This window comes from Eubalaena glacialis, chromosome 16 (genome assembly GCF_028564815.1).
Source record: "Eubalaena glacialis isolate mEubGla1 chromosome 16, mEubGla1.1.hap2.+ XY, whole genome shotgun sequence".
Lineage (NCBI taxonomy): Eukaryota > Metazoa > Chordata > Mammalia > Artiodactyla > Balaenidae > Eubalaena > Eubalaena glacialis.
Genome location: NC_083731.1, coordinates 86,562,784 through 87,139,499, shown reverse-complemented (window position 1 = coordinate 87,139,499; position 576,716 = coordinate 86,562,784). Strand labels below are relative to the sequence as shown.

Here is a 576,716-nt window from a genome sequence, read left to right as displayed (position 1 = left end):
ATTTCCCCACTGCCTGGAGTGCAGCCTGTGTCATAGGTCAAGTTTCCTGTGTGTGTACATCTCTGGCTCACTAGTCTGCTCTGTTGGTTTTTCTCTCCCAGCATCAATTCCACACTGACTTAACTGTTATAGAGACTAAATTATGAACCTAATTTCTATAACTTCATAATAAGTCTAGTAGGTTAAATTCTCCTACTTTGTTCTCTTGGGGGTATGTTGCTTATTCTTGGCTCTTTTAAAGTTGAAAATCTACCTTTCAAGTGTCATGAAAATTCCTATTGGAAACTTGTTTTAAATTTGATCAAATCTGTGGATTAATTTATGGATAATGACATCATATAACACTGAGTTTTCCTTCTAATGAGCATTGTATAGGGGTCTATTTTGGGGAGGTCTTTTTAATATCTTTTAATAAAGTTTTAGAACTTTTTTCCATAATAGTACGTGCACACTATTTGTTAGATTTATTCACAAGCCCTTATTGCTATTGTAAGTGGTATCAAGTTTTTAAAGAAAACAATTAGCATTTCTTATTGTATAGCAATACAATTGAATTTCATGTAATGAATTTGTATTCAGCAATCTTGCTAAATCCTTATTAATTCTAACAATTTATCTGTATATGTTTTAGAAATTTCTACTTTGACAATCATATCGTCTGAAAATAATCAGTTTTGTTTCTTCCTTTCCAATCCTTTGTTCTTATACTTGATTTTAGTCTCTTACTCTCCTGGCTGGATGTGCTGGTACAATGTTGAATGAAGTGGAAATAATAATCAGCATCGGACTTCCCTGGTGGTGCAGTGGTTAAGAATCTGCCTGCCAGTGCAGGGGACACGGGTTCAAGCCCTGGTCCGGGAAAATCCCACATACCACGGAGCAAATAAGCCCGTGTGCCACAACTACTGAGCCCACGTACCACAACTACTGAAACCTGTGCGCCTAGAGCCCGTGCTCCGCGACAAGAGAAGCCACCGCAATGAGAAGCCTGCGCGCTGCAACTAGAGAAAGCCCGCGCACAGCAACAAAGACCCAACGGAGCCAAAAAAAAAAAAAAAAAAAAGTCACATCCTTGTCTTTTTCCTGATCCTAAAGGAAATGCTGTCAGTATGTCACCATTAAGGGGTTTTTTGTTTTGTTTTGTTTTGTTTGGATTCTCTTTATCTAGGTAAAGAAGTTCCCTTGTAGACAGTTTTAAAAAATCATGAGTAGGTATTGAATTTCTTGCTTTTTCTGCATCCATTGAAATGATAATATGGTTTTCTCCTTTAATCTGTTAATGTGCTAAATTGTATTAACTTATTTTCTGTTAAACTACTCTTGTATTCCTAGGATAAGCCAAACTTGGTCTTGATATATTACCTTTTTTACAAACTACCCTCTCATTCTCTCTCTCTCTTTCCATGCCCACATTCCCCCATCCCATGCAGTTTATCTATTTTATTAGTCTTTTGAAGGACTAATCTTTTGACTTTGTGATCCTCTGATTTGTATGTTTCTTTCCTATCTCATTAATTTCTGTTCTCATTTTTAGTATCTTCTATCTTCTTTGGGTTTACTCTGTTGCTCTTTTTTCTATTTTCTAAAAATGGACATTTAGCTGATTAATTTTTGGGTTATTTTTCATTCTTTTTTTTTTTTCTAACATAAACACGAGGCCTCTAACTTAGCTCTCTGTGTCAGTGTAGCATTATCCCACAAGTTTTGATAATACTTTATTTTCATTAATGTTCAGTTCTAAGTATTAATTTTTAGCACGAGTTCTTTGATTCGTGAGTCATCTAGAAAGGAATCTACATTTTCAACCATATTCCTTAAAATACATGTATTTATTGTTGTCATTAATTTCTAACTTAGTTGGATTGTGGTCATCTGAATATTACGTTTTTTGAAATTTTTGATATAGCACTTGTTCCATTTTTACAATGTGTACTTGAAAAGAACATTTATTCTCTTGACTGTTGAGTGTGAGGTTTCAATGCCTATTAAAAATTAAACTTTTAACTGTGTTATTTAAATCCTCTACCTCTTTTGTTTGTTTGCTTTTGGTCCACTTGACCTATCAATGATGAAATGGCAGTCATAGAGCATTTGCTATGTACCAGGCAATGTTCCAAACTCTATATTAGTTACTAGGTAGTTATCTTAACTGTCCTGTGAGGTGAGTACTATTATTATCCTCATTTTGCAGACGAGGAAACTGAAATGAATTGAGTAACATGTCCAAGATCACACAGCTAGTAAGGACCAGGGTGAGGAATCACACGTGGCCTTCTGGCTACAGAGGGCATGCTCTGAGCTCCCACAATATTGGCGTATTATTTTACATTAAGGTTCTATCAGGTTTTCATTATATGTACTAAGGCTATTGTGGTAGGAAAACTGAATCTTTTCTCATTAGGCAGAACCCTTTTTACCTCTAGTAATATTACTATTATCTACTTCGTCTCTTATTAACATAATCACTCCTGCTTCCTTTTTGTTAATATCCACAAAATGTTGCTTTTGCTTTCAACCTTTCTGTGTGCTTATATTTTTGGCATGTCTCTTATAAACAGCATTTAGCTGGATAATTAGTTTATTTCAATTTTTATTTTTCTTGGTATACGTGTTTAAGACTACACATTTTATCATTATGTTTAACAGTACGTCATAGATTCTGATACTTAGTGCTTTTCAATATCTTGATTCTTTAGAAATTTTGTAGTTAAAAAAATTTTCCCCTTTCACCTAAGAGTTTGTTAAAGGCAAGGTTTTACATTTCCAGTGGAAGGACTTCTTAAAAATGCTTGTTTTGCTGGACTCTTTAAAGGGAAAGAAGCACAGAGACATACATTCAGGCCCACTCTCTGACTTCAGTCTACTGGGTGTGCTACGTTTGGTGAAGTTTCATCCAATTTCCTAATATGAAAAAAAATAACCGAACTGAAATGGACGGAAATACTGAAATTGAGATAAATATTTCTTTTCAAATTTTTAAAAGATTTTTTTTTTTTTAATTTATTTATTTTTGGCTGTGTTGGGTCTTCGTTTCTGTGCAAGGGCTTTCTCCAGTTGCGGCAAGCGGGGGCCACTCTTCATCGCGGTGCGCGGGCCTCTCACTATCGCGGCCTCTCTTGTTGCGGAGCACAGGCTCCGAACGCGCAGGCTCAGCAGTTGTGGCTCACCGGCCCTGTCGCTCCGCGGCATGTGGGATCCTCCCAGACCAGGGCTCGAACCCGTGTCCCCTGCACTGGCAGGCAGACTCTCAACCACTGCGCCACCAGGGAAGCCCTTTAAAAGATTTTTTTGATGTGGACCATTTTTTAAAAAGTCTTTGTTGAATTTGTTACAAATTGCTTCTGTTTTATGTGTTTTGGTTTTTTGGCCACAAGGCATGTGGGATCTTAGCTCTCTGACCAGGGATCGAACCTGCACCCTCTGCACCGGAAGGCGAAGTCTTAACCACCGGACCGCCAGGGAAGTCCCAAGAGGCAAATATTTCTTGACTGCAGGAACCATTAGTTTCCAAACAATTTCTTTGGTATGAAGGTAAGACCATGAAAAAATAATGAGAGGTTACAGTCTTTATACTATATATATTTTTTGCAGCATGCGTTAATTTTAAAGTGTTACTAGCTTCCTATTGTGAAGGGTGAAAGAAAGCCAGTAACCCCATCTCATTCCTCTCACTTCCCATCTTTCTGTACCCAATTTTTATATTACAAGAGTCATATTGCTATTTTTTGTTGATACGGTTTACATCACTTACCTTTCCAGAACAATACTTCCACAGTTATTTAGTTGTAATTATATAATCATTTGGACTTCACCAGTCTTTGTTGGTTTGCACTCCATTTTGATTCCTCTGTTGCTTGCTTGGATCTCATCTCTAGCATTTTGTTTTCCAGAAAGCTCTATAAATGCTATGTTGACTAGTTCTTACATCCTAATTGCCTTATTTTCCTTTAAACTCTTTCTTATTATTGCTTCCTTATGTTTTTCCAGTTCTCAAAAATAGAGTCAAAGCTCTACTATCCCCCTTTCCCTGCATACCTGCTCACTGAAGCATCCACATGTTGCACCAATTTAGATCAATTTCCATTTCCACACACAACTGTCATCTTGGGATTTTCCCCCTTAATCTCCTGGGTAGAATCTATGATTTCCTAAATCCTGTCTTCCTTTTTTTTTTTTTTTTTTAAATTTAGTCCCTTGTTTTTCTGGAACACATCCTAAAAAACTCTGGTCACTTCCTGATGAAGGATGTATAAGAGGTAAACTTTATGAGTCATTGCAAGTCTGAAAATAGCATTATTTTACCTTCATTCATCTTATGTAAAGGCTTGGTTGGTATAAATTTAAGGTTAAAAATTGTTTGCCTCAGAAATTTGAAGGCCTCATTCCTTTGTTTTCTACCATCAAGTTAATGAAGAGGAAAGTTATCTCTGCCTGTTTGAGTCTCATTTCTTTGAGTAATTGCTTATTCCTTTCTGTGAGCCTGTTGCTTCTTCCCTTTCTTTCTCGATATTCTAAAATTTTACAATATTTTGTATAGATGTAGAGTTTTTAGTTTTTGTTTTCGTTTTTTTTAATTCCCTGTGTTAGGCACTTGACTGGTTCTTTTAATGAGAAAACCCTTGAACACAACTCCAGAAATATCTCTTTAAATTTTTATAAAAAGTATTTTCACCTATTAATTTTTTCAGTTTTCTCTTCCTGGAACCCCTATTAACAATCAGATTGATGACCTAATTTTTTTTTTAAATTAATTAATTTATTTATTTATGGCTGTGTTGGGTCTTCATTTCTGTGCGAGGGCTTTCTCTAGCTGCGGCAAGCGGGGGCCACTCTTCATCGCGGTGCGCGGGCCTCTCACTATCGCGGCCTCTCTTGTTGCGGAGCACAGGCTCCAGACGCGCAGGCTCAGTAGTTGTGGCTCACGGGCCCAGTTGCTCCGCGGCATGTGGGATCTTCCCAGACCAGGGCTCGAACCCGTGTCCCCTGCATTGGCAGGCAGATTCTCAACCGCTGCGCCACCAGGGAAGCCCATGACCTAATTTTTTTATCCTGTTTTATTTCTCTAAATGTCTGGTTGCTGGAAGTTCTGTGCATTGAGTAGGCAGATGTGTCATATGTGTGTTGGGGTCTGCGTCTGGGTTTGTGTCTGTGCTTGTGCATGTGTGTACAGGTGTGCAAACGTGTGCATCCGCACGTGTGCCTGCATACGGGAGCGTGTGTTCACAGTCTGTGTGTGCACACGCTGGTGTGGACTCCTCAGGGTTCACTAACTCCCCTGCTGGCAGTTCTTTTATCCGCTGTCCCTTGAGCCCGTGTTTCTGAGCTCTGAACCTTTCCCGGGTTCTGCTAGGCAGACAGGCTCTGTCCTCGACCGTGTCCCCCTCCAAGACCACCCAGAGGCCGTGGGATCTTCCAGCCCTCAGAGCCTGGTCCCTGGAGTAAAGGATGGCGTTCAGGAATAGCCGTAGGTCTCTGTGGGAATCGTACGGAGTAAAGATCCACATTACAGGTGGTGTCGCCCACGAGGAAGAAATGGCTAGTCCAATAAATGGTGTGGACAACCCTGCTTGCCTTTCAGAAAACAATAAAACTGGACCCCCCGCCTCTTAGAAAAAGCAAAAGAAATTCCAGATGGGATGAAGATTCAAATGTGAAAGAGGCAAACACAAAAATACTAAAATAAATGGGTCATTAAAAAAAAAAAAGTATAAACTCCAGATAAAGAATGCTTTCTTGAAATGTCATGAAATCCGGAAAGCTAAGGGCTAAGATTAGAAACAATTTGACCACCTGAATCCGTGGGGCTGGCTGCTTCCGCGGCCTGGGTGGGCGGGGGCGGGCCCCTCCCCCTCCCCTCCCCCTCCCCTCCCCTCCCCTCCCCCTCCCCTCCCCTCCCCCTCCCCTCCCCCTCCCCTCCCCTCCCCCTCCCCTCCCCTCCCCCTCCCCTCCCCCCTCCCCCTACTGCCTGTCCACCGAGGCTGGGCTGCTGACCGACCCTGGGCCACTCAGACTCCGCCCCCAGGTGTGAATGTGGAGTTGTGGACACGGGGACTGAAAGGGGACGGTTCCCTAAGGAGACTGTCCTGTGCCTGGACCTCGGAGCGCAGGGGCTTGTCCTGCCTGAGGCTCTCCACCTCCTCCTTCTACCTTTGGTCATCGAGGCCGAATTCTCTTTCTGCTTAAGTTAGCCAGGGTCAGTGTTTACTGCTTGCACTCCGACGACTCTAGTGAATTAGGGACCTGGATGGCGGGGTGGAGAGGGGAATCCTCTGCCCCCCTTCTCCTTCTCACCCCAGAAAACATTCTAAAGCAGTTGAAAGAAAAATACCAAACTGGAAAAATATTTACAGTAAGGATAAACGACCAACCAGAGAAAAATAGACGCGGAACGTTAATGGCCAATTCACAGGAGGAAAATACCAATAAACATAGGAAAGGATGTTTAATCTTTCTAATAACCAAAGCTATGCAAACTCTAAACAATCGCGCATTTAGCACCTCTTAGATCTGCGCAGTGGCAGAGTCAGCCACAGGCTGCGTTTCCACGGTGTCGTTGTCCCTCTCAGGGAAATCTTTTCGGTGAACATCCCTCTTCCTTTAACCTGGCTGGCTGTGAGGTTCTGTCTCCCCGCTCCCTGTTTGTCGGGTACCCCTGGCCCGCGCGGCGCTCTCCGCTTTCTCTAAGGCGTGCGCACCGCAGCGGACACACCTCCCGAGGGCCGGGCCTGCGTCAGGACGCGTGCAGCCGGGTTAACGCGGGTCGGCGCGTGTCTGCCCCGGCTGCCCAGCTCGGCCTCCGCCTGCCGCTGCGCACACCTGGGCGGTTCTGTTTGGGGAGCTTTAGCCGCGGGTCCACTGAAACAATTGAGGGCGCTGCGGGGGATGCCCTGGGTAAGAGGGGGCGCGGCGTGGGCCGGAGGGGAGGGGAGGACAGGAGGGAAGGAGAGGGAACGGGACAAGGAGGCGAGACAGCGCCCAGGGCAGCCCGCCATTGGGGGGGCGGGGGGGAGAAGCTTACCTGCGCAGGTGAGGGGTGCGCGCAGCCACGCGCGTGTGGATAGGCGCCAGGAGGAGGGCGAGGGAGGGCGCGGGCATCCAGAGAGTGAGGGGGGCGGTCGGGGGAGGCCGGGCGGGGGCGAGGCCGCGGAAGGGCCTACGCCCTGTGCCCTCGCTCTGCCCTCCCTCCCTCGCCTGTTCTTCTCTCGTCCCTTTACCCGGTCTGTCTTTCCTGCCTCTCCAGGCTCCGGCAGTCAGATCAGCGGGGGAGGGGGGGGGGCGGAGGGAGCGGGGTGACCGTGTGTCCGGGGCTGTCCTGGGGCGCGGGACCACCTGTTGGGAGGCGCCCCAGCCTGAGCGACTCTGCGCACCCGGGTACCTGCGCTTAGCGGCCGGGTGCTCTGTTGCATCCATAAATGTGCACCCCGTTCTCCATCATCTGAGGGCGCATTGGATGGGCTTGTTCTCCGAAGTTCGGGCACAAGTGGTGCATCTTGCCGCTTCTTCGGGAGGGTGTAAATGGATCTACGTTAACCGATAGCTCACCAGCAGGGCTGCGCGCCCCTGAGACTTCCGCCCTCCAGCCTGACCTTGCGCCACCTGGGTCCCCTGTCCCCCCGCGTCCCCACCTGCGCCCACCCGGAGCAGCCTGGGCGGGGCCGGCTCCTCCTTCCTGACCCTCGGGGCGCGCGGTGGCCCGAGTGCCGGGGTCACTCCGCCAAAATGCAGCCCAGAGTACTTGGTGGTTAAACAATTCAGGAAGAGCCTCGGTCCAAGCATTCATCTGCCGTGGCCGCTCCTTTAAAAACTCCGAGCAAAAAAAAGTAGAAAATAGTGAGAAAAAAAAATGTTTAAAATGAACGTTATATGAGCATGAATGTTTGTAAAATATTTTTAGAGGTGATGAAGCAGATAGAAAACCAAATATTAAACGTTAACTTCTCAAAAGTTAATGAGCTTTATTTTAATGTTTCTATTTTTTCATAACATATGTATTGTTTTCATGAAGGTTGCTCCATTAGGAGCTTTTTTTCCCCCATGTAAAATTGTGTCTTTTGAATCCCGTAATTTCAAGCAGCCGCTGTTGCCGTGTCTCAGCAACACGAGTAACAGAATTGGCCACACCTGTAGCTCTGACGCAGCAGAAATAAACCCTGGGCCTAATCCCTTAAAGAAAGGGATTCCTGTGATTTGAGAAAAGAGATCATCTATCAATGGTAAGGCATAAGGTCCCTCATCCATTATAAATACGACAACTGAAAAGATGATGGACAAATTCAAGAACATAAACTAGCCAGACCTCCCCCTCGCCCAGGGCGGGACCCGCACCCCACCCTCCCCTCTTTCTTGTTTTTGTGTCCCTGGCTCCTGAGTCTGGGCTGCAAGAGCTTCTCCATGTGGCTAAGATGACAATCACGGTGTGTATAGTAGTTTACTATCATAATACAATTAGCCGTAAAGAGTGAGCGGGTCTTGCTACTCCATTTACTCTCAGGGAAGCAAAGCACATTATATTTCTGTGCCCTTTTTTATAAGGGTTTTAAAAAAAAATTATTTATTTTACTTATTTTTGTCTGCGTTGGGTCTTCACTGCTGCGCGTGGCCTTTCATTAGTTGCCGCGAGCGGGGGCTACTCTTCGTTGCGGTGCGTGGGCTTTTCATTGCGGTGCCTTCTCTTGTTGCGGAGCATGGGCTCTAGGTGTGGGCTTCAGTAGTTGTGGCACGAGGGCTCAGTCGTTGTGTCTCGCGGGCTCCAGAGCGCAGGCTCAGTAGTTGTGGCACACAGGCTTAGTTGCTTTGCGGCATGTGGGATCTTCCCGGACTAGGGCTCGAACCCGTTTACCCCTGCATTGGCAGGCGGATTCTTAACCACTGCGCCACCAGGGAAGTCCCTTGTTGCCTATTTTTAACTTGGGTTGTTTGTCTTGTTGAACTGTTCTGTATAGTCTGTTGCCAGATATATGATTTGCAAATCTTTTCATAATGGCGTTTTTTGAAGTGCAAACATTTTTTATCTTGAGGAAGTCAAGTTCACTATTTCCTTTTTATGGACTGTGTTTTTGGTATCCTCTCTAAGAATTCTTTACCTAATCCAAAGTCACAAAGATTTTCTTTGTTTTCTTATAGAAGTATTATGGTTTTAGTTTTTATATTCAGCTCTGTGATCTATTATGAGTTAATTTTTTTACAAGGTGAGATGTAAGGGTCTAAATTCACCTTGGTGTATGTGGATATCCAATTTGTTCCAGCGTACTTTGTTGAAAAGTATTCTTTTAAAATGTATGAGTTGAAAAGACATTTACCTTATTCCTAGGTACTGTGTAGATTTATTATAGTGTCCTCGCTGAGTTTGTAAATCAGTTGGCATGTCCTGTAGTCACATTCATACCTGGTTATGTGGCTGTACTGACCGTGTCTACTTTTAACTAAAATAACACTCATGAAGTTAACAGTTGCTTAAAAAACTGGGTGAGCATCAAGAATCACAGCAGTCACCTGTTAATTGCAAATTGGAAGCAAACTGCCATTGTTTCTACAAGCTCTGCCTTCATGGCCCAGTTCACACCATGCTCTACCCTTGCACTCTCTCTTTTTCACTGGACGCTCATGCTTTCCTTTGTGTCTCGTCTTTCTTGGAGGCAGAGAGGAGAGGAAACTCCTCTAAGTCTTCCTGAGAAGCAGCCGGGGAGGGTCAAGAGTACCTTTCAGGCTGTAACTGCTGGTGGGAGGGGGGATGGCAGCTCCTTTTCCAAGACTGTTTGTTTCCCAGTGACCTGCCTTCCTTATAGTATGGCTGACAGAGGGGTCCAGGCCGGTTCTCCTCAGTTGGTCCCTGGGCTTTGACGTCCTGGATGAGAGGTTGTCTCTGCCCCCCAGGCCCCCCATCACTAGAGGAACAAACACCATGCCTGAAGCAGAGCCAGCTTCAAAACGCTTCCCATCCTTGTGCACATGTGTATATGCAGGTTACATCACAACCACACGCACTCACGCCCCCACCTGAGTGCCTGCCTTTCTCTGGGCCTCCATACACCCCCTCTGGTACTCTCTGGGATTCTTTCCGTCTGAGCCCAAATGGAGCAATTCTGACTCTCAGGTCACTAGGGGACAGGGCTGTGACCATAGTCGGCAACCCAAGCACACGGGTCCCATCCTGACGGGCCAACCAAATGAAGGGCTGCTGTGCTCTCTGTTTATGCAAAACGCAGACAGTTGGATTGAATCTAAGGCCGTTTTCTCAGAATGGGGCAGAGACCATGCATATCAGAACCACCCAGAATGCTTGCAAAAAGGCAGATACCCTTGGGACTAGCACCCACGACTTACTGACTCAGGTGTGGGTGAGGATCTGCAGTCCGTAAGTTCCTGGGTTTAGTAAGAGGTGCTTCTCTGTGCAGAAGCTTTACGTCCGCTGGTCCACGGTACACAGAAGGACATGTAGAGCTGTACACAGTTGACTGCTGTTGTGAGTACAAGTATGGCTCTAGACCCTTTATACCAAATGGACTTTATTATTTTTGTAATCATTGAATTTCAGAGTTTAAAGAGACTTAACTACTCATCTAAATAAGGCCAATGGATACGTAGTGACTTGGCTGAGAAACCCATATTTCTTTATTCCACTGTGTCTCCTTAATGGCACATCCATTCAAGCTGCCCAAATGGGACAACAAGCCTTTCACCCAAAAGTAGAATGCAACTCAGAGAAAGAATTGTGGAAGGAAAACAGGGAAAAGAGAATTACATATTAGTTATCTTTCACATTCATCTAAACATGAAAGGTCAACTTCCTCTGGTGATAGAGAATATTCTGACATCAATTAAAAATGCTGACACAAGGGACTTCCCTGGCGGTCCAGTGGTTGGGACTCTGCGCTCCCAATGCAGGGGACCCGGGTTTGATCCCGGGTCAGGGAACTAGATCCCACATGCCACAACGAGGACCCGGCACAGCCAAATAAACAAATGAATATTTAAAAAAAAAAAAAAATGCTGACACAAAAGCAAGTCTGTAAAACTTGTTTTACTTGGTCTTGTAACTGAGTTTAAATTGTGAAATCAGATTTTAATAGAAATCACATATTTAAAAGCTTTTTATAAGTCTCTGAAATTTCCTCTTGACATTTGAAATTTATCTTAGGTAGAAGGCTACTGCTTGGCTACTTAGACTCTGAGCCCTAAACTTTCTCTAAGAAAAGGAAATACTTGAGAAAGTATTTGAGGAGCTGTATCATCCTTGAAGTTAGGAAGTAGTTCCCTGATTTATGGAGAATTTTGTAAGTGACAGTGAGACACTGATGGGGAGTTTTTAGTACACAGGCATTCTCTATGTCCATGGTCTTAATTACTTCCCAGTAAAGCATCACACAATGGACCTAAGAAGGTCCAAATACACATAGGATACAAGTTTAGGGATTTTTGGTTTTTGTGATGGGAACACCATGGCCAATATACCAGCTGATGCTCACAAACACATTTTATTTTTGAAGTAAAAAAGTATTCTTCGTCTAAGGACTTCCCTGGTGGTGCAGTGGTTAAGAAAAATCCGCCTACCATTGCAGGGGACACAGGTTTGAGCCCTGCTCCAGGAAGATCCCACATGCCGCGGAGCAGCTAAGCCCGTGCGCCACAACTACTGAGCCTGCACTCTACAGCCCACGAGCCACAACTACTGAGCCCACGTGCCACAACTACTGAGCCCACGTGCCACAAGTACTGAAGCCTGCGCGCCTAGAGCCTGTGCTCCGCAACAGGAGAAGCCACCACAATGAGTAGCCCACGCACCACAACGAAGAGTAGCCCCCGCTCGCTGCAACTAGAGAAAGCCCGCACGCAGCAACGAAGACCCAACGCAGCCAAATAAATAATTTTTTTTAAAAAAGGTATTGAGACACTTTGAGAAGCTTTGCTGTTTTAAGCTGACACTCATTCATCTACACACAGCATGTTCCAAGCAAATTTGATGACAAGAGCAGAAGAGATGCAGAAATGGTGCAGGGATTTGTATTAATCAGTAATATTTTGGTTGCAAGTGATACAAACGTAGCTGGTTTCAGGAGTGGCTTGGGGGGAAGTTTAGTTCCCCGCCCCCGTTAATCTCCATGATCCCCCCAAAATCTACACTGTGAGTAATGCAGCCTTTGGCACAGTTCAAGCTATGTTCCCTAACCCTTTCCTCCCTGAATCCTTCCTATGTAGAACTTTTGCACAATTACCTGAAGTGCATAAAAAAGGAATTTATTCAATCACATAAAGTCCAGTGAGTAGCCTGGGCTTCAGAAAAAGCTGAACCAATCAGGTCAAACAATATTATTAGAGGGACTTCTCTGGCAGTCCAGTAGTTAAGACTCTGTGCTCCCAATGCAGGGGGCCCGGCTTTGATCCCTGGTTGGGGAACTAAGATCCTGTAGGCTGCATGGCGCACCCCCCCAAAAAAACCCCTAGTGTTATCAGAAATGCATCTTAGAAATGCTAGCTAGACAGGGTCTCTCCCAATGGTGCCAAGATGGCTGCTGGAAACCCCCAACTCATGTCCTCCTTTATAACTTCCTACAGCCCCTCTGTCCTCAACTGTCTCTCTGTAAAGCCCTCTGGCTTCCCTGCTGGGATCACCCTTTCCCCTGGAGGTAAAGCCCAGTTTCCAGGGAGACTTATTCTGGTTGGCCAGCACGCCTCTGATAAATGGAATATTTATAAATGGAATATTCCCTGCCATATCAGTAAACAAAGGATGTCACAGTCATCAATGATTGCAGCCCTCCAGCGTGAGCCGGTGAGCCCTGAGGAAACTCAGGGCTGGGAAGAATACCTGCCATCTAGCCGCCATCAGACTGCAGCCACTCCCTAGGTGAGCCCTGAGGAAACTCAGGATGTGAAAACACAGGATACTGGCCGCAGAGAGCTGAGGTGCACATCAACGGAATGATGTCAGTGAGCCCAGACTCGTGCATCTTTCTGTACATAGAAAGGCACTAAATTCCTTAACTTGAGATATCTGGTTTTCTTTAATTAACAATAATCTTTTGATGTTCCCAACTACCTGCCCTTTTGTTCCAAAACTTCTATATAACCTGGCTCCCCCCTCACCTCCTCGGAGTGGTTTCTCAGAGTTATCTGAAAGCTGTCTCCCGGGCTGCAGTCCTCATTTTGCCCCAAATAAAACTTAAGTCGCACCTTTCACGTTGTGCATTTTTTTAAGTCAGCACCACCCAGAGGTAATAACAGCTAACGTTTTAATACCTCTCCTTTTAGATATGGATATGTGTGTCTGTGTGTATATATATATACATACATGTATAATATATATGTGTATTTAAAAATAGATCACAACATATACAGTTGCATTTTCCCTTTGTTCATTTAACATTTGACATTCATTTAACATATTATGGTTCCTCAAGCCATTAAATAGTCTTCAAAATTTTTGCTTTTAAAGAGAATCATTTTCTAAAAAGAATTGTAAATTATTTAAATGCTCATTCTTTTGCCATTGGGCTTGCTTTCCAGGTTTTTGCTATTATAAATAACATTATTATGAGTATCCCAGTACAAGCATTTAAAATTTTCACTTCCTTTATTAGTATTTTTTTTTTTTTGGCCACGTCACGAGGCTTGCGGGATCTCAGTTCCCCAACCAGGAATTGAACTCAGGCCATGGCAGTGAAAGCCTGGACTCCTAACCACTAGGCTACCAGGGAACTCCCCTGTATCAGTATTTTATTTTATTTTATTTATTTTTTTGGCCGTGCCTTAAGGCTTGCAGGATCTTAGTTACCCGAGCAGGGATCGAACCCGTGCCCCCTGCAGTGGAAGCGTGGAGTCTTAACCACTGGACCACCAGGGAAGTCCCTTTATTAGTATTTTAAAAGTTGAGGTATAGTTTACAGTGAAACATGTACATCTCACCTGTACAGTTTGATGAGTTTTGAAAAACGCATACACCCAATATCTACTTCTTTATAGAAAAAAAGAACTTTTCTATCATCCAGGAAGTTCCCTTGAAGTTACCCTTCCCAGTAAATTTCTACACCCTGGCCCTGAGATATATTTTTGTCTTTTCTTAAACTTCATTTAAATGGAATTGTTAAAAATTTTCACAGACATTTTATAGATCAGTTTACTAGATCAAGTAGGCTTTTATTCAACAATTCATGAATCTAGCAGCATCCAATCTAGCAGATGGAAAGGAGTCCCAAAGAGCTGTACAAGGCGAGAGATTTTTTAAAATTTGAGATATAATTACATATTATATTAGTTTCAGGTGTACAATATAATGATTCAATATTTGTATATGTTGCAAAATGATCACAATAAGTCTAGTTAACATCTGTCATCACACATAGTTACAAGCTTTGTTTTCTTGTGAAGAGAACTTTTAAGATCCACTCTTTTAGCAACTTTCAAATATATGTACAGTAATATTAACTATAGTCTCCGTGCTGTACATTCCATCCCCAGGACACTTATTTTACAACTGGAAGTTTGTACCTGGATCCCCTTCACTCATTTTTTCCACATCCTCCCCCGTCTCTGGCCACCACCAATCTGTTCTCTGTATCTATGAGCTTGTGTTTGTTGTTGTTGTTTTAGAGTTTACATATAAGTGAGATATCATACAGAGATATCATACAGTCTTTCTCTGACTTATTTCACTTAGCATAATGCCTTCAAGGCCCATCCATATTGTCACAACCAGCAAGATTTCCTTCTTTTTCATGGCTGAGTAATATTTCACTTCATATATATATTATCTTTCTCTCTGTCTCTATATATATTTATATATTTATATACACAGACCACATCTTCTTTATCCATTCATTTATGGATGGGCACTTAGATTGCTTCCATATCTTGGCTGCTATAAACAATGCTGCAGCGAACACAAGGTTGCATATATCTTTTCAATTTAGTGGTTTTGTTTTCTTCTGATAAACACCCAGAAGTAGAGTTGCTGGATCGTATGGTAGCTCTATGTTTAATATTTTGAGGAACGTCCGTACCGTTTCCATAGTGGCGGCCCCAATTTATACCCCCAGCAATGGTGCACGAGGGCTCCCTTTTCTCCATATCGTCGTCAGCACTTGTTATTTCTTGTCTTTTTGATGACAGCCATTCTTACGTGTGTGAGGTGATCTCGTTGTGGTTTTGATTTGCATTTCTGTGATGATCAGTGATGTTGAACACCTTGCAAGAGGTGTTTATAGACCAGCGTGAGCAGGTACAAGGAGGTTACACTGGGCATTTGCTGATTGGTTAAAGCAGGGTTGCTTACCTGTAGGGAGCAAAGGGAAGTCTTGGAGGGGTCAGGAAACTTGTGCTGAGCAGACAAGCCCTGATGGGTGGCTTAGGCTTTCCTTTTCTGGGACAGCCAAGCATAGAGCATAGCAATTTAGTTAAGTTTTGGTTTGCTGATGTGGGGCTTAGCATGAGCGACTTATCTTGGGGCTCATCTGGTTACTGTAACATAACCATCCTGTATCTACTTTTTTGTGTCTTGCTTTCCTCCAGCGTCAGCCTTTTGAGATCCGTCTATGCTGTCGTACACATTGGTAATTGTAAATTTATTCCTTTTTACTGCTGAGTCATAGCCTATGAATATACTGCAGTTTCTTTATCCATTTACCTGTTGGGTGGTTTCCAGTGTGAGGTTATTATGAATAAAACTACTATTCATATTCTCTTACAAGTCTTTTTTGTAAAGAAGTGTTCATTTCTTGGGGGTAAATACCTAGAAGTGGAATTTCTGGGTTTACGGAAGGTGGGCATTTAACTTCTACAGGAACTGCAAGTTTTCCAGGGTGGTTACAGCAGTTTACACTCTCACCAGCAGTGTCTGAGTTCTGGTTGTTCATCATCCTCCACAATATTTGGAGTCATTTATCTTTATTTCAACATCCTGGTGGGTGTGTGGTGGAATATTGTTGTTGGTTGTTTTTTTTTTTATTGGAGTATAGTTGAGTTAAATGTTGTGTTACTTTCAGGTGTACAGCAAAGTGAATCAGTTATACATATACATATATCCACTTTTTTGTGAGATTCTACTCCCATACAGGTCAATACAGAGTATCGAGAAGAGTTCCCTGTGCTATGCAGCAGGTCCTTATTAGTTATCTATATAGTAGTGTGTATATGTCAATCCCAATCTCCAAATTCATCTCTCCCCCTTCCCCCCCCCCCAGCAACCATAGGGTTGTTTTCTACATCTGTGACTCTATTTCTGTTTTGTAAATAAGTTCATTTGTACCACTGTCTTAGATTCCACACATAAGCAACATCACACGATGTCCGTTGTGATGTGCATTTTCCTGATGATGAACAAGTTGTTCTTTTAGTGTTGCACTGTGGGAATTATTTAGACCTTCTAGATACAAGTCCTTGTCAGATGGATGCATCATGAATGTCTTTTCCCGGTCAATGGATGGCCTATTCATTTTCTTGGTGGCGTCTTGATGAGCAGGTTTATTTTATTTTTATTTTTTTAATTTTTTTTTTAAATTTTATTTATTTATTTGTTTTATTTTTGGCTGTGTTGGGTCTTCATTTCTGTGCGAGGGCTTTCTCTAGTTGTGGCGAGCGGGGGCCACTCTTCATCGCGGTGCGCGGGCCTCTCATTATCGCGGCCTCTCTTGTTGCGGAGCACGGGCTCTAGGCGCACAGGCTTCAGTAGTTGTGGCTCGCGGGCTCTAGAGCGCAGGCTCAGTAGTTGTGGCTCACGGGCCTAGTTGCTCCGCGGCATGTGGGATCTTCCCAGACCAGGGCTCGAACCCGTGTCCCCTGCATTGGCAGGCAGACTCTCAACCACTGCGCCACCAGGGAAGCCCAGAAGGTTTATTTTTGATGATGTTCAATTTATTAGTTTTTCCTTTTATGCTCAGGCTTTTTACGGTCCTGCATAAGAAGTATTTTCTCCTCCATTTTCTTCTGGAAGCTCTATGTGCTTAGTTTCTTACATTGAAATCTGTGATCCAGGTTGAGTTAATTGCTGTGTATGGTTCAGGGGTCAAGGCTTCTTTTTCCCTATGGACATCAAGTTGTCACAGCAGCATTTACTGCAGACTACTTTTTCCCTATTGAATTGCTTTAGTGCCTGTCAAAATCATTTCCCTCTATGTGCAGGCGTCTATTTCTGGGCTCTGTGCTGTTTGGTGCTCTGTCTACTCACATGTCCACATCACAGTGTCTTGATTAGTGTCAGCATTAGACTAAGAGCTGAAATCAGGCAGTGTAAGTCCTTCGGTTTTGTCCTTTGGGAGCCCAAATGCCTTGTTTTCAGCGTGGAGGTCTTGCACATCTTTCATTAATTTTTCCATAAGTATTTTATGATTTTGGTGCCATTATAAATAATACTTTATTAAAATTAAAATTGCTTCTTGCTAGTTCTGGTAGATTGTACTTCCCCAAATGGCTGCCACAGTGTTTCCAATCCTCACGCTTTTCCAGAATCTTGCCGCTTTTCCATCAATAATTGGGGTCCCTTTCCTGTCCCCTTGGACTGATCCAGCCTTTGTGGCTGCCTTAACAAACAGGATGTGGTGGAAGAGATGCTGCATGATTTCCAAGGCCAGGTTAGAAGGGCTGACATAGCTTCCACCCGCCTCCTCTTTCCTGGCACCCCTGGATCCAGCCACCATGGTGTGAGGAAGCCTAGGCTACCCGAAGAGGCCATGTGTAGGGGTCCCAGCTGCAGCCAGCATCACACGCTGGATGTGAATGTGAATGAGTGAATGAATGATTGAGGGGGACAAGGTCTCTGACAACTGCCCCCTTTGTCATTGGAAAATAGATGTTGATAGTTCTACTGATAGATATCAATAGATATTGATAGTTCTATGTCCAGTTTGGTCCACTCTCTCTCTAAAAACAGCGTGTAAAAATGAGAAGAATCTGGAGAAGAGTTATCAGAATGCATTTGCAGAGTGCTTAAGGAGACCACCTAAGGAGAATAAAGATTTCCACTAAATGGTCTTCCTTCCCGGACCCTTTGCCCAATCCTGTCAGGGTTGCTCTTTAGTGTGTTAGTTTGTAAATAAGGTCAGGAAAGAGGCCTTATGAAGAAGGCCTGAAAGGAAATTGGTCTGGGGACAGAGGGAAAGGAAAGGGATTAGGGACTGTTGGCTTCCACTGTGTCTATATTGTTTTGTTACCTAAACTGGGGAGTAGGGACATGCGTGATAGCTATATGCTTAACTATACCTTTTTACATGCCATTCCTTTAAAAATGTCTATAGGGGGACTTCCTGGGTGGCGCAGTGTTTTAAGTATCCGCCTGCCAATGCAGGGGACACAGGTTCGAGCCCTGGTCTGGGAAGATCCCACATGCTGTGGAGCAACTAAGCCCGTGCACCACAACTACTGAGCCTGCGCTCTAGAGCCCGTGCGCCACAATTACTGAGCCCTCGTGCCGCAGCTACTGAAGCCTGCGTGCCTAGAGCCCGTGCTCCGCAAGAGAAGCCACCGCAATGAGAAGCCCGTGCACCGCAATGAAGAGTAGCCCCCGCTCGCGGCAACTAGAGGAAGCCCGTGCACAGTAACGAAGACCCAACGCAGCCAAAAATAAATAAATAAAATAAATAAATTTATTTTAAAAAATGTCTATAGACATGGCAGACATATATATAGACATATAAAAGGTAGACATACAGATGTATACATGTACGAACATTTTAAAAAGGAAATGGGGTTTTAGTTTACGGTAAAGAAGGGCTTAAGAAATGGCTTAAAGTCTTATGTATAAATTTATAAAGAGAAGCTCATTGCTAGGAACTCTTAGGATCACCCTCAGCATCTGTGCCGACCCACTGAGGAAACATCTTCTCCCGCCCTGAAGCTCAGCTCAACAATTTAGAACATTTCTTCTTCCTCAACTTCCTGCTAAAGACTCATTTCTTATCAGGAACCCATTTTGTTTTGTTTTAGGCCCAAGATAGTCAGGCAGGAATCCTACTTGAAGCTGAAATTGTCAGCCTACAGTTTTCAAAGCAAGTTGTCCATCCCTTCTGCATTTTTTCTAAGAAAATGCGAGTCAGAGGCCAGTGGAAGGGGAGCTTGGGGCCTCATGGCTCTGCCTTCCGGGCCAAGGATCCTCTCTGCTGAACCCTACTCTCCTTGTCAGCCCCTGATGTTTAACTTGTGTTCAGTGAAGCTTCACGATCACATCGGTAAACGCAGGGGCAGGCTCTTACTTAAATTGTTTTTTTGTGTGTTCACTCTGAGGTCAGAATTTTATCAGATATTAAAAAGATGTAGCTTTTTTTCCTTTTCTTTTCTTTATGAAACGGTGCCCAGCAGGACGAAGCACAGTTTCAAAATTAACATTAAAGTAAAAACAAGCAAAAGTAGATCAAGTGACCTTGGACCAGTCACCTCACCTCTCAACGATTCTGTTTCTATGGAAGAAGGTGTGTGTGTGTGCGCGCGCGCGCGCGCTAAGTGATGCCCAGAATTTATTACAGCTTCAACACGCCACTAGCTAGAGGTGTAGGGAGGCTGCAGAGCTGGGGGTGAGGAGTCCAGAGACCCAGGACTTTCCTGAGTTCCAGGCCACATGTCAGGCACCTTAGAAATACCTGTTCGCAGAGGTCCCACCGTACTGGACATGGAAGGACAAACTGCGGCGGGATAAAAAGGAAAGTAGGAGTCCCAAACGACTCCCACCTGCGCCCCCTGACAAGTGGCAGGCGGGGCAACCAGGTAGCAGATGGGCACAGAGAGAAACGGTCCTTGAGGGGCGCCCGGCTCCTAGGCGAGCCCCTAAAACACCGATCCCGCCTCCCGCGTGCCTTCTCCGCACCTGAAGGCGCCTCGGCCTGCGCGACGTTCCAGAGGCTTCCCCGGAGGCCGAGCCCCCCCTCCGCCCGCCCGCGCCCGGAGCCCGCAGCCCGGGCGCCGCCGCACTGGGCGCTGCAGCGGCGCGGACGACGCAGCCCCGCGCAGGAGGCCGCCCGCTCCCGGCCCGGCGCGCCCCCCATGGCCCTCGGGCCGCCGGCCCCGCGCCCAGCCCCGCGCAGCGCCCGCGGGGGGCGCGATGCCCAACGGCCCCGGCCGCGACCAGACTCTTAGGATGTCCCTGCCCCGGAGGTCACGGACCCGCGCGTCCGTAGGTGAGAGCGGGGGCGCGGGGAGGGGGGACGGTCCGGGCGGGGGGAGGGGAGGGGCGGGGCGAGGGGGAGAGGGCGGGGGCGCGGGGAAGGGGACGGTCCGGGCAGGGAGGGGCGGGGGGAGAGGGCGGGGGCGCGGGGAGGGGACGGTCCGGGCGGGGGGTGGGGAGAGGGCGGGGCGGGGCGGGGGCGAGAGGGCGGGGGCGCGGGGAAGGGGAGGGTCCGGGCGGGGCGGGGCGGGGGCGCGGGGAGGGGACGGTCCGGGCGAGGGGTGGGGAGAGGGCGGGGCGGGGCGGGGGCGAGAGGGCGGGGGCGCGGGGAAGGGGACGGTCCGGGCGGGGCGGGGGGAGAGGGCGGGGGCGCGGTCAGGACCCAGCGCCCCGCCCCCGCCCTCCCCACGCGCCCCGCCCCCGGCGGGGGCTGGGCGCCGCGACACCAGGGAGGCCTGGGCCGGGGGTGGGGACACGGTCAGAGCCCGGGCGCCGGGCAGGTGCGCGTGAGGGTGGCCGCCGCCCCCGCCCCCGCCCCCCGCCCCCCGCCCGCCATCGTCCTCCCGCCGCCGGTGCCCGTCCCCACCGCGGTGGTTTCGGGGCGATTTGCGCACCAGCCTCTCGCCCCTGCCGCCTCGCCGCGCGTTTTGCTGCAGAGCTGGGGGGGTGGGGCGGCGGAGCACCCAGGCTTTGTGACTCCCTGGGGCCCCGGGGCCGCGCGCAGCGACGCTTCAGCCGGTGACCCTCCCCCCTCCCTGGGGACGCCCGGGCTGGGCCTCGGAGGCCGGTCCTTTCGAGCCACACGCCCGGTGCCCCCAGGGCGGCATCCCGTCCGCTCGCATCCTTAGGCGCCGTGTTGCGTTCGTTATGTAGCATGTTTAGGGACCCCAGCCTTGTTGAGCTGCATGTCACGTGATTGTGATACGTGATGGGCTGTCGACACCCTTAGGGAATGAGAGATGGAAAGGGAGCTTCAAAATGATTAGATTTCATGCCGTTTCAGGACTCTTGGCAAGTTTGTAGGTCCATCTCTGATACGAGGAAGGTACAGGGTTTGCGGTTTGGAGCTGGGGTCGCTTGGAATCGTGGGTTTTGTTTGCTCGCTTGGAGAAAATAGGTCTATAAATATAAGTGACTTTCCTATTCCTGTAGTTGAATAATGTGAGAGGAAAACAACCTATCAGACAGTTTAGAGCAGTGTTTTGTAAACCTGAGTAATGTAAGGGCGCCTTCAGAGACATTTACGGAGAATCCCAGTGTCAGAGGCTCCCAGGGCTGACGCGCTCAGGCTAGACCTGCTGCGGGGCGCCCGGTTGGGGGGCGGGCGCCGTCCAGGTGCCAGATGGTCCCCGCGTCGGTGCCAAGGTGCACGTGAGGGTACAGCTGCCCTGTGTTAGGAGGTACAGCGCGCAGCGTTCGCTCATGCTCGGGCTGTGGGGTCTCAGTGAGAGCGGAGACGCAAAGATGCCTTGGGGGGTTTTGGTCCGAGAAACTGGAAGGGTGTACCCCTTACTGAGATGGGGAGAGCTGCAGGAAGAGAAGGGTTCTCTTTTTGGCGGGGGTGGTGGTCAGGAATTTGGTTTTGAACGTGTGAAGTGCCTACCCTAGGGTGGAGTCAGGCCGGTGTCCAGACCAGAGAAGGACGTTCACGATTGCCCACGGGCCCAGCAGGACGGGCTCTCAGGACGGGTGTGTAACCACGGCTCACACGGGCCCCAGTCTTGGAAGAGTCCCGAGTTTGTCTTCATGCTCTGCTCTTGCTGTGTTGGGGGGTCTTACTGATTTTTGAACAGGGGGCCTGCGTTTTCATTTGCCACTGGGCCCTGCCGATTACGTGATGTGTATCCACGTGGCCAGAAAGAGAGGGGTCCTTGTGCAGAGCCCTGGGCACTCCAGCATTTCAAGGTCAGGGAGATGAGGGTAACAGCAGGGGGGCTGTGAGGATGGCCAGTGAGCTCGGAGGGAACCCGAAAGGCGGTGTCCAGGAAGCCGGGGTGTCCAGCTGGGCCTAGCATTACCGAGCGCTCAGGACAGGTGAGGCTTGAGAACCGCCCGTTTCTTCAGCAGCGGGGAGGGGAGGACATCGGTGACCTTGAAGGGAGCTGATTTTGTGTAATCACAGGGAAGAATATCTGTAAGAGAAGCTTCAAGAGAGACTAATAAGAGGACAGGTATTGGAAACAGTATGACCGGAAAACTCTTTTGGGTGAATTTTGTAACTGGGGGCGTGCGGCGGGGAGCACAGTGAAGGGTCACTGAAGGAGGATATGAGTTCTAGAAGGCTGTTTTAAGGCTAATGCTGCTGTTGTACAGCTGCTGGCATGAACGTCAAAGGCAGGGCATTACGAGGAGAAGGAAGGGCTGGGATCTGAGATCCACGGTGGGGAGCAGTGCGGCAAGTCCGGAGGGGGAGGGGGAGGGGGAGGGGGAGGGGCCTCGCTGACGGATAGGCTGTGAGTTCCGGAAGGCAGGGAGGAAGGGTTTAAGAGACGGGGGTCTATTTGGGGTATTTACACATTGTGTGAGGAAGCGGGCGACCTGGACAGCGTGGGCTCCCCGGGGGGCAGGCATTTGAACTTGGGTGAAGGGCCTGCTGGGATCAGTTTGGACGACAAGGATGGCAGATGGAAGTTGGGGAGGAGACTGTGAGGGCTGCGGGGGAGGGTCCTGAGCTCTGAGGCCTCTTCTTTCCACTCGACAGAGTGGGGAAGCCCGACAGTGCCATCAGCAGGACCAGCCCTCAGAGCTGGTCCCCCAGCCTGCAAAGGTGTCTTGGCTCTTTTCAGCCCTGTACTCCTCCACGGGTATTTTTAAAAGAGCCTTTTCTGCAAACAAAACAGAAACATCCTGTTAGGATTTTGGTTAAATTTGCATTCAATTTGTAGATTAATCTGGAGAGAAGAGACATTTTAAAAATGTTGAGCCTTCTTAACCATGAATGTGGTATCTCTCACCATTTCTGTATGTCTCCTTTTATGTCTTTTGTTAAAGTGTTGTGAGGTTGTGAAACCTCCATGAGGTTTCTATGCATTTTAAAAGTCTTACTCCAAGATACTTCTATTACTAAAATGAATGGGATTATTAAAAAATTACATTAAAAAAAAGTATTTATTTTTGGCTGCGTTGGGTCTTTGTTGCTGCGCGCGGGCTTTATCTAGTTGCGGCGAGAGGGGGCTACTCTTCGTCGCTGTGCGCAGGCTTCTCATTGCGGTGGCTTCTCTTGTTGCAGAGCACGGCTCTAGGCACGCGGGCTTCAGTAGTTGTGGCTCGCGGGCTCTAGAGCGCAGGCTCAGTAGTTGTGGCGAACGGGCTGAGTTGCTCCGTGGCATGTGGGATCTTCCCGGACCAGGGATCGAACCCAGGTCCCCTGCATTGGCAGGCGGATTCTTAACCACTACGCCACCAGGGAAGTCTCCAAAATTACCTTTTTAATTGGTGTTGCTGGTGCCTAGCAAAGCTGTTGGGGTTTTATATTGATTGTATACCCAACAACCTAGTGAACAGTCTTACGAATTTTGATAGTTATGGATTCTCTAAATTTTTCAAGTGTAGACATTCTCATTATCTGCAAATAATAATTTCATTTCTTCCTTTATAATTGTTATAACCCTCATTTTTCTTATCTGATTATATTTGCTAGTACTGCCAATAAAAGTTTACCAGAAGTGCCATTTTTGCTTTGCTCTTAGAACGTTAAAGGGAATGCTTCCAGAATTTCATGCTTCTAGAGTATGATATTTGCACTGAGAAGTTGGTAGTTGTATTACACTACGGAGGTACTCTTGTATTCCTACCCATTACTCAGTTCATTAAGGGCAGAGGCTGATTTATTGTGTACCTTGAAGATAATCATAAGGGACCAGGAAGATACTAAAGATTCCTGGTGGCTTTGGAGGGTGTCTTCCTTTTGTCTCTGGGTCTTTGTGTTCATGAAAAGTGAATCATGGCACACCTGTCAGAATGGCTGTAACGAAAAATGGTGACATCACCAAATCCTGACCAGGGTGCAGAGAAACTGGATCCCTCATACGTTATTGCTGGGCAGGTAAAATGGTCCAGCCACTCAGGAAAAGAGGTTGGCAGTTTCTTACAAAGCTGAACCTGCAGTGACCATTTGACACAGCAGTTGTACTCTTGGGCATTTATTCCAGGGAAACAGAAACTTATCTTCACACGAAAACTTGTACATCAACATTCACAGCAGCTCTACTCCTAATAGCAAGAAACTAGATGTCCTTCAGTGGCTGGATGATTGAACAAAAACTGGTGCATCCACAGCACGGAACACTGCTCGCCAATAAACAGGAACCAACTATAGCAACTTGGGTGGAGCTCCAGGGAATTGTGCTGAGAGAAAAAAGTCCAACCACAAAAGGTTATATACTGTCTGATCGCATTTATATAACATTCATGAAATGACAACAGTATAGAAATGGAGAGCAGATTAGTGGTTGCCAGGGGTGAAGGAGGATGCAGGGGTGGGAAGGATGCGAGGGCAACATGAGGATCCTGGTGCTGATGGGGATGTCCTGTGTCTTGACTTCCTCCATATCAGTATCCTGGGTGTGATGTTGTCCTGTAGTTTTGCAAGATGGTGCTGTTGTGGGGAACTGGGTAAAGGGTACACAGAAAGTTCAGGGTCATTTCTTACAACTGCATGGGCATCTGAAATGATCTCAAAATAGAAAGTTTAACATACAAAAGTAAAGCACAGTCATTTTTCATCAAATAAACTAGTTAACTGTTATGTTTCAGGTCTTGTAGTATACTCCGATTGAAGACATAGGAGTTACGTCATTGTAATTCCATTGATAGGATGTTCCCTCAGGGCCATTAAGTTGTAGACCACTTATTCTAGAACACCGCTGAGCCTCTGTGTTGGATGGATGTCACTCTGCCCGTCCATCTCTTCTGCCCTCTCTTGGTCTTCAAAGGTGGTTTTAATTTTTAATTTTAATTTTGTTTTGTTTTAAAAAGCGTTCCTACATGGACCTAGTTTTCCCCTAACGAGCGTTCCTACTGGTCTTCAAAGGTGGTTTTAAGTTTTAATTTTAATTTTGTTTTGTTTTAAAAAGCATTCCTACATGGACCTAGTTTTCCCCTAACAATCTGACCCAAGTTTCAAGGGAAGAATGAGGAGAATTGGGGCAGCTGAAAGGGCAAAGAGCTCAAATGTAAGGGCTGGAAGGGATCTCAGAGTTTATCCCCTCATTTCACAGAAGAGAAAAACAATCCAGTCGTGTCTTGTTTGCTGGTCAACTTCTGGCAGGACCAGGTAATTCCCAAATCCAGGGTGCTTTTCACTATTTCCAACCTGCCTAGTTCAATATCAGACCTGCATTCACAGAACAAATTCATTCATTCTATATTCTTTTCTGTTCCTCAAGTGGAAATAAAGGACTGGGTCTAATTTCTTCCATTTTCTGTACTATCTGTCCTGCGGGTACTCAATAAATAAAGATTTGACCGAGCTTTGTCATGGATTATTTTTGGACTTGATCTAAGGGTCTAGATTATGTTTGGAAGATTCTTAGAGCTTGTGTATATGGGGTTTAAAACATCAGGCTCTCAGGTTAGAGAGAAGTGGATTTGAATTTTGACACCGTCATTTGCTACCTGTATGACATTAAAAAGCTTCCTCTACTTCTGTTACCGATGAGGATGAAAATAAATTTTGTACTTCATGGGGTGGTTGTGATTAGTGAGTAATGTGTATAAATAAACGTGCACGCATTAATTACTCGACCCATTAAGAGGGCTTTATGATACGGTCGAGCTCGTATCGACAACATGTCTGATCTTTCTCATGCTGCCCATCATCAGCTAAGGTCAACTCCACCACCTAGATACTTACCCTGCAAACAGCAGAATTGGCAAAAACTTAAGTTGTCACTATTTTCCTGTCTCCATCGTATGATGGAGGCCTAACTAGGAGATGACTGCATAGTCATCACTGGAGAATTTATGGTCTTTTTGTGTCATTATCGGGTGTATGTGATTACCCAGCTAGCGCTCTGATTATGGATAGAGTTTCCATCCTCTGATGTCTCTGAAGGTTGTCAACTTCTGTTAGAAGCAGTCCTGCCTCCAAGGCCATTTTTTATCCTGCAGGGGTCAATAAGCACCTCAGTTGATGGATTCTGTTATTTCATCATTCATTGATTTTACTTTTACAGTGAATGTTTTATCTTAAACCCTCATCTGACTGAGGTGCCAGCTAGACAAATTAAAATTATTCTCTAAATAATTAAGATTAAGTTAAAAATAAAGTTAAAGTTAAGTTAGAATTATTCTCTGAAAAGCTTTCAAACATTTATGGGAGGATTTGTACAGAGCACCTTTAAAGATGGCTCTGTTCCTTTCCTCCCTGAATCTTGACATTGACTAAATATAACCTCTGGTCAACACCACACTGCATACAAGGTATTATTTACATCCATTTAGGTGGTAAAAGTGCTTAGAGCAAATGTTAATAACCATTAAGAAAGGCTAAGAATAAAAGTGATCTCATATCCGTGCCCTGGGAGTTTCTCCCCATCATCAAGGGCAAACGCAGAAGCAGGACCTTGGAGAGAGCCCTCGCCTGGAAGTGAGGATGGTTGGTTGCACCTGCAGATACCCTGACAGCGCAGAGGGACACAGTCCCACGGGCACAGCCGCCTGGGTCTGCCCGCTAGCTGTGTTCCCCAGAGTGTGTGTGCTGTTCATTCATCAGCAGTGGTCGTGGAGGGCTCACTGCGTCAGAAGTGTGCGTGCAAGTGTGTGCGTGTGTGTACGTGTGTGTGTGTGTTGTTTTTGTGTGCAGGTCTCTTGCTCTGACAGTTCATCTCTTACCTTGCTCACTGCCTCTCTGTAAGAATCAAAATCTGATGTATCATCAAATTTCACCCTAAAAAGCAACCTAATCCTGATTAACTTTGATCTAGAGGTTTTACATTTGCAAGGACGTTTTCCAGCCTCTTGTAATCTCATGCCAAATAATAAGCAAATGGCACATTTCCCACATTTTGGTGGAGCGTTTGGGAGCCCCTTTTCCCTTTTCTGTCTCTGTGTTAGCCGTCAATGGCACTGAGGATCCCAGGATTACTGCAATATTTTAAGCACGTCACCGAGACTGATCATATGGGGAACAAGGGTAAGCAAACAACACGTGGAGTCAGCACTTCTCTGTCTGACATTTGAAATCTCGTTCCAGACCCTAAGTGCAAAGACGCTCGCTTTTTCCCCAGCTTAGATGACACCTTCATACCAGGGAGATGTTCATTCATATTCAAAGGGAAAAGCAGCTCACTGCTGGGTGATTTATTCAGGTCAGGGCGCTGCAGGATCAGGCCTCTTATCAACTATTTTTAGCCTCCTCATGATTATCCTTGTTTAAGACTCTTCTCCATTTTCTTTTTATTTTCTGTATTCTAATGCACTGAGGAAACATAACTTTGGTTTTAAAGCTACAGAATTAAAAAAAAATTTTTTATTGAAGTACAGTTGATTTACAATGTTGTGTTAAGTTTGCTGTACAGCAAAGTGATTCAGTTATACATACATATATTCTTTTTCATATTCTTTTCCATTATGGTTTATCACAAGATTTTGAATATAGTTCCCCGTGCTCTACAGTAGGACCTTGTTTTTTATCCATTCTCTCTATATATACTAGTTTGCATCTGCTAATCTCAAACTCCCAATCCTTCCCTCCCCCACTCCCCTCCCCTTTGGCAACCACAGGTCTGTTCTCTATGTCCATGAGTCTGTTTCTGTTTCATAGATAGGTTCATTTGTGTCATATTTTAGATTCCACATATAAGTGATATCATATGGTATTTATCTTTCTCTTTCTGACTTACTTAGTATGATAATCTCTAGGTCCATCCATGTTGTTGCAAATGGCATTATTTCATTCTTTATTATGGCTGAGTATATATATATATATACCACATCTTCTTTATCCATTCATCTGTTGATGGACATTTAGGTTGTGCATCTTTAAACCCCCAAAGATGTAGTTACTATATATCTAGCAAACAAGCTGCATTATCTTCTGTCCTCTGGAATCTCAGGGGACTCACTCAGCAGTGGAGTGTAGCCTGACCAAATGGCTAGGAGTGTACGATCATGCGGTTTCTGTTGTGTCCCCTGCCTTACCTGTCCCTTCCCCAAAGCACCTGAACTGTTCATTTTTACTGGTTCAAATAACAAATAGATGCTCTGGGTCCACTCTGCACTCGTGTTCATGTGGACCCTTCCTGATGCTTGGAAATGCGTTCCTCGGCTCTGCTTCTGAGTTAGGGTTCAAGCACTTTTTTCGGGAGCGGAAACACCAGTGTGGGCAGGTGACTGAGAAGGGGCCTCCTGTGAAAATGAATCGGGCTGGATGGAAACACAGGGGATAAGTGAAGATTGCGATCAAAGCGCACAGTTAGGGGCTGCTGCAATATCCCAGGTGGGAAATAATGATGGCCTGAACCAGGGCCGCATCAGAGGTGAAAAGGGATGGTGACTATGGAAACATGAGCTGGAGAGCCGGAGGCCAGGCAGGTGAGGGGCGAGGGAGGGGCTTTCTGATAGCGGGCAAGTAGAAAAGTTGTGTTTCCATCTTGCTGGTCCGATATTTGTCCTTCAGGGGGCTCAGGATATCTGCACAGAGTCAGACGTTATCAAAGCTGAAGGCATCCCTCTACGTCTGGGCCATCCAGTGTGGAGCCGCCAGGCGCACAGGGCTGCTGGGCACAATGAACGTGAGTCAGAAGCAAGCTTCTTTCTCTCTTTTTTTTTTTTAAAATTAATTAATTAATTAATTAATTTTTGGCCGTGTTGGGTCTTCGTTTCTGTGCGAGGGCTTTCTCTAGTTGCGGCGAGCGGGGGCCACTCTTCATCGCGGTGCGCGGGCCTCTCACTATCGCGGCCTCTCGTTGCGGAGCACAGGCTCCAGACGCGCAGGCTCAGTAGTTGTGGCTCACGGGCCCAGTTGCTCCGCGGCATGTGGGATCTTCCCAGACCAGGGCTCGATCCCGTGTCCCCTGCATTAGCAGGCAGATTCTCAACCACTGCGCCACCAGGGAAGCCCCAGAAGCAAGCTTCTTATAAGCAGAAAGTACACGCTGGATTTTGAAGACTTATTACGAAAACGGAATGTAAAACATTCATTAATAATATTTTATGCGTGTTATATATTGAAATAATATTTCGGCTATGTCAGGTTTAATAAAAAATATATCATTAAAATGATTTTCCGTGTTTCTTTTTTTAGTGTGGCTACCGGAAAATTTCAGATTGCGTATGTTTAAATGTCGCATTCTATTTCTGTTGGACAGCACGATGACAGATCATCTTGTCCAAACAGTTTTGATCGACTGTTCATGGAATTACAGACTTTCAGGAATAAAATCATCCAGCAGTCCAGCGCCCGCGTTTCCAGGCGAGGGAAGCAAGGCTGGGAGGGGTGAAGCCAGGACCCGCCGAGGCTCCAGGGATGCTGGTGGAGACCACGGCCCGTGTCTTCAGGCTCTGGCTGTGTTCTTGTCAGGGTTGTTTTGTCTTCCTCTTACACTGAGTGAAAATCTCCCCTGGGCACAATCTAAGATCCACCTAGAATTAATTTGGAAAACGAACTGGGTCATAATACTGCAAAGTCCTACTGTATTTCTTTGAACCTAATGTCTCATAAAACCTAGTTGCTTGAGAGTCTCCGTTGTCAGATATTATCCGTTGATCTTTGCAGGGAGGATCTTCAGACGTTGTAGACTTGCGATTTATGGTTGAATGAACTTCTGACCACGTGCTGCTCTGTCCGGGGAGAGCCGCTGGCACATTAACCTCCTTCACAACCAGTGGCATCGTCTTCCCAGAGGCCAGTCATTAATTGACGTTGAGTTGGGTTTTTTTTTTTAAGCAACACATTTTTAAAATGTTTCCCTCTTAGTGTCTATTTTCTCCATAACGTATGACTTTCTTCAATGAGTGTCCCAGAAAAATGGAAGAAGTAGATACGAAAGAACAAAAATCCACGTAGGTAATGTTCAAACACCATCAGGCTGTTAGTGGTACTGAGTCTTGTTGAGAAAACAAGGTAAGTATTATTTACTGGGGGATGAAGTGAGACTTTTTAGGTTGTTCATGACTTTGAGTTTTTAGGGATTTCTTCTAAACTACACTGATGAAACTTTGGGCTGTGATCATATGTACAGTGCTGGTAACCAGGATGATTCTTGTGTTGTTATTGGTGGTCTGATAAATTGCATCAGTGGTGTGTGGATATTTTGCTTTAGGGATATGATTTGACTCTTATCGGTAAGTGTGTGTAATGAAGAGCTGTGTGGTCTGCAGTCTGTGACTTCAGTAGAGATCTGGGCTTTATGGGCGTGTCTGTGGAGTGTGGCAAGATGCTCAGGGTGGGCGTGGTATTCTGTGGCTCTAAGTCCCTCATCCAGGCTCTTCTGTGCAGGATGGTGTGTTGACAGGACACACCAGGCTGATGCCAGCAGTATTATACTGAGGCCAGGGAGGTGGCGTCTGGGATGTGATGACGTGTTGTTAACTCTGAAGTTAGTGCTCTAGTGTCACATGGTGACAAATGTGTAGTGACATGCATCACTGCCCGCTGTGGCCCGCTAACTCATTCCCCTCCGCTACCCCCAGCCCCTGAAAACCACTGATCTTTTTTACCGTCTCCATAGTTTTGCCTTTTGCGGAATATTCTTTTGTTGGAATAATACAGAATGTAGCCTTTTCAGATTGGCTTCTTTTATTTAGTGATGTGCATTTAAGGTTCTTTTCATGGCTTACAGCTCACTCTTCCTTCCTTCTTTCCTTCCTTCCTTCCTTCCTCCCCCCCTCCCCCCACCCCGCCGCACAGCGTGACTTGCAGGATCTTAGTTCCCCCACCAGGGATCGACCCACGCCCCCTACAGTGGAAGCACAGAGTCTTAACCACTGGACTGCCTGGGAAGTCCCTCCTTCTTTCTTTCTTTTTTTTTTCCAATAAATTTATTTATTTTTGGCTGCACTGGGTCTTTGTTGCTGCACGCGGGCTTTCTCTGGTTGCGGCGAGCGGGGGCTACTCTTCATTGTGGAGCGCAGGCTTCTCATTGCGGTGGCTTCTCTTGTTGCGGAGCACAGGCTCTAGAGCACAGGCTCAGTAGTTGTGGCTTGCGGGCTCAGTAGTTGTGGCTCGCAGGCTCTAAAGCGCAGGCTCAGTAGTTGTGGCGCATGGGCTTAGTTGCTCCGCGGCATGTGGGATCTTCCCGGACCAGGGTTTGAACCTGTGTCTCCTGCATTGGTAGGCAATTCTTAACCACTGCACCACCAGGGAAGCCCCCTCCTTCTTTCTTTAAAAAACCCTGAACAATGTTCTATTGTCTAGATGTCCCACAGTTTATTTATCCATTCACCTACCAAAGGTTGATTCCAAGTTTCAGCAATTGTGAATAAAGCTGCTCTAAACATCTGTGTGCAGGTTTTTGTGGAGACATGAGTTTTTCAGCTACTTCGGGTAAACACTAAGGAGCATGATTGCTGGAGCATATGGGAAGGGTCTATTTAATTTTGTAAGAAACTGCCAAACTGTACCAGTTTGTGTTCCCACCAGCAGTGAATGAGAGTTCCTGTTGCTCCACATCCTTCTCAGCACTTGGTGTTTTCAGTGTTCTGGTTTCTAGCCAATCTAATAGGCGTATAGTGGTATCTCATTGTTGTTTTAATTTGCAATTACCGAAGACAGATGATGTGGAGCATCTTTTCATATGCTTAGTTGCCATTTATGTATCTTCTTTGGTGAAGCATCTATTCATATCTTTTGCCCATTTGTACATCACACTGTTTGTTTTCTTATCGTTGAGTTTGAAGAGTTCTTTGTCTACTTTAGCTACAAGTCCTCTATCAGATTTGTGTTTTGCAAATATTGTTTCCCAGTCTGTGGCTTGTTTTTTCATTCTCTACCAGTGTCTTTTGCAGAGCACAAGTTTTTAATTAAAAAAGAATCCAACTTATCAATATTTTCTTTCATGGGTGATGCTTTTGTTGTTTCCAGTTTTCTTTGGTAATATTTTTCCTTAGCTTTTGGAAACTTACACATGTAAATTTATTCTTCTACAGGGTGCTTTTAAATTATGAATACACACATTTTCTTATTTTTTCCCTTAACAGTGGCTAGAATTAATCCATTTATAGATGCTTTTCCTCTCCATACTGAGCCCCCCAGCCATGGACGGTGCCTCCCCTCCCCCACTGCCTCCTTGCTGACTCTCCCTGCGTTGGTTCCAGACAGCAGGGAACAGGTACCTACTAATTTCTTGGCTCACAGATCTTCCTTGTGTTTCATTCCTATTGTTGGAAGAGATCCCCTAGGGTCTCCCAGTGACCATGTGTGAGTGGTAAATTGATTCTTTTGTTCCTGGAAATGCTTCTGTGTCATCCTTGCAATTAAGGCATAGTTTTGCTGAATACAGAATTCTATATTGAAAATGCTTTTCCTTCAGCACTTGAAAGGTACTGCTTCCTTATCTTCCTCTACCCAGATTTGCTGATAAGAATCTATGACAATCTGATTCTCCTTGCTTTGCAGCTAAGCTATTTTTCTTTTTGATTAGTTTTTAATATTTTTGTCCTCGATGTGCTCAAATTTCAATATGACAGCCAAAGTACTTTTTTTTTTCCTTAGTTAAATGCTCAGTGCTGGAAAGCCCTTTCCATCTGAGAATTGTGTCTTTCTTTGGGGGGAAATTCTCATGTCTCACCTCCCTTGTCAAGAATCGCCTCCCCTCTGCTCCCCCTCCTCCCTGGAACCCCAATTAGTTTGCTGTTGGCCCCTGCCCCAGATTTCTTAACTCTCCTTTTCTCCTCCGTCTCTTTATGACCCATTTGGGGAGAATTGCTCAGAGTTGCCTTCCAGTTCAGTAATTCTCTCTTCAGCTTTTCTTTACCCTTCAGTTTTTAGTATCTATCGACTTTTTATTTCAACAATTCGATATTTTATTTCCAAAGTCTGTAACTGATTCTTTTTTTGTAACACTCTAGTATTGCTTCATGGATTGAATACTCGCTTCCTGCACGACATGAATTACAGTTGCTTCCAGTCTCTTCTGGTCACTTTGTACCGAGTGTGAGTTCTGCTTGCTTTCTCCTTTTCATGGTGTTCACGCATCTTTAGGGCTCGGTGATTCCAGAACTCTTTTTTTTTTTTTGGAAGTTGAGAGTCACTGGAGGGGACGCAGCAGGCTGCAGGGACCATCCACACGGTCTTCAGTGAGTGCAGGACAGGGAATGAGCCACCAAGGCTGCCCTGTGGCTGGTCTGCTGAGCCCTGTCCTTCTCATTCCATCCATGTGCCCCATGAACCAGGCCCCCTCCAAAGGAAAAGTGTATCATCCTTGTGTATCACTGACAAGTATTTTCTTGCATGGATGTACCACAGTCTGTTTATCCGTTTACCTGGTTATCCTCAGTTATGTCTCAAAGGCTGTATAGATCTAGATGGAGGTGGTGGTGGGAGGAGACAGGGCAATTTGGAGGTAAAGCGGCATGAGATAGAATAGAATGAGTTTCTGAGGTACATCCTGCCTCTGGGCAGAACCAGTAACAGAGAGGAAGACTCTTGAATGTGAGGACTAGTCTGCATTTTTATTATTGATAAATCCAGCTCAGGCACTTTCTCCCTCTTGTACTCCAACCAGCAGTAATTGTCCTGTACCCTGAACTCCTATTATTCTGTCTATTCTTTGCCCATCCATCCATTTGTCCATCCATCCATTCTTCCATCAATTACTTACATATTCTAAAGCACATGAAAAGATATCCACCATCGCTAATTATCAGAGAAATGCAATCAAAACCACAATGAGGTATCACCTCACACCAGTCAGAATGGCCATCATTTAAAAGTCTACAAATAATAAATGCTGGAGAGGGTGTGGAGAAAAGGGAACCCTCCTTACTGTTGGTGGGAACGTAAATTGGTGCAGCCACTGTGGAAAACACTATGGAGGTTCCGCAGAAAACTAAAAATAGAATTACCATATGATTCAGCAATCCCACTCCTGGATATAAATCCAGACAAAACTATAATTCAAAAAGACACATGCACCCCTATGTTCATAGCAGTGCTGTTTACAATAGGCAAGATGTGGGAACAACCTAAACGTCCATCGACAGATGAATGGATAAAGATGTGGTACATGTATACAATGGAATACTACTCAGCCATAAAAAAGAATGAAACCATGCCATTTGCAGCAACATGGATGGACCTAGAGATTATCATCCTAAGTGAAGTAAGTCAGAAAGAGAAAGACAATATATCATATGATATCACTTATATGTAGAATCTAAAATATGACACAAATGAACCTACCTATGAAACAGAAACAGAATCATGGACATAGAGAACAGACTGGTGGTTGCCAAGGGGGAGGGGGTTGGGAGAGGGATGGAGTGGAAGGTTGGGGTCAGCAGATGTAAACTTTTATATGTAGGATGGATAAACAACAAGGTCCTACTGTAGAGCACAGAGAACTACATTCAATATCCTACGATAAACCAAAAACGAAAAGAATATATATATAAAAAAGAACGTATGTATATGTGTAACTGAATCACTTTTCTGTACAGCAGAAATTAACACAACATTGTAAATCAACTATACTTCAATTAAAAAACCTATTTAGTTATTCTGTTTATTCATCATTCAGCAACATTTATTGAAGGCCTCCAAAGTGCCAGGCGCTGAGCTATGATCGGGTTAAACAAACTAAAAATCATAATCCCTGACCCCTAGAAGTTCTTAGTCTAGTGAAGGACATAGCAGGAAAGTCAGTTAACAAAAAGCTATCCTAGAAGGATTTAAATTACTTAACTCTCCTTGTGGGTCCTTGAAGGCAGGAAGCTCACCTTACCTCTCTTTCAGTGCGTTGAATATCTTAGGCATTAAACAAGTGTGAAAGATAATTTAAGTTGAAGCCCTTTGGGTTAGTTTTGCTCTTTGGGAAAGAAAAGAAACCTGCTTGTGTGGATGTTTACGTTCTTGCCCTTGCAGGATGCTGTGCCGAAGGTGTCTTGGCCGTGGCGGGCACCCTGGAGCAGCCTGTGTTAGGGGTGCAGAGCTCAGGGAAGATCACAGTGGGCAGCAGGGACCTTTTCCTCAGTACCTGTTCGTGGTTGAGAATGTGGTTTGAAAAACGCCAACAAGCAACCGTCCATCATAATGTACAATATATAAGTACACGGGTTAAAAAATAAAGCTATCAAATTCCGTTGCACGGAGGAGTAGCCAGGCATGTCCCTGGTTCCACTTTTGTAGTGCTGAGTCCACACAACGTGAGGTGGAGTCAGGCTCAGGCCCCCATCTGGGGAACAGAAACCCTGGCCGGCTGGCGCCCTGGATTCGCCGTGGAGTCTGGGGTGTGGTGCAGGGGGCTGGACAGTGGTCGTCGCCGGGTAGGGTGAGGAGAGGAGGGAGATCTGTATACGTTTAGGTCCCATACCATGTGATACGTTTTATTGAAAGCATGGGCAAGGTTAAGAGGTGACAGTCTAAGTGCACGTGGGTTCTGTTACTGCCCGGCTCCACAATGGGTCTTGTATTATTTAGTGTCTCTTTTTTTTTTTTTTAATTAATTTATTTATTTATGGCTGTGTTGGGTCTTCGTTTCTGTGCGAGGGCTTTCTCTAGTTGCGGCAAGCGGGGGCCACTCTTCATCGCGGTGCGCGGGCCACTCACTATCGCGGCCTCTCTTGTTGCGGAGCACAGGCTCCAGATGCACAGGCTCAGTAGTTGTGGCTCACGGGCCTAGTTGCTCCGCGGCATGTGGGATCCTTCCAGACCAGGGCTCGAACCCGTGTCCCCCACATTGGCAGGCAGATTCTCAACCACTGTGCCACCAGGGAAGCCCAGTGTCTCTTTCTTATTATCACGTCCTCAGCTGTCATTAATTGTTGACTTTTATTCAATTCACTGAACAACTGCCACACTGGGTTTATACAAAGATGAATCGATTAGGCACATAGTGCTGCCCAGCGGGGAAATGAGACGGGGTCCCTACCTGCTCTGAGACGCCTATTCTTTCCGTACAATTTGAATATGTTCTTGCCCTTCCAGTATTAGCAGAGTCATGAGGATGAAATGAAAGTATGCACAAGCCCTTTAAAAGGGTTCAGTATTATACAAACGAAAGGGATCGTTGTTCTTTTTACTGAAAGTGTTAAAACTGGGATCTGCAGATAACGGGCATGATGCCGTCATGGAAGCGGCGTTTCCTCCCAGGCTTTGCCTCACCGGCGCAGGTGCTCGTGTCTCTCGGGTTATAAATCGAATCTGGAAAAAGGGCAGGCAGCAATATTATTAATAAACGCTTGCTCAGGCTGTAATAGGAGGCTTTTGTTTCCTTTAAGAGGCAGCCAAAAGCTTTTTTCTCCCAAATAACCATTTTTCATCCCTATTCTTCTGCTTCAAGCTGTTCTTCTTTTTAGCAGTGAATACACTTTAGGCCAGATTGTGAGTGACAAAGACAAGTGCTTTTCGGTTCAGGGGGTAAAGGCAGCGGACGTGTGTGAGAGCCAGGTAATCAGCCACGAGCAGGCCTCTGTGTGTTGGGGGATGTGTCTTTCTGAGTGGGTGAAAGGGCAGGATTGATTGAAAGTGCCCTTTCCAAATAGCTTGTCTTCCCTGTTGGTTTGCCGGGCTGCTGGCTCCTGGGTCTGCATCAAAACAAGCAGAGGACTTGTCTCCGCTTGTCTCATTCTTTCTCTGCCTTTCAGTAGAGGGTGGCTGAGTCTGGCTGGGTGCCAATTCAAGACTCTAGTGGAAGTAGGGTCCTCTGAATTTTAAGTTCCCCATACCCACCTAGAGGGGCTTCCTTGGTGGAATGGTTCTTGTTCCATGAAACAGTCCATCTTGGTTAGTAGTACTGAGCTGGAGGAGACTGGTGCCGGAGAGAACATGGAAGAAACATCGCTAAGCAGAATTCAGGTTGAGCTGTGTGGGTTACAGAGCCTACCTCCACCTTTGCCAGGAGCTCCCCGGGCGACCTTGAATCAGTTTTCAACTCCTCTGCATCCAGATGTTTCTTTCCGGGCCAGCTTTCTCTAGAGCGAGATGGGGACTTCCTTCTGTATGTGTGGCCACCATATTTTCCCAGAACCCAACGGGAACACATGGTCTTGAAATATATTTTTCTAACATATACTTATTTTTTAAGGGACTATCGCCCACTGATTTGAGGCATTTCGTAGCTAGTTGCAGCCATGACACTTTGAAGGTTAGGGGCTTAGAGGAGTAGAGACCTTGAAGTTGGGAGTAGCCAAGAAAATCCCACATCTATGATTCTATGACCTGCATGAAAGTTATCAGTTCACTTTATTTATCACAGATGATAAATCTAGAAGCACAAGGGAGGGAGGGGCCACTCATCTGTGTTCTCATCCATCCATTGGGACGCTCGTTGATTACTTGCTGTGTGCAGGCCCTGATACCCTGATGATGTGCTGGGGGGCTGGGAGGATCCGGACGAGCCGACAGCCTTGTTCAGAGTGATGCGTAGGTGCCGTGGCAGGGGGAGGAGGGGAGCCCGGGAGGGGGCACCCAGACGTGGCGGCCAGAGGAGGTTCCACGTACGACTGAGTCGTGTGAAGGAGGGTGTGGGTGACCCGAGGGTTCAGGGCACAGGAGCAGCCTGAGCAGAGCCCTGGAAGGAGAGCCTGCGGGATTGGGGGGTGCTGGGCGTGGCCAGTCTGGGGAGCGGGAAAGCCCAGCCCCCTTAAACAACTTGAACTTCATCTGCAAGGTGGTGGAGGATCCTTTGAAGGATTTTAAGGTCCCACAATGGGATTTGCTCTAGAGAGTTTTGACTCTGGTTCCGCTCTGGGGAAAGGCTTGGAGAGGAAAGGGATGATGTCCAGGAAAGGGTTAACGGGAGAGGAATGCATGGGGGGCATATCCGGGCGTGGCAGTGAGGGCGGAGGGATGGATGCTCACAGGAGAGACTTGATGAGGTGTGGGGATGCGGGGGAGAGAGGAGGCCAGCCAGCCGCGCAGATGCCTGGTCGGGCACCTGGGTGGGTGAGGAGCGCGGTGTTAGATGGGAAACCGATGTTGGCAAAGGCTGATTTGTAAGTCGTGGTGTTACCCCTGCCTCCCCGGGTTCCGGGGCACAGCAGGCTCGCAATGAACATTTACTAAATAAAGGAGAGACGGAAGGAACAGCAGTTTCCTCAGATTGCCGTGGTCTAACTACTGTGAAAGTTTAAGGTTTCTGTAACAGTTGAAGTTTCCTTCTCTTGAATCCAAGTGGGCCGCCCTCTCCCATTGGTCCCTCCAGAGCAGAAATTGACCGGAGCAGCTGTGTCTGAGTTCCTCTCTTCTCCGCTGTCAACTCCTCACCTGAGGACTCGGTGACATCTGTCTTTGTGGGCAGCCTGGATTGTTTTCACTACCCAGAACTCTCTGGAAGTCATACATCCTCAAGGACTGCATACTGTGAGAAATCCATGAGCTTTTTCTGTCTGTTTATAGGTGCAATCCTGGTTCTTTCTCGCTGGCCTTAATGTGCCTCGTTGCACACTGATGGTTCAGGACTTGGTCCCTCTGTGAAGAAGCAGCGTCCTCCTTTCCGAGGGGCTTTGGGGGCCCCGATGTCCAGACCAGGCCCACGTCAGGGGCGGGCAGTAGTGTGGTGACAGCAGAGGCTCGGGCCAACCCATCATGTTCTAGGTCCAAGGTCCCCTGGGAAAATGCAAACACTTCTGAAAGGATCAGGCCAGAGATCAGTTGAGTGGGGATGAGATGCTGAGGGTGCAGGTCTGCAGGGAGCGGGAAGGATGGTCCTTCAGCCTCAACACTTGGCATTTTTCCCCGCCCTGGGCCCAGACTCCTGAGGGAGGGGCAGGCAGTTGGGTTTTATGCTCCCCTTACTCATGACCAAGAGTTAAAATCCACCAAGCAAGGAAGGCGACTTAAAAAGTCAAAGTCTTCCAGCTTTCTGTGTCTTGGAAAGTGCAGTCCGAAACAGCTGTGGTAATACTGAAACAGAGTCTGAATTAGACACTTGTATCCCAAATTCCCAATGACGTCTATAGAATCTCCCTTACTCTTGAGATCTCGGGAAATGTATGGAATTGGGAAGTAGGGATTATTTCCTCTAGAGGAGGCTTGTGCCAGGGTCTGATGGGGAAGACGACAGCAGCTGTTAAGACATTTCACAGTGGGGATGTGATCGAAAGGCCTGGAAGGAAGCGGTTAAATTGAAGAGGGTATTTGTGGCTTCTGTCCCAGGAGATGTGCATTTGCACCGGTGGTGGGAGCTGCTGCAGACAGAGTTGGTGTCATCGCTCTAATTTTATTAATGCGGAGCTGGTGTCTCTTGTGGCCAGAGATAACGTTCCCACTGCCAGAGGAGCGCTCTCTCCCCTGACGTTAACAAGTGTGGTCAGGGTCCCTGGCAAGTCAGCCCTGCCTCTCGGGTCCCGTTGAAACAAGATGGAGAGCACTGAAGACCCTGCGGGGAAGGCCCTGTTTCCGGGGCGGGATCACGCGCGGTGACGTGTTCATCTTGCTGAGAGACATTTTTCCCAGTCTTCCGTCAGTGGATAATTACTTGGTCGCCAGGTTTGTAGTATAGCAAAGCAAAAACTCTCCAAGTATTGTATTCGCGTCTCATTAATGAGTTCTATTTATGGGTTTTCTATACTAAGCCATTACATTAAACTCTTCTCTCCCCACAAATACTCTTGACCTGATTTTATTTTTAAAATAATTTTTAAAAAATTTATTTATTTTATTTATTTATTTTTGGCTGCGTTGGGTCTTTGTTGCTTTCTCTAGTTGTGATGAGCAGGGGGCTGCTCTTCATTGCGGTGCGCGGGCTTCTCATTGCAGGGATTTCTCTTGTTGCGGAGCATGGGCTCTAGGTGCGTGGGCTTCAGTAGTTGTGGCTCGCGGGCTCTAGAGCGCAGGCTCAGTAGTTGTGGCGCATGGGCTTAGCTGCTCCGCGGCATGTGGGATCTTCCCAGACCAGGGCTCGAACCTGTGTCCCCTGCATTGGCAGGCAGATTCCCAATCACTGCGCCACCAAGGAAGCCCTTTTGGCCTTATTTTAAAAGACAGTTTAATTTAGGGAATCCTCATAGCTCTTATGCTTTGGAACAGCTCTCATGGTTCCTGGAAACTGATTTTCTGTCTAATAGTTTTAGGAAACTGATTTTCTGTCTAATAATTTTAATTTCTGATTATAGATGCAAGAACAACACTGTGGTCCTCTTGGAGTGTTGCACAAGGAACAGCTCAAATATAGAAATAGTGGGCTTTCTGAAGACATGAAAAGAATTATAACACTTTAATAAAGCACTGTTTTGATGCTTGATTTTAGTACCTTCAATTATAGTTTGCAAATTTGTATCTCATTTATGGAATTGTTATTTGAAAATCTGTTTTTAAAAATTTTTTCTGTTCTCTGACTGTACTGGTGTATGCTCTTTCTTATTTTGATATTCCTGTAAAGCTCACTTTTTCTGCAAACAACAATTTCTGGAAATAACACCAGCAGGCTAGACCTGCAGGCTGGCTCTCATCCTGTCTCCGCCGTGATACGCTCTGTCTACTGAAATATTGACTCAGTTTGCAGGCTCAGTACTAATGTCGATTGTGTCTATTTACAGAAAAAGGATTTGCCTGGGCCTCATTTCTTTTTGGGGAGGAAGGAGACGGTTACGGACGTTTGTTTCTCAGTCCGAGCGTGATCATTACGGAGTGTGAAAAATACAAAACGAAAAGACGAGACCTCTGACATCCAGGACTCAAGATCTAAGATGAAAAATTCCAAATAGCGTAGCAAATAGCTGGGTGGAAGTAAGACAGAGATGGTAAAATAGATAACCTGCAAGCGTAAATGGAGAAAGTGATTCAAGAGGATGATAATTTTGTTTTTGTTTTTGTTTTTTTAAATAAATTTACTTATTTATTTAGTTATCTTTGGCTGCATTGGGTCTTCGTTGCTGCACGCGGGCTTTTCTCTAGTTGCGGCGAGCGGGGGCTACTCTTCGTTGCGGTGCGCGGGCTTCTCATTGCAGTGGCTTCTGTTGTTGCGGAGCACGGGCTCTAGGCGCGTGGGCTGCAGTAGTTGTGGCACGCGGGCTTCAGTAGTTGTGGCTCGCAGGCTCTAGAGCGCAGGCTCAGTAGTTGTGGCACACGGGCTTAGTTGCTTCATGACATGCGGGATCTTCCCGGACCAGGCATCAAGCTCGTGTCCCCTGCACTGGCAGGCGGATTCTTAACCACTGTGCCACCAGGGAAGCCCCGATGATAATGTTTTATTTCAGGTTCTTAGAAGGATAAATCATGACCTTCAGAAAGAGACAAAGGTCTATACCAGGGACATCGAAACTTGCGTCTAATGTGGTTACTGCCTCTGAACCAGAGGGTAAGTGGGGAAAAACATGGAAAATATTTTTTAAAAATTAACGTTCATCAAGGAAATAGGATGTACTGCCTTATCTCCAGGAAGGACTATGGGCCTTTAAGTTTGCCAACAGGGGTAGAAAAATTTTTCTGTTGCACCGACACCTATTGTTACAGCGAGTAGCAGGGGCCAGAGAAGCCACCCCCAGGGCAGTGCTTTTCCAGAATAAATGCAAACCTTCGTGCAGTGGGGCTTCTGTGCGGCCCCTCCGCAGGGCCTTGGTTCCCAGCACACACGGGGCTGTGGCACTTACACGTGCAAATGAGTTTGTGCAGACGGTGCTTCTTGGACCTTCTCCCCCTTCGAGAGCATGTTCCCCCCAGTTTCTGAGTATTGAATTGACTTTGTCTTTAAGACCCAGCCAAAGGCTCTTTCCTCTGGGAAGCGTTTCCTCTCTCTTCCCATCAGCGTGGATTTAACTTTTCCCCAAAGCCCCAGTGCACCGTTGTCTGTTTCTAGGGAGACGTTCGTTCACTGCGCTGTATTTATTTACACTCCAGTCTCTCCCATTGGATGCTGTATCTTCTTCTCCCTTCTGTTCTCAGCGTCCTGCATAGTGCATGGCACATTGTAGGCTCTCAGGAGATAGTTGCTGGAGGACTAAATTAGTTCGAAGTAAACCGGAAGGATTGGTACCCTCGTAAAGCAGATTGTGTTAAATCAGCCCACTGTTTTCACCTCCTCCAGTGAGCAGGGCGGGCGTGTGTTCTGCTAAGCCTGCCGTCAGGACTGCAGGGACGTTCTCTGCCACTGGCCAGCCCTGCTGTGGCCTTACCCTTTGGCAACAGGCTGAGCCAACGTCTTCCCAGGAATTGCACTTTGGGAAATCCCAGGAACCGGCTTTGCCCTCCTCCTGGGCCCACCACTTGCGTCCATGTTTCCCTGACTACTCCCTCCACCATCCTCTTTCTTGCTGTTCTCATCTTCCCGTGTGGGGTCCTGCGAGGTCCATCCAGCTGTTGTCTGCATCCCTGCTTCCTAGCGACTCTGTCTTCCAGGAGCGCTGGGCTCCTATCCACCACCCCCCCATTAGATACTTCCCTTATCCCTTCTCTAGAAAGCTGCCCATCGGTCAGTACTGGCCAAAGACAATGGCTTATTTACAATGTTGTCAAACATATTTTTTAAAACCCCTCTTATCAGCTTCACACCATCCATCCATTTCAAGGAGGAAGATTTCTTTTGCTAAGACGAAGACGAAGGTTTTCTCCCCGCTCACGCCGTGTCCTCGTCCGCCACAGAGAGGATGTCCGAGGGTGTTTGCACCTGGTCAGTGGCTAACAAGAGGCAGTTGGGACCAGGAGGGCACCTGGAGTCTGACATCTGTGTGCTGCTTCCCCACTTACCAGCCTTGTGACTTTCCATAAGGCACTTAACCTTCTCATCCTTAATTTTCTTACACATAAAGCAGGCTTAATAGTCCCTGTCTACCTTGGAAAGTCGTCATCTGTCATGACCGCAAAAATGTTTCCACCATCGGGACTTCCCTGGTTGTGCAGTGGTTAGGAATCCACCTGCCAATGCAGGGGACACAGGTTTGAGCCCTGCTCCGGGAAGATCCCACATGCCACAGAGCAACTAAGCCTGTGCGCCACAACTACTGAGCCTGCGCTCTAGAGCCCGCAAGCCACAACAACTGAGCCCACGTGCCACAACTACCGAAGCCCGCTCACTCTAGAGCCCGTGCTCCGCAACAAGACAAGCCACTGCAACGAGAAGCCTGCGCACCGCAAGGAAGAGTAGACACCGCTCGCTGCAACTAGAGAAAGCCCGCGCACAGCAACAGAGACCCAACATAGCCAAAAATAAATTTAAAAAAAAATTTAAAAAAAATGTTTCCACCGTCGTTAGGAGACTGGGCACAGGTATGCCAAATTCGGTGCATCCATCTAGCGGTGCCGAGTCGTAGCTTTGTAGTCATGACTCTGAGAAGATGCTTAGGAGGCGCTGTCAAAAAGTTACCACGTGATTCTATTTTATGTAAGAAAAGGGTGTGTGTGTGTCTGTGTACACATGTAGGAGAGAGGGGGCAGATCCCGGGAGGAAGTGCAGTGTGGACGGGGAGTTGGTGTCACTTCCTTCCTGTAGATGGTGGGATTCTGGGTGACCTTTACCTTCTCTTTCTCAGCATTTAAAACAAATTAGTACAAAGAACTATAAAATTTCCTGACAAAACTCTTCTCCTCCTTGTGCTGTATAAATAAAACGCAGTTTCTGTCTGCCTGTAGTTCTGTTTCTTCTTGCCTGAGACCCAAATGACTGTGTGGATTTCTCTTTAGTGAAATTGGCAGGGCGTGTTGGGAATGGTCTGATTTAAAATACGGGCCACTTTGTAAACTGAAGATTCGCTTGAGTGGGCTTGGGGTGCGGCCGGGGGCACTGCACGGACAGACAGATGGCCACCCCAGGGCAGGTACAGGTCGGGTTGTGGAGCTGCGTGGAATATGCGAATGGCTGAGTCCATGCAGGGGTCCTTCAGGGCGGTCGTGCCGGGGATTTAGTTAATGATGGGCAGAGTTTACCTGACCGCTCCTGCAGGCCAGTCAGTATGCATAAAGCAGTAACCCAAAGTAGGAAATTGTTTACTGTAAAAAACTATAGCCTAAGCCACAGTGTTCAGGGACCGGGAGTGGTGAAAGGGATTTATCTTTTAATCATGACTTCATTTCCTATGGAAACATGATTTGACTGTGCAGAGATCACCTGCCCTTCACAGGCTGGGCTCGGTGTATTAGGTGCCAAAGTGACCCACTTAAGGAAGGCAGAGCTTAGTTAGAACTTCTTACCGTCCACCAAGCTGCTGGCCGGGTGTCTGCTGGAGGGCTCAGGAGAGGGGCCTTCAGACCCCAGCAAAAGGCAGACATGATCACCTGGGGATGCAGTACATCTGGTCGTGGTGGCCAGAGGCGGCAGAGGCATAGGGAATGGGGACACGTGAACTCCCAGGGAAGCAGCAAAGCCGGCTGGCCCCACAGCCTGGGCTGTGTTGGGCCCACAGCATCTGGGCAGGACACGCGTGGGTGTGCCCCCATGATGCCAGATGAGTCCATTTGTTAGTTCAGTAAACCCAAACAAAAACTGAACCCTGTGCTAGCTTTTTTTTTTTTTTAAATAAATTTACTTTATTTTTATTTATTTTTGGCTGCGTTGAGTCTTCGTTGCTGCGCGCAGGCTTTCTGTAGTTGCGGCGAGCGGGGGCTACTCTTCGTTGTGGTGCGCGGGCTTCTCATTGCAGTGGCTTCTCTTGTTGTGGCACACGGGCTCAGTAGTTGTGACTCATGGGCTCTAGAGCACAGGCTCAGTAGTTGTGGCTTCCGGGCTTAGTTGCTCTGCGGCATGTGGGATCTTCCCGGACCAGAGCTCGAACCCATGTCCCCTGCATTGGCAGGCGGATTCTTAACCACTGCGCCACCAGGGAAGCCCCCTGTGCTCGCTTTTATGTGAAGTACTGTAATAAATAAATCAAGTAGTTTGGTGGGAATATCTTTTATACTTTGCCATCAGACTTACTTTTCAAAAGATTTACAACCTGATTTGATCATCTAAGTTAACAGCCGAGTCTGGTTACTATTTTGATTCTTATTTAAGCTAAAATATAGTGTGGAGTTAAACCCACTTTTTTTTTTTTTTTTTTTTTTTTTTTGGCCGCACCGCATGACACGTGGGATCTTAGTCCCCAGCCAGGGATCGAACCTGCGCCCCTTGCGGTGGAAGCGCGGAGTCTTAACCACTGGACTTCCAGGGAAGTCCAGCCCACTTTTTTTTTTAAACAAAAAAATGGAGGCCAGAAATGTTCCTTGACCAGTGATTGTGAGGCTGGCGGGGACCTCGGGAGAGGGCTTTCCACCTGGGGGACCCTCTCCTCCATCGCTGACCCAAGCCTGGCCGTGCTTTCAGAATAAGGCTCTTCAATTTCTCAAAGGCCTTGCCGTTGCTATCCCTCAGTAACCCTCTGCTTTCATTTGTATTTCTTTGTTTACTAACCAGGTTCATCATTTTCCCACAGATGGCCTGAAAAATCTTTAAAAGCACTGGCCCTCTTCTTGCCTTAGTGACTTCAGTGATGAGAGCAGGGCATTGGTCAGCGTTTGCCGTGTGGGATGACCATGACCAGAGAGCAGACCTGTTGGAGAGGAGGACGCTGGGTGGTCACTGACCTGACTTTGACTTTCAGACTCCGATCCTGAGACCCATGGACACCAAATGGCTTGTCAGGGACCAGGGCTCTGATTGGGACTTGAGACCTTGATGCTGTGACTGTCTTCTTGAAGGGCTGTATTTCTAAACAGAAGTATCAGTTACATTAGACTATAGAAGTAAATGTAATACATTTTAGGAGATGCAGCCGGCTACTCTTTACCCCAGGACAGAATCAGAAGTGTCTGTATTAATCAGTCCCTGGGATCATCTTACATATGTCACTTTTCCATAAATTGAGTGCTTCCATGTAGCTAACTGAGGCTTCCTATATGTTAATGACCCTCATCGTATATTAATTCCATGCTGCAAAGTCTCAGAACCGCAAATGATGCTGAATTTCATCACCGGATCTGTGGTTTATTACCTAATGTACATTTTGTTCTCGGAGCATTGCCCTTGGTTGCTTTTAATTTATTCCCTCCTTGTGTGCCCTCACCACCACCCAGCTGTTATTTTTTTTTTTTTTTTAATTTTTATTTATTTATTTATTTATTTATGGCTGTGTTGGGTCTTCGTTTCTGTGCGAGGGATTTCTCTAGTTGCGGCAAGTGGGGGCCACTCTTCATCGCGGTGCGCGGGCCTCTCACTATCGCGGCCTCTCTTGTTGCGGAGCACAGGCTCCAGATGCGCAGGCTCAGTAATTGTGGCTCACGGGCCCAGTTGCTCCGCGGCATGTGGGATCCTCCCAGACCAGGGCTCGAACCCGTGTCCCCTGCATTGGCAGGCAGATTCTCAACCACTGCGCCACCATGGAAGTCCCCCAGCTGTTATTTTATCTCTTCATTTGTTCTTTTATCAGTTCCTGGTGGCCCAGGGCACATCAAGCAGGTACTCTGTAAATAATTAACCAGGAGAGCATACATATTTGAAATTTTCAGGGAAGAAGCAAAAGAGCCTAGTACTTTTGCAGATCAAGGAGATGATAAAGATGGATGGTTTCTGGGGAACAGATGCTCTGAATTCCTGCTCCAGTACTAATGTGTCTTTTCAGTCCCACTTAGAATTCAGTCTAAAGCTCATCGCGGGTACAGGTCCTCCATGGTTGGGCCCCAGGGACCTCACCGACTGTCCTGCCAGCCTGCTGCTCTTGGCCTGCACGTCCGGCACATGGCTTCCCCATCAATTTTCAGACGCACCTTTGCACTTGCTCTGGCCTCCGTCGGGATGCTCTGCCCTCACGGGGCTGGCTCCTGTTTTCTGCATCTGAAATTGAACTCTAGGCTCACCCTCTATGTCCTTAGCCTTTATTTTTCTTTTGCTGAATATATGATAAATGCATCTGTGTGTTATCTGCCCCTCGACTAGATGGCAGGCTCCACGAGACAAGCATTGGGTTTTGATCACTGTTCCTGCTATAGAACCCCAGTATTTGTTAAATGAATAACTGGGATCATCTGAGACTGTATTGCGATGATTAAAATTCCTATTAATGCCGAGAGCTTTGCTGCACATTAGGGCTGAAAGGGTGTCGGCAACATGCAGATAGTAAAATACTAGGGTTTGCCCCTCACTGGATTAGTTTGTGTTCCCTCCACCCCACCTCCCCCAGCCCGAGCCCCACTTATACAAGTTTGTCTATAGATTTCATATCTCTGGAAGACTCCAGGGCAGGTCCTGGTGCCAGAGTTGGAAGGTGAGAGCCCTCTGTGTTTTTCTCGTGACCTGGCATCTGGCGACAGCAAGCCTAGACAGTGTGTGCAGATTTGGGGCAGCCCTGTGGTCCAAGTGCTTGTCACCTTGACAGAAAGCTGAGGATCTGGGACTTCCCTGGTGGCGCAGTGGTTAAGAATCCACCTGCCAATGCAGGGGACACGGGTTTGAGCCCTGGTTCGGGAAGATCCCACATGCCGCGGAGCAACTAAGCCCGTGCACCACAACTACTGAGCCTGCACTCTAGAGCCCGCAAGCCACAACTACTGAAGCCCGCGTGCCACAACTACTGAAGCCTGCGCGCCTAGAGCCCGTGCTCCACAACAAGAGAAGCCACCGCAATGAGAAGCCCGCGCACCGCAATGAAGAGTAGCCCCCGCTAACTGCAACTAGAGAAAGCCCATGCGCAGCAATGAAGACCCAACGCAGCCAAAAATAAATAAATTTATTTTAAAAAAAAGAGAGGATCTGTCTTCCTCTCCCCAGTCCTCTCAAAATGAGCAGATTCTAACCGCCTCGTGGTCCATTACTGTCATTCTTTGTGTCTCATCACAAGACATACGTTGCCCAGGAGAAGCTTGAATTGTCCGTAATTCTTGCAGAGTGACTAACTTCAGTACTCCTTATGATTAATCTCTGAGTGGTTTCTTGTCGCTTTACTACTTTCTTTTATTCATGCGAGATGCTAACAGCAGCCCCTCTTCTATTTGGGTTGAAAATATTGAGACATGCACGTGTTAAAGACCTTGAGAGAAGCAGCATCCAGGGCCCTATTTTGTACCTGTGGCCTGTGTTTCTCGTCGTGATGGGAGGTCTGGGGCCAGTCCTGCTCGGGATTGTCACCAGGCTTAAAACTTGGGCCACCTCAGGGGGGCCGTTTTGGAAACTGGGTTCCAGATGAAGCGATGTCATTTATCAGCTCTTTGTTTCTTTCCACTTGACTTAAGACCCTGTCTTTGTCCCCTGGGGCCTTCTGTCCTCAGTTGTACAGAATTCTTGGCCATTTCTGGAGGCAGGTGTGATTTTGTTTTCCCCAGTTTAGGCTGAACCCGGCATTTCCTTCCATCCTCGGCCTGATGGTATAACGGGGTCTCCGCCTTCTGCGAGGATGTGTCCTGACCACACGGCAGGTTTCTCCCCCTGGCTCCCGCCCCCCCCCCCCCCCCCCGCCCAAGACGCCTGGCCCTGTGTCCTGCCTTCTTGATCTGGGCAAGATTTCGTCACAGTCTAGCTCCGTGATCTTGGCCAAGTTACGTTGACATTTTGTCCCACTCCGTTGTTCACCTGTAAGATGAGATGGTTGTATTACACCATCTGTCAGAGAATTCATTCATCCACAGATATTTATGGGCTGTGGCCTCCTCAGACACTGGATAACTCGTCATTGATTGAGTCACTTATTCATCAACTCAAGTTTGTTTCGGGAAGAATTTAAGGCAGCCGGTGATAGTATTTGCTCTCACAGCATATAAAGCACTTTCGCGTATATGATCCCACTTGGTTGTCATACCATTTCTGTGAGGCGGGTCATATAGATATGATGAGCTCCATGGTACCGATGGGATAGAAGCCCCTTCCAACAACCCAGATTTGATGATTCTGTAGTCCAGGCGTTCCACTTCGCCTAGTTAGTATAATGATTCCCTTTCAGTAATTCTCAGACTTCACTGGGTATAAATAAGGAGTTTGTTTAGCGTGGAGATTTCCCACTGACTGTTTGGGGTGGAGCCCAAGAATCTCCACCCTAACAAGGAGTGGTAGCCATTTTGATCAGGGGGCCGTTGGCTGCACTTTGAGGAACACAGCCTCTGTGCTGACGGTACCAGACACAGCGTGGATGCTCATCCAGTGCTTGTTGACTTAATCTTTGGACAACCAGTCTCAAGTCAGTATTAACCATAGAAACAGAATTAAAACTTCTAGGTGGAGATAAACGGGTGACAGTGCACTCGGCAGACAGAATGGGAAACCCACCTTTGTTACGGCCCCCAAGTGTCTGGAGGTACAGTTAACTCTGTGGCTCTACTCCCTGGCTCCCTCCTGACCTCCTAGACCGCAGACACCCACACTGCTAATTAGCCATTATCCCCCGCCCCCTGTTCACAGCCTGTCTGCCCCTCTCTTTCCTGGGGTGGCCTGGTGCAGGAAACCCATGAATTCTCCCACCAAGATCTCTCTGCCCGGAACGAATGCCTCAATGACCTCCACCAACGTGGAGGAAAGGGGACCTGAAGAAAAAGACCCCTCGCCCTCTGGAATAACACATCTGACCTGCGTGCAGGACTAGGGAGGCTCTGTATTGAGGAGGGTCCACTGAGGTTTCCTGCAGACTTTGAAAGTCTCTGTGTGACGGGCAGGGCTGCAGAGGTTAACGCACAGGGTCTTAGGCTGGCAGCTGTCCCACCTCCCCTGAGGGACTCTGGTCTCCTTGGGGACAGGGCTGCACTGTCTGCCTCTTGACCTGTTACTACACTGCGTTAAAGGATGATTTGAAAAAAAAAAAGCTAAATCCCGACTCTGTTACAGAGGAGGGGGACCGGTAACACGTTATAATCAGTTCAAAGCATAATCCAAAGGACTGACACATTTAGAGTCAAGAATGTTGAAATGCACTGCGGCAAAGCTGGCACGCTCCTCGATGGGGGGACGGGAAGTCAACTGCGCCATCCCCTGCCAGCATCTCCCTGTCTACGAGAGAGCTGTTCTGCGTTGCCTTCCGTTACCTGTGGTTCACAGAGCTCAAAGGCCATGAGAGGCGAGAGTCAGATCCCCTGGGAGGGTGTAGGCTCACCAATTCAGAGTTTTCTGCTGAAGCACCATTTTCCCTACGTTGGCTTTAGGTGTTAGTGTTCACAGTCTGTCTGCAGAAGGGAACTGATCCTGAGTTGGCGGCTCTGAGATGTGTCACCTGGGCCCTTGTGTTAAGGCAGGAGCACGTCCTCTGAGGAGGGAAGGGCCCTGAAGGTAGTGGATGGGGGAGGGGGAGGAAGGCTGTAGCACAGCCCTGTGTATGGCCTCTTGTGTGCATGTATGTGCACGTGTGTGGTGGAAAAGCTCCCAGGCCTTGTTGAGACACACCACTGCTCTAAAGCTCTGGGTTCCCGCTGTTACCAGTCAAGGCAGAGACACCAGCGCCCTGACCTTAGGGACGTGCACATTCATCCTGCTGCACGGCTGGCAGCCCTCGGGGCTGTGGTCCAGCCACGGAGCTGTAGATCCCTCATCTGATCACGCAGAAACACCGCGGTGCCTGTCGGTGAGGTTTGTGTGAGGATCAGCTCAGATATGCCTGTCGAAGCACTTTATACATGATCATGTGTAGCCCATGTGTTGTGTGGTCCTGTCTGCGTTGTCACGTGGGTTATTACCTCCGTCCTCGCCATTGATTTTGGTCCTTCCCTGTATGAGAGTGGAGGAGGCAAGGATCCGGTGTCAGATCCTTCTTCTAGCTCTTTCTTTTTTTTTTTTTTTTTTAATTTATTTATTTTAATTTATTTATTTTTGGCTGTGTTGGGTCTTCGTTTCTGTGCAAGGGCTTTCTCTAGTTGCGGTGAGCGGGGGCCACTCTTCATCGCGGTGCGCGGGCCTCTCATTGTCGCAGCCTCTCTTGTTGCAGAGCACAGGCTCCAGACGAGCAGGCTCAGTAGTTGTGGCTCACGGGCCTCGTTGCTCCGCGGCATGTGGGATCTTCCCAGACCAGGGCTTGAACCCGTGTCCCCTGCATTGGCAGGCAGATTCCCAACCACTGCGCCACCAGGGAAGCCCTAGCTCTTTCTTCGTGCTGCGTGAACTGAACAGATCACCGAACTTCTCTGACTCCGCCGTGGTTTCATCATCTTTCAAACCGAGGTAACAATATTCACCTCCTGGGATCCTGTAAAGTTGAAATCAAAGGACGTGCAAATTGCCTGGCACGCAGCAGGCCTTCTCCAAAGGCGGGTTTGCTTCCCTTCCGCCGCCTGTCACCCCGGCTCTGCTGGCCTTATCCTCATCCATCATGGGCTGGGGCTGAGGGAGGAACACGGAGCCCTACAGGGGCCAAATCACAAAACTTCCATGAAGTTTACTAACACCCAAGGTACCTCTCGCTAGGCTGAGTTTCCAGTAATGGAGCATTGGCTATGATTCAAATCGGCAATAGTCGGTGGGAACCATCAGTAAGTTTGTTTTCTTCCATCAACCACAATGTATGTAGTATAAGCACTGATCCTGTGCTGGCCTCTAGAGAACTGTAAGCCATAATCACTTACTTTAGGGATCTTATATTTAATTGGAAATACAAGCTTAACAGGGAGGAAATTCTACCAGAGTAAAATGTAGTCAAGAGCTGTGAAGAGAAGTAATGTAAATAAATGATAAAAGCTGTATAGGTGGTCAGGAAAGGGCGCTGGTTCTCTACTTACACAGCTTAACAATCCCAATAAAGGGCCATCTTGGCTAGGATTCTAACGGCAATTGCTGGGAGCAAAGAACTGAGGCAGGTGTGTGAATAGTTCTAGAAAGGATTATCAGAGGTAACTCGCAGCATATGTGTGTGCATGCATTGGCCTGGAGAGTAAACCGTCTTCCCGGGGTTCTGGGTTTTTCTACTGAAGGGTTTCTATGGAAAAACCATCGCAGAAACAGCCTTCAAATGGCATCTGGGGAGCATCTCCGAACTTGACTCATTTTGAGGGTGGGGAGAGGCCAGAGGGGATTCATCTTGGGGGCCATTTGAAAAGAACCGCTTTAGAATGAATTGGCTGGAAGAGGGTTGGTTCAGGCAGGACCCCAGCTGGGGCGAGTGGCAATCAGAGACCAGGATAAAATGGGGTGGGGCAAGGGCGCGGCCCTGGCTTTGGCCGGAGCAGAGAGCAGGCTGTGGGGGAAGGTAGGTCTCTTTTGTTAGCATCTTAAAACTTGTTTTCACAGAAATGTGATGTACCAAAGATTATTACATTGAATACTAGCCACGCTTTAGGTGCAGTGTTGTGAGTACAAAATAAAACTTGGGGCGATAACTGAAATGGGCTTAACATTGAATCTGTAAAGTTATACGCTTTAATATCACGGTCATGGGAATGTTGACCTTGTCTTAGGAGAGCTCAAAGTTTAAATGATGAATTTCAGTTTTAAGATGTATCTGGGATAGCTGTAAACAGGTCTGTACAAATACCTTTTACCTTTAAATTACGTCCATGGAATGTCTCCCTGGGGTTATTTTATTTAAGCTGTGCCTTCCCTTTATTTCCAAAACTTTGCTTCAAGTTCTAGGACTGAACGTGAAATATCTCAGACTTTTTCTATTGTGTAAAGTATAAGACAATTCTAGAGGGACAGACCTCACATTCTTTAAGAAATGATCACTGATAAAAGAAACTTCCACATATCGAGGTCTGGGGAAGTCATTCTGGCTTACACATGAGTTAACTTGAATTTGATGCTAAGTGAAACAGCCTGTTTGTGGTCTATCAGACATATATTTTACATCTGCTGTAATTATGAAAGAAAAGGGCACACTGACCAGAAGTAAAGAATGTCTGTTAAAGATAAAAATTAAATGCCCCTCTTCCCGGGATGCCAGTGTTGGTTACTCCTTTGATGATAAGCCTCCCTTTCCAGGTGCCAAGGCCACGTTGACTTGCCGTGTACGTGCTGGTCTGTTATTTTGAAACCTTGAAAAAATGTCTCCCTGACTTGTTTTAATGTTCTTTGTTCTGACAAGATATAAAACTGTGCTGAAAAGCTGCTTCTCCGGAGCAGTTTCTGGGAAGAGGGCTTCCAGGCTAGTCCTCAGCTGGTTGAAATAAAACCCTTTTCTGTTCTTATTACTGATTGTTTACTGATCATTTTCATTGACATCACCTTGGTGTAGAACGCACAGGTGAAATTTAATTTCACGCGGAACATTCCCTTAATGGGCTGGCGTTGTAGTGGTGCCCAGATGCTTGCTGGGCAGTACCTTTTGTTTTCGGGGTCCCTCTGGGGCCCTGTTCCCCGCTGTGTGTGAGGCATAGCGACTGTTCTTCTTATATTTGTTAACATGTTTCTCCGTAACTTACGGTCTCTCTTGTCCCTCTAAAAGAAGAGTAAACTGTATGACCACCTGAAAATTACCCAAGTAATGATCACTTTTTACCTGCACAGAACTGGAAGGATACAGCAGGGCAAAGAAAACAGAAGTAGGTCACCTTGTGCCGGCTGTATTCGGTGCCGTGGAAATCTGAGATGAAGGTTGTGTGTATGTTTACTGCTGAACTCTGGGGCCTGGCAGGGCTGACAAAGGCAACTGAGGTCCCTCTGAGGGTACTTGAATCTCTCTTTTTGCTCTTGGTAAATGTATCACCATTTTTCCATATCACATGGTATCTAGAACGGATCCTCTTGTTACATGCTCCTTAGTTCTGCCCCATCAGTTATATAATGGTGACACTGAGCAATTATTGGAAAGGGATAAAAACAGGTGTAGGGCGTAAACTTTGACTTCTGGTTTCAGCAAAGACATAATTGTCCTTTTCTGGCTTATTCCTCAATTGTAGTATGACTTAGACGAAACTCTTCTGAACCCATTGTGATGGAAAGAATTCCTTAAGGACTTAAGTAAGACACCTCCAGAGGTTCTTTGAAAGCCTGTAGTATTTAGCTCCATCATGCGTTCTGGCACAAGCATTTGCTCAGCAGACGAAGGGATGCTTGTTTTGCGAGCACTGACTTGTTTTTCATGCCTCACCTGAGGGCGCAGGTGAGGCTGGAGGGCGCCCGTGCTCCGTGAGTTGTTTGGCGTAGATCTTTCAACAGGGTGATTTAAGGTCTCTGCTGCGTATCACGGACTCGGAGGGGGTGGGATTTCGGGGGTTAAGAAGGTGAAGTGTCCTCCTTTAAGGAGGACCCAAGCCAGGGGCGGCAGCAAGATGTGCACACATCATCATAAGATAGGTACTGTGCTCCGTGGGGAGTGTGGGCAGCGATCAGAGGAGGGCACGTGAGAAGGAGGCGTTGGAAGGGTAAGGTTCCGGCCGGCTTGGAAGATTTCTCCAGGGGGAAGATGGTGAGGCCAGGGGGCAGGGCCCAGTAACAGCGCGAAACTGTTAGCACGTGGCGCCGTAGAGAGGCGAGTTGTCCTGGGGGCCTTGGGAGAGGCTCCTGAGCGTGGAGGGCAGTGGAGCTGGGGGGGTGGGACCAGCTGTGCCCGGCTCGGGAGAGAGGCCTCCTCCTTGGGGCCTGGTAGAGGAGCCCCTGATTTCCTCTGCTACAAGTGCTGCTTACCTGGTACCCGGTACAAGTGGGCGTCGACTGAACGTGTGATGGATGCCGTGTCCTCAGTCGCTCACCTTGCTGATTACTCACTCTTCTTCTCCTGGCGTCTCTTGCTCTGTAGCTGATCATTCGGACAGGACAGCAGATTTGTCTGAGCCTCGTGGCCTCTCTAATCACATCCTCCAGCAAGGTTGTTTTGAATTTCAGACACCTTCTGATTTGGGAGAGTAAATCGGTGCTTACTTTCTTCTGTTCTCCCCGTGTGGCCCCTTCTCTGCAGGGACTTCTGAGCAGGTGTCCCTCTCACAGGCACACATAGGCTTTAATGCTGTGATACTTAGTGTCAAGTGTATTGCAAACCAGATGAAAGCATTCACGATTTCTTTGAAACTTAATGATAAAATACTCAGCTAAAGTTCTTTTGTTTGGAAACAAGCTCACTTAAGCCATTCAATAAAATGACTTCGTTTATGTAATTACGACACTTCCTGAATATTTTCATGATAGAGCCGTGTGCCTTTCACGGATAATTGGGATTCATCTTTTTTTCTAGCTCTTAGTGGTTTTTGATACTTGCAGACACAGCACATCTCAAAAAATTAAGGAACTGACTGAGGTACAAACCCTGAAATACGTACTCAGTGTGAAAATCTTAGCAAATGGGCGTCTTACACTATCAGATGACTTGTCGATGCATTCTGTTCCTGCTGGGTTTTGAGCATACATTTTACCGATTTGTATTTCCTCCAGCTATCGCCCAAGATCAATCTGTTTTTAAAGCTAGAAGCGTCCAAAAATCGCAACTAGGAGTCATCTGTGGAGGACACAGCAGGAGAGCTTTTTTTTTTTTTTAATTTATTTATTTATTTATAAATATTTTATTTTAGGCTGTGTTGGGTCTTCGTTTCTGTGTGAGGGCTTTCTCTAGTTGTGGCAAGTGGGGGACACTCTTCATCGCGGTGCGCGGGCCTCTCACGGTCTCGGCCTCTCCCGTTGCGGAGCACAGGCTCCAGATGCGCAGGCTCAGTAGTTGTGGCTCACGGGCTTAGTCGCTCCGCGGCATGTGGCATATTCCCAGACCAGGGCTCGAACCCGTGTCCCCTGCATTGGCAGGCAGATTCCCAACCACTGCGCCACCAGGGAAGCCCAGGAGAGCTTTCTTCTTGCGGTCAGTCTAGATGTGGTTTAAAGGAGGGTGAGAAGCTGCCCTGAGGTCAAGGTCAGGGTTGATAGTGTCGTCTCCCCCTCCCCCACCCCACAGAGCTTCATTATTGGACCTGAATAAAAATAGATCTCTTTAATCTTGGCTTTTTCTATTAAATCTTTCGATGTTTTAAATTTGGGGGAAGGAGTGTGGGAGATAAAATGTGACTCGCTAAAAAATTAGGCTTGTGAGTGTAACTCCTTTCTGCTGTGATGCTCTACCTCCCAGAGTCACTCTTCTTTGACATGTTAGTGAAAATTTTACTCTTCAGATTTTCTTGGAAGGCAAGTCTTTGATAAAGTGGGACGTTTGAGCTGGTACTGGTGAGTCAGGGATGCCTTGTCTGGGCCTTGCTGTCCTGAATCTCCCTCGGCATCACTGGTGGAGGTTCTGGTGCTTGCTGGGACGCCGGGGCTTGAGGGTCTCCTCTTTCTCAGGACCCAGAGGAGCAGGAGACAAGTGTGGGGAGGGTGTACGGGCTAACCACTGAAGGCAGCACGCAGGAAGGATGAGACGTGCAAAGTACAGTACTTCATGTAAAGGAGCTGGCCTTCCTCACTGCTTTATAGATTCAACACAGTCTCCATCAGAATCGCAGCAGTGTGTTTTGTGGATGTCCACAGACTGATTCTGAAGTTTCTGTGGAGGAGGCCAAAGACCTGGAAAAACCATCACAATATTGAAGGAGAAGAACAAAGTTGGGGGATTGGCACTGCCTGACTTCAAGGCTTATTACAAATCTACAGTCAGCAAGACAGTGTGGTACGGGCAAAAGAACAGACAAATTGATCAGTGGAACAGAATAGAGAGCCCAGAAATAGACCCGTACAAATATAGTCAACTGATCTTTGACAAAGGAGCAAAGGCAATTCAGTGGGGAAAGGATAGTCTTTTCAACAAATGGTGCTGGAACAACTGGGCATCACATGCAAAAAAATCTAGACACATCTTATATAAAAATTAAATCAAAATGGAGCTTAATCAAAAATAAATATAAAACATAAAACTATAAAATTCTTAGAAGATAACATAGGAGAAAGGTGGTGATGGTCTGGCAGTGGCCAAAAAAACATCCATGGGGAAAAAAGTTGGACTTTCTTAATATTAAAAACATCTGTAAATGACTGTTAAGAGAATCAAAAGGCAAACCACAGATGGAGAACACTTGCAAAACACATATCCAGTAAAGGACAGGTATTCAAAGTATACAATGAACCCTTAAAATTTAATGGTAAGAAGACAGTCTGATTAAAAACTGGGCAAAAGATCTGAACAGATACCTCAGTGAAGATAAACAGACGGCAAACAAGCATATGGGATGATCCACATGTTATTAGGGAAGTGCCAGTTAAAATGAGATACCACCACACATCTGTTAGAATGGCTAAAATACAAGACACCGAGAGTACTAAATGCTGACGAGGATGTGGAGACAGGACCTCTCAATCACTGCTGGTGGAAATGCAAAACGGTACAGCCACTTTGTCGTACTACAGTATGGTAGTTCCTTACAAAATAAACATACTCTTACCGTATGATCCAGCCATCCCACTCTTTGGTATTAACCCAAATGAGTTAAACGTATGTCCACACAAAAACCTGTACGTGAATGTTTATAGCAGTTTTCTAATAGTCATCAAAACCTGGTAGCAATCCAGATGCCCTTCGGTAGGTGAATGGATAAACAAACGGTGGTCCATCCAGACAATGGAATTTTATTCAGCTATATATATATATATATATATATATATATATATATATATATATAAAAGAGCTATCAAGCCACCTAAAGACAGGGAGGAACCTGAAATGCGTATGGCTAAGTGAAAGAAGGCAATCTGAAAAGGCTACATACTGTATGACTCCAACTATACGCCATCCTGGATCAGGCAAAACTATAGCGACAGTAAAAGGATGAGTGGATCTTAGGAGTTGGAGGTGAGGGGGAGAGACGAATAGATGCAGCACAGGATTTTTAGGGCAGTGAAACTATTCTGTATGATCCTGTAATGGTGGATACACGTCATACACATTCATCTAAACACATAGAATGTACAACGCAAAGTGTGAACCCTACTGTAAATGGTGGACTCTAGTTAATGTATCATTACTTGTTCATCCACTATAGCGACTATACCTCAGCCATTCAAGATGTTAAGAGAAACAGAATGTGAGCACGTAAATGGGAACTCTCTATACTTTCCGCTCATTTTCCTGTAAACCTAAAACTTCTCTTAAAAAAAAAAGTGTATTAACACAATGAAAAGTAAAAAAAAAAAAAAAGCTGGCAAACCGAGCTGGCCCCGTGTGGGGAAAGTCCTGAAGCATCCCTTAGTCACTGAGCTCTTCCTCTTGCAGAGTTCTCTCCACTTGTTTGCCACTGTCATGACACAGACTGCTGCTTCTTGGTGTCGATTTGTTCTTTGGGTGAAAGAGGACTGCGCAGCAGCTGCGTGCCAGGTGTGTCGGATTCAGGGATGAGCGACATCTTCTCCCTCCTGAGATCTTGGTCTGTTGTGGGAAAGAGCCATAAACAGGCGACTAGCACTTAAAACCCTGTGGTGCGGTCTTTAAAGATCTGAAGAGCCCTCTGGGTACCCAGTCTCTCCGGGATTTGGATTCCCCCAAATCTGGTGATGGTAGTTGCCTCCAAGGAGGGACAGAGCAGCTGAACGCTGGACCGTTCTTCATGCTACAACCATTGGTGCCCCTTGAGCGTTTCCCTTCTAGTGTACTAATTATTCAGGAAATCCATAACCATGATAGACGGCCGAGTAACACGAGAGACCCCGTGGTCCTGGGGAAACCCGCCCACTTAGGGATGCATGTTCTGCCCGTGTGCTTGGGTGAGGCCACGGATGAGGCGGGGAGGCCACGATGCCTGGTGTCACTCGCCCAGCTGCGTCGCTGTGGAGGAGCTGTAAGGGACTCGCAAGGCGGCATTGTCATGGCCTGGGGGTGTGGGTCTGGTGTCGGTGACAGGGGACAGCCTGGGCGGGAGTCAGCAGGTGTGCGGTGGTCCTGACGGGCATTGGGGGGGGGGTTGGGCAGCAGACCCTGGAGGACGGGGCCAGCCTTTTAGAGATGAGACCAGTAAGTCGCCTCAGAGGCAGAAAATCAGTGATGTCTGTGATGCCTGTGGTTTGAGAGCTTAGTTAAAGGGGAGATTTAATGAGGAAAGATCATTCAGTTTGGAGCTGGTTGGAGAAGGACGTGGGACCGCCAGGTGGAGACGTCTCGTGACCAGCTAGCAGTGTGGGCTCGCGTCCAGGACAGAGACCTGGGACCAAGACGAGCTTGGGAGAGGATGGGTGTTGGAGCGAGGCCAGCAGAGCAGGGCGGGGAGAAGGGGGTATCGGGGCTCACGTGTGGGGAATGTTGGGGGTGCTCGGGCGGAGAGAAAGGAAGGAAACATCCGCTGTGAGGGTAACTGGGCACAGGAGTTCCTGGGAGCCCCCCTGGGGTCCTTGCAGGAAGTGCGGGATGCTCTGGAGGCCGGGAGCTGCGGGGGGTTCTGCAGGAGCGTGAGCTGATCTTGGGGAGCAGTTTCCGAGGGTTTATTAGCAGGAGGCCCCTGCAGGGGGGTGAGGAATTGAGTGGTCTTTACACAAGATCCCTGGAGACAGAGAGGTGGCTCGAGGGACGACGGGGGAGCTGGTGAGCTCCTCGCTTCAGTGTGTCTTCCCTCCTAAGATGTGTTTTACAAAGTAGACATTCAGTGTGTGTGTGCAGATACACATGTACATGCATTACTGTTACCGAGTCCAAGCGCGCTCTGCTTGCCCAGGCCAGTGAATCGGAGACGCAGCGTTGAGGCAAGGAATACATACGACTTTATTCGGGAAGCCAGCAGACCCAGGGCACGGCAGACTAAAGTCTCCAAATAACCATCCTATCGGGGTTTGGATGCCAGTTTCTTGTATATCACAGAGAGGGGGAGGAGATGAGGAAGTAAAGTAAAAAGGCCATAAAATTTGCAAATATCCCCTGGAATGGCCAGCCTCGGGGAGGGGATGTGTTAATTTCTTCTTTCCTGCAGCCATCCCCAGGCGGAAGGGGTCCGGATGTGCCCCTGAACAAAGGCACTTTGGTTTAACATTCAGGCAGAGGGGCAGGGTTCCCCGGAGCAGGCCATTATGTATAGACTGTATCCTTTTATTGAACAAAAGCAGCAGGAAGCAGCTATTAAAGTAAAGAAACAGATCCAACATGGAGTCAGGATTGGCTCTTCCCTGTTACATTACATGTAATACATAATACATAACATTGATCATATTAGTTATATAAATGTCTGTATTTATAGATATAATCTCCTATTTTGATAATAAAGCCTTTCAATGGGCCAGAAGACCTCAACACTGTTCATTTTGTATGCTTTCTCTAAACAGCTTTAAATCGATGAGTTCTAATGGTGACCTTTACTTTGGGAAGAAACCCCATGCAGTAACAACAAAATGGGAATTGATTTTTGTTTTTTTTCCTCCGAGCTCTAGAAAACAATCCGAGGTTATCTGAGATTCAGTTTACCTCTAGCTTGATTGCTTCTAATTTAATAGGAGGTGCTCCTTAGAAAAATGCGTTATAGCATTTTTTAAAGTTTAACTTGTTATTGTACTGTAACCTTATAGAAAGGTGCATCATTTTTATTTTTGATGATTTTAATCGCATACGTTGAATGTACCCTTTTGAAGTGTACAGTTCAGTGGGTTTTACTATATTCAGAATCCTGCAACCATCACCACTCTTTAATTTCAGAACATTTCCATCACCTCCAAAGTAAGCCTGCTTACCCTTAGCAGCCCCTCCCCATTTCTGCCCTCCCCCGAGCCCCCAGCAATCACTAACCTGCTTTGTCTCTACAGATTTGCCTATTTGGGACATTTCTTGGAAGTCCTAGGCTATGTGGCCTTTTGAGTCTGGCTGCTTTGAAGTAGCATAATGTTTCCAAGGTTCATTCAAGTTGTAGCTTGAATTAGAACGTGATGCCTGTACTTACTGGTGAATAACACCCCACTGTAGGCTTGTCCCACGCGCATTGTTCGTCCATGCCCATGATGGCTCTGTGATGTTTTCATTTTGAAGCGTTGGGCTAGGCTCCTGCAGGAGGAGCCCCGCAGGAGCCCGCGCTCAGGCTCGCCCTCCGCTCAGCCCGCATCTCTTTGTACTTGGGGTTCCTTCGCCCATCGACCTCTGGGGCCCTGGCGTGTCCGCACGCTGGGATGCTCACGGCCAGGGCACGGTTTTAGGTCTTATCTGCAGTGCACCCAGGATAGGGTGTTTCTGGGGACCCTGGGATGCAGCAGAAAGCCCACACAAAGTACGTCCATTGCCTTTCTTTCCCGGGGGATCTTTAGATTTGCGTGAACATAGTGAATTTTTTCTCCAAGTGTGAACATGACACTTGAGTTCAGGGGCTTTGATGGTTTCTGGCAAAAGCCTAGGGCTGCATCTGGCCCCGTGTTGATGAGCAGAGGCCTGAAGGAGCGTCCTGGGCAGGAGCTCCCACTGTGAGCCAGGCTCCTGGGCCCCTTGGGGTGTCCCTGTGTTACCGACCAGGGTTCTTGACCTCCTCGATCAATAGAAATTGGTCAGAGGCCAGACAAGAAATTCAGGCAGGGCTTTACTGGGGCCCCTGCTGCAGCCGGGGGAGCGAGAACAAACAGCAGGTTCCCTCGCTCGCTCCCAGAGGTGGGGCGCGGTGGTTCCTTGTCTGGGGTGAGGGTAGGGGTGTGTCCCAGGGTTGGGCCACAGGGGCGGCTTAGGTGGTCTGCCCGCCCCCCTCGGGGGTGCCGTGTGCAGCGGGCGTGCATGGCACCTTGCTTTTGCTCCCGGGTCTTCAGCAGTGGCAGCTGGGGTGTTTTTGCTCTTTTTCTGTCTTGTCCATGATTTGCCCCAACTGGGCATGCCTGTGTTTATTTTTAGTCCCTTAGAGCTTCTTTGTATTTTGGTGCTCAAGGAGACCTTTGTCCAGGTACAAGCACTGCAGCAAAGGGTTCCAGGTCCCAGTCTGTCTCACTTGTGTATTTTTATCACAGTTTTGGAGAAATCTAAATTAGTCTGGAGAATGACTTCTAATTTTCTTTTCCTTTTGATTTTATCTGTGAGAGTCGAGTTGTTGGAAGGTCTGTCCTGAGGTCCTAAGCTTTGGCCCCATGTCCTGCTGGGATTGCGTGGGGATGGAATACATGTTTATTCGTTGACTTGGGTGTGTGTGGGGAGGGGGAGGAGGAGGGGGTGGTGTGGATTTTCTCTGAATCTCAGGTGCATCCTGCAGTTCGTATTGTTTGTGGTCTGTCTTTAAAGCGTCCCATGCGTATATGAAAGTAAATGCACATACTGGTTCTTGGGTTTGGGCTGAAAGGCTTAGTCCCACACAGAACCGTGGTGTGTTAGAACCGTGCATTTGGCAGTCGTGTAAGGGAAGCGTGCTGGACCCCTGCTTCCTGCGGCCTTCCTTACGTCGGGCGGAGGGGGGACTTCGTCAAAGATGGTTACGACTGGAGCCCGGCACCCAAAGTTGCATTCAGGACACTTGCCCACGTGTCTGTCCTTTAGGGCTCAGGCCGGGGCTCGCCACCGCTTGGTGAGGAGGGTCGTGGGCTCTTTTCCTACCTGCCGCCTCATCCACATCAGCTGCCCCGCCAGAGTCACTGAACCACCCTTTATTCCCTCCAGCTCTGCCCAACCCCCAGCCCATTTGTCTTGTTGAAGGCTGTCTCTTCTGACTTTTTACTCCTGCGTCAAAATGCTCTTGTATAGAAGGCCTGAGTACAAATGGGCTCACTGCCCTCACACACGGGGTTTTTTTTCCCCAACACGGAGGTGGTCTCTTGGTGCCGACACGTCCCTGCCTTGTTGATCCAGGTGTGGCTTGTGTGGCATTTTACTTATCTTGTCTCAACCCTAGTTGATGGGGGAAGTTTGGGGGAAACAACCACAGGACCCTTTTTGGATCCTAAATACCCTCCATGGGATGTGTTCACCTGTTCCATGCTGGGACACCTTGGAAGGCTGTGTGTTTACCTGACAGAGCCTGGTAGGAATGTGTTATGACCAGAGAGTGACAGCTTCAGAAGGGGTCTGATGCGCAGGAGTTTCTGGCTATGGGAAATCCTTATACAGTCAATTAAGCCATGTGGGATATGTCTGCTGGGAGAGAGAACCAGGAAAGTTTATTTTATTTATTTATTTATTTATTTTTGGCTGCACTGGGTCTTCATTGTGGTGCGCGGGCTTCTCATTGCGGTGGCTTCTCTTGTTGCGGAGCACCGGCTCTAGGCGCGTGGGCTTCAGTAGTTGTGGCTCGTGGGCTCACTAGTTGTGGCTCACGGGCTCTAGATCACAGGCTCAGTAGTTGTGGCGCATGGGCTTAGTTGCTCTGCGGCACATCAGATCTTCCCGGACCAGGGCTTGAACCTGTGTCCCCTGCATTGGCAGGCGGATTCTTAACCACTGTGCCACCAGGGAAGTCCCAAATTATTTATTTATTTAGCTAGCTACCTGGGTCTTTGCTGCGGCACGCGGGGTCTTTGCTGCGGCACGCGGGGTCTTTGCTGCGGCACGCGGGGTCTTTAGTTGCAGCACGTGGGGTCTAGTTCCTTGACCGGAGATCGAATCCAGGCCCCCTGCGTTGGGAGCGCAGAGTCTTAACCACTGGACCACCAGGGAAGTCCCTGAATGATGCTTGATGGTAGAAACTTCACCATTAAACAGGACTAGGGAGTCGTGTATCTTTTAAAGTCAAATTAAAAATGGATTTTAAAGAACATACATTAAGTGAAGCTCCTGCTTTATCTGAAGTCTAAAGAATAGGTAGGGACAGAGGGTGGGGGAGTGTGAACTTTGCTTTACAGAGAAAGGAAGACAAATTTTAAACAAGTTGACACTCTGAAATCTTCATAATTCCCCAAAGGACATTGAACAGTCTCCAGTTTAGATATAGAATATCATATGTGGATAAGACAGCAGTAATATTCTTTGTCGGATTGTATGGTAGCTCTATTTTTAATTTTTTGAGGAACCTCCATGCTGTTTCCATAGTGGCTGCATCAATTTACGTTCCCACCAATGGTGCGCAGAAGAGTTCCCTTTTCTCCACACCCTCACCAGCACTTATTTCTAGTCTTTTCGCTCATAGCCATTCTGACAAGTATGAGGTGATACCTCAATGTGGTTTTTTTTAATTGAAGTATAGTTGTACAATATTGTAAGTTACAGGTGTACAATATAGTGATTCACAATCTTTAAAGGCTATACTCTATAGATATTGTAAAATATTGACTATATTCCCTGTGTTGTACAATATATCTTTGTAGCTTATTTTATACATAAATTTGTACCTCTTAATTCCCTCCCCCTGTGTTGCCCCTCCCCCTTCCCTCCCCCCACTGGTAACCACTAATTTGTTCTCTTTCTTTGTTGTTACAGCCACTAGTTTGTTGGATTTTTTAGAATCCACATGTGATATCATACAGTATTTGTCTTTCTACAGACAGCAGTAATTTATTAATTCAATGTTAATAAGGCATTAAAAAATAAGATATAGAAAACAACCCTTCTTATTTTTCTAATCATAAAATGTTCTCATTTTAGAAAATGAGAACAGAAAGAGGAATGAAAAAGAAAAGTCATCTATATTCTTTTTTTAAAGATGATGATGATTATTTTTTGATGTGGACCATTTTTAAAGTCTTTATTGAATCTGTTACAACATCGCCCCCGTTCTATGTCTTGGTCTTTCGGCCGCGAGGCATGTGGGACCCCAGCTCCCTGACCAGAGATCGAACCCACTCCCCCGGCACCGCCCCAGCATTGGAAGGCGAAGTCCCAACCACTGGACGGCCAGGGGAGTCCCTCATCTATATTCTTAAAGCCCAAAGAAGTTAACTACTACTAACATCTTGGTGTCTATCCTCTTAACAAGAAATAATGAGTTTTAATTCTTTGCTTTCACTGGTTTTGCTATATTTGTTATTTTTCAGAGTCACAATTTTGTTTTAAAATCTTAAATCTGTGAATGTCTCTAAGGCATCCTGTGATCCTTAGTGGATTTTGAAGTGAGAGATAATTAAACCTTGAAGGCAGATGAGATATGAGGGAAGTTCTGGGCAGGAGATTTGTAACCTAGAAAAGTCTAGTAAATACTTAAGGAAGAAGCCCACCTCTAAAAACGTTCTCCTGTTTTCAGTAAGAGCTTTTAAGTGTGTTACCAACTTTTGGGGATGATTTCTTTAGAAAGATTTTCACTTTCTACAAAAAAAAAAAAAAAAAAAAAAAAGATGAATTAGAAAATACAGTCTCTCCCAGCTTTGAACCACGTTTGTTAGCAAATTCAGCCTTGTTTATGCTGAGGTTCTGTTTCTATGTGACAAATTATTTTTTATGTCACTATAGTCCTTTTGTGGAAGAATAATTTACCCCACCTATCAATATGGCATGGTATGTCACAATTGAAAACAAACAAGAAAATAGGGGGTAAAAGAAAATAGGAGTAAGAAGTAAGAGAAAGTCAGAGGGCAGAGCAAATGCCCTTGGCTCAGGCTTTCATCAGCCAAAGCGAAAAGGAAACATGATGTGTCACAAGAATTAGTGTCTGTTACAGGAGAAGAATTCTGCCCTGGGGACGCAGAGCTGTTTCTGATACTGAGCCTAGGATGGAATTTCTCCCGTGGGAATCCAAACAGGTGTTGTGATTCGGGACCACAACTTTCACACCATCCCTGAAGAAAACAGAATCATGTGTTGCCTGGGATGTACCTGCCAGCAGCTCTCCCAGTGCCTGCTGTGTGCCACGGCCAGGCGGGCACAATTCTGGGGCCGTTCCTGCGAATGGTCCCCATTAGACGGGCCTGGAGCTGCTGCAGGGTCTCCCTACCAGGGAGGTGGTGTTCAGTCTTCCCTGAAGGTGGGAGATGCTTCAGGACAGAAGAAGTTACAGAAGGCAACTTTGCCGACTCTGATGTCCTGGATGTCTTTGTGGGGAGCCACAGAATCGATCGGGCCATTTGGTATGAGAAAGAGTCTCTGATTTTTGCTGTCGAATTCAAGGATAACGTTTGTCATTGCCTCTGCACATCCCTTGAGGCATGGCAGGCTTTTAAAATGTCATGTGATTCTAACTCTTTCCCTCCACTGTTTTTGGGTTTTAACTAGGACATATCCCACATATGATTTCATTAAATATATTGAATTTGGGGACTTCTGTATATTTTCTAGATGAATGTCAAAACCAAAAGCCATCATGCTGAGAGATCTTTGGTGTCTATGGAGTTGGAGGATTAAAATCCAAGAGCCATTTTATTTATTTTTAATTGAAGTATAGTTGATTTACAGTGTTGTGTTAACTTCTGCTGTACAGCAAAGTGTTTCAGTTATACATCTATACATTCTTTTTTAAAAAATATTTTCCATTAAGGTTTATTACAGGGTATTGAATATAGTTCCCTGTGCTATACAGTAGGATCTTGTCGTTTATCCATGTTATATATACTAGTTTGCATCTGCTAACCCCAAACTCCCAATGCATCCCTCCCCTACCCCCTTGGCAACCACAAGTCTGTTCTCTATGTCCCTGAGTCTGTTTTTGTTTTGTAGATATGTTCATTTGTGTCGTATTTTAGATTCCATATATAAGGGATATCATATGATATTTATCTTTACTTCACTTGTAATCTCTAAGTCCATCCATGTTGCTGCAAATGGCATTATTTCATTCTTTTTTATGGCTGAGTAGTATTCCATTGTATACATGTACTACATCTTTATCCATTCATCTGATGGACATTTAGGTTGTTTCCATGTCTTGGCTACTGTGAATAGTGTTATGAACACTGGGGCGCATGTATCTTTTTGAATTATAGGTTTGTCTGTGTATATGCCCAGGAGTGGGATTGCTGGATCATACAGTAGCTCTATTTTTAGTTTTCTGAGGAACCTCCATACTGTTCTCCACAGTGGCTGCACCAATCTACATTCCCCCCAGCAGTGTAGGACGGACCCTTTTCTTTGCACGCTGTTATGAGAGGTGGTTATCCAGGGAGAATCTCCTTGGGGTGCACGTGTCACCTGTTTGCACCTTCTTTGTAAATGACATGACGGTGGTGCTGCCTGGGTATAACTGGATTCTGCAAGGAGATCCGGTTAGTGGGAAGGAGCTCCAGTGTGGCCAGGGCAGCCTGGGTCTCGATGTGGCTCTCCCTGTGATTTGATCACAGGCTCTACGATGAATCCTCAGATGTGACTGGGAAATACAGCAAGCCAAGAAGACTTCTACTGATTTAGAGAGTTTACTGTAACATAGCAGGAAATACCACTGAGTATTATTCCTCTCTCCCTTTTTTTCCCTTCCCTAATTTAGTAGGTAAAAGGGTTTTTTGTTGTTGTTTGATTTTTCATTAAAAATTGCACCCTCCCCCCAATTCCATGTGATCCTCTACTATCCACTGTGAGTTTCTCATACTCAAGGGCTGTGTTTCCTGCCAGGTGAATTAGAGCAGGACAGTTTCAGGGCGTAGTACGATTCTCCCAGATTATCGTGCAGATCAACCTTGAACGCTGCTAATACTCAGACACCCATGAACGGCTACTGGTGCCTCTGTCTTTACGCGTCTGTGTAGAGGACGGAGTGCCATGCCTCGGACCCACAGCTGGAGAAGGTGCTGTTCTATAGGTAATGGACACATCTGCACAGCTGTTGAATATAGATGTAGCCCACACAAGGCATGGGTCATGGGGGACCCTGAGAAGAGCAGCAAGTTTCTGAGCAGATTAGTCTGTAGCTAGCAATTCTTCATTCCTACACCTTCTAGATACTGACTGTGGGTCCTATAGCTTAAAACAAAGCCAAAACAGCCTAGATGAAGATCTAGGGAATTCTTTTTCTTTTTGCAAATGTTAGCCAGATATTTTTAAAATGTATGTTGAGAACCTTGAAATAGCTTTTTGTAATCAAAATATTTAGATGAAATCTTAAAATGAATTAGATGGTATTTAGAACAGAAGTTACATGTGAAAATGAGCTAATAATATTCTGTGGTCTTGGAATAGGTTTTTTTTTTCCCCTCAGTGGGTGACAGGAATATTATAAGCTTAAAACTTTAAGCTCCTGCTTGGCGAGAGAAAAAGTAATTTAAAAATAATGTTGACTATCACAATCCCCTCTTTATTTTTTTTTTAACTCTTTCTTTTAGTTTAAATACCATGGTGAATTATTGTTAGATATTTGTTTTTGCAACAGTGATGTAGCAGCTGCTAAAGTATAAAAATCCAAAGAACATGAGTTGAATTCTGAATTTCTGGGCAACTTCTTTTAATTGGTAAAAATTACAACTGTTAAACTATAGCTGAGCAGACTCTAAGCTCTGTTTGTCAAGATACAGTGCTTTTGGCAATTGAATGTTTTGGTCCCTACCGTACAATTAGAACAACAGTGTCAGGAACTTGTACAGAATTGATAGTGATTTATACCAAATCTGTGTGATTAGGATGCTTATACATTGGGTACCATGAAGTATTCCAGGAGCTCTCCTTATCCTGTCTGGTCTCCTGGCCTATCTACTCACTCATTTTTTCTCCATCCTAACTATAACTTGGAACTCAGATTTTTGTAACCTGATAGAAATTGTGATTCTTTCAGATATACTTTATATAAGTATTATTGGCTGACCAAGAACATTGCTATTGTAAACACCCAACACTAAAGTGTCCTGCTTTGCATATATACTTTTTCAACAATTAGACTAGGTTTTGTAAAAATTGAGATAATTGACCTATAACATGTTAGTTTCAGGTGTACAGCATAATGATTTGACATTTGTATGTAGCAGAATGATCACCACACTGAGTCTTGTTAACATCCGTCACACATAGCTAGAAATTTTTTTCTTGTCGTCTTACTGTGTGTAACAAATGAAACCTACTGCTCTCATAGAGACAGAGTACAGTGGTGGTTGCCAGGAGCTGGGGGGAGAGGGGAATAGGGAGTTAGTGTTTATATGGGGCAGAGTTTCAGTTTTGCAAGAAAAAGAGTTCTGGAGGTTGGCTGCACATCACTGTGAATGTACTTAACACTTCCATACGCTTAAAACACATATTTATCCTAACCAATTTTACCACAATTAAAAACCACACATGGAATTGTGTGTGCATATCCATCATGATTCAATTTAAATAGTAGTTTATGGGGTCATTGCCAAAACTGAAATCCAGCCTCCCTCCCCATCCCATTCCCCATCCTCACTCATTAAAAATTTCTTTTTGCTATTTTACGTTTCTCCTTATAAAATACTGTAACTTATTTTCTTTATTGTCTCTCCCCGCGACCCCCAGAATGTAAGGGCAGGCACTTCTGCCTGTTTTGTTCATTGCTGTAGCTCTCGTGCCTAGAAGGGTTCCTGGCACATAATAGGTGATCAGCCAGGATCTGTTGAGTGATAGAATATTGTAAGTAAAATAAAGTCACTTGAATGACAGATGCATTTGGGATATCTTATTTTTTAAAATCTTTTATTTTTGAGATTTAACATACAACGCATACAAATCTAGAGTACATAGCTCAATGAATTTTTGTCCATTGATATGCCAACACCCAAATAAGAGTATTTCCATCACCCCGGAGGAAGATCCCTCTCACCCCTTCCCAGACAGTCCGCTCCCTACCAGATGCAGTCGCTCTTCTGACTTTTATACCTAAAGATGCGTTTGCCTTTGAACTACATGTAAATGGAATCTTACAGGATGTGCTTTTTTTTGGTCTGGCTTCTTTCAGCCACCGTGGGTCTGTGAGACTCAGCCTTGTGAGTGTCCGTCCTGTGATAGATCACCATATGTTTATCCACCCCTTGATGATGGGACATTGGGTTATTTCCATTTTTTGCTATTTTGAGTAAAATTCTTTATATTTTTGTGGACATAACTTTTATCTTGGATAAAATACATAGGCGTAGAATTAACTCAATGATGGACTAGATGTATACTTTTAGAAACTGCCACATGGTTTTTTTTTTTTTTTTTAACATGGTTGATGTGATTTGTGTTCTCACCAGCAATTGTTCCACGTTATGGTGAACACGAGTGTCTCATTTTTTAAGCCACATGTGTGGGTGTTTAATGGTGTCTTTTTGTGGTTTTAATTTGCATTCTACTAGTGAGCGATGATGCTGAGCATCTTTTCATGTGCTTATTGGCCGTTGGGTATCCTCTTGTGAAATGGTGTTCAAGTCTTGTGCTCAGTTTATAAAAATTGAGATAATTGACCTATAACGTGTTAGTTTCACCTTTTATTATTGTTTCACCTATATTATTTCATTATTTCATGTTAGTTTCACCTTTATTATTAAAGGTTAGTTTCACCTTTTATTATTGTTAGTTTCACCTTTTATTATTGTTTTGCCTGAATTCTTTATTTTGGATGCAAGTCTTTTGTCAGATACACGTATTGCAAATATCTTTCTCCAATCTGTGACATGCATATTTCTTTTCCCAATATCTTTCAATGAATGGAAGTTATTAATATTAATGACGTCAAATTTATAAAGCTTTCCTTAAAGCCTGTTTTTTGTGTTTTATTTAAGAAAACTTTGCCTATCTTGGGATGATTTTGAAGCCAATAATTAAGTAGCACAATAAAATAAGCTTGAATTAGACATTCTTATTTGAAAGGGAAAAAGAGTTAAGTTTAGACAACTGTGGAATCGAAACACCTTTCCATTATTAAGAATAAGGCAAAGACACAAGGCCTCTTTTCTGTGGTCTTTCACCTACACAAATCATTTCTAATCCACTTTTTAACTGAATATATTTGTGTAACATTGTGTAAGTTTAAGGTGTACAGTATGTGACTTTGATACATTATGTATTGTAATATGATTACCAGTGTAGCGATATTTATCCCATTACATATAGTACAATAATATTGTCTGTATTCATTATACTGTGTATTAGATCTCCAGGGCTTATTTGCTACGAGTTACAAGTTTGTACCCTTAAACACCATCAGTCTTATCCACCCCTTTCCTCTGTTAACCACCATTTAATTAATTAATTTATTTTTACAAGTTTAGCTTTTTTAGATTCCACTTACAAGTGATATCGTACATATCGTACAGTGCTTGTCTTTCTCTGACATCTTGCTTGGCATAACGTGCTCAAGGTCTATCCATGTTGTTGCAAATGGGAGGATGTCTTCTCATGGCTGAATAATATTCCCTTTTGTACGGGTACCACATCTTTTTTTATCCATTCATTCACTGATGGGCATTTGGGTTGTTTTCATATCTTAGCTACTGTGAATAATACTGTGATAAACATGGGAGTGCTGATATCTCAACAAAATCCTGTTTTTATTTCCTTTGGATAAATACCCAGAAATGGAATTGCTGGATCTTATGGTAGTCCTATTTTTAACTTTTTTGAGGAAACTCCGTACTCCGTAGTGGTTGGCCCAGTTTACATTCTCACCAACAATGTATGTATAAGGGCTCCCTTTTTACCACTTCCTCGCCAGCACTTGTTACTGTCTGTCTTTTTATGATGGCCGTTCTAACAGATGTGAGGTGATAACTCATTGTGGTTTTGACATGCAATCCCTGATCTGTGATATTGAGCGTCTTTTCATGTATCTGTTAGCTGTTTTGATGTCTTTGGAGAAATTTCTGTTTAGTTCTGCCCATTTTAAAATTGGATTGTTTGGGTTTTTTTAATTGAGTTGACTGAGTTCTTTATATATGTATATATATACACACACACACACACACACACACATAAATATATATACACAATATATATGTATATAAATATATAATTTTATTTATTTTAAGAATCTTATTTGAGTATATTTGATTTACAATGTATTAGTTTCAGGTATACAGCAAAGTGAATATACATATACATATATTCATTCTTTTTCAGATTCTTTCCCATATAGATTATTATGGAATATTGAATAGAGTTTGCTGTGCTATGCTCTAGGTCCTTATTGGTTATCTATCTTATATATAATATTATGTGTATACTAATCCCAAGCTTCTAACTTATCCTTCCCCCACATTTCCCCTTTGGTAACCATAAGTTTGTTTTCGAAATCTGTGAGTCTGTTTCTGTTTTGCAAGTAAGTTCATTTATATAATTAAAAAATTTAGATTCCACATATAAGTGATATCATATATTTGTCTTTCTCTGTCTGACTCACTTCACTTAGTATGATAATCTCTAGGTCCATCCATGTTGCTGCAAATGGCATTACTTCATTCTTTTTTATGGCTGAGTAATATTCCATTGTATATATGTACCACATCTTCTTTATCCATTCCTGTGTTGATGGACATTTAGGTTGCTTCCATGTCCTGACTGTTGTAAATTGTGCTGCTGTGAACATAAGCGTGCAAGTATCTTTTCGAATTATGGTTTTCTCTGGATATATTTTGATATTAACCCTTTATCTGATAAGTGGTTTGGAATTTTTTTCTCCCATTCTGTAGGTTGGGTTTTCATTGTTTCTCTTGCTGTGAAGAAGCTTTTGAGTTTGATATAGTCCAATTTGTTTTTTTTTCCTTTTGTGCATTGGAATCCTGCCCCCAAAATATTGCCAAGACCAATGTCAAGCTTCTTCCCTGTGTTTTCTTCTAGGAGTTTTATAGTATGAGGTCTTCTGTTTAAGTCTTTAATCCATTTTGAGTTAACTTTTGTGAGTAGTGTGAGATAGGGGTCCAGTTTCATTGCTCTGCATGTGTTACTCTACTTTTCCCAGCACCATTTGTTGAAGAGAATCCTTTTCCCATTGGGTATTCTTGGCTCCCTTGTTGAATATTAGTTGACTGTATATGCCATGATTTAATTCTGGGCTCTCTGTTCTGTTCCATTGGTCAGTATGTCTATTTTTTGTGCCAGTACCATACTGTGTTTATTACTATGGCTTTGTAGTGTAATTTCAAATCCAGAAGTGTGATACCTCCTAGATTTTTTTTTCTTAGGACTGCTTTGGCTATTCAGGGTCTTTTGTGGTTCCACACAAATTTCAGGATTGTTTCTTCTATTTCTGTGAAGAATGCCTTTAGTAGTTTGATGGGGATTGTGTTGAATTTGTAGATGGCTATGGGTAGTATGGCCATTTTAACAAATTAATTCTTCTGATCCATAAAGAGTTGTCTTTCCATTTGTTTGTGTTGCCTTTGATTTCTTTCAGCAAGGTTTTACAGTTTTTGTTGTACAGATCTTCCACTTTTTGGTTCAGCTTATTACTAAGTATCTTCCTGTTTTTGCTGTTGTGAATGGGATGGTTTTATTCATTTCCTTTTCAGATGCTTCATCATTAGTGTAAAGGAATATAATTGATTTCTGTATGTTGATTTTTATATCCTGCCACTTTACTGAAATCATTGATTAATTCCAACAGTTTTTTGACTGATTCTTTGGGATTTTCTATACATAGGACCATATCCTCAGCAGATAACAATTTTAATTCTTTTTGATTTGGATGCCTTTTTTTTCTTTGTCTTGCTTAATTGCTCTGGCTAAGGCTTCTAGTACTATATTGAATAGGAGTGGTGAGAGTGGGCATCCTTGCCTTGTTCCTGATCTTAGAGGAAATGCTTTTAATTTCCCTCCATCGAGTATAATGTTAGCTGTGGATTTGTCATATGTGGCCCTTATTATGTTGAGGTGTGTTCCTTCTGTACCAAGTCTGTTAAGGGTTTTTATCATGAAAGGATGTTGTATTTTGTCATATGCTTTATATGCGTCTGAGATGATCATGTGACTTACCTTTCATTTTATTGATGTGATGTATGCCGTTTATCAATTTGCTTATGTTGAACCATCCTTGCATACCAGGGATAAGTCCCGCTTGGCCATGGTATATCATCCTTTTAATGTGCTTTTGAATTCAGTTTGCTAATATTTTGTTAAGAATTTTTCCATCTATATTCATCAGGAATATTGGTCTATAGTTCACTTTTCTTGTGGTATCCTTAACTGGTTTTGGTATCAAAATAATGCTGGCCTCATAGAATGAGTTTGGAAGTGTTTCCCTTCCTCAGTATTTTGGAAGAGTTTGAGGAGGATTGATGTTAATTATTCTTTAAATGTTTGGTAGGATTCTCCAGTGAGGCCATCTGTCCTGGGGTTTTATGTGTTAGGAGTTTTCTGATTACTGGCTCAATTTCTTTATTAGTTATTGGTCTGTTCAGATTTTCTATTTCTTCCTGATTCAGTGTTGGTAGGTTGTGTTTCTAGAAAGGTATCAGTTTCTTCTAGGTTATGTACTTTGTTGGCATATAATTGTTCATAGCAGTCTCTTATGATTCTATATTTCTGTAGTATCAGTTGTAAGGTCTCCTCTTTCATTTCTAATTTCGTTTGAATCTTCTCTCTTCTTAGTCTAGCTAAAGTTTTGCCAATTTTGCTTCTTTTCAAAGAACAGCTCTTAATTTTGTTGATACTTTCCATTGTTTTTATGGTCTCTTTCATTTATTTTCACTCTGGTACTTATTTCCTTTCTTCTGCCGACTTTGAGCTTAATTTGTTCTTTTTCAAAATCCTTCATCTGTAAAGTTAGACTGTTTGAGATCTTTCTAATTTCTTAATATATGTGTTTATTTCTCTAAACTTCACTCTCAGAACTGCTTTTGCTGCATCCCGCAATATATATGTTGTGTTTTCATTTTCATTTGTTTCAAGCTAATTTCTAATTTCCTTTTTGATTTCTTTTTTGACCCGATGGTTGTTTAGAAGTATGTTGTTTAGTTTCCATATATTTGCAGATCTTTTCCTGTTGAGTTCTAGTTTCATTCCATTGTGATCAAATAGTTGGTATAATTCCAATATTTTAAAATTTGCTAAGATTTGTTTTGTGTCCCTCCTGTGGTCTATCCTGGAGAATGACCCATATGCACTTGAGAAGAATGTACATTCTGCTTCTGTTTGATGGAATGTTCACTATGTCTGTTAAGTTCATTTGCTCTAAAGCGTAGTTCAATCGCAACATTTCCTTGTTGGTTTTTCTGTCTGGATGATCTATCCATTGCTGTTAGTGGGGTACTGAAGTCCCCTACAATCACTGTATTGTTGTCTTATTTCTCCCTTAAGATCTGTATTGCTTAATGTTTTTCAATGCTTGGGTGTTAGGAGAATATATATTTAAAATTGTCACATCTTCTTGATGTACTGACCCCTTTACCATTACATAATGACCTTCATTGTCTCTTTTATCCTTTTTGGCTTGAAGTCTATTTTATCTCATACAAGTATGGCTACACCTGCCTTCTTTTGGTTTCTGTTTGCTTGGAATATCATTTTTCATCCCTTCACTTTGAGCCTATTTGTGTCTTTAGAGCTGAAATGGGTCTCCTGTAGGCAGCATATAGTTGGGTTTTTTTTTTTTTTAATCCATCCAGCCACTCTGTGTCTTTCTTCCTTCCTTCCTCCTTTACATTTAGGATGATGATGATTATTATTTTTTAATTAATTAATTAATTTATTTTTGGCTGTGTTGGGTCTTCGTTTCTGTGGGAGGGCTTTCTCTAGTTGTGGCAAGCGGGGGACCACTCTTCATCGCGGTGCGCGGGCCTCTCACTGTCGCGGCCTCTCTTGTTGCGGAGCACAGGCTCCAGACGCGCAGGCTCAGTAGTTGTGGCTCACGGGCCCAGTTGCTCCGCGGCATGTGGGATCTTCCCAGACCAGGGCTCGAACCCGCATCCCCTGCATTGGCAGGCAGATTCTCAACCACTGCGCCACCAGGGAAGCCCTAGGATGATTATTGATATATAAGGATTTTACTGCCATTTTATCGTTTGTGTTTTGTTATTTTGTCTTTCCATTTTTTTTTTCCTTCTGTTTCTGTCTACCTTTTGTAAGTTGGCAGTTTTTCAAGGTGATTTGCTCAATCTCCTCTTTTTTATGTTTTAAGTCTCTGCTTTAGATTTTTGCTTTGTAGTTGCCATGAATTTTACATAAAACATCTCATAGATAAAATAGTCCTTTTTCTGCTGATAGCAGTTAATCTTCATTTGCCTGTGAAGGTTCCATCCTTTTACTCTTCCCCTTTTATATTTTTGACAAAACAAATTATCTCTTTATGCTGTGACTTCATTACCAAGTTGTAGTAGCTATAGTTATTTTTAGTGCTCTTTTCCTTTACTCTTTATGCTATAATTAAGAGTTTAATGTACTATTCTAAAAAGTTAGAGTATTCTAATTCTGATTATTTTTCATCTTAATCAGAGTTTTGTGTACTTTCCTATTGTTTCAGCTTAATGAGCCCCATTCAGCATTTCTTGTAAGGCAGGTCTAGTGATGGTGAACTCCCTCAGCTTTTGTTTGTCTGGGAAAGTCTTTATTTCTCCTTCATATTGAAGGAGAACTTTGCCAGACAGAGTATTGTTGGCTGACAGTCTTTGTTTTTCAATATTTTGAATATGTCATTCTACTCTCTCCTGGCCTGTAGAGGTTCTGCTGAGAAATCTGATAAACAATAGCCCAATAGTGGGGGTATTTGTAGGTTCTTGCCTTTTTTCCCCTGGCTGCCTTTAAAATCCTTTATCATTGACTTTTGACATTTTTAATATGTCTTTTGGAGAACCTTTCTTTGCATTGAGATGATAAGGTGTCCTGTTAGCTTTGTGGACTTGCGTGTCCAGAACCTTCTCTAGGTTTGGGAAGTTCTTAGCTATTATTTCCTTAAATACACTCTGCTACTTCTCCCTCTCTGCTCCTCCTGGAATATCCATTATTCTTACGTTGGCTTTTCTAATGGAGTCTGATAGCTCCTGTAGGTTTCTTCACTTAAAAAAAAAAAAATCTTAGTTCTCTGTCCCGTTCCACCGGAATCATTTCTGTTTTTCTGTCATCAAGCTCACATAGTCTCTCTTCTGTCTGATCTGCTCTATTTCCAATGTATTCAAATGCATTCTTCATCTCATTTATTGAGTTCTTCCGCTCCAGACTCTTTTGGGTTCTTTTTTAGAATTTCAATCTCCTTGGTAAAGCACTCCTTCTGTTGGTTCATTTCATTCTCGAGCTCATTGAACTGCCTGTCAGAGTTTTTCTGTAGCTCATTGGATTTCTTCATAACAGCTACTGTGAATTCTTTATCAGTTACATTGCAGTATTCCATGTCTTTGGGTGTAGTTGCTGGAAAATTGTCATTTTCTTTTTGTGATACCATATTACCATGATTTTTCGTGGTGTCTGATGAAAAGTGCCTGTGCTGACACATTTGAAGTCATGTGCACCCTCCTTATTTAGTCTATTCTTCGCTTACTTTGGTTCTAACAGTTCAGCAGGTCGCTAGTTAAGAGTCTTTTTGTTTTCCAGGAGGTGGTGTTATGGCACAAGTTTCTGGTTTCTCTTCTCTGAGCTAACTCCCCGCTAAGGTTGGGAGTGGGCATGTTAAAAACAAAAACAGAAAGCAAAGGGTGGCGGCCGAGTGGGGTGAGGTGTGTACCTGGCACCTGGGTGTGCCCACACCCAGTAAGGAGGTCCTCGAGTGGCGGGGGGACCCCAGAGGTCTGGGGGTGGTGCTCTTGCCTCCTGGGACGAACAGGAGACGCTTCCCTCCAGTTTTCTTTGTCCAGCCACCTCCCTCCCCTGGTCCCTTGGTCTCTCCTGAGAGAGCAGCTGGTCCTGGCAGATCCCCACTCACCGCCTTCACCCTGCAACATCTCTGCCAGAAAGGTTGCGCTCATTTGCTGCCAGGTGGACCACTGTCTCCTCTGCCACTGCTGGCCCCATGGCCAGTTCCCTCGCTCTGCAGTGTCCTCCGAGGTGCAGTCTGCCCACTTTCAGTTGCACAGATGGGTACGTCTCGGTGTCCTGGTCTGCCGTGCAGAGGTGCTTTTTTCCCCCAGTTATGGGTGCCTGATTAGTTGTAAATCAAAGGGGAGAGAAAAAAGGAACGACTCATACCACCATGATGCTTCACGAATTTTTTTTTAAACTTTGTTTTTGCTGAATGTTAAAAGAGGATATGTTCTGTTTGCTACAGCAAGGGGGTAATAATTTGAGAGCAGATAGATGTTCGACTTGGACTTGGAACCTTTTTCCTGTCTCTCATTATACTGTTGGGCAGACCTTCTCTGGTTTGCCCCTCGCCTTTCCTTTGTGAGCTTTCAATTGTAAGCTTTTTTTCCCCTCTTTTTAAAAAAATTGAAGTATAATTGACCTACAACATTGTTAGTTTCAGGTGTACAACATAGTGTGTCGATTTTTGTATACATTTCAAAATGCTCACTGTGATAAATCTAGTTACCATCTGTCACTGCACAAAGTTATTATAATATTGACTGTATTCTCCATGCTGAACATTTCATCCCTGTGAGTCACTTACTTTGTAACTCTAAGTTTGTACCTTTTAATCTCCCTCACCTATTTCCCTCCTCCTTCTACCCACCTCCCCTCTGGCAACCAGATGTTTGTTCTCTGTATCTGTAACTCTGATTCTGTTTTATGTTTGTTCATTTGCTTTTTTAGATTCCACGTATAAATGAAATCATCCATATTTGTCTTTCTCTGCCTGACTTATTTCACTTAGCACAATACCTTCTAGGTCCATCCGTGTTGGCACAAATGGCAAGATTTCATTCTTTTTTATGGCTGAGTAATGTTCCATCGTGTATATATGCCACATCGTTATCCGTTCATCTGTTGGTGGACACTTAGGTTGTTTCCATATCTTGGCAATTGTAAATAATGCTGCAATGAACATGGGGGTGCATGTATCTCTTCAAGTTAGTGTTTTTTGTTTTCTTTGGGGGGGAAAAAAAACCCAGAAGTGGAATTGTTAGATCATATGGTAGCTCTATTTCCAAATTTTTTTTAGGGAACCTCTGTACTGTTCTCCACAGTGGCTGCATCATTTCACATTCTCATCAACAGTGTACGAGGGTTCCCTTTTCTCTGCATCCTCACTAACACTTGTTACCTGTTGTCTTTTTGGTGACAGCCATTCTGACAGGTGTGATGTTATAAACTTTTATTATATCATTTTCCTAATGTGACAACCCAACAGCTAAAAGAAGTAGCAGTGTGGTCTTACATGTCAGAGTACATCATGATAGTTGAAAGTAGCCCCCATTGTGCAACTTAATTAGCTGGTAAAATTTGAGGTTACTGTACCTGTTCTATTAACATTGTTTCCAAGCTTTCTCTAGTGGTGGAGTTCTTTCTTTCTTTTTTTTTTTTTTTTTTAATTTTTATTTTTTTAATGCTATTCTTGTCTGCTTACATTCTTTTTATTTATGTATGTATGTATGTATGTATGGCTGTGTTGGGTCTTAGTTTCTGTGCGAGGGCTTTCTTTAGTTGTGTCAAGCGGGGGCCACTCTTCGTCGCGGTGTGGGGGCCACTCTTCATCGCGGTGCGCGGGACTCTCACTATCGCAGCCTCTCATTGCCGAGCACAGACTCCAGAAGCGCAGGCTCAGTAATTGTGGCTCACGGGCCGAGTTACTCCGTGGCACGTGGGATCCTCCCAGACCAGGGCTCGAACCCGCGTCCCCTGCATTGGCAGGCAGACTCTCAACCACTGCGCCACCAGGGAAGCCCTGAGTTCTTTCTTTAATGGGGTCTTGCGGGGAAGCCACCTTGCAGTTGCACCAATGCCTTTGTGGAGGCTGTATTTCTCCTTTTAGTCTATTGTCAAACGAATTACCTGGTATAGTGAAAATTTGAAGGTATGGCTAGGGGAAGCTTTTATTTTTTTAGGCCACTTTAAATTTTTTTTAAACCTTATTTTTTTTAATGTTTTTTTTTATGTGGACCATTTTTAAAGTCTTTACTGAATTTGTTACAATATTGCCTCTGTTTTATGTTTTGGTTTTTTGGCCATGAGGCATGTGGGATCTTAGCTCCCCGACCAGGGATTGAACCTGCACCCCCTGCATTGGAAGGCGAAGCCTTAACCACTGTACCACCAGAGAAGTCCCTAGGCCATTTTAATTTTACTTTTGTTATGCTCAGGTATATAAAAAGACTTAGTTCTCAGAAAAAAATGCCTGTTTAAAAAATTGTTTTTGTTTCTTTTTAGGCATTTAAAAAAATTCTGTACTCAAATTGTCAGATAAACTATAGCAGAGACTAAGATTTGTAATATGTATATTTTCTATTTTTCTATTTCTTTAGTTTCTTTTCTCTCTTCCCTCTTCATTTCTCTCCTTTCCTTTGTGTTTAATTTGCTCTTTTTCTAGTTTCTGAAGATAAAAGCTTAGCTCATTTATTTTAGACTGGTCTTTTGAAAGGACAGCTTTTAAAGCTTATTTTGTCTCTAAGCCATAGTGCAACACATAGCCGATGCCAGTCTGGATTTTCTCAGTGAGCATACTCTCCTGAGACAATCTCATCCACCCTTTTCATGCTGATAGTTCCTTAATCTCCAGCCAGACCTGGCTTCAACCTCTGTGTACAAATGCCCAAATGTATACTGAGCGTTTCCCCTTGAAGAGTTCACAGCCACCGCAAACTTGAAATGTCTTAAACCCAGCAAAACCCCTCTCGTCTCATTCATCCTTTCCTCCCTCTGCATCCCCTTCAACCACTGACACCCAAGCATCTTCCTTTCCCTTGTAGTTCATGGTGTCACACCCACTGTTCACGCCCCGAGCTGCGGTGTCATTCCTGCCTTTGCTTTCCCCTCTCTGAGAACCGCCCTGTTGATTTACAGGGACGTAGTGTTTTTCCGGATCGGTGAAGGGCAGGGACTGTCTCATTCACCTCTGCCTTAAGTGCCATTCTGGGTACAAAGTGGGCGCTGGTTTTATCGACTGAATTGATGTATGCTGACTTCGGTATTGATTTTCAAAAAAAAATTTTTAGCTGAAATGTACATCTTCACGTACTGGTATAAACTCTTACTGTGCTTATTCAGTAGAGACCATATAAGAGAGAGAATGTAAATTCTAAAGGGGCCGCAGGAAGGGTTCTAGGGGAGGACTCCTTGGTCACATGTAATGAGTAAGATTCACGCAGAGAATGGCTGGGTGTGGGGAGAAGCTTTTGGGCAGAGTTGAAGCAAAAGCATGAGGATGCCTGGTGGGTTACTGGGAGATGGAGTGAACTTGATGGGACAAGGCTGTGGATGTGGGCAGCCTGGGGATGAGAACCCAATGATGACTATTCGGTTAGGGTTAGCGTGAGCTGGCGGTGACGAGGAGCTTGGATTCTGACCTTCCGCCCACTGCAGCAATTATCGTGAACTAGCACAAGTTAACCAACTTGTAAGATTCCTGCGTATGGAGTGAAGTTAATGCCAACCTCCTGGAATTACTGTAAACAAAAGAGAATGTGAATATAAAGCACACTACGTGCTCCAGTGTCCTGATGGTATTCCTGGTACTTTGGTTTCCCTTGCCTTCTCCTCGCAGCACTGCCTCCTCTGTCCCTTCCCTCCCTTGTCCTCGTGTCCCCGCCTGCCTTCCTCCCCTCATGACCACGACCCACTCACAGAAGGACAAGCTTTGCCTTTTCTGAAGGCACTCTTCATAACTCTTGTGGCGCTTGTAACACAACACAGTGTATTTTCGTGTATCTCACTTACGTTTTACCTACACAGCTCTGACATAAATGAGGGCAGGATTGAGTTTGACTATTTTTATGTGTCTTCTTCTCAGACTGCTGCCTTGCCCACCCCCTGCCCCAAACTAGAGCGTTACTTTATCTTTATTCAGTTTGAAATACTTCCTAATTTTCCTTTTAATTTCTTCTTTTACCCTACAGTTTAGAAGTGTGTTTAATTTTCAAATATTTCAAAATTTTCCAAAGAGCTTTTCATTATTGATTTCTAATTGTGGTCAGAGAACATGTTTTACATAATTTCAGTCCTTTTAAATCAGTTGAGACTAGTGGAGTATAAACTGTGGTTTATCTTGTTGAATGGCCCACCATGTGTTCTTTTGTTGGGTGGAGAGTTCTCGAAGAGCCAGCTGTGTCAGGTTGCCTTATAATGATGTTCAAATTGCTATATAGTTGCTTGTTTCACTGTTGATTTTTCTTTCTCCTTGTTGTACCAACTACTGAGAAAGAAGTATTGAAGTCTGCAAGTATAGTTGTGGCTTTGTCTATTTCGAGGTACAGATCTGTTAGTTTTCCTTCATGTATCTGTGAGTAGAAGTATAAATGTTTAGTATTAAGTCTTCTTGGTGAATTGAGTCCTTTACCATTATGAAAGGTGCCTTTTAACCCTCGTAATATTGCTGTGAAATCTCCTTTGTCTGGTGCTGTTATACTCCAGGTCTGTTTTGGTGTTCCGTGTGGCATCTTCTCCCTTTTAACCTATCTATGTTTAAGGTGAATTTCTCGTAGGCTGACTATAGTTGGATCTTGCTTTTTAATTCAGTCTGACAGTTGAATGAATTAGAGTACTTGGACTATTTATAATTAACATAGTTATCAATGTGGTTGGATTTAAATTGATCATCTTTGTTTTCTACTTGTCCAGTCCCTTCTTTGTTCCTTACTTTCCTCTTTTATTGCCTTTTAAAAAAATATTAATTGTGTATTTTAGGTATTTTATCTCCACTCTGGGCTTATTAACTGTAGCTCCTTGTTTAATATTTTTAGTGGTTGTTCCAGGATTTCCTGTAGGCATCTTTTGTCACTTTCTACCATCAAATAACGATATAGTATTTTAATGTAAGGATCTTAATACGGTATCATTTATTCACTCCCCTTCTATCCTAATGTAAGAACCTTAATATTATATCTTTTATTCACTCCCCTTCTATCCTTTGCACTATCCATTTTAGTTCTAAGTATAATTCCCACAACACACTATTATATTATCTATTAAATAATTTTTAAAAAATTTGTAAAGGAAATATCTCATTTACCTATGTATTTCCAATTTTAGGCATCCCTTGTTTTTTTGGTGTGTGTGATCTAAGTTTCTATCTGTATTCTTTTCCTTCAGCCTAAAAAACTTCCTTTAACTTTTCTGGTAGTACATCAATTCTGTCAGCTTTTGCTGGCCTAAAAAAGTCTTTATTTCACCTTCATTTTTGAAAGATATTATTGCTTGGTATACAATTCTAAATTAACAGTTGGAAAAAACTCTAAAGATGTTGTTCCATTTTCTTCAGATTTGCAAAGCTTCTAATGAGAAGTCTAAAATATTTCTTATCTTTGTTTATTAATATGTAATATGTCTTCTCTTGCTTCTGGTAAGATACTTTTCTTTATTCCAGGTTTTGTCATCTGAATATGTTGTGCCTTGATGTGTTTTTGTTTGTTTATTCTGCTTGGTGTTCATTGAGCTTCTGAACCTTTGGGATTATAGCTTTCATCGAATCTGGAAATATTTTTCCACACTGTATCTTCAAATATTTCTGTCCTTTCCCTCCTCACCCCTTTTTGCCCCTGGGACTCCAACTATTTATACTTTGATATGGTCTCAGGTCACTGATGCTCTGTATTTTCCCATTGCTTCTGTTTGGATAGTTCTGTTGCTGTGTCTTCAAATTCACGAACCCTTTCCTTTGCAGTGCCTGATCTGCTTTTAATCCCACCTAGCATCATTTTCATTTCAGATATTCTAGTTTTCATCTTTAGAAGTTCCATTTGTTTCTTCTATGTATCTCCCATTTCTTCCTTACTATAGTTTTTCCTCTAAGTTCTTGGACGTACTGAATCTACTTATATCAGTTATTTTAACATCCTTGGCTGGTAATCCTACATATTTCACTTATAAGTCTGTTCCCGTTGCTGGATTTTCTTCTGGATCATCCATTTCATATGGGTTTTTTATTTGCATGTCTAGTAATTTTGATTGAATGCCATGTGAATTGGGTGCTGGGTTTTGTTAATTCCTATCAGGAGTTTTGGACTTTGTTCCCACTTAGTTACTTGTAGATTAGTTTGATCTTATTGAGGCTAGTTTTTAAGTTTTTATGGATCTATTTTGGCTCCACAGATAAGGCATGATTCCCGATGTAGTCAACAAGGTCTCTCAACTCTGGCTCATAGGAACTCTAACAATTTCCTGGCTTTGTGTGAGCTCTGGAAATCGTTCCTCTGGCGGTTCCTTGGTCATTATTCTTCCCCTGATGAATTTTGCCATGCATATGTGCAAATTGGAATTTAGCCAAAGAGTCGAGGTGACCCTATGCAAATTTCTAGAGGGTCTGTTTTGCATAGTTCCACCCTCCTTAGTTCTCTGCTCTGTAAATTCTCAGCATTTTGGCCTCATCACCCTGAGATCTCTGTCTCCTCAGTTTGGTGAGATGCCAGGCTTTTGTTTGGGTTCCCCCTTCATTGCACTTTTGCCCAGAAATTGTTTTCAAGTAGAAAGGTATGATCATTGGGCTCACCTTGTTTGTTTCTCTTCTCTCAAGTTACTTTCCTACACTGCCTGTTGTTTGATATCAGAAAAAAGTAGTTTCCTAGATTCCAGTTTTCTAATTGTTACAGTGAAAGGACACTTATTTGGACCTCCTTATAAACCTCACGGTCAGAAACAGATCTCAACTGGTGTATTTTAAACTGTCAGTTTGTGAGATAGGATAATTTCATTTTACTTTATACTTCCTTGGTTATTGATGTGTGCTTTTTTTTTTTTTTGTCTTCTTAATTAGCTTAGACTTTCTGGGCTTGCTGTGGCATGGTCTGAGGGAGCCAGCTGATTAAATATCCTCTAACTTGGGTTGTTATTACAGCCGTGGAAAGTCACCCCATACCAAAAACTCAGGTGTCATGCTGGGTTCAGTTTTCAAAATCTCAATGTAGAGTTTGCAAGGGGGAGAGAAGGGGAAGAGAGATCCTTTTCTGTACGCAAATACATCTTCATGAACTTGAGGAAGTTCATGAGTTTTAATTGGAGAATTTAGTGGAAGTTTGTAACCTAGCTCAAATGTTAGTCACGCAAGAGACAGCTGTGACATGGGGAGAGGAAAAGTACGTGACTGCTGGCATCTCCCACTATCAAGGGCTAAAAGTACAGCAAGAGGATGTTATGTTCTTCAGGTGACATAGAGCATCATCCTGATTTTTTTCTTTTCTTCACTAAAATAATTCAATTCTGTTTTGGGGCTTTTTCTCTCTTTATAAACTTAGGACTGGTTTTTTAGGTCCACTTGGTTATGATATTTTTGTGTAAATCAAATATCAATATAGTATGCTTGAAAAATGCGCTATTAAGGATTGATATCCTATTTAAGTTTGTATTAAGTGTGTGGAAGTAATTCACTTGCTATAAAAGCATTTATAGGCACGGATGTCTTTAAGACACACTACTGTATGTTGTCTTATACATCTTATATTTTCAGAAAGATCTTAAATATTTAAAACAGGAAAGATCTTTGTTAGCTTGATCAATAGATACTAAATTAAGAATTTAAGGTTGCTTAAAAATGCAGCTCTGATACATTAACTGTTAATTTACCAAAACATAATAGGCAACTTTTGAATTAAAAACTATTTTGCACAAAGCATCAGGGCCCCTAGGAAAGTGTTATTGAAACTTTTCCTAATGACACAATGGTAATTGTGAGCATGGGTGGCTATTTTGTGCTTCCTTAGGGCTGTCTTTGTGTCTGGGCATGAGGACAGTGCACTTCCTCTAACTTACGTTCTCAGGGGTTGCTGTGCTTGGTCAACGTGTGTGTGTCTGTGTGTGTGTGTGTGTGTGTGTGATTCTGTGCCCTTCCTTGGGGTGAGCTGTCACTTCTGACCGGTGACTAGTGTGCCTTTACTGTAGCAATCTTTTTCCTCCCCTTGTCTCTAATCTGAGGTAGAGGTATATCTAGTTAGTCTTATTAGAAACAGGGATAAACAAATATATGCTCACTTCTAAGGCAGGACTAAAGTTCTCTTACAAGGAAACTTTTTGGATTTTAGTGAAAATCTTTCTTCCATGAACTTGAATTTCTCTACGGGCATTTTAATCCCCAGATTGTAGCTGGATAGGCAGTTTGCCAGTGGGCTAAATTAGAGCTGGGTGAAGTGTTAGTACTTAGCATTAGGATGTGGTGATTTTAGGTACAAATCGTCTTCCCTATTAAATTTTCCTTACGCTGGAATTGAAATTACTTTTCCTTCTTTAGATACAAGCTTCAGGTTTAACTGAAGGGTGGGAAGGGCTGCGGGAGATATTGAGAGGTAAGAAGCAGGCAGAGGGTAAGATAGTTATCAATTATAACTGCTAACCCAGCACTGTCAAGTAGAAATAAAATGTGAGCATATTTGTACTTTAATAGTATACTTCACTTGACTCAGTATATCCCAAATGTAATCTCAACATAATCATTATAAAAACTGAGACATCTTACATTCTTTTTTTTAATCCAAGTCTTTAAAATCCAGTGTGTGTTTTACACTTGTGTGTATCTCTCTTCCGACCAGCCATGTTTCAATTGCCCAGTAGTCACATGTGGCCAGTGGCTACCAAGGTGGACAGCACCTATTAGACTCTGGTTGTTATCTGATCTGCATTGTTCTTACCATTAAAGGTTTCTACGTGGGACACGGGGAGGGGGAAGGGTAAGCTGGGACGAAGTGAGAGAGTGGCATGGACATATATACACTACCAAATGTAAAAGAGATAGCTAGTGGGAAGCAGCCACATAGCACAGGGAGATCAGCTCGGTGCTTTGTGACCCCCTAGAGGGGTGGGATAGGGAGGGTGAGAGGGAGGGAGATGCAAGAGGGAGGAGATATGGGGATATATGTATATGTATAGCTGATTCATTTTGTTATACAGCAGAAACTAACACACCATTGTAAAGCAATTATACTCCAGTAAAGATGTTAATACAAAAAAAAAAAAAAGCAGTCTTCTTTGATACTAAAAGGGGAGGGAGTAAAGTCGAACATTTCCTGGTTCCCATCAGCCTCTGGAGGGGATGTGTTAATTGCTCCCTCCTGCAATCATTCACAGGTGGGCCTGGTCAGGATGGTCCCTGTGAGCCAAACAAGTGTGTTTTAGCTTAATGCTCATTACCTGGGGGGCAGGGGTCCCAGAGATGGGCCCCTTATGTGTAATTTAAGCTTACAGGCAACATCCCTTTAGTGATGAACTTGTAACAGTATACAAAGATTCTTCCTTATTACAACAATACGCGTTATAATGCACTTGGGAGAGCTATCATGGAATAACCTTTGGGCTTCAGGCAATTCATAACTATACTTACCAGTACTCTGGCCAGGAAGTTTTTACCTCTTTGGGTAATTGACAGGGGTTTTTTATGATGCAGTGCCTCAGCATGATACAGATTTGGGGGCAACCTCAAAAACCTGGTAAATATTTTTCACCATGAACCGTGACGCCACTGTAGGGAAAGAAGAGTTCGTTGGGTCAGTTAGCACAGTATACCAGTAAATTGTTTTTGTGTGCAAGGAAAATATGGGACTTAACTTAGAATTCTAAGGAAGAGTGGACACAGGGATGCCCCTTGGAATCTGAGACTCAAAGTTGATGCTTATCAGTGGACTGAGCAGAGGAATTCCTGGTTGGAATATCGAGTAAGTAAATACAGAGAAATTCTTGGGAGAAATGACTCTCGACAAAAAGAGGGTTATGCATGCGTTGAGGAATTATACTAGCTGAAATTTAGATGTTTAATAAGTCTTCTTGCGGTGCTGGAACTTTTTCATTTGACAATTATAACCATATCACTTCATAGAATTGTTAATTAAAAAAAAAAAGTTGTGCTTGGGGCTTCCCTGGTGGCGCAGTGGTTGAGAATCTGCCTGCTAATGCAGGGCACACGGGTTCGAGCCCTGGTCTGGGAGGATCCCACATGCCGCGGTGCAACTGGGCCCGTGAGCCACAACTACTGAGCCTGCGCGTCTGGAGCCTGTGCTCCGCAGCGAGAGAGGCCGCGATGGTGAGAGGCCCGCGCACCGCGATGAAGAGTGGCCCCCGCTTGCCGCAACTAGAGGAAGCCCTCGCACAGAAACGAAGACCCAACACAGCCAAAAAGTAAATAAATAAATAAATAATAATTAAAGGTGCTATTAATTAAAAAAAAAAAAAAAGTTGTGCTTGTAAAATTAGAGTGTCTTTGTGAAGTCTAATGCCTCGCAGGAGGGCATATCAGTGTTTGGGGTCAGGAAGATTAAGAGATTCGTTCTGAGGTTTGGAGGTAGGATTATGCCTTTGGATTAGACAGGCTTGAGTTCATTGTAACATCTGGTGTAGTAGCTGTGATGAGATCACTGCATTAATAGTGTCAGCATCAGGTGTGGGAGCCTGCCACAGAGTTCAGCTTTGTATTTACCGTGAGGCTGAAGTGTTAACCTCAGGGAGTGGCTGCTTGACAGCTGTGTGCACCCACAGCGACGGGGACGGGGAGAGTACAGAATTAGGAGACACATTACCTAGAGTGAGGCTCTGATGATCAGCTGTACCTTTCAGGTGGTTCCACCTTACGTTTCCCTCCAGGAATTCTTCTTTGGGGGGCTGGCTTTATTTCTTTCTATCCTCCTATGAAACATGATTAAGTTTATTTTTAATTTATTTTTTAAAGTGCACATACTGCTTTTTTAAAAAATTTAATTAATTAATTTGGCTGCGTTGGGTCTTCGTTGCTGCGCACAGGCTTTCTCTAGTTGCGGCGAGCGGGGGCTACGCTTTGTCAGGGTGTGCGGGCCTCTCATTGCGGTGGCTTCTCTTGTTGTGGAGCATGGGCTCTAGGCACGCGGGCTCAGTAGTTGCGGCTCGCGGGCTCTAGAGCGCAGGCTCAGTAGTTGTGACACATGGGCTTAGTTGCTCCACGGCATGTGGGATCTTCCCGGACCAGGGCTCAAACCCGTGTCCCCTGCATTGGCAGGCGGATTCTCAACCACTGCGCCACCAGGGAAGCCCCCATGATTGTTTAGATCATCGGCTTTTGACTTTGAAACTTCTGCTTAATAGCATTGTTTTTCGAAACTGATTTATTCTTAGAAGGTGATGGTAAAATTCAAAACAGAAAGTAAAAGTCTTTCTTTTGAAAGTTACTTAGGCCAACTAACGTGCCAGCATGCACTAAGCATAGAAATGAAACCTGCATCTCTGCCAGCAAGCGTGACTCACCCGCGTGAGAGCAGGGCAAGTGTGCTGGGCCCTTCTGTGTCTGCTGTCCCGTGTCTGTGGCTTCGCCTGGGGCTGGAACCAATTTCCTGGTGTCAGGGGTCTGCTTGACACCAGGGCAGAATGCGTGTGTATGTAGACCCTGAGCTGACGGGAGACCTGGATGAGGTCTAGGGCCGCAGGTGTGTGTAGGAGGTGCCTTGCTCCCCACTGCAGGTGGGTCTGAAAGGCGCTGCTTCCGAGGAGGTTTGAGAGATTGGGAAGGGTTATCCAAGTGGAGAAAGGCCTAGCAGCTGCGTGTGTCGACCTGCAAAGAAACTCAACTTGTAGACGCTGAACTCACTGCTGAGTTACTCTTCGCCCCATTTTTTTCTACCAGGTGAGTATATGCTCATCCAGTGATTGTTACAGCGATTCTAAGGGTTAATACAGGTAAAATGCTTAGACAGGGCTCAACAGGGCGCTTTTTATCATAATGATGACCTTGTGACCTGAAAAAGTCGGCTGACCTGGTGACACCGAATTGGTGGCGGGGCCTGAGATCCAGGTTCCTCCGTCTGCGTCTCCTTGGCATTGTGGTACCTTTTTAACGATTTTCCACATTTGAAACTTTCTCACTTCTCTGTCTGAGAAGAAACGTGATACACAAAATGTCGCTTCAATATGAGAGTCGGGAAGAGCCATCACACTGGGAAAGTGTATCTTGTGTATCTGAGTCGTTGGGAATGACGATGGGTGAGTTGGCCTCCGTGTTGGTTTGTTCAAATCTGCGCATGATTTTGGAGGTTAAGATCATTGATGGAAGTAAAGTGTTATGTTTGCTTGTCACCACGGGTCATAGGACCCTAACAGGCTGGTTTGCACATGACACGGGATGGTGGCTGACGCACACACACGTGCCTTTCTCTTGTATGTGGCATCTGACTTCCGGGCACTCAGACCCTCCACCGCCCTGGGAAGGATTAGGAGAAATATCACAGTGTCTGTACCTTCTGCCTTTCAGAACAAGCAGGAATAGGCAAGCTAGGCTTTTGTTTATGAGGAGACTTTGCAGATCAGTTTTTCTCTCCCTTTTATCATATATACAACAGACATGGCGGGGGGCTTGACTCATCATTTTCTACACTGAAGAGATAGCTCAGTGGGTTTTTAAAGCGTTGTGTGGAATCCAGAAGGATGATGTCAGGGCAGGACATTAAAAAGCTTGCCTCTGTTTTTGATCTTTAGGGGGTAGAAAGGAGAGGGGTTGGGAGAGGAGAAACACCTGACGAGAGACATCTTAATTTTTCTCTTCTGGGGAAAGTTTCCCCAATCAGAGAGCTGAGGTGTGTGGGATACATGGGGATAAAACTGAGGGGTAATAGTTTTGTTTTCTTGAATTGCCCACCTGTACATTCAAAGTGGTCTGGAGCTGATTTGAAAGCCGCTGGCCCTTCCAGGGGGCAGGTCCTGCAGGGCTGCAGATGGATGGCTGATGCGGGCAGCCTGGATGCAGAGGATGGCAGGCTCTGTGGTTTGCGCTAGAGGGAGCCCAGGTGAGGGGGAGCCAGCTGGGGACACAAAGGCCCCCTGATGAAGCCAAGCCAGACCCGTCACAGGCTGTAGCCACCAATGCCAGCCGGGCCCTGAGGGTGTAGATCAGAGGAGGCAGGAGGCATCCGTGTCCAAGGACCTCGGCTCTTCCCCGCCCCCCGTCCCTGCCCCCCATTTCCCCAGCGCCACCTGAAGGAGAGAAGAAGAGGATGAAATTCTGGGAGCCAAAGCATCTTTACTCAAGAGAGACTTAACACCACTTACATGAAGTTTTGAAATTATCAAGTTGGATTAAATTCTAAACAAAACCGGATATTTCCCCTTTTCCCCCCAATTCTCTTTTGGGTGGTACCTTGGGGTCCAACTTGTAACTCCTTGAATTCAATCTACAACGTTTTTCTCCGACCACTTAAGACAGGATGTGAAGTTTTGTGGCCACGTCCACTTTGTTTGTTGGATACACTTACTGAGCACCTTCTGTGTCCCTTCACTGGGGAGTGCAGGTGATTAAGATGAACGTGGGCCCCGTGCTCATGGAGCTTACGGCTAATGTTGGAAGACAGAGGACGAGCAAACCAATTTCCTAAGTGCAGTGAAAGAAATGACATGGCACCAGGGAAGAACGCAGCAGGGGATGCGGTAGAGCTGGTCGTCAGGCAGTGCAATGGGAAGAAGTTAGCATAAGCCAAGCCTAGAGGAAGAGAATTCTGGGTGGAAGGAAAAGCAGGTACCAGGGCTCTGAGGGGAACAGAGTTGAGGAGTGGGGAGAAAGCTGCTATGGGGGGAGCTTCAAGACCAAGGGAGAGATGGGTCACCAAGGATGCTGGAGAGGTGGGCTGGCTGTGAGACTATGTGCAGCGAACCTGTGTGCCTTTGGCCAAAGTCTTGTGGGTCTTCAGAATGCTTAGAACAGGCCAACTCCAACTTCACACTGCCCGTCTCCTAGGGTTAACTGTTCAGAGACTGCATTTGTGCATGTTGAATCGGCGATGGGATTTTAAAGTCTGTGTCCCTAATTTGAGCCCAGTTTTGAGGTCCCAGGAGTGATGGAGAATATCTGTCCCAGCAACAGAGGGACTTGCTCCAGAAAATTCACTGGGCTTGTATTTTAAGCCTTAGCCAATCCAGCCCATATAGAAAAATCCTCTGAATTGAATATTTGAAACATAGCTTTTCTTCTTTGTTTTTAGTTTTGTCTATTAAACGTATTTCCTTAAAAGCACATTTGTCTTCACGTAATTTACATGATGGATTTCAACATATCTAAGGTATAAAATGGGTTTCAAGGAACAGCCCAGTTTGTATTACTGTACTTACTGGAAACTAGGCTTCAGAAGACTATGGCTCATCTTTCACCCACCAGCTGGAGCCGGCCAGGTTGTGAATAAAGCATCACTGGCCTGTGTCTCTGCTCCCATGGTACCATTCCTGGAAGGCTCTGTGCTTTCTCTGCACATCCAAATCATAGCCATTCTTATAGGCTACTCTTCGTTGCGGTGCGCGGGCTTCTCTTTGCGGTGGCTTCTCGTTGCGGAGCATGGGCTCTAGGCGCGCAGGCTTCAGTAGTTGTGGCACATGGGTTCAGTAGTTGTGGCTCACGGGCTCAGTAGTTGTGGCTTGCGGGCTCCAGAGTGCAGGCTCAGTAGTTGTGGCGCACGGGCTTTGTTGCTCTGCGGCATGTGGGATCTTCCTGGACCAGGGCTCGAACCCGTGTCCCCTGCATTGGCAGGCAGATTCTTAACCACTGCACCACCAGGGAAACCCGAAACTCTTTCTTAATGAAATCGCCCTGGTTTTGGGCCCTGTTATGAGCCTGGCAGTCACCTTTGTCCTCTGAATTCCCAGATTTTTGTTCCCTCTTGTTTCTGTTGCCTCGGCTAAAATGTAAGCTTCTGCCTTAAGCTGTGTGCCTTTTCCCTGCCTACTACCCGGCAGCATGCTTTCCGTCTAGGAGGTGCCCCGTAACTTTGGATGAATTAGCACCCCACAACATTTTAAATCATATCTGCGCACAGCCTCTTATTTCCCTCCTCATCTCCTCTTTCCCTGAGAAAAGAGAAACCCATCAGTACTTGCAGTAATGAGAGTTCCTGATCCATCGGCGTATTTCCTTTGAATTCACTGACGGATGATGATTCCATCGGATTCACCGACGGTAGAGATGGATCATCGATGCTGTATCTGGGGAGATGTGGTTTGCGCAAAGTGGGGGTCTAGAAGAGGCCTCCAAAGTGTGTCTGTGAAGACAAGAAGAGTCTCATTTTGCTTTTGTACAGTGTTTTCATTATGTTGACTTGACTAGGGGAGATAATCAGCCCACGTGCTTTCCTGGCTGCTGGACTGCTCCGTATCTGTGTCCTAAAAGATTAGAAACATCTTTGTAAACGTGGGGTAGAGGCCAGAGTTTGTAATCATGGGGTAGAGGCTAGAGTTGAACTTGAAACTCTTTGGGAAGGGGAGTGTGTGTGTGTGTGTGTGTGTGTGTGTGTGTGTGCACATACCTCTTGTTGCAAAGCTCTGTGATGATTGCACTAGTTTCCTGGAAATCTTTCTGGAGGCAAAAAAAAAACACCTTTATTTACAAGTACATAAAAAAATGAGGAAGATGTATAACCAACTTTAAAAAAAATTTTTTTAAATACTTTATTGAAATATAGTTGATTTACAGTGTGTTAATTTCTGCTGTACAGCCAAGTAACTCAGTTATACATATATATATTCTTTTTTATATTCTTTTCCATCATGGTTTATCACAGGATATTGAATATAGTTCCCTATGCTCTACAGTAGGACCTTGTTGTTTACCCATCCAACTTTTAACTGACATAGCAAAAGCCCAAACACCGATGTTTCCAGGAATTTTATGTCCTATCTTATTGATAAAGGGGAAATTTAGTCTAATTTCCCCTTGAGGAAGGGGTTGGGATATAGTCAGTTTAACTGTAAAAGAACTTGGTTTAAATGAGGGGTCAGTGAAATCTGGCCTGCGGGCCTGGGGGCTGGAATGGTTTTTACATTTAAGACTTTTGTGTTTAAAAAAAAAATGAGACTGAGGCCACATGTGGCCCAAAGCCTAAAATATTTACTACCTGACCCTTCGCAGAAAAGGTTTGCCAACCCTTGATTTCTGTAATTGATTTGTTTTGCGGATGAAAAAACCAAGGCTCAGGTGGCCTGACCTCATAGGGCAGCTGGTTCCGGTGGAAGGAGAATCGGGTTCAAGTGTCTGCAGATCTGGCTTCTCACCCAGCTTTCCTCGGACCTAATACACTTTTGTGATTGTTAACAGTTTCCCTTTTGCCTCCATCATCCTAGAATTCAGTGATGTCTGCAGTGCGATTCTAATACTAACTACCCAGAATTAGTCAAACTTCACAGGTTAAGGACACAATTCTTTGTAAGTCTGTCCTCATTCAGACCCCAGCTGCAAGGTCTGGGGTCCCCACTACCTGCACTTCTTAGCAACTGGCTACAAATTCAGGGTTCCCATTGACCCTGTAGTTTCAGTAATAACTAGAATAACTCAGAGCGCTCAGGAGAGAGTGCTATACTTATGATTATAGTTTTATCAGAAAGGGTACAAATCAGGACCAGCCCAAAGAGACAGAGCGAGGTTTGGCAGGGTCTCCGTGGGAAGCTTCCTCAGGACATGTCACCTGAGCTTTGGCATCCATAGTTTTGTTGGGGTTTCATTACATGGGTGTTATTACTTGTCTACATGTTGAACTTCCACCAGAGAGAACTTTCTACCTGAGAAACTTTCCTGCCTAACAGGGCGACCTTTGTTTTCCAAATGTTTCCTCCGCCTTCCCATGAAAGTTCCTCGACTTCCTGTGTGTCCTGACCCCTCCCCCTCTCTTTAGCTCAGGATGTGTTGTTATAAGCTGCAATTTTCTGGCCGCCTTTCTTTTTTTTTTTTTTTTTAACATCTTTATTGGAGTATAATTGCTTTACAATGGTGTGTTAGTTGCTGCTGTATAACAAAGTGAATCAGCTATAGGTATACATATATCCCCATATCTCCCCCCTCTTGTGTCTCCCTCCCACCCTCCCTATCCCACCCCTCTAGGTGGTCACAAAGCACCGAGCTGATCTCCCTGTGCTATGCGGCTGCTTCCCACTAGCTATCTGTTTTACATTTGGTAGTGTATATATGTCCATGCCACTCTCTCACTTCGTCCCAGCTTCCCCTTCCCCTTCCCCTTCCCCGTGTCCTCAAGTCCATTCTCTACGTCTGTGTCTTTATTCCTGTCCTGTCCCTAGGTTCTTCAGAACCTTTTTTTTTTTTTTTTTAGATTCCATATATATAGTGTTTGTTAGCATACGGTGTTTGTTTTTCTCTTTCTGACTTACTTCACTCTGTGTAACAGACTCTGGGTCCACCCACCTCACTACAAATAACTCAGTTTCATTTCTTTTTAGGGCTGAGTAATATTCCATTGTATATATGTGCCACATCTTCTTTATCCATTCATCTGTCAGTGGACACTTAGGGTCCCGCATTTTTATGGGATTCCTGTATATAGGTCTCCAGTCCCCGTGTCTCCCTCCTGCACCCCCAGTCAGGAGGTCAGGCTGATGTCAACTGGCTCAACCCCCAACTCTGCAGTCGCATGATTTTTCTGGCAGGTCAGCCCCCATTCTAAGACTGTCCAGGGTCCACTATGAGTCCCCTCATTGGCATAAACGCAGGTTGCTCAGAAGGGCCCACAGACACTCCTATTACTTGGGAAATTCCAAGGGGCCAGAGGCCACTCCCCCAGGAAGCCAGGACTGAGACCCGCCAAATTCTTTATTCTGAGACAATGTCCGAGGTCTGACTCTTTCCACAGAGCTGGTTACAGAGGTGCTGCCGAAAGGCTTCTCACTTTAATAGGTTTCTGACTTAGGAAGACTAGAATATTTCTTTCCCAAGAATTTCTTCTGTGAGATAGTAAAACTCCTTTGCAAGTGAAAGGGCAGAAAAATTTTCCTTCTACCCATCTAGGTTCTTCAGCTGGTCTAATAATCAAGTTGGCATAAGACAGCTTAACAGAAAAACAAATCATCTCCCCAGGTCCCATGTCCAAGTTTCCAGAAGGCAGACCCTTAGTGGCCCGACGTGGACCAAGTAACCATCCCTGGTGCGAAGGATGAAGGGGATTGCAAGACACAGACCTGCCTGCTGGGCTCCCTGTCCTGGAGCCAGGAGGAGAGGGGTCAGGTTACCGGACCAGGGAGCGGTCCTTGGCTCCGGGCTGGGCGGGGTGGGCCTCTTCAGAAGGCACACGCCACGTCAGCCCTTTGTGTATCCAGCTGACATGTACTTATAGGCCGCCTCCTGTGTGCTGGGCGTTACTCAGGATGACGGGGTGGAGCCGAGAAATAGACAAAACCCCTGCCCGCATGGTCTCGGCTGACAGCTTTTCGGTCTGTGTTGCACTGTGCTCATCTGGGTCTCTTCTTTCCTTTTACTTCGGCGGCTTCTTTCTCCGTAGGTGTTTCCTGACTTGCCTCTGTCTGCTGACACTGGGCTTATGTACGTGGGAGAGTTGTAAACATACACTCTGATTTTGTACGGTGGTATTTTCAAAGTGCGTTAACTCAGGATTCATCTCATGAGTCTGAATTTGAAACCTTAGTCATAAAGTGCTTTGCTATATATGGTACAGTATTTTCCTTAGGCAAGACATTTTCAACAAATTGTGTTATTTTGAAAATATTAACGTTTTTCTCCAAAGGAGGATTGGGTCAAGATGAGGCCTCCGAGGCAGAAGAAAGTTATCTGAGTCTTGGGGGTGGGGTGAGGGAGACTATATTTCTACTTAAAATAAAATTCCAGATTTGGCCCTACTGTCGTATAGAAAGACGAGCTGGCCTGGTGCATGCTACGTACTTGGGACATATTTCACTTAGTTCTGTTATCACTAATTGTTTGTGTCAATAATTTTTTCACCCTAATATTTATTATCCAACATTGAAATTCTTGTTTGGGCAAACTTGTTTCCATTCTTATTTCTGTCAGTGATGCTTTTTTTTGGCCCCAGTCTCCTCTTCAAATCCCAATCATCCAATGCTTCTTTTTTCTGTTCCATACATTTCATCCAAAAGAAGTCGTGCAGAATTTTCTTTTGAGATGTTTCTCATGTCCATCTTTTTTCCCATTCTCCATTTAATTCATGCTTTTATCCTCTTGCTTCTAGATTGTAGAGTTAATTTCCTGCCTTACCTCCAAATTCTCCCCTTTTTCTGCTTTTGCTTGTTAAGTCACTGCCAGGTGCATTTCTCTCCTGCTTAGAAACCTTCTGTGGTTCATCTGACCTTCAGGATGAAGTTCAAGTTTCTTCCCCTAGCGTTTAAATCATCCACAGTCTGGCCACAGACTATTTTTTTCTGAGCTTCCTTTCTGTCTTCCAATTTGGATCCTCGGTGCTGGTTTTTGTTTTTTCCAATTGGTCCCCAGTGCATTTTGTCTACTGGGTCTTTGTCTAAGTTCTTCTTGTCCTTCCCCACAATGTTCTCCCCTCTCTGACTGTAAACCTGACCCAGACGTTAAGACTCCGAGATCTGCCCTCACACTCTGTTCTGACCAGCTCCCCACCCTTGGCACAAAGAGGCTGCTGACCTCTGACCCCGTTCGCACCTTCAAGCCCCCTTTTGGTCACTTGGTCATAGATGCTGGTGCACTGGTAACCATGGTTGTACTGGTTAACATTTTTGAGAGCGGGAGCCAGCTCTTTTTTGTTTGTGTTCTTGGCTGCCTCTTACAAGGGATTCTCAGTTATGACTGCCCATTTGTGTCCCTTGAAGAGCTTTAAAAAGAAAAGAGTCAGAATTGGTAAAGGTTGGCCCCAGGAACTAGTTAATTTTGAGTGCTTTCTCGGTGATGATGTGCAGCCAGGGTTGAGAGCCACTGAGCAAAGACCACCTGGCAGTGAACCGTTTTGCCCACAGTAGGGTCACAGGTCTGAGCCCTCGGTGCAAATCACTGCATCCCTGCCTGGAGGATTCAAGTAGACCTTTTATAAGACTGAAGTAAAACGGACTTATTCAGCCAGCAAATATGAGTGCCCGCCGTGTACCAGGCACCGTTCTGGGCACTGAGGTCACTGCATTGAACAGAACATGTCTCTGCTGCCCTGGAGCTTTTGCTCTTGGACTTGGGAAGACAGACCATAAATAAATAGTGTCAGGTAATGATGATAAGGCTGTGGAGGAGGACAAAGTGGGATGAGTGAGCAGAGAGGAAAGCAGCACTTTCATTTAGGCTCCTTTAAAAAATATCCGGTCGGCCTTAAATCAGCAAATGCTTTAAAACCAGCCTACTCTGGCGGCTCCCGGGCCAGCCAGTCTCGAAGAACCTGCTGCCCTCTGCTGCCCCTGTGGATAAGCGGAGGCAGAGCAGGGGGACCCCGGAGAGCGGGGGCTGGAGGGCAGGGTCTGAGGCTGGGGTCCTGTACTGAGACCACAGCAGCTCTCAGTACCCAGTTTTACATTTGGGTGTCCTCTTCTTAGGATGAGGATTCTAATAGGATTCTAACCACTTTAAAAAAGATGACATACTTCCATAGCCAAAGCTGTCTCTTTCAAAATGTTTCTGAACATGCTTTGTAGCTATGAAGTGGCTGTTTACTGAAGTGAGATGCCCGTTTCCGAAGTTACATGCAACACCTGTTTCTTTTATAGGTGGAAAGTGCGGCAGCTATTAGGGCAGATGCAATTTAAGGAAAAGCAGGGAAGACTCTGTCATCTGTAGGGCACTTATTTTTCTGTGGGCCTTGACATCAGGGCCCCACCCCCACCCCCAAGGTCAAATCGCGAGATGGGTGGCCCCGTCCAGTGAGGGACCCTGTCTTGTATTTGGAGGGGTGTGTGTGTGTGTGTGTGTGTGTGTGTGTGGAGGGGTGCACACCTGGGCAGACATATTGGGTGTGTCATCGTTGTCCTTGCCAACCCCTCCTCAAGTGAAGGTTATGGGGAGCTTTCGCCCAAGAGAGGCTCGGCTCTAGGACTGAAATCGCATCTTAAGGAGATAGACTGGCTTGGGTCTTAACTACAGAAGCCCTGGATGAAGGCTCACGTCGCGCGCGCGAGCGGGGATGGGCGGGATTCTGCTCTCAGGTCGCCAGGCGCGTCGGGGGAGAAAAGCTGCTGGTTTGTTCCAGAAACCAGGGGACCAGCCCTCTGCACGGACGGTCTGGAATTTCATTCTGGAGCATAGAGGTGTCTTCCACCATCCTCTCTGGAGGCCGAATGCAGGGCACACCCCCTTGCTGTGTCTCTCCGTTCCTCAGCGCAAAGAAGCAGGGAAAGCCTAGCTCCGGAATTCAGTGCCTGGGCCTGGAGGGGGAGCTCGCCCCGGGGAGGGGAGGCTCTGGCCTCTGCTCCCCGCGTCCGCTCGGCCCACGTGGCCCTACCTGCAGGGGTGCGCCCCTCCCCACCCCCGCGGGGCCTGCGCTCCCCGCGCCCAGGCCCGGCTGGCAGGGGAGGGGTCAGGGGAGGGAGGGGGAGGGGAGGGAGGGGGAGGGGCGAGGTTCCCACCCCCGGGAGAGGCTCCTCCGCGCTGGAGACCAGCGCGGGCGGGGTGGGGCGGAGCCGACAAGATGCGCGCGTCTCCAGGGGCCGCCGAGGTACAGCTGCGGCGCGTCGCCCGGAGCATCCTTTCCAGCTGGTCCCCGCCCGCCCGCCCGCCCGTGCTGCTGCCTGTGCCGGGCGTGACTTCTTTGTGTTCTGCTTTCTGACCGCGCCTCTTCTCCGCAGGACCTGTTCGTTCTTCTTCGGGCTACAAGAAGGCAGATGATGAGATGTCCCGGGCCACGTCTGTTGGGGACCTGCTGGACGCACCAGCCCGCACCATTTACCTCAACCAACCGCATCTCAACAAATTCCGTGACAACCAGATCAGGTAGGAGGCGGCAGCCGAGAGTCGCAGGAAGCGGTTAATTCACAGCTGGGATGGGGCTCGGCTTCCTCTCCTGGGCTTTTGCACGCACCTGGCCAGCCCCCCGCCCCTCTCTGCTGTCGCCAGCCCCCTCCCCTCCCCTCCCCCTCAAGCCTGGCAGTCTACACCCGCGTTTCCAATCGGGTCATGGGAATAGAGCTCGTACCTTTCTCTCCTTTGCGTTGGTTCTGCGCTCAGGCTGGCTGTGAGCCCGGAGGACCTTTTTAGGCTTCCGTCCCTGGCAAAAATGAGGTTTCTTGTCTCTGCATCCCTGAGTGCCCTTCCAAGAATTCCCCAGTCCTGTTTTAAGCCAACTGATAGCTCTCCTTAACAATTTACCGACTGTAATGTGGAGAAGCGCTTTATAATGGAATCCCTCAGGTCACAAGAACTCGCATTCAGCTCTCAATGCCCAGGACATTTGTTAAGAGGGCTTTATTTGCTGGGAAACTTTGCCCAGAGTTAGCGGGAAGATGGATGGACGCTAACATTTAAATGTCTGCTTTTTGCCGGCCAGTCTCTTGGATGCTTTAGCTACACTGGCTTTATAAAACCTCAGAATCTCTTGAAGAAGACAGTCTTACCTTCAGACGAGGAGACTGACAGAGAAGGATGTTAAATATGGTCATTTAGCTACTAAATGGCATAGCTGGAAATAGAACCTAGCCTGCCTGACTACTAAACCCAAAGTCTTTCTGCTGTGCAAAGCTAGATCTTTTAGGCATGTGAGTTAGCATGTTTGCAAATTTCATTAAACTTTCAGGCTTAGACAACTTTATCTCTGGGAGTGGCTTCAGAGAATGTAGTTCTGTGAGTGGCTCAGAACACCATGCTCAGGTGTAGAGAGGTAAGTGATTGGTCAGGTTACATACAGATTATTGACAAACCTGAATTCCAGGCCAGGGCTCCTTTGTGAAAGCGCTGACTAAAGCTTTGTTATGTGTTAAGTGTTCCTCTGCAGCCGTAGCACTTGAGCTTAGCCTGACATCTTTATTCAGAAAGGCCTGGCTGTTGGACATTATTGTAGCTTGATAGGATTTGGGATAAAATAATGGTGCATATACTATGCAGAAGTGACACTTTCATCTATTAAAAGAGTGTTAGATTATCCTGGCTCTATTTTGGGTTTTAAGAATGACCGTTGGGGCCTATTTAATACTTAAGCGTGTAGCTTGGAAGAATAGCTGAGACCGAATTCAAGGATGAGTGGGCTTGGTTTAAGATACAGAGCCTCAAGCACGAGTTCCCGCTTCACCCACTAGGATAGCTCTAATCAAAAAGACAGTAGCAGGTGTTGGCGAGGATGTGGAGAAATTGGAACCATCCTACATTGCTGATGGGAATGAAAAATGGTGTAGCTGCTTTGGAAAACAGTTTGGCAGTTTCTTAAAAGGTTAAATGTAAAGTTACATATGATCCAGCAATTCGAGGTGTATATACCCAAGAGAAATGAAGACGTATGTCTGCACAAAAACTGGTATAAAAGTCCCTAGCAGCATTATGATAGTAGGCAAAAGTGGAAAAAGTCCAAATGTCGGTCGACTGACAAATGAGTAAATAAACTGTGGTACATCCATACAGTGGAATATCATTTGGCCAGAAAAAAGAATGCAATTCTGCAACATGAATTAACTTTGAACACATTATGCTAGGAGAAGCCAGTAATAGGCCTCCTGTATGATTGTATTTATATGAAATACCCAGAAGAGGCGAATCTATGGAAACATAAGATTAGTGGCTTCTAGGGCTGAGGAGTAGGTTGGGACAAGAGGAATGACTGTAATGTACATGGGGTTTCATTGGGGTGATGGATACACAACTCTGTGAAATATACTTAAACCATCTGCAATCTGGCACTGACATTGTAGTTCCATTTCCTTAGACTTTCTCGTGTCTGACCTTAAGATATTTTCAAGTAGTATTTTTGCTTAGTTCCTATTAATTTCGGTATCCATTTGTGCATCCTTAAAGCTGGGAGAATGAAATAGGGGTCTTTGTTTTTTGTCTGAATTCTCTAGTTCCCATGGAAGGTGAAGATTTTTAAAAGCCTTGGTAGTGGGGCCTCACAACCTGTTCTGTAATTAAGACTCACATTGACTTTAAAATTTTTAAAATTTATTTATTTTTTATTGGAGTGTAGTTTATGTACAATGTTGTGTTAGTTTCCGGTGTACAGCAAAGTGATTCAGTTATACACACATATATATATAAATCCTTTTTCAGACTCTTTTCCATTATAGGTTATTACAAGATATTGAATATAGTTCCCTGTGCTATACTGTAGGTCCTTGTTGGATCTGTTTTATATATAGTGGTGTATAAAACACTACTAATTTATCCCTCCCCTAACTCCTAATTTAGCCCTCCCCCCACCCCTCCTTTTTGGTAACCATAAGTTTGTTCTCTATATCTGAAGACTCACATTGACTTTTGAAACTGATTTTTATTATTAATCAAAGAGATTTCCAGCGGCTGCCTGTTACACAGTTTCATTTGTACTTTTTTGGGGGTGGGGGAGGGCTAAGTGGGAGTATACCGTGGGTTGGCTAGGAATAAAGTAGGTAGACACAAACCATTCCATTTAAAGTCTTGTATGTGAGTGTATAATTGAATTAGTTAAATATGTTAAATCTTACAATTCATACAGTTTCTGAGTTCATGGCTTATACTGTGAGCATAGGTTTCAGAATATACTGAATAGGCTCTAAGAAATTAAAGTATGGTGCCTGCTGTTCTAGAAAATGGTCTTCCAATATTCACATTACCTCCACTGTATATTTAATTAGGAATTACTAATGGTAATGTGACTCGTAGTTCATTAAAGAATTGATTTTAAAGCTTCTTGGCTCATAGTTTAAGGATTTTACAAAATGTTGAACAATGTTTGTTTCAGCACTTGAATATCGCTGAAATCGTTTTATAAAATATTGACTTTTAAAAAAATAAGGCTTTTTGTCTTGGTCATGACTGTTTGTTGAAAGTTGATAAAGCTACTCAAAGGAATATTTTCATAAAAGGGAGTTGATAAAGGATTTATTTTTCTTAATATAGTTTTTCTTGTGAAAACATTAATGGTTTTTCCTGGAAGTTGGGGCATGGAGTGTTGATCCCAGATAGCTTGCATCTAAACTGAGGCTTTTGAAAAGAAGGGACCACATGGGACAGATGGGGTTCATGCTGATCCGTGGAGTGGGGGGTGTCTGGTGTATCTGATGCCCTGCACCTCCGTAGGCTGGCCCTCCCTGGAACCGAGCTCTCGCACTTACCTTCCCCACCCGAAGCCCTCTCTGGCTTGGAACCTCATGATGGTGGCAGTTGCTCTGTGACTGCCTTCATGGGCAACTGGTGTTTTGACTTCACGGAAAGGATTGGAGTTTGCCAAGGTGGGATGTGGTGGCTGGGTGTTTGGGGAGGTTGGTGAGGGGCAGCATGGTACAATTCAGGGCAGCGATGGATGGTCCGGGGTTAACGTTTGGACTGGTGTGTCCATCCAAGAAGGAGGCTCCACCAGGCGAGTGGGAGTGAGAAGGTCACTGCCAGGGTTGACTGTGGCTTTGGCAGCCCCAGGGGAATGCCAGACATGGTGACTCAAATTCCAAGCAATTCCTTGAAATTCTGGGAGGGTTTGTGCCATGTCAGTGAATGTCTCTCTAAACCTTGTTCTTGACACTGCAGATAACACCAGTGTTTGATCTGAAGCTGTGGTATGTTGAAGTTTTCCATTATTGAAGCCAATGAATTTGGATTATCATAATCATAGAGAAATAGAACATGGTCTTTTCTCCTAGGCATTGATCTTCTAGGACCTTAACTGTGAAGACAGTAACTGTCTTCAATCATCCAGCAATGAGTAGATTTTACAGTGTAGTTATTACATCTACACATGAAAGATTGTATATATGTCTACTTGACAAGATTCCTTTTTTATCAAGTGTACAATCACATCTCCTTTAAAATTTAACAGCTTTATTGAGAAATAATTCACATACCATATAATTCACCCATCTAAAGGATACAGTTCAGCGGCTTTTAGTATATTCAGGGTTGTTCTAAAGTTGTGGTGATGGTTGTACATTTTATCACTTCTAGAAGAAACTCTGTACCCCTTAGCTGACATATCCCCATCCCCTCCTCCCTGGCCTGAAGCAACCACTAATCTACTTTCTATCTCTGTAGATTTTCCTGTTCTGGACGTATGAATGATACCATTTCCCTTTAAGCATTTTAAGTTAAATATTAAAAGCTTATAGAAAGCTTGCTATTTAGTGGAATCTGGTGGCGAATAATTAATTTTGTGTATCTAAATTTTAAAAAATGTTTCAAGTTGTACAATTTTTCTTCCGGAAAATACCTTGAAATGATTTCCTGATCAAAGGAATGGGCAATATTTATGTCATCAAGATCAGGCAAGTGCATTCTTTTTATGTGACTGTCGAGCATGCCATTTAAAACAGTGAGTTTCAAGGCTGTCAAACGTTTTCTCATCTCATGTGAAATGAGGCCTTCAAAGCAAGTTAGGAATGTTTACAGACACTCAGCTTTGAATGAGTCATTCATTTCAGGTGGGAGTTTAAGCTGGCGAAAATCTTCATTAAAGCAATAACTCGAGCTTTGTCAAGCTATTGCATTGCTTAAAGTTGGTTTGCCTTAAGAGAAAATTGCTTCATATGAATATTTTGCTGATTTTGTCAGGATAAGTTTGGAATAGAATTTCTCCTTTATAGAAAGGAGAATTGAGCACTGGGTGGTAGGTTTAATAGCATCACAGTTTCATAATATTAGGCTGGGATCCTGATGCCTAAGAAGATATTTTTCTTTTAAGGAGTGAAGAGAACAAAATCATCTTCAAAAGCAGTTTGTACCCGAATAGCGGTGGTGAATGTTGTATATGGTACCAGATCTAAGATCATGGAGGGGGCTGCGAGGATGAGCGATTCTCTCTATAAACGGCTAAAGCTGCAGAATTTAGGTAGGATCTGGTCATCACACTTAAGGTGCTTATAGTTTAACAGAGAAACCATACCAAGATACTGGTAACAATCGTAACTTCCTTTTGATTCACGTACAGATCGTTGTATTAAAAACCAAGGTTTATAGATCTCATGTGAGAGTCATCCTTGTCAAGTTTGGCAAAGGTAAAGGTATATAAAATCCTTATCAAGAATAGTTGATTATGTTGAAAGTATTCCATTTACCTACTTTAAAACGGCCTCAAGATTTTCTTCCATTTATGCTGTTTTTTATTGATCTGTTTATATTTTGAATAAAACTTGTATGTTCTTAAGGCATACAACATGATGGTTTGATACACATAGCGAAATACTACAGTCAAGCTAATTAACATATAATCTCTTCACATAGTTAGCATTAGCTGTTTTTAATTTCAAGGCATATACTTGGTTAATCTCCAAACCAAGCACTCCTATCCTATATTTTCTGAACATGAATGTCACAGCACATCAAGAATCCTTACTTTTATACATGACAGTAGCAAGTAAGGCCATAGAAGATGCTTGTAATTAGAACGCTTATCAGGTTTGCACCGCTGGAGGCACCTTTTGAGGCATTCTGCAGATAAAAGCCTTCAAATCGGGGGCCTTTGGCACTGTTTATTTCAGGTAGCTATGAAACGCTTGAGCTTTCTTGAAATGTAGTATTTTTAGAAACAAAAGCATGTCAGCCTTGAGCCAGTTTTGTATTTGATATTTCTAAGGAAACAGCAAATGTCTAGGAGAACCGACTTGGACGGGTGATTGCTTTATCAAGTTGACCCTTGTATGGGTAGATCTGGTGCAGATTTTGAATTTGACTAAAGAAGTGTCTGTGCCGTTCCCATTTATAAAAACAGGCAAAGGTGTTGGGTTTGAGTTCTAGCCAGTCACTTATTTTCCCCTCCCCAAGTCCCAGATTCTGTTTAACTCTTACTGTCTATCTTCTGTGAACTTGAGCGCTTCTGACTCTTACTGATAAAAAGAATTAAGCATCAGGATTTGTGAAAAACACAAGTTAAAATTAACCAGAATTGGAGACGACTAGGGCGATGTGACAGCTACACGCAGTATCAGTTCTAAATCAGATCTTGGAACAGAAAAGGTACATTGGAGGAAACACTGAACTTATTTTTAAAATTGAAGTATAGTTGATTTACAATGTTGTGTTAATTGCTGCTGTCCAGCAAAGTGATTCAGTTATACACATATATATCTTCTTTTTCATATTCTTTTCCATGATGGTTATTGAATATAATTCCCTGTGCTATATATACAGTAGGACCTTGTTGTTTATCCATTCTCTACATAATAGTTTGCATCTGCTGATCCCAAACTCCCAATCCATCCCTCCGCCACTCCCCTCCCCCTTGGCAACCACAAGTCTGTTCTCTATGTCTGTGAGTCTGCGTCTGTTTCGTAGATAAGTTCGTTGGTGTCGTATTTTAGATTCCACATATAAGTGATATCATATGATATTTGTCTTTCTCTTTCTGACTGACTTCACTTAGTATGATAGTGTCTACTTGCAACTGTGTTGCTGCAAATGGCATTATTTTGTTCTTTTTCACGGCTGAGTAGTATTCCATTGTATATATGTAACACTGGTGAACTTTGAACTCTGTAGTTGGGGTAGTATTGTGCCAATGTCATTAAATTAGTTTTGATCATGATTCTAAGGTGATAGGAGATACTGACTTTGTGGGGGGCCTGGGTGAAGGTTTATGGCAACTCTGTACTATGTTTGCGACTCTTCTGTGAGTATCAACTTATCTCAAAGTAAAAATACACTAAAAACCAGAAGTATCTGGGAGAGTAGGAACTAAATGCTCGACTCTTGTCTTTCTGTTGGATGCTTTGGGCAATGTTGGGTCCTTACCGGGGACAGATGTGTGTTTGAAGGGGGGGTGGTCAGGGGAGACTGGACCAGTATCTTCACATACCCACGGTGCCGTTCAGATGGGAAGACAGCATCCCCTTAGCTGGCATCACTAGGGTCTGTTTGCAAACGTCCGATCTAGTTGTGTCGAAGTTGAAAAAGTAGAATCGTGGCCTGCAGAAAATTCTGCAGTCAGAGTTCAGTCATGTGAGCTTTTGTGTAGTTATCTAGAAAGTAGCGTCTAAGTGTTCATTCTGCTACTTCTGGCTGAGTCACTCAACAGACAGCAGAAGCTTACTCAGAAATGCTAATCAGCAACCCTTTCAAGAGGGACAATGCTTCACGAGAACAAAAGGGGAGGTCTGACCATTGTTGGGAGGGAGGGAGGTTTTACAAAGAAATTTCCTGAAATCCATGAGGTTGGCTTTGATCATCTAAATGCTGATCCGCCCTTTTCTCCTAAATGAACGCTAGCTTTTCACAACTCAAACTGTAGGCTTTTAGATACCCTTACCTATTTTTTTAATTAGATGTAGTTAGGAAAGGATTTGGGGTTGAGTTTGGGATGTTGTGATTGGTCCTTCAGAGGGATTATTCTCTGTATCTTCAGTATTTGTTCTCCATAGGCTCCTGGAGAGGTTTGGCTGGCTGGGGCTTTCAGACCTGCCTGAGACAAGCTGACAGCTGGGGAGAGGGCCTCGCTCTGTCACATAAGCTCTACAGCCACATCAGTGGTCTCCAGACTTTTTTGATCACATGTCCCATCAGTAAAACTTTTTACCATGAACCTGGAATATATCTATTTAACTATCATTATCTGAAGACCCAATACGTATTTACCAAGATTCTCAGTTAAGAGTTATGGATGTCAATCCACATTGTTGGTAACTTTCTTGATTTTTGAGTATTTTCGGCTGATTTATCAGATTTAATTAAATTATTCTAACATTTAACCTGGAAAAATGATTTTGAAGAGCTTTTATTTCCTAAAGGTGCCAATTGTACTGTTTATTTGCTTGTCATTAGTTTATTATTTTCAATCCGCGGTTTGCTTCATTGCATGATTCTTGTTTTTTTTTTTTTTTTTTGGCTGCTGTGTTAGGTCTTCTTTGCTGTGAGCAGGCTTTCTCTAGTTGCGGTGAGCGGGGGCTACTCTTCGTTGTGGTGCGTGGTCTTCTCATTGTGGTGGCTTCTGTTGTTGTGGAGCACGGGCTCTAGGCATGCGGGCTTCAGTAGTTGTGGCTCGTGGGCTCAGTAGTTGTGGCACGCGGGCTCCAGAATGCAGGCTCAGTAGTTGTGGCGCACGGGAGTTGCTCCGCGGCATGTGGGATCTTCCCGGACCAGGGCTCGAACTCGTGTCCCCTGCATTGGCAGCCGGATTCATATCCACTGCGCCACCAGGGAAGCCCATTGCATGATTCTGAAGCCACTTGTTCTTTTTGGGAGAGTTAGTCTAGTTGATAAGTTAATGACAAGTGCGCCTAGCTGGACGCAGACACTGAAACATGCAGTAATAAGCCGAGAGAACGGCCAGGGGAGGGCACCTCTGTTGCTCCCTTAGTCACTTAAGCCGCCAGGACAAAATACCATAGACTGGGGGTTTAAACAACAGAGATGCATTTTCTCACAGTTCTAGAGGCTGGAAGTCCAAGATGAGGGTGCCAGCATGGTCAATTTCTGGTGAGGACCCTCTTCCTGGCTTGCAGACCGCCACCTTCTCACATGGTGAGGAGAGAGAGAGAGAGACCAAGCTGTGTGGTATCCCTTCCTGTGAGGGCACTAATGCCATCATGGGGGCCCCACCCTCATGACCCTATCTCAACTTAATCACCTCCCAAAGGCCCCATCTCCAATACCATCACGGGGGATGGGGGTGGGGTTAGGGCTTCAACATAGGGATTTTCAGGGGACACAGTTCAGTCCACAGCATCCCCCAACCCCCACTGTTAGGGAGCTTCTCCTTCAGCTGTGTTACAGAGGGTCTTGGGGCATTCAGTAAAGGTTATTGAAGCTAACTTTTTGGAGATACATGTACATATAAGCTCTGATACCTTTCTCCTACACCCCAGGGTGGAAGCACCTGCTCTAGATGCTTTTCCTTGGAGAAAACCTGTCTGGTCCGACCCAGTCTGACCTTGACCTTAGGCCTCAGCAGCCCTGAGACCCATGACAGTAAGGAGGCTGGAGCACCATTTCCAAGCCTGCGCTGGTCTGTGCTAGGGAAGCACGTCAGCCCCGACTGTCAAGAGTGATGCTCCGGGGCTGGGCGTGGATCATGGCTTTGCAGGGCAGGCCAGTGGCAGAGTGGGTGAAGCTGACGGTAGGTGACCAGTGAGCTGGGTTGGAGGTGAGTAGTGGCTCACGTCGGGAGGGCATTCAGGCATGGGGGAGGCACGTGCGAAGGGCAGAAGGTCTACCAGCCATGTGTGTGCCTTTCCAGAAGCGATGTGGATGATGCCTGAGGTGCCGAGAAAAGCCAGGCTCCTGGAGGTGAGTTAGCTGCAGAGAGGAAGGCTTTTAAAGGGGCAGGTGACAGCGTTACTTTGTTTCCGGGACCCTTCTGGCTGATGCAGTTATATAAAGGAATATTCCTTAAATTATCTAATCAAAAAATGACTCCTTTATTTCTGCTCCTGTAAAGAGTGGAGGTTTCAAAAGTATTGTCTAGCATATGAAATGTGTTACCAAGCTCTGACAATTTAAAAATAGAGCTCTTTATTTGAAAACACTAAGGCTATTGGCTGAGTAGTGTCATACTTACTTCCCCAGTATTTCATCTCTTTTAAAACTGCCTCCTGTTAATGTTTCATGTTACCTTTACAAATCATTAATCATTCTAGGGTTGATAGATCAGAATAAATTGAATTACCTCATAAATGACTGTGGCAAAAGGGCAAACAGAAACATTGACTTCTCTGTGTTACTGTTTTGCTGGCCAGCTGCCACTAGGATTTCAGTAAAGTTTTGTTCACTATGTTTCCTTAGATGTTGCAGGAGAAATAATTTTAAGGACAGGAGAGAGTGTGTGTGCATGTATATACGTAGTTATTCTCTGTATGGAGGTCTTGACATGGGTCAACCATGTTTATAAGCCCAGTATTGTCAATATTATGAAGTTGGGAAACTCCAAGGCCAAAGAAAACATCATGGGAGATTCCTTCTGATGTCTTTACCAGTCTCCTTCCTCCATTCTGTGTAAATGTCTGCGTGCGCACACACACATGTACACACATACATACACACACACACACGCCCGAAATGCTCACTTAATGCTTATAATTCATTTGCCTACAAAGGAACATCTGTCTCCATTGAGGGTTGGAGGAGTTATCTATGATATTTTTTGCCCTTAAAACTGTACCTGAAAACTCCAAAACTACATGCTCATATTAAACTCTGAGGGCATGTTGAGAAAGCTTCATGTTGTTCATCAGTTACTGACCATTTTTTCATGTTTCTAATTCCGGTTTCTGAGGACCATGTATTTTGAGATTTGCGGTCCATTTGATAGTAACTTTCTTTGGATGGTTCATGGGCACAATACAGTGCTGCAAAAATTTTTTTCACATGTCATACGCTTACCTAGACAAGAAGCTATTTTTAATACAGTGCTGGTGTTTGCTATGGACTAAAATAAGTGTTTTATAGAAACCAACCCATGATGTTTAAGGATTTGGGAATAGTGGATTGCTTTATAAGAAAGTTAGCTCAGTTAGGTTTTATTTATTTATTTTTTAAATTTTTATTTATTTATTTATTTATTTTTGACTGTGTTGGGTCTTCGTTTCTGTGCGAGGGCTTTCCCTAGTTGCGGCGAGCGGGGGCCACTCTTCATCGCGGTGCGCGGGCCTCTCACTCTCGCGGCCTCTCTTGTTGCGGAGCACAGGCTCCAGACACGCAGGCTCAGTAGTTGTGGCTCACGGGCCTAGTTGCTCCGCGGCATGTGGGATCTTCCCAGACCAAGGCTCGAACCCGTGTCCCCTGCATTGGCAGGCAGATTCTCAACCACTGCGCCACCAGAGAAACCCTCAGTTAGGTTTTAAATCATAATACTTTCTATATAAATAGTTCGCAGATGTTAATGTTCTTCACAGCCAAATATGTTTTCTCACCTAGCAGCTGAAGATAAATCAGTTATGCATCGCATGTTCTTTTGAACTGTTGGGCTAAGGGACCTCATGAATTTTGATATTTTGAGATACTACAATTAGAAAAAATGAATACAGTAAGAATGTCTAGGCTTTTTGAGAAACTCATATGCTGTTTACTTTTTGAAATACATCGGGTATTTAAAAAATTAGAACGGCCTAAAAATGTGTCCACATATGTCCATGGAATAATAATGTTTATAACGTAATGAATAGAGCAGTAGTTGAGTGATAGAGCTTTGTTGTAACGTCTGAGATATGTTCTCTGCTTAGTAAGACTTTGAAGATAGTTGCTGACTGAGGGGGCAGGGGGTCAGGGAGAGATGGATGGGGAGTTTGGGGTTAGCAGATGCAAACTATTATATATAGAATGGATAAACAACAAGGTCCTACTGTACAGCACAGAGAACTGTATTCAGTATCCTATGACAAACCATAATAGAAAAGAATATGAAAAAGAATATATCAACATATATGTATAACTGAATCACTTTGCTGTTCAGCAGAAATTAACATTGTAAATCAAGTATACTTCAGTAAAATTTAAAAAAAAAAAAAGTGAATTGTCTCTAAAACCTTTTTGCCAGGTTGATGTAGCCCATAAATGATCAAGTGCATTTTTGTGGAATCTTTGCAAAACAGCATCAGTGCCGATCTTCACTTCACGCTTGCACTCCGCAGGCCATATCGTGCTTCCCATTTCCTGTCACATGGTTGGGGAGACCAGGATATATAGATCATTTTTTAAAAAAACCTTACATTGCATAAGAAAAATCTGTTTATTTGGTCTGGGGTGGGGCTCTGATATCTGTTGGAAACTAGCACGTGGTGATTTTGTTGAAGGTGGTCCTTATTGTCACCCGTCCTGCAGTGCGTATGTCACGGGATTATTGTGAGGATTAATTAATTAATATGCATAATTAGTGAATTAATATGCAGAAAACACTGTAAACAGTGCCTGGCTGAGTGCCTTATGAATTTTGATGTTCCCGTCATTTGCATTTTAGATAGTATGTTTGGCAATAACTTTCCACTAAACTTTGTATATAATCACTTGAGTTAAAAAAACAACAAAACAACAACAACAACAAAAAACAGGTTTGGTGTTGTGTTAGTAGAGATTAAAAAATAATGTGCACATTGAGTAGGCTGAGTGGATGTAAGGAACAAACACAAACATTTTCGTTTTGCTTAAACCTGATTTTTAAGATTAATTTTAGTGTTTGCCTGAGGTTATCACAGAGAATTTTAAATCACTAAGTACTTATTGGAAAAATAGTAACAGAAAAAACTAGCAGTATAAACTTTTTTGTTTTTTTTGTTTTTGAATAGCCAGAGGAGGGAAGGCAATCAAAGTGAAGTAAAATGGGCAAAGCAAATCTGGTGTATAGGTCTTGGCTCTCCTGATTTCTGGCTGAATGACCTGTGCCAGTAATTTCCCTGAGGCTGCATTTCCTCATTTGTCAGATGGGAAGCACATTTCCTTGAAGGTTTCTTGTGATGTTAAATGAGGCTCCAAATGTGAAAATGTCCAGAACGTGATGCACCATGGATATTGCCTCTCCGGTCCTTCATAATATGTCATGTAGGCCTATCGCTTTTTTCTTTCCCTTTTTTCTTTTTAATTGTGCTAAATACACGTGACATAAAATTTACCATCCTCATTATTTTAAGTATACGGTTCAGTAGGGTCAAGTACGCTCACATCATGGTGCAAACAATCTCCAGGACTCTTCATCTTCCCAAACTAAGACTTTCTATCCCGCTAACCTACCCACCCACCCTCCCCCTGACCCCCACTGTTCTATTTCCTGTCTCTCTGAATCTGTCTACTCCAGACGCCTCATGTAATCGTCTTGCTGCCCTTTGAAATAGTAATTCTCCACCGTTGTAGGGAGTTTCAGGACTCTATCAAGCTGTCATTGTTTTTATGGTGTCTCCATCCTTTGATTCTTCCGTGCTTGATCTTATGTCTTGCTGTGTACCATGGTACAAAAAAGCACCATTTTTCAAAATAGGTATAAAAGTTTAAAGGAAACTCAAATGATTTTTTTTCTTCCCTATTTCTCCCGTCGACTTTACCCATTTTCCCCTGATGGTCCTGGGAGAGCTGGGATATTCCTGGACCAGGATGGAGAACTGAAGGCTGGGGAAGAGGCTTGGAGGGATTGGGCATGGGCTTTCAGCAGACCTGCCTTGTCAAGCAGGTGGTTTCTCCTGCCCTGTTTCAGGCTCTCTTTCTCCACTTGTTACGGTGACCCCTACCCCTCAACCATTTCCCTTCCAGGTGGTTATTGTTCTAGAACAGTGAAGGCTCTGGGATTCTTTGTCCAGGGACCATTGCTACTTGTGTTTTGTCTTCAGTAAGGTATGCACGGCTGTGCTCATTCTACCCTTGGATTCCCGGTCCATCACCCCGTTCCTTCTCATCCTGTGTTCTGGCTGCAGCGAGGTGCTCCCTGGGCCTTTAATCACGCGCTTTCCCTGGAGTGCTTTCTCCTTCCTTGCTGAAGCCTTTCGGTCTTTTAAGATTTGGGTCTCACATCTCTCTTTTTAAAAATACATTATTGAAGTATAGTTGATTTACAATGTGTTAATTTCTGCCGTACAGCAAAGTGACTCAGTTATACATGTATATATACTTTTCCATTATGGTTTACACAGGAGGGTCCCACATCTCTTAAGAAGAGTGCCCTTCTTGTCTCACATCTCCCACCCCCTTGGCAGTCCAGCCCATTCCCAGCCCCGCAGCACTGCACTGACTTTTCTGTTGGGGACTTAGCCGGTTGGGTTGTATCACATCTATTTTTATGCCTGACCCTCCAGCTCTGCTGTATCATCCTTGATGGTGAAGTCTGTCTGCTTTATCTAGCCATCTCCCCGGCACCCACCACCGGTCCTGACCAGTTGGAAGCAGAAAGGCTTTGCTGAATGACTTTCTTCCACAGGTGAAGGTCAGAACTGAACAGAAAATAGGAATTGGCTTCACATGTTCTAAGATTTCCCTTCCTACTTAATTGCTTATTGAACAGAACCGAACCCCCAAAGCAGTTACTTAAGCCTCAGAAATTTATATTGTGTGCTTTTGATGTTTTGCTTTTATATACAAAGTACTCCTGAAAGGGGGGCGCTGAGTTAAATGCTTTTAATGTCAGTTCTTCAGACTTAACAGATTGATGTGTATCCTTAAATGCAGGTGCCTTTGGGATTTAATGTGATAGCTGGCATCCTTAGTCATTTCTATCAGCTGAAGTTTAAAATGTGTTCATTTGACAAATTTATTTTTAGTCTCTGGTACACACCAGTCACTGAGCTGCCATTGGGGATGTGATGGAAAAGCAAGGCATTGGTGACTTGTCTCTTTTCCCATTTTGCTTTAGTTTTTTGGATGGGTTTGGGTGCAGGTGATGACTTAGGGACCACATGTGTTATCCAGGCCTGGGTCAGCTAGTTCCCCTCTGCTTTCTGGCTCCCACCCTCAGCCTCTTAGAAGAGGTATTCCAGGAGCGGAAGACTTAGAGCAGCCTTCTGGTGTGTTCTTCCCGGGTCGTGCCGTGTGTAGCTTTCACTACCACGGCACCTTCCTGTTAGGCTCACCTTGCGGTACCGACTGCACCCAGGTGAGGGGGCCAGGCTCCCACATCTGAGCCTGCACCCCTAAGGAGAGGCCGGAAGGGAGGTGTGGGCGAGGTGGAGCTGGAATCCCCAATTCACAGGTGAGGAAACTTGCAAGAAAAAGCTACGTAACTCACCTGAACCCCACGGTTTGTGGAGGACCAAGGAGCCATCTGCCCGAGGTGCAAACAGTAAAACCGACTAAAAGTCTGTCCGCTGTGCCTTGTCCTTGTGCACCAGCATTGGTCTGCAGTGTCGGCAGTAAAATATATACACATACATGCTTCAAACTAGCGCATTTTTATTACTTTTTTAAAAAAAAATTTATTTATTTTATTTATTTTTAGCTGTGTTGGGCCTTCGTTTCTGTGCGAGGGCTTTCTCTAGTTGTGGCAAGCGGGGGCCACTCTTCATCGCGGTGCGCGGGCCTCTCACTATCGCGGCCTCTCTTGTTGCGGAGCACAGGCTCCAGACGCGCAGGCTCAGTAGTTGTGGCTCACGGGCCCAGTTGCTCCGCGGCATGTGGGATCTTCCCGGACCAGGGCTCGAACCCGCGTCCCCTGCATTAGCAGGCAGATTCTCAACCACTGCGCCACCAGGGAAGCCCTTTATTACTTTTAAATACATGTTATATTCGACATGGGAATTAGGAGCAGTTCCAGGTAACCCTCTGGCCCCCAGTGCACACAGACTAGATTTAATAAAAATCTTAAAATTGAAACGTTTTCATAATTATTCATTGTTTGCAAATTGGAGACCAAATCCAGAAAATAAAAAGCTAACATTAGTGGTATGATTCAGTAGTTGTCTAAATTATATTTTTTACAGATGTTTTGGTTTTGTTAAATTTCACCTATGAGTTACTTGACAATTATTGACGTAAATGTTGTAGCAGCCTATAACCAAAGGATCAAAATTCAAACTGTTATGTAAATATAAAAATGATTGAACAGATAGTTGTGCTTTTTCTTGTACTGTAATTTTAGTATTTATTGGCATGATTAGATAAAACTTAATAAAGGCAGTGTTTGCTGTTTCCTGGTCAATTTTATATGTTTTAGTTTCATGATTGTTACTGAATGTAATTTTGCCACACAGAGGAGGGGACTATTAAAACGCAGTCTTCTCTGGGTCTGTGACACACCGGATGCAAGCTGCCCCTCGACCATCGTCCTGGGTCTCAAGCTGCCCTTGACCATGGGCTGCATCTTCTCCTGCACCTGTGCAGCTGTATTTGGCCATAGCATCCCGTCTTCCGGGCCTAGGTTTCCTCTTGTGTAAAATGAGGGGCTCGAAGTAGATCTTTCAAGGTCTGTTCTGGCTGTGAAATCCTGTGGTGACTGTATCCTGAGCCCGTGGCCTGGCTTGGGGGAACAGGTTCAGTTGACCTGTTGACCAGTTCCTGTTGCAGCTCCCACGCCTGCTGTCCTTAGCGCTTGAGGCAGGCGGGACCTGTTTCTCTTGCCCGTTGGCAGGTGTTGCAGGTGGTCTGTGACTGTGTCATGGATTCCCTGTTGCTTCGTTCCCTGCGACTAAGAGTGAGAGATTTGCTCAGGTCTCCCTCTGCATTTGGGAGGAAACAGATTCTCTGTAGGCTCCAGAGTTTTACATTACATTCTTCTGTGTTCTCACCCATCCAGTTAGGAGACTAATGCTGTTACCAGGCCACCACAGATTTTTGGGTCAACTCGCTCCTGATTTTTGCTTGACATGCATTGTGCTGTGTGACTTAATACATAGAATTTACCATGCTGGTGGTGGCATGGCTCCAATTAGTATTTTGGCCTTATGCTTATTCGTTGTTTTGGCCTTAGACTTGATTTTGATGTAATAGTACAGCCTTTGCTTTCTTTTTGTTCACTTCTGTGTTGTTGCTCGTGAACTTGTTCTTAGTTTTTCTAAGTAACAGAATCCCCACAGAATTCCACCCCCTTCTTCTGTTCACTGGGGGCGCTTGACCTCTCTGTTGTCACTTGTTTCATCTCCTATTTTTGCTTGCTTTTTTCTGGACTCCTGGGCGTGGTTGCTGGCACCCATCATAGAATCACTAACCAAATGGGAAACGGGAGGCGGAGCCATCGGTTTGGACCGCACTGACCTTGCAAGTCTGGGATGGGCAGGCAGGTGTATCCAGAGGTAAAGATATTGGTCCAGGGAGGGCTTGTGGTAGAGGTCAAGGCTGGAGGTGGATTTGGTGACCGTGCACACACTGGTGGCGATGTGAGATACGGAAGTGAGCGGACAAGGCGCTTGGGAATGTTGAACAAGAGGGTCCTGTCTAAGGGCCCCTCAGCGAAGGAGGGGACATGGTACCCAGGGAGGAGGGTAGAGAAGCCAAGGACGGCCCTTTGAGGAGGGAGGTGGGTAGGGACCCTTCCACAGAGATAAGTCAATGAAGAGAGAGAGGCTGGTGAAGGGGAGACGCTCGGGCGCGATTTTATATAAAAATAGATCTTGCCAGGAAGAGTCGTGAGCATGTTTAAAGGTTGAGGGGTCAGCAGTGAAGGCGGGGGAAAGGCTGAGGTATCGGACCGTCAGATGGTACGAGAGCCTGGTGGAGGTGCCCGGGGTTAAGGGGCAGCCCGTGGACTTGGACGCGGACAGGAGAACCATCCCTTCCTAAGAGGATGGGAAGGGCTGAGGCCCAAGGAGCAGTTAGTAAGCTGGGGGGTCAAGGTGAATCAAGTCCTGTTCTCCCCACGGCAGGGGGAGGGGCACAGCTTCAGAGGGAAGGAGGGAGGCTGGTGGGGGGATAGTTAGAGGAGGGGGGAGGGACAGGAGCAGCGACCTGGTGGTTGGGGGAGGGAGCTGACCCCCGCTGTGGCCCAGAGAACCCAGGGAGCCACATGCGGGTCACTGCACCGCAGTGGAGGGCCCGCTGGGCTTTGCTTCCTTGAGTAACACGTGTTAGTGTTTTTTAAACCTTTGGGGAAACGAAAAACCCCAGTGAAGTAGAGAGATCAGCCTGGATTGGCCGCAGTGACTTCTGTGTGTGCTGCAGACCGTTCCGAGGGGGGCTTTGTGCCTGGTGGGGGGGCTTTGACCTTCCCGCCACTGCAGAGGACTGAAACACGCATAAATATTTTATTAGGTTTCCTGGGAGCCAAACCGCTGCCGCAGCAGAGAAGGTATGGAGGCTGGTTTGGCAGAGACGGTGAGGGAGGCGGCAGGTATGGCGAGAGGGGAGACGAGGGGACGCAGCCTGTGTTCTGTTTCTTTGTTTTCGCTTTTGGAGGGGCAGGGACCCTGGTACCTGTGGGTTTTTAGAAGAGCTTTGCTTTTCTGATAGTCACAGGACCTTCATCTCTGTTTAAAAAACTGAAAACAGAAGGATAAAAAGTGAATTGAAGCTTCTGACATTTTTATAACTGTTTGCAAACACAGTCACCACTATCTTCCCATTTATTCTTTCGGACACCTTCCATCCACATCCATCCAGCAGCGAGTAAGTGTGATGCTCCGGTGGTTTCCTTTGTCACAGCAACGTCCTTGGGCTTCACTTGTGAGCTCCCCCTGCCCTTCATGTCCCCTGGCGGCTCTTTGCTAGGTGGTGTCCCTGAGATGACTGTCGTCTTGTCCCAGCGTCACCTCCATCCGTGCAGGATCCCCCTTCCTGACCCGAGCTGGGTGTTTGCTCAGCTCTCTCCTTGGCTGGCATCTCCCTCCCCGACAGCGTGTGAGCCCCGCTGTCCTGGCGTGTTGTTCGTATGGACTACAAGGATCGGATCTGGGTAAACGAGACAGGAACGGGGAGCGGAGAATGGTCCCGTCGTCAGCCTCCTCCTCCTCCCTGGAGGGTGGTTCCCCCCTCCTCTTAGTTCAGAAAAGGCCAGAGTGTCTCATGACCTCAGGATTGCCCAGTGGTTAAGACGTTGACGAGAGGTTTGACTTGGTTTTAAGAAGTGATGGGATTTGCTTTTGCAAAGGTTGATGGAGGGCTGAGAGAGAGAGAGAGAGAGAGAATGTGAGACCTGGAAGCGAGGATGGAGGCTGGGGTCCCTTGTCTCCCACCCTATTTTTTTTTAACATCTTTATTGGAGTATAATTGCTTTGCAGTGGTGTGTTAGTTTCTGCTTTATAACAAACTAAATCAGCTATACATATACATATATCTCCATATCTCCTCCCTCTTGCGTCTCCCTCCCACCCCTCCCTATCCCATCCCTCTAGGTGGTCACAAAGCACCGAGCTGATCTCCCTGTGCTATGCGGCTGCTTCCCACTAGCTATCTAGTTTACATTTGGTAGTGCATATATGTCAATGCCACTCTCTCACTTCGTCCCAGCTTACCCTTCCCCCTCCCCGTGTCCTCAAGTCCATTCTCTACATCTGTCTTTATTCCTGTCCTGCCCCTAGGTTCATAAGAACCATTTTTTTTAGAATCCATATATATGTGTTAGCATACGGTATTTGTTTTTCTCTTTCTGACTTACTTTACTCTGTATGACAGACTCTAGGTCCATCCACCTCAATACAAATAACTCAGTTTCGTTTTTTTTTTATGGCTGAGTAATATTCCATTGTATATATGTGCCACATTTTCTTTATCTATTCATCTGTTGATGGACACTTAGTTGCTTCCATGTCCTGGCTATTGTAAATAGAGCTGCAGTGAACATTGTGGTACATGTCTCTTTTTGAATTATGGTTTTCTCAGGGTATATGCCCAGTAGTGGGATTGCTGGGTCATATGGTAATTCTATTTTTAGTTTTTTAAGGAACCTCCATACTGTACTCCATAGTGGCTGTATCAATTTACATTTCCACCAACAGTGCAAGAGGCTTCCATTTTCTGCACACCCTCTCCAGCATTTATTGTTTGTAGATTTTTTGATGATGGCCATTCTGACCCGAGTGAGGTGATACCTCACTGTAGTTTTGATTTGCATTTCTCTAATGATTAGTGATGTTGAGCATCCTTTCATGTGTTTGCTGGCAATCTGTATATCTTCTTTGGAGAAATGTCTATTTAGGTCTTCTGCCCATTTTTGGATTGGGTTGTTTGTTTTTTTTGATATTGAACTGGCTGAGCTGCTTGTATATTTTGGAGATTAATCCTTTGTCCGTTGCTTCGTTTGCAAATATTTTCTCCCATTCTGAGAGTTGTCTTTTTATCTTGTTTATGGTTTCCTTTGCTGTGCAAAAGCTTTTAAGTTTCATTAGGTCCCATTTGTATATTTTTGTTTTTATTTCCATTTCTCTAGGAGGTGGGTCAGAAAGGATCTTTCTGTGATTTATGTCACAGAGTGTTCTGCCTATGTTTTCCTCTAAGAGTTTTACAGTGTCTGGCCTTACATTTAGGTCTTTAATCCATTGTGAGTTTATTTTTGTGTATGGTGTTAGGGAGTGTTCTAATTTCATTCTTTTACACGTAGCTGTCCAGTTTTCCCAGCACCATTTATTGAAGAGGCTGTCTTTTCTCCATTGTATATCCTTGCCTCCTTTATCCAAGGTAAGGTGGCCATATGTGCGTCCCACCGTATTTTTATTTCTTGCCATCACTTTCCTGCTTCCTGTAGCCACGTTCTAGCACAGTTTCATGTTGTGCGGACCTTGATCTGAGCTCACAGCTCAAGCTTCCTGGTTGGCGCGTTTTGTTCCCCTCCCCCGCCTCCCCCCCGGACTTGAACCCTTTGAACATGGGGTGAATTGAAGCTTCTGTTGGAGAACGACTGAGGACCGTGGTCTGGCTCAGACTGGATGGGGCAGTGAGGTCTACCTGGCAGAAACACTGCGGTGACGACCGGCCAGCAGAGGGCGCTGTGCCGCTGGTCTGAGGTGTGCTCTGGGCTCTCCACCTGCAAGGCAAGCACAGTGGGTTAAGGGAATACTTATTTGATGTGGCCAACCTAGAGCTCAACGGTCAGAGGAGAGAGAATTGCTTTCCCTGCTCCCCTTCCCCTACCCCTCACCCCCACCCACACTCATACTCACACACGCAGTTGAAATGATTGTGCGCTGGGTAGACGTGAATAGAGAAAAGCTTGCAGAGAAGGTGACCCCTTGGGCTGTTGGCTCAGAAGAGAAGGATGTGGTTTGATGAGAAGAAAGATGTTCTAGGAATTTAGCAGAGGGTGAAAGGAAGCAAGAGAACTGAATAAGAGCTAAATACGCAACAGAATAAAGTGACGTCCATTTAAGGGGGAGGAACTTTACTCTCATTTCTCCCGTGGGCTGAGTTACAGGGTGGAGACTCCCGTCCTGAAAGCCAGACTGCTCTTCTCAAAGCAACGAGCGTGTAAACGCTTTGTACTCTGGGTGCCAGGCTGACGTCTGCTTCTCGTTAGATTCATGGAGGGCAGGTTAAAATCCCCTTCCTTTTTATCCGTGACCCGGGGCCCAGCTGCTGCTGGCAGAAGGAGATGATCGTAGGGATTACTATCAGATATGAGTGTAACTATCTCATTTTGTGGTGGGAAGTAGTATACGAATAAACTAGGTCTTCTGCCTAATTTCATGTTCTAATAAACAGCTCCTTATGTACAGCCATTCCTGAAATTAGCTAAACATCCAAGAACTGATGGCCCCTTGACAGTTCCATCTGGTACTATTAATTTTTATTTAAAATATGTATTAAAATAATACATGAAGGTGGTGAAAAGTTCAAATACTGTGGAAGCTTATCATGAAAATCAGTAGCTTCCAGCCCTATCTCTCCCATTCTGGTTCTGTCCCACCAAAGGCAACCACTGTTTTTAATTCTTTTGGTGGTTTCCACCGTATTTCTAAGTTAGGTTTAGAAGAGATCTCTCTGAATTCTCTTCTAGATGAAGATTTAACTTATTTACTTCAGGATGAATTAGTGAAGTAGTATATCATGTTTGTCTCCTTTCTAGTATAACTTATTTTTCCTGTCTCATTTTTCTACTGGAACATTTTTTTTTTTTTTATATATCAATTCTTATTTTTTCTATCAGAACACTGTATTTATGTTTTGCAACCTCTTGTTATGTTTTATTATTTTTAAAGGTGTTCTTATTTATTTTTCCTTCCAGCTTTACTGAGATATAATTGACGTATAATACTGTTTAAGGTGTACTGTTTTTGACGTCATATTTTATGTCTTTTTGTGTATAATTATTGTGGATATAGATATTACTACTTTTGTTTTTAACCCTCCTAGCTTTACATATGGTTGATTTGCTACCTTTACTGTATATTTGCTTTTACCAATGGTATTTTTTCTTTTGTAACTTTCATAGTTCTAGTTGTGGCCTTTTCCACTTAGAGAAGTTCCTTTTAACGTTTCTTATAAAGTTAGTTTGGTGATGCTGAACTCTTTTAGCTTTTGCTTGTCTGTAAAACTTCTGATTTCTCTATCAAATCTGAATGAAGCCTTGCTGGGTAGAATAGTCTTGGTTGTAGGTTTTTCCATTTCATCACTAAGTGTGTCGTGTCGCTCCCTTCTGGCCTGCAGAGTTTCTGCTTAAAAGTCAGCTGATAGCCTTATGGGAGTTCCTTGTATGTAACTTGTTGCTTTTCCCTTGCTGCTTTTAATATTCTCTCTTTATCTTTAATTTTTGCCTCGTTTTAATTACAGTGTTTCTTGGTGAGGTCCTCTTTGGGTTGATCCTGTTTGGGACTCTTTGCTTCTTGGACTTGGATGTCTCTTTTTTTTCTCAGGTTGGGGAAATTTTCAGCTGTAATGTCTTCAAATATGTTCTTTCTCTCTTCTCCTTCTGGGACTCCTGTAACGAGAATGTTACTATGCTTGATGTGCTGGAGGTCTCTTAAACTGTTCTCATTTCTTAAAAAGCTCTTTTCTCGGGGCTTTCCTGGTGGCGCAGTGGCTAAGAATCTGCCTGCCAATGCAGGGGACACGGGTTCGAGCCCCGGTCCGGGAACATCCCACATGCTGTGGAGCAACTAAGCACATGCGCCACAACTACTGAGCCTGCGCTCTAGAGCCCGCGAGCCACAACTACTGAAGCCCGCGTGCCACAACTACAGGAGCCCACGCACCTAGAGCCCGTGCTCCACAACAAGAGAAGCCACCACAGTGAGAAGCCTGCGTACCGCAATGAAGAGTAGCCCCAGCTCACTGCAACTAGAGAAAGCCCACGTGCAGCAACGAAGACCTAATGCAGCCAAAAAATAAATCAATAAGATGAAAATTTAAAAAAAAACAAATTAAAAAAACAAAACTCTTTTCTCTTTTTTCTGTTCAGCTTAAGTGCTTTCCACTGCTCTGTCTTCCGGTTCACAGATCCATTCCTCTGTATCATCTAATCTCCTGTTGACTCCTTCTAGTGTAGCTTTCATTTCAGTTATTGTATTCTTCATCTCTGTTTGGTTCTTTTTTATATTTTCTCTTTGTTAAAAACTTCTGACTTCACACTCTATTCATCCATTCTTCTGAGTTCTTTGAGCATCTTTATGGTCATTACCTTGAACTCTTTCTCAGGGAGATTGCTTATCTCCACTTCCCTTAGTTCTTCTGGGGTTTTATCTTGTTCCTTTGTTGGGGACATATTCCTCTGTCACCTCATTTTGCCTCATTCTCTGCTTTTATTCCTATGTATTAGGTAGGTTGGTTATGTTTCCTGATCTTGGGGACGTGGCCTTAGGTGGGAGACGTCCTGTGGGTGCCAGCAGGACACTCCCCTCTGGTCACCAGAACTGTATGCTCTAGGGGTACCCTTTATGTGGGCTGCATGGGCCCTTCTGCTGTGGCGGTGCTGACTACTGTAGGTGTGCTGGTGGGCGCAGCTGGCGCCTCTTCTGGTTGGTTGCCAGGCCCCGCCGTGTGGAGGCTGCTCATGGCTGATGGGCGGGGCTGGGTCCTGGGCCCTCTGGTGGGTGGGGCCGGGTCCCGGCACTAATAAGCTAGAGGAGGTGTTTCACAGTAGTGCTCACCAGCCCCAGTGTCCTTGTGGTGGGATGAGCCCCCAAACTGGCTGCTCTGAGTGTCCTTGTCCTCAGGTACCTCCTTCCTCTCCAGGAGGCTCTCCAAGGTCAGTCCTGCCTAATAGATGACTGTGATGGTTAATTTATGTGTCAACTTGATGGATATTTGGTCAAACATTATTCTGGTGTTTCTGTGAGGGTGATCTTGAATGTGGTTAACATTTGATTCATGGACTGAGTAAAGCAGATTTTCCTCCCCAGTGTGGGTGGGCCTCGTCCGATCAGGTAAGGGCCTGAATAGAACAAAAGGCTGAGTGAGAGGGAACTGTTCCTTCCTCACAGGCTTTATGCTGGGACGTCGTCTTTTTCCTGCCTCTGAGCTAGAACTACACTGTTGGCCCTCCAGGGTCTGCAGCTTGCTGAGTGCAGATCTTGGGACTTGTGTGAGCCCATACGTATACATATATATCCTGTTCTGGTTCTCTGGGGAACCCCAACGAATGCAGTGACCCTCTACTCTCTTGAAAATGGGCTGACCTGTCTTCTCTGGTAGGTCAGGCTGCCTGCCTCACAGCCCAGGGCCCTTCCTCAGGTCCCAGGCCCCTCTGCATGCCCCTCTTTTGCTATGGCTCATTCTCAGAAGGCATCTTAGAGCCAAGGAGACATCCTTCTTGCCAAAAGCAGAAAGGAGTCTATTTTGGGGGTGGGGGGGGGATGGGAGAAACTCCTTAGCTGATAATTCCGCTCCTAGATTTTAAAAACGTGGCAGTATATTTTTACACTGTTTTCTACTATTTTAATGGTGCCTGAGTAGGCAGAAGTGATAAATGTGTGGGTCCATTTTACAATTGGGGGTCAGAAGCTAGGTGCCCTTGAGATTGGCCTTTACTGCTGTCGAATCCCATCCATAAAGACTTAGGCCCCTCATGTCTTTGCGTTAAATATCCGACAGGCGCCTCCATGGGTGTGCTCACTTCTGGGAACTCCAGCTGCATCCTTAGCTTATCCGGCATGCAGGAAAGTGCACAGAACCCAACAGGAAATTTGTAATTAAAATTAAACATTTAGATGAAGGTTGGCAGTCATGTGAGAAATAGACTAAAATGATAAAGGAGAGACAGACTTGCTTTACATCCAGCCCTGAGTGAGGTTTGTGTGTGTTCCACACCAGTGAGCTGTGCGCCCTGACTCCACCTCTGCTGGTCTCCCATGTAGATGTCACTCATGGTTGGAGCTCCTGGGTTCTGCCTGCTTGGGAGTGACCTGTTGGACAGTCACGGTGACCTCCCTTTGCGACCAGCAGCGACACTGCCTCTGTGACTGAGGGCAGAGACCTGCAGGATGGATTTGAGCGCTTCTGCTTCCATAACTTATTTTCAGAGTCATATCACACCTTCTTTGACTTTTAGGGCAGCCTTAATCCTTCCCTTTTGGTAGGGCTTGTTTCTCTGGGTTTGGAGAGAATATATTGAATTCTCAGTGAAGGGCCAAGGGTGTTGTAATTCAATAGACTGACCCGTAGTGCTTTTCTTTCGTGGCAGTGGTGGGATTGGGCCTGAACTGTGTGACTCCTTCTGTACTTGTCTGCCTTTAGGCCAGGTAGTTTCATAAGAGGTATTTGCTGTTTCTTTGTACTGAAGATGGGAAACCTCATGGAAAGGGATCCTTTGAGATTTGCCATGTAAAATTGAGTCAGAGTCTCAGAACTCCTTTTCTTCTGATTTTATAGCATAAAATTCACAAGTTTTCTCATAAAGCAAACGAATCAAACCTACTCTTCCACGATGCCATGTTTAAAGATGTTAGCCATAGGCATATCTAATGTCTGGCTTTCGGAACTGCTTGCCTAAGAGTTTTCTTCACTGAAAGATTTGCCTGGCAGCAAGCTCCGTGCTCAAAATGTTGCCTTCTCTCGGTTATCTTCTTTTCAGCCCACGTTTCTATGTGAAATAAATTGCCTTGTGTCCAAAGCTATTCATTGAATAATGTATTGAGTTAAAAAAACCAAATTAGAAATGTGATAGGAACAGGACTCTCATGCTGTTTAATGGGAATTATAGGGGTGTCTAATTTATGAACTTACGTTCAAAGGTATATTTATAAGCTGATTGATTAGGGCTCAACCCATTTTTCTCATTGGATGTGTATTGCAAAGAATAGGCTGATTTTTCAGCCCGCATGGTCTATAATAAAGTGCTGTAAGTAATTACAGCACTATCAGTACTGGTCCAGGTCCAGTGACTGCATTCTGGGAACAGGTTATGAGGCCAGGCAGTATCTAGCACATCTTTTCCAGTTGTAGACAAAGAAACTGGAAAAGTGTTGAAAATAAACACGTCCATGTTTGGAAATGAGCTTATTAATCTGTTCTTTGTAACTGGTGAAATTTCAGTAGTTCAGTAAAATGAAGTAAAACTTTCTAGGGAGGTGGTCCTATCTTGACATGGACGGGCCCTGGTGATCAGCAGGGATTTTGCGTTCAAGATTTCCAGAATAAAATTTGGTAGGGGTGACTGACAATGCATCAGGAGTCCACGGCAGGGGAGAGGACCTGTCCGCGGCAGGCTGTCTGTCGGCACGTCCTCCTGGGTGAGTCCCAGGTGTGCGGTGAGGCCTGTTGTCAACGGGAGTGGCAGGGGGTCCCCTGGGGGCTTTGTATATACCGGTCTCTTGGCTCTTGGTCTTTCTTAGGGGTTAGTGTGTAATGTACTCTTAAGGGATAAATGAATTCAGCTGTTTATGAGGGCATGAATGGCCGTCTTAGGCCGTGTCTTCTACCTTCAGTAATCCGGAACTCCTTGCTGAGTGAACATTTGAGAGCAGAAAGGTGGAAGGTCTCCTGCAGGGAGCTGGGAGAGGGGCGGGTTCCCAGAACAGGGTCATGGAGCCACTGGTCAGCTCGCAGAGTCAGCTTCTGTAAAGGGGTTTAAAGGGGCCCCCCAGTCTTCCAGTAAACACTGAATGCTTAGGCTACCTTGGGCACATACGAGAAATGTATTTGTCCCTGTGAGGCCAGAGAAGGAAAACAAACACCCCAGTGTGGATTACTGTTCAAATCTGGAAGGTGAGTGTTAAGCTCGTTTGGTTCCTGGGTTTCCGGAGGCTTGTGATCCAGAGAAGTTACTCTTTGAGCAGCTAATGCATTGTTAGATTTGCCTTTGGAGAACAGCCATCAACGTGGATCTTTTCTCCCAGCTGGAAAATTGCACTCAGACATCATCCCCGGGGTTGGTTCCGGGGCTGCCCTCCGGAGGTCAGATTCTGGAAGTGCTTTTGTTGTGACAGGCAGGGAGCCCCTGACCCACATGTCTCCAGGCCCTATTTTCTGATGCTTGTTTCCCATACTCGCCAGATCCTAAGAGTTTCCACGAGGAACGTGTCCACCACACACGTAGCCAGGTTCCTTCCCTGCTGGGTCAGGTCCCCGGAGAGAGGTTTGCAGGTTGGTATTGTCGTCAGACCTTGTCTTATCCTCGGAACCTGCAGAGGCTTCCTGTCTCCTGAAGACAGAAAGGCCAGTGTGGGCATGAGCTGCAGGGCCTGAGTCACCCCATCGCTCCGCCCCCGGTCCCCTCCCTGCCCCTCCAGCAGGAGGGACAGCGGCTGCCCTCCCGCTCAGCGTTTTCGTGTGTGCTGTTCCCTCTCTCTGCAGAGCTCTTCCTTGTGCATCCACGTGGCTGGTTCCTGCTTCGTCACCTCCTTTAGGCCTTTGCTCACAGGTCACCTTCCAAGTGACACATTCCCTGAGCACTGTTGAAAATAACTTCTTCCCCTGCTCCCGCCCCCGCCTCACCCCGCAGTGTCCCCTTCTGTGTCCTCCATCCCTGGTCAGTTTTCCTCCACGGTATTCTTCACTGTCTATCCTGCCACATATTTTATTTGGTTTTAAAGTGTCATTTTGTCTCTAGAATGTTATTCCCTTGAGATAATGCATTTGTGACCCTTTGATTCCCTGCAATTCCGGGCATGGTGCCTGGTACATAGATAAGACTCAGTAAATACCCGTGGAAGGATGGATGGATGAATGGATTTTTGACAAGCCCCTGGTCATTCTTCATGTCACCCGATTTCGGGAAACAGTGATCTAACAGATATTTAGAGGGAAGCTGGGTGAACCACGGGAAACAGTTCTGTTTTCTCCTGGTCATTTCTCCCCGTGCCCCAGGCCCTACAGACTCACTAAATGCCTGAGATTTGCTTGCAGCCGATGCCTGGCCAGGCCATCAGGGAGGCTGACACATGCAGTTTGAGGGGGAATCTTCTGGGGCAACGAATTCAGCTGGTGAACAAACTCTTCTGCTGGGAAGCTCTTCATTCACCCCTTTCATCCTATAAATTTTCTTTCCCCTGGGGAAGTGATGGTAAATGCCTCCCATCCAGTTACATTTTATACTGTTCAGCTGGATTGAACTCACATGGATGACTTGAACACATCTACCTCCTCAGGCGTAGCTGCCACGCAAAGTGTGGTCCTCAGACCAGCAGCATTGGTCTCACCTGGGAACTCAATAGAAATGCAGAATCTCAGACCTATTCCAGACCCACTGAATTGGGATATGCATGCAGTGGTTAATCTTATGTGTCAATTTGGCTGGGCCAGGGTGCCTGGGTATTTGGTCAAACGTTACTCTAGGTGTTTCTCTTAAGGTGCCTTTTGGATGAGATTAACATTTATCAATAAATTGGTGGGCTTTGAGTAAAGCACATTGCCCACCATAATGTGGGTGGGCCTCATCCATCAGGAGAAGGCCTTAATGAACAAAGACTGACCTCCCTGAGGAAGAAGGAATTCTGCCAGCAGATGGTCTATAGACTTAAAGGGCAACATCAGATCTTCCCTTGGGTCTTCAATTCTCCAAACCTGTCCTTTTGGTTTTTTATGGAGGCTTCATTACAAACACGTGATTGATAGAATCATTGGCTGTTGGTGATTGAAATCTCCAGCCCCTCTTTTCTCTTAGGAGGGGGTGGGACTGAAAGTTTCAACCCTCCAATCATGTGGTTGGTTCCCCTGGCATCCAGCCCCCATCCTTAGGTTACCTAGGGGCTTTCCATGAGTCACCTCATTGACATAACAAAAGATACCTTTCTTGCTCTCAACACAGCAGAAATCCCAAGGGTTTTAGGAGCTCTGTGCCAGTAACTGGGATGAAGACCAAATATATGTTTCTTGTGATAAATCACAGTACCACAGCGCCTTCAGAAGAAGACTAGAAATAATTCTGTCTTAAGGATGACTCTTAATCATTGTGTATTGCAAAACACCAGTCTGTGATACCAGATCTTCCCTGCAGCAGTGGCCACAAATGGTACATGGAGCTATCGATCCCATCCCATTCCTTCCCCACCCCCACATCATGTAGCCTCAGGCTGCTGTGTGTTTTGAGTTGTCAGGGTTTTTTAAAATAAATTTATTTATTTTATTTATTTATTTTTGGCTGCTTTGGTTCTTTGTTGCTGTGCGCGGTTTTCTCTAGTTGTAGCGGGGGGGGGGGGCTACTCTTCGTTGCGGTGCACGGGCTTCTCATTGCCACGGCTTCTATTGTTGCGGAGCACGGGCTCTAGGCACGTGGGCTTCAGTAGTTGTGGCACGCAGGCTCAGTAGTTATGGCGCACGGGCTTAGTTGCTCCACGGCATGTGGGATCTTCCTGGGCCAGGGCTCGAACCCGTGTCCCCTGCATTGGCAGGTGGATTCTTAACCACTGCGCCGCCAGGGAAGCCCGAGTTGTCAGTTTTGGCATTTCATTCTGTCATTCCAGGTTTGGTCACCGTCAGGCCTTATAGAAGTACATGTGCCTCAGGTGCTCTGTCTTCTGAGCTCTTGGCTCTTCTATTTGGTGCTTCTAATTAATGTGTATTTTAAACCCAGAAAATCTCTCAAGACTGTACTTCAGGTAAGAGGTGGCTTCAGAAGGTGAGCTAAGACTTGGCAGGTACCTTTATGGATGAGCCTTTGAGCAGCTAAAGGAGGTGTGGTTCGTTTTATCCCTCAGGTCCCCAGTTTATGCCTTTCCATTATTTCACTGTTCGTTGATTATCTGCTATGTGCTAGGAACATACAAAGTTGAAGTTGTTTAAAAAAAAAAATTCAGCTGAGTAAATTTTAGAGATCTTATTGGCTTTATTCAGTGATTCATGAGTTGGACAGCGTCCCATCGAGCAGATAAAGTAGCTCTGAGGAGTTGTACAAAGTGGAAGACTTTTATAGGCAAAAAGCAGTGGGACAAAGAAGTGACTAGCAAAGAGTCAATTGTTTGGGGCAAAGTCACATTCCTTTGGGGTGCATCAGGCTGATAACCTCCCTAGTGCTGACCAGGTGATTCCAGACTGACTGGTTAAGATTAGATTCCTGGAACAGGCTGAAGCTGCAGTTAGGTCAGGCATTGAGTCTCGGTTTGATGATGTGGGCTGAGCACAAGTGACTCCATTTTGGGTCTGTTATTTCTTTTTTTAACAAAGTAAACATTCGTACTGTTCCCAGAATCTGTTCTGGGGGTACATAAATATAATACAGAGCAAAACAGAGACTGTATTATGGAGGTGTAAACACCACCCTGTGACTTGGAGGAAGAAGAGCCTTTGCGAATTGGACCAAACTTCATGGGCGGGCAAGATGGAAAGGACCGTTTAGCCCTGGAGACAGGGTGTGGAAGGAGGGGATGTCTCACGTGGAAGTGGAGTGTGAGTGAAGGTGGCTGAATGAAGGATGTGTGGAAGGGAGGTTCATTCAGGTGTGGTTGATCATAAAATGTCTGTGTTGAGTACCCAGAGGGACACACTGAACTGTCAAACACACGCCCGTTACCAGGGCATGCTTGATAGAGTTGACGTTCTACGTTGAATCAGTGGCTTTGTGATAAGGATTGTAGTGCATCACCAATCCTGGGGTAACAATTCTACCTTGATTTGTGTGAGTTACTAGGTAGATGCTTCACCTCTCTCTGTGTTCATATATTACTGCTTTGGGAACATGTGCCTCTTTCTGTTTTGTGACCTTTGATACGTATCTTTATCTTTACAAACCTCGTTTATATGCTTAGTGTGTTCATAGCACAAGGCTCCTAGAAGGTGGGTACATTTCCCTGGTTACACCGTGTGACACTAAATGAATACGTATGTATCAAAGTTTGAAAACAAAGATCACATTAGAAGATTTTCTTAGGAAAGGTGTCTTTTTACAAGACGAAGCTTTGTAGGAGAGGGCCAGCCCAGCAATGTTCTTGTCCTGAGTTTTGAAGTACTTTGTTTTTACAATCACTTGTGTAATTTTGGAAACTTTGTTTTCCTGTTTTTTAGAATTTACGTCCATAACTGATAGCAGCGTTTTCCTTTGTCCTCACAGTACGGCCAAGTACAGCGTGTTGACGTTTCTACCTCGATTCTTGTACGAGCAGATCAGGAGAGCTGCCAATGCCTTCTTCCTCTTCATTGCCTTATTACAGGTGACATTTTTAAAAAGTTACTTAAAATTCATAACCTTAATTGTATGCAAAATAAGATCTTGCTAAAAGGTCACTTAACTGAGAAAGGGTCATCAGACTTGAATGAAATGTGCCTCCTTCATCCAATTACTGTTTGCTTGAACAAATGGGATCTTTGCATAAAGGGAAACTTCTTTAGGTGTATCCTTCTTTGCTTAAGGATAATTGCAGTTACGAAAAGAGGCACTGAAACAAGACTGTGGGATCCTACTTCTAACCCTTTTTTCTGATCCAAACACAAAATGATGTTGGGTAGAATTTTAAAAATATGTAACAGACTTATCTAGTTCTTAAAATAAGGTAATCACTTTGTAACAGAAATGAATGCAACAGAACTGCAGAGGAGTGAGGGGTGTGTGCCATATTTTCTTTTTCTTGGAGAGGGTTTTAATTTGCCAACTTCCCGCTTTTGGTCTCTTTATCTTACAGCAAATTCCAGATGTTTCTCCAACAGGAAGATATACCACCCTGGTGCCATTGATCATTATTTTAACAATCGCAGGCATCAAAGAGATTGTAGAAGATTTTGTAAGTTTTTGCTTTCAGATTAAAAAAAAAATTTATTGACTGTAACTTACAACTTATTTGCTGCTTTGGATTTTTTAAGACAGAAAAATTGGTCTATAGGCTAACTAGGCTGTCAAGTTTCATGATGGTATTTTTGGGGACAGAATGTGTACACACAGTGTCTGAACTCTACAGTGAAACAGAAGTAGTTCAATCTGTATTTCCTGATGTTAGGTTTATGGACCCGCTTTGATTTTTGTTGCTGATGTTCCTTACATCCTTCTTGAGAGCGTGCTAGTCTGGGTAGCAAATGGAGGACTGAATTGCTGTCTAGTGTAGCAGCATTGAGGTTACTTTACAAGAATCTCCTCCCGCCTTATTCTTGCTTCAGTGCATCTCCAAATTCATTGGCTACAGCCATATTCATGCTCTTTCCTGTTTTCTCTCTGTCCTCTTTTCAGGCTCTTGCTTCTCCCCTTCCTTTCTGTCTGTCTCTCTCTCTCTCTCATACATGCATGCACATTTTTCTGGGAATAGGTAAATGAATAAATGCAGTACAAATCAAAGCAAAGGTACTTTGCCCCCAAAGTTCTTTATCAATAAAATGAGTTCAGTTGTTTGTTGTTAGTTTATCTTACAGAATAATTCTTTTAGTTCGATGTAAAACAATCAACGAGTAGAAAGTTTTATACTTCAAAGTGTTTTTTCCTTGCTGTAACCAAAATATAAGCATTTAAACTGCATCTACATTTACGGTGTTAGTCTCCGAATTTAGCGAGTGACGCTAAATGGATCACGACCATTGAACTGAATTTTAGGACATTAGTGTAGCTGCCAGTTGATTTCCTTGTCTTGTTTTTGCTGGATCTTATTGTTTGCTGTTTCAGTTATTTATCTGGAACTTTTGAAACTAACACCTTTTTTTCTTTCTGTAACAGAAGCGACATAAGGCAGACAATGCAGTTAACAAAAAGAAAACGATAGGTAAGACCCCAGGTTGACTCATTTTTTCCACTAGAAAACTTAAGAACAAGACTTGCAGTTAAGGAATTTTAAATAAGTAGTTAATGGTGTTGAGATAAATTGAGGGAAATCTGGGACTTCCCTGGTGGCGCAGTGCTTAAGAACCCGCCTGCCAATGCAGGGGACACGGGTTCGAGCCCTGGTCCGGGAAGATCCCACATGCCGCGGAGCAACTAAGCCCGTGCGCCACAGCTACTGAGCCTGTGCTCTACTGCCCGCGAACCACAACTACTGAGCCCACGTGCCACAACTACTGAAGCCTGCGCACCTAAAGCCTGTGCTCTGCAACAAGAGAAGCCACTGCAATGAGAAGCCCGCACACCACAACGAAGAGTAGCCCCCGCTCGCCGCAACTGGAGAAAGCCCGTGCGCAGCAACGAAGACCCAGTGCAGCCAAAAATAAATAAATAAATAAATAATTGGGGGAGATCTATAAAATACTTTAAAAATAGCAAAATGACAAACATATCCAACAAAAGGTGAGTCCTGGTAATGAAGATCTGAACAGGATTTGTGTATTTTAGAGTTTTAGAAAAGGTTTTAATTTTCAGGAGCTAGCCATATTTTATGTCCATAAAAGTCAAAGCATTCATAGCCTTGGTTTATAATTGCCCCCTACCTCTATCTATACTTATTGTTGCATTTCTAGAACGGTAGCTCTGTGTTAATGCAGGGGTGGGGGGCGGTGTGTTTATGTGAGTGTGTGTGTGTTGGTGAATCTTGTAAATGCAAGGTGATTATTTTCTTCATATGGGCTAAATATGAATAGATGTAACTTATTTGCAAACATGAATATTTATGTGCATGCATTCCTCTATATATGGTACAGAAGTGCATAGTTGGGGCTCCGTTTTGGGGAGTGATGATGTTATACGTTTATGTCTAAGGATATGGTATGTTGGAATTAATCAGTGGAATTTTAAAAGGAGCCTTTTGGATTTTGGAAAGCTGATTTTATGTTGATTATCATCAGTATTAACCGATACTTGTTTTGTTTTTCTTTTTCAGTGTTAAGGAATGGTATGTGGCATACCATTATGTGGAAAGAGGTAATAACTAATTTTAAAGATATGCCAGGAAGTACTGGTTTGGAGACCTGTAATTCATTGCTAGTGTTGATTTTGGTGTAAAGTTTGTGTTAAGACACAAGCCATGTCCATGTCATGTAAGTGGTGCAGTGTGGTTTTTCCCTGAGGCTTTCCTAGAACGGGTGCATATTTCCTCTGTTGCTGCATCTTCTAGAAGCCGTTCCCTGTGTCAGTTCAGAGCTGGGAAATTCATTGCCCCTGATGGATATTTCTGAAATTTCAAATCATTTTCTAGTTCCTGAATCCAAGTAAAGAAACATTTTCCCCTGGTCTACTGTTGTTCTCTTTATCTCAATGCAATCTTTTAAAGATTTTTTTTTTTTTAACTTGAAATTCTCACTTCTGACATTTTTGGTGGAAAGAGTTTGGGTTTGTGATTAGCCCTAAATATAAGAAGGTGGTAGCCTGGGGGCTGGGAACCATCCTGGGTGGGTTCTGAGGCTGAAAGTTGCTGCTTTTAGCTTTACAAGAGCAAAGAGTGTTTGCCTCGCTGGAGTATGGGGTCGGCGGGGTTTGAGAACGGCGTGGTGATTTGGTTGTTACTAGTAATAAATAGAAGATTGAGAAGAAATATCCTGTGCCATCTGGGTGTTTTCTAGCTACTAAAATTAGCCTTTTCAGTGAGTCTCTGTTGTGGCTGGAACTTAATGGTCACAAGATGTTTTTGGAGGGTGACTCTCATGACGCCAAGATTCAAAGCTGATTAACATGATTTCAGAAGAAAACTACATTTTAGAAGAGTAACATATAATAGTGTCTTTTGCTAAACATTTAATAAAATGTTTTGAAATGCCTCTATGTTTAAAATGCCTCTGTGACCTTGGGAGTCTGCAGGATGCCCGTGATGTGGTAACCGCAGCCTTCATTTTGGCTGTCACTTTCTTTTTACTTTGTTACGGGAGATCCATTAAGCCCCTTGGTAGTGTTTTGTGATAACACCTTAACCTGGGTAGCCATCCAGAAGTCCTGTGTTGTAAATATTAATTGACCTCACTCTCACTGGGAAGTGTGGTGGTTCTTGGTCAAGTGGTTGGAGATTCTTGCCTTCACAGAGGGTAGCAATGCTCCTAGTGTGCTATGGGAATTTGAGAACTCCCACGGCACTTAGGAATGGCCTCTCTCCCTGATGTTCCTGTTGTCACTCCCCTCCCCAGAAAGGCACTCATACTGGCAGGAGTGGAGAATTATTTGAATTTGGGCTGTTGACACTACTTGAAACAGCCGAAAATGGAGTCATGATCTCAGAATTCTGGATCTAGGAGTGGATGGATTCAGATCCCTAAAGCTCATTACTGTTTCCTACACACATTTGGAGAGAAAAAAAACCAACCCACCAACCAAATACCTGTTATGTTTTGCCACATGCATTTTTATTTCAATTAAAAATGGACTTTGTGTATTTAAATGGAGCTGTTAGTATGTGCCAGAGGCAGTGTTAGGTGATGGGGATGCAGATAAGAATTAAGCATGGCCCCTGCCTTTCTTTTGCCTTTAAGTTGGATATGAACTTCAAATGTACAGGGGCTCTGAAATTTAATTTTTACCACCCTTCTTGATGTTGAGCCGGATTCCTTAGACTTACCCACACACTTTGATAAGCAAATCAAAGCACTGATAGGATGACTTTTAGCAACATTCCTTTGTCCTGATAAAATATTAAACACAGTCACCTGCCAGGCCGTTTTCCTGGATTGTAAGATGCAGTTTTTTTTTGTTTTTGTTTTTGTTTTTGTTTTTTTTTTTTACAATTCTTGATTTCAAAGAGATGAGTAACGTGGGTTAGGATAGGAAACAGCAAGCATAGTGCCCTTTTGTTACTGAACCAAACTGAAGTCCGCTCGCCCGCCTGCAGTAAAGCCAATCTGCTAACACGGGGTCGTGGTGAAGGGAAGTGCAGTCTTTTTTTTTTTTTTAATTTCTGAATAGGTATACACATGTGCTTTATTTTATTATTATTTTTTAATAGATCTTTATTGGAGTATAATTGCTTCACAGTACTGTGTTAGTTTCTGTTGCACACCAAAGTGAATCAGCCATATGCATACATACATCCCCATATCCCGTCCCTCTTGAGCCTCCCTCCCATCCTCCCTATCCCACCCCTCTAGGTCATCGCAAAGCACCGAGCTGATCTCCCTGTGCTATGCTGCTGCTTCCCACTAGCTATCTGTTTTACATTCGGTAGTGTATATATATCGATGCTACTCTCACTTCGCCCCAGCTTCCCCCTCCCACTCCATGTCCTCAAGTCCATTCTCTATGTCTACATCTTTATTCCTGCCCTGCAACGAGGTTTATCAGTACCTTTTTTTTTTTTTAGATTCCATATATATGTGTAAGCATACGGTATTTGTTTTTCTCTTTCTGACTTACTTCACTCTGTATGACAGACTCTAGGTCCATCCACCTCACTACAAATAGCTCATTTTCATTCCTTTTTATGGCTGAGTAATATTCCATTGGCATTCTTCACAGAATTAGAACAAAACATTTTACAATTCATATAGAAACACAAAAGACCCCGAAGAGCCAAAGCAATCTTGAGAAAGAAAAATGGAGTTGGAGGAATCAGGCTCCCCAACTTCAAACTATACCACAAAGCTACAGTAATCAAGACAGTATGGTACTGGCACAAAAACAGAAATATAGATCAATGGTACAGGATAGAATGCCCAGAGATAAACCCACACACATATTTATGACATCTAATTTACGGCACCTAATTTACGACAAAGGAGGCAAGAACATACAATGGAGAAAAGACAGCCTCTTCAATAAGTGGTGCTGGGAAGTGCAGTCTTTATTGCAGGTGCCAAGCAAGGAGTCCAGGTGGCTAGTGCTCAAAACACCTGAACTCCCCAAAGGGTTTCAGCAAAGCATCTTTAAAGGCCAGGTGAGGGAGGAGCATCCCAGGGTAGGTGATCAGCTTGTGCACAGTTCTGTGATTGGTTGATGGTAGTAACAGGGTGGTGTCACAGGTTTAACATTATCGTCCTTAGGTGCCAGCAGGTCTGGAAGCTATGTGCTCATGGTCATCAAGCAGTTAATTTCTTCCATTTGGTGGGGGTTTTAACATCTGTAAAACGACCCAGGAAGTGTGCATCACATGCTGTTATCTAGGTACTTCAGCCAGGAGCTAAAGCAGAGGATGTGGGGGAGAGGTTTGTCCTGGGAAGGCCCCATAGGGTCCTGCTCAGTTAGACTTTGAGTTTTGAAATTATGCACCAGGAACGGCCTTGCTTGTGCTGTCAGAGAACTCCACCATCCTCACTCCCACACTCATGGTGCCCATTCGGTTACACTCAAGGCTAACACTTAGCTGTGCCTGCTTCATGCCTGGTGCTGGCATATCCCTCCTTACTCATTGCATCAACCCTGCAAGGTCAGTGGTGGCATTTCCCATTTTATAAGTGAGGACACTGGAGTTCAAGGAGGCGGAGAGCCTGCCAGGCTCTGTGAGTTCATGTGTGTCTGTGAAGCTCGGATCTGAGCCTGGGCCTGCCTGGCTTGAAAGCACATGTTCTCTCCAGCCGGCTGTGTCTGTGAGGTTATTTAAAGGCCCTGTGGACCCTCGGCCATGGGCTCGTGTCCTGCAGACGAGCACCTGTTTCCTTGGCTTGGGATCTTCTGTCCAGTGGAGTCTGTTTCCCAAGATGGCCTCTGACTCTGGCTGTGATTTTTTTCTGGCAATTTCTTGAGGCCACACGAATCTGTTTCGTGTGGAGTATTTCCAGGGAACCTTTGAGATGCAGTATTCCTGCATGAATTTAGTATTACCTTTTAATCAGACCACTGGGCTTCCAGCCTGATGGCTTGGTTTTGAGTCCTCGTTCTAACACTCACTGGTTTTGTGACCATGACCCAGCATTTCACTTTGAATCTCAGTTTCCCCAGATGTAAAACAGAAGAAATTTGCCTGTGTTAACTCAGTTGAGCCCCACAATAACCCCATGAAATATGTGCTGATGACCTCATTGGATAGATGGGAAAAGTGAGGCACCAGAGTTTGCATGAGTTGCTCAAGGTTTACGTGCACTAGGGAAGGGGTCCCACGGGGGATTTGACCCAGGCGTCCAGGCAGGCTCTCGAGCTGTGCACTTAACCGCTTACCCTGCTGCCCACAGCTGTGGGGATAGATGTGCATGTGTCTGTAAGCCAGTGAATAACTGTGAGAAAGTGAAACCTGATGGTTGTTTTGACTCATCTTTTTTCTCCTGCTCCTTTTTTTTTCTTCTTCGTTCAGCATCATTGCAAAAAGGCAGTATTACCATTTGTCTGTATTGAAATGTTCCTTTTATTCTTGTCGAGGAAAAGAATTTGAGCTTCTCTGCCTTAAACTTCACGGCACACTTATACAGTAGTTTTTTTCTCCCGATGTTTAACCACTTTTATCACCATTTGCGCTTTCCTGTCTCTCATGTTTCTGGGTCCTTGTTCCTGTGTTCTAGGTAGCCGTGGGAGACATCGTGAAGGTCGTCAACGGGCAGTGTCTTCCCGCAGATGTGGTCCTGCTGTCCTCCAGGTCAGGTGGCTCGTGGCATGGTTTTGAAATCGGTGTTGAGAACAATGGAGTGTTATCTAGTGCCTGCAGAAGCCTCCAGCTACCTTCCCTGCACCCTCTGCATCGCCACCCTCTCCCCCACCTTTTCTTCCTTTACTCCTTTGCATTTTTTTGCCTTAACCCTGAGTTTTCTTTCTCCCATTCATTTCTTTGTACTTTTTTTCTGAAGTCTTTTTATATTTATTGATTCACTTTCATCTCATGGCTGTTCTGGGCTATTCCTCGTTTGTAGGGATACATTCCAGAGCAGTGGAGTGATTTGTTTGGTAGCATCCAGGTCACAGCGTGTCTGAAACTTCAGGAACAGCTCTGATGGGTCCAGCCAGCAGCCTTCTCCGCAGGATCCAATGCCTCCCCTTATAGTGGTTCAGAGTCCCACAGGCATTTCTCAGTGTGCACATGACTTGTAGATGGTCCATATTTTGCCCCCTTTCTGTCTAAGCACCATTGCCATGTTTTTTAGGTAATTTTGTGCTACAGAGGTTTCATCACCAAGTGGTGTAAACGATAGACAACACAGTCCTTGACTTTTCCTTGGATGATACGTAAAAGTATATATCAAAGAAGGAAAGCCAAAATCAGAATAAGAATAAACTTCTGTTTGAGCGCAAGATTAAATTAGATGATGCCAAGACTAAACCTCCCTGTACTGACGTGCTGCTGGGCATCAGATCTCACACCGCATGTGTTTGATTTGAGTGCAGACAGACTCTCTTTTATGGGATTGAATCACTTATTTTGTCAGATTTTAAGGCTTAGCACAAATTTTCTGCTTGAGATAAAAGGTTTGATAAAGGACCCCAGGCCTGTAGAGGGGGAAAGGCCCCATATACATGGGGCAGGATTCATGTTTGTCCCTATTGATTAGTAACAGAGAAACTCTCAGAATAGTAAAACGTTGATCACTTGAGATAGTTTGGGTTATGAGTTTTGGGTGTGATCCTCAGAAAAGCCAGCTTTGAATAAGGATTGCCTGAGCTGACATCAGATTTTCCTGGTTCCTTGGTGTTTGTCCCAAGTGGCCCGTTGAGCACATTACTCCATTTAATCTTCCCAACAGCCCTTGACAGCCTTACTTGGTACATGAAAAAACAAGGGCTACAGAGAGATCGTTGAACTCGCTGAGGCCACACGGCCAGGAAGGGCAGTGCCAGGAGATTGTAAGTGGCTGGTGGTCATAGAATCTGTTAAACCCTAACTATGCTATCTGGACCTGAACATCCAAAGTAGGAGTTATAGTATCTGCCATGCTTATGTTTAATCATGGCAGATGCTATGCTCTGTATCTATTCTTTGAGTTTTCTGTCCTTAAAATCAGTTGTTTTGATTAAAAAGTTGCCTGTTGACATAGTAAAAACTGCAGGGAAGAAAAACCCTGGCACGCCTATGCCTTGATTTCTCAGTTCCTCTGGCCGTAATCTCCTTCAGAAGATGTGCGTGCTGGCCTGGCCTGGCCTGGGCGGCTGTTTTGGTCAAGGGCAGGCCAGCCTCTGACTTTCAGGGTCACCTGAGCCCACTGGGCTGTCTTAGTTGGGACCTCTTGTTTCCCATCGCAGGCCTGTCCCCTTCCCATTCATCCTCTGTTATTTCTGTCCACTTGGAGTCGGGTGGCCGTTTTGTGGGGCTTGTGCGGGTAGATCATTGGAGAGACAGCTTTGTCTTGGCGCTGTGCCCTCCACACGTCTGTCTGTCTGTCCTGTCTGTCTCATCAGTCACTATTCCCGTGGCGGTCAGTTATGACACCACTTTGAAGGGCCGGTCAGCAGAGTTTCCATGGTTGAGGCTTTCTGAGCTGTGAATTGGTGGAAGGGGACCTTACTCGACTTTTTTTTTCTCTCCTTAGTGAACCTCAGGCAATGTGTTATGTTGAAACAGCCAATCTCGATGGGGAGACGAACCTTAAAATACGTCAGGTAAAAAGTCACCTTTTATGACTTGCATTGTTACGGGGCCCAGATGGCAACGGTGCTCCCCTCACATACCAGTCAGTGCTTTTTCTGGAGGAAAGGATTCAATGAAGCACGAAGTCAGGACTCCACCACTGTGCTGACACATCCATGCTCAAGTCATAATCAACATACCCAAACCCTTTACAGAAAGCACATTTCACTAGCTGTACCCTAACGTGGCCATAAACACAGAATAAAGTACCCCTTTAACATAGTGTGATATCTAGCACCCTGTAACTCTTCTTTAAAGAGAAAAAAATGTCTAAGTCAAATATCTAAGATAGAAAAGAAAGACATGTGGACAGAATCATCAAATGCAACTTGGTGCAGCAGAAAATTTGTGTCAAAATGAGTTATTAATTTAAACTTAAAATTGTTATTGTATATTGAATTCTTCCAAACCTTTTGTATTAGGTTGCTGTGGCCGAAGCTGCCTGTGAAGTCCATCCTGAGGGGCTGGTAGCTTGAGGACCCCACCCAACTATTCCATTTTGGTTGATTCATTATTTCCTTTTGATTAACAGTAGAGATGCTGAGTGTCATTCGTAAACCTGGGAGATTGTGTTCAGTTTCCTCTTTGGGTTCACGTTTCAGGGTGTGAGTCACACGGCTGACATGCAGGTGAGGGAGGTGCTGATGAAGTTGTCTGGGAGCATAGAGTGTGAAGGGCCCAATCGCCACCTCTACGATTTCACCGGAAACTTGAACTTGGATGGGAAAAGGTATCGCTTCATCTTGTCTTAGTGGATTTTATTTTAATTTATTTTTAATGTGGCTAAGGATTACAGGAGCTTTGGCAAATATCAGTTTGTTTTCTGGTTTCATAATATTTTAAAACAGATTTCTTCATGTTTGGCTTAGATATGGGAGACTGAGCTTTTCTGAAACACCATGTTAATCCATTTAAACCTTCCCTTAAATTTAAGGAAAAACCTGATTTTTGGCAAGAAAATATCCCGAGGGTCTGAAATGAGGTTCACAGAACTGGCCTGGTCTTTCTGTGTGTATTACTCGCCAGGGAGGAGAGTAGTTGGTTTTGGCTGCGTAAAATTGTCCAGAAAAGCAGAAGAGAGATGTCTGAAGTGTCTAAGAGCTGACAGTTATTAGAGAAACATCTTTTTTCCCTTTGCTTTCTTCTAAGTAGTCTGTGTTTTTAGCAAGTTGAATGAAAGGACCAGTTACCCCTCCTTCAGAACGTTCACTGCTCTGTTGTCTCTATTCTGTTGTCTTTGTCCTCCTGGCACTTATCATTTGAGTCATTTTTTGTCGTTACATTGGGGCACAGTTTCTCTCTTCTGCTTATCTTTAATCTGCATGCTTCTTACCACTGCTCCCCACCTTTATATTTTGAACAGACCCAAAGGGAAGGACCCGATCACGGGAATCAACCCACAATAACTCTGACAAGTCTAAGTGTGACACCCTTCTTGGTTTCATGTAGTACACAGGGCTGTTTTGTAGGCTCCCATTTTAAATTTCTAAATTATCACTCAAGACTTTTATTTAATCATTAAGTTAGCTTTGACAAATTTGATATTGTAGCTTTGTTTTTTTTTTTTTCTTAGAGTCTATAAACTGGCCTTCCCAAATGAATAAACTTCTGGTTATCTTAGTTTCCTTTTTGGATATTGAGTTTCATAAGAGAGTTATAAGAGACACAATTTCCTTTTAACATTTTATAGGAGGAAAAAAAACCTTTTTCTGTGTTGATGAATGGATGAGATAAACCGTGGGTAGATTAAGCCAGGGGTAACCTTTATGGCCCCCGTGTCCCAGTGAAATAGTCCAAATTTAACTAAAGGAAACATTTGATTTATTGTGGGTTTATGTTTAAGGGGAAAACTCATGCTCATTTTTTCGAAGTATCATTAAATATAAATGTTGTTTCTTATTTTTAGCCCTGTTGCCCTTGGGCCTGACCAGATCTTATTAAGAGGTACACAGCTTAGAAATACTCAGTGGGTCTTTGGCATAGTTGTTTATACTGGACACGACACCAAACTCATGCAGGTAAAACATTTCTATGCTGAAAAACAATGCTGATTTTAGTCGTTTTTTTCTGTTTTTTATGGAGTAGTGGGTAGAAAATGCAGATGTTGCATTTAGGAAGCTTAAGCTTTGTCTGTGAACCTAAATTTGGAAAGGAGGTTCTTTTATTTTGGTTCCTAGGTAGTTTCTCCTGAATTTCTGTTACTGTATCAAGTATTTGTTACCCCTTGCCTGAAATATCAACAGTCTTTGTTTACTGGATTTAATGGGACAGTCGGTCCTCACCTATTTTATCTTCCAACGCAAGGGGGGATTTGTTCTAACCTCTTTATTACTCTCTTTACTTCGCCTCCTCACCCCATTAATTAAGATTTTATAGGAAACTGTCTTCTTTAACTGAATTCTAGGCAATTGAAAATCAGTTATCTTTGAATTCATGTTTATTCTTCATGTCATTTACCAAAGAGAAAAAAATACTAAAATGATTTTGTTCTTTCTCCCTGTTAATTTTTAAAAATTATTATCTGTGACTTCATAGCCCACGTTTCTTTTATGACATATTTTGCCAGACAGCTTTGAAATCCCGCATAAACCAGTGTCCCTACATGTCACTTCTTACATTTCTTCAGTATCACTCGGCATCTTATCTTGCTAATGGTCGCTGTTAACGAGGATTGGTTTTTCAGCTTGTCTGCCCTTTGATGTAACTTCTAAAGCACAGATTTGGCAATATTTCTTGATTTAAAAGTGTTTCGTGGCCACCGTGCACCATATCTTGTGCCAGGCTGTGTGGGTACAGTAGTGAAAGGCACAGTCTTGCCCCTGGGAACCAGGCAGACTTGGGAGTGGTGGGGATTACAGAGTGGAGAGATGATTGTGTGATGCGTGTCATTACCGAGTGCTGGGGGTCCACATGGAAGGTCATCCAGCCCAGGTTTGGAGGTGTCAGTTGACCAGATACTAAGAAGCACATTTCAGATGTCAAGTTGAAGAAGGAAGGCTGTTGTGTTGGTTCACTCCTCAAGTGGTGTAGGAGGAGAGCGTTAACCATTGCTAGAACCGATGGAGTGATAGAGCCCAGTGTCCACACCAGCTGGGTAACGCAGTGCAGACGGGGCGGGTGGGGGGCTGGATGAGAAGGGCTGAGAGACTCACTGGAGTTGAAGAAGATTGTTGGAGTTGCTGCATGACAGGCCTCGGTGTGCAGGGGGCTTGGCTTTGATCTTCTGGGGTGGAGGGTTTGTGGGGCGGAGGGTTTGTGGAGCGGAGAGACCCAGGCTCGAACCGCAGGGGCAGGAAGCTGAAGCGGAGCTGTCGGAGGCGTTCGATGTTGAGGAGTGAAGGATGGAGGGACCACGGCATTTGATGACGATGGGATGCAGCCGGGCCGGCGTAGAGACGGATGCTGTAACAGGTGGCTCAAGTCTTTAGGGAGTGGGGGGGGAGGGGAGAGCTGGTGGACTTGCTGAGGCTTCAAAGAGGCAGAAGGTCGTGTAGCCAGATGGCAGGAATTTTACAAGGGGTTTTTTTAACACGGCGTTAGAGGCAGGAGGTGTCGGAAGTGTGACCGGCTCCCGAGCATCCGTTCGGCAGTGCTGTCTTCTGAAGCACACGAGTCTGCACGGAGCACCCCCGGCTGGGGGACCTCAGGGGAGGGGTGTCCTCGGGGGGCGGTGAGGCAGGAGCAGGAAGGAGGGGAGGGCCCAGGGCAGTCCTGGTCCTGGAGTGCGAGGCCCCACGTGCGGTGGGATGGTTACAGAGGAAGGTGTGTGTGTGTCTGTGTGTGTGTGTGTGTGTGTGTGTCTGTGCGTGTGCATGTGTGCGCGCTGATTAGGGTGTGCAAAGTGTCTTGGTTCTGAGCAGCTGTGTGCGAAGACTTTCTCTGGCTGAAGGCTGAGCGCCCTGCCGCCTAGCGAGTGACCTCAGACTCCCCCAGGCCGGCGCCCGCCGCTACCGCCTGACACTGGGAGCCCCGCTGGCCACAGATCACTTCTGTTTTTACAACGAAGTGACAGATCCCGAGGCGCTCGCTCAGATGCGGGCAGGGCCCCAAGACTAGTTTTCAGAGTGTGCCTTTTACAAATGTAACCACTCCCCAAGATTCCTTGTACCCTGGAGTTTTTTTTTTTTTCAGGGTACGATGCCGTTTCCCTAGATCATACGTTGGTAATACAGCTTTGCAGCTAAGGTGTAAGAGATAACGAAGTGATGCTTAAAAATAATTCCATCCTCCCTTCAGTGAGCAAGGTGTTCACTAAGTTACCTCGTGACGTTTGCATCCCGTGAGTGTGCTGGGTGCCTTCCTTGCACCTACATGTGAGAAACCTCTTTGAATGGCTTATTACATGTTGACTGCTCAAGTACAGAATAATCCAAAGCCCCAGAAACACCTGTGCTAGACTCGCTGTGCCTTTAGGGCTAAAACAACAAGTAACAATAAGAAGCTTTTGAAAGGAATATAATATAACACACATAGCTGGAAGCCATCCTGTTGGTGAAATAACACACATTGTCTCTACTTGTGCTACTTGACCACAGAGAGGAAACACAGTTGCTTTAGGGTTCTACTTTTTTGTTTTTTAAACTCTCACCTCAATGCCTTCTACTCTTCTACTTCAAAGTTCCCTCATTTCATGTTGAGTGTAGTTACATGCAGAAATATTTCAATGTCTGATGTTTCTGTTGGCTGATTTAATGGGAAAGAGAGATTATCACAGTAATTCCAGCAAACAGTGCCCCATGCATTGCTCCAAGAAATTCTCATGTATTAACTCATTGATTCCTCACAACGGCCCTATGAGGAAGATACTATTTTTGTTTTCGTTTTCTAGATGAGTACACTGAGGCATCTCTCAGTAAGTTAGCAAAGTTACATACCCAGTAAGAGAGAGCTGGGATTCCAACCCAGGCAGTCTGGCTCCCGAGTCCTTGTCTTAACTAGTAGTCTGATGACTGCTTTCTTAGAAGGGAATCAAATGTGTAAAAATTCAGGCCAGATTTAAGCTTTTTCAAAATCTGACATTTTGGTCTATTTCGAACTCCATTATTCAAAAGTAGTATTTTCGAAGGATTTTGGAGAAGAACTTATAATGCTAGTAGGAATTTGCCATTATAAGCTCATCACTGCAAGGTGGAATGCTCAGGAGCTGGGGGTGAGTAGCTAGAGCTTGGCTTTCCTAAGTGCATGGGCTGAAGCCTGAAGTGTTGGATTGTTGCTCTTGTATTGGATGAAACATAACTTTTCTTAATCCTATTAACTGGCCAGGATTCAACCACGGGGAAAGGTCAAAAGTCAGTAAACTCATGGAGTCATAGAAATAACGTTCATTGTAAATTTTTTTCTGCTTGTGCCTCCAACGAATGTTTATTAAAAATAAGATTAGCTTTTAAGAGATTGGGGTAGGCAGTCTTGAAACTGGTCTTCTGGCTCTTGCCGTGAGGCCAAAGGTGATGTGTCGACCCCATCGACCTTGAGATGATATTTGATTGATAAGTTGTCCTTTACTGATGGATTTCTATTTAGATTCTAGAGGAATATTTTTAAAAGTCTTTAAAGGACAGATAATTCAGGGACTTAAAGTGAAGTGGGAAAAAGAGTATATGCAAAGGAAATGCTGCCATGCTGTTTAGATACTTACAGGGCTGCAAAATCGCCAGCATTGGAAGTCCCCGACTCCCCACCCCCGCAGAAAGCCATGGTCATGGTCGCAGCAATCCTGGGTTTGGGGATAGAATTCAGATAAGTTTCAGCCACCTTGTGGTATGAGCTTCTCGATGGAATGTAGGAAAGAATTGCCGCTCATTTTCATCTCGATTTTGTTTTCATGTTGTGACTTTACTTGTATCATTATATTCAGAGACATGTTCATCCTAGCTCTGTTAGGGACCAGATGGGTTGGGAAGAGTAAGGGGAGAGTGCTAACTCAGGTCTGGCCCAAGGCACCATTTTTCACGGCCAGTCAGTGCCCTGCAAGTATTCAGATCGCCTGATCTTGCGTATCAGTATTGCCTGTAAAGGGACAAGGCTCGTGACTTGTGGACGGAGACTGTGGCCTGGAGCTCCCGCCATCTCCCCCGTCCACTCCTGGCTTCTGATCTAGTCCAGGGTCTGTCCTCCTCCAGGAAGGGGTTGTTACCATCTGCGGTGTTATGTGTTAGTTTCCTGTCGCTGCCACAACAAATCACACAAACGTAGTGGCTTAAAGCAACACGAAGCTCTTAGGTTACAGTTCTGTAGTTCAGAAGCCTTCTCTGGGTCTCACCCACATCATGATGTCAGCCAGGCAGCCTTCCTTTTTAGAACGTTCTAGGAGGTTCTAGAGGAGACTCCATTCCTTGCCTTTTCCAGCCTTCTAGAGGCTGCCCGAGTTCCTTGGTTTATGACCACCCCTCCTCTGTCTTCAGAACCTCAGTGCTGGATCTCTTTGGCCCTTTGTCTGTACTCATGTCTCCCTCTGACCGTAACTGGGAAAGGATCTCTTCTTTTTCTGCTTTTAAAGACCTATGTGATTAAATCGGGCCCTTTTGAATAATTCAAGTTAATCTCCCCAAGTCAAGGGCATTAATTTAATCACACCAGAAAAGCCCCTTTGCCGTATAAAGTAACATATTCATTGGTCCAGGTATTAGGACCTGGATGTCATTGAGGAGGGGAGTTATTCTGCCCACCACCACTGCCTTCAGAAATTTTTTTAATAAAATGACTTCAAGTGAATAACTGTCCAGGGCAAACAGTTCTATTGACTTTTCCACTGCTGAGGGGATATAGTTCCAAACCTGATGTGCAGTGGTCCTTGAATCTGGTTTTAATGAATCTTTCTGGACTCACTCCCGACACTGGCTTATTCTCTAGCTGGGCTGGTTTCCCCACCGGCAGTGAGAAAGCAGGCCATGAGCATTTACAGATGGCTGGGCTGTCTTTCCACTTTTGTTGTAGCTTCCTGCCCACATTCTGTTTGTGGTTTAGGACCCCGTTCAGATTTCTACTGGCCACCAGAGCTTTCCCGGCTCTTCTTGCTTGTTTCTTGTTCACAGTTTCCCAAATGAACTCTTCGTCCATCCGTTTATTTTGACACCTATTGTTCTATTTTGCATTATTGATGTGTGTGTGTTTGTGTATGTCTTTTCTCAAATTTTGACCTGCTGGGCTTAAAATAGCTCTTTGTTAATTATAGAGCTACGTTATTACTTTGAAGATTCTAGATTTTTGTGATGTGGAATCTTTGTTTCTCTTGAATTAGCAGCGGCCTGATTTCTTTTAAACTGGGCTTAAATGATTTGGAACCTGTATTCTAAGATCGTGAACGTAGCTAATTTTATGCTAACATGTAATTGTAAGAAGTAGAGACTGAATCATGCAGAGTTGAAATGTGCCCTTTTAAAATGATAGAATGTGTCTTCTGGGTTCTTCTTTATTTAAAACTAGCTGTTGATTCAGGAGCATAGCACACTTTTAAATCTCATTGGTTATTTGACAAAAAAAATAGTCTTTTACTTTTTATTTGTTGAATTTGGTTGACTTACCTCCTTTTCTCCCTACTCTTTGCCCCCAAGTTTGTTCTGTGACCCTTACTGGCTTTAAATGCTCTCGTGCAGAATTCCACCAAAGCACCTCTCAAGAGGTCGAATGTTGAGAAAGTAACTAATGTGCAGATCCTGGTACTGTTTGGCATCCTCCTGGTCATGGCCTTGGTGAGCTCGGTGGGAGCCCTGTACTGGAATGGGTCTCAAGGAGGAAAGAACTGGTACATCAAGAAGATGGGTAAGTGACGGACGGGCTCCTTCTTGAAGCTGACCATCCTTCCAAGTGTGATGTACGTGTGCGGGCTGTGCCCTCCTTCTCTGCCCTTTGGCTGTTGTAGACAATGCCCGCCCTTCAAGAACCTAAAGATGAGTCGCATGATGCAGTGAAGGTGGACACATTTGGGGATCATTTTATATTCAGATGATTTTTTTAAAATTTTATTTATTTTATTTATTTTATTTTTGGCTGCATTGGGTCTTCATTGCTGAGCGTGGGCTTTCTCTATTTACAGCGAGCGGGGGCTACTCTTCGTTGCGGTGCGCGGGCTTCTCATTGCGGTGGCTTCTCTTGTTGCGGAGCACGGGCTCTGAGCGCGCGGGCTTCAGTAGTTGTGGCTCGCGGGTTCTAGAGCACAGGCTCAGTAGTTGTGGCTCACGGGCTTAGTTGCTCCACGGCATGTGGGATCTTCCTGGACCAGGGCTCGAACCCACGTCCCCTGCATTGGCAGGCGGATTCTTAACCCCTGTGCCACCAGGGAAATCCCCTGTCCTTTTTTCTGCATCCTTTTTAGTTAGCTGCCCTCTCTCTATCCTCCAGGACTTGTCTGACGCCTCTGTTCTTCTGGGTGGCCTTCAGTGACTGGGCCTCCGCATCAAAACCCTCGTGCCTTGGTTTCCTCAGTGCCCTGTGAAGGCCTTGTTAGTCCGTGTACCCTGCTGCACGGTCACGTTGCGGGGATGCTTGCTTCCGCTCACTCCCCTGCCCCGCAGCCTCCTCTTGGAAGCCAGCTCTCTGTTGGAAGGAATTGTGGCATCACAGTCTCTGTATCCACAGTTCATGCCACAGAGTAGGTGCTCAGTAACTATTTTAACTTGAATCTCTAAATGTATACTTAAGCCAGTAAACTTTTTTGGGAACATCTTTCAGAAGAATTCAAACATCATAAAGTACAAGGAAACTGAACAGAGATTAAGCTATGCAGATATTTCGGTTTTCTTCCACAGACACGAGCTCAGACAATTTTGGATATAACTTGTTGACGTTCATCATCTTGTACAACAATCTGATTCCCATCAGTCTGCTGGTGACCCTCGAGGTTGTGAAGTACACACAAGCCCTCTTCATAAACTGGGTGAGTGTCACACCTGGCTGGAAGCTGAGGTGCTGGGGACGTGTCAGCTGCCGTTTCCTAATACCCTCTTGGAGCCTCAGTGATGGAATTGAGCTCCCAGAAAAGGAAGAACGTCGTTGATTTACGATTCAGTCTGGGAGTTTAACTGCCTAGAGAATGGGCAAGGCTGTCCCTGAGCCAGTGGTATCTGTGACTAGTCACCTAACGTCTTATCTTCTTGGGCTGTGAAATGGGCAGGGCAGGGGCTTTCAGGAGCATCAGTGGAAAAACAGAGCAGAATGTATAGCAGGTCCCTGTCTTCTGGTGAGGGGGGATGAAGTGGTGCCTGTCGTCTTCTGGTGAGGGGGGATGAAGTGGCTGCAGCTCTTCATGCTTTAAAGTCTCCTTAGTGCTGAAGTAACGTTCTCTTAGGTGTGTCTACTTAAGTGTCCCCTGTCTGTCAAAATTCATGGTGACAGTAAATTTGGATTCTATTGCAAGAGTCGAGGTGGAATTTTCAAGGAACTGCCGTGGCCATTAAGCACCAGACCTCAGCAGCCAGGATTTGGAGACCAGACACTTTGATGTGCATTTTTTATTTGAGCTTCACAACAATCCTGTGAATGAGGTATTAGCTAAACTCAGAAGTGTGAGTTAGTCTAGGTCAGGAGAGATGATCATCTTGAAGCCAAATCATCTAGATATAAATAAATACCATGTTTTCCTCTGTATCTCAGTGTTTCTCTACACTAATAGACACTGTATTTTCACCCCCAGATTAGAAGTTAACATTTATATTGAGTTATATGTTTTTAGTTTCTTCTTAATTTAAATGGGGAATCGATGGTACATAATTTCTGAAGTGCCCCCCCTTCTCTCTCTCAGGACACAGATATGTATTATCTAGGAAATGACACTCCTGCCATGGCCAGGACATCAAACCTTAATGAAGAGCTTGGGCAGGTGAGAGCCTCTTTGGGGACTTTGGGAACCGTGTATGAACACGGTGGCAGACAAATGTTGGAAGAACCATGGAGAGATTTTGCAAAAATAATTCTCCATGAAGGTGGTTTTGATGTCTAAAAGAGCTCTGTAGTACTTGGAGGTATTATTAAATACAAATGTTAATTGATTTTGAGTTACTTTTTGAGGCATGGGTACATCTTATCACCTGGAAGGTACCTGTGACAAATTTAGTGCAAAAAATACAGTACAACCTTACTTTGGACTCTTAAAATTGTTAGTCAGGGGCAAGTAAAGGGAAAATAATGGTTAAGATCCTCGGATATTGGGTAACCTTACAAAATATGTGAGGGCTGATTTGAAGGACATAAATCCATACAGTCTCTCGCGTGTTCCAGGTTTTATCTCTGGAATATTTCAGGGAACCGGTTTCTTTCCCACCATCACCCTTAAACCCCTACTGCCTTTACTGATGCATTATGTCTTCATCTTCTGTTGAAATCACCACAAGGAATACCTCTTTTGAATGCATTGCAATTACAGATTATAATTTCATCTTATAAATCTTATATGAACCTCCCAACAACCCCATGAGGTGAGTGCGATATATGTATCAGATGAAATTTACCTCCTATTTGAAGCCTTCTCCAGACTTCCAGGAAAGTTAATTTATCTCTCTTCAATGTTTCCATAACAATTTTTCCAAACATAAATACAGTAAAGTAAGAGGTGTGGTAGTAATACATGTCCGTTTCCATCCTGGGACTTTTGAGCCCATTCAGGGGTGTGGATGTGCCTGAGACACGGTCTTTGGTCGCCTCTGTCATTTTAGCACAAGGCTTAGTATAACTGTGTTCTCAGATGCCGTTGAACTGGACCTGGATGATTGAAGGATTCAACGTACTCAAGCACCCAGGATGAAATAGTTCATCCTAATTGGGAATAGGGAAAGTTTGCATGGGAGAGTTAGTTTTGAGTTGCAACTTAAAGGATAACTTAATGTTCAATAGACACAAGGATAGAAAATGCTAATAATTCCTTATTATAAAATTGTCATTTTAAAATATTTTGATATAATCTTTAAATTTTTAAAGAAAGAGGCAGAAAGAAATACTGCTTATTGAAAGGCTGATCCTACTGAGCTTTTTGTACCCCTAGACTTACTGCATATAAAACTTATATAAAAACTTATTATTTATAGTTAAAGCATTCATTACCCATAGTGTACTGATTTCATATTTCTAGGTACTATTTGACTTCTTTAGGATCATTAATAATCTTTCTTTACTTAAAGGGCGTTGAATTGCTTCAAAAATAATTCTCAGTGTATTTGCTTATATTGTATCAGTAAGAAAAAGTACAGTACACAATTCATGTTATTAATCTCTCTTCTACAAAACAGTGCAATGTGGCTTCCCTAGAACAGTTCTTGGGGATCACTGGAGTCTATCTCACATCCTGCCGCGATCATGACCCCTCTTTAGAAAATCCCTGAGAAACTGGAATCTTTCTTGGAGACAATTCTGTTGATTACTCCCTCTCACCAATCCATGATGTAATTTCCCAGAAAGTTACACATAGAATGATGTTACTTATCTTCTGGCCAAACCTTTTATTTCATAGACATGGAAATTGAGTCCAAGCAGGGTGAGGTGACTTTTCCTGAGCCCACATGGCTGGTTAGTATCCAGAGCCTGACCTGGACTCTCTTCCTTTGTGGTCCTGAGTCCTTTCTCCCCCTCCCCCTCACAGCATCCACCCGGGAGGACAGAACTCACACAGCACGCGTGCATTTGGGTTCATCTCTTTTGCAGTCAATCATGTCAAAATGGTTTGCTTATTAACCTCCACAGGAATTTCTCTTTTCACCTTTGTATATTGAGAGCTTAGTGTGTTAAATGTGTAAAACTTCGTGCCTTGGAAAGTTATATAATCTGTAGCAGTTCCAAGCTGCCTTCATGTAACCTCACTGTGATCGTGATGGAGAGGCTTCGTGTTTGTTCTGTGCTGTTTCAGGATATGCCTTCTTAGTCCAACTAGGGGATGGAGTCTGAGAAAGAAATATATTGTGGTTGCCAAAGTCTGAGCTTGTTGTCTTGACATATTGGACACAAGAACGAATTCTGTATAAGTGTCATTGAGATGCCTAGTGGCAGGACTTGGTGCTTACAGATCTGAAATGGATCCAGAGCTGTTACTGAAGCCTCCTTTGTACATTTCCACACAATTGGACTCTAGAATTGGTTATTGAAATGGTTTTTAAGTGGCCTAAGCATTAAAATATATTAATTTTATAATAATACATAGGGAATTTACCTTTGAAAACTAATACAGATTTTGAAAAACACAGAAGAAAAGACTTCATTTGTTGGTCTCTTACATTCTTGGTGTATGTTTTTTCCTTTTCTCTCATTTAGGTAAAATACCTGTTTTCTGACAAAACTGGAACTCTTACATGCAATATCATGAACTTCAAGAAGTGTAGCATTGCTGGGGTAACCTATGGGTGAGTGTCTTGATCACTTTCTGAAAATTTTATTTGTATTCTTCCAACAAAATAAGTTTATTTTTAGCTGCTTAGTCAAATACCTTGACTTTCTGATACTTTGAAAGGACATTTATAAGGGATTTAGATGTGTAATTACTGCTGACGGTGTTTAAAACTGAATGGGTCCCAATTTAGACCAGTTAAAACATGGTTTATTTCTGCAAATACTAACCTAGTGAGAAATCTCAAGGAATCTATATATTTCTAATCTAATAATTATACATTTCTTACTCATGTTTTGATCTGAATGCCTTTTTTTTTAAAATTGAGGTATAATAGACATGTAAAGTTATATTGGTTTTAGGTGTACAACATAATGATTTGATATTTGTATATATTGCAAAACAATCACCACAGTAAATCTGGTTAACTTGTCGGCATACATAATTAGAAATTCTTTTTTTCTTGTGATGGAATTTTTAAGATTTACCCTCCTGGCAATTTTCAAGTTTGCAATAGAACATTTTTAAAAAAAATTTTAACAGTTTTAAAAAAAATTATAAATGTATTTATTTATTTATTTTTGGCTGCGTTGGGTCTTTGTTGCTGTACATGGGCTTTCTCTAGTTGCGGCGAGCAGGGGCAACTCTTCGTTGCAGTGCACGGGCTTCTCATTGCGGTGGCTTCTCTTGTTGCAGAGCACGGGCTCTAGGCAATGGGCTTCAGTAGTGGTGGCACGCGGGCTCAGTAGTTGTAGCTCGTGGGCTCTAGAGCACAGGCTCAATAGTTGTGGGGCATGGGCTTAGTTACTCCACAGCATGTGGGATCTTCTCGGACCAGGGCTCGAACCCGTGTCCCCTGCGTTGGCAGGCGGATTCTTAACCACTGTGCCACCAGGGAAGTCCCTGTAATAGACCATTATTAACAGTAGTCACCATGCTGTATGTTACATCCCCATGCCTTATTTATTTTATACCTGGAAGTTTGTACCTTTTGACCCCCTTCACCCATTTCACCCACCCCCATCCCTGCATCTGGCAATTACCAATCTGTTTTCTTTATCTTTGAGCTTGTTTTTTTTTGTTTGTTTTTAGATTCTACATATAAGTGAAATCATACAGTATTTGTCTTTCTCTGTCTGACTTATTTCCTTAGCATAATGCCCTCACGGTCCATCCATGTTGTTGAAAATGGCAAGGTTTCATTCTTTTTTATGGCTGAATAGTATTCCATTGCATATATACCATTTTCTTTATTCATTCACTCATCGATGGACACTCAGGTTGTTTCCATGTCTTGGCTATTGTAAATAATGCTGCAGTGGACATGGGGGTGCATATATATCTTTTAGAGATACTGTTTTTGTTTTCTTCAGATATATACCCAGAAGTAGAATTGCTGGGTCATATGATAGTTCTATTTTTAATTTTTGAGGAAACGCCATACTGTTTTCCATAGTGGCTGTACCAGTTTACATTCCCACCAACAGTGCACAAGGGTTCTCTTTTCTCCACATCCTTGTCAACATTTATTTCTTGTTTTTTTTTTTTGGTAATAGCCATTCTAACAGGTGTGAGGTTTTGATTTGAATTTCCCTGATGATCAGTGATGTTGAGCACCTTTTCATGTACCTGTTGGCCTGCTGTATATGTTCTTTGGAAAAATGTCTATTCAGAACCTCTGCCCATTTTTAAATTGGATTTTTTTTTTGCTATTGAGTTGTATGAGTTCTTTATGTATTTTAGATATTAACCCCTTATCAGCTTTATAATTTCTAATTTATAATGGGAGCAAATATTTTTTCCCATTTGGTGGGTTGCCTTTTCATTTTGTTGATGGTTTCCTGTGCTGTGCAGAAGCTTTTTAGTTTGATGTGGTCCCACTTCTTTATTTTTACTTTGCTTTTGGTGTCAGATCCAAAAAGTCATCACCAAGACCAGTATCAAGGAGCTTATCACCTATGTATTCTTCTAGGAGTTTGACGGTTTCAGCTCTTACATTCAAGTCTTTAATCCATTTTGAGTTAGTTTTTGTGTATGGTGTAAGATAATAGTACAGTTTCATTCTTTTGCATGTGGTTGTCCAGTTTTCCCAACACCATTTATTGAAGAGACTGTCCTTTCCCATTGTATATTCTTGGCTCCTTTGTCATAAATTAATTGATCATATATGCATGGGTTTGTTTCTGGGCTCGTTGTTCTGTTCCATAGAGCTATGTATCTGTTGTTATTCCAGTACCATACTGTTTGGACTACTATAGCTCTGTAATATAGTTTTAAATTAGGGCACATGATGCATCCAGCTATGTTCTTATTTCTCAAGATTGTTTTGGCAAATCGGCCTCTTTTGTGGGTCTGTATAAATTTTAGGATTGTTTATTCTATTTCTGTGAAAAGTGCCATTGGAATTTTGATACGGATTGCATTGAGTCTGTAGATTGCTTTGGGTAGTGTGGACGTTTTAGCATTATTAATTCTTCCAATCCATGAGCATGGAATATCTTTCCATTTACTTGTGTCTTTAAAACTTCTTAACGTATTACAGTTTTCAGTGTATAGGTCTTTAATCTCCTTGGTTGAATTTACTCCTAGGTATTTTATTCTTTTTGATGCAGTTGTAAATGAGATTTAAAATAATTTTTATTTATTTATTTTTATTTTTGGCTGCGTTGGGTCTTCGTTGCTACACACAGGCTTTCTCTACTTGCAGAGAGAGGTGGCTACTCTTAGTTGCAGTGCGTGGGCTTCTCATTGTGGTGGCTTCTCTTGTTGTGGAGCACAGGCTCTAGGCTCACAGGTTTCAGTAGTTGTGGCTCACAGGCTCTAGAGCGCAGGCTCAGTAGTTGTGGCACACGGGCTTAGTTGTTCTGCGGCATGTGCGATCTTCCCGGACCAGGGTTCAAACCCGTGTCCCTTGCATTGGCAAGTGGATCCTTAACCACTGCACCACCAGGGAAGCCCCGTAAATGGGATTTTTAAAAAAAATTTTTCTCTGTTAATTCTTTATTAATATATAGAAATGCAACAGATTTTTGTATACTGATTTTGTATCCTGCAACTTTACTGAATTTGTTTAGTTCTAACAGATTGTTGGTGGAATCTTTTAGGATTTTCTATATATAATATCATGTCATCTGCAAATAGTGACAGTTTTACTTCTTCCTTTCCTATTTAGATGCCTTTTACTTCTTTTTCTTTCCTAATTGCTCTGGCTAGGACTTCTAATACTATGTTGAAAAAAAATATAACAAGAGTGGGCATCTTTGTCTTGTTCCTGATCTTAGAGGAAAATCTTTCAGTTTTTCACTGTTGAGTATAATGTTAACTGTGGGCTTGTCATATATGGTCTTTATTATATTGGGGTGCATTTCCTCTATACCCATTGTGCTGAGAGTATTTTTTTTTTATCATATATGAATGTTGAATTTTATCATGATTTTTCTGCATCTGTTGAGGTGATTATATGATTTTATCCTTCATTTAGTTAATGTGGTGTTGTCATATTGATTTGCAGATATTAAATCAATCTTGCATCCCTGGAATAAACCCCACTTGATCATTGTGTATGATCCTTTCAGTGTATTGTTGAATTTGGTTTGCTAGTATCTTGCTGAGGATTTTTGTATCTATGTTCTTCAGATATATTGACCTGTAGTTTTCTTTTCTTGTGGTGTTCTTTCTGGTTCTGGTATCGGGGCAATGCTGGCCTTGTAAAATGAGTTGGAAGTGTTCCCCCCTCTTCTATTTTTTGGAAGAGGTTGAAAATGATTGGTACTAATTCTTCTTTGAATGTTTGGTAGAATTTGCTAGTGAAGGCTTCTGGTCCCAGACTTTTGTTGGGAGGTTTTTGATTACTGATTCAATCTCTTTACTAGTAATCAGTATGTTCAGATTTTCTGTTTCTTCATGATTCAGTCTTGGTAGGTTGTATGTTACTAGGAATTTATCTGTTTCTTCTAGGCTGTCAAACTTGTTGGCATATAATTGTTCATAGTAGTCTCTTACTACGATCCTTTGATTTCTGTGGTGTCAGTTGTAATGTCTTCTCTTTCATTTCTGATTGAGTCCTCTCTTTTTTTTCTTGGTGAGTCTAGCTAAAGGTTTCTTAACTTTTTCTTTTTTATATATAAATTTATTTATTTATTTTTGGCTGCATTGGGTCTTTGTTGCTGCGCGTGGGCTTTCTCTTGTTGTGGTGAGGGGGGGCTACTCTTCGTTGCAGTGCGCGGGCTTCTCATTGCTGTGGCTTCTCCCGTTGCGGAGCTCGGACTCTAGGCCTTGTGGGCTCTAGAGTGCAGGCTCAGCAGTTGTGGCGCACGGGCTTAGTTGCTCCGTGGCATGTGGGATCTTCCTGGACCAGGGCTCGAACCTGTGTCCCCTGCATTGGCAGGTGGATTCTTATCCACTGAGCCACTAGGGAAGTCCCAGGTGTTCTTAACTTTATCTTTTGAAGAACCAGCTTTTAGTTTCATGGTTGTTTTTTTTTTTTCTATTGACTTTTGAGTCTCTTTCATTTATTTCTGCTTTAATCTTTATTTCCTTCCTTCTAATGTTGAGTTTCATTTGTTCTTTTCTAGTTCTTTTAGGTATAATGTTAGGTTGTTTATTTGAGATTTTTTTTTGTTTCTTGAGGTAGGCATTTATTGCTATGGACTTCTCAGAACTGCTTTTGCTGCATCCTGTAAGTTTTGGTATGTTGTATTTCCATTTTCATTTGTGTCTAGGTATTTTTTGATTACATGTTTGATTTCTTCATTGATCCATTGGTTGCTCAGTCACATGTTGTCTAATCTACACATATTTGTGAGTCTTCCATTTTTTGGTAATTGAGTTCCAGTTTCATACCCTTGTGGTAGGAAAAGATGCTTGATATTTCAGTCTTCTTGAATTTACTAAGACTTGTTTGGGGCCTAACGTATGATCTATGCTGGAGCTTGTTCTTTGTGTGAATACCTGTGTTTTTGATCACAGTTTTGTAACCATTCTCTTTCTCTCTCTCTGTCAGTCATTTTCCAGAATTGACAAGGGAACCATCATCAGATGATTTCTGGTAAGTAGATTTTAACAGTTCTTGACACTTTAGTGGGAAAGGCTTTGGAACAATTTTATATTGGCACTTCTCACTTGAATATTTTGAAAATAAAAGTTGCATATATGTTATTTCAAGAGAGAACCAGAATAAAATTGAAACATGAATATGGTTTTAAAAGCCCAGTGGTACTACAAGGCTTTAACAAAAATATCCAGCTATCGGTCTGATGTATCCACTCACTTTCCACTTCTTAGAATAATATCTTCAAGGTTGTACCATACATGTTGTAACATGTATCAGAATTTCATTTCTTTTAAAGGCTGAGTAATATTCCATATATGTATATACCACATTTTGTTTATTAATTCATCTGTTGATGGGCATTTGGGTTATTTCCATCTTTTGGCTATTGTGAATAATGCTTCTATGAACATTGATGTACAAGTATCTGAGTTTCTGCTCTTATATATTTTGGGATTATGCCTGAAAGTGGAATTGCTGGGTCATGTGGTAATTCCATGTTTAAGTTTTTGAGGAACCACCAAACTATTTTTCATAGCAGTTCTACCATTTTACATTCCCGCTGGTAATGCACAATTTTCCCACATCCTCATAACACTTGTTAATTTCTGTTTGTCTTTCATATATATAGTAGCCATCCCAATGGCTGTGAAGTGGTATGGCATTTGTCTTTTTTATGTATATAATAGCCATCCCAATGGCTGTGCATTGTGGTTTTGATTTGCATTTCCTTTAAGACTAGTGGTGTTGTCTGCTAACGTTTTAAGATTTTTACACTAAGAAAGCTGATTGCTAGGGCCATGTATGTAGGGAGGACAGTGTGGTTGATGATTGTCTGTCTTCCCTGTGGAATGATCAGCCAGGACTGTTTTGTTAGAGGATCTCTGATGTTAGCATCTGTGTGTCTTTCTTTTGAGCCGATCAGTCATCTTCTCGCAAGAAGACCTCCAGTTTCCTGCCAAGGGCTGTAAATCTGGCTGAAGCTGTTATGGGAGCTGAGTGGAGGCAGAGGGTTGTTGATCATACCTTTCAATGTATACAGTGTTTCACTTAAAACTCCGGTTTAGGGAGGATGCTCTATCCTACCCACCTGTGTGCTCAGTGTTTCTGGGTCCAGGGCTACTCTGGTTTAGGCTCTCTGGAGGATAGACCTTCATTTCATTCTGGGTGCAGAGGTTCAGGTGCCTGGCTGCCTGGGATGAGGGAGGTTTCTCGCAGACTGAGTCTTGCTCAGGTGGATTTGGAGCCTGTCCTGTTTTCCACCTTCCCTTTATCTCACAGGTACCTCGTGCTGCCACGTCCTCAGCTTTCACCAGGGTTCTGCTGGGGGCAGCAGCTTGCATTTTAGGTGCTTCCCCTTGCAAGCTGTTGGTTTCTGTTTTCTCTGCTGCACTAAACTCTGATATCTATTCAGTGTTCAGATTGATATCAGCTCTGCTGTCATCTTGTCTTCCCTTGTCTTTGTCCTGAAGACGGTTTCAGGAAGGGGCGAAGAAGGGAGTGTACTCAGATCTTCGTATCTCTTCATTGTGACGGCACAGAGCCATCATGTCACGTTTCCTTTTTTGTAATTATTTGCCCCCTTTTTCTCTTTCACATACAAGCTCTGGCCATGAATGGCTGCATAGATACATTGCCACAGTTCCTCTTATTCTACATGCTTGGAGCAGGCACTCTGGGGAGTTCTCCCTGGTAGATGCAGAGACCAACAGAAATGATAAAGTCATGGTGTTCATCCTTGCATCTCTTTCTTCTCCTTGTAACTACAGATCCTCCTCCACTTACAATGGAGTTATGTCCTAACGAGCCCATCGTAAGTTGAAAAGATCAGAATTCAAAAGTGCATTTAATACGCCAAACCTACCAAACATCACAGCTTAGGCCAGCCTACCTACAGCGTGCTCAGAACACTTAACGTTAGCCCACCGTTGGGCAGTATCAGCCCTTTTCATAGTAAAGCATTGAATATCTTATGTAATTTATGGAATACTGTACTGAAAGTGAAAAGCAGAGTGGCTGTCTGGGTCCAGTGTGGTTGTACGTGTATGGGTTGTTCTCCCTCGTGATGGTGGGGCTGACTGGGGCTGCACGTGTCACCCGGCATCACGAGAGAGGGTTGTCCCACGTGTCGCCAGCCTGGGGAATGATGAGAATTCAAAGTTTGAAGTACGGTTTCTAATGAATGCATATCAGTTTTGCACCATCGTAAAGTTGAAAAATTGTTAAGTCGAAACATTGTAAGTCAGGGACCATCTGTATTTTGTTTATAGTCAGGTTAAAGATTTACTGCCTTGAGGTTTGAAATCATAGCCAGTATTTCAAATCTTTAAAAGTTTAATACAAAGTTATAGGCTTTTTAGGTGTGGTTCTTCCTGAAGACAGATTCTTACTAGGTGTGAGTTATCTTGAAGGAACTTTTGAGCTGAGTAAGTATCTTCTGTTCTCTCTTCAGCCGGATACCTCCTCCGCCTAGTGACTCCTGTGACTTTGATGACCCCAGGCTCTTGAAGAACATTGAGGATCATCATGTAAGGCTGCCGTTTGCTTCTAGAACTTTCTTATTTTTTATTTTTGTATGTTTATTGGAGTATAGTGGATTTACAGTATGTTATGTTAATTTCAGATGTACAGCAAAGTGTATCAGTTACACATATACAGGTATCCACTCTTTTTCAGATTCTTTTCCCATGTAGGTTATTACAGAGTATTGAGTAGAGTTCCCTGTGCTATACGGTAGGTCCTTGTTAGTTATCTTTTTTATATATAGTAGTGTGTAGAGATTATCATACTAAGTGAAGTAAGTCAGACAAAGAAAGACATATGGTGCCACTTATATGTGGAATCTAATAAAAAACGATACACATGAACTTATCTACAAAACAGAAGCAGACGCACAGATCTTGAAATCAAATTTATGGTTACCAAAGAGGAAACATGGGGCAAAGTGATAAATTAGGAGATTGGGATTAACATATACACGCTTCTAGGACTTTAAATAAATTGTGATGCACTTTCATTTATGTATATGTGTAATGTCTTGAAAGTTGCCATTTTGGAGTCTGGGGAAGAGATGTGACCTCACTTATATAGTGTTAGTGCTTTAGGGATGTGATCAATTTGTGGTGAACACGTTGCATAACTTAATTTAAAGCCAAATTAAATATGTGGTGAAGTTATAAAGTAGCACATCACGATCAAGATGAGTCTTACCATAGAATTCTCTAACATTTCAGATTTCTTTTGCTTTGTAAGGTTTCTGCAATACTAGTTCTTTGTAGTTGTGAATCTAAGAGGTCATGTATTTTGAAAAGTAATTACAGTATCCTTTGGCTAGGATAATTTAGGAAACAAAAGTAAGATATAGCAACACGTTGCATTTATAGCATCCTACTATGTGCTAGGCATTTGAAGTATATTTCCTTTAGCACCCGAGTCACCCCAGAGAGGTGATGGGAAGTTGCATAGAAAGATTGCCTTGGCCAAGAGTTACCTGGCAAACAGATGTAGAAATGAGAGTCAGGACCTTGGTCTGTTCACTTCTTAACTGTGATGTCACATTCTGAACTATTGTTAACAGACCAGGGTTTATTGCGGGTTCATCTGAACTCATTTTTGTTCTAAAGGCTATTCTGAAAAACACTAACTTAGAAAAGTATTCAGTGATCAAAGCGTTTCACAACCAGTTTAACCTGTATAAATTAGACCTAATATGACTCTTTTCTGAAAAACATTTTAGTGTTAAAATTAGGTAAACTCAAGCAACATTAAAACTTTATCTTTCCCAACTTTTGTGAAGAGATAGATATACTTAAAACTTTCTCTGAACTTTCAGTGAGGAAATCTCCTTTTCTCTATTTCAGTTAGTCCCTATTTGTTGATGCTAAAACTTTCCCAGCAGTGGTTCTGAGATGGGAGTGTGGAAGGCACCCATGCTCTCGGGCTGGGATGCAGGGCCTCGGCCCCGGTGATTCTGACAAAGTGGTCCCAGACCTCCCAGAGGATGCTGCTGAAGGCCGTACTCTGTGTCATGGTCACAGACACTGATACTGTCCTTTCCTGTATTTGATCTTAGAGGTAGACACAGCTGCTAGGGTAGAGCAAGCAGAGGAAGGCATCTCAGCAGAACCATCTCTGGAGAAGGGAAGTTTTCATTAAGGTTGTCAAAGAAACAAGCACCCGGTGAGGACTTGCTTGCTGCAAGAGGACTCAAGCAGCCTCAAATAGTATTTAGGTTGAGGGTAATAATGCGGGTGGGTGACTGAAATGGTCTGTTTGCGCTGGGATGGTGGAGGGGCAAGGAGAAAGTGCAGGGTGACAGACAGACTTGGCAGGTGGCTCCGAGTCTAGTTTCCCGAAGTTTGTTTTCCTGCCATAGATCACTAGGTGCCAAAGCAGCAGAGGAGGTGAGAAGAGCTAGTCCCACGGAATCCCAGTGTTGTCTTAGGAACAGCAGCAAACAATTTAGACTGTGAAACAGCAAACTGATCAAATAAGAGACCCCCATTCACTTAGCAGACAGTTTGAGGGCCTGGTTTACATCAGACACCTTGCCAGGTAGTAGGTAGTAGGGGAAGAGACCGCGTTCCAAGACGGGGTGTTAACAGGCTTCTCGATGACGCAACTGGTAAACTGAAGCCCCGAGGACGCGCGAATAGAGGGACTGGCCAACAGCGGGGGGGGGGGGGGGACGGCCATGGGCCAGCGGGAAAGGACGAGCTCTGTTTGAAGAGCTGTAGACAGAGTGGCTGGTGGGGGGTTTAGGCTTGTGGGGGGCGAGTGGCAGGAGATGGGCCAGATGGCGAGCAGGTGCTGGGTCCTCGGGCACCTGGGGTCCACGCTGGGGCTCCCGACCTCTGTTCTCACGGGAGCAAGAAGGCATCCAGGATTCTGAGCGGGAGGGTGCCTTGAAGCTGACTCTGGTGTACGTCAGTGGTGTCCCGACAGTCGGGTGACCTCGGCTCCCGTTTGCAGCCCACAGCCCCCTGCATCCAGGAGTTCCTCACCCTCCTGGCCGTGTGCCACACCGTGGTCCCCGAGAAGGACAGAGACAACATTATCTACCAGGCCTCCTCCCCAGGTGAGGCCTCTTGGCTGGGTGTGCCCTGCTGCCCCCTTCTCTGGGGACCTGGGTGTTTGGAGGTGACGCGGCCCCGCAAAGCCCCCACTGTGTTCCCCCGGTCTCACGCTGGCTGTAGAGTGCCCGGGGGACTAGTTCCAGGGCCGTGGCTTCTCCTCTGATGGAAAGCGCTCCTTTCAGGGTCCTGGTGGGGGGAGAGTAAGTGAGCGCCTTCTCGATCCTTGGTCTTTACTGCACGAAAGGCCAGGCCTCTGTCGCTGGTGTGAAAGATAACACGTGCTAAACAGAATCCTGTCATTCCCAGAGACTAGTCAATGCCTCATCAATTCTTTATTGACAGATGAAGCTGCTTTGGTGAAAGGGGCTCGAAAGCTGGGCTTCGTCTTCACAGCCAGAACGCCCTACTCTGTCATCATAGAGGCCGTAAGTGACACCCCAGGGCACCGCCGGATGCTCTCGGTCACCTGCTTTTTGGAAGACTGTATGTTAGAAATAGCACATCTATTGTACATATGAGAGCTGAGTTTTTTGTTTGTTTTTTCTCTGTGAGAAACTAGGTGTGCTGAGAAGTGATATGTCGTGGGGTTCTGTCACCTCGGTGTTGTGTGTTGCTTTTGTGTCATCTTTCTCTCTTAAAGGCGCTGTCCGCAGTCTTTCATCCACTGATGTGGAATAACGTGCAGTAAAGAACTCGGGAAGCCTGCTTCTTCGTCCTGTAGTTGTTGGGAAAAGCTCCACAGCCTCCTGTCTTCGCGGGCGGGTCTGCGTCTGTCTCCCCTCGGTCGCTGGCTCTGGTCTCCTGGGCTGGCAGTTGGCACTTAAGATCTTTTTTTTTTTTTTTTTAATATGGGTTTTTCCCCCCTGAAATCAAGAAGTTTATTTTATGATTTTTTTGAGTTTCCCTCTCAAGGAGCCAGAGGGAGAAATCTGGGGAGAAGAGAAAGTTTAAATTGGGAATAAGGTCAAATAGGGATCCTTGGGGTGGCGGCAGGGACACGGGTGGGTGGGTGGGATGGGCGTTTTCTGTGATGAGAAGTTGGAGGGGCCGTGCTCACTGCTGTCTGGGTGGGTGAGGGTCTCAGGGCGAGTCCCCGCCCGCTCGCCCCTGTGCTGTTCCCACCCTCAGTTTGGGGAGGACTCGCGGCTTTTTACAGCTCTTGGCGTTCTGCATCCTTAAATCCCTGGATCTCTTGAATGCATTTGAAGTTCACTTCCATCTGGTGTAATAACTCGATGTTGTTCCTGACCTGGCGGCAGTCTGTTCTTTCTTTTACTTACGTGCAAAACCTAAAAAATATCATACCGTGTACAGAGTGCCCATTTCTTGGCATTTTCAGTTACTTTTTTATGGAGTACAGAGATCAGAGCATGATTATTTGTACTTGATTTCAGCCAACACAGGGAATTTAGCTTAGGGAAGCGTACAGTCGCTACAAGTTGGGACAATGTACTGACAATACAGAGTTTCCTTAACGGAAGCTTCTCACCAATGGTGTCGTCTTCACCTCCAGTTTGAGGAGATTATAGCCTTCATGGCCAGGTTTCAGGTGTATGGGTGCTGCTGTATTTGTCTGCAGTGCAGCCACGGGGATCGGGAGGGACAATGGAGTAAATAGACCATGTGATTAGATAAGATTTATAAGTAACAGTAACTTTAAAAATCCTAATCCACTGTGAATACTGGGGAATCCTCAACCCACAAGTCCTCGAGGTGGTTACCCGCTACGTACAAGAAGTGGCTTTACTGATCATCATTCAGGTTACCCGCTACGTACAAGAAGTGGCTTTACTGATCATCATTCAGGTTACCTGCTATGTACAAGAAGTGGCTTTACTGATCATCATTCAGGTTACCTGCTACTTACAAGAAGTAGCTTGGGACTTCCCTGGCAGTCCAGTGGTTAAGACTTTGCCTCCAATGCAGGGTGAGCGGGTTCGATCCCTGGTCAGGGAGCTAAGATCCCACATGCCTCACGGCCAAAAAAAAAAACAAACCAAAACATAAAAAAAAAGAAGCAGTATTGTAACAAATTCAATAAAGACTTAAGAAAAAAAAAAATCAGATGCCAAAGTGTGTAGTCTAAAAAAAAAAAAAAGAAGTGGCTTTACTGATCATCATTCAGGTTACCCACTACTTACAAGAAGTGGCTTTACTGATCATCATTCAGTCTATGGGGGCCGTGAGGGTGTTGATATGACACCGGTGCAGAGGCGGTGGGCTCCTGGTGGTCACGGCACTGGTGCCGAGGGGGTCGCAGCGGTGACTCTCTGGACGGGGACCTGGCAAAGCTGGGCCAGGCTGAGGGGAAAGGGAACTGGAGGTTGCAGAGAGAAGGGGGTAAAGGCTGACGGGGGCTGGGTTAAGGGGCCCATTCACTGTGTTTTAGGAAGCGAAGGGGCGGGGCATTGTGGAGGGGACGGTGTGACTTCCCAGTGCTTCGTGTGTGTCAGCCACACACTTGGGGATCTGTGTGTTCCTTCAGTTATTATTTCTCTGAGACCCAGGGGACAAGGCAAAGGGCAGATTAGATTAAAAGGTTTGCAAATTGTGCACACATAATCTGGAATCTTCTGGAGAAAAATTAAGAATATTGACGTGCCAACTTTGAAGAACCCGAAGAAAAAAGACATTTGATGAATTGCCCTAAAATCTGGTGCAGATTTATACTCCTTTGTTTCTAAATCCAAAATTGAAAAAGTTTTGAATTCCACGCTTTTTCCCCTAAATTTGGGGTGTGGACATTTGGTAGGGAAACCTAATGGAACTTCCGTGCGGCCACTTCTGTTCTTTATGAATCTCACTTGGTGGGAATAGCCGTGCATCTTGCTGCAGAAAATCAATGTGTTGTATCACAGGGTGTAGTGCCTGGGCCCCCCTGGGGAGGTAGTGGCATACGGTGTGTGCACATACTTCTGCGAGATGTGTAAAATTCTGGATTCGGAAGCATAACTGGCCCCAGTTTTCGGATGGACCCGTGTAGCTTGTGTCCTTTATTTGTATGTCTTGGAAGTTACTCTGTCATCAGCCACTGTGACAGCCACTCCCGCTGGAGGAAAAGGAGACGCTTCCACCAGAAGGGGGAGCTATGGTCCCACCAGACTGACGGGGAAGACAGTACTTGGTGGAAGGGGTCTGCAGGGGGATGGATGGATGGAGGGAGAGGGAGAGAGGGAGGAAACAGGAGGGGAGGGAGAGGAGGGGAGGGATTGGGGAGAGGCGTGTATAGAGAGGTTTATGATTGGGGAGCTGGCTGTTTTGAGATTTTTTGAGATTTTAATACTTTGCACTTCAGGTAAGAGCCTGTTTTTCTTCCTCTAGATGGGACAGGAGGAGACATTTGGAATCCTTAACGTCCTGGAGTTTTCTAGGTATGTTTCTCTTTTGTGCACTTGAAATAAACTCTCCCTCTCTATCTATCTATCTATCTATCTATCTATCTATCTATCTATCTACATATACACACAGTAAGTCCCCTACATACAAACTTCAAGTTGCGAACTTTCAAAGACACGAACGTGCATTCGCATGTCCAGTAAGTTAGTTCATGGGTCTGTAAGATTAAAAATGTTTTCTTTATTTTTTGTGTTCGTTTTTTATGTATTACTTGCGCGAAAAGTATTATAAACCTATTACAGTGTGGTACTGTATAGCCGATCGTGTTAGTCAGGTACCTAGGCTAACTTTGTCGGACTTACGAGCACGCTCTCTCAGAAGGGAACTCATTCGTATGGAGGGGACTGCCTGTATATATATAGATGGGCGAGAAATGAGTCAGTGACTGAGGGCGGGTCCCTTTGAAAGATGGGGAAGGAGGTGCCTGTGCATGTGCTTGGGGCTGCGGCTGGGGAGGGAGCCATCAAGGGACCTCAGCGCTAAATCGGGAGGTCCTCAGAATTCATCATTTCTTTCCACTTCAGTCAAAAGAAGATGCGATGAGATGCTTTTTTTTTTTTTTTAAATTAATTAATTAATTTTTGGCTGTGTTGGGTCTTCGTTTCTGTGCGAGGGCTTTCTCTAGTTGGCGGCAAGTGGGGGCCACTCTTCATCGCGGTGCGCGAGCCTCTCACTATCGCGGCCTCTCTTGTTGCGGAGCACAGGCTCCAGACACGCAGGCTCAGTAATTGTGGCTCACGGGCCTAGTTGCTCCGCGGCATGTGGGATCTTCCCAGACCAGGGCTCGAACCCGTGTCCCCTGCATTGACAGGCAGATTCTCAACCACTGCGCCACCAGGGAAGCCCCGATGAGATGCTTTTGAGTGAAGTGGGTTTATACTGAATCTTGCACTTTGCTACTTACTGGGCAGGTAACTGAACATCTTTGAGCTGTGAAATAAAAGTACGTGGACACAGTATTGTTAGGAGCAAATTAGACACAGAGTAAAGCGCTCAAGTTCTACATTTCTGTCTCTTCTTCTATGAAGATCTGTGCTAGTGAGTTTCCACGGCAGGGAAAGGAATAGGTTTATGCAAAAGAGTAGGAGATACACAATTAAAGTCTGACTTTGAGGACAAAGGTAGGGAAAACGGAGCTTGGCCGTTTGGGGGCCAGCCAGACCACCTTTTGGGTTGTTTGGTGTTTAATCACAGGATGTGGTCCTAAAAAACAGACCAATGACAGTTATCTTTCCTTTTTGTTTTTACCCTACAGCGACAGAAAAAGAATGTCTGTAATTGTGCGAACCCCTTCAGGACAGCTTCGACTCTATTGTAAAGGGGCTGTAAGTACTGGCTGAGGTCTGCACGTCAGGGACCCCTGCTGCTTCCCTAACTGCTGTTCTCAGCATCCTTGATGGTCGCCCAGGGTTGAAAGGCTCTTTCAGTCAGCCTGACGCTGACTTAGTAGTAAAAGCCCCCTGAAGATGATGGGGGTTCAAGCCAGCGTGGCAAAGAGGTCAGTGGAAAGCTTACTGTTCATCGGTAGTTGGTTTCAGAAACAGTAGCTGGCCGTGTCCTGCAGAATCCTTGGGAGTGTGAATTCTGATTCCTATTTTCTATCCTCATGTGGTGACTTTGGAAGATTTAGTCAGTTGTATCGACCTATGATCTTTTAAGGACTCTGATGTGTTTCTTTTTCTGTAGCAGCTATTCTCAATATTCGTGGTTTAGTTTTTATTCACTACAGAGGCTGGGTGGCAGGTTTGAGGTAGTGTCCATTTGTGGTCTATTATTACTGCCCCCTCCGGTCGTTTCCTACATCAGGCTTTTTGTCCTGTCTGCCTCCTGGTCATCGGACCTAAATCTTTAAGGAAAGATGCTACTGTTTATGAGCCTGACCTTCAAAACTACATCCTGTCAAACCGTGGTCTTATGTGTTGAGGGAAAGACTTATTAAGCTTATTTTCTGAGACTGTGTCGGGAAATATGAGGTTACACTAGGATCAGTGATTCGTTGGAAATCTTACTCGTCTTTACCAATTGTGGGAAGAAGTATTTGAGGAGAGTGATCAGAGCTTTTTAAAAAGTGAGTAATGTGTGTGAATTGTAAGGCATCCGATCTGGACTCACCAAGGTCCAGATTATATGGGATTAGATTGGGAAAGATTAGATAATTATGTTAGATTCTGTTCTCATATGATACTCTTTCTTACCTTTTTGGTTGTTTATTTGCCATTGTGTTCTGAGAACCACAGCAAGGCCAGAAGGGGTCATTGTCGGGTACAGAGGAAGGGGGGCAACCACAGACCAGGGTCAACAGGAAATGCTGCAGGGGTGCATTTAATTTTTTATAGGATTTAATTCTCCTCAAACCTGCCTCCCCCAAACCAAACTAAATTTCTTAGAATTGGTTGGGCCTAAAACTGCCATTTATCACATATTTGATGCAGGATCCGTAGCCTGCAGTCCTCCATGGCTGCTTGTGGGTCATGGAAATAGTCCCCAGGTGATGAACTGTCCACACCGCGTGTTCTCGGCTGAACCCGGTTCTGTGCAGGGTGGGTCGTGCCCTCCCTGGGTGGGAGCTCCTGCAGCATCAGGAAGGGAGAGTACACTTGAGCAATTTAGGGTGTGTGTTTTACGCTTCCCACTTCTGCAAAGGGTGTTAACAGAGTCTGGTGTGAGCTTTGCAAATCTAGGTGAACGTCGGCCCCGTCGTGTCCCTGATTATTCGTTCTCCTGACACCCAGGGTCCTCCCCGGCGTGTTTGTGCGGACACATACCCACCCCCAGTTTGTTTTCCAAAGCTCATGACTGAATCCAGCCAAGAACTGTGTTTCCCCTCGCCCACCCAGGTGTGCGCTGGGTCAACACCACGAAAACAGAGCTGGGCTTACAGTGCTAGAGCGTCAGCTGACCTAAGGTTTGCCAGTCACAGTGTTTCCCTATTTTACAGGATAATGTGATTTTTGAGAGGCTTTCTAAAGATTCAAAATACATGGAGGAAACACTCTGCCATCTGGAGTATTTTGCCACGGAAGGTGAGTGGAATTTGGAAATGTTATTTCTGCCCTTGGAGTTGTGCTTTCAGGGGGCACTCGGGTGAGCCTTCATGTTCACGTGTCATTTTTGTGCAGCACTTGGCTTGCTTCAAAGGTGGGTCGTTTTCTAGTGCCAACCCCGTCCCCACACTCTGCACCGGTGGCAGTGACGAGAGTCGTGGCTGGAGACCGACTGTGCTCTGTTACCTAAATGTCATCCGCTATCTCTTAACCAGAGGGACGAGGGTGAGGCAGGCCAGCCCACGATGCTACGCCGAATCGCCCTCCAGTTTTGCACTCCTTTCTCGGAAAACTCACCTTATTTCCCAGGCCCTCTCTCGTTTCCCTTATGACACTGGCTTACCCATGACTTCAGGCCAGAATAATCCACTGAACCCATGGAGAACAGGAAGGGAGTTCTCAGAAGGGCTTTAAACAACACTCACGTCAGGCTCCCCTGCACGTGGATGTGATGAGAGCTTGAGTGCCGGCTGCTGCCTCATTGCCTTCCTGAGCCCTGTGGCCGCATGTATCCACGTCTGTGCACACACAGGCACACGCATGCACACCAGGGAACACATGTGCACACATAGGAACACATATGCACACAAGGACACACATGCCCACCAGGGAACACACATATGCACACATAGGAACACATGCACACAGGGACACACACAGGGACACACATGCCCACCAGGGAACACACATGCACACATAGGAACACACACGCACACAGGGACACACACGCACCCACAAGCATGGCTGCTTGAAAGCCTGTGTCTTTCACTTGGTAGCACACGGGGCCTTTATTGCTGTCTTGAAACACACTTCCCGTCTTGCCTCCTGGCTGGTCCCTGCTCATGTGTGTGTGGGTCGAGCACGGCTTCTGTCCTTCTCTGCTGTGAGGAGTTCAGTCTCATGGCTTCTCCTGTTCTGTCAACATCTATAGAAGCGGTGGTTTATATTAAAATAAGGTTGCTTTTCAATTCTTTTTGAGTGTGTGCACGTTGACTTAGAGTGACCTATAAAGCGGATGGTCTCTCTTATTTTCTGCACACGCGGTGTCCCCTGGGGGTAAGGCACCCTGCTTGCCCGTCGCTAGGACCCTCACTGGGAGATGCCGGGACTGTTTTGCAGGCTTGCGGACCCTCTGTGTGGCTTACGCCGACCTCTCTGAGAGTGATTATGCGGAGTGGCTCAAAGTCTACCAAGAAGCCAGCACCATCTTGAAGGACAGAGCTCAGCGGCTGGAAGAGTGTTACGAGATCATTGAGAAGGTAACTGCACGTGGTAGATGCGTTACATTACATGCCCAGTGACACCTAATGAGCAAAAAAGTTTTGGTGCAGAAATCTTTTGGCTGTATAGTGATGTTCTCTGATCTTGTAAGCATCTTAACTCACCATTAGCTTTTTTTTTTTTTTTAGATTTATTTATTTATTTTTGGCTGTGTTGGGTCTTTGTTTCTGTGCGAGGGCTTTCTCTAGTTGCGGCGAGCGGGGGCCACTCTTTATCGCGGTGCGCGGGCCCCGCGCTATCGCGGCCTCTCTTGTTGCGGAGCACAGGCTCCAGACGCGCAGGCTCAGTAGTTGTGGCTCACGGGCCTAGTTGCTCCGCGGCATGTGGGATCTTCCCAGACCAGGGCTCGAACCCGTGTCCCCTGCATTGGCAGGCCGATTCTCAACCACTGCGCCACCAGGGAAGCCCACCATTAGCTTTTAATCGTTTCTTTGCTTTAAGAAACACTCAGTTTTTATGAGCTCTCAGAAAGGTCTAGCCACCCTCTGCTAAGTATTCATGTCTTAAGAAGTATCAGGTCAAAAACAGCATTGGCGACTTTCTGGGTTTGCCTAAGATGAGATTTAACGACCTTAGCTGGCCCTGTTGAGTTTGCTGAGCAGTCAGAACGCCTAGGCTGGCTGAACATCGTACCTACTAAATGTTTTCACACTTTCTGTTCTAATACTGTTTGAGCTTTGCCATTGCTGCTTCATGCTGCCTACGTGATTTTGTTATTTCAGTTTCTCCCAAGACATGAGGTAGCTTCCCACAGACTGAGTCCCTCGAATCTGGGAGCTGGATTTCAGCTTTTTCCGTTTCATGTCAGCAACCACTGGTCCATCCATCTTCCAGTTTCAGTAGCTTTGAAGTCATTGCTTGCTTGCTTTTCTCATTCCTTTATTTATTTTTTTAAAATTCCCCTTTGCTTTTTTTCCCTTGTTTGTCATTTTAATGGAATTTGGGTATGGATGGAAGTGAAATCAAATATTCATTTACCCTGCTTCCCTGGAAATTCCAAAATTACTTTGAGAATCATAAAGCAATTAAATAGGTGCGATGTCTGTGCGTCCCCAGGCCAGAGGTGGGCACTCGGGAGGTAGTTGGCCTTTTTGGTCACTGAATGATTTTTTCTCACGTGTTAACTGTACCACAGCCCTTGACTCATGAGTGGAGTGAGAGAGAAGCTCCAGTCCTGTTAGTGGCCCCAGGAGAACTCGCCCATGTGCTCTGCTGCCAGGTGGTTTCTATCCCAAGGTGCCCGTGTACCCAGAAGTAGATGGCATGTGCTGGCCCGTGTGTGTGGAGGGGTTCTAGCCCTGTGGATGGTTTTGAGATGCCACACATGTGACTGTCATTAATTATCTGCAGACAAAGGTTTAATGGGGAGGAAATAAGGTAATTGTCTCAGAACACTTTGACTGCCTTTCTTTTGTCAAGAGTTTCGTCATTCATGCTGCTCTTACGTGTGTCCCCATCTTTAATGGAAGCTGTTTTTTAATTTAGAATTTGCTGCTGCTTGGAGCCACAGCCATAGAAGATCGTCTTCAGGCAGGCGTGCCAGAAACCATAGCAACTCTGTTGAAGGCAGAAATTAAAATATGGGTGTTGACAGGCGACAAACAAGAAACTGCAATTAACATAGGTAATTCATTTAAAGAATAATTTCTCAGTGCTGATTTTTGTATTACGTTTTTGAACCGTCTTATAGAGGTGCCAAAGGGCTCCTCAGATGCATCGACAGAAGTGTTTTATAGAATTCTTCATTCACAAGACCGAGAAAAGTTTAAGATGCTCTTATGAGCATTATCTGCCCGTTATAAACAGTAAAACTATGACACCTTCCTGAAAAGTATTAAACATACTTACAGAGGCCAGAGAATTCAAGAGTTAACAAGAGTTTGATTTTCTTATTGCTTTCTTCACAAAAATTTAGTCTCAGAGACTAAGTATGTTTTCATTAAGTTTAAATATGCATTATTATTCTATATAGGTATAGCCATTATAATGGTTTTTTACCAATTTATAGGTTTTTCTAATAGGCTTGAACCTTTCCCTTCCCCATCTGGGTTGGCAGCCTCTGCCTGCTAAGCATCGCAGAAATGAAAATTGAAGAAAGGGAATTTAAGCCCAAATTACTTCATGAGTGTTAAAGCAGCATGTTTTTAGTTTGAAAAGGACTTGTGAAACTACTAATTAAAAAAAATATAATTAAAAAAAAAAAATTTATTATTTTATATTTATTTTTGGTTGCGTTGGGTCTTCGTTGCTGCGTGCGGGCTTTCTCTAGTTGCGGTGAGTGGGGGCTACTCTTCGTTGCGCTGCATGGGCTTCTCATTGCGGTGGCTTCTCTTGTTGCGGAGCATGGGCTCTAGGCACGCGGGCTTCAGTAGTGGCGGCACACAGGCTCAGTAATTGTGGCTCGTGGGCTCCAGAGCCACAGGCTCAGTAGTTGTGGCGCACGGGCTTAGTTGCTCTGGGGCGTGTGGGATCTTCCCGGACCAGGGCTCGAACCTGTGTCTCCTGCATTGGCAGTCGGATTCTTAACCACTGCGCCACCAGGGAAGTCCCAAAAAATCTAATTTTGATTGTTTGAATTGCTTTAAAATTATCTAAGACTTCTGTTACCCTGTGTCACAAGCTCTGGTGCATAGGTAATAAAATGAATAAGGGCTACATGACTTCTCATGTGTTGATGGGAATAGAGTCCATGTCACAGCTCACTGTAGGAAGAAACATGCAGAAAGAACATCTGAAGTTGAGTGACTGGTGTCCTATTCAGAGGAGTCTCCTTGGAACATGATCAACTGGTTCCAATGGAGCCCCTTTCCTTCAATCTTCTCTTTTGAGTCAGCCCAGATTCTCAGAACCTCAGTTATAGACAATGCCTACCGTCTGGGGTGGATTTCCTCTTTTTTTTTTTAATAGACAAAAAAGCCACTTAATCATTTCTTATCAAGACTGTAGTCCTTTTGGACTCCCACACAAGTGAGATTAAAGTCCCAAGAGACTGACATGTGATTCACAAACAGTCTCTGAAGGATTAGATGTAGATGTTGTACCTGTTGTTTCCTAAACACATATTTTTGGAGAAAAATGTGGTGATGTTTCTGTGTAGACCCGTCACTATTACTAGGTAATAAAAACCCATTGCTTACAGCCCTTTGGTGATGTCAGCAACATTTTTATAGATGAAGGATAATACGTTTGCTTTTGGTGGAATGTCTCTTTCTGTGTATATACATCAGCCCTTCAGGTATTTCCCATGTAAATTTGGTCTAAAACACCTGCTATTGATCCACGGCTCCTGTTCACAGAGGGCACAGAAAGCATGAGAACAGTGATGCTGCACCTGCCCCGCCCCTGTCCGCCTGTCCTTGTGTCACACCTGCATCTATCAGGGTCTAGCCAAGTTTAGGTAAACACAAGTGAAAGCAGAGTTCCCAAAATCAACCCAGAAAACACGAATGGCTTATTATTCCCGAAGGAAGGTGTTAGTCGTTGCTGGAGTGAGGCTTGTCTGAACCTCACAAGGTGATTGATACCTGTCCAGTTTTTTCCATTAACAGCTATATTATTTTGTGCTTTTTTCAAAGAAGGTGTAGCAGTGTTTGTAGTTTTGGTTTCAGAAGCACTCATATCCATTAGATATTTTTAAATTGACCTTTTAAAAAACATTCTAATCCTAATCGGAAAAGAAGAAGTAAAACCGTCACTGTTTGCAGATGACGTGATATTATACACAGAAAATCCTAAAGATTCTACCAGAAGACTACTAGAGCTAATCAGTGAATTTGGTAAAGTAGCAGGATACAAAATTAAAGCACAGGAATCTCTTGCATTCCTATACACTAACAATGAAAAATCTGAAGGAGAAATTAAGGAAACACTCCCATTTACCACTGCAACAAAAAGAATAAAATACCTAGGAATAAACCTACCTAAGGAGGTAAACGACCTGTATGCAGAAAACTATAAGACACTGATGAAAGAAATTAAAGACGATACAAACAGATGGAGAGATATACCACGTTCTTGGATTGGAAGAATCAACATTCTGAAAATGACTATACTACCCAAAGCAATCTACAGATTCAATGCAATACCTATCAAACTACCAATGGCATTTTTCACAGAACTACAACAAAAAATTTCACAATTTGTATGGAAACACAAAAGACCCCGAATAGCCAAAGCAATCTGCAGAAAGAAAAACGGAGCTGGAGGAATCAGGCTCCCTGACTTCAGACTATACTACAAAGCTACAGTAATCAGGACAGTATGGTACTGGCACAGAAACAGAAATATAGATCAATGGAACAGGATAGAAAACCCGGAGATAAACCCACGCACATATGGGCACCTTATCTTTGATAAAGGAGGCAAGAGTATACAGTGGAGAAAAGACAGCCTCTTCAATAAGTGGTGCTGGGAAAACTGGACAGCTTACATGTACAAGAATGAAATTAGAACACTCCCTAACACCATACACAAAAATAAACATGGATTAAAGACCTAAATGTAAGGCCAGACACTATAAAACTCTTAGAGGAAAACATAGGCAGAACACTCTATGACATAAATCACAGCAAGATCCTTTTTGACCCACCTCCTAGAGAAATGGAAATAAAAACAAAAACAAATGGGACCTAATGAAACTTAAAAGCTTTTGCACAGCAAAGGAAACCATACACAAGTCAAAAAGATAACCCTCAGAATGGGAGAAAATATTTGCAAACAAAGCAACTGACAAAGGATTAATCTCCAAAATATACAAGTAGCTCATGCAGCTCAATATCAAAAAAACAACCCAATCCAAAAATGGGCAGAAGACCTTAATAGGCATTTCTCCAAAGAAGATACATAGATTGGCAACAAACACATGAAAAGTTGCTCAACATCACTAATCATTAGAGAAATGCAAATCAAAACCACAATGAGGTATCACCTCACACCAGTCAGAATGGCCATCACCAAAAAATCTACAAGCAATAAATGCTGGAGAGGGTGTGGAGAAAAGGGAACCCTCTTGCACTGCTGGTGGGAATGTAAATTGATACAGCCACTATGGAGAACAGTATGGAGGTTCCTTAAAAAACTAAAAATAGAACTACCATATGACCCAGTAATCCTACTACTGGGTGTATACCCTGAGAAAACCATAATTCAAAAAGAGTCATGTACCACAGTGTTCATTGCAGCTCTATTTACAATAGCCAGGACATGGAAGCAACCTAAGTGTCCATCAACAGATGAATGGATAAAGAAGATGCAGCACATATATACAATGGAATATTACTCAGCCATTAAAATAAACAAAATTGAGTTATTTGTAGTGAGGTGGATGGACCTAGAGTCTGTCATACAGGGTGAAGTAAGTCAGAAAGAGAAAAACAAATACCGTATGCTAACACATATATATGGAATTTAAAAAAAAAATGGTTCTGAAGAACCTAGGGGCAGGACAGGAATAAAGACCGAGATGTAGAGAATGGACTTGAGAACATAGGGAGGGGGAAGGGGAAGCTGGGACGAAGTGAGAGAGTAACATTGACATATATACACTACCAAATGTAAAATAGATAGCTAGTGGAAAGCAGCCGCATAGCACAGGGAGATCAGCTCGGTGCTTTGTGTCCACCTAGAGGGGTGGGATAGGGAGGGTGGGAGGGAGATGCAAGAGGGAGGGGATATGGGGATATATGTATCCGTATAGCTGACACACTTTGTTATACTCCAGAAACAAACACACCATTGTAAAACAATTATACTCTAATAAAGATGTTAAAAAAATTCTATTCTTTATTTTATCTTATTTTTTAATTGAAGTATTGTTAATTTACAATATTGTGTTAGTGTCAGGTGTACAGCAAAGTGATTCAGTTATATGTACATATTTTTTCTTTTTCATATTCTTTTCCATTATGGTTTATTATAAGATTTTGACTATAGTTCCCTGTGCTATACAGTAGGACCTTGTTGTTTATTTTATACATAGCACTATATATATAGTGTGTATCTGCTAATCCCAAATTCCTAATTTATCCCTCCTCCCTTTCCCCTCTGGTGACCATAAGTTTGTTTTCTATGTCTGTGAGTCTGTTTCTGTTTTGTAAGTAAGTTCATTTGTGTCATATTTTAGATTCCACATATAAGCGATATCATTTGGTCTTTGTTTTCTCTGTCTGACTTATTTTACTTAGTAGGATAATCTCTAGGTCCATCCATGTTGCTGCAGATGGTATTGTTTCATTCTTTTTTATGGTTGAGTCATGTTCCATTGTGTATATATGTACCACTGAATTAGGGCGTCTGTTGAAGATGCAGTGTAGACATCTAGACATGGTGTTAGACTTGTCCACGTCAGACCACTGGTGACGGCTGTGAGCAGCCCGAGGTCGTGCTCCAGATCCAGGAGGATTGTAAGCCTGTGTTCTCGTCCCATATTCCTCATACCTTCTGTGATATGAACCATTATTGGTCTGTCTCCCACAATATGGATGGGATATTCTGTACATTTTAGTGCATTCTGTGTGCACATTAGGGTGCCCAGAAGGTATTTGGGAAGCAGATCAAGTGTCTAGTAGTTACACTTCTCCATGAAATAAGGAGAAGAGTGCGGAGTGCCGGGCACTGTGCTGGGAGTGCTTTCCCTACGCTGTCTTTGGTCTTCACGTGTCAACAGTCTTAGAGCGCCGGGGGACATTCAGAGTTTACAAGGTCATGCTGCACTTAATGACCAAGCTAGTTCATGCTGGGTCTCAGGGCCAATCACTCCTGGTGCAGGGCTCCTTTTAAACAGATTCATGAAGCTTTCACGAAAACCCTATCTGAAATTTGAGTTCGAAAACCCTGGGGAAGGGTACCAAATTTCATCCATTCTAAGACACCTTGTTTTCATATTTCACCACCTCCAGAGTTGGGCTGTCTATGATTGTTGACTCTTACAGTTTTAACTGGCAACATTTCCCTTTAGAGGTGTTTGGTGCTGTTGGCTGTCTTTAGTATTTGCTCGTTCTCTCTCTCATTTATCTATCATCTGTCCGTCCATCTATCCTCCCATCCATCTATTCTCCATCCATCCATCACCTGTCCTCCCTCCATCCATCACTTATCCTCCCATCCATCACCTAACCTCCCATCCATCCATCTATCCTCCCATCCATCCATCTATCCTTCCATCCATCTATCCATCCATCCGTCTATCCTCCCATCCATCCATCTATCCTCCCATCCATCCATCTGTCCTCCCATCCATCCATCTGTCCTCCCATCCATGCATCTATCCACCCATCCATGCATCTATCCATCTATCCATCCATCCATCATCTATCACAGTTTGAGAATTTAAAGTGTAACTTTTAGTTCATACCTTGAAAATAAATACTTAGTCAAATTAGGTTCCAGGATATTTGTGTCTGTTATGGGCCTATGAGTGTTAGGTAGATGCAGTCATCCTGCGTGTGGCTTTGAGGTCCTTTGGAACTGACACGATGCCAGGACCCTGTTGCGCCGTGCTTGGATTTATGCTAACTAGCTGTGTTTCCAGGAGTTGGAAGTTTTCTTTTTTAGCTTAAAAATTTGGCATCAGCGAGTCTAAAGTGAAATTTCAGCTGTATAGCCTTTGTGAATCATGTAGTCGTCACTTCCTTACTATGACTGGATAAAGCATCTATTACATAGGTAGAAAATAGATGTGAAGTTTTCAGAGTCTGTAAGTTTTTTTCTCACGGAGATAGGATGAGTGAGAACAAAATCCTAGTGCGTGTTCCATTTTAAAGTCATCGCATTGGGAATCGCTTTCACTGTGAACCATGTGAGTTGGAATTTGGCCGCCCCTCCCCCATGTTTTGTTACCCATTATTTGATACCTTAAAGTCACTTCTATAGTCTTAGAAGTTTAATTTCTGACAGTGAGTAAATGTGGACTTGCCCGCCCTATTCTTGCCCATTGGCAGGGAGACAAGTCCGGTTCTCAGGTGGGGCTGGGGGAACACGGCCACAGCCCCAGTAATGTTCACAGAAAAGTCAGGTGTGTGATTTCTTGATTGCCTGCAGCTCTGTTGTTGCCAGATGCTCCCCTATAGGCTTGGGGCACTTATGTTCCCTTATTGGGGCCTGAGTTAATTATGAGACAAACTCAGGAATAAAATAGATGAGAAAATACCAGTTGTGCAGTGTACGTGCTGAGCATGGCTGGCGTTAGTAATAGTTACTCATTAAATGTTAGCACAGCATTTGCCATATTACTGCTAAGTCCTTTAGGTAAGTTTACTATTCCCTTTGAGATAGGCATTATCCCCTTTTAAAGATAGAACTGAGGCACAGAGATACCAAGTAACTTAGCCTGGGCCACACAGGTGTGAGTGCTGAGAATCTGAGCATGTGACCATGACACGTGATAATTCAGTTCTCAGAAGGAAAGATAGGCGTCAAAAAGATCAGGGAAGGCTTTGTAGATGAGATAGGTTTAAATCTTGAACCTCAAGAATTTGTTTAAGACAAATACATAAGGAATGAGAATAGCATGAGTCAGGATGGCCGGGTTTGGGGGAAGATCACGAGGTAAGGCTGAGGCAGCATGTTCCTACCTGTGATGGAGCCTTTCTGAGAAGCATCTGAGGGTCTGGAGGGAAGGGTGCCCAGGTGTGGTTCTGCGGATGAGTCCTTGATGTCCTGGTTCTCAGATGGGGAGGGATTCTGCTCTGAGCATCCTAGATTGAGTCCGGAGCAGATGAAGAGTTCCATTCCTGACGTCTGGCAGTGTGTTTCATACACTAACTCTCAAATATTGAGTGACCAGATTCTCCCTGAAATTATTTACAACCAACAACACACTTGTTGAGGGTTTGGAACCAAGTTGAATCCCGCTGAGGGGTAATTTGATGGATCCTAGGTATATGGTTAGTAGGAATCAGTTGTTGCTAACCCTTCCAAAAGTGTCTCCGAAGAAATCTAGGTTGGGATATCTTCGACAATATATGCTTACCTCAGAAAAAAGACGCTGATTGCGAGTTCCAAGAGAGGTTTGGTTTGGTCCTATTTTCTAGTGTGAATGATGATTTTATTTTCTTAAAATCAAGTCCTGCTCTAAGTACCATAGACGCTGTAATATTTTAATTTCTTTGCGTGTTGATTATACTCAGGTAGTAGAAAGACTATAAACACTTTTGTGGTGTGCTGTTAACTTCAGCCGTAGTAAAACGTGAAATCCCAGAGGTTCCCTTCTGAGTCATTTTATGGTTGTCTTGTTAGATTGTGAGATTAAAGAAATAGACCTCAATTTACAAGTGTGGATTGACATTTCGTAGCTGGCTGTTCTCCAAGAGCTGATCTCATTTTATCCAAAAACATTAGAAATCAAGCACACCAAACTTGGATTGACATAATTTAATTTGCCATGTTAGCTAAGTCACATTTAACTGCGTTAAACTTCTATGGTCTGTCTAGAGCAAGTGTTCTGTGTGATAATTAAGCAAAATCTTGCTTCGTTTTCCAAACTAAAAAAAAAAAGGAACCTGTTTCTTCTCAGAAACCTTGAGTTTTGTGTATTTAAATTCATGAAAGTGTCAGTGGTTTTATTTGTTACCCTCTCCCTTGCAATGGCTAGAAAAATACTTTGAGTTTTTCCATAATATCTTTATGCAGCTTCAGTTGTCAAGTGGCATTTTACTTAAATTGCAAAATATAAAATCAAGCGGGAAGCGATGGCTTAAACATTTCAGCTTGCTTCTGCAATCGTTGTTCATATCGAAAACTACCAGCAAATCCTTTTGTGTGAGTTATACTAAATTTGTTACAGTCTCTATTGCGTGAAGTTGCTGGAAGTTTCTGGGGCAAGGGAAGAAAAATGATTAAAGTTCCAATATCCCTGTTTGCAAATGAAAATAAAATATTGACCTCCCTTCTGCACTTAATCTAAGAATTTATAGAAAGGAAGAATATATTTGTAAGATTTTATTGGGAAACAAAGTTCAGTTATTTCCATCCTGCTGTGCAGAATTTTCAATGGCATTCTGGGAAACTCTCATTTCTACTCATCACTATTGTTAAAATACAGACTTGAACAAGTTTGAAAATGTGTGGAAAATTGTGCTGTGTTTCCTCCCTTTATTTTTCCTCGTAGAGGTTGAACAGGTATTTGCCCATGTGGTCCTGTGATTTTAAACTATTCAGTTGTTTTCACTTTTCGAATGATACGTGAGGTTTTAACCAGCAAAATTATCTCATTCCCTTCAGATAACTGTCGTTAACTGCCTGGAATAGATCGTCAAGGTATTGCTTTAAGAAAATGACAGTTAGATGCAAAGTCATAATTTTGTGCTTTAGAATTTGTGTTCTGAGGTGGTTTATAAAATAGTCCTCTCAAATGACACTCATTAGTGAAGGATATACTTCATACATTCCAAAATAAACAAACATATTTATTTTCTACCCTCCAAAAATACCCCAAGGTTTTTCTCATCTTAATTGTTGTCTGTCTTGAGTTCTGTTTTGTGCCTGTTAGTAGGGTTTCTTGAGGATGAAAGAGGGCCTTCTGGGTAGAATTGATCACATGAACGCAGCAGTTCTGTGACTCGTCCACTAGTTAAATGCTTGTCTCCTTTTCTAGTTAAATATAGCATCTGTGGGAAGGGGTATTTTGGCTCTTCTGCGGAGGAGAACCCAGACTCCTGTTGCCTAAGCATTGGTTAAGGCCCTTCCTTGAGATGGTCACCCGCGTCCTTGTTCTGAAGGTTGACGTTCTTTATGCTGATGACTTGTTCCCTGTTTCTGTGATCATTGGTCCATGATCATTGTAAAGACCACTTCTCTAGGTGGAAGGACAGTTTTCTTGACTTTTCTCAATGAGATAAATTAAGATGGAGGTTGGTGAAAAGCACATGTTGATGGCAGCTCTCTTGAGGGGCACCAAGATGGTGGAGGGTGATTTGAAAGAGAGCCCAGGGCCCCGACAGACACCCCTGGACTTGGGGTTGGCTGGGGCCGCCTCCTCCTTCTCCCCAGAGTGTGGGGAGAAGGGGAAGAGTCCGGAGAGGCTCTTACCTTGGTCGTTGTGTCACCAAGCATCTCCAGCTGTCACGCGTGTACTGCAAAGTCTGAGTAGGAAAGATCTTCATAGAAAATACGTTTGCCTTCCGGGAGGAAAAGTGGAAAAGAGTATCTTGCTTAAATTAACCTACAGAGATACCCTTGTCTAAAAATGTAATGGGAATTGTTAAGAATTAGCATTGGGTTACTCTTGACTCAGATTTAATTCTTGAAATGGGGGTTACTTTGAGCTTTCGCAGGAAAAGTGACTCTCTGTGTATCATAGGCTTCCTTAGAAGCCTGCTGTGAGAATTACCTGCCTTTTTAAAAAGCAAGTGAGGGACCTTGATATCACAGTAGGCACGTTTATGCTGGTTGAGGAGCACCGTTGATTCCATTTGTCTTCCTAAAGCGTTTGCTGTTATTTTAGAGAACCCAAAGCTCATCCTAATACAAGGATAACAAGGATAAGGAAAATCCACAGAAAATTGATGAGTATTTATTTCAGCCATTAGTTATGAAGACCCTCCCGAGCAGTGCTACCAGAGCTGTCTGCAAAACTCAGAATCCGTGTAAACTTTTCCTCTCCACACTCTTGCTCAATTCCTCTGTGTGAGCCCATAGGCTAAACGTGGTGATAAGGAAGGTATCGGAAGGGAGGCTGAATTCAGGGGACCTTGAACGTGGTGAGTTCCTGGCGGGGATGGTAAATTCACGTATGTTGCTCCTTCTTTTATTCTAGGCTATTCCTGCAGGTTGGTGTCACAGAACATGGCCCTTATCCTACTGAAGGAGGATTCTTTGGACGTAAGTAGCTTTTAAAAAGTTGTATTTGATATAACTGTGTTAAACCCTTTGTTTCTGCTATGACTAATAATCAGGATTTAATTTTTTTTTTTTACTAAAAAAACAATTATAAAACTACTCAGTGAGTTTTCTGTTTTTATTTATGAACGGATGTCATAAAGTCATTTCTTTAAACATCAAAATGGTAAGCTCTACCTCTGGTACCAGATATAGGAACTTATGTATGTTTTTAGGTGATGGTCGTCATTGAAATTCACTTTCTCTTCAGATACAGCTACAGTTTCTGTCATATTAGAGGAGGGAGAGAAGCTTTTTGTGAGAAACACACATATATAAAAAAGTCTTTCTGGCTAGCTGCATGGTTGAAAGCATACTCTCCCAGTACTGATAAAATGGACATTAAGAATTTGCAAGGTCTGGAGAATAATATACATCCGTGTTAGAGTTATAGTTTGGAAAACGTATGATATTGATGGTTGCAATATTTGTAAACTTTATTTGCTTATCATTCTGTGATTCTAAGAATGTTCCTCACTTTGGCAAATCCTAAGAATCCTAAGTAGATGACTTTATATTCTTGATTAAGGGGTACCATGGATGTTAAGAAATGCATTAAGAAGTACAATAAATATTCCAAATTGCTACAAAAAATAGTAAGCCCAGAAAACTGCTTTGTGATAACACATTATTTTATTCACCTAGAATGGTGCATTTAAAATGGGGTAGTTTTAATCTGGTTCGACTTCCTGTTGGGATTTCCATTCAGGGGTGATGTTCAACTCATGTTGGTTGCTAAGGAGACTTGCAGGAGTTTCTTTGTAGTACAAACACTAAAGATGATATTCAAGTGTCAGGAGTGGATGACGTTTACGTGGTAATAGGATACACAGGGGCTTAGTTCCCCAACATCCTAGTGCCACCAGCTCACGGAGAATGGTACAGATATGTACCCACCCTGTCATGGCCTAAAGCTGCTGCTGAGACCCTGGTTGGGAGCTGATTTGAGAGTCACCAGTGACCTGCTTGGTGGCTTGACGTGAAGATAGGAGCGCAACAGTGAGATCCCACCTGTAGGTCATTTAACAAGCGCTTGTTCCTGGCAGGCACCCATGGCCACACTTGCACTCAGTGCCTTCTATTTAAGTGCCAGTGCTCAGAGAAGATGACAGGGTTAGTTACACTTGTAAAGGGAGGCTCTGATGACGAAGCGAACAGGACAGGGACCAAGGAAGTGAACCACGAATCAGAAGCGCTGGGCCTGGCTTCATTACCTCATCTCCTGTGTAAGTCTGAGGGAATTAAGGGGGTCACCTCAAAGACCATCCATTACCTGGCATCCACCCCCTTCAGTTGACCTGTACGTATGTCCAGGCTAGGACCCCAAATGCTTGTAAATGCTCAGGATTTATCCCTGTTTTGAGTGTTTCAGCTGTTACCAAAATAACATCTAAGCTCTGTAATACAGAGATCAGTGGTCTTGGAAACAAGGCAGGTGAGGAAGTGCACCCCAGGGGGGCACTGGATGATATGTTGAGATACCAGAAGAAAATGTCATTTTCTTTTTTCCTCCTGGTTTTTTTGTTTTTTGTTTTTTTTGGTTAAAGTACTGTGAAATCACAGTATTGCTGATAGCACATGGATTGGCTCTGGCACACCCAATCCTGTTTCTGGTGTGCTAACCAGGGATGGGTCTGGGAGGAAGGGGAGGAGGAGGGAGGCGTGGGGTCCCACAAATAAGAAGGGGTGACGCTGGGACCCTCACTCTTCTATTTGCTTGAAACTCATTGTGAAATCTTGCCATTTGTGTTACTGGTTAAATGGGTTTATGGACTATATTTAGTTTTGGTTAAACTGGCTCTTACAAGGTGCTGGCTTGAAAGGATTTCTGTTAAAAAAAAAAAAAAAGGTATTGAGATTACAGTAGTGTAAGCAGAAGCTGCAACGGCGTGGCCTTGCTGGACACGTGCGCTGCTAGCTCACGTTTTCTTCGGCTGCTTGATGAATTAAAACAGTGATCAGATCTGACAAGCTAAACAAATTTCAGTTTTATCCCCAAGGCTACTATCATTAATCATGATTCTTGCCCTAAATGTATAATGGTATCTTGAAACATAAGCTGTCGCAAAAGGAAGCTATGAATTAGTGAGACTTTAAAAACTAAGAATACCAAGTATGAGAATAAAAATCTACAATTTTATCAGCAGTTCATAAAAAAACATGTAATATTCAAATCAGTTACCCTCTCAAATTTCACAGCACCTACTGCTGGCTATTTTTTTTTTTTTGGCTGCGTTGGGTCTTCGTTGCTGCGCGCGGGCTTTCTCTAGTTGTGGCGAGCGGGGGCTACTCTTCATTGCGGTGCGCGGGCTTCTCATTGTGGTGGCTTCTCTTGTTGCGGAGCATGGGCTCTAGATGCATGGGCTTCAGTAGTTGCAGCGCGTGGGCTAGGGTTCGCAGGCTTCAGGAGTTGTGGCACACAGGCTCAGTAGTTGTGGCTCGTGGGCTCTAGTGCGCAGGCTCAGTAGTTGTGGCGCACGGGCTTAGTTGCTCCGTGGCACGTGGGATCTTCCCGGACCAGGGCTAGAACCCGTGTCCCCTACATTGGCAGATGGATTCTTAACCACTATGCCACCAGGGAAGTCCCACTGCTGGCTACTGAATGCTAGACATCTTTTGATATTTGTTAGTAAAAGACAAAAAGGGCCAAGCCATTTGGGGACCATTTGTTTTTTGTGCTGCAATAATTAAAATGAATATGGATGGAGACATAGAAAATTTTGCCAGTAATTTCTAAGAAACAAATGATTGAACTAACTATGAAATTTATTTGGAGGAAAGTGCAGTTGTTTTTAACGTGTTAACCTATAGAATACACAAAAAACTAGTTCTGATGAGCCATTAAAAGAAAGATGAATTGGTAAGGATATATTTGAGCAGAATAGTCATTCTTTAACCCAAAGTTTTATGAAATAAGTACATGTAATCAGTGATGGAATGAAAATGTAATCATGTAAAATTCATTAGTGGCTTGTATGGCAGAGACTACACTTCCCAGCATCCCTGGGTCTGGGTGCGGCCGTGAGATTTAATTCTCACTGGTGGAAATGTGACCAGAAGGCAGAGCCTTGCAGGGAGCCCACTGGCAAATCAGGAATGAGGTTTGTAGAATTTCCAGTCCTGTATCACAAGCTGAGTATGGAAGGGTAGGTTTGAGGCTGAGAGATGTTAATTCAGTAACTGGTACAGAAACTAATTTTAAATATAGAGGAAGTTAAAACAGGAAATTAGGTGCTTGCAAAATTATTGGATAATCCTGAAGGAGCAAAAGTCAGCAAGGTAGGCTTCAAGTTCATACGTCTGTGGCTCTGTTCCCAAGGTCAGGACTCTGTTCTGCTTCCCCAGGGGACTTGAGGAAATCACAGCTGATGGTCCAGCTGCCTTGCACCTGTGAACCTGGGACTGGGTGAGAGAATGTGGAAAACTTCCCCTGTATGAAAAGGAATTCCTCTGTCTTTGCGATCTTAAGCAAGTGTATCTTGTTGCTGGAATTCATCCAGAATCCTGCTGATAAGGGAGTCTGGGAAATGTGGTTTTTAGCTTTCCAGTCTCTGTGATATATAAAAAAAAAAAAAAAGAAGAAGAAGAGGAGGATGAAAATAGATGCTGAGAGTCAATCAGTAAACAGTATCTAGCACCGACTCATTTATAAGCAAGAAGTGGGCATCAGGAGGATACAGAAAGCTATAGGATCTCATGGATACGGTTGATGTTTTACAAGTTACACCTTTAACCTACGCTAGGTTCTTTACGGTGCTTTGTAATGACATGCAGGGTGACCATGGACATCTTGTGGACCTCAGAAGTTTACTGTTTTATTTCCATTGTGGTTGTCCTCATGACAAAGAACCTGACAGTCATCAGGCTTTAAAGTGATGCAGGATTGCATAATGGTTAAGGGAGCCCACTCTGGGTTGCCTGGCTGGGTTCACATCCCACTTTCTGTAGGTGGAAAAGTCTTTGACCCATAATAAATTCTTAAGTCACAGCCACTATTTCTCTTCTGTGTTCTTTATGTCTGTGAGTCTCTATATAGATAGAGAAATATAGAGAGATAGATAGATAGATAGAGATAGATATACATATATATATACATATATATATGTATATATATATGTATATCTGAATCACTTTATCTATGTTTTTCAGATTACTTTCCATTATGGGTTATAACAAGACACTGAATGTAGTTCCCTGTGCTATACAGTAAATCCTAAAAGTCCAGTTTCCTAATTTGATCTTTTCTGACAGGTGGCTCTATGTTCAGTTACTTAAAATATGTTTAAAATACCTAAATACAGGCACATATTCATACCCACAGGCACAGTGCCATTATTTGTTGCTACAAGAGGTGATGTTTATGTGCGCTATGCTGAGGACTTTTTTGGTGTGGCGAGAACACTTTGAAAAGGTACGTTTAGAAATGCTTGTGTTAGGTGACTTTGGTTGCAGCACATGTGTGTCCCATATCTTAGGCAGTGAACTAAACTGCCTCTCCAGTAACAAATGCTCACATCTGTTGAGTGTGCTTATTCATGAGTGCCAGGCCCTTTCTGGGAATTAGTTCTCTTCATCCTCCTAGTAACTCTTGAAAAAAGAAAATTTCACTGCCTTTAAGTCTCGTACTAAAATATTTGATTGAAAGTTTCTCTCTATTTTTCCTAGCAGCTTGATAATAAATTCCTGAGAATATTTACCTACTTGGTAAGATCACCTTATAACTATATTTGTTCTTCAACATCTTTTTGTGAAGGTAGTAACATTGTGGTATACTAGAAATGTCCCTTGAGCAATTTTTTCCTGATAATTTTAGGCATGTTCAATTAATAATTCCTTTAATCCCTTGAAAGTACTTACATTTATTTATTTATTTATATTTTAAAAATTTATTTTATTGAAGTATAGTTGATTTACAATGTTGTTAATTTCTGCTGTACAGCAAAGTGATTCAGTTAACATATATATATTCTAAATTTTTTAAAAAATAAATAAATTTATTTATTTATTTATGGCTGCGTTGGGTCTTTGTTGCTGTGCGCGGGCTTCTGATTGCAGTGGCTTCTCTTGTTGTGGAACATGGGCTCTAGGCACGCAGGCTTCAGTAGTTGTGGCACATGGGCTCAGTAGTTGTGGCGTGCGGGCTCTAGAGTGCAGGCTCAGTAGTTGTGGCACACGGGCTTAGTTGCTCCACAGCATGTGAGATCTTCCTGGACCAGGGCTTGAACCCGTGTCCCCTGCATTGGCAGGCAGATTCTTAACCACTGTGCCACCAGGGAAGTCCCTACATATACATTCTTTTTCATATTCTTTTCCATTATGGTTTATCACAGGACGTTAAATAGAGTTCCCCACGCTCTACAGTAGGACCTTGTTGTTGATCCATTCTCTGTATAATAGTTTGCATTTGCTAATCCCAGAATTCCAATCCATCCCTCCCGACCCACCCCGTTGGCAACCATAAGTCTGTTCTCTATGTCTGTGAGTCTGCTTCTGTTTTGTAGATAAGTTCCTTTGTGTCATATGTTAGATTTCACATATAAGTGATGTCATATGATGCTTGTCTTTCTCTGTCTGACTTACTTCACTTAATATGATAATCTCTAGGTCCGTCCATGTTGCTGCAAATGGCATTATTTCATTCTTTTTTTATGGCTGAGTAATATTCCACTGTATATATGTACCACATCTTCTTTATCCGTTCATCTGTCAACGGACATTTGGGTTGCTTCCATGTCTTGGCTATTGTAAGTAGTTGAAAGTACTTACATTTAAAGGGCAGAGAGACTATTTAAAAAAATTCTTTTGGTTATGTGTTAGTAGTAAGTGCTGTTGAGGAATATAAAACAGGATGGGGAGGCATGAAAAGCAAGGAGGGCAGAGGTTACCCTGTTTTATGTTTGATGGTTGGGGGAATTCTCTCTAATAAGATGGCATCTGAGCAGACTTGGAGGAAGGGAGCGTACTGTGGGGTTACCTGGATAGGAGTGCATACCCCACTCCACCTGGGATGGTTTCAGTTTACACCTGTTGTCTTGGCATAATTTTAAGAATGCCTCTTCTGACTCCCCAAAGTAACCTGGTTTGGATGGCAAATAATACCATCAGCCTACAGGGGAACAGTGTCCCAGGATGACGGTTCAGCAAGGGCGCCAAGGCTGATGCTGTATTTGAGCATCATGTATGGTGGGTCAGGGCGTCAGAGAAATGTCAGGGACTTCACCCCATAGCTTTGTACGTCATTGTTAAGACTTGGCTTTTGTGCTGAGTGAGATGGGTGGTCATTGGTGGAGTCTGAGCGAAGAGAGACATGATCTCATTGACCTTTTAAAAGGGTATCTCGCTGTTGGGATAGGTGTGGATTAAAGGGATATGAGGCAGAAGCCGAGACCCCGGTAGCCAGCCGTGGCAGGAATCCAGGTAGCAGATGATGGGGAAGGTTGGATCAGAGTGTTGGCAGGATCGGTGGTGGGAGGTGGTGAGATTCTGGATGGATAGTGTTTTCTCTGTAGAGCTGATGGGATTTGCTAAGACAGTGAATGCAGCTATAAGAAGGATAAGACTCCAAGGGTTAGGATCTGAGCAACGGGAAAGATAGAGTTGCCATTTCTGAGATGAGGAAGACGGTAGGAGGATCACGTGTTGGGGGAATCAGGGCTCTTTTTGGACGTTTTAGGGTTGAGATGGTAGTTACACATCCCCAGGCAGTTGAATAGATAAATCTGGGAGTTTAAGGTAGAGGTCTGGGATGGAGAGATTCTTGGGAGTAGTCAGTGTACCATTTTTAACGCTTTGAGACTTGATAACCCGCCCCCCAGGATTGATCAGAGAGAGTGAAGTGGTTAAGAATTAAGCTCTGGGTGTACTTCAGTGTTTAAAAGGTTGGGAGAAGAGAGCCAGCAAAGGAGACAAGAAGATGTGTCCATTGAGGTAGGTAGAGAAAGGGGAGAGGTTGGTCTCCTGGAAACTAAATGGAAGGAAGTCTTTCAAGGAGGAGGGACCGCGTAGCTGGACTACATGATGCTTTATGGGTCCAGTGAGATGAGTTCTGAGAATTTGTTATTGGTTTTAGCGATGAGGAGGTCGTTGGGACCTTTCAAGAGCTGTTTGGGGGACAATGTGGAGATGAATGCCGGATCAGAGTAGACTGAAAGGATTGGGTGGAGAGAAAAAAGGTGTAGAGATTTCTGTGAGCTTTGCTGAAGCTTTTGACAGACCTCTGGTTAGTGAGTTAATCTTTCCTTATTCTGAGGAGCACATGAATGAGTAACTCTCTTCTTCTATTAATGCATCATAAACCATGATTTTTAAAATAAATTCTACCAATAAAAAGTATTCTTAATATTTTCTCTGTGTAAGTGAAAGTGATGGATATTTGTCACTACTGGTCTTGAAATAATGAGTCAATCAGAACTGCCATGTACTAAACCCTTTATAATCTGATACTCCTAGGGGTTTTTTTGTTTTTGTTTTTCACAGAACATAAAATGGTAGCTACTTAAAAAATGATTCCCGTCCAATGGGTTTATTTGTAATAGATGATCCACGCCCACGGAACCTCAGGCTTTGTTTGCCCCTAGTGCTAACAGTATCCGTGAAAGCATCCAAGGCTTCGAGAGACAGCAGGCATCCGTAATTGCGTGGTGTAGCATGACGGTGTATCATGAAAAATGTGTCATGTCAACAGTGATGGCGGTTCTTACACTGAGATAACCACCTGTTTTGCTGTGACAATCGGCCAGGGTGTTGTCAGAGAAAAATGACTCTATGGGAGGCTTAAGTCTGTCGGATTCCTTCGTCAGTGAAGTTTATTCTGTGGTCAGGTTTCTAAACACTGTTGTCCCTGTAAAAGGTAACTTGTGTCCACCTGGGCGTGTTTTGTTTCGTAGGACGTCCAAGATGTATCTAGGACAGAACCTTGGATGTTGTTCATGTGACTAATGGGAACATAGACGTCCAGCTTTGTTCTGAGGGTAATTTAGATTTTTTGACAGTCTATAGTTTTAAATCTCATTTACTCCCTTAAAAAATTACTCAATCCATTTAAAGCAGAAAGAATTGATATAAATGAGAGAAAAGAAAACTAAAACTACTTAGAACTCTACTACCCAAAGAATTGCAATTAGAAATTTGGGTAATAGTCTAAGAACCTTTTCCTGGGGCAAATAGAGACATATATTTTATATCTAAATCTACCTTAGAGAGAGAGAGAGATATATATATATTAAAATATAGATGTCTATATCTACCTAAATATATATAATATATATTTATGTATCAATATATACAATTTATATTTATGTTAAATGTTTTATTATATAAAACATATTAAATATATATAAGATATTTTATATAATATTTATGTTTTGGCTCTTCATTCACTAACAATACAACTATATATATATACACACACACATATGTGTGTAAGTATATATGTAGCCATTTAAAAATGGAATTATATACAACAGATACTCTTGTTAGCCTGTTTCTTCTCTCTTAACTGGAATTATATCTCTAGAACAATAAATACTTAGCTACAGCCCTTTTAAGAGAATGACATAGATTCTATGGTATATATTTCCCTGATTTATTTAACTATTTATTGGACATTGAGGGACGGACCTATCATGTTTGGGAACCTATCTTATTTTTTTGCATGCTGTTTATTTTATTAAAATAAATTCCTAGGAGTAAGGATCCTAGGTCAAGGGAGATACACCCTTTTGGATGGAAATTATTCATGCACATGGGGACACACACACAAGTACATATATTCACATACCTCTCCTTGTCCTCCAGATAAGTTCTGACAACTTATGTGTAATTTGTTTGCAAGTTAAAAAATCTTACCACACTTGTGTACAAGTAATATAAATGTTGGAAATCTGGATGTTTTCTCGGTATTGTTTGTGGAATTGAAATCCTCTTGAGTTGAGATTATATTTAACGTGTTCTAAATTTGAAGCTATTATATCAGAATGAATTCTTAGGGCTTCCCTGGTGGCACAGTGGTTAAGAATCTGCCTACCAATGCAGGGGACATGGGTTCAAGCCCTGGTCCGGGAAGATTCCACATGCCACGGAGCAACTAAGCCCGTGTGCCACAACTACTGAGCCTGCGCTCTAGAGCCCGTGAGCCAAACTACTGAAGCCCGCACGCCTAGAGCCCGTGCTCTGCAACAAGAGAAGCCACTGCAGTGAGAAGCCCGTGCACCGCAACAAAGAGTAGCCCCCGCTTGCCGCAACTAGAGAAAGCCCGATGCAACAACAAAGACCCAATGCAGCCAAAAATAAATAAATAAAAGAAATAAACTAAGGAAAAAAAAATGAATTCTTTTTTTTTTTGTTTTTTTGTTTTTTTTTGTTTTTTTTTTTTTGTTTTTTTTTAAACATCTTTATTGAAGTATAATTGCTTTACAATGGTGTGCTAGCTTCTGCTTTACAACAAAGTGAATCAGTTACACATATACATATGTTGCCATATCTCTTCCCTCTTGCATCTCCCTCCCTCCCACCCTCCCTATCCCACCCCTCTAGGTGGTCACAAAGCACCGAGCTGATCTCCCTGTGCTATGCGGCTGCTTCCCACTAGTTATCTATTTTACATTTGGTAGTGTATATATGTCCATGACACTCTCTCACCCTGTCACATCTCACCCCTCCCCCTCCCCATATCCTCAAGTCCATTCTCTAGTAGGTCTGTGTCTTTATTCCCATCTTGCCAGTAGGTTCTTCATGACCTCTTTTTTTTATTTTATTTTTTTCCCCTTAGATTCCATATATATGTGTTAGCATACTGTATTTGTTTTTCTCTTTCTGACTTACTTCACTCTGTATGACAGACTCTAACTCCATCCACCTCATTACAAACACCTCCATTTCATTTCTTTTTATGGCTGAGTAATATTCCATTGTATATATGTGCCACATCTTCTTTATCCATTCATCCGATGATGGACACCTAGGTTGCTTCCATGTCCTGGCTATTGTAAACAGAGCTGCAATGAATATTTTGGTACATGACTCTTTCTGAATTATGGTTTTCTCAGGGTATATGCCCAGTAGTGGGATTGCTGGGTCATATGGTAGTTCTATTTTTAGTTTTTTAAGGAACCTCCATACTGTTCTCCATAGTGGCTGTATCAATTTACATTCCCACCAACAGTGCAAGAGTGTTCCCTTTTCTCCACACCCTCTCCAGCATTTATTGTTTCTAGATTTTTTGATGATGGCCATTCTGACTGGTGTGAGATGATACCTCATTGTAGTTTTGATTTGCATTTCTCTAATGATTAATGATGTTGAGCATTCTTTCATGTGTCTGTTGGCAATCTGTATCTCTTCTTTGGAGAAATGTCTATTTAGGTCTTCTGCCCATTTTTGGATTGGGTTGTTTGTCTTTTTGTTATTGAGCTGCATGAGCTGCTTGTAAATCTTGGAGATTAATCCTTTGTCCGTTGCTTCATTTGCAAATATTTTCTCCCATTCTGAGGGTTGTCTTTTGGTCTTGTTTATGGTTTCCTTTGCTGTGCAAAAGCTTTTAAGTTTCATTAGGTCCCATTTGTTTATTTGTGTTTTTATTTCCATTTCTCTAGGACCTGGGTCAAAAAGGATCTTGCTGTGACTTATGTCATACAGTGTTCTGCCTATGTTTTCCTCTAAGAGTTTGATAGTGTCTGGCCTTACACTTAGGTCTTTAATCCATTTTGAGTTTATTTTTGTGTATGGTGTTAGGGAGTGTTCTAATTTCATACTTTTACATGTACCTGTCCAATTTTCCCAGCACCACTTATTGAAGAGGCTGTCTTTTCTCCACTGTATATGCTTGCCTCCTTTATCAAAGATAAGGTGACCATATGTGCGTGGGCTTATCTCTGGGCTTTCTATCCTGTTCCATTGATCTATATTTCTGTTTTTGTGCCAGTACCAAACTGTCTTGATTACTGTAGCTTTGTAATATAGTCTGAAGTCAGGGAGCCTGATTCCTCCAGCTCCATTTTTCGTTCTCAAGATTGCTTTGGCTATTCGGGGTCTTTTGTGTTTCCATACAAATTGTGAAATTTTTTGTTCTAGTTCTGTGAAAAATGCCAGTGGTAGTTTGATAGGGATTGCATTGAATCTGTAGATTGCTTTGGGTAGCAGAGTCATTTTCACAATGTTGATTCTTCCAATCCAAGAACATGGTATATCTCTCCATCTATTTGTATCATCTTTAATTTCTTTCATCAGTGTCCTATAATTTTCTGCATACAGGTCTTTTGTCTCCTTAGGTAGGTTTATTCCTAGGTATTTTATTCTTTTTGTTGCAATGGTAAACGGGAGTGTTTTCTTAATTTCACTTTCAGATTTTTCATCATTAGTATACAGGAATGCAAGAGATTTCTGTGCATTAATTTTGTATCCTGCTACTTTACCAAATTCATTGATTAGCTCTAGTAGTTTTCTGGTAGCATCTTTTGGATTCTCTATGTATAGTATCATGTCATCTGCAAACAGTGACAGCTTTACTTCTTCTTTTCCGATTTGGATTCCTTTTATTTCTTTTTCGTCTCTGATTGCTGTGGCTAACACTTCCAAAACTATGTTGAATAATAGTGGTGAGAGTGGGCAACCTTGTCTTGTTCCTGATCTTAGTGGAAATGGTTTCAGTTTTTCACCATTGAGGACAATGTTGGCTGTGGGTTTGTCATATACGGCCTTTATTATGTTGAGGAAAGTTCCCTCTATGCCTACTTTCTGCAGGACTTTTATCATAAATGGGTGTTGAATTTTGTCGAAAGCTTTCTCTGCATCTATTGAGATGATCATATGGTTTTTCTCCTTCAATTTGTTAATATGATGTATCACGTTGATTGATTTGCGTATATTGAAGAATCCTTGCATTCCTGGAATAAACCCCACTTGATCATGGTGTATGATCCTTTTAATGTGCTGTTGGATTCTGTTTGCTAGTATTTTGTTGAGGATTTTTGCATCTATGTTCATCAGTGATATTGGCCTGTAGTTTTCTTTCTTTGTGACATCTTTGCCTGGTTTTGGTATCAGGGTGATGGTGGCCTCGTAGAATGAGTTGGGGAGTGTTCCTCTCTCTGCAATATTTTGGAAGAGTTTGAGAAGGATAGGTGTTAGCTCTTCTCTAAATGTTTGATAGAATTCGCCTGTGAAGCCATCTGGTCCTGGGCTTTTGTGTGTTGGAAGATTTTTAATCACAGTTTCAATTTCAGTGCTTGTGATTGGTCTGTTTATATTTTCTATTTCTTCCTGGTTCAGTCTCGGCAGGTTGTGCATTTCTAAGAATCTGTCCATTTCTTCCAGGTTGTCCATTTTATTAGCATAGAGTTGCTTGTAGTAATCTCTTATGATCGTTTGTATTTCTGCAGTGTCAGTGGTTACTTCTCCTTTTTCATTTCTAATTCTATTAATTTGAGTCTTCTCCTTTTTTCTCTTGATGAGTCTGGCTAATGGTTTATCAATTTTGTTTATCTTCTCAAAGAACCAGCTTTTAGTTTCATTGATTTTTGCTATTGTTTCCTTCATTTCTTTTTCATTTATTTCTGATCTCATCTTTATGATTTCTTTCCTTCTGCTAGCTTTGGGGTTTTTTTGTTCTTCTTTCTCTAATTGCTTTAGGTGCAAGGTTAGGTTGTTTATTCGAGATGTTTCCTGTTTCTTGATGTAGGCTTGTATTGCTATAAACTTCCCTCTTAGAACTGCTTTTGCTGCATCCCATAGGTTTTGGATCGTCGTGTCTCCATTGTCATTTGTTTCTAGGTATTTTTTGATTTCCCCTTTGATTTCTTCAGTGATCACTTCGTTATTAAGTAGTGTATTGTGTAGCCTCCATGTGTTTGTATTTTTTACAGATCTTTTCCTGTAATTGATATCTAGTCTCATAGCGTTGTGGTCGGAAAAGATACTTGATACGATTTCAATTTTTTTAAATTTACCAAGGCTTGATTTGTGACCCAAGATATGATCTATCCTGGAGAATGTTCCATGAGCACTTGAGAAAAATGTGTATTCTGTTGTTTTTGGGTGGAATGTCCTATAAATATCAATTAAGTCCATCTTGTTTAATGTATCATTTAAAGCTTGTGTTTCCTTATTTATTTTCATTTTGGATGATCTGTCCATTGGTGAAAGTGGGGTGTTAAAGTCCCCTACTATGATTGTGTTACTGTCGATTTCCCCTTTTATGGCTGTTAGTATTTGCCTTATGTATTGAGGTGCTCCTATGTTGGGTGCATAAATATTTACGATTGTTATACCTTCCTCTTGGATCGATCCCTTGATCATTATATAGTGTCCGTCTTTGTCTCTTGTAATTGTCTTTATTTTAAAGTCTATTTTGTCTGATATGAGAATTGCTACTCCAGCTTTCTTTTGATTTCCATTTGCATGGAATATCTTTTTCCATCCCCTCACTTTCAGTCTGTATGTGTCTCTAGGTCTGAAGTGGGTCTCTTGTAGACAGCATATATATGGGTCTTGTTTTTGTATCCATTCAGCCAGTCTGTGTCTTTTGGTGGGAGCATTTAATCCATTTACATTTAAGGTAATTATCGATATGTATGTTCCTATTCCCATTTTCTTAAATGTTTTGGGTTTGTTATTGTAGGTGTTTTCCTTCTCTTGTGTTTCTTGCCTAGAGAAGTTCCTTTAGCATTTGTTGTAAAGCTGGTTTGGTGGTGCTGAACTCTCTCAGCTTTTGCTTGTCTGTAAAGGTTTTAATTTCTCCATCAAATCTGAATGAGATCCTTGCTGGGTAGAGTAATCTTGGTTGTAGGTTTTTCTCCTTCATCACTTTAAGTATATCCTGCCACTCCCTTCTGGCTTGCAGCGTTTCTGCTGAAAGATCAGCTGTTAACCTTATGGGGATGCCCTTGTGTGTTATCTGTTGTTTTTCCCTTGCTGCTTTTAATATGTTTTCTTTATATTTAATTTTTGATAGTTTGATTAATATGTGTCTTGGCGTGTTTCTCCTTGGATTTATCCTGTATGGGACTCTCTGTGCTTCCAGGACTTGATTAACTATTTCCTTTCCCATATTAGGGAAGTTTTCAACTATAATCTCTTCAAATATTTTCTCAGTCCCTTTCTTTTTCTCTTCTTCTTCTGGGACCCCTATAATTCGAATGTTGGTGCGTTTAATGTTGTCCCAGAGGTCTCTGAGACTGTCCTCAGTTCTTTTCATTCTTTTTTCTTTATTCTGGTCTGCAGTAGTTATTTCCACCATTTTATCTTCCAGGTCACTTATCCGTTCTTCTGCCTCAGTTATTCTGCTATTGATCCCATCTAGAGTATTTTTAATTTCATTTATTGTGCTTGTCATCGTTTCTTGGTTCCTCTTTAGTTCTTCTACGTCCTTGTTAAATGTTTCTTGCATTTTGTCTATTCTATTTCCAAGACTTTGGATCATCCTTACTATCATTATTCTGAATTCTTTTTCAGGTAGACTACCTATTTCCTCTTCATTTGTTAGGTCTGGTGTGTTTTGACCCTGCTCCTTCATCTGCTGTGTGTTTTTCTGTCTTCTCATTTTGCTTATCTTACTGTGTTTGGGGTCTCCTTTTCACAGGTTGCAGGTTCGTAGTTCCCGTTGTTTTTGGTATCTGTCCCCAGTGGCTAAGGTTGGTTCAGTGGGTTGTGTAGGTTTCCTGGTGGAGGGAACTAGTGCCTGTGTTCTGGTGGATGAGGCTGGATGTTGTCTTTCTGGTGGGTTCGTCCACGTCTGGTGGTGTGTTTTGGGGTGTCTGTGGCCTTATTATGATTTTAGGCAGCCTCTCTGTTAATGGATGGGGCTGTGTTCCTCTCTTGCTAGTTGTTTGGCATAGGGTGTCCAGCACTGTAGCTTGCTGGTCGTTGAGTGAAGCTGGGTCTTGATGTTGAGATGGAGATCTGTGAGAGATTTTCGCCGTTTGGTATTACGTGGAGCTGGGAGGTCTCTTGTGGACCAGTGTCCTGAAGTTGGCTCTCCCACCTCAGAGGCACAGCCCTGATGCCTGGCTGGAGCACCAAGAGCCTTTCATCCACACGGCTCAGAATAAAAGGGAGAAAAAATGGAAAGAAAGAAAAAAAGAGGATAAAATAAAATAAAATAAAGCAATTATAATAAAAAATAAGAAAAAAAATTATTAAGAGTAAATTTATTAAGAAAAAAAAATTCTTTTTAATTTTTAAAAATAGATTTATTAATTTTTCATACTAAAAATAAGAAAAAAATTATTTAGAAAAAATTTATTAAGAAAAAAATTTTTTAATTTTTTAAAATAAAAAATATGAAAAAACTTATTAAAAATTTTTTTTTAAAATAGAAAATATGGAAAAAATTATTAAGAAAACATTTATTAGGGAAAAAAAAATTTTTAAGCCAAAAAATAAAAATAAAAAAAATAAAAAAACGGACGGACCTAACCCTAGGACTAACGGTGAGAGCAAAGCTATACAGACAAAATCTCACCCAGAAGCATACACTTCTACACTCACAAAAAAAAGGAAAAGGGGAAAAGTTAATATAGCCTGCTCCCAAAGTCCATCTCCTAAATTTGGGATGATTCGTTGTCTATTCAGGTATTCAACAGATGCAGGCACATCAAGTTGTTTGTGGAGCTTTAATCCGCTGCTTCTGAGGCTGCTGGGAGAGATTTCCCTTTCTCTTCTTTGTTCGTACAGCTCCCGGGGTTCAGCTTTGGATTTGGACCCGCCTCTGCATGTAGGTCCCCTGAGGGCGTCTGTTCCCCGCCCAGACAGAACGGGGTTAAAGGAGCAGCTGATTCGGGGGCTCTGGCTCAGTCAGGCCGGGGGGAGGGAGCGGTACGGAGGAGGCGGGGCGAGCCTGCGGCGGCAGAAGCCGGCGTGACGTTGCAGCAGCCTGAGGCGCGCCGTGCGCTCTCCCGGGGAAGTTGTCCCCGGATTACGGGAGCCTGGCCGTGGCGGGCTGCACAGGCTCCCGGGAGGGGCGGTGTGGAGAATGACCTGTGCTCGCCCACAGGCTGTTTGGTGGCGGCAGCAGCAGCCTTAGCGTCTCATGCCCGTCTCTGGGGTCCGCGCTGATAGCCGCGGCTCGCGCCCGTCTCTGGAGTTCGTTTAAGTGGCGCTCTGAATCCCCTCTCCTTGCACGCCGCGAAACAAAGAGGCAAGAAAAAGTCTCCTGCCTCTTCGGCAGCTGCAGACTTTTTCTCGTGCACCCTCCCGGCTAGTTGTGGTGCGCTAGACCCTTCAGGCTGTGTTCACGCAGCCAACCCCAGTCCTCTCCCTGGGATCCGACCGAAGCCCGCGCCTCAGCTCCCAGCCCCCGCCCGCCCCGGCGGGTGAGCAGACAAGCCTCTCGGGCTGGTGAGTGCTGCTCGGCGCCGAGCCTCTGTGCGGGAATCTCTCCGTTTTCCCCTCTGCGTCCCTGTTGCTGTGGGATCCGCGCTGATAGCCGCGGCTCGCGCCCGTCTCTGGAGCTCGTTTAGGCGGCGCTCTGAATCCCCTCTCCTTGCACGCCGCGAAACAAAGAGGCAAGAAAAAGTCTCCTGCCTCTTCGGCAGCTGCAGACTTTTTCTCATGCACCCTCCCGGCTAGTTGTGGTGCGCTAGACCCTTCAGGCTGTGTTCACGCAGCCAACCCCAGTCCTCTCCCTGGGATCTGACCGAAACCCGCGCCTCAGCTCCCAGCCCCCGCCCGCCCCGGCGGGTGAGCAGACAAGCCTCTCGGGCTGGTGAGTGCTGCTCGGCGCCGAGCCTCTGTGCGGGAATCTCTCCGTTTTTCCCTCTGCGTCCCTGTTGCTGTGGGATCCGCGCTGATAGCCGCGGCTCGCGCCCGTCTCTGGAGCTCGTTTAGGCGGCGCTCTGAATCCCCTCTCCTCGCGCACCAGGAAACAAAGAGGCAAGAAAAAGTCTCTTGCCCCTTGGGCAGCTGCAGACTTTTTCCCGGACTCCCTCCCGGCTAGCACCGAAGCCCGAGCCCCAGCTCCCAGGCCCCGCCCGCCCCGGCGGCTGAGCAGACAAGCCTCTCGGGCTGGTGAGTGCTGGTCGGCACCGCTCCTCTGTGCGGGAATCTCCGCTTTGCCCTCCGCACCAATGTGGCTGCGCTCTCCTCCGTGGCTCCGAAGCTTCCCCCCTCTGCTACCCGCAGTCTCTGCCCACGAAGGGGCTTCCTAGTGTGTGGAAACCTTTCCTCCTTCACAGCTCCCTCCCACTGGTGCAGGTCCCGTCCCTATTCTTTTGTCTCTGTTATTTCTTTTTTCTTTTGCCCTACCCAAGTACGTGGGGATTTTCTTGCCTTTTGGGAGGTCTGACGTCTTCTGCCAGCGTTCAGTGGGTGTTCTGTAGGAGCAGTTCCACGTGTAGATGTATTTCTCATGTATCTGTGGGGAGGAAGGTGATCTCCGCGTCTTACTCTTCCGCCATCTTGCCCCTCCCTCTCAAAAAAATGAATTCTTAATAGATGGTTGCACAGCTTTTAACTTGAAATGCTGATGAGTTTTCAATTTGTGCTAATTGTTTCTGCTTTTCCTATCTGGGGTGCCAGGCTAGGTGTCACTGATTTTGCTTTTGTTTGGATGAGCGTTTTCTTTTAAATCTTTCAACATGAGAACAGTTTAAAATGCATGATTTAAGAACATGTTGAAGAAAAAGAATTCCTTGGCACATAAAAACCAAAGCTTACTATATAAATAGGAACAGGAGTATTCTCTCTTAGAGATGAGCTCTCTGCTCTGCTTTCAGTGGGGAAATTCTATTTTTAAAAAATAAATTTATTTATCTATTTGTTTTTTATATTTGGCTGTATTGGGTCTTTGTTGCTGCCCGCGGGCTTTCTCTAGTTGTGGTGAGTGGGGGCTACTCTTCGTTGCGGTGTGCGGGCTTCTCATTGTCATGGCTTCTCTTGTTGTAGAGCACAGGCTCTAGGTGCGCGGGCTTCAGTAGTTGTGGCTCGCGGGCTCAGTAGTTGTGGCTCGCGGGCTCCAGAGCGCAGGCTCAGTAGTTGTGGCTCACGGGCTTAGTTGCTCCACGGCATGTGGGATCTTCCCGGACCAGGGCTCGAACCCATTTCACCTGCATTGGCAGGCGGATTCCTAACCACTGCGCCACCAGAGAAGCCCCTTTAGTGGGGAAATTCTTGATTTATTAACGTACTGCTGTGTCTCCTTCACCCAGTGTAACCATCTAGTCTTTTTTTTTTTTGCAAAGAGGTTTTATTCCAATAAAAATTTGCTTAATCAGAATGCTGTGCAAGATCTCTAGTGGAAATGTCTCAGACTCTATTAAAAGACATTAAAGAATATTCAAATAATGGAAGTGTGTGTCATATTCATGGATAGGGAAAGTCACTATCACAAAATTCAAATTCTCTCCCATCTAGTCTTAAATTCAAATTATAAACCTCCTGGAAAATATTTTAGTCCATCTGGGCTTATTCCTTTGGCCATCACATTATTTCATTCAGATACTCTTCTCCCTTTATTACCCAGCACTTAGATTTTCAAACAGTGTAAAATAAAATGATCATTATATTTAAAAAGAAAAAAAAGGAAAACATTTTCTGTAAGGAGTTAGTGAGAAGTGAAAATGTTTTTCTCTGCTGTCCATTGCCATAGTCGCTTGCCATAAGTGGTTATTAATTACTGGAAACATAACTAGCTTGGTTAAGGAACTAGCAATTTTAAGTAATTTAAACGGCCATATGTGGCTAGTGGCTGCCATACTGGACCACACAGTGTAGGTCATTTTCAGTCCCTTCGTGCAGGGGTCAGCAAACTCGCCATTGGGCCAAATCTAGCTCACCACTTGTTTTTTTTTTCCTCCTAGTTTTGAGATGTAATTGACATACAGGACTGTATACATTTAAGGTGTGTAGCATAATGACTTACGTACCTTGTGAAATGATTACCACAATACGTTTAATGAACATCATCTCATAGATACAAAATTAAATAGCAGAAATATTTTTCTTGTGAGGAGAACTCTCAGGATTTACTCTCTGAACAAGTTTCATCTATAACGTACCGCAGCGTTAATGATACTTATCGTGTTGTACGTTACATCCCTAGTACTTACTTATCTTACAACTGGAAGTTTGTAGCTTTTGACCACCTTCATCCAATTTGCCCTTCTCCCACTCCCACCTCTGGTGCCCACAAATCTGATCTCTTTTTCTATGAGTTTGTTTTTGAAGTATAATTGACCTATAGCGCTGTTAGTTCTTGTTACACAACATAGGGATTTGACCACCTGTTTTTGTAAATAAAGTTTTATTGGAATACAGCCATTTATGTATTGTCAGTGGCTGCTTTAGTGCTACGATGGCAAAGATGAGTCATTGCAACACAGAACAAATGGCCCACAAATCCTCAACTATTTACTGTCTGGTTCTTTGCCGAGCGCTTTTTGACTCCTGCCCTCCCTGATCAGATAGAAACTGACCCCATTCGAGTTCCACTGTCTGCTATTGCTACATCTTCTAAAACAATGTTTTTTGAAATGTTAACAAGCATTATGAGAGAAATGGGATCTTTGGCTAATTTGGGGGGAGATACAGAGTTATAAAAAATTAAGTATGCTTCCCCACGACACGTTTTGCTCAATCTTTAATACACTTATTGCACGAAGAATCGGGCAGAGGATGTTACAGAATATTTTGTTAACCAAACTTATTTAACCACTGAATTTCTTTTTTGATGAGTAACCCTTGTGATAAGCAACACAGATTTAGAAATGCTGCTTTTAAAAATAGAGAGTTTTCCTCTTGACAGATGATGATAAAGTATAAAGCACATGAAAAAGAATGCTGAGCGTGAGAAAACAGAAAAACACATGTTTAACTTCAGAGTTTATATTCAATCAACAGATATTTGAGTGCTTTTAATAGGCCAGGCAGATCGCTAGAATTGTAGACACAGCAATAAATGACAGCGTATCCTCTACTCTCAAGTTTCTATTTTAGCTGAGAAAATAGCCCTTAAGTTTTGACTTAGACAGTTAAGTTCTTTTTGTGACAGTTGCCGTGAAGGAAAAGTGTTAAGGTGCTAAGCACAGATAGCTAGGGCAGGGGTTCTCAAGCTTTTTTGGTGAAGGATGAGATGGTAAATATTTTAAGCTTTGTGTGCCATAGGCTGTAGGTCACAACTGCTCATTTCTCCCCGTTTAATGAGAAAGCAGCTGTTGACAGTACACACACACACACACACACACACACAAGTCACACATACAGAGATGTGAGCGTGCCACACACATGCATAATCTGTTTGCACTCACATTCTTTTTACTTTTTTAACATCTTTATTGGAGTATAATTGCTTTACAATGGTGTGTTTCTGTTTTATAACAAAGTGAATCAGCTGTACATATACATATATCCCCATATCCCCACCCTCTTGCATCTCCCTCCCACCCTCCCTATCCCACCCCTCTAGGCGGTCACAAAGCACCGAGCTGATCTCCATGTGCTATGCAACTGCTTCCCACTAGCTATCTGTTTTACATTTGGTAGTGTATATATGTCCATGCCACTCTCTCACTTCGTCCCAGCTTACCCTTCCCCCTCCCCGTGTCCTCAAGTCCACTGTCTACGTCTGTGTCTTTATTCCTGTCCTGCCCCTAGGTTCTTCAGAACAAGTTTTTTTTAAATTTCATATATATGTGTTAGCATATGGTATTTGTTTTTCTCTTTCTGAGTACTTCACTCTGTATGACAGACTCTAGGTCCATCCGCCTCACTACAAATAATTCAATTTTGTTTCTTTTTATGGCTGAGTAATATTCCATTCTATATATGTGCTACATCTTCTTTATCCATTCATCTGTTGATGGACACTTAGGTTGCTTCCATGTCCTGGCTGTTGTAAATAGAGCTGCAATGAATATTGTGGCACATGACTCTTTTTGAATTATGGTTTTCTCAGGGTACATGCCCAGTAGTGGGATTGCTGGGTCGTGTGGTAGTTCTAATTTTAGTTTTTTAAGGAACCTCCATACTGTTCTCCATAGTGGCTGTATCAATTTACATTCCCACCAACAGTGCAGGAGGGTTCCCTTTTCTCCCCACCCTCTCCAGCATTTATTGTTTGTAGACTTTTTGATGATGGCCATTCTGACCCATGTGAGGTGATACCTCATTGTGGTTTTGATTTGCATTTCTGTAATGATTACTGATGTTGAGCATCCTTTCATGTGTTTGTTGGCACTCTGTGTATCTTCTTTGGAGAAATGTCTATTTAGGTCTTCTGCCCATTTTTGGATTGGGTTGTTTGTTTTTTTGATATGGAGCTGCATGAGCTGCTTGTAAATTTTGGAGATTAATCCTTTGTCAGTTCCTTCATTTGCAAGTACTTTGTCCCATTCTGAGGGTTGTCTTTTCGTCTTGTTTATGGTTTCCTTTGCTGTGCAAAAGCTTTTAAGTTTCATTAGGTCCCATTTGTTTATTTTTGTGTTTATTTCCATTTCTCTAGGAAGTGGGTCAAAAAGGATCTTGCTGTGATTTATGTCATAGAGTGTTCTGCCTATGTTTTCCTCTAAGAGTTTTACAGTGTCTGGCCTTACATTTAGGTCTTTAATCCGTTTTGAGTTTATTTTTGTGTATGGTTAGGGAGTGTTCTGATTTCATTCTTTTACATGTAGCTGTCCAGTTTTCCCAGCATCACTTATTGAAGAGGCTGTCTTTTCTCCATTGTATATTCTTGCCTCCTTTATCAAAAATAAGGTGACCATATGTGCGTGGGTTTATCTCTGGGCTTTCCATCCTGTTCCACTGATCTATATTTCTATTTTTGTGCCAGTACCATACTGTCTTGGTTACTGTAGCTTTGTAGTATAGTCTGAAGTCTGGGAGCCTGATTCCTCCAGCTCCATTTTTCTTTCTCAAGATTGCTTTGGCTCTTCGGGGTCTTTTGTATTTCCATACAAATTGTGAAAGTTTTTGTTGTAGTTCTGTAAAAAATGCCATTGGTAGTTTGATAGGTATTGCATTGAATCTGTAGATTGCTTTGGGTAGTATATTCATTTTCAGAATGTTGATTCTTCCAATCCAAGAACATGGTATGTCTGTCCATCTGTTTGTATGATCTTTAATTTCTTTCATCACTGTCTTACAGTTTTCTGCATACAGGTCTTTTACCTCCTTAGGTAGGTTTATTCCTAGGCATTTTATTCTTTTTGTTGCAGTGGTAAATGGGAGTGTTTCCTTAATTTCTCCTTCGGATTTTTGATTGTTAGTGTATAGGAATGCAAGAGATTTCTGTGCATTAATTTTGTATCCTGCTACTTTACCAAATTCATTGATTAGCTCTAGTAGTTTTCTGGTAGCATCTTTAGGATTCTCTATGTATAGTATGTCCTCTGCAAACAGTGACAGCTTTACCTCTTCTTTTCCGATTTGGATTCCTTTTATTTCTTTTTCTTCTCTGATTGCTGTGGCTAAAACTTCCAAAACTATGTTGAATAATAGTGGTGAGAGTGAATGTTGTTCCTGATCTTAGAGGAAATGGTTTCAGTTTTTCACCATTGAGAATGATGTTGGCTGTGGGTTTGTCATATATGGCTTTTATTATGTTGGGGTAAGGTCCCTCTATGTCTACTTTCTGGAGGGTTTTTATCATAAGTAGGTGTTGAATTTTGTCGAAAGGTTTTTCTGCATACATTGAGATAATCATATGGTTTTTCTCCTTCAGTTTGTTAATATGGTTTATCACATTGATTGATTTGCGTATGTTGAAGAATCCTTGCATTCCTGGGGTAAACCCCGCTTGATCATGGTGTATGATCCTTTTAATGTGCTGTTGGATTCTCTTGGCTAGTATTTTGTTGAGGATTTTTGCATCTATGTTCATCAGTGATATTGACCTGTAGTTTTCTTTCTTTGTGACATCTTTGTCTGGTTTTGGTATCAGGGTGATGGTGGCCTCATAGAATGAGTTTGGGAGTGTTCCTCCCTCTGCTATATTTTGGAAGAGTTTGAGAAGGATAGGTATTAGCTCTTCTCTAAATGTTTGATAGAATTTGCCTGTGAAGCCATCTGGTCCTGGGCTTTTGTTTGCTGGACGATTTTTAATCACAGTTTCAATTTCAGTGCTTGTGATTGGTCTGTTTATATTTTCTATTTCTTCCTGGTTCAGTCTCAGAAGATTGTGCTTTTCTAAGAATTTGTCCATTTCTTCCAGGTTGTCTATTTTATTGGCATATAGTTGCTTGTGGTAATCTCTCATGATTCCTTGTATTTCTGCAGTGTCAGTTGTTACTTCCTTTTTCATTTCTAATTCTATTGATTTGAGTCTTCTCCCTTTTTTTCTTGATGAGTCTGGCGAAGGTTTATCAGTTTTGCTTCTCAAAGAAGCAGCTGTTAGTTTTATTGAACTTTGTTACTGTTTTCCTTCATTTCTTTTTCATGTGTTTCTGATCTGATCTTTATGATTTCTTTCCTTCTGCTAACTTTGGGGTTTTTTTGGTTCTTCTTTCTCCAATTGCTTTAGGTGTAAGGTTAGGTTGTTTATTTGAGATGCTTCTTTTTTCTTGAGGTAGGATTGTATTGCTATAAACTTCCCTCTTAGAACTGCTTTTGCTGCATCCCATACGTTTTGGGTCGTTGTGTTTTCATTGTCATTTGTTTCTAGGTATTTTTTGATTTCCTCTTTGATTTGTTCAGCGATCTCTTGGTTATTTAGTAGTGTATTGTTTAGCCTGCATGTGTTTGTATTTTTTACAGATATTATCGTGTAATTGATATCTAGTCTCATAGCATTGTGGTTGGAAAAGATACTTGATACAATTTCAATTTTCTTAAATTTATGAAGGCTTGATTTGTGACCTAAGATATGATCTATCCTGGAGAATGTTTATGGGCACTTGAGAAGAAAGTGTATTCTGTTGTTTTTGCATGGAATGTCCTATAAATATCAATTAAGTCTCTCTGGTCTGTTGTGTCATTTAAAGCTTGTGTTGCCTTATTTATTTTCATTTTGGATGATCTGTCCATTGGTGAAAGTGGGGTGTTAAAGTCCCCTACTATGATTGTGTTACTGTCAGTTTCCTCTTTTATGGCTGTTAGCATTTGCCTTATATATTGATGTGCTCCTATCTTGGGTGCATAAATATTTACAATTGTTATATCTTCTTCTTGCTTTGATCCCTTGATCATTATGTAGTGTCCCTCTTTGTCTCTTTTAATAGTCTTTCTTTTAAAGTCTGTTTTGTCTGATATGAGAATTGCTCCTCCGGCTTTCTTTTGATTTCCATTTGCATGGATTATCTTTTACCATCCCCTCACTTTCAGTCTGTATGTGTCCCTAGGTCTGAAGTGGGTCTCTTGTACACAGCATATATACGGACCTTGTTTTTGTATCCATTCAGCTAGTCTATGTCTTTTGGTTGGAGCATTTCATCCATTTACATTTAAGGTAATTATTGATATGTATGTTCCTGTTACCATTTTCTTAATTGTTTTGGGTTTGTTATTGTAGGTCTTTTCCTTCTCTTGTGTTTCCTGCCTAGAAAAGTTCCTTTAGCATTTGTTGTAAAGCTGGTTTGGTGGTGCTGAATTCTATTACCTTTGCTTGTCTGTAAAGGTTTTAATTTCTCTGTCGAATCTGAATGAGATCCTTGCTGGGTAGAGTAATCTTGATTGTAGTTTTTTCCCTTTCATCACTTTAAATATGTCCTGCCACCTCCTTCTACCTTGCAGAGTTTCTGCTGAAAGATCAGCTGTTAACCTTATGGGGATTTCCTTGTATGTTATTTGTTGTTTTTCCCTTGCTCCTTTTAATATTTTTTCTTTGTATTTAATTTTTGATAGTTTGATTAATATGTGTCTTGGCGTGTTTCTCCTTGGATTTATCCTGTATGGGACTCTTTGCGCTTCCTGGACTTGATTAACTATTTCCTTTCCCATGTTAGGGAAGTTTTCAACTATAATCTCTTCAAATATTTTCTTAGTCCCTTTCTTTTTCTCTTCTTCTTCTGGGACCCCTATAATTCAAATGTTGGTGCGTTCAGTGTTGTCCCAGAGGTGTCTGAGACTGCCCTCAGTTCTTTTCATTCTTTTTTTCTTTGTTCTGCTCTGCAGTAGTTATTTCCACTCTTTTATCTTCCAGGTCACTTATGCGTTCTTCTGCCTCAGTTATTCTGCTATTGATTCCTTCTAGAGAATTTTTAATTTCATTTATGGTGTTGTTCATCATTGTTTGTTTGCTCTTTAGTTCTTCTAGGTCCTTGTTAAACGTTTCTTGTAGTTTCTCCTATTTCCAAGATTTTGGATCATCTTTACTATCATTACTCTGAATTCTTTTTCAGGTAGACTTTCAGGTTTCCTCTTCATTTGTTTGGCCTGGTGGGTTTTTACCTTGCTCCTTCATCTGCTGTGTGTTTCTCTGTCTTCTCATTTTGCTTAACTTACTGTGTTTGGGGTCTCCTTTTCACAGGCTGCATGTTTGTAGTTCCCGTTGTTTTTGGTGTCTGCCCCCAGTGGCTATGGTTTGTTCAGTGGGCTGTTTAGGCTTCCTGGTGGAGGGGACTGGTGCTTGTATTCTGGTGATTGAGGCTGGATCTTGTCTTTCTGGTGGGCAGGACCACGTCTGGTGGTGTGTTTTGGGGTGTCCTTGCCCTTATTATGATTTTAGGCAGGCTCTCTGCTAATGGGTGGCGTCGTGTTCCTGTCTTGCTAGTTGTTTGGCATGGGGTGTCCAGCACTGTGGCTTGCTGGTCGTTGAGTGGAGCTGGGTCTTAGCGTGGAGATGGAGATATCTGGGAGAGCTTTCAGTGTTTGATATTACGTGGACCTGGGGGTGTCTCTGGTGGACCAATGTCCTGAACTCGGCTCTCCCACCTCAGAGGCACAGGCCTGATATCTGGCACCAAGACCCTGTCAGCCACACGGCTCAGAAGAAAAGGGAGAAAAAAAAAAAAGAACAAAAAAAATAATAAAATAAATTTTAAAAAATATATTATTAAAAATAAAAAAATTAAAAAGTCATTAAAAAAACGAAAGAAAGAAGAGAGCAACGAAACCAATAAACAACACCAATGATAACAAGTGCTAAAAACTATACTAAAAAAACACAAAAACAGACAGAACCCTAGGACAAATGGTAAAAGCAAAGGTAACAGACAAGATTACACAAAGAAGCATACACATACACACTCACAAAAAGAGAAATAGGAAAAAAAAATATATCTATATAATTTTTTTAAAAAAGGAAGAGAGCAACCAAATCAATAAATGTCTATCAGTGATAATAAACTCTAAATACTAAACTAAGATAAACATAAAACCAGAAAGAAGTTAGATGCAGAAAGCAAACCCGAAGTCTACAGTTGCTCCCAAAGTCCACTGCCTCAATTTCAGGATGATTTGTTGTCTATTCAGGTATTCCACAGATGCAGGGCACATCAATTTGATTGTGGAGGTTTAATCCGCTGCTCCTGAGGCTGCTGGGAGAAATTTCCCTTTCTCTTCTTTGTTCGCACAGCTCCCGGGGTTCAGCTTTGGATTTGGACCCGCCTCTGCGTGTAGGTCCCCTGAGGGCGTCTGTTCCCGCCCAGACAGGACGGGGTTAAAGGAGCAGCTGCTTCGGGGGCTCTGGCTCACTCAGGCCGGGGGGAGGGAGCGGTACGGAGGAGGCGGGGCGAGCCTGCGGCGTCAGAGGCGTCGTGACGTTGCAGCAGCCCGAGGCGCGCCGTGCGTTCTCCCGGGGAAGTTGTCCCTGGATCACGGGACCCTGGCTGTGGCGGGCTGCACCGGCTCCCGGGAGGGGCGGTGTGGAGAGTGACCTGTGCTCGCCCACAGACTTCTTGGTGGCGGCAGCAGCAGCCTTAGCGTCTCATGCCCGTCTCTGGGGTCCGCGCTGATAGCCGCGGCTCGCGCCCGTCTCTGGAGCTCGTTTAGGCGGCGCTCTGAATCCCCTCTCCTCGCGCACCAGGAAACAAAGAGGCAAGAAAAAGTCTCTTGCCTGTTCGGCAGCTCCAGACCTTTTCCCGGACTCCCTCCCGGCTAGCTGTGGTGCGCTAACCCCTTCAGGCTGTGTTCACGCCGCCAACCCCAGTCCTCTCCCTGCGATCCGACCGAAGCCCGAGTCTCAGCTCCCAGCCCCCGCCCGCCCCAGCGGCTGAGCAGACAAGCCTCTCGGGCTGGTGAGGGCTGCTCGGCGCCGATCCTCTGTGCGGGAATCTCTCCGCTTTGCCCTCCGCACCCCTGTGGCTGCGCTCTCCTCCGTGGCTCCGAAGCTTCTCCCCTCCGCCACCTGCAGTCTCCGCCCGCGAAGGGGCTTCCTAGTGCGTGGACACCTTTCCTCCTTCACAGCTCCCTCCCACTGGTGCAGGTCCTGTCCCTATTCTTTTGTCTCTGTTGTTTCTTTTTTATTTTGTCCTACCCAGGTACGTGGGGAGTTTCTTGCCTTTTGGGAGGTCTGAGGTCTTCTGCCAGCGTTCAGTAGGTGTTCTGTAGGAGCAGTTCCGCATGTAGATGTGTTTCTCATGTATTTGTGGGGAGGAAGGTGATCTCCACATCTCACTCCTCTGCCATCTTGAAGATCTCTCTGCACTCACATTCTTAAGTATTTTCCAAAAATGACTGTACAACTCATACAGGAAGTCTCAGTGACATTTTAGAGAATTGGTTACCATTCACCTCATGTCCTGTGAATCCAAGGCCCCAAACCAACAAATCAGTGATTAAAAACGGTCATTATAAAAATTTGTACTCTTGGAAATTTTTAAAACTACGCTTATAATTCAGGACTCAAAGAGGAAATCACACTGGAAATTAGAAAATACTTAGAACTGAATGATTAAAAAATACTTTGCATCCAGACTCACTGGATTTAAATTTCCTGGAGAGAGAACTTTGGAGCATCACTGCTTATCCTATAAAAGAGGAAATGCTTAAAATTAGTAAAAGCTGTTCATCCAGTTGAAGATGTTAGCAAAAGAGCAAAGATAAGATCAACAAAACTGAAAGCGGATTCTTCAAGAAGACAAACGAGATTAACACACGCAAAGCTGGTCAAGAAAAAAATTGGTAAGAGTGAGAAAAGAGAAATAACTGCAGCTAGAGAGAGCAGTGATTAGAATGATATGAAGAGCTCTATGTAAATAAATTTGAGGCTTAGATGAAATGGGTAATTACCTAGGAAATATATAAAACTTTAGACTTGAGGAAATAGGAAACCTGAATAACCTTACATCCGTTAAAGAAATAGTATCACTACTTCTGATTTTTCCTCCAAAGAGAACACTAGATGCCCTTGCGATGTTCATACTCTAATTTTGTCAAGAATTAGAAGAGCAGATAGTTCCAATTTTATACAAAGTCTTCCAAAAAATACAAAAAACAGTCAATCCTTTTCAATGTAGGTTGATGTTTAAAGTAACCTTCAAATCAAAAGCAATAGGGGCAGAATGATAATAGTTGCCGGTCAGTCTCAGCTGTGAAGTGAGAGGTAACGTTCTTTGATAAAAGACTGGCAAACCAAATCCAATAATATATATATATAAAAAATCAGACATATGATGTAGTTGCATTTAATTCCAGGAATGTAAGCATGTGTTTTCTTTAGAAAAATGTGTTATTAATATACTTTACCTCATTAACAATTAAAAGAAAAAATACAACCATCTAATTGAATGCAGAAAAAATTTAGTAATCATTTATCTTTAACCAACAGTAGCAACAAACTTTAAATCCTAGAGTAGGCGTGGAGTTTCATAACCTGATAAGGTGATTCTACCTAAATTCTATGTCAAACATCATTCATGGTCAAGTGATAGACTCATTGCTTGTAGAGAGGTGGGCACCTTACCACCAGTAATCCCTTTTATTGCTAGATGTCCCTGTTATTACTAGATGTCCTGTTTTTGCTAGATGTCCTGGGTTGCAAGATGGTTTTTTAAAAGAAACAAAACGTTACAATTGAAGCTTCATTACTTCTCCTTTATCCACTGTTTGGAATGTTTGGGTACCTTTGCCATCCATGTGTGTGTATCCGTAAGCTATGTAGAAACTGGTTTTGGATCTTTTATTTTTTATGTAAATGTTATCATATTTTATGTATCTTTGTGCAGTTTGCTGTCTTCCCCCATGTTTTTGACATTTATTCATGATGATCAATCTAATTCTAGCTCTTTGCTGTACGGCATTTAAAACTTGGCGGTAGACATTTCAGATTGTTTTCCACTTTTGTATTGTGACGAGTGCTGCGGAGGACGTTGTATGTGCATGTTCCCTGAGCCTAGAAACAGAAATCCAGCTGCCCAGTGTGCACACCTTCAGTACTACCAGGTAATGCCTCATTTCTCTCTCGAGTGGTTCCACCAATCTCACTTTCTCCAGGAGTGCGTACACGTTTCCATGGCTTCGGATGTTCCGTCCGTAATACAACGGGCAGAAAAGGATGTCAGTTTCCTCTGCTATCTTTGCTGAAGGGTGGCGGTCACCTCTTAATGGGACTTATTGATACTGCTTCCTGGCTGTCGGGAAAAGTTTGCAGCGTGTTCCTCTGACCTGATTTATCACAAGTTCTTCTGGGACCTGTGTGACAAACTATATTATCAATATGTGAAACATTATTCTCTCTTTAAGGATGGTGGACTCAATATGCCCTCCATACCTTTTTGGTGGTCTTTTTTTTTTTTCTTTGTGATTAAATGGTTTCTGAAGCAACCCTTTTTTTCCCCGATGCATGAGCATGAATCCTTTCCTTGTTTCCATTCTTCAGTGACCACTTAATGAAATCTAAGTTTTAAGAGCAGTATTTGATGTACAGCTTATCTTGTCAAATTCTCCAAGTCTCTAAATAGTTACCTATTTGGGGATCTAGAGAGAAAGTGATACTTCTAGGAAGCACCCACTTCTGGAACATTGATTTTCTGTTTCTGAATCATGAGTTTTAGGAATCACCTTTGAAAAAAATAAAATTAGCAAAATCTGATAGGTTGAATTAGGTCATAGGGGACAAACTGTCGTGGCCGACTGGCACACATGGCTCCTATTGAAGAGGTAATAATAGTAACCCTTTGATACGTGTGGCAGCTGCTGCCAGAGTCTCCAACCAGGATCTGGGCGTAGACGGTGGTGCACGGGTAATTTAAGCAGTAACCTCGAGATTAAATATGTCATTGGCAATGATTTTGTAGAATAAAGCTGAAGTCTGCTGTATCTTGAGAAGGAAATTATTGCAGACATATAAATAGCTTACTGTACAGTTTAATCATAGTGTTAGTAGGAGACAAGGCTCAACTGATACATCTCCACAAGGAGATTCACATAGGACTGAAAATCCTGCATTTGTACGGAAATAACAAAAGCTATAATGCCAAATGGAACGTAAAAACAGTTTCGTTTCCTTGAAGTTAATTTTTTTTGACTGTAATTATATGGAGAGTTATTATTTCGTGACCATACAGTTTCTTTATCATTGTCTAATAGATTAATTTGAAGGTCTTTTCCTTGTTGTTTATATGGCATTTGCAGTGTTTAGATATTAGGTTTTAGATTTAGAGGTTGATTATTTTTGTATCTTTTTTTTTTTTCTGGCTGTGCCATGTGGCTTATAGAATCTTCATTCCCCGACCAGGGATGGAACCTGGGCCACGGTAGTGACAGCACCGAGTCCTAACCACTGGACCGCCAGGGAATTCCCTTTGTATTTTAATTTATTTGAATTTTGGGATTTTCTGTTCATTGAATCTGAGTTATAACCACTTTTCTATATTTCAGTTCTTTCCATTGAGAATTGACAGTAGGAAATGATTGGAAGAGTTTGGTAGAATGAAACTAAAAACTGGTTTATCTGACAAAAACTCTTAAGTTAGGTGCTGACCTGATTCTTACTTGGTGTTACCTCGACTTTGTTGTTCATTATGGTTTTCTTTATGAATTTCTAATTTTTGTTAGAATGCCATCATGCAGTTTACTGAATTACTTCTCTTTATATTTCCCCATGGTTTTTCTTCATTACTGCAGATTTGGAAAAATCAGAGTGGTCGGGTGAGAATATTTTAAGAAACACCCTTGCCCCTTCACTCTTCCCTCCCATGAGCTTCCCGTCATCAATCTTACTATCTAGACTTAAAATATGCACAATGGATAAGAACTAATAGATAAAGAGAAAGAAAGGCGAAGACTTCTTACTGTTTGGCAAGATAGCAATTGGTGGTGTGATTCCTATGTGTGTTTAGGATTTGATACGCTAAACCCTTTCTACCCATTTAATCTAACAACCCCTCTGCCTCATGACACATGGTTTATGTTAGCTAATCTGTGGGTTCCTATGTTTTATATTATGAATTTAAACAATGCAGAAACTGATTATTGGTCTGTAAATTACGGGCAAGTTCCCAGCATGTAAACATGCCATATTCATGAAAGCAGTGTTAGAATTCAGGGCTAGAATTCAGCCTTAGAATTCAGGGTGTAGGAGCTGAAAGGCGATGTGAGCTTGGGTGAATATTTAGGTGTGCTTTGAAAGGAGATTCCTTAATGTACTTAAGAATCGAAGCTGTTGATGGCAGAAGTCCCTATGTTTAATTTCACTTAGATTGCGGATTTTACCGTCTCTCCGTATGTGAGTATAACTGGCCTTGCTCTACCGCTTCGAGGACTTCAGTAATTTTTTAATGTTCGAGTAGAACAGGCAGGTTGAGAGTGACGTAGCGTGGTACGCGGCCCAGCATTGGGTAGCAGCATGTGTTGCACGTGTGTGGGCTAACTATGGGCACAGACCTCCGAGGAGTGAGCACCTGGGGACTACGGGAGGGCAGCATGGGAGGGGAGGATGTGGAAAAGACACTGGTGTAGGTGGTTCTTGTGCCCGGTGGTGGACCTGCTCCAAGACTGCTCGGTGCCATCAGGAAAGCTCTGTCACCTGCGGGAGAGGGTGTGCCAGGCTGGGTGTCAGGACGGGAGGTGGCGTCCAGTGGCCCCCACGTGCACAGAATGCTGGCTTCGCCTTCTGTTGTCACCTTGGTGAGTACTTGAAAACCATTTATTAGGAAATTTGTTTGTTGGAAGCTCTAGAGCAGTAAAGAATCACCTTAATGGGAGTAAAAATTGATTTAAAAAGACCATGTCTCTTTTTAGAAATTATAGGACTGAAGGTTCTCTTGGCAGTTGAAATTTCCTTTCTCAGCAGGACCTCTCTGTGGGACAGGGGATTTCATGCTGCTGGTGGAAAGGTGATGCCCAGTGGTGGCTAGTAGATACCGTAAGGCTTTTTATGGAACAGAATGCTCCTCGACTACATCCCACATCTGTTTTTATTAGGTTCTTGGATGATGGGAAGGACCTTGCTTTATCAGGTGCTTAGACCTGAAATAGAATTCCCAATTCTCTAAATGGCAATAATGTAATCAAAACCTTGAGTTCCTGTTTTCCAGTAGTGGTAGGTAAGGGTACCCTAACCAGCCTTCCTGCTGAAAAATAAGTAAGACTTTTGAATTTAAATATTTTTTTAAATATATTTTTTTAAAGCATTGAAGAGAAGACAGGTCAGGGATTCTCAGGTAAAACTGGAGGGAGAGAGTGAACCCAGGAGAGGTGAGGGGGCACTTGTCCTGACAGCCTCGGGGCCAGAGTGAGCTGGGGTGAAGCTGGCTTCCTGTGGGCTTGAAACCTGGGTTCTTCTCACCTGTCACATGCAAAGCACTCACAGAACAAGGGCTGAGAAGTTGAAGGTTGAGTTTTTGTACAGAGCGAAAATGATCTCGGGCAGAAGGCCTGAGTTGCACAACAGACTAAAAAGCAAAGAAAACGTTAAATATGCGGTAAGACCTAGATTAATATTGAATGTATTCAGTAATACCTGGGGGATAAAATGGGGATTTGAAATATAATATGACAATAGCCTACACGTTGCAAAGGGTGGGAAATAGATGTTAAGTGTTGAAAATCCTCCTACTGTTTGGAAATAGTTTTCAAGCAGAAGTAGCTTTACAGTTGACAGAAATCTTATGACTAAGACCTTTTTACTCCCTTTGTAATAGAATAACGGAACAAAATGTTCAAAGTAGGCACAGTGAATCCTATTGCTTGATATCTGTCATCAGAGGGGAAAACTGGAAATCAGTGAACCAGTGGTGACATTCATTTTTACTGAAGTATAGTTCATTTACAAAGTTGTGTGTTTCTGCTGTACAGCAAAGTGATCAGTTATACGTATATATTTCTTCGTATTCTTTTTCATTACGGTTTATTACAAGATATTGAATATAGTTCCCTGTGCTATCTAGTAGGTCCTTGTTGTTTACTTATTTTATATATAGTAGTGTATATATGTTAATCCCAGCCTCTTAATTTATCTCCCCCCCACCCCCATGCTATCCCCTTTGTTAGCCATAAGCTTTCTATGTCTGTGAGTCTGTTTCTGTTTTGTAAATAACTTCGTTTGTATCATTTTTTTTAGATTCCACATATAAGCGATAGCATATGGTATTTGTCTTTCTCTTCCTTACTTAGTATCAGTATGATAATCTCTAGGACCATCCATGTTGCTACAAATGGCACTTTTTTTATGGCCGAGTAATATTCCTTTGTATGTTGTATATTCCACATCTTCTCTATCCATTCCTCTGTCGATGGACATTTAGGTTGCTTCCATGTCTTGGCTCCATTGGTGACATTTTAATTTTTTTTCAGTAGAATTGTGTGAAACTATAGAGGGAAAAGAGACCTAAACAAATAAAAGAAGCCTCAAGAAATATATGATCTTTATGATGGGAAGTTCTTTTGAGGGAGGTAAGGTGAGGATTGAACAGTATCCCCGCAGAAGGATTACTGGTGGTGCTGTCTAGCCTGTGTTTTGTTGCTTCCATTGCTGTGTTAGAGGGACCGGTCCAAGCATCTTCCCCACTAACCTCAGCATCCCCAGGGAAGCCATCTTATCCCCATTATCCTTGAGTCTGCCCCCTTCTCCAGCACACAAGAAGGTACCTTGAGATGTGTCAAGAAACATTTACTTAAAAATCAGGAAAGATGCTCTTAATATAACTTGTGCGTTAGTAAGTATAAAATCTACTTATGTGTGTCAGATGTCAGATTTCTCATTCCCTGGGCTGAGTGTTGGTGGAAACATTGGATGACAAATGAACCATTAGATTTGGCCTAGTTTTGATTGCATCTATTTATGTTTCTATTTTTATTTTCTGCAACCGTTTCTGCTACTTGGTGCTTACTTGCCATTATCTTGGGTTTTTAGAATAAGTATGTTTAACTCCCTAAAGTATTATCTCAGGCAGATAATGCTTGTAAATGTCGATCTTGGAAATTCTTGAGGGACTTTGCAGAGCTAAGAGATCAGTTCCTTTCTCAAGTATAATTTTCTTGGGCTTTATTTCATGCATTTTTATTTTTTACCAAAATGCAATTCACGTATAGTAAATTCACGTAATGCCTTCTTATTCCTGTATCGTAAGACATATGTGCACATGGAGTTTTTATGTTTAAAAGTTTGAGACAATAAAAGAGGAACCCTTCTTCCTCTAAGTAAGCTTGTACATTTTGTTTTAAATTGTAATCGTGTGGCAAATACGCATTAATTATAAATTCAGTTCAGTGGGCAAAATATATTTTCTGTATGCCCTTCCTCTAGGGACTCCCGTTGGTCATTTCTGATTCTGAGTTTGTGTCAAAGTCTATATCATGGCAACGAGTCAATGATTGAAAATAGTTACTCAAATAAAAGACTGAATTGTAGAGGAAAAAATAAAGAAAAAACCCCTTTATAATCTATGTTCTTCCCAATCAGAGGTGTTATTGACAGATTTTCATAGTTTTCTTTTGGTCACACCCAAAATCATTCTACCTTTTTAGAGTGAGGCCATTGTTTTTTCATTCCAGCTAATGTTGATATTTACCAAATCCAGTCTTGTTACAGAAGTAGGAAATTGGGGTGGGGGGTGAGGTGGGAGTGCGTATATGACAATGGATTCCCCTCGAGGAACCTGAAGATCTGTTTCTTTTGAAGTGTGGAAAGGTTGGTGTCAAAATTGGAATTTGTAGAGAACAAGTTTGCACTGAATCTAGAGCAAATTTACCCCAAAGTTTGATGTCTTTAAAACCCACAGCGGGCCTTGAATTTTGACCTGTGGACATGATTCAATCACACCTTGACCCTGTGTTATTTTTATAAATTAAGACGTTCAGGGAATTTATATGCCAAGTGGGAGATGTGTAAGTGGAGCTAAGCAGACTTTTGGCAGCTGGCAAGTTTAGTTTCTTATGGAGAGAGAAAAAGAAATGGGAATGTTCAGAATGACCTAAGCAGCCTTGTGAGGGGTGACGGCGAGTAGAAGCCAGGAGAAGAAAGGGTATCACAAAAGAGGGGGAATGTTGATGCAAGAGAAAGACAAATACTGTATGATACCTCTTATTTGTGGAATCTAAGATTCAACACAAATGAACTTATCTACGAAGCAGAAACAGACTCACAGACACAGAGAACAGACTTGTGGTTGCCAAGGCGGCGGAGGGTGGGGGAGGAATGGACTTGAAGTTTGGGGTTAGCAGATGCAAACTATTATACATAGAATAGATAAACAACAAGGTCCTACTATGTAGCACAGAGAACTATATTCAATATCCTGTGATAAACCATAATGGAAAATAACATGAAAAAGAATATATATATGTATAACTGAATCACTTTGCCATATAGCAGAAATTAACACAACACTGTAAATCAACTATACTTCAATAAAATTTTTCAAAAGAGAGTGGCAATGTTGAGGTGTAAAATTATTACATTTGAAACCTAGAAAAGCAATGAATCTTGTCCTGCCCCACTTCTCCCCGCTCCCGTACTTTGGGAAAGAGTGATATAATCTGAAACAAATGTTTGTAGGACTTACTGTAGGGTCATTACAGACCTAAGTCATCACATAAGAGAAAAATGGGTTTGCAAAGATTTTCTCATTTAAAAATGAGTGTGTTAAGTCTGTTAGAAATATTCTCAATCAAATATCTTTAATATTTTCTTATAAATTATGAGCAACTGAATTTCAAAGAATATATTCTAAGATGCACCCCCTACCCCCTCCCCCAAATTAAACTTGAATTAAAAAAAAAGCTTTTTTTTAAACGTTTTTTTCAGTATCAACTCAGAAGTGATGAAAGGGGTTTTTTTTCCCTTAATTTTTTTTTTCAAGGAAAGATTTGAAGAGGTCAATGGAAAAATCCTATAAATTCGCTAAATATATTTTTTTGCTATATAAATAGTAGTTTCTCTAGTTGCATTTTTTGATTGTGTCATTATGATCAATTTCTCTTTCTTTGCTTTGAATTTATCACCTTCATGGACTTGGGACACTGGAGGCTTTTTCCTTGATGGAAACAAAACTGCTCTAACTTTTCACATGTTGTAGAAAGCTTCCCAAAAGATGGTCCAAATCCATCTTGCCTTGCTTATTCCCTACAATTCTGAGTTGGCTTATTGAACAAACCCTCCCCATTATATTCTTAGCATCCAGCATGCTGCCTTATGTTATGATGGGTACTCAGTATACTGAAAGAATGAATTTCTCACTTTGTTCCTGATTTTCGCTCCTAAAACACTCGCCCTAATCCTGCTCACGTGAATTATCATTTCTTCCTGACTTATCTTGATTCCTCATGCTCGAATCTCTCAAACTAGATTTGGATTTCCATGTCTCATTTTAGGGAGGTTATTCTGCCCTATATTGATGATTCAGTGGAGGGCTAGCCTTATTCCCCTTAGGGCTATAAGCTTGTATGTTTAGACATTATTTCTTAATGTTAGAGATCTTTAAAATATTTTGCATGTAGCTGGTGCTTAAGACGCTTACTGAATTGGAATCCCTAAGAAGCACATTTTCTGATGGGAGACTGTCTTGCTTTTTCTTTTCTCTGTTTCTTTTCCACTTGACTAGTTGGCATATCCCTCAGTTTTCTTGCCTTTGCTGGTCTGTACAAGCCCCTGACATATGCCTTTTACAGCTTGGGAAGAGACTGTAAGTTAAGTCAAGGGGCCAAAGTTCCTATTATCACCTATTTATACCTGTGGTTTATGAGTACGGAAGTGAAAATGGAGAGGAATTTGGAGGAAATTAAATTATAGAAACTGCCTCGGGTTGATTGAGTTATAACCTTAACACTCTAATTTTTTGTAACTGTAGACAAGTCCTTTACCTTTAAAAATGTCATCTCAGTTTAATTTACATTTTGCTAAGTTGTTAGGAGACCCAGTGAACTTTGACAAATACTTGATGTTAGTCTTTCTGTATACTTTTAATGGCACCTGTATTGGAAAGTATTGCCTGAACGTTGAACAATGCACTTCCCAAGCACAAATTACAGTATTTCCCCAAATTATAAGTATGAAGGGCACTTGAGTTATGTATGCAATTATGTGTTGATCACGTTGATGATTTGCTATGAGTTGGGTCAGTACAAGTTGTATGAATTACACTTGCCCAGGGGTGGTCCTGTCTACGTGAGCTGCTTTTCAGAAAAATAGTCAATTTACCCAAATAAAGTGATTAGTACAATTTTCCTGGTCACCTCCCCTCTTAAGTTTTCACTTCTCTTTCAGCTCCTGTAAGTTTAACAACTGTCTGATTTTAAAAGAGGTCCCTTCCATGTGCACTAGTGTGTAGCTTGTGGCATACTTGAATTGGCCAAGATCTAGAAGGTTTTTGCATTTGAACTGTCTCTAAATGCTCAAAAAGGTTATGTTTTACTTTAATGGTATAAAGAAAACTTCACAGCAACAGCGGATTGTGCATGATCAGTTATATGTAGTCACATTTGGGGTAGAAAGAACTTTTAGTAGGAAGGGCGGGCGATGAGAAGGTAGACATTTAGTGATGGAAAGAAAAGAGATTGGTGTGGATACGGACACGCACTTGCTTCAGCTGCAGAGAATCAGACACTGTCCCTTAGGGGGACACCCGAGCTGGGGTCCAGTCATCAAGAGACGAAGTGTTCGTTAAGAAGAGAGAACCTTTTTCTTTCTTATTTTTTTTCCATTAAAAAAAAAAATTACTTTATTGAAGTATAGTTGATTTACAAGGTTGTGTTAATTTTTGCTGTATAGCAAAGTGATTCAATTAAACATATATATTCTTTTTCATATTCTTTTCCATTATGGTTTATCACAGGATATTGAATATAGTTCCCTGTGCTATGCAGGAGGACCTTGTTGTTTATCCATTCTATATATAATAGTTTGCATCTGCTAATCCCAACCTCCCACTCCTTCCCTCCCCTCCCCTCCCCTCCTCCCCCTTGACAACAAGAAGTCTGTTCTCTATGTCTGTGAGCCTGTTTCTGTTTCGTAGGTAAGTTCATTTGTGTTATATTTTATTTTATTATTTTTTAAAATTTATTTATTTATTTGTTTTTATTTTTGGCTGTGTTGGGTCTTCGTTGCTGTGCGTGGGCTTTCTCTAGTTGCGGCGAGCGGAGGCTACTCTTCATTGCAGTGCGTGGACTTCTCATTGTCGTGGCTTCTCTTGTTGCAGAGCATGGGCTCTAGGCACGCGGGCTTCAGTAGTTGTGGCACACGGGCTCAGTAGTTGTGGCTTGCAGGCTCTAGAGCGTAGGCTCAGTAGTTGTGGCGCACGGGCTTAGTTGCTCCGCGGCATGTGGGATCTTCCCGGGCCAGGGCTCGAACCCGTGTCCCCTGCATTGGCAGGCAGGTTCTTAACCACTGTGCCACCAGGGAAGCCCTGTGTCATATTTTCGATTCAACATGTAAGTGATATCATATGGTATTTGTCTTTCTCTGTCTGACACTTCACTTAGTATGATAAGCTCTGGGTCCATCCATGTTGCTGCAGAGGGCATTATGTCATTCTTTTTTAATGGCTGAGTAATATTCCATTGTATATATGTACCACATCTTCTTTATCCATTCATCTGTCGATGGACATTTAGGTTGTTTCCATGTCTTGGCTATTGTAAATAGTGCTGCTGTGAACATAGGGGTGCATGTATCTTTTTGAATTATAGTTTTGTCTGGATATATGCCCAGGAGTGGGATTGCTGGATCATATGGTAACTCTATTTTTAGTTTTTTAAGGAACCTCCATACTGTTTTCCATAGTGGCTGCACTAATTTACATTCCCACCAACTGCATAGGAGAGTTCTCTTTGAGAGAAACTTTTTATCAGATCCCTCAAATGCAGTACCTGAAAACATTGTTTAATAAAAAGGGTATAGAAATGCAGTAGGGCGAATGTGACTTAAAATAACGTGGCTCTTTACACCCGAAGTTTCCTGCATGGTGTGAAGTAATTGTCTGAAATTACACGTGCTGCTGTAGTGATTGAACTCTAGCTGCTAACTGAGCCTTCAGGTTTTAAAATACACAGACCTCAGCAATTCAGAGATGCTTAAATTACACCTTCTTGTGGGAACCACCATCCATGGGTTTGAGCAGTGGGGAGGCGGGTCTTGGGGAAGCTGGCTGATGGGTGTCTCATTACAGCTTTGCTGCCCTGGAGCTTGTGTGGGTTGGTGCTCCTTCCCAAGAAGGGAGATTTGAGCCTTCATTCCATCGCATGTTTGGAAAAGCCGAGGTCTCTTGAATCACTGGACTCTTACTTTGAATTTTGGGTTGATCTCCAAGTAACTGGAAATTAAATGACTTATGAACCAAAGAGCACACATTGGTACATAACTCAGTTCTTTTTATGTAACTCTCCCAGCAGCTCTGTCTCCATCTCACACATGGATGTATCGGGCTCAGAAGTGACTTATCGATGGTCACACAACTAAGTAGAATTGCTGACACTGGCTCTCCTGGTTCCAGTTTTTTTTTTTTTTAAACTGTATCTTAGCTATTCTGAGGTTTCAGATGTCTTATAGTCAAAATCGAATCTACAGTGATTTTGATTTTCCAATCCAAGCTCAAGGGGTGAAGATTGGATGCTCATTAAAAGAGGTTGAATTCTTTGGTTGAATAAATTTATTGAGCACCTACTAGGTGCTGGGTGCAATTTTAGGCAACAGGGAATAAGAGGTTATAAAGGACATAGAAGGTGCCTTAAGGCACCAGAAGCAGGTCACGTGGGGCCCTTGTAGGACACAGAAGGAGGCAGGAGTATCCTAGACATTCTAGAACTTGAATTCTAGAAAGTGTGGTGTGATTAACATAAAGGATCAAAGCAAAGTTGTGTGACATTCTCTTAACGAGAGTGAATGGCTCCTGGGCTAGTGGGCCTTTACTGTAATGTGACTGAAGGAATTAACATTAAGGAAAAAAGAAAAAAGCAAGGAGAAAAAAGTTGGTATAAAAGGAAGGACGATAAGGGTCCTTAGAGGCCGATAGCATGGGTGTTTGAATCAAGCAAAGGGAGGTGCCCAGGAGGGTCCAGCCATGCTTTGTGGAGGTCCTTCACAGACCTAGCCACACCGTCTGACGCCGTTAAATGTTTAAATTATAGGAGGGAGTTCCCTTGTATCCTGAATCCAAGTTCACCAAGCAGTCTTCTAATAGACAACCTTGGATAATTTGGTCAGCCCAAGCCGTATGCTCGGCTCATTTGACAGGTACAACTTTATTGTCAGGTAATACACTTGCATCTTGACTCCTAGAACTTTGTGAGCTTTGATGGCATCACCAGCCCTGGTCGCGTCTGAATCCAACAGGACGGAGTGTGCGTCAGTGCACTGAAGGCTAGAGTGGCCTGGCCAGAGGAGAGGACGCATTTCCCCCTGCCATCTCCATCCCTGTCAATTGGGTCACATTGCATCTAGGGAAAAAAAAATTTTTTTTTCGATTTTTGTACCAAGAAAAGACACTTGATGTAACCTATGCCTTCGTGATAGCATTTTTACTAGTCTTAATTAAAAAAAATTTAACCTCTGTTCTTTTTGATTATGTAATTAGCTATTCTAAAAAATAAGTTTGAGTCAAATGATGTCTGGACTTGAAGCCCACCACAGTGTGTAGCCATGTGTTCCTGCTGTGAGGACTTTCTTGGGGCCCAGGGACAGGCTCCACAGCTGACCAGGTCAACCCTGTCCTCAAGACGACCATGGGCTAGTGAGAGCGACAGACCAGTCAGGATAAATATGACAGAAGAGGTACAGGATGGTGAGTCACAAGCCACAGCAAGATCACCTGCAGGAGAGAGTATCATACCCAAGATCAGATGAGGGATCAGGGTGTTTCTGATGTAATATTTACACTAAGATGTGGGAGAAGAGGTAGTGTTGAGGGTTGAATCATGTCTCCCAATAAAAGCCCTAACCCCCGGTCCCTCAGAGTGTGACCTTATTTGGACATGGTGCCTTGGCAGCAGTAATCAGAAGGGCCCTAATCTGGTATGACTGTGTCCTCATGAAAATGGGAAATTTGGACCCGGACACCCCAGAGAGAATGCAGTGTGAAGACACAGCGAGAAGATGGGCATGTGTAAGCTGGGGAGCCCTGAGGCCAGCCGAAGCGTGAGGAGGGCTTAGAACAGACCCTCCTTCACAGCCGCTGGAGGAATCAACCCTGCCGACACCTTGACCTTGGACTTCTAGCCTCCAGACATGTGAGACGATAATTTGAGTTGTGTAAGCCGCCCAGTGTGTGGCACTTTGTTACAGCAGCTGGAGCAGACTGATACAGGTGGTGTTGCCCAACTGGAATTAGAAAGGGAAGAAAGGGTATTCAGACAGTAGGAGTCAGGGTGAACAAAGGCAGGGAGAAGTGAAAACAGTGCAGCGTATTTGCCAGCGTGGACTACAGAGAGAGAGCCTGGTAGTGGTGGCTGGGGGTAGAGAGACACTTTTTTTCCTTGGGAAATGGTCACCACGATAAGTCCAGTTAACATCCGTCACCTGACATAGTCACAATGTTTTCTCCTTGTGATGAGAACTTTTAAGATCTACTCTTTTAGCAACTTTCAAATATACATACAGTATTATTAACTATAGTCAGTGTGCTGTACATTCCATCCCCAGGACTTATGTATTTTGTAACTAAAGTTTGTACCTTTAGACCCCCTTTACCCATTTTGCCCACACCTCACTCCCCTCCCCACCTCTGGCCGCCAGCAATTTGTTCTCTGTATCTATGAGGTCTTTTTGTTTAAGATTCCATGTGGTTGCAAATGGCAAGATTTCCTTTTTTATGGATGTATAATATTCATATATATACATACGTATATATCACATTTCCTTTATTCATTTATCTGTCAGTGGACATTTAGGTTGCTTGCATATCTTGGCTATTGTAAATAACACTGCAGTGAACATGGGAGTGCACATATCGTTTTGAGATCGTGTTTTTGTTTTCTTCAGATAGGTACCCAGCGTGGAATTGTTGGATCATATGGTAGTTCAAGTTTTTAATTTTTTGAGGAACCTCCATCCTGTCTTAAGTAGTGGCTGCATCAATTTACATTCCCACCAACGGTGCTTGAAGGTTCCCTTTTCTCCCCATCCTCACCAGCACTTGTTATTTGTTGTTCTTTTGATGATAACCATTCTAACAGGTGTGAGATGATATCTCATTGTAGTTTTGATTTGCATTTCCCTGATGATTAGTGATGTCGAGCATCTTTTCACGTACCTGATGGCCATCTGTATGTCTTCTTTGGAAAAATGTCTATTTAGGTCATCTACCATTTTTTAATTGGATCGTTTTTTTGCTGTTGAGTCATATGAGTTCGTTATATATTTTGGATATTAACCCCTTATCAGATATGATTTGCAAATATTTTCTCTCAGTTGGTATATTACCTTTTCATTTTATTGATGGTTTCCTTTGCTGTGCAGAAGTTTTTTAGTTTGATGTAGTCCCACTTCTTTTTGCTTTTGTTGCCTTTACTTTTGGTGTCAAATCCAAAAAATCATCACCAAGACTGATGTCAAGGAGCTTACCGCCTGTTTTCTTCTAGGAGTTTTATGGTTTCAGGTCTTACATGCAAATCTTTGACCCATTTTTCGTTAGTTTTTGTATATTGTATAAGATAGTGGTCCAGTTTCATTCTTTTGCTTGTGGCTGTCCAGTTTTCTCAACACCATTTATTGAAGAGACTGTCATTTCCCCATTGTATATTCTTGGATCTTCTGTCATAAATTAATTGACCATGTATGCATGGTTTTATTTCTGGACTCTATTCTGTTCATTAATCTATGTGTCTGTTTTTATGTCAACACTACATTGTTTTGATTACTATAGCTTTGTAATGAAGCTTGAAATCAGAAAGCTTTGTTTTCTAGTTTTGTTCTTCATAAGATTGCTTTGGCTATTCAGCGTCTTTTGTGGCTCCATACAAATTTTACGTATTTTTTTCCGTACTTCTGTGAAACATATCATTGGAATTTTGATAGAGATTGCATTGACTCTGTAGATCACTTTCAGTAGTATGGACATTTTGACAGTATAAATCCTTCAAATCCATGAGCATGGAATATCTTACCATTTATTTGTGTCTTCTTCAATTTCTTTCATTATGTCTTACAGTTTTCAGTGTACAGGTAGTTCACCTCTGGTTAAATTCATTGCTAGATATCTTATTCTTTTTGATGCAGTTGTAAATGGGATTGTTTTCTTAATTTATGTTTTTGATAGTTCTTTATTAATGTATAAAAATGCAACAGATTTTTGTGTATTGATTTGTATCCTTCAACTTTACTGAATTAGTTTATTAGTTCTAGCAGTTTTTTGGTGGAGTCTTTAGGGTTTTCTATATATAATATCACGTCATCTGCAAATAGTGGCAGTTTTACTCCTTCCTTTCTGATTTGGTTGCCTTTTATTTTTTTTATTCATGCTAAATTATTTTCCTTAACAGTCATTCAATCTTGTAGTATTCTTCATAAATTACTTTCTTCTAATCTTCTTTGGGAATATTCTTTCACTTTGAAGTAACAGCTCAAAACATAAACATCTTTACTGTGTTTCATTTGATATTTGAAGAGCTGCCAACTGTTTTGCATTAGGCTGGATGATACGTTTAATATGCTGAAATTCACTATAGCTTTTGGAGAGACTACCTTCTGGTGTGAAGGAGGTAGTATAAACTAGACGGCAGGGCCTATCAGAGTGTCCTCTTGTGTTCGAATCTCTTTTCTCTGGATGGTCACCCACCTCCTTCCCACGCACAGGCTTTCCCTCTGGTTCATCTCTCTGTTTAGGCCACTGTGGCTTCTATTTTCCAGTATAAAACCCCTGACCTCAAAGGAAGAAATGCTGGCTTAACATACAACGTAAATTGGTCTTCTTTCTATGACAACTTCTATACTAATATTTTTATTATTTTGGTATTTGAGAGAGAATTTAAGATGTGGGGAAAAAGGGGTAATGTAATATTGTAGTTCATGTGGCAGAGTTTAATTTTATGGCAAAATCAACGACCTTAGAAAGGGTGATGTATTTATAGTACTGAAAGCTTTGTGTTGGCAATTCCTTTCAAAGAAAGCCATTCTTATTATTCTATCATAGACCTGCACACCACCCTCATGCTGTTAAAGACAACTTTTTTTTTTTTCCTTCCCTGAACAAGGAACTGGGAGGGAAAACCATGCCTAGGATTTTTCGGTGCTTGCCTTCTAATGTTTTATTTCTAAGTGAATTGAGACCATATGGTCACATAAAGCCAAAGCTAGGTGGTTCAGAGGTTTAATTTTGTGGCCTTGAAACGTTTCTAGTTTTGCTCACAATTAGTGGGAAATCACGTGTTCACAGAACAACTTATAACTCACACAGACCCACTGGCGAAAAAGCCCAGGCCCCAGTTATGGTCATGTGTCCAAGAGGAGTGGCAGGTTTCCGTAGAGATGGCCAATCAAAGGACACTAAGCCCTTTCCCTCTTTATCTGACAACGTTTATTTGGTGTGACACTGACTTCCCAGTGCCAGTTTCCTGGCCGATATGCCGCAGCCCTAATCCTCATTTTACACGCACCCGTGTTCATCCCGCATGGATGAAGCTTAGCTCCAGGCCAACAATTTGAAGTGATGGAGCTGTGTTTTGCCCATGCAGCTAGCTGCGTTTATGTCCTCCAGTGGATAGAAAACTCCTCCAGATATTTCCTGGAGGGAATGGCTCTGCAGGAAATCTGCAGGCAGCCCTTATGTTGACACGTGTAAAATATGCTTCTTAGTAATAGACGTTGGTGATAATCAGACAAATGTGGTGATGACTGAGAGCTTGGGCAATCTGATTAGCTGACAAGCAGGATGTTTATGAATACGCTAGACATACCAAAGGCCACTGCATCATTTATTGAGACGTCCTTAGATTTCTACTTCTCATCCTTCATTTTAATTTACAAGAGCAGTGTGGCTGCTCCGGGGACTGACTTGGAGAATTTTCTGGGGCTTAAGTCTTGTTCAGGGGCCTTTGGCTGTGCTGGAGGCCACAGCCTTCATCGTGAGGGGCCTCTCTTGTTGTAACTTACTTACAGCATTTGCATCTTCCGTTGTTTTTTCTTTTTTCTGTTAGACTTATATATTCCTTTGCTTGTCTCGATTTAGGTAACATGTCTGTATAAGTTCTGTTTCTACTGCTTTATTCTTTTTTTAAAATTCACTTTTATTGGAGTATAGTTGCTTTACAATGCTGTTAGTTTCTGCTGTACAGCAAAGTGAATCAGTTACATCTATACATATATCCCCTCTTTTTTAGATTTCCTTCCCATTTAGGTCACCACAGAGCACTGAGTAGAGTTCCCTGTGCTATACAGTAGGTTCTCATTAGTTATATGTTTTATACATAGTACTGTATATATGTCAATCCCAATCTCCCAGCTCATCCCACCCCTCCTTCCCCCCTTGGTATCCGTAAGTTTATTCTCTACATCTATGTCTTTATTTCTGCAAAAAAAAAAAAAAAAAAACTCATTTTGAGTTGTTGACAGTGGGTTTTCAGAAACCGAGAGAGCTTAGTGCGATTTCCTTTTCAATTTCTGACACAGCAAGCGAAATACTTTTCCCAAGTAACTGTTTAATAAGAGAATACTATATATGTGCTTTTTTCCATGGGGAAAAACTAGTCTTCAGAACTTGCAGTGGCAGTGTCCCCTTCTGCAGGGATGGAGATGTTCACTCGAGTTGTCCACTACCATGGCAACCTCTAGTCACGTGTGGCCAGTGCGCCTGACGACCTGAACTTTCTATTTTATTGAATTTACGTATAACTAACCATGTGTGGCTGGTAGCTACCATATAGGACAGTGTAGATTTAGAATATTTTCTAAAGACCGGAGACAGTTCTACCCACTGGTAACTGTAATGTGCTTAGGTCCACTCCATGATACGTTTATATTTTTGGTCCTAAGTTGATGTGAGGAAGAGGCTTCTGTATTTGATGTCATCTAAACTTTCTGTTTATGCAACGTAATTTTGTCCAGTGCTGGTTGATGATGATATCGACTCTCAAAGAAAAAGTTTGCTGCTTGTATGGGAAAAGAGTAACCTGGTGGGTCCTGCTTCATTCACAAGCTGGAGAGGACCAAGGCTGTACCTGTCCTGTGCATGATACTTTCTCGGCTGAGGCCGATTTACCTTATAGTGGCTGTGGAACATTATTACAGTGTTTTTAAAGGGTTTTTAGAAAATGCTGCTACCGTCATCATAGGTATCGTCTCTCCACTTCTTCCAGCTTTGTGTATTGTTCACAGCTCACCTGGTTTTTGCCCTAAAGCTCCTGTCCTTCACCTCACGCTGTCTTGTACCTGGTTGGCTTCTGCAGGCCGTGGATGAGGTCACAGCACAGGAGTGACTCACCGGGGGGGGGGGGGGAGGAACAGGGGGTAGATGGATGGTGGAATCCTGGGCTGTATGGGGGCAGCCCTGTGGAGAGCAGCTTTCATTTAGCAGAGATTCGGAGGAAGAGTGGGTGTCTATGTCTTCCGTGATGAGGGGCCTTCTTTTTTTTTTTCCATTTTTTTTTTTTTAATCATTTTTATGTTTGGCTGCGTTGGGTCTTTCTTGCTGCGCGCGGGCTTTTCTCTAGTCGCGGTGAGCGGGGGCTACTCTTCGTTGCGGTGTGCGGGCTTCTCATTGTGGCAGCTTCCCTTGTTGCGGAGCATAGGCTCTAGGCACGTGGGCTCAGTAGTTGTGGCATGTGGGCTCAGTAGTTGTGGCTCGTGGGCTCTAGAGTGCAGGCCCAGTAGTTGTGGTGCACGGGCTTAGTTGCTCCGCGGCATGTGGGATCTTCCCGGACCAGGGCTCGAACCCATGTCCCCTGCATTGGCAGGCGGATTCTTAACCACCACTGTGCCACCAGGGAAGTCCCGAGGGGCCTTCTTGAGTCTCCAGCTCAAGTGGGAAGCTGCTCTTCTCGGGGGAAGTGGGGTCCTCTGCTTACCCTCCAGGTTGTCGTCACTTCCCCAGGGAGGAGGTCTGGAAGACACTCTCAGAGTCGCATGGTTTATCTACTGCTGGCGGTGGTGATGCTTTTATGCTTAGGTGATCAGTTGTTTGTAATTCAACCTTTTAAGTGAAAGCGCTGAGTCATGAGGGTATATTTAGTGTCTAAGAATGTTTGACTGATTTCCAAAGTATTGAATGAAGAAGGGGGATCCTGCAGATTGGTTTGCTCAAGGCTCTACTTAGTCCCATTAGCAAAGAAAGGTGAAGTTAGATTCCTCTTGAGCTTGGTGACATCCGTTATAATACCCTTCAGAGATCGAAGTCGATCTGGCCGAGTGTGCTCTTTTTTACAAATAGAGTCAAGACTGAGGTTCGAATGTTCACGCCCGGTAAGTAATGCCCTCTCCTTCAGCGTGGCATGCAGAGAAGTTCATTGCTTCCTGGAGTGTTCATTGTATATTCCACGTTCATTGCTTCTAAGGGAATTCATCCGATAGTGTGATTTCTAAAAATGAAGCGTGGATAAAATCTATCACCAGACTCAGTGGTTTGAGTTACAGCCTTGACTTTTTTTTTTTTTTCCAGAGAACGGGGTGGGAGGGAGAGGGAGAGAGAGAACGAGAATATGAAACGCATCAGAGCACGTGAGCGAGATCACCTCTTTGTCTTTTTACAGATCTTAGATGTGGGCATCAAAATTAATTTCCTACTTTGCCCTTTCCGTGACAGCAGTAAGATGACAGTGATGACAGTGATGGTGATGGTGATGATGTAATAGCCTCTTGATGTCAGTTTGTCTTTGGGAAAGTTCTGCATCCCAGGAATTGAGGTGTGGGGTAAATTGGATGTAATGTAGCATCAGCTAAATCAAGATCATAGTGAAGAGTACCTTGCAAGTACCTTTTGTTGATGGAAAAAACACTTGAATATTAAAAGCGGTCAAGAAAAAACGAACTTGAATGCTGTCTCTCAAAATCTACAAAACTTCACCAGAAAATGTAAGAGCTGAAAGGAGTAACTCAGTCAAGCTCAACACGGACCTGCGCTGTCTCTACTTCTAGCTCCAGATGTTTCAGGAGACGGCGTCTCCAAATGAGCTGTCAGAAAAGCCGTCAGGTTTTCTCTGGGGACCGTCGCTACGGTTGGGAACTGTGCTCCTGATGGAGTAGGCATCAAATCAATTGGACTCATGAATATTAATCATTTCTAAAAAGTCAATACTAAGTCTCTAGCCCTTTAAAATGGCGACATTCTGCTTCGACGACAGTAAGTGCTGTTAGGAGTTGTGTGTTCAGTTTGTCCGCCCTATAAAGTGATCGTTCAGAAATGAAATTCTAACACATCATAAACTCAAGCTACATCTAAACCATAACAAAGATTGAAATTTTAATGAAGTAGTTTTTCTTAAGGCTTTTCGATTATGACCACAACGATCTCTTAAGACTCTCGTAGGAAGTTGGAACTGATGTTTTCTTTCAGATTCTCCTGTACCACATAGTGGCATGTTGAAAATAAGTCTATGTTTGGTTTGCTTTTAAACTCAAGCTACATCTAAACTATAACAAAGATTGAAATTTTAATGAAGTAGTTTTTCTTAAGGCTTTTCGATTATGACCACAACGATCTCTTAAGACTCTCGTAGGAAGTTGGAACTGATGTTTTCTTTCAGATTCTCCCGTACCACATAGTGGCATGTTGAAAATAAGTCTATGTTTGGTTTGCTTTTGCTGCTGCATCCTGTGGCAGTGCTTTTTGCATTTTGTTTTCAGTGGAAAACATTGGAAAGAAGACCTGTGCCATGCCCTTCTTCCACTTGCCTCCTCTGCACCTATTCAAGTTGACATAGAATTACGATTTTTAACTCGTTGGTCTCTGACCAGCATAGGTCTCCTGGGGAAGTTAGGACTATGAAGAGTCAGCTCATTGACACTTACCATCATGGTTAGCCATTGCTTTGGAAGCTGTATAAACACCAAAAATACAATTACCCAATCATTGACGAGCACTTTTTTTTTTTTTTTAAAAGAAGCAGCAAAATATGTCCTGAAGTTTCTCTGAGGAATGTTCCTTCTAGTGATAGTTTTTAAAAAGTACCAGGAGCAAAACTAGGAAGAAAGTGAATTCGCATTGCTGACAAAACTAGGAAGAAAGTGAATTTGCATTGCTGTGTGTGTGCTGTTTCTATCGGACTAGTGTTCGTCAACTTTTACTCAACTTTACTACGTGGTAGGGGGGCTTTGCTCTGGGCTGGGGAGACAAGCCCACATCACCACGCTCACCAAGTTCAGTTCGAGGGAGGGGGACCCACGTAACATTTTAAAAGTGCGGACTCATAAGCAGACATACAGAGGGCTGTGGAAATAAGGGGGGATGCGGGACAGAAGTGGGCTAAAATTGGGGAGGGTTAAGTCTGAGAAAATGAATTGGAGAGAAAGCACAGGGGGAAAAATGAGGCGGGAGAAACTCTTCCTTAAAGGGAATTGCCGTCATGTGGGGAGTGTCCTGCTAGGTATTTGTGCTGCAGGCTGTGAGCAGGTGCGCCTTGAGAAAGAGTGATTGTGGCTGGGGGGATTTGTGGGTGCCATGTCCCAATTCTCCTGTGGGAGATTCTCTAATCACACGACTGTGCTGAGGTCTCTGAGATGTCCCCCTGCCAAGAAACCCGCTGCAATTGGTTTCATCCAGGGTTTTGCAAACTTAGTTGAGCATGGAATCCTTGTAATACTCTGTAGAGTAGCTTCTGTTCTGTGGTTTGGGGAAAGCTATCTGCTGGGGCGTGAGAGGGCCTGCAAAGCTGGGCTGAGCCGGGCTGGAGGAAGCCTTGATCAACCATGCTCTCTCCAATTTTGCATTTTTCCTTTGTGTAGAAATTGTAGTGTCTTCACAACGCCTATCGCAGCCATCCCCAACCTTTTTGGCACCAGGGACCGGTTTCGTGGAAGACAGTTTTTCCACGGACTGGGAAGGGGGGCTGGGGATGGTTCAGGTGGTGATGCGAGCGATGGGGAGAGGCAGATGAAGCTTCACTCGCGCCCCCCGCTCACCTCCTGCTGTGCGGCCCGGTTCCTAACAGGCCGTGGACCAAGACCCCTGCCCTATTGGAAACAGAGTTGCCATTATTACCAGAGGCTCTCTGCCTTGGAGAAGGATAAAAAGAAGTGGCCAGCCTCTTATTCTCAGGGGACTCATGGCTTAGGGGGAAGGCAGAAATGCACGCTATCTTGATACGCAGATAATCGTTTTAAATAGAGCTTTTGCAGAAGGCTCTAAGCAGGGAGGATGCTCCCCAGTGACGCCTTCTGTCCAGATTTGCATGCCTGGAGGGTGGGTGGAGGGGACACAGTGGTGCCAGGGTCGTGGAATGGTGGAGGTGCAGGGCTGAGACCTTGGGGATTGGCAGGAAAGATGCAGAAGGTGAAACTGATGGGATTGGGGGGAGTGGACTTGGGAGATGGGAAAGGAATATCTTGGAATTCTGAAAGCCTCTATCTTGAGCAAATTAATATTAAATATTCTCCCTGGCCAGAGGCAGGGCTTTATTTTTTTTTTAAACTCCCTGCTGTGTCTCCAGCTAGACTCCTGCGTGTTACAGGGTAGAGGTCAAATCATATGAATGGACTGATTAAATTTTATAATGTGCAAAGTCCTTCTACAGAATATTATTGATGACAAGACTCAGTTCACATGAATGATGTCACAACGTTTCGATGTGGGTGTGCAGACCCCATGATGCCACCAACCACCAAATTTGTAAATTTTTTCTTCTAGGTATTTCCTATCTGGAGTTGACCCACATGTTCATAGTTCTCCAGAAGATACCCTCTTCTTACTGTTTTTTTGTAAAAATATATAGTATCAAGAGTAACGAAATAGCCATGACAAGCTGTGAGGCATCAGCAGCCATGAACTCAGCACCGACCTTGAGGCCTCCTTCCCATCCGAGGATCTGGCCTTGAAAAGGAAAGTAGGGGGAAGGTGGCGACATTTGCTTTCCCGCGTCTGTACCCTGAGGATGAGGCAGGATGGAGTGTACTTTAGGAATTGTTCTTGGCCTCAAATCCAACAAAACTGTTTTCAGGGGTGACTAGAAAGCAGTCTGTTTTGCTTACTTGCACTTTCTAGTGAACTGCTTCTAAAGACTGTGGCGGAGTTTTGAAAATAGTCGTCATCATGTGAAGCCACTGCGCTGAATCACTTGTGCAAGATTGAGAATGTGGGGATCCCACCCTCTGTGTGGTTTCCTGGGGTGGCAGACCTTGTACTGGGAGAGCTCGGTTCTGCCCTTAGTCTCTGCCCCGGGGTTGTAGCTGTAGACGGTCGAATCCCTGTGTCTTGCCTTTGTCCCTGGGGCCCCCTTTTAAGGCTCTTTGCAGGTTACGCCATGTGGGTAGTTCAATGACATACTTGTCACTGGCATGTGTTTTGATGATGCCGTGAACCTGAGGTGTTTTCAGCAGATACGTGCTCTATGGGGGTACCTTTTGGCACCCCACTGTGCTCAAGAGAAGCCTCCAAAATTGGCCCCAGTCCCCGGTTATGTCAATTGCCTGGTTTACAGAGCAGGGGGTCAGGGGGATGCAAATGCGTGAAAGGTATTAACCTCTCAGTGAAACCTGAGTGTTTTACAAGTGGTATCTGGGGGTGGAAGAATCGGAGTGTCTTATATTACATGGTGACGAGACAGTCTGTCACCCTGACAGTGGGCTCGTATCCTTGCTTCCTCAGTGGATGTCCTGACCTCATTCAGAGGATTAGTATTGTTGCCGTCAAACACCATCGGGGGTGCACTGGGGATGCCAGGAGAGAGTGACATTGTGCACTTGTGACATGAAATACTCCCCAATGCGGTGACCCCTCACGGTGGGGAGTGAGACACACCTGGGGGTGGGGGATGGCAGCTGTCTGACATCACTAACTGGGCGCAGATCCCTCAGATCCGTAGCGTCCACGTGGTGTTCCCCAAGTTCACAGCCCCAAACAGATCGCTGGAGGAAACACTCTATGATCAGATCTTGCAACATAATTAGTTGACTGTCCACTTCCTGTCGTTTAAATGAATCTTGGCTCAACTTGATCGCAGTGAATGTGGCGGGTACCCCATGTAATTTATATTTTGTTTTAGAAATATTTGTGTACATAGAGAGAGAAAGAATTGGGAGTGCCAGCCATTTTACCAGCCAGTGGGACGTCAAGGTTTAGGTCACTTGATTTCAACATCTGTTGATGAACAGGCTCTTGTTTCCAAGTGCAATAGCGCTTGTTAATTCCAAGAGTCTTTCAGTAAATGGAATAGGAAATCGAAAGCAGGAAATCACAGGCAGAGTCAGTGCCTGGGTTGAAATCCTGACTCCGTCCTGTGTAACCTGGGGCCCGTTACTTAAACATGCTGTGCCTCAGTTTCTTTATTTGTAAAATGGGGATAACACAGTACCCCAAGAAAGCTATGAGGACTAATAGGCCCATGCATGTAAAGGTATGGATTGTATCTGACAAGGCATAAGCACTCAGATGTTAGCCTACATTACTGTGAAGTAGTTCCTAAAATGTAGCTTTCACTTATAACCGGAATGCTAACTTAATTGATTCTTAGTGAACTGTGCTATTATTTGGTTTTTCTTTCATTAAAAGTCCCAATGGATTCTGCTTACTGAAATTCATAACCTGTATTAAAGTATTTTTTATTCATTAATTCAGAATTTAAAGTATCTAAGGAGGTTGGGAAAAAGCCTTTAGAAGCTTTTAGAAGCTACACTTGTTTTTTAACCCCAGAAAACCACATAAAATGAATTGAGGATCAGTCTGTGGGGTTCAGGTCAGGAAACCAAAGTGTGAACACAGAGCAGGAAATGTTTGTCTCTTCCAGATGCCTCGTCTGGAGACGTGTGGGGTGTTGAGAATGGCAGAGTCCTAGAAGCAGTACAGTTTGATGTGCACACTCCCCCCCACCCCGCCTTCCTAGAAACCGACTTTGTGTGTCTTTCTGTAAAGCGGGAGTAGCAAGTGTTAACTGAACTCAGGTCTGTCTGGCTGCTCCCCACTCGAAAGCCAATATCGAGAGGCAAGTGTTGGTAGAAAGGAAAGGTTTCTTTATCCAGGAGGCTGGCAACCTGGGAAGAAGGCAGACTCATGTCTAAAGGCCAACCCCCCCCCCCCCCCCGCCCCCGCCAATCAGGGGTTGAGAGCTTTTAAAGGGGAGTTTCAGGGGTGTATAGATGGAGGGAGGGGGCTACCTGCAGAAAACAGCACAGTCGGCTCTGACAGTCATCTTGAAATTGGTCACGGGTGGTCTGATCAGCGGCATCTTGATTGTTTTAAGTACAGTTAGTCTGCAGTTCCAGGGTCGGTTTGTTCCCATTTCCTTGAGGCCAGTTCTCAGAATTGTGGCAGCTTCTGTCATGGCTACAGTCTGGTCATCATGGAGTTAACTTCTTCCACCTGGTGAGGGTTTCAGTATCTACAGGACAGCTCACAGGATATGGCTCAGAGTATTATTTGTAGCCCTTGAGGAGGAACTGAAGGTCAAGGTCATTTGCTTAATGACTAAACTATTATTATTTTTTTTTTGTCCTGACTATTCTTCCTTTGTTTCTGTATTTCTTCATTTCTCTGATTAAATTTATTCTCTGCCTGAAATTTGTCTACAGACAAGAAACATGTGGAGGACTTGCCGGGGCGTGGGTGTGGGCGTGGGCTATCCTGGGAAGGCCCCGTAGGGTCCTGCTCTGTTTCACAAGCTCAGATGCCTATGGGGTGGGATGGCGACATACGTGAATGTGGTGGCCAGGTGGGGACTGTCACCAAGGCAGAACCTTCTCCTTCTAAGGGAGCAGCCACTAACCGGTGCCAACCATTTGTTTCATGTAGGAATTCAGGGCCACTGTCCCAGAATCTGATTTTTCAAAAGAAGGCAGAAACCTAGATTTTTACATAAAATCTCTTGATTTTGACATGTTGGAAATGATGTTTCAGGAGTACTGCATGGCCGAAATAAATCAGGTCTGTAGATTAGATCCAGGCTTAAAGCCCTCAGCTGGCAGTCTCTGAAATGGGAAGAAAACATTTATGATGCATGTAGCACACAAATACTGAAGACAACACGTGATGTTACTAGAATCTCTTGAGTAAAATGACCTGGGTGGGCTAGTTAAGGTTATTGTGGGATGCCTGGTCTTGGTTATTTGGGACACACCTGCTGTGTGAGTTAATATGTAGCCTCGTTCAGAGTTTCTCTGTAGAGCAGTTGCTACAAGTCAGACATGACCCAGAGGTAGCAGATGCCATTCTGTAATATGCTTGGGATGCATGTCTTTTGCCTTTTAGTGATGTTTCCCTTGTCAGGGTTCAAGGTTTGGTTCTCCTGTTCTTTCATGTTCAACTGATCCTATCATCTTCTAAAAGATTTCAGTTTTATGGCCTGGAGTTCTGAATTCAGGGGAGGCTTGGGCACCGACGGAGGCACCTGAATGTGCGGGACCCCCTGACCTCCCGCCACGGGCATGGATGTGCAGACCATCGTCTTAGTGCATCAGAGCTGGTTGAACGACTGATTGGCCAGTTCAGCAGACAGTTACTTGGCTTTCGTTAACGATTCCCTAAGTTGTATTATCTGAAAAATGTCTGCGAATTTGCAAGTTGACCATATAGGCAGATACACATGAGGAATTACCGATGTCCAAGCCACAGACGTGAGCACGTGCTCTCCTCCCCTGGCTGATATAGGTGACTGCTCTGCTTTGCCTGTTGAAGATTGTCCCTTACTTTGGTCTTGCCATCTTGTCGATAAAATTACCAAGACCCCCAGTCACAGATTTGCCTCTGCTTTCTGACAACTCCCAATCCAGAGCAAACTCACGCTTCCATGAACCTTTCCCCAAATCACCTAACAGAACCCAAATCTGTAATAAGCCCTTCCTATACATCTCTTTCGGAGCGCCCCCTTCGCCAAGTTCCCTTAGCCTGCTGGTCCCCTGATTCCCATGAGCTACTACAGTCTGTCCTGGTGACCTGTGGATGAAGGGCATTGATACCTGTGGAGGAGTTGATGGTATTATTACATCGTTACTTACTTTTGGTACTTGTAACAAATTAAAGGCAGAAGGATATATTATAGGAGGAAAGTTTATAAAGGAAGATGAATGGTAAAAAACTGAATGAGTGATCCATTTCATTAAAAGCTGTTTCACAAACGGTTTCCCTGTCCAGGTTGTGGGACCTGGGGGGTGGCCCCTTCAGGATCTGGGAAAGCCCGTGAGTCTTCGGGGGCAGATCTGCAAGACGTGGTGATTCTCAGACAGGAGGAGCAGCTGACCCTTGGCAACCTAGGTAGAAAAAGTTCTTTCTAAAAGCTATCGATTGTGCGGTTTACGATCATAGCAGGTTTCAACCTGCTGTCCAAGTCTGGAACTTGAGACAAGTTAAGATCCACAAGCATTTAGTGGTCACGTTTCATTTAATTAGAGTTTGCTGCCAGGTCATGCTTTGGAGGCAAACTTCCATGCCAGGTGCCTTTCAGCGGTTGCCATGGAGAACCTCCGAGGAGGTGCTGCCTTTTCTCCAGACCAGCTTGCTGGTAGACCCAATGCCGGGGGTTTACCCTGGACCAGCCCTCTCTGCACTGCTGAATGTAGGACGCTTTGTTGCTGATGCATGAAGACAAAGCAAAATCTGTGAGGTGGTAGAATTAGGGAAGCAGTTTGGTAGGCTTTTTCCAAAAGCCAGAGAAAAGCGTTTTTAGTCCTTTATCAAGACAGTGTTTTTTTTTTTTTTTTTTTTTAAATGTAAGCTGACTTTTATTTTTTCAGGTCACTTTTCTAGGAAACATGCAAGGTCCTCTCTCAGGCGCTGGCAGCTCCCTTTGTGAGGCAAACGCGAAGCTTTCCCTCACCAGCTTTATTATGTCAGTGAATTAATAATGTTGTAAAGACGACATCAGAAGTCAATTTGGCAGTTGTGCCTTTGGGGAAATTTTTGGGAGAGTGACCTTCCATTCTTAATAAGCATGTTCTTCACATTTAGAATTAAATTACTGAGAGCCAGGATACCCTCTTGAATTTGCTATTAGCTATTTTTCCCCTTTTATTTTTAATGAAGTAGAACCAGTCGAAGCCAGTTGTTGCGAGCAGGATGCAGTCAGAAAGGAACTCAGTCTTTTACTGCCAGGGCCTTTATTCCAGACAATTTTAACTCTTCTAAATGTTAGACTATTAAAAGTCTTCTACACAGTATCCATTTCTTTCTTTCTTAATTAAATTGGGATGGGAGAACCCATATTGTTACTTTCTCCATTTCTATGTTTCAATGCCCTTCTGTCCTCACCCTTAAGCTTTGTTCCCTAAAGTAAAACACATCTTCATTGAAATCTTGTTGTGATTCTAAAATTCATGTGGAAAATAAATGGGCCAGAAAGGCCAGTAGTGTATTCTGAAACAACAAATCTGGGGAGAGGGCTTAACCCATCAAATACTAGAGCCCAAGTTAACACACTGATCCTTAAGGCGATGTGGTGCTGGGGACACATAAAATAGCAGAAACCCAGAGGGCAGTCGAGAAATCGCCAGCTAGCAAGTTGAGTCTATTTTAATATCAAATAATTACTCCCAAGTAAGACATTAGAACTTGTCAGGAATGATGTGGGCGTAGAAAAATGGCAGTTTGGAGCCAAAAATTTAGATCCCATACTATAAACCTAAAACAAACACAGGCTGCCCTGGGTTATCTAATGATGACAAAGGGTCAAACTGCAGAAAACATCATAGAAAATGAACTATGCCCAGGAATGAAGCAATAAATCAAGTCACAAATCTAGAAATATTCCCTTATAACAAGACCTCCTTGAGAGCAGGGCCTGTCAGGTAGTCTTTTGGTTTCTGGCACCTAACACACCTCCTTAGTAAAAGCCCACACATTTGCTAGGGTAGTAACCTACCTTAGCTATAAATGAATGCTATAAATGAGGGGCCACTGTCTGAACTAGTCTGTGTGGATGTGTTAGAAAATACACAACAAATATTTTAAATATGCTAGGGTGATTGCATTGTGGATAGTTTTTAAATAAAAACCCCTTTAGCATATTTTCAGAAAATTGGAACAAACAGTAAACTTAACAATATGATTATATATGCCTTTTAGCTTATAGAAAGTCTTTGACCCAGCAATAGGTGTTTACCTTGTTGTCTGTTTCTCAGGTAGATGATAGTGACAGGGTTTGTTGAGTTCTTACCACATGCTGGATGCTTTTAAAATAAATATCTTTGCTCACAGCAACTGTATGAAATGTCTCGCGTTTCTGAGTTCATGTTAACAATAAATCTGTAATGAGAGCTGATTGGTGTGTGTGCATACACATGGGTCTGAGAGAGAGAGAGTTAACTTGATATGTTCGTGGAGGATTTAGATTTCTCTGCTGGATTGTGAGTTCCTTGAAGTTCAAGAATATTATGATACACGGGTTCTCTGACACAGGCACGTACCTGGCCCACCTATCAGATACTGACTATAAGACCATCTGTTCTACTCTTCCATTTCCCCAAAACCTGCTGCTGCCTGGGGCTCCCCCTCCACCTAATTTAAATGAATCCATAAGCTGAATAAAATGAATGGTATTAAAGATCAGAATTGTTTTTCTACTTTTCTTGATTCAGATGATATTTGTTCATTCATTTTTTTTTTTTGTTGGCATATTGATGGGTCTTTTGGTCCTGGTTAGGATAAACAGTTTTTGGTTTTGACCACAATTATTATGTAGATCATTGAGTGGAGCCTAAGAGTTATCTTCTTCTTGTTCATTAGCTCTTGGTATTTCAATTATATACTAAATCAAGTGAAAATTGCTTGAAGAAAAAAGGGAAATGCGTAGGAACTTAAGCAGGATTAAATCAATTTGCATAGCTCTGGAGAAAGCTGTTTTTCTTTATATCATTTGTGTAAAGCAGAATTTAGAAGATATGAGAATGTAATATCTGAATCATGAACCATGGGCCCTACCTGTGGCATCCGTTTCTAACATCCCGATGGGCATTGACATTCAGTTAAGCACCTTGTTTGGGAGTGAGGAGGAAATTTGTTGTTTAAGGCATCACATTTTAAAGTAAAAAGGAAGGATCAGATGCTAATTGAAGTGATGGTGTGAGGCTGTGATTGACACGCGTGCAATCATTGATTTGAAGCAAGAACCGGTAGAAACAGTGAGGATTATATAGTTTGAGCATCTTTGTTTCCAAGACACTTGAAGCACCATAGGGTAGCGATTAGCTGAAGAACCCCGAGGTCAGCCTGTCTGAATTTGAATCTGGCTCTTCTTCTTCCTGGCTCTGTGACCTAGACCATGTTTCTTAAACTATCTGTGCCTAGACTTTCCCTGTTGTAAAATGGTGGTAATAATAATACCAACCTCATAGGATTATCGTGAGGATTAAGTGAGTTAAAATAGGCACATTTTTTAAAAGAAGGATACCATATTGTCAGCACCATATGTGTTGGCTACCGTGACTTGCTGTGGTTAATGGACAAAGATTTACTAGGACACAAAGGAAGCTCACAGCATCAGAGATGAAGTTATTTATGGGCTGCATCCTTGATAAAGTTTAGTAGGTGCCTGTGATAAGCCATAATGGAAAAGAATATAAAGAAGAATGTGTGTGTGTGTGTGTGTGTGTGTGTGTGTAAAACAGAATCACTTTGCTGTACAGCAGAAATTAACACAACATTGTAAATCAACTTTACTTCAATAAGAAAAAAAGTTTGGTAGGTGCCCCAGAATGGTTCCCTGGTTTTTAGAAAGAAAGAATCTGTAGGCCTAACATGTGACTGATTTGAGCCTAAATGCTGACTGCCTGCCTCTGTGTGGGATTCTGGTTCCCCGATTAACTTCGTTGCTCTCTAGCTTTGCCTATTGAATACTTTTTTCTTAATTGTATTGAACAGGAGCGTGGTCTTACTGATTTTTAGATTCTTTGGTATAAATATAAGAACGTTCTTGAAATGGTCTGCGAAACTGATAAAAAACTGACTGGAAATCAACAGCAAGTCACTGCAAACTGAAACGATTATTCTGGGAAGCATGAGTTCACAATCACTGTTCTAAAAGTGAATTAGTGATTAACCTGGGGGGGAAAAAGATCCCTTGACAACAAACCTTACACATCAAGGTACCTATGTGCAGTTGTCTTTAGGCTGCAAATGTCCCTTAAAACTGTTAGCTGAGGGATCTAAGAAGGTGCCCTTGAAAAGCTTAAAGAAACCTGGGTCTGTGCTGAAGGTTCTTTGGGGAACCGGGAATATTTGCCTGCAGCATCCTGTTATAATGAAGAAGAAAACCCTCATATGCAGATATGAGCTCATTTCCAAGTACTCTGTCAGTGAACAGAGGGCAACAGCCCGAATACAAAGGAAAGGGATCACCTAGAACTTCCAGAGCAGGTAGAGAGTGAGGAGGTGGGCATTTAACCACCCACACTGCCTGCGGTTTGTGCTGGGCATCCTCAACCGTCATCCCAGTGAACGTGCTCTGGCATCCAGAATAGCACGTGGAGGCTCCATCAGGCCTTTGGAGGAAAGTGAGGCTCAGAGAAGTTGAGTCATCTCAGCCAAGGTCACACACACAGAGGAGGGCAGAGCCAGGGCTCACATCATTCAGTTTGGAGTAACTCCAAACCTGCTGAAGCTCCTGAATGGGCAGGTTTAATAAAACTCAGCGAATGCGTCTGCATGTTAATTCAGTGCAACTGTGACTTTTGCATCAATACTTTTAGTTGAAGTATAGTTGCTGTACAATATTATATAAGTTACAGATGTGTAATATAGTAATTCACAATTTTTAAATGTTATACTCCATTTATAGTTATTATAAAATATTGGCTATATACCCCATGTTGTACAATATATCCTTGTAGCTTATTTTATACAGAATAGTTTGTACCTCTTACTGCCCTGTCCCTATATTGCCCCTCCCCCCTTCCCCCTCCCCACTGGTAGCCACTAGTTTGTTCTCTTTCTCTGTCTTTTTTTTGTTATATTCACTAGTTCGTTGTATTTTTTAGATTCCACATGTGAGATCATACAGTATTTATCTTTCTCTAAGTTATTTCACTGAGCATAATGCCCTCCAAGTCCATCCATGTTGTTGAAAATGGCAGAATTTCCTTTTTTTAAATGGCTGAGTGGTATTCCATTGTGTATGTATACCACATCTTCTTTATCCATTCATCTATAGTTGATGGACGCTTAGGTTGCCTCTGTGAACTTTGGGGTGCATGTATCATTTTGCATTAGTGTTTTTGTTTTTTCTGGATATATATTCAGTAGTGGAATTGCTGGGTCATATGGTAATTCTAGTTTTAGTTTTTCTTAGCAACCTCCATACTGTTTTCCACAGTAGCTGCACCAATTTACTCTCCCATCAGGGTGTATGAGGGTTTCCTTTTCTCCACGTTCTCAGCAACATTTGTTTGTGTTCTTTTTGATGATGGCCATTCTGACAGATGTGAAGTGATATCTCGTTGTGGTTTTGACTTGCGTTTCCCTGATGATTAGCAACGTTAAAACCCTTTTCATGTGCCCATTGGCCATCCATATGTCCTCTTTGGAAAATTCAGGTCTTAACATCAGAATCCTCTTTGTCTATTCAGGTCTTCTGCCCATTTTTTCATCGGGTTGTTTGGTTTTTTTGTTGTTGAGTTGTATGAGCTGTTTAAATATTTTGGATATTAACCTCTTATTGGTCATATCATTTGCAAATCTTTTCTCCTATTCAGTAGGTTGTCTTTTTTTTGTTGATGGTTTCCTTTGCTGTGCAAAGGAAAGTTTAAGATTAATTAGGTCCCATTTTGCTTTTGTTTCTCTTGCTTTAGGAGGTGGATCCAAAAAAATATTGCTACAATTTCTGTCAAAAAGTGTTCTACCTATGTTTTCCTCTAGGATTTTTATGGTTTCTGGTCTTACATTTAGGTCTTTAATCCATTTGAGTTTTGTATATGATGTGAGAGAATGTTTCAATTTCATTCTTTTACATGTAGCTGTCCAGTTTTCCCAACACCACTTATTGAAGAGACTGTCTTTACTCCATTGTATATTCTTGCCTCCTTTGTCATAGATTAATTGACCATAGGTGCGTGGGTTTATTTCTTTGCTCTCTGTTCTGTTCCACTGAGTTATGTGTCTGTTTTTGTGCCAGAACCATACTGTTCTGATTACTGTAGCTTTGTAGTATAGTCTGAAGTCAGGAAGCATGATTCCTCCAGCTCTGTTCTTCTTTGTCAAGATTGTTTTGACTCTTCAGGGTCTTTTGTGTTTGCATACAAATTTTTAAATTATTTGTTTTGGTTCTGTGAAAAATGCCAATACAAATTGAAGAATAAAAACCATAGGATCATCTCAATAGATGCAGAAAAAGAAATAGATGCAGAAAAGAAAACTCTCCAGAAAGTGGGCATAGAGGGAACATACCTCAACATAATAAAGGCCATATATGACAAACCTACAGCTGACATCATACTCAATGGTGGAAAGATGAAAATATTTCATCTAAGATCAAGAACAAGACAAGGATGCCCAGCCTTGCCACTTTCATTCAACGTTGTATCGGAAGTCCTAGCCACAGCAGTCAGATTTAAAAAAAAATAAAATAAAATAAAATAAAAGGAATCCAAATTGGAAAGGAAGAAGTGAAACTGTCACTGTTTGCAATGATATTTGAGATTTTATTACTGCTCACCCCACCCACACCACTTTCGGGGTGGGTGGTGGGTTACATGACCCTCTGTCTCCTCTCAGCTGGTTGGACCGTGCATGTCACTATCAGGAAGTGCGTCTATAAGTTGCCAACAGAGGCACGGATGCAGATGGACTCAAAAGATGAACTATGCCAACAAGAGTGCCCCAGGGCACAAATATTCAGTTATAAGACATAGTAATTCTGAGGATCTAGTGTACAGTATGGTGACTGTGATTAATAATATGGTATCTTACACTTGAGAGTCTCTGAGAGTAGATCTTAAGCATTCTTATGATACACACACACACACAAAGAGTCAACTATGTGAAGAGATGGATGTTAACTGTCTTGATCTTGGCAGTCATTCCACAGTGTACGTGTATGTCACATCATCATGGTGTACACTTTAATTATGTATAACTGTATTTGTCAATCATTCCTGAATAAAGTTGGGGAAGAAAGAATGCCACGAGACACTGTTCAAGACAGAGCAGTTGCCAGGGGTCAGTGGTTGCTGGAGCTGGAAGGTCAAATGAAGTTCAGGCCTGTTTGGCGAGGATGGGTCCCGTGAAGCCAAAACTGGGTAGGGAGAGGGAACCAGTTGGTAAAGAAGATATAAAAAGCCCTCCAGAGAGAACCAGAGACACCATGGAAGAAGACACGTGAAAGGTTTTTTCCATATTTCCATAGCCCATCAGGTTCTGGCTTCCCCAGGCTTGGCTTTCCTTTTCTCCTGCATATCTAGTGACTGTATACCTTTTTCCTTGAGGGAACACGTGACATAACTAACTTCCTTGGATGTTATCCTAACTGCAAGGAAAATGACACTTCAAAGACATCTGTTGCATGTACTCAGGAAGATCCACCCTTTGGTCTGGAATGTTGTAGAATCACGAAAATCATTTCCCGTAGCATCAGAGGTAAACAAAGCCTTTGAGACTGGGAGCAACAGGGGCATGGCTTCTTCCAGAGTGCACAGGTCCAGGGCAGGAACAAGAGGCCATGGTTGGCAAAGTCCTGGAGGTGGAAGTCTCCACGCACGGTGAGGTGAAGGGTAACTATTTCCTGATAACTGTTGTTCAAGTTAACGTCTAGCTTTTCAGGGTAATGTCAGTGGACCCAGAAGTCACGACAGATTGTTCAGCTTTATTGAGTATTTCAGAATATGAGGGTCAGAATTGGGATGATTTATTTTTTTTAATCAAGTGCAAGATGCTATGTGTAAACTTTCATTCCCTGGAACATGGCTTTCATCTGGCTTTAGCTGCACATGTGAAATATGGTCACGGTTATGGGTCTCACGGGGAAGAATACTCAAAAGTGTTTGCACAGTTGTGCTTGTGTCAGGTAAGGGCTTCATCCAACCTTGAATTCCAGAAACTTGGATTTTAAAGTTGCACATGGTAACCATGTTGGCTAGGTTTTGAAATCCAGTGCTGGATTATTAAGCCTTGTATATTCATAAAATGTGGTAGAAATTTTAAGATTAAGAATGGTGTTTCTTTCCTTTGCCTTTTATTGGCTGGTGGGAAGGACATCACGGGATCGTAAACATAAAATATTTACCCAGGCCAAGGCGGGTTTGCCTTCCTGTTTTCAAAAATTGACATGGTATGACATAGGCCTTAAACTTCATGGGAAGAGATTCTTTGGAACATTTAAATTGTCAAATCTTAAAAACAGTAGTTTTAAAATTAATGATTTCAGGTTAAGTTTCTCTATCTGAAATATTGGGGTTTATTATCATAATTATTTATTTGAATTCTTTGGCTTAAAAGTGGGTATTTTTGATATTTTCCCTCTTTTCATTGTTACATATGTTAAGCTCTGAGATTTTGGCACCAAGCTGCAGTATGACAGATGAACATGCATTTTAACTTTGCTTTCAGGAAGATTAGGGCAAAGGAGTAAAACTTTGAGATGGATTTGCAACTAGGTTATCTGGGTAGGGGCAAGGTTGAAATGATTCTGGGACTTCTGGTATCTCTGTAGAGGAATGATTTTTCCGTCTGTTCTTACAAGGGATAAGCATTGGTTATTTTCTTTATATGACTAGCAGAAGGAAAACAAAATTAGAGCTAATTACTCTTTTTGCCAGCTTATTTTTCCATTGAAGTAAAATTCACATAACGTAAAATTAACCATTTTAAAGTGGACAATTCAGTGGTATTTAGCACATTCAGGATGTTGTACAACTGCCACCTCTGTCTAGTCCCAAAATATTTTCATTATCCCAAAATAAAACTCTGTGCCCATTAAGCAGTTACTCCCCATCCCTTTCTCCCCACAAACCCTGGCAAACACCAATCGGCTTTCTGTCTATGGATTTACTCATTCTGGTTATTTAATATAAACTGAACCATATACTAAGTGACCTTTGATGTCTGACTTCTTTTACTTAGCATCCCATGCTGCCTTCTTTTGTGTTTGATTTTTTTTCTAATTTATTTATCTATTTTTTAACTTGAGATATAATTGACATATATCATTATACTATCAGGTGTGCAATATCATGATGCGACATTTGTATACATTGCAAAATGATCACCACAGTAAGTCTCATTAACATCCATCCCCATACATACATAGTTACAGAAAAAATGTTTTTGTGTGATGAGGACTTTTAAGATTGACATGTATAACCTCTCTCACCATCAACATCCCCCACCAGAGTTGCGACTGATGAACCTACACTGACACATTATTATCACCCAAAGTCCACGGTTTACCTTAGGGTTCACTCCTGGTGTACATTCTATGAGTTTGCACAAGTGTATAATGACAGGTGTCCACCGTTACAGTATCACACGGAATAGTTTCCCTGCCCTAAAAATCCTTTGTGCTCTACCTATTTATCCCTGTCTCTCCCCTACAACCTTTGGCTAACACTGCTTTTTTTTTTTTTTTTTTTTTTTTTTTTTTTTTTTTTTTTTTACTGTCTCCATTGTTTTTCCTTTTCCAGATGTCATAGAGTTGGCATCATACAGCATGTAACCTTTTCAGATAAGCTCCTTTCACTTAGCAATATGCATTTAAGCTTCCTCTGTGTGGTTTCATGGCTGATAGCTCATTTCTTAGTGCTGAATAATATTCCATTGTCTGGATGGACCAGTTTATTCATTCACCTACTGAAGGACACCTTGGTTGCTCCAAGTTTTGGTAATTGTGAATGAAGCTGCTATAAACATCCATGTGCAGGTTTTTATGTGGGCATAAGTTTTCAGCTCCTCTGGGTAAATGCCAAGGGGTGAGATTGCTAGATCATGTGTAAGAGTGTGTTTAGTTGTGTAAGAAACTTCCACACTGTGTTCCAATGTGGCTGTACCATTTGCATTCCCACCAGCAGTGAGTGAGAGTTCCTGTTGCTCCACATCCTCACCAACATTTGCTGCTGTCAGTGTTCTGGATCTTAGCCATTCTAATGGGTGTGGGTAATTACTTTTTTTTTTTTTTTTTTAAATTTATTTTTGGGGTAATTACTTTTTGAAGGCATTTCCACTTTGAGACCTGAGTAGTAATATTTTATGTAAACATGCAGCCTTTCAGAGCCTGGGAGTGTCTTCCTGCCTGGGGGTGACTGAATCGACTGTTCTGCCCAGCAGCCTCCTGCCCCGGGGTCAAGGCCCCAGCTGTGTGGATGGAGTCTGGGCTGAGATGTTCTCTTCCCCTTACTTTCTCTGCTGGTTTCTTAGCTGACCGACCCTCGGCCTCGCACCTGTGTTGTCATGGTGGCTTCCTGCCTCTTGCCTCTTCATCCTTCCCTCCATGTCCAGTGTTTCTGCCCATCTCATGTTTTCTTTTTTTTTAGTAAATTTATTTATTTATTTATGTTTGGCTGTGTTGGGTCTTCACTGCTGCACGCGGGCTTTCTCTAGTTGCAGTAAGTGGGGGCTACTCTTTGTTGCGGTGCGTGGGCTTCTCATTGCGGTGGCTTCTCTTGTTGTGGAGCACAGGCTCTAGGTGCTCAGGCTTCAGTAGTTGTGGCACGCGGGCTCAGTAGTTGTGGCTCGCGGGCTCTAGAGCACAGGCTCAGTAGTTGTGGCACACGGGCTTAGTTGCTCTGCAGCATGTGGGATCTTCCCGGACCAGGGCTCGAACCCGTGTCCCTTGCATTAGCAGGCGGATTCTTAACCACTTTGCCACCAGAGAAACCCCTGGCTCCCATTTCTTTTCTTCATTCTCTAAACTCATTTGTCAGCAGCATTTCTGGAGCTGCCTCTTCTGGTTGCCAGGCACTGGCTAATTTACTCTTCTGAGTGTGCATGGATATGACCCTAGGATGGGGTCAAAATCTGTACCAGTGGGTCCCGGTTCTGCCTTTTTGAGCTAATATAGTCAATCTAATTTCCCTTGCATATGATAGCTATTAAAACATTTCAAGACTGCGAACGTGCTTATTTAAGACCGGAAGAGCCCGGGTCACAGAGCAAGGAGGCGATTACAGAGAGTGGGAGCCACAGTGGGACAGGGCAGGCTCGGGTGGTTTGGGAGACTTTGGGGACGTGAATAATCCAAGACAATGTGGGAAAGACGAGGGCGCAGGACAAAGACAAAAATTGTGTTCACGTGGTAGTTTTCGTGGTCCGTACGCCCTGAAAATAATCTCTCCAGCTTCTGTCTTCAGAAGGAAAATATGTGTGGTGTTTTAGATTGAAAAATCACAGAATTCCCACATTAGCACCATCTTTCTACTTAGCCCCTGTCCTATCAGGAGAGGAGGACCGAGGGAAGACAGGCATTCTTCCTGACCTCTAGCTCCTCACGTGGCTTTGAGATCACACTGTTTGTACCTTTCTGTTGCGATTCTTACCGGTGAATGCTGATGGCCTTCTATACATTTATAAGGAATTCTACTTGATAATTCTTGTTTAACTTCAGAGATTCTGGATCGGTTACAAGGTGACCCATGATGAGACCAATTGCTATAACTGGAAAGCAATGACTCTGATGTCTGTACACCACACAGGAAATTGAGTCTCATTACTCTAATCCTGTCGTGTATAGTACGGATGTAATTATAGGAATGGAAGTAAAAAAATAACCAATGTGATACTGAGAGTCATTACAGCCTTACCGACTAATTTACTGTAATTTCATGACATTTTACAAATTGGCATTTATCGCTCCCTGTTTACCCTGCTTTGTTCCTCTAGTAAGCTCACTTTCTTACCTCAAACACAAATGGAATTGTGGTCTTCCATCTACCCTACCAGAAAAGCTCTTGGTAGGTGGGGAAAACGGTTTAGGCTTACAAAGAATGATTCACAACACTGGAGTTTAAAAAAAGAAAGAAAGGAAAATGACTACTGAACTAACAGAAGAGGAACCCCGTACTTCAGAAGATGTATTTATTTTCTTATGTAGTCCTAATTACACTTGGTTCCACAGGGGGATGGGAGAAAAATAAAAAGTGATTTTAGGGGAAAAAAGTGAGAGACGGTACAGAACATTGGGTGGAAACTCTATAGTCCGTTTAATGCTTTGTCATCCTGAAGCCTGTGTTTTAAACTATTTTTTTGTGGTTCAGCAGAAGACACCCAGGAGCTTGATGGCAATTATGGAATCCCGTTTGGTTTTGGTTCCATCATGGCTATACCCTGCCTGAAGAATGATGTTTTAGGTTAAAAGCTATCCATCCAAGGATCTCCATCTTCTGCCCAAAGTAATATTTCTGCGCTTAGAGAAGCCACCAGAGCTCTGTGATGTGAGCACATTCATCGTGGTCGAGGTGCCTTTCCAGGGGTCCTATTGAGGGTCCAGATGTGTGCCCCCAAGAAACTGTATCTGTTCTACAGGGACCTAGGGCAGGCCCTAAGCTGCTTGTTTTGTTTGTTTTCAGCCATGTGTGGGGTGAAGCATGCAAATTAAGTATTTTATAAATTATGCTTCCTCACATAATGGTTTTTTCCATTCCAGTCAGTTTTAGGCCCCCAGTCAAGTTCATTAGGTCCTGAATTGGTTGAAACAAATTGGCTTTTAAATGTCTCTGATGCCTGTTGGCCCCTGTATTTCAGCATGAGGAGGTTAGAATGGGTTCCCTGCCAGGGCTGCCCTCTTGTTTCTTTCTCTCCTAGTAGGTGGTGTATTTGTCGCTTTACAATCCCTGAAACAGACTTAAGTTTCTTACTCCTTTTTCCTCTAAAAAGTATAAAATTCCTGTCGGACTTGGAGAGCAAAATGAGATTGAAACTTCGAAAGAAAGAGTGTTCTCTGGCACATTCTCCGCACCCCGAAATCCTCAGCAGTACATTTCTTCCCATTGCTTGGCGATCGAGAGGGAAACTTGAATCAATTTTCAAAATTACAATGTGACTGTAGTTTTAAATGGCACGGAATTGGGAGTAGTGCTGAAGTGAGCCGTGGCTTGAAGGCTGAAACCGCATCTGAATCATTTCCCACTTGCCTCCGGAATATCATTTCACTGGTGGGCTTTTGAACGTATCAGATTCACTGGTCGTGTTTCTGAGTGGTTTGAAAGGAAACTGCAGTCACCAAATGAATGCAAGGAGCCATGGAAGGACCCTTTTATTCTTTGCCCTTTTCCGTCTCTGTTTTCATGGGAGCATTCTGGAACCAAATGGGGGTGAACCTGCTTTTTCTCACTCCCTTTGTCCCTAATTCCGATCGCTCCCTGAATGTATCTGCCTGCTTGTTAGCATCAGGCTTTACAAAGAAGGTGAACTGATGAAAACAGACAGGGTCCCCATGAGGTGGAGGGGGAGGCCTGGCGGGATGGAATTCGGGGAATGGCAGCAATGTACCTTACGTGTCTGTGGTGTCCTGAGGATTTGGGTCACGTGACCTGGAATGCCAGGTGGCTGAGCAGGAGCCAAGGTGACTGTCTCCAGGGCCACCGCCCTGCAGCTGTTAATCTTGAAATGCTTAAAAATGTCTGACATTCTTCCTTTCCAGAAGGCATGCTGTGTGTACACATCGTTGCTGTTGAAATCAAGCCTAGTGGATATACGAGTTGTAGAACAGGACAGACGGAATCATGGCAGGCCAGGTGCACGGTGGCACCTTGGGAAATGCCTCCAGTTTGTTTTCAGATGCCGACGACTATGTGGAAGTTAGGCATTTTATCAAGTAGTTTCGCACTTTAATATTTTGGGAAATGTGATGACACAACCTTTGCGCACTAATATCTCTTGTGCTTTTGATAGAACGTGAAGTCATTCCACCAGAAGTAGGACAGGATTATGAAAGGAAGATATCGTATGCACACATTTTAGAAGATCTGGGCATTAATTTTTGTTCTGATGAGTATACTTCAGAGAGTGAAGGTGTTTGGAAGAGTGTTGAAAATATTCTCCTGGGCTCTGCTGGAGTTTGTGGGTTGAATAAGCTTACCTTCAGTTAGCAGGCCTGAGTTCTCCCAGTGAGTGATGGAGAGGCTCCAAAAAGAACATTGTATTTTAGTTTATTTTTTTATTTTGTATTGGAGTACAGTAGGACAGGATTATGAAAGGAAGATATCGTATGCACACATTTTAGAAGATCTGGGCATTAATTTTTGTTCTGATGAGTATACTTCAGAGAGTGAAGGTGTTTGGAAGAGTGTTGAAAATATTCTCCTGGGCTCTGCTGGAGTTTGTGGGTTGAATAAGCTTACCTTCAGTTAGCAGGCCTGATTTATAGTGTGTTAGTTTCAGGTGTACAGCAAAGTGATTCAGTTATATATATACACACACACATATACACTCTTTTTCAGATTCTTTTCACAGAATACTGAGTAGAGTTCCCTGTGCTGTACACTAGGTCCTTGTTGATTATCTATTTTATATATAGTAGTGTGTGTATGTTAATCCCAAGCTCCTAATTTATCCCTCCTCCCGACCTTTCCCCTTTGGTAACCCTAAGTTTGTTTTCTATGAAAAAAGGACATTTTAAATGGAAATCCCCCAGTTGGTGCTTTCTCCCTTTGATTTAGGTGACATAAATCCAATTACTATAATTATATTACTTATTTACTTGGTTGTTTACTTACTTGAAAACTTAGAGTGCCTTGGAGGGTAAGTCTTCTGACAGGTTAGAAGATACTGGTTGTCAGCTCATGGTCTGATTGGTGGTACAAATCAGAGGATTGAAATTTCAAATTAAGGACTATGTTTCTTTTTTTTTTTTTTTTTTTAACTTTGGGTTTATTTATTTATTTATTTATGGCTGTGTTGGGTCTTCGTTTCTGTGCGAGGGCTTTCTCCAGTTGCGGCAAGCGGGGGCCACTCTTCATCGCGGTGCGCGGGCCTCTCACTATCACGGCCTCTCTCGTTGCGGAGCACAGGCTCCAGACGCGCAGGCTCAGTAGTTGTGGCTCACGGGCCCAGTTGCTCCGCGGCATGTGGGATCTTCCCAGACCAGGGCTCGAACCCGTGTCCCCTGCATTGGCAGGTAGATTCTCAACCACTGCGCCACCGGGGAAGCCCCAAGGACTAAGTGTCTAAATTGAGAGCTCAAGCATAGAGATGTTCAGATGTCCTTAATGTCCACAGGTGTCGGGGGCGGGGAGGTGAGCTAGACTGTTTTTCCCCCTGCCTGGCTTAGATATTTCCGAATTTGCTATACTCAGTAGGTCTTCCCCAAAGTTGACTTATACTGGGAAAGTCCAGACCTCTGTGTGAGGAGAGGGTGGTAAAGAAATAAGTCATTTCAGGGGGGTGAGATCTAATCTGGTTCAGGGACCACTTGTGAGCTCTCCCTCAGGACATCCTAACCATTTCCCTGGCAACAGTTGATTTTGTTGAGACGTGAGCATATCATAACATCCCACTACCACTACCCAGCCTCACCACGCTTCATCAGAAACAAATCGATTGTTTTATGTGTGCCAAAATAAGAAGGTTGAATTTTGCCAAAGTGGAAAGGAAAAACCTGGATAGCCTATTACGTGATTATTTTACGTTTTATATATTCTTCCTAGAAAATAATTATTTCGTATTTGACTTGACAGAATGATGAACTTATTAGCAGGGAATCAAAATCTCTTACTGGTAGAGTTATTCAATAGGAAATTCAATTTGACAAGTTAAGACTCCCAAACAGAAAAGTGTCTTATTCTTCTATAGTCTTTTTTTTTTGGAGGGATTTAGGAAACTCCCTACTCCTTTTTTTTTTTCCCCTTCATTTTTCTTTTCCTAGTGCCTTGGTGATAGGACAGAGTGCTTTCTTTCTTCTCCTTTCTAGAGAAGGAGAAATCTGTCCACATCACCTCCAGGGGCTCCTGGCTAGTTTCTCTCAGTGGGTCCCCAGCACACTGTCTGCCTGCCTGCTGGATCAGACTCATCTTTTTAAAAACTTCTATCCTGGCATCACCTTAGTCTAGAAGTCTGCTGCCCACTCCAGTTGCCACCAGCCACATACGGCTATTTAAATTAGTTAAACAGAATGGAAATGTTAGTTCCCTTAGTTGTGGCAGCCACATTTCAGATGCTCACTGGCCACACGTGGACAGAACAGAAGAACATTTGCATCATCACAGAAAGTTCTATCGATGATGCTGGTCTAACACCCATAACAGTTTCCTGTTTTTTAAGACTTTACATGTAAGTTCCTTAGCCTGGCTTCTGTGGGACTTGTTAGAAGGTGGTCAGGAAAATCTACGGGCTGGAGCTCCCAGGAGACTCTGAACGGGAGAGGCATTGCATTCCTTTTTCAAGAATGAACGGGGATTCCCTGGTGGCGCAGTGGTTGAGAATCTGCCTGCCAATGCAGGGGACACGGGTTCGAGCCCTGGTCTGGGAAGATCCCACATGCCGCGGAGCAACTAGGCCCGTGAGCCACAACTACTGAGCCTGCGCGTCTGGAGCCTGTGCTCCGCAACGAGAGAGGCCGCGACAGTGAGAGGCCCGCGCACCGTGATGAAGAGTGGCCCCCGCTTGCTGCAACTAGAGAAAGCCCTCGCACAGAAACGAAGACCCAACACAGCCAAAAATAAATAAATAAATAAACCCAAAGTTTAAAAAAAAAAAAAAAAAGAATGAATGGTGCTCCAACAGAGAGGAGGTGGTAGAAGGTTGTTCTGAGGAAAAGTGTGAATGGGGAGATTAATTTAGCAAGTGTAGAAGATCTTGGTCTTGGTAAAGTCTAAGGGGAGTAACAGGCAGCAGGAAAAACAGACGGCCTGGGTTCTCTGTCAGGGTTTTTATGGGAAAGTGTCTTGTCATGGTCTTCAGTTCGTGTTTGAATTCAACCATCTTTAATCTCCTCTGTCCTCAAAAAGAGAACTTGAAAGAGTTTATCCAATAACTGCAAACGGGAAGGGAGCAAGGTTGTTTGTGGATGATGCTTCAGAGGGAGGAGAGGTGGTGATGAGGGAGGTCCAGAGGTGCTGGAAGGAGCCCCGTGATGATGCGAGGCGCACGAGAGAGGAGGGAAGGGGAGCAAGGCGGGTGGGGGGACACAGAAAATACCACAGGGGGTTATGAGGCAAGGGATGTCTTCTGAGAAAGCCAGGTTTTCATGGTGGCCATGATGTAGGAATGTAAGAAGTTTAAGATCAGTGGAAGATGGCTCCTGACAGCTCAGGTTCCCCGGGCTGAGGGAGGTGGGGCAGGGGGGAATCATGGAGGTACAGGTCGTTCGTGGTGGCCAGAACTTGGCCTTCAGCTCTGTGTCCCTCGTGCCTGCCAGCACCTGATGACTAATGAATTGCCAGCCAGCATTTATTGCCTGTGTGGGAGGTTGAGCTTCGCCACACTGAGTAGTCATGGCCTCTGGTGCTGAATAGATTTCCAAGCCTAGGGTGGTCATCTTGCAATCATGGAAGAGGCTGGGGAGAAAGGGACAGGTACCCCGTGATGGGGCTGGCAGCAGCTGGAGGTCGTGGCCAGGAGCCTTGCTGAGTTGATGGAGTTAAAAGCCCCACTGGGGAGCTGCGGAGCTTACTGGGTTACCTAGACCCAAGGTGCCGAGCGATCACTGCTGGTTCAGCCTCGCTGCCTCCCTCCAGGTGCCGGCTCTGCCCCCTCCCCCGCGAGCAGCGCCTGGGGGTGGGGATGGGCTCTTTGCAGCAGGAGGGCAGGGCTGGGGGGGAAGCCAGCAGGGGTGAGGCGGCTAGAGCCGCATCCGGGGGACGCCTCCCAGGTTGTGGCTGGCCGCCGGGCACGTGTTCTGTGCAGAGAGCTGGAGTCGGAGGTGTCCGTTGAACGATGACTGTGCAGCAGTGTGGCAGTGGGGTCAGGACCTGAAGTCCAACCTGGGGTTGAGAGCTTGCTTTGCCTCTGCTCTGTGACCTTGGGCAGGTCGCCTAACCTCTCAGGCCGGTTCCTCTTCCCAAGACAAGGAGAATAATTCTCACTCTCCCAACCACTGCAGGCTGACATGGGGGTGAAAGGCGGTTGGTGTGGAAGCATTTATTTTGTTGAAGTCTAGTTGATTTACAGTGTTGTGTTAATTTCTGCTTTGTGGCAAAGTGATTCAGTTACACGTATATGTACATTCTTTCTTTGTGTTCTTTTCCACTATGGTTTATTACAGGATATTGAACGTAGTTCCCTGTGCTCTACAGTAGGACCTTGTTGTTTATCCGTTCTCTGTATAATAGTTTGCATCTGCTAATCCCAAATTCCTACTCCACCCCTCCCCGCTCCCCCTCCCCCTCCCCCTGGGCAACCACAAGTCTGTTCTCTGTGTCTGTGAGTCTGTTTCTGTTTGGAAGCATTTTATAAGCTGTAACATGTGACGAAAATGCAAGTTATCTATCTGTAAGTTGGGTTGCAGTTGGTAGAGATTTGAGAAGAGGTAACCAGGTGCAGATGTCTTTACAAGATTCACAGTGAATTAATGAGAACATGAATCTAGGGTATGGTAATGGAAAAAAAGTAGACAGTAATGGAAAGTTTTCTAGGAAGAATTTAAAAATTATGCTTGGAAACGGGGGGTGGGTGAAAGAGAAGGAAGGGTTAGGAAAGATAACAGGATTCCAGTTTGAATGACTGAGAGTCTGGGGGTGAAATTAACTAGAAAGTAATAGCTGTGCAGGGACAGACTGGAAATCTGGCAAGGACCTTTGCTGTGGGCTTAATGAGTTCCAGGTGCTACTGGGACTTCCTGCCGGACAACGGCAAGAGGCTACCCAGCTGTAAGCACAGAGGGATGTTGAGGCTGTGGTCGGGAGCCAACCAGCAGAAGCCGTGGAATCGACTGCTGTCGCCGGGGTAGAGGTGCAGCATCAGAGGGCCGGGGACAGACTCCGGGGGTAGATGATGGGATGTGACATCCTTTGGGGTTAGGGCTTCCTGGATGCATTGGTAGCTTCCTTTGCTGCCTGAATCCTGGCCCTTGTCGCACTTAGCACTGTGTGTTCACTTGTGCATATTCCTGACACACTCTTAATCTGGGAGCAGGGGATTCTATTCATCTTGGGTACCATCAAGTCTTGAACATAAGCTAACTGCCTAGTAGCACACAGTAAGTATTTGCAAATCTTCTGAACGAATGAATGAATGCTCTGAAACTAAGGTGGGGATTGTGAGGGACGGTCGGGAGAGGGCGGGGCCAAGGTCACCATCCTGGGCCCCTTCCAGGTTGAGTGACATTCACTGAGACCACTTGGTCTTGGTAGTGTCTTTCTCCTCTGATGCTCTGTAGATGAGAGCACAGACTGTTGATGGTGGATTAGGAAAAATGAAACCCAGAAGGTCAAGGGGATTAGGGCAGCGTGGGGATTCGTGTCTGTAAGCAGGGTCACTGCAGATGTGATCAGTCAAGATGAGGTCTTGCTGGAGAGGTGGGCCCTGTCCTCTTGCGGAGAGATGCGTGTGCACAGGGAGAGTGCGGGGGCAGAGGCCGCAGTCAGCAACCTGCCAGAAGGTAGGAAGTGGCCGGAAGTACCCCCCCCCCCGCCCCCGCTTCAGGCGTCAGAGGATGCTGGCCCTGTTGACACCTTGAATTCAGACTGCCAGCCGGAGAATGAGTTTCTGTTGTTTAAGCCACCTGTTCAGGGTTAGCTGTGGCAGCCTGGGAGGTGATATGGCTAAAGGGACGTGGGCATGAAGGTCCTGGAGGCCATGCTCCAGTTTCAGAGGACAGTGTGCAGAGATGGAGGGAAGAAAAGTGCCGAGCGTGGGAAGCTCTAGATGAGGGGCGTGGTCTGCAGCCTCCACGGGTCCTGCCGTTACGAGCTCTGTACCCATTTCTCTGAAAGTAAAGTGAGGGGCTCACGTCACCATCATGAAGGTGCCTTCTCCATTTATGGTTTTACTCATCTCAGCTGGCAAGGCCTTTGGGTTCCTGGCACGTGGGGTTTCTTTGCAGGTTTTATAAAAGGGGCTCCGTGCATCTAAGCGGGCCTGAGGTCTTCAGGTTGACTGGGTTCAGTGTGCCAGCCACCCCCCGGTAATTGTCATTGCAGAGAATGTGGTCAAACAAGCCTTGGGATGTTTCCTCTGAAGAGAGGGAAACAGCTGGTTTTGAAGGTGAGCTTGGCCTCGGTGCTGATGTTTCGGAAGGTTCGTTCTGTATTGGGTGCAGAATGAAGTGTTGTGCTTCCCTCCCGTAGTGTTTCCTTTAAGTTTCCGTGCTTGTGTTTCTTCCAGCGATGGACAGGCGTGTGATTTGGGGTAGCAGCGCGGCCCGTGTGCATTCCTGCCATCCTGGCCGCCGTGGGCTCTGGGCAGTGGCCCCTCTGTTGAGTCCGGTCGGGGAAGGAAGCCAGCAGGGAGCCCTTCTCGCAGTTTCCAGGGCAGCGGTTTCTCCCGGTGGGAAGAGGGACGTGGTCCAGTAGGAACTGTGGACGGGCCTGCTTTCCCTCCATAGATCCGGCCATTTCATTCCTTCTCTTTTTACCTCCCTCCTGCCTCTTACCAAAACAAAGCAGGCGGCTCCTTGAGAATACCTCAAAATGATTTACTTGCTGAAAATGTGTGAAAACAGTGATCTAAGATGGCAAGGAAAAAGGAGACCCTCAGCGGTCTGTTCCATTCCGTGTACTTTTCAGAACAGAGAGGAGGAGGGGAAAGCTTTGGGCTGACGGCCGGGGATAGGGTCTGGGTCGCCCTCTCACTGATAAAGGGTGAGCCTCTCCCCGAGTGGCTGTGTTTGACTGTAATCGAGGCCAAAAAGAACACTCGGGTCCTTGGCTGAAACGTAGAAGAAAAACATGTCAAACAGAAGCAAAACGACCACACGTCATTCTCTGCGCGTGACTACATGTGCGTAACTGTAGCTTCAGGAAAGCTAATGTTTTGGGGAAAAAACTTACGATTGCTGTTCTTTGTAATTCAGACTCTATTGCAGTAAGAAGCATCACTGCAGTTTTAATGAAAATGTGGGAAGATTTGGGGAAGCGTTGCTCTCAGGCAGCCACGCTGCGTTTCCAAAGTCGGCCTTCCTAGCCTTCCCCTCTTCCTTGTGGGTCTGTGGTTAACTGGACCCTCCCTCCACCCTCCTCTCCAAACACCTCGCAGGTTTGAGAGATGGTGACCAGGATGGAGTAAAGCCTTTCCCCTCAGTCTGGCCCTGGGACCCCATGCGCCCTTGGATGGAGTGGCTGGGGGAGCCTGGCCTGCTCCCCGGCCACTGTTTTCCTTAGTTGTGTTGCTGCTTTAATTGGCCACAGTTCTCTTCGTCTGTGATGAGAACTCTTAAAACTCAAATGAGAGTCATTTTCCCCAACTTCTGTATTGGGGTTATTTTCCCTGCACGGGGCCCACGGCTGGCGAGGTGATCTGTGCCCTCTGCTTACTTTGTTGGCGAAGCTGTCACCTGATGGGTTTCTGCAGGGCGACGGATAATGTTACACCCTGAGGACTGTTGAACCCGATTGGTTCTCAGCTGCAGGATGTCTTTCCCCAAAGTTCTTGGGCTGCGAGCCCTGCTCTGAGGATTCACGTGTGTGGATTGGTTGACAGCAGCATTAAAGGTTTTTCCCCCGGGCTTCCCTGGTGGCGCAGTGGTTAAGAATCCTCCCCTGCCAATGCAGGGGACACGGGTTCGAGTCCTGGTCCGGGAAGATCCCACCTGCCGCGGAGCAACGAAGCCCGTGCGCCACAACTACTGAGCCTGTGCTCTAGGGCCCACGAACCACAACCAATGAAGCCCACGTGCCTAGAGCCCGTGCTCCCAACAAGAGAAGCCACTGCAATGAGAAGCCCGCAAACCGCAACGAAGAGTAGCCCCGCTCGCCGCAACTAGAGGAAAGCCCGCGCACAGCAACGAAGACCCAAGCAGCCAAAAATAAAAAAAATAAAAATAAAAAATAAAAAATAAAAAAGCTCCCCGCCCCCTGCAGTGGATGGGTGAGTTACTTAAGGGTGGTACTCTCACAGGGCCCGGAGCTCAGGCTGACCTGCTGTCCGGGCCGCTTCCATCTGTTTGGTTTCACACATATTAATGACTTTTTTTTTAATACCTAACAGTCTTGCCTTGAATTTTAATTTTTAAGAAAAATATTTATTTATTTTCTTTATTTTTGGCTGCGTCGGGTCTTAGTGGCGGTACGTGGGATCTTTTCCATACGGTGCGCAGTCTGCTCGGGTTTCTCTCTAGTTGTGGCACGTGGGCTCTGTAGTTTGCGGCACGCGGGCTTATTTGCCCCGCGGCGCGTGGGATCTTAGTTCCCTGACCAAGATCGAACCCACGTCCCCTGCATTGTCAGGTGGAGTCTTTACCACTGGACCCCCAGGGCAGTCCCTTGCCTTGAGTTTTAAAGAAGACATTCTTACTGCAACTAGAGAGAGACTCTGTGGTCATTTGCCATAAAAGGTTGAAAGCTCTAATAACAGAAGCCATAAAATAAACAAATACTAAACATTAAAGTGATCTCTACATACTGACTTGGATAGGACAGAAATAACAAAAGACCATAAACAGAAAGATGACTTGCCAATATTACCATGTGAGGCTATTTTAGTAATGGTGCGTAGGGTGAGACAGCCGAGGAGACCAGTGAAGAGGGAGGCCCGGTGAACACATCGCCCTTGGGTGTGAAGCTGCAGCAGCTGCCACATCCAAGGGGAGGTTCTGCCGGGGCGTGTGGATGAGCAATTTCTGCTTCTTCTCTGCATTAGCCCTGTCTCTATGGTCTGTGGTTGGTCCTTTGGGTTGTAAGTCTTCTAGATACATGAGATTCTCAAAATGCTTGATTTGGAAGAAGAGTCATATAGGTCTCCTGGACTGAGTGTGTATTTCTGGGTGAATATTGGTGAGTGACACAGGCACTTTGCAGTTGGCCACAGACCCCACCACTCCTTAATGTCAACCATACTTTTATTACCTGCCTGGTACCCTGACGTCATTTATCTACATTGGTACCAGAAGTACATTTTCAAATTCTTTCCCAACCAGAAGCAAATAGATAGTGGTCTCCTGCAAATCATCATTTCCCACATATTTCTGGTGTTGGTAATTTTTCTTTTATTCTGGAGGACAGGGTGTAATCTAGCACAGATACATAGTGAATTTGAGCACTTGTGAGTCTTCGGGCTTATTCAATTTGGGAATAACTTAAACCTCTAAAAGTTGTCTTGGAGGAGTTTATTAGGCTTTGAACTACATCTGAGATAAATTCTATTCGATTTATTTAGTTGACCTTTGAACAACGCAGGGGTTAGGGGCGCCGACCCCCATGTAGTCGAAAATCTATGTATTACTATCTGCCTCAAAAACAAAGGAATTGATAACTCACCCAGGGGCAGAAAGCTGAAACATTTGGGGTAGAATTAGGACTCAAACCCTCGTTCTTTTGATTTCACATATTGTGATCTCTAATCGAACACAAACTTTTCCCCGCAGTTAATTGAAAGATCTGTAAAATGAAAATACAGGCGCTATATTTATTAGAAAAAAATCTCCGTATAAGTGGACCCACACAGTTCAAAACCCGTGTTGTTCAAGGGTCAATTGTATTTGTATTTCTCTCTCCAGCTGTCGTCTGACAGTGGTGTAAAATGAACAGTGAAATGCTCAAAACTCGTGAGAGGAAATAAAACTGGTAAAGGATAGACTAAGAAGGTTTAGGGCCAGGATTATAGATTAACCGCCTAATTAGCCCTTCCATGGGTGATATTGATCTGAATGACTGTGTTTAGCAGGGTGGGAAGCTTGTATGTTTCACATTTACTGAGGGAACAGTCCTGGTATTGAATGATTCTGGTTTCACCTTTTTCGATCTTCCTGGAAACATTTTTGCTGCTAGGTTTCCCTCATTCCCCAAGTGTTGCTAAATTAACACAGGCCTTGGAAACCCCTGAAAAGTCCTCTCCGTTTGACGTACTTCTCTTATTTGTTCTTTTGAAAGTGTTGATCTCGAGACAGGCTGAAGCCTGAGCCTGGATGGCAGTGATCTGATTGATTCCTCCCTGCCTTCTGTTCTGTGGTCGCAGGCCTTCTTCTGGAAAGGCCGTATCAAGTTCGTCCACTGTTGTGAATGAAAATAATCCGTTGGTGAAAGCACAGAATTAGAAACCTCTTGGTATATTTATTTCTGTGTCTCAAGAATTCTGATTTAAAGCAGACATTATTTCAAGTAATGTGAACAGTAGGTCGTTCAGAAGTCTCGGATGAATCAATGTTTTCTTCCCTTCTCTCCAAGAAAATCTATTTAAAGCAAAGGTCAAATCTGGGCTGGATTTAGAACCTAGTAAATGTAAGTCTGGAGAACAGAGCCGCTTCTCTTTTTTTATTCTCTACATAGGTTCAAGCACTAGGGACACTCTGGTCTCTTGCAAATCATCATTTCCCACGTATTTCTGGTGTTGGTAATTTTTCTTTTATTCTGGAGGACGGGGGGTAATCTGTAGCACAGATACCTAGTGAATTTGAGCCCTCGTGAGTCTTCGGGCTTGTTCAATTTGGGAATAACTTAAACCTTTAAAACTTGTCTTGGAGCAGTTTGTTAGGCTTTGAACTACATCTGAGAAGGATGGATCAATGCACCTCATGTAATTAACAGGCTCTAAAGTTGAACCCTGTGTCCACCTGCCCTCCCCTCCCCTCCCCTCATCCCTCTTGTCTCCACCGTCTCTCCGTCTCCACAAAGGTCGTCCAGCTGTTGTTGAAGGTGACGGCCCCGCCCACGGCCTGGCTTTGTTACCCACCCCCCACCCCGGTATTTCTGCTCCTGAAGTCTTCATATCGACTCTTCCTCAGCCCGGCCTCACCGTGTGTGGCTCTTGACCCAGCCCCTGGACCAGACTCCACTCCCCACGCACGGCTCCCTCCCCTAAGCCATCCTTTCCCTCGGGAAAGATTGGAGCATATCTGCGGGTCAGCCTCCTCCTGGGCCTCGAGAGGTAGCAGTGAAAGCATCAGCCGAGAGATCCCTCCTCCCCAGGAGGGCAGATGGTGAGAGGGTCCAGCAGTAAATGTGGAGAAGGTGGGCTTGCTGAGTGCCCTGAGGGTAACACAGGTCCTTGGGCTGAGCCCTGAATCATTTTCCTTATAGGATTCAGAAACTCAGCTTTCTGGAGGGATAAATTAGGAGTTTGGGATTAACAGATGCAAACTATTAAATATAGAATGGATAAACAACAAGGTCCTACTGTAGAGCACAGGGAACTATATTCAGTATCCTGGGATAAACCAGAATGGAAAAGAATACGAAAAAGAATATATATGTATAACTGGATCACTTTGCTGTACTGTACAGCAGAAACTAACACAATATTCTAAATCAACTATACTTCAATTAAAATTTTAAAAAATTAAAAAAAAGAAATTCACCTTTCTTAACCCAGGATCTTTCCCCCTCGCCCCAAGCCTAGCTTCCCAGGGGGTGTCTAGGTGTTCCTCCACGGATGCTGATGGGTGAGGACAGGTGTCAGGCTGCAGTTCCTTTGCAGAGTTGATTCTTTGCTGGGGTACCCTTTTGTCCATCGTGAATCTCTGCTAAATTTTCCAGTATTAAATTTTCCTCTTTAGTTCTCTTTAAAGGTTGACAATTATAAACTGATCTCTGGGCTTTGTTTTTTTTTTTTTAGTAGTTTTCTCTTGCTCCTTGTTTCTCCCCTGTTAGAATCTATTTCTCTTTCATTTACGTTATTCTTCTTCTTTTTTCCACAGCTCTCTATAATGGTACGTTAAGGAGTGGTGGGGTCTGCGGATAATTGCAAAGTGCCTGTCCCGCCTACCAACATTCACACAGAAATACAGGCTCAGTCTAGTAGACCTGTGCTACTCTTCTGACCAAATCAAGCATTTCCATTCTTGTGTCCCTGGTAGAAAACATGCTTCTTAAAGACTGGTGGGCAGGGGGGAATCTATTATATTTTTATATCCCCAGTACTTTGAGTATCACCTATATGTAACAGCATAGTATTTGTTGAATAGAGTTTAGTAAGGTTTACAAAAATGGTTTGTGATATATATATATATATATATATATATATATATATATATATATAAACTATTTGGTATGGTATATTATAGTGTATATAGTATATAAGTATTTTATATATCATATATGCCATATATATAATATATAGGATGTATATATATATTTTTCTCAGAATAGCTTTTCATCTCTTCTCTCAAGCTTTTAGTACTAAGACTTGCGACCCCCAAAATATATATATATAAAGAAGGAAACTCTCATAGGCACTTTAGAAGTTCCTAACTACTACATCAAGTATGCCATCTTATTCAAAGTTTTAAATAGTAAAGTGGACGCTTTATCTTTCCCTATAGAAATGCTAGCCATCTGGAAGGCTCTGTGTCTGTGTGTGTATCTGTGTGTGTGTGTGTGTGTGTGTGTATGTGTATGTGTGTGTTAGAGGTGAAATCTCTGCAGAAAGCCATTGAAGAAGCTTCAGGAAATCTTCATTCCTCTGGATCCCTTTTGGGTTTTACATCTGGGAATTTGTATGTTCTCTCAGAATTACTAGTTTAGTTGTAGAGGCTGATCCTTTGTCAGCTGGGTAGAATATAGAACCCTGCACCCGTATTAGAAACAGCCCGGAAAGCCCTGAGAGAAGCCGGGCGGAGCCCTCGGGGGAGCGTATCTCTGCACCAGTCATGTCCCGTTAAAGATCAAAGAAGACGGTGCTCACCAAGGTGAGCGGGTCCAGCACAGTCCTGCAGGGCCAGCAATGTGCAGGGAATGTTTGAGGTCGATCAGTGTCCCTGAACCAGGGGGCCGTGGCCGCCCTCCTCACGGTTATTCCCACTTTTAGTGGCAGGTGGGCAGAGGAACAGAGCAGCACGTTCCCAGGAGCCAGTGATGCCCAGTGCCCAGTACTGAGGGGCTGTCAGTGGGGAGGGGAGGCGTCGTAGCCAGGAGAGGTCCTTCCTGTATCTCAGGCCCAGCAGCCATGCAGGACACGGGCCCAGGGGTCCCCGATACTGTAGTTTTCAAGAGAAACTGGTATCAGAGCTTTCATGTGAAAGTGCCTGTTTTTGTTTTTGTTTTTTAAATTTTGGGTGAAGTAGGGTTTTTCTTTGTTTTTTGTTTTTGTTTTAAGGTGGGATGAATTACTAACCTAAAATCAACCTATGGATTATACTTCCTGGCCTCAAATGGACTGTCGGGACCTTTTGTCCAGTTAAGCCTAGACTGTTGTGCTCTGGCCTGTAAGTCGGTGTCTGCTTGACTGAGGCCACTCGTGTCCAGTTTCCGATGGACTCCTGCTTCCTGGCCCTGCTTGACCTTCCCCCCTGGCATGTGCCCCCGTGCATGTGCCCCATACGTGTCCCCAGGGAGATTGGATCTGGGGGCACGGCCGTGTCTCAGTCACATCCCTGCCTACTCTCTAAGGTGTGAATGGTCCACGAAGCTGGCGCCGCCAGGACTCTCAGAGCTTCAGCGGAAAGCCCGTGACCCCGGGCACGTGCTGATGCGCGGAGGGGACCAGCATGAACAGAGCGGGGGTGGTTCTCAGCCGACAGTGAATGATGGCTCACCTGCTGAGCGACGCGCTTTGTTGGCTTTGCTCACCGAGGAGGAGTAGGGAGACTGCCCAGATGGTTTCCTTTCCGTTCTGGGGGCAGCGTGGATGGAGAGGTCATGTGATCCACACGGAACAAGCTGCGGATGTGCCGTGGCAGCTTTGCGGGCGTAGTGGCCGGCGTGGCTTCCGAGAAGCAGGGCCCCCCAGAGCAAGGCCGGGTGCTGCCCGCCATCCAGCCGGCCTGCCCACCGCGGTCTCGCAGGGAACAGGGGTTTCCTCTTAACCCAAAGACCCTACTCTCTCCGCACAAAGTCACATCCGCTCTGCTCTGACCCCTGGTCCCGGGCTACCCCGCGCCCCCCATACTCCCGGACCTTTCCTGGTGATGCCCAGTTTATCCACCTGCCGAGAGGCTTACACTCAGCCCCGTCTTGCCTCTCGACCTCCGACTGTTCACCGAGCACCGCGCGCCCGTTGCTTCAGCGCGTCTCTTGGTTTTGTCTCCATCATCCCGAAGAAGGCGGGACCCTCATCACGTGAAGGCCCCTTAGCTGCTCTGTGTCCTCCTTCCCTCTTGCAGGCGTGTCACCTGGTGGGCATTTTATACGTAGAAGCCCGCGCCAGCTCCCTGCAGGCCCTGGGAAGGCGTCCTCATGTTTCCCGCTACCGCAGCCCGCGGCGTGTCCCCCGGCGCATCCTAATGCACGCCTGGGGTCCCCGCGCCTCATGGGCCTTCGGTCCTGCGGCCTGGATGTGCGCACGCGGCGATTTTTGGCTCTTGTGTGTTGTCTGTATGGCTCTTTCTTTGTCTCTGGGCCTCTCTACCCCTAGAAGCTTATGCACATAATAGACCCTTAACGGGTAAAGGGGACATGAAGGCTTTTTGTCGTTGCTCTGTATTTCAGTGTCAACTTTATCTCCATAACCCTGAGTCCTTGCCAGTCTCCATGGTGAGGAATGTCCCAGGCTGTCCGCCCTCGCCCGCCGTGGCTGGTCGTGGGGTCTGCCTCTCGGCCAGGTGCCCAGATGAAACACGACGAGGCTTCCTCCCTGCTCCGTCATCAGGGTGGAGGTCTCCCGTGGAAACGAGACCTTTCCTACACTTTTACTGATTCATGTGGTTTTATTTATTTATTTTGAAGATGTGTGTGTCATGGAACATGCCCCTGACTTTTCCGACTGGAGACGATCATTTAGGAAGTGTGTAAGTGTGTGACCGTGTCCCACGCTGACGTGAGATGTTTCCCTAGGAGAGCAGAGGTGGGTAGGCAGCTGGTCTCTCCTCTCACGTGACAGCCTGTTCTCCCCCAACGACAGCGATTCCAGGAAAACTGAAGAGGACCCGTGGGCAGGCTCCTTCCAGAACCGGGTCAGGGTGGGTCAGCTGTGGCTGGGGAGCATGTGGGCGGCAGCCAGGCCCCGCCCTTCATGTCCCGTGCTTTCGCCTCCGTGGACCCGGGATGGGAGCCCAAGGGCCCATTTTCTCGCGTGGCTACACCCTTCGCTGCCTGTCAGCACAGCCTGCTGCTGCCACACGTGCGTTTGGGGATCTTTCATGATCTGCCTTCACTATTTCTCTTTCAGAAATGTTTTGGTTTTTTTTTTTTTTTTTTTTTTTTACTGTTTTTGTTGTTCACACCGGTCTAAACAGTCTGGACACATTATAATTCCTCTAAGAGTCCAGAAGCCTTTAGAAGTAGGAAGTGCAAAGGCTGTATTATCGAAATAGTAACGTTAAAAGCTTAAATCCCCAACGTCGGGAAATTAATATTATGATGTTCATTTTCTTACATGGCATCCATAAGGTTTATTTTAAAAGTTAGCGTATGTTTATTAAGAAATTGGTCTTATCATACAACAAATAGGTAGTTCAAGCATTGAGATGATTTTGTGGTACCTACGATGTGCTCTCTATGAGGACGTAACAGATGTTAGCATTTGTCACTGTGGAGCAAATGTAGATCTTTAGTTTGCAATTGGTATTTTATCTTTAATTGAAGTATAGTTGATTTACCATGTTGTGTTAGTTTCAGCTGTACAGCAAAGTGAGTCAGTTATACATACGTATATATATGTGTATATATACGTATGTATTCTTTTTCAAATTGTTTTCCCTTATTATTATTGAGTATTGTACTCAGTATTACAAAATATTCAGTATAGTTCCCTGTGTTATACAGTGGGTCCTTGTTGGGGTATTTTATCTTTTTGTGTGAGACTAATAGCACTCTGTCTTCCTCTGCCAAAGTTTAGCTGACATACTTAATCACACAGTTCGTTAAAAATACTCTAGCAACTTTTTCTGCAGTACTTTGTTTTAAAATTTCTAAACTCAATCACCATTGTGTGTGCTTTGGGCACTTTATAATTCATCCAAGAATCAAGGCGACTTTAGAAATAGTTAAACCAATGACTATATTATTGATATATAATGTAATATAGATATGTTAAAAGTTAAAAATGTAAATCTCCAAAGGTCAGGAAATTAATTAGTTAAGTTGAGGTTGTTGTGTTGACAGTAAAATTATTCCTGGTGAGTGTGATAATTCTTTTTGGGAGGGGGGTGCCCAAGAAGCTTGGAGGGCATCGGGTACTTTAGAGATTAATGTGTTATTTGTGACTCTTTCAGAATCACTGACAGTACTTTTTTTTTTTCTGTTGTATTTTGTATGAGTTCTTTATTTTTAATTTTATTGAAGTCTAGTTGATTTATAATGTTGTGTTAATTTCTGCTGTACAGCATAGTGACTCAGTTATACATACATATGCTCTTTCATATTATTTTCCACTAGGGCTTATCACAGGGTATTGAATGTAGTTCTCTGTGCTCTACAGTAGGACCTTGTTGTTCATCTACTGTGATGATTTTAAATGTGATTCATTGTGTCCCCAAAATAGACAGTGACTTCCTGAGATCCAGTCTGGGCAGATGTGTGAGAAGCAACTGTTCCATGGAATTATAGAGGGTCATTTTATACGCAGCTGAGTGATCCCTTACAAATGCGGATGTCACATTCTTCCTGTGGGAGGGTCACACTTTGAAATCATTTCTTAAAAAGGGTTATCTCCTTTCTCAGAAACGGCAAAAAGGATCCATAGTAGAGGTTCAAATAGCAAATGCTTTTTTTTCACGCATCTACATTATTTTTGAGATCTTATACACAGCTATGCAAGAACACATTTGTTTAGTATGTAAAAGGATTCCTGGCGCTAAAATCAAAATCTCGTTTTGTGGAAGAAAATAAATTAAGCATATTAGGTGTGCTATTTAATATCCTTTGAGAAGCGAAAGAAAGTACATATTTTCAGGGAGGTTTTTAACCTTGGTGATTTGAGCTCTGTCACAACTGTTAGTCAAATTTTCTTTCAATAAACAGTGGTGATTGATAGTTTTCAAACTTTCTAGGCTCTGAAGCCTAAGTGAATAAATGGTCTCTTTCTTAAAAATGATACTTGTTGGTGAGCAGCTGCTGCCCAGTTTCTTTCACGTGCCCCACTTGCTGAATCTCTCTTCTAATCTTGCCGGGGATGCCTTTCCAGGAAAATGTGGATCTTTTAGAGATGGAAGACGTACAAAGAAAAGAAGAAACTGAAAAATTAGGGTCTCCAGCCCTAAAGAGAGATTCTTGGCGCTAGCCTCCATACATGGTTGTTATTACCCTACGTAAAAAATATTCCCCGTGTATTACGTGAATTATTCCACTGTGCTTAGTTGTAATTGCCCTGCAATCCCAGCAAATAGAAATCCATTTAATTCATTAAGCATTAAAAGAGATTTGACACCGTTAGTCATTTGGGAAATGCAAATTAAAACTACTAAATCTAACACTACGTAGCCATTAGAATCTAAGGTTGAAGTTAAAAAGACTGCTGGTGTCCGTGTTGACAAGGATGAGGCATAGCTAGAATGCTCAGATGGGACTGTTGAGAAGGCAAAATGATGCAGCCACTTTGGAAAACAGTCTCATGGTTTCCATAAAGTTAAACATGGGTGTGCTCTGTGTGTATCTGTATAGACGGTATGACAGAGTAATTTCAATTTAGGTGTCTACCCAAGAAAAATAAAAACATATGTTCACACAAAGACTAGTATACGAATATTTATAGTAGAATTATTTGGAATATCCTAAAACTGGAAACAACCCCAATGTGTAATAACAGGTGAGTGGACAGTTGTGGTGTAGTCATACATTGGAATACTACTTGGAAACAAATAGGAATAAGCTGTTGATAAGTGCAAAAACTTTGGACAGATCTCAAAGGATTAGGCTAAGTGAATAGGCCAGACGGAAAAGACTAGCAACTGTGATTCTGTTTGTATGGCATTCTAGAAGAGGCAAAACTATAGTAACAGAAGTGGATCAATGATGGCTGGGTGCTGGCGGTGGGGGAGGGGAGGGGAGTGATTGCAAAATGGCTTGAGGGGACATTTGGGTGATGGAAGTCTTCTGTATTTTAATTGTAGAAGAGGTTCAAAGAAGCTGATTAACAAAAACAAAACAAAAGCAAAAAGACTTCTGTAGAGGTTATATGCTAGTGTGAATTCAGTAAATTGAGTAGGTTTACACTGAGAAGATAATTTTTTTTTTTTTTTATCAGAAATGGAAACATTCTATGGGAGGTAGAGACGACCAGTGTAGAGAAAAGCCTGATGGGGGTGGTGATAAAAGGTGATCTGAGGGTACCAGGCAGGCACCTGGGTACCTGTAGCAAGACTCCACATTATCTCTTTAAGACGTGTGCTTCACGCCTGTGAAGTATAATCTCATCTTCCTTGAAATTATTTGTATTATAGGAAGTCCTTGAAACACATGACACATTTAATAGATTCCTCTTATCTGCAGATTCCTCTTCTCTTGAACCTGTGGTCTAGAGGATGAGCATGACCGTTAGAGGCTCACAGGCCCAAGGTTCATTCAGGAGAAGGTACTTTGCTCCTGAACTTTAAGGCTGAGTGTGATGATTTGGTTGAGTTGCCGCTCCTGAAACTCGAGCCATCCTGGCTTTTCAGCATCGTCAGCTCTGAGCCCGTTGGAATTTGCAGAACATCAAAGTGAGGGCTGAGGCAGCTGCTGCTACCAGGGCATCTCAGAAAGTGCTGAGCTCGGGGAAGGAGAGGATGACCTGCCTCGACAGAGTTCATTGCTGCCGGCACTGTTTAATTTTGAGGAGAGATTCCTGCTATCTGCAAATTGGTAAAAATGCATCCGGGTTCTAGAAATGGTCGTCTCTCCTGGTTTGTTTACTGAATCTAAAGTGATTAACAGTAGGACCGCCTTCCAGGTCCCATCTGCCTGTAGGCTGAGCGGGGTGCGCTTCAGCTGTGCTCAGGGGCCATGAGATGAACCTCTGATCTGTGAATCAGCAGAGAGACAACCATTTCCCGAGATCACAGGGTAGCACTGTCTATGGTGTTTATAGAATCTTATTTAAAAACCCGGAAAGGCAGAGGCAAGCGCTGACCTTACTGATAAGAAGCGCAGGGTTCATCGTGCAGCCTGTCTGGGGAAAAGTGTCTGGCGTGGCTCAGGGATCAGCCTTTACTCAGAGTTGCCCACTTTTGGCTTTAAGTCAGGCGTGTTTTCAATTGTGAAGGAAAACAAAATGGAAGAACATGTGTGCAAAGCTGGAAATATATTTTTTCATAATAGTGCCTAAAAGGCAAATTCTAATGAAGAATTTCGGGATGCTTCGTAACTTTCAGGGAATGAAGCCCCAGCCCCAGCTCCCTATGCCCCCCTAACAGCCAAGTCCATTGTAACTTTCTGTAGTCGGTTTTTTATTAAAATCAGAGACTGCAGTATAAATTTTAGCAACTAGGCTAAATAGGCATTAACAGGCCCTGGGATCCAACCACAGTTTGTAACATCGTTCCTTTGGGAAAATAGATTCTAAGTGCCCAATAACTAACTTAAAAACAGACTTTTGAATCATAGTGCATTTGAGAATAAGGAACTGTTTGTGATATTAACACCTCCGATTGGCTTGCTCCAGAATTGCACAGAAGGGACCTATATTCTGCCACACATGTGTGGTGAGCCGAGCTAGTTTGGGTTTGATCAAAGATTATTGCTGAGTGGGCATTGAAAGCGTAGGAATTAAAGACCAAAGTAGAGGCTGGAGACAAGTCAAGGGTGGAGTTGGAAGGATGAATCTGGAGGGAGTTTAGTGGTAGGGAAGGTTTTCAATCTCAAAGGCACAGGTGTGATTCTGAGCAGGTGAAGTGCAGGGAGAACAGAATGGTTCAGGTAAGGGGGAAGGTTAGGCCTCGAGGACATTGACGGCAAAGAGTCCAGGATACGTGGAATAAGAAGAATCAAGGACCAATCATTTTTAAGGAAGATGTAATGTAAAAATGTACCAGGAAGGCTGAATAGCCCACAAGAAGGTCAGACAGATGCCTCCAAGACCAGTAAATAATCTCTTAAAGATATTACAGTGAAGGGTTAGCTTAGACACATCAATTAATTTAGGAAGTCAGCACATTTATGGAGCACCTGCTCTGCTCTCACGTGATCAGAGATTGGCAAGAGGAGTTTCTGCCTTCATCGAATTTAAAATTTAGTATAATTCCAGCTAAACACAAAAATGAGCCACACCAGGCAAGGGTATGATCCTGGTGAGGTCTACAGTCTGCCCATCAGGAGAGTATTAGGTTTTGACTAGTTCATTCTTTTGTGTGTGTATTTGCCGCCCTGATTGTATTGTAGGACTTATGGGGGTAGATACCATAGAGCATGGTAGGAACTCCAGTAACTACATCTTGGTTGGTTGACGGTCATGGGTTTGACTCATGTAATTGTTTAGTTGAACCCATTTGTTAATGTACTTTACTCTTTACCAGTGTGTGAGAAAATGCCTGGTCAATGGAATATAAATGTGAAATCTCTTTTATCGGTGTTGCGTGATTTAGGAATGTTTGGTGTTCTCACTGCAAGTGGACAGCTTGGCCGCCATGTTTCTACAGGGTACAGTTCAGCACAGCCAAGGGGTCATTGCTCCCATGGGCATCACCTGCTCCTAGAGGCCTTGCCCTGACCACCTGCCACCCCCAACCCCGCCATGCATTCTCAGCCTTGTCTCCCGTGTTGTGTATGCTGTCCCTGCAGTTACTATGTTAAAGTAGAAACCTTACTCCAGGCAGTAAACGTGACAGCTTGTTGCTTGTGCACTGACTGTGCCCTCATGGTCCTTTCATCTCTATATCCGCTCTGCCAAGAAGAGCTGCATCGCCAGTGACCTTTCGTCTTAGTCAGCTCGGGCTGCTGTAACAAAAGTACCACGGCCTGGGTGGCTTAAACACCAGGATTTCACTCTTCATGGTTGTGAAGGCTAGAAGCCCAGGATCAAGGTGCCGGCAGATCCAGGGCCTGATGAGGGTTTTCTTCCTGGTTTGTCTTCATGCTGTGTCTTCACGTGGCCGGAGGGGGAGACTAGGGTTGAGGAGTGGAGGGAGGAAAAGGGATCGCACAGCCAGTAACAAGACTGATGCCGACACTGGAACAGCGCAAGCTTTACCGAATGGCCAAAGAATGGAGAAGCGGCCACTTAGTTCACAAATCAGCTTCTCAACCCAGCTGGGTTGAGAAGCTGATATATATACCAAATATATAGGAGGGTCAGAGTGAAAGGGAGGGATTTGGAAAGAGTAGCAGGAATATTCAGGAGTTATCCGAGACTAGGGATGTGTTTGGACCCGGAACTGATGCAATACTCCTTTTCAGTCGTTGTTTGGGTTTTTCTGGTGGTTGTCATGGCAACTGGCAACTGTCCTGGCACTGGTGGGTGTGTCATTTAGCAGCTAATGAGTGTACAATGAGGCTCCAAGTCCGCTGGAAGTCAAGTCTTCCGCCATCTTGGGCCTAGATGGTTCTAACCAGTTCTTGTTTTTTTCTATGCAGCTTCCTCCTGAAACTTAGATAAGAGCAATTGGTTTCCATTCCCGGGAAGGGCAGGGGTATGATTCTGGGGCAAGAGCCTTGGTAACATCAGGAACATAGTTTTCTCAGCACGTTTCTGCCATCATATTCCCTTGGCTCAGGCTTCCTCTGGTGGCACCCCTCCGCATCATGCCCGAGCCTCCCACAGTGATCGGTGGTCAACCCCCAATACTGGACCTCCCCCAGGAAGAAGAGCCATCAGTGTCCGGTCTGTCCTCATGCACACTCCAGAAATAACCCCAAGTAGAGAAAGTACCCTTCATAATATCACTGTCTCTGCGTAGCTCCACTGGTGCTGTGTCCCCATGAAGAAAAGCCGTAGGCAGGGTCTGCACATGTCAGGGATTTGTCTCCTCAGCCTCTTCCTCGAAGGACCCTGGGCTGGTCTGAGCCTCTGCCACGGCGCCGGCTTGCTGTCCGTGGACCAAATCTGCAAACCCGGCCTAATTGCTTTGGAGGGACGTTTCCCAGGAGGGTTTTCTGTCCACTGTGCTTGGACCCCGGCAGGCACACCCTCTAGAGTTGCCCGGACCTGTCTGATTCCCCCGGTGACACCCCCAGGCTGCCAAGCTGGGGTTTCCCAAAGTGGGTGGAATTTTCTTCTCTACCCAAACTCTAAAGGGCAGGCTGTTTGCACAGATAAAGTAAACATAGATGTTTTGTTTGAGATTCAGGATTATGCAACTAACCAAGAATAAGAAGTATAAAGTGTCCTTTATTTTTAGTAAAAGTCAATTTAACTTTTTTTCTTAGAGCATTATTTTATCAATTCCTCTATTATTGCATTGACAAAGCAGGCGTTGTCACCTCTGGCATTTATTCACTGTCTGAAGTGGCAGAGATGTGTGTATTCCTTGGTGTAGGAAGTTCTTCATGAATAAATAGTGACAGGAAGAGGAATGGGTTTTACTGGATGCTTATTATGTGCCAGTAGGTTACTCTAAGTAGCTCACTTTTCATAAGAAAAGTGCTGTGAAGTGAGTATTCTTAGCTCTGTTTTACACTCGAGAAAACTGCTGTTTTAAAGAGGTTTTGTATCTTGCCCAAGGTCACAGAGGTAATAAGTGGAGAGTTGGGACCAGACCCCAGGCCACCTAACCATAGCACCACAATTGTGCCTTAGATGCATCTTTTTGATATTGTCAAAGTCTCTTGTTTAAAGGGTAACTGAGCAGTAAGACAGTATATTCTGCTTCTCACTTTGTGATGGTAGCTGATCCTCAGTTTAACGAGGGCTGGAAGAATCCCTGTTCATTCCACATATTTCTTAATTGTAATTTATGTTACCGGATGATAGATGTAAATGTAACTTATTAGCCGAAGGACAGTTGTCCAGACAGAATAATTTCAGCTGACTTGTGTGCTTCCCTGATTAACTTAAACAGGCTTTTTATCATGAGCCAAAAATTGTCTTCTTATATATTATATTTGAACTGGGTATCCTATTCGTAATCATAAATTCCGTTGGAAGATTAGAACATCCTTGTGTTTAAATCTTAAAAGTGGTCCTGTGCTTTAATTCCATCTGATAGTAGACATCACACCAAAGCACTTATTTAGGTTGGTAGCAATGTTTTAAAGGTATTGGCAGTTTAATTTATTGGATATTTTTTGTAACATGAAAAAATTATCAGTTCGTTTCTTACTCTGATGATACATGGAGAGAAATGGTTTAATCTGCAGATCTCAGCAGAGAATGGAAATTCATCTTTTGTGTTATTTTTATATCCTCTAATATCTTTTGGATGCTTTAAAGGTGACCTTGTGTGAACTGAGAGACGCTTGGCATTTAAGCTCCAGCAACGTTACCTTTTCCCAAAAAACGTATTTGTTTTTATGGAGTTTCCTGTTCTAGGGACACCAAGAATAATATGTATGTAGTATAAAGGAGGGGAGAGAAAGATAGTCATCAGAACCTAAGCAATTAAAGTTCCAATGGAGAAGAATTTGGATGCTCTAGGTCAGCCATAGACGGCAACCAGATTAGGTTGTTGTAAATATCAAATGTAAATATCACTATGGGGGGACTTCCCTAGAGGTCCAGTGGTTAAGACTTGGCCTTCCAACGCAGGGGGTGCAGGTTCTACCCTGGTTGGGGAGCTAAAGTCCCGCATGCCTTGGGGCGAAAAAACCAAAACAAAACAGAAGCAATATTGTAACAAATTCAATAAAGACTTTAAAAATTGTCCACATCAAAAAAAATCTTCAAAAAAAAAAATCACCATGGGGATGTTTTCACCCATAACACAGACCTAGAGGGCAGTCCAGTGTAATTTTAATGTATAAATATGCCAAGTTGAACTCTGTATGTTTTACATTAAAACGGGCATGTTTTCATTTTAAGGAACCTACTTTAGATTTTTGGGCTTTTCTTTCTGCTTTTTAAAAGCTTCTGTTTTTGATTTATTAAAATGTGACACGTCCGCCCACCCCCCTACCCTTGTTTCAGGCCACGCGGGCAGCCATTACTCAGCACTGCGCTGACCTTGGGAGTCTTCTGGGCAAGGAGAACGACGCGGCCCTCATCATCGACGGGCACACCCTGAAGTACGCACTGTCCTTCGAGGTCAGGAGAAGCTTCCTGGACTTGGCCCTCTCGTGCAAAGCGGTCATATGCTGCAGGTAGGCTCACGGAGGCTGCCCGAGACTCATACTCTGACTTGTCTGAGTCCTGGGTTTACGTGAAAGAGCCGTGCGTGGGAATAAGCTTTGGGGGAAAAAAAGCAAAACAATAATACACATTCAACTGTCCACTCACAGACTGCGCGCAAGGCGGTTAGTGGTTTTTGCGTTTTTGTTTTGTTTATTGACTTCTGAGCAGATCAAAGTGATCAAAGCCAGGGTCTCGGGTCATATTCACATAGGATAAACTGAAACACTCGGCCTCAAGCTCGTGGGATGTTAGAAGGGTCCCAAGGACTTGGTTCCTTGGTTCCTTGGTTCCGGATGGATGCGCTCAACTTCCAAGTCTTGTGGGATTTGGATGCCTCTTTCCTGAGGGACAGTTGGTGTTTCTTTTCAGTCCACAAGGAGCTTTGGCTGGGGACCGTGCTGTGACAATTTTTGTTGTAAGATCTAACCAGATGCCTCTGCTGGCTTTTCTCGAAATCTGGGAAGGGTTTTTAGGGTGGGATGGTTACAACCCATTGACTACTGGCTATACAAGGTCCAGTTTTGATAGAGATTTGAAAGTCAGGCAAATTATAGGCAGACCTGGGAGATACTATAGGTTTGTTTCCAGACCACCACAATAAAGTGAATATTGCAATAACACAAGTCAGGTGAATTTTTTGGTTTCTCAGTGTGTGTATAAGTTATTTTTACACTATACTGTAGTCTATTAAGTGTGCAGTAACATTGTGTCTAAAAAAATGTACAAACAAATCAAATATTTTATTGCTAAAAATATGCTCACCATCATCTGAGCCTTCAGCAAGTGGTGATCATTTTTGCTGTCCAGGGTTTGAAATATTGTAAGAATTACCAAAATGTGACACAGAGTCACAGAGATACAAAGTGAACAAATGCTGTTGGAAAAAAGAGCACCAGTAGACTTGCTCAGCTCAGGGTTGCCACAAGCTTTCAACTTGTAAAAAACACAGTATCTGGTGAAGTGCCACAAGCTTTCAATTTGTAAAAAACACAGTATCTGGTGAAGTGCCACAAGCTTTCAACTTGTAAAAAACACAGTATCTGGTGAAGTGCAATAAAGCAAAGCACGATAAAATGAGGTCTGCTTGTATAAAGAGAATAAACTAAATAAAGATGAGTGGCACCACCCCAGTTTTGCAGTAAACAACTTGAAAGGTGAGAGGGGAGCTTCCCGTTTCTGAAAGCACTGTGTTCAGGCAGCACCTGGTATGCGGTTGTTAAATGCTCAATGCATATTGCTGGATTAATCATTTCACTGGTGCCTGTTCTTAGATCTTACGGTTATACACTTTTCATACATTGTTTCCTTTGATACTTTCTCAGAAGCCTGTTACCAGGATGCTTTGAACTTCCTTGCTGTTTTAGTCTCTGAGGAACGCCTCCTGTGGGTTTGAGCCTGGTCCAGTTAGAATAACCATTGTCACATTGACAAGTGGCCTTGCCATTTCTGCCTTACCCGAAGGCCCTGGTGATGCCACGCCTCTCTGCCCAGACCGCAGGACCCTGCCCGTTGGGGATGCCCAGCCAGTCTGTGGGCAAGTCCCCCTGCCCTGCCATCAGGAAGGTCTTCTCTCCCAGGTCTCCCCAGCCTTGCCCCCCCCGCCACTGGTTTCTGTACGAGACCAAAGAATCTGTTCTCATTGTCCCCACGAGTGCACCTCCCCCCAGAACCCTGACTGTCTGTCTTCACATAATGATATTCCCTGTCTTTTTTTTTTTTTTTTTTGCTGTCCTGATCGCTTTTCTTAATTCGGAACCTGCCACCGACGGCCAAGGAGAGCTGGAGGCTGCTGGAGCCTCCGTGCTGGAGGGAAATGTTGCTTTTGTGCGTGTGGCTATAGGACATCTGAGGACCATGGGGGCGAGGAACAGATTCAAATGTGCTTGAAACAGTGGATGAGAAGCCCATTTTGCCTGGAAGTCAGGAAGCTCAGTACAGCTCGGAGGGACCTGAGACAGTGAGGGATGATCAGAGCATCTGGAAATGAAAGACCGTGCTTCCTGGTTTTATGATGGTCCCCTCCCTTTTTTAAAAAACCATCTTTATTGAGAGAGAAGTCCAATATCACACAGTTCTCCCATTTAAAGTATATAATAGTTCAGTGGGTTTTCATATGTTCAGAGTTTTGTAACCATTGCTACAACCAATTTGAGAATATTTTGATCCTCCCCCCAAAAGAAACTCTCTTATCCAATATCAGGCAGTCCCCACCTCCTTCACCCTTTCAACCCCCCTCATTACTAAATGACCATGAATCTGCTTTCTTGTCTCTATAGATTTGCCTGTTTGGGACATTTTATAGGAATGCAATCCTACAGAATGTGGTCTTTTTTCTGACTGGCTTCTTTCACTGAGCATGATGTTTTCCAGATTCATCCCTGTTGTAGCCTGTGTCTGTGCTTCATTCCTTTTCGTAGCTGAATAATATTCCATTGTAGGGAGAGACCCCGTGTTGTCTCTTCATGTTGATAAACATTTGGATTGTTGATACTTTTTGATTATTATGAGTAATGCTGCTATGAAGATTCATGTACAAGGTTTTGTATGGATTTATGTGTTTATTTCTCTTGGGTACATACCCAGGAGGGAAAGTGCTGGATCAGGAAGTAACTGTATATTTAACCTTTGGAGGAACCGTCAGACTGGCTTCTGAAGTGACTGCACCGTTTTATATTCTCACTAGCAATGTGTGAAGGTTCCAGTTTCTCCACATCCAGGCTAACGCTTGATATTATCCATCTTTTGATTGGGTATCCTAGTAGGTGTGAGGCAATTCCTCATTGTGGTTTTGATTGGCACTTCCCTGATGGTTAATGATGTTGAGCATCTTTTCATACGCTTATTGGCCATTTATATATCTTGTTTGGAGAAATGTCTATTCAAGTCCTTTGCACATTTTTTTAATGGGATTATTTGTCTTTTTTATTATTGAGTTGTTAAGAGTTCTTTATGTACTCTGGATAAAGTATTTATCAGATACATAATTTACAAATGTTTTTTCTCCTTCTGTAGGCTGTCTTTTCATTTTCTCAATGGTACTGTTTGTAGCACAAAAGATGTTAATTTTCATGAAGCGTTTTTCCTTCTGTCCCTTGTGTTTCGGTGTCGTACCTAACAAGCCCACTTTTCTGAGCGGTTGGCACTGCGCTTTCTTTCCTGGATTGCACAGGGGAGGTTTAGATGAGGGACATGCAGAGGGCAAGAAGGCCAGAAAGAATGATGGGGAAGGACTTTCTCACAATTTCCCCCTTTGTGTCTACATTGTTAAGTGGCTGGGTAGGCGGCACCTGATGTCTACGAAGTGTCACCACCCAAGGTGGTCACTCTCATGTAGAGCCTGAGGTCACGGTGAGAAAGTCACGGTCCCCAGCAGTTGCCACATTAGCGAGCCATCACCGCGCTGTGGTGGTGAGCAGAGACACACCACACCAGAAACAACAAGAGACGTGGAAAATCTGCTAAACTGTAAATCATAGCACACGTGCTCTAACTTCATGGTTTTTCAGAGGGAAATCAGAACGAGTCCATTTGGATTCTCGAGGGAGAGCCAGGAATGCCTTCCAGGCTCTATGGGAGTACGCGCTCTGCTTGCCAGGTGCTTGATACCAAAGAAAAACATCTTTTTCCCCTTCTGACTGTGACTGAGCTCAGAGGGCTTTGTGTGTCACCTCACGCTGTACCCCTAACGGCTCCACAGGAAGGCGTTCAAACTGGAATTGGCACTGAAAGAGGAAATTTCAAATTAAATACGGTTACTGTCTACAAAATAGAAACACTAATTGAAAAAAGGAATCTAGGATAGTGCACTATTTTACCTTCAGGAGACGTCTCTTGGCTGGTCTCATACTTAAGATTAAGGAAAAGAAAAAAACCCCACAGACTTTTTTTTTTTTTTTAAAAAGCACTCACACCTTTCAGATATGCTTTCTATTCGTTGAGAATTTAAACTTAAGTTAAATTTAATATGTGACTTCAAATATAAGGTTCACCTTTTCACACTTTTCATCTTTAAAATGCAATAGTTATGAAAGTTACCCTTTTCTCTAATAACAAAGTACTTTTTTTTTCAGAAAATAATTTTTCAGCGAAATCGTGATGCACACTGTCTCCCAGCCGTATTGATTCAGAGACTGGCAAAGGTTGTGTGAAAATGGATAAATACTTTTAAACTAAAACAATACTTCAGGCAGCAGAAAGAGGGAAAATGTAAGAATTTGTTAAAGATTTTGCTGAGATTGGAATCACACTATTTTGCTAATTCCACATTGCTATTCCCGAGTATTTTGCATGTGGTTAAAATCCTCCAAAAGTCATCATCTGGTCAGCGGAACAGTTACCGGTCAATGTGGACGGCCGTTTACTGTTTTGTCTGGCAGGGGTGTTATTTGTTGAGGTGTAAACTCGTTAGTCCAGTAAGGTCTTTATTTTAGGCTTGATATTTGCCGTTCCTGGGCATCGTAGGAGAACAGAGACAAGACTGGTCTTTGCCTTAAATGCGAATGATGAATGTGTGTCTGTAGCCCTTGCCTCTCGTGCACGCCCCTCCTCCTTGAAATCAGACCTCCTCCAGGAAGACCTCCATCTTGCCATATGCACATTCCTTTCTGGATTCGTCCTCAGCATCTGGTATCCAGGGCTCCCCTTGGATTCTGTTTCCGTGACACTCCCCTCTTCTCCCTAGTTATGTGTCCCCCCCATGGGCTCTTTCACAACGGCTTTGAAATGCTGTATTTCCAGGTTTTGCCCTTGGCCCTGTTGTATTCCCACCCCACGTCTTTCTCTGGTGCATTCCCTCTGCTTATCCGTCTTCTCCATTAGTGATCCTCAGCACTAGCTTCCCACTGAATCATCTGGAGAACTTAAAACATTTTCTCCTCAAAAAGTTAAACCTAGAATTACCATATGGCCCAGCCATTCCCCTCCTGGATAAATACCCAAAAGAATTAAAACAGGAAATCAAGCAAATACTTGTATGTGCGTGTTCGTAGCAGCACTAGTCATAATGGCCAAAAGGTGGACACAACCCAAGTGTCAGTCGATGGATGAACGGACAAGCAAAATGTGGTCTCTCCATACAGTGGACTCTTTTTCAGCCATAAGAAGGAACGAAACGCTGATACGTGCTACAGCATGGATAAACCTCGAATGCATAGCTAGGGAAAGAAGCCAGTCACAAAAGACCACGTATTATAGGATTCCATTCATAGGACATATTCAGAATAAGCACATCCATCCAGAGGGGAAGCAGATTAGTGGTTTTCAGGGGCTGGGGGAGGAGGAATTGGGAGTGACTTTTTAGCGGGTACAAGGTCTCCTTTTGGGGATGATAATGTTCTGGAACTCGATAGGGGTGATGGTGGCACAGCATTGTGAATGTACTAAATGCCGCTGAATTGTTACACTTTAAGTGGTTAATTTTATGTTAACGTTACCTTAAAAATACAGGCAAATGAACAAAAGAACTCATCCATTGAATTGAAATGTTTGTTGAATGAAAAAAATGAAATGTTGGATGGAAGTTTTATTGATTTGAACAAAATTTTTGTTGAGAGACAACAAACAAAGAAGGTCCTGATCCCCAGATCGTACGCCAGAACAATTAAAGCAGAAGTCTAGGAATTTTACGAACTTCCAGGTGGTTCTAATGAGTAGTCAGGGTTGAGAATAGATGACCTTACCAGTCTGCGTGTCCAGCGTGACCTCTTCCTTGAGCTCCAGATCTGTAGATCCATCTACACCTGGGATTTTTCATACTGACGTTCTTGGGCACCTTGAGTTGGAATGTGACCGAGCTGGTCACCATCCTCTCTGGTCCCTGCACTGCCTCATCATTGCTTGTCTCCCCACTGGTCTTCCCAGTTTACTGTCTCAGCGATACACTACAGTGGTACCCCTCTCCTCTCCATTGCCAGGGCCTTCTCATAGCAGAACAGGCAGGATGTTATATCCAAGGGACTTTTACAGAGACTAAACCGTATAAACAAATTACGATGTCGAGGTCTGAAATTGCAGTCTCGCAATTTGTTGATCCTTGATAAGTGTTGTCTTTGTTTTTATAAATGAGGAAATAAAAGCCTCAGACAAATTACATCATCTTGCCCACGGGTTCAGCAAGTGATAGAGGCGTGAGCAGTGTTTCCTGGATCTGAATGAGATCAGGGCCTCTGCTTTTGAGTCATGCAATTGTCTCTGCCAGCAAAGCCATGGTCCCATGTTTATTACTGTCAAGGCTCAGTTTCAGATGAAAGGTTTGGCTTTTAACACATTTTTCAAAAAGTAGAATTTGTTTACACCAATTTAGCATAAAGTCTTGTGGGATTTATCATTCTCCAGGGGGATAACAGTCATGTAGAAAACGGGTAAACCGTTTTCAGTGTGTTGAAGAAGGAATTCTCTGTTCTCTCTTCCTTGTTTCCTTTACTTAAAACGACCGTCTTTCTTGTTTTCTCATTTTTCTGTTTTCTATGAAGCTCTTTATTTCTGTCAAAATGGAGATCAATTTCGTGGGCACAGATGGGAGCTGGGGGGACACTTCGACCTCTTGAGAACATTGAGAAGTTTAAAAGGTTTGTATTGTCAGGAAAAGAGTCATGAAAGAGTCATCAGGGTTCCCCTTGTGAGGGAGCTGATAGATGGCCTCACTGCAGCCCCCTGCAAACACAGGGGATGCTCGGGGCCCCAGTGCCGCCACCCGGGCAGACGTGATTTATGGCTTTGAGTCTCTGGGCAGGAGATGGAGTGGAAGGGAAACATCACAGCAGAGATTTCCCCCTGGTTGTGCAAATTAGGGACCTCAGAAGACATCGTTTATTTTCTCCAGTGTGTTTAGACTTCTGTCTTTCAGGATCGATTTGAAGATAAACATGTATGTACTTACTCTGATACCATAGGAGTAAAGACACTCCAGAGGAGAGGGCTGAGGGGGTACGACCAGTGTTTCCAGAAACTTTCGGGGCTGATTTTGCTAAGTCTAGAGTGATTTATATTTCTTGTAGAGAAAAGTTAGAAAGTGCAGATAAGCAAGAAGAAAGAACACAGCATTCACAGTCCTGTAGACTAGAGATCATTACTGTTAGCAATTGGTATTGAAATGTAGATCTTTTTCAGTTAAAATGCTTTTTCTTGAAAGAGCGTTAGCCAGTTCACAATATGTAAAGTGAAAAGATGCTAAGCAGTTTCTATGGCAAATAGTAACATAAAATGTGTTTTAAAACAGCTTTATAGTGTTCTGTTATGAAAACACAATGGTTGGTTTAATTTATTCCTAGTTGAATATTCAGGTTAAGAGGGGTTTTTTTCACTGTTTTAAGTATCACTATGAATAAGATTTTTGTAGCTCAATCTTTGCAAGGACGCTTGATGATTTCCGTACGATAACAATGCATTCAAGAGTAAGCAACACAGGGACTTCCCTGGTGGCGCAGTAGTTAAGAATCCGCCTGCCAATGCAGGGGACATGGGTTCGATCCCTGGTCCGAGAAGATCCCACATGCCATGGAGCAACTAAGCCCGTGCGCCACAACTACTGAGCCCGTGTGCATAGAGCCCGCAAGCCACAACTACTGAGCCCGCGTGCCACAACTACTGAAGCCCGCGCGCCTAGAGCCCGTGCTCCGCAACAAGAGTAGCCCCCGCTCGCCACAACTAGAGAAAGCCTGTGTGCAGCAACAAAGACCCAATGCAGCCAAAAATAAATTTAAAAAAGTAAGCAGCACAGAAATTTGCAAAAGTATCTGTGCCCGTTCACTAGGAAAGCGAAGGGATGTGACTTAGGTACAGTCAATAGCTCACTCCCTGCCTGGTTGGGAGACACGTGCTGTCCTCTGTTTAGTCAGCAGAGCTGGGCTTTGTTAGTCTCACTTGGAAAAGGGAGCAGTTGAGAGATTATTTTGTGGCAGGACACATATGAGCAGACTCTAGAAAGAAACTGACGCTGCATTTTTACACGCTGACAGTCTATCGTTCCCATGACTGGCTCGGTCTTATACCCATTTTGTGGACTCTCTGAAGCCTCTGATGCACTTATCCGAACTCTGTGCATCTGTCCTCCCGGGGGACTGCTCCTGTGGAAAGGAATTGCCTCTTCCCACTTGGTCTCCACTCCAGCTGGACGTGTGATGGCCGCTAAGACATCTCAGGATGCTGTGCATTTGTTGTGTGGTATCTTTCAGCCTGTGAACTATCCCCAAGAATCATATCAAAACAGAGTTCAGACACACTAATTAAAACTGTACCACCGATCATGTTTTGATTGGCCTCTATGTTGGTGGGGATCCAGTCATACAGTTGTAAAAATAAAACTTTTCTTTGGTTTCTTTCATGATGTGATTTCTCAGCATCCTACATGTTTAGTTAAAAGTCAGTTTCCTCCTTGGATCTTTTATTCCAGAGAGCATTATTAACTTGTCGAGGTTGTAAGCCTATCCTTGGGTTGTTTGTATTATGGCTTAGCGTATGTTTGCCCATTTGTTGATTAAATGCAATTAAGGGAGAATTCATTTTTAGACAGGTTTTTGGGGGTTAGCTCTAAAATGAATGCTATTATTTGAATGATTGCAGCAATTTATGTGGTCCTAACTGGCCTTATTGTTAGTCTGCAAAGATGAGTGCTCAGATGTAACAGGTCTTGGGCAGCATGTTGAATGAAAACAATTTCCAGAAGCCCAATGTTTAAGAAATGTTTTTCCACCCACAGGTTTTACTAGTATTTCTCTGGAATGAAAATTAGACGGATGAAGATTTTGTAGTGTTGAAAAAATTGCTTGTGTTAACCGTTGTAGAGACTGGCATATTTGGAGATTTCGGAGTATTAATCCAGAGTAGAAAAAGGAATCCCTTTCTAAACATTTCTAGTGTAGAAAAAAATTCTTATTAAACTTTTGTAAACCAAAGATAATTTTGGTGATGACTCATGATTAGAAATGAAGCACTGTTTTCATCTTAAATAACTATTTCAGGAAATAATTTAGGCTAATCATTCTGCGAGATCAACTTTTGACTTTTAGGGATTTCTCCTATGTTTGATTCTCCCCTCCAGCTAAAAGTTCCATGTTATCACTATTTATTTAATTTTTTAAATAGATCTTTATTGGAGTATAATTGCTTCACAATACTGTGTTAGTTTCTGTTGTACACCAAAGTGAATCAGCCATATGCATACATATGTCCCTATACCCCCTCCCTCTTGAGCCTCCCTCCCACCCTCCCTATCCCACCCCTCTAGGTCATCGCAAAGCACCGAGCTGATCTCCCCGTGCTAGGCAGCTGCTTCCCACTAGCTATCTGTTTTACATTTGGTAGTGTATATATGTCGATGCTACTCTCACTTAGCCCCAGCTTCCCCCTCCCACCCCGTGTCCTCAAGTCCATTCTCTATGTCTACGTCTTTATTCCTGCCCTGCCACTAGGTTCGTCAATACCTTTTTTATTTTTTTTAAGAGTCCATATATATGCGTTAGCATACAGTATTTGTTTTTCTCTTTCTGACTTACTTCACTCTGTATGACAGACTCTAGGTCCATCCACCTCACTACAAATAGCTCAATTTCGTTTCTTTTTATGGCTGAGTAATATTCCATTGTATATATGTGCCACATCTTCTTTATCCATTCATCTGTCAATGGACAATTAGGTTGCTTCCATGTCCTGGCTATTGTAAATAGTGCTGCAATGAACACTGTGGTACCTGTCTCTTTTTGAATTATGGTTTTCTCAGGGCATATGCCCAGTAGTGGGATTGCTGGGTCATATGATAGTTCTATTTTTAGTTTTTTTAAGGAACCTCCACACTGTTCTCCATAGTGGTTGTATCAATCTACATTCCCACTGACATTGCAGGAGGTTCCCTTTTCACCACACCCTTTCCAGCATTTATTGTTTCTAGATTTTTTGATAATGGCTATTCTGACCGGTGTGAGGTGATACCTCATTGTAGTTTTGATTTGCATTTCTCTAATAATTAGAGATGCTGAGCATCTTTTCATGTGCCTCTTGGCCATTGTATGTCTTCCTTGGTGAAATGTCTGTTTAGGTCTTCTGCCCATTTTTTAACTGGATTGTTTGTTTTTTTGATATTGAGCTCCATGAGCTGTTTGTATATTTTGGAGATTAATCCTTTGTCTGTTGTTTCATTTGCAAATATTTTCTCCCATTCTGAGGGTTGTCTTTTTGTCTTGTGTATGATTTCCTTGCTGTGCAAAAGCTTTGAAGTTTAATTAAGTCTCATTTGTTTAATTTTGTTTTTATTTCCGTTACTCTAGGAGGTGGGTCAAAAAAGATCTTGCTGTGGTTTATGTCAAAGACTGTTTTTCCTATGTTTTCCTCTAAGAGTTTAATAGTGTCTGGCCTTATATTTGGGTCTTTAATCCATTTGGAGTTTATTTTTGTGTATAGTGTTAGGGAGTGCTCTAATTTCATTCTTTTACATGTAGCTGTCCAGTTTTCCCAGCACCACTTATTGAAGAGGCTGTCTTTTCTCCATTGTATGTTCTTGCCTCCTTTGTCGTAAATTAGGTGCCCATATGTGCGTGGGTTTATCTCTGGGCTTTCTATCCTGTACCAGTGATCTATATTTCTGTTTTTGTGCCAGTACCATACTGTCTTGATTACTGTAGCTTTGTGGTATAGTTTGAAGTCAGGGAGCCTGATTCCTCCAACTCTGTTTTTCTTTCTCAAGATTGCTTTGGCTATTTGGGGTCTTTTGTGTTTCCATACGAATTGTAAAATTTTTTGTTCTAATTCTGTGAAGAATGCCACTGGTAGTTTGATAGGGATTGTAATGAATCTGTAGATTGCTTTGGGTAGTATAGTCATTTTCACAATATTGATTCTTCCAATCCAAGAACATGGTATATTTCTCCATCGGTTTATGTCATCTTTGATTTCTTTCATCAGTGTTTTATAGTTTTCTGAGTACAAGTCTTTCACCTCCTTAGGCAAGTTTATTCCTAGGTATTTTATGCTTTTTGTTGCAATGGTAAATGGGATTGTTTCCTTAATTTCTTTTTCTGATTTTTCGTTGTTGGTGTATAGGAATGCCAGAGATTTCTGTGCATTAATTTTGTATCCTGCAGCCTTACCAGATTCATTGATTAGTTCTAGTAGTTTTCTGGTGGCATCTTTAGGATTTTCTATGTATATTATCTTGTCATCTGCAAACAGTGACAGTTTTACTTCTTCTTTTCCAATTTGTATGCCTTTTATTTCTTTTCCTTCTCTGATTGCTGTGGCTAGGACTTCCAAAACTATGTTGAATAAGAGTGGTGAGAGTGGACATCCTTGTCTTGTTCCTGATCTTAGTGGAAATGCTTTCAGTTTTTCACCATTGAGTATGATGCTTGCTGTGGGTTTGTCATACGTGACCTTTATTATGTTGAGGTAGGTTCCCTCTATCCCCATTTTCTGGAGAGTTTTTATCATAAATTGCTGTTGAATTTTGTCGAAAACTTTTTCTGCATCTATTGAGATGATCATATGGTTTTTATTCCTTAATTTGTTAATGTGGTGTATCACATTGATTGATTAGCATATATTGAAGAATCCTTGCATCCCTGGGATAAATCCCACTTGATCGTGGTTTATGATCCTTTTAATGTTTTGTTGGATTCTGTTTGCTAGTATTTTGTTCAGGATTTTTGCATCTATGTTCATCAGTGATACTGGTCTGTAATTTTCTTTTTTTGTGATACCTTTTTCTGGTTTTGGTATCAGGGTGATGGTGGTTTCATAGAATGAATTTGGGAGTGTTTCTCCCTCTGCAATTTTTTGGAAGAGTTTGAGAAGAAAGATTGGTGTTAGCTCTTCTCTAAATGTTTGATAGAATTCGCCTGTGAAGCCTTCTGGTCCTGGACTTTTGTTTGTTGGAAGGTTTTTAATTATGGTTTCAATTTCATTACTTGTGATAGGTCTGTTTGTATTTTCTAATTCTTCCTGGTTCAGTCTTGGAAAATTGTACCTTTCCAAGAATTTGTCCATTTCTTCGTGGTTGTCCATTTTATTGGCATACAGTTGTTTGTAGTAGTCTCTTATAATCCTTTGTATTTCTGTGGTGTCAGTTGTGTTTTCTCCTTTTTCATTTCTAATTTTATTGATTTGCATCCTCTCCCTTTTTTTCTTGATGAGTCTGGCTAAGGGTTTATCGATTTTGTTTATCTTCTCAAAGAACCAGCTTTTAGTTTTATTGAGCTTTGCTTTTGTTTTCTTTGTTTCTATTGCATTTATTTCTGCTCTGATCTTCATGATTTCTTTTCTTCTACTCACTTTGGGTTTTCTTTCTCTAGTTGTTTTAAGTCTATAGGGTTAGATTGTTTATTTGAGATTTTCTTGTTTCTTGAGATGAAATTGAATTGCTCTGAACTTCCCTCTTAGAACTGCTTTTGCTGCGTCCCATAGGTTTTGGGTCATCATGTTTTTGTTGTCATTTGTTTCTATGTATTTTCTTATTTCTTCTTTGATTTCTTCAGTGATCTCTTGGTTATTTAGTAGCATACTGTTTAGCCTCCGTGTATTTGTGTTTTTTACAGTTTTTTTCCTGTAATTGATTTCCAATCTCGTAGCGTTGTGGTCAGAAAAGATGCTTGATATGATTGCAATTTTCTTAAATTTTCCGAGGCTTGATTTGTGACCCAAGGTGTGATCTGTCCTGGAGAATGTTCCATGTATACTTGAGGAGAAAGTGTATTCTGCCACTTTTGGGTGGAATGTTCTATAAATATCAATTAAATCTATCTGGTCTGTTGTGTCATTTAAAGCTTGTATTTCCTTATTTATTTTCTCTTTGGATTATCTGTCCATTGGTGTGAGTGGGGTGTTAATGTCCCCTACTATTATTGTGTTATTGTTGATTTTTCCTTTCATGGTTGTTAGCATTTGCCTTATGTATTGAGGTGCTCCTGTGTTGGGTGCATAAACATTTATAATTGTTATATCTTCTTCTTGGATTGATCCTTTGATCATTATGTAGTGTCCCTCCTTATCTCTTGTAACAGTCTTTACTTTAAAATCTGTTTTATCTGATACGAGTATTGCTACTCCAGCTGTCTTTTGATTTCCGTGTGCATGGAATATCGTTTTCCATCCCTTCACTTTCAGTCTGTATGTGTCCCTAGGCCTGAAGTGGGTCTCTTGTAGACAGCATATATATGGGTCTTGTTTTTGTATCCATTCAGCCAGTCTGTGTCTTTTGGTTGGGGCATTTAATCCATTTACATTCAAGGTTATTATTGATATGTATGTTCCTATTACCATTTTCTTAATTGCTTTGGGTTTGTTTTTGTGGGTCTTTTTCTTCTCTTATGTTTCGTTCCTAGAGAAGTTTCTTTAGCATTTGTTGTAAAGCTGGTTTGGTGGTGCTGAATTCTCTTAGCTTTTGCTTGTCTGAAAAGCTTTTGATTTCTCTGTTGAATCTGAATGAGATCCTTGCTGGGTAGAGTAATCTTGGTTGTAGGTTTTTCTCTTTCATCACTTTAAGTATATCCTGCCACTCCCTTCTGGCCTGCAGAGCTTCTGCTGAAAAATCAGCTGATAACCTTAATGCGGATTCCTTTACATGTTATATTTTGTTTTTCCTTTGCTGCTTTTAATATTTTTTCTTTGTATTTAATTTTTGTTAGTTTGATTAATATGTGTCTTGGTGTGTTTTTCCTAGGGTTTATCCTTTATGGAACTCTCTGTGCTTCCTGGACTTGGGTGACTATTTCCTTTCCCATGTTAAGGAAGTTTTGGACTATAATCTCTTCAAATATTTTCTCAGATCCTTTCTTTTTCTCCTCTTCTTCTGGGACCCCTATAATTCGAATGTTGGTGTGTTTAGTGTTGTCCCAAGGGTCTCTGAGATTGTCTTCAATTCTTTTCATTCCTTTTTCTTTATTCTGCTCCTTGGCAGTTATTTCCACCATTTTGTCTTCCAGCTCACTTATTAGTTCTTCTTCTTCAGTTATTCTGTTATTGATTCCTTCTAATGTATTTTTCATTTCAGTTATTGTGTTGTTCATCTCTGTTTGTTTGTTCTTTAGTTCTTCTAGAGCTTTGTTAAACATTTCTTGTGTTTTCTCAATCTGTGCCTCCATTCTGTTTCCAAGATTCTGGATCATCTTTACTATCATTACTCTGAATTCTTTTTCAGGTAGATTGCCTATTTCCTCTTCATTTATTTGGTCTTGTAGGTTTTTACCTTGCTCATTCATCTGTGACATATTTTTTTGCTGTCTCATTTTAAAATTTCTTTTCTGTTTGAGTGGGATTGTGTTCCTGTCTTACTGGTTGTTTGGCCTGAGGCTTCCAACACTGGAGTTTGTAGGCTATTGGGTAGAGCTGGGTCTTGGTGCTCATATGAGGAATTCCATGAGACCTCACTCTGATGAATATTCCCTGGGGTCTGAGGTTCTCTATCAGTCCAGTGTTTCGGACTTGGAGCTCCCACCGAAGGAGCTTTGGCCTGACCCCTGGTGGTTCACTTGGGGGTTCCTCCCGTCTCCTTGGGTGTCAGGGTCCACCACCAGTGGCCGGCAGGTGCCCTAGTTGTGGGGAGACACTAACTTGATGTCTTCCCACACCACCATCTTGACTCCACCCTCATCTCTATTTATATATAACTCCTTCAGGTGAGAAATAGGAAAATAAATTAACCCGTCCACTTGGTTGCTTGCGTCGTGAGGTAGCAAGACGATTTGGTAGGGAGATATATATAGTACGTGTGATAGAATGTGGGAAAATATTTTAGTATAGGTTGAGAATGCAGGAAAATCCTCTTTAATAACCCACATTAAAAGGTAGTACTTACAGTATGATAACATGACAGAAATATCTATTGAGGGGCATTTAATAATAGGGTTTCAACTATAACAATATGCTATGAAATTAGAAACATGTCTCTTAGAAAAAAATTTTATTGGTTATGAAATTGGTGTGATCACATCACTTTTCTTCTATAATAGAACTATCCGTGTGAACAGTTCTGAAAAGTGGTTTACATGGTGGGGATTCCCTTTGGTTGGTGCCCTTCACACTAGTGTGTCTACACAGAAGCTCAGGTAGAAAATGGGCAGCGAAAGGAATGAGGCCCTTTTCTCTTTCGGTCGTAGTCTAAGAATTATGGTGATAGAATCCCTTGATCTCCATCCCTTCGCTCTGCTGCTTCCGACACACTGGGACCCACAGGAGATGCCAGAGGTGCTCAGAGACACGTAACGTGTCACGTTTTTTCCCGTGTTTCTTGCTCCCCGCCTTTTCATGAGTGGTTAGTTTGTTGGTGCCTGTTATTTTTGACAATACTGCTTGCCAAACGAAACAAGGTGTTGTTAGGTCAAACTGTGGTCCAGGATTCTGAAGGAGAAGCTTATAATATTTGGCATCTTACCTAATAGAAGAACAAACCAGGGGAGGAAAAGTCAAGAACAGAGCTCAATTAAACATGTGCAACATGTCGTGAGTGTTTGTCTCCTGGTTTCTCCCTGTGGTAGGGTTTGTACTTAAAGTGCTTTTTTTCTTTTTCCCGTGAAGTCGTTCCGAATGTGTTTCATTAATGCAAGAAAGTGTCATGTTAACTTTCATTAGGAAAAAAATTCCACTTCTTCTGACAGCATCAACATCTTTCTGCTTGAGAATATGCAAAGCAGCTCTTACCTTAATTGGTCCCAAAGAAAATTATATTTTCCCTTTCCCTGTCTATACATCTGACACTTTCCCTCATTTATCACCTCCTGAATTATCGGTGCCTTCCCTTTCCTGATTTGACAGCCAGGATTCCTCCTATGACTTTGAAAATCGTAAGGACTACTCCACCCTGAAGCTTTACTGTCCTCCAGTTTGAATAGGAAGGGCCAGCATTGCAGTTGCAACTACCCACGGACTGCAGGCTTGTCTGTTTCTGGTTGTTTTTTCCAGCTTTATTGAGGTATAATTGGTATACCAAAAACAGCACATAACTAACATATACAGTCTGGTGAGTCAAGATGCATATATCCACTCTTTTTACCATCACCATAATCTAGGTGATTAACATATCCACCACCTCCCAGAGTTTCCTTGTGTCCCACTGGTATTTTTTTGTTTGTTTTGTTTTGTTTGGTGTAGTAAGACTGCTTAGCGTGAGATGGACCCTGTTGACAAATTGTCAAATGCACAGGACCTCATCGTGATCTGCAGGCACTGTCTCTGGAACTTAATCCTTGTGTATAAATGTAAATTTGCACCCATTGGACAGAGCTCCCCTGCCCCCCACACCCCTCCCCTGGTCACCACCGTTCTGTTGTCTATTTCTATACCTTTGACTATTTCAGACGCCTCATGTGAGAGGAATTGTGCAGTGTTTGCCCTTCTGAGACTGACTTGTTTCACCAGCCAGATGTCTTCTGGGTCCACCCACCCATCACAAGGGTAGGACGGCTTCTCTGCTTTGAGCCCCTGTGATTCCATTTCTTACTTGTTGAACTTGAGAGAGGATGCAGGACAAGAGAAGAACGTTTTCGTCTTTTGTTTCTCAGAGTTCTTGATATTTTATTTCTATTTAGGCCCACTTAGGGTCACAAGTAAATTGTCAACAGGAGATAAGCCAGATTGGTGAAGCAAAGTTGCCAAACTTTGGAATCCCTGGGCTTGGCCTGAGCTTTCTGATTGGTGATTTCTGAGCCTACTATGGTCCTCTGCACAGCTTTGCTGGGTTAGCAGAGGCTAAGAGCTTCTGCTGAAAGGTCTGGTTCCTGTTGTTTCTTGTTAATCAGGTAACTGAGATTTGTCAGCGTTCCCGGGCTCAACAGTCTCCAGTGGCTGAGTCCTGATAGCTCCGCAAATGAGAGACAGGCAGACAGACAGACAGACAGCCACTCTCCCCCCCACCATCCCATCAAAATCTTGACATCTGGGTCATCTGAGAAGACCAGAGACAGCCTTTTTCTCCTGCTAAGCAAGTACTCCTAGGGGCGTCCTTTCAGTTGGGTGCACCAGTCATTAAAGACCAAAGTAAATACACCAGCTTGAAGATAATCCTTTCACAAATATACAAGCGCCAAGTTAAAACCATCTGTCAATCGTTGGTGCATTTTTCCTTTTATTTGTTTCAATGAATGGGTGTTGTTTGAAAATACCAGGGCCTGAGAAATTAGGAATCCTATGTTATCACAGTATTTTGCCAATGTACAGATAATTGAGCCTTAAGTCCTTATTTTGTCTTTATAAAATCATGATGAACATATATTATTTTTTCTGAGACAGCAGATAACAAGAGTAAGGGAATAGATGCTTATTTGTACATTGCCGAACAAGTGAACGTATAGGTATATGTTCAGTGTTTTTTCAAACCCTAATGCTTCACGTGAAAACAGGAATTTTGCATGATCAAATCTGGGAACAAATAAAAGATTAATATAAAAGGCAGTGAAACCTGTTTGAAAAATGGAAGAAAAATGTTAATGATGTTCATTTACTTTCATGACACTTGGGATATGCGTTTCTATTCCTGTATAGCTGTAATTGTACATTAACCTATGTAAGTGTAAACACAGCTACTTAAGAATAATAAATAACAAATGCATTGGGGCTGGTACCAACATTTCATGAAGTTTTAAAGTATTTATAATCAGAGAAGTTAAAGAAAGAAGACAAGGGTTTGCTGTGGTCCTATTTGTGTTTCCTGTATTCAAAAACTGCCGCGAGTCTTTAGCGTGATTCCATCCTTGGGGGCCTTGCAATTCTGCTTATCTACCTGAGACTGTCTCAAGCTAAAGATTTCTTTGGATTCAGTGTCATGTGTATTTAGATAAGGTTGAGGAGAAAAAGAGGGCTTTTTTTTTTTTTTTAACATCTTTATTGGAGTATAATTGCTTTACAATGGTGTGTTAGTTTCTGCTTTAAGAGGGCTTTTAAACACCTTTTTTTTTTTGGAATAAACTGGTTTTAGTGGGATTGCACAGGTAACCACATTGCCCCACATCACAGGGCTGCACAGGCTCTTCGCTGTGACCCAGCTGAGCAAGTGTCTATGAATTAAAGTTGATGAATAAACACAAATGGTACCATCTCTGCCTGCCAGGAGGAGGAAGTGTGCCGGGAGGGCCAGCCCAGATATGACAAATAGGAACACAGTGTACAATGCGAGGTGCCGTGAAAGTCAAATCTCGGGAGCTAAGTGGCCTTGTTGGTTCCAAGGGGAGGGTGTTGGTGGGCATACTAATGATATTGACACTAACACTTGTTAGCACTATGTCCCGACCCTCTGTAGACAACTACTGTCTACCACCCCTGAGAACCCCTGAAACAATCCCACGGAGAGGAAGCTTGCCATCCTGATTGTACAGTTTAGAGACCTGAGCCTCAGAGAACTGAAGGCATTGCCCCCAGGTGTCCTGTAGCTCCAGTGAGCAGATCCAAGGTCGGAACCCCGCGGGTCCACCTCCAGAGGCCACGCTGAAAGGCTTTAAGGATAATGGTGGGGAGGTGAGGGGTTCTGAGCAGTTTCACAGATCTTGCGTGTGTTTGGGGGAAGGCAACAATGCGAAGGTCAAAATAGACTATGCAAGGTCTGAGGCCCTTGCAATACTTTAACTTAGTGATATTGAACTAGGGTAGTGGTAGCCTGAGCCTCTGACACAGAGTAGGGATGCAAAAAACTGTTAGATGTAGTTTCTCGATTTTCTGCAAGGAACTGGGATCCAGATTCATGGTCATTAAGGAGTTAGAATCAGAAACTCCTAGTGATGGATGGAGTGTAGTGGGGTTGGTGGGTGAGGGATAAGTTAAGACTCACTGTAGGACAGGCCACGTCAGAGGGGACGCTGGAGGGAAATTAATTTCCAGCATTTCGGGGTGCTCCGCACTCTCCAGCAGCTGCCGTGCATTTGGGTCTGTGCAGGTGGGTGTCCGAGCCCAGAGTCCCCCAGAGACAGCCTGTCGATCTGTCAGAAGCTAGAGAAAATGCCCCCCCGTTCCATTACCTTGTAGCTAGCATGTGCCAAATGCCTGTTTTTGACCAGTCACAATAGGTTGTGCAGCTGCAGGGTGAAAATGAGAACGACTCAGGGTTACACACACAGTCACCCTTAGCTTACAGACAATCTAGTGGAAAACAATAATATGAATAAACGTAATACGCCTTTAGAAAATACATAAAACGACTCATGTAGATGATGAGAATTGATCGCAAGTTAAATACCATAAAGCTGCAAGTTCCAGTATTTATTATTGGAGTTTGTCTAATCAGGGGAAGTTTTCTGGAGAAGGTGAATTCCCTGTGCAGCTTGCAGAAGGTGTTGGAAATTTTTAACATGGGGAGAGGCTGTCCTTCTAGACGGACCAGGCTGGGTTTGAGAGGACAAGACTTCAGGAGGAACGTGCATCATATTAGGTGACATCGGTCTTCTAGGACACTAGGTGACATTGTCATCGTCATTCATAGAACAAGTTTGTCACCCTTTTTGACTGCGGGAGTAAGTTCAAATGTTTTGTAGTTGATTTTGAGGGGCCCTTGCTTTTCTGTATTAAGTCTCTTGATGTGTAAAGTAGCACCTATAAGCAGCCACTGAAAGTATGTGCCCTCTCGTACTGACTTGTTTTGCTTCCATCAGGTGTAGTTACCAGGCTGCTGTTTGGCTTTGTGTTTGTGAGCCAGGCTGTTGGACCAGTTCCCCATGAGAAAAGGGTCCTTGAGCTCCTCTGGGTTTGCACAGAACCATGGGGGTCTTAACCTTCAAGGCATGGAGATCTTCACTGGTCAGTGCTGCTGCCTCTGGGATTCCAGAGCCAGGAGGACGAGCCTTGTAGGAAGTCCCTATTTCTAGCTGCAGGCTTGGAACAGGAGGAAAAGTCGAGGAAGGTGAAGGGTCCCCCATAACTCAGTCCCTCTGTCAAGGTGACCGAGAGGCAGGGCTTTGGGTGAGGTCAGACGTGCTTGCTGAATCGTAAGCCTATTCAGGGTAGGATGCACATGCTACCTGTAGCAAGGCCAATACCGTGGGTTTGCTGAAACCCTTACGGACTCAAGGAGATGAGATGACAGGGATCTAAGTAGCTCCCCTCATGCTTTGCCCAAGACCAAAGACATAGTGAAAGGAAATATAAGTACTGTGGACATAATTATGTCCTCCTGAAATTCATATGTTGAAGCCCTAGCCCCTAATATGACAGTATTCAGAAAGAGAGCCTTTAAGAGGTAATTAAGGTAAAATGAAGTCATAAAGGTGGGACCCTGATCCAATAAGATTAGTGTCCTCGTAATAGGCACGAGAGAGCTCTCTGCCATGTATACACACAGCGAGAAGGCACCTTCTGCAAGCCAGGAAGCAGCTCTCACCAGAAACCCAACTGGCCAGCCCCTTGATCTTGGACTTCCAGCTCCAGAACTGCAGAAAAAATAAATTTCTGTTGTTTAAGCCACCCAGTCTGTGGTACTTTTTTATGCCAGCCTGAGCCAACTGATATAGTAAGCTTAGGTTTCCATACTGCCCAAGCTAATTAATAACATCCTCAGCTGGAGTTCCCTTAATCAATTCTGAGTCTGTGTATGTAAAAGGATTGGGGGGAGTTGTGAATGGTGGGTGGGGAGAACTGCATGAGTAGGAGATGATAGCCTTAAAAATATTTCCTTGCAAAATAAACCAGAGACTGCTTTGAATCGAAAATGATGCCATTCCAACAAAGGGTAAGTTACTTCAGCTGATAGAAGCCAAAGTAAGGAATATCTTCATGGAACTGAAACTTTAATACTGTATTTAGTTTACTATTACCAATCTTTCCTTAAAACTATCCTAAGATTAACTTGATTTATTTTGTTTTAAGGTAAGTTTAACAACTTAATCCTTAAAAATAGAGATGGCGATCACTGTACAGAATTCCCTCCTTTCCCAAAGTGCTGTCTGTTTCTCTTTTACTAAATTCCCAGCTTTGTCAGTTCATTCCATTTTTCAGTTTTGATGTAAGCTTTGAGAAGTAGAAATTGCCTCTTCTGTTTCCAGCTTGAAAGGCACGTTTACAATTCTGTGTGACAAATTTCGGCATTCTCACCGAGTCTGTGGTCTCTGATGGGACTAAGGGGTGATTTTCACTGGCTTAGAAATTTTCACCAGTTTTGTATGTATTATACTATTCAGGCATATCTTTATGTATGAAAAGGTACTGATTCAGAACAAATTTATATTAGCCCACTTTTCAAAATCCTGAAGTTAGTATGATTTTGAGTGCTACAGCTTTCATGTAGATATTTTACGGAAAAATAAATATCTCATTGCCCTGAACTAAGATTCTCAGTCAAGGTTCTAGAAAAGCCCAATCTGAATCTAGTAGCTGCTAGTGATTGGTAAGTTTTTCCTGTTGATACCTTAGTGTCTTTCCTGTGACTCTTCCAGCAGATTTAAAAGTCTCCTAAAGAGTATTTCAAATGTAGGTCACATTGTGTGTCTTGAGTTGAAAACCAATGTGAAATCTGCATATGTGTTGAATGAGTTAAAGGTATGTGCTGCAAAAATGTTTCCTTCCCAACATCTCCCTGGGGCTCCCTGTGTGTTCTGGGGACTCAGCTGTATGTGGCTGGGGGTGGGGGAAACAAGATCAGCACAGCCCCCGTGTCTATGGGGCCCGTGGTCTGGAGGAAGAGCTGGACAGTAAAAACCATGCAGCTTGAACAATTGTGAATTTACTATTCGGTCTCTTGTATTTCGGTATATAGATACCTTTGCTTTTAGCTTCTCTCCTGCTGTAGCTGATGCAGATTTCTCTGGTTACCCTTAATGATCTGCTTTGATTAGCCCAGAGTTTGGTTAAAAGAGAAGCCATATGCCCAGCTAAGAAGGCTTCTAGTGGCTTCTCATCTCTCTGAGAATAACATGAAAAGACCTCGGTGGATGCGGCTTCCCCCTTGCCTACCAAGCCCTGGCCTCTTTGGCCTCCTTTTTGTTCCTGGGGCTTTCCGAGCAGGTTGCCAGCTCAGGAACATTGAAGGGTCTGTTCCCTTTGCCTGTAAAGCCCTTACCCTACAAAGCAACGTGTTCACGTGATGCAGGTCTCTGCTCTGATATTGCATTCTGAGTGAGGCCGTCCTTAAACGCCTGGCTAAATTAGCACCCCTTCCTCTTTCCTTAGCTTTATTTTGCTTGATAGCACTTGTCACTACCTGACATGCTGTAGTTTTGTTTAATGATTGGTAGTCTGTCTCCACGCAACAGAATGTAAGCTCCATTAAAGCAGGGATTTTGTCTTTGTCCTCTGTGCCTACCTGATGTCCAGCACAAGGTGAGTGCTCAGTAAATATCTGCAAATAATGAGTGGTGTGATGCCCTCCCTAAACCTTTATTTTCTTGGAGGCAGTGGACACCCTTCTCAGGGCAATTGCTGAAGTTATGCTGAGAACATTGATGATGTAACACTGGGAAAGAAAATGTGTATGCTCTCAGAGTTGAGCTTTTTCTCCTTGCATTATCTTTCCAATTCAGGGACACCTCCTTAGCTGCTTTTATGTCCAGGTTCTGGGCTACCTTCTTGTAGGAAATTGACACCTAGTAAGAATACAGAAGCCCAAGGGGGAAACAAAGAGCTTTTGTATCTGAATTGGCATTTGATTCCGAGTGCAGGGTGCTCATAGAATCTTTCCTTACGCGCTAGAAATAGGGAAAAAAAAAAAAAAAAAAAAAAAAAAAAGCATTGACTGGAAATTTGAATAAATGCTTCCTTTGAAAGTCACCTACCTTATTTTTTCCTTTCTCATTCTCCTGTCCCTTCTTAAGGCTGAAGTTGGCTTCATTTATAGCTAATACCACTGAAGACTATGGTAAAATCAGTTCATTAGGCTCATGTTTATTGAGCAACTACTACGTATATGCGTTGCATTGAGGAGAGTGATGTAAGGTGAGACTGGGGAAGCAAGTTGGGGCCCATTCCAAATCTTGTTGGAATTTGGACTTAATCCTCAGCACAAGGTGAAACCTTTGAAATATTTTAACCAAGGAATGATGTAATCAGATATGTATTTTGTAATAACAGCTTTATAGAGACTTAATTCACATACCATATAGTGTGCACAACAGCTTTATAGAGACTTAATTCACATACCATACGGTGTACACATTTGAAGTGTATAATTTAATGGTCTTTAGTATCTCCACAGAGTCGTACAACTATCACCACAGTCCATTTTAGAACATTTGTGTCACCCCCAAAATTTTCATCACCTGTTAGTCACTCCCAATTTACTACTCCACAGCCCTAGGCAACCATTGATCTACTTTCTGTCTCTATAGATTTGCCTATTGTGGACATTCTGTGTAAATGGAATTATATGATATGTGGTCTTTTATGGCTGGCTTCTTTCAGTTAACATGATATTTTGAAGAGCCATCCGTGTTGTGGCATTTCGCGTCTTTTTATTGCCAAATAATATTCCATTGTATGGATATACCATTAGTTGGTGGACATTTGGGCTGTTTCTACTTTCTGACTGTATGAGTAATGCTTCTGTGAACATTCAAGTCCAAGTTTTTGTATCGATGTATGTTTTCAGTAGCCTTGAGTGTATATCTAAGAGTGGATAGCTGGGTCAAACAGTAATTCTATGTTTAACTTTTTGAGGGTCTGCTAGACTGTTTTCTAAAGTGACTGCACCATATTTACATTCCCACGGCAATGTATGAGGTCTCCAATTTCACCACATATTTGCCAAAAATTGTTAACTGTCTTTTTTTCATTATAGCCATCTTAGTGAGTATGAAGTGGTATCTCATTGTGGTTTTGATTTGCATTTCCCTGATGACTAATGATGTTGAACATACTTTCATGTGCTTACTGACCGTTTGTATACCTTTGTTGAGGAATATCTATTCAAATCCTTTGCCCATTTTTAAATTGGGTTGTCTTTTTATTATTGAGTTGTAACATTATATAGTCTGGGTACATGTATCTTATCAGATATATTATTTGCAAATATCCTATCCCATTCTATAGGTTTTTTCACTTTCTTGATGGCATTGTTTGCAGCACAAAGTTACTAAATTTGATGAAGTCCAATCTGTCCACTTAATCTTTTGTCGCTTGTGCTTTTGGTGTCATGTCTAAGAAGCCATTGCCTGATCCGAGGTCATGAAGAATTATTCTTGTGTTGTCTTCTAAGAGTTTTATAGTTTGGCTCTTACATTTAAGTCTTTGATCCATTTTGAGTTAATTTTGTCTATGGTGTGAGGTGAGGGTCCCATTTTATTCTTCTGCATGTGGCTGTCCAGCTGTCCCAGTACCGTATGTTGAAGAGACTATTCTATCTCCATTGAACGGTCTTGGCCAGATTGATATTTTTAAAAAGATCACTCCAACTGGTGGTGTGGAGAATGGTCTAAAGGAGGGGTGAGAGGAGAGGTGAGGAGATCAATTTGACAAATACTTATTTAGCTCTTGTCATGGGTTAAACATTATCCTAGACACTAGAACTATGGTGATAAACAATATGGTCAAACATTGCCTTGGCCTCGTGCAGGTACAGAGGACAAAGATGCAAATCTAACATGAAAAAGAAAAGAAGCAAATGAGATGATTACAAATCGTGGAAGAAGAAACAGAGTGATGTTGCATTATAAATGATGTGGGTATTGAATACATAAAACGTGAATTGCTTGTTTATTTTTTTCCCTTTAATTTCAAGTGCGTTTTCACACTTGGGTTGAACACACCAAGTCACACACAAGTTGGGTAGAACGGAGTCAGATAGAAATAGTCGTGTGGAAAGAAAGATGTCTTTAGTTGTCATTGCCCCGTATGTGCTATTTACATCTGTGAGTTTTCATTTAATGTGCGTTTCCAACTGCTGGCAACATTACCAGAGATGGGCAGACTGAAAGAATGACCATTCTTTCGTTTATTCATCTCATTCATTCATTCATTCATCCATAGTAAATCAGATCTGGGTAGCTTGGATTAAGGAGGTGAAGAGAAATGAACAGATTTGAGGGAGGTCAGGATGGAAAATGGAGAGCACTCTGTAATCACGTATGAAAAGTAAGAGTGAAAGGAGCAGATTGTCAAGAATGGGATCAGGGATGCAGTATTTTGAGGGTAATAATAGCTATTTAATGCTGAGAATGACCTCTCTACTGAGCACTTTTCAGGCATCATTTCACGTGATGTCCAAAAAAATCCTTCCAAGGTGGGTACCACCACTACCACCACCACTAGACAAAAACCGTGGCTTAGGGAGATGAAGTCACTTGCCCTAGATCTCAAAACTATGAACCTTAATAAATAATGGCGCCTTTCACTACTTTGATGAACTTCCTTTTACTTTGTTGAGCTCTTCTTTTCTAAACGTAGCCAAAGATTGAATGAAAGACTATATAATAGCTGTAAGTAAATCTTTTTTTTAATTATTATTATTAATTTATTTATTTATTTATTTATTTTTGGCTGTGTTGGGTCTTCGTTTCTGTGCGAGGGCTTTCTCTAGTTGCGGCGAGCGGGGGCCACTCTTCATCGCGGTGCGCGGGCCTCTCACTGTCGTGGCCTCTCTTGTTGCGGAGCACAGGCTCCAGACGCGCAGGCTCAGTAGTTGTGGCCCACGGGCCTAGTTGCTCCGCGGCATGTGGGATCTTCCCAGACCAGGGCTCGAACCCGTGTCCCCTGCATTGGCAGGCAGATTCTTAACCACTGCGCCACCAGGGAAGCCCCCAGTAAATCTTTAATAAAGAAAATTCCGAGGGAAAGCTGAGCAAAAACAATAAATTTCCCATAATCTCACTGACTCTATATCATGTATGACTGTCTTTTGGTGGATTTGCTCTCTTTGGGGGAGATAAACCCTAATCTGAACCCTACTCTTTGTATAATTGATCCTATTCGTTAGATCATGTGCTCCAGTGAAGTCCCTTATGGTGTGGCAAGGGCCTAATGCACACAAGTTGGATTGAAGAATTGAGATCAGGCTTGCTTATCTTTGGCATTTTAATTTCCTCCCTTTTACTACATGATGTATATTTTAAAGATAGTGCTTAAAAGTGCAGGCTAACAAGGAAAAGGAAATGATGTTGTGTGTAAGGACTTGGGGATTAGACCTGGGCCCTGGCATATGGGGCCTGTTCCTAAGTTATGTCACATGTATCCCAATACCTTATTTCCTTGATATTGGAAGTGGATAGGTGGGATTTTAATTTGTGTGGTGTTGCGCTATTTTGTTTTTTTAGGGCAGGATAGTGACATCAGGAAAGTTGGATTGAGATCACTTCTTTGTCATAATGATGAAATACTACAACTATTTCAAAACCGAGCGTTTTTGTAATTCCTTGAGTTGGAGCAAATCTTGAGTTATAAAATTTATTAAGGAGCATTTTAATATCTCAGAGACTCAGGGTCAGAAAAAAGTTAACTGACTAGATATAAATAAGTAGAGTTTTTCGTTTACCCTTCACTTTTGAGCTTTGTTTGCTTTTTATTGTCCTGTTATTCTGAATCTCTTGGTTCTTTCTTAGGTGTTTATCAGTCTTGAGGTTACGGATGCTAGCTGGTACACAAAGCTGAGAGCCTGTTTGCTGTTATTTGGCTGATCAATGTGCTAAATCTGGAGGAATATGTATTTTTTGCTCAGTGAGCTACAAAAATCAATATATACTAAAAAAAAAAAAAAATGCTAAAGAACCAGTAATAATCTAGGAAACATCCTCCAAGAAGACCAATACAGATCCCCAGCCTCCTGAGACAGAATGTGAATCGGGGAAAAGAAAACAGGTGTTTTTAGCCAAGAATAACAATGAGAGATTAAAACACCAGTAAATTGTTTTAAATTGATTTTTTAAAAACTTGGTTAGACGTAAAGATGTATGAACATGGACTGTTTTATTTAGTGATGGTAAAGTGTGGGAATGTTCGTTCTGGTGTAACTGGCTTTTGGCTTCAGTTAGAACAAACTGAATGAATGGACAAAGTTGGTGCAAAATGGCAGAGGGAGTGAAAGTAACCGGGCCCCTGTTCATGTGTAAAAACGCACACGTGGATACCCGGTGGCATTTTTCTGTGTAGTTGAGGGTTTCAGAGACTGTGCCTTGTTCTGCCTCTTTGAGTTAGAACGTGTGTGAAATGCTCGTCCATCGGTTTCCGTAGGCGCTGTCACCCCAGGTTTCCTCCGCTGAGCCCTGCCATCCTGTGACTCCAACTCAGTGCCAGAGAAAGACTTCATCATTGGTCTCCAGGCTTCAGTTCAGAATGTCTCCCTATTTAATTTCTTCCCAAATGAAACAAGTTCCACAGCATCACTGCCCTGTGCTCGTTCAGCAGCTTCCCGTTCTCCTTCAGGGATGACCAAACACATTTTAATTAGCTCATGCACCAAGGAGAGGGAAAATCAGACGCCCCGTCGCTTTGGCATGGTTGCCTTTCTCAGACTAAGGAAATGGGTTTTTTTTTGCAGGGCTGCAGCCTGTCTGGATCTGTGTGGACACTTGCTGTTGGGTTGAAGGTTGGCTCTTAGCTTGGAAAAAACCAGTCGGTGGGTAGGCAGAGGGCCGGACAGATAAATGATTCCCTGGGGGCGGGACTTCAAGGACATTGGCTACTTCCTGCATTTCAGGTGTAATTTTGTAGGTGTTGCTGATGACAGTCTCATGTTCCCAGCTGCTCTGTGAGCCCGCTCCAGGAGCATCCTCAGAGCCCTCTGCCTTTCTCCTCCTCCTTCTCCCCCTTCACCATTCCCCATCAGCCGTTCTTGGTTCTCGTTGGTTATGTCTTGAAGTCTAACTTCTTTTCCGTTCATTCATCTCTGAGCAAACGGTGCTGTGGCGTCTGCTGAGAACGTGGTGCACCTTCTCTCTTTTTTTAAACATTGTACTGAAGTATAGCTGATTTACAGTGTTATAATGTTGTGTTAATTTCTGCTGTCCAGCAAAGTGACTCAGTTATTCATATATATTTTCTTTTCCATTATGGTTTATCACAGGATATTGGATGTAGTTCCCTGTGCTGTACTGTAGGACCTTGTTGTTTATCCATCCTGTATATAATAGTTTGCATCTGCTAACCCCAAACTCCCAGTCCCCTGGGAGTTCATCCCCTTAAGCAGAAACCCTGTGCACGAGAACAGCCCCGGCACCCAGCCCTTCGCGGCCACTCATCTACCTCTGTCTCTGTAGACTGGCCTCTTCTAGTTATTTCATGTAAATAAGACTCATAGCACGTGGCCTTTTGTGATTGGCCCCTCTCGCTTAGTATTGTGTTTTCACAGTTTGTCCGTGTGACGTCACGGATCAGAATTTCCTTTGCATGGCGGAATAATACCTCATCGTGTGGATTTACCCTGTTTTGTTTTGATCGGTTGATGGACATTTGGGCTGTGTTCCACCCTCTGGCTCTGATGAGCAATGCTGCTGTACATTCACGGACAACTCTGTGTGTGGACGTGTTTTCATCTCTCCCGGGTGGGTACCTAGGAGTGGAATTGCTGAGTCGATGGTGACTGTATGCTTAACTTCTTGAGGAGCTGCAGGCTGTCTTCCCCAGCGGTCACATCATTTTCCATTCTCACCAGCAGACTTCCTCTACATCCTTGAGTCCATAGGTGGTGAGACTGGGAAGAAATCATAAGGATTGGTTTTCTGGCTCGTAGACAGTTCTTGTGCTTCTTAAGTCCTGTCTCCATCAGGACCCCCCCAGGATCAGTCTGATGATACCTGTGGCTGAGTGTCACATGCTGGGGTGATGTCACACAGCACGTGCTGAGCGCTCATCATGTACTGGGTGTTACGCAAGAAATTTTATATGTTATTTATTTCATTTCCATGGCTACACTATTTTTCTAGAAAGAAAACTGAAGCTCAGAAGGGATAAGTGACTTGACAAGCACTTACTGTTTCCGAGCTTATGTTTACCCACGGTGTATAGAGACAAACACATTGAATAGGAAATGAAGGCAAAATATTTTGGACCTGTTTATTTCAAAGGCATCAGTGGTGCTTATTAGTTAAAGAATCCTTTAATGAGAATTCTCTTCCAAAGAGAAAAGTTTTCCAATTTGTGTGAGATAGGTCGTCATGTTTCTGTTGTCCACAAGCTGAGGCACACTGTGTGTGGAAGACAGAAAGGGCTGGGGGAGCCTCAGTGGGTGTGGGGATCGTGGGAGGGATGGGTGTGGGAAGGGCAGGGCGCGACCTGGAAGCTGGATGGTAGTTTCCTGTTGCTGCTGTAACAAGTTGCCACAAATTCAGTAGCTGAAAACAGTGCTAATTTATTCGCTTCCAGTTCTGGGGGCTCCAGGGGGAGATGCTATTTTCTTGCTTTTTCCAGCTTCTGGCGGATGCTGACTTCCAAAGAGTCTCTTTAAATAGTAAACTCCCTGGCTTGTGGCCCCTTCTCCCGTCTTCACGGTGCACCACTGCCGTCTGCTCCTGTCATCACATCGCCTTCTCTTCTTCTGCAGTAAAATCCTCAGTGGACATCAATGACCACATTCAGAGCCCGCACACCCAGATAATCTCAGATCATCTCCAGATCCTTAACTTAATTATCTCTGCAAAGGTCCTCTTTGCCATGTAAGGTAACATTGACAGGTTGCAGGGATTAGGATGTGGATGTAAACTGTTATTCAGCCTAGAATGGTTGGCTTGATGGATTAAAGGAGTCCTTTTCATGAGAAGTCGGAATTTCCAGGGTCTGGAGGAAGTATCCAGCAACAAGGCAGGAATGCTAGGAGGCTCCGTAGGGAAGAACAGTTAAGAATCGGCCAGAGTGGGACTTCCCTGGTGGCGCAGTGGTTAAGAATCCACCTGCCAGTGCAGGGGACACGGGTTTGATTCCTGGTCTGGGAAGATCGCACATGCCGCGGAGCAACTAAGCCCGTGTGCCACAACTACTGAGCCTGCGCTCTAGAGCCCACGAGCCACAACTACTGAGCCCACGTGCCACAACTACTGAAGCCCGCACGCCTAGAGCCCGTGCTCTGCAGCAAGAGAAGCCACCACACTGAGAATCCCGTGCATCCCAACGAAGACCCAAAAAAGCCATAAATACATAAATAAATAAATTTATATTAAAAAAATCGGCCGGAGGAGGCGGGAGGGGGTTGGGTGGACACGTGTGTGTACACTTCAGCCCCGCTTTCCTTTGTCTTGATGTGCAGTGTAATCCCTGGTTCCTTTAATACTGCACCCCCATCTTCCTCCAGCTGGGGTGCGGTGTGGTATGGTGTGTGCATATTTGTCGTGTAGGACTGGGGTAAGCAGAGCCACACAGAAAACCTGGCCCATCTCAGGTACATTTTTTCCTCAGCTCTCAGAGGAAAGCCTTTCTGTATAAATTAACCTAACTGTGGTATGATGGAGACTGTAAAGGTCACCTGAATTTTCAAGATAAACCATGAAACCTGAAACCTATTCAAGCTTAACCCTCATGTGACAAACTTTGGTCCTCTGAGAAATATTGTTTACTGCACTGGAATATTACAGGAAAAAGTTTAGAGCTTTTGGGGTTCTGTCTGGTTTCAGGAAGACATCAGTTTCCACAAGATGCTGTGGACCAGGGGAGTGATTTTGTCTGTGGTGTTACTTTTGTTCTCACTTGTCAAGGGCAAAGCAACCACCACGAGGTAGGGATGTGTTTGCAGTAGTGAAAAGCAGATATGGCGGGCATTTGGAGAACTTGAGGACCTGTGTCCTAGAGGATTGGAAATGCTCATGGCTAAAGTTAGCCCTCACCTGGAATAAACTTCCCCAGAGGGAATTTTCCAGATTTACACAGGGGACCAGTAGTAAAACACAAACTATAAAGAGTCCTCCAGCAACAAAAACATGTGGGATGTTGTCCTATATAATATTTCACACTAAATGTAACTTTTATAGAGAAAACATTTATTCAAGCCAGATAAGCTTAAATCCTTTCATTTCCTCAGGTATGACACAGCGCTGGGAATATGCCCCCTTTGTAATTTCCTACCGGTTTGCCGCAGTTACGGGCAGGCTGCAGATGGGGAAGGGCCCAGACGGAAACCTTAAATTGGTCAGACCCTTAGTCTGGCCTTGAGGCTTGTGTTCTGGGGTCCCAACGTCACAGCCCACCTGTGGTCCCCGACACGTTTCCCAGGTGTGGCCCCCGACCCTCGCAGTGGGCGTGGCGCAGCGTGGCCGGGGCACAGTGGGCGTGGCGTGGTTGGGCGTGGCCGGGGCGTGGGCATCCGCGGGGCATCTCCTGCTCTCAATCCACACGTAGTCTGTCAAACAACCGTGTACTGTGTCAGATGAGTTAAACCAAAACCCGTTTTCGTCATCGTTCCCAATCATCAAAATTTGGAACAATATTTATTGTTTGTTAATTTATTTTAAGTCATCACTATTAATAATTTATTATCGTTAGCATTTAACAATATCTAAATACCTTGTGTGAAGACACTTAGAAGTGAGGAGGGCGCGGGGTCTGAACCGTGCCTGCTCCGCTTCCCAGCTATGGGGCCTCATCAAAGAATGGACCGGAATCGTGGGTTTTCTCCTGTGCGACGTGGGGACATCAATCTCCCAGACACATCCGTGCAAATGTGAGGTGCCCAGCGCCCTACCTGGCTGATGGTATTACCTGTTTAATAATGGTGATAGAAGCAGCAGCGAGGTCTTTTTTTATTTTTATTTTTTAACATTTTTATTGGAGTATAATTGATTTACAATGGTGTGTTAGTTTCGGCTTGCAGCGAGGTCTTGCCCACTGTTTCATCTATACTGAGCTGCTCCTTTTGAGTTGAAGCCACCAGGACAGATGGTCCCTAATCTATGATGGTTCGACTAACAATTTTTTGACTTTACGATGGTGGGAAAGTGATATCTATTCAGTAGAAACCGTACTTCAAATCTCGGGTTTGGATGCTTTCCCAGGCTGGCACTCTGGGGTCTGAATCTCTCTCGTGATGCTGGGCAGTGTCGGTGAGCAAAATTCCCCCGCGATCAGGAGGGGAAGCACCCGATACACCGACGACCATGCTGGATGCAGACAGCCATTCTGTTTTTCACTTTCAGTACAGTATTTGATAAATTACACGAGGTGCTCGACATTTTCGTATGAAATAGGCTTTGTGTTAGAGGAGTTGGCCCAACTGTAGGCTAATGTCAGTGTTCTGAGCTTTGAAGGCAGGTGGTACTAAGCTGTGATGTTCCTTAGGGTATTAAATGCATTTTCAGCTTACTGTATTTTCAACTTGGTGATGGGCTCATCAGACCATAACCCCACCGTAAGTTCAGGAAGGTCTGTACTTAAAGGTCATCTTGCTTTTCAGGACACCTTAGGATATTTGAGCCATGAAATGGACAGATAAAAGGTCTTTGCCTTAGAGAGAAAATGGACTTTTTAAGTGGTTGGGATTGCATCACACTGTGGCCAGCAGGCATTTGAGTTGAGCGTCTGAAATCTGAGTGGTGAAGCATCTGAGCCTCTGAAAAGGGCGCTGCTGTGTCCCCGGGCATGGCTGCACTGAGAACAGAACCGCCGAGATCTTACCTCCTGTCTCGGGCTGTGTGCGTGGCTGTGAGTTTTCAGGTTGAGATCCTCACTGCATCCACTTCGGTGAGTGTGGGGAGGTCTGGAATTAGCACGTACGTGTGGGTGTGGAGGTGTGTGCGAGGTTCCCATTGCATTCTCCTTGCACAGTGACTGCTGGGAACGGTGACTCTGAAACTTGTTTGTCAAAGTGCAGGTATAATTTCCTCTCAGCCCCTATCGATGGGTCTCTTCCTGTTGCACTCATATACCCTCAGGGCTTGCTTTGTTCTCCCTCTTGCACACGATTTCATTGGTTTATTGGGTCACCCGTATGTGACTGCGTCCTTGCATTGCTTCTGTTTGTTTCCCTCTGTCCTCTCCCTCATTCCTTCTGTTTTGGGACCATAAATTCAGAATATTTCCTTCTGACCTTGAAATGCAGAATCAGGATGACCTTGCCCTGATTTCTGTTCCACTCTCTCTCTTAGCCCCTCCATCCTCCTGAGAACCAGGGAGGGTAGGAGGTAACGAATCATGTGGTCAGACCAGGCACGTGGTGGCCACCTCCTTGTGTTGAGTCATGAACCCTCATGAGTACCCTCAGGGCACGCCTGGACATTCCCTCCCGTGTCACTGGGGGTCAAGTACTCTGTACAGTGTGTCGCACGTAGATAGTTTATGATGAGACTTTGGGGCTGAGTCCAACTACTATTTCGTTTATTTGGAGTCTGTTGTGACTTGTGACTCCTAGGTCTTTTTCTTGGTTTGATGGTATTATTATTATTATTATTCCCCTAGCAAGGCTTGGAGGAAGTTGTCCTGTTCTACACTTGTTTGGCCTGTCCTGTTTGATTTCTTTTCCCCTTTTTCTATTAGGCGACTCTGTTAAAACTGCAAAAGCATGCAACGGCGATGACATGTGATATTAACGAGGGACATAGGTGGCTCCTCCCCTTTGGCACTTCACAAACTTCACTGAGGATAGAATTGTTCAGGATGCTGACGGCAATGGGAAGGGAAGTGTTTCCCTGTACAAGTAAATGCGTACAATTTCTGCATTTGGTAGTGTTTCCCCCTGAGTCTTGCCTCTGCTCACTGGGCCTGGAGTACATAGCACCTCCCAGACGAATGTTGGTCTGTTCACATCTAACTTAATTCAGTAGAAAGCAAAAATCAGATTAAGACAGATTTGTCTTCAACTCCATCCAGTTGATTTTAGTTTGAAGAACAGAGGGGAAGAGAGGTTTAGAAGCTGCAGCTGTGTGTCAGGACTGCCTGGGATCTCACCGGTGTCCACGGTGTACCGCTCGTGGGAAAGGGCCCATCGGGCGGCCTCTGCCGGGAGAGTTCATAGCCTCACGTGGCGTCCTTGCCCTCACGCTTACAAGTAGTCTGCAGGGCTGAGTTCTCCTTATGAGTTGGACTTCTTTATTTTCTTCTATATTCTTACTTTATAGTTTTTCGTGTTTAATAGGCCTGACATGAATTGCCATAAAAATGGCCAAGTGTAGAATCTCTGCCCAATTTACTTATTCTGGAAAAGCTTACTATGGAAAGTGGGATTTGAGGAGTTCTTGGATTTTTATTTAATTGTTTAAAGGAAGGAATAAGGATGTGTTTTTTTTTAATTGAAGCATAATTCATTTACAGTGTTTCAGGTGTGCAGCAAGTGATTCAGTTGTACACACGCACGCACACACACACACACACACATATATTCTTTTTCAGATTCTTTTCCATTATAGGTGATTACAAGATATTGAATATAGTCCCCTGTGCTATCCAGTAAGACCTTGTGGATTATCTATTTTATATATAGTCGTGTGTATCTGTTAATCCCAAATTCCAAATTTATCTCTCCTCCCCCCTTTCCCTTTTGGTAACCATAAATTTGTTTTCTGTGTCTGTGAGTCTATTTCTGTTTTGTAAATAAGTTCATTGGTATCATTTTTTTAGATTCCACATATACGTGATATCATATGATATTTGTCTTTCTCTGGCTTATTTTACTTAGTACAGTAATCTCTAGGTCCATCCATGTTGCTGCAATGGCATTGTTTCATTCCTTTTTATGGCTGAGTAATATTCCATTGTGTATATATATAGCCCGTCTTCTTCATCTATTCATCTGTCGATGGACACTTAGGTTGCTTGGCTATTGTAAATAGTGCTCCTATGAACATTGGGGCACATGTATCTTTTCAAATTAGAGTTTTCATCTTTTCTGGATATATGCCCAGGAGTGGGATTGCTGGAAAGCCATTATAATTAAAATATTGACCAGTTGAATTCTTGTACTGGTTGTTTCTCCCATTGTGTTCCCAAACTTTTTTGCCCACAGAAAGCTTTTTATCTGGAGGAACCCTGTCCAGTCTTGTACTTCCATTTTTCTGGGTAAAAGTGCTGAGTCCTAAATGTAAAACATTTAGGGTCACCAGGTGGTTAGTGGAATATGCCTGTTGGTGTAATGAAATCCACAAAAAGTAGAATATAATTCTTTCTTCAGTTAAAAAAGTGGAGGGATCTACGGCAGAGTCACATACACACACACACACACACACACACACACACGGAATGGGGTGCATTAGTTGACTAAAGCAAAGGTGTTGCTGAGAACCGGGAGAGTCTGTGGTCACCTGCATGGGTACCTATGTGGTGTCCTCACTCCAGGGACAGTGAGGGTCCACATTGTGGGACTGGATTTCACTAACACTGATGGTTGTGAAAAGCTTAGGCTCTGAAAATGCACGTGGTTGATCCAAAGGTGAAACCATCAACACCGGCAAACCAGACATCTTCCACAGGTGAGCAGTGCCTTCTCTCTCCCAGCTCTGGTGTCCTTACGGGGTCCCCAGTGTCACCCCCTGCTGGTTTGCCCTCCCTCTTCACCGTTCCTGCTGTGCTTCTGTACCTCGGACATGCTGCTCGATCTCCCTCACGTCGGGGTAAAACCAAGTTTCTCTCTCCCCAGCCCAAAGAGCTGGGCTTTTCCAGGAGGAAAGAACCCCCTACTGCAGTCATTGGGTTTGGAGAAAGGAGGCTGTTTTCCCCCAGAACAGTGTTGGGACGTTGGACGTGCAGATGGGCCTCTGCGGGCGGTTACTACTGATGGGTTTGCAGGGATGAGTAGCACTGCATGATGGGAGAGCATCTGGACCGGGGCTCAGAAGATGTGGGTTGTGGCCACACTTGTGGACATTGTCACTCACCATCGGTCCCTTGAACAAACTGTTCACACTTCCTGGGTGTGAAGTAAAAATAGTCTCCACGATCTCCAAGGTATTGTTTGTTGATCAGAAATTCTAGATATTTACATTTCAATACCTAAGATAAATAAATGAAATGTCTCCTCAATTTATTTTGGGTATGTAGTTCGCAGCCAAGAATATTCACGAATGTCAATGAATCATTAAGGAAGTGCTTTTTAAATTTTCTGGGGGATTATATTTGACTTGAAATGTTTTATTTTCATGGCGTCCTGACTTGTCAAGATCTCAGCCTGTCTGCGAGCTGAGTCGGTCTAACAAACAGCACTGACAGAATGGATGCTGCCTTTTATGAATCAATCAGTGAGGTCTCAGAGGGATTAAAAATTATGGAGAAAATACATAATTTGTCCCAGCAAAAGAACTAACTTATGGCTGAAAAGAATATCTTATACTCGGTATTATTGCTGATTTGTCCCACAGGTGTGAATAAACCCGGAAAGCATGAACATTTGGAAGTTATTGAAAATTTATTGGAAACATGGTACAAAACTCCCACCCTTTCTTTGTTCCCATCCAAAATCTAGAATTATTATAGTTGGCTGGGGTTTTTCTTATATCTCAGTGGTGTCATTTCCCACATGTGAGAAGATTGAACGGGGAGGATCTGAGAATAATAGGCTGTTAAACAACAGTTTTACACGCCTTTAGGATGCAATACGGACAGTGGGATATGTGCATCGTGAAGTCTTCAAGCCAAATAAGGAAAGAAGCTGACTAACAGCAGGTGTTTTGATTAACAGAGAAGTTAGTTTATAGCATAATAAAGAATGGCATGAAGGATTATATTGCCCCAAAAAACAAGACAGATTTTTGGGGGGAGGGGGGGAGCAATTTCTCCCTCCCCCAACTGTAAAAGCAATAGATATTTGCTATAGAATTTGAAAAAAGTGCAGGAACTAGAAATCACTAATGGTGCCACCATTTGCAGACATTTACTGTTATTTCCTTATAACACTCTTTGTCTGCGTGTGCTTATATGTGTGTGCACACGTGGGTCTTATTTTTCTTGGTGTACGCTGTGTCTCATGCGTTTTCTACAAGGTCAAATCGGTCATCAGTGGTGGGAGAAGTTTGCAAGCCTAGGCCAGCAGGACTCAAAAGTTATACTCTTCCCACTAGGGAACCTTTCCCTTTTCCTTCATGCTGATCTAGTAGTTATTTATTCTGTTCTTTGTACTCGGTCAACTCTCGTACTTGCTGGATTATAGTAGTGTTTCCAGAGGGTGTGCTGTCCAGTGGTTGCAAGTATGGAATCACTTAGTCTGTTTTACGCATGAGCCCACTTTAAACAAAAGTCAGTCCGTCATGATCCAACGGGGTAGCTTGACAATTTATCAGTTCCCTTTCCTTTCTTCAAATAGAACCGCCCAGATTCTCTCAAACTGTGTAAGGACCTCCTGAAAGTAAAATTGTAAACCACAAATAGTGTTTAGCACCGTTTGATGTTGGCAAATTATTCCTTCTACCTAATTTCAATACCTTATGGCACAGCTTACCCCATTTGCTTTAGATTTTTCTTCATTGGAGATGGAGAACAGCTGGTCAGCTCTTTTGTAACATTACCTTTTCCCAGCGTACAAACAAGATCAAGTTCCCTCTAACTTTCTCTTCATGTTAAATTTCTTCTTTTGTCCTCTTTTACCATGACAGACTGGCTATGGATACCTCGAATATCGTGCCTGCCGTGTGATACGCATTCCATAAATACGTTTGATTAGATAAACTTCAGTATTGGCTGTGAATTGCTGTGTAGATAAAGCATCACCTTCCTTCCGAATTACCTTCTCCCCATCCTCATCCCCATTTCTGTCTTCCTGGTTCATACTACTTGGAAAGGCCCCTGTGTCCAGTTGGGAATGGGAAGTAGGCCCATTGCTAAGATAACACTTGGGAAAGCACTTGGCTCAGAATTTGATCAGGCCCTCACAAATGGCCTTTCCATCTCCAGTTTGTGTCTGTAGGGTATGAAGTGGGTAGTAAACTGAGCATAAAACAGTGGGAAGCATAGGTTTCTCTGTCTTCAACTTGTGTAGTACTTTGCAGTTCACAGAGCATTTCGTGTCTTAGCGGGTGTTTATTGAGCACCTATTACGTACTACAGTGGGACTTCGGGGTTGCTCAAAACAGCTCTTACCCTGAGTTCACAGCCCAGCGGAGGGGACAGAATGCAACGAATAGTCATGACCCGTTGTGATCAGCTTTCTAATAGCGGTAAGATCAAGGCACGATCGTGGCAGAAAGGAACACGTGATCAGTTTCATCTGCTGGTCAAGGGAGACTCAGGAAAAAGTGGTTGACTTGGGTCCTAGCCCAACACCTAAAATCCAGTTTCATTTATTTAGTTCTGTGGTTCCATCCCCCTCGTAGAAGGTGGGTATTGTATCTTCCGTCTTGGAAATCCTAGCGCAGGTTGTTGGATCTGTGGATGTGAAGGCAGAGCGAGTTTAGATGCTCATGAAGTGTTGGGGACCGTATCTTAGGGGACGCCGGGTAAGAAATAAGAGTTGGAGATTCTTATGCCAGAAAAATGCCTTGACAGTGGCAGAAGGGTGAATGTGAGGAAGGCGAGGTATGGGGGAGGGGAGGAAACTGGGAGGCTTTCGCAGCGTTCCAGGGGAGAGTGGATGGAGGGCCGGCAGCTGTGGAGCCAGGGGAGGGGCTTAGAGAGCAGAGGTAAGGTCAACCTCACTGTCACAGGTGGATTCCTGGGTGTGGATGGACCACACTTCCATTGATTCCAAGTGGGACGTGAGGGTGATTGATGATAGGGGAGTGGTCACTTGTAGACGTTTGGAGAGTGGCCTGGGAAACACCCACGTGTCTCCCGGGACACAGTGTGCAGCGAGGGTTGGCAGACCTTTTCTGTAAAGGGTCAGATAATAAGAATCCTAGGCTTCGTGCAGCTGTGGACGGTCCATAACAAACGAAGGGAACTGTGTTCCAGGACAGCTGTACTTCGAGGATGGGCAGTGGGCTGGCTTTGACCACGGGCTGCAGTTTTTTGATCCCTGGTCTAGGAGATCATCCATGTCGAGATTGCTGTTGAACACGGCAGTGGATGAGACCTTACGCTGTGTGGCTGTCTGACGCAGAGCCCTGGGGAACACTAACCTGCAAATAAAAATGTGGGGAGAGGCTTTGAGTATTTGGGGGGGTGGGTGTCGAAGCCAGCTGTCACAATGACAATCTGAGCGCTGAGATAACGACCTTGTGATGCCCGTCAGGCAGGAGGGACGTGTAGGGGAGGCGTAAGCCAGGAAGGAGGGTCACAGGTAGCTTGAAGAGTGAATAGAAGGTGGGCAAGTGAGCACAGGGGTCTTTACCCCAAGTTTAAATACAAGGAAGTGGACCCTCGCAAAGGTAAATAAAATTACTCAAGCCTGAGACAAAACTCAAACTCAGGTGTTTGTGTACAGGTTTTTGTTTGTTTTACTATACCCACCTGGGCCCTGGCGAATTCTTTTGGTTATTTTGTTAAGTCCCAAGTTAAGAGAATCCTTTCTGGCGTGACCAAGAAGGATTAGTTACCTGTTGGTCTACTGTATGCAGGTAAAAGCCTCTCGCCTACAAGCATTGGATTGGCCGAAAAGTTCATTTGGGTTTTCTATAACATGTTACAGAAAAACCTGAACAGACTTTTTGGCCGACCCAGTAAATCCACAACTGGCTCCATTCCTATTTCTGTGAACTATCACTTTCATGTCCAGAGACCAGGTGGCCCTTTTTGTACCTAGGATACCACTGGCTGAGTCCTAAGACCAGGTCCTACCCTGGGCCCAGAGCATTAAACATGCCAGCTTGCTTAATCTTTATATCAGCCCTCTGATTTCAGAAGTGTTATTTCCATTTTACCCACGAGAAAAGCCTCGTAGACTCCAGGATGCCCCCAGAGTAAGCGGTGGGCTGGGATTTAAACACCCATGTGCCAGAGACTTCTGACAAGCAGGCAGCATGGACTGCAGATTCGGAAACACAGATGTGATGTTTCTCTTGCCTTATTTCTCTTGTTTCTGCCTCTTCTGTCTGCCCCCCACCTCCTTTTCTGACAGTTGCTCTGGTTTCATCTTTAAGAAAGTTGCAGGGCTGTGGAATTTTTCATATCCTGTGTTCTCATTCTGAGGTCTACCGCCACGGCTGGGCTGGTGTACTTAGCCAACAGAAATGATGGAAATGGGTTGTGATGGGACGGACGTGGGCAGGGGGCACCCAGGGTAGGAAGTAGAAAGGGATTCTCAGTGAAGGGTGGGAAGGGGGCTGAGCCTGGAGGGCCCCTCAAATGTGTCTGCATACTCTAAACACATCTGTTTTCAGCTGGCTTGCTTCTGCTAACAGTTTCTCAATTTACATATGTAAGAACTACAGGCAAACATGGCTGGAATCAAGGCACATGCCACTTGGATCCTTGCCAGCTTTTATTTGGGGCTGACAATTTTTTGGATGTAATACAAGATTTATAGTTGTTTGTTTCTTCTAATGAGGTGGCGAGATGAGGCTGCATCTGTTATAGCTGTTCAGCACAGGATATCTGAGTATTGGTTTCCATTTTAAAAAGAAACATGAAACCTGAAAACATAAAACTTTTCAGCTCCGAAAATCGTGTAGATTATTGAGCTGATAATTGGTCTCATCATGAGTAAACTTCTCTTACCAAGTTGGCGAGTGTGGAAGGGAGCCATGAGGCATGAAAGGGTAGACTGGCATGTGAAACTGGTGAGTAAAAGTTCTGCCTTTTTTCTTGAGCTTTTGGGGCAGGAGAGTCACATCCTGCATTTGAGAAGGGGAAGGAAATAGACTGGGGTTTCTCTCTGATGCCTGAGTGAGCGCCTCCTGGTCACAGGATGAATGCTGGGGTGCCAGTCCTCACACCACTTGCCAACACAGGTCCCAAGGCATCAGCGGCGCTGGGGGGGAGGGGTCCTCTCAACCCCTTCATTATCCTAAATGGAGCTTGTTGATCTGTTGCTCTTGTTTGCAGGAGAAATTCTTTTCTCCCTCAGTCAAACCGTATTGAAACAGAGAGAAACAGGAGCAGAAAGATTTAAAGAGTGAAACCAGTGGACGTTAACTTCTTCCTCTATAACTAGGTAAACCGAGAGGTGCAAGCAGTCATGACACAGAATAGAAGGAGGCTTTCTTTTTCTTCGTATTATTATTATTTTTTGTTAGTACTTTTGACCCTGTTCTATTGCCAAGTAAGTTCAACTTGGCTTGGAGAAGAGCCACACAGATGGAAAATAGTGGGAAGACAGTAAATAAATGTACCATAAATGGCAGGGTTACCACCGCGGCTCGATGTTACGGGGATTTGTAGGATCTATCCCATTTTATTTGAGGAGGCATAAACTTTGTGTTAATGAGGTTGGCAGATGGTCCTGAATCCAGAGATTTCAAAAATCTGGAAGAACAGATTATAATTATACCTTAAGGATTAAAAATATAGGCAGGAAATAACAAAACGAGATACAGCTTGCAAAACGCACACTAATACAACTGGGGAAAAATAACGTAAAATGCAGGATCCAAATGAAGAAAAGAAGAAATGTGTGCTAAATTGCCAAAGAATAGCAGTATTTGGAAGTATCCATTGGGCTGTGCAATACACTACAATGGATTGACCGTTAGGGGCCACCTATGTTGTTCATCCTCAATAAAGAGCTGATTTAGTTTGCAGAAAGATGACCAGCAGTGCTGATTTCAGTTTCCATCATTTCACTGTTTTAAGAGTTAAGGAGATTGGAAGGCAGTCATTGGGAGGATACCACTAGGGAGGACGGGAATGGAGATGAGGACTGAATTGAGACCTTGACAGCAGGGTATGTTGGAATAGATGGACCTCAGTGAAATTCAGGAGGCAAAGTCAACAGGATGAAGATCCAAGAAGGAGGAAGGAGAAGTTGAAGATGGCGCCACCATTACGGCAGCAGGTGGTCACCATGAACACCCACATGAGGGATCTAAGGAGGCAAGTCAGACTTGGCAGGAAAGATACAAAGTCCATATTTGTTGAGTTGCAGAGGCTAAAAGGTATATTCAGCTGTAGGGGTTTCTAGTATCCAAATAGATGTTTAGGTCCAGCTGGGTTAGTCTGTAAAGAATGATGTGTTAGTGATTGATATGAAACATCAGTTATTATGTTGTGTAGACCTTTAGCATTTCATCCTAAAAGGGTGAAAAATGTGAGAATCTCAGACACCTTGGGCAAAGCAATGGAAGCCAATTATTTAAGCATCTTTTTTCTTTTCACGAGACTGTGCTTCTTCACCTTTCTAAACTATAGGTATGGTAAATAAAGCTATTTTAATCATCAGAGATTTAAAAATTATATAAGAAAATAACTCTTTTTAAGAACACATAAGTTCTCGTATTTTAGTTTTATAGGAAAGACCTTTGCCTGAAAAAAATTAGTTCAAAAATCAACTAATTCTAGCACATCATAGAAATTTTGATGAGTACTGGATGTAAAAGTCTAACATTCTCAGGATACTGAGGATGTGCGAGGTTGAAATCTGATTGTTGCTTTGTTTCTTATGTGTTGGAACTTTCTCCCCCATGGTAATTAGCAGTTAATGAGCAGAGTACCCAGAGTAGAACTGCCCCCCAAATAGCTGAAATACACATGAAAGCAAAATTTTAGCTCTTAAGTTGAAACCCTTAGGGAAGTTGAATTACTGACCTTCAACTAAAATGCAACCTTTACAAAGTAAGGGCTTATTGTCATGGTATTTGTGGGGAGAGCACTGGACCCCGAAATCGGGAGAATTGTTCTCTGGGGTTGGATCTGCCCTTTAGCTGTGTGAGCTCTGAGAAGGCTCTGGCTGCTTTGCTCACGTCTGAACCGGTTACCTGAGGGCAGGTGCCTGCCCTTCTCTCCTCCTTCCTTGTAGACTTTCCGGTGTGGATGCTCATCGATGGAGGTCTCAGCAGCCTTCCTTCCAGGTCTTTCTAAGAGTCAGATTCCTAAGGGTGCGTATGAGGTACGCAAGATGAAGTGCCTGTGTGAAGTGCATTGTATCGTATCAGCAGCGACCACGGGACTAAAGCAGACAGCATGCAGGGACACGTGGGTTTCCTCCTAAGAAAGAATTAGGACAAGTCAGGGGCTGAGGAGTCGCTGAAGCTCTGTACTCTGCAGAGCATTTCCTGCCTCTTCTCACCACCATTAGTGTCTCCCTGTTGGCATCATTTATTTTATTTTATTGTTACTATTTTTAAAAATTTTTATTGGCATGTAGTTGATTTACAATGTTGTGTTCATTTCAGGTGTACAGCAAAGTGAATCAGCTCTACATATACATATATCCATTCTTTTTAGATTCTCTTCCCGCATGGGCCATTATAGAGTATTGAGTAGATTTCCCTGTGCTGTACAGCAGGTTCTTATTGGCATTGTCTATTTTAAATTTTCAGAAGGGGGATCTGTAGTCGGCTGTGATTCCCACACATATTTGACTTACTTGACACTCCCCTTTTTTACTGGCAGTGAATCTTTTCGATCATTTACTCTGAGGAATGTGCCTCGGGAAGGGAAGTCATAACCAGGGATTTTACAGTAGGTAGAGGAAGCAGAGGTTTGGAAATGGCCTTGGGAGGTTTAGGAGAAGGCGGCTGCTGCCTTTTCAGTCTGAAGGGTGTGGAATGTGAGGCAGTGTGGTGGGGAGCGCCCAGATGGGGGGCACCCTCGTAGCACAGGCCTTCCAGGGGGACCCAGGTTCCGATTGGGGAGGTGGAGGATTTTCGAAGAGGTGAAAGATTCAGGCGTGTTAAGTGTTGAATCGTCTCACAAAATTCTTACGTTGAAGCCCGAACCCGCCCAGTTCCTCAGAATGTGACCTTAATTGGAAATAGGGTCATTCTGATGTAATTAGTTAAATTAAGGTGAGATCATTAGGATGTGCCCTGATCCAGGATGACTTTCTATAAAGGGGTAATTTGGACACAGATAGGCACACGGGGAGAATAGCATGTGATGACGAACGCAGACATTGGAGCAATGCTTCTGCAAGCCAAGGAAGGCCGAAGATCACCAGCAAACCACCAGAAGCAAGGAGAGAGGCCTGGGACGGCCTCCCTCACAGCCTCAGAAGGAACCTGCCAACCCCTCCCTCTAGCCTTTCACCCTCTTGCACTCTGAGACAATACACTTCTGTGGTTTAAGCCGCCTAGTAGTTTGTGGTACCTTGTTATGGCAGCCCCAGCAAACTAACACAAGGGGAGATGGTATCACGAAGGAGAAGTTCTTGCAGGATTCTTGCGGAGGGGTGGATGGTCCCCTCACGAGAAGGAAGCACAAAGAATCAGCTTGAGGAGGTGGAGGAGATGCGCCCAGTGTGGGTGGTCACAGAATCCGGGAACACAGCGTCACTTTCACATGGGCATTTACCAGTCACATTTTTCATCTGTAATGGGAGATGTTGCATCAGCTTCTGGCATATGCTGGCTTGGAAAAGAAACATTAGACCAGCGTGTCTCTTGGGGTGTCAAGCAGCACACTGAAAGAGTTCTGCCCTGATTTGTTCTAAAGCTTTCAACAAGTTGATCCATTTCACCCACTTCACCTGTTGCTGAGTTTTTCTTAACCTTAGCAAGAATGCTAATTAGTTGTGAAAACCTATATTGATGAATGAGATGAAGACCCTTGAGGAACATGCTTACTATCATTTAACAGTTGATTTATTCATTGATGGAATGTCCTTGGAAAAAGCATTTTGGGTTAGAAGGAAGGTATTTTGAAATGCTGTAGGCTGTAAGTTAATCCTGTGACTACCTCTATTACTTAGGAAAGAAAAAGTATATACTGTCTTTTAGCATAGCAGCAACGTCTAAAGCCATTCATTACCTTCTATTGTGGATCTGGTTTAGTAAGTTTTACAGACTAACATCTTCCAATAAGTGCCTTGATCTTGTAACGGGGAAGAGACTGAAATCCCTTGACCCTAAGTATGAGTTTTCTTAAACTGTTGCCCAATCTTTCTAGCTTCTCAGCTTGTAAACCAATGTGAATGCAGTAGATTTTATTTAACCCTGAAACTTTAGGTAGAATATTTTTCTTTGTTCTCCTTCACTTGCTTCCGCCTTCCCCCACCCTTCTTGCTCTTTCCTTCCTCCCCTGTGTGTGTGTGTGTGTGTGTGTGTGTGTGTGTGTGTGTGTGTGACTCTCTGTAAGGTTCATTCTACCCAAATATGCAAGGGGATGGGGTCAGAGACACTACTGGGAAATGAACACTCTATGTGGTTTCGCACATTTCATTTAGAATGCACTTTCCTTGGCCCTTTCAAAAGGACTAAGATGGGCAAAGGGGAGAACTTAATTTGTATACATGTGGTTCCATGTTTTGAGATTATGGGATCATTTCAGTTACATCTGTGGTAGTAATAATTAGGAAATAATTGCAGGCTGTTAATTAGATTGAGAATCGAGATGGCACTGTGGATCCTAGCTCAGCTGTGTCCTTATTATGCGACCTTGGTTAGAAATCTCAAAGCCACTGTGGTGAGAGTGACCTGCCTCAAATAATGTAACAATAAGCTCATTACAAGGCCTGTTGTGAAATTAACATGCGTCCGGCTGGAGAGAAATACTGGAGTTTTCTTAATCTTTGCTAATTAGACACAGGTTGCATTTCAGAGGAAAGGATCTTAGGTATATTTTCTGAGGATAGGGCCCCATGTCCTGCAGATAAGAAAAGGGAAATTGTAAGTCAGAGAAAGACAAATACTGTATGATATCACATATATGGAGTCTGAAGAAGCTGAACTCATAGAAATGGAGTTGAGAAGGGTAGTTGTCAGGGGCTGGGGAGCAGGGGCAAGGGGAGATGTCGGTCAGAGAATACAAACTTGCATTTGTAAGATGAATAAGTTCTGGGGACCTAATGCACAGCATAGTGATTATAGCTAATACTGCTGTTTATACACTTGAAGGTTGCTGAGAGTAGATCTTAAAGGTTCTCTCCACAAAAAAGAAATGGTAATTATGTGATGTGATGCAGGTGTGAGCTAAGTGAATCATTTTACAATATATCAGTGTACCAAATCAGCATGTTTATATGCCTTAATGTTATATATCAATTATATCTCAATAAAGCTGGGGGGGGGAGGGAAATTAACACCTTTTTGAGAAAACCGTAGTGACTTTATGGTTGTGTTCAGTGGTCGGGAGGAGAAAGGAGGAGGGCGCTAGGTCAGGAACCACCTGTTCTGATTTGGCTTTGGAATTTTCAAGATTAGATGGGAGTGTGGATGGTGTATAATTCACCCTGCTCCTTGTTTTCCTGAGGCTAATGACAAGCCCTGTGTGTTATGCTGCAAGCCGATTGATGTCAACAGGAGTCGTGTGCCAGTGACAGGGGAGTCGGCCTAGAATTTAAAGTCAAGTCAATTATACTATTAACTCACCTTTCTATGGAAAGGTATAGACAGACTATAAAAGTCTGTCCATTGTTCCCAGTAACCTATATGAGGTGCTTGCATTTGATTTGGTATCATTTTCAGGACTATCTCATGAGGACTTAGACTGTTTCATTTGCTTGGTTTAAGTCCATTGATGCTCTGGACTATATCCACCTGTGACTGAGTGTGGAGTTTTCCTGGTGACTGGGGTGTGCTGGAGAGTTTACACGTAGAAGAATATGAATTCAGGCAGGATTGAGTTGATACTTAGATGGGGTAATAGGGTAATATTTAAAGAATGAAATGAATATGGCATGAATGAAATAAGTGCCAGTATCCATTTCTAATGCTAGTAAAGCTTTTATGGCTTATTCTTTTCAAAAATAAAATTGTTCTTAAGCAAACAAAAAACACCTGAGTTTCATCCTCTAGTTCAGTTTCCTAGGAATGCAGTATTTTTTTGGTGCCTAAAATGGTATTTTAGCCAGAGAGAAGTAGTATTATAGGGATAGGTCTCCCTGGATTGGACAGAATTGCCGAGCATGGGGCGAGAACCACGTCCCCCCCTGCCCACGTCTGTGCCCTCTGATGTTTTCACTGCACTCTGGGTACCTTTTGGGGCTGAGTTCTCATTCTTCTGTGGTGACATTGTAACAATGTCATTCCGTACCCAAGAGACTGCTGCCGTTGAAATAATGCTTTTCAGGAAAGACTTTAAAATCCAGATGATGTCATTCATATTCATCATGTTTCCAGCTGAAATTGGTGTGCTCACTGACGTTCTTAATGAACTAATGATGAAACCAGTTCAAGTCCAAAAACCTAAAAAGAAACAAAACTCCAGGGGTAACAGGGAAGACTGATTCAGAGCTCTCTGGCTGTCAGTGTGCTCCGCAGCGGACATGGACTTCAGGCAGGGTAGGTGACACGGCGTGGGCATCTCCCCGGTTACTGAACTTGGGCAACGAGAAGAGTGATGCTTGCACACAGGCAGGTTAAGCTCCTTAGAGTAAAGCTGTCACACGAATTTGAATTTGAACTTGAACTTGGAAGGACTTTAACACGGTCCTTTTTGTACACATAATGGTCTCTTTTTTTAGGAAAATACTTAAGATGACTTCGTATATTAGAGGCGCTCAGGTGTTTGTGAGATTACATTAGAGTTAGAAAGAAATGAACCCAGGTTGAGTCTACCGTGTTCCCTGCTCATTCGTTGGAGATCTGAGGATAAAGTACCGAAAGGAAACTTGACCAGAACATTCTCTGCCCTAGACGGACACTCTTTATGCCTCAACAGCAGTAACAATAAACAGCAGGGCATTTCCTCAGTAACTAAAACCTGACAGTCCCAGCTCAGAATGTTTAGAGAGAATTGCATTTAAGTCTGAACTGTATAAACAGGTCAGAGTGAAAGCCGATTTGTACAACCGGAGCGCAAATCACTGTGGAATAACTCGTAGGTATTTCTTAATTTTCTATCTTAAACATGGTGGTGTCACCTCTAGCTCTGCCATCTGGGCTTTCAAAATACGCCTGCGACCGGAGCGTCTTAGATCGGAGGCGTTTAGTTCATTTTGGGGGAATCCCAGGGTCTGTTGGGGATCATGTTCACATTCCTTCACATTCCTCCACTTCCTCTGTAAAACGAGACCCTTCTTCCTTGTGTTTCCTCATCTCACCCAAGAGTTTTTCAATTCTTTTTTGTTAACAAAGGAGGATGAAAAGCTTTGGAAGAGCAATTTTTGGTTTTCTGTATACATAGGAGAAATCAGAAATAGGAGTCAATAGAAACCCACGTCCATCTCATCTATAACCCATTTCTTTTCTCCATTAGTAGTAATAAAGGATTTGAGCCTGCTAGAACCAGCTTAAGCAGGAAAACATGCTTATGCGTCCATACTCTTTGGGCTCATGTATCTTCACAAGAGGGACAGGATTGTGGGCAGGTCAGTAGAACAGTCAGTTTTCTGCATTCCCCAGTTTTTGTGGTCTTTCCACATAAGGGTTTAAGGGATTCGATTTTAAGTTTTTGGCAGAAGTAGTGAAGGACATCGTGATGTCTTTCACACACCAGGGAACCTCTGCAGAACAAATGCTGCCCTTAAGGCTGCTTGGGAAGGAACCCTTAGGATACATGGGGTCAGTGTGAAACCGGGGGTGAGGCTCCAGCAAGGAGGGGAGTTGGCCATGCGGGATGCATGCCAGGTTGAGGGACCGCTCTGCGGATGATCTGGTGGGACCAGTGCAGAGTGTGTAGTGAGGCGTGTTCTGTGGTACAGTTTAAAGATACATGCTCCGTGTACGCTGTTGCAGTTCATCTTAAAATCCTACAAGGCGTGCCTCATCATTCTCATTTTACGGGTTAGGAAAGAGTAGCAGTGAGTAGCCCCAAAGACACAGCAATAAATTTAAAAATAATATTGAATTACCTAAGACATGTTCCCCGGGGATATAAAGTTAGCCAATTTTGACTTTCCGGTAAGCTGACATTTTTAGCTGGCTTTATCCAGATATTTTCCCACAAGTATATAAATGACTTTTGTTTCATTACAAAAGGTTCGTTGGGTTTTTAAAAAATTGATTCAGCTGATCATTGAGAAAATCCGAGGGTTCATTACTAACATATTTGTAGTTCATCATGATTTGGGAGTCAGTTTGGTTTAAATTCCAGTTTGTTGGTTCAAAGAAGAAAACATTAGGTAGAGATCCATGTGTACTCTATTTGTTATAGCTCTATGTTTTCAAAGCAGGACATGTAGCTAGTATTGTACATTTGTAAATGGGCTAAATGGTTTGAGAAACTTTCACTCATAGTAGTACGGTTACTTTTTGAGGAAAGGAGACAATGAGATTTCCCCCCATGCTGTTTCATGTTGAAGATTTTTCAACAAACTGGCCAGCCTCCTGCCAACCCGTTTCGAAGGATCTTTGAAACTGACCTGACTTTTCTCCGCACTACACATCTGAATTTTCTTAAGCTTTTGGAACTTTTTCTCTGTTTTAAATGTTATATAAACTCTTTGGTTGGACCCTTGAGTGAACTGTTATGACATTTAAGGGGGAAAGAGTCCTATAAGCATTAATCAGTGTAAGCTATTTGTTGCTTTGTCATGCGACCCCATCCTGCTTTCATCCTGACATACACCAAGCTAGAGGCAGTGTCTGCTTGTTTAATTGTTTAGTAAAGAGCGTGGTTTGATCTCTCTTGTGCTTTCAGTCCTGGTAAATTAATCAAAAGAAGTTACTGCTGTGCTGGGCATTAGCGTGGGTTTAGATGTTTCTGCTTCAGAGCCTGTTCATCAACTAAGATGCTTTTAAGCCCCCAAAGGAGAGTAAACAGTATGGCTGCGGCTGCTTTGAGGTGACCCATGACTTGTGACCCGCTTACATTTGGGAAGGAGCCTGTTTGTATTAGCAGTTATTTCTGGTTTGGGTTATAGCATTTTCAGAATGTCTCTTCTCCTCTTTCTCTTTTAACGTTTTTAGTATTTGTGAAGAGCCAGCCCCATCATCATTCCCGAATGTACATACCATGGGCATTTCCTTAGACCTACTGTAGAACACAGGGAACTATATTCAGTATCTTGTAATAACCTATAATGGAAAAGAATCTGAAAAAGAACATGTATATATTTGTACAACTGAATCACTTTGCTGTATACTTGAAACTAACAAAACATTGTACACCATACCTCAATTGAAACATAAGACATGGAGGTCAAAATATAGGAACCCAGTTTGGTTCTATGCCGAGATTTTTAGGAGGTTTGAAAGCTCACATAGGTTGGGTAATCAATGTTTGTCTTTAAAAGACAGTGAAGTTATAACACCATTTGAGAGAGAATTTATAGGGATCGTTTTTATTAACATCAAATTCTGGGTCCTTAGGGGTTTTTTTCCTTCCAGTGGATAAAAGTTGACACTTTTATTATCATTGGCACATTTTGTGCCAAGCGTTGTACTAGGCGCTGAGGATACAAAAGAAAATCATCTTTGCCTGTAAGAACTAGATGACAGACACATAAATGGTCACTTCAGGGTGATGGGGTGAGGATTCTGATTGAGCCTATTTACCAGGGGACAGACAGCAGGAGGGTAGCAGAGGGCGGCTGGGCTAGGCTGGTGGGTAGACCGGAGATGGAGAAGCATCGGGACAGACCTCTCCCAAGGAGGAGGTGACCTTGCATCTGGTCTTCCCAATGGATAGAAGTTAGCTGAGGGGAAACAGGAAACTGGGGAATTGGGGGAGGAGATTTTGTCGGGAGAAGAAGCGGGCACAGGAATGTGGGTGGGCGGGTGGGTAGGGGGTGTGGACAGCATGTAGTTCTGGATGCTGATGTTCTCAGAGAAAGAGGCAGTGTCTGGAGGAAACAGCCTTATGCAGGGGATGGTCAGGAAGCCTCGTTTTTTTTGTTTGTTTGTTTTAGAAAAGGGATTTACTGTAATTTAATACAGTGGTCCGAGTTCAGAGAAAGGAAGGGAAGCTTCTGTGTTCGAAATACTAATTTGCAGCCCAAATGCAGAAGAGAGTCAAACAAAAGAGAAAATTAAGCGAGGTATACACAGGAAAACACAATTAGAGGTATAAAACATGATGCTCTCTGCAGAGTCCATGACTGTTGCATATTTTTAACTTTTGTTGAGGTCTAATTGATAGACAAAAGCTGCGCGTATGTAATGTGTACAATTTGATGAGCTCGAACACATGCAAACACCCACGAAACCATCACCGCTCTCAGGGTACCAGACACACACATCATCTCTGAAGCTGATCAGGAAGCCTCTTGAATGGTGAGATGCTGAGCTGGGGCTTGTTCCTGGAGGGGGGAGAGGTGTGGGGTTTAAGAAAAGGTGCACTGGGCAGACTGGCCTGATGTGCAGAGCAAGGCTGCAGGGTAGACAAAACCCATTGTGTTTGTTCAGATTTTCTTTAAAAATGGAAAGGACATTAAAACAAGAAGTTCTGGTCATTTTTGAGAAGAATGAATTACTTCAGATAACTGTAATAGTGTCTCCTTAGTTTCTGATCATTTATATCTAAGTTTACTTTAAAAAATAATTAGTTGCATGTAAAGGGCTCCTACTTGTGTCTATAAAATTTCTATTTTGAAAGAGTTCCTTGGGGAAAAAAAATAGAAATCCCTTGGGGAATTGTGTTGATAGTTCAGGAAAGCGATATAGTAACAACATATCCATTTTTCAAGCCTGAGAATGTGTCGTTCTGTTGGTCCAGAGTCTAAAAGTGAAGTGAGTTTTCTGACTGCATCCCAGCGGATTAGAAAACCGATGGAGGCTCTGGGGCACTGACTACACGGTGCCCGTGAGCTCGGCCAGCACCGCTGTCTGCAGGGGACAGATGCACATCTTCCTGGTGAAGTTGAGCTCTCGGCGTGAATCTGATTTATTTGGTGGGGTTCCTGATTCTCCTGCAACCTTCTCTGTGGTTATTTGAAGGTAACTAAGTCAACCTCCTACACCCGTGGTTTATTTTGAAGTCAGTCTCATCCACAGATGTTTAGCGAGCCTGAGACTATGGGTAAGAAATCGTGCCTATGATGAAAGGGATGGAGGTACAGTGCAAAGAAACGTCCGCATGCTGTTCTCTTCTTCCTGTGCTTTGTATTTGGAAGGTTCGGATGCATCTCTGATAAATATCCTGTAGTGTAATATAGCTCAAATGGCCATGATCTGGGCCAGAGGTGGTCATTAAGGGAGTGTGGAGTTAAGTGAGACCTTAAAAGATTGTTAATCAGCTTTTGTTTTTAAGAAAAACACGGGTGCCGTACTTGGAGCAGTGCTCTCGGGGCTGTGCTGACACTGTGACCTGCCTACTATCCGTTTGCTTTCTTAGCAAAAGTTCCTGGAGTTGAGTTGCCTGTTTTGTTCAGAAGTTCTGTCCGGTTACATCAGCCTTGTTGGTAGTATATTAGGGTGCTGCTCGTGGGCCCACACATCGTCATTATGTGCTTTTAGTCTGTTTAGTTTTTGCTAAATTCTGTTCAAAATGCTCCCTCCACCTGAAGACTTCTTGGCGGTTTGGCCACTGTCTCTGCGCATCCCTTCAGGACGAGCTCGGAGAAGAGCTCCTGTGATTGCTTTCTAACCGTCCTCCTGCTCTACGCTCGCCACCCTCTGCTGGGTCCTTGGCTGAGCTGTGATGTCCTGGCCGTCTTGACTGTCCCCCCGGCTGGGGTGACATATAGACAGCTCTTATCTCTCTTATTGGAGTGTGGCGTCTGGGGGACAGGGATGGGGTCTGGCTCACCGTGGGGTCTTTGGACCCTCCCATGGAACTCTTCACCAAGCTGGGCCTGAAGCTCATTTGCCAAGAGAAGGGACAGACCAGGTTTGTGCAGTAGTGCGCTGGGCACCACTGAGCAGAGACATGCTGGCAGGACAGGTCACAGCACGTGTCAGAACGCTGTGTGAGCAAAACACGCAGGCGAAGCTGGGAGGTGACATTACAGACAGCCCGGGGGATGCTCATGGGAGCCCACGAGCCGGTTGACTCTCCCGGGCATGGTCCTGTAGCTGCCCCACCCACACCTGACCCCCACACACGTGTGAAACCATCGCCAGGTCCTTCAGCACCAGCTCAGAGCTGAATCACGTGAATGCTGGCCAGACACTCTGGGGGGGAGTGGTGTGTGTGTGTGTGTGGTTTGTTGTGTCCCCTTCCCTTAATGAACACAATACTCTGCCTTTGTCACAGACCAGAGCGCTGTGCAGCTGTGGGTCTGGAGGCTCTCATTCTAGTGCTGTAAGTCCGTCCACAAATACCGTGAGTGTGGACCACGTGCCAGGTAGTGTGGTGAACAATGGCGTTATGTTGGGAAACAGCGACCCTGGTGCTGCCTTCGAGGGGGGGATTGCAGAGCGAGAGTCGGCCTCCCCATGTCTGTGATGCCGTTTCCCAGTTTGTCTCTTAGGGATGTGATGTCTGAGAACTCGCAGCCCCATCAGGGGCCTGGGATGATGCTCTGAAGTGAAAGGTCTTCCTGCCTGTGAAGGGTCTCCTTTTCCCCTGAGCTTGGTGAGCAGATGTGCACGAAAAAGAGGTACCGCACCTGCGTCAAAATGTACCCCCCAGAATTCAGGAAGAGTCTATTTCTTTGGGTAACGTGCATCTGGAAGAAATAGAAAATGACTATTTCCCAATTATCATTAAGGTGTATTAAGCCAACATTCGTGTATATTTTTCTCTCCTTCATTCACTCAAGGACTTGGAAGGAAATCGCTCCCCTTGCATTAACACCGTGTCTGTGTGACTTCTTCCAAGAGCCATTGGGTGCCCTGCAGATACATTTGACTCAGTGGGGATTGACGGCCCCGCCTTACCCCTGCAGGACCTAGGCAGCGGGGGAGCTATCTCTACACATCCAACTTGATTGCCCGATGCATTTATATTGGTTGACCAGTTGGCTGGATTGTTGCATGTATTTTTCTTTGTTCTACTAATGACCTGAACTTCGTAACATGCTGATTAAAAAGTCCCAAACTGTAGAAAGAAAACCAACAAAATGTGTCTCATTAAACTAACTGGCCCAGGCCTCTGCTCAGGACATCCGTGAGCAAGTCAGACAGAGCAGACTTATCCCTGTGCTGACGGCCCAGACCCATCAGACCATCATCTTTCCAGGAAGCAGTGGTCTCTGTTTGCTTCTTAGGAAAACTCCAGCTTTTAAACATTTCAAACGGAGAAATGTGATTGGTTTTTTTTTTTTTTTTTTTGGGAGGGGTGCTTTTGCTAATATGACTTAATAGGCTACAGCTAGCTTCTTGGAAACCAAACCATCTTTTCAATAAGGCTGAAAAATCTTTTCCTTTGGCTGAAAATTAATGCCTTCAGTTTTAGAAGAACTCTACATAGAGGTTTGTAGCTCAAACGAGCCCCAAATGAGTAAAAGCACACCCTGGAGAATTGTCTGATGTGATAGAGGCAAGAAGCCTTAGCTCTTAAAATTGTTGGGATCAAATATAGAGAACAAATTCAAATTTTAATTTAATTTCTTTCTGTAATTTTAATCATCATCTCAGAGATGAAGTGCTTTTCAGATTCTATTATTTTTTACTCTAATCGCAGATTCTCTCTGATATGAGAGTAATTGCACATTTTATTAGGTTTGTAGGTTAACTGAGAACGGTCATCTGCAGGAGGGGGTAGTTCTCTTTTTGACTTGTTCATTGGTGCTGTTTTACATAGTTGGGCGTGTCTGACGTTTTTCTTCTCTCAGTTTCTATCCATTTTCTTTAGAAAGCGTAGACTTCCACTTGCATTCCTTGCATCCCAGCGGAGTCATGGTTTGCTACTCTGTCCTGCTGCTGGAGCTGAGAGCAAGAGGAAGAACGCTTTGGGGTCGGGGTGTGCGTGAAGAGAATCACACTTCTGTGTGAGACGTCGCTTGAGGAGGAGGTGGTGCTTGTGGTGGCTGCACGTTGTCGTGTTTGTAACTTACTCTGGCGAACAGTTGGCATTGTTTTAGGGCGTGAGGACGGAGTGGGCTAACTGCCCAGTTCTAGTCATTCAAGAAACGCTGATGTTATTATAGCTCCATCTTCAGACTCAGGCCTCCCCCGCTTAGCTCCCCATGTCCCCAGGGACAGAGCTACTGAGCGAGGGGTGCTGGCAGTGACAAGGTGGTTCACTCCTCACTTGCCCTCTGCCGCGTGCCTACCCTCCCCCCCAACACACACCGGAGCCGCTTCCGTTGCTTCCGCTGCCTGAGTCACGTGGGTAAATGAGCTGCAGCCCTTGTCGGCTGAACACTTTGTTGGATGTGTGGACAATTTAAAAAGGGAAGGCCTAGTCTTCACCCTGCAAGAACTGGAAATCTTTTTTTAAAAAATAACTAACAAACTAAATAAATAAATAAAATTTAATTAATTAATTTATTTATTTATTTATGGCTGCATTGGGTCTTTGTTGCTGTGTGTGGGCTTTCTCTAGTTGTGGTGAGCGGGGGCTACTCTTCGTTGCGGTGCGCGGGCTTCTCATTGCAGTGGCTTCTCTTGTTGCGGAGCACAGGCTCTAGGTGCGGGCTACAGTAGTTGTGGTGTGCAGGCTCAGTAGTTGTGGCACGTGGGCTCAGTAGTTGTGGCTCATGGGCTCTAGAGCGCAGACTCAGTAGTTGTGGCGCACGGGCTTAGTTGCTCCGTGGCATGTGGGATCTTCCTGGACCAGGGCTCGAACCCGTGTCCCCTGTGTTGGCAGGCAGATTCTTAGCTACCGCTCCACCAGGGAAGTCCAAGAACTGGAAATCTTGTTGGTGTTCACTTACATTCGTATTCAATAGGTATGAAAATTAGCGTAAATTATTATACCATTTAATGGGTTGGTACAGAAAGAAACCCTCTACTAAATTATACACGGAAACAATCCAACACAGGACTTTAAGGGAAGGGCTGATAAATTCAAACAAGGACACATCAGCCAAAATTTTCTTCTGACTCTCATCCCATCTCCATCCTGAAGACCCTGAGAGGCGCTGAAGCCAGGAGCTCACAGAGGATGTTCCCAGCCAGGACTGGCGCAGAGCTTGCGGGGGCATCCTCAGTGGAGAGGGGCGTTCCTGGTGCTTGGCGGTGAGTCCAAGAGTCAGGTAGACACTAAGATATGGGCTTTTTCTCCTATCTTTCAGAATGCTTATCCACGTTAGCATTTATTCAGTCTTCATGGCTGTCTTGTAAGGCCGATGGCAGTGGTGACACCCCCAAATTACAGGCAGGACACTGAGAACCAGGGGACAGAGTAACACTGTTGGGTCCTCAAGGTTGGGGGTGGAGACCCTGGCCCGGCCTGATGGCTCAGCAGAACGAAGTGACAATTCCAGGCGTGTGTGTCCAAGTAGCCAGGAGCGGGGCAGGGTGGTGAGTGGGCAGGTCCTGGAGGTAGACAGCTGTGTCCAGTCCTGTCTCAGCCACTCGTTAGCTTTGTGACCCTGCACACATGTTGATCTTCCTGAGCCTGGCCTCGTCACCCCTGAGACGGTCAGGATACTGGTGCCGGTTTCCCAGCGTTGCGATGAGAGTGACATGAATCGTCAGTGTAGGGAAGGTTACGGATGAGTAAATCGTACCTCCTCAACCAGCACTTGCGGCTCCTATACTGTTGTTATTCTTTTTATTGTTATTAGAGTCTCATATTTTTGCTTTCAACTTAACAAGTATGGATTTTAGAGCGTAAGGTGCATTAGAAATCTTCACTGTGTCCCACAGAGGAAGAGAAACAGAGCCAGGGAGGTTGTCCATCTGGATGAGCAGAGGCCAGGACCCCATTTTGACCCTGTCATTTGATTCCTCTCACGTGACGTGCTCCCCACGGAATGCAGCTTGTTCATTCATTCACGCGTGGTCACCGCTGGAGCTCCCTTCCCCACGGCTTTAATCATGGGAACCCTGGAAACTTACAGGGAAGAGAACACAGACTCCAGGGGATGGGGAGGTGCCTGTCCAAGGAAGGGTGGAATTTTCTTAGCAACCACAGGACCACAGAGGCTTCTGTTGACGAAAATAATCAACGAACAATCAATAATAGGAATAGAAAAGAGTTGTTGTTGATCCAAACTGAGGACTATAGCCCAGAAGCCAGCTTCCCAGATTTCTCTGAGAAACTTCTCTGGAGAAGCAGGGTTTTCAGCACGGTTTTATGTCTTGTCAGAACAAAGAACGTTCAACAAGTCAGGGAGACATTTCTTCAAGGTTTCAAAAAACAGACCAGCACATACACAGCAAGTCAGCATGGCCTTGGCACCAGGGAAGGGAGGCTTATCATCAAAGGAGGACCAGCGCTGGCATCCCAGGAAGAGGGGCATTTAATCTTTATTTTGAACATGGACATTCTTTACTTTTGGTCAATGTGTGCTTTTCTTTAATTATCAAAGCAGATGTACAATGTATGTCTGATAGACCCCAAAGGCTGTTTTAGTCAGCATCCAATTCAGGTTAACTCATGTAAGCCAGAATGACTTCCCCAGACCTCAATATGTGAGAATTTCTTTTTTTTTATTTTAAAGGAACAGCTTTATACGAGATATAATTTCATATACCGTACAGTTCACCTCTTCAAAGTGTACAATTAATGGCTTTTAGTATATTCACAGATACGCAACCATCACCACAGTCAATTTTAGAACATTTTCATCACCTCAAAAAGAAGCCCCATACCCTTTATCTATCACCCCACTAACCCACCAAAGTACAAGCAGGAAACTGAGAACCAGAGGACAAAGTAACATTGTTGGGTTTTTGTTACATTGCTTGAAAAAAAAAAAATTATGACACCTAAGATATCGCTGCTTTAACGACACCGAAGGTATCACTGCTTTAGATACTATCTGTAGTATATACCAATTCAGTTTAATGAGACACTGTGTGTGTGTGTGTGAAAATGAAGGGGAGAGAGCAGGTGTTTGCTGTGACTTTGGTCACTGTGACACTGCTCTAGCCACCCCCTCTGTCACATTCCCTTGATTGGGGGCCCAGTTTGGTCGATGAGTCCCATTTTGGGCTGCAGGTTGGGTGGAATCATAAGGTTTCTTCCCTGTTGTGGGCCGAGGACTCAGAGCCGTCTGCGTAGAGCTGGGAGCCCCTCTCTAGGAGCACCCCCCTCTACATCTCAGGTTTCTCATCTGGAACTTTCTTCACTCTAACCACCCCCCATCTGGTACCAGCCCTAACCCCTCGGTCAGGTATCTGCTGAGCTCTGCCTTGGTCCCCTTTCCAAGCTCAGCATCAGGTGCTCTGCCCTGAAGGCGGTGTGGTCCCACCAGACGAGGTGGGTGTAGCAGGTGCTGGTGGCATCGACCCTGCTTACCAGCCCGTAAGCAGCAGCCTTGCTATTTAGGCAGTGGTACAAGAGGTTATTAAATGTGGTAACCCCATACACGTGGCTGTTCCTGAATTCATTTCCTCTGAAACGTACCAGGTGGAATCAAAGGTTGTGATTTGGGCTTCTCCGAACAGGCAAATGAATACTCTTAATCTTGCACTTTCTTTAACCAAACTGCAAGATGATCATTATTCACTTAGTATGATAAGTGTATCCTTGAACATGAAATGAAAACTGTTCATTATAATTAAGAAGGAGGAGAAAGAGACCTGTGTTTTTTAAAAAATTATTTATGTGTTTATTTATTCATTTATTTTTGGCTGCGTTGGGTCTTCGTTGCTGCGCGCGGGCTTCTCACTGTGGTGGCTTCTCTTGTGGCGGAGCACGGGCTCTCAGCGCGTGGGCTTCAGTAGTTGTGGCACGCGGGCTCAGTAGTTGTGGTGCACGGGCTTATTTGCTCTGTGGCATGTGGGATCTTCCCGGACCAGGGATTGAACTTGTGTCCCCTGCATTGGCAGGTGGATTCTTAACCACTGCGCCACCAGGGAAGTCCTGGGACCTATGTTTGAAGTCCCAAAAAAATCATTTAAGAAATGGGTAATTCAACAAACATTTGTTTGTTACCTGTTGTGTTTGGTGCAACGGGATTTGAAGTTGAGTAAAGCAAGTCCCTAACACCGGGTAGCTCAGAGCCCAGTCATGGAGACAGAAGTACACAGCTGACTGCGTTTCAGACCAGACTTTATCCAAAGAAGCACTATTACAATGGCCTTGATCAGTTAGAAGACCAAGTTACGGATTAAGCCTTGTGGTAGACTCAGCGGGCTGCTGTTATAATTGGCCGTTATAGTTCATTTCTTCTGGGGGTGCACGGTGTATTGGGGTTCGTGTCCTCTCTTTACACAGACCCGCATGTGGGTGGTCACTATGCCGGTGTGCCCACCAGCCCAGGACCTGCTGCCCCGGGTGCTTGATGGCTGGCCATCTCTCTCTGCCACTGTCCAGGACTTTAGCAGATGTCCAGAACCATCAGTCATTTTCGTGCTCTGCCTGGAGAGTGGTAGAAGGCTGCTGTTTCTTTCTTTTTTTTCCCCAGTCCCTTTATGCTTTAGAACAGTTTCAAGTTCAAAGCAAAACTGAAGGAAAGGGACAGAGATTCCCCTATGCCCCTGCCCCTCACATGCATGGCTTCCCCCACTATCAACATCCATCCCCCGCCAGAGTGGTACCTTTGTCACAACCAGTGACTCTACACGGACACGTCATAACCACTCAGAACCCATCGTTGACGGTAGGGTGCACTCTTGGTGTTGTATGTTCTATGGGTTGGGACAAATGTACCTCTTGATTTTAACAGTCTTACATGGGTGGTAATGAAGAAGAAAAACATTATCCTTTCCTGCTATTGACACCAAGAATTAGTGGCTTTTATGTGGTATAGGCTTTAGCTTTGAGAAGGGTGTATGCTATTTGGAAGAAAGAGCTTTGTTTAATTTACCTCCATTCCCACCCAACAAATCCCACTTGGAAATAAAAAAATAAAGGAATGGAAAAGAGAGAGGCATTAATCTGTGCACTAAGTCCCTGGATGTCAGAACGTAGACTGGCTACCGCCATCCCCGGGGCTCTCAGGGCTCCTGGCTGTTTGGATTAGGACTGGGGTGAAGGTCGGCAGTGGGCAGGCTGACCCCTTTTTCAGAGTGCAGGTGGTTACAGCTTGGCCTGCTTGTTGGATTGGTAACCAGGTGGCCTTTGTGCCAGGCACCGGTGACAGGTGAAGGGCAGGTGTAATTAAGATCATTCTTTTAAGCACCTTGCTCGTCATTCATTTTCAGCGTTGCATCAGCTCGTGATGCCTGGTCCTGATGGAGCCGCAAGCTTGCTCCAGAACATCAAAACTCAAGCGCTTCTCGGCTTTCCTCTGGGCTCTGTTTCCGGTACCCACCTGCCCCGCAGCAGAGGCCAGGCATGCTGTTTTGAAACAGTAGTGAAATTTACAGTGGGGAACAGTAAATGTATGTTAACTTCAAGGAAGGCAGACACTCCTGAGAGGGTCTTGGGGGCCTTAATAAAGCATTTCAAGGAAGCGGAGTATCAAATTCATGCTTTTTGTGCTAAAAACATTAAGGTATTTAAATGTGTTATTCTGATCCCTGTTGCCTCCTGGGAACAGGAAGATCCAATATCTTTTATTGAAATCCCAGCCTTCCTCGACTGCACCGTTCTTTTGAGCCCAGTACAGGAAGAAACAGAGTCTATAACCAGTCGACGTCGGTGAATATAAAACTGTGTGTAATTCACAACATACAACCTAGTAAAGTTTTTATAAAATGCGGTTGCCCAGATCTTAATCGATTCGACACCATTTAATGGAGATGTTAGGTTTTCAGAAGCCAGCCTCCTGTCTGAGCGCCCCTTGAATTGCTCTGTTTCCCGGACACATGATAAAATTGTCACGGACGCAAGTACGGATGATAAATTCTGAACCCCCAAGCAGGGTATCCTGATTTCAAAGGGGGCCCTTTCTCAATTGCAGAGTAAGCTGATCTTCAGCAGACGGGGTGTCCTCCCTTTACCGAGAGCCCTCTGAAAGCCTGAGCTGCCCCGGCAGCATTTACGGCCGTGGCGCAGGATCAGGTTATAAGGGTTTTTGTTCACTTAATAAGGAGGATCAAGTTCCCTCTCGACTCGCAGGCAGCGTTAGATGGTTGGTCTGCACCCCTGAGGCTGGGGAGGACGGGGGGGACGGGGGTGGGGGGTGGCCGTCACCAGGCAGGTAGTCGTTGAGGTCAGTGATAAATAGATTGCTTCATCTCAGTTGGTAGCATCCTTCCCTTTGAAATTCCTGTTTGTTAAGGAAATTTTTAGAGTTTGGAATCAAGATGTAGAGGCTGTATTAGGATGACTTCAGATGACTAGAAGATCTGGTCTTAAAATTCCTCATCCTTAAACGCCGGGTGATTCATCCCAGTGAAAGTGCACGAGCGAGTTTGTTTTTCAAGGTCCAAACATAGGAGAATCAGGACTCTATTTTGTGCAGTGCATGTGTGTGTACAGCCCTGAGATATCAGGGACCCCTTCAAACTTTATGTGATTCTTAAATATTAAACATTGAATGAGGTAAATGAACCTTTTAAACAAGGATATTATTAGTAGTAAAGGTTAATATGTTGTTATAGTGGCAAATTTGTATTTATTAAAAGCCTCTCAAGGTCTCTTTTGCTTCCACCCTTCTTCCCCCTCCCTTCTCGTTCCCCTTCTCTCCCTCCCCCTTCTCCCCCTCCCTCCCCTTCCTCCTTCTCCTCCTCCCCCTTTTTGATAGAGCTTGAAGATGAACTCAACTTCTGCTTTTGAAAGTTGAATTATACCTAAAGAGTCTTTTCTGGAGTGTGGAATCATTGACCCTTAATATTTTTGAAAAATGAGTCCTTAGACCATGTTGAAAATCATCTTTGCACTTACAGGACGCCATGGAAATTTTAAGCTTTCTGCAGTTTGAATTTAATATATGCCCACATATATGTATTAAGTTCCTAAAATGACCACAGAATTGCTCCACCAGGATATAAAGCAAGATGACAGGGCATCTGCCTGCGTCCTGCCCCACCCGGCACAGTCAGAATCGTCATATTGCGCCCGTAGTATGCACTCAACCTTCAGTGTGATCAAAGGGAGGCCGCCCTATGGCTGAAACTGGCAAAATACTGGCAATGTTATCAGAACTTGTACATTTCAGCCGTACCAAAATAAGTAATGCCATTGGTATATCTGGGCCCTTAGATTCGTTTCTCAGCAAATCCAGTGGCATGTTGGCCTGTATTTCATAGGGTTGGCTGAATCACATCAGGGTTCATAGTTATTTCATGCAGATATTTATCACCCATAATGAGATACAGGCCATCATTTTGTTCAATCAGCAAGTTCAGTGCTTACTCTACTAACCACTGAGTTGAATAGTTACTAACAGGGCAAAGGTACTGAGGTATTCGAGATTGCGATAGAGTGTGATTTCAGACTTAAATCCTTGTGCAAAGAGCAAATACACGGTGAGGTGCTTACATAGAAAGACTTTGGAGGATTTGTGCCACCCGGCATCCCCAAGACCATCTGTAAAGACTGGGCAAGCCGGTGTCTGCTACGCCTTCCAAGTGCTTATGCAAGATGATACTCGGGGACTCACTGTTGGCTTATAATAGTCAAAGCATCATGATTGAGAGAGGCCGGGGAAAGAGAGCAGGCTTATGTGCTGGCCTTTCCCAGGAGAGTCCAATGCCAGAGAGCGTTGCCAGCCATATGTCATTAAGAGCTGTCACAAAAAGCCTGTAATAAGCCTGTAATGTTTCCAAGGATATTAGTAGAGAACAGAATCAAGACCATTTGCTTGTTTGGTCAGGAAGTTTGCACACAGTGTCCGTTCCTAGACCACGGGAAAAGTGGGGTGTTTTTATCTGCTTCCGAGGGTGGTAAGTTTAGATATTATAGAGGCATCTGGTCATTTTTGGAATGCTTTCATTCACCATGTTTCTAGGTCTGTTACTTACATGGAAGTTAACATATTTTTGTGTGAGTAGAACTATATTTTCTTCCTCTTGTTCATAGTTACGGTTAGAGATGTAATTAGTCTTAGAATCATGATTGTGGTAGTTAGTTCCCATTGATTGAAAGTCCACTGTATGAATCGTGGATTAGCAGTGAGGTTGGGGTGAGGGGCGGGCAGGATGCGAAGGAAGGAAAGGTAAATCTAAGAGACAAACAAACACATCCCACAGAATGGATGTGGCCAGTTATACTGAAAATATAGAGTTCATAGAAATAAATACACCTGTTAGAAAATTTGGGGATCAGTCCTTAAAACATTGGTGGCCCCCCCCCCCATGTGGTCTGTCATCCTCTCTGCTCTTTTATGAGGCAGCCAATGAGGTTAGAGAAGGAATAGTAACTTTAGTCCTATGGCATTTTGTAGGAAACCCCACCTTTTATATTACCAATCAGATGTGGTTTTGAAATTTTTTTTTAACTTTTATATTGGAGTATAGTTGATGTACAATGTTCTGTTAGTTTCAGGTGTACAGCAAAGTGATTCACATACATCTATTCTTTTTCGGATTCTTTTCCCATTTAGGTTATTACAGAGTATTGAGCAGAGTTCCCTGTGCTATACAGTATGTCCTTGTTGATTATATTAGTGTGTATATGTTAATCCCAAACTCCTGATTTATCCCTCTCCCCTACCTTACCCCTTTGGTGACCATAAGTTTGTTTTCTAAGTCTGTGAGTCTGTTTCTGTTTTGCACATAAGTTCATTTGTATCATTTTTTTAAGATTCCACATATACGTGATATCATACAACATTTGTCTTTCTTTGTCTGATTTCTTTCACCTAACATGATCATCTCTAGGTTTATCCAGGTTGCTGCAAATGGCATCATTTCACTCGATTTCAGATGTGGTCTTGAAATTTTTAAGGATCGAGAGAAACCCCAAAGGATTGGAGGGTCTCCATAGCACCTTAGTCTTCAGAGAAAATGCTGGGCTAGGACAGAACCCTTCACTGCTGAAGCCACCGCGGCTAGAAACCCTCATCCCTGAAAGAACCCTCGGGGCGGAGGTGCCACTTTCTCAAAGCCTTCAGCTCGTGGATGGCATTTTTCTCTGCAAGTTTTCATCCTGCTTTTTAGAGTGTGTTCTGCACTATCCCCCATTTGTGAGGCTGCCTCTTGGTCAGGCACTGTATTCTTTACTTGTAAGTTTTTATGATGAGGGAGCACTTCAGTCTCCTCTAGAACCATTGAGTGATTGAGTTTAAATTTCACTTCTTTGTACCCACAAATAAGCCAGCCCACAGGCTCCAGTTGGGTTCTACTAGACACGCCCCCATCCTCCTGCTACCCGTCTCCCCTGAGTCCCACCTTTGCTGCTGGGCTCCGGGGCCCATCCCAAGCTGCCTTTTGGAGCTTCAGGCTGTGGTGAAATGCACCGCAAACTGGGACACGTGGTTAAGTGTGACAGCCTTACACATCTTGGGTCAGAGCACAGATGTAGGACATTCGAGAAGAGGGTAACTGTCCAAGAAGCCTGGACCACTGGCCCTACGTAAGTGCACCAAGTATATCTAGAGAAGGAACACAGGGGTCAGAGGGATGTTAGTAAGGCAGCCATAGAAACATTTATTAAACAGGTATATGATCATTCAGTTATTTTTAGATTTTAGATTCATATGTTAGGTGTTTGTATATTACAAACTCTATATGATATTAAATTTTTTTAAACTGTATGAAATTTTTAAGGTGCTACAATTTTTAAAACATTCAGGATAACTGACTGCTTATAAGAAATGAGGTGTAATGCTTTTTTCTGTAGTTTTTTAATCAAAGAAAATCTCTTTCATGGGATAGTATCTTTAAGTTGATGGAAAAATAGAAACTTTCACAAATGAAATCATATATGTTGGTTTCTGCATCATTAAAAAAAAAAACCTAGGAAGTCTTGTATACCTTATTTTGGTTAGTATTTTTCCCTCTCACCCACATATGTGAGGCACTCGGACAGGAAGCTATTTTAAAGGAAATTCCAACCCAAATTTGTACTTACTCATTTGGGTTTAAAAGCAGAGAACCACCTACATATGTCAAGCTTGAAAAAAAAGAGGATGAAATTCACTGTTTCTGCTAATTAATTTTGTTATTCTATGAAAATTTTACATGACTCTTGTGCTATGGAAATATAAACTTAGCTAACTAAAGCGCTGAGCAAGAGAGAACTTGTTATCCTGTCCAGAACGGCGCTGGCTGCTTCAGTGTGGTCTACGGACAGCAGCATCCGGGTCACCAGGAACTTGTCAAAGTGCACATTCCTGGGTCCCACCCCAGACTTCCCGAATCAGAATCTGTACTTTTACAAGCTTTCTAGGTGGTTCTGATGGTCACTTAAATATTGAGACTCAGTGACCTCGGGCAGTGGTCTTCAGACATCCATTTCAGTCATGAGGACTGTCCACATGGAATAAAGAGGTTTGGAAGTCGAGTTAGTGGACGTGTGTAGTGTGTCTGGTTGATTGGTAAGTGTTGCGGCCCTGGTCGAAGTTCTCTTGGGTGCCCCTGGGTGGAGAGCCTTGTAACACCCCTGGTTCATCTGAGCTCAGTTTACAAATCAGTCATGGAGATCCAGCTCCTTTTTGACAAATGGGGCAGCTGAGCTCTGAGAAGGGAAGGGATTTGGTTAAGCTTGATTTTGCAAATATCAAAATTTAGAAACTCTGGTGATATTGCAAATCCGAATTTTAAAAACTCACTCTGAGACCAGGGCTTTTGTAGATCAAATAAATTAGTGCATGGATACTAATCTTATAAAAGTAGTTACCAAAGGTTTTACTTAACGGTTATATTTGAAATAACTTTTAAAAGTGAGTTTTAAAATTTCAGGAACATGTATCTCATAAAATGAGGGACTCCAGGATACTGAATATTTTTAAATCAAAAGGAAAATCTGTTTTGTATTTTAAAATCTGTTGTGTTAGCCAAAAAAAGTGGGTAGAATACCTCTCCAGTTGATTGAAGATCTTTTTTTTTTTAATTAATTAATTAATTAATTAATTTATTTTTGGCTGTGTTGGGTCTTCGTTTCTGGGCAAGGGCTTTCTCTAGTTGCGGCAAGCGGGGGCCGCTCTTCATCGTGGTGCGCGGGCCTCTCACTATCGCGGCCTCTCCTGTTATGGAGCACAGGCTCCAGATGCGCAGGCTCAGTAGTTGTGGCTCACGGGCCTAGTTGCTCCGCGGCATGTGGGATCTTCCCAGACCAGGGCTCGAACCCGTGTCCCCTGCATTGGCAGGCAGATTCTCAACCACTGCGCCAACAGGGAAGCCCGATTGAAGATCTTTGAGTTGATATTTTTATTCATAATGCACCAAAATAGGTTATACAAGTGACCCAGCACCTAGCTTGACTCAGATATGGTCTGGAATTGTTATTATATGGGTTGAATGTATTATATGCTGGGACTACTTACTTCAGTGTGGCTTGTGATTCCAGGTCACAAATGAAGATTTAAAGAGAGCTCTTAGTGCTTCCTGGTAACTTGGTCTACTAAAATACTACGTGTGGCTTCAACGTAGTGAAGCCTATTCAGTTCTGTAAAAATTAGCTGTTTGACATCTGTTTTGAACCCCTCGTGTGTGTTAGAATTATGTTTTCTGAAGGCATTACAGCTGAGGGCGTAATAAATCGTGGATGAGAACTTCATGCTTCCAAAACACTGGGATATGACTTGGTTTATATACCCCAGTCAGGGTTTCTCTTTACTTGTTGCTTTTTGGGAAAAGGCAGCTTTTGGATTTACATCAATTTTACTTTAAGCCATCAGAATTAGGACTTCACTGGACCTACCAGAGATACGAATCTCAGAGAGGCAAGCGCAGTGAGCGTATTGGACTTGCTACTGTCTCACGTTGGCTGGCTTACTGCTAACACCCCAAAAAGAAAAGCGACAGCTGCAACCTCGGATTTTCTCAGCACCTTCCCTGGTCCACCACCTCGGCCCTTCAACCTCCCAAAACACCATATTCGCATGGCTGGGCGTCTGCCCCTGGGCTCCCTTCTCTCCAGACCACACGTGGTCCCCTTGCTTGGTCGCCTGGGTGGCACATAGAATCTCAAGGAGCTGCAGCCTCAGGCCGGTCCAGTGGTGTTGAAAGGTCTGTTCACGCTCCCTTGTGATGTCTTTGTGGAAGCAGAAGAAGAGATCAAGATGGAATGATGGCACTGTTAGGGGAAGTTCTGTTGGGTTGGCCAAAAAGTTCGTTCGGTTAATGAATACGTTGTTCAGTAAAGTTGGTGAAAGTGAAAAATGTCTTCTATTTTTACTTAAAACTGAATGAACTTTTTGGCCAACCCAGTACTTCAAGGAGCGGATAGTTGTCCTTGAAGAGTGACTGATGTCATCACGGAGAGACATGATGAACGCAGAGATCCCCGGAGTCCCTGCATTCACAGTACCCTAGTGTCTTCCTCGTTGCTTTGTAAAGCCCCTAGGCCAGAAGAAAATGGAACAGTTTCTAACTATTGGGTAGGTAAAGCCAAACAGTTGAAGAAGGATTCTGTCCTAACCACTGAGCAGACGTTTGAAACAAGAATGCACAGAAATGCAGAGAGATCATACTTAATTTCTTTCATCCTTAAGCGACCGTAACCATTTCCGATGGTAAGGTGGGGGGGCACCTGTAGGGCACTGTTCAGCTTCTCAAACCTTGACCTGAGAGTAGATGCTGCCCCCCTCACTTCCTGTTCTACAGTGACCTTTCCTGGGGCATTAGCTTTGTATCCCGGCAGCCATGAACACTCAGCTTCGCAAAGATAGATCATAAAGAGGGATGGTAGTGTGAGCTAATGCTGAAACTGTGAGCTCTTTCCAGCTGGTGTTTTGTACCGCCTGACAGATGCTGTGCTTCCCTTGGACATTGGTAATTACCCCTTCGGTACCCCAGGGCGCACACACACGGGCTGGGAATCATGGGTCAGATGGCGTGCACTTCTCAGGTGTGTCCGTTTATTTTTTCCAATAACTGAGATTTTTGGGTGAGGTAGGAGACAACATTTGTTTCACACCTGCTAGTTAACATATGGCTTCACATAAATACATCACAACCATCTCATGAGGCGGGTGGTTATCATTTTCCCCATTTCATTGATGAAAGACAAGGACTCGTAGAATGATTTCCCTGTTTAAATCATTAGTAGGGGGCCCAGGAAAAGGTCATGCCCAGCCATTTAAATTTGAATCCTCCGCTGTTTTCTCTGTACCACGTTTGATCTCTGCTTCTTTTGAGTTCAACGATGGGACGAGAAATCACATTTGTGTAGCAAATGAGAATTACCGGCTGCGTCTGCCAATAAGAAATTTAATGAGAAAGAGGAATGTAGAGATGAGCCCTTGGATCTAGGTAGCAGTTGCATGCACTTGGAGGGAACAGACAGAGCTTACACCCCTGTATGTTAAAATTGTTTAATTGCTTTCACGTAGTCGACTAGAAGCTCAGGGATAAACAGTGAAAGCTTCCAGTAATTTCCTCTCAGGCTACATTAAAGTAGGTCTGTCATCTGCTACCAGGGAGATGGTGGTCTGTTCTGTTCTGCTCCCAGCTGTCTAGAAGACCCTCCTTGGAAGCTCTTTTTAAGTTCTGCAGCTTGCCTGTTAAATGACGGATGGAGGACCCGACTGAGCCAACAGAAACCGGGCTTTAGGAGGAAAGAGCTGATCGGTGTCGTCATACTTCAGCCTTGTTAGTATCTGGAAGAGGTGTTACATTTGTTCTGCTCTAACCCGAAGGACACGATTAGGACTTTTAACTATGCTTATCAACAACAAAAAAGCAGTAATCATTTTCAGTGGTTGCAACTTCCCCAAGGAGGCAGTAAATTCCAACCCATCATTGAAAATACCTGTGGAAATGATGCAAGAGAGAGTAGGTCACACGACATGGCTCCTGCAGCCCTTTCGACACTTAGATTCTGTTTTTCCAACTTGCTCGTCCTCATTTCTTTGTAACTGAGCAAAGGCTTCCAGAATACCTGTCTGCGAGTTCAGCTTGCTGTCTCACCAAACGCATTTCCTTCCAGGGTTGGTAAAATTGAAGTTTTCTGTTGGAAACAGGTATTTCTGTGGGTTGGAGGCCATATGAAAGATGCTACTGAGAGAGTCTTTGAGGGTCCCTTCTAGCTTGTAAGTGCAGTCCACACGTAGGTGCGGAGGTCTCTCTCCGGGAAGCTCAGAATGGTCTTTTGCTGTGTGTGTGAGTGATGTAGGGATTTACCTGTAAATTTCACAGATCAAATATCAGCTTACCAATTTAAAATATGGAATAGGTCAGTCCTGATGTACTAGTGGTTTTATCATGTTGTTTTATTATCTGGTCTTATACTCTGAACAAACACTTCCTCATAATTAACGGTGCTGTGCTTTGGACGCCGTAGATTTATACTGGCTCTTCTTCCCAGGGGGGCTTATGGAAAATAGCCCACCTTCGTTGATTCACTGTGGAAACAACCCCTCTTAGGTACTGGCTACTTTACCTTCTCCTTTGGGGCCGTGCTTGTGTGCAGTTCAGTTTTTGTAGACCTGCTGCCCTGGGGCTCCTCTTCTTCAACCTTCTGACTTGACTGCCCTGCAAACGCTGCCTCTATCTCTGGGGTAGGGATGGAGGAGTCTTTCTTCTTTCCTCTCACACACTAGTCCTCTTTCTGCACTTCTCAAGCCCTGCCAATTTTCGTTCCCTTCTCTGAAAGCAGGTTTTATAGAAAATTCCCTTGCCAGCCCTGGGTTATGTATGATGGACGGCAAAGCCAAACTGGGGTCTGTGCTAGTTTTCTGATTTATCGGGAAGATATATCCTAAGACCTGTGTAACCAGCTTAGCTGCCTTGATCATTCGGGAGGGCACACGTGCCCAGGAGGGGTTTGCACGTACGGCTCCCGCTGAGCGGCGTGATTACCAACGGGCTGTGCTTTAAGTTAGTTTGAGTTGTGTATTTCATCTGTGAAGTTGGCAAATACTTGAAAGCCACAAGCTACTGTTTTCTGAAAGCTTCTTTGCACATGAGCCTAAAACGTCTGTATTGAATTTGGAAATTGTCCAATAATGTCCAATTGCCCTTTTAATGCAGCGAAATGTAGATTACAGCTGTTTCCTCTGGAAAGACGCATGGAGTCATAACTCCTCTCTCTTCTCCTCCAGAGTGTCCCCTCTGCAGAAGTCGGAGATAGTGGACGTGGTGAAGAAGCGGGTGAAGGCCATCACCCTGGCCATCGGGGACGGTGCCAATGACGTCGGGATGATCCAGACGGCCCACGTGGGTGTGGGCATCAGTGGCAACGAGGGCATGCAGGCCACCAACAATTCGGATTACGCCATCGCACAGGTCAGCGGTGTGGTCGACCCGCCGTCCCATCTTGTTGACAGGGTCCGCTGGGCATGAAGGCCTGGCTGGCGCTTGACCTTCAGTCCAGCCCTAGACCTCTGCCACCCTTCTGGAAGCCGCATGGAGGAGAAACCACCAGTGTATCTGGGTTTCTCTGTTGCCTCGATCTTGTGCAGTTACGAGGCCCTGTCCTGCGGTTTGGGTTTCCTTTCCAGCTGTGGGGCAGGCTGGGCTTTCTGTCGTCCAGGTGAGATGTCATACCTGACAGATGGGTCTCAATGATTTTATAATAATAATCTCTTCCCCTCAACTCTGCATCTGCTGCATGTCCTGTGCCCAAGGATGGCTGTGCTCATAGCATCCGTTCTCTGCAATTCCTATCCTGATCTCCCCTCTTCCAGAAGGTGCTGGAACCCCCTCTCATCAGCTGTTTAAGGTCGGGGGAATCAGGGATTCACAGCCGCCACCCTCCGGGGCTGTGTCCAGGGCTGTCCAGGACCACTGCTGTCAGGCGAAGTGCCCGGAGCTTGAGCCCTGGGTTTGGGGGGCAGTTCCCCTGCGGTCAGCAGCACAAAGCCTCTGGCAGTTCGGCCACATCCAGCCTGTTCCTCTCTGGACCGTACGTTTCAGCAGAGGCTCCTGACATCCTTAGTAGTGCCTGTCCCAGCAGCCTGAGGCTGAAAGAAATGTCCACTCCACAGTGACAGCCCAGAAGTGAAGGAAAATAGCCGACCTCCTGATCCCTGGGGTGCCTATCTAGACCTTTGATGCTGCTCGACCGTCAGGAAAATCTAGACATCGCGGAGAGCACTGACTGTTTCCTCCTGTCTCTGGGTCACAGTGTGCTGGGATTCAATGCCTGCTCGTTGGCTAGAGTTCCCTCGTATTCCTCCGCTGTTCAGTCTTTTGAAGAATGTGTTAACCTAATCACGCGGACACAGTAAGAATGGCTTTTTCCTCCTTCAAGCTGAAATATGGGGCTGCATCTGAAACGTGGAGGAGCTTGCTGCAAGCTGGTCCTCTGCGGCTTTGGGGGCTCCACCTCCCGGAGGGGGGCTGTGCCTTAGATCCCATCTCCAATTCCCTCCCAGCTGGTGGTTGTACAAACACAGGGAAGAACTGCAGGATCCTCATGGCTCCGAAAAGGGCATGAAATCAGCCTTGTTTCTTTGTGGATTTCAAGTAAATCCTCAAGATGATTGAAGTCGGTAGGAAGAATGAATTCCGATTTTACAGGTGGGGAAACTAGGGCTCCTTCACAATAGGTGACCTGCCATGGGTCTCAGCCCCCAGGGTCAGAGAACAGCGGGCCTGCACGTGACCTTGGGGGACCAGCCCCGCACACCTGCCCAGTTACTTTCCCGAGTCAACTACTCCAAGGCCTGTGGGACTCAAGCTTCCTGCAGTCTGTCAGCAACTGTAGATGTTATACACCCCAGCATTATTAAATACTTGAGTTATAGCATCATCTGGCTGGCAGGGATCTTTAGAGATTTCCTAGGAGCTCCAGGCAAATATTTGTCTGTCTTTTTCTTTCAAATGTCTAGGGAAGGGAGATTCCGTGACTTGCTTTATTGAAACTGTACTAATAGGATGTGGGATCTGGAGCAATTGGTCTCTTCAAATTATTAAAGGCCAATCAAAATTAAAAGCAAATCAAAATCAAGAAAGGGCCGAGAGGGGAGCAGGACTTTGTAACTCTAGTTAGGGGTTTTCTTGCCCGTCCAGCATAAGTCATCTCTGCCAGAGGAGCTGACGGGTGGCCCCATATGGCTGCCATCCCTCCTGCCCGCTGTCCTGTTCACGCTTAGGCAGAGATCCCGTTATTTTGGGGCTGCGTTCTCCTTGCCCTACACCCTCTCCACCCGACAGTATGCTTCCTCTGCCTTAATTACTAGGTAGGAAATGCCACAATTTGCTGAATTCCTTTAGCTGAAGTTAATAAAATAATCAATGTCTTTGGTTGAAGTTAACGCCTTGCCCTTGATCTGTTTATTTTCATGTGGATGAATACATTTTTGATTGGGTTTTCGAGAACGTGCCCTGGAGAGTCGTTCCGGAAGGGAAGAAGTTAGCTCAAAGACTTGTCCTTGGGAAAATGATGAAGTCGGCAAAGCTCTGGTTCTGTTTCTTCCCCACTGGCCCGTGCTTCTGTCCGCAGGAGCGGCCCTGGGACTGACGGCCGGCCCCTGTCTTGCTGCTTTGCTGTGCGTGGGCCGCCCGTGTAGTGCCGAGTCTCCAGCCCTCGGCTGCCTGCTCTCCTCGGGAGAGAGTCATTTGTGCCCCCTGCCTTCTTAATGTTTTTTGAGAGACCTCATGAAAACAGCATTTCGATTTAGGATCTGTTTTTTTTTTTTCTGAAAAGAAATCACTGTAGCGCCAAGCCAGCGCCTTCTGGATGATTCCAGCAGATGTTCTCTGTACCCATTGAAGGCTGAACACCAGGGGGTCCAGGTCAAATGCAAACTTCCTTTTTATTTGTTTCGCTAGTTATTTTATGATTCCCCGTTCCCCTCTGGAATCCTTGATGAGCCTTTATGGAGAGTTTTATTTTTCCATATGTACCTACTCCTCCCATTTTGGGGTCTCATTCAGCTTTTCGAGCAGCACGTAGATGAGACATCTGCCTTCCCCGATCTGCAGAAACTCGCCAAGATGCGATTCACGTGGGATTGAGCCCCTGTTCTTAGTGCTAATGCAAACTATTGCATACCTTCCTCTTGAAAAAGTATTTTTAAAAAGATACTATATTTTCAGGCAGCCTTTCTTTTCTACAGATAGTTCAATATAATCTCAAAAGTCATCTGGAACGAATACGAAGTTTACAATAGCAATAGGATTTCTAGTATCTGTGGATGTTCTCACTCCGACCTGGTTATCTCTCCTGGGAAAGTAAACAGAGTTTGAGTTTGTGGACTGCCCTACGACTCAGAACAGGAGTTAAGGTTTTAGTTCAAGGCAGCCAAGGAGGGATTCAGCACCAGGCGAGACCAATTGAATATACTGTGAATTTAAGCAGGGCTGCACCCACAGACAGTGCATACACGCCAGAGCACGCCCAGGCTACAACCCCGAAAAACAACCGATTTCCCTCCCTCCGGCTCCTTGTTCACACATTTGGGGACCTTTGTGAAAGGGGACACAAAGAGCAAAGCCAGGCTAAGGGGAGGGGAGGCTGAGGAGATATGATTGGAGTGGTGACCCCCTGCCACAAGGAGGATTCAAGTATTTTATTGGAATATTGCTGAATATTTCAGACTGTGAGAGCTAAGCTGTTACATCACTCTCAACTTGGTAGCAGCTGCCTGTTGGTGTTTGTTTGGATGGATGACTGCATCGCACTCCAGCAAGAGGGGCCGTGTACTTGTCGGAGGCCACAAAAAGGGGAAGGACGTGGGTATAGAAGTGGAGGGCAGAGTGTGTGTCTGCGTCTGTGAGTCTCACTGTCTTTAACCCGCAGGCTGACAGCGGGAACAGGTCGCGCATGTATGTGCATCCCTTCTTTTTACAAGGATACTGGTGCACGAGTGTCCCTGTCCCTTGTTCCTGTTGTCATCATAAAACCTGTGATTCAATAGAAGCATCTGATTCCCAGTGCTCTTTTCTTCCAGTTCTGATTGGTCACCTTCTTTTAATAATTAAGATCCTAAAAAAGAAGTTGCATAAATAGATTATTCACAAGAATAGCCATTCGAAGTCCAGCTGTGTGTTTGGGGAAAATAAAAATTCTGTAGATTTAAGAGGAGATTTTAGTCATTCTCACCTGGCCTGAAAGCTCTGCCTTTAGAGGGAATGTTGTTCCTGGGTTACCTGCAGAATCTGAGCCCCACTCCCTATCGGTCTTCTCCTCCAGAGGACATTCTGTGATTCTCCTTCCCAAGTGATGGGCTCTCCTGGACCCTTTTTCTTTCCTTTTTTCAGTTTTCCTACTTGGAGAAGCTCCTGCTGGTTCACGGCGCCTGGAGTTACAACCGGGTGACCAAGTGTATCCTGTACTGTTTCTACAAGAACGTGGTCCTCTACATCATCGAGGTGAGCAAGGGCTGCTTCTTCCTTGAAGAGGACAGCCTTTAGGTAATTAGGTCATTTCAAGGAAGGATTTTGTTCAGGGAAAAGTAAAAAGATACTCCCCTGATGTATCGAGACCTGTGACACACACAGCCTCTTTGAAACCGGGGACACCTTCCAGGTCCAGGTTGTCAGGATCAAAAGCCAGGAGTCCGGGGATGCCTTCTCCACACTGCATGCCCTCCTCCCTCTCCACAATGGACAGACGGATAGGGGAAGGCCCTCCTCTGCGTGTGCCTCCTGCTGTCACTCATACCCTCCTCCCCCAGGTGGCCAGAGCCTGGGCAGCAGATGGTGGCTTCTTTCTTGGTGGGCACGGAGACATTCCTAGGCAACCCATCTGTTTTTACCTTTACTCGAATGAAAGGGTTTCTGGCTGGATGTCTCATGGAATCTGCAGGTTTCCTGAGCTTTCATTTATTGCTTCTGGGATATTTGGATGCTGCCACTTCAGCAGGGAGGATGTGGGATTGAGTGGGAGGAAGCCAGGAATGTAATTAAAAATCTCTCAATGAACTCATTGAGTTGTCAGCCTGTTTTTCAAGATGCTGATTCAGTTGTAAGTGAAATAAATGTGCTGTCTGGAGGAACTAGCGGGGCGGATGGGACGGGCCGAGGGACAAGTGGAAAAGGCGCTTCATGTTTGGTCCCGGGGGGACCACCAGCCACCTCGTTCCTCCTTTTGAAGAATAGCTTTGCTATAAAGGCGTGGCCGTCATGACTAAGAGATTTCCAGACGTGTTTCCGAAAGAGGAAGCAGGTAGTCACTCTATGGGAAAACAGAAAAGCAATGGTCATGGTGTGTGGTGCTAATATCTCCTTCTATTGTGGGTTATTTTGTGTCTGATTTCTCAACTCTTGGCAGAAATAATAACCGAGGCATATATCCACTTTTTCTGATGTGGTCCCTTAAAATCCTCAACTCAGATCATTGAACAAGTGGTTTGCTCATGGAACTGTGATTAACCATTTCTTTACCAAATTGTCTATTCCTTCCAGTTGAATATGCAGGTCAGACATAGAGGTTCACATCACTCACTCTCTAACTAAACTCCTACCAAGTAATTTTCCCAAGTTACACAGGTTGTGCACTGCACAAGGCTGCCCAGCCAAAGCGGTCAATAGGGCTGAAACATAGGAACACCTAGAAAAAGAGATGCATTTTTCTCATCTGCACAAAGGGCAGCCCGCTTGCCTTGTCTGCTCGTCTTGTGCTGCCGTGTTCACCTCAACCCACTCCGAGGAAGAACTTTGCGATGTTACACGTAATGGACTTTGTGGTTTCTGTCTTTTTTCTGTCCACATTTTTACAATTCCCTTTAGGCGCTTAAGGATGTTTGCCCCCCACCGCCGCCCCCCGTGGCATTTTTTGCGTCTGTGATAGGAGTCACTCCTGAATGTCACTTGGGGTCGTAGATAATTAGTGCTGTGGACTGAAGCGACGAGCGTTGGAGTCCCCGTCCCACATGGCAGCCCAACTTTCACGGGCTTTTTCATCTCCTGGAGGTGCTGGCTTCAGAAGATTTCTCAATAATCCGGTTTTCCTCACAATCAGCACATTACAGATAGTCTAGACTTCTTATCAAGACATTCTCCATGAAGCCCCAACCCTTGAGTTTTCCAGAGCTTCTTTGGGGGCCCTTCTTAGTCATTTACACCTACTATCTTGCCTTTTTCCTTTTTTTAAAAAAAAACTTCAAGTGGGCTGCGGCTGCGACGAGTACAGTTTCAGTCTGTCTGAAAAATGCTGTTTGGAACATTTTCAATTCTGAAAGTGCTGGGCGAGTTCCTTACATTAATATTTCAATTGTGGCCAAGCAACAGGGATTAAATGGTCTTTTGTAAACAGCCCTTTAAACATTCTTTACAAGATGAAAAATGAATGAATGAATAAATAAATAAATAAAATGTCTCCACTGATCCATGCCCAATTTTCACCTTAGTATTTCTGGGTGATCTTAATTTTATTTATTATTTATTTGTTTGTTTGTTTATATTTCTGGGGGGGTTTCAATTTTGTTTTATTTTTTTTAACATCTTTATTGGCGTATAATTGCTTTACAATGGTGTGTTAGTTTCTGCTTTATAACAAAGTGAATCAGCTATACATATACATATATCCCCATATCTCCTCCCTCTTGCGTCTCCCTCCCACCCTCCCTATCCCACCCCTCTAGGTGGTCACAAAGCACCGAGCTGATCTCCCTGTGCTATGCGACTGCTTCCCACTAGCTATCTATTTTGCATTCGGTAGTGTATATATGTCCATGCCACTCTCTCACTTCATCCCAGCTTACCCGTCCCCCTCCCCATGTCCTCAAGTCCATTCTCAATGGTGAAAATGTCTGGGTCTTTATTCCTCTCCTGCCCCTAGGTTCTTCATAACCTTTTTTTTTCTTTTTTAGATTCCATATATATGCATTAGCACACGGTATTTGTTTTTCTCTTTCAAACTTACTTCACTCTGTATGACAGACTCTAGGTCCATCCACCTCACTACAAATAACACCATTTCGTTTTTTTTTTTTTATGGCTGAGTAATATTCCATTGTATATATGTGCCACATCTTCTTTATCCATTCATCTGTCGATGGACACTTAGGTTGCTTCCATGTCCTGGCTATTGTAAATAGAGCTGCAATGAACATTTTGGTACATGACTTTTTGAATTATGGTTTTCTCAGAGTATATGCCCAGTAGTGGGATTGCTGGGTCGTATGGTAGTTCTACTTTTGCTTTTTTAAGGAACCTCCATACTGTTCTCCATAGCGGCTGTATCAATTTACATTCCCACCAACAGTGTAGGAGGGTTCCCTTTTCTCCACACCCTCTCCAGCATTTACTGTTTGTAGATTTTTTGATAATGGCCATTCAGACTGGCGTGAGGTGATACCTCATTGTAGTTTTGATTTGCATTTCTCTAATGATTAGTGATGTTGAGCATCCTTTCATGTGTTTGTTGGCAGTCTGTATATCTTCTTTTTTTTTTTAATTTCTTAATAATTTTTTTAACACCTTTATTGGAGTATAATTGCTTTACAATGGTGCGTTAGTTTCTGCTTTGTAACAAAGTGAATCCGTTATACATATGTTCCCATATCTCTTCCCTCTTGCATCTCCCTCCCTCCCACCCTCCCTATCCCACCCCTCTAGGTGGTCGCAAAGCACTGAGCTGATCTCCCTGTGCTATGCGGCTGCTTCCCACTAGCTATCTATTTTACGTTTGGTAGTGTATATATGTCCATGCCACTGTCTCACTTTGTCACAGCTTACCCTTCCCCCTCCCCATATCCTCAAGTCCATTCTCTAGTAGGTCTGTGTCTTTATTCCCGTCTTGCCCCTAGATTATTCATGACCATTTTTTTTTCTTAGATTCCATATATATGTGTTAGCATACGGTATTTGTTTTTCTCTTTCTGACTTACTTCACTCTGTATGACAGACTCTAGGTCCATCCACCTCACTACAAATAACTCAATTTCGTTTCTTCTTATGGCTGAGTAATATTCCATTGTATATATGTGCCACATCTTCTTTATCCATTCATCTGTCGATGGACACTTAGGTTGCTTCCATGTCCTGGCTATTGTAAATAGAGCTGCAATGAACATTTTGGTACATGACTCTTTTTTGAATTATGGTTTTCTCAGGGTATATGCCCAGTAGTGGGATTGCTGGGTCGTATGGTAGTTCTATTTTTAGTTTTTAAAGGAACCTCCATACTGTTCTCCATAGTGGCTGTATCAATTTCCATTCCCACCAGCAGTGCAAGAGGGTTCCCTTTTCTCCACACCCTCTCCAGCATTTATTGTTGGTAGATTTTTTGATGATGGCCATTCTGACCGGTGTGACATAATATCTCATTGTAGTTTTGATTTGCATTTCTCTGATGATTAATGATGTTGAGCATTCTTTCATGTGTTTGTTGGCAATCTGTATATCTTCTTTGGAGAAATGTCTATTTAGGTCTTCTGCCCATTTTTGGATTGGGTTGTTTGTTTTTTTGATATTGAGCTGCATGAGCTGCTTGTAAATTTTGGAGATTAATCCTTTGTCAGTTGCTTCATTTGCAAATATTTTCTCCCATTCTGAGAGTTGCCTTTTCGTCTTCTTTATGGTTTCCTTTGCTGTGCAAAAGCTTTTAAGTTTCATTAGATCCCATATTTTTATTTTTGTTCTTATTTCCATTTCTCTAGGAGGTGGGTCAAAAAGGATCTTGCTGTGATTTATGTCATAGAGTGTTCTGCCTATGTTTTCCTTTAAGAGTTTTATAGTGTCTGACCTTACATTTAGGTCTTTAATCCATTTTGAGTTTATTTTTGTGTATGGTTAGGGAGTGTTCTGATTTCATTCTTTTACATGTAGCTGTCCAGTTTTCCCAGCACCACTTATTGAAGAGACTGTCTTTTCTCCATTGTATGTTCTTGCCTCCTTTATCAAAAATAAGGTGACCATATGTGCGTGCGTTTATCTCTGGGCTTTCTATCCTGTTCCATTGATCTATATTTCTGTTTTTGTGCCGGTACCATACTGTCTTGATTACTGTAGCTTTGTAGTATAGTCTGAAGTCCGGGAACCTGATTCCTTCAGCTCCATTTTTCTTTCTAAAGATCGCTTTGGCTATTCGGGGTCTTCTATGCTTCCATACAAATTGTGAAATTTTTTGTTGTAGTTCTTTGAAAAATGCCATTGGTAGTTTGATAGGGATTGCATTGAATCTGTAGATTGCTTTGGGTAGTATAGTCATTTTCACCATGTTGATTCTTCCAATCCGAAAACATGGTATCTCTCTCCATCTGTTTGTATCATCTTTAATTTCTTTCATCAGTGTCTTATAGTTTTCTGCATACAGGTCTTTTGTCTCCTTAGGTAGGTTTGTTCCTAGGTATTTTATTCTTTTTGTTGCAGTGGTAAGTGGGAGTGTTTCCTTAATTTCCCTTTCAGATTTTTCATCATTAGTGTATAGGAATGCAAGAGATTTCTGTGCATTAATTTTGTATCCTACTACTTCACCAAATTCATTGATTAGCTCTAGTAGTTTTCTGGTAGCATCTTTAGGATTCTCTATGTATAGTATCATGTCCTCTGCAAACAGTGACAGCTTTACTTCTTCTTTTCCAATTTGGATTCCTTTTATTTCTTTTTCTTCTCTGATTGCTGTGGCTAAAACTTCCAAAACTATGTTGGATAATAGTAGTGAGAGTGGGCAACCTTGTCTTGTTCCTGATCTTAGTGGACATGGTTTCAGTTTTTCACCATTGAGAATGATGTTGGCTGTGGGTTTGTCATATATCGCCTTATTATGTAGAGGTAAGTTCCCTCTATGCCTACTTTCTGGAGGGTTTTTATCATAAATTGTGTTGAATTTTGTTGAAAGCTTTTTCTGCATCTATTGAGATAATCATATGGTTTTTAATCCTTCAATTTGCTAATATGGTGTATCACATTGATTGATTTGCATATATTGAAGAATCCTTGCATTCCTGGGATAAACCCCACTTGATCATGGTGTATGATCCTTTTAACGTGCTGTTGGATTCTGTTGGCTAGTATGTTGTTGAGGATTTTTGCATCTATGTTCATCAGTGATATTGGCCTATAGTTTTCTTTCTTTGTGACATCTTTGTCTGGTTTTGGTATCAGGGTGATGGTGGCCTCATAGAATGGGTTTGGGAGTGTTCCTCCCTCTGCTATATTTTGGAAGAGTTTGAGAAGGATAAGTGTTAGCTCTTCTCTAAATGTTTGATGGAATTTGCCTGTGAAGCCATATGGTCCTGGGCTTTTGTTTGCTGGACGATTTTTAATCACAGTTTCAATTTCAGTGCTTGTGGTTGGTCTGTTTATATTTTCTGTTTCTCCTGGTTCAGTCTTGGAAAGTTGTGCTTTTCTAAGAATTTGTCCATTTTATTGGCATAGAGTTGCTTGTAGTAATCTCTCATGACCCTTTGTATTTCTGCAGTGTCAGTTATTACTTCTCCTTTTTCATTTCTAAGTCTGTTGATTTGAGTCTTCTCCCTTTTTTCTTGATGAGTCTGGCTAATGGTTTATCAATTTTGTTTATCTTCTCCAAGAACCAGCTTCTACTTTTATTGATCTTTGCTATTGTTTCCTTCGTTTCTTTTTCATTGTTTTCTGATCTGATCTTTATGATTTCTTTCCTTCTGCTAACTTTGGGGATTTTTTTGTTCTTCTTTCTCTAATTGCTTTAGGTGTAAGGTTAGGTTGTTTATTTGAGATGTTTCTTGTTTGTTGAGGTAGGATTGTATTGCTATAAACTTCCCTCTTAGAACTGCTTTTGCTGCATCCCATAGGTTTTGGGTCATTGTGTTTTCATTGTCATTTATTTCTAGATATTTTTTGATTTCCTCAGTGATCTCTTGGTTATTAAGTAGTGTATTGTTTAGCCTCTATGTGTTTGTATTTTTTACAGATATTTTCCTGTAATTGATATCTAGTCTCATAGTGTTGTGGTTGGAAAAGATACTTGATACGATTTCAATTTTCTTAGATTTACCAGGGCTTGATTTGTGATCCAAGATATGATCTATCCTGGAGAATGTTCCAGGAGCACTTGAGAAGAAGGTGTATTCTGTTGTTTTTGGATGGAATGTCTTATAAATATCAATTAAGTCCATCTTGTTTAATGTATCATTTAAAGCTTGTGTTTCCTTATTTATTTTCATTTTGGATGATCTGTCTATTGGTGAAAGTGGGGTGTTAAAGTCCCATACTATGATTGTGTTACTGTTGATCTCCCCTTTTATGGCTGTTAGCATTTTCCTTCTGTATTGAGGTGCTCCTATGTTGGGTGCATAAATATTTACAATTGTTATATCTTCTTATTGGATTGATCTCTTTTTTTTTTTTTAATTTATTTATTATTTATTTATTTTATTTATTTTTGGCTGTGTTGGGTCTTCATTTCTGTGTGAGGGCTTTCTCCAGTTGCGGCGAGCAGGGGCCACTCTTCATCGCGGTGCGCGGGCCTCTCACTATCGTGGCCTCTCTTGTTGCGGAGCACAGGCTCCAGATGCTCAGGCTCAGTAGTTGTGGCTCACGGGCTTACTTGCTCCGTGGCATGTGGGATCTTCCCAGACCAGGGCTCGAACCCGTGTCCCCTGCATTAGCAGGCAGATTCTTAACCACTGCGCCACCAGGGAAGCCCGGATTGATCTCTTGATCATTATGTAGTGTCCTTCTTTGTCTCTTGTAATATTCTTTGTTTTAAAGTCTATTTTGTCTGATATGAGAATTGCTACTCCAGCTTTCTTTTGATTTCCATTTGCATGGAATATTTTTTTCCATCCCCTCACTTTCAGTCTGTATGTGTCCCTAGGTCTGAAGTGGGTCTCTTGTACATAGCATATATACAGGTCTTGTTTTTGTATCCATTCAGCCAGTCTGTGTCTTTTTGTTGGAGCATTTAATCCATTTACATTTAAGGTAGTTATCGATATGTATGTTCCTATTACCATTTTCTTAATTGTTTTGGGTTTGTTATTGTAGGTCTTTTCCTTCTCTTGTGTTTCCTGCCTAGAGAAGTTCCTTTAGCATTTGTTGTAAAGCTGGTTTGGTGGTGCTGAATTCTCTTAGCTTTTGCTTGTCTGTAAAGGTTTTAATTTCTCCATTGAATCTGAATGAGATCCTTGCTGGGTAGAGTAATCTTGGTTGTAGGTTTTTCCCTTTCTTCATTTTAAGTATGTCCTGCCACTCCCTTCTGGCTTGCAGAGTTTCTGCTGAAAGATCGGCTGTGAACCTTATGGGGATTCCCTTGTATGTTATTTGTTGCTTTTTCCTTGCTGCCTTTAATATTTTTTCTTTGTATTTAAATTTTGATAGTTTGATTAATATGTGTCTTGGCATGTTTCTCCTTGGATTTATCCTGTATGGGACTCTCTGCATTTCCTGGACTTGATTTACTATTTCCTTTCCCATATTAGGGAAGTTTTCAACTATAATCTCTTCAAATATTTTCTCAGTCCCTTTCTTTTCCTCTTCTTCTTCTGGGACCCCTATAATTCGAATGTTGGTGCTTTTAATGTTGTCCCAGAGGTCTCTGAGGCTGTCCTCAATTCTTTTCATTCTTTTTTCTTTATTCTACTCTGTGGTAGTTATTTTCACTATTTTATCTTCCAGGTCACTTATTCGTTCTTGTGCCTCAGTTATTCTGCTATTGATTCCTTCTAGAGACTTTTTAACTTCATTTATTATGTTGTTCATCATTGTTTGTTTGCTCTTTAGTTGTCGTTGTTAAACGTTTCTTGTATTTTCTCCATTCGATTTCCAAGATTTTGGATAATCTTTACTATCATTACTCTGAATTCTTTTTCAGGTAGACTGCCTATTTCCCCTTCATTTGTTTGGTCTGGTGCGTTTTGACCCTGCTCCTTCATCTGCTGTGTGTTTCTCTGTCTTCTCACTTTGCTTAACTTACTGTGTTTGGGGTCTCCTTTTCGCAGGCAGCAGGTTCGTAGTTCCTGTTGTTTTTGGTGTCTGCCCCCAGTGGGTAATGTTGGTTCAGTGGGTTGTGTAGGCTTACTGGTGGAGGGGACTGGTGCCTGTGTTCTGGTGGATCGAGCTGAATCTTGTCTTTCTGGTGGGCAAGACTGCGTCCGGTGGTGTGTTTTGAGGTGTCTGTGAACTTAGTATGATTTTAGGCAGCCTCTCTGCTAATGGGCAGTGTTGTGTTCCTGTCTTGCTAGTAGTTTGGCATAAGGTGTTCAGCACTGTAGCTTGCTGGTCGTTGAGTGGAGTTGGGTCTTAGTCTTGAGATGGAGATCTCTGGGAGAGCTTTCATGATTTGATATTGCATGGAGCTGGGACGTCTCTGGTGGACCAGTATCCTGAACTCCGCTCTCCCATTCTCAGAGGCTCAGACCTGACACCTGGCCGGAGCACCAAGACCGTGTCAGCCACACGGCCAATGTCACGTGGATTGTGGAGGGTCTGGCCCTGTGATCCAGTTGTTTATATTCTCACTCCAGCTGCTTATCCAGCAGAGCCTTCTCCCTGCTTGGCACTTTTGTGGTCGTGCTGCCTTTCTGAGGCTCAGCTAGTATCACGTGCAGATTCCCCAGGTCATGTACATCTCTGATATTAACCTAAGCCTTACTGCCAAGTCTCCAGAAATCTCCGAAAATAACTAGCTTTTTACAACAGCCATTACCTCCAGGCTTCTTCTCTTCTCTCTTCGGTGGAGGCTTCCTGATCTTAATTTTAAAACCAAGAAACAGAATCCTTGGCTGAGTGCACACAGTTCGAGCATTCTCTCAGACAGCCTCTGCCGTTGCCGAATAACCTCTGTGGCATCAGCGTGTGCACTTCAAGTAGAATTCCAACATGGGAAAGTACTACTTGTACGCTGTTTTAGTGTGTTTTGAGCTGAAAGATCAAAGATTGTTGTAATTTGATTTGCTCATTTGCAATGAATAGTGTTACGTTCTAAGGGTTATCTTGTAGTTAATTACTTATGTGAGAATAAATTAAGTATATTATGTGTTTTTCTGAACTGGTTTTGTTGTAACTCAAGGAGAAGCCCTTTGTGATAGCCAGGACGTTCTCATCTCAGACGCCCTCTGATATTCTTAACTAGCAGTCATTTAAGAATACAAACTTAAAATAATATGCCAGCTAAAAAAGGTATCACATGTGCATACATACACGTATATAGTCTTAGCCATTATTATGAGGCTCAGTATATGATTTGAATTAGCAATAAAGATGGTACGGAGAAACTAGAGCCTGTGATGTAATACTATCCACGCACTTGGTGTACTAACCTATAGAACCGGATTTCTCTAGAGAGGGAATGCATGGTGATACTTTCACTGCCATACAAGTCTCAGTCTGAAAGTCCTTCCACCCTCAACTCCCTTATGTATATTCTTTTCTGACTTTTCTCTCTGTATTTATAGAGATGTTTACATATACAGACAAATCAGTGTTTTACACACATGTCATCCTGTTTTGTAATACATCCTGTAGTTCCTGTTCTATTTACAGTGTATTTTGGAATCATTTCCCATCACTACATAGAGATCCATCGCCTGGTGTTTCACCGTGGTGTCCTACAACCTGTTCAGCCCTTCCTGTGTTGATAAACATTCAAGTCATCTCCAGCTTCACCCACAAAAAGCCTTGTGGAATTTCCCTCTAACCAGGCCATAAATACTCCACCAAAATGATGTTGATCTAATTAGACCATTTTCACTGCAGTGCCATGAACATAATACATGCTCAATTCATGTATTATTATCTGTGCTACACGTTCTTTGTTGCTGACAGCTCTTACTTAATGCTTGTGTGGTGTGCCATATAAAATTTATTCAGGCCAAAGTAACCATTGGTTCAAGTGATTAAAAAATAGGAACAAAATGATGGCATCAGTGATTTCATAGGGGCCCTATTAATGGTAAAACTAAAAATATATTCCATCTTTGTTTTCCATCCTCTCTGCTACTACCTTAATTTAGTACTTTTTACCTGGATGATAGCAGAGACCACTAGCTTTGCCCATTCAAACATCTATAATGAAGCCAGGATGAGCTTTCTGAAACATACATCTGACCAGCTCCAGTGCCTGGCACAGTGTCTGGAGCAGGGGTGCCCCAAAATGTGGGCAGTGAGTGAGCGAATGAATTCCACTACTCTCTTCAAACTCCTCAACGGTTCCTGTGTCTTTTGATAATATCCCGTCTCTCCCTCGAGCCCCTGGTGGTCTAGACCCTGATGGTCCACACTGCATCTCTCCTATTTTGTTTTTAATCAGTGTTATTGAGGTATAATGAATATACAGTAAGATACACCATTTTTAGGTGTACAGTTCCATGAATTAAAACTGGGTTTTTATCAGTAGAAACTAACTGGCAATTTTCTGTCTGCCTTCCTGCAGACGATGACAAACAATAATGTCACAGAGAGTTCTGTGGATGGATGGTGGTGATGCTTGCATAACAGTGTGAACATACTTAATGCCACTGAATTCCACACTTAGAAATGGTTAAGATGGTAAACTTTATGTGTATTTTGCCACCGTTTTTTAAAAATGCTAAAATGTTAAAAAAAGAATGTCACAAGCGCTTGGCTGTTTTGGTCACCTTGAGGGAAACAAAAAATGCGCATCAGCTCATTGAAGGCTTGAAAGACGAACTTTGCATGTAGTTTTGCTTTGTATTAAAACCAATTAAATGCTAAGTTTAGTGGCTGTGACCAGATGGACCGTATTTCTCAGAAGGTGAAACCTTGTTGTGAGGCCGGACTAGGAGGGGCTTTGCAAGCTGGCCAGGCGGGTGGGACTCCTGTCAGCCAGCTGGAGGGGAGCGTGCCTTGTGTGTCTGCGTTCGGGCCAGGAAAAGGAATGAAATTAGCAAAGGCAAGGAGGTAGGGGTACTGGAGTGGCCAGAGGAGGGGCCTGAAAACCAGACAGGAGCTTTGTTGCTTTTGGAGACTGGGATCCCTTTTTCATTCTGGAATAGGCAAATTCCATAGTAAAAGCGATTTCAGAAAATGTGTCTTTCAATACGTCGGGCACATGGTAAGCAGAGACCTTTAATGTAATTTTGTAGTTTTAACCTGGGGCATAAATCATGGCCATTATGATGGTGAGAAGTTGGTGGTTCCTAATACAGAGAATAACCGTGACACATAGATATCGATGTGAAAAAAAAAATGGGAATTTTATACCATTTAGAGTGTCTACTTATTTTTGGCAACATATATAAGAAATTTTAATGTTTTCCTGGGGTCGTTAAACTGGTATGGGATACAAGCCGGGAGATGGGATGCATATTAGCCTAGAGGTCTGGAAATATTATCACTGAAATAGAGATTTAAACCATCGCAATTTGGGGTCGTGGGATCCAGGTGAACAAAACGGAGCTCTGGCTCTTGGAGGGGACACAGGTGAGAACTCCCCCCACTCAGTACCATGCTGGGCGCTGGCTTCCAGGAAGATGCTTGAGGTGAGATCGATCAGAAGGGGTAGATCCTCCCTCACAGCCGGGGAGGGTAGGGGCCTCGGGTTTCCAGGATGAAATGAGTTAAGACCTGAAGGATGAGGAGGGGCTAGAAGGGAGGGTTAGGCCTGTGTACCAAGGAGAGCCCGCACCTGCCTTTACCATCCCACCCGCTCTGTTTATTCCAGCTCTGTGAGGGGTGTCAGGAGTCGTGGGCAGGGTAAACAACAGGGAAAACGTGCACTTTGCTGGGGTTTTACGTTTCAGCGGGAAAGCGGCTGCACAACTAGTTAGACGGGGGCTTAGGACCGGGCTCTCAAAGCCTAGCTGGTCGCTGCTGGTCCTTAGAGCTGGGAGGTTGTTAGCAAAAGGCGAGGGGGAGGGGTGACGGGGAGAAGCCGTCACAAAGCCGGAGAAGGCTTAGCAGTCTGGAGGGATTCCCCTACCAGATACCCGAGCACTTTGAACTTTATAAAAATAGACTCTTAACTGCTTTTCACAGGTGACAATATACGCTTTTTTAATGATGTTTTCGCAGCTGCTTTACCTAAGAGGATCGTTATAGAGATCCAGTATTCTGAAAAAAAGTATTTATGCATGGATGTTTTAAAAATTGAGTCTCTAACTCCATAAACTGTTTAAGCCTCCCTGGAATTCAAAAAAAAAGAAGTGCAAGTCCAGAAACAAAATTGATGCAAAGGACTTATGGGGCCCGCGCGAACTTTGAGAGCTCTGCTGGGTGCGTCGTTGCAGGCGCCCGCTCTTCCCCTCCACCTGGTGCTGTGGCAGAAATAAACGACTCAAACCCAGCAAGGGGTCCAGCTCATCACATCTGCGCTAAAGCTCACAGATTCCAACTTGCTCCCCTGGCTAAGGGCCCTCCTGCTTTCAGAGATGGCACTGCACAGGGTAGTACCGGCTGCTTGTCTATTCACCAACTCAGTGGCCCAGGCAGGACTAATGACACAGCGCTCAATAAACAGGTAATCAGTTGAGCAGGTCTTCAGTAGAGGCCAGCCTCGAGGAATCTATTGGGCTTTTGGGGTTCATGGGTTTTAAAATTTATTTATTTATCTTTTGGCTGTGTTGGGTCTTCGTTGCGGCGCCTGGGCTTCTCATTGCGGTGGCTTCTCTTGTCGCAGAGCACGGGCTCTAGGCGCGCGGGCTTCAGTAGTTGTGGCTTGCTGGCTCAGTAGTTGTGGCTCGCGGGCTCTAGAGCGCAGGCTCAGTAGTTGTGGCGCACGGGCTTAGTTGCTCCGCGGCATGTGGGATCTTCCCGGACCAGGGCTCGAACCCGTGTACCCCGCATTGGCAGGCGGATTCTTAACCACTGCGCCACCAGGGAAGTCCCTGCACGTTGTTTTGATAATCTTTGGTGGGTCACTTGTCAATTTGAAAATTGCTTTTTCATAATACTAGCAATTAACTGGAAGCTTTACCTCCTCTTTAGCCTCAGCTAATTGGTTTCCCTTATTCCTTTGAAGGTATTTGTTAGTAAGGTATGCCGCTGTCCTGTTTTACAAGGTATAATTCACATGCACAGAATTAATGCTTTTTAGTGTACAGCTCTGTGAGCCCTAACAAATGCATCACCACACTCAGATGCAGAGCAGTGCCGTCACTCCATCCGCGTACCTCCCCCATCCGCGTACCTCCCCCGTCCGCGTACCTGCCCCGTCCGCGTACCTCCCCCGTCCGCGTACCTGCCCCGTCCGCGTACCTGCCCCGTCCGCGTGCCTCCCCCAGCCGCGTACCTCCCCCGTCCGCGTACCTCCCCCGTCCGCGTGCCTCCCCCAGCCGCGTGCCTCCCCCAGCCGCGTGCCTCCCCCGTCCGCGTGCCTCCCCCGTCCGCGTACCTCCCCCGTCCGCGTACCTCCCCCAGCCGCGTACCTCCCCCGTCCGCGTACCTGCCCCGTCCGCGTGCCTCCCCCAGCCGCGTACCTCCCCCGTCCGCGTACCTCCCCCGTCCGCGTACCTGCCCCGTCCGCGTACCTGCCCCGTCCGCGTGCCTCCCCCAGCCGCGTACCTCCCCCGTCCGCGTACCTCCCCCGTCCGCGTACCTCCCCCGTCCGCGTACCTCCCCCGTCCGCGTACCTCCCCCATCCGCATACCTCCCCCAGCCCCCTTTGTATCGGCCGCTACCCTCACGCTCAGTCCCTAGAAATGACTGCTCTGGTTTCCAGTGCTATAGTTTTGCCTTTCTTAGAATGTTGTAGGCATGGAACTGGACGGTGTGTGGTCTTCTTATACTGGCTTCTCCTCTCAGCGTAATGCATTTGAGAGTTGTTGAGAGTATCAGTAGTTGATTCTTTGTTGCCGAGTAGTATTCCTTTATACGAATAGGGTTTCCCATGGTTGGGGAGTTCTGGAAATCCAATCCCAGTGGGTTGAGAACCAGGGACCAGGAAGTCAGTGAACTCCAGGTAATATCATAGTTTAAGGCAGGGCTGGAGTAAAGTTTGACTAGGATGACATTGGCCATAATAAAGCAAGATGACGGTAGTGGACAGGTGCGTCAGCCTGGTGATTGCCTTCTGCTTAACCCCTCCTGGGGGAGAGAAAGGCCAGGAGCCCACAGACCTGTCTTCCTGGAGCCACGCTTCCATCCGCTGTCTAGCTGGTGTCCATCAGCCGAGGGCAGCAGCATCACGGCCATGGCTGGGGGCTCCCCCTGCGGGCTTTGCCTCCAGCTCAGGCCATGCAGATTCGGGCAAGCCTCCGGACCACTCACAGCCTCTGTGTCCTTCTCTGTAAAATGACAATAAGAAGGTACAGACATCCAGAAGTTGGTGAGGATGAAGTGGAATCACATTGGAAAGCCTTTAGCATGGTGTCAACGATGCAGCAAGCTCTCACATCAGCCTTTAGCATTCTTTTAAGGTATTTCATATTTGACAACCTTACAGCTCTGCTGTGGTTATGGGCGTGAAGCTCTTCTCGTCCCTGCTCCCTCCCTGAACAGGAATCTAGTTTTCTAGTTCCCCTCTGCCTGAAGCCTTCCCGGGAGGAGGTGAATCTTCCCCCACTGCATCTTCAGACGCTCGGCCCTGAACGTAGCTCTTCTTATGTAATCGTCAACTCTGCAACTATGTATGATCACTGTAGAGCAGAAAAACCACGATTAAATCTGTCAGGTTAACTGGAAGTTTGCCTGCTTCCTGTCTGTGCATTGCTTATAATTGACGTGCTAATAAATTAACTGTTTTCCAGTAATGTGGGCCCTTGTCCAGAACTGAGAAATAATTCTTCTAACATCATCTGTGATCTAATCTTCTCCCCTGACCTAGAGTGAGTGGCATTTTCAGATTTCATTAAGTAGCCTGGACCCCTTGGTGCTCACACACTCTGCTCGAGTTACATCAGGAGCGTTTAAATGAAACATTAAGACTCGTCCCTTAAAACTTCAGCCTCTCAGCAATCCACTCTGCTGGAATTTGCTGGAAGGAATCCACTGGAGAGTGGAGATTTGCCAGTTTCTTTCAAATCCAAGCCCTCTCTTGGTGACTGAAGGTTGCTCTCCAGGCTCTAATGGATCCAGATGCCTGTCTGCCTGCCTGCTTTAGAGGCCAAACTAGCACTGCCTCTAAGTGCCTACTGATTGCCTGAAAGCACACCTTCCTTTCTCCTTGTGTATGAACCGGGCGGGAGCTGTGATGTCAACAGAGATCCTGTCAATGCTTTCAGGTGGGTAAAGTGCTGCCTTGATCTTGGGTGGTTTCCAGCTATAACCTTGAAGTATCCAGCAGTTCTGTCAGTTACACCTGCCTTCGGGGTGCTTTGAAATTCACCTGCTTTGGGACACTCCATCATGAGAGCAACCCACAGTGAAATATAGCCTGGCTATATGTGATATAAGGCCACCAGTATGTGTTGGTATGAAAATGGAAAATAAGTTTTCCTGGGTTCTTACTGCTGTTCTTGCTGCTGAGCATACTTTAAATCTATAAAACTTGGGTGTGTTTTGTATATCCTGACTTTTTTGGTGGGGGAGGAGACTTGCCAGAGAAATTTAACCCTAAAGGCAGTGCTGTAAAACATTCCTGTGCTATTTGATAGGTCATGGTAAAGGCCACTGGGATCCGTTCATAGTGTCATTAGCGGACGTAAAACGTGCATTTGACTTAGTAATTGTTTCTGGAAATGTTAAAAGCTCACGTTGAGTATTTGCAGGATCTTGTTACTTTATCCCCGAATGTATCTGAAAAGACTGATGGAAGACTCACCACAGGGAAGTTATACAGCAGCTTTGGGTTCTTCTTCCCACCGGAATCACGCCAAGCAGATGGCCCTTGTTTTAACACAGGTCTCCTGGGCCCGTCTTTCTAGCAGTTCCTCCTGGGATAAGCACTGCCCTAGACTCACAAGAGCCACGTACCTGCACATGCCCTTGGGGGGTTGTTTTTCCTTCCTTTTTCTGTTTGTGTGGTCTGATAGAAATCTGTCTGTGATGGAAATGCCCTGGGATTCCTCCCCCAGGAACCCTCACCAGATATCTCTCCTCCTTGTCTGCTACTTCCTGTAACCATAGCCAGTGCCATGGTTACCCTGCCTCTAGCCCTAGTCTACATAGATAGGAGTCATGACTGAGGATTCTGCTACGTCTCCTTTTTTTTCCTGTTTCTGTAGCATCTGTTACAACGTGTAACCCCACAAGGGATATCTGCCCATATCAAAAAATGCTTATCAGTGGTTTCTACACAATGAACATAAGTGGAAAAACAGAACCCTAAATTCTGTTTAAAACAGCTAAGTCTTTGTTGTTGCCGATTAAGTTGGTAGAAGGAATTCTAAAGAATAAAATTAAAATGATATTGAAAATCAAGTTTTTCTGTCTACGATGAGTTACGAAACTATTTTCCTTCAACATTAATAAAAAAGATATAATATTTTAAATGAACTGAAATGTACTAAAGCTATGAAGTCAGTGTGAATAACAAGGAAGATGTTCCCCACTCTTGGATAGGAAGAAATATGTACACACACACACTGAGACATACACATATGTACATATCACACACATACATATGCATACACATATATCTATGTATATCACAAAGTGTCAGACCTCTTCTGCATCCACTTTTGTGACATAACAGTATATCCCAAGAATCTCCCCACGTAATGCTAGAGGGCCTCCTCAGTCTTTTTCAATAGCAGAGTGTTCAGTTAGGTTTAAAAAAAAAAAAAAAAAAAGAGTGTTCAGTTAGGTAAGTAGTTTACTTAACCAGTCCTCTATTGATGGACACTTGGGTTTTTTCCAACTTCAACATTTTGCTTCAACAAATTATGCTGCAGTGCTGGATAAGTTCCCAGAAGTGGGACTTCCATGTCAAAGGGTAGATGCATTAATAATTTTGATAAATACTGGCATTTTCCCTTTTTAAAAAAATTTCTAGCAGTTCTTTATATTCTGGGGAGATTACCCCGTTGTCAGTGGCATGAGTTGCGATCATTTTATTTTTCATTGTAGTAAAGGACTGGAATCATCTTAAACCGTTCACTGCAGGTAGGGATCCCTGGGAAGGAGACTCTGGAATGGAGTTAGCTTGAGGGGTGTTCGTTGAGTTCAGCGTCTATCGATGGGAGGGATGGAAGCACGAGGAAACTGACTTAGGTAAACGCGTGAAACCCTAGGTCAGACGACTGGCCGGGGCAAAGCCGGGAGGAGACCACGGACCCCTGCTCTTGGTAGAGCCACAGCTGTTCAGGCTGCTTCTTCCAAGGACGGCATCTTAGAGGAGACCACGGCCCAGGAGAAGTCATTCCTAAAGAAATGAGTTGGGAGTAAGCCAAGTAAAACAAAGAAGGATGGCTTCTCTAGGAAGAGGGTGTGCAAGTGAGTCTGGGAAATTGCAAGTAGCTCTGAATGGTTGAAAGTCGGGAATGAAAGAAACGTCCTAAAAGGCAGTGGGGGAGAAAACTGGGGTGTGTCAGGTAAGCCTTGGATGCATGTGGTTCAGGGTATTTTAAACACAGCAGCGGTGATGGGATGAGATCTGCACTTCTGAAAGATTGTTGTGGTAGCTCTTCATCTTGGTGGCTCATAACAGAGCAACAGATTGTATTCGCCAAAGAGGGCTCCACCAACGTGTCTTACGTCCCATGATCTTCATACAAAGATCTTCTGTCATTTCGGTACTGAGCAGTGGCGGCTGTGTTTCCTTCCGCTGATTCGGGGTGGACCCTTGTAACACCCTGAAGCAGTAGATGTTTCTGAGTCCACGCTCGTACTGCTTGCTGCGCGACAGGCTGATCAATCGAGAGATGAGTCGCTGGGGCAAGGAATAGTGACTTTATTCCCAAAGCCAGCAGGCTGAGAATTCGGTGGCCTGGTGTCCCGAAGAACCATCTTATGTGAGTTGGAACTCAGGCTGCTTTTATACTGAAAGGGGAGGGCTGTGCCTAGTTGTTGCCAGCTTCTTGGCGGCGGAATCCTTTGTTCTTGCAGCTGTCCGTATAGGTCAGGTCGTGATGTTCCTGTAAACCTCCCACAAGACAAACGTTATTCTCTGTTCTGCAACTTTAACTCTATATGAATGGGGAAGTATGATACCTTCAAATGTCAGAGCCTTGAGAATGGACTGCCCTGTATATTTCAGGCTACAGGCAACATTCTTAACTTGTAGCCAAAGCAATAGAATACAAAGGTTAAAGTAAAAGAAACAGATCCAATATGGAGTCAGACTTGTTCTTCCCTATTACATGGGCACTAGGTGACTTCCAAGGGTAGGGCATAAAAGGGACACCATCCTTGGAACCCAACTGTCCTGTTGTAGGAAGACCAGGGCACACGGAGAAGAAACACAGAGCTTTCTGGTCAACAGTTCTCTGAGGCCTCGGCTGCCAGCCACACACCAGTGAGTGAGCTTCAGAGGACTCCAGCCCCCAGCCGATGCCAGGGCAGCAGAGACGTGCCCCCTGCCCAACCCGACCAGGTGCAGATCTGCGAGTGACATTCACATCATTCTTGTTTTGAGCCACCAGGTTTTGGGAGTAACTTGTTTACTTACCGCAATCACTGGAACAAAATAGCTGTGCTGATTTTGATTTTAATTAATGTCCCATCAGACCAACAAGTTTCTTTATCTCTTGGTTCATGTTCCTTTGAGCCAGTCACTTTGAGGAACCCTGTGTTATATACAAATGATCAGTTCATTGAAAAGAAGCCTAGTTACAAGGACCTTGTCACCATGAGGTTGTAATGATCAGGCACCAGGCAAGCTGCCCAGTGCCCTGGCTACCCTGGTGTCCTTTTCAACTGGACCTGCCGTGACACTAAAACCATCAGTGCCTGGATGACAGAAAAGTACCAGGTTTTCCTCTTGCCACACAAGTCTATGCAGTTGTCAAAACTCATAGGACCATACATGGGAAAGGACCAATTTTACTGTATGTAAATTATATCTAAAAATAAATAAAAATAAGGGAGAAAGATTCTACTAATTGCTTCTTGATATTTGAATCAGGCCAAGTGCCATGTTTATCAGAAAGGTCTTTCATTTATATTGAACTTCTCCCCTCCCCTCTCTACACACACACACACACACACACACACACACATTTTCTCTCTCTCATAATCCCACACACTTTCTTATAATCATTTTTGATGGGTAAGCCTGCTAAGGCTGATCCATTCATCCGTGCCTGCGTTTTAATGCAACAGATAGAGCTGGGATCAGAATATTGGTTCTATACCTTATAAACCTGGGGAACATTTGACCAAACTAAACTTGGTCTCCTTCACAACAGCCAAATCCTGGGGAAGTAATGCACGCCCTTCATATGTGCATATGTGAAGAGCACCAGGGCATTTTCTCCTGTTCTGTTTTCTCATCCCTGCGAGGTTACATGATTCAAAGGTGTTGGGGCCTCAGTTTGCTTATGTACCATTGGGCTGTCAAAGCTTCGTATTCCTCATTATTTTTGAGTTGTAAGAAAATAGTTAAAATGCTCATATTTCTGTACATTTCCTTAGCCTTCAAATATGAATATTATAGTAAATCATAAACCACAACTCAAACATGCAAACACCTTCTGTGCCCACATTTAGCATATTTATTCAATTTCTTTTCTGTCCCCACTCAATGACAGCTGAAGGAATTTCTTTAGGATGACAGATTGTCAGCACATTGACATAAATTGTTTTAGATGTATATTTTTAGGGGGAATGAATGATTTTTCAGTGAGCTTTTCTCAGAAATATAATAATAGGGAGAAAGATTGTTATTCCATGTGTCAAACTTACAGAATTTTTTTTCCTTTTTTGGGGTTATGGTCAATCCAACTGGTAATTATTAACAAGTATTTTAGGAAAGAAAAAGGAAATATGGAGTTTGCTGAAAGACATTCTCATGTCTACAAACATAGACCTGTGGATAAATAGTAAAGAAGTCATCTCAATCTTATTGGCTCAAGACAGAGAAAAAAATTTTTAATACTTTAGAATTGTTTCTGGTCCTTTATTGTGTCTTATTACTTGGATAATGTGTGGGGAAAGGAACTGATCAAAACTGGGTAGATAGAGAGGGCACTTCTTTACATTTATTTGTGAAATTGAACTAAAATCTGGAGTTGGTGGGACAGTATTTCCCTAATGTATCTGTTTTAAGAACTGTTATCACTTTGTGAGATCCTGTGTAGTTTACTAGGATAAGGGGCTAAATTGTGTGGTTATGTATGACTCAGTTACTACCTGGAGGTTCTGGAAGTTGTTCGGGAAGCAGGTTGTGTTGTTTTCTGCCTCTGAATGTTTGGGACCATCTCGCTGTTTTGTACTGCACAAAAACATCCCCTGCCTTGATTCCTTTTAAACTGGTAAGATTTTACAGGAGAGATCTTTGAGGACACGGCCCAGGGAGGTGAAAACACCATAACATGGATGAAGAAGGTAAATTTTGTGTAGAGGAGAAAGCAGTTTTAATTTTTCTCTGGAAGATCATTAACAGCTGCTAGGCACCAGGAGTCCTTCAACAGCTACCCACCAGCAGCGTAGGTTCCTCGGTGGGATCATTAGTGGAGCTTTTTCAGGTGAATCCAGGAACGTCCTGTGGGAATGTGGATCTTGCCCCATAGAACTCCAGCTCCGGATGCCTGATCTGTACCCGTGAGATCTCAGGTCTCCGTCACCTGCCCTGTACCATCCTGACCCTGTCCTGGCTATCTGAGCAGGAGACTTTGTCCTACCCCTTAATGGAAAGAGAGGCCCCGGGGCACTATTACCTCATTGGTTGCAGGAATGAGAGAGGCCTGGAGTGGTAATTTAAAATAACGATGATAATAAATCGAAGAAGAATATGAAAACAAAACTACTAAAACGTACTTGCAGACACAGGTGCCATTCACAGCTTTGCTTCTGACCCCAAATCTGTACCCCTTGGCTGAGTTGTGCCCTCGGTCTTAGCCTGTGTCAAATTCTTCTTTTTAGGGTAATGTGGGTGGGAAACGTTTTGACACTTTACTTGCAGTTACTGCCCCATTATAAACCTGTATTTAAAAATATGATGACTGAGCATTTGTAATGACCACGAGAAAGCTTTGTTAAGATAAATAATGGCAATTTTTTATACCATATAAACTCAGCTATGCAAATATATGTGCATATAAAAAAGACTAGAAGGGTAAATATTAATATATTCCCACACTCATATTTGAGTCAATGTATGGATGATTTTTCTATGGGTTTTACAGACATTTTTAAATGTTCTAAAATAGTATGTTGATTTTATATGCAGAAAAATGTCATTTTAATTTGTACATGTGTGAATAGATGCTCTAATGAAGAGGGTTAGGAGAAAGACAACCAGAAGTTATAGCTGACATGCATATTGAAAACAAAATCACCCCCAAAAATCCATAGAAACTAAAGTAGGCCATGGTGGCAAAAATTAGGCTGTTACAGGGAAAGTATCACTTAGGGCATCTTATATTGTTACAATACCTTTTGCTGTCAGTAATACATATTTATTTACTAACAGTTTTCCCCAAAAGATAAATGCTATGAAGTAGTTTTTCAAAATGGCCCTTGCCTTGGCTGGGTTTCATGAGCTCTCTTCAAGGGTCTCTAGTGGACATTAGGTAATTTATGCCTCTGCATGAGTTGAGTTCTAAATGCACCCAAATATAATAATAAAAACTTGCCATGGTGAGGGGTAAACAAAACAGCTGTGTTGTAAAACCTATTTCAATCATTAATTTTTTTAAAAAATTATTTATTTATTTATTTATTTTTGGCTGTGTTGGGTCTTCGTTTCTGTGCGAGGGCTTTCTCTGGTTGCGGCAAGCGGGGGCCACTCTTCATCACGGTGCGCGGGCCTCTCACTATCGCGGCCTCTCTTGTTGCGGAGCACAGGCTCCAGACGCGCAGGCTCAGTAGCTGTGGCACACGGGCTCAGTAGTTGTGGCTCGCGGGCTCTAGAGCGCAGGCTCAGTAGTTGTGGTGCACGGGCTTAGTTGCTCCACGGCATGTGGGATCTTCCTGGACCAGGGCTCGAACCCGTGTCCCCTGCGTTGGCAGGCAGACTCTCAACCACTGCGCCACCAGGGAAGCCCCTCAATCATTAATTTTATCTCGCTTTTTGAGTGTCAGGTACAGTGCTCATCAAATGTGGACATTGTACCCAAGGACTGTTTCGTTCCCATTTCAGTCAGCTGTGTTGCCTTCTGTTGAGTTCTTCTATGTTAATTTGCTCCTTTTTGGCTTTAAAATGTGCTTGTGTGTATTTAAAAGTTTATATTGATACTTAGTGGTAATTGGTTATAATAATCAGTGGTGAGCTTTAATCCAAATAAATTGAAGGAAACTATTTCATCTTCAACTATATAGACTATTAATCAAGCACATATGCATATTTGACGGGGAAATTTGATGTATAGGTCGTCTTACTATAGCTTTTGTTCAAGATCTATTTTCTACTATGTCTTTAAGTGTTGGAGGGCCCAAACTAGTGTTATTTGATGGCTTGAGTGTTTGAGAGTAGAATATCGAAGGACATGTTAGCTGTTTCAGTGCCACTCATAATAGCACATTTTTGAAGTGCTAAGGTTTGTTTAACATCCCATGCTGAATTCATAAAACAAGAAAGTAATGGTCTTGATATTTAATTATAATCAAAAGAGAGAAGCAGTGTAGCATTCACAGATTGATTCTGTTAAAGCGTGAATGGTCATCCATGGGAAGGGAGTCTTGGTAAATCCGACCTATTTAGAGATACATGAGTCCTAGATGCTTACATAATTTACGCAGATCAGGTCTATATCCAATAATAACAAATCCCTTTTTGCGTTCCACAGTTAATTTTATTTCAAAAATTCTTTACCACAGGTTATTTTCCCTGTTGTGTTTTGCTGAGGCTGCGATGTCCTCAGCTCAAGGTTCTTTCTTGAGAATCTCTGATTGATGTACATTACAAATGGCCACAACGTGTTGTATAATAAGCCTCCAGATTAATATCAAACTATGTTTGTTTCATTTGTACTGCAAGAAATAGTAGTTATTCTACTGGGAAGACACTGATCATAAAACAATGGGTGATTCACATATCTCTGAAGCTCCCTCAGGAAAGCATCTGTTATTTGCGGAAATGTCCTCAAATATGCATTTGGGGGCGAAGCACGGGAACACAGGGGGAGGTATCCCCCCTGGTGACTTAGTGCACGTGACCGTCAAGCAGTTGTGTACTTTGATGTAACTCTTTGTCCACCTGGTCTACTGAAGCTAAACGTTTCTCCTTTTATAGATGAATTAAAAAAAAAAAAAATTGTCCACTCCTCAATGGAGAAAGACTCTTTCAAACAATTTTAAATGCTTAGTAAGAAAATGTTATCAACTGCTGTGCATTAGAGCAGTACTTGAAGGGAAGGGGTATCAGAGGCTGACCAGAAGGAAGAGGCTGGAGGCTGGCTTTGGACTTGAGCTCCTGTTGGGTAATCTTTCTGCATTTTGGTGTCCCAATTATAAAACAGGACTTCAGTGCCCTATTTGGTAGTTGCCGCAGTTAAATGGTATTGACATATGCGCACCTGCTGCAGTCTAAACTACTAAGTGCACTCCCATCCAAAATACGGAATCATTCTGGCAGATGGTTAGATGGGGCATGACACAAGTTCATCACTTGAAAATCGTTTTAAACAGGGCTGCCTCCCTGGAGGGCAGATGGGGGCTGAACAGGAGCCTGGAGAGAGGAGTCCAGGTGAGACTTACTCCTAACCGCAGCTGTGTTCACATGAACAAGGAGCTTTTTCTCTGTATTTTTAAGGACTTCCCTAAGCAACTCTCATAGTCAAGGATTTCAGCCGCTCTTACTGATGGCAGGTGAAGCCATTTTAGGGCACGGCAGCAGTGTTCATAACAAAGGACCACTCTGCTCCTCGGAGAGCAGAACAGTCACCCTTGTTCATGAAAAGAAAATTCGGACCTTCCCAATAGAGCATCCAGATCTTCAGGAAAATGTAACACATTTTCTGAAGGAAGTAAAAAAAAGGTGAAATATTTTCCAATGACTCAATATATTCTACGATAACTACAGTCACAAGAGCAGCGGATATCTGCTGGGCTTCTTTGGGCGCCATCCACTGTTTTCAGTGCTTCACACATATTCACTTATTTAATATCCTCCACCCCCTATTAGATGTTCCCTACCATGATCCTCATTTTACGTGAGGAAACCAAGACGCACGCAGGTTATAAGTAACTTGTTCACAGTCAAATGGTGGCCAAGCCAACATTTTAAACCAGACATACTGGTTGTAGAGAATTAATGCACATATAGCATCTGTACCAAACATCTCTGAGAACAGTGAGGATGAGGACCAGGCATCTGCACTAATCTGGGCAGAGGATAATAAACGCAATTAATAAGCACTGGAACATGATTATAAAATCTCAAATTGGATGACAGGTCAGTCCTAAGAAGTCAAGAAAAAGATACACCAGAAATTATGTTGCAACAGCTTGAATCTGGTCCAGATGTCTGATAGAACCCTTTTCCCAGTGATTTTCAGAAATCTTTCCTATGATTTCAGGTGCAGCTACTCATTTTGACATTGAAGGAGTTGTATGGCAGCTCCCGAACACCTGAAGGCACTATATCGATTTTTTTTTTTCTAAAAAACTGTCCCTAGGGAGGAAATGGCTGAGCTGAGAAATGAGCTCTCGCAAAGGACGTGTGTGTCTCAGGGCTGGGAAGTAGGACTCGAGCCCTTAGAGTTGCACTGAGCTTTTCCATCTCCAGTCCTGCTTCAGCCTGCCTCCTCCTCTCCGTCCACACTTGGAAAACGTAACCTTCGCGATTCTCAGTAAACAACAGTGAAAAGAACCGCGGCGTGTTGTGAGGATGCGGTTTCAGCAGCCAAAAGGGGCTCGAGATTCTAAGATCTCCCTTACTAAAAGCTGTCAGTTGCCAACTCTGTACTGAGCCCGGGCAGAAGCTGCAGAATATATCTTTCCGGGTCGAGAATTACTGAGATCTTGACCCTCAGCAAAAGTCCGCTTCCATTCAGCCACAGAACCTGAACTCCGAGCCCTAACCTTGCTTGGTTTTCTGAGGTCTGTCCGGAGGAACACATTGGACAGTTGTCGGAATAAGATACATCCAGTTACAACCAGGAAAGAGTCTGCCCGTGAAAGAGGATTAAAATGTGCTGGGTGGGCACTCCACTTTCGTGCCTTCCTCCTCTTCGGGCTCCCGTGGAATCTGCGCTCCCTCTCCTGGGATGGGCTGTGGAGCCCAGGGCATCTCTCTCCTTAAGGCGTTTTCCGTGCCTGGCAGGCTGTCCAGACACGCTCATTCTGGAGTGGTTTAGCATTCTGACCCAAATAAAAGTCCCCTTGTCTCTCAGCTTCAAGCCACATCCTCTAAGGCTTCGGGATTGCTACATCCCTCCAACCAGCGGCCAAGCACATCCCTCTTTAGGAAGCTCACGTGGGTAAACTTTACCCAGTGCTGCTGTTAAAAATCTGCCTACCGTGTCCCTGTCTGTGGGTGGTACTCTCAGGAGGACGGCCAGTAGTTTCAGGATGATCAGGGGAGGAATTCCTTCTGAACCTTCTTTCTCCCTCTTCCCAGAGGACTTGGACTTGCTATTGGGTGATTTTTAAATAGGCTTTGAAACTTGAAGATCATTAAGTGATTGGATGTGAACGGATGTTACTTGACTATTTAAATGTTAAAAATGTGATCTGTGTGGTAATCTCCATTAATGAGAGATTCGTCATCTGGATAATAGAACTTAGAAAAATTTTGTCTTGCGTTAAGAGACGCCTCCCATGATTGTTAAAAATAGGCGTATATCCTTTTAGAACTTGTCTTTACAAATGCACACAATGAATAACTGCAGTGGAACAAGTCATCAGGATTCAGTCAGGGAGGCTCAGTTTCTGTAGGACAGCTTCACGGAGACCTTGAAGGCCAGCAGCTCCGTTCCCTTTCCTGATCCCCTGGGAGCAGGCAAGAGCGGTGAGAGATGGGATGATGAATGCCCCGTCAGTGCTTGCCAACTTGTGAAAAATAAACAAATTGAATGAAATAATGCCATGTGCAGCAACAGGGATGGACCTAGAGATTACCATACTAAGTGAAGTAAGTCAGACAGAGAAGGACAGATACCATATGACATCACTTACGTATGGACTGTAAAAAATATGACACAAATGAACTTCTATTACGCAACAGAAACAGACTCACAGACATAGAAAACAAACTTCTGATTACCGAAGAGGAAAGGGGTGAGAGAGGGATAAATTAGGAGTTTGGGATCAGCAGATACAAATTACTATACATAAAATAGATAACAAACAAGGCCCTACTTATAGCACAAGGAACTATATTCAATATCTTGTAATAAGCAATAATGGAAAAGAATCTGAAAAAGAGAAAAAAATATATATATCTGAATCGCTTTGCTATATACACCTGAAACTAACACAGTACTGTTAGTTTCACTATATTTCAATTTTCAAAATAAGTAAAAAATTAATTGACAAATTAATTTTAGATTTAGGAGGTATGAATTGCATGTTTTAATGGAAAAAAAAACAATAACCCCAAGTAACCTTCATTTCTTACGCGAAATATAGGGAGTTGGTAAATTTTCATTGTCCTTTTCTCAAGTTGAGTTGAAAATGGCAGATTGAGAAGCGACATAAAACATAACCACTGGGGTTCTGTTATCATTGTGCGCTCCAGTTCTGATTTTATTTGTAAAGTAGAAGGCTTAGACGCGAGATATTAACTTAGCAGGAGAGAAATCTGAAAATCAACTTATTTTTAGTTTCACCATAAAAGTAAACCTCCAGCCTTCCACCTGGAGACTTTGTCTCCTCTAGCTGAGAGGAAGAAAAATGAAGTTCTGTTTCCCTTTCATTCCGCGCATCCCTTTCAGTGGTTACCGCCTTGCTAGGAGTGCAAGTTGTCCTAACCGTATAGTATAAACTTAATGTGAAGTGATGAAATATACGTGCAGAAAAGGGAGTCGTGTTGTTCTAATGAGAACTAATTTGTATGCTTTGGAAAGACTCAAAGGTGAGATTTCCTTTAAAAGCTAATTAGATAGGAGTAAAACAATGGAAAACTGGTGGATTAAAAAAAAATGGTGAAGGTTTTACATCAGATTGCCTTGCACATTTTCTCTTTACCTTAAAAAAAAAAAAAGTGAAATGGAGCATTTTGTAACTTACTAGTATTGACACGTTGTGGTATCTATGTGTGATAGAGAAAAGGGAGCTTCAACCAGGAGAGCAGTTCCTGACTGTAGAATCACGTTTTGGTGAACAAATTTACATTTATGTATTCCAAGTTAAATACATTATTTATGTATCAGATTTGATTCATTTTTCAATTAACTGACTTACTGCAGATCTCAACAAAATCAGATGACAGGACTGTAACAGATTGCTAAAATGAGTTTCATAATATAATCGAAACTGAATATCAGAATTATAATTCAGTATTTGGAGAACAGTTAAATCTATAACAGGGTAATTTAATAGCGGTTCCTGGGGCTTCCCTGGTGGCGCAGTGGTTAAGAATCCGCCTGCCGATGCAGGGGACACGGGGTCGAGCCCTGGTCCCGGAAGATCCCACATGCCGCGGAGCAATTAAGCCCTTGCGACACAACTGCTGGAGCCCGCTCTCTGGAGCCCGCGAGCCACAACTACTGAAGCCTGTGCACTTGGAGCCCGTGCTCCGCAGCAAGAAAAGCCACTGCGATGAGAAGCCCACGCACCACTATGAAGAGTAGCTCCCACTCGCCACAACTAGAGAAAGCCCGCACGCAGCAACGAAGACCCAACGCAGCCAAAAATAAATAAATTAATTAATTAAAAAAAAATAGAGGTCTTGATGTCAATTTAAGGGATATCCCATAATATATAAATATATATGTGTATTCTTAAATAGTATATTTGTAAAAATTTGGCCCAGGTATAAATTTTATTTAGCTACAGTCATTTAATAAATATCATGCAGATTATATATGCTGCCTTGCTCTTGTGCTTTTGTCTAAATCAGCATCTGAACCCAAATGTCACTTGCCTGTTCCCCATATTTTAGTATTGAAATTCTGCACATCCTTTGAAAACCAGCTCCCATATTACCTTTACCTGAAGGTTTTCCTAGGTTCTCCATGTGAAACTACAGTGAACTCATAAAACTTGTTTGTTGCTAGTACATTGGATTGTTACCTACTATTTGCCTTGGTTAGAGTTGATCCCAGTACTGAGATTTGGGGGCTATATTACAGACAATGCATCTGAGAATGTACTTGCACTTGGATGTATGTTTGTCTGCGGGCAGCACCAAATCTCCAGTTTTTCTGAAACACTATCTTTAGCACTTTTACTTAACCTGCATTTAAGAGAGCTTGCACAGAAATACTGCACAGAGCAACAAGAACTTAGGTGTTGGAAGAGACAGCAAATGATCGTCCAGAGCAAGCACGAACAGATCCACCTTCTGAGAAAAAGGCACATTAATAATAACATGCTGTTGGGCTTCCCTGGTGGCGCAGTGGTTGAGGATCTGCCTGCCAATGCAGGGGACACGGGTTCGAGCCCTGGTCTGGGAAGATCCCACATGCCGCGGAGCAACTAGGCCCGTGAGCCACAACTGCTGAGCCTGCGCGTCTGGATCCTGTGCTCCACAACAAGAGAGGCCGCGATAGTGAGAGGCCCGCGCACCGCGATGAAGAGTGGCCCCCGCTCGCCGCAACTAGAGAAAGCCCTCGCACAGAAACGAAGACCCAACACAGCCAATAAATAAATAAATAAATAAATAAATAAATAAATAAATACAAACAAACAAACATGCTGTTGAAGTGATGCCCTGCGTGTATAGTGCACTATGTACTTTGACAAAACGTTTTGCTTAAATTTCGAGAGCTTTTTAGTTTTTGCCAGGATATTTTTATATGTTTGTATTAATTTATCATCATTTTCTTGGGGGCGGGGGCTGTGAAGAAGGGTCACTTTGATGATATTAACATAGAGAGGATTCTGGGTTGGGAAGCAGTGTTAGTAAATATTACAATTTTTATTAAAAGTGCAAAATAAGTGGTGCCTACTTGAAAAGCTATAAAATTTAGAACCTACAAGGGATGAGGAAGCTAATTTTAACTCTGAAATATCATCTCCGTGTGTTTTGGAGTTTAATTTTCTATGATATTAGGCAATTTCATATAATGAGTTTTGTAGCTTTGTAATTGTATTTATCTAACAATTCAATAGAGAAAATGGTTGTGTCCGCATTTATAGGGCTAGTAGATGGGGCTAGTTTCTCTATTATTATTGCGGCCCCAAAACTGTCAAAAGCTTTCTGTAAACACATTCTAAATCTAAAAATATCTTTAAAAGTGAACTTTTTCCCTTTTTCTTTTAAGACAGGGTTTCAGTTGGGCTGGCCTTTTGCTATAAAGGGGCTGCTTAGGGAGAGAGAGTCTGAACCTGGTGTGGCCTGAATGCCCAGCTGTCACAGTCTAGATTTGGTGGCCCTTCTTTACTTAGTGTGTAGAAAAATGAATTCTGTGAACTTAAAATCACAGCCCAGGGAGACTTCTAGGATAAAGAAAAGGCAGAGGCTAGCTAAGGTTTAAGAAGCTTGTTTAGGAGAAAAATGAGGTGTTAGACAGACACAGCCACCAAATTCTTAGCATCGATTAATAGTTCTGAATCATTCAGGTCTTGGGTCCAGAGTGTAACCCTTTCCAACTCACTGTCATTAAACGTTCAGTTGCCAGCTTCTGTTTTCTGGATTGTTACTTTTCAGCGCGTGTTTTAGGTGCTTGGCTAAGGATTTTGTTAAAATATCTTTTCTTGTTTGAATTCTCATATCCTGCAAATTGTGACTTTGCTTTAGAGATAAATACTTAGAGTTTGCTTACTTTTTCTTACTTACCCTTATTTAAGAGTAGGGAGGTGATATATCTTTGATTTGATCATAAAAATCTGTAATATGTATAATTTATTCAAAAGCAAAATTTGCTTTTTAAATTTCCACATGCTTGGGATCTAAAGCTGTGCATATAGGTAGAGTTTCTACCCGTATTCCACACTGAAAACCATACTGGCATTTCAGAAATTAAGTACAAATTGTGCTTACAAAATGGCATGTGGCGTCTAATTTTGAAAATGTGGAAATATTTAAGTTACTGTCTTGATGAAGCCTACAACTATTACAACGTTAAGTGCTTACAATGATCTGAAGACATCCATAGATGCTAAATGATTGCTAATATAGCCAGCTATATTATTTGGGGGGGCTGTTTAATTCACTGCAGGTATGTCTCAATACTTACGAGAAAGTGAAAAAAATTGCAAATACTTTAACCTCAAAAACAGTGCCAATCTGCACTTCCTCTAATATGGCATTTGCTACTTTGGAGGGCAGATCACCATCAAGCTCTGGGGATGCCGTGGGAGGCCGTCACTCATTTGTTTGAAGACTGAGTCTATTTCAGACCCTGGAGATAACTCGCTCTACAAACACGTAGGGCAAGTTCCCTGCTTGAACTGAATCTGATAATTTACAGTAGAACAGATCATCAGAGAACAGGGAAGGGAGGGGAAACCAAAGACACTGCACAGAGCATGAATGAAGACGGAGTAAGAGAGAAGGAGGAAAGAAATCTTGAGCTCCAGATCTTAAGCCTTCACTTGGGGACATGCAGAGAGAAATCAGGTTGGCTAAAAAGCGACAAGCTGATTTTAGAGGTGTTAAAATTGCAGTGATGGGTTGGGAATTGGGAAGGGATGAGTAGGTGGGGCGCAGGGGATTTTTAGGGCAGTGAAAGTATTCTGGCTAATACCGGCATGATGGATACATGACATCTTGCATTTGTCAAAACCCATAGAACTGTGGAGTAAAAGGGTGTATGTACCCTAGTGTAAACTGTGTACTTAGCTAATAAAAACGTATCAGTATTAGCTCTTCAGCTGTATCCACACTGATACAAGATGTTAGTAGGAGGGAAAACTGTTGGGGTTTGTGCCGGTTATGTGAGAATTTTATCCTTTCTGCTCACTTGTTCTATAAGCCTAAAACTCCTCTATAAATGCTATTAATTATTCTTTTCAATTGCGGAGTGTAGCTGGTGGTTGGTGAAGGGTCAATGTTAGAAACACAGTTTGAAAGTCCTCTTATGTAAAGAGGCTTTTGGGGCTTCAGGAGTAGATGAGCTTCAAGCGGGGAGTGATGAAAGGATGACATGAAGGCCCAGCACGGGCCCCCCCCCATATTCCCACAAAGGGGTCTGGGTCATGACAAGGAAAAGGCGAGGACCAGAGAGGAATGACACTAAAAATTGGAGGAGTATCAGTGTCACATCACATCACAGCAGCCAAAGAGGAGATGAGTTTGCAGGGTCTGTACTGATGCTCCGAAGAGAGTAGGAGATTTAAATGGCCATTAAATCTGATGATTAGGTGGGGAGAAATCTCAGAGTGGTTTCGGTACCATCCTAGTTGGACTGTAGAGCTTAAGCCTCAGTTGATCTGGATATGGAAGCTAGAAGTACAGATTTCTTTTAAGAATCTGTAGGGATTCTAAAAGCTTTCCTTGCAGGGAGTTGAGGAATGGTTTTTATTTCTTTTTTTTTTTTTAACTGTGGAAGACAGTCTGTTTACAGGAAGAGGCAAAGGAGCTGAAATTCTGGTAGAGGCTTGACATTTGGGAGAAATGGTAGAAAAAGATGGAAATGGAGAAAATGTTCTGATGGAGAAGTAACCCTGAAAGCGGAAGGAATTGCAAGATGGAAGAACAGGAAAATATATAAGGTGGTTTAGTGTGCCTGTCATCAGAGATTGGGAGTTGCAAAGAAATTGATAGGAAGATTAAAGTTATATCCTCTCTATATCTTTAATGCAGTAAGAGTTTAACCTGTCTGGTAATTATTTGGTGTTTGAGATGTTGGTCCAGCTGCAGTATGGCTGCGAGTGAAGTTCTGAGGCATTTTCGTTTGAAGTCCCCCCATGGTGAAGTGCTCCGAATATACTGCATATAGACAGACATCATTTTTAATTCGAAAGATCCCTTAGAAATTATGCCCAATCCATTCTTCCTTCAAAGAACAAGAAAGGCATAAAGAAGGCTTATGTAGATTGCCTGAAGTCACATGGCTGTTTGGGGCAGAATCAGGACTAGAATGGAATTCGTCTCTCAGGCAATCTTCTGTATTTCTTCTATGACATCACTGCAGGTACGGAGCATTTGAGCTGATCCAATGAGATGCCTCGTAGGCGGCTGTAGATAGATAGCTGATATTGGAATGAGAGGTGAGAGCTAAAAGCAGAGTTTTGTTTTTTTTTTTTTATTGAAGTATAATTTACATACCATAAAATTTGCCCTTTAAAGTATACAGTTGAAGGGGTTTAGTATATTTACTTGTGCAGCTATCACCACTTTATAATCGCAGAACACCTCTATCACTCCAAAAAGAAACCCCACGCCCATTACCAGTCACTCCACATCACACCCACTGCCCCACCACCAAAACCTCTGGTGACCTCTAATCTCCTTTCTGTCTCTATGGATTTGCCTGTTCTGGACATTTTATATATGTGGAATAATTTAGTATGTGATGTTTTGTGTCTGGCTTCTTTCACTTAGCATGAGGCTTTCAAGGGTTCATCCATGTTGTAGCATGTGTCAGTACTTCATTTCTTTCTATGGCAAAATAATACTCCATTGTATGGATAAGACCACATTTTGTTTATCCATCCGACAGTTGATAGATATTTGAAATGTTTTCACCTTTTGTCTATTATGAATAATACTGCTATGAACATTCATATACAAGTTTTTATATAGACAGATGTTTTCAATTCTCTTGGTGTGTACTAGGAATGGAATTGTTGAATTGTGTATATATTGAGAGAGAGAGAGATAATAACTCTATGTTTAACTTTTTGAGGAACTGCCAAATTGTTTTCCAAATTAGGTGCACCAGTTTACATTCCCACCAACAATGTCCAGGGGTTCCAGTGTCTCCATACCCTCACCAACACTTGTTACTATCCTCCTTTCTGGTTATGGCCATCCTAGTGGGTGTGAAGTATATCATTGTGGTTTTGATTTACGTTTCCCTGATGATGTCAAGCACCTTTTTATGTGCTTATTGGTCATTTGTATATCTTCTATGGAGCAATGTCTATTCAGATCCTTTGCCCATTTTTTTCTCTGCCAATCGGGTTGTTTTTTTATTACTGAGCTGTAAGGGTTCTTTATATATTCTGAATACAATTCCCTTATCAGGCGTATGATTTGTAAATATTTCCTCCCATTCTGTGAGTTGTCTTTTCACCTTCTTGATGGTATCCTTTGAAGCATAAAAGTTTCTAATTTTCACGAAGTCCAATTTATCTTTTTCTTTTTTGTCCATTGCTTTTAGTGTCATATGTAATAAACCATTGCCTAATCCAAAGTCACAAATATGTACCCTTATGTTTTCTTCTAGATGTTCTGTAGGTTTAGCTCTTAGATTTAGGATTATTGTCCACTTTGAGTTAATTTTTGTATATAGTGTAAGGTAGGTGTCCAGTTTCTTTCTTTTGCATGTGAATATCTACTGGTACCAGCACTGTTTATTGAAAAGACTATTCTTTCCCTCATTGAATTGTCTTGGGACCCTTGTTGAAAATCAATTGACCACAAATGAGAGGGGGTCAATTTCTGAATTCTCAATTCTATTTTATTGATCTGTGTGTCTAACCTCAAAATTCTTTAAATAAAAACCAATAGTGAGACAGTTAACTTAGTCACATTACTTATTCCGTGTGGAAAAGAGAGGATGGAAAAATATCTGTAATCCTGTCACTGTGAATGTTTTGCCATATTTCCCTTGAGTGAGACTTGGACCATTTAATTCCTTTACGGTTGTTATTCTTACCTGTTTTTTCCTTTTTTTAAAAAAACTCACTCTGTTTGAATTGCTCATTTGTTTTCCTACACACTGCAGAAGACGGAATGCACAAATCAGCAGGACCCCTAGGATCACTTTATACACACACACACACACACACACACACAGGAAGGGGAAAAGGGTGGTTAAATTTCCTTTTAATATTCTGTACTTTGTTGTTCCCTGATTCACTGAGTGCAGTACAGGGGCCCTGCACCAGCTGTGCACTTAAGTCTGTCTCTTTAAGACACTTTTAGAAATATTTTCGTGAGAGCTTTGAATCACAAGTTCCCTTAATTTTAGGGCAAGAAATAAGAGCATTCTGAACAACACATAAACCTTTTTTGAACCTAAGTTCAAACTGGTTTCTTGGCCCCCAAAGATTTTTTTATACCTAAAGTACCTACTTAAAGCATATTTATGCTTGAAATTTTTTTAAAACATCCTTCAGATACCTGTACTTTACTACACATGATTTAACTTTTAGGTACCTCTGTGACCTTACAAACAAAGAGATCTCTTGAAAACCAAACTGGGAATCCGTATTTTCAGAGAGCTGAGAGCTTTTCAAAAAGTTAAAAGAGATCTAAGAAATTCACATCTCTGGAGGAAGGATTGTGTCCTCCTTAAGAGCTAAACGTGAAAAACACATGTAATATTTTAAAATTTATTGTTCCAGTGAACATTCACATGCCATAATTTAAATGATCCATTTTTGCCAATGACTTGGCTTGTATATGAAATACTAGCTTAAAATGATTAGACAGGTTAAGACTGCTATTTCAAATTAAAACCTGCATTCTTTTGTCCTCTCAAACTTAATCTGTCCAAGAGAGGTGTTGATTCTTTCTTCTCAAAACCCACTCTTGGGACTTCCCTGGCGGTCCAGTGGTTAAAATTTTGCCTTCCAGTGTAGGGGGTGCGGGTTCAATCCCTGGTCGGGAAGCTAGGATACCACGTGCCTCGTGGCTGAAAAACCAAAACATAAAGCAGAAGCAATATTGTAACAAATTCAGTAAAGACTGTAAAAAATGGTCCACATCAAAAAAAAAAAAAAAGTTATTTTTAAAAAAACTCAGGGCTTCCCTGGTGGCGCAGTGGTTAAGAATCCGCCTGCCAATGCAGGGGACACGGGTTTGAGCCCTGGTCCGGGGAGATCCCACATGCCGTGGAGCAACTAAGCCCGTGCGCCACAACTACTGAGCCTGTGCTCTAGAGAGCCCATGAGCCACAACTGCTGAGCCCGTGTGCCACAACTACTGAAGCCCACAGGCCTAGAGCCCGTGCTCTGCAACAAGAGAAGCCACCGCAATGAAAAGGCCACGCACCACAACAAAGAGCAGCCCCTGCTCGCCGCAACTAGAGAAAAGCCTGCGCGCAGCAACAAAGACCCAATGCAGCCAAAAATAAACAAAACAAAACAAAACCAAAACCTCCCCTTCCACTCCCCTCCCCTCCCCTCCCCTCCCCTCCCCTCCCCCCCTCCCCTCCCCTCCCCCCTCCCCTCCCCTCCCCCCCTCCCCTCCCCTCCCCCCTCCCCTCCCCTCCCCTCCCCCCTCCCCTCCCCTCCCCTCCCCCCTTCCCTCCCCCTCCCCTCCCCCCTCCCCTCCCCTCACCCCCCTCCCCTCCCCTACCCCCTCCCCTCCCCCCTCCCCTCCCCCTCCCCCCTCCCCTCCCCTCCCCCTCCCCCCTCCCCTCCCCCTCCCCCCCTCCTCCCCTCGTGGTCCACCCTTGTCAATCCCTCAGCCTCTTAACACCACTCTCCCAATTACTTTTTTTTTTTTTTAATTTTAAAATTAATTTTGGCTGCGTTGGGTCTTCATTGCTGCGCATGGGCTTTTCTCTAGTTGCGGTGAGCGGGGGCTACTCTTCGTTGCGGTGCATGGGCTTCTCATTGCAGTGGCTTCTCTTGTTGTGGAGCACAGGCTCTAGGCACGTGGGCTTCAATAGTTGTGGCTCGCGGGCTCTAGAGCGCAGGCTCAGTAATTGTGGTGCATGGGCTTAGTTGCTCTGCGGCATGTGGGATCTTCCCAGACCAGGGCTCGAACCCGTGTCCCCTGCACTGGCAGGCGGATTCTTAACCACTGCACCACCAGGGAAGTCCCCCCAATTACTTATTAAGCTCCAGTGGAATTGCCCTCTGTTCTGTTATATGAACAGACTAAACTCCCCTTCCTCTCTAACTGGGCTGATCCATCTCCTTTTGAAAGGCTGATGGTTCTCACCTCCAGCTCACAACACCCTGTTTATTTTCTTCACAGCCCTGATGCTCTGATTTGTATGTTTACCTCCTTATTTCCTGTGTCTCCCACTGGTCCATAATCGCCTTGGAGATAAGGATCTTTCTTTTCCCCTAAATCTCCGGCACCTGGAGGAGAGCCCAGTACATGGTTGGAGCGCCATAAATACGTGTCCAACACATGATCAAACAGTAAGTAGTGAGTTATAACCAAAAGTCAAACTCCTGGAGAGTCTGCAAGAATGAGTCTCTGTGTAGAGCCGTAATTAATGTATTGCCACGGAGCGGACCGTCTACACCGCCTGCTTCCTGGGGAGCCCACTTAGCCTCCACCATTCGAATGCAATAAAGTTGTTTCAGTTCTGTTTGGTTTTGTTTCTCCTTGGGCTTTGAACCCCCAAAATTCATTGTCATAGCAGCTTTCCTTCAACTCCGTTGGTCTGTGACCTTCATTCAGTACTGACTTCTGGGAAAAGCAGTTTGTCTGAATGAGGCTTTTGTGTTGTTTCTGAATTTAGCCGTGCTTCTGATCTCGTGCTGATGAACTGATACAAGATTCTGTTTCTTTGGATAGCAAGTTAGAAATTACAGAGTGAATGAGAGCCCTGACCCTGCCGGTCCATCCTCCTAGGAGCTACCACCCGTCTCTCATGCCACAGCTGAAGAGGAATCCTTGTTTTGGGTCCTTGGCAACCTTGACTGTCCTTAATAGCATTTGTCACATTCATGGTGACAAAATTAATTGTCCAGCCTGTAGTTGTCCTACCCCAGCCTAAAAAACTCCTTGAGGCCAGAGAACACATCTGTCTTTTTTTTTTTTTTAGTCACTCTATCTCTAGTAAACATTCCTTTCCAGCTTTAAAATGCTGACATCTGTGATTCATGGATCTGTTTTCCAGCAGCAGTAATATGTGACTTTGCTGTGATATTAAATAAATATCCAGAAAACTCAAATACAGGGACACAAATGGCTCAATGAGAGGACTCAGGTATTAAGAAAGAGGCGGGCTGCAGGGAGAGTGAGAGAAAGCAGGAGAAGCCAGATTGAACCTTCAGTTGTGGAACTGCAGGCAGGTTGCTTGTTTCCTGGGTTGGCCCCTTGAATTTTTTAACAGTTATTGATGCGATTATGGTATATTAGTTTATACCCTCAAATCTTTGATGATCTTTTCCGATTTCTTGGAAATATTAAAGAATAGAATTATCACCATCTTTACATTTTATTTCATCCTTCTGTTTTCAGTTTGCCCTGTAAGTCTGGTTAGAGTTAAGGATCTTAAGGGATGAACTTAATAGTTATACAAAATGTTTGCCTTTTGCCTCACCTAAGAGAAAACAATACCCATAACTGTATTGAAAGACCCTCTCGTCTTAATTAAGAGGCAGCTGTTTTCCTGTTTTTTTCCCTCTTAATTATATAAGCTATGCTGAGTGGGATGTAATAACATGATTTTAAGTAGATAATTAGTGTGTGAAAGGCACTTGGCAATGAAATACACAGCAACATCAGTGGTATAACCTTGGCAGTAGAAAAATATAATCCAAATGTCAATACAGAAATAAAACCAACATCAGGTAGTCAGTAATTTGGGAAATAATGTTTCTGGGAAATACAGTCAATTATGCTACATTTTCTAATCAAAATAAAACATGTAGTTTACTTAAAACTTAAAAGTCATAGTACCAGGAGGCATAGGCTATGTGTGTGTATGTATATACATGTATACATTGGGAGTTTGTATATATTTACATTCCATTAAAGATGATAATCCTTACCCCTACTTTTATTTCTCCTCTGATCATAATTCCAAAAGAAAAGCCCTTTTGGATGTTTCTCCTGGAAATTATCTTTCTATCTCCAGTGAACATGCTTGTGCTCTGTGTTGGCTTGTCTATTTCACACCTTACCTTTGACCTCCTGTTTTGGTAGGTGAGGAATTCCCTCCCATCCAGCCCTGCCCTACCTCCCCTCCTCCCAGGGTAGTTACATCTATCATTTTATTAATGCACGGATCCATGTTAACCGCTTTAAAGTGATGTGAATAGTGTTTGCTCTAGAGCCAAGAAGTATGTTAGGATTATTTTTCCTTTCTTGCTTAGGTTTCAGTTTTGCCTGTACTTTCTAAAAACCGTTCTTTTTGTCTCTTGCCCTCGCTGAATTCTACATACTTGTAATACTCTGCAGAATACTCTCCAGGTACTCCATCCTATCACGTGTTTCCTTGCATCTCCTGCCCACCTTCCTCTCCCTTCTGAAGCCCTGTCCTGCAGGCTCCATCCAGATCTCTTGTTCTCAGGACCTTCCTTCTGCTACTGAAATTTGTTTCCTGGACCCCTTGTCATCTTTATTCTCGACTTCTTCACTCGTGTTCCTGATGCACAAATATCAGTAGATTCTTAAGAAGTGTTACATGGGTCGTGTATTTCTGAGACATTGGATAACCAGAAATATCTTTATTCTGTGATTGTGTTTGGTTGGTAGATTGGCTGGATATAAAATCCTAGGCTGAAATTCTTTTCCTCTCAGAATTCTATGTGTTTTTTAACTTTCTTCTGGTTGGCTGGAGAGAAACTCTACGCAATTCTGATTCCCAATCCTTTGTATTTAGACTCCAGAATATTTTTCTGTCTTCTCTGTATGTTTAATGTTCTGAAATTTGTAAAATGTGGGGAACGGGAGGGATCGTCTTTCCTTTATGTGCCTTTTCAACCTAGAGACTGGTTTTCTTTAGTCTGGGAAGTTTTGCTGTATATATATATATTTTTTGTAATATCATCCTCCATTTTCTGCATTTTGTCTTTCTATAGCTTAGTCATATATTGAACCTTCTGGATTTATCTCCCAAGCTGCTTATATTTTCTTTAATATTACTCTGTCTTATTCTTTGCTCTTTTAGAGATTCCTTGTCTTACCTGCTAGCCCCATTATTGAGGTTTTTTTAAAATATTAATCTTTTTATTTCTTTTTAATTTGCAAGTACTTTCTTTCTTTCTCCCCCTACTTTTAGAGTAACATTCCGATCTTAGTTTATAGGTGTAATATCTTCTCATATCTCTTTGAGGATGTGAAATAAAATTTATTTGAAGTTTTCTTTTGTTCCTGTATTTATCTCTATTTTGTCTAGTTTTTTTTTCTGTTTTTTGAAAGTTCTTTGTAGAAGCTCCAATATGTGGTTTTAGACTTTCTTTAATTAGCTCTTTTATTTCTTATTTACATATTGTAACGTTCATCAAATACTGTAAACATTGAAACACTGACTAAATTAATACATTTCAGATGATCATAAAATTAATGTACGCTCGTAGTAATTTGGCCCTGCAGTGAAAGGTGACAGCATTTTCCATTGTTTATCACATTTATTTTCCTCTCCTGAAAGAATTTCCAAAAAAAGTTATGAAAATAACTGAGAACAAACTTCTTAGCAAATCTAGATAATGACAGGCACTATGCCTGTTCCTTCGTATCCTATTGTGAAAAAGGGTTTTCTATTGTGCAAGTATAAAGAATGCATCATTATTACTATGTATGTGCATACATCCTTGGATAGCAATCAAGAGGGCTTTCTCTGGAATGAAGTCTTGAGTTTTTCCCAGATGTTAATAATTAACTGTGTTATATATAAGATTCAAGTTAAATTGTATATTAGCTTATTTAGTGGAAGTCTAAGATTGATAAGCATCTGTAGCAAGAAAGGCTATTTTGAGAATTTAACTCCCCGTAAAATACATACCAGGCTGTAATTAGTGCCTTCAGCACTTGCTGATACTCTGTGTACATTAATGTTCTAGGCCTTTTAGCAAGACTGAAAAATATTTCTGCTGGTTGTTAAACTGTTATTCTGAAATCATAAATACATACACTTAAACTAGGCAAGTTGCTATATCAATGCCTCAAAATTATTTTAAATTATGTTCTAAGTGTTAATAATGCCATAATTAAACAAAAGGCAATAAAATGCCATCAGAGTAGTTTGACTGCTTTGAATTTATTGAGGAAATATTCCTTCTGAAAATAAAAGCTGAGAAAAGGGGGAAGAAAAAGGAAAAAGTGTTCAAGAAGGTTTTGCATGTGAAGCTGTAAGTCTCATTCACCGGCGTCACTCCTCCCTATACTGACAACTTTGTAAGGCCTGGGGCAGATGTGTGGTGGTGACTGAGAGAGGTGATGCTTCTGATGATATTTCCCGTTCTAATTCATTCAGAGATCCTGAGATTAAACCTACTGAAGCAGCTCTCAATTTGGGGCATTTGAGGAAGCTGCCACTTGTCAGGGCCCCAAACTGATAGGAACTTTGAACATCACAGCTGGGACAAAGGGCAGGGTAGGCGAGTGCCTTTACAAAGTGTGGCATGATTTCAGCTTCTGTCTCATGTGGTGTTTGCTATGATTGTACAGGCAGGGTTGTTGGACTAACTTGATTTCATCTGTAACCTTTTTCCCCATAGCTCCCTGCCACAACCCCCAGAGCGATGGTTCTGGACCAGGCTTTGTGCCTTGTTCTGGCCAGTCATGTATAAGTGAAAGCCTCTGGGTAGACTTCCAGAAGTGCCTGGCCCGTGAATAAATATTTACTTAGGGTTAAAATAAATGAGCTATAAACTTTAAGTACCATTTATAAAATGTAATGCACAGTGCCTTTGCTTTGCTTCTGTCTTTGGCCCTTGATCTGTAAATGCTGCTGTCACCCAGAGGCCCGTCCATGGATTTCCTCTTTCTTCCTGACACAGTGTCCCTCACTGGATGACTTCTACTCCCGTTGATGTGATTACTATCTATTTACTAATATTACAAACATTTTCCTTATATAGATTCTCCCCTGAGCATCAGCCTTGCGCTGTGAATTTCTCCCTGGAGAGCCCACAGGTACTGCACATTTAACACGACCCCAAAACAAACTCGTCTTCTACCCTCTCACCTCCAAGCTTCACCTCTGGTTGTGGTCGTTACTAACCCTTAGGGAAATGCAAACCAAAACCACAGTGAAATACCAATTCACAGTCATTAAGATGGCTACTATTTTTTTAAAAAAACACAGAAAATAACAAGTGTTGGTGAGAAGATAGAGAAATTGGAACCTTTGTGCCTTGCTAGTGGGAAAGTAAAATGGTGCAGCCACTGTGGAAGACAGTATGGAAATTCCTTAAAAAGTTGAACACATAGCATTACCGTATAATCCAGCAATTCCACTTCTGGATATATGCCCGAAAGGATCAAAAGCAAGGACTTGAACAGTTACTTGGACATCAGTGTTCACAGGAGCATTATTCACAGTATCCAGAAGGTGGAAGCAACCCAAGTGTCCATCAGCGATTGAATAGATAAGCAAAACGTGGTCTATACATACAATGAAATACTATTCAGTCTTCGAAAGGACTGAAATTCTGCTAATTGCTACCACATGGATAAACCTTGAAAACGTTATGCTAAGAGGCATAAGGCAGACACAAAAGGACAAATATTGCATGATTCTATTCATATGAAGTAACTGGAATAGTTAAATTCAGAGAGACAGAAAGCAGAACAGTGGTTACCAGAGGCTAGTGGGAGGAGGAAACGGGCAGTTGCTGGTTCTGGGAACCGTTTCAGTTTGGAGCGATGAAAAAGTTCTGGAGATGGACGGTGGCGATGATTTTACAACAGTGTCAGTGTACTTAATGCCACTGAACTGTACACTTAAAAATGGTTCAAATGGTAAATGTTATGTATATTTTACCACAATAAAATAAATAAATCTATACTGAGCGAGTTTTTTCAGATTCGTAGATACATAGTTTTCAAATTTCTCTAGGGCAATGTGTGCAATGCTGTTCGCAGCCTTGAAGAACAGCTATCCAGTGTCCTTCAGAGTCTGGAGCCAGCCCTCTCCTCTCACTTCATTTTCCTTGTTCTGGCCACCTGGAAATTCACATCTGCTATGATTACATACAAGTCTTTCCTCTGCCCTTAATATTCCTCTGCCCCCATGAGCTGATGATGGAATCTGACACTTCCAGACCCAGCAAGTACCTACCACCTTTGGGAAAGCTGTGGTGAGTCCTATAGACAGAACCCATTTCCCAAAGAACTTTTCCATACTTCTGATTCATCCCAAACTTGTCCTCAATCAGAGTGAGGTCTTTAAGGGCAAGGACGGTGTCTGCTTCACCTTTGTGACTGCTGCACGTAGGACAGAGCATAATTTGAATCAGGGTCTTAGTAAACAGTTCGATAACTGAACTTTTAAAAATACGTATGATTTTTCTAATCCTTCTCTGAGAGAGTAGACAGACCTTTCCCCCCACTTTCCAGAACAAGTAAATAAGGAAAAGAAATGTCACACCTCGCCCAGGTTGCAGGCATCAAGTGGCTGATGGGGATGGAGGGACGGTATCAAAAGTCTCTTGCCTTCTTACATCCCTGGTCTTTGGAGCCAGGCATTAAATCTTACCATCCATATGTTAAGAGCATTCCTTTATTGGTTATAAAACACATGTTCTCAGATATTCGCCATAGGTCCTATCCATAAACGGAATGATCTTATACATATTTCTGCTACCCCTTCTGTAATAAACCCCCTGCCACTGTTCCAACACCAGGAGGTTGGAAACAACTGTGTCATTAATGGACGAGAACAGATCCTAACCAGTGATCCCAGATGAAAAGCTTCATTATTTCATTACTAGCCTCCAGGACGATTTGGTCTCCTCTAACACTGGAGCACGGGATTTGGGCTGAGAGTCTGAGCCTTGAACTATTAAAAAATGTAAGTAGTCCTTGACACAATTTGGAGCAATTACATTCTATTGTGCCAAGAATTCCTTATTAAAAATCGATTTAATTGTGCATATTCCATCTGGTCGGTATTATGATCTTTTCTGGGAAGGAAACACGATTCTGTATTTACCTGATGGTCCATAGGATAAGCATGTCATTTGGTAGCCCTGAAAAATTAAGGAAACATTGAAAGTGTTTACCAGATTTCCCTTTACTAACTTGTGGGACTTGTGAGCTGTAAGATTCAACGTCTTAACATCGTTTGGGATTTTAATGGAAAAGAAAATGTTTAAACTGAAGCAAGAAAATTTCTACGTGCACATCATATGCTATATTTATTTGCATGTGATAATTTCTCTTTTATACTTTTGACATTCTAATCCCTTTAAACATAACTTAGATGGTCATGTTAGTATTAATTTGTGTGTTTTTATTCAAAAAATCTGGATAATGAAAGGTGAGAGGCTTACTTTTGTCTGCTGGGTCGATTTCAACCATATTAGCGAAGGACGGTGAGATTTCAGCTTAAAATATTGCAGGGAAATGTTTTTAAAACCAGAGTGATTGCATTTTGTTATGTGGTGTGTTTTTCAAAGGAGTTTATATCTTAATCTGAAAAGGAGCCTTAACTTCCTTGCATGGCATTAGAGGCTTAAGACTGACGTCATTTTGTTCATAAGTTTTTTTGAACTGCTGACCTGCTCTTAGTTGTGAAGTATTTTGTTCCTGTCACAATCTTAAACTGTCAACAGCATGGTTAGTTACCTTAAATATTGATTTGATTCTGAATCGCCTTAACTTCGATGTTTGTTTTTTTTTTAAAGTCACTGATTCATTATGCAGGGTCTACTGTTACTAACTATAACAGTCTATCAAACACCTATTTGGTAGCAGCTACAATATCTTTAATTGTCTCTGTGTCCTGATTTCCTCATTTGTGAAATGCAGACCATGCCTGTTTGTTAGGGTTGCTAGGAGCTTTAAATGAGATACTGTACTCCATTTAGAAGGTTCTGCTCAAAGGTTCTGTGCAGAGTAGGCATTAAATACACATTAGCTTTTATCATCATCATCAAAAACGACGACGGTTCTGTAGTGTGTGGTTTTCTTTCCATTCATTCATTAAAAATGAAGTTTGGGAAAGGTGTGGGGAGGAATAAATTAGGAGTTTGGGATTAACAGTACTCTATGTAAAATAGATAATCAGCAAAGACCTACTCTATAGCACAGGGAACTCTACTCAATATTGTGTAATAACCTATATGGGAAAAATATCTAAGAAAGAATAGATACACGTATATGTATAACTGAATCACTTTGCTGTATACCTGAAACTAACACAACATTGTAAATCAGCTATACTCCAATATAAAATAAAAAGTTTTTAAACATGAAGCTTGGGGGGAATTAAGGAAGCTGCCCTGATCACGTAGCAATTCAGTGAATGGAATTGATATAATCTCTGGCTGCATGCATCTCACAGATGGTGGGGTAGACAGGTAACAAGGCAACAGAAAGTGCCGGAGAGAAATGAACACGGTGGAGTGACAGAGTAACAAGGCCTTCTCCTCTACATAATTCTTAAAAGGAGTGCTTATTTGTTGTATGGTAGCAGTGTATAAAGGAAAAGTAACTTCCTCTCAGCTGCCTTTATTTCTGCACTAGTAGTCAATAGCTTCCATGCTTTTCTTTGCATTCATAAAAATACGTAAACATGCAGCATTTTTGTTGTGGTTTTACAAGAAATGGATTCTATACGCATTACTCTGTAACTTTCTTTCTTGTGTTGGTTTGCCTTGAAAAAATCCCTAGAAGTTTTGTAAGTATGTGGTGTTTGCTGCTAGCATTGGGCCTGTCCAGGACTGACCCATAAAGAAAAACTCTCCAAAGATTTCAGAGACGAAGCCCAGCCTGTTTATTACCATAGTCTTCATTTAACTCTGGCCACTCAATCCCATATTTATTGGGCAAAAGATACTGGAGGGGAAGTTCCTAGGGTGTCTTGCTACTACTGTTATTTTTGTGCTGTTATTATTTTTTTATTTCTGATAATCCTTACCCTATAATAGCATCCCTGATTTTTTCCCCTTAATTTCCTGTCTACCTACCTAATGACTTACCTATTTATTTTGCCTTTTCTTTTGTCAATCTCATACTGTTTCTTTGGCATACATTCCTTCATTTACATACATATAGATTTTACATTTTAAAAGACAGGATTGCTGCATTTATCCCCTAATAAAGAACTTATAGGGATTTCCCCCTATGCTTTTTGTTTTAGTTTTGTTTCCCTCTGTTAACAGTGCTGCAAAACAAGATATGTTTTTATATACAGGTGCTTTTATTTATGAGAAATGAACTTCTAAAAATAGACTTTCTAGATGAAGTGTATGCTTCTTTTTTATCCTAATGCATACTGCCAGATCGAATTCCGAAAAGATTATAGCCCTTTGACTTTTGAACAGATATCTTTAATCAGCTCAGACCTGACTGCATATCAATACATCATGATGTTGCTGCCACGTTAGTGAGAAAACGTACGGCTAATTTATTTAATTACTCTCTGTAGGGTACTTTTCTACTTCAGTCCTCTACCGTGGGTCTTGGAAGAGCGGAGTAAATTGAGGAACAGTTCCCCCCATTCCCGGATGAAGCAATCATCCAAGTATGTGGCTGGGAGCTGAGAATCTGAGCAGCGGCAGGTCCAGCTGCCAAGGTGGTACAGTGGCGTCTGGGACCCGTAGACAGGAGTCTGTGCAATTAGCCAGGACGGTTACTGCATTTTTGGCAGTGGGGCAGCAGTTAAAGCAAAGAAGGATCTTTTTCCAAGAAGGAAAAGCCATTTAATACGTTTGGGTCAGTTCGCGCATAACAGCGCTACATTTGAGCAGGAGAAACCCCAGGAGCTTGGCAAACCATCACTACTGGCCAGTCTTCCTCCCAGCTCACAAGTCTGAGGCCGTCCAGGCAGAACCTGGCTCTCTGCTTTGACTGTATCCATTTAATAGCATTCCTAGTTAACAAGAGTGAAAGCAGAGGAATCTTTGCCCCCTTCATCCAGAAGAGTAAGATTTAGTGGCTGTAGAAACCGTGGTCCAAGTAACTGCACAGCAGAGGGGGCGGGCAGTCTGTCTGTATTGCGGGCTGTGTGCTTGGGCGTGCAGCTTGAAACCGTGGTCCTCCAAAAATGACATTGATGTTTACGAATGGCGCAGTGCTTTCTTTTTTGTAGATGAATCAACATTTGTATATGACTAACCAGTGTGAAAGTCTGATTTTATAGTGTGTCAGGGAGCCATCGTGTACCTGTCCTGTGAATAAATAAAGTAAAAACTCAGTACATTTACATAAATATTTTAAAATACAGTGTGTTCTCCTACTTTTTGCATTTCACCTAGGGAAATCTTGCCAAAATAAAATCAAGTTTGAGTGTTTACAGTGTAAGAGAAACCCAGCTCATGGATTTTGAAATTAGGAGATGAATTGTGTTTGTTTTGTTTATTTAGGTTTTAATTTTTTCTCTCCCAAATAAATCTTTCCAATGAAATAAACAGGTCGGATCATCTAATGATGGATTATTTGAATGAAGATTGAAATTGAATTGGAAATGTTGAAAATGAGCTGCTTTATACTTTTCAAAAAGCTACGGCACCTGCAACTGATAAAAATTAGGACAAACATATCAAAAATCTTTGAACACGTGGCCCAGCCAGTGCCAACTTGGACAGAATCAGAACACTGGCTGCTTAGAGGAAGTATCTCAACATTCAACTAATCAAGGATATTAATCTGAAGTAAAGATTGAAAATTGTGGCATGGTTAGGATTGCTCAGAGCAAAGGTTAATGCTGAGAAAGAGAAGCTTGATTTCTTAGGATCTTTTCCCCTTACTGTGTATTTTCAACAACTAGAATGTCATAGCTGTATGAAATTCACTCTCAGTCTTTAAAGTGATTTCTCATTAATAATTTATCAAGATATATTTCTGGTTTAGGGATCTAATTTTGTCAAGTTCTGCATTCACATGCATTGCTACCACAGCCTCTAAAGAGTAAGGCCTGTGGTTCTATGTATGAGGCGTCAGGCTAGAGAGTAGTTACTCAAAAACAAGCGAAGGTTTCTGAATCCTCACCGGCTACACACAGATTTAATCATGGCTTCCTGCAGTCTGTCCCATGGCATTATTTTGCTTATAACAAACACGTTACAACATTATTTCGAAGTTTTATCAGGTTGACCTAATGAACCTATTTCTTTCATCCAGGGTTTCTCAATAGTGGCACTCTTGACATCTTGGACCAGATAATTCTTTGCTGTAGGGAACTCTCCCGGGCATTGTAGGATATTTAGCAGAATCTTTGGCCTCTACCCTCTGGATGCCAACAGCACCCTCAAAACAGTTTCCAGACATTGTCAGGTGTCTCAAAGGCAAAATCAACCCTAGTTGAGAATAATTGCTCGAAACAGTTATCTAAATAAAACATGAACGTGTTTAAAAAGTTCAAAATAGTACGAGAGGTATGAGTGAGTCTCCATACTACCACCTAGAGAACACTTCTGCTACCTCAAGATAATGAATATGAACAGTTTCTTATGGGTCTTCCAGAAAGTCGCCATGCATATGAGAGTGTATACACCTGCTCTGCATAATCATGACCACTCAACATATTCCTTGATATTTTTCATGTAATAATATATCAGTGAGAGTTTTGTAATTACCATGCTCACAGACCTATATTGCTCTTTTTAATGGCTGCATAGTATTTCATTGCTATGGACGAATTATATCCATTTAACTAGCTACCAATATACGTGCAGGTTCTAATTTCTTATCCCTCCAAATAATGCCATTGTAACATCCTTGTATTTTTATGTTGAATACTGTGTGATTATAGCTATAAGATATAGAGTATGTTCCTAAAAGTGGAATTGCTGGGTCAAAGGAAAAATATATTAAACATATTTGTGGACAATGCTATATTACCATCTGGGTATAAGGGTAGCTATTTTCTCAGGTTATCAAGCTTTTAAATCTTTGCCCATTTGTTGGGTAAAAAATGATATCCCTTTGTGTGTGTGTTTCATAAAAAGTGAGATTTCCTACATTTATAAGTGGTTTTGTGTCCTGTGATCACACTGCATGTATATTCTTTGCCTGTTTTCCTAACAGCTTGTTGGGCATTTTCTTTCTCATTTGTAGGAACTCTTTATATAGTAAGGAAATTAGATCTTCACAGATGTTACAAATATATGTGTACTGTGTATTCATCTTCTTTCAACTTTATTAATATTTTTTGCTATAGAAATGAATTGTTTCAAATTTATTCCTCTTTTTGTTTGATTTCTGAGTTTGTCATACAGAGAGTCAGTTTCACGTACAAAAAATAACTTTTTTTTCCTGTTTTCTCCTAATGCTTTGAGTTGGTTTTTTATGGGTAAGTGTTCAAGCCATCTGTGATTAGTTTGAGTATATGGAGTGAGACCACAATACTATACAGATATAACTTTTCCTATATAGAATGGTAATTTATTATATGTTAAAGGGCATTTCAACAGAGTGAGATAAAGGTGGTTTATTAACCAAATGCTGTTGACATAATTGCCTCATATTTGGGTACAAAATAATGAAGCTGGATCCATACTTGGTGCTTGCAGGGAACCAGTGGAGGGCCATTGCAGCTCCATGAGGAAAGGCAGTGACCTCAGAATGGCAGGCGAGGGCCTTGTCCATTGTAGGGCTTTGTAAGTTAGGGTCATGAATTCAATCTTATTCGAATAGTGTTTCTTTTTCACATTTCTCTTGTACTTAGCATATATTTGGGGGTTTATATTTTTATCCATTCAGCGTTTTTAAATGTATTATTAATATAACAGACATATTTGGTATTACTTCTGTCATCATATTTTATGTTATGTTTTCAGCTCTTGATGTTTCTTTGGTTTCTACCTTTTGCTGAAATTCTCATCATGCTTTATTTCCCTAAGGACTTGTGAACATTCACTGCTGACTTCTGGTGTTGTCTACTGTGCCCGAGAAACACGAAGCCAACTTGACTTTTCCCCTCGTAGGCTAATTGCTTTTTCTGCCTGAATATATTAAAGAACTGATCCTATAAAATTTTAAAACTCATTCATTCGTATATCAGGGTTTGCGTGGCTATTGATCTTTTTGTGGCCGTTGTTTTGTCTCCTGGGGACAAAAGGTGTCTTCTCTATTTATTGGCTGATTAAGGTTTTAGAATATTTCAGGAATTTTTCTTCTATTATATCTTCGAACATTTGTTTCTATTCTTTTTTTTTATACCTTTTAAAAAATAAATTTATTTATTTTATTTATTTATTTTTGGTTGCATTGGGTCTTCGCTGCTGCGTGTGGGCTTTCTCTAGTTGCAGCGAGCGGGGGCCTCTCACCATGGTGGCCTCTCCCGTTGCAGAGCATGGTCGGTAGGTGCTTGGGCTCAGTAGTTGTGGCTAACGGACTCCAGAGCGCAGGCTCAGCAGCTGTGGCGCATGGGCTTAGCTGCTCTGTGGCATGTGGGGTCCTCCCCGACCAGGGCTCAAACCCGTGTCCCCTGCATTGGCAGGCGAACTCCCAACCACTGTGCCACCAGGGAAGCCCTCTCCTTTGTTTTTTTTTAAGGTACACCTTTTGGGGTTTTTGTTGTTGTTGTCATCTTTGGAAAGCAGTCAGTTTCTCTTAAATTCAATGTTAACTTTTGTCCATTGCTCAGTTTTCTCGAGCCTGCCCTACCGTATCCTGACTGGTTTCAGCAGTGTCCATTCTGGGTTTTATTTCCATGGCCTTAATCTGTCACATCGACCTTTCCTTATTTGTTTCCTTCTTTGATATCTTACACATCTTATTTGAGCTCTTGTTTCAATGAAAGGCCACATATTCTTTAGCTCTTTTCGCCTTGTCAGGAGCATTCAAAATATTGTTCTGTGCTTTGACCTGGTTCTTTCTGTGGAGATTGTTTCATAATATTATCATTTATTTATATGTCATATTCTTTTGCTTATATTTTTTCTTTGTTATTTTTTGATGATGTCTAGGGGAGGGGGCTTCACAGTTTTTTCAGAACACTTTCTCATCAGTGTCTGTCTCTTCCGCACTGGTCACCTGTCACTTTGTAGTAATGACCACCTCCCTCGCCACCATTTCTTCTCCTCAGGTGAGTCGGAGGCCTCTATGCCTCACAGGGAATTTCTGTGCATCACAGGTTTTCTGTTAGGTGAATTTGCATTTATTTCTTTTCACTTTACCTCGATTGGTATCTGCTGAGTTGATTGCTCTTTGCTCCTTCCCATGCCCTGCCATTCTCCTCAGTCACTTCTGGGGGGAAAAGGCATTTGTGTGCACATTGCCCTTGAACTGCAGTTTGCCTGCTGTGTTGAATTGGACCAGGGGCCTCAGCCATGACTCATGCCTACCTCTGTATCTCACCCTCTAGATAAGAGCTGATTCAGCTCTTTCTTGGGTTGTTCCACCTCTTTGTTGGAAACCTTTTCACTCTGAAGGTTTTGTCTGCTATTGACATTCTCCCTTGATTTGATCCTACGTCATCATATTTATCAGCTTCTATTCTATGTCATTTGTAGTTTTAATTAAGGCTATCTCATAATTTCATTGAACGTAACTTTTCTATTTTCAATTGTTTTGCTGCTTTCTACTGGTATTAGGGAGGGGAGGACAGTAAAAATAGTACTACTCTACCTTCAGCAAAAGGCACTACATTAACTGAATTAAGCAATAAAATAGTTGTGTTCACTAGCTATTTATCAATGTTCTCGCTATTGTTTGAATAGGAGAATAGAAAAGTATAACACAATCTTGGGAAAATTAGGTTAAGACCCTTGAAGCACTTTGTAAGTATGCTTGAATCAGGTGTGGATCTGCACGCTCATTGCACTAAAGTTTGGTTGGAGTACTGATTGCTGAGACCTCATGTGATAGGGAGGCCGTGCAAATAAAATTGTTGTTTTAGGGATGGCTAATATTTGGATAGGTGTGGTAACAGCATTCTGAGTGCAGAGCAGAGCACAAACTTCTGATTCTTAGTTCTCCACCAATATTTCTTCACTGAGAATAGCCAGGCCTCATGGGGACCTCTGGGGAGGTAGTTGAAATGAAGAGTAAATAGGAGTGAGGAAGGGTTTTTGAAGGTCAGCAAGCTTATCTTAGATTTCGGAGGGATCCCTGCTAGTCCTTTGAATGAGGGAATGAGATGATGAAAGCTGTGCTAAGAAAACTCTTTCTGGCAGTTGAATTGAGGTATTTCGTTCGATCCCACTGGGACATGGTGAGTGAGTCCCTGTTTGTACCAAGCATCCTACTGGGTACAGTTGTGCAAATTTGGGAACAATTCCTGGCTCAGGAAACTTAGTCTGGGGGAGTCAAGAAACTGACTTAGAAAAATCTGACTTAGTAAAATGTCAGTAGCAGAGTTGATCTCAACCCAGATTATTATGGGGTGGCTGTTCCGTGTTGCCGGAGTCCTTCCACCGCAGTAATGGATTCAGTTTGTCATGATATTACACCACTAAGGTGGATTCTGTGATTAGCATGGGGTACATTAAAGTCTACCGCACATCACCGGGATCCTGCTGTATCATATAAATTCAGCTGAATTTTAAACTGCGGTGTTTTGTATCCCTATTTCTGTATTTGCTTTTTTCTAAATCAGGTTTCCATCCAGCCTCCTTTTGGCTCGCCCATCTTCTGCTTCACTCTCACCACCTCCATATCTTCTCCTAATTATACCTGGTAATGGTTCCTTCTCTAAGATAATTTTTTTTCTTTCTTCTTTTATAAATTTATTTTATATATTTATTTATTTTTGGCTGTGTTGGGTCTTCGTTGCCACACGCGGGCTTTCTCTAGTTGCGGTGCGTGGGCTTCTCATTGCGTTGGCTTCCCTTGTTGCGGAGCACAGGCTCTAGGCACGCGGGCTTCAGTAGTTGTGGCACACGGGCTCAGTCGTTGTGGCACACGGGCTTAGTTGCCCCGTGGCATGTGGGATCTTCCCGGACCAGGGCTCGAACCCGTGTCCCCTGCATTGGCAGCAGATTCTTAACCACTGCACCACCAGGGAAGTCCCAATAATTTTTTTTTTTTGTCGTTCATGTCCCTGGCACTTTGCTCTGCACTTGTTTTTATGTCAGTCTTGCCTAATCAGAATTATGGTCTACTTGAAGATATAATCTGTACTTAATTTATTTATACATCCCATGTTACTCCAAAAGATGATTTGAGCATGTTTCTTTCCTATTATTGTATGTTGCCCTTTGCTGAGGTGGTGGACATTTGATCAAGGAGGGTCAGTATTTTATGAGCTAAGAACACACATGACCAACAGAGGAGTTTCTGTGGTTTTTTATTTATTTTTATCTATTTGAAAGTCCTACAAAGATAAATCATATTTATCGAGTCAACTTTATAGGAAAAAGAACATGAAGTTGAGACCCTTCCAGTACTGAGAAAGTGTTGACACAAAACATATTAGATGTAAATTAAACATAAATTGCTTTTCTGTAAATATGTACGTGCTACCTCTTAAAATCGATGTACGCCTTAAGTGTAAATTTTCCTTAAAATATTGGTATTTGTGATATTGGGAATCTGTATTTTATGAAAGAGCAACGGCTGCGGTCCTCTAGCTCTTTATCTCTCAGCAGCTGTGTCCAGCTGGTGGTCCACATTCCCCACTACTCCTTCAGTGAATGGAAACATTTAGGTCAATATTGATATAAAACTTCATGAACATTTTCTCTTTCAGCTTTGGTTCGCCTTTGTTAATGGATTTTCTGGGCAGATTTTATTTGAACGTTGGTGCATCGGCTTGTACAACGTGGTAAGCCTTCTCCATTTCTCTCTGATGGCATGCAGAACTGCACTGTTTGTGTCTGGGAAGTGTATCTAAGTCCCTCATCTGCATCCATGGCAGGCAGCATAAATACATATTTAGGGCCTTTGTTGCTGCCACACATCCTGCAGAAGCCCAGACTCTCCACACATGGTTTCAATCATAGCAGATCATTCTTGAATAACCCCATGAAATTATTAACCCATATATCTTGAAAATAGACCCTTGTTACCTCCTGACTAAATGCCTGGGCAACATTTCGATGTTTTTAGCTCAAGAAAAAAATTTCTGAACTACATCTCAACTCATTCCATTCCTTAATTTTATTTCTGAATTCTTAAACGTACGCGAATATACAGTATGTAACCTGGTGACCTTTTTGTCCTTCTTAAAAGCGTATCTGTCCTTGTGGAAGAATGTTTTCTCCCACAGTTAGTGCTAAAATAATGAATTCTGACTTCCAGCTCCCATGGCGAATGGTAATCAGCTTATTTGGTATTTTTCGTGATTTTAGAGTTCTGTTTTCATTACTTGACTGTAATGAATTCAAAAGCTAGAAATAAATATAAACTATAGACTAAAATGACTGTGTAGCTACTTAGTCTTTTGTTTTACTGGCAAGGGATGTAGCTTGGTGCTGTAGAGACCCGAGTATGCCACATTTCTTGAGTTGTACTCTCACCACTGTTTTGGACCCTAACTCTGACATTCTCTGCCCTGGGGGAGTTTATACTCTGAAGCAGCCATCATAGGTAGGCATAGATGGAAGTTACCAGACATACAATAAAATAAATCGTGGTGCTGTAAATATTTACAATTTGTATATACATTCGCGGCTGGATATTCAAATCATCCATCTACTCAGACTTCCCCCCCCCGACACACCCTTTTTTAGTAGCTGCTCTGCTAGGTGTTATGTATAAAATGCTGCATACAACACGTTGCTTCAGCCCTCTATAGCTCGACAGGTTAAGAGGGTCACACGTGTAGACTAAGATGCTGCCGAACCAAGTTCAGATCTCGGGTTTAGACAGCATTCATAAGATGGTAACTGTGTTACTCACTACAAAGTACACTAGTACATTTGTTGCTAATAATTATGCCCCAAAAGACAAAAGTGACAGGTGATGAGAGCAGGGCTGTATTGATGGCCGTTTATCACCTATGCTTGAAAAGCTACTCTGACCCCCTACCACATGGAAAGGGGCTCCAGGGCCTCCCCTTGGACAGATGGTTAACTTTGCAGGACTTAAAAGTGTTTTGAGTAGGTTAAAATTATGTGACCGTTTAGGGGGAAATATACTGACTGCTCCATAGTGATTTAGTGTTGGAAAAGGCCAACCCGGACCCACGTAACGTACTTGTAATTAGAAGGCTGAGACCTAGGAGGCTATGTTTAGCGCTAAGGACTGAAATACATGTCACTGGTTACGCAATGAATGGATTTTAGCCCCCTTTTCATGCTCAGGCAGGAGTGCTAGGTTCTTTCCTTAGCACTCTGCAGTCTTGGGCAGTTCAGATTCATCCAACAAACCCATATTGAGTGCTATTACACATCAGATGCCGATAGGCTGTAGGATGATGTTGGTCAAATATGGTCCCCAGACCACTTGCATGAGAAGCACCAGGATTTCTTTGAAGATGCAGGTTCCCGAGCACCATCCTGACTTAACAAAGAGTTTCTCAGAGGTACTGAGAAGCAAAACAAAAATGTAAATAAAACTTTCTAGCAGTGGTTACCCACATTAAAGTTTAAGACCCACGATGACCTCTGATCCCTAGGGTTGGGGATATGTTTTATACCCTTTGTGTTCTCCAGATGAGAGAGACTATGGCAGCAGGGAAGTGAATTCCCAGGTGAAATGGCCCTGTGACCACGGGTGCATGGTACCACTGTGGGAGACGGTCACCAGGGAGTGGTGGCAGAGTTGGGACAGTCAAATCCAGTGGGGTCAGAGGGTCATTGGCCTCCACAGTCAATCAGTGGAAGGACCAAAGCTTTTGAGGACTTGGAAGTCTGCCCCCATAGCAATTGTCTTGGTAACTTTTGTTTGAAATAAATAGAAACTTAGAGAAGAGTTGCAAAACAGAGTACAAAGAACGGTATACCCAGACTCATCGATTATTGGCCTTTTGCCTACCATTTGCGTCTCTCTCAAGACACGCACACATGTGCATACATAGGCTCGTGTGCACATACACTCCAACACGTATATTTCTGAGCCAGTTGGGAGTCAGTTAAGACATCATGCCCCTACTGTTCATCCTTTAGTGCATAGCTGGACCATTCTCTTACATAACCACAGTATAATGATCAAAATCATAAAATTTAACATGGATACAATACTACTATCTAATTCGTACTACCCCATATTCCAATTTTGTGATTACTCTTCTGTTTAGCATTTGCTTCCACTCCAGGTCACTCCACAGAGACCCAGTGCAAGAGGTAGTTTGTGACATCTGAGACATTGCTACTGACCCCTCTTCTGGGCTGGAGTCTCCCTTGCCTTTTTTTTTTTTTTTTTTTTAACATCTTTATTAGAGTATAATTGCTTTACAATGGTGTGTTAGTTTCTGCTTTATAACAAAGTGAATCAGTTATATCCCTTGCCATTTTCTTCAAGCAGTATTGCTTTTTTCCTTTTCGGTACTTAACGCTTCATGTTTGATTCCCCAAGCCAGCTAAAGTAGAAAAAGTCATCGTTTCTCAGTCTAATTCTCAGAGCAGATTACATAGCATTGAAACTTCTCCATCTCCCAAGGTCATGAATCAGTGCCATCCTATTAGATGCTCATTATATCCATAGTCAAATTTCTACATCATTTTAGGTTATGAGTAGAATGAGACTACAGAGGCTACCAGTGACAAAAGCTACCATGATCAAATGGATTTCAGCTACATTTTATCCATTTTTTAGTGAAGAGATAACTCTTTAACACTGTTTCAGAAAATATATCCTCCTTAATCTTATCAAGCCAGCAGAATTTGAAGAAAACTGAGCCAGCCTTACTTATAAACATAAATATAAAAATTGTAAATAAGGTGTCAGCAAATAGAGTTCAACAATGTATCAAAAGAATAAAATATTTGACAAAGAAGGATTTATTTCAGGAATATAGGAGGCTCAAAAATTTTAAATGTTTCTAAGTATCACTGTATCAGCCAAAAAAAGAAGAAAAACGTGATCCCATCAGTAGATGGTGCAAAAGTCTTTGAGTCAATTCAGCTGCCAGTTCCAAAATAAGGACTCTAAATAATATAGGAAAGAAATAAGTCAATTAACTATAATGCAGACTATTTATTAAAAAAACCAGTAGCATATTGCCATAAATGGTAAAATTCTAAAATGATTTCATTTTAAATAAGAAATTAGTCAGGGATTCCTGCCATCACTATATAATTCAGCATTGTTTTGGAATTTTCAGCAACTGCCAAGAAAATTAAATAACTATTACAAATACTAGGAAAAAGTAAAATATTTCTGTGCTTATACAAATATGTGCACCAAAAATGGCCATGTTAAATATGTTCATATATGACTGTACATCTAAAAAACCCAAAACATACCAGTAAAGAAATACTAGAATTATAAGAAAATTTGATAAGGTGGCCAGATTCATAATAAATATATAAAAACCCATAGTTTTTTTCTGTCCTGGCAATCACTAGCTTTTTTTTTTTTTTTTTAATTCTAACAATGAGCACTTAGAAATGCAAGGAGAATAATAATTCCTTTCAAAATAGCAATTAGAATTATACATTGCATAGGAATAATTTTTATAGTACCTACATGAAAAACACCCAAAATCTTACCTAAGTATATGCAACAAGATTTAACCAAATGGAAAGTCATACTATTTCCTTGTATGGGAAGACTTAGTATCATAAAAAACTTAGTATCAACCCTTCCAAAATTAGTATATAAATTTATGTGATTCCATATAGAATCCCAATGGATGATTGTTTGGGGGGTGGGGGGAGAAGGGAATTGCATAAAATGATATTAAGGTATGAATGGAATTAACAGGCGTCTAAGAATAAATATGCAAAGCATGTTTAAAAAAGACCATTCAGAAAGGTAGACTTATCTGAACATCTGACTATACTATAAAGCTGCCATAACCACATCAATGTGATACTGACAGAGAACTGGACAAATAAGTCAGGGAACTTAGCACTAAAGTTGGTGGTCCAGGGAAATGTACATTTTTTAAAAGTAAGAGTCAATATCTTTAATTTTTCAAGCTGGAGAGTATTAAATAGAATATAACAAGCATTGCAGGGAGAAGATTGTTGTCCTTTCTGAAGGGAGAGATAAACAATGGGAACCTTTTCTGAAAGCAGCCAAGCAGCATCCTCTAAAGTTTAAAATACATGTATTTTTTTACCCTTACAGCCTACTTTTGGGAATCTTTCTCATAGAAACAAAAGATAAAGGATAGGGGCTTCCCTGGTGGCGCAGTGGTTGAGAATCTGCCTGCCAATGCAGGGGACACGGGTTCGAGCCCTGGTCTGGGAAGATCCCATATGCCGCGGAGCAACTGGGCCCGTGAGCCACAATTACTGAGCCTGCGCGTCTGGAGCCTGTGCTCCGCAACAAGAGAGGCCGCGATAGTGAGAGGCCCGCGCACCGCAATGAAGAGTGGCCCCCGCTTGCCACAACTGGAGAAAGCCCTCGCACAGAAACGAAGACCCAACACAGCCATAAATAAATAAAAATTAAAAAAAAAAAAAAAAGATAAAGGATAGATGTTACAATACGTTCTAGGTGTTTATTACATGATGTTTGTGGCAACGAAGAACTAGAAATAACATGAATGCCTGTCCATAGGTGATGGTTGAAAAACTATGATCCATCCATACTATGAAATATTATGTGAGCATGAAAAAGGCTGCTTCGAGGTCAAACCCAGGGTACTTGGGGACTTCCCATGGTGTATTGTTTAATGAGAAAAATAAAATGAAGAAAATGTGTTTGATGTCTTTTTCTGTAAAACAAATAATGATCCTGAGCAGTGTGTGTGTAGAGGGGGAAGGGGTATGCTACAAGCTGGGTGAGAAATCTGGTAGGTTGTTAGACTGGGGATGTGATGGGGGAGAGGATTTGAAGTGGGTGGAAAGAGGAAGTCAAGTGAAAAAAGAAAAAGAAAAAATAAAGCTGGCTGTGTAAACAGTATGCAGATAGCTTCTTTAACCGAACAGTGAGGGCAAGTTTATATACTGAGTATGCAGAGCTTTTGAGATGTTTGTGGGGTGCTTTCCTCTAGCGTTTGTTATTGTGAGATGTGAATGCCACCACTCTGGATCTTTTTCTCCCTGAAATCTGTAGAACATTGACATCCCAGGGCTGTTTTCATCTCCGCTCCCGGGTGAAGATGGAGCTGCTCGTGAGTTTTATGGGCCTCACCCCACCGCAGCTCTACTTGTTTGATCCCAACAGACTTGGAAAAGGCTGACTCCTCTGGCCGGATGTTCAGGCTCCTGGGAACTGGTGTGCAATCAGAACTCTCGTAGAGACACACATCCAGTTCCCACGGCCCTGAGAGCTTGCTGGGCTTGTGGGTACAGATTTGCTTGATGCTGATGCAGAGTAGAGAGCGACCCGTGCACACACCCAAGGAGAAGGTGGTCCTCGGGTCTGCCGCACCGCCGGGGCTGGATGACACGCTTGTTCCAACCCTCTTCTTCAGCTATGTCACACGCTATAGAGGACAGGTAAAAGTAACAGTCTTAGGAAGCACCCTCCAAGGGACTTCCCTGGTGGCGCAGTGGTTAAGAATCCGCTTGCCAATGCAGGGGACACGGGTTCGAGCCCTGGTCTGGGAAGATCCCACATGCCATGGAGCAGTGAAGCCCATGCAGCACAACTACTGAGCCTGCGCTCTAGAGCCTGTGAGCCACAACTGCTGAGCCCGTGCACCACAACTACGGAGCCCACGTGCCACAACTACTGAGCCCATGTGCTGCAACTACTGAAGCCCACATGCCTAGAGCCTGTGCTCCGCAACAAGTGAAGCCACTGCAATGAGAAGCCCACACACCGCAATGAAGAATAGCCCCCTCTCGTCACAACTAGAGAAAGCCCACACACAGCAACGAAGACCCAACGCAGCCAAAAATAAATAAGTAAATAAATTTATTTAAAAAAAAAAAAAAAGGAAGCACCCTCTGCCCAAGAGCTCATCATCCTGGGAGGTCATTCTGTCTCCATCCCAGCCTTGTCTTGTGCCGTGTCCCTAGCCAACCGCCATCCTGAACATCCTAGAGCTTCCCCACAAACGTGCTATCCTTGTTTGTGCCTCAAAGCTTTGTGACGGGTGTTCCTTTCATGGAGATGCTTCCCTCTGCATCCCTCCCACCCGCATCCCTTACCATCCTGCCAAATCCTGCAGGTCCAGTACCTTACAGGGCAAAAGCTCTTTAGTCCAAGCATCCTTCCTTGATTCCCCCTCTCCTCTCCCCCAGGAGTGATTTTGCAGAGTGGTCTGTTTTATGTGTTTGTTCTGTGCCTGTTGCCAGCTGCCCCGTCCCCAGCTCTGCAGCAGACGGAGTTCCTAGCAGTCGGGGACCTGCTTCCTTGCCTTCTTCCTCCTCCTGTTTCTAAATCTCTCTTTCCCTGGGGATTATCACAATACCTGGCCCATCATGCATTCCCCTTAAAAGTCCATCGAATGAATAAGTGGATGAAGTACATAGTGCTTCCTGAGATGTGAGTGTAAAATCAGGATGGAAAGTTGCAAATGGGGCCTCAGCCCTCACAGGAAAACACTGCCACACTGCACAGAGCTCACCATGGTAGGATTCTAAGTCACAGCTTGTCTACAAAGGAGGGCAGTTGTTACTGGAACAAGACTTCTTGGCTAATCAAATATTTAGGATGTTGTTTTTAGTGTTCAGTGTATTCATTTTATGCTGATTAGGCAACAGTTTAAACTGGTCTTTTGTTTGTTTGTCGGGAGGGTGTGCGGTGTGCGGGGAGTCGTGAATCATTGAACCTCAGGTTTGGACTCGACCGAGAGTTAAGTCATCATCGCGTAGACCTGAACCACCGGAACCGCGTGAGTGGAAGGGCCTCTGGTGATGGCTCATTGTTGTCTACGCAGATTTTCACGGCGCTGCCCCCCTTCACTCTGGGCATCTTCGAGAGGTCGTGTAGCCAGGAGAGCATGCTGAGGTTCCCGCAACTCTACAGGATCACCCAGAACGCTGAGGGCTTCAACACCAAGGTAAGCCACGCACGCACAGGGCCCCTCGGAAGGCACGGGTGCTGCGTCCTGTCCCTCAGCGCTGGTACCTGCTCAGAGGGGGCGTTCGAAGGGAGGTGAGGCCCCGGGTCTCTCCCGGTATCGCAAGCCCGGTGAATTCAAGCTGCCAGATCGGGAAGGAAGCGTCCATCCCTTCCTGTTCAGTGACACCTTCTTCTTCCCTACGTGGGCCCCCCATGACCATGTGGCCAGCGGCCCGCACGCCCTGGGACCTGTGGGATCCAATCATCCCCCACCCCATAGAGCCCTGTCGCCTGGCACGACCCTCCCTCCATCACTGCCTGGTTCTCAGGGACAGGAAAATGTCCCTTTAGCCAGTGAGGAAAATTGGCCAGAGGTGAACACAGGAATCGAGTCAGGCGTGGGTATTATTTTCAGTCTGGAGGATCAGGAAAGAGAAAACATCTAGACAGACAAGGAGTAGGCAGTCCTGAGATGAGCCTGGCTTAGGTGTTACAGGCGTCCCGCGATCACGAGCGGCTAAGGGGTCTGGTGTGTCACTAACCCGCCAGCCACGGCTAGAAGAGCAGAGGTGAGGGCCCCCGGCTGGAAGTGGAAGTAGGTACCCGGCTGGGTTGGGAGGCAAAGATGCCCACATGCCTGCATCGCTGTGTTTCCATCTCCGGTGTTTGTGCAGGAGGGGATTCGGAGGCTGGAACAGAGGCTCGATGCCCAGCTCAGTTAAGATACCATGTGCCGGTTGTGTGTGTGATTAGCCTGCGTGGACACCAGCCTAGGCTTTAGGGAGGATGCCACGGGAGTCCTTGGTAGAGAGCAATCTCTGAAGCCTTCGTTTTGAGCCAGGTGTCGTGCTTGTCTTCCTTCAGGGCTGCCTCCTGTTTGGGAAAGTGTAACAGGCATGTCCACATCTGGAAAACACACAAGGGGACACTGCTGGTTCTAGTGTGTTCCATGCACAAGGAGACGGGGCTGACTAATTGTATCGGTCCTTGTTCACCATGGCTCTGTCGATGGGAAATATGGCCTGTTTATTCTGCATTGTTTCCGTAAATCGGTGTTTTACAGAGTTTGAATTCAAAGGCCATGTAAGGAGGGAGGCAGGGAGAGGACCCATTAGAAAGGTAGCCGAGCTGAGGATGCTTGGAGACTGACCTGCAAGCATTTTGAAGATCTGGGGGCGGGGGGACGGGGGCATACAGAGGGCAGGGAGAAGATAGGGAAAAAATGAACATTTGAAATAGGAAAATCCCACTGTCTCATAATTTCTCATTATTTTCTGTTGTCCCGTCACTACTTAAGACCCAACTATATATATATGACAATTCCCAGAACAATCTCTAGATTGTTAAATAAATTCAATCTGGCTTTAGTAATTCTGTCATCTAAGAGTTAAAAAGATGATTGAAATGCATTTATGAAACTATAAGTTAGAAGAAACTAAACTTCATGTTCTTTTGTTTGACCTTTCAGGTGTTAAAGAGAATTTTTAAATGTGAATGATATTCATCTAGATCCTAAAAACTGAAAAATTGAATGGGAGGGATTTTAGGGGGTAAAACAAAAGAGTGAGCATGCTGTGTAGGGATTTACATTTTAAATGTTTTTCATGCTTTCAAAAGTATGGCTTCAGTCTCTTCATTAACAGTTTGACCCAATACCCTTTCTCTGGATGACTATAAAATGCGGTCTTTCTTTCCGTTCTAAAGGAAATGGATCATCATTTATTTTTTGGATGTGGATAGATTGTATATTGTCCTGTTTATATGTGAATATCTCTTTCGGTCTTTGTACTAGAGTAATATTATCTGGAGATAGCCCAGTCATTTGTATGTAAAAGTAAGGAAATTGGGGTTTTTTTCCGCCTTCTGGAGCTGGGCATCGCAGCCAGCATCCCTGACAATGAGGGGCTTGTTGAGCTACACAGAGGTCAAGAGTGTGGGCAGCTCCTGACTCCCTTGGTTTGTTTTCCCTTAGGTTTTCTGGGGTCACTGCATCAACGCCTTGGTCCACTCCCTCATCCTCTTCTGGTTTCCCATGAAAGCGCTGGAGCACGGTAGGTAATGGCTTCAAGATCCAACTCTCAGCAGGTAGCTTTGCAGCCCCTCAGTGCCAGTTGCTCACAATTTTTTCCCCCAGTTCTGCAGACCCAGAGATCACGGGAACAAATTTCAAAAGAAAAACATACGAAACATCTAGTGAGAACTAGTCTCGGCTTAATAGCTTGTAGGTTTCACCCATTCTGGCTCTGAGAACCCATTTTCTTTCCAGTTGCCTGGAGAGTTTAAATACTAGGAATTCTAAACTTTATTTTTAATAACCATTTGAGTCAAGGATCTTGAAGAAAAGCACTGTCCTACAATGAAACATCGATGCCTCTTGTCCACGAGTTTGGAATTTTCTGTTAATTGCTTGGGCTTTCGTTTTCCAAGCCTGACATACCTCTATGCCAAATAACTCAAATCTCGTGAGAGTTTTATTTTATGCCCAGTTTTCTGAAAGTCTCCTTTCCTGGGCATACACTTTTCAAGCAAACGTTTAAAGCTTGCTGGAGGACTGCTTCTCCCTGTTGGTTTCAGTCTTCCCTAAGCTGAAGGAGGGTGTATTCGTTCATACTTCTTAATACATCCAAAGTGTGACCTCTTAAAGAGACATACCTTTTAGTCTCAAAAAGTGAAAATGTATTACAAGAATGCTACTCTTTTACCCCTCTCAAATCATAATAATACCCCTGGGGAAAATTACTCCAAATGTTGACTAGACAAGGCCTTTTATTGTACAGAGAACCAACAAATATAAAGTTTCCAAGCTTCTTTGTTTCTGTCAGTGTTTTTTTGTGCTTCAAATGGACATGATTCATCCTCACTGATGTGCTTTAACCTGTCAAATATTGACAAAGAAAATGCATGCACAACAAAAGTGTTATACCCTATGACCTTTTCTCTCAGTTTCATCAGATGCCCTTTTCCTTGAAGGGTCCCTAAGTCTCTAAATCAGAAAATACAATTTTCTGCTTCCAGCCCCACCCCCAAAGGGGCATTCTGGTGGAATCATTCTCTTTGAACGATAAAGCTTTCCTGTGATTCATCTTCACTAATAGTGGATTTAATTTCTTTTGAAATGGTTTTGTGAGTAAGGGCTTACCAAATATAAGAGTGTTGACTGTGGTTTGTTTTAGAAGCTCTGACAGTTTGGTGATAAAGCAGCCGTCATTGTATCAGGCTGGGCTGGGGATGGGAGGTAGTGTGTCTTGTGTGTCTCCTGAGCACAAGAACGGGTTTGGCAGGTGTTCTCTCGTCCCGGAGCCCAGCCTTTCGTCCTTAGGAAGAGACAGGCCCCTCACCCTCTTATCTCGGCATTGACTTTGTCCCTAAATATGCAGTGCTTGCCTTTGGACTCACGGAAGTTTTGCAAGATGGTCATTTCCTCGCCTGCTTCAGAAGGAGCTAGCGTGGCCCGTTTTCAGCAAAGACGATGGTTTTCTGATCCTGAGTCATGATTATGTGCTTTGAGATTGTGGTTTGTAGTTTATGTTGGGATCATTATTGTTTACCTAGATTCCATCATGTAAATCCATTCATTCTCCTAATGTGGTCTGTGTTTAAAAGGGGATAGAATCCCAAGAGTCACTAATTTACCTAAGAGATATCACCAGATGAATTTCAAGTTGGTTTCTATCACCCTTACCTGCTTCCCTCAGATTAGCAATTTGCCAAGCAGCCAAAAGAATGATTTTTTTTTCCATCTTTAAAATCATTATCACCATCATTGTCAGCATCATTATTTCATCATATGGCTTCAGCATAGAGGTTTTCTTTTGGTTGTGTTGTAAACAGTAACCTTTTGAGTGAAACTGTTGAAGGTGAAATAAATAGCAAACATTAAGCATATTTGGCAAAGAACAACAGGAGGCCAGTTGCTGTTCTTGGTCACTAGTTGATGTCCTCTAACAAATGGAATGAATATTTTAGGATTAATTTCTAAATTCTCACTATTAGTATATAGCAAAATGATTATTGTTCCTTAGCGCTATTCATTCATGTGATCCTTATGTCTGAGACACTGTGGTAGATTCTAAAGGTGGTGGGTAAATGAATCAATGCGGGTCTCACCTTCAAGGAGTTTGTAGTCTGGTAAGGGAAGTGGGTAGTTCTCTCGCAAGGCAGAAAATCATTCTCAAGTAAAATACAGGTAAAGTGCTCTCGGATTGTAGAGGGCTGAGAGAGAGATGCCTTTCATTTGGGATGATTCATGGCTCATTCGAGGAGATAATGTGTAGCCTTAGCCTGAAAGGCCAGGCAAAGGGAGATGTGGAGGGTTGGAGGGAAGAGCCAAACGAAGGAGAGCGATTCAAGACAGATGTGGAGAGCTTGAGAAGGTCATCCCTTACAGGGTGGAAGGCAGGGAAGTTGGAGAAGGCAGGTGAAAGCTGGATTGCAGAGGGCTTTGAATGCGATGTTAAGAAATCAGGACTTACTTTGGAGGCAGTGAACAGTCAGAAGAATTTAGATCAAGGCAAGTATTGTGATGAGAGCAATTTCGGGGAAATGAATCCATCGTATCTCGTTAAGGTGAATGGTAGAAGGCAAACTGGTGGCAAGAATCCTAGTTGGGTTTCCGGCTGATCCAGGGGAGCTTAAGGAGGGTTAGACCCAGGGATTGGGAACGTGTTTAGAGAGGAGGGAACGTGTTTAGAGAAGAACTTATTCAGCAAAGTTACTGCAGACCTATGATGTGCCAGGCGCCGAGGGTGCGGTGGACATAAGAGCATGTCTTGCTCTCTGGGGGCTTCCATAAGGTCAGAGCTGACCATCAGGAATCGCACACATAATTGTTTAATGGCCGGTGTGCTGCGTCCTACAAGCTGCAGGGGGAGCTTGTAATACCGGGACACCGCCTAGTCTAGCGGGTCAAGGAAGCATCTTCTCCAAGGAAGTGATACTTAAGTTCTTAAAGGATGAATAGGGGGTGATCCAGTAGGGCCGGGAGGTATGGGTAAAGGCGGGGAGGAACAGCATTCCTGGCCGGGAGCTGGGAGAGCCCGTGGGCAGTGGCTCCCAATGGGGTGGGGGTCGGAGGGCGGGACTCGGGACCTTGTTCAGCCTCTGGTGAGCGTTTCCGGACACTGAGCATCCCTGGCCCTGGACAGTGAACCCGCCCACCGTCACCCTTTTCCCTATCCTTGTGCAACTGTGAATCAAAACACGTCTGCACACATTTCCAGCGTCCCCTCTGGGTCTGCAACAGCATCCCTAGTCGAGAGAGCTGTAGCATTGTGGGTGTTAGGTGACGGTTAGATCACCAAAACCCAGATGGGGACTTTTTTTAGTGAAGGGTTTGAGGTAGGAGAATTACACCATGGGACTTGCCTCTGAGGAAGATAAGACGGCCGTGTAGAGAAATACATAAGGTCTGGCAAGAGCATGGGTTTTGTGTGTTTGTTTTTTCGGGGGGGCGGAGAAGGAAGTCAGAGGTGAAAATCGAGAAAGCTTGCAAGTTTGAGAAGAGCCGGGATATGGCAGCTGATTCGATTACTTATGTGCTGATTGTCCTAAATATAAATGCGCTCCTGTTACACTTTGAATCGCCCCTTAGAAGGATGCATTCACCCTGCTCCCAAAGAAGCGTAGAAACGTGACACCAGTTTGAGACAAACTGGGGCACTTTCAGAGTATGGGGACCCTGATCTCACAGAACAGTGCCTTCGGGCCCCCCCCCCTCCAGCCCCAAGTCCTGCTGGAAATTTTCCGTCAGACACGTGCCACACTCAGAGCCCTGAGAGGATTTGCTCGACCAGGGGCTGAGGTCTACAGAGCAGCTTTGTTCCATTGTTTCATGCTCTGTGGACTGTGTCGTGGAGATGGTGGATTTTACCAGGAAATTCTCTCTGGTCTCCATGGAGACAGGCTTAGGTACATGCAGTGCTGGTCACTTCCCAGCATCATTGTTGGGAAGAAACGTTTCTAAGAAGGTGTGAGCCTGTTGTTCATTCCTTAGGAAGCTTCCAAGAATTTTGCTTTGCTTATTTTTGCGTGGTTTTGGATAGAATTTTCAAAGCAGTCCTTGGCTGATGGAGTTGGTGATGATTCATTTCAAGTTTCAAAATACATTTTTCCACTCCAGCAATTCCGTAAATCAGATTTCTTCCAACCATCACAACCTTACGCTCACGGCCACGGCTGGCCTCTAGCTCCCACCCTTTGATCTGAAACATGATTTTAGGTTAAAACCAGAGACATCACCTTTTCAGGGACCAAAATTCATCAAGACCTTGGTGTCAGGCCACACTCGGGCTTTCCATTGGTGTATCCAGTCTGCATATTTGAGCAACCCTCCTTGAAGTGGAATTTGGTTATTGGCAAAAGGCCGTAAAATCCGTTTTGATTTAAAAAAAGGAACTTTTCAGATTTTTCTTGATGGAATTTAAGAGGGAGGTGATGGGAATATACTTACCAGCAGAGAAAAATTCCCGAAAAAAAATTGTTCTTGATTCCTCACACGCTATACTCTGGAAACCATTCCCTCCTCTTTCTAGAAGAAGAAGTACCATGTGGATACTTTGAAATACCATGTGGATAATTATTGGCACTAATTAAGCAACAGGGTCTCTGAACATTCTTGGAGAAGGCTATTTTATACTTTTCAATAAATGTGCTACTGTAAGACGAGGCATGTTTTATAAACTGAAATAATAGTGCACATGTATAAAATGAGGTGTAGGGGTACTTCTCTCTGCCTGTGCCATTATTGGGTCATTTAAGCTTGAATTATTTATGACCTATACCTATTACTGTAAACTTGGTTATTTTATATCATGTCAGTTTCACGTTAAGCTAAGTTGGGGCATGACTGCCATTGTTCTCTGAGATTGCAACTTCTTAAAATCAATTACTCATTCATTGAAAAAAAAAAAAAAGATAAGTGAGTGTGTCCTCTGTGCAGGTCAGTATTGGTAGATGGTAGTGCACATAACAGGCAAGGTCCCTGCCCTCGTGGAGCTTACACTGGACAAGGCAGGACTGAACAAAAAGTGTAGCGAGCGGACAGTCAAGGTCAAATGGAGTGCATACCAAGGACCACTAACCTGGTTCCAGCTTTAAGGATTGCCCCCCAGAGGATGTGACAGCATAGTTGAAGGCTGAGCAGGAACAAGCTAGGGAAAGAGTAGGGAGGGAGGGGTTTCAGGTTACGGGAAGTAGCATGGGGTGAGAGGGTGTGACTCCTAGTCAAAGAAGACACCTGTGTGTGGAGGATTGGGGAGCAGGGCTGTGAGACTGACTGCCTTGGGACGATAAACGATGGAGACCAAGGAATCAGACCATTTCCAGCCTGTTGGGACAAGTGAGCCTTTTGTAGTATGAGTTTACTGGGAGCCATCGATGGGTTATAAGCGGAGAACCATGTATCTGATGAATTTTAATGTGACCACACCGGCCGGGATGATAGTTGGCGTCCGGCTGGTTGGCTGTTGTGTGGTCTTGTGTCGTGACCGTGTCAGAGAAGAGGATGGATTAGAGGGCTGCTTAGGTGGTAGAATTGGAAGGGTCTGGTATTGCATTAATGAGTGCTTCCCTAGTCTGCCTCAACCTGTCAGGAGAATTGTACTGTGTCCTCAACCTGTCAGGAGAATTTGCTGTTCTGTCACAAAGCTTACCCGTAAAATACTATATTTTAAAGCATTTTAAAGTAAGGTACGGGAAACAGTAGCCGACATTTTCTTCCCATTGCAAAGTCACTGACCATACTGTGTACCCATTTTAAGATCTAAGATAAATGAAAAAGATCCAGAGACGAACATTCAATGCTAAATGGGACAGAAAAGGGGAGTAGTAACTCCATGTGGCCTCTGCCATCTGGGAAACCCACTGAGAGGACAGGGTAGTATGAACAGTCACAAAATCCTGAAGCATATAAATGAAGTGAATGGAACTTGCTCACTAAAAACGAGAAAGACAGAACACTCTGGAAGCTTCTGGATTTATACAAATGAAACTGTAGCTAGCGTATAAATCTAAATCACTAGTTGCTAACCCCATCACTGTAGTACATTCAAAACCAAGTTTCCAAATTCAAAACGTTTTCTTCTGTTCTGGTTAGTCTTAAACACAGTGAACTAGTAACGTAAAGTCCGCCTCATGTGCCTACAGCACTGTTGTTTGGAAACACAGAATGGGGCAGAAAGGCCATTGCTTTCATGCACTTAAATGTTTCTTACATTTCAGTGTCTCTCTTAATAAACTCTGGGCTACGTATATTTTAAACAGTTGGGTTTGATGTAATGTTGTAAGAAGCGTGAGCCAGAGTTCCCAGATTTCACCCATATAGCTTCTATCGGGAAGTTGAATCGAGGTGTATTAAGGTGGGAATAGCTGCTACAACAAACAGCCCCCAAATATCAGGGCCTTAGTCCAGTAAAGGCTTATTTCTGCCTCGTGTAACGATCAAACGGAGAAGTGCATTGTACATGGGTGTATTGACTATGTTTTCTTATTTTCTGCATTTGTGATGCGCTGATATTTGGGCCCGTGATCCTGGAGAGACTGTGCTCCCAGGGTTGGCTAATTCCTAGGGAACGCAAGCAACTGCCCCACAAGCATGCCTTTGCTTCACAGCCAACCATTCTGGCTCCCACACCCCCAGCCATGTCTGTACCTCACTCTCTCACGCCAGGCCAGTATCCCCTGCCCTAAATCACCCCCGGGCCAAGTACCCCATAACTAGGGATCGACCTAAAACCCAGAGACTGTTGAAATTATTCACACTATCCAGTCCTGAGCTTAAACAGTGTACCTACCCTGCTCTGTCCATTTTGTCCCGTGAAAACCCCAGTAGAGGCTCTGGGCCATGCTCTCCCCTCCTGCCTCCTGATTGACCCTGGTGCTTTCCCATGGCCCTGCCTGACACCCCGTGCGCCCTGTTTCTAGGGATCCGTGAGTGTAAACTCCTTCCTTCACGATCATCACGTCCATGTCTGTGTGTCTTTCGACACCCGATTAAAACAAGCCCTAGGGCTTCCCTGGTGGCACAGTGGTTGAGAGTCTGCCTGCCAGTGCAGGGGACGCGGGTTCGAGCCCTGGTCTGGGAGGATCCCACATGCCGCGGAGCAACTGGGCCCGTGAGCCACAACTACTGAGCCTGCGCGTCTGGAGCCTGTGCTCCGCAACAAGAGAGGCTGCGATAGCGAGAGGCCCGCGCACCGCGATGAAGAGTGGCCCCCGCTTGCCGCAACTAGAGAAAGCCCTCGCACAGAAACGAAGACCCAACACAGCCATAAATAAATAAATAAATAAATAAAATAAACCCAAAGTTTAAAAAAAAGAAAAAAGTAAGCTGAAATATTAAAAAAAAAAAAAAAAACAAGCCCTAGTTATTCTCAATATAGTGGCGCTCCGTCTGTGCAGGGCCCCCGAGTTCACCCTCCGCCTTCACGTGGGGATGGGAGAGAACGGAAGGACTGCTTGCTCTTAACCTTCTCCGGCAGGAAGCGATCCATCACTTCTGCTCATGTCTGATTGGCAAGAACTAGTCATGGGGCCCCACGTAGGTACGAAGAGCCGCGGAATGTCATTAGACTACGCTCCCGGGAATAAGAAAAGAGCCTGTGCCTACGAGGTGGCTGTTTGACATTGGCAGGCAATCGAGTTTACTTTCCATCATCATTTTTACTTCCTTTTCAAAATCTATTTTTAGTAAACAAGAGTGAAAAAAGAGATTGAAATCTGAGTTTCACATCCTTAACTTTATCCAGCAGAAATGTCAGTAGGGAGGAGAAAATCCAGCAAAAGGCTTATATAACCAGGAACTTAACCCAGTGCTGGTTATGAATGTAATTATAATCACTAACACTTGTATAAACTCTACCTTTTAGAAACTCTTTCCAATAGTTTATACCACTCTTTACCAAGAAAGGAAAAAATAAATTTTCTCTTTGTGAATACATAGTGTTGGAAGCAGAAAGAATTGTTTCAGTTGTAGTACAGACAGAACAGACATTTGAGCAAGATGAGTTCTAAGCTTATTTGTAAATTAGCTGTTTGAAACTTGGAAGACATTTTCACTCTTAATATTCATCTAATAGTAGCTGGCTGGCATCATACCTCCTCTGAGCCTCCGGAGTCTTAAGAGGCCCCAAGGGTGAGATGGGGGAATGGAGAGCCTGATTAGTATTCTGGAATCAGGCCTGCTCTGAACTAGTGCTGCTGAAGGTTCTAGAAGCAAAAGGGTGGGAGAAGGAAAACAGGAGGAACTTGGCATCTGCTCTGCAACCAGGATTCTTGGCAGGTGTCCTGATGTGGAGGGAATGGTGCCACCTCCCCTAATTCTCCCGATGGAGTCCTATGTGAGTGAGATACCTGTGATTTTTTTTTTTATAAAGTTTTTTTTTTTTTTAATTTTTGGCTGTGTTGGGTCTTTGTTGCTGCACGTGGGCTTTCCTCTGGTTGCGGCGAGCGGGGGCTACTCTTCGTTGCGGTGCGCGGGCTTCTCATGCGGTGTCTTCTCTTGTTGCGGAGCACGGGCTCTAGGTGCACGGGCTTCAGTAGTTGTGGCGCGTGGGCTCAGTAGTTGTGGCGCACGGGCTTCGTTGTTCCGTGGCATGTGGGATCTTCCCGGCCCAGGGCTCGAACCCGTGTCCCCTGCATTGGCAGGCGGATTCTTAACCACTGCACCACCAGGGAAGCCCTACCTGTGATTTGGAATCCAGGCACTCCACGGATTCTTACTGCACTAAAAACACACATATACGTTCACCCCATCTGTTTTCCTGATTATTAAACCCTGTCTTCTCTGGCTGCACAGCACTATGCTCTAACTTAGTCTTCACATTTTGCTTTTTGTCTGAGCCCTTTCTGAATACATTTTTGTGGTTTAGCTGGGCCATGATGTAATGGGTTTAATGAGCATTTAATTGAAATGGCATCCTTATAAGATGTCATCAACCTAGCCCTCTGGAAGCATCTGAGGTAAGTTCCTTTATGATTCTGTTTAGAAAACGAGACATACTTTTGTTACAAACCGTGGGTTTTCCCACAGATATTTTCAGAGAGCTTTTTGCATGCAGCATTTGGGGTCATCACTACTCACGCGAGGGTCCACGTGGGTTTGTCCCCATTGTTCACAACAGTCTGTTTTAGTGTCTGCGTTTCTAAACCTCATTTGGCTAATCCTACATCATGTCAGTCCCTGGTTCCAACCAGATTTTGCAAATAATGTAAGTCTGGACGAACAGGCTTAGCGGCTGCTTTGGGTCTGAGGGTCCTGAAGCCAAGGCATTGTATCGGCTTCTAAGAGAATGACTGGCTCTCAGGACGCGGCTTCTAGCTCTGGTATTTTGTAATAATACTTTCGATGTTTTTGGCGGCACCATCATTATATTAGGTTTTACACCACATGTGGCCACAGCTGGTCATTCTAAATGTGACTCAGTGCTTTATCCGACAAAGAAGCTGGGAAACTTTCTCGCTCTTTCAGGTTCTTTACTCTGTGGAGCTCCTTCCCTGGACTTTTGGTCCGGCAACGTTTCAGCTCTCATCTGGGTGGATCTCAACCTCAGCCTGCACGGGGCTGGCTGATCTCACACCGTTCTGTGAAATGCCAGCGGTGCTGACGCAACAGGCAGCCTGACCCTCCTTCCCTCTGCCCTAGCTCCGCTGAGCCTTCGTGAGCGAACGCTAGGTTTCCGTTGGGAAATGTTCAGTGTCCTGCCGGTTAACAAAGGTCTGGTGAGATCACCTCTCTCCACCTGTACGTTTGGTGGATCTCTTTAACAGGGACCTTTTTAGAACCTGGTGTGGTCTGGCCCCTGCTGACCTCACCATTCTGGCCCCTGTAGTACTCTTATCCCACACCCCGCCCCGCCCCGTGCATCTCAAGGTTTTGCCCCAGCAGGGCAGGAGTCCACCTCCACGCCTCTAGGCGGGCTGAGTCCTTTTGTGCCTGAACTGTCCTTTCCCCTCTCTCTGCCCCCTTCCTCCCAAACATCCCTCTGTACCACCCCATGCTGCTTTGTCTGCAGTAATCTTCTTCTTATCGTTTACATAGATGGTGGATAAATATTGTCCTGAAGGCTGGCTTGGGGACCCAATTACTCATCTTGGCTTGGGGGTTCTTTTTCTCCTATCAAAAAAATCACTTGAGATTTTAAATATCCAACTAAAATGAAAACAGCTAAACCACAGGAAAGTTGTTTTCCTGAGTGGAGTGATGGAATTGTAACAGTACTGTTGAGATTAAACAAAGTGGGAAGAAGTAATTTGTCAGCAACATGCTTCAGGAATAAACTGGACAGTCCAAACGGGCTTTTCCAGCCTTGAATTATCAGCAAGCTGTATCTTATTAATGCGTTCATCTGCCAGTAATTGTTTAGGACTTTGGATCTTTTCTTCAGGAGGATGTTATTGGCAAGTTTTAACAAGGAATGATACCCACAGGTATTTGCCTCTAAAACAGTTGAAATATAACCTTTAAGAGAATACTGTATTCTGTGGGAATTTCCCCAACAGGGTGGGCAAAGCAATGACTTGTGACTTGTTTAGTGGATGCTGTCTTTTCTGAGGCTCTTGACATGTCCCAGAATCTCAAGTTAGTTTGGGAGTTTCTTCTCCAAGGAATAAATTATCCCCAGGTGGTATTAGTTTCGATTGGGATAGGAGATGCTCTTTCCTAAGCAGAAAACTAAAATGCAGTATTGAGTTATCCTTCCAAAATGATGAGCTGAAATAGTAGGGTTATCCTGCTTCACTAAAAGTTATCTGAAGTGCATTCAGATTAGTTCAAGTGCAAACATATTATTTAATGCCAGTAGCATTTTACTGTCACGGCAAGGTAGAAATTAATGCATTATAAAATTCTAGAAGCTGCGGTTGGAAGATGTCCCTGGGTTTCACTATCTGTTCCTTCTGTTCATGCCAAATTGCCAGCATGGTGGTCCATGGTCTTAAGTGTCTCCACGGAGATGTTCTCCTCACCAGTGAGCTCTCAGTCCCAGAGGTAATCACAGAGTTTGCCCACTTTAAAGGCCATCAAGCGATGGCAGTTGCATCCCTTTGTACCAAGGTCTCACCCTGTTTCTCTGCTGATGGTGTGAATTGAGAGGTCCCACCACACTCTCCTCCTTGGCCTGACCACAGAGGAGGGGGTTCCCTTCATTAGTCACTCTTTTTTTTTTTTTTAATAAATTTATTCATTTATTTATTTTATTTTTGGCTGCGTAGGGTCCTCGTTGCTGCAGGCGGGCTTTCTCTAGTTGCGGCGAGCGGAGGCTACTCTTCATTTCGGTGCGCGGGCTTCTCATTGCGGTGGCTTCTCTTGTTGCGGAGCACGGGCTCTAGGTGCATGGGCTTCAGTAGTTGTGGCTCGCGGGCTCTAGAGCACAGGCTCAGTAGTTGTGGCGCACGGGCTTTGTTGCTCCGCGGCATGTGGGCTCTTCCCAGACCAGCTCGAACCCGTGTCCCCTGCATCGGCAGGCGGATTCTTAACCACTGCGCCACCAGGGAAGCCCCTCATTAGCCACTCTTACTTTGGGGTGTATTCTCTCTACTTATTCCAGCTCCTCTGTTTTCTTTCCTCTAATGCTGTGATTCTCAATCTGGGGGATTTTTCCCCCAGGAGACACTGGCATTGTCTGGAGGCGTTTTTGGTTGTCACAACTGGCATCTAGTGGGGAGAGGCCAGGGTGTTGCCAGACACCCTATAATCACAGGACGGCGCCGCCCCCCAGCCCCCCAACTAAGAATTACCTAGAAAAATGTCAGCAGTGCTGAGGTTGAGCAGCTCCGGGCTAATGAAATGCCCACCCCAACTCAGAATAAAAGGCCAGATCTAAAGGGGCTACTGCTGCTTCCCGCTCTTGTGCCCTGGGTGGTACAGAATCTCTGCCGTGTGAATCTCATTTTCTTTCCACCTATTTCTCTGCTAGAAAGTTCCTCCCCATTAGGTGTTGGTATTTCAAAAGAGTTCTTCTTAGTCTAATTATTTTTCCCCTTGAAGTTGTCTTCTTTTATTCTTTGGGGTCCATTTTTCTAACTCAGTTCATGAAAACGATCTTGTATGACAAAGCTTACAGTTTCTCGCTAAGCGTGTGACCTTGCATGTCATTTAGCTTCTCTTTGCTGCCCCAGTTGCCTCATCTGAAATATGCAGGTCATCATACCATTTCATAGCATTGTTAGAGCATTAAAGAAGGATTACATATATTAGTGTTGTGTATTAGTAATGCTAATAGTCATATATTAGCATCACATATATTACTCATGTAGGTAAAGTGCTTAGAACTCGTGTAGGTATACTCATGTAGGTAAAGTGCTTAGAACAGAGCCTGTCTTATACTTGGTAACATATGTTATCTATTTTCAATGTAGAATTAACAATGTCTAACAGTTTTTTGTTCATTATTTGTATATCCTTAAAATATGAAACACATTCTAAGCCCTCCATATTTAGACAAATGCTTTGTATATTTAATTTCTTTTAGTACATGAATCAACCAGCGTTTGAAATATTACTATCAAAAGGAAATTCACAAGTTGTCAAGCCATAATTGTAAACCTTGGTTTTCAGCTTAGTCTCCTAGCCCTTCTAACTCTTCCATCTGACCAGAGTTTTCTCTAGACTGTGTCAGGGCTTCATGGAGGTAGAACTTCAGGGCCCTCAGATCACTGCTTTTCTCAATTAAAGGGTCTTTTCTTCATTCATGAAAACATAGGATGAGACTGAGGTTAGGAAATCCGTCTTGAGCTAAAATGAACAGGACGAAGCTCTGAAGCTCTCAGGTTTCTACCACTGAATCCCTGATTTAACAGCTAAGAACATGGACCTTAGAATCTTAGCATTTTCTACCTAAAAGAACCTTGGTGATAATTCAGTCATCATTGTCTGTATCTGATAGAACCACCCCCATTTTGTAGGTGTGGACACTGAGACCCAGAACCTAAAATGTTAAAATACTAAATCATGGCAGAGCTGTAACAAGAGAGCAGGGCTGAACAAGGTCTTCTAACCCTCATTACTGGGAGCTTTTTCTACTAACCCAACTCCTTCTCTCCACCTCATTTTTCCAAATATCCTTTTGTCCCTCTTCCTAATAGCACCGTGCTTCACTGCTATCTCTTCTTCCTGTTGTAAATTTCAGACATTGATCACATGGTACCGAGTTTTCATGGGCCACCCTTTTCATCAGTGTTCCTGCATTAATATGACCGAGTGAATAATACCGCTGTTCACCTCGTTACTCAGACCCCAAACCTCAAAATCTCTGTTGATTCCTCCCATTCTTTCTCACCCCCATCCAGATCAAAAACAAATGCTGTCATCTCTTTGTTCAGAATATGTGCCAAAAGCTGTCACTTCTTTCTGCTTCCAACATATGCATTGGCCTGCAGTGTCCACCAGAACTTCTGTAATGGTGGAGATGTCCTGTATCCCTGCTCTCCAGGACAGTCGCCACAAGCCACGTGGCTACTGACTGAGCATCTGAAATGTGGTTATGTGTGACTGAGGAACTGAATTTTTTTAATAACAGCTTTATTGCTATATAATTTACATACCATACAATTCACCTGATTTCGGGGGCGGGGGTCAAAACCACAATGCTAATGATTTTATAAGGATATTACAACGCGGCCAAAGTCACCAGCGGACAACTTGAGACCCCTTCTGTGCATGTGTCTGGCCAGGACTTCCTCTCAACGACAGGAATGAGGGGGCTGCATGGGCTGTTCAGTCTCTCATCCAGTGAGGGCTCATCATCCTGATAGTATTATAGTTTATCTCAAAGGGTCAGCATGAAACCAGCTGCAGCAGGTCAACCCAAAGCCTATCTATTTCCTACCTGGCCGCGCATGCTCCACGGTTTTCATGCTACAAAGTTTCTGTTTTAGATGCTGTTCCTCTATGAGTCATGGCCTCATTAAGTGCAGAACAAGGAGGTGGCTTTGCCTTTTGTCTGATGCCTGTACATAAGGAGGCTGTCCTTGGGCCCCGCCCTGTCTTTCCTGCCTCACACCCAGTTAAATTGTACAGTTCTATGGTTTTTAATATATTCACGTGGTTTTGCAGCTATCACCTTAATCAATGTTCAAGCATTTTCATCACCACCAAAAGAAACTCCATATCTATCAGCACCCACTCCCCGTTCCCACCCAAACACCCTCAGCTCCTGCAACCACTAATCTACTTGCTGTCTCTGTAGATTTGCCTATTCTGGACATTTCACACTGGTAGAATCATATGACACATGGTCTTTTGTGACTGGCTTCTTTCACTTAGCGTAAGATTTTTCAAGGTTCACCCATGTCGTTGCACGTACCAGTACTTTATTCCTTTTAATAGCTCAGTAATACTCAATTGTATGGATATTCCACATTTTCTCTGTTGATGGATTTCTGACTGTTGTGAATGATGCCGCTATCAACATTCATGTATGAGTTTTTGTGTGTTTCATTCATGATTTTATCTGTCTTGGGTGTGTACCTAGAAGTGGAATTGCTGGGTCATATGGTAACTAGGCATAACATTGTGGGTTTTTTTTTTTAATTTTATTTATTTATTTACTTATTTATGGCCGCATTGGGTCTTTGTTGCTGCGCGCGGGCTTTCTCTAGTTGCGGTGAGCGGGGGCTACTCTTTGTTGCGGTGCATGGGCTTCTCATTGCAGTGGCTTCTCTTGTTGCGGAGCATGGGCCCTAGGCAAGCGGGCTTCAGTAGTTGTGGCTCACGGGCTCTAGAGCGCAGGCTCAGTAGTTGTGGTGCACAGGCTTAGTTGTTCAGCAGCATGTGGGATCGTCCCAGACCAGGGATCGAACCCGTGTCCCCTGCATTGGCAGGCAGATTCTTAACCACTGCGCCACCAGGGAAGTCCCTAGGCATAACCTTTTGAGGCACTGCCTGACAGTTTTACACAATGGCTGCAGCATTTTACTTTCCCACCAGCAGTGTCTGAGGGTTCTAATTTCACCACGTCCTCTGCTACCTCTTGTTACTATCTATCTTTTTTATCATAGCCACCCTGGTGGATGTGAAATGATATCTCGTGGTTTGGGGTTTTGAATTTCCTTGGTGTCTAATGACATTGAGCATCCCTTCATGTACTTGGACATCGGTATCTCTTCTTTGGAAAAAGTTCTGTGCGGAGCCATTTCCCACTTTTAAATTGTGTTGTCTTTTTACCGTTGAGCTGTAAGAGTTGTTTTTGTATTCCAGATACAGGTTCCTGATCAGATAAATATTTGCAAATATTTTCTCCATTCCGGAGGTTTGTCTTTTCACTTTCAGGATGGTGTCCTTTGAAGCACAAAAGTTTCTAATCTTGATGAAGTCTAATTGATCTACTTGTTTCTTTTGTCACTGTGCTTTTGGTGTCAAAGCTAAGAAACCATTGCCAAATCTAAGGCCATAAAGATTTAATCCTATGTTTTATCCTAAGAGTTTTTTGGTTTTAGTTCTATGGTCCATTTTATGTATACAGTTCAGAGGCATTACATTCAGAATGTTTGCAGCCATCACCAATAATCTATTCCAAAATCTTTTCATCACCCTAAATTGAAACGCTGTACACTTGCTGCAGTAATGCCTCATTCTCCCCCTCCTCCCCAACCCCTAGCCGGAACTGAATTTTTTAATTGTATTTTAATTAATTTAAATGTAAACAGCAGCTCGAGGCTACCATATTGGACCCAACTCTGCATGCCACCAATATCATCCTCCTGGATGGATTGCTACAATCGTTTCCAAACTGGAATTGCATCTGTTATTATTCTGTTCTTGGTCGTCCAGGATCTGTTCTCCCAGAAAAGCTGGACTATTCCCTTAAGAACATAACTCATACCATTTTACTCTCTGGTTTCCTGTCATAGTTAACAGAGAAATTCAAGCTCCTCACCATGACCTACGTTAATTGGCCCCTTCTTACTGTCTGGGCGCTCTCCCCAGAGTCTGCAGCCAGACTGGCCTTTGTGATGGTCTTTGAGCTCAGCATTGCTGTCTGTATTCAGACTGTTGGCCAGTCCTCTGCCTGGAACGCTCTAGCCCAGATGTTCATTTAACTCACTCCCTTCAACTATTCCCATCTGCTCAGATGTTACCTCCTCAAACAGATTTTTCCGGGACTCCCTGTCTAAAATAGCAGCCCCGTCCCTCTCTATTCCATACCTTCTACGTCTTCGTGGCATTTACTACACCTGACATTGTATTGTGTATCTATTTGTTGGTGTGTTTTTGTCTTGTCTCCCTCACTGTACTGGGAGCTCCACGAAGACAGGGATCTTGTCTCCCCACTTCCTGCTTTAAAGTAGGCTTTAAATAAATATTTGTCCTGTAAATAAAAGACTAATGTTACCCCTTTCACAGCTATCATCTCTGTTAGAATCAAAGCAATGGTCTCCTGTCTAATCTCAAGTGTTTCTTTATTGAGGCTTTTCTTTAAAAGTGTCATCTTTATTATTAAAACAATCTTAGGGTCGGTTACTAAAATGCGAACCCTTACAGTTTTGAATAGCTATTTGCTAATACATCAACTTGTGGCCTTCTTGAACTTAACGTAGCCTCTTCTTTACTTTTCTGATCATTGTTTTCCTTCCTTCCTTTTTAATGAAGTCCTGCCTGAGTTTTGATTCTCCCTTCACCATGTCTCCCCTAGGCTTTGAGATTAATCCTTTTTAAGTCAGTGGCCACCCTAGGATAACTCTTACGGTCCCCAGGAGCAATGCCTGAGTTTAGGCCAGTACCTAACGCAGCCCGTGATGTCACTTTGTGGGTTCATCTGTCCTAATCCACAAATTTACTTATCTAGAATTAGGAGAAAGGGCATGCCCTGTGGCTGGATCCAGGGTCCCACAATTACCAGATTTTCCCTGTGATGGTACTTGATCCTTATGGTGTTTGCGAAAACTAAAAGGATCTTGATTCTTTAATAAGAATCAGATTCTTCAACAAACAGTTGGGTAAATTGGTGAGCCAAAATATGTGTGTACAACAGCTACTGGGTTGGAAATTTGAACAGAAAAATCCCTATACACTTGGCCTGTAGGCCACAGATGAGTATAAAAGAGAATAAAAGGGGATTGGCAGTGTCACCCAAAGAAACTATTTCTGATCTTAAAACAGACTTTAACCCCTCAGGGTAAAAACCAGACTTTTCACAGCAGGCTAGCTGACCTGGACTAGACAATTCTCTTAGAGTTCTGCCTTAGTGATTGTTATGTACATTGTAATAGTCATCCTTAACGAAGAAAAAATTGGAAAGCTATAAAATTAAAGCTTCAGAATCCTAGTTGTATTGTCTAGGCATCTCTCATTGGGTTGTTTGCATTCACCCATTTGTAGACTCCAGAGGTTCACGTAGAAGTTGACAGAGAACACAAGTAGTGAATATTCTTTTAAATTCTCTGAGTTCAGTAATCATGAACTCATTTTGTATCATGTAGTTATCTTCTGCTGTTGGCCTATAATTCCAATTTAGCAAAAATTAAAGACGAATAGTAAATGAACACATGGAAAAGGTCTAATACTGGCACCCACAAAGATAAATTAATATGTTTTTATACTATTCCTTTTTCTAACTGACAAAAGGGAGATTTGAATCTGTATGAAAATGTAAATTTCCACACAGATCTAGTGTTTGGTTGTTTGGTTTGTTGGAAACCTGATTTTGTTTGTTTGCTTCATTTGGCAAAAATATAAGGTGAAAAAATGCAGAGTTAGAAAAAGGAGGCATTAGAATCACAGACAATGCAATTTTCGAAATTCCCTTACATTTTGATAAATGTCTCTAAAGTTCTGTTTTTACATTCTGAATAAAATAGATTGCAGTGCTCTGCTCTGGAGGGTAATTGTAACCTCTTTGTTTTTCAGATACTGTGTTGGCCAATGGTCATGCCACAGACTATTTATTTGTTGGAAATATCGTTTATACGGTAAGTTTACCTGTTTATTGAATCTTTCTTAGATGGCACATGTGTGGGTTTTACCTCTCCCTTTAAAGAAAACCTTTGTCATTATGACTTATTTCACATCTTTAAACTATATATTATAGATTCCTTATCTTGCCTGGCAAAAGGAATAAAGCTACCCTTTTCTGTTTCCTCCAAACTCTGTCTCTGTATTTCTATTCGCCATCGGTGGACAGGGGCCGAGATTTGGCAACACTTAGAGGTCAGAGTGATTGTGAGATGCTTACCTCATATTTGAGTGAAGGTTATGCAGAGTTAAGATTTCTGGACAGGTGATCAGCAGATTTCCCCATTCTTCAGATGACCATTTCACATGTACTTGGGGGGGGGGGGAAGAAAAAAAAAACCAACACCAAGGGAAGGTGATTTCTCCCAAATCTTCCAAGCTAAGAAAAGGGCAAAGTAACTACTACTTGTGAGAAGACAATCACTAAAATGAGGGCTTTTCTTATAAGAACCTGCCTGTAATTTTCCTAAAAGTGACCCCCAGAGAATTAGCTACCAAGATGGCACTTTCAAAGTCCAGCTGCCATGGAGAAACTGCTTCTGGGGAGGATTTGGGATTTCTTCTGGGAAGTGAAAATAAGTGAGGATAACGCATTTCCCAAATTCCTCTCTCTTTCACAGTATGTTGTTGTTACTGTTTGCCTGAAAGCCGGTTTGGAGACCACAGCTTGGACAAAAGTAAGTTTTCTCTAGAATTATTTCTCTATCCACTACAGATATTTTTTATGGTGTAGTATCTTCTTAAGCCCCAGGAAAACAGTAAACAATATCTAGCTGTCTTATTTTAAATTTTGCATGTAAAAATTGTGGTTTGACCTTTATCAGGGCACATTTGCCATCCAGAGTTCCCTGATGATTCGTTTGCTGAGCACTTAATACAGTTCTAAGCTGTTAACAGCTCATTTCCAATGTATACGTGCGTTGTATTAAAAACAAAATCACTCACACAAAGGAAATACAGAAGGACAGAAAGAGGAATTTTTAATTTCCATAATTTTACCACCAAGAGATAGTTACTGTTAATATTTCCTGTATAACCTTCCAGACTTTGTTCTCTGTGTATATTTTTAATAAGACAACGTATTACAAAACACAGAGTCTGGGCTTCCCTTTTGGCGCAGTGGTTAAGAATCCGCCTGCCAATGCAGGGAACACAGGTTCGATCCCTGGTCCGGGAGGATCCCACATGCCGCGGAGCAGCTAAGCCCACGCGCCACAACTACTGAGCCCGTGTGCCATAACTACTGAAGCCCACACGCCTAGAGCCCGTGCTCCACAACAAGAGAAGCCACTGCACCACAATGAAGAGTAGCCCCTGCTCGCTGCAACTAGAGAAAGCCCACATGCAGGAACAAAGACCCAACGCAGCCAAAAAAAAAAAAAAATATATATATATATATATATATATATATATATATATATATATGTACTTCTACAAGGTCATAGTTCATGATTAAAGAGTATTGAGTTTTATCAATATCCCATCCCTTATTGAATCAGTCCCCAGTTTTGGACATTTTGGTTATTTCCAACTTTTGAGGATTATGGCCAATGTTTCACATTCATCTCTGCTGTTTAAATAGGCTTCTAATTCTGTGCTCATTAATTGGGGGCAGGGTGGGAGGTGAATGTGGAAGCAGAGAATTCGTTGAGAGACAGAGGCAATGAATCCAGGTGAGAGCGGGTAGTGGCTTAGCCTGGGGCGTGAGGAGGCGGCGAGCAGTGGTCGGATTTTTTAAAAAGCTGACAGAGGCTCATGATGGATTAGATCATGGAGTGTGGCTGAAAAGAAGTCAAGGATCATCCTAGCAAGAGGACAGAGGAGAAGAAATTCGCAACTCAGTAGATGCTCAAAGTGTTGTCATTAATATCCATTCCAAATTTTTTAAAAGTTCTTTGGAAAATGAACAATCAAAGTCTCAAAATGATAAATAAACCCATCTTGTTCGTTCTGTCTGTCCCACGCCCTCTTACTAGAGCAATGATACTTTATTTATTCCGCTCCAAAGTGGAGCGAACACTGGCGAGGGACAGAGAGGGGCCTGGTGACACTGTAGGATGGGTCTACAGGACGGTCAGCTGTGGTGGAAAAAGCACTTTCCTCTTCAGGATAGTTTGGGGCTACTAGTTACTTAAACTCTCAACCGGTGTCTAGTAGAAATCTTTCCATAAAGAACGGTGGCGTGGACCCAGGGCTCCTGCAGCGGGTGGTGTTCAGGTGGCTACTGGGTCGGCAGAGAACCCTGCCTGAGTGTCTCTTTTCTCCTGTAGTTCAGTCACCTGGCCGTCTGGGGAAGCATGCTCATCTGGCTGGTGTTTTTTGGCATCTACTCAACCATCTGGCCCACCATTCCCATCGCTCCAGACATGAAAGGACAGGTCAGTGCTATTAACTGTGGGTGGGCTTTCCGTGTCTCAGGACAAGCTGGTGTCTCCTGCTTCCGTCAAAATGTATCAGGTGGGAAACAAACCAAATCAAAGCCCCTGGAAGAGATTGTCCAGGCCACAGAAATAGCACTGGAAATTTTAACTGTTACATAAACTGTCGACTTAAATCCTCTGACCTACCCAGTGTGTCCACATTTCCTTAATGAATTGCGTGTTAATTATAGGTCTCATGTGTACGGTTCACGGACTTGGAAAACAGGAGATGTTTTGAGTCATTCATAACCCCATGATTATACTGATTGTAGTTTCGATGTTGGGTATTAGTATACTTTGATTAGTTGATAATTAGTCACCTGTAAAAGATAGATCTAACCACTCTATTAACCAGATAATTAATTAAGCAGAATATCTCATTGTTCATCTCTTAACTGGAGAGGCTGAGATTGAAGACCATTACGCTAAAATCTAAAATCCTTTAGATTTTATTTTTTTCGTCTTTTATATTATCTTTGTCCAGTGTTTGAGGTGGAGCCATCAGCACTGACACCCTGGATCTTAGGATCCCACAGGATCGGGTCTGAAGAGAACCTTGAAAGCCCTGGGTTCCAAATGCCCTCTGTTTATAAATGAAGCTGTAAATTTTGTTTTACAGGGAGATTTTTCAGGGTTTACAAAAGAATATGTGATTGGTAGTAAGGGACACAGAACGTTTATGAAGACATTGCATTTTCTTTTTTCTTTACATCTGAACTCCTTTGGAGGCCTCTGCGCTGGCGGTCCCTGGCTGGGCGTGCCCCTCTTCACAGGGCAGGCGGTCGTGGGGCAAGGGCAGCATCCCGACTCTAGTCTGTTCCCTGGGTTCCCAGCACCCCGAGTCTTCCAAATGGCCAGAAGCCTACTCGCCAGGCCTGCCTGCTTCTCTCCCCGGATCCAGGCCCAGAGCGCACCCTTGGGCCCAAGGACAGCTCTTTGTAGGGGGGTGATGTGTGCTGGGTCCACTGGAGGTTTGCTCTGGGACACCCACCCACGTTTGCATGAGGACGCTTGTACCGTGAGTCAGAACCAAGCGTGGGGAGAGAAGGACTGTGGGTTGGGGGCTTCTGCTGGTTCCTGCCCCAGGGCTACATATTTTAGGGGCAGGCCTATGCATGGCACATCAGGCCACTATCTTTGCCTCACTACTCTGCAGAAATGAGCCCAAACTCTGGGCCTCCCCAAGTCTAGATACATGCCCAGCAGCTGTTCCGTGTGAGGTCATACTGGGTGGGCTGCTTGCCTTTTTTACTTGGTGAATCCACTGATGTACCCCAGGGTGTCTGGGACCTCCTCTGAGTGTGGGTGCTGAGCAGACAGATGTGTCCCACAGGGGTGGCTTGTGTGTCCCCGAATGCATCGTGGCCTTCTCTAAGGCATGAGGACAAACACATAACACACTTTTCAATTCCTTTCCAAATACAAGCGATAGAGGAAATTACAGAACATTGAATGAATCAAGAAGATGGTTTTGTAGCAAAACAAGCATTTCCCAGCAAAGATACTTTATTCACTTAAATCAGTTCTGTTTTAAAGCAAGAAAAATATCCACAATCATGATCACTTGGTGAGGTTTGGTGCCTAGAATATCTGCTTCATGGTCTTTCCTTTTGGTTAAGGATGGATGTGGCCCGATGAAAATTTCATTTGGGGGATTTTGTGGTGCAGGACAATGAAAGGCACCAACTGCTGTGGACAGTTTCCGAAATTAGAGAAGAGTGACAGCTGATAGGATGGAGTCAGCTGACAGGTGACTGGCGACAAAGCCCACTCCTTTGACAGCCCCTCCCAGTGCCCTCCACGGAGGGATGCTCTAGTGACCCCTCTGTGTACGCCGGCACCAGGGACTCCAGTTCAGACATTAAGATGGTCACCAGCCCATCAGGAGGTTGACTTTTGAAGTGTGGAGGGACCATTTACCATGTAGTCACTGACACGCCACGTTTTCAGTGTCCGGGTTGCATGCCCGTGTGGTTCGAAGGCTCAGCATAATGGTGAAATGTCCATAGTTGGGGACTTCCCGAAAAAATCGAAAGAGCTATTCCTACCATCCAAAAGCAAAGAAATTGTAATATTAAATCACATTTCACTTGGGTATAAAAAAATTTTTTTTAACATAAACCACGTCGTTTCAACGTTTTGGTTGGTTGGTCTGTTTCCATGAGGCAAATGATGTTGTTTTGAAATCAGCCATCTCTGGCTGAGACTGAGGTTTGCATTAGACATGGAAGGAGATATTACTGCAGTTTTCACATCCCGGGGCTGCTGGGTGGGTAATCCGCTGTCTGTGTTGAAAGAGCTCTTTCTTTTCTCTCGTCTTGCTCCAGGATGGAGCTCTTAGTGGAGACAGGGTGTCAGAAAACAATGTCAAGGCCAACTTTAATGCTCCTTCACCTGGTGTCTGCCGCCATCATTCTCTGAAAAGTGGTAGAGAAGTATTTTTTTTATTTTATTTTTTTTTTTTTTAACACTTATGAAGAATCACTTGGGTGGAGAGTGGCTAAACAAGCCTGAAGTCTCAGACAGGCTTTCTTCTGTCTTCAGAGGGGTGATGTACTGTCATAAAGAAAGAGGGGCAGTCAGTGACAGGAGGCAGCTCCTTTGGGGGAAGTTGAAAATATGGCCGAGCCATGTACATCCCTTTCGTTCTAGGCTGGTGCTGTGGACTGAATGCATGTGTTCCCCTCAACTTCATGTTGAAGCCCTGACCTCACCCTCCAGCAGGGAGGCAGGGCCTTTGGGAGGGATTAGTGATCTGATGAGAAGAGGCCCGAAAGCCAGTTCACTCGTTCTCTGCAGTGTGACGATACAAGAATCTGAAAATATATGTACATGTGCACACATGTAACTGAATCACTTTGCTGTATACCTGAAACTAACACAATATTGTAATTCAGCTATGCTTCAATTTTTAAAAAATGCTTGACAGAAACAGCAGGAAAAAAAAAAAAAAGATGCAAGAAGTTACACGTCTGCAACCCGGAAGAGGGTCTTCACCAGAACCCAGGCAGGCTGGCACCCTGATCTCAGACACCCAGCCTCCAAAACTGGGAGAAATAAATTTCTGCTGTTGAGAAGACACCCACTTTGTGGTATTTGGTTTCAGCAGCCCAAGCTGACGACGACGGTTGGTGAATGTTTAGGAGTGATGGTATTCTGGGAAAAGACTGCTTTTTAAAAATTAGTGTTGTTATTATTATAAGAATGTTTCTAGTGATTTTTATAAACCATTTCCTTGTCGTTCATGAAGCAGTAGGGTTTTGGCAAAGGAACATGGTTCTTTTGAGCTGTAGAATTAAACTAGTGTCTGGTGGCAAACGGCATTTCTCACTTGGGAGCCGGAGACAGACCTCACACAAAATGTTCTGTCTGTTCATAGCATCCTAAACTGTTGAAAAGATACATCGTTTCTGCCGGGGTTTCCTAAACCAATTCGATTAACTATTTCTTTGTCTTGTCCACGATATGTGGAGTTTTTCTCATGAGGAACAAGGCAGGTTTTGCCCTGAGTGCAAAGGGAGGGAGGGCTGTAGTATGGGGTGGATTTTCCTCCATCAAAGCATCTTTATCTTCCCTGAAGCACCTCACGATGTGTTGCATGAAAGCCAACCAGTGAGTCAGGAAGTCCCACTGGAAATTTCTCGAATCAAAAGAGTCCTCTGGGGCTTCCCTGGTGGCACAGTGGTTAAGAATCCACCTGCCAATGCAGGGGACACGGGTTCGAGCCCTGGTCTGGGAAGATCCCACATGCCACGGAGCAACTAAGCGCATGCACCACAACTACTGAGCCTGCGCTCTAGATCCCGCGAGCCACAACTACTGAGCCCACGTGCCACAACTACTGAAGCCCACGCGCCTAGAGCCCGTGCTCCGCAACAAGAGAAGCCACCGCAATGAGAAGCCCGCGGGCAGCAATGAAGACCCAACACAGCCAAAAATAAAGACAAACAAATTAATTAATTAATTTAAAAAATAAAGGAGTCCTCTGTATCCTTCCTCTCCTGAGAATAGTCAGCATTTGTGGGATCTTAAGGGGACACCCTGTTTTTCCATTTTCCTAGGCCCACAGTGAATTCACCTAAAGTGAATTTAGAAACTTAGAAACTCTGGTTGTGTCTGTCCTGGGTGATGCCACAGCCCTCAGCTGGGGAAAAATATGTGATGATGTTTTTCCATACGGGACCATGTGTTTTCCTTTCTGCCAGTATCATAACCATGGGTTATGTAAGCTTCTCCATGATGGGTCCCCATAGCCAAGGCCTGTAGGTGGAAAATTATCAACGTTCTTTAGCGCAGAGTTGCCTGCTGAAGTAGGGTTTTGAATTAGAGAGGTGAGGAAAACTTGATCTACAACTGGATCAGGAAATGGGCTTTTATTTTCTTCATGTATTTCTCAAGGCTTACTACTCTGGGGGTTTCTGAGGGTGTGCCTCTTATTTGACCTTTGTTTAAAAGTCAAGAGACTTGCCCTAACTAGCTTTGGAGCCTGTGGTAATCACTTAACCTGCTTTAATTTCCTTATCAGCAAAGTCAGAATACTATTACCCGCCCTAATTACCTCAGAGGACTATGGTGGAGATATAATAGGAGTACCTGTGGGAATAGTAAGACATGCCTGTTCTTCTTTATCTTGCAGTGATAAATTATTTTCTTGAGCCTTTATAAATAGGAATATTGTGACTTAAACTCCCATTTCTTTTGGCTAAAGAATTTCAACATTTTATAGGTTCTTTTTTTTTTTCTTTTTGATTTTGTTTTGTTGTTGTTGTTTGTTTTATTTTTAACATTTTATAGGTTCTTGATGTGAATTTTCTTAGTAGGGTCCACTGACCACCTACATCTGAATCATCTGGGCTGCTTGTTAAAATGACAACCTCCTTCCCCACCAAAAAAAAATATGTACTTGAAACACACACACACATACACACACACACACACACACACACACACAATCAGAATCCCTGCACCTGGAGCCCCAGCCTCTGAATTTTGATAAATCTCCAGACTATTCTTCCATTTAAAGTTAGAGAACCCCTGCTCACAACACCTAAAATATGACCCCATGACAATGTTCAAGCCAGTGCTGGGGGTTCCAGGAGAAGACAGCATCTTTAAATGTCCACCAGGGCCCTGTTTCTCTGAGCAGTGGGTCTGTGAGGGCCGGCAGGTGGTGTGGTGTCAGCTGTAAGGCCCCGGCTTTCTAAATAGAGGATTATACCCAAGGACATTACATCGTTCGCCACGGAAAAATAGTCCTCACCAACTCCGATGCTTTTCCTTTAAAGTTCTTTTCATGGCTAGTAAAAGAGGGGGAGTAACTTTCACTTCACTAACTCTGTCTGCAGTGCCAGGCTCCAGGCTCCAGGCTCCAGGCTCCAGGCTCCAGGCTCCAGGCAGCTTCTGGCATAGGACAGCCTTTTTTTTAAATCCTAAATCCAGGACTGAGTTTACTTTTGAGTTTTATATACACACTTTGTATACACAGTGCAAATCCCAATGGACTAAAAGTGAGCAGGAGGAGGGCTGGTTGTCACGGTGCCGTCCTTGGATCAAAGAGATTAATTACTCATCTTCCCTACGTGCTGGCTTTCTCCTGGACTTTGCAGCTGAGCGAGATCTCGGGCCTGGGTATTTTCCATATAAATATAAAAAGAGTGTTTTTGTTTCCAGGTTGCATGTGCTCTAGGAAGTAAGCCGAGAAGCAGGGGTAAGGGCCATCTCTGCTCGGAACATTCCAGAACATTCCAGAACATCTATGTTGGCCAGAGGCCAGCCGGAGGGCCAGGAGAGGACATGTCCTCAGGTTAACTTTCGTGGCGTGGGACATGGTCATTTGTCCCCAGCACCCATCCTGCTTCCCCCTTTGGTGAGGGGCCCAGTTTGTATCTCATTCCAGCTCTTGTGCAAGCGCCCAACTGCTCAGGGAGGCCTTTCCATCCCTGAGTGGAGCAGGGAGCTTGATCCCAACCCCATGCTGTCACGGGTGGTTCAGAACCCTGAAGGAGACGCGAGGAAACATTCGGTGGGGGTTTCTGGCAAAGAAGCGTGTTCGCTCCTGAAAGAAACCCATCAGAGACGTGACTTCTCATGCGCAGCTGGTAAAGTTGCCTGGAGTTGTTCACCACAAGGAGGGACGCTAGCTCCAGAATCCGACTGCCGCTATGAAAGAACTAACAGAAACACCAAAAACAGGGAAAGTCTCTTACACAATTGTCCAGATAGCAGATGCCGCCGGCCTCGAAGGCTACCCCCCGAGAGGGCCCTCCCAGGAGCATCCTGCCAGGGCTGCCTAGCCTCAGTGAGAAGCAGGTGTCAGGAAACCCTCTCCAGCCTCCTGTGGATGTTGGGATGTTTCTCTTACGTTCACAAGTATAAGGGCAACCAAGGAAATAGGCGATTTTTAAAAAACAGGCATTAATATCGCATGTTATATTATACTCAAAGTTAGGTGCTTGTAGATTTATTTAAGGATTTGATAACAAATTACTTGAGTGTTGCAATTATGAGTGTTTTAGATGATAACATCCCAGAAACACCTAATGTGAATATCGTAAATTCATTGGAATTATCTTTAATACAGCAATATTGGATAGAGTTGGTCCTATTTTCCTCAAAGAACGTATTTCAGGAGCGTGTGGCCCGGCTAGGGTGAGAAGTGGTCAGCCTGGTAAGGTAGGAAGTCCTACCACTGGAGACTTGCCTGTTGGTTTGAAATAACTTTCTGAAATAACTTTCTTGTGTGCAGATCTTGGCCAGATAACTGGTTGAAGTCCAGTTTGCATTTTGGTTTTCAACTTGTGCCTTGTGTGTGATAATAAGACTGACTTACAAGAAGGAACATGCTGTGTTTCTGGATGACATTATTATCTGAAAAAATAGCGATATGAACAAAATTAAGAAGGTAGGAACTTCTGGTTTCTACGTGTCTGTACCTCTTGTCACCCACATCCAGGGTCCCTGTATTCATATGCGTTTGCCCCCTTGAAGCCTCCCCACACTAATCCCTAGAAGAAAAATTTAAACTACAACAAAAAGTTCTTCACTGATAATGAAAAGAAAAATCAGAAATGTTCATATGATCAGGGCTATCTAGTGGAGTTCTCATTATAAATATAGGCCTATAAATATTTGGGCTCTGAAGATCAGAAAATTCAGGCATCTGACAAGAGTTCCATCAGAAAATGGCTTTTGTAGTCACTACATGTCATGCCAAGCTGTTTCTGTTTTTCTTTTCCTGATTACCAAACAAGGAAGAAAGTGTGTTCTATGAAATCCGTTTGCCCTTCAGAGTGATTCCAGATTCTTCCAACAGGCAGGGACGGGACCGGCACTCGCTGGTTCCTGGTTGCTTCCTGAAGGTCCGCAGGATCAACCAAATCTGGGTGAACGTGACCCGAGTCAAACTTCTTTCCTATTCACTGCAAATCCTAACAGTGAAAGTGGGATTTGAACTAGATTAACCTAGTGCCTAGGAAATTTACCAAGTTAAGTCTGTTGTTCACAATAGCCATAATTGTGCTATTTCTGAACCTTAGTTTCATCAGGTATAAGTAGTAGATAATATCTATCTTTGGAGTTAATAAGGACATGAAAGAAAATAAGGCATGTAAGTAATAGTAGGTGATGTCTATTGAGAAAGTACTATGTCCCAGACAAAATATATGTTCATATACGTATGTTCTGCCTGTGAAATTACGTATATAATGAGTTAAGCATTTAGCTCATCTGACAATCGACTCTACAACCGTATGAGCAAACGAGGGCTTAGAAAGAAAGAACCAGTACCTTGGTCAGGCTGGGGAGAGGAGTAGCTGGGACTTCCCAAGTCCCCTAGACCTCAGGGTACGAACCCGCACACCTTGTCATGATGGCAAGCACCTAGGGTGATGGTTGGTGCAAACCAGGGGTCAAATAGATGTCAGTCACTCCTTCTTAAAATTTTGCTTTTATTAAGTTGTATCTGAAGTGACTTGCCCTGCAGTGTAATAGAATTTTTCAAATATAAATGTTGAGTTACTTTTTTTTTTTAACATTTTATTGGAGTATAATTGCTTTACAATGGTGTGTTAGTTTCTGCTTTATAACAAAGTGAATCAGTTATACATATACATATGTCCCCATATCTCCTCCCTCTTGCGTCTCCCTCCCACCGTCCCTATCCCACCCCTCTAGGTGGACACAAAGCACCGAGCTGATCTCCCTGTGCTATGCGGCTGCTTCCCACTAGCTATCTATTTTACATTTGGTAGTGTATATAAGTCCATGCCACTCTCTCACTTCGTCCCAGCTTACCCTTCCCCCTCCCCCTCCCCATATCCTCAAGTCCATTCTGTAGTAGGTCTGCATCTTTATTCCCATCTTACCCCTAGGTTCTTCATGACCTTTTTTTTTTTTCTTAGATTCCATATATATGTGTTAGCATAGTTACTTTTTTTAAGTGCTTTACGGAAAGCCCTCATTTTCTTAGCTCTGCCCCCTCCCCTCTGCACCGTTCTCTCCATTTTGGCAGTTTGTTTTATTTTGGCCTCTCGTTTCAAGGATGCTGTGTGCTAATTCGAGGCCAAGGCGGCTTTGATTGTGAGTTATTTTTCTCTGGGGTTAAAGGTCTCGTGGTGGTGTTGGTGTTTGCCATTCATTCTGATGTTAATTTTTTAAATATCTGTCAGCAAATTGAAGTACACGTTACACGCTGATTTTGTTTGTTTGGAACATTTATACGCCGTGGTCGCAGAGTATGTTTGATGTGGTTTTGAACTTTTCCTTTCTCCAAACATGTGGAAATGTGCATGGGGGGCCTGGGGTTGAGGTTCTCTGCAGGGATTTACTTCTCAGACATCTGCGGAGGGAGATGCCTCGGCTGGTGACCAGAGCTGTAGTTCTCCCCACCTCACCCTCCGCCAAGAACATCCGTGTTCTTTAGGTTTGTTCTATTTAAGAGATGGAGAGGTGCCTGATAAAGGCCACTAGATAAAGGATTTGTGCAGGAAACGATAACAGGGTAGGTTAGACTAAGAAGGGAGAAAATAGAATCATAGCATGCTATGAAGTGTGTGCCCAGGTTTCCCCATTTCGTGTAAATGAGGATGCAAAGCTCTTGTCGACAGCATCCAGAGCACCAAAGTGCTTAAAGGACTTAAAGGAAGTGAGAGCTTCAGGTATTGTCATTGCCTTTGGCACTGCAAGATATCAAATGTTCACTGAGGAAATCGTATGCTTTCTGAACCGGATTAAGCAGCTGTCATATGTGTTTGGCATTGCTTTGGCTAAAGGCAGGAAAAGAGAAATCTAGGTTACCTGTGTCTGCAACTATAGTGCACTTTCATTCACAAGTTTGTTTTTTGTTGTTTATTTTTTTTGGCCACGCCATGAGGCTTGCAGGATCTTAGTCCCCCGACCAGGGATCAAACCCTGGGCCCATAGCAGTGAAAGCACCGAGTCTTAACCACTGGACCACCAGGGAATTCATTCACAGATTTTTTAAATTATTGCAACCTATTTTTTTTTTAATTTTTAAGACTTTTTATTATGGAAAATTTTAGATGTACACAAAAGTAAACACAAATCATTAGTGCAGGACAAGGCGTCTCTTATAAGGAGATGGCCATTGATTTCAAAGTCTTACTTGATAGAAATGCAGGTCCATCCTTAATCCGGCACCCAGTTCTCCTTTGTCTCCAACCTTGTTCTTTTTTTTAAATCTAATATATGTTTTATTTATTTATTTTTCCTAATTTATCCCTACCCCCCTTTGGTAACCATAAGTTTGTTTTCTATGTCTGTGAATCTATTTCTGTTTCGTAAATAAGTTCATTTGTATCCTTTTTTAGATTCCACATATAAGCGATATCATGATATTTGTCTTTCTCTGTCTGACTTACTTCACTTAGTATAATAATCTCTAGGTCCATCCATGTTGCTGCAAATGGCATTGTTTTGTTCTTTTTTATGGCTGAGTAGTATTCCATTGTATATATGTACCACATCTTCTTTATCCATTCATCTGTCAGTGGACATTTAGGTTGCTTCCATGTCCTGGCTATTGTGAATAGTGCTGCTATGAACATTGGGTGCATGTATTTTTACAAATCATGGCTTTCTCTGGATATATGCCTAGGAGTGGGATTGCAGTAGCTCTATTTTTGTTTCTTAAGGAACCTCCATACTGTTTTCCATAGTGGCTGCACCAATTTACATTTCCACCAACAGTGTAGGAGGGTTCCCCGGTTTTGATAAAGGATAGAAACAGAAAGAAGGGCATATTTAGGTGCGCAGGTCCTTCCCAGGGTGCTATGAAGGCAACCCCACCCACTCAGCCCAGCAGCAGCAGCATGGGTGCAGCGGTATCTCCTTGTCTATCACCTGCCCTACATCCAATTCCCCCTTTTCTGGTCACAGCCCCCCAGTCCCGTCCCCTTTTTCAGAACGCGCATTCAAACAGTGCTGGTTCTACCTCTGGGTCTGGACTGGACACCCAGGACTAGTCAACTACCAGCTTCATCTCATGGACCATGGCGATTGATTCAGGAACAGCATGATGACCCAGCAAGGCCACTCAGAGACAATTCAAGGATTTTTTTATAGAAACTAATAGGGGAAGGGGAAAGCTCTCTTGCCGCTGGGTTTGTTATATATCAGGGATGTCATCAGCCTGGAGCTGCAAGGGGCCACCACCAAGAGAGTGCCTGGCTGGGGATGAATTGAGCACAGAGGAAAGCTGAACTGAGAGATGATGGCATTGAGTATGCGCCTGGATCCAGTTCTGCCTGAAGCTGGAGCTGTCTCTGAACTTTCAGATACACTAAATCAGTATACTCCCTTTTTTGTAGAAGACAATTCAAGTTGGATTTCTGTTACTTCTGAAAAGAGTCCTAATGAATGAAGAAATCATTAAGTTACAGATACAAAAGGTAAAATCAGCTGGGTCAAGTTAAGGTAGTGAGAGCTCTCCTATCCCTTCTGGAAAATTGGTTATGTTGCAGAAAAGCAGCTGGTGAGCTTTTCCTACTGTGCATCTGCCAAGTCAGAAAGTCAGGCTACCAAGGGCTTTACCTCCTTTTGTGGCCTTCCTATGCCCCTCCCCTGCCGGCCCCCACCCCCCCAGGAAAAAGAAGACATGCTTGGGTAGAACTGATTGTTCAAAACAGAGATGGAAGGAAATAGAAGTTTTTCTAAGAGGGGCCTCTTTCTGTCTGCAGCCAACAATTCAACATGGCTCAGAGTCACATGGTCCTGAGCAGCACCGTGCAGTAGACATATAATGGGAGACGCATTATAATTTTGAATTTTCTAGTGGCCACATTAAAAAAAGGAAAATGAAACAAGTTAAGTTAGTTTTATTAGTATAGTTAGCCCAACATTTCCAAAATAGTATCACTTCAACATATAATCAACATTAAAAGAAATTACTGAGATAATTTACATCGTTGCACTATATCTTTGCAATCCAGTGTGTATATTGGATTTGCAGCGCATCCCAAGGCAGACCTGATCAATTTCAGGTGCTCAATAGCCACATCTGGACAGTGGCTAATGTATTGGACAGCCCAGCTCTTAACCAGCAGATTCACTCTCCAAAGCTAAATTTAGTGCAGGCAAGATTAAGAGGTGGGAAACCCAGGCTCAGATAAGATTGGGGCTTGGGAGAAGCCTGGCCTTCAGGACCTTCCCCTGCACCAGGGTGTGAGTGCCTGACTTTGATTTCTGTCACCTACAATGAAAAGGGTCTTGGCTCTTACACAAGGCTTTCCCTAAAGAATAAAATCTGGGCACCACTGAGCTGTTCATCTCTGCTTATTAATTGCTTTAAGCAGAGTTTATAAACCAAGATTTACAAAGCGTGGGTCTGACTTCAGATAGTTTTTCCAAAGTATTGGCTAATTCCCCGACCACATCCTCCTGAATGTGGGAGGGAAGAGGTCAGGACATGGGCCTTTGGTTTCTTTTCTGACCTGCTGCAACCAGCTGAGCAGTTGTAACATGTGCCACCAAAAATAAACTAGATCTGTGTTGAACAGGTAGTTAATTTGTTCAACAAGTGGCAATTTCTAAGTAGGATTCTTAATTCCTAAAATTGTGCGAACCCTTCATCCTTTTTCTCCTTCTGGAGTTTCAGGCCCCTTCCCCCATCCTTATGCTGAACCCACGCCCTATCATTCTCTTACCTGTGTCTCCTTCCATCCAGTTCTGGTCCTGCCCAGTTAGTTCGGTGCTATGGCATTTCTTGCCTGGACTGTTGCAGTAGCCTCGTGACTAGTTTCTTAGCATGCAGTCTGTCTGGACCCATTATCCTACTGCAGCCGAAGTAGTCTTTCAAAACATAAGTCTGATGGAGTTGTTCCCCTGGCTTCTCATTGCCCTCAGGGTAAAGGTCCAGGCCATTTGCCAAGCCCCTAGCCCTGTGCAGCCCTGAGCCTGTTCCTGCCCCACCTGCACTGGCCTTCCCTCACTTCCGGGCAGGACTTGCTTGGGCTCCCACAGTGCGTTTGCACCTGCTCCCCTCACTTCCTGCATGCCCTGGTCTCCGCCTTCTACGTAGCTAGGGCTCGCCTACGTTTCCAGACCTCAGGTGAGTCATTACTTCCTGCAGGTGCCTTTCCTTGTGTCCCTGACAAGGTGAAACCCTCCCAGTGCGTGTTCTTTTAACACAGTTTACCTCCCCTCCCTTGCATTTACCACAATTAAAAATTTGTGTATGAGAATAATACCTTACACATATTAGGATGGCCACTATTAAAAAAAAATACTCAAAAAATAGCAAGTGTTGGCAAAAATGTGGAAAAATGGAATCCTTGTGCACGATAGGTGGGCATGTAAAATGGTGCGGACGCTGCAGAAAACAGTATGGAGGTTCCTCAAAAAATTAAACACAGAAATACCATATGATGGAGCAGTTCCACTTCTTATTCCCAAAAGAATTGAAAGCAGGATCTCAAAGAGATATTTGTACACCTTTGTTCATAGCTTCATGATTCACAGTAGCCAAGAGGTAGAAACAACAAATTGCTTGTTGACAGATGATCAGATAAACAAAATGTGATCCATACATGCAATGGAATGTTATGAAGGCTCTAAAAAGAAAGAAATCTTGTCACATGCTACAGTATGGATGAATCTTGAGGACATTATGCTCAGTGAAATAAGCCAGTCACAAAAAGACAAATGCCATATGGTTTCCCCTATATGGTACCGAGAGTCATCAAAATCACAGAAACAGAAAATAGAATGGTGGTCCTCAGGGGCTGGGGGGAGGGGAAATGAGGGGCTCGTGTTTAATGGATACAGAGTTTCAGTTTTGCAAGATGAACACATTTTAGAGATCTGTTGCACAGCAATGTAAAGATAGCTTACACTGAACTTAAATGGTTAAGATGGTAAATTTTATGTTCTGTGTTTTTATCACAATTGTCAAAAATTTATATTTATGTGATCTCATAACTAATGTCAGTTTCTTCCTCTAAACTGTAAGTTTATGAGGAAAGTAAATGCTCTTCAGTATATCCTCGGTACCTGCCTCTCCTCTTTTCTGGCACTCAGTAAATATTTAAATGAATGAATTAATAAAGTAAAATTAAACACCTCTCCTGTAGAATTGGAGAATGGATCCGGCTTTGTATAACAGGTGCTTAATATCTGTTTGCTGAATTGTTAACAAAAGCAGATGCCAAATATTCAAACATTTGGGAATAGCCTAGCACAGGATGTGCACATGGAAGTGATCGATTAATTCATGAATTTAGCATTTCCTGAACTGTGCTCAAAACACCAGTAGCACGAACCATGCGTTTTTCCCACCCGAAGAATGATTTTCAGTTAAAAAATATTTACGAGCATTTCCAGTTAAAATTCTAGTTGAACTATTTTAGCTGCATGGGTGATATATGTGGTATACTGTCTGTTGATGTCGGTATTTGTAAAGGGTTAATAATAAGGTTTAATTACTTAATGGAAATGATTGTTTTGGAAGTGATATTATAGAAAAGACAAATATGAAATCAAGATGGATTTTTGAGTACCTAGTTTAAGGAAGTACTGAGCTAATCATTTTCCAACAGTTTTATTAAGGGAGATAAAACTGATGAAGTTAGTGGATCACAGGTAGTTTTAGCAGAAACGTAAGTTCCCTGGACCAATACATCATTGGACAGCATTTTCATTATTATGTTGAAGGGGTTGGTATTTTTGGAGTAATAAGTACAAGCACATAGTTGGAGAGGCGGTTTTGGTCAAGAAAATGTCAAGCTTAGGTAAAGTTTCGTTAGCAGCTGGCCTGTGATAAATCTGAGACGATTTCATGGAAGAAACAGACCTTCTCTGGGGGTTTGTGCCTTACTCAATTAGATGGGGAAGCAGTCCAGGCTTGTGGCTTAAAGCAGGAGTGGATCTGACACCAAGAGCCTCGTTGGGACGTAGAATTTTAGTGTCAAGTAAAGTGATATTACAAGAAAAGAAAAAGTTTAAGATTTGAAATTTGTCTCCAATACAGCATCTTCATTAAAGGCAAGAAAACCAGTAAGTAAAGTGATTCTATGTCCAGTAAAACCAGAAGAAGCAGAGGTGGGAAAAAGAGAAGGATGGAGGGAAAAGTGATTGATACAGGAAGGACATGAAAAGTCTTAGTGTGATGGAGAAGGCCAGGTGGGGCAATGAAACTGGAAGGAGAGGGTTTTAAATTTTCACTGAAGGAAATTACAGGGTTGTTGAGAAATTTTCCGAGACATGGCATCAAGAAAGAATGAGGTTGACCATAAATAAAGGTCCTGTAACATAATAAGTCAGAATTTTACCTTCTTATGATCAATGTGGGAAAATTAATTCTTAGAAACAAAAGGAAATAGCATAGGAGTTTTATTTTTTGTTAACTTTCTGATGACTGAATCGTTTTAAATGAATTAAAAAGTAGGCCTTGTCTAGGCTATAAAGAAAAAAAGAATCCTCCTTCCCCCGTTCGAAAATAATTAAATATTGCATTAGAACATTATAATAGTTTTCTGTCATATAAACTTATTGATTCTAAATGAGATTTTAACAATCTGAGATGATCATGATTTTGGAAAATAGCTTATTATGCCAGAATAGTTTGTTTTGAACCGGAAATGTAAAATCAAGAAGCAACTTTAGATAATTAACAAAGCTGTCTACTTGGCGATTTGTTCATTTTGTTAAAAGAAAAACTGATCCTTTATTTTTACAGTGGTTCAGTTTTAGTGGAATAATTTAATGAAGGTAGTATTCTCTTACAAGGCATGAACGAGAATTTTATTCAAGCCTTTTAAAACCTTCTTCTGGCGAGTAGGTCTTAGTGATGGGTTGCCATCTACTAGATGCCATATCAGGCCACTTTCTCTCCTAAAAACTTTTTTTTTTTTTTTTTTTTTTAAAGAAAAGTAATTAGTCCTTTATTCCTCAGCATCATTTATGTAACTACCGAGATTGGGAGTTGTCATTTTAGAAAGTTGCAGTTTGGGGGCAGGTGGTGCACAGAGGCCTCCTCTTTATCCCCTAAGCTTCCAATAGGGTGGAATGAGCTTCCAAAACTCAAAACTGTAAACAGTGAACATCTAATAAAGTGATGTGTTTGAAGCTGCATTGTTTGTGAATTCTCTGTCATTTTACTTTGTTTCACAGAAAGTTGTTTATATGCATTAGTTTTATATACATCTTGCCTTCTTTCAGGCCAGTTCTTGATTTTCCCTTTGAAGTCCTTTCATGATCACCCCACGTTCTTCCTTCTGACTCTGGGTCCCAGTCAGCGGTAGTTTCTGTGGGATGTCTCCTCTCACGATTCTTAGAGCAAGTGCCTTTCTGAACTTTTGTACACCGCTGTAGTAGCTTAAGTTTAAATTTTAGTTTATAGATCACAGTTTTGCCAGGGTGTCTCCTACCAAAATCTCTGTCACCATGAATTCTGAAGCCATTCTGTAAGCCCCTTGGTCCCTCAGACATGGCTTGGGGAGTAGCCTTGCTCATTAAGGACCCAAGAAGGACATAATCGTAAAATCAGAAATTAACGACGTATAGATATATAATTATCTATAACTTGTCAGTGTCCATAGCAATTCAAAGAACAAATTTCCTTTTCCTTCTGCTTCAAGGAAAGCCAGCAGCTAATCTGTAGAGGGTTGCCTCTTGGCAAACTTGCTCTGTGTGGAGTAGCTAAACGTTCCACCAGATTAAAAAGTGTAATCTCTCTGTTTTTTCAGGATACTGTCAAGTCAGGAGCAACAAAAAAAAAAAGAGAAGGGAAAACATACGATTAACATTATTTCATCATATTAATTAAAACACTGTAGTAGTTTCAACTTGGGCAACTCAGTTACTAAAACCAAGGGAAGTTGCTCCCCTATTCTTAATCCTTTCAGTGAGACCTCAAGTGGGAATGAGAGGTTTGAGATGAATTTTGGCTTTGCAGCAGAATTTAGGCATTGTGAGGATCTTTCTAGAATACCGTTAGATCAATTCATGTAAATTTTCCGGAAGAATCTTTACCATTTTTCTCTCCCAAGAGTTACTAAGTATCGTTACAAGTTCTGTGCCCCTAAATGGAAAATGCAATCTCATCTACCCATGCATGCCCCCCAGAAGCTATTCAGGATAAGTTAATCTTTTCAACAGAGCAGCCAACTTTTCCAGCAAAGGAATTTGCAGTGTTTGTGGTTTGGGTAAAAAGGTGGTTCATTTTACCAGTTTCTCGATGAAATATGTTTCATGATAAATTCAATCTTTCCTCCAAAAAAAAAAATTCCCCAACTCTACTTTTCTGTGCAAATTTCGACGTGAAAGCCTTTCTCTATCGAAGCAGCCAAATACCGAGTTCGTGTGGATCTGGGCAAACAGTTTTTGGGTCCAAGGTTAACGATATTTATTGCTGGAGGTATTACATGTATTTGTATCCAGGAAGAACAAAATCCAACACGTTGACAGTGGTTTTCAAATATATTAATTTACTTTCTTTTGTCTTAGGGGGAATGTTTTTCTCCCCGCTCCCTGTTTTAATCCTTTGCCACACTTGGTAGAATTTGGAAGGATTTTTGCCAGGGATAATGAGCAAAGGTAGACAGTGTGTGAATACACAGGAGATCTGCTGGTTTCATTGCAGACTTCAGAGAAAGTTCCTTGCCCTCTGACTGTGACATGGCATGCAGGAAATTCCTCCTAGGTCTGCCCAGTGCAATAAACAGACCTCCTGCATCTAACCACATCCACGCTGAAGTTTCTTATGTGGGGTTCCTTTTGCTTTTTGTGTAAAAGTTAAGGGTCCCAGCATTCCTACTCCAGCTTCTTTAACTCCTACGCTTTGGAATTGGCATATGACTGTGTTTAGGGGTTAATGCGTCTTGCAGTTTAATAGGACTTATTCTGTGTTATTTATGCACACACGGAGAAGGTAGAGGAGGGAAACAGATCCCCTGTGGACATGCTTCTGAGAAACCTTACGTTACATCGGATTTGTTAGAAGGATCACAGGGTCACATTTGCCTTCGGTGACTCATTGAGGACATCTCGTATTATATGCAGCACAGGTGAGTTTTTCAGTAACCCCTGCAGCCCCCAGCCAGCAGCCTGGGCATCACGGGAGGGAGAGCGGTCTTGTTAGAAATACAGACTCTCAGGCCGCAGCCAGGAACTACTGGCCTAGAATCTGCATTTTAACCAGAGCCTTGGAGTTCATGGGACATAAAAGGGAAAGAAGCCCTCAGTTAGGTCCCGGCCACCAGAGTACATCCAAGTGAGATCTCCTGGGAACGTGTGGGGCAGAGAGGAAGGAGGGCGGGAAGGACATTGGCTGAGTTAAATTATGCTCATTAATTCAATTTGAGGCAGGAATGTGTGTAAATAAACGCTGGCAGCTGCAGAGGCTCCGTTTCCTGCCGGGCTCAGGCAGGAATGCAGGGGCCAGAGCCGCAAAAACCTGACTGGGGATCGGTCCGACGGTCCTGCAACCATGAGATAATGACGGAGAAGATGGGCTTATCCTTCTCGTGGGAGGGAGGCTCTCAGTGCAGCGTTAAGTGCCAAACCAAGTGGAACTGGAGAGGCTTTGCCGGCAGAGATCACATCTTGATGATTTGAAAAGATGAAGCTCCCTGGACTGCCCCCTCCTCTTCTTTTAAATCAATACAGATTGGATTTCCAGGGGTTCAGATGAGTAGGACAGTGGCCTGTCCCACACAGCCTGTCGGCGTGTCCAAATAAATAACCTGTTCACAGCACCTCTTACCTTACAAAACTGAGTCCCTGAGAAACAGGAAGGGGAAAATTGAGTTCAGTAGGGTAAGAGCATCCTTGGTACCATAAACCTATAAAATGCTTACAGGGTTGGTTTCTGGCACTTGATGTTCATGAACTGTTTTGGGGGCCGGGCAGTCATCACTGGGTCCTGTTTGTTAAACCCCGAGTGCCATGGTGGGCAAGACGCTTGCCTGCATGTTGCTGGGTTGGCCAAAAAGTTCGTTTGAGTTTTTCCGTAACATCACCATCTACGGGAAAACCCGAACGAACTTTTGGCCAACCCAGTACAAGGTGGTTCTCGTGCTGTCACGTGTAGGATCTCGTTGAATGTTGTGTGTTCTGAAGAGACATCTGTTTCCCAGCTCAAAATGACCCATGAGTCCCTTGTCTCCACTGGACCAAGGAGCCTTCGCTTCTAGGTATTTTATCCCTTTTGCACACACGGCCTTTCCTTCCAGGGGAAAGGGGTTTCCAGGGGGCCAGAAAGGTGGGAGATCAGTTCTTCAGGCTCATCCATCAGGCCCACGCTCAGTCTCTTTTACCTCCCACAGCATTGTGGCTGGTGGGCGCTTGGTTAGCCGAAGGGCAGTGATGCCTGCTCTGCCTCCTGGGACCACCGTCTCCGGGGGGGTCGTGCCCGGTGGCTCCCGCAGAGCAGGGCAGGTTGAAGGAGAGGGGTCTCACCTCCCATCCCCGTCATAGCTCAGGGACTCAGCAAATGCATGTCCGTCCTCAGGGGTTAGGATGGCGGGTGCACAGTGTCGGGAAGGAAATCATTTCAGGGTTTGGTTCTCTGTCACTCGTCACCTCCTCCCCTACATCCAGGGACTGGTTGACTTGTGGCCAGTACAGTCCCCTGCTTCTGCCCTCAGGAGGGAGGAAGACCATTGGCTTTGGCCTGAGCTCCAGGCTTGCTTCCTCTGGGACACGGGGATTCTGTGCCCTGATGGGCTGAGCTGCGTCCGTGACGAGCCCTCTGTCTGTGGATGTTGGCTACTTTCCCTTCCTCGTCCTTGCTTCTCACTGTGGCCTGAGAAGGTCCAGCTCGCTCTGAGAAGTCAGACGTGCGAGACGAACGGGCTGAGTCAGAGCCTCGGGGACAGAATTGTGCTTCCCTGAGGCCATGGCTGCTGTCACCTGCTGGCCTCCCTTGAGTCCTCCCGGATCCGGGACGCTCCTCTTCCCTCCACGTTGCCTGCCCTGCTGACTGTGTGTCCCGCAGGGGCCACGAGCCCCCTGCACAGGGACGGGAGGGGCCTGGCCTTCCTGGGCCGCGGCCTTTGTAGCAGAACGTGCGGCCAAGCTCTGCCCGGGACACCCTTCCTCTCTCCAGCCCGAGGCTCAGCCTCCTTCCTTCTTTTGCCTCTTTTCTCTTCCTACTTTTTGCCTCTGTTGCTGGGATGAGGTCATAAATCTCAATTAGCTCTCGTTCTGGAAGATTCTCAAAGTGGACATGGTAGCGTTTCCCCAACCCTGTCCCTCTCACCTTGCATCCTTCCACCTGGGTGAGGCCTGTTTCTTAAGGAGGGGAATGTCAAGGCTGACGGTCAGGTCTGGTCATCGTCCCCAGGGATGTCGCTGTGCCTTTCCAGCTCATGGACAGAATAGAAGCGGCTGGTCTGAGAGTCACCAAGGGCCTAAGTAGACCAATCCTAACCCAGAGAAGTCTTACTGCCCCCTGATTCTGACTATGCTGGTTTCTTCTTATTAATTCTATAGTCTTGTTTCCCCTAGAATTAAAAAAGTCACAACCTGATAGGAGGGGAATTTGATCAGGGTATTTACAGAGTTGAGGCGTTTTGCCTCTTTTAAAATTGGCCTTTTACCCAGCCACAGGGATTGTTTCCATGCTCTACTCCTTGATGGTGTGTTTATTTACCTAGACTCACGCAATTCTCTTTTGCCCGGAGTAATCCAGTATTCACTTGTAATAACCAGGATTCCTGTTGAAGGAAGGGATTTTTTTTCAAGAAAAGCAAAGGGAATTGAAGGTTCAAAATTCCAGAGAGAAAGTGAATAAAACCCTACCAAAGAGGACGTGGGAAAGTCTGAATTAAGAGAGCGATCTCCGAATTAACACAACGTTGTAAATCAACTATACCTTCAATAAAATTTTTTTAATTACATTAAATTTAAAAAAGAAAAAAAAAGGGCTTCCCTGGTGGCGCAGTCGTTGAGAATCTGCCTGCCAATGCAGGGGACACGGGTTTGAGCCCTGGTCTGGGAAGATCCCACATGCCGCGGAGCAACTGGGCCCGTGAGCCACAACTACTGAGCCTGCGCGTCTGGAGCCTGTGCTCCGCAACAAGAGAGGCCGCGACAGTGAGAGGCCCGCGCACCGCGATGAAGAGTGGACCCCGCTCGCCGCAACTAGAGAAAGCCCTCGCACAGAAACGAAGACCCAACACAGCCAAAAATAAATAATAAATTTAAAAAAAAAAAAAAAAAAAGCACTCTCCCAGAGCAGCACGTTACTGGATCTCTACGGATACTCCATTGTTTTAAAGTTGCATTTGATCTGAAGGAAGTGTTTGCACTAAGAATATTCCAGTAGCTAGTTCTGAAACTGACAAGTAATGGAATATCGTCTCTTAGATTAGGTTGTGTGTTTATATACCTGTATTAATCAACAATGTTAAGTTTTCCACGTTACCTAATAGGACCCCTGTCCCACACCCCAAAGAAGTTGGAACGTCAAGGTGATGTTGCTGGATTAAACTGCTGCTGGGATGAGGTCATAAATCTCAGTTAGCTCTTGTTCTGGAAGACCCTCAAAGCAGACGCGGTGGCTTTGGGCTCTTGCTGGATTTGATGCATGTGCTTTGTGTGTTTTTTTTTAACAGAAGGGCATTCTGTGCCCCTGCTTTCCATACAGGGTCTGTCGGATGTTGCCCGCCCTTTGGCCTCCCTATTTTTGGTCACATCTGCAAGCACAGCCTGCCTTTTGTAAACAAGTCACTAAATCCAGACTAGGGTGTGACGTGCAGTTGGCGCCACGCGTGGCCTTACGCGCTCCACGTGCGCTGGGTGCCGACGGCGGGAGAGGGGAGGCCCCGAGGGCTTGACCTGATGGGCAGAGCGCCTCCCAGGCCATGTGAGGGATCCAGGCCAAGCAGCAGCCCAGAGCATCTCTGTACCATCTGGTGGCTGCTGAGCGGCATGTAGGAAAAACGTTCCGAGACTCAGGGCCTTCTCCAGAGGGACCGTCAGAGACTTACTGCCACGAAAGTGGAAGATTATGGGGAAAGCATGATGAGGCTTCCATTTGCCAGGTGCTTATTAGCGTTCCATAGGCTTTACGGACGCGCCATTACTGGTTATTCATTACAGAATTTGCAAAGAGAGGGGCATCCGCTTAGGCCATGAACAACACCCGGTCAACAAGCAGACAGAACACTTTTCCGTGGACCAGTTGACTCTCCATAACGTCCAAGTGGTCTCTCTAAACATCCATGCTGTGTGATTACATTCGTAGAAAGTTCAAAAACTTGCCAGACTGATTTATGGTGTTAGAGGTCAGGGCAGGGGTTATGCCTGGGTGGAGGGGGAGTGAGAAATAGGAGAGGCAGGAGGAGTTTTCTGCTGAGTTTCTGGGGGTTTTCATCTGAGTGCTGTGTCCACAGAATTCATTTTGCAAAAATGAAAACTAATTTGCGATGTACACGTGTCATCTGTGCACTTTGTCGTGTACATATTTTACTTTGATCAGAAGTTTACATTTAAAAATATGACATGAGAGCGTAAGGAAAAAGTTCTTTCCTCAATCCAACTTGCATTAATAATAAATTCAGACGAGGGGAGGAGAGAGGAGGCTGCAGATCTAAGTACAATAGGTATTTCCTTTAGCACCAGAGGCAGGAACCTGCGGGGTATGTACCTTCTAATTACTCTTCCTATTAAGCTTTGGGTTGTCTTTTGAGGGTCCCAGGTTGGTTTTATGGCTTGGTTTTTCTTTTAATGATAAACATATCAATATGTTTTTTGATCTCGGTAGAATGCTTTTGAATAAATGCTTCTGTTGCTGCTTCTACAGTGAATAACCTTAAACATTCCTTTCAGTACACTGGCTTGGAAATTACCACCATGTGGGTGATGGTCATGGGAGGGGGTGGCGTTGCCCATCGTGAGTGGGCAGAGAGACAAGAAGAGAACGGCCCCCAGGGAACATGACATTTACAAGGTGCGTTAAACGGCGGTCTGCTCACCAAAGGTAGCACAGGTTAGCTCGTTACAGTGATGGCTCTAGAAAGGTGGGTTGAATAATTCAGTCCTCTTTTCTCTTTATAAAAATGAAATGGTTATGTTGAGCATCTTTTCATGTGCCTTTTGGCCATCTGTATGTCTTCTTTGTAGAAATGTCTGTTTAGATCTGCTACCCCCTCCCCTTTCCCCTTTGGTAACCATAAGTTTGTTTTCTATGTCTGTGGGTCTATTTCTGTTTTGTGTATAAGTTCATTTGTATCTTTTTTTTTTTTTAGATTCCACATATAAGCGATATCATATGATAGTTGTCTTTGGCTTACTTCACTTAGTTTGATAATCTCTAGGTCCATCCATGTTGCTGCAAATGGCATTATTTCATTCTTTTTTATGGCTGAGTAATATTCCACTGTATATATGTGCCACATCTTCTTTATCCATTCATCTGTCAGTGGACACTTAGGTTGCTTCCATGTCTTGGATGTTGTAAATAGTGCTATGAACATTGGGGTGCATGTTTCTTTTTGAATTAGAGTTTTCTCCAGGTATATGCCCAGGAGTGGGATTGCTGGGTCATAGGGTAGCTCTATTTTTAGTTTTTTAAGGAACCTCCATACTGTTCTCCATAGTGGCTGCACCAATCTACATTCCCACCAACAGTGTAGGAGGGATAAATTAGGAGTTTAGGATCAACATATACACACTACTATATATAAAATAGATAACCAAGAAGGACCTACTGTGTAGCACAGGGCACTGTACTCAGTATTTTGTAATAACCTATAGGGGAAAAGAATCTGGAAAAAAAATATGTATGTATAACTGAATCACTTTGCTGTATACCTGAAACTAACACAACATTGTAAATCAACTATACTTCAATAAAAAAATAAAATAAATGAAATGGCTTTTTACCGCCATGAGATCCCTTATCTGAAATTTGAGAACAATACCCCCGCTGAGAGTTTAGTAGCACTACAGTTTACTTCCTTAAAGAACTTTAAAATACTTTGTGTAAATTTTCTGAAACTGGACGATAAGGAGAATTTCTTCTTTTTTTTCCTAAAGAGGGAGTGCAGAAAAAGCTAAAAAACAAAAGGAAAGCAACCAAATACAGAGGCCATGTGAAGCAGCCACTCTAGAGGGTCGACGTGCTGCGTAGATTCAGGCAACACAAGGGCAGGAGCCGCGTCGTTGAACCAGCTGATGTGTCAGCCTGTGTGGGTTCGGGGGGCCGTTCTCAGAGATGGAAGGTTTATTGGAATAGATCAATTTTTCCCATATGTTAAGTTTATGGAAAAGTACTATTTCTGAAGCTTCCCTTTCTCTTTTTCACCTTAAAATGGCATTTTTTCCCTCTATGACCGATCAAGGGCTGTGCCAGGAAGCAAGCTGTTTAAGCTCTGTCGCATAAGGGGGACTTCTTTCTGCAAAGGAATAATTAAGTGTTATTCGAAGACCATTTCAGACCATAATTTGTTTTACTGTCTTGTTGTTGCTGTTCTAATCTTCTTTCCCATTTCCGACAGAGACCCGTGTCTCTTTATTGCTATTAAATTTGCTTTCTCATTTGTCAAATATATCATTGAAATGATTTTTAAAGATAATAAAAGGTTTCAATAGAAGGTTTCAGGAAGTTGAAATTGCCCTGGGCAGAGCATTGTATGAATAAGTTTTGTTGAAATCACCTTTTCCTCTCTCTGTTTCTTGGCTGGAGGACTCTTGAAGACATGGATTCATTTCTCTTCAGAAAGTTTCTGAGATGTGGTCTGATCACAGCTCTGTTCACACTTGCTTGAGGCTCCGTGGCAGATGAAGAAAGTGGTCTTTAGGAAGGACTATTATTTTAGGCTCAGTTTGGGTTTTTTATGCAAACCTTAGCTCTTTTCCTGTTGGATATTATCAATACCGTTTCCGCCCTCTCCCTCCCTGACGCAATAACCTCTTCTTCACCTTCATGGTAGTTGATCTCCTGGCAGGACTTGACCCTGAGGCTTCTAGAAATTCTGTCTTTTGCTTCGGAAACATAATTCTCGCCTATTTCTCTTAACTGTTTCTTTACCACTATTTCCTACCCCCTTAAGGAACATCCGTTAAGTATAATTGGTCTGAAGGATTCTCTTCTCATTTTATTTTATTTTTAGTTTCTCTTAGGTTACAGTATATATACCAAAGGCTTCAATAACAGCTCCCAACTATATGTCTTTCAGCCAACACATGATAGTTGCCTACAGCTGGATTTACTTTGAAAATGGAAACAGGTCTTTTTCACCTTTTGTATCTCTTTCAATACCTAACAGAATACCTGGTACATAATAAATATTAGATGGATGAAAAACGTGCCCACATTGGTAGAAGGTTTTTAACTTCTGTGTTCAATTTAACGATCTTATTCTAATGAAGTATTCCCCGAATAATGACGTGTTGGAAGATAAAGAAGGATGTTTCCTTTCCCTGATACCTAGTCACACTTCTGTCCTGATGCCACGCTCACCATTGGTACCTTTTTACCTAAGGATCCCACCTATCAGAATTCCTGTAGAAGTGCCTCTTTGGGGATCAAGCTGACACCTTGCAGAATGTTCTTTTTCCTTGATTCTTGTGGGACTGACTGATTTTGAACTTAAGTCCGTGGTGCAGAAATGCTAAAACATTTGGGAACCTTTTTTTTCCCTAGCGGGGAGACTTTTATGGCCAGAAGTGAATCTCCCATAGAGCTGAAGAAAGACCTATGAAATTTAGCTTTTAAAAACAAAGCTGTGTTTAAGTTCTGTGGAAACAGAAGGTATTGCTTAAAAAGGACGTGGCAGATGTAATGAAAATTTGTTTTAAAGCATTTCTCTCAGGTTAAGTCATGTTTGCCAAGTTATAACGTGGAACGCGTTCTGACGGCTCAGCAGAGCTCACAGCCGAGGGTGTGCAGTGGCCACAGGCGGGGCGGGGCGGGGCGGGGCGGGATGGGGAGGGGAGGGGAGGGGAGGGGAGGGGAGGGGAGGGGAGGGGAGGGGAGGGGAGGGGAGGGGAGGGGAGGGGAGCCTCACGTCTGAGAGCAGCGTCGTGCTTCTCTTCCTGAGTCAAGCAAACTCCCTTGTCTTTGAGATTTACTTTTGTCTAATGAAAAATGTGTTTTAATAGACACTGTACTTGGCTCTCACTGAAGAAAACCATGGGTTTTCTTGAATGTGTATTTGATGTTTCTTTAGGGAAAAGTTATGCCACTCAAAAGTGATCATGTTAAAAAGCCTACAGAATCTGGAATGGAATAGAAATTGGGTTGCTTCTTAGATCTGACCCATTTGATCCTGCCACCACCCACCTTCATCCCTATGAATTAAAAAAATCTGTCTATCGTGGATAAACAACAAGGTCCTACTGTACAGCACAGGGAAATATATTCAATATCCTGTGATAAACCATCACGGGAAAGAACATGAAAAAGAATGAATCTATCTATCTATATATATGTGTATAAGTGAATCACTTTGCTGTACACCTGAAACTAACACAACATTGTAAATCAACTACACTCCGATAAAATAAATTAAAAAAAAAAATCTCTCGACATCAGGGGACTAACTCTGGAGGGACACTGCCGTCTCTGCCTCTGCGCTCAGGTGTCTGAGCATTTCTCCAGGAAGGACCAAAGTGTCCCACGCTGGGAAAAGGACAAATAACAGAAAGACCAACGATGGTCTTCTTTTGTCTGACACGTTCAGAAGAAATCCCAAAGTAACATATCTAACAGATTGATTGGACTGGTGTTTTTTTTTTTTTTGTCGTTGGCTTGATTTTGAGGCTTCGTGTCCTTTTAGAAAATGGGCATGTGTGACCTTGAATGTCTTCTCATTTTTGTTAGGAGGTCATGTCAGTTTGGGTGCTTACCATGTCGGGCCTATCTGGACGTGGTGTGGCATCTCTTTGGTTATAAGAGATTTATTTGGGCTCGAGGAGAGGAAGTTTCCTGATGCCTGTGGAAAGTAAGTGAAAAGCCATGGAAACTTTCTTTTCACTCCCCTTAGTGACTTTTCTTGTTCCTTCCACCTGTGTTACTGAGATGCTCGGGGAAGGTCTGTGCACATAGAGTGCAGGGCTATCTCCCCTTTATGGCTGGAAGCTTCTCCTGCGTCCCCTCCCCTCCTCTGCAGTGGCCTCGTCACAAGCACAGGTGACTTGTATGGGGTCCCAGGCTAGGTTGTCTTTGTGTGAAGCACAGAGATGTTGTTGTGTGTGCTTGGTGGGTTTTTGCATGCAAATGAGGACTGGGTCATTAAATGACTCCTGATTGAAAATATGCTTCAAACACTACCCAGGTCTGAAAGCCTTTCACGCCAGCACAATGTGTTACGTGGTGGTTAGTATCAGATAGGCCGGGTTTTGGACTGTTCCCATCAAACATATTGGACATTTCAAGCAAATAATGTCTTAGTGTAGGTCTGGGGAGGGTTGTTTCTGACAATCATGGATGCAGGCTCTCCCTGGTTCCGGTATGATTGCTGGAGCTCACAGAGCCAGGACACCCCAGAAGGCCCAGGACACCCTGGGATTGCCCAGCATCAGCCGTCTCTGCCCCTTGCCATGTGACATGCCACGGCCTGGTTACCCCCTCAAGCATGTCTGGCAGATGGAGTATTTAGGATCCAATTTATTAAGGGTTTTGTGAGAAAACACACAAAGGTGTTGGGAAACTCCTATGATAGTTACTTGGTAAATGGCACTTATTATAGGATTTTTCTCACTTCACAGTGTCAGCCTATCTGAAATAGTTTGGGAGTCTTTTCTGTCAAAAACTCTGTATGTAGTCCATTCAGTACAAGTTAATCCATGGCTACGATGTACCAGGTACCGTCCTAGGACCTGGGATTCAGCCAGGATGAAGGGCGGGGCCGCTTTTCTCCTGGAGCTTCTCTCCTAGTGACGTCGGGCAGCCACACATGAATAGGTATATAAGCAGGAGAAACTATTGTTATTGTGCAGAGAATTACAACAGCAAGTGACTGTGCCTTCCGCCTTGGCTGGGGTCTCCATGGCCTGAGGGAGCCCAGGGAGCTCAAGCGGGGGGTGAAGGAGGGAGCAGGGGGTGTGGGGCGAGGCATGTTCCTAGTCAGAGCAGTGGTTGGTGGGGCTGGAGTGCGTGCAGAGGAGGGTGGCGGGAAAGGGATGCAGAGGGGTGAGCAGTGGCCAGACCATGGAGGCCTTTGTAAAGGACAAAGTAAGAAACTTGAGTTTTATTCTCAATGCGATGGAAAGGCTTTGAAGAGTTTTCAACAGGAATACTACACGATCTGTTATATACATCTTAAAAGATGAACCTGCCGCTGTGTGGGAGAGAGATGGTACCCTGGAAGGAGTGGAGGCGGGGAGGCACCCTGGGATGGCCCAGCCTCGGCCAATCAGGTTAGGCAACGATGACTTGGAGTGAGTGATGGGTGGAGGTGAGGGAAATGTGTCCAGGATACATGGAGCTTGCACAGGGATTGGATTAGAGGCTTGGGGAAGGAGAAGAATCCCAGCTACCTTCCGGGTGTTGGCTGGTCTGAGCAAGTGGGGAGACGTTGTGTGCTGCTTAGCAAGGCGGCAAACACTGGGAACGGTGTGGGTTTGCGGGGGAATCAACCCCTCTGTTCTGGCCGTGTTAGTTCCGTGGGGTTACGTGGAAGAAGCAAGAAAAAATCAGAGAGCATCTCTGTGGAGTTTGGGTCTAGGTGAGAGAACAGTCGGTACGACAGTATCTAAGGCGTGAGCCATCCTGGAAGCAAACAGCAGTATAATTAGTGCTGTGATCAGACGTGGACCCCAGGGAATGATTCTCCATTGATCTAAGGAGGAAGGAGAAGCTTAGGGGGCGAAGAAAGACGGGGATGGCAAAGAAACCGGCTAGGGTGGCGACTAAATGAGGCTGATGAGATTTGCTGAAGGTGCCAGGCCTGGAGGAGGAAGCATCTCTGGAGGCTTCTGCCAGCCTGGGTGGTACTGGAAGTGGGTGATACGAGTGTTGGACCAAGGGATTTCGTAAATAGCACTGCGAGACGGAAGCTGAGCGTTAGTTGGAAGAGCAGGAAAGAGAGAAATGGACTGAGCCGAAGGGGCTTTGGGAATTCTGAGGGATTGGAGAACTTCCGTTAAGTAAGGAGCTCCAGCAGCATCAGTGTTCATGTCCAAGGGGGAAAAAAAAAACTCACACATAGTACTTGGAGTTGAGAAGTTTTCTAGGCGTGCGTGTACCTTTAAAGGAATTACATTTTATACTCGGGAGATGTACATGTTTATGCAAAAATTCATCATAGCCATGAATACAAATTCATGGCTGTTTTAGATACATATAATTTAAAGTATGATTTGTAGAAGAAACTAAGTCAACTAGATAGGATAAAATAAAAATTTTAATTACTCGTTTTCCCATTATTTTCATATACAGATCTTAGAAGCAGGAACCGTCATTTCACAAGTCCGTTTCTGAGAGGGGTAAATAGCCATGCTTTAAACTGCCGTTGATAACAAAGAAACTGCTGTGGGTGGCTGAGATTTCAAAGTCAGATTAGATTCCACTCCAGAGAGGCCTCTTCTAGCCTGTTGGCTGGGAAGCGCTCTCCAAACAGGATGTGGTGATTATTTGTAAATGATCATTGCTGTTCTGAGGATAGCTCATCCCTGGGTACTCAGAGGGATGGCTTTTAAACACATAAAGATGATTTGAATGAAAATATCATATGTGCAAGCATATAAAATACTAGCTGATCTACCAAATTGGAAGATGACTAACTAAAGATAATTCCAAATAATTTAGTTATATTGACCTAGATTTGGGATCCATTAAGTAACTAGCCTAGTATTTATAGCAAAAGACAACAAGATTAAAAATTCTTGGCAAACAAATGAAACAGAAACATGGAGTTTGAAAAAGAGCGATGAAAACGCTGAGCAGGAAAGGGAGATTCCTCAGCAGACCTGTGGGAACCCATCTCTCCCGCCACCATCTTGGCCTCTCAAAAGGCAAATGCAGTTCCTGCCAGAAGACATTATCTGACTGCAGAGTGATATGATAATGGTCTATCTGGTCTTTTTTTTACTTCCACATTGAAGCTTCAGTAATATCTCTTTACCCGCCTCCCCCAAAGCCTTGGGGGAGGTTGGACATTTTTCTGTACAAGCCGATTGGGTTATTTGTCCAAATGATGGGCATTTTTGAAATAGGAAATCCAGCTTCTATCCATAGAATCCCCGTATCAGGTGGGCAAAGATGAGTGTAGATGCTATGTGTCTGTATTTACATTTTGGACCATGATTATTTGAAACAGTCGATTATATTCATTCATTGGAAATGCTCGGTTGCATCATAGCTGCAACGTCACCCACTGCTCTTAGACCATGACCTCAAGTCCGTGTCCAGCCCAGCCCTCGTCCTGAGCCTCAGACCCACGCTGACTGAGTGAATTTCCAGCTTTTTCAACTGGTCACTTCCTCCTAAATGACTCTTGGTCTCTAGGCCTCTCAAAATCAACATGGCAAAATAGTAACTAACTTTACAGCCCCTGCACACACACACACACACAGACACACACGCATGCGTGCAACAGAGGTGAGGGGACAAAGCGAACAACACTTTCCTCTCCTGCTGTGAACCCTGTCTTGCTTTCACGTAACCCAAGCCAGGGACTCATCCCTGGCTTCTCCCCTCCCTCGCTCCCCATATGCACGCGTCCCGAGGTGGGCAGCGTGACCCTGACCTTGCTGTCCAGTTTCCTCACCTTCATGGGGTCTGGCTGCCACTTCTGTCCTTCTTCCCTTCATCTCAGCCCTCCCTACAGCGCGCATCGGGGTCCCACCGCTCTCTCCAGCCCCACTGCCGCCCACCTGGTCTCCCGACCTCCATCCTGGTCCCTCTAAGTCCGTTGTCAACACAGCGGCCAGAGGATGGTTTGGAGCCTGGATCACTCCTGTCCCTTCTCTGCACGGAAACCTCCAGCGCTGCCCGCCTCACTCAGAACTAGTCCCTGCGATGACCCAGAAGACCACTCGTGACCGCCCTCTGCCACTGCCTGCCTTACACATCCTTCTCTGCCCCACTGCTCTCACCATTCAACCGCCTGAGGTAAATTCCATCCTCAGCTTGTAAACCGACTAGTCGTCCTTTGCTCAGAGGTCCCTGTCCTGGTGCTGTCGCCCCCCGGGTCATCACTCAGATCCTCAGCCGTGCCTTCCTCCACAACCACAGTGACATGTGTGCGTCACCCCACCACCCCTGCCTTACTTTTCAGCCTTCCTCCCACGCTGAATTTTCATCCTCTCTGTTGCTCCCCTTCTGATATTCTGTGTAGCTTCCTTTTGTCTTTGATTTGCTTTCCTACCCACATCAGCTCTGTGAGGCTGCGATTTTTGTCTTATTTTATTTACTGTTGAGTTCTCAGCTGAAAATAACAGGAACTCCATAGATGATTTTAAAACAAATTCCGGAGAATCATCCGAGGAAGATTTTTTTAAAAAAAAACACTGTTGTGCAGATTGTACCTCAGACCTGTTGAATCAGAACCTCAGGGTTTGGGGACCAGAAGTTGATATTTTTACAGGGTCCCCAGGTGATCCAGGGCCCAGCCCAGGTGGAAAACCATCACTGCCAGAGAGAGATCTTAAACCGTGGGTGTCCCCCGGTGAAAACCTGCAGCAGCTCCCCATTTTCCCCTGGAGTCACTGCCCAAAGTCCTTAAGGTGACAGCCAAGACCCTGTGCAGATGGGACCCCTGGGGACCCCGAGTCAGTCCTGCTACTTGCCTGCCTGCCACCTACAGAAACATTGTGTCTTCCCAGCGTGTCACGTGGCTTCCTGTCTAGGTGCTTTGCCTCTGCCCCAGCGCTTTCTCCCCTACTCTCTGCAAGGTTCAAGTCTTGATTCAGATGTCAGCGGTTAAGTGTAATTTTCCCTTATGCCCTCTTTTCTCCACAGCTCACCCAGTAATCACTGGTTCCTTTTATAGCACACGGTCTGGCCTATCCTTATCTTATTCCATTGTAGTTAGACTGTTCCCCGTCAGACTCTAAATGCCTAAAAGATTATGGGAACACCCCCATTGCTTTATCCTCAACATCTAGCAAATTGTTAAATACAGTTCTTTAAGTAGTGCACCAAAAGAACAATTATCTTGATGATATGAGATACCTTTATTGGGTTTTCTTGAGTGGTAGTTGGATACACGTGCATACGCGCTCACACACACATCTCTAAGGAGAAGTGTGTGTGTGTCCAGTTCTGACCCCTTGGTCCTGAAGGGAGAGCCCAGGTTACCTGCTGTTCTCTTACTGTCCATTGCCTGCCTTCTCCTTTTCCTAAATTTAAGCTCTGCTGTTCTCTTTTTCAGCAGATGACCTCAGGAGGTACTTTTACATTAAAAATATTTTTAAGGGAGACTTTCTAAGTGACACCTCTTGTGTATACACTTCTAAGCAGGTAAGGTTTTTCTCTTGCTCTCCAGATTTAACTTTTCTTCCCGTTCTCTGATCCTACCATCTATCACTTTGTAACGGACCTTGATTCTGTTTTCACCCCTATTCCTATGCCCTTCCCCTCCCCGTCTCCCTCATGTCTTTTAATATTCTGGTCTCTATTCTTATTTAAAACAGAAGAACGGTAAAAAACAAAAAAACCCTGGCTGACCCCCTTTGCTGCTTGCTTCTGTCCACTCCCGTCTACTTGGGGAGCCTGGAGCCTCTGCGTGCCGCCTCTGTTGTTCAGTTCTTAAGCAGAGGTCACTGTCACCAGCTAAAGTCCGGACTCCGCCGTCCCCCAGCTGGTCATCCTCTGCCCGCTGACCAGCTTCAGCCCCCTTGCCGGCTGCTTCCCTGCAGGACGCTGCCAGGCCCCGGTGAGCTGCGCTCTTCTGGGTCCCCATCCTGCATCTTCCAGGATCTTCCCTCTTCACCTTGCGGGGCTGCTGTGCACAAATGAGAACGTACAAGAAAGCCCGTGGGCACATCCGCGCTCAGCACGTGCCGCGTCTCGCTCATTTCCCCTTAGTTCTTTGCTGATTCCTCCTCAAGAAAGCCTCTCTCCAAAGGTTCCCCATGGTCCCCGCTCCCTCTTTATTCCATCCCAGGCGGTACCTGCCAACTGTGCCCCTCATGGGTTCTGCCCTTACCTTAAACTTTACTGTCTGAAACTTATCTTTTCTCTTCTTCACTCCCTTTTAAAACAGACCCCCCCTTAATTTCTCTGTTTTTGTTGTTCATCCTCCGACTCGTGTCCCAAGCCTCTGATCAGCTCAGTCCTCTGCCTTGATTTGCCTTCACAGCCAATCTGCCTGCATCCTGTTGACTTTCTTCCCGCCTGAGTGTAAACTTTCGTGTCCTTTATTGCTTCCTGCCTGGCAGGAAGCTCCAGTCTCTTCTCTTGGGACACGCACAGCTACAACCTTGACTTTTCTGAAAGCCCGTTTTCATTATGTCACTCTGCCCAGAATCTGCGGTGATTCCCTTATTCCCCTTGCACTCACCTCCCCCGTGTTCCAGGCTCCCCACAGCCCGTCCCACTGCACCCACCCCTAGGCGCCCCCTGCCCAGCATCAGGGTCCCCTCCCTCCTTTCTGCTCTGCCTTTCTGTGATTTCCGCTGTGTCTCTGTATGAAATGCTCTCCGTCCTTCTCTCCACCCAGACACCCTGCCCTTTTTTCCTGTTCTTGTCCTTTTGTGAATACATCCTACCCAAATCTTGGCTTTTCTGTTGCTTTTCCTGCTTAATTATGGAGATGACAAAACGAGAGCCTTTGGATAGGAGATCCTGGCTTCTGTGACATGGTGGCCCCCGGCTGGGCCTTGCATGTTTGTCTGTTTCTCCCTGGTGAGCACATCCGGGCTTGGAGCACAGCTCCTTAATCAGTACGTGTTGTCGAGCAGGTAAAACAGGGTTGAAAACATTCGAAAAACTGGTATATTGTCGCAGCCCAACAAATGATAACTTGGAAAGGGGACTAAATTAAAATCAAACCCCCTGTTTTGCTAACCATTTATACTAACACCTGTTTGCAATCTTGGCCTCCTTGGTGGGTTTCTCTGTGACAGAAGTCTGAGATTTCTTTATGTCTCTTGCTTGACTCATTTATACAGTAAAAGGGTCTTATTGACTCAGCCATTCAGCAGTCATTTCGTGAATACATACGATAGGGCCACGCAGATCTCTAAGGCTGCCTTCAGCTGTACAATAGCAATGACATTTTCTGAAGACAGTCAGATACAAACCTTACTTGATCAGCAGGCCTCTGACAGATTTTTATTATTCCCTTTTTGCCATTACAATCTTTCCACATGCCCTCTTCCCACCCCCAATCCCCCTTTTTTTTTTTCTCTTGTTCTACCTTTATTTCCCATCCAAGGCTTGGCCCCTGTGCTTTTGGCTATCAGATATCGTACTACATTCTTAAATAAATGCAGTAGATTTTGGAGTAAAAAGAGATTTTCTCAGAGTTCTGTGATGGACCAAAGTGTGACATGGTAGAGCTGGCTGTGAAGAGAAGTGGGGTCGTACAGGTTCTTTTCAGGAGTTAAGCTGTCCTGTTGCATTGCTGTGTCATTTGAAGACTTTACTTATCTCTGTATCCTTGATAGGTTTTTTTCGGATAATGGTTCTCCGATAACAAATCAACTCTATGGTCTAGTGTCCCCCCCCCCACCACCAGACTATCAAAATTGAAATAATTTATATAACTACCATGATTTGACATAAACCTTAGAAATCTCTGTTGGAGCCGGCCCCTCCATGCCTGATGGTTTCCTGTTGAGATACACTCTCTTTGCTCCTGCATCTATAGAGCAGGTCTTTCATGCACCAGTTTTGATAGTTTCTTTTCTTTTTAACTGAAGTATAGTTCATTTACAATGTTGTGTTGTTGCAGGTGTACAGCAAAGTGATTCAGTTATACATACATAGGTATCTATTATTTTTCAGATTCTTTTCCCTTATAGGTTATTATAAAATATTAAGTATAGTTCCCTGTGCTATAAGTAGGTCCTTATTGTTTTTCTATTTTACATATAGTAGTGTGTATCTGTTAATTCCAAACTCCTAATTTCTCTCTCCCCGCCCTTCCCTTTTGGTAACCATGAGTTTGTTTTCTATGTCTGTGGATCTATTTCTGTTTTGTATATAAGTTCATTTGTATCTTTTTTTTTTTATATTCCACATACAAATATCATACGATATCTGTCTTTCTCTGTCTGACTTACTTCACTTAGTATGATAATCTTTAGGTCCATCCATGTTGCTGCAAAGGGCATTATTTCATTCTTTTTATGGCTGGGTAGTGTTCCATTGTATAAATGTACCATAATTCGAAAAGATACATGCACCCCTATGTTCATAGCAGCACTGTTTACAATCGCCAGGACCTGGAAGCAACCTAAGTGTCCATCGACAGATGAGTGGATAAAGAAGATGTGGTATATATAGACAATGGATAGTTTCTGTGAGTCATCAATCCTGTGTGCTCACGGCCTGGCAGCTGTATTCTGGGCACCCTGGTCTGTGGTCGCAGTGACACAGGGGAGCTGAATGGAGTTTCACCCATTGAATTGTCTTATCCAGTTAGGGCTGCGGAGGAACTGAGGATTTCCCCATTGGTCCTTAGGCTGCTCTTGGATACTTTCCTGCTTACAACTTCTTGTCTGGTGAGAAGGTAATGAAGCAGTGCTTGGCCTCCCTGTTCCGAATAAACAGGGTGTCCATGAGGCCCGGGCCCCGTGGGTGTCTTGTAACAGCATTCCACAGCAGCTGTGCCATTGTAAGGCTCACTGCGCTCGACAAATTCCAGACGCCCCACGGCTGCTGCAGCACTAAATGGGGAATTCAGGCTTCACTTGGTTTAGGCCTCCAGGGGGCTGAGCCAAAGCTGACACGACTGACTGTTCAGACAACAAGTTCCAAAGAGGGAAGACAGTTCAAATACCGACTGCTGCTTTCCTCAAAAGCAGTTGACCTCAGAGGAGCAGCTCTCAGGCAATCATGATCCTGGCTCCACGGACTTGGACAGCATTTTTGTTTCATGGCCCTTTTATAGTGGGGACAGTTGACTCAATGATTTTGAATAATTTTAGCATGTGATACTTAACTTTTATTTAACAAGCCAATAAAGTAGAACATATTCTTTGGAAAATAAGAGGAACAAACAGTGTTAGGGAGTATTAATAAAAGTAAATACACGTGGCGTTAAACTGAACTTATGGTATTAAATTTTTAGATTATGTAAAATATACCTTGAACTTTGAGGATTCTTATTATCAGTAATATCCATATGTTAAATCTTTATTTCAACCTGATGTGTTTAAGCTGAGTAGGAAAGCTTTGCAAATAGACATTGGAGTTGTTGATTGATTTATCTTGTAATTATTTATTTACTTGCCTACAAAAGGAAATCCTGAGTACACTTTTATGTTACTATAATGAAATCATTCCAAGGTAATAGTTTCACAAGCTTCGTAACGTGAGTTTCTAGAATAATGTAGCTGGTAAAGTCAGGTAGCTATGACTCGCTATCCGTGTCATATTTTGTTTTATATTAATTTTTAATCATTTTAGCCACTTTTAAGTGTACAGTTCAGTGGCATCAAGTATTCCCACTATTCACTTCCAGAATGTTTTCATCTTCCCAAACAGAAAATCTGTACCCATTAACTCCTCAGTCACCCTCACCCCCAGCCCCTCTCTGTCCTTCTCTATTTGCCTAGTCTAGGTACCTCGTGTAAACAGAATTATACAATATTTGTCCTTTGTGTCTAGCTTATTTCAGTTAGCATAATGTGTTCAAGGCTCATCTCTGTCATAGCACGCATCAGAATTTCATTCCTTTCTAAGGGCGAATAACATGATTTCATTAAATGCTTCGTAGAGGAGGAAAACAGTTTTCCTTGACCCTCTTAGAGTCCCTAGCTGGGTCTGAAAATTAAACTGAAGAAGACAGATTAGCAGGAGAAAAGCATACAGATTTATTCATATAAGTTTTATGTGACTCAGGAACCTTCGTAAGGAAATGAAGACCTGAAGAAATGGTTAAATCTGAATGTTTTTATGCTAAGTTTGGTGAAGAGTGGAAAGTTGTGGAAGGACGTGCTGAGCAAAGAGTGTGGGCTCAAGGTGGTGAAGTGGGGGGACTCAGCAAGGCCTGTCTGTGGGGATTCCCTCTGTGTCCACGCCCTTCACTCTGGGTGTGGAGGGTCCTCTCACGTGAAGGTCCTTAACCCGCTTCAGGGGTGCTGGGCAGGAGAAGGTCAGAGACACCTTCCTGCTTCTGCCATTTTCTCAAACTCCTTCAGCTTAAACTCTTCATTCTGCCAAGGTGCCGTATTTGGGGATAGCGTGTCCTTAACCCCATGAGTGCAGACCACATTTTGTTTATCCATCATCTGTTGATGGACATTTGTGTTATTTCCACCTTTTGGCTATTGTGAATAATGCTGCCATGGACATGGGTGTGCAAGTTTCTGTTTGAGTGTTGGTTTATCTTGACATGGGCCTCACTCACTCTCTTTCCTATGATAGTTAACATTTCTTGTCAAAAAGTATTTCCTATCTCTTCCAAAAGTGGTCCAGGATTGGCCTTTTTGCTCTTTTCCCTCCTTGTAGACACCATCTCCACATAATAGCCGCCCCATTCGCAGCAGCTACAAATGATTAGTAAATATGGAGAGAAGACTAATTGTTGCAGGAAGGAGGACCCCTTCCAGGGCCCGAGAGCGGGCTCTTGTCTAACGCTCGGAAATGAACTGTCCAAGGAGACACACGTGCTGACAAAGCAAGAGACTTTATTGGGAAGGGGCACCCAGGCGGAGAGCAGGAGGGTAAGGGAATCCAGGAGAACTGCTCTGCCACGTGGTTTGCAGTCTTGGGTTTTATGGTGATGGGGTTGGTTTCCGGGTTGTCTCTGGCCAATCATTCTGACTCAGGGTCCTTTCTGGTGGCACGTGCACATCGCTCAGCCAAGACGGATTCCAGCGAGGAGGAGTCTGAGAGGTTGGTAGGACATGTGGACTGGTGTCTCCTTTCTCCTTTTGACCTTTCCGGAATTCTTCTGGTTGGTGGTGGCTTGTTAGTTCCGTGTTCCTTACTAGGATCTCCTGTCATAAAATAACTCATGCCAATTGTTGCTGCCTTTGCCTGCCCAGGGCAGGCAGTTTCAGTCAGTGTTTCCCCTAACATAATTATCCCCCTTTAGAGGCGGCTGAGGTCTTTGAAAGGTGTAGGTGTCAGTGTGATGTTTCACTGGTGAACAACAGATACCACTGTTTTCCAGGAAGTCTGCCTTCCAGATATTGTCAGTGTGAACCTCCCTGGAGCCTCAGCCACTGGAGTCCTTGTTTCCAGGCTGTGGTGCTCAGACCAGTGGCCCCCAGGTCCTGAGGGTCCCTGCAGAAGGGCAGTCTTGTTCAAGCTCCTACCACACGTGTGAGCCCAGCAGTGTCAGGCGGAAAGCAGTGCTGGGAGCCAGCTGATTCGGTTGTGGCTTTTTCTCCTCTCTCTTAATTCCTATGTTTGAAAATCACGCAACGAAGGCCATCTTCTATATTTAGCTTATGCTTTGATCTGTGTCGGGACCTGAAGAAAGTGTTTTTGTTTTCCAGTTAGGAAAACGTATACTGTTCTGCTCCCAGGGCTGAATGAAGGTGGTGGTCTTTGCTCAATATCATCGAATATTAACACATTAACAATTGAGCTTAGGACAAAGAATTGTGACCTTTCAAATGATCTGAGCTGTCTGCAGTATGTCACATTTTACCTTTTTAGAGAAGTGCTAATTCGTGTTAAGTCCGCCTGAGAGATTTGTTTAATGAGCAGATTAAATGGATGATTATCCCTCTCTTAATTTTTTTCTTTCAAGGAAGGGCTTCTTGTGATGCCCCTCTTCTATTTGGCAAAGGAATACAGAAGGGTCTTTTTAAAATTACCCCTGCAGGGTCACTGGGACCCAAGCTGTTTGCTTCATTAAACCCTGGTGGTTTCTTTAGAGCCAGCCCCCTCCAGACAGCTCTGACACAATTGTATCTAAATTAGCATCTGAGTGACCCCCTTTCTCTCCTTTTTTTCAAGCCCCAGCTGACAGGGATTGGCAAAAGATGTTAATTGGTTGGGCCTGTCTCAGAACAATAGACTTGCCAAGTTGACAAAAGGACTAATGTTTCTTTCAATATGCACCCAGATTCACATAAGTACCTCTTTTAATTACCAGGAATTATTGTAATGCCTGGTCAATGGAATAATTGACCCTCAACAGCTAGGGCTTATGCTGTAATAAATAATGGCACAGGCTTCAGCAGAGTCACGGGTGCTAGGGTGATTGGCAGGGACTCAAAAGAGATTTTCTCAGCCAGTGTCCTGTGATGTACCAAGGCAGCGCAGTGGGGGTCCAGGAGAGGGGACTCATTTGGGCTTAACCCGGAAGAAGTGTGCTGAGAGCCATTAGAATTTATCCTTAGAATCATAAAGGAAAGAGTTAGTAGCTTGGCAGTTCGGGACCCATGTGGTCAGTGATAGGGTGTGGGTCAAAGGCTCCAGCACAGGTAGGGACATTCCAAAGCGTTTGCTTCTCCGCAGGAAAACCCAAGGTTCATGTCCAGCCTACACCTCGGTTCCCCCTTTTGTAAAAAGGGACATTTTAATTTCTGATGTCAGGTTACATGTGTCCCCCAAACCTAGTGTCACCTCATTCCTTATTATCACAAATCATTAGATAACTTATAAATAATTGTGTACAGTATTGAGGTTCTTGGAGAATTTGTTTTGAAAAATTAACTATGTTGGGATGGGCTGGGCTGGGGTGCCCTGCCTAGTAAAATCCTACTTGTCAGTTTACATTCTAATTCTCATCAAGGTTAGTATTTCAAACTAGCCTTCCTCCCGCATCGCAATATCGATTAGGGGCTACCTGGTGCTCACATTTCAGGTGGAGCATTTATTTAGTGATTCTAACAACCCAATCCGGGTGGGAGGTGTTTGTGAGACCCCGAAAACGCTGTAGTGCATTGGATAAGGTGTGGCCCTTGAGGTGGGACAGAGCCGGGTCCCCCTCCCAATTTAGCTACATTCAGCCTGCATGCCCTTAAGCAAGGTACTAAAATGTCTGAGCTTAAGTTTCTGCCTTGAGAAAGGGGTAAAGGGGTAAAAATGCCTACTTCCTAAAGTAATGGCAGAGATAAATAAAATGAGCTCATCTTTTATTTCATTCAACTCGGCACCAGGTAAATAGCACAGATAGGCCATCTGTTACACTTATTGCCCCGAAATTGCAGAGCCAGGAAGTGATGGAGATAAATTTGCACCAACTCCTGTTTGACTTTTAAACCCTGTGCTTTCCCAGCATGCCTCACTGTCAACTCATCACTAGAGTTTAAGGGAAAATATGATCACTTCAAAAATGTTGAAAAATAAAATAGGAAAGCTTATTTCCATCTTTTAAAACAGCAGATGAGAAAAAATGTCAATGAAACATGACTGAAAATTCATAAGTAGTATTCTGATCTTTTTGGTCAGTAAATTATTTTCCTTTCCTAAAACTAGGATTTACTTATTTCTGGCAGGTTTCTATCAGGTGAAGGAGAACATTTAAGCAAGACATTGATTGTTCTCAAGGTCCCTATTTGTTTCCCACCAGGAAAAGCCACCGTTTACACGCTAGGTTGCAGGGTGCGTGCTAATGCCTGAACTTGGTGTCAAGAATCTTTTCAGCTTCAGACGTCTCCATCAGAGTTCTGGTTTGTGTTTGTCAGGATTTTTTGATCTGGTGAGAAAGTTGTCTTGAAGAATTAAGTTCTCTTAGGTTATCGTGGATAAATATAAAAAGTGACTGCCTTCGTGGCTCTTAATACCTGAGGGCTCTTCTGTTGACACCCAAATTATTTCTCTTGCCTAATTCCCTTCTATGCATCTCTTTCCGTCTCCCTTGCTGGTTCTTCTTTTCCATTCTGGCCTTCAAGTGCCGTGTTTGTCAGAGTTGAGTTCAGTCCTTGGTGGGTTTCGTAGCTCTTCTTCTGGTCATCTCTTCAGTTCCCATGTTTCAACTAAATAGAAGTGCTGACGTTGCCGATATAAATCTCCAGCCCTCCCCTTTTCTGTGAGGACCAGACTCGCATCTCTAAGACCCTCTCACGCTTTTTACCTGTGTGTTTGCATGGTCACCGCGGAGTCAACGTCCTCAGAGATCAAACTCACTGCCTACCACCTGTGGGCCTGTGAGCATCAGTGTTCATCTCCGGGCTCCAACGTGGAACGTGGAACTTTTCTTATATTCTTACTACTAGTCCCTGGCCTACAAATCCGTCTTTTTCTAACTCCATCCTTTCCATCACCAATATGTCCTGTAAATCCACTCTTCTCCATGGTCTCAACTGCTACCATGACAGTGGTGGCCCTCGTCAGCTTTCACTCAACTGTAACAATTACTCTGTATGGTCTTCGTGTCATAGCCTCCTTCGCGCTGTGCCTTACTCTGTATTGCAATCCTGTCCCTGCTTAGAAACGCACGACGGGTCACAGCGACATAAAGAGCAAATCCCAAGCTCCTTGGAAGGGCTTTCAGGATCCCCCCAGTGGAGCCCTACCACCTTCTTACCCAGCATCTTCTTTCACTACAGCCTTTGCTGGAAACTTGCTGTTCGTTTCCAAGCTCCTGGTTACTCTCGTCTCCCTGGGGAAACACCCACCATCCTTCTTCCTCAACTCTTAAGACTTGGCTCACCTGTCAAGGACCAAACCCTCATCACTTGTCAGGGTTTCACCATGAGGGGTGTTACTACCTGGCTGGGTCCTCTCCCGTCTACTGAGCAAAATTAACCTTTCTCTCCGTGCTCACCCATAGCTCTGAAGCGTTCAAACTGCTAGAAGAACATCTATTCCACTGTCTCATCATTAATTTGTTGTACGTTGGTCAGGGTCTAACCAGGAATACAGAAGCCAGGCTGATTATTTTAAATAGTGTTTTTTGTTTGTTTGTTTTGTTTTTAAGATTTTTTTTTTTTTTTGGACGGGGACCATTTTTCAAGTCTCTACTGAATTCGTTACAACATTGCTTCTGTTTTTATATGTTTTGGTTTTTGGCCGCGAGGCATGTGGGATCTTAGCTCCCCCCGACCAGGAATCAACCCCGCACCCCCCGCACTGGAAGGCAAAGTCTTCACCACTGGACCCCCAGGGAAATCCCTGATAGTGTTTTGTTTTGTTTTTTTAATTCAAATAATTGGTTGTGCAAGTAATACAAGGGCTCAGAGGGCAGCCAGAGGTGAACCGCAACAGAAAGCTCCCCCCACCCCAGGCTGGAGAGTAGGAGGGAAGGGGCTGGCCCACTCCACGCAGCAGGAATCCCGGTGGGTGTGTCCAGGAGGAGCAGGAGTGCAGGGGAGACAGAGCCACTCCGGAGACCTGCAGGCAGAGGGGAGAAATCCTGGCTTCTCCCTGCGTCCCACCCGCTCGTCTCTTACCAGAACCTCCCACTCGGCAGGACCCAGTTGGAGCTACTGGAACCTGCAGTCTTCAGGGGTCAGCCCCGTGCAGCAGAGCAGGGGCGATGCAGAAGGGACTTGAGGCAGAAAAGACCAAGCACAGGCAGAGGCTGTATCTGTCTCCCTAATATGTTTTGAGCTGCTGAAAAACCAGGACCTCAGGACTTCCCTGGTGGCGCAGGGGTTAAGAATCTGCCTGCCAGTGCAGGGGACACGGGTTCGAGCCCTGGTCCGGGAAGATCCCACTTCCAGTGGGCTCTCACTGAGCCCACGTGCCACAACTACTGAGCCCACGTGCCACAACTACTGAGCCCGCGTGCCACAACTACTGAGCCCGCGTGCCACAACTACTGAGCCCATGCGCCACAACTACTGAGCCCGCACGCCTACAGCCCATGCTCCTCAACAAGAGAAGCCACCGCAATGAGAAACCCGCGCACAGCAACGAAGAGTAGCCCCTGCTCACTGCAACTAGAGAAACCCCGTGCACAGCAACAGAGACCCAATGCAACCAAAAAATAAGATAAATAAATAAATTTTTTTAAAAACCAGAGACCTCATCTTACTGACTTTTGTAACCACAACCCCTAGCCCCAGGTAGGGTTTAATAAATATTTAGTGAACTGAATTCTCAAGTTTCCTTCCAGGACTAAAATGATCCTTTCTCTACCCATGCTTTGCTTCCATTTATCATCATGTTGAAACAAAAACATGAAACATTTCCATGAAATTTCTCTTTACAAAATCATAGGGTTTTGTGTCATTATTTACTTAAGCCCAGGCTTTCATTCCATCTCGACTCTGTTCCTTTATTACCATTAAACCGATGCTATTTATCAGCTCCAGGTTTGGTTCTGAAAACATTCTCCACCGACTGTGAGTCAGATGGAAATAAAGGAAGGGAAATGGAGACATGGGTTTCATAAATGCTAACAATGTGAGAGAAGAAGAAAAAAATGATGTTTTGGGCAATTTTCACATAACTCATCCTAAATATGCCTTTGAACTGGCTGCTTCCCAGGCTACCGCCAGGCTCCCCTGAGCCACTCAGAGCCAGCCTTCCAGAGAGAACAGGTCCATCATGGGAGGGCACAGCAGGTATGGGGCAGAAGCTGTGTAGCCAGGCTGCCTGCCTTCCTCACTGGTCCTGCTCCGTCAGAGGAGACATTCCAAAGAAGAAAGGTATCCCCAGGGCAGTGCCCATGGCCCTGGCATTCAGAGATCACCCTCTTGCTTATGAATCAGCCTTACCCTCCTGATGTCACCTGGCCACTGCCCATCCTATAGATTGGGTCCGTCAGACACAGGGTTCAACTTAAAATGGGCCACGGATAAAATAGATTAACGACAAGGACGTACTGGGTAGCCCAGGGAACTATGTTCAATATCTTACAATAACCTATAGTGTAAAAGAATCTGAAAAAAATATATGTATATACAACCGAATCACTTTGCTGTACACCTAAAACTAACAAGCACAACCTCGTAAATCAGCGGTACTCCAATGTTTAAAAATGCACCATAGGATCTACTGTTTGAAGCATGTGGCTGAGCAAAGTTGCAGGAAATTTTAGAGAACATCCCAGCCCTTTGTTTCCATGAGGACATCGAAGCCTGGACACGAGTGACACTCCTGGCCGGTGTCCGGATGGCACTGTACCTGACCTAGAATTTGACTTGGGTCATTCCGAGCCCCTTGTTGTGCAAGTTCCAGGGGTGGTTTTAAACCTGAACTTTGAGTAGCATATTGCAGTGTCCTTATCCTCATTAGTGAATTCATTGGCTTTGCATTTTCCTATCTGTCTCCTCTTATTCCTAATTATTTGAATTAATTTTTTTTTCCTCTATACCTCTTTTATTAGGTCGTGCTGGGTCTGGACTCAGAGATTGTGTATTCAGCACTTGCTGACCTCTAGACAATGTCCCGGGTTCGTTTCCTGGCTTTTCCAGCACCTGCGTCCTTCCCATTTGCTCTCACTCCTAAGTCCTTAAGTCTCACACTCACTCTGACTCCCTCGTGCATGAACAGATGGTACTCAGCTCCAAAGGATAGGGTCTAGGCACCCAGCCCTGGGAGCACCTCTCATGTAGATAGAGTTTCCGTGTCTTTGAGAAGCAAGGAGAATCATCATCCAACTCGCTTCCTGGCCGGAGCAGGTCTCCTCTGCTTTGGACATTGATATGGTTACAGCTCCTCAGAGATGACCCCAAACGTTGAGCATAGTGACATTATATTATCCTCATTCTTCTTGCTTCCCTTTTCTTCCCTTCTCTTCCTTTCTTGTTTCCCCATTTAAAGACTTTCTAAATCTGCAGAGAACCAACTTGAACTCTGCTTCTGCAGGTTAGATGAGTAGGCATCTAATTCGAGCCAAATACTCTACCAGTTGTTTTACGTCGAGTGTATCTGTTCCTCACAGTGATCTTGAAGCACCAGTTTTATTGTCTGCACTTGATGGAGAACTTGAGAAATAGAGAGACCGAGGAACTTGCCGGGTGTCACAGAGCTGTTCAGATGCAAAGCTGGGTTCAGTCCCGGGTCTGACTGCTTGGGACCAGCTCACGACACCATGTAACTCACTATACGGCATTACCATTATATAATCAACGGGTGGCCAGGCTAATTCGAATTCATATAAACTATAATTTCAGGAATGATCACTAATGAATTTTGACAAATAATTTACTAGAAAGTTCTGTCTTGGTGAAGTTTAAAAATAACATGGCTTTCACTGTGCTGATATATATTTAAAGAAAGACATGTCTTCCCCCATTCCCCCCAGTAAATATAAAAATAATTTCTCCATAATGGGACGCATTTTTTTTTTTGAAAGTGACTCAGTTATACGTATATATTCTTTTTCATATTGTTTTCCGTTATGGTTTATCATAGGATATTGAATATAGTTCCCTGTGCTATACAGTAGGACCTTGTTGTTTATCCATTCTATATGTAATAATTTGCATCTGCTAATCCCAAACTCCCAACCCATTCCCCTGGCAACCACAAGTCTGTTCTCTGTCTGTGAGTCTGTTTGTGTCTCATAGATATGTTCATTTGTGTCATATTTTAGATTCCACATATAAGTGATATCATATGGTACTTGTCTTTCTCTTTCTGACTTCGCTTCGTATGATAATCTCTAGTTGCGTCCATGTAGCTGTAAATGGCATTATTTCATTCTTTTTAATGTCTGAGTACTATTCTGTTGTATGGGATGCATTATTTTTAAATGTTAATTGTATCATAGCGCAGGACTGCAATTGAATAAGATGCCTTATTTAACTCTAAAATTTCTTAAATATCAGAAAATACATTTTTATGCTTTGAGTATCAGAGGTCTCAGAACACTGTTGACCATGAAGAAAGAAGGGAGAAAATAAGAGAAGGCGGATATTTGAAGAGGATAATTATCTGTAGAGGGACATATGTTTTTAGAGTCAGTGAATTCATCTTTTATGAAGTGGAAATCCTGGCCAAACCACATAAACAGACTTGAACTGATTGCCAGATAAGGAGCATTTTAGAAATGACAAGGCAGTGGTGCAGCCTGTTAGGGTAGGTTTCCCAAAGCCTTCCGGTAAAAAGAAAATACTTCAAGATGCTAGAGAGGCATGAGGGATGGATAGGAGGTTATCCTGGGGAGAATATCAATTACTAAAATAGGAGGGAGGGAAGTTTGTAACAGGAAATGAGGAAGCCAAAATGTTACATGTGTTGATGGGACTGTGTCAGCTTCCAACCATGTGATGTTCAAGGTTACTTTTTGGTGGTGACCACATGGTTGCAGAAAGAGCCAGCTCCGTGGTTAATAACAAGATAAGGACCAATGTAGTATGGACCATTCCATGGTGTGAAAATGGTGTCCATTACCTGTGGCACCAAAGGGAAACCTGGAAAGAAGAGCCCATTTTCAAGCTGAAGGGAATGAGCGGAAGTCTACATGGTAAATATTACAGTGGCTTATTTTATGGAAGATTTGCTCTAATTTGTGAAAGTTTTCGGCCCCCCGCTAAAATTCATTAATCAGTACACAGGAGACTTGGATGCAGTGAAACCAACGATAGTGTGATTTCCAGTATCACGATTGGTACTTGATGCCCATCCGTCCCCACCTCCCCGCACCTGTCCTGGCCATTTCATTTCATTTCATTTCATTTCATTTCATTTTGGACCCCTCCTGTACCGTGATGTTAGTTAGGGGATTACCATACTTAATACGGTGATTATTTTAAATTAATTTCCCATGTATTCTTCATAAAAGAATTATTAAAGAAAGCAAATTGCTACCTCAGGTTTAGTACTGGAATGAGGTTAAGCAGTAGGAAAAAGAGGTTTCAAATACTGTTCCTCTTAGGCAGGGCTATTGATACATGTTTTCTTAAAAGTCAGCATGAGCCCCTGTGTTGCTTGAGATCTTGTAAGTTAATGAGTTAGAGGATGGAGGCAACCAAGATGATGAATTTGCTTTTTGAACTTGACATAAATGCTTCCTTGAAAGTAAATGAAATTCACATTGAAAAGAATGATGTATTTTTCTAGATATGAGGCCATCCCTGTTTTTAATATATATATTCTCCAAAATTTTACATTGTTCTTTTTACTGGAAGGGTTCAAGTGAGCTTATAGTAAAGATCAAGACTTAGATGTAGAGAAAAACTACACATGTTCATCTGGGGAAAAACGCCCAACAGGTCTTGGCTAAAGCATTCAGCGTTCTGGCAAAAGACTCGTACTCTTTTCCTTGATTCCTTACGTGTGATCTTTGCGCTAAAGGGGGGACAAAACAGCTTGTGAATACTTCTTCAGGAGTACACTGGGATGTGAGACTATTCACACATCATGACTTCTGGCTCTTTCTAGATATTTTTAAAGTAATATCTGATGAATGCTCTCTGCATACACACACACACGTTTTAGTAAAATGGAGGCAAGCTAGTCCATTTCCTGGGACTATTAATAGCATTTTCTTATATCCGTAAAGGGTGGTCATGCCCATGTGACTGGCTTCCTGCTGCCAGGACCTCCTGCTGGTTGGACAATAGACACAGCTTGAGGGCTCAGAGCCTTGGCCACAGTTACAGTGGTTTTCCTTCAATGAACGTTTATTTCATATACACCATTTCCAATGCTCTATCCTCTGTGCTTATTATTCACACTTACAGTTTAATTGGCCAGGAATTAGTTATTTTATAAATTTATTTATCTTTGGCTGCGTTGGGTCTTTGTTGCTGTGCATGGACTTTCTCTAGTTGCGGCGAGCGGGGGCTACTCTTCCTTGTGGTGCGCCGGCTTCTCACTGCGGTGGCTTCTCTTTTTGTGGAGCACAGGCTCTAGGCGTGCGGGCTTCAGTAGTTGTGGCACGCGGGCTCAGTAGTTGTGGCTCGTGGGCTCTAGAGCGCAGGCTCAGTAGTTGTGGCGCACAGGCTTAGTTGCTCCGCGGCATGTGGGCTCTTCCCGCACCAGGGCTCAAACCCGTGTCCTCTGCATTGGCAGGCGGATTCTTTTTTTTTTTTTTAAACATCTTTATTGGAGTATAATTGCTTTACAGCGTTGTGTTAGTTTCTGCTTTATAACAAAGTGAATCAGCTATACATATACATATATCCCCATATCTCCTCCCTCTTGCGTCTCCCTCCCACCCTCCCTATCCCACCCCTCTAGGTGATCACAAAGCACCGAGCTGATCTCCCTGTGCTATGTGGCTGCTTCCCACTAGCTATCTATTTTACATTTGGTAGTGTATATATGCCCATGCCACTCTCTCACTTCGTCCCAGCTTATCCTTCCCCCTCCCCGTGTCCTCAAGTCCATTCTCTACGTCTGCATCTTTATTCCTGTCCTGGCAGGCAGATTCTTAACCACTGTGCCACCAGGGAAGCCCCAAGGAATTAATTTTTAAATATAAAACTTTATTTGGTTATCTTTATGACTTTTTCCTTGATTATAACCTTTTTACTGTATTTTGAATTTTATTTTAAAAATATTTTTCTTTCAAATACTGAAGTATCCTTGTTATAATTTGTATATGTATGTTACATATTCTATTACATATTATAAAAAGAACACTAAAGCCATGGGCCAGGGTTAACAACTTTTAACCTTTAGGATTAGGGGGATTCTTAGCTGAGTGTACTATCTCCTTATGAACTGTATTCAGACACTGTAGGCAAGAGATTGTGAGTATTTGGGTTCTGGTTTTGTTCTTAGGATGTAAAAGAATTGAATGTATTTGTGTGCTGAGGAGACTGGTCCAGCGGAGAGGGCTCGTTCTCTGAGCTCTAAGTTAGCAGGAGGTACTGGGAGGGGTGGGGAGCCTCTGGGTTCTCTGCCCCCCTCGGCTACAGTCCAGAGAAACTCCAGAGTGACATTCTTAAGGAAGGTTTACCCTTACTTTTTCAACCCCCTTTCGTTTTTTCCCCGGCTGCACCGTGCTGTGTGCGGGATCTTAGTTCCCCGACCAGGGATCAAGCCCGCGCCTCCTGAGGTGGAAGTGAGGAGTCCTAACCACTGGACCACCAGGGACGTCCCTCAACCCCCTTTCTTACTTGCAGTTCACCCTTACCTGTCAGCGCGGACAGCTGCCCCCATGATGTCTTTGAAACTAGTCTCACCCAAGTCTGCGACCAGCTCCTAATTCCAATTCCAAAGAATATTTTCCATCTTACAGACGTCTCTGTAGTTGGTTGGTTTGTTTAAGCTCACACCTTCCTCTGCTCCTTTAAAGCCGTCTTCCCCGGGATGCTCTCCGTTCTCCAGCCAGCCCTTCTCATGCTCCATCCCGGCCCCTCCTCCTCTTCAGATGCTTCGCTGCGAAGCCTCCCTCCCCAGGGTTCCTTCTTTAGCTGGGCCTGGGGATTCTGCGTCTGAAACATTGCCAGGTCTCCCTGCGTGCTAACTGCTTGGCTCAGCAGAATCGCATTGTTTCTGGCCAAGGTGGCCACAGGGGTCCCCATCCCGCAGTTCTGCAGTTTGCCCCCGCATCTCAAGTTCCCAGCCCTTCCTTGGCCTTTAACAGACTCCTTTTCCCGAATGTTCCCAACATTTTCTCATTTTACTTTTCCTTACGTGCCAGGGGAAAAGTGGTGAGGATTCAGAGGGTAGAAACTCTGTCTTCCTGCTGGTGTTCCAAGAAGTAGCACTGTCCCGTTTTCCCTACTCCTACACACACAGTAAGAGCCATGACTAATGAATACGATTAACAAAGTTCAACAGCAAGGCTGAAAGACGTTGCTTCCAACAGAATAAGCTAGTGTGAGCAAGTTTCGAGGCGAACCTATTGTTGAATCTTTTTTCCCCTTTAAAATATATAAATGATGATCAGATATTAGAAAAACTGAACGGAAAGTAATTCATATCTGTGTGTTGTGTTTAATTAATTTACCTGTAAATCTTGTGCTGGCATGAAAGACGTAAAGGCCAAGATATGCTATTTTGTTGGGATATGTGACATTGTGGCACAGTTCCATATTTTATAGTTGGAAGTGTAGTTCTTGGTGTTTATTTGATCAAATGTGTATAAAAGTGAAACGTATATTGAACTAGATTTCTAAACCAGAAATAAGTTAAATAACTTCTTGAGGTAGTGAATATTTTTCCTTCTCTGGTTTATTTCTTCAACTTCTGAAATGTAAAAACGGTGACACCCTTGTTGTGTGAAGTTTGGAGGGTGAGAATTAGCTGCAGTTTCAGAGTTTCAGAATCAAACAGGAAAATCCTGGCGTGGTGATTGCCTGGATCTTATCTATAACATAAGGAGGTGAAACTATACCTCGGAATGGATGCGTTCTTCAACTCTAAAATAATACGAAAGAGTCTGTCATCTTAACCAGTAACATGCAATTTTGAAAAAAATCTCTGTGGTCAGCTCACTGTTGCTTGTTAAGAATTTTTATTCTAAACATTCAGAATTTTATTCCAGCATTCAGAATTTGGATATCTGAGTGCTTCTGAGTGGGGCCCCATGCGAATGTATAGTTTAGGCTGAAAGGATGATTTTACAAGAATGGTTGGTCTTATTGTTGTAACATTGTTTGAGGTATTAATCGGGGCTGGTGACAGGATGATGAGACCTTTAGATCCTGAAGTTTCAGTGAACCACAAAGAGAAGGAAATCAGTTGACAACTATCCCATTATGGAATTGAAACTCTTCCTCAAGATGACAGAAAGGAACATGTGTTTGCAGTCAGTGGGCAGGGCCGTGGGTTTCCTGTAGGCAGCTGCTCGCTTCTTGCCTGGACGGCCACCAAGTGCTCAGAGGTTATAAATAAGCAATTACTGGAACCCCTTCAGAGACCAAGCAGAAGGGTTAGTGACTCCTGGCATTCTTTCTTTGGCCTGCCGTTAGAATTCTGATGCCACAGCGCGTACGCCTGTGTGTGTCCAGAGATCCTGCACTTCCCAAACCAAAGGAGGAGGTTCGGTCTGCTACACATTTGTTGCTCATCTGTCGGCATCAGGCAGCTGCCAGCCAGCGACATGCGCTGATTCTAATCCTTGTAGCCTCAGTCCCGTAATTGGACCCAGAGCCTCACCTGTTAGAAACCCAGGGAACGCCTTCTTTTCTAGGGGCAGTCTTGGACTCTGTGCTGTGTTGGTCCAGATCTGAAGGTGGAGTCTCTTCTTTGTGTTATCAACGTGAAGGGGAAAGAACAGGTGGGGTTAAACAGATCCAGACTCGGCTACCCTGTTTACAAAGTCAAGGAACGACCTAGAAACACATGTCTTGGGAGGAACACAGTGTAAAAAAGAGCGCCCCTCCTCACATCAGAAAAGGTCGGCAGTTATCATATTTGGCCGAACAATGCAGTAAAGTTTTCCCATAACCAGGTTCGCCGGCATCGCCCTGCCAAGAGCAGCAGTGATAGACTTGCCAGTTCGTGGAATCTCCTAAAAGAGCATTTTTTTAAAAGTCTTTTATTTCACGTTCAGTGAACGTTGATTGTTTGCCCGCCACCAGCCAGCACTCTGCTGGGCACTGCAGACGGTAGGCGAAGCCGTGGCCTCCGCCGCCGAGGGCTGGTCCAGGCGCTGAAAAGCATGAAATGCACAGGGCGTGAAATCTTCTTGTGCTGTTTACCGTTACCTTCTCTCAAGTTAAGAAAAGTTACCCTCTCAATGTTGATGCCATCCAGGCACCATTTATTTTAGAAAAATGATTGAGACTGAAATTGGACCCATTGATCATTGGACTGCTTCCAGTGATCAAGTTCAGATTCCAGCCTACCATCTACTTACATTGTAGCCTGGGGATAACTTGACTGCTGGCCTCCATTTGCCTTTTGTAAAATGGGGATGATGGTAAGTCCCCTGGTACCTGGAAGTTATCAAAACAAGGGATTGGAGGTCCTGTGAGTATTAAAAATGCTGCCCACATCCAGAGAAGGAGTACTTTATGATGGCTTTGGTCTTCATCTTTCTGTAGACAGAGGGTTGAACCATTTAATTCCTTTCTGGCATTATCTTTTCTAAGAATATCATCTAGATAGGATTGTGTAATTCTAGCATTTTCTGTGAAGTTATTCTCTGGCTGAATAAGACATTCCAGAAAATGATAGTGTAGTTATGGTGTCTGGCTTTTTAATTGGTGAGTTCGTATCATTATCAAAGGGTCCTTCTTTTCCAGATAGCTGGCATGGGTAGGGAAACAACTATTAGCCAGTCAGCAGCCCTTCAACTCACCTTCCCGTGTCTTTGCAAGAATCAAATGAGTTGGTCATGTCTATGGTTTACATCCCATCAAACACGCCCTACTCCTTCCCAGTTTCCTCCTGTGCCTCTCCCCGACCCACAGGAGAGTAACAGAAGGTTTGACAAGAGCAACTGAACTACAAACAGAAGACGACCTGTTAACATCCACGTTCATTTCCGAGGGATGCTGTAAGAAAGTACAACACACTGGGCACCTTAAACAACAGAAATGTATTGTCTCACAGTTCTGGAGGCTGCAAGTCTGAGGTCAAGACGTTGGCAGGGTTGGTTTCTTCTGAGGCTATATGGGAGGATCTGTCCCAGGCCTCTGTGTCCTAGCTTCTGGTGGTTTGCCAGTGATTTCTGGCATTCCTTGGCTTGGAGAAGCATCACTCCAATTCCTGCCTTCATGTTCACATGGCTTTCTCCCTGTGTTCATGTCTATGTCCACATTTCACCTTTTTTTAAGGATGTCAGTCATATTGGATTAAGGTCCCATTTTACTGACCTCTTCTTAACTAATTATATCTGCAATGACCCTATTTCCAAATGAGGTCACATTTTGAGATACTGAGGGTTAGGACTTCAACATGAGAATTTGAGAGGGATGCAGCTCAACCTATAACAGTATCTTAAATTGATTTTTCATTGAGATATTTTTGGTTCCTACTGTGTATAATTCTCATTAAGAACTAACCAGGTAAAAGACTGGATTGTGCTTTTTTTTTTTTTTGCAAATGGTGTAGTACTTCTGTTTCACAGAAGCGTCTTCTCTCAGGTAGTTTTGGGGAATCACAAGGACTTTAAAATGTTTGCTGTTTTTACGGAATTCAGGTAAAAAAAAATTATTTGGTGGGTCTCCTTTCTGTCAGGCATTGAGCTATGTGCTGAGAATATAAAGATGAAATGCTTGGCCACTGCCCTTAAAGACTTAGAGAAGGAAACAACATATAGTAAATATGTTCTATGTAATGCATGAAATACATACATGGAACACATTACCTCAAACTACAAAAGAACAGAGTCAACTTTGGGGCAGAGTCCAGGAAACTATGGGAACTTCTTAAGTGTAATAGTGACTCCCCTCAGCAAGCTCCTGAGGGAAATAGAGCTTTTCCCCAGGATTTCAGGGGCAGGACAGCATTGCAGTAGGAGAGAAGAGGTTCTAGGACCAGAGAGATGGGAGAGAGGGCAGGGGAGGGAGTGGCAAGGGTAATAAATGCACACAGAAGGGGAAGAAGTGGGATCAGGAGTTCAGGACGAGAAGGTAGCTTTGGACGAGAAGAGAAATGCCTTATCGTCTAAGATGAAAATGCAATTCTTGTGGGTGTGATTGTAGGTACATTGATAAGTATAAAAAAGGTTTAGCTTTGAAGATTTCAGGCTAAAGTTCTCAATTGTTTCAGGACATCTTCCATGGTTCAGTCATCTTTCTTCAACGTCAATGTGAGTGTGTCTGTCACAGCTTCATCTTGACGTTTTGATACGGTCCAGATTCTAAACAAGATGTAAAGATCCTCCCCGATCTAACTCCTCTCTGTGCCCACCCTCCCTCGCTCTCTGCTCTGCTGTATTAATTCCTGGAACGTTTCAGGCTCTCTCCAGGCTCTGGAGCTTTGCCCGCCTCCCGTGTTACCTGATCAACTCCCACTCCTCCTTCAAGTTTCTGCTCAAAAATGGCTCATTCAGGAGGGTCTTTCCTGATTCCTCCCCTCTCCTTCCCTCAACTGCCATCCACTCCAGATGCCCTGTTGCCCACCCTCTCACTTTCAAGGCCCTTATCATTCACTTAACATCGTTCTTCTCCAACAGAGTGGAGGCTCTGGAGGGCATGACCTGTGTCCCCACTGAGCACATGATATCTCCAGCATGTGAGACTGTGTCTGGCAGATGGTGGGTGTTCATTGGAGGTTTTGCTAAATGAATGAATGAGAAACACATAAATTGATGGATCATGTCTCAAAAAATAAGCTTAAAGTTTGAAAATAAAAATCAATTATTAGCAATAACAAAAAGTTAAATTTTAAATTACTGCAGAGCTAATATAGTTTTATTTAGTTAACAGAAATGTTTGGAAGAATGAACTAATGAACTGAAAAATGGCTTGGTAGTAACTTTCCTCGACTCCAGAAAGCCCTGGAGGACCACGGGGGCAGCAGGCAATGTGCGTTCCCAGATTCTCCTGGACTTCCCTCTCCTCTGCTGATTTTGTGTTTCCTATCCCTCCTGCCCACTCTCCATCCTTTCACCTTCCTTCCTTCCTTCCTGGTGTCTCTGGTTCAAAGTATGTTCTAAGACGAGCGCATCAATGCTAGTTCAGTACTGGGCTCCCCTCCTCCACCACATGTCTGGTCCCTGTGCTTGGGAACCCCACTCTCATGGTATTTTTCACCTCCCTCCCATGCTACTCACCACACCAGAAGAAGTTAAGATTCAGTATTTGATCACTTTCACTGGACAAAATTTAATGGCTTCTTCATTTCAGAAGCGTTTGGTTTTTCTCATCAAAAATAGATCAGGTTTGACGTATGGGGGGCCCTGAATCATACTTAGTCCCAAAATAGGCAGGTAGCTCTGTCTATGTCAGCGTTCTGAACTTTTGTTGTCGTAATGCCAGTTCATGTTTTTCCACCCATGGGGCTGCTCTTGGGCCAGTAGGGCTAGAAAAGAAGTAGTCTGATGCTCACTGGAGTAAATGGGTTCACACTGGGAAATGCATCTTGGCACCTGAAGATTTAAAAGGTCTGAGTATTCATAAGGTCTTATCTAAGCCACTCACTGGTTATTAGTTCTTCACACTGAGATATGTAAATCCTCAGAGGTTCATGATATATCCAGGCTGAATACGTGTGAACCTTTAAAAAAGAATTGGCACATTGAGTTTTCAGCTGAAAGCTCAGTTTTCTGTTCCTTCCTCTCTGAGGTCTGTCCGCTCACAGAGCAGTGCCGTCCTTCCCCACGCCAGTGTCCACCAGCTGCGTCCAAAGCCCAGATAGAACTGTGGTCACCGCGTCTCCAGAGCTGCATTTGATTTCGCTTTATGTTTATTACCATTTCTCTTCTTCTGCTTCAAACATTTTACACGATTGAAGGCGGCTTTGAAAGCAGAACACCCGCATTTGGTATCACTGCCTTCATTTTTCTTATGTTTTGGCTTCAATCACAGTGCTTTTAATATTCATGAAGTCTGAAAAAATAAACATCCTAAGACTATTTCCTCTGAATGGAAATGTTACGGTTTCAGACCCCAGAGAAAACAATTGGGAAGTTCTACAAACCCACATATTCTCCCTGAAAGCTGGAAAGGAGCTCCAGCTTGGCAGAGGGAACAACTTCCCTGACACTTCTGGGCTTCCCACAGCAGATGGCGAGGGGGCCTTATTAAGGAAGAGGCAAGGAGTCAGCAGACATGCGTATTTAAGGAGTCCCTTTGGAATAATAGATACCAGAATCCTTTCAATGATTATGTAATTGAAGAAGGTAGAAGAATTATTTATTCCGTTTACTTCTCTGTGTTCACATGGAAATTGTTGACAATATTTCTCAGTCCTCTCTCCTTTCTTTACTTTAAGCCTACATTGATATTTACACCCCCAAATTAGCTCAACCAATCCCTTAAATATTGAAAGGAATAAAGAGCAAGAACTTCCCACAAATTTGAAGGCCAGCCTATTAAGAAAAGTGAAATGATTATTCTAAATAGTTCAAAGGAAATTGATATCAGAAGAGGTGTTTCAATAATAGAACATAGTCCTAGGTTTCCTGTGCTAGAGTCAAGCCCGGTGGGTCACTCCTTGTGCAGACGCTCTACCTTGTTGCCCAGTGGGACATTCCCAAGGTCACCACTTCTCTCCCGCCCTCGCTCCCTTATGCTTTATGAGAGGACAGTCCCATGCCCCACACTGGTGACTGAGCTGTCACCACCTTCAGTTTTGTGTTTCTCTTTCTCAAAACTCCTCTGTATCGTGTGTTTTCACCTTCTTTCTCAGGAACCGTGTGATTGCTCTCTATGTTAAGACTCTTCCCTAGGTCACCATCCGCATCCCCATGGCTGACTCAAGTGCCAGTAACAACCTGTTGGGTTCCCACCACTTCCTGCTAAGGATGCTAAGAGGACACATATCTGGGTGGCCAGCCTCCCTAGTAGCTGGAAGTGGCCCTGTGAGCCACAAGTAGTCAGTGGGCACTAAGGAAGTGAGCCAGGGCCTTCCAGGAGCTGGGTGGGCTACCTCCGCTTTCCTCCTGGAAGGCAGATGGAGTGTCTAGTGCTACTGCCGCCCTCTTGGGGCCATGAGGCCACAGGCGAGAGGAAAGATGAAAGCCAACAATGAGGGTGGTGCCGCCGAAGGACAGGGAAAGCCTGGGTGCTCCAGAGCATGGAGGAGCAAATACCTTCTTCCAGAAATATGTGGGGAGAAAAAGCAAAATCAGCCACTGTTTGTTGTTTGAGCCACTGTTGGTTGAATTTTTAGTTACACACAGACACAACCTAACTGATACTCCCTCTCCCCAAAACAAAACAAGTATAAAAACCATGCCTAATCCTGGGACTTCCTGTACGTTTTTAATTTGTCTGTCTTGACTGGCTTTCTCGCTAACGTGAGCTCCCCAAGCATCTTACTTGTTCTCAGTCTCCACCCCATAAGTTACTCTGTGCCCTTCTTCACTCCCAGGCTTGTTGAGAAAGTAGCGCACGTTACCCAACGCAAGTTCCCGTGCCCGATGCACAGTGAGGCCAAACAAACTGAAACATCAGAGTTTGGATCAGAGAAAGGTTTATTGCAGGGCTGAGCAAGGAGAACGGGTGGCTCATGCCCAAAAGAACCCCAAACTCCCTAAAGGTTTCAGCAAAGCATCTTTAAAGGCCAGGTGAGGGAGGGGTGTATCCAGCGCATCTACCAAGGGAGACCAGCAAGACACAGTCTCCTCCAGAATCTCACATTATAGTGCAGGAGAGGAAACCAGTCACCATTTCTGGACCACACAGGATGAGAGCCGAAATGAAGATGGAGCGATGGACGGTGGCGTGATGTGACTCCCTCCCCTACAGCAGAAAAAGAGTGGGACCAATGGTGGGCGGATGCTGTGTAGAAGGTGGATCTCAGAGAGCAACACGAGGGAGGAGGCCTGCCATCATCCCTTCTTCTGGGATGGTTCGGAGGAGAAATGCCAGCCCGCTTGGGGATTCCCCATTGGATTCCCAATTCCCAATTCTTGGGTACCTGTTTTGTCGCAGCTTCCCACAAGGAAGAAACTTTTTCATCACTTGAGTAATCATGGCCCCTCCCCACCAAGGAAAATAAATGGAAACTTCTTCCTTTAGGTCGGCTCTGACCATCTGCTGAAACTGCCTGAGCAAAGATCAAACTGGAAGGCCAGCACCTAGTGGTCCTTGGCATCAAAGACCACAGGTTTTCTTTCTGCCTAATTTTAATATGCTTGTGAGCCTTGGGAGGCTTAATTAAAACTGCAGGGGAGCCAAAGTAAGCACAGAAAGGAACCGTTTTGATGCTTCAAAAACCCAAGCAAACGGAATCTGTATTATTCCATTAGGTGTGCTTATAGGATTTGTCTTGGGTGTTTGGATTGCTCGAAGCCTGCTGGGGAAGTCAGTCACGGGCTTTAGAGCTGAAAGGAACCATATTTCATGCCCCCCAAATTTCACTTTTCATCCTCCCGGTTAGGTTTCCCCACTCCCAGTGCGTTATTGTGAGCCGTAGATGAACTTTTACTCTGACTTCTGTTTACTCAGCTTTCCTTCTGTTGATGCCGGATTACACGACAGGGCCAGCCCAATTTTTCTGCCTGGTTTGGCAGTCATGATATTGGATTCCTTTCCTACTTTTCCCTGATGGCCTTTGCTTTAATAAGACACGGGGATGCCTGAGAGACACCGTAGTCCACGGTTCAGAGCACGGGGTCTCCCAGCTGGACCACTTCTTGTCTGTGTGACCTTAGACGAGTCACCATCTCTCTATGCTTTGCTGTGTCATCTGCCAGAGGGGGGTCGGGGTAGTGGAAACTGTGCCAACATCATAGGGTTTGCTGTGTTAATTCAATAAGGAATTCGTGTCCAAGGACTTAGCAGGATGCCTGGCTCGGGACGTGTGTTCAGTAAGTGGCAGCGGTTATCGTGATCATCCCAGGACACAGGCAGGCACACCCCCATTGCTGCAGCCAGTGGACCCAGGAAGGGCTGTGCACCTGGGTCTCCTCAAAGCTTCAGAGCTCTGAGCTCACCCAACCTAAGAGGGCCTCAAGGTCACAGGAGAGGCTCCACGCGCGGGCACACGCCGGCTGAGGTCAGTGGTGTCCACGTGACCGGCCTTCCCAGCAGGCCTCCTCAGTGACAAGGGCAGCTGCAGAAGTTCAGCTGCTGGGGCCAGTTGGTTGTTACATGACGGGGCTCTCGCTCTGAAGACAGCACTCAGAGTCGGGTCTCCAGGGGAATTAGTGCCAGGATCACCGTCCCGGCGGCACCTCCAGGCCAGCAGCCGTGTCTCCCAGGGCTGGGGTGGTCCGGCCTGAGGGTGAGCACGCTGCCAGCCCCTCAGAGAGGGTCACTCCTCAGTCACTGGCTCACAAGGGACCCACAGGCTGAGGACTAACCTGATCTAACTGCTGGAAAGCCGCCCAAGCGGGGAGGTTTGCCTGATGCCAATGGAAGAATCCTTAAGAGTCTGGATGAAAATACTTAGTGTCAGTTGCTAAAGATTTAGGAACAGGTGGCACGTGGTTGGTACTCGTGTGCCGGGCCTTAACTTCCTTTCCAGATGTTTATTCTCCAACCAAGCCGGCAGTGTAGAACCTGTAGTGTGTATGGCTGGCCTCTGTCAAAGTGGGTTCCCCTTCACTGTCTCCAGTGAACCTCTTAATAAGTGGCCGCCTCTGACATCAGCTGCTAAGGACACAGGGGTGTTAGAGAACACATCTCTACCATCAGGAGGCTTTCAGTCTAAGGAAGAAGATGAGGAAAGAGAGCAGCATCCTTGAGCGTAAAGCAGAATCACGAGACAAAGGGGAAAGGGGGGTGCACTCTGGGGTCTACGGACCCGGGTCAGATGGTGGTTCTTACCTCTGGCTCCAGAGGAAGATCGTGTGACCTCTTTGGACCAGACTTTCCACATCTATGAAATAGAGGCTACGGCTATTGTTGTAGGGCCATCCGTGTGTATTAACTTACGGATCGGCAAGTGACCAGTACGGCGCCTGGCAGACAGTAGTCATGCAAAAAATGGCAGCAATAGCATTGTTACCATTATAGAGGGACGCAGGGGAGGAAGTGTGCCATTCTGCCTGGAGAATCCATGAACTGAATCTTGAAGGAGGAAGAGGAGTTCTCACAGGCAGAACAACGGCAGAGGCGGGCACTGTCAGCTGAGCCAAGAACAAGATGGGCAAAGGCCAAGGAAAAACAAAACGGAATCTTGAGGATTTGAAGAGATGTAGACAGTTGAACGTGGCCAGAGTGCACGGGGCTGGGGATGGAAGGCCAGGAGAAGGGTCTTGAATGGAAAACCACAAATGGCCTCAGATACCCTTGTAGACAGTTAGATTTTGCCAACTTTTGCAATGTACTAAAAAGTCCAGTGCCGGGTACTGTGCTAGGCTATTTATATATGGTACTCAGTGCCCAACAAGCAGCCTGCAAGGATAAGATGGCCCCAGTTTACAGATGCGTGCACGTGGCCTCAAGGAGCTTGTCACTTCAGCATTCAGCTCACCGTGTTAACTTTGGGGAACTAGGCAGGCTGCCCAGCTGAAGGGCGTGTTGTCTCTCTTGATATTTCGTGTTCAGTTGTGTTGCCTTATTTTCTCTTTCATATTTACTCATTCCCCCTTGGATGCATTTGGAACCGAACGGTACCATAAATAAATAAAACACACCGTCTCCACTGATGTGATGAGGCTTGGGAGGTGTTGGGTCACCTTCCCCAGCTGGACCGCCTACCGGATGAAGTGGGGCTGTGCTTCCCTGTTAGAGGTGATGCACTGATGCAGAGACTCATGTTTACTTTGGGTCATATTCTCTCCAAATAAATCAAGCATCCTGGTAAAAACAGCACACTCTATTTTACTTTTTTATGATAGGTATTAGGCTTGAGCCCAAAATCAGGTAATATGGGACATTTGGTTGAGATTGAAGCTGTGGATTTCATGAAATTTTGCGTGTCACCCAGAGAGGAATAAGACCCAAACCAACCTTAGATGGAACATCCTCAATTACAATGTCGGAAAAGTACAGGTGCGCATCGACCCTAGGAACTGGGGTATGTAACGCACCCAGGGACCCCGAGCTCTGTAATCTTCACTGCTGCTGTACACCTGACCCCTCGAAATGCTCACCACGCATTTATTTTGGACAAGTTCTAAACAGGTGTTTCCTCTGCGCCGCAAATGGTTTAACCGAGAGCCTCGCCGCATCCGGTGTGCTCAGCTGGAATCACAGGGCCGACGCCGTGTGAGCCTGTCGGCTCAGCTGCGTGATGCTGACGGCCAGGACTTGCCAGTTCCCCCGCTGGTCAGCACTGGACACAGAACAGATGTTGGGGATTACAGGGGAGGATTCGGGGCGGCCGTGGGCCCGGTGTCGGCGGAAGTAATTCATTGTGGGGACGTGGACAGGCCCTGCTGAACCTGCAGTGAGAAGTTCTAGGAAATGAGCCTCAGTGGGCCTGCGGATCAGGACTCCAAACAAATGTTCTCCTGGTGTCCTTGGCATTGAAAGAAAAATCGTAAATCATCATCTTCAAGTCCAGCTGAAGGGAGGAGGGAAGAAACCCTAGTCCCACAGATGTTCATGTAAACTCTAATCTGGGAATTAATTAGTGGGATCGTGACACGGAAGCATCAGAGTAGCATCCTCTGATTGATTCCATGTGAGTCACTGGGAAACAGTTGGCAGAGCCCTGGAAGGTTGGCCGTCCATCCCTCACCCAGCTTCCTGGAAAATTCCTCTAAGGCTGGCCTTGATTTACCCCAACATAACACAGAGCTGTTTCTCCCTGCCCGTTGCTTGCCATCCTGAAGTTCCTTTGTCCTGCAGCTCCACCAGCGGTATTTTTATTATTGTCTAAACCCTCAGCCCGCTTCCCAAGACACTATGAGTTAGAGGTCCAAAGCGTGCAGTGCTGTAGGTGACAGTTTTAGTGTCTGCTCAGTTGACCACCTGTGAACCTCAGCGCTCCCTTAGCGCTGCTCTGTGGAAAGCTAACCAGAAGACGGTTGCCTTAAGTGCTCCCAGGTAATGCCGTGGGTTTAATGAACTTCAGTTTAAGCTTTCTCATACAATTCAATTGCATTGGTCAGTACATTTCAATAAGTGTTATTGGTTTAAAAAAAATGAAGTTATTTAAAGAGCCGCAAAGAAAGGGATGTTATGATTAGAATCATCTCAACCAGTAAGGGTCATCGAAGAAAAATTTAGAAATAAGGCAAAGTATTTAAATAGGGATTCTAAGAGGAACAGAACTCAGGAAACATGTTTTTTTCAGATTTTTCTCTTCCACTGGTTTCATTGCCAACTTATTTATAGCCTGTTAAGGATTTCAGTAGAAGGAATTACAGGCAAAGGTGTACATTCAGCTATTCCCGCCTTAGAGTTGGTTTGCATTTTTTGTTTTTGCTATTTCAGGGGCTAAACATAAATGCTTGTGCTAGGGAGAAGGCAGGTTGTTAATATGGAGAACAAAGGAATGACGATGGCTTACTAATAAATGTTTTTAAAGAAGAAAGAGATAAAGGAAACACAAAATTGTATATCATTGGCATTAAATGCCATAGTGAGTAAACAAGTAAAACTATGAGGAAAAACGAAGTGGATCCTTGAAATAAATATTGTATTATTCAAAATCTCAAAGGCATTAGTAGACTTCATTCATGCAGTCAGCTAGGAATTTCTTTTTTTAACAGCGACTCAAAGTAACCTCATTGGTTTTGTTTTTGAAATAATGGGAAAGAAGGCTAATTATCATATTTGTTTCTCCTCTGAAAACATCTTCATTTCTCCAAAATTAATAGAAATATAAGAAGACAGTTCTAAAAAAGCAAAAGAAATCCCTCAGAGCCTTCAACAGTATTGAGGGGAACAAAGACATGAGAAAAGAAGGTCTAAAATGCCATATGATATCACTTAGATGTGGAATCTAAAATACAACACAAATGAACTTATCTATGAAACAAACAGACTCACAGACACAGAGAACAGACTTATGGTTGCTGAGGGGGTGGGGGAGGGATGGAGTGGGAGTTTGGGGTCAGCAGATGCAAACTATTATCTATAGAATGGATAAACAACAAGGTCCTACTGTATAGCCCAGGGAACTGTATTCAGTATCCTGTGATAAACCATTATGGAAAAGAATATGAAAAAGAATATATATACGTATAACTGAAAAATAAAGTAAAATCTTTGTGCTGACCTCTTAAAAAAAAGTCTAGATGATTTTATGAAGAGCAAATGGTACCATATGTTATTTACATGATAACCCAATTCTAACATGGGAGGATGCTGAAATGTAGTAGGCTCTCTATAGAAGAATCAGTCAAAAGCATTCATGTGCCATTGTATCTAACAATTTTTAAACTTGGGAAGCTGTATTGAAAAGAGAAATTGAAATATATGGGAAAGGGAAATGTAGCTGATGTGTTTCTATTAGAGTGTGATGAAAAAAAATTGGATCTGTTTTATGTAAATTTTCAACAGCGACCTGGTAAAGAAAGTCCAAAGTACATTAATTAAATTTACAGAGCCAAAAAAAGTGAGGACCCAGGAGGTTTGATGTAAAAAATACAGATGGACTGAGGGAGATGAGAGGAAATGGACAGACTTTTACAACATGATGTTCAGCTTGGAAATATGCATGCGAGTACAATGGGGAATACTAGCCAAAGGCAGATAGCTGGTTTAAAGGAGAAGTTAATAAAATGTTGAGTCTGAAAAACTATACAGACCAAAGCCAGGAAATTACACAGTTACGGATCCCGCAGTAAATCTAAATTAGCCCCATCGCACATAGGTAGTATTTCATATTCCGGGTTGTGATGTTAACTTTCACGCCTAAACATGCGTGCACGTGTGTGTCTCGTCTGAATTACGGTTGTAATTACAGGAACAAAGGTGCAGCCAGAATGCGCAGTGGGTCTCCTGCTCCTTTCCCGAGTCACCCAGGAGCCTGGGAGCCCGAGGAAAGAGCGAGGAGGAGAGAGACTTTGGTGCCAAGTCAGTTGTTCACCACAAGAGCTGGAATCATGGTTCCTAACGATTGTGAAGCAGCCTTGTGTGTCCCGGGGTCGTGGAAGGCCGTCCACAGCACCTCGGAGTTAACATTGGCCCTTGAATTTCCAAAGCCACACGTTCCATGTCATCCCCTCTCTGCAGTCTCCCCGGGACCACTCTCCACCCTCCCCTCCTGACTTCTTACCTTTCAAGGCTCTTCCTCCTGTCCCATCCCCACAGCCGTCTCAGGTCTTGGACAAGCCGCATCCGGCCCTCCTCCCTCCCCCATTTCCTCATGATATGGCTGCACGCCTGTCCTCAGCACCCTCCCCCTTGTCATCCCTAAAATCTCCTCACCTTCAGAACACAGTTCCATCCTGGACTCCCTCCCCCTGAGATTTCACCAAGTCCCGGCTCCTTTTCCTTCTCCCCACCTCCTAGTATAGGAACCACCCGGACGCTCATCTCAAGCCTTTCCTCACCTGGTATTCCCTTTCTTTGTGATCTCATTTATTTCCACAGGTTCACCCATCACTGTGTACAAATGAGCCCCGAATAAATAGGGCTAGCCCACCTGTCTTGGGAGAAGGTGTGGGCCCTGGGGTCAGACGGCTGGGTTTGTTACCAAGTCCAGGCTCGGACTGCTTGCCGCACACAGGCCAGTAAATCAAGAGCCAAGGTGTTGGGACAAGGAATAGCAACTTTATCCGGAAAGCCAGCAGGCTAAGAAGATGCTGGACTCATGTCCCAAAGAACCATCTTCCCTGAGTTAGAATTCAGGCTTCTTTCGTACTAAAAGGGGAGGGAGTAAAGTCCTGGTTCGGCCTCCGGAGGGGATGTGTTAATTTCTCCCTCCTGCAATCATTCACAGGTGCGCCTGGTCAGGATGTGTCCTGGGAGCTAAACAAAGGTGTTTTAGCTTAATACTCATTACCTGGGGGGGCGGGGCAGGGGTCCCAGAGATGGGCTGTTATGTGTAATTTAAGCTTCTAGGCAACATCCCTTTGGTGATGAACTTGTAATAGAATACAAAGGTTCTTCCCTATTTCAGGTTCAAACCCTAGACCTTCCTTGCCTGACTGACCTCACCTGCAAGCTGGGAGTTACCATATAGCACCCACCCCATGGGGCTGCGGGGAGGATGGAGCCAGCTGATTGGGGAAGAGGGCTGAGCACACAGCAGGCACAGGTATCTGTGGCTCTTTCCTTGTTGTCATGGCCGAGCTCATCCATCTCCACAAGGTGGTCATTATTGTGAGCTGCAAGCTCTCTCCAAAACCAGAACTTTCTGAAAGTTGGCCTCATTCAGCCTCAGAACCTGTGCTTCCACCTTCCCCTTCTTGCTGGCTCCTGCTTCTGCATTAGGCTCCGTGCCCCCTGCCCATTGCCCTCTGACCAATCAAGGCTCACCTTTGTCCCCCTGGCTATTTTAGAGACCCCCCCCCCTTTTTGTGGAATTTTTCAACATGGTGACAGACTTCACACGTAGAGACAAAGGATGTGGAATTATATCCCCAGCCTAGTGCAATGTCGACATGCTGCTTGCTTCGTATCTTTTCGAAAAGAAAAAAAAAAAAGAAATGTTAGCCCTGCTGTTGAGTCCTCCTAGTAGCCCTCCCAGCCTCATTCCCCTTGAGCTAGAAATGCTCTCATTTCTTTCATGTTTACTATTTTCATGTACGTATTATGTATGTATAAACCTGTAGAAAATATAAACAATAGGCAATGTTGATTTTTGCAGGGTTTTGAAACTTTATATAGGTTGTATCATACACACCCTTCCCCTCAACACTGGATTGCTTTGGTTTTTTTCAGAACTGGTTTTTGAAGTTTATCTAGAGTGATGTAAGTGTAGCTGGCTCATTTTTAATGCTGTTTTTGGTTATATAAATATGCCAAAGTGTATTTCTTCTCCTATTGATAAACATTTAAGTTTTTGACTTTTGGTGGAGGTCAGTCACCAAAAATGCTGCAGCGAACATTCCTGCACATATCTGCTTGTGGACATGTATGAGTTTCCCCAGAGCACACGTGTAACCGGGATTGCAATGTGCACTGGAAATGTCTCAGTCTGTGGCTTTTCTTTAAACATTGTTTACGGTGTCCTTTACAGCAAAAGTTTTCCCTTTTAATGCGAACTCCTCTCTTTTCCTGCAACGTTTCTGCTGTTTTGTATCAAATTTTCTAAAAGCTAATCAGGGTCAGAAAGATACTCTCCCACCTTTTCTTCTACAGGTGTTAAGGTTTTGCTTTTCACCTGTCCTGTCAATGCCAGCCAGGATGCTTTGAAGACTAAGATGTTGGTTTTGCTTCATAGGTACCAACCTTAATAAGACTTGTCCTACCGAGGAATAGTGAGGACCTCAAGACCCACTCAGACCCACAGGCTGTCCCAATTCTGAGCCGTCGGTTGACGGACATGTGCTGTGTTGTCTGTTCACTGGGCCCCAAGACGTGGCAGCCTGTGCTTCACTGGGTAATGATGCACGCCTGCTCGCTGAGTCAGCACATGGCATCGTGCTCTGGAACAAGGACATTACCATGAAATAGCCCAGTTTTTAAATTCATCATTTAAAAATGTTACATTTTAAGCAGAATAGAAGAAGACAAGGGTCAGAAATGTTGCAGCAGAGTTAATTTATGTTCGGAAAAGTCAGAGTAGGACTTCTGGGCTAAAAATGGAAGCTGGATTATATACATCTAAAGGCTTGCAATTTATTAAAATAAGAGTTATTGAAACACTGGCAAATATAGTAAAAAAAAACAACAACAAAAACTAGTGAATTATGAGTAGACATTAAAACCACTGTCTGTTAAGAACATGGATCTCAGACCACAGGACAGGCCCTGGCTCTAGACTCAGAGAGACCTGGGTTCACATCCTGACTCAGCCCCTTACCTGGTGACCTTGAATTGGCCACTTAACCCCTGAGCCTTAATTGTCTCATCTGTAAAATGGGAACAGTTAGTGTCTCTCTTGCAGGGGTTTTTGTGGGGCTTAGAAATAATGTACGTGGGAACGCCCAGGAAGAGAGGTTTAATAGAAGAGAGGAGAAGCAGAAACCAAGACCCACCTCTTACTTGTGCCTGAGGCCAGTGGTGTCGCTTAATTAAAGTAGGAAATGCTAGGGGAGGGGTTGGAAGAGGGGAGGGTTGGTTTTCGGCTACTAATACACATGTCTTTTATTTGGGAAACCCTCGTGGGGAATTTGGAGCTGTTGCAGGGTGTGCTAGTGGATCCTTATGTGCATCCAGCAACGTATCCATGGAGACGAAGAAAAGGTACCTTAACAACACACCCTACGTTCTGTGAGTGGGTGGAGATGAAGCCTTGAAGGGCTGTGCGTCCTCCATCTCTATGTCTCTCCAAGGGACCGTGAGGCTGGCACGTAACAAGTGCTCCAAACCACTGGAGGAGGGAATGCAGATGGATTGTTGCTGTGAAGTTTCTAGTTTCGTGAAAGAATCAATCCATTTTAAAAGTAGAAAGCATACACTTTAATTGCTCAGTTTGGTCCTTGGGATGGATCGTTGGCAATCCTCATTTGGTTATCATAAACTCTTTATGAAGTCAAGTCTTTTCTCCCCAAGAACATTTTTTTTTCTGTTTAAAAAAAAAAAATGCAATCTGAACTTTGGTTAGAGGAGCCTTAAAAAGTAACAGCAAGAGTGAGAGAGAGTGAGAGAGAGAGAGAAATGCAGAAGGAATCCGTGGGGGGCTGCGGGCTGCTGCTCAATTTCAGTTGCAGTTGTCAGAGTTAAAGAAAACAGTGGAGAAAATGTCTCATCGAGGGGTCCCCGGACTGTTCCGCTCCGGAAAGGCGGCTGAGGGATGGAGCGCAGCCAGCTGGCTGGGGCTCGGATGCCGGGTGCCATGCGCCAGCCCCTGAGCTCATTCACTGCTTCTGAGTCATTTTACAGGCAGAGCTGTTTGCAGAGCATCACAAGGCCCTGTACAGATGTTTGGGGGTTGGGGGAGCCAGGTAGACTTCAAGGAAGGAGGAAGCGTGTGTTTATTTTTGAAGGTTTGGTCCAGGGCTCCTGGGAGTTTGGGGAGATAGATTGTCTGTGAGCACAGCTCACAGGGTGCTGGGTACCACAGCCCCGCGAGGGAGCTGCTTCTGATGTCCTGATCTTGCGGGGGCGGGGGGGAGACTGAGGAACGCAGAGGGCAGTGGACCCGTGCGAGTGTCACAGTCTGAAGCTGAGAGGCGCAGTTCCGTCCCAGGTCCGTCTGAGCCCCAGGTCCTTGCTCTTCTCTACCTGCTCAGTTGCTGAGAACTCCCCCAGAGTGGCAAGAGTTAGTAGCCCGAGGCCGCTGCCTGGGGGCAAGACGTCTGCTGCCCCGGCACGTGCTCACTGCGACTCAGGGGGAGGATAAGCAGCACAGCGGCCCCGTCCCCAGGGAGAATTCTTCTTGTCCGTTCTGTATCCATTCTGGAAGTAGATTGAGAAGCACCCCAAGAGATCCAGTGGGTGGGAAGCAATAAAAACTTGATCCAGAGCAGCGGTGGGAACCACGTGAAGCCTGAATCAGCGAAACTGTGCTGTAGTTGAAGCCTGGTGACTCACGACCCCTCCGGGACCTCCCCGACGCCTGCTCCTACCCCACTAAGCGCCCGCCTCAGCTCCTGTGCACATCCCGTGCCTGCGATTGGCCATCTAATGTGCAAATTATTTTCAAACCCAGATATGCATCCCGGACGTTTAAGTCCACGCTCCTTAATGAATTTCTTTTTCCATGAAACACCCCTGACAGTGGAGGAGAGAGAGACGCACACGTACCCCAGGAGCCCTGGGGAGATATCCTGTAGCATTCATTGCATCTCCAAAATAATATTTACTTGGTTTTATGAAAAAAAGAAATCATTCAGATTTATTGGGAAAATGTTCTTGGTTTGAATATGAAGTGATCTGTTTTCCAAATCTTTGGGTGAGACTGAAGATCCAGGAAAACGTGGCCTGTTTATCAGGTGGTTTTTTATTCTAATTTAGAATATACACATCTTCCAGGTCATATTAGCATTTTTTAAAATATTCCAAATGCCCAAAGGAGTAATTGATGAGTACTTTTCAGCGAGATAAGGGATGTCCCATTTAGGATATGTGTGTGACTTCACACATTCTACTAATTACCTGATTTCCGTTGTATGCCTCTCCATTCATGTCAAATAGGAAAGCTGGGGAGGTGGCCCTTCCTGGGGTCCCTCCTGTCAGGTCCCATGAGGGCTGCTTGCCTTCTGTACCTGGAGTGCCAGCTCCTGGGGAGGGGATGTCTTTATCATCCTCAGAAACAATGATTTTGCATCTTCAGTTTGTGGTCCCTGCCACCTAGGAGTCTAAGGGGAGCCCCGAAGGCCAGAATGACCTCCAGGATCTGGAGGTTCTGAATTCCTCTTCCCTCTGTGCTACAGAGAAGCAAATGGCCGGGGGCCGGTTCTCCTCCGGCCATCAGTTCTGTGTGACTGGAGACTTCATCACCCCTCAGCCCTGTGGAAGCAGCAAGGGCTCTGGAACACAGTTTGGGCTGAGAACTCCACCTTCTTCCTGGGCTGCGACTCAGAGTCACCATACTGGTGACACGCAGCTACATGGCGAACGTTTTTCATGAGCATTTAGCACGTACTCTCTTTTCTCCTCGGGCACAAAAGTTCCTGGCAAGCATTCTCCATCCTTGCAGAGCGACCGCTGAGCCCGTGCTCTGCGTAACGCTCTGTAGAGATCAGAGGCGGTGCGTGGCCTGGCGTGGAGGGCACAGGTTCACCTGGATCAGTGTCGCGGCATCCACACAGGTGAGCGGTACTCATACCTGAGCGTAAAGAACAGAGTTTAGCTTCTGCCTGCATCACAGTTGACACCTGCTGCCTGTCACCAATAAGCAGCTTGTTTGCACTGTAATTTGGGAATTCTGCAGTGTGCAGCTCAGCCCTCCCATCCGTCTGAGAACAGCGCTGGGTAAACCTCCCGACAGTTGGAACAGAACGTGATCTTCTGGATCCACCTCCCCCTCAAGTAGTCACTCTGCACCACTGTTCATTCACCGCTTCTAGGATGTCTCCGTAAGATCCGTGGTTATGTCAGTAGTGTAAAAAAAATAATCCAGTTAGTTATAGGTAATGTGTATGGCACTAACCATGTGCCAGGCACTTTTTATAGTGCTTTGCACTAATTCATTTAAGCCTCATGGTAACCCTATGAGGTAAGTATTACATTTTCCCCACTTTACGGAGGAAGCAACTGAGGCACAGGGTTAGTAAGTGTGTGGCAGCGCTGGGCTTGGAGCTGGGTGGGCTCCTGTGTTCTTTGTTTTGGTAGCTGCACGTCCTCCAGATTTTCCTTTATTTACTTTTGCTTCGGGGTCTGGTGTTTCTGGTGTTCAGTTCAAGCGTACCTTGTGCCTTGAGTCCTGTGCTGTCTCTAAACTCAGAGCTGTTCTCCTCTGCTTGGGGGCTCGGCGGGGGGGAGGGGGGAGAAGGAAGCCCCTCAGTCCTCACACACAGGGAGGGAGTAGGGTTTGGGGTCCACCCGCCTCGGTTTGAATGTTGATGGCCCTGCTTTCCTGCCCCAGGTCCCTGGGGGAAGTCGCGGACTTGATTTTCTTCTGTAGAAAGGGGACCAGGAAGGGTTACATGGAACGCTTTATGGGAAGTCCTGGTACACGATGACGCACCAAGAAATCTTGGTGTCCTCCTCCATCTCTATCATGGTGTCTCGAATCTGCCCCACACCAGGGAACACAAACTGACCTTGCCCAGCTTGGGCTCCTCCAGCCTCCTTTCTAGAACCTTCTCTCATGTCACCATGATGGTGTGTGATGTGGAGCCTGCAGAACCTGCTGGGTGCTCTAATCCCTGGTCACGTGTTTCACGGTGTCCCTGGTCGATATTCCTGGTCTAACAGGACGTGGTGCTGTGCAGCGTTACACCCAGACCAGCACTGCCCTCCCTGGGCTCTCCCCAGCTATGGCCTCAGAATCAAGTAACTTTAACCCAAGCCGGGGGTTCCTATGCATTTGGCACCTAAGTGGTTAACAGTCATTGCTAGCTAAAGGTGTGTTAACTGAGGATGCCCTTCTTCCCAGTGGGGCTGTTAGCACATCAAAAGGGTACTTTTAAAACCTCACTCAGTAGTACAGGTGAGAGGGGAGGGGGGAGTAATTAAATGCCCTTTGTCACCTCGCCCAGCTCAGTAAACACTTTTTTTTTATTATTCTGAGAGAACAAGAGCAATCTAATTAAATTTCAATACCAAAAGCTGTGGCCTTAGCAAAGATTTCAATACCTCAAACCTCAGTCAATCTGTGAAAATCGGGATAGTAGAAACCTTTCTGGAGACACACCTTTAAAATTAGTTATGTCCATTATGTGTTTTAAAACAGCTCCAAGTTTTTAAAAACCAGTGACAAAACAACAATACTTCCAAATCTCCATGTAACCTTTGTCAACTGGGGAGAGGGCTCCCTATTTTCAGCAGGGCAGTTCAAAGGTCATTTTCCTTATTTCCGTCAGCAATGAGAATTCTTATGGAGTTTCATAATCTATTTTAAATAGTACACGATTGTTGGAAAATGTTATTTTTATTTTTTTCTCGAAAAAATATTTTTCCAGCTTTATTGAGATAGAATTGACATATACTATTGTATGTTTAAGGTGTACAACATGTTGATTTGATCCACTTATATCTTGGAAAATGATTACCATCATAGCATTAGCTAACACCTCCATCCCATCACATTAACTATCATTTCTATAAAATCTTACTCTTAAATGACTGTATTCTTTGCTAAATACACCAGCCGACGATCTAGGGTATAGCCCCACAAGTGTAGCTTAAACAAGGCCGCCTTCTGTCGCTGGGTCAGCCAAGGATGGATTAGAGGGGGAAGGTGGGACTTGCAGAAAGAAAGGACCTGGATAATCCAACTCCTTCCTGTGGTTCGCTTGGGCCACTGGCGTGGGGCGGGGAGGGGGATGAGTTAAATTTTTTGTATGTGTAAGTAATACGTTTTCTGTATGAGAAATGGGAACTAGAGCTAGCCAAAGAGAGATGAAAAGAAAACTGCAAGGCACTCCCTCTGATAGACCATTTCGTGCCTTTTTCCTGACATGCAAGCACGCGGGGATACAGGGGTTGGTGGTCTGCATAGTCTCAGTGGATCAAGGCCTGGACCACTGAACTGCATTTGAGGCCCAGGAATGTGTGTTTGTTTGTTTTTTTAAGGTGAGGAAATTCCGAAACAGAACTTACAAAAACTATCGTATGTATTGATGTATACTGACATATATACAGTGCTTAACACTTAAAGATGCAGTGTAACTTTTGGGTGGGCAGCATTGGGAGATTACATCTCAGGTTTAATTCTGAGACTTGTGCCAATCCTGCTTCCTTTCCCACCCCTACCCTTGTTGCCGGGGGAGGTCCCCTTCAGATGCTCAGAACCCATCCGTTTTATTAGCAATATCACATCACACCTCTCTATAATTGCTACACAGAAGTCCACTGAGTGTAGGAACCACAGTATAGTTAGTAAGCCCTCTTCTGGGACACTTATTTCTTACTTCCTTTGACGGTACAGCACTATGTAAATACTCTTGTACTTGCTTCTTTACCCAGGTTCTTACTTGTGTCCATAGGATGCATTCTGAGATGGGTAATTGATGGGGCAAAATGTACTCACATATTTTTAAGGTTTTAAATTGCTCTTCCAGAAAGCTGGCACTCTTGTTTTTAGAAAAGGAAAGCAAGTGCTCCAGTGCCAGGGTTGGTGTTCAACTTAACCCCAGATCTCATTGCTTCTCAGTTTTGTTGTCATAAAGTTCCGACACCACAAACAGGGCTACACGCTGGGGTTCAGTGGCAAGACTGACGTGGTTAGGTGTGGGCTGGAGCAGAACACATCGATTGCAGTAGAATCCAGTGGTGAGAGCTTAGAAAAGAGAAACCAGTGAATGTGAAGGCTTCTGTCACACTTAACTTTGGTCCCTGTCCGAGTAGTTGGCCATTGCCACCAGCTCCGCGCTCTGGCCTCGCTCACTCAAAACAAAGTTTAAGGACTCTGCCTTCCCAGCCCTGATTCTGTTCAGAGCAAACTCAACTCTCCCCCTCCCTCCCCCCTTTCCCCCTCCCTCCCCTCCCCCTCCCTCCCCCTCCCTCCCCTCCCCCCTTGCCTCCTTCCCTCCCTCTGCCTTGGCCCTGAGCCCTCTTTTCAGCTGCTCACCTAACTGACATCTGCCCCTGTAACTCTTCCTTAAGACCCTCTCCCGCTTCCTCCCAAATGCTCTGTGACCCTGCATCCCGGGAACTGGGAGTCTCATCGTCAGAGCTTGTGTCTCCCTGTCATCACCTTCCCTCTGTCCCTGTAGCTGTTGAAATCCTGCTTCTCTTCCCATCACATCCCACACTCTGTCGCTAAGAAGTCTTCCCAGCCTTCTAGCCTTCCTCTCACCCCCAGAGCATATGATCGTGACACATCCATTCCACGTGTGATGTAGGAGACACCACCCCATTTTAAGTTCCTTGAAGACAAGGACCATAACCTGTTCACCTTCCTCCTCTGGGTGCTGAGAACCGCTCTGCCCTGCACCCAGGTGCTGGTTACATCAGTGAAGGAGCAGTGAAGGACCAGGAACTGATGGATACGTGGGTGGATGCAAGGCGCCTATGGAGTGAAGTTTATTTCTGTGGAGTCTGGTGGCTCCAACATTTCTCCAGAAGAGGGATTTAGGACAGCATTCTGACCAGAGTGGGGGCTTGGAGCGCTTTAGAAAAGGAGACAACACTCGTCAAAATATCAGGATGGAGACAAGAGCTGAGAAGATCACGGCAAGGAGCTCACCCCGCCGGTCCCCTTCACGTTCTTCCTGGGTGTATATTTCAACTTTCACTAGTTTAATATGTTCTATTGCTTTTGCGTGATGGGGCGTGTTATACTGATTAAATTATGTCTCTCTCTTTTTTTTTTTTTTTGAAAGAGCATTAATGCACATGTCACTTCTGTTTCTTGCAGGCAACCATGGTCCTGAGCTCTGCACACTTCTGGCTGGGATTATTTCTGGTTCCTACCGCGTGTCTGATGGAAGATGTGGTGTGGAGAGCGTAAGTGAAAGATGAAGTGGTACCCCAGGGCTTGTCCGATGCCCTCCAGTTAGTCTTCAGTGAGCCCCACCGTAGGGTATTAGATGCTGTGGGACTTCTGAAGAAACAGGTCTCCTGCCACCTGCCAGAAACGGATATAAAGGATTTGGGGTTGTGTCTTCTTTTTTTTTTTTCTTTTAACCTGTGCTTCACCTTAATATGAGAATATAGTCAAAAAGGAGTCAGGCTGTGTGAAGGTCAAGAGAGATGTTGCTTGTACACAATTATAGAGGAGAATTTCTAAGTACAGATCCATTCCATCAGGTTTAAGGAACATAACTCAAAATTCGTTTCTCCTTCTATCTAAAAATCAATGCTGCATGATCACAGATATAACCTGGCTTTAAACCCCATGCTTAAAGGGAAATTGTATGTTTATGTAAGTCATTTCAAATCACCAAATACTTGGAATCAAGTATTCTTCATTTCTCCAAATAATTCCCAGTAGGAATCCTTCAAATATAATTCTTCTGAAGTGTCAATTTACAAGTCTACGAGAAGATTAATCACAAGGATGAAATTATAACATAGGTTCGATAGAAAATAATTCATGCTCGATTTTTGTTTATATGTTTCAAAATATATTATTTCCTAAGTATCTTATGTACAATGTAAAAAAAAAAAAAAAAGCTACTGAGTTCCAAGATAATAGAAATTTTATTTCATCTGCGAGGAAAAGATGGAATACTCCAAATGAGGTCATATTGATTTTTATTTGGGGTAGGCCTGATGATACCTCCTATAGTTGCCAACTTCCCTGAAAAATTGCAACTCCTGGATTGGCTTTACTTTGGGCAAAGCATAATTATTTGGGGCCCCTGAGGTAGAGAATTGAGACTTTATTCCAAACCTTCCAGGAAAAGACATCAGATTTCATTTCTCTCTCTCCCTTCCTCCCATACCCAGTGAGAATTGTTCTTGCCTGACAGTTAAGGATGTTTTTGAAAAAAATCTTCATCTTGGCATCATCTTGACAACCGATGATACCTAATGCGGAGAGGGAAGGGGAGAGAGAGAATTTTATAGCACATATATTAGGTGGTTTTTTTTTTTTTTCTTCTCTTCACTAAGTCTGACAGCTGTTAGTGAACATTAAATAACTAATTTCTTAAATGCCTTGACTTACCACTGCTTCCATTTTATCTGCTAAAACTGTGTTCTTTAAATAGCAGGATCAGAATCCTTGGAAATGAAATTATAATGCCCAGGAAAGATGTTTTCTTAATCTAATAAATGAACTGGAAGAAAGTGTTAGTTCTATGATTTGCTCTCGTAACATAGCCCAGTTGTGGCACAATATAGTACCTTGCCAAATTTCTTCAATTTTGCAAGATCGTCAAGTTAGTTTTAGGTAAATAGAACGTGGTGTTGGTTACATCAGATCACTTTTCAGTGTACAGGGGTTGAGAACAGTGATTTGATTAGAAATCAATCTCAGCCTATTTTAATTCAACTGTTAATGTCATGAAAAAAATTTTTTGTTGAGATCGAGATATTTGCCAAGTGAGATGCCGGCAGAAGTATCTTTCTACCATTTCAGAGAGCGTGTCTCTGCCTCCTCATCTGCTTTCTGGATCTTTTCCAATACATTCCAAGTAGAAGTTCCCAGTCACCATGAAGCAAATTATCTATTCCCTCCAACAGGATTTGTTTTTGGTTTTTCCTGGCACTGTAAAATTAGTGCTTTTTACATTTTAACAAGGATACATCAAATGACACTGCTTCCAGCTCCACCGTACGGAAAGAGTAAAAGTCATTTCCTTTCCAAGGAGCTTGCCAGCCAGGTAGGAGCAGGGTATATTGCCTGTCACCTGCAGTGTTTGCCCAAAGTATATGCCCAATTTATAATATACAGTTAATGTCTACACTATACTTATCCCTCTCCTCAAAAACAAGAATTGGGCACGTTTCTTTGGACATGTCCCCTCTGATCACAGGGCCCATGCTTTACTTCCTATTATACTCCCAGCCTGAAATATTTCTTGTTGAGTCAAGGAAATTCAGAGGCTTCTCCCAAGAAGGGAAAGCATACTATGAGTTGCTTACCTCTGATGAGACCACGATACTCAACTGTCATTTCTCCTTCTTCAGCTTTATAAAATGTGTCCTGTTTTTCCTTCTGGCACACTGAACGAAAATATTCATCCTGATTTTCCAGAAAACAGCCCATTATTTGGTTCAAATTGTGGAATGTTTCTTGACACGTGATGTGCTAGGCTGCACCTTGGACTTGAGAAAAGAGTTTGAGTTACATGATGGGGAGTCGGGGAGTAGCTGGACAGTTTGGCTGTGGTGAGTCAGCTTGAGGCAGCATCCGGAACCTTCTGTAGATTTGCGATGGTTCTTTCATCTTGCCTTGGACCAATCTTTTTTTTTTTTTTTTTTTAAATATTTATTTATTTATTCGGTTGTGCTGGGTCTTAGATGCGGCACGCGGGATCTTCATTGCCACGTGCAGGATCTTTAGTTGGCAGCATGCGGGGTCTAGTTCCCCGACCAGGGATCAGAACCCGGGTCCCCTGCTTTGGGAGCGCAGAGTCTTAACCATTGGACTGCCAGGGAAGTCCCGCCTTGAACCAATCTTAAGGCTTTTTGGTTTTGTTTTGAATTTTGGTGGCTAACTCTATTTTGAAAGAGCTTTTAAATTCCTTTTAAAAGGCAGGCCTGCCTTTTCACATATATTTCTGTACGCTCTGGTTTGCTCTGTCTTCCTGCATTTTCCCTCTTTGCTTGCCCAGTCTCTCTCCCATTTCAGGACCTGCATTGTTAACGGTAAGGAAAAAAAACAGCATGAGGTAACTCGGTCATTTTTTCCATTTAGTCTCTCAAATTTCTGAATGAAGATCCATTATTAGACTATCTTAAGTCAGATTTGGACACCGTGTAATACCTCCTCTGTTATCCTGTTAACCAGAATTTTCATGAGGGACCAAACTAACACATCTTTTATTAAAATAACTGATTGATTATATGTGATACCTGGCTAATGAATATTTTTATTACACGCATGAAGTTTAAATTGCCCAGAACTATTTTAATATCCTTTAGCTTACGTGCTTCCAAAATGTTTACCTATGACAGCATTTTTAGGTAAGCTGCCATGTACCTAACGCTCATCGGGGAGAAATTCATTTGTTGCTTTATAAAAATAATATAAAGCTCAAGGCCACGGAACTTAGGAACCCATCTCCTTTTGTCTAGCTGTATCTCTTGTACCTTACCAGTCAGCACACGATGCATACAGCAAGTCCAGAATGACTTCATTTCCTTTTTATAATCCCAGATAGGCAGTTCAATGGAAATAAAAGGTAATAAGAAATTCCTGTGTACAACGGGGCCTTGATTTTTTTTTTAATACTTTCTAACTAGACTAATTTCTTTGAAGCACATTGTATTTATATTTTCATCTCCATTTAGAATTTAACATTTCCTTCTGACTTGCTCTCCTTCCATAAGAAAGAAAGAGTCCAGGAAAAAAGTTTCAGAAATAAGAAGATGAAAAGTTCAAGATTCTAAGCCGGCTTATTTATTTCAAAAATCCCTAATAACCTGGAGATACTCCTGTTCTATCTGAAGGTTCACTGTGGGTTACCACACTCCCATGCAGGGGCTAAGTGCCCCTACCTGAGCCTTCTGTGATCACCTGGCCTCTTGACGTGGGGTTGGGTGAGCAGTCCTGGACCCCTGGGAACCAGCTGTCCACAGGTAATGGGAGAGATCCAATTTCCGTGCCAGTGGCTAATGCTTAGAGCCTGGCTTTTGAAACCTGTAAGTATTAGGCTTTAGTCCATTCATATGCAGACTTTGACAGGGGAGGTCTTAGAATCATTTCTTTAAGGAAGGCCTTATTGGGTAAAGGTTCTTGAGAAAATGGTTTTATTCCATTTTATTTTTTTAAATTAATTAATTTATTATTTATTTTTGGCTGCGTTGGGGCTTTGTTGCTGCGTGCAGCTTTCTCTAGTTGCGGCGAGCGGGGGCTACTCTTTGTTGCGGTGCGCGGGCTTCTCATTGTGGTGGCTTCTCTTATTGCGGAGCATGGGCTCTAGGTGCATGGGCTTCAGTAGTTGTGGCACGTGGGCTCAGTAGTTGTGGCGCACGGGCTCTAGAGCACAGGCTCAGTAGTTGTGGCTCACGGGCTTGGTTGCTCCACGGCATGTGGGATCTTCCTGGACCAGATATCGAACCCGCGTCCCCTGCATTGGCAGGTGGATTCTTAACCACTGCACCACCAGGAAAGCCTGAGAAAATGGTTTTAAATTGCTAGCATCCCCTGTATGTACTGCAGTGCTTCATGCAGAAGGACTAACCGTGTTCTCATACTGGTTAAGTTCCCAGGCTGGCTCACGGGAACTAGCCTAGTGGAAATATTAATACTATAAAATTGGATGGTATCCATCTTGGATATGGATGCATTTTCATCCACTGGGAACATGAACAACGCCCAGGAGCATCAAGATACTGAAATTATTTCCCTCTCAGGCAATTTTGTGAATGAGTGAAAACCGGCAGCTCCCGCCCAGTGGGTCAGATTCTCTCTTCTCTTGGCCCAAGCTGTAGATTTCCAGTGCTCTGCGCCCTGTGGTCCAGTCTTCCTGTTCCAAGCCTACTTCTCTGTGTCACACTTCCCCCTAGCCCCCAGCCCAGAGGATAACACTGGGGGCTGGTCTAGGGGTTAATGAACCCTGCTTGCTCTGTGGGCAGGAGGGTGCAGAGGAAGGGAGGACGATGGAGGGAGGACAGTCCTGAAACAGGAAGCGAGAAAGCTCATCCTCTGGGACGAACCAGACATGCTCCACGGGACCCATGTATCTGGCGTGAACCCGTGGAGTGGGGTTGGCTGTTTACCCAGCTGGCTTCTATCCATACAGCCCCAGAAACCCGTGAGTTCAAAGGTAAAGTTTGGGCCCAGCGTATTCATTCATATTGAACAGTATCCATTGTCACATTCTTTTTGACTGTCTCCTTTCCAGCAAAAAGTTAAAACGTTTTCTCGTTTCTTGTTTAAATGAAAATTCCGCCACCTCCGCTTTGAACTGCAGTATTTTGCACCCCTGAGTCTCAGGACGTTGCTTGGTGTGGTTAAGGAATTATGTGTGAAAACCTGTGTGGTTCATTTCTCTCGTTTCCTCCGGGGAAATTAATGACTGACCCATATACAGAGTCTCAGCCCTGATTCTCCCTCGGAGATGAACTTGGAGTGTCAGCTGATGACTGGGTGCTGTCTTCACGGACTTCCTTTCCCTGAAGGTGGAGGGCAGACGGGAGTATGTGTTTCCGTGGAGCAGCTCACGTCTCCAGAATGTTCCATCTCACTGTCCCGCGTCCTTGAAGATGCGCCCAGTTTTGTTCTGGTTCTGTCTCTGAGTGCGGCTGCCTGGTGGGCTCCCCACATGCATTTGTACGGAAACTAACAAGCTTTTCAGAAGAAGGAATGCTGCCCTGGGCTGCTCCGTTAGGGCCCTCTTGCTTTTTACAGTTTTTCTTTTCCCATTTCTAACCTGTGTCTCCTTAAATGCCCTTTCTTCTCCTGTATAGTTTCCAACCCGCTGCTCTCTGTTTAATCTCAATTTTAGGAAGACCTTTGCAATCAACATTGTAAGGTATTTCTTAGTTTAATCAGGAAAGGGTGCAGGTAACTCTTCCTGCAGGTCAGGAAGAGGGGCCCGTCTGCAGTTTACACGGCTGGAAAGGCCACACCGTTTTGTTACCCCATCCCTTGTTTCACGCCGCCGAGGCCTGCAGACATGGGCCCTGATGGTAAGTCTCTGCAAGAGAAGAAAGGAAATCTGTGTCCAGATATCTGTGTTGACCCAAATTTCTGGTCAAGGGTTTGGCACGATGACTGTGAACTCTGGCATCATAATTCCCAGTCCTGCTGCGACAGTGGCTCTTTTCACCCTCAAAGGAGAGAGAAGACTGCTCCCCACCCTCCCCCCCACCCCGCCCCGGGCTCCTGATCTCACCGTCAGGGCGCAGCCCGAGGGACCCACATGCATCCACTAGGGTGAGGATTAAAGCATCTTCTGGGTTTTTCGGTCCTGCAGTGAAAAGCTTTAGAGGTTGACCCACGACTCTCCAGGTACCCTGGGCTTCTGTCTGGACGCAGGGGGCCTCAGCCAGCTCTGCAGTGATAGGCGATGCTCTTTAGCGGGGCAGCTTCTGACCCTCATGGCCCGAGTCTGTTCTGCAGGACTTGGGGTGCTTCCCAGGTTGCGGAGGTGGAGCCCTTGCCATGCACGGGGATGGTGAATGTTCCATGGTGTCCCCAAGCCTGGGCCCAGGTCAGAGGGCATCAGGTGTGGCCCACGAAGGGGGCAGCTCATTTTCAAGGCTGTGTAAAGTTCAGGTGTCATGTCCTTCTTGTCTCTTCCTTGTGACACAGGGCCAAGCACACCTGCAAAAAAACACTGCTGGAGGAGGTGCAGGAGCTGGAGAGGAAGTCCAGGGTGATGGGAAGAGCGATGCTCCGGGACAGTAACGGAAAGAGGTGGGCAGCCCCGGGCCGATGCTCCGAGGATCCCCTCTCCTTTCTCCCGCCTTTCGTTCCCGGGTTTCCTTCCCGCTTCTTGGTGTGCGGTGTGAGATGGGTTGCGTGAGGTGTAAATCTCGCCCTCTCAGGGGGAACGTGAAATCTGACTTTCGGGTCCCTGGGTCTGCCCCCCGGGTGAGATGGGGGTTTATGTGGGGTCTGGACATGGGAAAACAACCCACGCGCGGAAAATAGAAATAGTAGCATTGTGACCTTCAGGGGAAGTTCTGTGTTGGCAGTATTAGCAGAGTGTTTAAAAACCAGGCCTTTGATACCAGGCCCAATTATGACACTGAAGTGTATCTGCCCTGAAGGTTTGCTGGCTGAGGAATGCGTGTTATTCGTGTAGATTTGGCTACAGTTCTTTTCAGGTATACCCGGGGTTTGTTTTGTTTTTAATGAATTATTTTTTTGCTGCTGGTGTTGGGAAAGCATCACGTGACCTACTGGCTGGTCCAGGGATGCAAGGGCTCCCGACCCCCCTTCTTTCTCATAGAGCCTCAGCCTCGTCCCCCCACCCCTAACTGCTGGGCATGTGAGTAGGTTTTGTTTAATCGCATATGTTAAAATGTTATCAGATTGCATTTGGTTAAAATTTACCGAAGGAAATTGACCTGGGCCCAAGGAGAATTCGCAGGGTAGTAAGGAGACTTTGGCTGCCTTAGGGACATGACTGTCTGGGAAATTATGAGCACGACTCTCCTCTCAGTGCTTAGAAGGAACCCTGTAGCCAACAGCTCAAGAAACAAAAAAATCTGGAGGTTGAATACTTCTATTATATTAATATTCTGTTTTGTTTCTATTCTGTTGTACCATCTTTCAAAGCAGTGAAAACAAAGCATTTTGTTTGTTTTATTTTGCTTTTAGGAAAGACAATCCAAAGATTTTGAGAAGTATTTGGAATATTATCTCAAATGACTAGATATTTTAGGAAAGGGGTTGAAGAGTATAGGGTTGACGAGTATGGAGTTGAAGTTGTGGTTTCTGTGTGTGTTTATGACTTAATTGTATTGAGTCCATTAGCATTCACTGTATGGCAGCTGTGCTAGTTGTTGTAAGTAGTTATCTATCAACAGGACAAAGAGTCACTGCCTGAAGCTTCAAGTCAGGACTGGGCCGGGCGGGGCCGGGCTTTAAGGTGGTCTGTGTGTAACTGTTACACAGGCCACACAGGCTAAGGGTGAGCAGGGCTCTTCTCCCCATTAGACATCGGGAAGCCTTTCTCGGTGACAGGATGGGCTTTGAGGACGGGGAGATGGTAATGGACAGAAAGGATGAGGGCATGTTTGCGGCAGACACCTAGGCAAAGCCTTGAGTCGGACGTGTGCAGGGGAGGACCGCCGGCGCCCACAGAGCTCAGAGCCCGTGTTTGAATTCTGGCCCTGATGAGCCATGCGGCCCTGGGTGAGAGATTTCCTATAACGAGACTGTCCTCATCTGTTCTAGAAGAAGGCCAATGGCCGGCCTGGCGGGGGGCGTGTTGTGTTAGGGTTTTATGGAACAAGACGTGTGACAGCACATTGACCCGTGGAGACCAGCAAAACGTCGGGGGCTGGGCTTCAGTCTGGCAGAAGGGTCGTGATGTTGAAGGGTGTCGTGGGCTGTCAGCCTTGAGAGAGCTTGTGGTTGATTAAAAAAATGTAATTTTTTAAAACTATTTATTATTTTATTGAGGTGTCGTTGATTTACAATGTGTGTTAGTTTCAGGTGTACAGCAGAGGGATTCAGTTATACCTACATATCTATATATATACACACACATGCTTTTGCAGATTCAAAAAGAATGTAATTTCTAAATGACCTTATCCCGTTCAAAATTCACTTTTACATGTTCAGACGGATCCGACGACAGCTAGAGTTTAAATGTGGTCTCCTGCCTTCTGCGTTCTGGGATCTCTTCTGTGGGTGCTCTGTACACTTGCGACGGTGGTAGTTGATGGGAGTGTCTGTGAACGGCTGGGTGCAGGAGGTCCTCGAGGGGTCACGGCCTCCTTTCTCTCTGTCCCAGGATCTGGCCTCACTTTTGTGCTCCTAGGAAGATAGTTCAGGGGCCCCAGGCCTCCCACCATCCTCAGTGCTACCTCCCCGCACATCTGACTTCTCCCTCCTAATGGCCCCCAGATCTCCTGGGTGGTCCATGTGCAGCCTGGACAGACAGCTGCTCTCTTTCGGAGAAGACTCTGCCCTCACAATTGTTCCTTCATCACCTGCTTGGATTCCAGAGCTGCTCCGGAGCTGCTGCGGGCTGGGGGAGGGGTGGCCAGGGCAGGAGTGCGGGCAGAGATTTCTGCAGCGCTGTCCTGCCTTCCGAAGATTCAGGGACCGACTCCCTCTCTGAGAGACCCTGAGTGTCCTGTCTCTTCTCTCAGCTCCCCGTGCCCGACTCCCCACCCCGTCGGATGTCTGGGTTCATCCGTGCATCTCTCTCCCGCTGTCAGTCTGGCACGTAGGGGCAGCTCTGTAAATATTTGTTGACTGAGCGGAAACGCAAAAGTCCGGTGAAGAGAGGAAGGTGAGCCTGCAGCATCCGTGCACCTGGTGCTCCGGGGCATTTGCTCCTGTTGAAAGTGGCCACAGAGGGATACAGGCCATCGCTTGGCCTCTAGTGACAGGGCCCTTCATCTCGTGGCTTGAGAGTAGAGCTCACGTGGAAGCGCAGATGGGGAGGTGGTCCTATCTGTGCAGAGACAAACAGGTCTGGAGCTGGTCCGCCCCACCTCCCACTGCCCCAGTACCCACGCATCCTGCCTCCCTGACCATCGCTGTTCCTCAGCTCAGCTCTGACACCCTTCCCGAGGGCCCCTCGAGGACAGCCTGCCAAGTCTGAAAACCCCGATCCAAGTGGCTGGCAAATAGTCTAGCCGTTTTCCTCAGGAATGTACTCACAAGAAATAGAACCAAAATCTTTATGCATGAATCCTCAAACCCCTTTTGTGCCAAATGACCATTTTGAAATGGTAGCTGGAGATGCTTAAGTGTCCCTATGTGCCCTTAATTCATTCGGTAAAATACTTGAACATTTCATTGATCTTATCTAAGCCCCCAAACTTTTTCACGATTTTGATAAACCTTAAAATTTGATGAACCGGCTTCTGCCCTTTCTCATGAGTAAATCGGCTTCCAAAATTAACCTGTGTCCTTTGGGCATAAATCAGCCCGTTCTCATGACTTAGAGAAAACAAGCTGATAATGAGAAGGGGAATTAGATATCTAGAAAATATCATGAAGTAAGAAATACCAAGGGAATGAACAAAAATGGGTTTTCTTGATTTTTAGTTTGTTTTTTCTGGGTGGAGCACTTTTCTCGCTGTGTAGCTTGTGTAGCTTAGAGATGCTGGACACTTAGTGGTATTTAGATTGTTCAGAATACCTTTCCCCAAACCATCTTCCCAGTGATCTTTCCCAGGAGACAGGCCTACTGTTCTGTCTGTGGAGCAGAGTCTTGTCATGCACACCATTACTTTGTACCATCTGAAAAATGAGGAGCTAAGCGGAAGAATTCCTTGTTTCAATATTTGGTAATATTTTTTTCCCCTCTTTATTCCTTTTTTTTTATATCATTGAAGCACAGTTGATTTACAACGTCGTGTTAATTTCTGCTGTACAGCAAAGTGACTCAGTTATACATACACATCCATTCTTTTTTATATTTTCCATTATGGTCTATCTCAGGATATTGACTATAGTTCCCTGTGCTATACAGTAGGACCTTGTTGTTCATCCATCCCTCTTTATTCCCAACGTGTAACTCTTTTTTTTTTTTTTTTTCTGCTGGAAGAAAATCTACCGATGCTCACTTACTTTACAGATATAATTCAAACAAACGCCTAAAATGTCATGTAAGATGACAAACTAATTTTTTCCCCTTAAACTTTTTTTCTTCCTTGGTGTGTGGTAGGGGGGTCTTTTAGGTGTTTCATCAAAGCGAGAAAAAAGGTTGAATGTATTAGATGAAAACACCTAGTTTCCCAGTTATGCTTCGTCTGGATAAACAACAAGGAGACCCTTGTCTTGTTCCAGACCTTCTTTCTGTTCATCATAGTTGGTGGGAGGGGAATGGGGTGGGCCCTGTGCTGATTTTCTCCAGTTTCAAGGTCAAGAGTTCTGGTTGCTGCCCCTGCCTTGGGCCAGCAAGGCAGTGGGATTCTCTTTCGCTTTAGTGCTTTCCCCGAGTACAGCTTATGCTGAGCCCTGGGTAAAGGAAGCCATGCGGCTGGTCCTCCCCAGGCCGTGAGCCATCACTGCATCCCCCGTGTGGTTTTCTGTCCTTTGTGAACATTGATGCACAGGCTCCCTGCCCCCCGGCCTGAGCCAGCACTCACGGGGAAATCTAGACGGCCGCCCACCTCTCGGGAATTCCAGAGGAATCTGATCCGCTCCTCCGTCTGGGCCACGGCCTGTGTCCACCCAGCTTCCATTCCATCAAGGCTACTCCACACGGCCAGGGTGCTGTCCTCTCCTACGATCTCGGCCTCCTCACGGAGTGTTATCTGCCAACAACCAGAGTCAGAGCCTGAAACACATCAGCAAGATTTTCAGACAAAGGAAAGCTTGTCCACTCCCTCCGACCAGGCCGTACTCTCCCAGGCTCTTTTGAAACCAATTACATTAAAAAGAAAACACAGGGCTTCCCTGGTGGCGCAGCGGTTAAGAATCCGCCTGCCAATGCAGGGGACACGGGTTCGAGCCCTGGTCCGGGAAGATGCCACATGCCGCGGAGCAACTAAGCCTGTGCACCACAACTGCTGAGCCTGCGAGCCACAACTACTGAGCCTGCGTGCCACAGTCACTGGAGCCTGCGCGCCTTGAGCCCATGCTCCACAACAAGAGAAGCCACCGCAATGAGAAGCCCTCGCACCGCAATGAAGAGTAGCTCCTCGCTCGCCGCAACTAGAGAAAAGCCTGCACGCAGCAACGAAGACCCAACACAGCCAAAAATAAATAATTAAAAATAAATTAAAAAAAAAAAGAAAACACAAAAACTTCCCAATACATTTTGAGTGTGTACTCAACTAAAAAATATCCATTATGCTTTGGTCTTTAAACAGAAATCCTTTGATGTTTAAAATAGTGTTGGTATCGTCATATCTCCAAGTCAAAATTGGTACAACTGCTGAGTCAAAGATGAGTATAAACAAGGCCCAAAACAGGAGATGCACCAACTTTCCTGTGTATTATTTCTCCAATATAAGCCTTATGTCATTTCAGGAAAAATACTTTTTTTCTCAGAGTATAGGGTGTGAGCTCTGTCTTCCTTTTGTTTCCCTCCCACCCCTTCTCCCACTTTTTTCCTCTAAAATACCTATTAGTCATTTTATTAGCTAAAAGGTTAGGAAACTATGGCATCAGTTTAGCGAACCTCTCCAGACCAGGTGGCAAATGTCTGCCTCCAACATCTGGTTAAGATTTATTTTACTTCCAGCTGCATTTTTTCCATCAATGTGTCATGAAGCTGAGGAAAGAGCAGAGACTGTAGAGACAGACCTGAATTGAGCTCCAAGCCCTGCCACTCACTGAGCTGTGTGACCTTGGCTGAGTTACTAACGTCTCTGAACTTTAGTTTTCTTATCATCAATTTGGTTTGAGGTTTAAATGAAATAATACAGGTTAAATCTATAGCATATGTAGACTTTCAGAAAGCGTTAACACCCCTATGTCTCTACCTTAGAAGCAGAATCACAATTCAGTTTCGCTGGCCCTTTGAACACACATGGTTTTCCCAGAGGACTTGGACAGACAAAGGAGTCAGATCCCTGTCCTGGAGGGACCCAGACCTGAGGACAAATGCTTCCTCTCCAGACGCATTGACATTGCTCCCTCGTTTCTGACTTCTCCCACTATCCTAAACATCTGCCTGGGCTTCCCTTAGTGCATTCATTTTTCAAGTTTTCTAAATTATTCAGATATTCAACATACATGAGAGTAGAGAGACGAAGACAACGAATTGCTGTGTACTCATTGCCCGGATTCAACACTTACCAAGATTTTGCCACAGTTGCTTCATCTAGCCCCTTTTTGCCCCTATTTTTTGGGGGGTGGGGTGGGCCGTGCTGCGTAGCTTGCAGGATGACCTTAGCTCCCCGACCAGTGATAGAACCCGGGCCCCCTGCCATGGCAGCTCAGAGCCCTAATTAGCCACTGGACCACTAGGGAATTCCCCATCCCTATTTTTTCTTTGCAAATCCCAGATGTGACAGCATTTCACCCTTACATACTTCAACATGTAGCTCTAAATATCTTACATTATAACGTGTCTATAACTAATACATCTTATCCTTGCTTGTGTTGTGACATAGAAACACTATAACTCCAGTGCCTGTTATCACATCTAATAATTAACTATCATTCCTCTGTATCAGCTGATACTCAGTCCATAAAGAGATTTTCTGGACCATCTCAGCCCTGTCTTTTTAGGGTTTTATTAGATTTGTTTTAGGATCTAGGCGAGGTCCACACGTAATGTTTTTGGCTGTGTTTCTAAGTCTCTTTTAATCTCAAGAAGTGCCCCCTTGTTTTTTGTTGTTTTTTTTTTTTACAACTGAAATACCCCTTACAAAGTAGTGCCACCCTGCTGAGAATCACTGATCTAAACTACTTTAACTAATATTTATCCAGCATTTGCCTGAAGTCAGGAGATATTCTTTTTTTTTTTTTTTTTTTTTATTTTTCGCTGGGTTGGGTCTTCGTTTCTGTGCGAGGGCTTTCTCTAGTTGCGGCAAGCGGGGGCCACTCTTCATTGCGGTGCGCGGGCCTCTCACTATCGTGGCCTCTCTTGTTGCGGAGCACAGGCTCCAGACGCGCAGGCTCAGTAGTTGTGGCTCACGGGCCTAGTCGCTCTGCGGCATGTGGGATCCTCCCAGACCAGGGCTCGAACCCGTGTCCCCTGCATTAGCAGGCAGATTCTCAACCACTGCGCCACCAGGGAAGCCCTGCCCCCTTGTTTTTAATGCCATGGGCTTAACAGAATTAGATTTTTCTCATCATGATCATCACCATGGGCAGCGAATGACAGTTTCCTTCTGTGCAGAGGGCGGAGCTTGGCCTTTGGGAGGTGGACTCACCTGCCCAGGTGGCCCAACTAAACAGGGGCTGCACCCCATCTCCTAAGTCCAGGCCTCTTTCCAAGAAGCCAAGATACTGACAATCACCCAAGTGTTTCCATTTCCGATTTGACCTTCATTAGAGTCCCCGGAAAGCAGCGGAGCCCTGGAGGCCAGGAGGGGTGCCTGCCCGTGGGCAGGAGCCCCATCAGAGGCCGCAGACCAGGGCCTGCCGTTGGCCAGCCTGATGGGGTCGTGAGCAGAACTCTGCAGGAGCCAGAGAGTCGTGGTGCTGGTGGCTTTAGGGCCCCACATGTAGAAAGAACATGGAACAGACTTGTTGAGAAAGTGACTTCCAGCCAGCATCACCTTACTGGGGACCAGCGTGTCTATAAAAGAACCTGAGTGTGTTTAATCTCGCGTGGGGAAGAACCTTGGGCAAGGCCTAAGTCCGGCAAATATTATAGTTTAGAGACCGAGGAGCTTTCTCAGGAAAACCACCAACTGGGGAGTCAGGAACACTCCCAGGCGAGACCAGGGAAACCTCAGAACAGGTGAGGAAATGCATTCGTGGGACAGAGAGAGTGAAATGACAGGAGGGCTGATGGGATTACCCAGGTGAGGATTTCTGGGGACTGTTTGCATCCTGGCCACAGGAAGGAAAGGATGAGGGAATAAACTCTTAAGGAGGCAAGAGGCCTAATTAGCATTTGATTAATGAACACCTAAGCTGCCGTGTCAACTAGAAATAATTGGTTCTGTTATTTTACGGATGTTCCATCCTGAGGGCCTTTTTGTGGTTGTTATGGCCTGGTGTTTAATAATTGAAACAACTTTTCTGAATACCATTTGTCATTTGTTTTGAAACAAGAAAAGGATTTCTCCTCCACCTTTGAGTGGTGTGTTAGCTGTTCTAGAAGCTGCCCAGAGCCCGGCCACTGCCCACGGCTTGATGAACGATGACAGCCTCTTTACAGGACGCCTGGAGAGGGCCGGGAAGGAACTCTGTTTCCTTGCAATGTAGGGAGGTGACAGGGGTGACAGATTCGGTGTTGGTCAGTGGTTTGCTGGCAACAGTCCTCATCCTATTTCTCGGATGACTTGAATACATTTACTTTTTGGATTATGACTTAAGTTAGCTCAATGTCAACTTCATCTGCCAAAAGTTGGCAGATAAAGTCATTTTTACTCATGAAGTTAATGTCAGTAAGTAACTAGTGCTGATGGCTCACTGCGTCCCTTTTAAACTAACATGAAATATTTTAATCCTTTTTTTTTTGAAAGTTGATTTTATTTAAGCTATTTAAGCAACAATAGAAACAATCAAAGGTAGACTTGAAAGTTTTGTTTTTGTTGTATAGGTCATATAATTTGAATAGTGACGTTTTACATTCCAAGCAGGGATTAGTTCTTTGGGAAATTCTTAGAAGATCTTGGCTAATTGCTTTTCTTTCATTATCGGTGAGTTGTTTGTCCCCCCCCCCCCCCCCCCCCCCCCCCCCCCCCCCCCCCCCGTCTTCGCTGCCTACAGCTGGGAGGGGAGCAAAACATCCCAGCTGGCCGAAAATGGGTGACCAGGAACACCCGCTTTGAAACTGAGTCACAATGAGATAATTTCCAGGACGAACCAGATTCTCTGGCCTGTTTCATTCCTCAGTTCTTGGGGAGGCCGAGGAAAGAAGTGTAGACTTTCTGACACCCTGAAAGTACGGGTACAGAGTGGTTTTTGTAGTGCGTGCACGACAATTACTGAATCCCCCGGTCGTAGTGGACTGTCGGAGGGAAGGAGAAGTTGAGGCGTGCTGCTGGACATTTTGCATTCATGGCTGATGTCTGCTTCTGCCCCGACACTACTCTGAACACATCGCCCGGGTCCCATGTGTGGTCAGTGGTGTCAGGTGAGGTGGCCCCCATCTCTGTAGCTGGCTGGCACTTGGAAGGCCAGTCTAGGCCCATGTGGTCTCAGGTGAATATGACATCATTGGCCTTGTGGTTGAGAAGAACTTGGAGAACATGTAAAAGTTACAGCTAGGAGATGGTCACCGTAGCGGGCATCACTGCATTTAGCGATAGATTTATTTGTGTCTCATGATAGTAAATCCTTCCCTGGGCCAGGACACAGGACACAGGAATGACTGCTAACCATGGCGCCTCAGTTTTCAGCCACCCAGCGAGCCCACCGAAGTCTTCCTAACAAGGCAGTGGAAAAAGGGATCTTCAGTGTTTATTCTCTCTCTAGTAATTAGGATCGGTTCAGGGCGTGGTCGGCGGCGGTAACTGGGAGTTCACACATGCTAATGAGTCACCACGTTGGCTGCAGAGCGAATAGAACCAGTGATGTCTTAATCGGGCCGAGTCGGAAGCGAGGGCGGGCCAGGCCAGGGCGCAGCTCGGAGCAAGAGAGACAGGTTCCCGCTGTGCTGGGGCTCACGGGGTCCCGTGACGGTAACAGACGGAACACGTGAATGAACAGGAGAAAATGAGGAAAGTGAGGCAGAGCTCTGTCCTGGGGCATGACTGGCCGGGCTGGAGTGGGCAGGAAAGCCTCCCAGGATGACACTTACCGAGACCCAAATAAAAACAGTACACACGGCCACCCAGGCGGAGATCTGGGGAAGGAGCCCTGCTGGCTGCAGAGCGGGCTGGTGGGGAGGCCAAGGGGGCCCGCCTGGTCTGGCCGGTGCCTCCGAGATGCGGGCAGAGTCTTCTAGGCGGCGGCAGGGCGCACGTCACTCGGTCCCTCGGGGGTTTGTGAGCCAGCCCAGGGGACCAGGGTTTCAGCCGCCAGAGCCATGGGAAGGGTGTAAGCAAGGGGAACGCAGGACCCGGTTTTCTTGAACACGTGATTACCGTGATGTTTTAAAGCCATGGAATCCCATACCTAAATTAAAAAGTTAAGTAAAATACCAAAATATAAAACGGAAGGTATTTATTAGTATGAATTTATTATAAAAATTCAAATTAACACATGTATTTGTTTTAAAGTCAATCGGTGGTGACACTGAGATGATTTTCAAAATGACAAAAATCTGAAATTAGTATCTTACGGAGGACAGATGTCTTATCTCTATATCCAATTTTTCTCTACTTTCTTTTGGGTTGTACCTAGAAGAGCCTCGATGTACAAAACTTAGTTGCCAAGTTTAAGGGTTTCACAGTTCACCTTGTAACCTCAGACAGTTTTTCTTTTTTTTCTTGATTATATTTAACATAATGATCATTTGCTTAAATTAATATATAAAATATTAATAATATATAATATTAAACAGTTACATAATGATTTTATAATTATTTAATATATAAATATAAAGAACACATAACATATAAATAATATAAATTCGCTTAAATTTCTTATCAAAAATGTACAAGTCATATAAAGAAGCAACCAACAGTTTCTGTAAGCACTAAACTCTCTAAAATAGCATCGTGATAAATTGATTGCTCTTGTTGCAGAATTAACTGCAGACAGGAACAGGGGTCAAGCAAAGCACTCAGCCGAATAGGCTCATTGTCACTATTATTTTACATGAATGGACACATAAGAATGCTTTTTTTAAAATAGCAATATATAGTTACCACCTTTCTAATAAGTGACTGATTTGTAAGATCAACTATAAGAACCTTTAGGACTTCCCTGGTGGCGCAGTGGTTAAGAATCCACCTGCCAGGGCTTCCCTGGTGGCGCAGTGGTTGAGAATCTGCCTGCCAATGCAGGGGACACGGGTTCGAGCCCTGGTCTGGGAGGATCCCACATGCCGTGGAGCAACTGGGCCCATGCGCCACAACTGCTGAGCCTGCGCGTCTGGAGCCTGTGCTCTGCAACAAGAGAGGCCGCGATAGTGAGAGGCCCGCGCACCGCAATGAAGAGTGGCCCCCGCTTGCCGCAACTGGAGAAAGCCCTCGCACAGAAACGAAGACCCAACACAGCCATAAATAAATACATAAATAAATAAAATTAAAAAAAAAAAAAAAAGAATCCACCTGCCAATGCAGGGGACACGGGTTCTAGTCCTGGTCTGGGAAGATCCCACATGCCGCAGAGCAACTAAACGCGTGCGCCATAACTACTGAGCCTGCGCTCTAGAGCCCGCGAGCCACAGCTACTGAGCCCGCATGCCACAACTACTGAAGCCCACGCGCCTAGAGCCCATGCTCCGCAGCAAGGGAAGCCACCGCAATGAGAAGCCCGCGCATGGCAACGAAGAGTAGCCCCTGCTCGCCACTAGAGAAAGCCCGCATGCAGTAACGAAGACCCAACGCAACCAAAAATAAAGAAATATAAATAAATAAATTTTAAAAAAGAACCTTTAATGTGAGAACTTTTGGGAAGCAAGTTAACTTGAAACATTTGTGGTTTCTGATATATTAAGATTTAATATGGGGCTTCCCTGGTGGCACAGTGGTTGAGAATCCGCCTGCCAATGCAGGGGACGCGGGTTCGAGCCCTGGTCCGGGAAGATCCCACATGCCGCGGAGCAACTAAGCCCGTGCACCACAACTGCTGAGCCTGTGCTCTAGAGCCCATGCGCCACAACTACTGAGCCCATGTGCCACAACTACTGAAGCCCGTGCGCCTAAAGCCCGTGCTCTGCAACAAGAGAAGCCACCGCAGTGAGAAGTCCGCGCACCGCAACAAAGAGTAGCCCCTGCTCGCCACAACTAGAGAAAGCCCACGTGCAGCAAGGAAGACCCAGTGCAGCCAAAAATAAATAAATAAAATAATAAATAAATAAGAATGATTTAATATGAATTATAGGAAATATTTATATGTGCTTATTTTAGTTAAATATTTTAAAAATATTTAAGGTATAGAGACTGTGATTTAGACTATGGTTTGAAAAAACAGTAAACAGTAACCTTATAAGCATATATTAACCTTGTATTTCAATTCAATCACCAAATCCAGATGCATATATTCTGCAAAAAACTTAAAGTGTTTATAAGAATATACGCTTTAGAGAGAGTTAAACACAATTATTTCAATATTACTTATAAATCTAATTTAGTGATATAAAATGAATAACTTGAAGTTTTGGTATTTAAATTAAAAAGTAAAATTTAGGCAAGAGTTTTACATGCACTCATTTAATTTACTGATAATATAACTTCATTACTAATGAAATTTTAAAAATTTAAATTCTACCATATATTTCTTTTTGCCAGTTCATCAGAAATAGTCATGAATTTTAGGTATTCAAGGTATTTCTCGAATGATAGTTGTTTTGTTCATTAAGGCATTGATGTATCACCCAGACCTTTTGTCTTCCTGGCTCTGTGTTACCTATTCAGAAAGCATTTGCTTTTTTAAAAAGCACACAGGACAGGAACTTGCTGGAAGCACTTCTGTCACGTGGAACTCTGGGCTCCAGTCCAGGTGCATTTTTCGCCATCGCAAACATGTAGAAAACGGGAGACCAAGCCCTCTGCCTGCTCCATCCAGGCAGCATCTTTCAGTCTTTCTTGCAGCAGATGAAAGATGCTAAAGCACTCGATAGCAGAGATGTCTGGCTGGGCTGTGTGCAGGTCCGGTGGCCACCATGCTGCATTCTTTGACCAACATCACAGATAGTCTTTGTCCTGGAGCTTTTGAGACCCAGTGACTTTCCAAAGTAAAATCCAAGTGAGCTTCTTATTTGATAACCCAGGGAAACGCTGCAGCTACATTTTCACTCCGTTCTGGCCTCTGCTTCTTGCATCTATAAATCGTGCTGTCCAATGGCTGAGGACCACGTTTCTGCCGTCCTTCAAGGTTTTTTGCTTGAGCTGCTTCAGCTTGGGCAATGAAAACACCCTTTCGTCCTCAGAAACAACTGATTTGTATCTATGCTGTTTTGTAAAGACTGTCCACAGGCAAAGTGTGCCGTCTGATTCCAGATAGAGAACTGTCTTGAGCATCTTGAGGAAATTCACCTGCTCAGCCCAGCAGACATCCTCCTTTCCTCCTTTCTTCTTTGACCCTTACAGGCGACTTTTTCTACTTCTTCCTTTTTGTGTAATATTCTCAAAGGACAAAACCACATCATTCCATCAGGTTTACTTCATAGCTGTGTCACTGCGGTGTTCCCTGCCTTCATTTCTTTCTTGAACGCAGCAGCCTCTACTCTGCAGAGGTTTCATGGTTTCTGAGTTTTGTTCTTTTATAGCCCTGCTGGAGCGTGCCCAACCTATGACATCAGTAGACATAGCATGTAGGCTTGGAGATGCACCTGCTGTTGATCCATTTGGATTTTCTGTGCTGCTTTCGTGTTCATGTCAGCAGCAGATTTTCACATACCTAACAACTGACTGATATGCATATTAGGTACACACACGTATACTCAGCCAGCATTTCTCATCTACCTCTACCATTTACAAGAACAACAAAAGATCATCTATTTCTATTTTTTTATTGAAGTAGTTGATTTATAATATTAGTTTCAGGTGTACAACAGAGTGATTCAATATTTTTATAGATTATACTCCATTTAAAGTTATTGCAAGACAATGGCTATAATTCCCTGTGCTGTACAGTATATCCTTGTTATTTATTTTATTTTATTTTTAAATTTATTTATTTATGGCTGTGTTGGGTCTTCGTTTCTGTGCGAGGGTTTTCTCTAGTTGCGGCAAGTGGGGGTCACTCTTCATCGCGGTGCGCGGGCCTCTCACTATCGCGGCCTCTCTTGTTGCGGAGCACAGGCTCCAGACGCGCAGGCTCAGTAGTTGTGGCTCACGGGCCCAGTTGCTCCGCGGCATGCGGGATCTTCCCAGACCAGGGCTCAAACCCGTGTCCCCTGCATTGGCAGGCAGATTCTGAACCACTGCGCCACCAGGGAAGCCCTATTTATTTTATACATAGTAGTTTGTGTCTCTTAAGCCCCATACCCCTATCTTGCCCCTCCCCCCTCCCCTCTCCCCACCGGGAGCCACTAGATTGTTTTCTGTATCTATGAGTCTGTTTCTATTTTGCTGTATACATTCATTTGTATTATTTTTTAGATTCCACATGTAAGTGATATCGTACAGTATTTGTCTTTCTCTGTCTGACTCATTTCACTAAGCATAATATTCTCTAGGTCCATGCATGTTGCTTCAAATGACAGAATTTCATTCTTTTTATGGCTGAGTAATATTTCATGGTGTGTGTGTGTGTGTGTGTGTGTACGTACAACACATCTTCTTAATCCAGTCATCTGTTGGTGGGTACTTAGGTTGCTTCCATATCTTAGCTATTGTAAATAATGCTTCTGTGAACATTGGGGTGCATTCATCTTTTCTAATTAGTCGTTTCATTTCCTTTGGATATATACCCAGTAGTGGGATTGCTGGGTCATATGGTAGTTCTGTTTTTAAGTTTTTCAGGAACCTCCATACTGTTATCCATAGTGGCTGCACCAATTTACATTCCCACCAACAGTGCACAAGTATTCCATTTTCTCCACCTCCTCACCAACACTTGTTATTTATTGTCCTTTTGATGACTGTCATCCTAACAGGGGTGAGGTGATAGCTCATTGTGGTTTTGATTTGCATTTCCCCGATGATTACAATGCTGAGCATTTTTTCCTGTGTCTGTTGGCCATCTGCATACCTTCTTTGGAAAAATGTCTGTTCAGGTCTTCTGCCTATTTTTTAATTGGGTTCTTTGTTTTTTGATATTGAGTTGTATGTGCTGTTCATATATTTTGGATATTCACCCCTTATCATTCATATCATTTGCAAATATTTTCTCCCACTCAGTAGGCTGTCTTTTCATTTTGTCGATGGTTTCCTTTGCTGTGCAAAAGAACATCTATTTTCTACCATTTATAGGAACAACAAAAGAAAATGAAGTAACAACAAAAAAACCAACCCTAGAGTTTACAGTGAAGTTTATAATTTGTTCTCGCAAAAGTTTTGGTCAACAACCATCTGTGAGCAGTGCAGGACATAATACTCCCTTAATTTTTTTTCTTCTATAAACCATTACCATTTATGTGCAAACTCTTACAAACGTTTTGCACAAAACATCTGCTGAGCAAGTAGTATCCTGATATTTTTTAAATGCCTGTGAGTGGGCATATCCTGTTGTTGAAGATCACATTATAAAAAGGGGTTTCTCTGATGGAACCTTGGTGCGATTTCCTCCGAATCTCCAGGGGTCAGCTTGGATAAAAGTAGAGCTTCTGAGAGTTTTCCCCACAGGGTTGCTCATATGTGTTTGCTCACCCAGAGATGCCTTTGTGGTGATGCTAATCCAGGCAAGAGCGTATACTGAGTCCTTGCATTTTGCCAGAGATCATCCCGGGCAGTTAAAAAATAGAAAAAGAGTAATGGAATGATGGCAAATGAGTAGCTAGAGAATGGGAATACAGAGGAAAAGTGTTTTAACAGAGTGATGGAGAGGTTGCCAGGAGAGTGCAGTGCAAACTAAAATTTGTTACCAGGGGGTGAGGCGGGGCAAGGGGATTCTGGCTGCAGGGAATGACTCAATAGATGTAATGCGTTATCCGGGCACAGTGAAAAAAGTTCAGTATGAAGGGCTGAGAGCCCAGCATGGTGGTGAGAAGTTAGGTTGGATCAGTAGGTAAGGGCCAAATCATATGACCGGTGACGCGGCCACAGGGAGCCATCAAAGGCCTCACTTACCAGAAACAGCTATAGACTGAGATCCTATGAGTCAAGAGACTATTGACCTTTCTTCATCCAGGTCTGTGCAGTGTGTTTATGCAGACACAAAGTTTATATGTCCCCAGGATCCCTCCCCTAAGCAGGGCTGTCCTGGGACATGCATATTTCATCCCAGAGTGTTTGAAGGTCACCCCTCAACCCCACCCTAGAACAACTTCCAATACACGAAGGTTTTCTTATAGTGGCCTCACATCATTTTTGAGGAGAAAAGACAATCGTAGGTTAGTAACTGCCTTGCAAAGTAGCACTAAGCAGCCACACGTGCAGACTTAGAACGCGGGGCTGACGCTGAACTGCCCTCCGGCCCTGGGGGGTTCATGGCGCGCTCCTGTGGGGAACGTGGTCCCCTCAGGCAAGACCTAATGGGTCTGTTCAGCGAGTACAGATAATATACGCTGCTTACAGGAATGGAGAAGGTGATAAAACCCAGATTACATCCGAAAGTGTGCTTTAAAAAATAACCACTAGGTGTACCTCAAGGTCACAAGGTCAAGAATGAAAGGCCAAGTTCCATCTCTCTGTCACCCCTGTCCCTTCAGTTCACTCTCCCTGCTCTCTCCTGAGCAGACACTCTTGGTTCCTTGAATCTGTCCTTGGGCCAGTGGTTCTTAGCTATTTTGGAACAAGAGCTCTTACTGTCAGTAGAGCTGCTTCACTTGCAGCCGGGCGAGTCCCTGGCTCGCCTCACCTGCCGTCCTGCTGCAGGGCAGCCCTGGGTGGTAGATCCCTAGCCAGGAATGTCATCAAGGACCCGGTTTCTTACCATCCTTTTGTTACCAACCAGGGATCTTGGCCTTCCTTAATCAACAGAAATTGACCAGAGGCCAGACAAGAAATTCAGGCAAGGCTTTATCGGGGCCCCTGCTGCAGCAGGGAGAGTGAGAACAAACAACAGGTTCCCTTGCTTGCTGGATCCGTGACCTGGTTCCTTATATGGAGAGAAGGTAGGGGTGTGTCCAGGGGTGGGGCTGGAGGCGTGGCTTCGGTGGTCTGCCCGCCCCTTTGGTGGTGTTGAGTGCAGGGGGCACGCGCAGGACCCTGTTCTTGCTCTCGGCTTTTCAGAATTGGCGGTTGGGTTTTTTGGTCTTTTTGTATTTTGTTCTCCGTAATTTGCCCAACTGCTCATGCATGCAGCTATTTTTAGTCCCATATGGTTTCTTTGTATTTTGTTGCTCAAAGAGAGGTGTGTCCAGGTGCAAGCACTGCAGCCAAGGGTCCCAGGTCCCAGCCTGTCTCACTTTCCCTTTGCACCAATGCTTTATACTCACTCTGCCCCGAACCCTGTCGTGATCACAGGGAGGTCACCCCATGTGCAACTTCGTTCTCAACCAATGGGAAACGGAGAGTTTTTTCCAGATAACCAGTTAACAAGCGCCTCTTTTCCTTGATGGGACCATCCTGAGCCAGTCCTACAGTCAGGAAAAAGCCGTGGTGGATGGGTTTAGTCTTGGATCAGCGGGATCCATCCGTGTGGGAAGTTGGGGTGTCGCTCAGTAGGGGAGGGAAGAAATGGGTGTCGGGCTACCAATGGCACGTCTCCTTCAGGCCTCTGATAATCTGATGGAAGCCACGCCCCGTCTCCCTGCCTGTCAGTTCTGCATTAGATTTTTAGGGGATTCAACAACCCCCTGAAGGCTGTTATTCTTTTTTTTTAATTTTTATTTTATACTAGAGTACAGTTGATTTACAATGCTGTGTTAGTTTCAGGTGTACAATGAAGTGATCCAGTTATACATGTACATGTATGTATTCTTTTTCAGATTCTTTTCCCATTTAGGTCATTACAGAGTATTGAGTAAAGCTCCCTGTGCTATACAGTAGGTCCTTGTTGGTTATCTATTTTATATATAGTAGTGTGTATTTGTTAATCCCAAACTCCTAATTTATCCCTCCCCCCAACCTTTCCCCTTTGGTAACCGTAAGTTTGTTTTCTGTGTCTGTGGATCTATTTCCGTTTTGTAAATAAGTTCATTTGTGTCCGTTTTTTAGATTCCACATAGAAGTGACGTGATATATATCGTATTTGTCTTTCTCTTTCTGACTTATTTCACTGAGTATGATCACCTCTAGGTCCATCCATGTTGCTGCAAATAGCGTTATTTCATTTTTTATGGCTGAGTAATATTCCATTGTATATATACGAACCACATCTTCTTTATCCATTCATCTGTCGATGGATGTTATTCTTTATCTTAGAAAAATAGCATTGCTTCCCAGAGGCCGAGATGCACATACCCTGAGATTTCAGCATTCTCCTGTATGGTTTATTCACTCAGGAAGTACAGGGATCCAACCCTGGAGATAGATCATGGTTTTTAGTTGCTATTTCGTAATCTTTATGGATGACCCAAAGATAGTCCGGGTAATAATATATGAAGAATTAATTTCAAACTTTCAATGCATTCTTTAAAAAATTCATAATCCAAAGGGGTTTTTTTCCCATTGGGAAAGAAAAGGGAAATATGTTTCCCTCTCCCACACCCCGTATACTTTTCTTTTTCACCACAGCTTTCACACGCTATCCCAACATCAGTTGCCATGAATCTTTCCACAGACTGCTGGGTACCAAGACTAAGGTAATCCAGCCAGACCTGTCAGGACAGCCTCACCTTGTGGGATCCAGGGGAATCTTTTCAGTGAGGGCTCTTCTTCAAACTGGAAAGCGTGAGTCAGCAATGATGTAGACAATCATCTTATTTTGACATTTTGAAAGCGATGGTTTGCCAGAAATCCCGGCTAGGCTTAGCACCTCTCCTACCTGGAAGAAGACAGGGCCTCACAGGGGGTGCCCTTTGGTGCCATCTATCCGAGTGCTTATTGGTTTCCAGAAAACCCTGCTTTAAAAGTAGTGAATGAAGGCCTGGCGACATCTGTGTTGGAGCTGCCTCGACCCCGTCTGCACCGTGAAGACACTTCTTTAAAGATGAGGCCCAGAGTGGCCTTGAGGCTTTGCCTGGTCGCACCTGGGCCGCCCACCAGGTGGAGGTGGAGTCATGCCTCTTGTCGCCTGGGCCCCCATCTGGACAGCCTTCAAATGGCACAAGAGAGCTGCAGGTGAAGTTCCCCTTTCCGTTTACCTTAACGCTCAACAGTCAACCCCAAAATAGGAGGCTGCTGTGCCTCCTAATAGCGCCTGCCTGTGCCACGTGGAACGTCTCTGCAGGCGTGGCCTCAACTGAGCACGACCGCACACGTGCCGTCTTCTCGCGGCCGAGTTGAGTCCACTGTTTACAGCCACCTTCTGCGGAGGACGAGGGGTTCAGTGCTTTCTGGATGATGCACACGTTTTTCAAGAGAGGTTTTAGGTATTTAGCCCAGCTGCTTGGCCACGGGAAACAAAGTTGCAAGTACCCAGAGGGGATTCTGGAAAATGCAGTGTCAGCTCCAACTCCAAAGCAGCTCCGCCAGGTACTGGAGACCTGTCCCCCGGTAGTGAGTGAGGGGGGCCCAGCCGAGACCCAGAGCGGGGCCGGCGGCCTCAGCTCACAGGCAGGCCTGTCCTCGCAGGGTCACACGGCTCGGACGCCACCTGTGCCCCGAGCGTGGAGATGCTGGGCTCCAGCACCTGCGCAGGGCTGGGGACAGACCGGGGCTCACCCCGCGCTCACCCCGCTCACCTCCGTCCCCAGTCGCTGCAGCCCCGCACTGCGTCCCACGTGGAACACAGTCAACCGAAAGGGGGCGCAGCTCGTGGCTTTTCCTGAGTCTCCCCAGGACTTGTTGCCACTGTCCCGTCCTCCACGGGGGTGCGGTGAAGGAGGACTCGAGGAGATTCTCCCACGTGCTGGCGGTGGCCCAGCTGGAGTCCAGGGGACTCAGGACCACGAGCACATCCCCCTTCGTGACGTCTCCTTTACATGCCCCACCTGGTTCCAGAACGGGCTTTAGGCACCTCAAGACCATGAATCAGGTGTTGTTATTTAAAAACCAATTTCTCGAAGTCCTCCAGCTCTCTCCACGGGCTGGGCTGAACAAGGAGCGACTTGCCCGTGGCCTGAAGTCCTGTAAACACACACCTGAGGCTTAGACTGCAGGGCGTCCTCGGTCATTCGTATCGGGAGAGTTTACTGTCCTTCCCACAGATCAGCAGGGAGGCAGTGGCCGTGGCCCTGCGTCCACTGCACCCTCGCCCTCCCGGGAGCCCTCCCTCCCCGGCGCACCTGCCTGCGATGCCCGAGAACAGAGGGCAGGCTGTACCTCAACCCTTGTCTTTAATTAGCGTTTAGGAGGTTTATCGGTAGAGAAGCTCATCTTTCTTTAATTACTTCAAGAACTGAGTCGGGGGACCTCGTGGCCAGCTCTGAATTATTGTTTGTTTGGATGGTGATTTGAAATTGGTGAAGTCAGGTGTTTATTGCCCAGACCCAGACCCTGTGCGTACTAGAGGGGATGCTAGGAAAAGAGGGGCAATGTGGTAGGGGAAAGTTATTCTATTGTAATTAATTTGCAGCTTCACGGGCCTACTAGAAAGTTTGCTACTTTCAAACAAAATAACTGTCATGAGAGATACCAGTGGTTTCAAACGTGCTTCAAATCTTCTTAAGCTTTAATAGGCAAATTTTATTTTTCATTTAAGGGCAAGTTCACATTCAAGGAATTTAATTGATTTTAAAAATACTGTTAAGTCCTTATCCCCACGTCTTGACCTTCATATATTGGCTACTTTGTCACGTTTAATTTTGTCACGTTTAATTTTCGGTATTTTACATGACACAGCTGCCAGCTATTCCCTCAGGAAATTAAGACTCCAACCCAACAGGCTTCACTGTTCAAAACCCACCCTTGCTACGTGGCTTCAGTTTCCCAGGGCTTCTCTCCCGCACCCTGTGCTACATCAGTCCATCCTCCAGTTGTTACCTGTAACCATCAAACACTTCAGGAATCACTGCTGCCTTTTTATAAACATTCTTTCCATCCTCCCGAGCTCTCTTGCCTTCCCTCCTTCATCACATTCACATACTGTCCTACCAAAAGGGAAAACTGAAGCATATTTTAAAAATGTAAGAGTTTATTTGAGCAAAAAGCAATTCGAGTCGGGCAGCAGCGAACCAGAAGTGGAGCTGGGGAGAGACTTGTACCCGGAGGAGGGGAAGCAAAGCAAGGAGATTGTTGACTGGCCGTCGCTTCGAGCCTAGTCGGCTGTTCGTGATCACGTGTCCTGAGATTTCAATTCCTAAACTTAGGGAAAAGTGGGATGAAGGTAAAGCAGGGGACGGTGTAGAGAGAGGAGAGGATTCTCCTGTGACTGGTACAGGGGCTGCTCTGAGTGAACTGGGGGAGGGAGCCGCCTGGGAGGCAGAGAGAAAGCAGTGCAAAGACCCTGGGGTGGGAAGCTATCCAGTGTGTTCCAGGAAGGGCCAGAAGGCCATGTGGCTGGAGCAGAGGGAGGGAGGGGAGGGCTGGTGGGAAGCTGGGTTTGAGAGGAAGCCTGGGTCCTTTAGCGTATGATTTTGAGTAGGTAAGAGGCCAGTCCAATGGGTGGAAACAGAACTTTAACAGAACTTTCTGCTCGTAAAGCTGCATCTTCCTGATTAGCGTGGTGCTTCACCACTGTGGTCCCGTTCGGGCTTGTCCCTTCCCCAGATGGCCCATCAGGAAACGCACTGAGCCCGGACCATTCCTGACTCGTTCCATTACACCTGGGGCTTTTCAACCCACCCGCGCGGCCGATCCCCAAGGCCTCTCTGGGTCAGCCAGGTGCCCCTGCTAATTTATCTGTTCCTAACAGCCCCATGACTCTGACCTGACCTCTCCATGGGCTCTCCGACTGGGCCACGGAGCTCAGCTCCGTTCGAGAGGAGCCTCCTACCTCACTGCAAGTCCTGGGATGCGGGAATGGTTTCCATATGTGCTGGGGCTGTCATTCAAACTCGACTTTGCCTGCTCGCTAATGAGGTCAGACGGCTCTGCGGAGGTGGCCGGCCTCTCTCTCTGGGGCAGTGCCGGCAGGAGCTGGAGGAGGGCCTCCCACCCCTCTAAGGCAGCTCCGAGATGTACCCTTCTCCCAACTGCTTAGAAAGGATAACTGCAGACAAACACGAAACAGGAGCGAATGCATAAAACTGAGAAGGATTTTTTTTTTCATTTAAACTTTTTATTTGGAGAGAATTGCAGCTTCACATGCAGTTATAAGAAATACAGAGAAATCCCACATACTCTTTAGTTTCCCCCAATAGTAACATCTTGCAAAACTGGAGAATGGTTTCACAACCAGGAAATTGACATGGATGCAGTCAGGGTACAGAACATATCCGTCGCCACAAGGTTTCTCATGTCATCTTTTTATAGCCGCATCTACTGTCTATCCTCTGCTTAGCTCTGGGCAACTGTTAATCTGTTTTCTATTTCTATAATTTTGTCGTTTCAAGAATGTCATGTAAATGAATCATGCAGTATGTAACCTTCTGGTAGTGACCTTTGTTCACACAGCATAGTTCTCTGGAGATTGATTTGCCTTGTTACATATATCAGTACTTTCTTCCTCTTAGTTGCCGAGTAGTATGTCATGTACCAAGCTTTGTTAAACCATTCACCTGTTGAAGGATATCTGGGTTTCCAGTTTGGGGCTATTATGAATAAAGCTCTTATAGGCATGTGTGTACAGGTTTTTGCATGAACGTTAAGTCTTTTCTCCGGGATAAATGTTCAGGAGTGCAATTGCTGGGTTTATGGTAGTTGCATATTTAGGGTTTTTTTTTTTTTTCCTTTAAAAAAAAAAACCACCATTTATTTAGGTCACAATTCTGTGGATTGGCAACTTGGGCTGCACATTAGCCCAGGCTTATATGATCTTTTATTTTTTGGAGATACAATTCAAATACATAAACTTCACCTCTTAAAGTGTAAATTCAGTGGTTTTAGTATATTCAGAAGGATGTGGTATGTTTGGTGTTTTTAAGGAACTAGTGGTCAGACCACTTTACATCCCCACCAGTAATGTCTGAGTGATCCAGTTTTCCAGATCCTTGCAGGCATCTGGTATTGTTACTATTTTTTTTTTATGTTAACCATAGTGATAGTTGTGTAATAATAGCTCATTGTGGTTTTAATTTGTATCAACTGATATGATCATGTGATTTTTTCCCTTATTTTATCTGTACTATCAGCTGTTGAGAGGAATATTGACTGATTCACCTATAATTGTGAATTTATTTCTTTCAATTGTATCAGTTTTGGCTTTACACATTTTGCAGCTCTGTTGCTTGATGCATAGACATTTAGGATTGCTGTGTGTTCTGGGTAGACTGACCTTTTTGTTATTACATAATGTCTTTCACTGTCTGGTAATTTTTCTTTGCTCTGAAGTCTACTTTATCTGATGTTAATATAGTTACTCCCGCTTTCCTTTGCTTAATGTTCATGTGATGTATCTTTTTCCATCCTTTTATTTTCTGTCTTCCTATAGCAATATATTGAAGCGAGTTTCTTGTAGACAGCATATCATATCACTGGGTCATGTTTTGTGATCCACTCTGCCAGGCTGTGTCTTTTAATTGGTATATTTAAAGCATTTATATTTAATGTATTATTAATATGTTGGGGCTTAGTTTACCATTTTATCTTTTGTTTTCTGTTTGTTCTGTTTTTCATTTCTCTGTTTTCTTTTTTCTTCCTTTTCATGTGTTATGTGCACATTTTTTAGGATTCCGTTTTTAGTTATCTGTTGTGTTTTTTAGTGTGTCTCACAGCATAGCTTTTTTACTGGTTGTTCTAGGCATTATATATACATAACTAATCAGTGTACTGGTGCTGTCATATTACCAATTTGAGTGAAATACAGAAACCTTACCTCCTGTTATAGCTCTTAACCCACCCACATTTATAATTTTCTTAAATATTTTCTCTACACATATTTAGACCCACATCAGACAGTATGTAATTTTTGCTTTAACTAGTCAGACTTGATTTGGAGAATTCAAGAGGAAAGGGAAAGCCCATTGTATTTACCCATAGTTTCGCTTACCATGTTCTTTCTTCTTTCCTGATGTTCCAAAAACTCCTTCTTTTATTATTCCCTTTTTGTTTTTAGAACTTCCTTTAGAAATTCTTATAGGGTGGTTTTGATGGTGACAGACTCTCTTAGTTTTCTTTCCATCTGAGAATGTCTTGATGTCTTCTTCATTCCTGAGAGATATTTTTCACTGAGTTGACAGTTTTCTTTCAGCACTTGAAAAATATGCCACTTCTGGCCTCAGTAATTTCTGATGAGAAATCCATTGTCGTTCAAATTGGTTTTCCACTATAGGTAAAGTGTCATTTCTCTTTGGCTGCTTTTAAGATCTTTTCTTTGTCTTTAGTTTTCGGAAGTTTAATTACAATCTGTCTTGGCCTGGATTTATCCTAGTTAGGATTCATGTGGCTTCTTGAATCTGTAGGATTAGCTCTCTCACCAAATTTGGGAAGTTTTCACCCTTTAGTACTTGGAGTGCTTTTTCAGCCCCATCCTCTTTCTCCTCTCCTTCTGGGACTCTGAGGACATGAATGTTATATTGCCTGTTATATTCCCACAGGTCCCTGAGACTCTGCTAATTTTTCCTTCAGGCTATTTTGTTTCTGTTACTCAGATTGGATCATTGCTACTGTTCTGTCTTCCAGTTTACTGATTATTTCCTTTGTCTCCTCTACCCTGACGTCAAGATAGCCCATCCACTAAGCTTTTAATTTCAGTTACTGTGTTTTTGAGTTCCAAAATTTACAACTGGTTCTTCTTCTACCTTCTCTTTCTTTGCTGAGCCTTTCTTTTTTTCCATTTGCTTTTAGCATGTTCGTAATTGCTCACTGAAGCATTCTTATCGTGGCTGTTTTTAAAGTCTTGGCCAGATTATTCCACTGTATCTGTTATCTTGATGTTGGCATCTATTGATTTTTCTTTACATTGTTTTAGGTCTTCTTGGTTCTTGGTATAACCGCTTTCAAATAAAACCTGGACATTTGGGTATTATGTTATGTGACTCTGGATTTTACGGCAGGCTCTCTCCTGCTAGGTAGAGGTAATCCAGATCCCCTACTTGGTCTGTGTTGATGCCTGCAGAGTGGGGGTGAGAATTCCTGTTCTTCACGTGGTCTCCACTGACACTGCAGGGGGTGGGGAGGGGTCAGAGGTATGGGTGTGGCCTTGTCACTACTGAGTAAGGCTGAAAGTCCTGATTCTCCATTAGGCCTCTTCTGATACCACCCCAGTGAGGAGAGGAAGGACAGAAGTCCATTCTCCCCATGCATCTCCTGACATCTCTGCTGACACCACAGGGTACCAGAGACCTCATTATCAGCTGGCAGGGATGAAAGTCCCAGGTTCCTATTTGGCCTCCTCTGTCACCACCCCAGTAGGGGCTCTGGGGCACCATGTAGCAGCCTTGTGAGGGTGGACATCTAGGCTCCCCACTTGGTCTTTGCTGGCATGGATGGGAGTGGAGCCACAGTTTTTTCTGGGGTGTTTGGCTGGAGTAGAGTGATTATGGTCTAAAAGATTTTTGTCTTACGAGGCTGCCGCTTTCCTGCTCCTTTGGCTGAAGAGAAGAGGGCTTTCTTCCTGGGCTTTTTTGGCTGCGCCCCTGGGCATTTCTGGGTTGCCAGGCTCTTCCGCTCCAAGTCTGGAATCTACGAGCCAGAAGAAAACTCGGGTTTCTCATGCTCCAAGGGTCATAGCTGGTCTTCCTTCCTATCTCCACCTTTCCAGTTCTCCATCTTCACCTTTATATTTGTTTTACATGTAGAGTCCAGGGTTGTCAGCTGTACTTAACAGGAGGAAGAGAGAAAATACATCTCCTCCATCTTGGAAGCAGAAGTCTCTCTGGACAGGAATTTTTTCTTTTAACCTTTTAAAAGTATATAGATTATAGTAATGCAGTTCTAATTTTCAGGAGAAGCCATTTTGCCAGTTTTACCTAAGTTGCTGTTTCAGGTGAAAGGACAGTGTAGTTGCTGGCTGCTAGCTTCTATTTTTTTTTTTTTTTTTTTGGACTTTCCTCCTAACCTCACTGCTCACTGGTTTACTTACATTACCACATCACTAGCAGGCACAGTGGAAAAGGATTACGTGTATCTATCTTTGCTTTTGGATCTTTTCAGTGTCCCCTGCCTCTCTTTTTGTTAAAGTCTTCCTGGGCAGTCCTATCAATCAGCACAGTTACCTCATACACACCACCTGTGTTCTGAGCCAGGCATGGTTGTCAACAGACAGATCCCACCTATTTTTGAGATAGGCTGCTTCCCCTGTCAGAGTCACTGCCTAGTCTGGTGCTACCACTCCTTGGTCTTCTTTTTTGGCAGGAAATCACCCAGTCCACACTGTACGAGAATGAGATTTCTTCCAACACCCAGAATGGTCCCCTTACCCCACTTTCCAAAGCCTTGCCTAGAAGAGAAGAAAATCACTGTGCTAAGACAGGGCTTTCTTCTCTCCAGTTCCCAGTTTTGATAGTCAGAGGAGACTTGAGTCCAGGGAGGACTACAGGAATCTACCTTTTTATTTTGGGAATGGAATTTGTATTAAATTAGTTAACCTTGAATGCTATCCTGTCCTCAGCCAGACTGTCCTCCAACTGTTTCACGCAACCTGAATTCTTTTCTTAACTAAATACAATGTCCTGTCTCTGTAAAGGCCACGGAGCTGTTTTAATTCTTGCTCACAGTGTTGTCCAGAATTTGGAGGGGGCTTCCCTCCTCTCGAAGAGAATTAGTATGATGTCCCTATTCTGTCATTTTTAAAGAATTTCTCTGGTAAAGAGGAATTTTCTCAGCTACTGTTGGGAAACTGCTGTCCTGAGCTCAGTGCTGGGCAGTGTGGACAGACACAGACACACGGGGCAGGATCCACTGATGGAGACACACAGGAATAAGATAGTGAGTCACAGTCCAAAGCAGCAGTGCAGAGCACAAGTGTGGTTTTGTGTGTGTAACCATGTGCCCTGTTCTCAGCCAGGGCGGACACTGTGAAAACGCAGAGAAGGCATAAGACCTGGTCCCTGTCTGAGGACGAGTCCTCCAGAGGGACACGCAGAGCTGTGTTGGTGTTTCTGGGAATCTCCACTCACAGGGACTCCTCCCCGCCTCCTCTCCACGGTTCCTGAAGGTTCAGGGGCCCAGGGTGGCATCTCTGGTATGGGCCCCCCCCAATACCTCAGAGGCAACTCAGGGGGAGAATAATTTACTACCATCTAATAGAATAGAATTTATGAAGGGCTCCTACCTCCAGGGTAGAACACCTATCTTATTGGAATCTTAGGCTGGAAAACCTATTCTGATGTTTTATTCTTGCTATTTTCCCTCATTACGTAACTAAGGTGAGGGTTTGTTTTTTTGTTCTCATCCTACAAAGGCCTGGGCAGGTCTGGAATATGATTGAGCCCAAAGTTTCTCATTTCCTAATGTTCAGATTATAATGAGTAACATAAGTTACCAACTGAGGCTATGAAGTCTCATTCCCTAGGGATCTTTTTTTTTTTTTTTTTTTAAGGAATTCCTTTATTTTTATTATTTATTTATTTATTTTTGGCTGTGTTGGGTCTTCGTTTCTGTGTGAGGGCTTTCTCTAGTTGCGGCAAGCGGGGGCCACTCTTCATCGCGGTGCACGGGCCTCTCACTATAGCGGCCTTTCTTGTTGCGGAGCACAGGCTCCAGACGCACAGGCTCAGTAGTTGTGGCTCACGGGCCTAGTTGCTCTGTGGTATGGGGGATCTTCCCAGACCAGGGCTCGAACCCGTGTCCCCTGCATTGGCAGGCAGATTCTCAACTACTGCACCACAAGGGAAGCCCCCTAGGGATCTTTAAAAGTGGGTTAGAGGGTCTTCCCTGGTGGCGCAGTGGTTGAAAATCCACCTGCCAATGCAGGGGACACGGGTTCGAGCCCTGGTCCGGGAAGATCTCCCATACCACGGAGCAACTAAGCCCGTGTGCCACAACTACTGAGCCTGTGCTCTAGAGCTCACGTGCCACAACTACTGAAGCCCACGTGCCTACAGCCCGTGCTCTGCAACGAGAAGCCACCGCAATGAGAAGCCCACGCACCGCAACGAAGAGTAGCCCCCGCTCGCTGCAACTAGAGAAAGCCCGCACGCAGCAACGAAGACCCAACGCACCCAAAAATAAAATGAAATAAATTTATTTTTAAAAAAAAGTGGGTTAGAATTTCAGCAGTCTGATAGCCTGGTAGGTGTCTGGCCCTACCTGAAGGAACGGGGACTTTGATTAGCTTTTATCTTGAGGCACCTGTCAGATTTATGTTTTGAAGACCATCCAGCAGTCATTTAACAGTAAGTTTCTAAAAATACCTATTTGTTTTTGGCTGCTGTGGTGTCAGCTGTGATTCCTACCAGCTGTAACTACTGACAAGACCAAAAAACAGATTTGTAATTATTTGCTGTACTCTCCATGTTCTGCTCTGTGCCCGTTACGCGCGTGTGATTTTAGCAGGAACAGCCTCCTGACAGAAATGGGGACGTAAAAGTTTATTATTCTCGCGAATGACGCTTGCCAGCTCTCCGCTCCTTCCTGACGCTGCTCGATCTTTGAGACAGGAGCGCACCAAACCACCTCCTTGGAGAGGCGCTGGCTTCTCAGCAGAGCCTGCCTTAAGGGGCTGCGTGAGATGGGCTTTCATCACTATCACTGGTGTTTACCTGCACCTTCCATATGGGGGGACAGATCTCAGGCAGCATCCATGCCTAAGCTGGGATGGAAAAAGGTCAAAGCAAGCACTGAACTCCATCCCCACCATCGGAGAAATAAACCATGAAGATGACATTTTTACCAACCATTCAGGTGACGGGAGGGAATTTACCTCCAACTCAGGACCCACTCCTTCTCCTTTTTAATTTTTATTTTTTTAAATTTTATTGAAGTATAGCTGATTTACAATGTTGTGTTAAATTCCGCTGAACAGCAAAGTGATTCAGTTACACATATATCTACATTCTTTTTCATAGTCTTTTCCATCATGGTTTGTCACAGGATACTGAATGTAGTTCCCTGTGCTCTACGGTAGGGCCTTGTTGTTTATCCATCCTATGTATAAGATTTACCGTTTTAAAGAGTACAGTTCAGTGGCGTTTAGTGCCTTCATGATGTTGTGCAATCGTCACCCCTGTCTAGTTCCAGAACGTTTTCGTCTTCCCAAAAGGAAACCTCGGATGCTTCGAGCAGGCCCTGCACTCCCCGGGAACCAGTGCTCGTTCTCTGTGTATTTGCCTGTTCCAGACATTTCTATGAATGGAACCGTGCGAGACGCAGCCTACAGCGTTGGCTTCTTTCACTCACCGTAAGGTTCTGAAGATTTTTCCGTGTTGTGCATGTGTCAGTACTTTGTTCCTTTTTGTGGCTGAATAATTTTCCATTGTATGGACAGACCACACTTTGTTTATCCATTCAGCAATTGATGTCTGGATTGTTTTCATCTTTTGGCTATTGTGAATAATGCTGCTCTAGATATTGGTGTACAAGTGTCTGAGTCCATTTTCAGTTCTTTTGGCTAATGTGACCTAGGAGTGGAATTGCTAGGTGAGACAGTAATTCCATGTTGAAGTTATTGAGGAACAGTGGCTGCACCATTTTACAGACCCACCAGTAATGTGCTAGGGTTCCAGTTTCTCCACATCCTCTCCAATACCTGTTATTATCTGTTCTTGTTTCACTTATGGCCATCCTAGTAGATGTTAAGTGCTATTTCTTTGTGGTTTTGACCTGCATTTCCCTAATGACTAATGATGTTGAGTATCTTTTCATGTGCTTGTTGGCCATTGTGTTTCTTCTTCGGGTAATGTATCCAAATCCTTTGCCTGTTTTTGATTTGGTTTGTCTGTCTTTTTGCTGTTGAGTTGTTGGCATTATTGATATATTCTGGATTCTAGACCCTTACCAGCTATATGATTTGTAAATACTTTCATTTTATGGTTATCTTTCCCCTTTTTTAAAAATTTTTATTGGAGTGTAATTGATTTACAATGTTGTGTTAGTTACAGGTATACAGCAAAGTGAATCAGTTACATATATACATATCCATTCGTTTTCAGATTCTTTTCCCATATAGGTTATTACAGAATATTGAGTAGAGTTCCCTGTGGCATACCAGTTAAGTCCTTGTTAGTTACCTGTTTTATATATAGTAGTGTGTATATGTCAATCCCAAACTCCTAATTTATCACCTCCCCCCATGTTTCCCCTTTGGTAACCATAAGTTTGATTTCAAGATCTGTGAGTCTGTTTCTGTTTTGTAAATACATTCATTTGTATCATTTTTATTAGATTCCACATATAAGTGATAGCATATGATATTTGTCTTTCTCTGACTTACTTCACTTAGCATGGTAATCTCCAGGTCCATCCATGTTGCTGCAAATGGCATTATTTCGTTCTTCTTTTATGGCTGAGTATATTCCACTGTGTATATGTACCAATCTTTATCCCTTCCTCTGTCGATGGACATTTAGGTTGCTTCCATGTCTTGGCCACTGTAAACATTGCTGCAATGAACATTGGTGTGTATGTATCTTTTCGAATTATGGTTTTCTTCAGATAGATATATGCCCAGGAGTGGGATTGCTGGATCAAGTGGTACTTCTATATTTAGTTTTTTAAGGAATCTCCATACTGCCCTCCATAATGGTTGTACAAATTTACATTCCCACTGGCAGTATAGGAGGGTTCCCTTTTCTCCACACCCTCTCCAGCATTTATTGCTTGTAGATTTTTTGATGAGGGCCATTCTGACCAGTGTGAGGTGAAATCTCATTGTGGTTTTGATTTGTATTTCCCTAATAATTAGCAACGTTGAGCATCTTTTCATGTGCTTTTTGGACATCTGTCTGTCTTCTTTGGAGAAATGTCTGTTTAGGTGTTCTGCCCATTTTTCTTTTAACATCTTTATTGGAGTATAATTGCTTTACTGCCCATTTTTTGATTAGGTTGTTTGTTCATTTTCTTGATAATGTCTTGATTCTTTCCTTTTGTTGCCTATGCTTTGAGTGTCATATCTAAGAAACATTGCCAAATTCAAGGTTGTAATCATTCACATGGTTTTAGCTCTTATATTTTGGGTCTTTGATCCATTTTGAGCTACTTTTTGTATGTGATTGCAGGTAAGGGGTCAACGTCATTCTCTTGAGTGTGGAAATCCAGTTACTCCAGACCCATATGCTGAACAGACTTTTCTCTCCTCATGAATGGTCTGGGCACCCTAGCCAAAAGTCAGCTGACCATAGACGTATGGGTATATTGCTAGACTCTTAACTACATTACAGTGATTTATATGTGTATCCTGATGCCAGTACCACACTATTTTTATTACTGTAGTTTTATGTTAAATCTTGAAATCAGGAAGTATAAGTCCTATAAATGTGTTGTTCTTTTCCCAAGACTGTTTTGGCTATCTGTGGTCCCTTGTAATTCCCTATGAATCATAGGATAAATATTTCTGTTTCTGCCAAAAAAAAAAGAGACTGTTGGAATCTTGCCTAATTGCTTTGGTTAGCACTTCTAGTAAATTCGTTGAGTAGAAGTGGTAAAAGCAGGCATCCTTGTCTTGTTCCTGATCATAGAGAGAGACAGAGAGAGCTTTCAGTCTTTCACCATTGAGTATGATGTCAGTTGTGGGTTTTTCATAAATGCTCTGTTATGTGGAGGAACTTCCCTTCCCGTCTTAGTTTGCTGAGTATTTTTATTACGAAAGGTGTTGGATTTTGTCAAATGATTTTTCTGCATTAATTTAGATGATCGTTGATATTCTTCCTTCATTCTATTAATGTGGTGTATTATGTTAATTGCTTTTTGTATGTTGAATCACCCTTGCATTACTGGGATAAATCCCATTTGGTAAGGTTGTGTAATCCTTTCATTATACTGCTGAATTCGGTTTGTAGTATTTTGTCAAGAGTTCTTTTTTAAAACCCAAATCTCATTTCCCTGTGCTAATTTGTACTCCTTTTTTCTTTTCTTCTCTTTAACCAGAATTAACCAAAGTAAATATTTGATTGTGTTTCTTCACTTTTTCCTATGTCTTTGTGAGTAGATGGCTTTCAAACCATCTATAGATAATAGAATGCTATAAATGGTAAATGTTATTCTTATACCCCTTTCTAGCTTCAGCGTTTCCAACACTCGCAGGACATGGTACAAGAGTACAAGTGGAGGCTATGTCTGAGTGTGTGAAAGTTGGAATAGCCATGTACCTTGATTAACACACCTGGGTGAAGACCACAATGCCTTGTGATGCCCAGATTCTCTGGAGACAGTGATAACACAGGGAAGAGGTAGCTGCCCTGTGTACCACCCCCCCGCGACCCCAGCTCTGTCCTGCGCTGGGAGGGGACCTGCACTCGCGTGTGGACGTCCCAGTCCACACGTCCCGCACTACAACCACCCTCTGGCCCCCCACAGGCCTCGGAGCGTGGACCCCAGCTGTGTGGTCTACTTCTAGGGAGACGGAGCTAGCGAGGGGGTCAGGTTGGCCTTGGATGCCAGCTTGGGCATCACTGGGCAGGGACTTCTAAGGTCTTGCGTACTTGGGCTGGGGGCAGGTGTGGGCTCTCAGTGGACATGTCTCCTTGGCCCCATGTCCCCCTCCCCACGTGGGAGGAAGGGCTGCAGGACACAGCAGGGTCAAAGGGTGGTGCTGTCGTTGGCTAAAGCTGAGCAGGTTGTTGGACGTTCACTGTGCTCGTTTCTGTGTGTTTGAATAGTTCATTATAAAAAACAGAGAGACGAGCATATGCCGTCCCACGCGGGAATTAGAGACGTCTGCCCAGCACAGTGCCCTTTGTCTTTGGCGAGGCTGAGGCTGTTTCCTCAGCCGCCCGGCGAGAGACCAGGATGCGTGGTTTCACAGAGCCCTTCCCGTCTGTGATGTTCTCACGAGCCCCATCACTAGGAGGACCTTCTGGACCTGAAACATCAGAGGGTCCAGGAGAGGCGGGGTGGAGCGCCCAGTCTGTCCCCTCGGTTCCTGGGGAGATAGATATGCCTTCATCTCACCAAGGTCCCAGCGGGGAGGGCCTCAGGCAGTCCCTCTCTCCTGGGCTCGGAGCCGCCTGGCAGTGCGGGTCACACAGGGAGGGCGGCTGAGAGCAGCCAGCTCGGGAGCCGCGCACTCAGGCGGCCACACAAGGACAGCGCATCCCTGCGGCCCAGGGCACTTAATGTGACCCCTGGAAGGAAAGATGAGAGGGAAGGGAGAGGCGGCGTGAGGGGACAGAAAAAGTGTGTGTTCTCAGCAGCCATCAGACATCTTCCCAAGGTGGGTAGCCTGGGGCTTGCCCTGAGCTGGTGATGAATTCAACCTTGTTCTTTCAGCCAAGATGATCAGAAACTGCTCTCTCGCAGAAACCCAAGAGCACAGTGAGCTTCAGCTCATAGGACTGTGGAGAGTAGCCGGGCTGGGGGAGCGTGAAGTGGACCCTGGGCTCAGGCCTGGACGGGCTGGGGGGAGGGGCTTTGGACCACAAGCAACTGCAGCTCTTCCAACTTCTGCGCCCTCAAGTTCCCACGGACAGCAGACTGGGGACGTACGCGTTGCCATGGCAAAGTGCTGCACATCAGCTGGTTTAAACAACAGAGGTGTATTTTCTCACGGTTCTGGAGGTCAGAAGTCCCGGAGCAAAGGTGTTACAGGGCTTGTTCCTTCCGAGGCCTCCCTCCTCTGCTTGCAGGTGAAGGCCGTCTTCTCCCCATGGTCGCCCCTCAGTGTGTGTGTGTCTTCATCTCCTCTCATAAGGACCCCAGTTAGATTGGATTAGGGCCACGCCAATGACCTCATGTGAACTTTATCAGATCTTTAAAGGCCCCATCTCGTTCGTAATCCAGCCCCATCCTGAGATCCTGGAGGGGTACCGTTCAGCCATTACAGAGGGTGCCGGCCAACGCTGTACACCGCAGTCTGTTGGGGGCAAGCCCGGTGACACCCCGGCAGCAGGAAATCGGGGCCATTCTCGAGCATTTCCCAACCCCCCACCTTCGGTTGGTAGTAAAGCCCAGCTGTCCTCTAGGGAGAACCTCCGTATTGCCCCAGAGCAGCGGCAGCCTTGGAGGAGGGATCGTTTCAGGAGAGGCAGGAAGAACGCCTAACCCTAGTGTTTTCAAAGAAAACTCACCTTGGTTTTCATTGTGGTTCAAAATAAGCATCAGGTTCTGCAGGAGGAAGCTGTCTCCGGCCGGGTCCTGGGGCACCCAGGCGAGGCTCCAGGCCTCGGGGCAGGTGGAAGGGAAGCTTTCCGTTCACCGGAGCAACAGCGCACTCCTTGCCCGGGAGGCAGGGGCCCCGGTCCCCTTCCGTCAGGAGGCAGGCAGGGCTCCGAGGGTCGTGTAGGGATGGGCTGCGCGCAGCGCGGTTTTCAGAGGAGGGAGGCGCCCTCGCGGCGTCCAGGCAGCATCTGCTGTAAATAGAGGGGCAGCTGGCGGAACGGGACGTTCTCCTTGACGTGGGGCAGCCTTTTCCTGGTCTGTTTCACCTTACCACCTGAAGCCATTCTTCCTCTGAGCACCTTCGAGAGGTGTCCACGTGGCCGGAGACTGACTGTGTGTGATGTGCCCCCAGGACCAACGAGCGCGACCGGCTGCTCAAGAGGCTGGGCAGGAAGACGCCGCCCACCCACTTACGGGGCGGTTCCCTCCAGCAGTCAGTGCCACGTGAGTAGCCCGCCGGCACGTGGCGTGTGCCACTGCCAGGCTCTACACCCCGAAGTGGAAATGGTGTATCTGGCCCCAGGCACCTACAGCCGGAGCATAGGCGATTCCCCGGGATCCAATCAAATGTCTGAATGACGCGACCCGTAAACTTCAGATCTGATGTGGTTCAGCTCCTGTGGCAGCCTCCCCATCAGATTCTTTCTAAGATTGAAGTGATGCTACTTTTACATGGTTCCCCCCAAAGTAGCCCTACACTACTGGCATATTAATCACAACAATGGCAATCACCGGGGAAAAGTCTCTGTGGTCTTCCCAGGAAGGCTGTGCCCTGCGCTGCCCCTGCAGCTAGAGGCCAGGCCCGGTTTCTGCCAAGCGGGGTCTGTGGGGATGCGTCAGAGGCCAGAGGAGCGGGGCGGGGGGCACACCAGATGGAGCTCGGGGAGGGGATGGGCTCATCTGCAATCCAGCCCCTGGGCTGCCAGGCAGGCAAGGGTGTTGCAGCCGAGTGCAGGGGCCCCTGCGCGGGCAGCCTCCCTTCCCCAGCTGAGGCCCCGGCTCCTGCCTCTGAATCCCGCCTCGTCCCCACCTGCACTCCCATCTCTTCAACTGATGCCCCATTTCTGCTCTCCTTTCTCTCCTGAGTTGAGAAAGAAACAAGGGGTAGAAAATGAAGCATCACTGCATCCTTAGGACAGGTACTGGAGGATCTCTGCCCAGCTCAGCTGAGCTCTGTCCCCCCACCGTGAACAGATCTTTGCAGACTTTCTCAACAGAGGGAAGGAAAGGAACAGGTGGGACGTCATAGCCGTCAGTGACCGCCCCCACCTGGACATCCCCGTGGGAGAAGGGGCTGCAGCAGCTCCCAGCAGGGCCCACATGCCCCACATTCTCTGAGGCTTCTCTGCCCCAAGACACCTGGCCGAGCCTCAGGTCGGTGCAGTAAGTGGCCCCGCAGAGCCCAGGCCCCGGACCCCAGCCACGGCCTCGAGAGAGGTTGAGTCCGGAGGAGGCTGGGTGGCGGGGTCCCAGCCACGAGGTCCGGGGCTCCACCTCAGAGCCGGGCTGCCTGTGGTCGTGTCCCAGCTCTGCCACTTTGTGACCTTAGGTAAGTTAACCCCTCTGTTCCTACACCTGTAGAACAGATGACGTGAGAACCTCCCTGGGGTTATTGGGAGGATTCACTGAGATTGGAACAGAGCCTGACAGCGTGGAGTCCAAATGTTAGGTATTACTTGTCTTTTCTGCCACTAATTGAATAACTTTAGGCCACTTACTTACATATTTCTCTAAACGTCTGTTTTCTCCTCTGAGGAGAAAAATAGAATCATATACATCTTACACAGCCTGTGAGGCTTCACAGTGATCGGCGTAGAGAACATGAGTGCTGATTCCCTAAACGCAGGGCTCGTGCCGTGCAGCGTCCGGCCAGAGAAAGAATAGACACTGAGAGCGAAGACAGCGCGAGAGCTTTCGTGGGAGTGCCATAAAGGGTCTTAAAACTACTACAAAACGTTTTATGAACTCTCAGTATTTTGAAGGACCAAAACAAAATTCTGATGAACAAATACAAAAAATAGGCAAGCTGCTAAAATCACACCACATTTTAAAGACACTCAGCAACTAGGAGTAGGACCCTAATGGATACCAGGGTGTTTCAGTCACAGACCACCAGAGAAGGCCATCAAGCATCGGGAGGGGCTCCTGGCCTCTGCTTGTCTCTGGCCTCAGTCTTCCCAGGAAACCAGAAGGAAAAGCCCTAGTCTTGGAGCACTTGTTCTGATGTACCACCCGCACACAGTATTAGCAACTCATTGTTTCCTACACAGTCTAATTTCCTTACCATCCACACGGTGTTGCCAATTTCCACTGCTATTAGGAGTCTTTTTCCAGACAGGAAATAGCTACTTTCATTAAGATGTTATGAGAGCTCAGATTCAAAACAATGCTACTTCAGGGAAGTTTTATTCCAAAATAATGGGGAAAAAAACGACATGATTTTATGGACTTCACCAAATGTTCTACCAGAGGAAGACGAAACAAATACGAAATGCACCTGCCCTTCCACCTACCCGAATTCTATCCCCAGATCCTGGCCGTGGCTGAGCATTTAGGAAGGTCTGGTCCATTGAGTGCTTTCTCCAGGCCCCCATCATTGCTTCCTGGCTGTCAGGACTTCCTCAAGATGAATGGCTGTGGGAAATGCTAAGAGCCAGGGGCTCCCTCAGAGTGTGGATGCAAATAATGGCAGTTAAACGGCCATCAGGCAGAAGCTAGTGAACGGATGGTGTGTCTTTGTCAGGCTGGGCAGGCTGAGGCTGGCTGGGTGATTATGGGCCCTGTCGTCCTGCTCTAACCCCTACCAGGCTTCGTTTCTAAGAGGAAAATATTTATCTGAATCACAGAGACACCCGTGCTCCCAGGACCACCCTATCAGGCCACTCTCCTTTCTTTCTTGAATTCAAAGTCCACGTAAGCTCAGTAGAGACTAAGAACGTCCTGGTGCCCATTTTGGAAACATGATGGTGGATGCACCCAAGGGAGCTGGTGGAGAAGCCCTCTGGTAGTGACCTCTGGGCACTCTGCTGACCCTGGGAGAAGAGATTTGCTATCGAACCAGAAGTTTCCCTCTGCTGTCCCTTATGACAGATGCCTAGAAACCCTTCCCACCCCAGAGGAGCCGAGTTATCCCACTGGACAGCCCTTGTGCCCATGAGACAAACAGGAGCTGCGGAGACCACTGCAGCTGGCTTCCCGCAGGTACAGGTGGATCTGAGTGGAAAACAACAAATAAATAAAGACAGGGCTGCTGCCCCTTCCACCTGAACAGGGGTAGACAATTCCAGATGCTTTTCCCAAAAGGGCAGTCCCAAACAATGTTCATGTTTACGTCTCAGCAAGTCCCCTTCCTTCCTTGCCCTGCCCCCCACCCCCAAAAAAAAAACCACATTAAAAAGCAGGTAGCAATTGCGCTGTTTGGGCTGTCAAGACAGGCTCCTTCGTCCCTGGCCTGGAGTAGAGGCCTCCTCTCCGGGCGCCAAGTGTAGAATTAGCCCCGACCACAGGAGAGGCCTCTGTGGCCTGGGCGTCACCAGCCAAGGAACCATGCTGGCGCCCATGTGGTGGATAGGAGCTGGGAGGGCCTGGACCTGGCCCAGTCCAGCCCATTCATTTTACAGAAAAGTAAACCAAGAAGACGGAGAGCTTAAAGGGCCCCGGTTCTGTGGCCAAGTCACAGCCAAGCAAGGATTGGAACGAGCGCTTCTCACCAGCGCCTCGGCCCTGGGCTCGGCTCTACCGTGAAAGCAGGGCAGGGGGATGGCCAGCTCAGGACAGAGAGCCCCGCGGTCACCTACCTCCCTGGGGAGGGAAGAGCAGCTACACGGTGTCCCCATCTCTCGGGGTCAGGGTGCCTTCTGCAGGGAAGCGTCCCCCTGGGTGGCGGGCCCACCACCCAGCAGCACGGGGGATCCAAGGACAGCTGTGGGGCCAGCTCGGGAAACAACCAATATGCCTAGAAACATCCCCTTCGGGAGACGGGAAGGTGGATGCTGTCCAGAGCCCAGCCTTACTGCTGGAGGAGACGGTGCTATTTGCTCGATTTGCTCTGAAATGGCCCAGGGAGAAGCAGCTGGTCTGGTACATCGTGGCAGCCAAGACACAGCACAAAGAGCACACTGGGGCCTGGACAGCAGGGCTGCAGTGCCCGCGGCCACACAGGTTTCAGGAGGTTTCCTCGTCCACCGTCACCTCCGACCCACAGCTCAGAGGTGAGAGGAGGCATTTCCTCTTTAGATCCCAGGAAGCCCCCGAGGCTGGGAGACCCAGCACAGCCTCCCTGTAGGAAGCAGTGGGCCGTGAGAAAGCCCAGGAGCGCCAGGGCCACTCAGGGCAGGATGAGCTGCCTGCCCGCACCGGCTGGAGAGGCTCACGCTGCCCTCGGGCTGCTGTCCTGGGGTGGGGCCTTTGGGTCGTGCGTTTGGTCTTGGTGAGCAGCTCGACCGACGTCCCGTGGGGGCACCTCTGTTCTCAATCTGCTTTCACCCCCACCTGCTCCCTGCTGCCAGCCGTGTCCTCAGTGGCTCCCAGGCCACCTCTGCAGCCCAGCCCACACCTCTTGCCTCCCAGGGTGGCCCTCCTGAGCCCCGGGGTCCTCTCAGGCTGAAAGGCATGCTCTCGGGAAGAGCTGGCCAGCCAGCCCTGGGGGGGATGGAGACTCGGGTTACAGTGTGATCAGAGCAGGAAAGTCACCTCCTCTTCTCCATCCCCACGAGGACTTTTTTATACATTGCTATTGTATGTCTTTATAGTCCAGAAACTTTCCTTTTTAAGCCAAATGTCTGAGTAAAGTAAGAATCCAGGATGAAGGGTCACAAGATGGCAGAGTACAAGGACATGAGCTCACCTCTTCTTAGAGAAACATCAAAATCACAACTAACTGCTGAACAACATCAACAAGAAAACGCTGGAACCTACCAGAAAAGACACCCTACATCCAAAAGCAAAGCCGCCACCACAACAAGACAGTAGGAGGGGAGAAATCATGATAAAATCAAGTACCATACCCACCGCGTAGGCAGCCCGCAAACTGGAAAATAATTATACCACAAGTTCTCCCACAGGAGTGAAAGTTCTGAACCTGAGAAAGTATTTGAAGAGCTAATAGCTGAAAACTTCCCTAACATGGGAAAGGAAACAGTCACCCAAGTCCAGGAAGCACAGAGAGTCCTAGGGACAATAAACCCAAGGAGGAACATGCCGAGACACAAACTGACAAAAACGAAAGACAAAGAAAAAAAAAGCGGTAAGAGAAAAGCAACAAGTAATGTACAAGGGAACTCTCCCCTAAGGTTATGAGCTGATTTCTCAACAGAAACTCTGCAGGCCAGAAGGGAGTGGCATGATATATTTAAAGTGATGAAAGGCAAGAAACTAAACTAAATATACTCTACCCAGCAAGGCTCTCATTCAGATTTGATAGAAAAATCAAAAGCTTTACAGACAAGCAAAAGCTAAGAGAATGCAGCACCACCAGGCCAGCTTTGCAACAAATGCTAAAGGAACTTCTCTAGGCAGCAAAGAAAAGGCCACAACTAGAAAACAAGAAAATTATGAACAGAACAGCTCACGAGTCAAGGCAAACATACAGTAGAGGTAAGAAATTGTCTGCACACAAATATGAAATCAAAACCAGCAATCATGAGAAGAGGGGAGCACAAATGCAGGATACTGGAAATGCGTTTGAAATTAAAAGTCCAGCAATTTAAAACAATCTTGTTTATATGCAGACTGCTATATCAAAACCTCATGGTAACTGCAAACCAAAAACCTACAATAGATACACACACAAAAAAGGAAAAGGAATCCAAACACAACACTGAAGTTAGTCATCAAATCACAAGAGAAGAGAACAAAAGAGGAAGGGAAGAAAAAAGACCTACAAAAACAAATCCAAAACAATTAACAAAATGGCAGTAAGAACATACATATCAATAATTACCTTAAAGGTAAATGGATTAAATGCTCCAACCAAAAGACAAAGGCTGGGTGAATGGATACAAAAACAAGACCCATACATACGCTGTATACAGGAAGCCCACTTCAGATCTAGGGACACATACAGACTGAAAGCAAGGGGATGGAAAAAGACGTTCCATGCAAATGGAGATCAAAAGAAAGCTGGAATAGCAATACTCATATCAGACAAAATAGACTTTAAAATAAAGACTGTGACAAGAGACAAAGAAGGACACTACATAATGATCAAAGGATCGATCCAAGAAGAAGATATAACAATTGTAAATATATATGCACCCGACATAGGGGCACCTCAACATATAAGGCAAATACTAACTGCCATAAAAAGAGAAATCAACAGTAACACAATAATAGTGGGGGACTTTAGCACGCCACGTTCATCAATGAACAGATCAGACAGAAAGTCAAAAAGGTAACACAGGCCTTAAATGACACATTAGACCAGATGGACTTGATATTTATAGAGCATTCCATCCAAAAGCAGCAGAATACACATTATTCTCAAGTGCACATGGAACATTCTCCAGGACTGATCACATGCTGGGCCACAAAGCAAGCCTCGGTAAATTTAAGAAAATTGAAATCGTATCAAGCATCTTTTCCGACCACACCACTATGAGATTAGAAATAAACTACAAGGAAAAAACTATAAAAAACACAAACACGTGGAGACTAAATAATATACTACTAAACAACCAATGGATCACTGAAGAAACAAAAGAGGAAATCAAAAAATACCTAGAAACAAATGAAAATGAAAGCACAATGATCCAAAACCTATGGGACATGGCAAAAGCAGTCCTAAGTGGGAAGTTTATTGCAATTACAATCTTACCTCAGGAAACAAGAAAAATCTCAAATAAACAACCTAACCTTATACCTAAAGCAACTAGAGAAAGAACAAACAAAACCCAAAGTTAGCAGAAGGAAAAAAATTATAAAGATCAGAACAGAAATAAATGAAATGGAGACAAAGAAAACAATAGAAAAGATCAATGAAACTAAAAGCTGGTTCTTTGAAAAGATAAAATTGATAAACCTTTAGACCCATCAAGAAGAAGAGGGAGAGGGCTCAAATCAATAAAATCAGAAATGAAAAAGGAGAAGTTACAACAGACACCACAGAAATACAAAGGATCATAAGACTACTACAAGCAACTGTATGCCAATAAAATGGACAACCTGGAAGAAATGGGCAAATTCTTAGAAAGGTACAATCTCCCGAGACTGAACCAGGAAGAAATAGAAAATATGAACAGACCAATCACAAGTACTGAAATTGAAACTGTGATTAAAAAAACTCCCAACAAACAAAAGTTGAGGACCAAGTGGCTTCACAGGTGAATCCTATCAAACATTTAGAGAAGAGTCAATACCTATCCTTCTGAAACTATTCCAAAAAATTGCAGAGGAATGAAAACTCCCAAACTCATTCTATGAGGCCACCATCATCCTGATACCAAAACCTGACAAAGATACCACAAAACAAGAAAATTACAGGCCAATATCACTGATGAACACAGACACAAAAATCCTCAACAAACTACTAGCAATCCAAATCCAACAATGCATTAAAAGGATCATACACCACGATCAAGTGGGATTTATCCCAGGGATGCAAGGATTTTTCATTACCCACAAATCAATCAGTGTGATACATCACATCAATAAATTGAAGAATAAAAACCATATGATCATCTCAATAGATGCAGAAAAATCTTTTGACAAAATTCAGCACCCATTTATGATAAAAACTCTCCAGAAAGTGGGCAAAGAGGGAACCTACCTCAGCATAATAAAGGCCATATATGACAGCCCTACAGCTAACATCATACTCAATGGTGAAAAGCTGAAAGCATTTCCTCTAAGATCAGGAACAAGACATGGATGTCCAGTCTCACCACAACATAGTTTTGGAAGTCCTAGCCATGGCAATCAGAGAAGAAAAGGAAATAAAGGTAATCCAAATTGGAAAAGAAGTAAAACTGTCACTGTTTGCAGATGACATGATACCATTGGGTTGGCCAAAAACTTCGTTTGGGTGTTTTCATAACATCCTATGGAAAGACCCAAACGAATTTTTTGGCAAACCCAATGCGTATAGAAAATCCTAAAGATGCAACCAGAAAATTACTAGAGTTCATCAATGAATTTGGTAAAGTTGCAAGAGAAATTAAAGAAACAATCCCATTTACCATCACATCAAAAAGAATAAAATGCCTACAAATAAACCTACCTAAGGAGGCAAAAGACCTGTACTCCAAAAACTGTAAGAAGAAAGAAATCAAAGATGACACAAACAGATGGAAAGATATACCATATTCTTGGATTGGGAGAATCAATATTGTCAAAACGACTATACTACCCAAGGCAATCTACAGATTCAGTGCAACCTCTATCAAATTACCAGTGGCATTTTGCACAGACCTAGAACAAAAAAAATCTTAAAATTTGTATGGAGACACAAAAGACCCCGAATAGCCGAAGCAATCTTGAGAAAGAAAAACAGAGCTGGAGGGATCAGGCTCCCTGACTTCAGACTATACTACAAAGCTACAGTCATCAAAACTGTGGTACTAGTACAGAGATAGAAATATAGATCAATGGAACAGGAAAGAAAGCCCAGAAATAAACCCACGCACCTACGGTCAATTAATCTATGACAAAGGAGGCAAGACTACACAATAGAGAAGACAGTCTCTTCAATAAATGGTACTGGGAAAACTGGACAGCTACATACAAAAAAAAAAAATTAGAACATTTTTTAACACCATACACAAAAATAAACTCAAAATGGATTAAAGACCTAAATGTAAGACCAGATACCATAAAATTCTTAGAGGAAAACATAGGCAGAACACTCTTTGATATAAATCGCATCAGTATCTTTTTTGATACATTTCCTAGAGTAATGGAAATAAAAATGAAAATAAACCAATGGGACCTAATTAAACTCAAAAGCTTTTGACAGCAAAGGAAACCGCAAACAAAAGAAAAGACAACCATCAGAATGGGAGAAAATACTTGCAAATGATGCAACCGACAAGGGGTTAATATCCAAAATTTACAAACATCTCATATGGCTCAATATCAAAAAAACAAACAACCCAATCAGAAAATAGGTAGAAGACCTAAATAGGCATTTCTTGAAAGAAGACATACACATGGCCAAGAGGCACATGAGAAAATCCTCAACGTCATTAATTAGAGAAATGCAAATCAAAACTACAATGAGATATCACCTCACACCAGTCAGAATGGCCATCATCAAAAAAGTCTGCAAAGGAGAAATGCTGGAGAGGGTATGGAGAAAAGGGAACCCTCGTACACTGTCGGTGGGAATGTAAGTTGGTGCAGCCACTACAGAGAACAGTGTGGAGGTTCCTTAAGAAGCTAAAAACAGAGCTACCCTATGATCCAGCAATCCCACTCCTGGGCATAATATCTGGAGAAAAACATGGTTCGAAAGGATACATGCACCCCAATGTTCATTGCAGCAATGTTTACAATAGCCAGGTCATGGAAGCAACCTAAATGTCCATTGACAGATGAACGGATAAAGAAGATGTGGTACATATAGACAATGGAATATACAAGGCCATTAAAAAGAATGAAATAATGCCATTTGCAGCAACATGGATGGACCTGGAGATTATCATACTAAGTGAAGTAAGTCAGCCAAAGACAAATATCACATGATATCACTTATATGCAGGATCTAAAAAAATGGTACAAATGACCTTACTTACAAAACAGAAACAGACTCACAGACTTAGAGAGTGAACTTATGGAACCGGGGGTGAGGGGGTGTAGGGATAGATTAGGAGTTAGGGACTGACATGTACACACTGCTCTATTTAAAATAGATAACCAACAAGGACATAGCACAGGGAACTCTGCTCAATACTCTGTAATAACCTAAATGGGAAAAGAATTTGAAAAATAGGTACATGTATAACTGTATCACTTTGCTGTACACCTGAAATTAACACAACATTGTTAATCAGCTATACTCCAATATATCAATAAAATTAAAAATTAAAAAAAAAAAAGAATCCAGGACGATACATGGGCAAAATTTCTGATTTCTTCTCCTTTAAAGGCTATGACAAACTAACAGCTCCAGTAACAGTCATAAATATGCACAGACAAGAGGCAGGCTGTTGCCTGTGATGTCTTTTGCTCAGAAGGTCGAATCCAGCTGCAGGACGTTTCCGTACCCCTGACCCAGAAGGGTCGGTCAACAGAGAGGGACTCCTGCAAATGTCCCTCCTGTGGGAAGGGCCAGTTAGGAGGGACAGCCCTGCCTTGGGCTGTGAATGCTAACCCCGTCTCAGAACCTCAGGACGGAGCTGCAGGAGAGCGCCGGCCCTTGGGCAAGTCATGACATCACCTTGTGCCTCAGTTTCCCCACCTGTGACATGGGAAGAACTCTCACCCATCTCATAGGGCTGTCGGGAGGAAGAACTGAGCTATGTGTGCGTAATACATACAACAGTGCCTGAGACACGGAGCATTCGATAACTGTCTGCTATTGTTACCGGCATCATTATTGGAACTGATTGTAAAAAGCAGTCTTTCTGTAGCCACTGGGCCAATCATTAAATTCCTCTTGACTTTATCTAGTGATCTTTTTCTTTCTTTACCCAAAAGTAAACCCGCTGTAATGTATTACTGGTCCAAATCCATACGATTTCAGTGAGGCAAGCTCCCAGCACTGTGCACTTTGCCAGCCTTTACTGTTAGCATGTGCCTATTTATCTGGCATGTTTACAGCTTCATAAATTACCGACTGGCCTGCAGCTTCGGGCGGATTGGGTCATTTCCGGCGCAGAATGACTTTGCCTTTCCCCTTGACTGGTGGTGGGAAAGTGCAGCCATGGACCAGTGACCCACTGATTATGCTTCACAGGCAGAAATGGGAGGCCACCCCTCTGAGCCCTGCCCATCAGCACAGCACCACTCGGCCTCTGCCCACTCTTGGCCACCCGCCCCTTCAAGGGGGTCACAGGTCTCTGGACCCCCATCCAAGGCTACGGAGGCCAGTGTGTAGAAGCTCGGCAGCAGCCCCCCCCCCAGAAGCAGCTTCTCCTAGTCTCTCCTCTTAATCAGGCCCTCTGTGCTCCTCTTCCAGATGGATACGCCTTCTCGCAAGAGGAGCACGGAGCCGTGACCCAGGAAGAAATAGTTCGCGCCTACGACACCACCAAACAGAAATCCAGGAAGAAGTAAGACGTGGTCTCCCGATGGAGCCTCAGAAAGAGATGCATTTGCTGCACCCAGGGTTAACACGTGTTTGTCAGAAGAGACGGGTGTCAGTGGCCAAAACACCGGAAACACATCCCGTGGCCTTAGCCCACCCGTTTGTTCGTTCTCGATGCCCTCGCAAACCTGGACACAGGCCGCAGGGGAAGCCACTTTCCCCCTTCCCACTCGTCCATCCGCAGTGCTTGGCCTGACGTTTGTTTACGCTGTTCCGAAGCATTCAACTGTGCTCCGTGAGGTGTGAAATTAAAAACATTATGTTTCACCAGTATTTCAACATCAGTCCCGGCGGTTCTGGGAGAAGACAGAGTGGGTTTCATGGTGCACGAGAAACCCACCTGGTGGGGCTGCAGCGGGCACGCCGACTTCCTGTGTTGTCAACCCACAGATTCGGTCCGCGGTCAGCGTGTAAACCTCACTGGAGGCAAGCTGCCAGCTTGCTTTGATTCCCCCCTTTGTTTGTATGAAGTTGGCATAAACGTCCTGATTGCAGTGAAATCACAAACATAGGTATCTGGGTGGTACACCTGAGAACGACAATTGGAACCTCAGTCACATTCCCAGCAGGGCGGGCCCGTCGGGGTCCCCCTGGTCCCTGCACCCTTGCTGCCCGGGCGCCCCGCGCTCAGACCTGCTGCATGGCTCTTCCCACGCTTGGTGCACGGCGGCAGCGGGCACCCGCCCAGACCCCCGCCCTCCCTGCTTCTCCCCAGATTCAGATATGGATGCGAGAAACCCCTTCCTCTATAACTAAACAAACATAGCGATTCGCGTAGATTCTAAGTGTCTGTTCTATCTGCCTCTTTCTGATGACAGGGGAGCCTGCAGGTCAGGGCAATGGTGGAGCCGCTGGGGCCCTGCCCGCCCTGGACAGGCTCTCAAAACTCATTTCCCGGCCTCCAGACCCCTGGACCTGGGCACCTGCTTAAATTAGAACCCACGCTTGTTCTCTTGGGCGCTCAGAGCACGTTTTGCCTTTTGAGTGAATTCATAGCACATCTCCCCAGCGAAGGAGCACATCTGTCGCTCCACAATCTGAGCCGATGAGTAACCCAGTGGGGAGAGGGAGGGCCCCCGAGGCTGCTGAGGAAGACGACCGTTGGAGGGAAGCAAGGGCACGGAGACACTTTTCCTGCAAATCTCAGTAGAAATTTCTGAAATCAAGCCCTGAAGCCCAGACAGTTGTCACACGATCAGCCTCAGGTGTCCACGGATGCGTGGTTTTCAGTGAACAGAAGTCCAAACATTTCAAGGAAACGGCCTTCCTTACATTGACAGGTTTTCCTTCCTTACCCAGCCAGGGCTAGACGCAGGCAGCTCTCTGCACACGAGGGGCCCTGAATCTCAGACGAGGAAGGGGAGTGCCGAGTCCCTGACTTTGAACCACGGAGTCCCACGTTCTGAACGTGGACCGAACCCGGATGCCTTGGGGTGGGAAAGCGGCACCTGGAGCCCTTCATAAACGCCCAGTCTGGAGGCACGTCCTCTGCTCACAGCTTTGGCAGCTGAACCAGATTTTTGGATCTGGCTTAACATCAATACTTCTGGGCAGCTGCTGCTGCTTAAAACGGCACGGTCCCTCTGGGGAGGGCTGAGCTAAATTAGGAAGTAAAACAACAGGGCATTTCGCTTCCTCCCCATCATTTCGGAGCACCCACATCTCACTGGGCATGGAGGTAATTTAGAGTATGATTTGCGTGGACCACAAAAACGAATCCCCCGCTCGTGAGGTGACGGGGACCCAGAGGGGGATCCAGGGCAAGCAGAACAATGCAGCGAACAGGCAAGTCCAGGTGCCACTCCTTCCTCCCCAAGGTCGAAGACATTTTAAACACTAGAGCACCCAGCAAGATGAGTGGTTGAAGGACCGTCGTGCAGGAATCACAACAGAATATGTGCCTGTAATTAACACAGCAAAGCAAGGTGGACGCCTTCCCTGCACACACAGGAGGATGAAGTCCTGAGTACAGAGGAGAAACGAACATTCTCACTGAGTCCTGTTAGGCATCCTGACGATTTAGTTTCATTTGGGAACTAAGCCTAGTTGGAAAAGGGAATTCAAACTCAATCCTCTGTCGAACACTTGGCTCGTTCTTGAACTTAAAGCCTTCCGAATCAGATTTGTGAATTACAGTGTGCGCTTATCTGGGGCTTTTTGGTTTTCATTTTTTACATTAAAATACAGTTCAGATTTTTCTGAGTTTTTTACATCTATTTTCCAGTTCCCTTGAGAAGTAGACTAAACAGTCTTTGCAGTCATGAAATATGCACACAGAAGAAAGCATTAGAGGGATGCCTTTCTATTTATTCTCTCCTGTGATTAAGCTACCTTGTAGCCAAATGACTAAATTGGGTTTCTAGGAGGAGCAGCTGTCACTACGTGTGATGTATGATGTTCAGCCGGGCCGACTCGGGGGTTGTGTCATTTATCCTATCTTTAAACTGAGGTCAGAGTGTCACACACAAGCGCTCCCCCGGGGAGTAGGGTGGGCCAGACTTAAGCTGCACACTGTCAGCTCAGTGGAGATGCCACCTGGGACTTGTCACTCTGCAACACAGAAAATGACACACGGGCTGGCAGGTCGGCACCGCGGGGCCAGACTCTGGATTGGGCTGAAGTGGCAGATTCCACTCAGGGCCAGTGGTCTAGCCTGTCTCTATGCAGAATATTCCAGGCTTCTTGACCAGTGTTACATTCTCCCGTCTCCCAATACACACACAAAACCTGTGCTTTGGAGAAAGGAGATGCCGTTTCTTTAACATTTGGAGTGATACCCTAACATGCGAGCCTGGGCTTTAGCAGATCACAGCTGAGAGCTCTGCTGGCCTTTTCTTTTCCCTGACAAGGCTTTAGGTCTTGCTGTAGGGAGCTGGCAGTGAGAATCTGTAATCACTTGTCAAGAAACAGTGAATAATGAAAAAGTAAGTGTAAGTAACTAATATCTGAAAATGCATATGGACATATATCACAGACTACGGCTGGATTTTTTTTTTTTTCTTAAAGAAAGCTCTAGTCTATAATCTCACTGTTAAAACAATGACCCTTTATCTTTTTGAACCATAAGGAAGAGAATATTCTATCATATTCCTGCTCCTGGAGATTTATGCCTTAGACCACAGGTTGAACAGAATGTTTGCAAAACTCTGCTGTAGGATAAGGTAGTCCTTGGTTTTGAACATGTGAAAGAACTACACACAGTTCAGCCGGGGTTTGAACTACTGCCCAGGGTCATTGCCCCAAAGTAATTCAAGGAGTGATTTAGGCTCAGCATTTGAAATGTAGCCTTTATCTCCTGGGATCCATAAAATAAAAAACTTGAACAGGGAAAAAAAACTGTGGTTAAGCAGAGCCTGAAATAATAATATGGCAAAGAAATGAGTTATCAGGTCAAGTTAAAGGATGGCATCCCCCATGGTATTCATTAAATACTTTCTTCATGCAAATGCTTAAATTAGAAAGTATAATAGTGATGGAGATAGTGAAAATAAAGCGCCCCCTCCAAAAAAAAAAAAAAAAAAAAAGGAAGCAATACAGCAGTTGACTTTGAGGCTGGTTCTTCACTGGCTCAAGGCAGTTCTTGGTCTCTGTCAGCCTTGGGGGAGATTATTTCGCCTCACACTTGCCATCTTTCCATCTTGAAGAGCTAGGAGAACAGGTAGAAGATTTTCCAGTGGGTCTCCGAGGTCAGGACCCAAGTTCCTGTGTAATGACATGTTAATAAGTGTTCTTCCCAAAAGCAACACACCTGGGATACTCAACTTGATGTGCTGGACTCTTTGTTGAGTTTTTTTTTCAGCATCCCCAACTGTCCACCACCCACTTCCATTCTCTTTTACAAGAGCTCCATTTAATGCCAGACTTCCAACTTGGGCTGTTTAAAGCACTCTTGGTTTGTTGGGTCTGAGTGAGGGGTGAAGGGAAATCCTCTCAGCAGGAAGAAAGGTCTCTGAGCCCACACAGCTCTCAGGGGCGAGCTAAGAAACCAGTGGGACTGGAGAAGAGGGGCAAGCTCCCCCGTTTCCCCACACCAAGCATAACCCACAGCTGTCACCCCGCAGAACACCTCTGCTCCCCTGACCCAGGGGAGACAAGAGAGCCATTCTTTTTACACCCAGGCTGGCTCATTTTCAAGTGACAATCTCTTGCCCTAGTTGCCTTAGAGATATCTACTCCCAGGCATCAGACCAAGAAAAACAAGCTCCCAAGATTAGCCCAACGGCATTTCTCCCGACCTGGCTACGGAAAGGAGACCTGTTCGTTTTAAAAGTCGGGAACAAAGTGTCAGGTGGCTTTGATTTACAACAGCAAGAGGAAGAAGAAAGTTGAAGGAATGGCGCTATCCAAATAACCCTGCCCAGGAAACCCAGGGGTCAAGAGAGCTTATCGAGAGCCTTTCACAGGCCAGCTCGACAGTGTTGAGAAAGGGCCAGAAGGAGGAGGGACACCTGAAGATCAGGATGTGAACCCACTTCCGAGGGGACTGGAGTCGGTCGTATTCCTAAAGACAGCTGGGCATGCAGCTACAGGTAGCTCAGTAAACACCAGGTACAGAATTGGGAAGGAAAAATCTGTCCTGTCGTATAGAGTTGCCCTCCCTCCAACGAGATCCCTGCACCACGGAACACTTTTTCGGTTTTTCATTAATAAACTCAATCCAAGTCCTGACGCTCTCGCTCTACCCTCCCTCTCCCGCGTCGCTGAACTGGGAGGCCTGCTGGGCCACTGCCCCCAGCCTCCCCCCAGGGCCTGCAGCCTCAGTGGGCGATGCATCCTTCCTGGGCTGCTGTCTGAGCGTGCCATCCTTGTGGTGTCTTCCTCATGCAGGCAAAGCCACGTGCTCTCCCGTCTGCTGTCACATCTGTGCTCGCGTTGCTGAAATACCGTTTGCGCCAGGGAGGTTTTAATCTGGCTATGCAGAGGGAAGGGGGCAGTGGAGGCATGTTTAATTGGCTCCCAGCAGAGCGGGCGGTGGGGGGGGGGAGCTTTTTTATGGAGTCTGGGGGTTCTGTTCCCTCCCTCTAGAAGTGTTACCATGTTCACATCCTATTAACGTCCTCTGGTTGTTAAATTACAGCAGCACAGAACAGTGGAGCTGGGTTCCCTCCTGGAGTGAATGCAGATGAAGGGCATTTTCCTGGTGTTTTTAGGGGGTTTGGAAAATGTAGTGATTCGTGGCTTTAATCAGTCCGTTGACTGGTGTATGTCTGCACAAACCTGTTTCAAATAAATCTTTTGTTAAAGTAAATGATCGGACCGTGCTTTATTTGTGAATTTCTTTCCCACTAATAAGCAGTTACTGCCATAGGGACTCCAGACTATTACACAGAGGCTTTGTCAGCAGGTACTTTGGGTCTGTACCTGCATATATACATGCTCCGCTCGCCAAGCTGACAGCCTGGAAATGCTGTTCATGGCAGGAGTGCAGGGGGATCTGAATGGCAGATAAACAGGAGCTCGGCTGCTCTGAGGCCAGGCCCCCTTTATGAGAAGGGCGCCCGAGGGCCACTCTGAGTCGGATGGATCAGGCAAAGGGAAGACCTGTGCACAGGACTTCCCCCTCAGTTACTTTATTCCCTTTGGTTCATCCCCGTTTCCCTGCAAACTGAGATGTGGGAAGTTCAGATTCTGTTGGCCAGCGTGAAGTCACGACACTGTCATCGAAGGGGGTCAGGACATGCCACCCCAAGATAGGCCGCTTTGGCATAATGATGATTTTGAGCTGAAAGCACCTGAGAAGCAGCTCTGCCCTCCCCTTTCCACCTAAAAACAGGTCCTAGCATCCCCCATGAGAAAGGGGCCCTCCCTGCACCAGGAAGAGAAGGGCGTTCTCAGCACCAGAGACAGGCACGGGCCCAGACAGACCACCTTCTGCAATAACCCTGATCTTCCACGAGTTTCCCTGCCACTGCCCCACAGTTTCCTGCCACTTAGCCCAAGCCCCCTGGGTCACACCCCACAGTCTCTCTTTGTGTAAAAAGGTAGATAAGCTGCTGGGCCTAACGGCTTTTTGGGGTCTTCATTTTCCTTCTGCAGACTCTCACGTACACCTAAAAATATTAAGTAAATGTGTACGCTTTTCTCCTGTTTATGTCTGATGTCAGTGAATCTCTTAGACCAGCCGCAGACCTGAGAGGGCAGATGGAAGTTTTCCTCCCCGACATTATTTCAAAACAGTGTGAAGAGACCTCTTGGATTCCCTGGAGGCACAACACGTCGCATTCCGGCAAGAGTCCACGGCCTTGGGGCTCCCTGGGATGCACAGCTCACACCGCGGAGGCCACATGGAACCTGGGGAACCCGGGGTCAGGGAGAGCTGAGGGCCCAGAAGTTGGCCTTGGAAGCGTAGAGAAGGGGGTGTCCTCACTGGAAACCGGCCTCAGGCCCTGGCTTCGGGCAGCTCTACGCTTCCCGGGGGTGGGGGACAGGAAGGAAAGAGAGCCTGGAGACAGCTCCCTGCAGAGGCTTGAGTCCGGAACCCAAAAAACCTCTTAATTGCCCACTTCAAATTTATTACAACTTCCCTCAGCAGACTGATTCTGAGACAGGCTGGGAGCCGGGCAGAGGCAGGGCCGCAGGGCTGGCGCCTGGACACACCTCTCCTCCAGCAAGAAAATACAAAGAAACTCTAAGGGACTAAAAATAACTGCACGCATGCGCAATCCGGGCAAATTATGGACAATAAAATACAAAAAGACCAAAAAACCCAACTGTCAATTCTGAAAAGCCAAGAACAAAAGCAGGGTACTGCGCGTGCCCCCTGCACTCAACACCACCCAAGGGGCGGGCAGACCACCGAAGCCACGCCTCCAGCCCCACCCCTGGACACACCCCTACCTTCTCTCCATATAAGGAACCAGGTCACGGATCCAGCAAGCAAGGGAACCTGTTGTTTGTTCTCACTCCCCCTGCTGCAGCAGGGGCCCCGATAAAGCCTTGCCTGAATTTCTTGTCTGGCCTCTGATCAATTTCTATCGCTTGGGGAAGGCCAGGAACCCTGGCCGGTATCAAATCCTCCCAAACAGGCCTTGTCCCATTAGAACTGAACTTGGGCAGTAGTCACCACCTTGGTGGCCACATCTCCAGGCACATCAGGGAGAGGAGGCCAGCCACACTTCCAGGCAGAATTCTGCAGCTTTTCCTCTGCTCTACATAGGCCTGCGCCCCCGGCAATCCGCACCTTTTTTTTCATCACGCAAAACAAAACGATTTAATACAATCAACAGCGAAGTGTTAAATTCCAACCTTTGCCATCTCTCGGTCGTGTCTACAAAATCTGCCTTTGCGACTGTGCTCACCAGCATGAACTTGAACCACTGAGGCCAACGGCAGCTGAAGACAGTGTGCAGACCCTACATTTCCGCCTAAGGCAACGTTCTCTAGGACAGTTCTCTCTCCGAAAGAGACTCAGGATACTTTGGAAAATCATTCAGATTCTGCTGTGTATTTTCTAAATGTTTATGCACGATATACATAATTCGAGGGACTGAAGTGTGGTCAGAGGAACACGGCATGTGGCAGGAGCCTGCTCCAGCCTCTAGTATCTTCCGCCTACATTCTTTTCCACGTAGGAATCTTTCAAGGGAATTTTCCAGCAATTGTTGAAAAGCCAAGCAGTTGATGTGCCTGGGACTATATAGGTGGAGGTCTGGGACTTTATCTTTTCCCAGAGGAGGAGAGAAGAAAACCCCTCCACCTACCAAAGCCAGAAGCACCAAATACACAGTCCAGCTCCTAAACACTAAGCTTTCGCTTATTTAAGGTAGGCCACACACATAAATAGAATGACTTAAAATTCCTGAGGGTTGGCCTCAGAGCACCGCCTTTAGCTGCCTGTCTCTCTTTGCAGTGAACGGTCCTTGACCTCAGACTGCAGAGTGATGGATGCTGAGAGAAAGGGTGCAGGGCTGTCCTGAGAGCCATAGCCTTGGCTGGAGCCCTGAACTGGTCTGTCCCAGGTCTGTCCCAGTTTCTACAGAATTGCTGTTAAGAGTTGTTTACGAAGTTTAATGCTACCTGTACTCTCTCCCCTAAAGAACATGTGTTTTGATTTGAAATACTCTTAATTGCTGAGAAGTTCCTCCTGATTGAATACTCTTAATTGCTGAGAAGCTCCTCCTGATTTTCTTCCAGCAAAACAATTGTGCGTATATTACATTTCATTTAATATAAAGCCCTTCTGCTGACCTGACACCTTGCCCATGGCCAGGGGACAGGTGATTGTCCCGCTGCTTCCCAAATGGCCCTGAACGGAGGGTACGAATGGCTGGTATGAGCCGAAACTGACCAGCCCTTCAGCTGCAAACAAAGTCACTCTTTTCCCTTCCCAGTGTTTTTAAGAGAAGCCACTGCAGGCAAATGACTTGCAAAGGTGGCTGCAGGAAAAGCCCTTGAATTTGTTTCAATATTACATTTAAAACTGGATGGGGGCAGGGGGTGGGAGACCCTCCTGCATCAGTAAAAGAAAACACCTCCAAGCAAATTTATTTAATACTTTAGCTGGAAAACGTTTTATTGGAATCTCGCTTTCCAATGTATTTGGTGACCAGCCCCGGTGGGCTCGCTGCGGCCCCGGGAGCTGGGGGCACATCACCACTACCTGCCCCGCGCGTGAGGGGGCCCCGGGGCAGACGCACTGGATGCTCCTGGAATCGCGGGGACACAGCGCGCACACAGCCTGGTTCTGAGGGAGGGAATGAAGGCGACACAGCTGTCCACGGCCACAAAAGAACAAAACCTCTTAACCTTCAGAATTTGGCAAAGCAGCTCCAACAGCGTCACGAAGGCACGCGAGGGCTGAACCCACTGCTCGCTTCTGGAGACGCGGGAGCCCCGCTTCTGGCAACTGCGTGCGCAGGGGACACGGCTCCGGGCCCCGTCGGTCCCAGCTGGCCCAGACAGCCGGTTGAGAAGCCGGGGCCTCTCGGAGGAGGCAGCGGAGGCCCCGGCGCCTGGGGAGCGGCCCCGGCCGGCGGCAGAGGGGAAGAGCCGGGGCCCCGCCGTCCACGTGGGAAGCAAGGTCTGCTAATGACCTCGCGCCTGGCCGTCCAGGGGCTTCAGCCTGCGGGGTCGTCACGCACCCTGCCTCGCTGCTCCTGGGAACAGGAGCCGTCTTCCCGACCCCGGAGAGGAGCCGGTGACCCAGACCAGGTCCCCGCCTCTCGGAGCTCATCTTCCGGGGGAGTGACAGACACGGGCGAGGGACGTAGAACCCGACACCTCGGCCCGCGGCATGGACGCTGCCCCGACAAGACCACCCAGCTCCCCGGGCTCGTAACAACCCCATTTCCTTTCCCACGCTGTGCTGGCTGAGATGCAGGTGAGGGTCTGGTCAGGTCGCAGCGACCTCCGGGGCACTGGGGTCTGGGGAGCTCTCAGGTCCCTTCGATAAAAAGTCTAACGCCGCCGCGAGGGCTTCAGGACCCCATCACCTCCCGCGGCCCACCTCCGAACACATCCCGCGGGGAACGCAGCGCTCAGTCCCAGCCGAGGGTGGCCGACCACCCCGGGGCCAGGTCCCGCCGCCCCGCAGATGGTTTAGTCTCGCTCAGCCAACGCCACTGTCCTCCTCTTGTCAAACAACCTCTGAAACCTTCTGTAACTGGACGTCCCCATCGGCCGTACAAACAAGTGACCAGAGAGGGGACAAGAGTGTCCCTTCCCCACCCGATGGCCGTCCCTCCGTTCGCCAGAGAATCGCCACCTCACCCAGACCTCTGGCCACCCAGGCCCGAGGCCCAGCCGGGTTCTCTGTGCGCCCTTCCCCTCCCCCCCACCCCCAGGCCTACGACCCTCCCGTCCTCAGGGGCTGGTTCCTGTAGCCTCCCCTGGGGCACGTCCCAGACAGCAGTGCTCGCAGCCCGTACCCACAGCCCCGGGCCCCCAGGCCCGCACGCCCTGCAGTGAGATGGATTACAGGCCCGAGCCCCATCCCTCCAAGACTACCGTGAACTCCCCCCGAGCCCAGAAGCCTGTGCTAGGCGCACGCGCGGTGCCGCTGGTGTCGTGCGATAAACCGGACTAGAAATCAAAGCCCTGGGCTTCAGAAGCCTGGCCAGTTACCGCCTCTGTGACCTCGCGCAAGTCGCTTAACCCCCCTGCACCGCAAGTTCCTTGCCAGCAGGATGGGGACCACACTCCCTGCTGACCCACCGGCAACAGCAAACAGCGCTGCAGGCTGCACCGGCACTGCGACGACTCAACTGCCCGTGGAGATGCCGAGACACTTCCACACCAGTTGATAACTAGCCACGTCCCCTGTTGGTAAAGCGTGGTGGGTACCACACCATCACCACCTCTGGACCTTTCCACCATCCAGCAACTAAGAGGTAATACCTGCTGGGGGTGGGGCGTTCCTGACCCTACAAGGCACTTGTCCTTTATGACAAGTCCATACCAACTGCCCATCAGACTGATAAATATCCTTAAAATTACATCTGGTTGTGAGACTCTCCGCTCACTCAGTCCAGAAGCATGTTCCACACCCGCTGCTATGAGCTAATGATGCGGACAGATAAAGCATCCAAAAAGCTCAGCCCAGTGGAGGGGACAGACATGTCAATAAACAGAATGCAGTCGATGAGCGTTCTGCTTATCTGTTAGGGAACAAACCACCTCGGAACTCGGTGGCTCAAAATAACAACAGGTTTCTCAAAATTTAAACAGACTTACAGTACGACCCAGGAATTTCACTTCTGGGAATATATCCAAAAGCACTGAAAGCTGGGACTCAAGCCGATATTTACACACCCAGGTTCACAGCAGCATTATTCACAATAGCCAAAAGGTGGAAACAACACAAATGTCCAGCAAGGGATTAATGGATAAACAAAATCATCTACCCATACAATGGAATATTAGTTATCCTTAAAAGGAGAGGAAATTTTGACACATGCTACAACATGGATGAGCCTCAAAGACATTACACTAAGGAAAATAAGTTAGACGCAAAAGGACAAATATTGTATGACTTTATATGATGTACCTAGAATAGGCAAATTCACAGAGAAAGTAGAAGAGTGTATCAAAATACCCATATTTTCCCACAGAACTAGAACAAATAATCCTAAAATTCACATGGAACCACAAAAGACCGCAAATTGCCAAAGCAATCTTGAGAAAAAAAGAACAAAGCTGGCGATATCACGCTCTCAGACTTTACACTATAGGACAAAGCTACAGTAATCAAAACAGTATGGTACTGGCACAAAATCAGACACAAAGATCAGTGGAACAGTACAAAGAGCCCAGAAATCAACCCACACACCTAAGGTCAATTAATCTATGGCAAATCAGGCAAGAATATACAGTGGAGAAAAGACAGTCTCTTCAATAAATGGTGCTGGGAAAACCAGACAGCTACATGTAAAACAATGACATTAGAACATTTCCTCACACCATATACAAAAGTAGACTCAAAATGGACTAAATATCCAAATTTAAGACCTGAACCCATAAAACTCCTAGTAAAGAACATAGGCAGAACACTCTTTGACATAAATCATAGCAATATTCTTTGGATCCTAAGGCAAAGGAAACAAAAGCAAAAATAAACAAATAGGACCTAATTAAACTTATAAGATTTTGTACAGTAAAGGAAACCAGGCACAAAATGAAAAAACAATCTACAGAATGGGAGAAAATATTGTAAATAATACGACTGATAAGGGGTTAATATTCAAAATATACAAACAGCTCATACAACTCAATATCAAAAAAAAAAATGATAAAAAAAATTGGGTGGAAGACCTAAATAGACATTTTTCCAAAGAAGACATACAGATGACCCACAGACACATGAAAAGATGCTCAACATCGCTAATTATTAGAGAAATGCAAATCAAAACAACAACGAGATATCACCTCACATCAGTCAGAATGGCCATCATCAAAAAGTCTACGAATAACAAACACTGCAGAGGATATGAAAAAAGGGAACCCTCCTACACTGTTGGTGGAGATGTAAATTGGCCTAGCCACTGTGGCAAACAGTATGGAGGTTCCTTGAAAAACTAAAAACAGAGTTACCATGTGATCCAGCAATTCCACTCCTGGGTATATATTTGGGAAAAAAATGAAAACACTAATTTGAAAAGATACATGCACCTCAGTGTTCATGGCAGCACTATTTACAATGGCCAAGACATGAAAACAACCCAAATGCCCATCAACAGATGACTGGATTAAGAAGGTATGGCGCACACCCACACCCACACACACAGACACAATGGAATATTACTCAGCCATTAAAAAAAGAATGAAATATTGCAATTTGCAGCAATGTAGACGTACCTAGAGATTATGCTTAGTGAAACAAGTCAGAGAAACACAAATACTGACTGTATGATATCACTCATATGTGGAATCTGAAAAATAATACAAATGAATGTATATGCAAAACAGAAACAGACTCACAGAGAGAACCAGTGGTTCCCAGTGGGGAGAGGGAAGGGGGGGAGGGGCACGACAGGGGGAGGGGAGTAAGAGATGTTTACAGACTACTATGTATAAGCTAGATAAGCAACAAGGATGTATCGTATAGCACAGGGAATTATAACCATTACCTTGTAATAACTTTTAATGAAATACAATCTAAAAATACTGAGTCACCAGAAACTAATATGGTAATCAATATTAGTCAATCAACTATTCTTTGATAAAAAATAAATAATGAAATAAAATCTTCCCCAAAAAACGTGGAATGCTGGTCGTCAGGGTCGGGGTGAAAGGGGTACAGGGAGTATTTAGGGTACAGAGTGTGAGTTTGGGAAGATGAAAAACTTCGAGATAGATGGTGGTGAAGGTTTAAAACAATGTGAATGTACTTAATGCCACCGAACTGTGCACTTAAAACGAGTTAGAATGGCAAACTATGTATATTTTACCACAATTTTAGAAAAAAGAAGAAGAACAAGAACAATCATTTCTTTTGCGCTTAAATCTGTCATTTGGGCAAAGCCCAGCAGGAATGACCCACCTCTGCTCCGTGACGCTGGGCCCTCTCACCTGGGACGACTTCAATGGCGGGGCGGCCGGCGTCTCCATCTCTTCACCCTGTCTTTGGGCTTCCCTGGTGGCTTCTCCGCGTGGTCTCACATTGTCACCGAACCAGGTCCATTTGCCCGCCGCGTCAGGAGCCCCAACACGGGGGACGCCAACGTCTGCAGCAAAGGGAGGGTTTACTCGCAAGCCAGCCAAGCGCAGAAGCTTCGGGACAAGCCGCAGACCAGCTCGCGGGAAGACGAGGGGCGGGAGTACTTAAGGGATGAGGGACGAAGACGCAGGCGCCCCGGGCGCGCGGGGCGTGGGGGGCGGGGAAACGGGATTGGGAGAAGGTGCGTCGTCGCGGTTCTGCGCAGGCGTAACTAGACGGCGGGCCTCGGTGCTCCAAGCCGGAGGCCCGGGGCACGAGCTCAGGGCGGGGCTTTGGGACCTCTCACTTCCAAAAGCCTGGGAGCCTGTAACCCTCACGCACGCCCCCTTGGAGGGTCGGTGGTCCTATCCGGTCTTACAAGGCTCCGCGTGAATTAGACACAGCTGACTCCAATATCCTGGAAAACATCTTGTTTAGGCTCCATGCCGCATGGAGAACACGCAGGTCCTTTGTAACAATTCAAACGACCTTGATTGGTGAAGGCAAGTTACAGGTGAAATGGGTTTAACTTACGGTTACCCGCGGCTTCACTCTCATCACAGCCAAAGGTCATCTGCGGCAGCTCAGGCGTCCAAGACACAAGAAGTAGAAGCTGCGCTAAGGCCCGGGCCTGGAGACAGGCACGGCATCACTTCCCAAAATGCTGTCGATGCAGAAGCCACAAAGCCCACCCAGATACCAGGGGAGGGGACTGACACCCCCCGCTGCTCCTGGAAGAAGGCGTTTCGGAGAGTTTGTGGCCATTTTTACTCCAGCACAAGGCGGAAGTGAAGTGTGTACAACGTACTGAAGTACTGTGGAGACAAGATGCCTCTCTGGGGATTCAGGAGACTTTCCAGGGAAAGGAGATGATCTAATGGATGTGAGAACATCTTACAAACCATGAATTGTTCCACCAATGCCTGATCAATGACAGTAAATGCTGCATTAAGACTAAGGCTTTGCAGCTGCTTCCCAGTTGATAGGATGCAATCATAGACCTCTCACCCTGCTAAAGTCATTACGGGACTGTGGGTGGCTAACCCAGGAACACGTGTAGCCCGCACGTGAAGAGATGTGCGTGCCCTTCAGGAACCAAGTGCTCTGTCTTCCACACAAGGCCACCAACGTGGCACTGTACACTGCCGCCATATGCAGTGCACTCCAAGGGGAGTCGTAGTCATGAGCTTCCATCACGGCCAATTCATTTTCTGCTAATCGTAGTGAAACGGGGCAGGACCCTATGATCTATGTCCCCCCATGTCCTCAGCCTGCCTTTTGTCTGTGGAAAAACTTTAGCCAAAGAATAAGTTTAATCAGAGAAGTGAGAAAATGCAGAAACAAAGGAAAGTAGTCAAATAGGACCAAATAATAATAGTTTAGGCAGTAAGCAAAGTCAAGGGACCTCTAGTTCCTCCTTAAGGGCTACAGGTAATATTCTGAGCCATATCCTGTGAGCTGTCTTATAGATACCGAAACCCTCACCAGGTGGAAGAAGTTAACTACATGAAGACCAGACGGTAGCCATGACAGAAGCTGCCACAATTCTGAGAATTGGCCTCAAGGAAATGGGAACAAACAGACCCTGGAACTGCAGATTAACTGTACTTAAAACAATCAAGATGACGCTGATCAGACCACCAGAGACCAATTTCAAGATGACTGTCAGAGCCGACTGTGCTGTTTTCTGCAGGTAGCCCCCTCCCTCCGTCTATAAAAGCTCTTGTCCACTGATTGTCAGTGGGGGGAGTCGGCCTTTGGACAGGAGTCCGCCCTCCCGCCCTCCACCCCGGTTGCCAGCCTTCGAAACAAAGCAAACTTTCCTTTCCACCAGCCTGGCCTCTTTATTGGCTTTTGAGTGGCGAGCAGCCCGACCCCACTTCTGGGTATAGTAGAGAATGTATGTGGGTTCAAATACCATTTGTGAAGCACAGTTTTTTCTTATAACCACATTGTGAAAAAGACAAGATGCCGAGTCAAATGAGGTTTTGGTACTTCTCAATGAATGATTGCTGAATGAATATTGATCCTCAGACACTCAACGAGGAGTCTTTTCGTTCCAATACACCTTTCATTAGATATAAAACTTCTTAACACTAAAACTAATTGAGAAATACTGTACTGGTTTAAAAAAAGAAGAAAATGAAACTCTCACTAATAATAAAAGCTAGGAAAATTCCATTCCAGATGACTCTTGGCCTTCCAATTTATAATTAGGAGAAACTGTTTTAAGATGGCTCTGGCAATTGCAAACTTTAGCCAGCCTCACTTGGTTGTGTTGGACCAAATATTTGGAGACAACCCGTGACTAAAATCTAGACAGAGCAAGAGATATCCTTCTCGCAAAGGTCCCCATAAGAAGGGTCCAAGAATAAAGCAGATAGGACGAAAGTTCCTGTTCTATCTCAGGCATTGTTAACTGAGCAGCTAGCTATTTGAACATTTTTGTAATCAAAGAAAAATCTGTGTGCGAGTCCACGTAATGCCTCCTTATATCAGACAACGTATATACATAAGTGTCTGTAAATATATATGTGTGTATACACAAGTTTATAAATGGTATTGCCTTGGCCTAAGGATACCTCCTCTTAAATTCCTTTTGAAGTACGTGAAATCTTTATGTCCAATTATTTCTTTCTACCTCTGCAATTAATAACGGCGTGTGTACTGTATGCGGGCCCTGTACTAGGTGCTGAGGAGTCATTCAGAGATGAAGAGGTCTTGGTTTCTCTCCTCAAGGAACTCACCGCCCCAGGGGACACGTCCACAACTAAATGTAGTCCCAGGCAGCATGACACGAGGGTACAAGCCAGCGCTATGGGGACGGGGAACAAAGAGGAGATTCACACTGAGCGTGGGAAAGAGGAGCACAGGACAGCCCTGTCCCCGCCCCGCCCTCCACTCCTTCCGACCCCGCAGCCCGATGTCTAAGGAATATTGGAAAAGACGAAAACGGAGGAACCAAAGGAACCCAGCAGAACGCGGCCAGGTGCGGTTTTGAAGACGGTTTCAAACGTAACCCGAATCCCCGCCACTTAACATCCATCAGAGTCCCTGTGAAGCAGCCCCCGGGGTCACTCGCGTTAGGAAGCAGGGTGCAGGCACGGCTGCCCCGTGGGGAGAGGTGACCTGAGTCCCACGTTAAGCAGCTGGAGCTCAGAGGGGCCCCCGGAGTCGTCACGCACCGGTCCGGGACGGGAGGGGGCTCTGAATGCAACTCGCACCGCCTCCAAAGTCAGCTCTTCCTTCCAAGGAGTGTGCTAGAGCCGCTCCGAAAGGGATGCCTGCGAAGACCACCCGCCCCCCACCCCGGCCAGGGGAGGCCCCCGAGCTCGCCTCCGACGGAGCCTTCAGTCTCATCTCCGCATTAGGATGGGACGGACATGCTGCTTTAAGTTCCATCACCGGCGACAGACACAACCGTAGCGAGTAGACTGACACGTTTGCAACACACACGTCAGAAAGGTGAGGAAGATCTCAGGAGCCATTGGAGCCGCAAAGCAGAGGCTCCGCTCCGGAGATGCCGGTTCCTGACCCCTGGCCCCTCCCTCCCAACTCAGCCACGTGAGCCTGGGGGCCTGCACAGCTCCTCCCCTGGGCCTTCGGGCCGAGACTGGGCTCTGCCAATAGGGGGCCCTGGAGGGAGCCCGAAAGGCCGGGAGCAGAGGGCGAGGCCTGGCTGGCTGCTGCGGTCCGTGCCCACCGTCCCGGCCGTCACCTGGCAGCAGCTGGCACCCAGCTCCGGGGTTTGGGGGGCATTCCTAGAATCAGCCTCCTTGTGTCCCCCCAGGTACCAGTCCACAGGTGACCCCTCTCTGAGCATGACAGGTCTTCAAGCTTCTAGATTCTAACACCCCAACTTCTTCCCTTCGTTTTGGCCCTGGGGTAGTAACTGCTTCGGGCAGGTAATGACTCTCTCTCTCTCTCTCTGTGTCACCTCAGCATCCCCTTTTGCAGTTCCAGGCCTCTTGCACCTGTTTAACCAATATTTACACAAATTCTCTCTGTTAAAAATAACTGGTGTGACAATGGCCATATCTACTAAGGCAAATGTACAAATGTATGTTACGACATAGCAACTCTACTCCTGGAATCCCACCCAAGGGAACTGAGTGCTTATGTTCCCCAAAAGGCATGTTTAAAAATGTTCCTAACTGCATATTTCTAACAGCCGCAAACTGAAAATAACCCAAGTGTCCATCAATAGTAGAGTCGATAAAAAATTACAGTTCATTCCTAGGGTTGAGTACTACACAGCAGTGAAAAAGAAAAAACAGCCCCATTCAACGCTGGTCATAACACTGAGACACAAGAGTACATACTCTGTGATTCCATTCACACAAAGTTCAATACGAGGCAAAGCTGATCTATGGTGACAGAGCACTTTTCTTCCAAGGGCGCTATCAAGTGGATTTTTTCTACCTCTTGATGGTTCACTGTGATGTACATTTAAGATGCATGTGCTCTGTAGTGTGGAGGTTATAATTCAGTAAAAAATTAAACTAAAATGTTTCAGTCCAGCTTCCGGACTGAAGCCTGACTGCTTCGGAGCGGTAGCAAGTGGCAGAGTAGGAAGGCCTGGTAGGAACCGCCAAGCCTAGAAGAGACACGGGAGGAGAGAGAGCCTGGGATTTCACAAAGCGACAGTGGCGCAGAAATAAGGCAGGTGCTCGGGAGACAAAGAGCGGGACCGTCTCCAGGGTCGGAGAAAGCCAGTTCCGTGCAAGTCTGCTGGGCAACCCCAAGACACAAGAAATGTAGACTAACCTAGGTAAAATTCATTAGTTGTTGAAACAAAAATAAGGGAACTCTCCTAAGCTAGTTCTCTTATAAGGAACTATGTATATATGCACATATATATTTGACATATTTTGTCAATATAAATTATATATTTATGTTTAGCCAGGTTAAAAATATCTGACGTTATATGTGTATCATAAAAACCTATTGGATGCCACCAGCTCTGTGCGATGCTATGTCCTATGTCCGCACACCAACCCTACGAGGTGGGTGTTAATCCCCTTTTACAGAATTCACACCGAGGTTCAGAGCCTGGAGAGCCCTCCTCCAAGGCCACACCACCGGTGGTAGCAATGGGTTCGAACTTGGGCCCATCCATCTCCAGGGGGTTTAGACGGAACCAATTACATCTGCGACAGGGAAAGCTGAGCACTGCAAACAAACTCCGGTTTCAAAATACCAGTCAGGGGCCGAGAGCGGAGTCATGGATGAGATAGCCTCATGTAATAATCATTCCTGTTTCAAATTTCCCTGGGCGCCTTCTGGACACATATGTGTACACACATGTGGCAGTCTTATATACATGTTACAGATGGCAATCAGTCTTCTACAGCTGTTATGTCTACTGAGTAAATAATGTCTTGTGTAACCCATGATTTTTCTAAATGGAAAGACCTGCACTTCAAGATGGTTGAAATTAAGATGCCGGTTTTATGCTTAAAATCGATCTGAAGGCTGCCATCATAAAATTTTTACCCCTTTCTATCCTCTCTCGTTTAAAGGTGTTTTTTTTAAAACACTAATTCTGTATTTCTTGTTCTTGATTTGAATCTATGTCCTTCAATTTTGGGGTATAAGTGCTGAAGACATTCTGAACATTCAACTGTGAAAAGTAAAACGACCATCACAGCCAACGCCTTACATAAAACTTTGGAATTTTATCTCAAAGTGATTCTGTCGTGGTGCTGTGGGTTATAGTTAAGATTCAAAAATACCTAACATTTTAGACAGCAGGGACTGTTTTCCTAGGGTTTTATTTTTCCGTTTTTCACTGATAAATGATTCTATCCAGAGGAACAGAGGATAAAGGGAAGCAAATGCAAACCACTGCAGGACACATATTTGCCTAGTGTATTGCCATGATTTGCAGGAAAGGGGGTTAACTCTGTGGTCTTTCACTTACCCCCTTTCAAGGCACTTGAAGCACAGTACATCCGTGTTTTCAATTAAGAAAAAAATTTCAGAAGTCAAAGAAATTTTCTATATAAGTATTTTGGAATGAATGGGCTGATGAAAATAGCTCCTCTCTGGCTCTTAAAAAAGAGAGAGAGAGGGCAGAAGGATGGAGCTGTCCTCTGGGCTCTACCATCTAAGAAGGGGAAGAAAAGGAGGATTAAGGTTGATGATGAGAAGTGGGGTTCTCATTCTCATGCATGATCCATTCCTCCTTGCAACACTCAGGCTGCTCCTCTAAAAATGCAAGGGCTCTGAAAGTTGAGCCCAAAGGGCGTGCCCTCCCCGGTGGCCAGGTTCCGACCCACTTCCGGGCTCCCAGGCCCTTCTCTGGGCAGGCAGGTCCCAGGGCGTCCGCACCCTTCCCTGGGTTGTTAAAGCTCCTGCTGCCACCCACTCTGGGTCTGGAGATTCCTCCACTCAAGATGATGCAGCCTCCTCGGGCACTGTGATTTTGCTCCTGTTCAAGAGGCAGAGGACATAAGCAAAATAGGGAAGTGATCACATTTTAAAAACTCCCATCCAAGCACTAAGCAGGCCCAACCTTGCTTAGCTCCCGAGATCAGATGAGATCGGGCACGTTCAGGGTGGTATACAGACTCCCAGACTTAGAGAAGGAACTTAAGGTTACGGGTGTTGGTGGCAGAGGCGAGGACAGTTAGGGAGTTTGGGATTGACAGGTACACGCTGCTACATTTAAAGTGGAGATGGTTCTACAAGGACCTACTGTATAGCACAGGGAACTCTGCTCAATATTATGTAACAACCTAAATGGGAAAGGAATTTGAAAAAGAATAGATACATGTATACGTATAACTGAATCACTTTGCTGTACACCTGCAAGTATCACAACATTGTTAATCAACTATATACTCCAATATAAAATAAAAAGTTAAAAAAAAAAAAAAAGATGTTATGTAAGCAAAAGACTGCTGTGAATCTGCAGGAAACACCTGGTTCACCGGGCAGCAACTCAGCAAGTCCAGCAGGGCGGGCAGGTGCCCGGGATGCTTGCTTTCCGTCCTGATGACTGACAGGGTCGGTCTGGTTTCTGGGCCTGCAAAACCCCTCTTCCCAGGTCTGCCCCCGCCGACCCCAGGCACCGGCTGGGAGTAGATAGGCAGTGGGATCAAACACCCAGGACTCATGTCAGTGCTGCAGTTCTGACAGGCTACAGGAGGGCCAGGCTAAGTTCCTGGGAAGTCACAATGTTAAAGTCCATTAATAAGAACCAAACGTGTTCCTTTTAGGCACTTAGGAAGCTTAAGCAACTAAAAGCAAGCAGCTGTGCATTCGTTTAAACCACGTTAATGAACAGCTGAGGGCGTGTGGGGTAGGAAGATGGTATGTAAGCAAAAGACTGCTGCGAATCTGCAGGAAACACAGAAAAAGCCTCGGAGAGAAAAAGGGACGAAGTGTGATCGCTGTTACTAGGTAGGGGCCACCCAAGGAGAGAGCGTGGTATTCAAACCTTCTGACCCCCAATTGTAGCACCATTTCAACTTTTCTCCCCGTGTCCGGTCCCTTCGTGAACATCTGCCCCGATCTGCCTTGCCAACCCCGTTCTCACCTTCGTGGGTTCTTCAGGAAATGCTTCTGGAGGAAACTTACATCCTAACTTGTAACAAAACACGGAGAAAATCCAAGTCACAGAATTCATGGAATAAAACGGTGCAA

At 44.1% G+C, this 576,716-nt stretch overlaps 1 protein-coding gene across 1 annotated transcript; it reads left to right on the top strand.

Moving 5' to 3' along the window:
• Positions 1-99,081: 99,081 nt before the first annotated feature.
• LOC133076429 (phospholipid-transporting ATPase IB) lies at positions 99,082-556,105 on the top strand. Its single transcript, XM_061170962.1, has 36 exons — positions 99,082-99,218; positions 130,075-130,174; positions 130,643-130,741; positions 131,659-131,704; positions 132,752-132,792; positions 137,280-137,353; positions 139,236-139,305; positions 139,936-140,063; positions 141,240-141,351; positions 146,926-147,091; positions 148,078-148,205; positions 149,070-149,147; positions 151,565-151,653; positions 156,640-156,684; positions 159,140-159,215; positions 161,659-161,764; positions 162,105-162,187; positions 165,084-165,133; positions 166,414-166,483; positions 168,097-168,181; positions 169,322-169,461; positions 170,969-171,107; positions 181,236-181,300; positions 274,513-274,685; positions 344,324-344,507; positions 348,429-348,539; positions 401,684-401,758; positions 408,878-409,000; positions 410,975-411,053; positions 428,843-428,904; positions 429,568-429,624; positions 431,218-431,325; positions 504,176-504,264; positions 510,689-510,793; positions 545,045-545,136; positions 555,806-556,105. Exons 1-36 carry the CDS (start codon positions 99,118-99,120, stop codon positions 555,901-555,903), a joined length of 3,447 nt encoding a protein of 1,148 aa, XP_061026945.1. The 5' UTR covers positions 99,082-99,117; the 3' UTR covers positions 555,904-556,105.
• Positions 556,106-576,716: the final 20,611 nt, after the last annotated feature.

Coding starts and splice junctions, on each gene's coding strand:
- LOC133076429 (XM_061170962.1), top strand. CDS start 99,118: ATGTCCCGGGCCACGTCTGTTGGGGACCTGCTGGACGCACCAGCCCGC. Junction 428,905..429,567: donor TTGGAAATATCGTTTATACG/GTAAGTTTACCT, acceptor TCTCTTTCACAG/TATGTTGTTGTTACTGTTTG. Junction 429,625..431,217: donor AGACCACAGCTTGGACAAAA/GTAAGTTTTCTC, acceptor TTTCTCCTGTAG/TTCAGTCACCTGGCCGTCTG.